This window comes from Diabrotica virgifera, chromosome 1 (assembly GCF_917563875.1).
Source record: "Diabrotica virgifera virgifera chromosome 1, PGI_DIABVI_V3a".
Classification (NCBI taxonomy): Eukaryota; Metazoa; Arthropoda; class Insecta; order Coleoptera; family Chrysomelidae; genus Diabrotica; species Diabrotica virgifera.
The window spans coordinates 95639026-96215741 of record NC_065443.1 but is presented as its reverse complement, the minus strand read 5'-3'; the positions used below and the strand labels follow the sequence as shown (position 1 = coordinate 96215741).

The window sequence follows — 576716 nt, the reverse complement described above, 5'->3', positions numbered from 1 at the left end:
GGGTAGGTGAGAGTAAAAATTGACGACAACTACATCCATAGCCTTTTGTTTGCCGATGATCATATAATTTAGCAGGACAAAGATGACATTGTCTATATAATAAAAAAAAGCTGGAAGAAGAATTTAGAAGCTGTGGTTTGGAAATTTATTATGATAAAAGGCAATACATATTATGTTTATATGTGATTAAGCCACAATTGATGGTATTTAAAATTACATTTTTAACTGATCAAAAATGTAATTACATATATGTAATTACAATCAATTGTTGCTTAATCACATGTAATCACAATATTACACTCCGGTGCAAAAAAATCGATCCACTAAAAATTTGGTCATTTTTGATGTCTAGAATTTCTTAAACCTGTTGTCCGATTTAAGTGATTTTTTACCATGTTATAGCCTTATTCATATACTTGGGAAAACGTCAGGAAAGAAGTTTGAGGATAAAGAGACTTGGTGGTGGTCAAATGAAGTACAAGGAAAAATAAAAGAGAAGGGAAAATTATATAAAAAATGGCAAGAATCCAGATCGGACATAGATCTTCAAAACTATATGGTCGCCAAAAAGGAAGCGAAAGTAGCAAAAGCTAAAGCAGAAGCGTATTCAAACCTATACGATCAACTTGATACCAGAGAAGGCGAAGCAAAGATATATAATATAGCCAAACAGAGAGCAAAGAAAGCAAGAGATTTTAATCAGATTAGATGTATCCGAGATGAAAATAACAAAATACTAATTCACGAAAAGGAAGTCAAAAAGAGATCGAGAAAGTATTTTGACAGTTTATTAAATGAAGAATTTGACAGCCTGTGGAGTTAACGGAGACAGTAACAGCAATGGTTACCAGAATAACAAACGAGGAAGTGGCTTAAGCGCTTCAAAAAATAAAGAAAGGAAAAGCAGTCGGGCCAGATGATATTCCTGGGGAAGTATATTCGGCATTGGGAGAAACAGGAATAAGTTGGCTAGTAGGTCTATTTAATAGAATTATGGAAGTTGGACAAATGCCAGACGAATGGAGAAGCAGTATATTAGTACCTATCTACAAAAACAAGGGAGACATACAACAATGTACAAACTACAGGGCTATAAAACTACTTAGCCACACCATGAAAATATGGGAGAGAGTAATTGATAGACGGATACGTGAAGAAACCGAAATATCCGATAATCAATTCGGCTTTATGCAGGGCAGATCAACAACAGATGCAATTTTCATTGTAAGGCAACTGATGGAAAAATACAGGAATAAAGAAACCAACGCTCATATGGTATTCATTGATCTTGAGAAAGCATATGATAGAGTTCCTCGAGAGATTCTGTGGTGGGCACTCGATAAGAAAGAAGTCCCAGGCGAATATGTAAAGATTGTGAGAGATATGTATGAGGGAGTAACGACTAGTGTTAGGACAGGTGTGGGAGAGATTAGGACAGGTGTGGGAGAGACTGATAAATTTCAGGTGAAAGTAGGATTACACCAAGGCTCGGTGCTTAGTCCTTTTTTATTCTCATTAGTTTTGGACCAGATAACAGCGAAACTACCGGGTAGCATTCCGTGGTGCCTAATGTATGCTGATGATGTAGTGTTAGTAGGAAATAGTGAAAGAGACTTGGAACAAAAACTGGAACAGTGGAGACAAGATCTGGAGGAAAAAGGTTTAAAACTTAGTAGGACAAAAACAGAGTATTTGGAATGTTCATTTAAAGATGCAGTTACTACAAATAAAATGGTATTTTTGGATGGTGAAATGATTGTGAAAAGCAATAGTTTTAAGTACCTAGGATCGGTATTACAGAGGAATGGAGATACATGCAGTAGAATTAGGGCTGGATGGATGAAGTGGAAAGAAGCGAGTGGTGTGTTGTGTGACAGAAAAATTCCAATCAAGCTGAAGGGAAAATTCTATAAAACAGCCATAAGACCGGCTATGATGTACGGAACTGAATGTTGGGCAGTGAAAAAGAAAGAGGAACAACGAATGCATGTGGCGGAAATGAGAATGCTTAGATGGATGAGTGGAGTGACAAAGAAGGATAAAATTAGAAATGAGTATATTAGGGGAAGTCTAGGTGTGGCACCAATTGATGCCAAAATGAGAGAGCATAGGTTAAGATGGTTTGGTCATGTTCAACGTCGAGACGTTAATCATCCAATATACGAAGAATAGCTGAAGTGCAGATTTCTGGAAGGAGTAGGAGAGGAAGATCAAAGAAGACCTGGGGGGAGACGATAAGACAGGATATGTTGGTAAAAGAGATTAACATTGATATGACCCAAGATAACATTGTGTGGAGAAATGCAATTAGGGAAGCCGACCCCGCATAGGGATAAGGCAAAGAGACTGATGATGTTATAGCCTTATTCATTAACAATATCACTGTAATAATATTGTTGCTAGACAGGTAAACTGTCATTTTATACCGGGTGTACCAATCAAACTATGTTTTTGTCTCAAAGTTCGCATCACCCTGTGGACTATTCTAGCGTTTATAAAATACTGAAAATAAAAACCAACTATAGCCTCAGGTTTTCTTAACATTCTGTTTTTAGATTCATTCGCTTATGTTGGATAATAAAAATGTTAGGTACTTTAACAACTAGCCATGTTCTTCATCAGCGCAGGGTGTTTCTAAATAAGTGCGACAAACTTTAAGGAGTAATTTTACATGAGAAAATAATTACAGTTTATGCTTTATAATCATATGTCGGCAAACGCTTCGTTTCCGAGATACGGGATGTTCAATTTTTTAACATTTTTACGATTTATTTATTGCTGTAAAACCAGTTAAGACATGCAAATTAAATTTGGTGGGTTTTAAGACGTAGTTATTGCACATTTTTTTACATACAATTAAGAATTTTATATTCACCATTGGCGTGCATACGGGTAATATGATCGGTCATAATACCCGTTTTTGGGCTAATGGTGAATATTAAATTCTTAATTGTATGTCAAAAAATGTGCAATAACTACGTCTTAAAACCCACCAAATTTGATTTGCATATCTCTACTGGTTTTAAAGCAATAAATAAATCGTCAGTTTGTAAAAAAAATTGAACATCCCTTATCTCAGAAACGAAGCGTTTGCGGACATATGATTATAAAGCAAACTATCATTATTGTCATGTGTAAAATTACCCCTTAAAGTTTGCTGCACTTATTTCGAAACACCCTTTACTGATGACGAACATGGCCAGTTGTTTAAGTAAATAACTTTTTTATTATCCAACATAAGCGAATGAATCTAAAACAGAATGTTAAGAAAACCTGAGGCTATAGTTAGTTTTTAATTTCAGTATTTTATAAACGCTAGAATAGTCCACAGGGTGATGCGAACTTTGAGAAAAAAACACAGTTTGATTCGTACACCCGTTATTTATACAATTACAGTTTACCTGTCTAGCAACAATATTATTACAGCGATATTGTTAATGAATAAGGCTATAACATGGTAAAAAATCACTTAAATCGGACAACAGGTTAAGGAAATTCGAGACATCAAAAATAACCAAATTTTCAGTGGATCGATTATTTTGCACCCGAGTGTATTTAACATATTACTTGGCGGTATATTAGAATGATCGTACCCGCCTGCCCTATGCGTATCCACAAGGGCGGATCCAGGATCGATTTTCGGGGGGCATGAACTTTTTTTGAGGGGGTCTGGGAAATTTTTTAAAAGTTAGGGTCAAAATGGTGAGTTTTAAGGCACTTTTCATACACTTTTGATTGCCATAAAGACATTCAAACCTTATCGTTATTAAAGTATTCTCATTTGTCTACTAACTTGCGTATCCATTTGTTCTTAGAGATTTCTTTTACTGAATCGAAACGACTAACAAGACGTACACAGATACAACTACGGGGCTGGAATGGGAAGAAGTCTTGACTGGAAGAAGACCACGTGGACGCCCTCGACTCCGGTGGTGAGATAATATAGCAGGAGACCTGAAAACTATGGGCATTGGGCATAGAGAACTGGATGGAGATTGCTCAAAGCAGAGAAAAGTAGGGGCATGTTGTTGAGTTGGCTAAAACCCACGAATGGTTGTAACGCCACGGAATGAGCAAGTAAGTAAATGTGGAAATGGTTTAGCACTATTTAGCATTAAGTCTAAAACAGATATAGCCAAGATTGAAAAAAATGGAACTTGAAGAAAGCATTAATTCTTTTAGACGAAAATGTAGAGAACGGTTATATTCTCTCTCTCTCTCTCTCTCCTGTCGTTTCCCCATTACTGAGGATCGTGATTTCTTCCAATATTCCTAACAATGTTTCTTCATTGGTCTCTATCTTCAGCTGCTCTAAGAGCTTCGCAGAATGAGTTTCCAGCTGAATGCTTTATTTGGTCAGACCATCTAGTTGGTGATCGTCCTCTTGATCTTTTCTCCGGAACGTTTCCAGAAACAATTAATCTAATTCGTTGCAGACATATTGTGGACAGCCTTTTTTTAATATTGAGTTGGTTTAGAATGGGAACGTTTGTCCCATGAGCTGTCCAAGGTATGCGCAGCATTCTTCTCCAGCACCACATCTCAAAGGCATCAATTTTTTGGCGCTCGCATGCGCGAAGAGTCCAAGTCTCTGCTCCATATAGAAATATTGAGAATACAAGGGCATTCACCAGTCTCATCTTGATATTTTGAGAGGTAGATCTGTCTTTCCAAACTTTAGTTAGACGACTCATCGCATTTTTTGCCATACCAATACGTCTCCGGACTTCTGCTTCACAGTTACCATCGTTAGTTATACTAGACCCGAGATAGAAAAAGGTGTTTACTATCTGGTATTCCTGTAATATCTTAGTCAGTTGAATAGTGTCAAATCTGTCGACCACCATTATTTTTGTCTTAGCTTTATTGATTTTCAGACCAACTTTATCGCTTTCGTACTTAACTCTTCGAAGAAGATCAAACATTTCTTGCTCATTTGCTGCTATAAGTGTAGTGTCATCAGCAAATCTTAAATTGGAGATTATATTAGACGGTTATATTAGATTGTTATTAAACATTAAATTTAAATTGACTGTCAATAACTTGTGTTCCTAAGTATTCGATTTCAAAATACGGAATTTGAGTTACTAACTCTTATTTAATAATATTATTTTCTGCTTAAAATTAAACATTAGTGGTCGAAATGTTGAAGACTTTACATTCCAATACCAAGTTTAGTTTGCCTTGTGGTGTTATCTAAAAGTAATTAGTAATTATAATAAATTATTTGTTTACAGATATTGGTGTTATTTATATTTATGAACTTGTTATTAAAGAGGTATTTACAAAAAGATCATTTACCTAGTTGTAAATATTTGGTTTTTATTTAAAGTAGAGGAAATTTTTTATGCATGCATGTTTTTAAAACAAGTTAGTGGTCTTCTGCTGCTTGTTATATGACATGGTCCTGTTTATCTGTCAACCCACCCCTTGTGATATTGATGTCTAGCTGTCATCCCATCTTTTCAGGGGTGTTGCTGGTGTTTTATATGTTTTTACCCATTTCGCGATTCATCCTGTACAGCAGGGGTGGGCAAATACTTTTAAGCGCGGGCCAAAATGATATTTTCAAAATGTTTCCCGGGACGGAGTATAACGGTATTTACGTATCCATACAAGGGCGAACTCCGCCCCGTGTAGCAGCTCCACATAGAACCCCGCTCGGCGCTCACCCTCTTCGATCCAACCGGTTTGGGGTTTATATGTAGAGGAGCTCATACCGTATCCATTCGAGCTGGTTCACGGAGCGAAGTTCAACCTTGTATGGATACCAGGGGCGGCCCGTCGGGATAGGCAAGGTAGGCGCCGCCTAACCTCTTCAAATGTACAATACAATAATAAATTATTTATTAATATAAATTACTTATTTCAAAATTGTAATTTATAAATTTTGACACAATACGTAAGTATCTAAAATAAAAAAAACTTCTTTTTAATTTCTCTTCGAAGTTGTAATTATTGTACGCTCCTCGTAGTAGTGCTACTCACTTCTATTATGGCACTACCACTACCCTATAGTCAGGCACTTTTCAAATCCGCCTGAAGAACAGAACAGAATGATATGCGTCTCTCATGCTTTACGCTAAGCACGGCGCTGTAACTGTGGCTTGTCTAGCGGTAGTGGACGAGAATTTCCGGGAACGTTTTGGGGCTAGGTTAGGCTACATTTTTTGCGCATTCGACAATGGTTGTCCCGAGGTGCATCTCGGGATAGCCAATTGTATGTTTTAGGATCCTGACTACAAATAATGAAAAAACTCATTGCGAATTGTGTCATGAAATTTGGTACGTGGGGTTAGAATAATATTTGGAACAACTTTTCCAAATAACTTTTTCCAATATCTCTAACGCGAAGCAAAATATCGAAAATTCGCCCTGTTTGTAGATTCGCAGTAGATGACGTTTAAAATTTAAATTTGAGTTGACTATGACTATCTTAAAAAATGTGAACCATCACCATTGCTCGGCTGCAAAAATTTAAATCTGTATTTATTTTGATAGCCGCAATGTAGGGGTGTCTTCATCTTAAATGCGACACACTGTATATATAAGTATACGAGTATATAATATGTAGAGTATACAGTACCTATATTATATAAAGGTATATTATGTGTCGCCTACCCGCATACTGAGGTCACGAGCCGTCACTGATGGATACGTGACTTAAGGTGTGCATACGCTGTGCACACGCGAATGTTATGATGGAGTTTTTCCCTGCTCAAGAAATTTTTTTGACAAAAACACAATAAGTATCATTTGAAAGCATGGCCATTCCTGTCTTCTGTTTCCTGTTGAAGTTTGAAGCGGATTTTTGTATGGCTGATAACTCTTGTTAGTTATAGTTCGTAGTGCCTTCCTTTTCTGAATCCAAATTGGTCCTCCTGTATGATTCTTCTTCTTTCCGAATGTTTCATCAGTCTTCTGTGGATTATTTTCAGCAATATTTTTTCTATGGATTCCAATAGGGATATTGGCCTGTAGCTTTCTGGTCTTCTTCCGTCCTTCCTTGGTTTTAGTAGTGGGATGCTCTTTGCATGTTTCCAATTGTTTGGAAAATGCGAATTTTCTAGGTAAAATCTAAAACTGTAGTACAATAATTCAGCTGTCTTAAGTAGAAATACTGTAAGCTCCAATTCGAAAAATGTTCACCAGAGTAGAAAACGTAAAGTACTCAACTTTTCAAATTTCTATTTTGTTTGAAATAAAAGTGAACACACATTAATTTAGTAAAAAATACTCCTGTTTTTCAGTAAATATTTTTATGTCTGAATTTTATTTCCTGACTAGGTTTTGAACACATGTACAGTAAGGGAAAAAAACTCCTTACTGTATAATATAATATGTATCAAAAGATGTATATCATTTTAAATAATTTCAGTTGTTACAAAAGATATTGTTTCTAAATATGCAAACAAATCGAAGGTTGATTAATGCAGTTTTGTTTGTGTAACCTCGTAGAGACGCACGTATAGTTTTACTTTTCAAAGTCAAAATTATAAGGAGATATAAATAGCCCACAGAGGGATTGATAGGATTATTATTATTATAGAATTGTCATTATTCAGATCGTTACTATGCTAGTGAGCCGCCCTGCGAGAAGGGTGTCCTAAAGGACCACCCCGCGAAACAACATCTTAGTAAGCTTATGTTGATTGATGTTGTAAATCGTAAATAAAGTTATAAAGTTAGAGTCAGTGTTTCAACTCGACATTTCAACCCCGCAAGATTATCATGGCAATCTACCAACGTAACAATAGCAACATAACACACATACAGTGTTTTTATTTGGGAAACCTGAAAATATAGTATAAAATTTCCCACTTTTTAAAGATATTAAGTACCACAAATGATACTTTATTCAAGTTCCTTTAACAAATATATAACAAATTGCAACAATTTAATGCTCAGTGTCTGGGTCATGTAATTGCTGTCATCCAGGGTTAAGGAAAAGCTTGTCCACTAGTGTCTCTGAGACTGACCAATTACGCCAAAACGATCATCCGTTTTCAGGCATCAAAGAAATAAGTTTCTCTATTATTTCTGTATAGGTACATATTTATACAAATTATATTAAATTGTCTATAGTCTATATAAACAAATTATATTATGCAGTTTTTAATAAAAAAAATTTCGTTTATTGTTATAACTTTGTATATATAATATTTATATTAAGGTTTAGTTTTACAGCTTGTGGTTTTTTTTTTATTAATTTGGGCTATTATAAAGTTATCTTAAGGATCGTTTAAACACAGCGATAAATCAAACAACTTATCAAGGTCAATCGAGTTGTTGCAACTTATCATTGTGTGTAAACGGTGCATCGCACAACTTATCAAAGTTGGAGTTGGGTTGAAGGTGGTATCGCATTGAATCGCAGCGTCTAAACAGCGTTTCAACTTGTCATCACAACTAGTTGCTGTGACTTATCGTTGTGTTTAAACGACGCTTTACTCAAAATTCAGCCGACTTACAAGTGGAAAATCGACTAAATTCTGTAATTTTGCAATGTTTTTGCAGCATCTGTGTTTCTAATATTGGTCAAGGTTTACCAAACATTATTTTGTAGATTTTTTAAGAACAAAATTATTCATTTTGTAAAGACTATTTATATTTGTTAGTTTACGAATTATATAACTTAAAAAATTAAATTGTTTATAATAAATTCTCGTCACTTCCGGCGCAAAAGAAAGTTATAAATTTGAATTCAGCAGGTCAAAATATTATTCGATTTTTATTCATATTTGATAATTAATAGGTAACACCCAGTTTAATTTTAAAAATATATTTTAAATAATTAATACAATAAACTTAAATATTTTATACACGACAAATTTTTACTGCACTTATCACAATAACCATCAATAACTAACAAACAACTAAAAATTGCCTTGGAAATATCAATGGTCTTGGCGAATGTAAAATGTAAATCATGTGATTCCCACGGTAAATCACTTTAAATCCCAAAAACCAAATAAAAACACTGTATATCCCGTATTTACAGTGTTTATACTTGGGAATATGGATATAATGTGTTTTAAATTGGTGTAAAACTTGTGTGTAAAATTGGTGTAAACAAATAAAAACACTATATATCCCGTATTTACAGTGTTTATACTTGGGGATATGGATATAATGTGTTTTAAATTGGTGAAGTGAAGATGGAATGTGATATAATGTGTTTCATAGCAATGTTAAATTGTGGTTCTACTAATTTTTTTATTTTTTTCTTCCTTGGTAATTGGTAGATAACAACACCCTAAATCCAAAAATGCAATAAAAGTGATTTTGAAAAAAATGAATATTGAGAATTAAAAATATTGTTTGCGGGATTTTTCAACGGGCCGGATAAAATGAGGCTCGCGGGCCCGTTTTTGCCTACCTCTGCTATACAACATAATAATCATATTACCTCTGAATACTCTCTCTGGGTATATCCAGGTTCAAGTAGCAGATTATGTGAGGAAAAAATGTTATAGAGAAACTAAATTCAATAGTCTAGTCCAGGGGTCACTAATTAGCGGACCGTGGTCCGCATCCGGACAGTCGGCTAGTTTTGTGCGGACCGCCATTAAATTAAGAATATACCTAATGTTTGGCAATTTTGAATATGTTTGGCTCAACTTATGTGTGCAAATCCACGTTATCAAGAATGAACTTTATTAAAAATTGGTACAGATCTCAGCTTACAGATGAATATCCCAACTCCCTAATGAGAATCAGTTGCACTAAACTCACTCCAAACTTCAGACAGATTGTGCATAACAAAAATGTAATTTTTCTCTCTGATAATTTAATTTTGTAAAGAGTTTTTCCCTTTATTACACTTTATCATTAATTTTGAATTTAAGTAAACTGGAATATAAAATTGTCACATGCGTTTTTTTATATTCATTTCCTCTCTACAATATGTTAAGTGGGAGTTATTTTTAGGTTTCTTGAATGATTTTAAACAAAAATATCTTATCATATTTTTTAAAAGTTGGTAGTTTTCGAGCTATAAGTGATTTAAAATCTGAAAAATGCGAAAATACGCATTTTTGATGCTTGAAAACTCTCAAGTTCCGATAAAATGATAGATCTTTTTTGTATAAGATGACTCAAAAATGCTAAAAACATATTTTCGAGGAAAAAAAGATTGTTAAACAATTTCTGCACAAAAATTTCGCCCGGCACCCTTCTGATTTGTTTATAGGGGATATTTCTTAACAAGAATTCGCAAAGAAACCGAATCAGAACAATCAGACACAGGCAGCATTAAATCCGGACCCCTGAAGTGTCATAGGTTTTCGAAACGGACCCTCAGGGAAACTAATTGGTGACCCCTGGTCTAGTCCAATGATATAATATTGAGAAAGAAAACATCTCCTTTTTAGCTCAGCCTTTAAAATTATCGTACTATATGGATGCGAAATATTGTAGGAAATATAGATTTCTGGAGAAATTCTTCCAGGAATTCATAACTGAAAAAATAGCTTATTTGATGTGACCTTGTCCAAAGACCAGTCGAAAGAAGGACACTAGGAAAACCAAAAGCGTGACCAGACATCTCGTAACGCGACAATTCGTAACCGGACAAGTGGTAACGAACAACTCGTAACGGCGACAGTTCGTAACAGCGACACTTCGTAACGGCGACAGTTCGTAACTATACAAATTGGTAACGGACAATTCGTAACGTCAAAATTGAATTATTCTGTTTATTTTTGTTAAAGAGGAAACGAACTGTTATTACAGTTATAATTAAAATAATGTTTATCAATTTAACGAATCAGTACCGGGATAAACATGTTTAAAACATTTTATATTTCAGAAATATATACAAAAATGTGAAATAAATTTAAAAAGAAGTGCTAGAAGAAAACATGCAAAATGGGTTTTCAAAATATTTAAAAATAATTTTAAAAGTTTGCATATTTGTTTGCGAGTTTAAATACTTTTATTACATTCTGAAACACGAAATGTGAAATACCTTAAAAATATTCATCCTGATACTGTTTCGTTAAATTGATAAACATAATTTCATTTATAATTGTAATAACAGCTAGTTTCCACGTTAACAAAAATAACAGAATAATTCAATTTGGACGTTACGAATTGTCCGTTACGAATTTGTATAGTTACGAACTGTCGCTGTTACGAATTGTCCGTTACCATTTGTCCGGTTACGAACTGTCGCGTTACGAGATGTCATGGAATCAACCAAAACAGACATGGCCCCTTCTCATCAGTACTATACTAAATTTACAATCAAGATGCAGTAGAAATAAACAAACCAAGACACGTTAAATGCTACTATAGTAGGGGAGCCAAGTATGCTAAATGTGCAGTCACTCGAGCGCTTTGGGGACCTATTGGGTTGTGAAGAGTAGGTCCTAAAACCAAAAAAAGTTAAGTAAAGTTTTCCATTTAAGTGGGGCCTTTCCATTTTTAATCTAATTTTCCATTTCCAACAATCGTTTTTTTAAATTATAGCGCCATCTATCGATAATTTGAAAAATGTTTCGAATAAAAGTTGCTTATTTTTACGTAAAGAATCCAAATATGGAATAAAAATTTGGGGCTCCTATTTAAGATTTTAAAGTAACCCCCCACCCCACCTCCGTGGGGGTCGTGCTTGGTACCATTCGATAGATTTTTCAAAAATATTGATTAAGTGTATTTTGCAGTTTTTCGATCTAATGTTTATTTTTCGAAATATCGCGGGATTTGTATTTAAAATTTTAAATTTACCCCCAACCCTCTCCGTGGGGGGTGGTGTTTGGTATCATTCGATAGATTTTTGAAAAATATTGAACACGTATTTTTTAGTTTTTCGATCTAACGTTCATTTCGCGAATTATTCGCTTTTTTTTGTGAAACTTTTTAACTGGCCCATTTCCTTACGCCCCGCTCAAATCGTCATATTTTTGAAATATACACTGTTTTGCATGTCCTTAACTTACCTTATCTTAATCTGACAATTTCGGGTATTTTTAAGGATAGATTTTTTTTCGGGCCCCCTTGACGAACTCCCCTGTGTTAAGAGCTAATATATGGTAGAGGTTTATCTGCAGGGCACCAGGTTTCTCCCCATATGATAATCTGACGCGCTCGAGTAACTGCAAAAATCCCTGCTTTGGCTCATCTACCACTAGGAGCACTCCCGAATCATAATTTACAGTGTATATGTATAAACTTTGGAAATCATGATTTGGGATTTACAATGTATATACAAACATTGTAAATTATGATTCGGGAGTGCTCCCAGTAGCATTTAACGTATCTTGGTTTGTTTATTTCTACTGCATCTTGATTGTAAATTTAGTATAATCCCTTATCGGAATGTAGTGACACCAATTTTTTTATAATTTTATGTACAAAAACATAATATTAATAACAGTACAATAACCGGTACAGTAAGAGATTTGTCTAAATCGGGACTTTCTTGAAGACATTTTTTTAGATGTTGTGTCATGATAGATGACAATCTATCGTGTACACTTGAGTACTAGCTATAGCTATACTTCGTTCGCTTCCAAGGTAAGCTAAGATGCCACCTTCAGACATGTGATCGGCGGGTTTTTAATTCCCACAATTTCTAACCAATGACAAGCTGCAACGACACGACAAACCCACCGATCACCGATCAAGTATCTGAATCTGGCGTGTTAGCTTACCTTGGAAGCGAACGAAGTACTCCACAAATATCTAGGGAAATTGATATTTCGCAAAAATCCGTAATGAGAATTTTGTTCTTTTCCTCTTCTTCAGCCTGTTTGCATCCACTTCTGGACAAAGGCCTCCCCATGAGTTCTCCATTCTTCTCTGTTTTGTGCTATTTGGTGTCAGTTTCTTTCCATTTTTGCTTTGATGTCGTCTTGCCATCGTTTTTGTGGTCTTCCTCTACTACGACTGTGCTCGCGTGGTCTCCAATTTACAATGTTTCTCGTCCACCTTTTGATGTTATGTCGTGCCACGTGTCCTACCCAGTTCCATTTTATTTGCGCAATTCTTCCAATCATATCTTCCACCTTCGTTCTTCTTCGCACGTCCTCACTTCGTATATGTTCCCTCAGAGATACTCCTAACATAGGTCGTTCGATCGTTCTCTGTGTCGTCCTTAATCTATTGGCTGTAGTGTTGCCCAAAATGTGTCTTGGTCTTGTTCTTGCATTTTCGCAAGACCAAGACCGCCTAATTTTAGCAAGACCAAGACCAAGACTGAGCCTGCAAGATTTGAGCAAGAACAAGACTAACCCTGCGACTCTTGCGTCTTGCAGTTAGGACCGAGTGTCATTTAAGTAGTATAATATTTCGGGTATATGCTTAGATGTATAAAGACTCTATGAGACGCAAAAAATATGTAAAACAAAAATTTGTAAAATTGGACTTTGCTCATTACGAACAATACCATAAGCATACATAGCGAATCAAAATATCGATTAAAAGAAAATTTGCCATATTTGATACGTACTCAGGGGTCATAAGTACAATGTAAAAATAAAACATTTTAAACATGCTTTCCCAGCAGACAATTTCTTTGCTCTGAAATTAATTGTCCAGATTTTGATAATAGCCGCCACAACATTTTAAAAATATATGTCATCTCAGCTTAGCTGATAAGTGATAAGAAATATAATATTACAAATTTTATCGGCCTAAGTTATTAGACTATTAGACTAAACATTGTTTGTGCTGAGTGTGCGATATCAGTTAAACAAACCAAAATTTGCTGAAAATGCGCGGCTATTTTCGACTAACTATCAAACAACAGTCTATTTCTACTATATTTTAACATAATGAATAATAAGTTTCTTTCTACTACTACTACTACTATCGGTTTACAGCGTTCTCCGACGCCTTCCGACTCCTAACCGCCATTCTTCTCTGTTTAACCATAGACCTGGAGGGATTTCTCTTTCCTCTAGTTCTTTTTCAATTCCCTCCCTCCAGCTTCTTCTCGGCCTTCCTCTTTTTCTTCTCCCTTGTGGTGTCCATGCCAAAATCTGTTTAGGGATCCTGTCATCTGGCATTCTCTGTACATGGCCGTACCATACCAATTGTTTTGTTTTTATGTCATCAAGTATTGTATGTGTTACTCCCATCATTTCTCGTATTCTCTCGTTCGGTATCCGATCTCTTCTTGATTTGCCTGCTGCTCTTCTCCAGAAGTCCATTTCTGTTACTAGTAACATTTTCTGCGCTCTTTGTTTCAGTGGCCAAACTTCACTGCCATATGTGATTATACTTTTAAGTATGCTATTGTATATGAGCTGTTTGTTCGCTTTAGATATTGTCTGGTCCCACAGAATGCCGTTCATCATGGATATGGCTTTTCTACCCTGCATGTTTCTGTCTTTTATAGCAGCATCGAGTGTTCCATCTTGAGTTATCTTCATGCCCAGGTACTTGTATTCATCGCAGTGTTTAATTTCTACCCCATCGTCTAATGTAATGGACTGTTTTGTTCCTCCAATACACATGGCTTCAGTTTTCTTAATGTTGACTTCGAGACCCCATTTGTTATATTCTTCTATTAGCTTCCGCGTCATGTAACTTAAGTCGTCATGATCTTGAGCAATCAGAATTTGGTCATCAGCGAAACATAGAGTGTATAGTGTTGTGTCGTCATTGAGAGGGATTCCCATGCCATTACATTTTCTTTTCCACAGCTTGAGTGCTTGTTCCAGATAAATTTTAAAAAGGGTAGGCGAAATACAACAACCCTGTTTCAATCCTTTCGTGATCTTAAATCCCTCAGACATCCTTGATCCAGTTTTAATTTTTGCAGTAGTTCCATTATACAGACTTTGGACTGCTTTGATAAGACCATGTTTAATGTTGGTTTGATAAAGGGTTGACCATAGTTTGCTGAGGGGCACACTGTCATATGCTTTTTGTAAGTCTACGTATACCAGGTGAACTTCTTTATTGACGGCTGTTTTTTTCTCAATAACTTGCGTAATAGAGTACAGGTGGTCTACTGTGGACCGCCCAGCTCTAAAGCCAGCTTGCTCCTCTGATTCGTAATCTCTATAGTCATTTTCTATTTTATTCTTAATAAGTTTCCCATACATCCTACTTATTGTGCTGTTTACCGCAATTCCTCTGTAATTTTCACATTGATCCTTGCTGCCCTTTTTGTGGATTGTTGACATGATAGATAATTTCCATTCTTTTGGTAATTCGGCACCATTTAAGCAATCTTGGAAAAGTTTTCTTAGCTGTTCTTGGAGTTTGTCTGTGCCGGCTTTTACTAATTCTGCAGGGATGTCACCAGGACCAGGGGATTTTCCATTTTTCAGGGATTTGGTTATTTCTTCCATCTCTGATTTACTTATTTGTAATGGTGATGAATTTATATGTATACCTATCATGTTGTCTTCTATGTTAACAAATTCTGGTCTTTGTTCTGTTAGTAATTTTTTGAAATATTCTTCCCATTTTTCCGTTGTTATTGGTGATATAACGTCTTTTTTCTTATTAGTTCTCATATTTTTAATTAATCTCCAACTCTCTGTGCTTCTTCTACCTCCTATGTAAGTATTGATTTTTTGGCAGTTCTTTTCCCACGATTCGTTCTTTTTTTGAGTTATCTTCTTTCTTACTTTGGCTTGGGCTTCTTTGTAAATTATTTTATCGTTGTCTGTTTTTGTTGATAGGAACGTTTGGTATTTCCGACGTTTATCTGTAATTTCCTTTTCTACTTCTTCATCCCACCAGTACGGTTTTATTCCTTTATGGTTTTCGTCACATTTCCCCAGTGCTTCTTCTGCTGCCAAATGAATGGACTTTTTGATGTGTTCGTAGTGTTCTTCGGTATTTTCAAAATTACCACTTTCTAATTTTTCATCTAAACGTTTTTTATACAATAGCTTTACACTCTCATGGTTTAGACTGCATAGATTGTACCGTACTTGTTTTATTAACTGATTTGATTCGATGTGCTCTTTTTCTTTTTCATATCTGTTTGGGAGTACTGCTTTAACTTTTAGCAGATGATGATCGGTGCCACATGATGGCCCTCTGGCTACTCGCACATCTTGTATTTTAATTGTAGTTCTCTGTCTTACAACGCTATAATCTATTATAGATTTCAGATTTCTGGTCTGTTGTATCCAGGTGTACTTATGTATATCACGGTGTGGATAAAATCCATTTAATATTTTTAAGTTATTTTGTGTGCATGTTGATATTAATCTGGTTCCATTATCGTTTCTGGTATTTTCACCGTGTGCTCCTACCACTTTGTTGTTAAATTCCCGTCCAACTCTGCTATTGAAGTCTCCTAGAAGTATGATCTCTCTAGATGTTCCTACTTTTATAATTTCATCGTTCAGTTGTTCGAAGAATTCATCTTTATTGTTGATCAATGCGTCCTCATTAATGCCATATACTCCTAGTATGGCTATTCTGCTTCCTTTTATCGTGATGTTCATTTTTATAAACCTCTGATTAATTGCTTCCCAAGAGGTAATATATCTTCTTAAAGTTTTGCGAATAACAATAGCAACTCCTTGTTGTGCTCTTTGGTCTTTAGTTACTCCACTATAGAACATGTCATAGTGACCCCACTTTTCGGAACCACTACCCTTCTTTTTAGTTTCCGTAAGCACCGCGATATCTATCTCTGCATTTTTGAGTTCTGACATGACTTCTGGTGTTTTTCGGGAGATACCTTGCACATTCCATGTACAAAAATTCATTAACCGTTTTCTTTGCAGTTTTCGTCTACTGTGTTTCCAATCTTGTGCTCCGAGGCTTTGGTTAGGCTTTTTAACATTGTACGTGTTTTATAAGTACCGAGGAGTTAGCTCGGTGCCTTAACCCCCAACCTGGAGGGCCAGGGATTTTACATCGGAGTATCCTTCTCCTATGCGAGTTGCTTCCACTACAGCTAGAGAGTCCCACCTACCCTGATCTTATACCATCCCTAAAATCAAGGGTTGCCAGCTCCGCCACCTTCGCCGTACCAAAAAGTAGTCTTCGTCGCCTTGGATGCCGTTCTGGACTTCATCCGTAACCCTGGACAAGGGACCCTTAGCAGGTGCTAGCTTCCCGGGTCAAGAAGCTCCTGGAATCTGCGGACGGCAGGGATTGATTCACTTTCCCTGATAGGACTATCCAATAGAATCCAAAGGACTCTAAAGGAGTTCCTACCCGCTACCTAGTATAAGTTTCTTTCTTTGATATGCAATTCTTTTGGTGTTTATGACACTGACACATGTCGCGTTGTTAATCGCGAAACCAGATTATGTTACCTTTTCAGTTTTCGGTATGCTTATCTTTGATAAAGAAATTTAAACTCAATCATTATTTTTAATCGCGCAGCAGACTACAAACAAAAAATTAACAGTTTAAATTTCATTGACACTTTCGTATTTTAAACTTAAAGATGAAGTCTCTATTTTCATGCTTTTTTAAATTACTGTAATCATTGTAGTGTTAATGTTATTCAAAAGTAACGAGACAAATTAACAGATAATTCCGGCTGCAATATAAACAAAATACCGAAATATTTAAAGTAACGAAGTAATGGTATAGGGTATTGGACTATTGGACTAGGGAAAGTAACAATATCCTACTTACGGCCAGTTTCACAAAGTAAAGTTAACTTGTGGTTAAGAGATAGCCTCAAAATTACCCCAAAATATGCGTTTCAGTTTCATAATTGTTACCCTTCTGGGTGTACCCATAAGGGTAACCCACTCCAACCTCTGGTTAAAAATTCTGTGAGTTAACCATACTTCGCCGTTGACCTAAAACTAAAACGCATATTTTGGGGTAACCTCTGGTTATCTCTTAACCACAAGTTAACTTTACTTTGTGAAACCGGCCGTTAGGGTATTGGATACTTTGGATAGTAACGAGTACACCGACTGTAATGCTACGAATAGACGCCATCCCCCACCGGCACTTTTAGAATATGTGAAATGTGCGTTGTTCTAAGATCTAAAATAACGCTTAATAAATAAATAGCAATAGGCTAATGGGTAACTGCGAGACTTGCAAGACTCTTGCTGCAAGACCAAGACCAAGACCGAGAGTGCAAGTCCAAAACCAAGACCAGGTGTATTGACGCAAGACCAAGACCAAGACTGTCTTGATCTTGCATTTGGGTAACACTAATTGGCTGATACCTGAGACACCCTGAGAATTTTACTGGATAATAAATCCCATTCATACAAAGTAGGCTTGGCCCAACAGTTGTCAGATACCGATTTTAATAGACGCTAGACGTGAAGAATTTACAGAGAGAATTATGGGAAAATGTTACAATCCAAACATTCTTAATTTTGTTATGTTTTGCGATGAGATTACTTTTGTTTTTAATGGAAACGTAAATCGGCATTCATAGATACTGGTCACGTAAAAGTCCTAGTTGGATGCATTAATACCACACTCTGTATCAAAAAAAAATTAAATACATGGGCTGGAATAGTAGGCAACAAAATAATTGGAGCATTGTTGTTTTCACCCAATTTGAAAAAATGGGAAAATGTTGAATTATTATCGACGTCCGTCTGTCCGTCCGTAAAAACAACTTCTCCGTCAGTATACCAGATGAATAACAAATGAGATGTCGAATGAAAGCTTATACCCAAGGATGGTATTAAAGATAAGAAATTTGACCTAGCACTTCCGGTTTTAGAGTTGCAACCGGAAATACTATTTTAAAGACGCCGGATTAGTACAAGCGATGTATTATTCGACGCGCCTTGGAAAGACGAGAATAAATATATACTTCCGGTTTCATGCCTGTCCGTTTGTGCGCGAATATAACTCCTCAGTTATCACCTAATACAGATATAATGACAAAAAGGAGTCGAATAAAAGTTTATGACCTAGATGGTATAAAAGATGAGAAATTTGACCTCAGATTTCCGGTTTCGTAGTTGTAACCAGAAGTACCCGAATTTTAAAGTCACCGAAATAGTATAAGCGAGGCGACGTATAAAGCACGTCGATATACTGACATGTATTAGCAAGATGAGAACAAATGTATACTTTTAGTTAACAAGTGCTAACCTGAAGTCGCAGAAATAGTACATGTGACATATCAATCGGAGCGTATTGAAAAGTCGAGCTTGAATCTTTAGTTCCTGTTTTGAAGTCATTTCCGTTTAAACAGTTGACCGAAAGTTTAGTAAAAATGACTCAAAATTAGTGAAATCACATATCAATCGACGCAAAAGTTACACTAAGGCCATTCGCACACACAGCTGCTAAAAAGAAACCAGTTGGTAATTTTAGTTACCAATCAGTTACTTAGTAGTCACTGTCCATATATTTTAATGAGCGTCCGCACACAGCACTACTAGTTAGCAGCCGGTCTATAATGCGGGAATGATCAGTCGACAGCGGACTGGACATGCAGGTCGCTGGGGGACTAGTTTCTAGCCTTTTGTGATATTTTGTTAAAGTTTAACACGCAAAATCGGAGGAATCGTTTAATATGAAATTAATGCAAGAAGTGGAAAACATCCGTGCCTATATAAACTTAATTAACTAGTACCTATTGATGGGAAATAATCCACAATTTTACTAAAAAAATGATTTTATTAAAGTTTCGTAGTCCAAATCGGATGCCGTTGTCAAAATACAAAAAATATTAATGAATTAAGCAAAAATGTTGTTGCTTAGTAAAAAATTCTTCTAATATGTATTTTTTTTTAATCTGACTCATTTATATCGACAATTCAGACATATATTATACATTTTAAAGTAGAAGACTTTAAAATGATATTGCTAATATTTATGAGTTACGTTTCTGGGACGACTCTACTGAAAGATAGTTTATTCGATTACATGAAATCAACCCCAACTCAAGAATATCCGTCACAAAAAATCATGACATGTGATCTGTTTTTAAAAATACAACTACATGCAACGGTGACAATAAATAATAACAACAATATGATTTTAAAGTCTTCTACGTTAAAATGTATAGGTATATGTACACTGTGTCCGTAAAGTATGGAACAAATTCTTTTTTAGCTAAACAGAGCATTTTAAGAAATAATTCTGAAACACGTCGATTTTTGATTTTAATTTACGGTGTTTTAAAATAATATTCTGATATACAGGGTGAATTACTTTCGAGTAATGACGTCACCGTAATTTTTTTTAAATGGAACACCCCCATTTTGTCTCAATTTTCGGATTACTCTAGCTGAGCTGATTCCAAAAATGTATCACATATTGATTCAAATTGGTACAGATTCAATTGGTTCAAAATTATTTTTTAGTAAAATTGTGGCTTCTTTCCCATTAAAAACTAGTTAATTACAAAAATTTCACAAGAAAATAGATTCAGAACAACATATAAACTTAAACACCGCCTAACAAAGCTACTCAGTACAAAGTACAGTCAAGAAGTGACTCGTTTTATTAATTTTCGGTAGCGTAATGTGCGAGCCATAGTTGATAACCCGTTGATAACTCTGATTACCAACTAGTTTAGTTTCTTTTTAGTAGCTGTGTGTGCGAAAGGCCTAAGAGTTCAAATATCGACTTCCGGTTCTACTTTCGGTCACTTTGGGTGAAAACCTAGGACTTGCGAAGTCCAATTACTTGTTCATTAAAAGAAATTTAAGCGGTCCACCGTATTTAAATTTATTCAAGATTGTTATACCACCTAAGTTAGTTCAGTTATTTCCAAATTCAAATATTTTTCATTGGCTTTTGGATTTAAAAATTTCATTCTTTAAATTTTCAGACAATAACAATACCGCGAACAACAGTACATATTTGGCTTCAGCAAAAGGACAATACTTAAATTATGTTTTCCAGATTGATTGGAAGGCGTGGTTTTATCGAATGGCTCCGCGATCACCCGATATGAATTATTTATATTATTTCCTATGGGGTCACTTAAAAAACACCGTTTATAAAACAGAACATGCCAATATAGTATGATAGAATTGATTCAAAAAATGACATAACCCAGACATCCAAAGTGAAAGTTATTCTCCAACACCAAATTGTTCTATATGCTCCATATAATGTTCAGAAAAAAGTCACACCTTTTTGAGCGTCGGGTTTGGGGGGCAGAGGGGGGAGAACTCGGTAAATTCGTAGTTTTTTAAGTTTTTCGTCAATATTTCTAAAACTATGAGGTTTAGCATGAACAACCCTCTATACAAAAATGTTCTACATTAAATTTAAAATAAAAAAGGCCCTATACATAATCCTTCTAAAATGAACGGTTCCAAAGTTACGGAGGTAGATTAATATAATTGGTCCAAAAAAAGGCCTAACCCAGACATCCAAAGTAAAAGTTTTCCTCCAATACCAAATTGTTCTATATGGTCCACATATTGTTCAGTAAAAAGTTACACCATTTTGAGCGTTGGGTTTGGGGGGGAGATGGGGGAGAAGTCGGTAAATTAGTAGTTTCTTTACGTTTCTCGTCAATATTTCTAAAACTATGTTTAAGTGTAAACAATGTTCTACACAAAAACGTTCTATATAAAATTTAAAACAAAAATGGTTCTATCCATAATTGTTATAAAATCAACGGTTTCAGAGTTACGGAGGGTGAAATGTGGAGGTTTTCGATACTTTTTATATTTTTTGGGCAATTGATGATTATTTTGGGTGGTGAGGTTGACGTTTCTTCAAGGTCTTCTTTCACTAACATACCATCGGCCACTGAAATAGCAAATCCTGTTAAAGAAAATTTCTATCAAGTAGTAAAAATATTATAAATTGCCCAAAAGATATAAAAAGTATCGAAAATCTCCACTTTTCACCCTCCGTAACTCTGGAATCGTTGATTTTATAACAATTATGTATAGCACCTTTTTTGTTTTAAATTTGACGTAGAACATTTTTGTATAGAACATTGTTTACGCTAAACCATATTTTTAGAAATATTGACGAAAAACATAAAAAAAACTACTAATTTACCGATTTCTCCTCCATCTCCCCCCAAACCGGACGCTCAAAATGGTGTAATTTTTTACTGAACAATATCTGGACCATATAGAACAATTTGGTGATGGAGGAAAACTTTTACTTTTAATGTCTGGGTTAAGCCTTTTTGGACCAATTATACTATATATACTACCTCCGTAATTTTGGAACCGTTCATTTTAGAAGCATTATGCATAAGGCCTTTTTTGTTTCAAATTTAATGTAGGACATTTTTGTATAAAAGGTTGTTCATGCTAAACCGCATAGTTTTAGAAATATTGACGAAAAACTAAAAAAACTACGAATTTACCGATTTCTCACCCCTCTCCCCCCCCCGCCCCCAAACCCAACTCTCAAAATGGTGTGACTTTTTTCTGAACATTATGTGGACCATATAGAACAATTTGGTGTTGGAGGATAACTTTCACTTTGAATGTCTGGGTTTGGATCTATTTATACCATACTAATAGTCAGGAATTAAAAGACAGCTTATGACAATAACATACAGGGTGTAACAAAAATACAGGTCATAAATTAAATCACATATTCTGGGACCACAAATAGTTCGATTGAACCTAACTTACCTTAGTACAAATGTGCACCTAAAAAAAGTTACAGCCCTTTGAAGTTACAAAATAAAAATCGATTTTTTTCAATAGATCGACGAACACTGTTTGAGCTTTCTTATTGAAAACGGCCATGTGACATTCTTATGATAGAAACATCTGAAAAAAAATTATAGTGAAATTTGTGTACCCCATAAAAATTTTATGGGGGTTTTGTTCCCTTAAATCCCCCCAAACTTTTGTGTACGTTCCAATTAAATTATCATTGTGGCACAATTAGTTAAACACAATGTTTTTAAAACTTTTTTGCCTCTTAGTACTTTTTCGAAAAGTTAGTTTTTTTTGAGATATTTTGAATATTTTGTCAAATCCACCTCATATTTGTGTACTGTTAAGTACGATTTTAGAGACTTAGTAATAATATGAAAATTTATTTATAAATTACAGTTTGAGGTATACTTTGAACCATATTAAAAAAGAAGCCACATCTCGATAAAAGGTGTCTTAACTGAAAAATACTAAGAGGCAAAAAAGTTTTAAGAACACTGTGTTTAACTAATGGTACAGCAATAATAGTTTAATTGGAACGTACACAAACATTTGAAGGGTTTAAAAGTTTAAAGGCACAAAACCCCCATAAAATTTTTATGTTAACATATTAAAAAAGAAGCCGCATCTCGATTAAAACTGGTTTATCGAAAAAGTACTAACAGGCAAAAAAGTTTTAAAAACATTGTGTTTAACTGATGGTACTACAAAAATAATTTAATTGGGACGCACATAAAAGTTTGGGGGGGTTTAAGGGAACAAAACCCCCATAAAATTTTTATGGGCGGCACAAATTTCAATATAATTTCTTTTTAGGATGTTCATGCCATGAGAATGCCACTTGTCCATTTTCATTAAAAAATCTCTAATAGTTTTCGATATATCGGAAAAAATCGATTTTCATTTTGTAACTTCAAAGGGCTGTAACTTTTTTTGTGTGCAAATTTTTACTAAGGTAAGTTAGGTTCAATCGAACTATTTTTGGTCCCAGAATATGCGATTTAATTTATGACCTGTATTTTTGTTACACCCTGTACATTATGGTAAATCTGTGAAGTAAGTAAAGTAATCTTTGCAGACTATTTTCATCTTGGTAATTAGATAGACTATCTATCAATATTGTGTCATGTGCGTAAACTTGAGTTCACGAGTCTTTACCCATGCGTCATTAATACTTAATACCTGACGAGATAAAACACATACTTTTTATCTAGCATCATTGTCTTTCACGCAGGAAACTAATGACAAACCAGCTACCGCCTGTTATTAAGTAAAAGCACATGTTATTTTTATAAACGATCTAGACTCAGTACATTGAAAAGAGATAGGTACAAAAAGACGATTGGGGATGTTTTCACATATTTTAAGTACAATTTCTGACGTTTTGGTTTGTTTACGTTTGTGGCTGTCAGTTTGTTGAATTTTTTGCTGTTATTTTGTCGAATTCTTGCATTTTGAAGTTTTTTATAGTATACAAACTTGTATACTATAAATTTTATATTGGAGTTTGAAATTTTATGGTAAGTTTATGTTATTTTACGATTACTTTTGACAACGTACAAAGCTAACCTGATAACACAGTTTAGGAATGCTTGTGTTTAATGTTCCGCCAAAATGAATAAAATAACAAAAAGAAAATATGTTATTTACTTTTTTTAAAAATTGTTTATTTATTTATTAATCAATGATAATAAAAGAATTTATTAAGCTACTTCAAATGTAGCTGTAATTATGCACCAAAATTTTACAGCAAACCTTAAATTTGACATTCTATTTATTTGATAACGTCAATTTTTATACTATAACCCGTGATCGGAGTAATACCCACTTTCTGCCACTTGCTGTTGAGTTTAGTAAATTTCCGACTTATTTCGTATGCTTTAACTTTAAATGATGACGCACGGGTAAAGACTCGTGGACGTAACTGTAAAAGAGTATTTTTACTTCTTTGGTTCCCATTTTGTGTCCCTTGTTGACACTTTTAATTATTTCAGCAATGATTAAATTGAAAAGCATAGTGCTCAAAGAGTCCCCCTGTGTTATTTCGCTTCCTATGAGTATAGGTTCCGTAAGTTTTCCATCTATTCTGACTTCCATTTTGTTGTTTTCGTCTTTATTTCAAGTTCTTATTATATCTAGGGGAACTTCTCTATTATACAGAAGGTGGATTAAGTACGTCTTTAAGCCTGACTCTGTCAAATACTTTCTTCAAGTCAATCAGACACAGAAATACTGATCTATATAATCTAAATGATTTCTCAGTAATTTGCTTTATGACGAATATTGCATCTGTACACGATCCAGTCCTTATTCACTAATTCACTGATTCATTAGTTCTTGTAAAATTTTAGTTGAACATTTTTAGTTGAATATTAAGTTTATGTATTTTCTAGTTGTTTTTATCTCTTTCTGTGAATTAGTTCGCTAATTATCAATTATTTCGGTATTTTATTGTTTTATAATTTTGTTAATCATCATCATCATCATCCTCCAACCAATGCACGTCCACTGCTGGACATAGGTCTCCCCCAATTGTTTCCACATTTCATGTTTTTGTGCTGATTGTTGCCAGTTTTTACTAATCCGCGTGATATCATCTGTCCATCGCGTTTTCGAAAAGTATTAAAAAAATTTGTTTGGTTTCTCATTTGGAAGTGTATTTCTCGAGATATTAGACCGTTTCTATAATTTACCCATGGTATCAGGATAAATCGTTTTTACCAATTATAGCGCCATCTATCCACAGTTCGAAAAAATGTCTTGAATAAAAGTTGCTTACTTTTACGTAACGAATCCAAATCTGCAAGAAAATCTAGGGGTTTCCATTTGAGATTTTAAAGTTACCCCCACCCCACCTCCAGGGGGTGTAGTGGAGGTTGGTGTTTGGTGTCATTGGATAGATTTTTGAAAATGATTGAACACGTATTTTTCAGTTTTTCGATCCGATGTTTAGTTCGCGAAATATTCGACCGTTCCACTACTTTTGGGACACCTTGTATAATAAATTAACTATCAGTAAACACTACTTTCCTATGAAACAACAAAAACGAATTCTTAAATTAACACACTACTGCACTGAACAGATATCGATAAAGATGACAGAACAGATTAGAGAAAATCTGACGCAGGTTTGTCAAAATGACAGTGAAAATTTCTCTATGTTGCCTAATTAGTTATTTAGTTATAATATGTTCGATTTCTTGTTAGAAATAAAAAATTTTAGTAGTTCCAAGATTACACAAACTCTAGGCATGGGATAAAAAAGTTTATTTGAAGAAAGTTTTTTTTTCTTCTTAATGGCGGTACAGGCTCTTTTTTTCAATATTTTATTTAGTTATAGAGTAATTTCCACTAACTAACATATTTCTGAAATTGGGCTCTGTACCGCCATTCTTTATTATATTACGAATATGTGTGCCAAATATCTCGACAAAATATTCAAAATTAGAGCCGCAATCTTGGAACGCGTTTGTTGCTACCTGTTGATCGCTACTGTAGCCTCTTAATGCATTTTTTCCTACAGCGCTTTAAAAATAGTTTTTTGTGATTAACTCAAAACTATAATTTCTGACTCATTTTGTTTCTAAAATCACCCATTCAGTTATACAGTGAGCACGTAAAGGTTGGAATAAATTCATTTTTTCGTGAATGGGCGATTTTCGAAATAAATCCCGAAATAGGTCGATTTTTATTTTTAAATTATGACTTTTTGGCATATATCTACACCTATTATACGTGCTCACTGTATAATTACACACCACTTGAAGGTACACAGATGGTGTTCTAGAAATCTTTTGTCTTCTAGGAACACACGTTTTAAATACAACAAATTATATTTTCGGCAAGGCATTCTTGCGCAAGGCACAGGGCCGTGCGCTATGATGCGATGAGGCAGTCGCATCAGGCGGCATCACAAGGGGGGCGGCATAATCAGTAAAATCAAAATATAAATTGAGCCATTCAATAATTAAAAATATACAGGGTGTAACAAAAATACAGGTCATAAATTTAATCACATATTCTGGGACCAAAAATAGTTCGATTGAACCTAACTTACCTTAGTACAAATGTGCACATGAAAAAAGTTACAGCCCTTTGAAGTTACAAAATGAAAATCGATTTTTTCCAATATATCGAAAACTATTAGAGATCTTTTATTGAAAATAGACATGTGGCATTCTTATGGAAGTAGTATCTTAAGAAAAAATTGTAGTGAAATTTGGACACTCCATCAATATTTTATGGGGGTTTTGTTCCTTTAAACCCCCCCAAACTTTTGTGTACGTTCCAATTTAATTATTATTGTAGTACCACTAGTTAAACACAATATTTTAAAAACTTTTTTGCCTCTCAGTACTTTTTCGAAAAGTCAGTTTTTATCGAGATATTTTGAATATTTGTCAAATCCACCACATATTTGTATATGGCTAAGCACGATTATGGAGACTGGTAATAATATGAAAATTTATTTATGATTTCCACTTTTAGGTATATTTTGAACCATATTAAAAAAGAAGTAATATCTCGATAAAAAGTGCCTTCTCGAAAAAATACAAAGAGGCAAAAAAGTTTTAAAAACACTGTTTTTAACCAATGGTACCGCAGTAAAAGTTTAATTGGAATATACACAAACATTTGGGGGGTTTAAAGGAAGAAAACCCCCATAAAATTTTGATGTAAACATATTAAAAAAGAAGCCGCAACTCGATAAAAACTGCCTTATCGAAAAAATACAAAGAGGCAAAAAAGTTTTAGAAATATTGAATTTAACTAATGGTACCACAACAATAATTTAATTGGAACGTACACAAAAGTTTGGGGGGGTTTAAGGGAACAAAACCCCCACAAAATTTTTATGGGGTGCACAAATTTCACTATAATTCTTTTTTAAGATGTTTCTTGCATAACAATGCCACATGTCCATTTTCAATAAAAAATCTCTAATAGTTTTCGATATATTCGAAAAAATCGATTTTCATTTTGTAACTTCAAGGGGCTGTAACTTTTTTTATGTGCATATTTATACTAAGGTAAATTAGGTTCAATCGAACTATTTTTGGTCTCCGAATATGTGATTTAATTTTTGACCTGTATTTTCGTTACACCCTGTATATAGGTCCAAGTGTCAGCCGAAAATATTTAACTGGTGAAGGTTTAACAGAACTTATTTTGACAAATTTAGAAAAATTTGTTCTTGTTTTAAAACGGCTCCGAGGACAAGGCTATAATAACGAGGTTAATATGAAAGGAATGTAGGGTGTACAAAACAGAATATTTCTTCTACAGAAACAACAACCCTTTTTTGTATTATACAAGAACTGTGCACTTTTTTCTGGTTTTACAAAGCGTTGAGAAGTTCTGAAAAAAACATGTTTCACAACAACACTAAAGCCGTTGAGTACTACCAGATGGTCAAGTCGAATAGATTCATCGAAACCTCTAAGATTTCAATTTTGTGAAATATAATATAATGGTTTATTCGAAATAATAGACGACGTCAACAATTATTCAGAAACTAAACTCAAAACACGAGTATTAGTAAAAAATATTAAAAATTATAAATTTATATGCGGTGTAGTTCTTTGGCATGATATTTTATTTCATATAAATTCAGTCTCGAAGATGTTTTAACATGTAACTATAAATATGTCAGATTGTGTAAAAATGTTATTAGAAACTATGGAAAAAATGAAAATTTGCTGACAATTTGGCTATGACCAAATGAAAATTACAGAAATTACATGAAATTGCAGAAAATCTTGTAAATAAGTTCCGAATTTCCTGCTGAAAATGAATATTGTGGCAAGAGAAAAATACGTCAATTTGATCTGTGGATCAGCTCTCAATAGAGGAAGATAAATTTAAAGTAAATTTTTTCATCTATATTTAAGACATTGCCTTTAATTTTTTGATTGATCGATTTTCGCTTTTAGAAACTCATAATGAAAATTCTAAATTTTTTTATGATATTTTTAAATTGAGGGAAATATAAGAAAAGGAAAAAGGGAAAGATGATAAAATACTAGAAAAATACTAGAAAATCTTCATTCAATACTTTTCATAGAAAAAGAATCGGATATAGAGGAAAATTATTTTCTAGAAGAATTATTGCATGATTTATCCCAAATGATACCATACTCCATGAAACCTTTTGAGCTATTTGTACCAAAATAACTTAATTTCTTTATACCCAAATATAGTTGTATCACTAAGGGCCGGTATTATCAATCTGTCCCGGTTAAACCCCAGTTAGAGGAATTTTGTCATGCGAGGTGTAGAAAGTACCGGCCCTAAGAATTTTATTAACACTCTCTGTCTCGGTAGCTTGCGGAAAGAAGTTTTTCAAAATTAAAAATGATTAAAAACTATTTACGAAGCTCCATAAGACAAACAAAACTAAAAAAAATTAGCACTTATTTTGCTTGCCAAAATTAAAATCAAAAGGATAAAATTGTAATTTTCATAAATGTTATTTAATGTTAATACCTACATATTTCATTTAATTTAAAGTATGTTTTGTTTTTAAAATAAAAGTTTTCGTTCATTTTGTGTAATTTCATTTAATAAAAATAAATACTAATAGTATGTATTAATTAACTAGTTTTGATGGAAAATAAGCCACAATTTTACTAAAAAAATGATTTTATTAACGTTTTGACGTCCGAATCGGATTTTGACGTCGAAACGTTAATAAAATCATTTTTTTTAGTAAAATTGTGGCTTATTTTCCATCAAAACTAGTTAAATACAAAAATTACACAAGAAAATAGCTTCAGAACAACTAGTATTAAGTTTCAATAATATTTATGGAGCGGCATTTAGAAGACTTGCATCATATTGAAAAGATGTACCGCACGGCTCTGGCATGACACACCGTATGTCAGTGGTTAACGGTTAATTTAATTGGTGTGTATTAATTTTACCAACATCCATAATCATACAGGAATTATTAAAGAGATTAATAAAAATAAACAAAACGGTAAATATTACGGGCCTTGTGAGATAAATTAAAGTTTCCATTTACATGTGATTATATAGGTATATATGCGAAATTATTGTTTATTTAATCACCGTGATAGAAAATGAGGCAATATGCAATAAGAGATAGTTGGCCTGGCCTGCCCCTCGCAGCCTCGCATCCGCTAACGTACATCCCCAAATACAAAGCGCCGGCCGCGTCGGTCACAGTCAAATAAGTACCTAATATCCAAAATTCTAAGAAAAACCCTTGAAATTGCTGTTTCTCTCTACCCATCTCTGTCCGCCTCATATCTTACCTTCTGCCCAGAGCGATAATAGCAGGCCGGCAGGCCACGGCCGTAAATCTGCCTGCCTGACTAATTCTCAGAAAATTTCGCGTGACTACCCGCCGACTCCACGACACCATGCCAATAATTTTGTCGGAACTGTACCATCGGCACCGCATCGCTCACACACAGTTAGTTAGAAGACGACGGACGCCTCGACAACCCTCTCACCCTCTCTTCTGAAACAATCATTTTCAAATTTCTCGCTAAACACTTCGGACAGAAACTTGCGATGACCAGCTCCTACCCCTGAGACTAGCAACACGCCGAAAATAAAATTCTAACTTTGGGACAAATACGAGCTTCTGTGCAGTAAAATTACTTTGTTGGATATTGAAAAGCCACTGCCGAAAAGTTTCGATTACGAAATGTACAAGAAATCCTGGATTTGATGAAAAACCGTTGTCATAGTTGTTATTATGTATATAACATTTTCAAATTGATTAATGCATTATAGACCTGTTACAATACTGACTTGACTTTTCTACCGAGTACTAATAAACATTTCAATATACAATAAACTCCATGCAAATTTAGTTTGTTTACTATTATGCAAATAACATCGTTATCTTCCTGGGTGGCGAAATCCTTCAGGTAGATGACACTCTCGAGGTATTAATTAGTCTTGAGTCTAGTACTACTCCGGAGTGAAAATACGTGTTAAACCTAATATATTACTTGAATGTGCTGAAGTTTAAAAAAAAAACTAATTCAACTCCACAAGAAGTTATTTCCAACAGAATTAGCTTTCTTCTCTCTTTGTATGGAGCGCCTAAAAAACTACGTGCTTATTAGATAAGTTTCGATATGCATGTTTCTTTAAAAATATGTACTCGAAATAAAAAACAAGTGCAGTTATCTTGTCTTTTCCTACCTCAGCAGATGCTGATCAACATCTTTTTCGGGTATATTACCAAGTTCAAGTGTAGCTTGGTTATCAGCTAGATCCAAAAAACTGGGGAAGGAAATTAGTCGAGAGTTCATTAGAAATTAGAACCAATTCAAACTTTACTCCCACCTGCGCCGGAAAAATTCCTAAACACAATTTTTTGCAACTGTAAAAAGTGATGTAGCGCTAAATGTAGTTGCAAAAAAGTTGGACTGTTTTGTTCGATAGAATGCACTAATTGTCAAAACCGGTCGTGCTCCAATGTTGAATCACCAACAATTGAGGATTCATTTGATTCTATCGAGGAGCCATGCGATGTGTCATTATTGGGGCAATTTACTTGCACGCAGGATGAACAAGAAGAACAAAAAGAAGAAAAACGAGAACTAGAAGGTGAAGAAGAAGAAGAACAAGGAGAAGAGGAAGTAGAAGTATTAGAAAATTATGAACCAGTTGGATAAATTTCCCTTTTTTTAATTTATTCCGCTTTTTATAACTTTTATCATTTTTAACCCTTGCCAATATCAATTCTTCAATAGCTTCAAACTAAACAGAATCATAACAGATCCGTGGAATCCACGTGAAAAAACGCGCTAAGTACACTACCTCAAAGATGGTGTGGAAACGTGTGCGCATATATTATGACGATTACATTTTTTTGAATCGTTGTATGTCAAAAACGGTGGCTCTTAGGAAAAAAAGTGATAAGACATTTTTTATAGATAATATTTTTTGTTGGAACTAATTTTATGATAAAACTTACCGTTTCGCTGAAAATCGCTAAAAACTATATTTTATGACCTTTGACCCCGCGTGAATTTTAAGACGGTTAACAGAACATTAAAAAAAGTTAAAAATTGATAATACAACTCTCAAATTTTATTTGTATGTTTCGTTTGATAATATAAGGAATTTGTGTTCGTGTTAATATTGTCGAATTTGGTTTAAAATATTCTGAAATCTTTGTTTGCTTTACTGATGCTTCACATTCTGCAAGGACTGAATTTCTTAATCGGCGTAAGATCATGCAATCTACTTTATTGGATTCTTCTTGCCGAGAATACCACTCGATAAATGGTTGCATAGCATCTTTAGTCAAATCTTTGTCATTTGCAAAAGCATCATCGACATCGCCACCGTCACATTCCAAGTTTGTGTCAGCTTCTGAACCTGTTTCGTCAGCCTCTGTTTTGCCATTTCAACGATTTCATCAGCTGTCAGCAATCGATAGCCTCATCACAAATGCGTCCTCATCACAAATTAACCATTCGTTTATGTCATCTTTAGGAACGAAAACAAAACAGTTGATTCAGCCATAACTTCATTTTATGGTTTTACCACATTATACATTTCAGCGAATTTCGTTTGGCTTATCGCAATGCTAAAAAAAATGAATTGATGACTCAAATTTTTTCTTATGTACTCAATACAACTTATGTACGGACCCTGACGGATAACAGAGGTGACGGTTAATGGAGAGACAGATAATCGAGGTTCCATTGTATTAGAAAATGGCAAATGACAACAAATAGTGTTGTCATTTGCCTAAATATTAACAGTTTACCTACTTTAGCTAAATATTAACAGTTTTTTTTTAATTTAAAACTAGTTGAAAACACGTACCTTAGTTGTAATCTAAATGAGAACTGGGACATGAGCAAAGAAATTAGAATACGTACTTATAGAGAAGGTCAGAGCTGCATTCTTTAAGATAAAAAAACTTTTATGTGGAAACAACATTACTTTGAATCTGAAAATTAGATTCTCTACTATTTTGTACGATGTCGAAGATTGGACTTTAACAGATACACTTCTCAAGAAATTGGAAGCCTTTGAAATCTGGGTATATCGGAGAATCCTACGAATAAGTTGGGTGGATAGAGTTCGTAACGAAGTTGTTTTGCACCGGATGGGAAAAGTCACGGAAGTCGTCAGAACAGTTAAAAATCGAAAACTTGAATATTTTGGCTATGTATTGCGACACCCAGATAGATATAATATACTCCTTTTATATATAATACAAGGCAAGGTAGACGGAAGAAGAAGTGGGCCAGGTCGAAGAAGAACGTCATGGCTTAAAAACCTGAGAGAATGGTTTAACAGATCCTCTGCATCCCTTTTCCGAGCTGCTGTCAACAAAATTACTATAGCCAATTTGATAGCCAACGCTCGATAATCGAGCACGGCACATGAAGAAGAAGAATCATTAAAACACATTCCTCCTTTCGATCTTCTTTTGTCTATCTATTGTTTATGTTATGTGTTGAAATTCTTGTTCTGAGCTTGGTCTTCACGAGAAAATGTTCCTTGTTGCTATCTGGTCCTGTTATAGTTCCTTCACCCATTATGCTGCTAGAATGTCTTCCATCTACAGAATATGATTTGCTTGATTATTTGTTCTTCCATTGTTTGATCGTAATGTTACCTTTGGATTTCTTTTCTAGCAAACTGGGTGCTTTTGATGACTAAGTTGCAACCTCTAACCAACGAACATTATTATACTCTCATTATACTCTACAGGGTGTTTCATTAATAATTGTCCATATAGTAACTGAAGAAACCTTAGCACAAAATACGAAGATTTAACCTAAAACACTTAAATAAAATGTGGTTCCTTACTGAGTTACAGGGTGTTTTATCTAAAATATTAAAAACTATTTTTGCTCAGAATTTTAAAACTATTGGACGTATCCTTATCATACTTGGCAGAAAGTGCGAGTACTAGACACACTACTAAATTATGATAAACAAACGTTTCTAGCTACTACCAGAGGCGTACGACAGGGAATTGTGAATGGTTGACCCTTCTCAAATTCTACGCCACTGGAGGAATTACTATTTTAGTGCCATTTTTAGATTCTCCAATACTTTCTACGTAAATAATATATTCTTCATTGGTAACGATAAAGTCATTAGTTTTCGAGATATTTGAAGTTAAATATGAAACGGCACAGTTATTGTGATTAATTTATGGTATGATTCATATGATAAAAATTAAAAAATTATTTGTACCCAGTACTTTCAAACTATTTGGCATATCCTTATCATACTTGGCAGAAAGTGTAGTAACTGTACACCCTACTAAATTAAGATAAATAAACGTTTCTAGACACTACCAGCGGCGTACGACAGGGGATAGTGTCTGGTTGACCCTTCCCAAATTCTACGCCACTGACAAAATTGCTATTTTAGTATAATTTTTTGATTTTGCAATACTTTTTATGTAAATAATATACTCATCATTCGTAACGATAAACTGATTAATTTTCGAGATATTTGAAAATAAAAATGAAGCGACACAATACATTAATCAAAATAACCGTGTCGTTTCATTTTTAACTTCAAAAATCTCGAAAACTAATGACTTTATCGTTACGAAAGAAGAGTATACTATTTTCATAGAAAGTATTGGAGAATCCAAAAATTGAACTAAAATAGCAATTTCGCCAGTGGCGTAGAATTTGGAAAGGGTCAACCATTCACTTTCCCCCGTCGTACGCCTCTGGTAATAGCCACAACGTTTGTTTAACATAACTTAGTAGTTTGTATAGTACCTATACTTCCTGCCAAGTATGAAAAGGATACGTCGAATAGTTTTAAAATGCTGAGCAAAAATAATTTTTAAATTTTAATATAAAACACCCTGTAACTCAGTAAGGAATAACATTTTATTTAAGTGTTTTAGGTTAAATCTTCGTATTTTGTGCTAAGGTTTCTTCAGTTACTATATGGACAATTATTAATGAAACACCCTGTATATCAGGGGTCACCAATTAGTTTCCCTGAGGGTCTGTTTCGAAAACCTATGACACTTCTAGGGTCCGGATTTATGCTGCCTGTGTCTGACTGTTCTGATTCGGTTTCTTTGTGGATTCTTGTTAAAAAATATCCCCTATAAACAATTCAGAAGGGTGCCGGGCGAAATTTTTGGGTAGAAATTGTTTAATATATTTTTTAGCAAATTCAAAACATTACCTTTTTTGTCCGCGAAAATATGTTTTTAGCATTTTTGGGTCATCTTAAATAAAAAAGATCTGTCATTTAATTAAAACTTTTCAAGCATCGCAAATGCACATTTTAGCATTTTTCAGATTTTAAATCGCTTATAACTCGAAAACTATCAACTTTTCAGAAATATGACAACAGACCTTTATTGTTTATAATTACCCAAGAAACCTAAAAATACATTTTTCGAGGCAAAAAAGTAATTTTGAATTTGCTGAAAAAATTGTTTCACCCGGCACCCTTCTGATTTGTTGAAAGGGGACATTTTTGAACAGGAATCAGAGTCAGAAACATTTTTCATACGAAAGTGGCCTCACACATGGACTAATATGGAAAGGAAAACTAATAATATCTGATTGTTTTTTGGTTACTGTATACTTTTCTGTAAGTTTTCCTGGTACAATAAATATAAAATAAAAATTCATTGTGTATTGTTTTGATGTTACTATCAGTATATTTTGAAGCCAGAACAAAATTTGCTGAGCTAGAAGACCACCCAAACCGGATCTTGCAAGAGATATTAAGGTATGATGTGTACCATAGATGGAATCATAGGAGACCCAAACAACAAATATTTGTAAATATATAATAAAGGCTAGATAATCGTAGCTCTATCAAAAGAAGACAACTTGCTCACCTTTGGCATCTCATTATATTTATTAATGTTGATTTTTATAATTTTCAGACATCCCTCAAAAAAATATAAAAAAAACTTGAAAACGGCTTCAGCCACTAAACAAATCAATAAAATATTAACAATAGGCGAAAGCCACAAAAAAATATTAGTAACAAAACCCAAAAAAACGGGCATGAGGGGCCCACATCCTCGAGCGCCGAGTCGCCGAACTGGACATAGCCCAGAGCGGGGACTCGGCGCCCGAGCAAGCAAAACAGATCGAAGATAAGTCACTAGAGATAGCGGGAATAGAGCGCCTCACGCTGGCCTGCATTGATCGGGGTAGGATTTCATATGGGAGTCCGTGTACCCAAGACTCCCATATGATAAGCACTTTGCTGATTGAGAGCCCCTATAGCGCATCAGAGTGCTATCGGGGGTAAGTGGATGGTCTGGAGCATTGAAGCGGGGTGGAGTGATTCCTGCTTACGGGAGTTAATCCTCCTCGCCCCAATGAATTGTATCACCCGAATGTCATTCTCTAGGGGTGAGCAAGTCTCTCAGGCTGGGTTAAATCACTATGCTTGCTTGCTTGTATATTTTGAAACAGCAGTATTGTAAATTGTCATTGAGAATATTTTAAAATTAGGAATTTATATTTTGAATGCTAATGAAGTTTTTAGACATCTTCAATTTTGTAGAAAGGAAACTGAGTAATTTAAATAGTTATTTTCCTAACTAGTGCGGAAAGTGATACTTTCACGCACGAGACTGCCGTTGACCCCGAACGACCGACGCGACAGCGGAGTTCGGGCAAGCAGTCGAGTGCGGGGAAGACACTTTGCGCATGAGTTAGGAACAATATTTTTTCTAGGGCCGTACGTTTGGAAAAAAGCCACAACAAATAGAGTTATATAAATTTTTATGTAGGAGTGAAAACAGACAAATTAATTCTTTGACAAGATTGTCAAAACCAAACTTTCAATATAATTGCTTACCATGACGACGATATTGGTTTCCATGAGGACGATTCAAAACCATTGTTATTGTCTACTGATTTGACTTATTAATAAGATGTCAAAATAATAATAATAATATCGTATGGCATTTTTGCCGGGGAGATCCTTTCGGACAGTTCCTGCGCCATTTACATCTTTAACCCTGTTTCAAGTAACTAGTGCCGATGTACACTAGCCCAGGGGGACCGACGGCTTTACGTGCTCTCCGAGGCACGGTGAGACGGCTTGTGTCATTATTGGAAATGAAAATGGTTTGTCTTTGGCAGGACTCGAACCCACGTGCACTGTCGTATGAGGCCAGCGAATATGCCGTTACTCCACGGGCCGCTCACAGATGTCAAAATAATTCTATTTCAACGAATTGTCGCGTTAATTTCATTAAAACATGAACAAAATAAGATAAATTTTAAATAAATTAGTAAATAATATCTAACTATTAGTTTATTGCACGTATTATACATTATACTGCCATATTACAAGGTATTCTACTTTCCCGCACGCCGTGCGGAGAAGTGCAACTTTCGGAAACGAAATGCGTGCGGGAAAGTGGCAGATTTAGCACGGCCGTAGAATAATAAATAATCATAGTACAAAATGCTAATTAACATGTTATCTTTTCTACATTAGTTTCAATGCAAGATGTTTGTTGCAAACTTATTAAATCTGAAAATTATTTTAATTAAATGCACATCTGAAAAGTACTCCTGCTTAACATACTAGTAGAGACGAAATGAATATAAAAAATGCACATGACAATTTTATATTACAGCTTACTTAATGTCAAAATTAATGATTAGTAAGTGTAACAATAAGGGGGAAACTCTTTACAAAATTAAATTATCAGAGAGAAAAATGACATTTTTTATGTACAACCTTGGAGTGAGTTTAATGCAACTGAGTCTCATTAGGGAGTTGAGATTTTCATCTGTTAAGTGAGATCTCTACCGATTTTTAATAAAGTTCATGCTTGATAAAGCGGCTTCGCACACACATAAGTTGAGCCAAACATAGTACACAATTTCATGGCCAAACATTTTGAAAATTGCGAAACACTAGGTATATTCTGAATTTATTGACGGTCCGCACAAAACTAGCTCACGATCCGGATGCGGACCGCGGTCCGCTAATTGGTGACCCCTGCTCTATATTACTCTCTTAGCGTCTATATTAGTTACTCTAACAATAGCAATCAACCCATTTGTAGCAAAATCTTCAGCCATAGATTTACATAAGTTGCTGATCAATTGCATATTAGTCAATATTAATCAGATAGTCATGGCACATGCAACCCGTGATTGCTCTTTTAAAAAAATAATAATTTTTTCTTTAAATTTCAATCAAATTTATCATTAAACAAATATTTAATTTGGTTCAGCAAATTAATTTTTTTACTAGAATTCGACCCTGCTAAAAAATCAAATTTCTCTTCTGCCATTGGCAACTTTACACCAATATCAAATGTCATCAAGAATAATCGTATTTTCTTCGCTTTAATTCACACAAAAAGTTGTCCGGAGATACACGATATCATCAACAGAGACCTCCCAGTATCAACTTATTAGTCAATGGATCCGAAGCAAATTTAATAAAAATTTAGCATATAAAAAACACTATAAATTATTGTTTTTTATGTAATATAATATAAACAGTAGTTTAAATCATTCTACTTCTTCCGATTTTCGATATCAAGTCACATCTCAAGGGCGGATCCAGGGAGAGGGCCCTGGGGGCCATGGCCCCTCCCGAGAATTTAAAAAAATATAAATTTAAGTATTTGCAGTTCAAGTGTTTTTAGTTTCAAACACATATATATGCACAAAACAGGGGATAAATATGTTTTCTGGACTAGAATTGAACAAAAGCAGTAACGGAAGCTTCAAGAATGACATAGGATATTTTATAAATCAAAATGTTGATAATTTTACAAAGTGCCAATTGTTAGAGTGACATTGGCAGCCATCAAAATCGTATCAAGTTCCATATTCTGTACACACAAAGAATAAAAAAGAAATAAAGCGTTACTTGGATCACCAGCATTTAGAACAAAGGAGTGGGTATTTTCGCACAGTCAAAAAGGATTGTTTTAAAGTATTGCGTTTTATTTTTCTAATGAAAAATATGGTCAGAATAAAGGGATGACAGCCCAAAGCCTTGTCCTGAAACCTTTAACATCTTTCGCCAAACTGATGAGCAAAGACGGAGCCATACAAACCCATGAAAAAACATCATACCACAAGGAGTGCGTTCAAGTTGGGCTGAATTTTCTACAAAGTTATCGCAACCCGCAAAAGTCAGGTATTAACCAGATAGACTCTCAAAGGTCTAAACAGATACAAGAAAATATATAAAGACTACGACCAATAGTAGAGTCTAGTGTGCTTAGGTCGACAAAATATTCCTCTGAGAGGCCACCGTGATTATGGCCTTCTGCTTCTGGACGAATATGCTGGACCTAGCAATGAGGGGAAGTGTTAAGGTTTAAAATCGCATCAGGAGATAAGACTATAGGACTCTTGAACAACACATATCCACAGCATCGTCCTGAGCAAGATACATTAGTAAAATCAATTGATAACATGTTGCGGTAAAAAAATAATTGAACATACATATGAACATATAATAAATCAGGTTTAAAGTGTAAATTATTACTCTGTTGACGAAAATACCGACCTACCCCAGGTGGAACAGCTTTCTCTAAGTTTGAGATACATACATAAAAAAACATTCGTGAAGATTTTGTCAAATTCATTGGCGCTTATGAGAACATAAAAATAATTAGTGAAAATTAAGAGAGAGTAGATAGGGGAAGAACAAGTTCTGACAGGGAAGTATTGGGAAAAATAGTATTAAACTTGTTGAAAGAACTGGATCAGACAAATGTGTACTAATCGGTACTGAGTTTAGTAATACTTTAATAACGATAAGTTTTGAATGTATTTATGGCACCCAATAGTGTCTGAAAAGAGCCTTAAAACTCACCGTTGTAACCCTAATTTTTAAAAATAGCCCCCAGATCCCGGTACTCCTCTCCAAAAAAAGTTGATGGTCCCTCCCGGAAATCGGCCCTGGATCCGCCATTGTCACATCTACCATTCCATTATATCTTTTTCTCTACGCTGATTACCGCTTCCAGATATTTGAACTCTTTTACTACTTCGAAGTTGTGGTCAAATAGTTATGTTCTGCCTAACTCTTGGTCTTGGATTTTTGGTTACGAAACCGAGTATGTATTTCGTCTTCCCTTCATTCATTCGAAGTCCCAGACTACCTGTTTCTTCCACGAGTTCTGACAGCGCAGATGATATTTATACTAAATGTTATACTAAATGGTATTGATGTTCTCTTTCCTATTCTTACCTGTGCATATGTGTCTGTCACGCACATTTGGGTCTGATGAGGGATGAAACAATAAAAAAGTAAGAACTAAAAAAGAATATCAAATGGAAGAAAAACCGCCAGAAAGTTTAACATTTTAATTTCCCCAAGAAAGACAAAATGCATGTACAAAGTCAAATTGAACAACACTTTAATTATTTACAAAATAAAAATGCTTTCCTAATTTCTGCATATTAATGATAAATATTGGCCAACAGATTATACAGGGTGTTTGGTAAAGAATGGGCCATAGCTTAACCTTAGATTCTTGAGGTTAAAATAGGTCGATTTAAGCTAACTTACCTTAGAACAAAAGTTGATAATAATCAAAATAGAGGGTGTCAAAGTTAAACTTTTATTTTATTTATTTTTGAATATTTCCTGACAGGCATGGGACAACAACACGAAATTTGGTAAGTGGTGCTGGTATTGTACATCCTACTAAATTATGTTAAACAAACGTTTCTGGCTACTACCAGAGGCGTACGACGGGGGAATGTGAATGGTTGACCCTTCCCAAATCCTACGCCACTGGCAGAATTGCTATTTTAGTGCAATTTTTTTATTCTCCAATACTTTCTATGTAAATAACATACTCCTTATTCGTAACGATAAAGTCATTAGTTTTCGAGATATTTGAAGCTAAAAACGAAGGAGCGTAATACATTAATCAAAATAAGTGTGCTTTTTCATTTTTAACTTCAAATATATCGAAAACTAATAACTTGATCGTTGCGAATGAAGAGTATATTATTTGCATAGGAAGTATTGGAGAATCTAAAAATTATGCTAAAATAGCAGTTTCATCAGTGGCTTAGAATTTGGGAAGGGTCAACCATTCACTTTCCCCTGTCATACGCCTCTGGTATTAACCGGAAACGATTATTTAACCTAATTTAGTAGGGTTTAACCCGCGTTTATCTCGAAAACTATGCATCCTACGAAAAAACTTGTAAGAACATTTTTTGCTTAGAATTACCCAAGAAATACAAAAAAATGTTTTATTTTGCGAAAAATCGATGTTATGTAATCCCTCAAGTTCTTTGTTTATAACAATCTTATCGACATCCGGATCAACTGTTACCCAAAAAATTCGTGTTCTACGGGTCAAAATATATAAAAAAAACTTGGGTAAGTCCATCTAAATAAAGGAGTTCGTAGCACCCCCTCCTGGACACAGCACTAATTTGTTTATAAGCCAAAAAATTGTTTATAACTTTAAAACATTTCTGAGGCTGCCTAAATAATCCGATTTCAATTCTGTAAAGTGCATTAGATAGGTGGAGTGCTTCTTTATATGTAAAAAAAATTGACAAATCTTTGTATGTTCTAGTTTTTGTTGTGCAAGATTGTTAAAAATTTTAATTTTTAAAAAAAAGTTTAGATTGCAAAATTATTATGCAAAATCTTGTTTTTTTTTATTTGTTTTTAAATACAATCTGTTACATCACAAAAAAAAGTAACACTAAGCATTTTTGTTGAACGAACAAATGTGAGAGGAGTTTTAGTCCAATGACTATCAATTCCTAGTAGGTTTGCTACTAATAACTACACTAAGTCACTTATTTTCACTTAAAACCTTAAAACACTTTAAGACATACCTACGCAAAATCTAGTCAATTTTAATGAAATTTGGTGGACGGTTTTAGCACATTACAAAAATTTTCTAAGCGAAGTAGGAAGGTTCCAAATGTAACCTAAGTGATGGAAAAACATTGAATAAGGACAGGCTTGTTTTGCCCCCTTGTTTTATATTTATTGCTATTTTGCAGCAAGGACAAGGATGTTAAATTAAGAAATTTTTAACCAATCGTATCTGATAGAAAATTTAATTATCTTTGTTTTATTCCTATACGACTTTGTTCCAAAATGAATCGTTTTAAAGTTATAAGCAAAGAAAGTAGAAAAATAACGAAATTTTTTGAAATTTTTAAATATTTTTTTTTATTAATGTTCCGGGCATATTTGAGAAGGAGCATAAGTCAATTATTATTAACGAAGTTATCACCTAACTTTATCCGCAAAAATCCGAATGCCACCTCTCACATCCACCTAAAAACAGATCCATCCTAGTCTATTATTTTATGCCTATCAAACTCACTCCGAAAAACAATTATATCAGAAAACCAAATAAATAACAAAAGTCAATGTGTCTAATAATCTAATTGTTTTCTTTTCAGCTCGTAAGAGAAATTAAAAATTGTGGCAAATTAAATACAACGGAAAAGCTCAACGAGATTTTTATAAATCAATTTATTATACCACTTGTTGCACATACTATGCCAGTTCCGAAACGGAACAAAAGTTTAAAAGTAAGTAAAACTAGCACACAAATAAATCATTAACGCTCAACTTTATTTCAGTTGAAATTTCAGTACGTTTCGTAACAGATTTTTTATGAATGAAAATATCTATAAATATTACTTGATCTGGGCAGGGCACTGCATCTATAGGCTAATAGTAATAAATAAATTAGGGACAGTAAAATATAAACTGCTCGTCAAAAGTTAGGGATATAGAAAACTATGCTCAATTTTCATAGTTGATTTTTTCGCGAACAGATTAACGGATTTATTTCGCTAATTTTTTTTTAAAATATTAGATTTTTCTTTATTATTTACACAGTTATACAAAGGTTTACTCAAACTTTTTTTTCTACTTATACCAGGTGGAACAAAAGAAATGTTTTTCTTATGCTATGTTTGTGACACCCTTTAGGGAGAACGAGGTACAAATGGTAGTATACATCGAAATCGTATTGTAGTCTTATGTTTTGTGAATATTTTGTTTTTTGAATGTCCCTGATATCTTTAGAAACAAAAAAAATGACGGTTTTGTAATTTAACATGCGTTTTAATCGAAACAAAAGTTTGAGACACCTTGTAGGGAGGAAAAGACACAAAGGCGAGTATACAGTACACCTCAATGTTAAGTTGTAGTCTCATATTTTGTGAATACTATTTTATTTTTTTAATTTCTCTGATATTTTTAATAACAAAAAAATTTCACGATATTACTCTTTAATATGTGTTTTAACTGACGAAATGCGTCACACGTGTTAAACATAGAAAAATTTATTAAAGAGTAATACCGTCTAGTTTTTTTATTATTTAAGATATCAGAGAAATTAAAAAAATGAAATACTCAGAAAATGTGAGACTACAATATAATATATAGTCCGTTCTTTAACGGTAAAATATTGCAAAACCTCTAAATTTTAAAGAACCGCTTGGATTGACATGAAATTTGGCATACACATAGCTAATAAGTCAAAGAAAAAAAGTGATATTGTGCCGATATGTGCTTTTGCCCTGGGGTGGTTTTCACCCCCTCTTGGGAGTGAAAAAATATTCGTCCAAAGAAAGTCAGGAAATGGATAAACTGGCTAATTTTACGTAACTTTTGTTCTATAGAGTTTTTTCACTAAGTCAATACTTTTCGAGTTATTTGGCAGTGAATATGTTCATTTTTTCAACAAAATAACCACGCTTTTAGACGGTTTTTCGCAAATAACTCAAATAGTAAGTATTTTGTCAAAAAAAGATTCTTAGTAAAAATATAGCCTGTAAAAAATTTAAAAAAATGGTGTATATATTACGTCTCTACACTACACGGTAAGACCCCATTTTAACAGTCCCCTTTTCAGCGGTTCTCGATTCCACCGACCCTTTTCAGCAGTCCCCGGTTCAGCGGTACCCATTTCAGCAGTCCCCGTTTCGGCGGTTCTCGATTCCACCGACCCGTTTCAGCGGTGTTTGGTTCTGCAGCATGCCGTTTGAGATGCATCGTTCAGGAGAATGAGTAAAAACAGGACCCTCTTGGGGACAGTAGTTTTAACAATAAAAAATGAATTTTATAAAATAAACAATAAATTGTCCCAAAATCACCCTATATATAGCTTTGCAATTGCAATTATCTCGGTCAATTGTTTATATATTACAATATGCTTACCACCAAATTAAAGAACTTTTTAAGATTTACATTTATTTGAAACATTTTTCTCTAAAATGTACAAGAAACGTTTTATAGTCAAAAAACTGCTTTTTTCATTCTTTACAATTGTTTAAAAAAAAAAAAGCAAAATCAGCTGTACGTCTTCACGGAATTATCATCAGTTATCCCTCATCTACCGTTTAAAACTTTGAAAACCCTGTAGAACATTTTTACGTGAAATCGATGATTTTTTTCCCTATTAACTGGGGTATATACCAGATATTTAGATATTGCCTGTATATTTTCAAACAAGAATAGGTTAAAATAATATCCTACAATAAAACTAATTACTTGTCATTGTCATATTATTTCCTTATTGAGACCGCTCTATTGGGGACCGCGTTTATGGGGACCGCTGAATCGGGCACCGCTGAATCGGGGTGCCGCTGAAACGGGGACCGCTGTATTGAGACCGCTCAATCGGGGACCGCGCTTATGGGGACCGCTGAATAGGGGTGAAACCCTCTACACCTAGTAGAAGCAGAGTTATAGCTATTGAAAAATAGGTTCATATTCGTCAAATTCCAAATGGAATACTTTAACGTAAAATAACCCAAAAATGAAGCACATTTCGGGGAAAACTCATTACAACTTATTTAAAGTGTTTAAAAAAAGCTTAATTTTTATTTAATAAAAAAAATTCTAGCATCAAAATTAAACAAGTTACGCTCAAAATAAAGTTAGTCCCTTTTCAAATCACCCCCTAATTAGTATCTTAAATGAACTTAATCGTTACGACTTCACAAGTTTATTGACTCGTGTATATATTGTTTATATGATCTGTAAGTTTCATCGGTTCAAAGTCTTTATTATTGAAAGGGCTGTAGTTAAAAGGGGTTGAACGAGTAACTGATCACGAATGTATGCAAATTTAGAAACACCAAATCTCAATCAATTTTTGTCTAACAGAAAAACAAAAAAATTACGTGATATTCAGAAAAGCAAATCTGACTTTTTTTGTTTTTCGAGATTTTTGGTATCTCTAACAATTTTCAAGTTATTTTGAAAAAAAACATATTTTTCAAAATTTAAATTTTTAAAAATTTTATTTTGAAACCAAATTTTTTCAAAATTAAGCACTTTGAATCGATGAAACTTACAGATCATATAAACACAACATAAGTAAAATAATTTATGGAGCGGTAACGATTAATTTCATTTAAGTTGCTAATTAGGGGGGGGGGTTTTCCCTATTTTTTTTTTGCAAAAACAAAATGGACCAACTTTATTTTGAGCGTAACTTGCTTAAATTTAATGCTAGAAACTTTTTGTAAAAACAGAAATAAAGTTTTTTTAATACTTTAAAAAATTTAAAATGGGTTTTTCCCAAAAAGTGCTTAATTTTTTGGATATTTCACGTCGAAATATTTTGTTTGAAAGTTGGTGAATATGAATCTATTTTTCATTGGCTATAACTGTGGTTATACGAGATCCAGAGACCTAACGTTTACACCATTTTTTTTACTTTTTTATAGGCTAAATTTTTGCTAATAACGTTTTTTTCGACAAAATACTTACTTTTGAGTTATTTATGAAAAACCGTCTAAAAATGTGGTTATTTTGTTGAAAAATGAACATTTTCACTCGCAAATAACTCGAAAAGTGCTGACTTAGCGAAAAAGCTCTATGGAACAAAAGTTACTTAAAATTAGTCGGTTTACCCATTTCCGGACCTATTTTGGACATATATTTTTTCACCCCCAAGAGAGGGTGGAAGTCACCCCCAGGGCAAAAGCACACATCGGCACAATATCACTTTTTTTCTTTGACATATAAGCTATACGTATGCCAAATTTCATGTCAATCCAAGCGGTTCTTTAAAATTTAGAGCAAGAACCGTGAAAGAATGGACTAATAGCGGTATATTCATTCACCTTTGTGCCTTTTCCTCTCTACAAGGTGCCTCAAACTTTTGTTTCGATTAAAATACATGTTAAATTACAAAACCGTCTATTTTTTTTTGTTTCCAAAGATATCAGGGAAAATCAAACAACATGTTCACAAAATATAATACTACAATAAAATTCTAAAGTAAGTATACTCACATTTCTACCTCGTTCTCCCTACTTAATAATGTCTCAAACTTAATATAAGAAAAACATTTCTTTTCTTCCACCCAGTATAAGTACAAAAAATAAGTTTGAGTAAACCTTTGCACAACTGTGTAAATACAAGAGAAAAATTTAAAATAATAAAAAAATAGCGGAATCCGTTTGCTCGCGAAAAAATCAACTAAGAAAACAGCATAATTTTCTATATCCCTAACTTTTGACCAGCAGTTTATTTAATAAACCTATCGGGGAGACAATAGAGTGTTATGTTACTATTGTTACGTTGGTAGATTGCCATGATAATCTTGCGGGGTTGAAATGTCGAGTTGAAACACTGACTCTAACTTTATAACTTTATTTACGATTTACAACATCAATCAACATAAGGTTACTAAGATGTTGTTTAGCGGGGTGTTCCTTCAGGACACCCTTCTCGCAGGACGGCTCACTAGCATAGTAACGATCTGAACAATGACAATACTATAATAATAATAATCTTATCAATCCTTCTGTGGGCTATTTATATCTCCTTATAATTTGGACTTCGAAAAGTAAAATTATACGTGAGTCTCTACGAGGTTACACAAACAAAACTGCATCAGTCAACCTTCGTTTTGTTTGCATATTTAGAAACAATATCTTTTGTAACAACTGAAATTATTTAAAATTATATACATCTTTTGATACATATTATATTATACAGTAAGGAGTTTTTTCCCTTACTGTACAAGAGTTTTTGCTTACGGAAAAAATCAAGAAAGGTAGAACTTTTTGTAATTTCATTAACAAATGTTTAATAAACAACATATATAGTCCTACTCAGAAGTGGGTGCTTTATTTTTTATAAAACACATGAACTGCGAAATTAGTTGTTTTTTTAAATACCTACGAAAATATAAATCTTAGAAAAAAACTGACTTGACCATTGGAAAATTCAGAAGATTTTACACAAAAAACCTTATATAAATATTTTTTTTTAAATTAAATATATAGCTTCTATAATTTTTTATTAAACGTTTTTATTTAGTTCAATCGTTTGCGTCAAATCTTTAGACGTTAATTTGACTGCCTTTTCTTCAATGGAAATGAATGAAATTTTGCACACATATGGATTCGCGGGAACAATACACGAATAGTCGATCAAAACTTTTTTATGTTTATGAATTGTTTAAATAAAAAAAAACGATTTTAATGGAAAATGCTTAAATTCTCTTGTTTTTTACAATGTAGAAACTTGAAACTTATACGGATTGTAGCTAATTATATGAACTATACATAATTTCACTTTTTACGTTATTTGTTTACGTTATGCTTCATATATAAACAATAAAGTTTCAAATTTATCCAGTTTCTGTCCGATTTCTATCCAGTTTTCAGCGAAAAAAAGTTATGGCACCGCAGAGGGACGAATGCTGCCCTTTGTATTGTCGTGGGCTTCGACTGTCCATAAAACGCAAGGTTCGACTGTTGACTACGCTGCGCTGTCGTGAACTTGGGCCCGAAAGTGTTTGCGTAAGGACAGGCTTAAAAGCCTGCATTGAGCCTGCAAAGCTTACGTTTCATTGAGCCGAGTGCGATCATTAAGGTACGTATCCATACAAGGGTGAACCCCGCTCGGTGTAGCTGCTCAAATGGATACAGCATGCGCTCCCTTACATATAAACCGCAAACCGGTTGAAACGAAGAGTGTACGCGCCAAGCGAGCGAGGTTTACCCTTGTATGGATACGTACCTTTAGACGGCTTGCGCATCGAAGAACTGCATTACGAGAAATTAACAGCGTCTGCACCGTGCAATAGTAAAGTCACAGTATAAAGAGGGACAGTAGAACCACTCTCCGAAAAATTGGAAGTAAAATCTTTAGTCGCGCATGGCGACGGCGCAATGTTTCCAGTCGCTTTTGCCCCACTCCCGCATTGCTAGTCGCATCGAAACGTACGGGTTTTAATAGGGAAAACCCGCATCCACCACTGGTGAATTACCAATTGCGTACTGCCGGTATTACTTCTTGAGATCAAAGTGCCGACATGGAAGAGGTTTTACTGTCCCTCTTTATATTGTGGTAAAGTATTACAAGAGATGGAAATACTGCGAAAACTGTAATACATATAGGGATTGCAATCCAGCAGCATTTTCAATCCAGCTGGATTTTTGCAAGATTGCCCTAAATCCAGCTGGATCCAGCGCGGATCCAGCAAAACGTGGAGTCAAAATAAAAACACGATTTTAATGTTTTTTTATCTGTATTCTAACTTTCTCAACAACAGAAACAAGAATTATTTAGTTTTTTGGAAATGAGACATATTAAAAAGTGAGACTTGAAAAACATATTTTATCTACCGTCTAACCTAATTCGCACAGAACTACACATATAGCCTGTTGCGGAGAAAGCCCTTTCGGCCTCTATGCTGGTCGGTTTTAAGGTCATCAAATAGTCATAGACCATGGACCAATAATTGCCTTTCACTCCTTCTGTCTCATAAACTGACATTTTTTAGAGGACGAGTTTTTTTTATTATAAAAGGTTTCTCTTTCTCGTTTCAATTCAGTCTCAAGATCTTGTTCCAAATTAAAAGACACGGATCCGAATTAGTTAGCCTATCTTCTTCCATTATGTCCTCTTGCACTGGTTCCACAATCACTTGTTTATTTATACGACTCAAATTTTTCATCTTTTGTCGCATTGCATTCTTTTTCGGCATGGGGAAATAACCAGGATTGTTTAGTCCTTCGTCATACTTGTTTGGATTTTGTAAGTAAACTAACGTACCTGTAATTTTAGAGAGGCGCCGTTCTGCGATTCTGTTGCGTAATACTTCCGATGGATCAACACTAAGGCTAGAGTCCTGTCTATTTAGTTTGTCTACATCCTTTAGTTTGAAAATTTTCATTGTTGTGTCGGTCGTTATCGATGTGGACTCTCTTCTGCAAAGAGCTTTTACAGCCAGTTTCATCGGTTATAGAGTGGCGATCAATTCATTGATTATTGACCACTCGCCAGCAGAGAATATTATCGCAGAATCAATGTCTATCAACGCTATATCGGTGCAGACTTTTAGGCTCTAGAAACTTTCCAGCATACTGAGCTACTGCTAGCGCAATATAATGGCAAGTTACCGACTCATGGCTTTGAATAAAGAGGCTAAAGAAAACATTAAGGGCCGGTTGTTCGAACGCTAATCAAAAATGATCATTATCAAATATTTAATTACTGTCACAACTGTCAATGTCAACTTTGATTTTGTTGCTGAAAACATAATTATTGATTACAATTATGAAATTAGTTAATCAATTATGTTAATAATTGTTATGTTAATTGATTAACTAATCTCATGATCACAATCAATTATGTTTTGAGCAACCCAACCAAAGTTGACATTGACAGTTGTGACAGTAATTAAATATTTGATAGTGATCATTGTTGATTAGCGTTCGAACAACCGGCCCTAGATATAACTTATTTCGAATTTGACACGTTTGCGGATCCGCGCTGCTGGATGCAGCACGGTTTGCTGGATCCAGCACGGTTTGCTGGATCCAGCACGGTTTGCTGGATCCAGCACGGTTTGCTGGATCCAGCATGTAAAAAAAGCGCTGGATCCAGGTGGATTGCTAGATGCTGGATCCAGCTGGATTGCTGGATGCTGGATCCAGCAATTGCAATCTCTAAATACATAGTCGTAAATAATGATTTTGATTTAAGAAATGTATAAAGAAATTACAGAAAATGTACAATGTATGTATCAAAAGTTAAAATAAATCCAAAAAAGGTATCTATCATATACCTACATCCTTTTTTTAAACATGACGATATATTTAATGTTTGAAAAGTGTAAGACTAAAAAGTAAAAAATAAAACAATATGAAAATTTTATTTACTGTATGTCATATTATGTATAAGTTCTTAGTTTGTGAAAACTGTCCTTATAGATAGCAGTGCGTGAAGGATTTAAAGTGTGCGTGAAGTAACAATGTATTTTAAATGGGATTTACTTTTTCGCACTGTGTTTAACTTTCGCGTTGTCATGGTGACAATCCTTAACTTTCGCGTTGTCATGGTGATGACAATATTGTGGTTTTGTGTGTTTTGTGGTTTGAAAGTAGTTAGAATTTTTAAATTTCAAAGTTCTAAAAATTGTAGAATAGAAATGAATTCCAGTGACGAAGAGTTACAGCTTTTTTTATTTGTTTATCGTAGATAAAATATTGTATGAAACTGTGCGTGATGTACTTTTTGCGAACTTACGCTATTTATAGCACTCGCTCGGTTGTCGCTCGTGCTCTAAAATTCGCGTGCGTTCGCAAAAAGCATACTTCGCGAACTGTTTCATAAACAACTATTTTTAAGAAACGCTTTTATTTAGTTATGAGTGACAAAAAGTTAAAATATAAAAAAATCAACTAAAAAGCAAAAAATAAAAAAATCAAACTCGACGGATTATTCGAAAAAAACGTTCGTTAAAAAAATTTAAAAAATCTAACACATTCGTTAAAGAAAAGCGTGGGACGCGTCTTCACCGAAAAAACGGTTTTCGCCCCACGCTTTTCTTTAACGAATGCATTTTTTCATTTTTTTAACGAACGTTTTTTTCGAATAATCCGTCGAGTTTGATTTTTTTTATTTTTTGCTTTTTAGTTGATTTTTTTATATTTTAACTTTTTTTGCACGATTGATCATTTTTGACTGTTTACCGTGACAGATTTTACGTCAGTAGGTGACATTTACTAGCAACTCGACGGTAAGTAATCCAACTCGACGGTAAGTACTCCAACTCGACGGTAAGTAATTCACTTACCGTCGAGTTAAAAAATCTCTTAATTTTAATTTATTTTTTGAAAGAATAAAGAAAACTAACGAATTATTTATTAATATTGAAACTTATGGTACAATATGTTAAATTATTTAATGAAATCCCACTTGTTTGGGCTGTGGTTTCACTTCTAACAGAAACTCCTGCAGAATCGCATACATTAGTAGTATTACTAGTATTGCACAATATTTTTTCGGCAAAATCTATTTTATTTTGAAGAGAATCTTCTAGATAGCTTTCTGCCACTGTCGATGAACGCCAACCTCCATGACGCTTTAATCCGAGGACATCAACACCTTTATTAGCCAAAAGCGTTGCTGATGTCCTCCTGAACGAATGGCCAGTATAGTTCTCGGGATTAGGCAAATTTAAGAATTTGGCAATTTGAGAAGGCCAGCCCCCGATTGTCCCTTTCCCTATTACTTGAGCACAACATTTTCCTTTGGCGTATCTTAAGAACAAATGATTTGATTTTACTTGTAATGGACGAAGTTTTATACACTTTTGCAGAATTTCTAAATATGGAATTTTATCGCCTGGTCTATTAACGACTGTAAAAGTACGCTGGATGTTCGTTTTTGTATTGGGTACTTTTACAATCATTAAACCATCGGTTTGTTGGATGTCATTCATAGTAATATTATATAATTCTTCTCTTCTACAGGCACCAGATATTCCCAATATCATTGCGACCTACAAATTGTGAAAAAATCTTCATTAGAGTATTTCTTTTACCTAAACTAGCTTATATTACCTTGTGAACTAGAAATTCTTCATCCGGTGCTTCCATCAGAAATTTTTTAAATTGCTCCCGTGTAAAAATGCTCGCTTTCTTAGGCCTATAGCCAACATTTTTTCTCTTCAAATACGCGATCAAAGTTGAAAACTTGGAAATATCAATGCCATCATAAAGAAAAACGGTGGATTTAATCATTGAATATTCTGCCCAGAGGCTTCCAGGAGCTTTCAACTGCATATGTCTTTGAACGAAATATGCCAATAGAGTCTTTTCTTCGATTCTTAAATTCTTGCCTTCGCACCATTTTTTAAAACTTTGGTAGGTATTTTGATAACGGATTTTGGATTTTTCGGGAATAATTGCGGAACACCCTTCTTCCCAAGCCCGTTCAATTTCTTCAAATTCACTTTCGCTCATATTTTAATTTATAATAATCAAAATTGTACTTAAAATTATTGACAACTAAATAAAAACTCAATTCTCCATTGTTGTTATGCACCCTAGTTACTACCTAACAACCAAAGTATTTATCTTGATAAAATGAATGAAACTAGTCAATATGACGAAAATGTTTAATTTTATAATTTATAATGGTATCAATCGTGCAAAAAACGTTATAAGCATGTCGAACGTTAAGGGTAACCGATCTCAGACAATAATTGGAGTCGTCGCTCCGCTCCTCCTCCAAACAATTGTCTTCGATCGGTATAAAACCCTTACCGTTCTCCATACTTAATATACTATAATCACTCATAACTAAATAAAAGCGTTTCTTAAAAAAATGTTTTCATATTGTTTTATTTATAACGCTAAAGTCACCCTTCTCACAAATATTTGCGCACTGAATAGTAACGTTCGGAGAAGCGATCGGTTGAATTATTTTAATAATTTTTTTAACTAATTAATCCAATTAAATTTTACAAAGTGGAAATGAAAGAACAATAAAGCTATCTTATAGTTATAATAAAAAGAAATAAAATATATGAGCTTCAGTATTTTGTTTAAAAATATTTTAAAAACGTGTAACTAATACAATAATACAGTGGAACCTCGATAACTCGGATTAATCGGGACCGCGGCCGATCCGGGTTACCGAAAATCCGGGTTAGCCGGAGAATATGGTAAAAATTAATAAAATACGGTATAGTACTTACAGATAAACTCCGTTAGAATTGAAATAACATGAAATATATATAAATATGCACAGTACCTACACATATTAATTACTAAAAACACGCAAACACAAACCTAAGCAAAGCAAACCGAAGCGAACAATACCACAATACTGTATTCATACTCACAATCCGAAGGATGTTTTGTTATTATGTATTAAGAACAGTGAAAACTAAGACCATTGATTATTTGATTAAAAAAGAATTTTTTAAATAGTCTTTCTTAAACAATGCTAACACAGTTTGAAATAAAAAATAAAGGAATAATACAGACAGGTGCCTGTTGTTTCTGCCGGCTTGTGCCCATGAGTCATTTTTACTATCTATAGTTCAAATTACACAAATACACATTATCTCTCAAATATTATATTACATACATACATTTTTATTGTTGAAATGTTTATCTGATAATTAACTATTTTGATGGGAAATAAGCCACAATTAAATTGAAAAAATAATTTTATTAACATTTCGACGCCCAGAACGGGTGTCATTGTCAAAATACAAAATATGTACTGAAAATCAAAATGTTTATCTGATGAAAATCGGTCCGGGTTAGCCGGACTTCCGGGTTATCGGGGGCCGACTTATCGGGGTTCCACTGTACCTATAAAACTTTCAAATTTGCACAACTTACCTTTCAAACATTTTACTAAACGAAGTTTCATTAAAAAAAAATCTCAAAAATTTAATTCAAATGATACGACGTCACAAAAAATGTAATTTTTGAAAACTTCGTAGTTACTACCACTTTAAGAGGGTATTATTCAAGTTTAAACAGATATAATACAATTTTATAGGTGCACTAAATTATTTTATTTTAGAAATCAAATAAACAACTTCTTTTTGAAGAAGTTAAGAAAGATAAAAAATGTAATACAAAAACCGAAAAATATCAGTTAAAAAAATGTTTGTACAAAGTCATCAAAACTTTTTTCTCTACAACTTACCTAAAATACATTTAATTACAAGCTTAAAAAATAATAAATGTTAATCAATTTTTTTTGAACTCTTATACAGTATGTCTGCGTTACTTGGAACCTATTAATAAGTTTTTGAGTGAAATTCATATTTTATGACGTACCTCGTATAAAATTGAAAAAAAAAATGATATATGCTGTATGCATCTTAGATTTGAAACCAGGTAGAGAATTTTATGAAGAATAACTTTGTTTCGTAAAATTGATAATACAATTGTTATCATAATTATTACTGTAATAAAATGATGTTTTATATCCGTAATTTGAAAAAAAAGTTTTTTCAATTAGGATTCAATTGCATATTAAAACATAGTTTTTAATTCTAAACCACTTTTCATGATAACAATTTTTGATATTCTGAAATATGAAATATGAAGATACTTTACTCTTGAAACGAAATTCATATTTTTGACATACCTCGTATAAAATTGATAAAATTTGATATCTGATGGTTGAGTTTTAGATTTTGGACCATGCAGAGCATTTTATGAAAAATAACTTTGTTTCGTAAAATTGATAATAGAAAAGTTGGTTGGCCCATATAGTTCCTAGTTACGCAGACATCAGACATACTCTATAAGAGTAATTTTTTTTAATTTTCCAATTGTAACGTCAAATTCGGATTCAGCATAATCTAACACAAAATAGAAACATTTTTTTCAAAGTAAAATGATGAATTCAACGATATTTTTAAAATTATTTATACAAAACAATTGTTATTGTTTAAACAATTAGCGGCTAAATCTGTGACTAGAACTTTTTACTTTAACATGTATACAGGGTGAGTCACCACTAACGCGACGGAAGATTACAGCGAAATGGTAAAAGATTTGAAAAAAAATTTTAATTAGTGGTTTGTAAGTTGATAAAATCTACATTTTAAAAATATTTTTGAAATATACAGGGTGTCCCAATAAATGGCGGCGTATCAAAGTTATATTTTTTCTTATGGAACACCCTATATTTTATTGCATTTTTTAATTGTCCGCAAAAAATAAGGTATAGTTTCATAAGGCTTCCCTATACCTATGTACAGTTTAATACATAAAAAGTTTAATACATGTTAACATTACACACGTATTTTTTGAAATAGCTCTTTTACAAAACGAGGGTGATTCAATGCATGCCTTTAGAGAAAAATGGAGAAACATTAAGTCGTATATGCTCCAGACCAATGGATAACCATGATACGATGTAGCAAAGCATCAGGCAAGCCTTAGCGCCGGACTCCACTTGCGATTTGTAGTCGCGCGATTGTTTTGTCGCGAAGATTGAACACATTGTTTTAAATACGAGTCAATCCATTTGCGACTAAATAATCGTGGATTGACTTGTATTTGAAACAATGTATTCAATTTTCGCGACAAAATAATCGCGCCACTAGAAAATCGCAAGTGGAGTCCGGCGCATAATCCGTAGCTGAAACAAATCAGAAGCAAATTCTAAATTTTAATCTATTTAGGGACACACATGTTCATTTTGAAGTAGATATTAATAGTAAAAGAGTAAAGAAGTAATAAAATAAAATGGTCCAAAATTAAAAATTTATAGATATGCAATAAATATGATTAACTATTTAGATGGGAAATAAGCCACAATTAAATTGAAAAAATAAAAAACGAAACCCGATTTGGGCTTCGAAACGTTAATAAAATTATTTTTTTTAAATTAAATTTGAGATATTTGTTACCATAGTTTCTTCATAGTGATAGAATATTATTGTTATTTTAAAATATATAATTTCCAATTAAAAGTTTGTAAAGTGTGAGTTGATATTTTGTTTAATATACCATAAAAACTCATTTTCTCCTATCTATATTGCCAATAACTCAATCATGTTTTAGTTTTGCGCCTCTCCTGTAAAATCGCTAAAAATGAGTTACAACCTTGTTCGATGGGGGTGTCGATATGAGGATATGGTTTTTAAAAATTTTCTAACAAAAAGTTATGTCGCCTATCTGGCTACAGTCGATCCGTCGGATGTTTACACATCGCCACCATTGATCAAAATTGAAGATAATAAAAAATCTGTTAAATTCCTTATTTGAAGAACCATTTAATATTAATTTAAATTGAGTTATAGGTAATTGAATGTAACCTATATTTTTTCGATGACTACTCAAATCTAGGTAGGTAGATATTCAAGCCTAAATGGCGGGAAAACGATGAATTTTATAAAATTCTAAAAGAAAAACAATAACATTTCTTTTGGAAAAATTTTTGGAGAATAAATTTTAATGCTATCAGCTTCTTCGGGGAAGATATTTTGGGTACTTTGACAAGTGTTTAGTAACAGTGGCGGCTCGTGGCCTTGGAGACAGGGTCGGCAAGGTTTTTTTGTCTCCTCATATAGGTATACCATCAAACTAAAAGGCTTAAATCATCATAGGAGATTTTGTTGTTTTTTGTTTTTTTATTTGATGTACTTCTCTTGTTTCATGGTGTTTCGACAATACGTGTTGATTCTTTTGAGACAAGATAAATCCCGTTTATTTGAGGCAGAAATTGGTGGTAGTGGTGATAAGAAAATTGATGAACAGTTTGTTATAATGAATTGCAGTACATTACTACATAGAATTATACATACATATTTTGTACCTTATCCCACTTTCTGAAAATATTTGGATCGGCGTAATTTTTAAGTACCTAACTTGTTATAATAAATATCTTGGAAATTCTTTGGCGAAGGTAACTTTTAAATTTTGAATCGTCAAAGAACTCAAAAATTTGCAAATCTTCAAAATTAGAAAAACGAGTATCTATTTGCATATATTAGTAGGTATCCAAAATTTTAAGATATATCTACTCGTTTTTCGAGAGATGTATCATGTTGTTGTCTTTTTTGGGATGGTTCGGAAATATCAAGCGAATCCAAAATGTCACTGCGTATATATTGGAAACTACTATCATTACGAAAATCTCTGAGATTTTGCACCAGCTTTCGTATTCTATTTTTTGAATAAATAATGTCAGTTGACTGATTTTGAACAATAATGAATATCTTGGGCAAACTCTGTCTTAAAAATATTTAAAAGAATATTAAAAGAATAATTATTTAATAAAGTTCTCAAACCGATTGCTTCACGGATCGAGGTATCGCCAATTTCAAAATCGTCGCCTTCGATAATAAAATCAAAAACTTCCAAAAGCTGTTCACGAAAATCTGCTACAGATACTAAAACTACCAGAGAAAATCTGCTTAGATAAAACTAATCGAGATTTAAAATTTCATCGCGTCTGACAAACTGTTCGCTTCTTTTTCGAAACAAATTTGTTCTAAAGCAGTAATCCGTTTAGGTGAGCTAAACTGGCAAGAAAAGACGATATTCTTTATTTTTTTACACGTATCATGCAAAACTAAACTCATTATATGCGCATAATAGTGAGTAAATAAAGCTTGTGATGCAATATATAGTTTTAACTTTTGACTGGAGACCATTCAATTCACCACACATCACAGCAACGCCGTCATAAGATTGCCCCAGTTTGCCCTACCAATTTATTTTTGATATCAAAAAATTTTAATCTGTTCTTTAAAACACCAAAAATATATTTTGCCTTATTGCTTTTACTCACGTCTCTAAAACCCAAAAACCTCTCATAAATATTACCACGTAACGCGTATCGAACAACAATAATTGGTAATTGTGAATGACATGATATTCAGAACTTTCATCTACTTCCAGCGAAAAGCAAATGGTTTTCTAAATCTCAGATTCAATAACGTTATTCAAAATGTAACTATTTGATTAGGCATATGTATTAGTTCATTCTGTATTACGAATACACTTCGAATCAGAAAGTAAATATTTGTAAAACAATTTCATTATTTTCTCTATAATTACTTTGATTTTTAACAAATGCTTCGATCCATCATGTCCACTAAATCATAATTCCTGACAACTTAAAAAAATTACAATATCAATTAAACGACGTAAAACGGCGTGATTATTTTTGACAATTTCTGCCGATGCGATCTGGCGATGCCAAATGAAACACCGACCGGCAGATTTAAATATGCCGTACCTGCCTACGGAGAGAATGTTCGCTTGCTCATCGACTTGTTATTTCGTTGAGTTTTACGCGTAAATCGTCAAGCTACGGAGTGCTACGGATGAGTTAGGTACGGCTAGCCGAAAAGTCAGATGAATGGCTCGGATCATTCATTTTTTGAGAAGTCTGTTATGCGCAGGGATCACTTAACGCTCGGATTGATCAAATCCTTTTAAAAACCATGAACAAAATTTAGTTTGTATTATCTGACAGATTTTTTTTTACTTCACAGATACAAATATTAAAAAAATCTATCTATATAAATGTGTGGGTCGGCACTGCCGACCCTGCCGACCCTGACCAACTGCCACTGTTTAGTAAGTATCTATGTTATAAAATGCATCGTTTTCCAGTTATTTAAGCGTGAATCTTAGATTTGAATACTCGCCGAACAAAATATACATTAAATTATCTAAACTCATGAATTAATACTAAAAGGTTTTTCAAGTATGGAATTTATTTGATTTTTTATTATCTTCTATCTTGGCAATATTATCTTTTTTGAAAAAACTTATAGTTTTTGAGTTATTTATGAAAAACCGCTTTAAAACATGCATTTCTTTCACGAAAAATTAAAATCTTTGATCTTTAGTAACTCAAAAAGTATTGATTTATTTTAATAACTTTGTATAACAATTTTTTTTAGAATTTGTTCCTATATCGATTTATGGGGCTACTTTTATTAAAATTTTTTTCACCCCCGAGAAGGGGTGGAATCCACCACCAGTGTAAAAGCGCAAGTCGAAATCATTTCAAAAATAGAAAATAGACGGTTTCGTTCTGATTTAAATCTGTCTCCTGCCATCCCCCGATAGCGCTATTTCTAGGTCTACCTGTTGTCAAGGAGGGTATGCAAGAAGACAAATTTACATCAAAACTTCCGTATTTATCGGTACAAAATAAAACTATTTATACCGGAGTATGGTTAGAACTCCATCTAACGGGGAATAAGTGAAATGAATGTCGACTTGGTTCAAGTTCTCTGTTAACCCAGATATGAAAATATCAAAAGGCGTCGCTAGGAAAATATTCCAACATGCAATTCAGAGAATCTACAGGGTGTAACAAAAATACAGGTCATAAATTAAATCACATATCCTGGGACCCAAAATAGTTCGATTGAACCTAACTTACCTTAGTCCAAATCTGCACATAAAAAAAGTTACAGCCCTTTGAAGTTACAAAATAAAAATAGATTTTTTTCAATATATCGAAAACTGTTTGAGGTTTCTTATTGAAAACGGACATGTGACATTCTTATGATATGAACATCTTAAAAAAAATTATAGTGAAATTTGTGCACCCCATAAAAATTTTATGGGGGTTTTGTTCCCTTAAACCCCCCCAAACTTTTGTGTACGTTCCAATTAAATGATCATTTTGGCACAATTAGTTAAACACAATGTTTTTAAAACTTTTTTGCCTCTTAGTACTTTTTCGAAAAGTTAGTTTTTTTTTGAGATATTTTGAATATTTTGTCAAATCCACCACATATTTGTGTACTGTTAAGTACGATTTTAGAGACTTGGTAATAATATGAAAATTTATTTATAAATTACAGTTTGAGGTATACTTTGAAAAATATTCAAAAAAAAGCCACATCTCGATAAAAGGTGCCTTATATTCGGGGGGTTTAAAGGCACAAACCCCCCATAATATTTTTATGTAAACATATTAAAAAAGAAGCCGCATCTCAGCTGGGGGCATTTGCCCCCCCGACCCTGAAAATGGCTGAAATTTACAAAAAATAGATCAATTTTGTATTATGTTTGCATATAAATGTATTGTATATATAATGCTTGCCCCCCCCTATCAAAATTTCAAATGACGCTCCTGCCGCATCTCGATTAAAACTGGTTTTTCCAAAAAGTACTAAGAGGCAAAAAAGTTTTAAAAACATTGTGTTTAACTAATGGTACTACAATAATAATTTAATTGGAACGTACATAAAAGTTTGGGGGGGTTTAAAGGAACAAAACCCCCATAAAATTTTTATGGGGTGTCAAAATTTTACTATAATTTTTTTGTAAGATGCTCCTGCCATAAAAATACCACATGTCTATTTTCAATAAAAAATCTCTTTTATATATTGGACAAAATCGATTTTCATTTTGTAAATTCAAAGGGCTGTAACTTTTTTATGTGCATATTTTTTATACTAAGGTAAGTTAGGTTCAATCGAACTATTTTTGGTCCCAGAATATGCGATTAAATTTATGACCTGTATTTTTGTTACACCCTGTAATTATTATATTACTAATCCTATTCAATTATTCCTAAATCTAAAATTAGCTTATAATATTAAATTGAAAATAAAAAATCTCAAATAAACTAGGATTTATTTCTTGATAAACATGCTACTAGATAAACGAAAAATGAAATGTAACAAAATTAGAGAGAGGATAAAAAGAACAAAATTATTTTCAGAAATTTTCTACAATATTGTAACAATTATTGTAACTTACAACATTGAAAGTTATAATTTTAAGATTGCAAAAAAACAAAAATTAAGATATTTCATACATTTTGGTATGATAGCAAGATTATTAAAATAAAATTAAAGGAGGTTTATCTAGGAATACTTGTATTTTTATGAAAAACGTAACAATTATCAGTTACCCATTTATTATAAGTTTTTGTAAAGTCAAGTGCATATGATCCACTCCTATAATTGCCAACAAAGTCATCCTAAAAATATCGTAAAAGAATTTCCAAAAAGGAAACATTGTGTATTTCGTAGAAACATACACATAATCAGTCATACACAGTTAAACACATATCGTAGAAACATTGTGTTTAACTAATGGTACCGCAGTAATAGTTTAATTGGAACGTACACAAACATTTGGGGGGTGTAAAGGAACAAACCCCCATAAAATTTTTATGTAAGCATATTAAAAAAGAAGCCGCAACTCGATAAAAACTGCCTTATCGAAAAAATACTACGAGGCAAAAAAGTTTTAAAAACATTGTGTTTAACTAATTGTGCCACAATGATAATTTAATTGGAACGTACACAAAAGTTTGGGGGGATTTAAGGGAACAAAACCCCCATAAAATTTTTATGGGGTGCACAAATTTCACTATAATTTCTTTTTAGGATGGTCATGCCATAAGAATGCCACATGTCCATTTTCATTAAAAAATCTCTAATAGTTTTCGATATATCGGAAAAAATCGATTTTCATTTTGTAACTTCAAAGAGCTGTAACTTTTTTTATGTGCACATTTATACTAAGGCAAGTTAGGTTCAATCGAACCATTTTTGGCCACAGAATAATATGCGATTTAATATTATGATCTAGCTTTTTGTTACAACCTGTATTTATTAACCCAAGTGAATGTATATGAAAAAATATTTAGCAATGAAAAGAAATTAGCTTATAGTGAAATTCAAAAACCAATGTTGCATTATATTTAATTTTTTATAGTGTACCTACGCATTGATTCTCGCTTGTCCACACTTCTAGTGTACTCGTAAGTGTCGTTAAAGATATTTATGAGATAATTTGAGTCGTAGGGATTGTTATTTTCGTCTCTCTCAGCTTACCGCACCAGCTGAATGGAAAAGAATGAATAGGTAAATTAGCTTCAGAAGTTAATAGATAATACTTGCTATATCCAGGTTTCAAATGTTTTAAGTGGGGTGATGGATGAAACATGAAACACCTGTACAAATGAAGTGCCGGTACTTTATATACATATTATGATATTATGTCCCGATTAAACCCCGGTTAGCTAACCGAGGTTTAATCTGCACAGAAAATACCGGCCCTAAGAATAACAGACTCAATAAATGCAATTATAATTATTATTATACTTATAAATAATTATAAATGCATTTATGAAGTCTGTTATTCTAGGGCCGGTATATTCACTAGGTTAGCTAACCTGGGCTGGGTTTAATCGGGACATAATAAAGTACCGGCACCGGTCCTTAATGTAGAATGTAAAGGATCAAGATCTAAATAATTTTAAATAGTGCAGTCACTGAAGGTGGATATGAGTACCACCGATTTCGTCGTACTCATACCCACCTCATATAAATTTTCGATTTAGAGTATTCCCAAGGAACAAGAGTGAAATGTATAAATAGTTTTATTTTGTACCGAAACCGAGAAATACGGAAGTTTTGAAGTAAATTTGTCTTCTTGCATAGCCTCCTTGACAATAGGTAGACCTAGAAATAGCGCTAGAAAACCGTCTATTTTCTATTTTTACTAATGCCATACTCTGTATTAGAGTACAAAAACTCGTTTCATATACAGGGTGTAACAAAAATACAGGTCATAAATATAATCACATATTCTGGAACCAAAAATAGTTCGATTGAACCTAACTTACCTTAGTACAAATATGCACACAAAAATAGTTACAGCTCTTTGAAGTTACAAAATGAAAATCGATTTTTTCCGATATATCGAAAACTATTAGAGATTTTTTAATGAAAATGGACATGTGGCATTCTTATGCCATGACCATCCTAAAAAGAAATTATAGTGAAATTCGTACAGCCCATAAAAATTTTATGGGGGTTTTGTTCCCTTAAACCCGCCCAAACTTTTATGCACGTTCCAATTAAATTATTATTGTAGTACCATTAGTTAAACACAATGTTTTTAAAACTTTTTTGCCTCTTAGTACTTTTTGGAAAAACCAGTTTTAATCGAGATGCGGCAGGAGCGTCATTTGAAATTTTGATAGGGGTGGGGGGGCAAGCATTATATATACAATACATTTATATGCAACATAATACAAATTTGATCTATTTTTTTGTAAATTTCAGCCATTTTCAGGGTCAGGGGGGGCAAATGCCCCCAGCTGAGATGAGGCTTCTTTTTTAATATGTTTACATAAAAATTGTATGGGGGTTTGTGCCTTTAAACCCCCCAAATGTTTGTGTTTTTAAAACTTTTTTACCTCTTAGTATTTTTCAGATAAGGCACCTTTTATCGAGATGTGGCTTCTTTTTGAATATTTTTCAAAGTATACCTCAAACTGTAATTTATAAATAAATTTTCATATTATTACCAAGTCTCTAAAATCGTACTTAACAGTATTACACAAATATTGGTGGATTTGACAAAATATTCAAAATATCTCAAAAAAAAACTAACTTTTCGAAAAAGTACTAAGAGGCAAAAAAGTTTTAAAAACATTGTGTTTAACTAATTGTGCCAAAATGATCATTTAATTGGAACGTACACAAAAGTTTGGGGGGGGGGGTTTAAGGGAACAAAACCCCCATAAAATGTTTATGGGGTGCACAAATTTCACTATAATTTTTTTAAGATGTTCCTATCATAAGAATGTCACATGTCCGTTTTCAATAAGAAACCTCAAACAGTTTTCGATATATTGAAAAAAATCTATTTTTATTTTGTAACTTCAAAGGGCTGTAACTTTTTTTAGGTGCAGATTTGGACAAAGGTAAGTTAGGTTCAATCGAACTATTTTGGGTCCCAGGATATGTGATTTAATTTATGACCTGTATTTTTGTTACACCCTGTAGATTCTCTGAATCGCATGTTGGAATATTTTCCTAGCGGTGCCTTTTGATATTTTCATATCTGGTTTAACAGAGAACTTAAATCGAATCGACATTCATTCCACTTATTCCCCGTTAGAGAGCGTTTTAACCTTACTCCGGTATAAATAGTTTTATTTTGTACCGAGAAATACGGAAGTTTTGATGTAAATTTGTCTTCTTGCATACCCTCCTTGACAACAGGTAGACCTAGAAATAGCGCTATCGGGGGATGGCAGGAGACAGATTTAAATCAGAACGAAACCGTCTATTTTCTATTTTTGAAATGATTTCGACTTGCGCTTTTACCCTGGGGGTGGATTCCACCCCTTCTCGGGGGTGAAAAAATTTTTAATAAAAGTAGCCCCATAAATCGATATAGGAACAAATTCTAAGAAAAATTAGTTATACAAAGTTATTAAAATAAATCAATACTTTTTGAGTTACTAAAGATCAAAGATTTTAATTTTTCGTGAAAGAAATGCATGTTTTAAAGCGGTTTTTCATAAATAACTCAAAAACTTAAGTTTTTTCAAAAAAGATAATATTGCCAAGATAGAAGATAATAAGAAATCAAATAAATTCCATACTTGAAAAACCTTTTAGTATTAATTCATGAGTTATAGATAATTTAATGTATATTTTGTTCGGCGAGTACTCAAATCTAAGATTCACGCTTAAATAACTGGAAAACGATGCATTTTATAACATAGATAAATACTTACTAAACACTTGCCAAAGAACCCAAAAATATCTATTAAATGAGCTCCCGAAGAAGTTGATAGCATTAACATTTATGCTCCAAAAATTTTTCCAAAAGAAATGTTATTGTTTTTCTTTTAGAATACCTACCCCGCTAATTTTTACGATATTATGAGGTTCGTCTAAACCAAAAACAATTTGAAAGGTAATTTCAAGGGCTATAAAATCTTATTAAAGGACATCGCACACATCTTATGGAAAATATAATGTCACTCAAATTCAATAAAATTTATACGAATAGATTCGTTTTAAATTAACGGTCAAATCTTATCATTGCGCCAACTCTTAATTATGATTAATTACGGCGCAAATTGCAATTAAAGTTTATCGAAATCAAATTTTTTAGTCAGTAAAAGTGTCAGTATTGCTCTGGGTGCTATTCAAAAGAGCTTAAACCCCGCTGGGCCTAAGAGGATTAGTGAAACTAATCCGCTGATTTATGGAGTACCGACAATTTGGGTATTATAAAATATTTTTTCTCTCTCTAACTTATGTACGTATCCATTTGATTTCAGATTTATTTATATCAATTTCTGCTCTTATTATTGAAAATATGGAGTTGGCGCAATGATAAGATTTGACCGTTAATTTAAAACAAATCTATTCGTATAAATTTTATTGAATTTGAGTGACATTATATTTTCCATAAGATGTGTGCGATGTCCTTTAGTCTTTTATATCTCTTATTTGTTTAAATATAAAAGATTAAATGTCTCCGGTTACATGGTTCTCGCAGTATAATTTAGACTTTCTTTTTTATAGTTCGATTATTTCTTATCCTACAAAAATAACAAAAATGTAGAATATTTGCTAAAGAAAATACTAAAATTTGATGCTGTATCATTTTTTACGTATATCGAGTATTTATGTGTTAGTTAATTAAAAAAAATTAAAATTACGAAAATTTGAAAAATTCTGATTTTTTAAATCATATTTCTTTCAAAAATATACATTCTAAACCGGTCAAAATTTTTGAGGTCACTACTTATTCTAAAATAAACAAAGTCTTATAGGATAATGTTAATTATTGTGAAAATAATATGTTTTATTTTTCAGGTTTTCCTAAAAAAATCGAATGGGTTCTCTTCTTTTCTAATAATTTGCTTAGTTTTGATGCTTAGTTTTGAACTTCTTGTAAAGTTCATTTGATAGGTATTTCTGGTACTTTGACAAGAATTTCGTATGTAGGTATATTTTATAAAATTCATCGTTTTCCCGCCATTTTGGCTTGAATATCTACCTACTTAGATTTGAGTAGTCATCGAAAAAATATAGGTTACATTCAATTACCTATAACTCAATTTAAATTAATATTAAATGGTTCTTCAAATAAGGAATTTAATAGATTTTTTATTATCTTCAATTTTGATCAATGGTGGCGATGTGTAAACATCCGACGAATCGACTGTACACAGATAGGCGACATAACTTTTTGTTAGAAAATTTTTAAAAACCATATCCTCATATCAGCACCCCCATCGAACAAGGTTGTAACTCATTTTTAGCGATTTTACAAGAGAGGCGCAAAACTAAAACATGAATTTTTAAAAAATTGTAGCGAAATGATTAGACTAATGCGATACAATGATTAGACTTTTATACTAATGCGATATGATATTTAAAACATAATAAGGGATTACTGTGAGATGTATGTTTTGTAATTTTAACTATTGAAAATCTTGAGTTTGATTGAGATACAACCTTTAGATTAAACAATATGCTTCGTAGAAAAAGGTTAGAGAGAAAAGGGTAGAGAAAACTCGTAGTATGTAACTCGCCTAACAACCATTTTACACTCTCAGTGTTAATTATTTTTCAGGTTTTACTATTAAAAGGTTGTATGTTTTGAGTTATTGGCAATATACATAGGAGAAAATTAGTTTTTAGGGTATATTAAACAAAATACCAACTCACACTTTACAAACTTTTAATTGGAAATGATATATTTTAAAATAACAATAATATTCTATCACTATGAAGAAACCATGGTATCAAATATCTCAAATTTTTCGCATATTTATTGCATATCTATAAATTTTTAATTTTAACCTCTAAATAGGTTAAAATTTAGAATTTGCTTCTGATTTATTTCAGCTACGGATTAATAGTCCTGTCACCAGGGGGGTAACAACGGCCTTCTTAATTCAGATGGACTTACCCAAGTTTTTTTTATGTGTTTTGGCCCGTAGAACACGAATTTTTTGGGTAACAATTGATCCGGATGTCGATAAGATTGTTATAAACAAAGAAGTTGAGGAATTACATAACAGCGATTTCTCGCAAAACAAAACATTTTTTTGTATTTTTTGGCTCATTCTAACCAAAAAATGTTACTACAAGTTTTTTCGTAGGATGCATAGTTTTCGAGATAAACGCGGTTGAACTTTCAAAAAATCGAAAAATTGCAATTTTTGAACCCGAATAACCTTTGAATAAAAAATAAAATAGCAATTCTGCTTACCGCCTTTAAAAGTTTGAGTCAAATTATATCTGTTTTGGATATTTGCATTGCTAAAAATTTATTTTTTGATTGTTAAAAAAAGCTATAAACACATAGTGTTTCCCGTGCCTAATACATGCGTTTTAATGCATGCTACGTAGAAATAGCCCCGCTTGCACTTTCACCTCTTCTACCTACTCGTTCGATTTTAAATGAGAAATCATTGAAAACATCACTCAAGCACTAGGTGTTTATAGTTTTTTTTAACAATAAAATAATAAATTTTTAGCAATACAAATAATTAAAACCGATATAATTTGACTTGAACTTTCAAATGCGGTAAGCAGAATTGCTATTTTATTTTTTAATCAAAAGTTATTCGGGTTCAAAAATTGCAATTTTTCGATTTTTTGAAAGTTCAACCGTGTTTATCTCGAAAACTATGCATCCTACGAAAAAATTTGTAGGAACATTTTTTGGTTAGAATGGCCCAAAAAATACAAAAAAATGTTTTGTTTAGCGAGAAATCGCTGTTATGTGATTCCTCAACTTCTTGGTTTATAACAATCTTATCGACATGCGGATCAACTGTTACCCAAAAAATTCGTGTTCTACAGGTCAAAATACATAAAAAAAAACTTGGGTAAGTCCATCTGAATACAGGAGGCCGTTGTACCCCCCTGGCGACAGGACTATAAGGCTTGCCTGATGTTTTGCTACATCGTATCATGGTTATCCATTGGTCTGGAACATATACGACTTAATGTTTTTCCATTTTTCTCTAAAGGCATGCATTGAATCACCCTCGTTTTGTAAAAGAGCTATTTCAAAAAATACGTGTGTAATGTTAATATTAAACTTTTTCACTACATAGAAGTACGTATAGGTCTGGATCCCGCGTATGAAAAAAAGTTGATTAATAGCAAGCTGAAAATTTGTTAATAGCTTAAGGGTGTTTAGTCGGATAAATTTTGATATATGGGAACACTGGAAAAGGGGCAGTTTTAATTGTGGAACAGGTTAAAAATTTGGAACGGTCAGACCACGAAAACGGCACATTTATTTTGTCCAACAGAATAGACTTAAACTCTCCGAACAGAGATTAAACTCTCATGCAAAAATCAGACTGCTATTTATCACCTGTCATAATTCCTGTCATTTGACATATTCTACATGTTCCACTCATTAAAACGCCCATTTGGTGATAAATAGCAGTCTGATTTTTGCATGAGAGTTTAATCTCTGTTCGGAGAGTTTAAGTCTGTTCTGTCGGACAAAATACATGTGCCGTTTTCGTGGTCTGACCGTTCCAAATTTTTAACCTGTTCCACAATTAAAACTGCCCCTGTTCCAGTGTTCCCATATATCAAAGTTTATCCGACTAGACACCCTTAAGCTATTAACAAATTTTCAGCTCGCTATTAATCAACTTTTTTTTCATACGCGGGATCCAGACCTAGTAGCAAAAATTAATCTATATTTATTTTGTCCACTGCAACTATCAAAAAGGAAAAACAAGTCCTTAAATCCTTTTTATTTTTATTTCGATAAATTGACAAGATATGCACCATAATGTATGATTACTTCATAAATTAAACATACGTGCAACCAAGTTGTAACTCATTTAAAAACCTTGTTAATCGTCAAATATAAAGAAAGTAAATATTTAACATAGGATGTATCCAGTGTTACTGCCATTTTCACGCTAAAATGGCACACGTAACTTAAAATACAACTTTTTTCAATGGAGTATTAGCCAAACTATTGAGAATTAAATTATTATGTATATTGATGTGTGCGCAATTTTTTGCTGAATTCGCCTGTGTTGAAATCTGAAAATAGGTCTAATTTGAGTTACAACCTTGTTCGATGGGGGTGTCGATATATTGTTTTTTAAATAAATAACAGTGAATATATTTATATCCTTAAAATATTTGCTTAAAAGTTTTGTTTTTGCTATAATAAGATTAACAACTACTATTGAATAAAATTAATATATGTAAACGGTTTATGACGTGCTTTAAATAAATGCATATTGACACAAATAATAATATGCATATATGCGCTTATATCTTACTTTTCAGTCTGCATATTCTGACTCTGCTAATTAGGATAGGGGTTAATTATTAATTTCGTAGAGGGAAGTTCGATTTTCATTTTCATATAAAATTTTGATTAGATTTCATGAGGATCTTTGCATATCAAAAGTGATGTTTTCTGAGTTTGGAGAGGATCCTAAAATTTTCGGAAATCAATTAAAATACCACTTGTGTCCAAAACACCTATTAATATACCGCATCGTTGAAGACCCATTCCTACCGTCCTCCGCGTCCCTTGTCCCTCGCCCTTCACCCCTAGAAATCGCAACTGTGTTCGGCTAAGTGTGCAGTTGGGGGGCCGGGGACGGGTGGCCATCGGGATGGGTGGTGTGGGAGTTGATGGTTAGTTGCGGGGGGGCATGGTGGAGACAGAATCGCCCTTCCCGCGCGTACGTGACGGACAGAACCTGCGAGAGGCCGCGGTGTTGGCGGCGAAGGGGAGGCCGCGCGGGGGTGGGCAGCGGGCAGGCAGATCGAGATGGGTTGAGTAGACGACGGTCTCGCGGGGTCAGATCGCGACATCTGCTATGGCTCGCTGCGACTGATCGTCGCCAGGACCATACTCAGGATGGGCGTCGGTCAGTGGCGTCGAATATCTCATAGGCGTATGTACTTTATACTGAGATTTCGGTAGTGTCCCTTAAATTATTTCTTAACTAGGTAACTGGTAGCCCACTTAGTAAGAATACTTTTGCTTTAATTATTTATTTTTTTAGTTGTACATATCGCCGGTCCGGAATAAGAATGACGTAACTGCAAAAAGCCAAATTTCTCAGGAGAGCAAAAAACGATTTTTAAACATTTAAAATAGGGATTAAATGAAGAGTAATCGTCCAGGAGCATCGGTATGGCGTTTATTCTTACAATAATAATTTTCATTTTTATCCCTATTGGTTCGAATTTCATTATCTTAATTTAATCCCCCCATTTTCAACCCTTTTACAGTTGCATCATTCTTCATCTAAAAATTTTTAAAACTTATAATAGTGATTAAATAAAAATAACTTTCCGGAGCATCCGTATGGCGCTTATTCTTACAATGATGGCTTTTAGTTTCATCCCTATTGGTTCGAATTTCATTATCTTAATTTAGTCCGCCCATTTTCAAGCCTATTTACAGTTGCGTCATTATTCATCTGAAACAAGGTCTAAAATGGTGCGTATTTCAATAACGACGCAACTACTCTAGTTACAGTTCTGTCGCTTTTGTATCATGTGTACACATTTTAGAAGTTAATTACGCAATAAACAGGAATTGACAAAATTTGCAGTTACGTCATTCTTGTTTCGGACCGGCGATATGTACTTTTTATTTCATCCTTTTTATTCATCTTTCTTACATTAAAAGACAAATATTTTGATCTACATTTCAGCAGACAAAAATATTATTAAGCAATAGGATACGGGCTTACCATCTCTCATCAGAACTACATGAAATGATGTAGATAACAAATTTTTTATGCTAAATATCATGGTAGGGGAGCCCAAGCGGAGATTTTTGCCGTTACTCGAGCGTGTCAGAAAATCACATCGGAAGAAACTTTGTACCCTGTAAATGTACCCCTACTGTCCCCTACCATATATGGACTCTTAATACGTGTGTTAGGGGCAGTCTGTAAAAAAAATCTATCCTTATAAAAACTCGAAAATGTCAGATTAAGACAAGGTAAGTTAAGTACATGAAGAACACTGTATATTTCAAAAATCTGACGATTTGAGCGGGGCGTAAGGGAATGGGAGAGTTACAAAGTTTCACAAAAAAAAGCGAATATTTCTCGAAATTAACATCAAATCAATTTCATCAAGTTCAATATTTTTCAAAAATCTATCGAACGATACCAGACACGGTCCCCCACAGAAGGGGTGGGGGGTAACTTTAAAATTTTAAATAGGAGCCCCGCGATATTTCGCGAAATGAACATCAGATCGAAAAACTGAAAAATAGGTGTTAAATATTTTTCAAAAATCTATCGAATGACACCAACCACGATCCCCCCGGAGGTGAGGTCCGCGCGGACCTCGCGTACTTTAAAATATTAAATAGGAACCCCCTTTTTTTATTACAGATTTGGATTCCTTACGTAAAAATAAGTAATTTTTATTGGAGACATTTTTTCGAATTGTGGATACACGACGCTATAATCGGAAAAAACGATTTTTGGAAATGGGGAATTACTCGTATATTAAAAAATGGAAAATCCCCACTAAAATGGAAAACTTAACTTTTTTGGTTTTAGGACCTAATCTTCACAACCCAATAGGTCCCCATGACGCTTTAGAAACTGCAAATTTAGCATCCAATGCTCCCCTACTATTATTAGGTCTGGATCCCGCGTATGAAAAAGAAGTTGATTAATAGCAAGCTGAAAATTTGTTAATAGCTTAAGGGTGTCTAGTCGGACAAACTTTGATATATGGGAACTCTGGAACAGGGGCAGTTTTAATTGTGGAACAGGTTAAAAATTTGGAACGGTCAGACCACGAAAACGGCACTTGTATTTTGTCCGACAGAACAGACTTAAACTCTCCGAACAGAGATTAAACTCTTATGCAAAAATCAGACTGCTATTTATCACCAAATGGGCGTTTTAATGAGTGGAACATGTAGAATATGTCAAATGACAGGAATTATGACAGGTGATAAATAGCAGTCTGATTTTTGCATGAGAGTTTAATCTATGTTCGGAGAGTTTAAGTCTATTCTGTCGGACAAAATAAATGTACCGTTTTCGTGGTCTAACCGTTCCAAATTTTTAACCTGTTCCACAATTAAAACTGCCCTTGTTCCAGTGTTCCCATATATCAAAGTTTATCCGACTAGACACCCTTAAGCTATTAACAAATTTTCAGCTTGCTATTAATCAACTTTTTTTCATACGCGGGATCCAGACCTATATGTTTATATGGGATCAAAGAATCATACAAAGTGAAAAAATTATTTTTGCCTATAAAACGTTTCCTAAACATCTTTACTTGCCCAAAAAGTGACCCTAGAGATATTTAGCTGATCATAATGATTTTAGCTTTTTCAGACAAAATTTTAAGATTTTATCAGAATTGTTACTAAGAAACCGTTTGAAAAAGGGCTGACTGTTTAGCTTTAGCTCATAATAGTTATTTATGAAACAGTTCGTGAAGTATGCTTTTTGCGAACGCATGCGATTTTTAGAGCACGAGCGACAACGTAGCGAGTTCGATACATCGTGTAAGTTCGCAAAAAGTACTTCACGCACAGTTTTATACAATATTTTATCTACGATAAAACAAATAAAAAAACTGTAACTCTTCGTCACTGGAATTCATTTCTATTCTACAATTTTTAGAACTTTGACATTTAAAAATCCTAACTACTTTCAAACCACAAAACTGTCAAAAATTTTGTTGTAAGTCATTGCTCATATTGTCATCACCATGACAACGCGAAAATTAAGGATATTTGATTATATGAAAGTGTGCGAAAAAGTAAATCCCATTTAAAATACATTGTTACTTCACTCACACTTTAAACCCTTCACGCACTGCTATCTATAATGACAGTTTTCACAAACTAAAAACTTATACATAATATGACATAGAGTAGATTAGTAGATAAATGCAATTTTTAGCACTCCATAGCAGCGTTAAAAATGCTACTTTAAGGCAGTAGTGCTTTAAAAATTTTAAGACACCGCAGTTAAAAGTGAATTTAGTATGGTATAGTTAGACCTAAACCCAGACATCCAAAGTGAAAGTTATCCTCCAACACCAAATTGTTCTATATGGTCCACATAATGTTCAGAAAAAAGTCACACCATTTTGAGCGTCGGGTTTGGGGGGGAGAGGGGGGAGAAATCTGCAAATTCGTAGTTTTTTACGTTTTTCGTCAATATTTATAAAACTAAGCGGTTTAGCATGAAGAACCTTCTACACAAAATTGTTCTACATTAAATTTGAAATAAAAAAGTTCCTATGCATAACCCTTCTTAAATGAACGGTTCCAAAGTTACGGAGGTAGTATAGTATAATAGGGATGTTCACAAAAAATTAAAAAGTCATTTCAAACATGTAAAACAATTAAGAAACACCCTAGGAATAATTGTCCAAAATTTCAACAAAATTGAAAAAGCCTTTCTATAAAAAATCTTTATTAGAAATCTAGCATTATTTTAAATTTCAAGGACGCTTCTCTATTGGCCTGACGTCACTAGTTGCATACCCCAAGCGCGCGCCATTCTCATAGTGTTATAATACTGTTTACCTGTTTGACGTTTCAGGTCATTTTATTTTGTTCTCTTCTTGTTTTATCAGGGTTAAAGTGGAGTTTTATAGTGAATTTGTTTAGTTTAAAGTGGATAGACTGTTTGTAAGGACATATTTTGGGTTTTACAAAAATAAACAAATAAAATGGAAGAAGGTTTTCAGAAAGCCGATTCGTATAAACTACCGACATTAGTGTAGATGTAACAATGGTGTATGATTTATTGGCATCTTGTAAAAAAATAAATCTACCACAGCTTTACTGAGTGTAAAATTATTCCATATAATTTCCATAGTGTATTCCATATAATTTTCCATGTCTTCTTTAAGCTAAAAAAATAAATGCTTAATACTCCACAAAAAAAAATAGAGAAAGTTGCATGCATTGTACGCATGCATATTGTATACATACATTGGCTGGTTATTACTTTACCTTGGTTAGGTGTATTAAAAATATTTTTATTGGCTATCATCATGGCAATTTTAATTTCATTTGAGGCGTTTCTGAATAACTCGATCGATTTTTGTCCAAATCATTGGCGTAAGTTTTTAAGTCATGAGTGTCTTTTCCTCCGGGTCCGCGTTTGCTCTCTATTTTACCTTGCGTTATCAGTTGGAGTATACGATATTTATCATGCCTCATGATATGACCGAAATATTTAAGATTTCGTTTCTTAATTGTAAAAGAGATTTCCTTTTGTTTTCCCATTCGACGCAATACCTGTACGTTGGTGTGGGTCGCCCAGGATATTTTGAGGATACGTGGGTACACCCACATCTCGAATGCCTCTAGCTTTTTCATTAATGTTTCCATTATTGTCCAGGCCTCTGCGCCATATAGCAAGACCGGGAATAATAACATTTTAGCAGCCGCATTTTTAGTGGGAGAGATATTATGTCGCAATGGGTGAAAATATTTCTCATGCATGTTGTTAAATGTTGGTATGTCCTTTTCAACTCTAGATCTTATTTCGGTTGTTTCGTATTTCGAGTTGACAACTGTTCCAAGGTAAAAAATATTTTTGAACTTGGGTATTATACATTTTCATTTCAACCAATCTTTTCACTAAATTATTAATGATTTTAATATAATATAAAGTCATACCTACATCCACATGTAGTTATTTCAAGGTTTACTTTTATTGTATGTATTATTAGAATCCCGTTTTTAGGAATATCCCAGTTTAAGGAATACAAATTTAAGGTCCTGAAACTTTTTCATTTACTCTTTAAGGGGGTAGGTGCAAAATCTTAGTCCAATGCTATTTAAATTCATTCATTTTTTTCGAATTCTGAGAAAACTAATAAGTAGGTATTTTTGAAAAATGTAAATGCAGAAAGAACAATTACATTATTACCAAGGGCCGAACGTCTCTGGAAAACTTCTATAATGTTTATTTTATTAAGTTAGTTCTTAAGTTAGTTATTTTAAGTTCTAGCTGCAACAAACCATTTCTTTTTCTGTTTTAAATTGGCTGGAACGGTAATAAAAATCTTGTCAGAACTGTTTTTGATGTATTTACACACCCAGGAACAAAACACCACTTATTTGGCTTTATTTTTAATAATTAAATACGTAAAAAACTGCGCACATTCAAATACACTGAGTAAATAAGTATACAAAACTAGTCGTCGATCAAAGACGTTACAGACCGTAGCCTCGCTGCAGGGTACCGTTTTTCTAGCCTCCAAGAAAATCAACATTATGAACTCATTTATCTTAAAAAATATACATTTTTAAACAGTTTTATGATTGTTACGTTTTTATATACCTTGTAATCTATTGAATTTAACTATATTTAAAAATTAGTGAACATCCCTATTGGTCCAAAAAAAGGCCTAACCCAGACATCCAAAGTAAAAGTTTTCCTTCAACACCAAATTGTTCTATATGGTTCACATATTGTTCAGTAAAAAGTTACACCATTTTGAGCGTCCGGTTTGGGGGGGGAGATGGGGGAGAAGTCGGTAAATTAGTAGTTTTTTTACGTTTTTCGTCAATATTTCTAAAACTATGCTTTAGCGTAAGGAATGTTCTATAGAAAAATGTTCTACATAAAATTTAAAACAAAAAAGGTTCTATACATAATTGTTATAAAATCAACGGTTCCAGAGTTACGGAGGGTGAAAAGTGGAGGTGTTCGATACTTTTTATATTTACCAATTTCTCCCCCCTCCCAAACCCGACGCTCAAAATGGTGTGACTTTTTTCTGAACATTATGTGGACCATATAGAACAATTTGGTGTTGGAGGATAACTTTCACTTTGGATGTCTGGGTTTTTGGTATAGTTATATCATAAATATTGCCCAAAAAATATAAAAAGTATCGAAAACCTCGACTTTTCACCCTCCGTAACTCTTGAACCGTTGATTTTATAACAATTATCTATAGAACATTTTTTGTTTTAAATTTCATGTAGAACATTATTGTATATAACATTGTTTACGTTAAAGCATAGTTTTAGAAATATTGACAAAAAACGTAAAAAACTACTAATTTACCGGCTTCTCTCCCATCTCCCTCCCAAACCGGACGCTCAAAATGGTGTAACTTTTTACTGAACAATATGTGGACCATATAGGACATTTTGGTGTTGGAGGAAAACTTTTACTTTGGATGTTTGGGTTAGGCCTTTTTTTGGACCAGTTATAGGTACTATACTACCTTCGTAACTTTGGAACCATTCATTTTAGAAAGATTATGCATAGGGCCTTTTTTATTTCAAATTTAATGTAGAACAATTTTGTATAGAGGGTTGTTCATGATAAACCGCATAGATTTAGAAATATTGGCGAAAAACTTAAAAAACTAAGAATTTACCGATTTCTCCCACCTCTCCCCCCAAACCCGACGCTCAAAATGGTGTGACTTTTTTCTGGACATTGTGTGGACCATATAGAACAATTTGGTGTTGAAGGTTAACTTTCACTTTGGAGGTCTGGGTTATGCCATCTTTTGGATCAACTATACTATACTAATTGTCAAATTGTGAAACGTCAAAATATTTATATTTCATTTATTAACATTAATATTAATAGTACAACTTGCGCAATTTGAAAAAGGTGGTTTAAAAGGTTTTTTAAAATTTAATTTAAACTGTATTATTGCATTTTTAACACTTTTGTAGAAAAAAACTATTAAAATTTGTTAGAATATACAACAATAAAAGTAAGATGTTATTCTATAGTTGTTATGATTTACGTATTGACAGTGATTACGATTCAAGTAAAAGTTTTTGTAGATATTGTCCTGTAATTGAGAATGAATAAATTATAATTGTTGATATATAAGACGTTTGAAGAAAAAATATTGTATGATATACGTGGTAAAAAGTACATTTTTAAGGCACTGAAAAACTTTCACATGCGTGCCTTAAACGTGTACTTTTAACACTTATATCATAAATAACTATTAATGGCTTTGATCTTTTTATGTCAAGCGCTTGTAAGTAGGCTCACTAAAAATATTGTGAAAAAACACAAGCTTTGAATAAATAAACCTTCTATGACCAATCGGAACCAAGATAGCCTTTTTTTCTTAAAATCATATTTCCATTGTTTATTAACATTAAGAGATGAAAATTGAACATGTTATAAGTGAAGATCTAGATTTTATAGAAGATGGAATATACACAGAAGGTGTAAAAAGTTACAACCGGTTAAAGTGATCGTACTCGTAAAATACCGCCACGTTAAAGTGGAGGGGAGAACTTTCCAAACTCTGATTTTTTAGAGTGGAACTTCAAATTGAACTTCTTCCTTTTGATGTATGTTTAGTAAACTTCTTTTGAAATAGTCTTGTCATGTTTGGAGTAGTTCCTCTTTGTTGATTGTTAGTTCATCATTATTTTTCCTGAGTACAGATACGCAGGCAGGTCTGAAGTCTCTCTTTTTATTTGACACCGAATGAAATGAAATGAAACACCAACATTAACAACATTAGGTATGCGGACGTCTGTTATCTTGGCAGAAAATTGAAAATCTCGAAAATTTACAGAGACTGATGAACAAGATAGTTGATCATGCAAACAAACATGGCTTATCAATAAATATCAAGAAACAAAAATATATGAAGGTTTCAAAATCCTCACAAAATAACATTAAAAGGTTAACAGATAACGGGAAAACTCCTTAAGCAAGTAGAGAATTACAACTATTTTGGCACCATAGTTAATCAAAGGAATGATTACTCCAAAGAAATTAGAGTGCGAATAGAAAAAGCACGTTCAAATTTTTTAACAAACTCTTGAAGGTGGTTTGTACAAGGGATCTGAAGCTGGATTTAAGATTAGGTTTGCAGAGTATTATATTTTTTCGACATTACTGAATGGAGGCGTTGGACCCTGAATAAAGAAAACGTGAATTGTGGAATTTCAATTTTGAATTGTGGATATACAGGAGAATCCCGAAAATATCATGGATTGATCAACTAACAATGGAGTTATGAGAAGAATGCGAAAGAGTACGGAAATAATAGAAACCATCAAAAGGAGAAAGCTGCAGTACCTGGGACATGTCATTGGCGAAAGATATGCTTCACTTATGCTAAGCAAATCCCATGGAAGGAGAAGTGTAGGCAGGACAAGAATGTCATTGCTGCGGATACTCATTTACCGAACTATTCGGAGCAGATTCCTCTAAGATCAGAAAGCCATGATGGTTGCCAACCTCCACGTCGCAAAGAAGAAGTAGTGTAAACAATTTATATAATTAGATATATAAATCAGAAGTTGTGCGAAAGTGCAACGTTTCATTTTTCAAACTCAAGTTTTTCTACGTTGTGATCGGCGCGAATACATCTCCTGGGCAGGCAGAATAACCAACGAGGAAGTACTAAGGAGAATACAGAACAGCAGGGCGATACTGGATTCCATCAAAATAAGAAAACTTCAATACTTGGGTCATACAACACGTGGTGACAGATATGAACTCGTAAAATTGATTATGCAGGGAAAGATTCAAGGAAGGCGCAGCATTCCAGGAGAAAAATGTTCTGGCTGAGAAATCTCAGAATGGTTTGGATGCAGCTCAACTGAACTCTTTCGGGCTGTAGTGTCAAAAGTGAGAATAGCAATGATGATTGCCAACCTTCGTCGCGAAGATGGCACGTAAAAAAGAAGAAGAATCGGCGTGAAGAAGCAGAAGAAGTAGTGTAATCGTTGATTATAAAAAAGGCATTCGACTCCATAGAACTTTGGGCAATAGAGAGAGCTATGAACAATTATTGTACGATAGATTACCGATACAGAATGCCAATACATAAAATTTACAAGAAAGCTACAATGAAAATACAAATAGATAAGAAAACCAAAGCTATACCACTCAACAGAGGAGTTCGTCAGGGAGACGTTATCTCACCAAAGCTATTCATATTCATACTGGGACTGGAAGACGTGTTCAAAGCAGTGCTGCCGCTGAAAAATTTAGGAATGTACTAGAATTCTTCATAAAATGTACTAGATTGTACTCACTGTCTCCAACGACGGAAAAATGACACTTGACAGCCCCAGGGAAGAAAAAAAATGACAGATAACCCAAAAAAGAAGAAATGACAGATGACAGGTTATTATGTTAGATGTCAAAATAAAAGACAAAGAAAACAACAAAAACTAGTTTTATTTTTTATTTATATAATATACAGTAAAACGTAAAACCTGTCAGTAACGGCCACTAAAAATGAAAGGACTGTTGCCCGGTATTGCCAATTTTTGTAGTCTACATAATATAATTGGGTAATTATTTAGTGTTGACTCACCGCTCCCACAAGTCTGACAACTGTATATATGGTATCTGCCTTACCTTCTTATCATTTTAAAATTAACAATTAACTGTGCTCGGCTTTAATTTTTGTATTTATCTCATTTAAAAATGTGAAATTTTCACATCAATTTCAAATTATGGCCGCCATTACAGTATGCGCAGATCGCTTACGTATGGATTGATGACAGTTTATTTCTGCAATGTTTATGTCTGCAATTGATATAATATGCAGTTTATGTCTGCAATTAATATAATATTAATTATTAATAAAATTAAAAAATTAATATATTATGTATTATACAGTACAATTTCTCAAAGGAGGAAGACCTAACCCTTCGGTCCAAACCTAACTTTCGGGTATTATTAGAGTGTAGAGTGTTTTGTTAATTATTAATAAAATTAAAAAAAAAATAAAGCACCTTCCGTCTTTGCAGAAGAAATTATAAACAATTTTAAATTAGGGAACATTGCAGAAATAAACTGTCATCAATCCATACCTAAGCGATCTGGGCATACTGTAATGGCGGCCATAATTTGAAATTGATGTGAAAATTTCACATTTTTAAATGAGATAAATACAAAAATTAAAGCCGAGCGCAGTTAATTGTTACTTTTAAAATGATAAGAAGGTAAGGCAGATACCATATATACAGTTGTCAGACTTGTGGGAGCGGTGAGTCAACACTAAATAATTACCTATAATTGGTTTGTGGAATTTTTTAACTGGCCGTTTTAGTACAGGTGGCCGGTAACACAGGTTTTACTGTAGTTTAAATTTACATTAAAACAACATAACTGAAACTTTAAATACTTATTCTCACTCTAAAAATATAGAAAACAAGAAGTGTAACTTCTAATAAAAAATATATATACATTTTTAGATGAAAGTTAAGAAACAAATACTCTCAGTCGAGTATTAAATCAAATACTTAAAATATTTCTTGTAGAATATTGACTAATTAACGCGGCTAAACTATTTTTTGTTTATAAACATAAACCACAATAAACATGGAGGAGCCAAGACACAAACGGCACAACGGCAGGTGTAATAAAGTGTAAAATGAGTGTAAACTAAAAACAGAGTTGCCAGATAACTAAAAAGACAGTTCACACAACCAACACAATAACCAAAAAAGTCACTAGAAAAATCACCAAATACATAATACATCTCCTTTATTGGTTGGTATCTGTATAAAGCGAAGAAAATAGATTGTGTAATAAATGTACTAGAAATGGGTGGATAATTTACAAAATGTACTTTCGTACTCACTCGCTAAAAATGTACTAGAAATAGTACAATTGTACTAGAACGGCAGCACTGGTTCAAAGACATTAACTGGGCAGATAAATGAATAAATATTAAAGGAAGTAAACAGTGATTTGAGCTATGCAGACGACGTTGTATTATTTTCTACAAGTTTCGAAGAATTACAGACCATGATGACGCAATTATTTCAAGCTTCGGAAAAGGTAGCTTTAAGATGAACTTGGAAAAAAACAAAAATAATGACGAATACCCCGAACGTTAGAAAAATAACGTTGAACGACATAAATTTAGAAACAGTAAGCGAATACATCTACCTGGGACAGATAATGAAAGTTAACAAAGAAAATCAAACTATCGAAATTACCAGAAGAATAAGGTTAGCGTGGGCAGGATTTGAAAAACTGAGTTGGATCTTGAAAAACACTAAAATAGTGACAACAATATTTGAAAAGCAGAGTTTACGATCAGTGTATCCTCCCTATAGTTACTCACGTATGGTTCACACACGTGGGCACTCACCAAGGCCAATATGGATAAAATAGTAAAGGCACAAAGAGCGATGGAAAGATCAATGATCGGGGTGAGACAAAAAAATCAAACAAATGGATTAGAAGTAAAACCAAAGTAAAAGACGCAAGAGAACATGCTGCCAAATTAAAATGGAGCTTCGCAGGACACACGAAATACAATAATGGAGACCATGGTTAGAAAGGAGAAGCAGAGAAAGGCCACAAATGAGATGGGCTAATGACATTAAGTAGCAAAATAAGTTCTCAATCAAGTAGTACATGTTTTATAATAATTTAATCGTTCTCACACCACTAGATTGATAACAGGTGGGACTTCTCTGGTTACTATCCCCGTGATTTTCAAAAATTATAAATCATACGGGTGCCGAGACGAAATTAAGATGAGGGAATTTTAAATAATTCACGTCCCATCTGCTCAGCGTGGTAAAAGTTCCAACGAGAAAGCTTCCTAAGTACTCCACAAGAGTAAATGAATTAAAAATGTATAAACATTGTCAATTTCTTTGCAATCCGAAAATGCAGCAGCACTCTAATTAAATCGGAGAGTGCAGGAAGAGTCTATACCGGTTTCGGCCATTTTTCATCAGTAGTCCTATATCCTCTTCTCTCCAATTCAACCAGGTACTTCGCTTTGGGCCCTTCCAGATTGCAAAGAAAGAAATGCCACGGATATCGTAGAGACATCTACCATTAAGTAGATTGGAGGACACAACTGGAAGCAAGTGGAGCAAAATAAAAAACACTGGATTGAATTGGAGGAGGCCTATTTCCAAAGTTGGATTAATTAAGGCTGAAGACGAAGAAGAAGAATCGGCGTGAAACAACCTGTATAATGTAACATAAATATGCTCACGAAATATCTATCACTAATACACGAGCGGGACACCCTCAAAAAAGCGGTTAGTTTTCGAGATACTGACCACGGAGGGGTGAATGGCTAATTTTATTTATACTTTATATTTTCGAGGGTGCTGAAAACGAAAATGAAGTTTATTTTAAATTTTATGTGGGGGAACATTGTCAAAATCGCAATTTTAACCTAAAAATAAAAAAAGTTGAAATCACGTTTTTTTGCGTTTACCTCGCTACAACTCTGTTCGATTTTAATATTTTTTTCTGAAATTTTTACAGTATATAGCTCTAACATTTCTGAAGACAACAGTACCTGTTTCAAGCTTTTATTCTTATCTTGGTAGAGATTATGAATTTTTCAAAGGAAAAGGTGCGGATTTGTGCATTGCAAAGTTTAATCGCAAAAGTTGTGCAACGAAGTTTAAAATAAATTACTTTTAATAGGGAATAAGCCACAATTTTACAAAAAAAAATGATTTTATTAACGTTTCGAAGCCCAAATCGGGTTTCGTTGTCAACAAAAATATTGTTGCTAAGTAAAAAAAATTCTTCTAATAATTTATTTAATCTGACTCATTTATATTGGCAATTCAGATGTATATTATACATTTTAAAGTAGAAAGAAGACTTTAAAATGATATCGCCAATATTTATGAGTTGCGTTCCTGGGACGACTTTACTAAAAGATAGTTCATTCGATTACATTAAATCAATCCCAACTCAAGAATATCCGTCACAAAAAAAGTCATAGCATATGATCTGTCTTTAAAAAGACAACCAAATGCAACGATGACAGTAAAATTCTCGCGTTAGAGATTCCATAGTAAATCACGAGGGAAAACCAGGAAAAAAACCTCGTGATACTATCCTGACATCGTAAGTATTTGGTCTTACATTTAATTTACTTTCAAAAAACTAATTTAGTAGTATTTTGTATTTTGACAACGAAACCCGATTTGGGCTTCGAAACGTTAATAAAATCATTTTTTTGGTAAAATTGTAGCTTATTTCCCATTAAAAGTAATTTATTATAAAAATGCCACAAGAAAATAGCTTCAGAACAACACGAAGTTTAAAATTTAGCTTCTTAATCACGTTTATGTTAAAGCATAGAGTACAGAGAAGTTTTCTGGTAAGTTTTAGATCAAAATGTTTTATAGAAAAAAAAATAGTGCAACTTTTAATGTCTACATTAGAAATCCCCAATATAACGCTTATTTTTCGAGATACTGACCATGGGTGTTGAATGGATAATTTTGGTCTTAGATTATGTTTTTGACCGTGATGAAAACAAAAATGAAATTTATTTTAAATTTTAGGTGGGGGAATATTGTCAAAATTACAATTAGCTCGCTACAACTCTGGTCCGTTTTATTATTTTTTTCTAAAGTTTGTACACTATATTTATATCGCTCACTTTTTTGAAGACAATGGTTTCTGCTTTAAGCTTTTAGTCTTATTCTAGTAAAAGTTATGAATCTTTTAAAGTACAAGGGGCAGATTCGTGAATTGCAAAGTTTAATCGCAAAATTTGACTGACAAAATTTGAAATAAAGATTTTAAATTAAATTCAAAAATAAAACATGAGTACAAAGAAGTTTTCTGGAAAGTTTTGGATCAAAATGTTTTATAGAAAACAAATGGTGCAACGTTTAACATCTACGTTATAAATCCCCAAAATAACGCTAATTTCTCGAGATACTGATCATTGGTGGTGAATGGCTAATTTTGGTCTTACTTGATGTTTTTGATGGTGCTGAAAACGAAAATCAAGTTTATTTTGAATTTTAGGTGGGAAAATTGTCAAAATCGCAATTTTGCCCTAAAAATAAAAAAAAGTTAAACCATGTTTTTCTTAAAATTAAAAGTTGCACCATATTTTTTCTATAACACATCTATACCTAAAACTCCCCATAAAACTTCTTTGAACTCTATGGTTTAACATAAACGTAATCAAATAGATACATTTTAAATTTTATCACTTAATTTTTGCGATTTAACTCTGCAATTCACGAATCTGCACCTTTTATTTTTAAAAATTCATAACTTTTATAAAAAAAAAGACTGAAAGACTACAGTTCGTTTCACAGTCTTCACAAAGGTAAGAAATATATGCTGTATAAATTTTAGAAAAAAATATTTAAATGGAACTGAGTTGTAGCGAGTTAAACGTAAACATTCGTGACTTCACTTTTTTCTCATTTTTAAGTTAAAATTGCGATTTTGACAATGTTCCGTCACATAAAATTCAAAATAAACCTCTTTTTCATTGTCAGCCCCATCGAAAACATAAAATAAGACCAAAATTAGCCATTTACCTCACATGGTCAGTATCTCGAAAAATAAGCGTTATTTTGGGGATGTATAACGTTTATATTAAAAGTTGCACCTATTTTTTTCTATTAAACATTTGTAACTAAAACTTTCCAGAAAACTTCTTTGTACTCTATGTTTTAACATAAACGTGATTAATAAGATAAATTTTAAATTTTGCCTCTTAACTTTTGCGATTAAACTTTGCAATTCACGAATCTGCACCTTGTACTTTAAAAAATTCGTAACTTTTACTAGAATAAGACCAAAATCTTAAAACAGATACCGTTGTCTTCAAAAAAGTGAGCAACATATAGTTTACAAACCTTAGATAAAAATATTAAAATCGACCAGAGTTGTAGCGAGTTAAACGCAAAATAACGTGATTTCACTTCTTTTATTTTTATGGTAAAATTGCGATTTTAACAATATTCCCCCACCTAAAATTTAAAATAAATTTCATTTTCGTTTTCAGTAGCGTCAAAAACATAATCTAAGACCAAAATTAGCCATTCACCACACATGGTCAGTATCTCCAAAATAACCGTTATATTGGGGATTTCTAATGTTGCACTTAAGTTGCACTATTTTTTTTTTCTATAAAACATTTTGATCTAAAATTTTCCAGAAAACTTCTTTTTACTCTCTATTTTAACATAAACGTGATTAAAAGGCTAAATTTTAAATTTCGTCACTCAACTTTTGCGATTAAACTTTGCAATGCACAAATCCGCACCTTTTCCATTGAAAAATTCATAACCTTTATCAGAATAAGAATTAAAGCTTAAATCAGGTACTGTTGTCTTCAGAAATGTTAGAGCTATATACTATAAAAATTTCAGAAAAAAAATATTAAAATTGAACAGAGTTGTAGCGAGGTAAACGCAAAAAAACGTGATTTTTTTTTTATTTTTAGGTTAAAATTGCGATTTTGGCTATGTTCCCCCACATAAAATTCAATATAAACCTCATTTTCGTTTTCAGCACCTTCAAAAATATAAAGTATGAATAAAATTAGCCATTCACCTCTCCGTGGTCAGTACCTGGTCATTTTAGGGTATCTCCCGCTCGCCTATAATAGAAAAAACTGAGAATGAAATTAAAACAAAAAAAAAACACCTCTAAATCGTAATGTTTTTGTAAATAGTAAACAGACCATAAAATCACAATTACTTTTCATCAATGAATAATCAGATAAAATCCGGTTGCCTTCGGTAACATAGGGTTGGCGTTTATTTGCTCCTGATTTCACACGAATTTGTGTGAGGGAGAGTTTTATAAAAAGGTTCCGTTATGACGGTTCTTAATATGAAAGGCGTAATCATATTTATTAGTCTCGCTTGTAGCTCTTTTATTTATTTACGGCTCCAGAATTAAATCGGATGATGTGGAAATATGCTGCATTTTCTTTGATAATAGTTATGGGATTATAAGGTTTTTATAAATGGAATAGATATTAATCATTCAGCCAGTCGCAATCAGATTATAGTGTAATATGTGTAGTGTGTGTTAAGTAAATGTCTTGTTGCTTAGTAAAGTCGATCTTCATTTTTTTTACAAAGAGAACGGTTATTGTATCCGAACGTCTGCGGTATCTCAGGTGAGTACCGATCCCACAAGGATAGAAACTATTTTTTTTATTAAATTTTAATAAAGAAAAATTTTCTCTATAAGGGTTCCTTTATAAGGTATCTTTGATATGCGTTCATATTAAGTGATTGATTTGAAATTATAAGTAACAAAAACTGTCGTTTCCTAAATTTTTACAAACTTTATTGATAAATTCACAACAGTTGTTTCCATGTCAAGGCATGTTTCCTAAAGGCGAATTTACACTTATTCACTTTAGATGTACATTGCGAATGATTCATCCGCAATGAAAGGTATAAACATACTCTTCATCTACATTTCATCCAAGATGCACATCCAAAGTAAACAGTGAACAAAGTAGAACGTCTTCCTACTTTCGAACTGGCTGGATGATTCATCCACCGTAAACCCCTAGTGTAAAGTGTAAATTTGTTTTTTTCGGATCATTGAAATTTCCATGCCATCAAAACGCAGTTAAATAATTTTTTTGATACATAAAATGGCTTTTCAATGGAAAGACGAACATATGCACAAATCTCTAGAAATATATCGTAATCATGAGTGGCTGTGGAATATTCAATCTGAGGACTACCATAAAATAAACATCCGTGAAAATGCATACCTTTCTGTATTTAAAGAGCTACATTTATCTGGATTAAATATAGGCGACATAAAATCAAAAATCAAAACTATCCACACTCGCTATTGTCCAGAGTTAGCAAAAATTAGGAAGTGAAAAAAGAGTGGATCAGGAAGCGCTGATGTCTATTCTCTTCGTTTATTTTGGTTTAAAGAGGCAAACTCCTTCTGATTTTTTTCTAATTTTCGACATTCTTCTAGTAATGCTTTACTTATTAACTCCACGCCGACACTTACAATCGTATTCGCCATTTTGAAAAGACTGTGAAACGAATTCCGTCAGTGAAAATGTAAATTGCTGGCCTTTCAATCTACACTTTCACTATTCATGCATCATCCGCAGTGTACATCTAAAGTGAATAAGTGTAAGTTCGCTTTAAGGGACATCGTTTTTTTAATGGCACATATATTAATCATTCAGCCAATCGCATTTAGATTATAGTGTAATGTGTAGTGTCTGTTGAGTAAACGTCTTGTTACTTTGTAAAGTCGACTTTATTTTCTTTACGAAGAGACTAATAGGTCTGGATCCCGCGTATGAAAAAAAAAGTTGATTAATAGCAAGCTGAAAATTTGTTAATAGCTTAAGGGTGTCTAGTCGGATAAACTTTGATATATGGGAACACTGGAACAGGGGCAGTTTTAATTGTGGAACACGTTAAAAATTTGGAACGGTCCGACCACGAAAACGGCACATTTATTTTGTCCGACAGAACAGACTTAAACTCTCCGAACAGAGATTAAACTCTCATGCAAAAATCAGACTGCTATTTATCACCCAGTGGCGTAACAAACTCCGTCGGGGCCCTCCCGCAGAATTGGAAATGGGGCCCCCTTTAAAAAATTACTAAATGTGACATGTGTAACAAATACCTATAATTATGTGTTACAGACCAGTAAATCAACGTAAAATATGACGATACCGTGTAATTTTCAGTGTCACCACCGAAGTGGTCAACTCAAGACTTTTCGAGTTATTTATGAGTAAAAATGTTTATTGTTCAACAAAGAAACCACGTTTTTAGTCGATGTTTCGCAAATAGTTCAAAGAGTAAGTATTCGATCGAAAAGAATATTGTTAACAAAAATGAAGTCTATCGACTCAGTAAAAGAAAAGTTGTAGCTCTTGAAAAGTTTTTCTTATTCGTCAAATACCAAATCGAATATTTCAACGTGAAATAACCAAAAAATGAAATACTTTTCAGGGAAACTCAGAACTTTTTTAAAGTGTTTAAAATAAGCTTTATTTTTTACAAAAGTTTCTAGCATCAAAACTAAGCCAGTTACGCTAAAAAAACAGTTAATCCCATTTTTTGGTAAAAAAAATTTGTGAAAATCTCCCCCTATTTAGCACCCCAAATGAAACTAATCATTATCGCCTTACAAATTACCTAATTTTTTTATATGACCTGTAAGTTTCACCGGTTCAAAGTGCTTATTTTTAAAAGGGTTCTAGTTAAAGGGCTTGAACGAGTCACTAATCACGAGTATATGCAAATTTTAAACAGCGATATCTTAACCAATTTTTGTCTTACAGAAAAACAAAAAAAATCCAAAATATTTATAAAAGCATGACCTACATTTCTTTACTCTTTGAGATTTTTCTTATCACTAATACTTTTTAAGTTATTTCGAAAAAAGGCATTTTCCAAAACAAAAAAAAACTGTTTTTACTATGAAATCAAATTTTTTTCAAAAATAAGAACTTCGAACCAGTCAAACTTACAGACCATATAAACAATAAATATTTAAAGTAAATGGTAAAGCGTTATAATAAATTTTATTTGGGGTGCGAAATAGGGGCAGATTTTGACGATTTTTTTTTAACAAAAAGGGGCCAACTTTATTTTGAGCGTAATTCGTGTAGTTTTGATGCTAGAAACTTATAAAAAAATAAAAATAAAGCTTTTTTTGAAACATTTAAAAGTAAGTTTTCCCCGAAAATTGCTTCATGTTTTGGTTATTTCAGGTTGAAATATTCGATTTGGAATTGGACGAATAAGAATAATTTTTCATGAGTTTCAACTGTGCTTTTATTGTGTCGATAGACTTCATGAATAAGTACACCATTTTTTATATCTTATAAGCTACATTTTTGCTACAAATATTTCTTCGATATCTAATATTTAATTCGATAAATACTTTTTTTTGAGTTATTTACGAAAAACCCGTCTGAAAACATTGTTTTTTTTTGTTGAAAAATAAACATTTTCACTCGCAAATGACTTGAAAAGTATTAACATAGAAAAAGAAACTCTATAGAACAAAAGTTGCTTATAATTAGTCAATTTATACATTTCCGGGATTATTTTAAACGTATGTTTTTCACCCCAAGGAGGGGTGTCACCCCCGAAGTAAAAGCAACCAACGGCATAAATCCAACTTTGAAGTGGAGTGTAACTAGAACCTAAATCCAAATTGTCAAGCAAATACGTCCGTCGCGACGCTGATAATTTCACTCCAAAACTCTCATTTACTGAGCATTGGTGTAATCATGCATTGTTTATGACGACTTACATTTTTCATCTTTATTGGTATAGAATAAAATAGAACAAAGATTACTAAATGGTTACATAAGTATTATTCTATGAGATGAACAACTTTCTTCGTGCACTATCTACTATCAGCGAATATATCTACAATTTTATTAATTCGGATGGACAACTTCATTTTCAATACTGCACTTCTTAAAAAAATTTATGTATGCAAATAATATAACAACACATTTTTACATATATTAGACAACAAGATGGGGCACTTGACATATTGGGGCCCCCCGTAAGCTTCATCTTGCAAGGCGCCTCTGTTAGGCCTCTGGATAATCGTATCGAAATACTAAAACGTAGGTAAAGATTAAAGAGAAAACCCATTTCTAGATTTAGAAATATTGTTCTAAAATTAGGCAAATTGCAATTCTCAAATCTTTGAATAGTCACGTACAAAGCATTATAGTTTATTGTCGCCACCCATAAAAGTTAGTGAGACCGGTAAATATTTTTCTAGATATGAGATGATTCACTTGCCGAATATGCCTATTTAGAAATTTACGTTTTTAAATTTAAACCCACAAAGTAAAATCATATACCTATAACAGATTTTTACATAATATCAGACGACAAGATGGGGCCCCTGCTCGATCGGGGCCCCCCCGCAAGCTTCACGCTGCGGGGCCTCTGTTACGCCCCTGTTATCACCTGTCATAATCCCTGTCATTTGACATATTCTACATATTCCACTCATTAAAACGCCCATTTAGTGATAAATAGCATTCTGATTTTTGCATGAGAGTTTAATCTCTGTTCGGAGAGTTTAAGTCTGTTCTGTCGGACAAAATACATGTGCCGTTTTCGTGGTCTGACCGTTCCAAATTTTTAACCCGTTCCACAATTAAAACTTCCCCTGTTCCAGTGTTCCCATATATCAAAGTTTGTCCGACTAGACACCCTTAAGCTATTAACAAATTTTCAGCTTGCTATTAATCAACTTTTTTTTCATACGCGGGATCCAGACCTATAATTGTATCCGAACGTCTGCGGTCCCTCAGGTGAATAAGGAACATAGTTCTGTTATAATATATGGGGATATGGGTGAGTAGAACTGTTTAGAGAGGTGTATTATTTTTGTCAGACGGCTCAGTCGGCTGCAAAAAAGTTTTTAATAAAAAATCCGCAAAAACGTAAAATCTATAGTTTGTTTTAAGATATCCACAAAACGAAACATGCTAGGACATACAACCTCATACCAAAAGAAAGCTTGTAATATTTACTATAAAATTCAATACTAATACACGATACACGGTGTTCTATTAAAAAAAAATGAAATTTTGTATTTGCAAATAGTGATCACACTGTATATTGTATGGCTAGATGTCAAACATATTAAATAATTTAAAATTGACACTATATTAGAAAAAATTGACATCACTTAAATTTTTATTACCCTGGAAACCTACTCCACATCCCTTTATAGTATGATATAATTGATCCAAATAATGGCATAACCCAGACATCCAAAGTGAAAGTTATCCCCCAACACCAAACTGTTCTATATGGTCCACATAATGTTCAGAAAAAAGTCACACCATTTTGAGCGTCGGATTTGGGGGGAGAGGGGGGAGAAATCGGTAAATTCGTAGTTTTTTAGGTTTTTCGTCAATATTTCTAAAACTATGCGGTTTAGCATAAACAACCTTATATACAAAAATGTTCTACATTAAATTTTCAATAAAAATTCTATGCATAATCCTTCTAAAATGAACGGTTCCAAAGTTAGGGAGGTAGTATAGTATAATTGGTCCAAAAAAGGCCCAACCCAGACATCTAAAGTAAAAGTTTTCCTCCAACACCAAATTGTTTTGTATGGTCCACATATTGTTCAGTAAAAAGTTACACCATTTTGTAGTGAAGTTGAAAAAGTAACTATTCGTTACAAAGTACTCGTTACTTACGAATACCGAAAGTAACGATTACTATTATACAGAGGCAAATCGTTACTTTGATTACTCTGATTACTTTGTACCAATCGTATCAGAGCTAGTAACGACTATTGTATCTACTTTGATTACTCTGATTACTTCGTTACTTCATATCAATCGTATTAGAGCGAGTAACGACTATTGTATCTACTTTGATTACTCTGAATACTTCGTACCAATCGTATCAGAGCGAGTAACGACTATTGATATCTACTTTGATTACTCTGATTACTTAATACCAATCGTAACAGAGCGAGTAACGACTATTGTATCTACTTTGATTATTCTGATTACTTCGTACTTCGTGAAGGTCGTTATTATATCAGAATACCTATACAAAATACCTACCTACTGAGAAATACGATTCTCGATATGATTACTGGTACTTAATTTCAAAAATAATCATAGTAATCAAATCATTTTTATCCCTTAAACAGATTGGTGAAGGTCGTTGTTATCTCGGAATACCTATACGAAATACATACCTACTGAGAAATACGATTCTCGATATGATTACCGGTACTCAAATACAAAAGTAACAAAAGTAATCATAGTAATCAAAGTAACGAATACTGTAAATGATTACTTTATACAAAATACCTACCTACTGAGAAATACGATTCTCGATATGATTACCGGTACTCAAATACAAAAGTAATCTTAGTAATTAAAGTAACGAATACTGTAAATGATTACTTTATACAAAAGTAACGATTCGTAACGAATACTCGAAAGTAACTATAATCAACATCACTACCATTTTGAGCGTCCGATTTGGGGAGGACATGGGAGAGAAGTCGGTAAATTAGTAGTTTTTTACGTTTTTCGTCAATATTTCTAAAACTATGCTTTAGCATAAACAATGGTCTATACAGCAATGTTCTACATAAAATTTAAAACAAAAAATGTCCTATACATAATTGTTATAAAATCAACGGTTCCAGAGTTACGGAGGGTGAAAAGTAGAGGTTTTCGATACTTTTTATATCATCTGGGCAATTGATGATGATTTTGGGTGGTGAGGTTGACGTTTCTTCAAGGGCTTATCACTAACATATCATCGGCCACTGAAATAGCAAATTTTATTTACTAAACACAATCCTGTTAAAGAAGATTTCTATAAATTGCCCAAAGAATATAAAAAGTATCGAAAACCTCCACTTTTTACCCTCCGTAACTTTGGAACCGTTGATTTTATAACAATTATTTATAGAACCTTTTTTGTTTTAAATTTCCTGTAGAACATTTTTGTATAGAACATTGTTTTTGCTAAAGCATAGGTTTAGAAATATTGACGAAAAACGTAAAAAAACTACTAATTTACCGACTTTTCCCCCATCTCCCCCTCAAACCGGACGCTCAAAATGGTGTAACTTTTTACTGAACAATATGTGGACCATAGACCATATAGAACAATTTGGTGTTGAAGGAAAACTTTTACTTTGGATGTCTGGGTTAGGCCTTTTTTTGGACCAATTATACTATACTACCTCCGTAACTTTTGAACCGTTCATTTTAGAAGGATTATGCATAGGACCTTTTTTATTTCAAATTTAATGTAGAATATTTTTGTATGGAAGGTTATTCATGCTAAACCGCATAGTTTTAGAAATATTGACGAAAAACGTAAAAAACTACGAATTTACCGATTTCTCCCCCCTCTCCCCCCCAAACCCGACGCTCAAAATGGTGTGACTTTTTTCTGAACATTATGTGGACCATATAGAACAATTTGGTGTTTAAGGATAACTTTCACTTTGGATGTCTGGGTTTGGGTCTAGTTATACCATACTATTAAATATGACCATTTTTCTCAATAAAAGTGTAAATATTTCTAAAATTATTAACTTTAAACCTATAAAACTTTATACAAACTTATAATATTTGTAAAAAATATATTCAAAAATGATTTAATATATAGGGTGTTCCATTTAACAACACGACAAAACTTTCATTCATACCGTCGTTCCGACCTTCCGACTCACCCTGTATAATCGAAAATAATTTTAAATGATAACCGTCTTTGATGCGCATTAGTTTTGTTGTAAACATTTTTTTGTATATCCCATAGTTTAGCTGTAATCAAAGAAAACCAGAGGTTTGGCGCACCCATTTACATACATATTATATGAAATTTTTTCTATATAAAATAAGAGCCGTAAGATAATTTTTTCACTTTCCATGGAAATCAATAAATAAACAGTAAACGCACACATTGATAAGAGTAGAGAGTAGTGCTGACCAACTCATGATATACATATTACAATTATTATCTTGCGTACATTATCAACTCATAATAAATTCTCTTTTAGGTACATGAGAAAATACTTCAGTTGAAAAGGAAGCTGTGCTGGCGCCAAATCCCTGTTGTTTGTTGTTAATAGATTTTCTTAAAATTTGGAAAACAATAGTTTGCATATTTCTGGACCTCGGAGGTAAAGTACACTATGTCGACATGGCGTTTTTTTGAATAAGTATTTTTAATCCACTTATTTTATTAGTTGGATTATACAAATTGGTTATTTATTATCTCTAAAAGATTGTCATATTGTCTTTCAATCAATTATGGGATACATCAGATTTTTATTAACATCCTAAGTGCTCTAAACTTTGTTGCAAACATACGCTAAACAAAATTGTTTGAAATGGCATAGTGTAGTTTACCTCCGAGGTCCAGATTTGTAGAATTAATTTACTATTCATATTTCTACATTTTTAGGTCCGAGAAACAGCACTAAAATAACAAGTAAAAAATTTCTGAAATTATATGAAAAAATAATTAGACGAACAAGTTAAATATTGACAAAAACATCATAGTGTCAACAGAAAAACATGCTGTAATACAAATTAAGAGGAAGGAAACAAACATAAACACTACGTTTCTAATCATTCGGATAAAAATTGATTTAACTATATCAAACTACACGTCATATTACATAAATGTGATCACCCTCCGGTTCTTAAGTGGCGTTTAGACGCCGAGATAAATCGCAGCAATTTATTGTGACGATAAATTGGTGCGATTTATTAATTCTTTTAAAGCTGTTTGGACGCTGCGATAAATTGTTGCGATTGGTTATAAACTGAAACAACTCGATCGTTACAATAAATTGATGCAATCCGATACCAACTCCAATCCATTTCCAATTCCGATAAATGGCTGCGCGATGTACCGTTTACACACAACGATAAATTGAAGCAACTCGATTGAAATCGATAAATTACTGCGATTTATCGCTGTGTCTAAACGCTGCCCAGTCTCCATTGTTTTTTGTTCATCCAGTCGCCCTCTATAATTTTTTTTTCCACAAAACTTTTTGTGAGGGGGGATGTGTGAACAATCCAGCACTGCCGAAGAAGACGAACAATATGCAATAATTTTGACAAATTTCTTATTATCGTTATAAACATCAAATAAACACTTTCTATGTTTATCGGTTGCTACACGTATAAAAAATAGCACTCCATGACAAATTTATACTCATATTAAAGCGTATTAAATTATCTTTCAAACAATAGGTATATCCTTTTTTTGATGCAAGTAATTAGTTTCAGAAATAAACATATATTATGTAGTTCAAGTCAAAAGTTTAAAGTGGGCTGATATCTATGCACGCAAGTTTAGTTTGGGTCCTTGAACGAATTATGAAAAATAGATTAAAGTGGTGATGTCAAAAGAAAAATATATTTCGCCATTTCGCGTACCTACTATCACAAATGAGTTTCAGAGGTGAATTTGGTGATTTTTAAATCACGCCGTGATCAGTGACCGTGATTTTTAGATAACGGTGATTTTAAACAGTGACCGCGGTCGCCATTCTTTTATATACAATAACAGGTAGTCACAATAATTTTAAACTAAACACGATAGCGATTACTCTGTATTAGGTCATACTATAAAAACATATTGCTGATATTGAATATGTTTAACGCAACTAGATGGTTTACTTTTTTATAATATAATTTTACAATACCAACAATAAAGTAATCCATTTAAAAAGCAATACAAAACTTGATTGACAACGCTCCCTCTTTAAATTGAACCAAAAAATAGCTCTAAAATATCAAGTAATTTTTTTTATATACTTTTAAGAATGTATTTATGAAAGAAAAAAATATTCAATACGTCTGCAATAACATAAAATACATCGCATTTCACAGTTCCTAAAATTCACTGTTGGTACCCCCATGTTAATAATCATTGTTTCTCAAACCGTGATCACCGAGAATATCGTAATATTTATTTATAAGTATTTACTACAACGTTCTTTAAAGGTACGTGTCCATACGTGGGTACTCCGTGCTCGGTGTAGCAGCTCCACATAAGTGGATACGTTGGAACGTGGAACGCATGCCGTATACATTTGAGCAGCTACACCGAGCAAGGAGCACCCACGCATGGATACGTACATTGAAATTCACGGTTCGTACGTATCAATACTTGGGTGCTCCGTGTTCGGTGTAGCTGCTCAAATGGATACGGCATGCGCTCCCCTACATATAAACCGCAAACCGGTTGAAACGAAGAGGGTGAGCGCTGAGCGGCGAGCACCAACGTATCCACTATGTGGAGCTGCTACACCAAGCACGGATCATCCACGTATGGATACGTACCTTAATAATCGCCAGATGTTACGTCACGTTCGCCGTGAATATCATAATATTTATTCTATAAATTAATACGATTTTTGAGACAGTGAATGCGAAGATGATATTTCATATCTGGTCACCAGCACCCGTCACCGTTATTGAAGTTATTAAGGAACCGTCGTTACCACCAGTGATTTTTAATTCACCATGAATAAATCACCATTATCACGTACCATCACTAATGTCAGAGGGAAAAATAAATATCAACGGTCTTTCGTAATTATTAACAACTGATCTTGTTAAAGATAAAATTATCTTGTTCAAGAAATAATAACTATTATCTATCTGCTATATTTCTTGGTATTTCAGGATCTTATACATTCATAGGTATTCCTACTTTGTATCAATATTTATTCGGTGCAATTAGTAATAATTGATTGGTCCAAAGAGCAATTCATCAAGGTTTACCACAAGGCTCTATCCTTAACTTGTTGTTGTTTCATCTGTACACTAAGGATATGCATCCTACGTGCATTAATTGTAATTTTACAATACGCACACGATTTATGTTTCTACACTGTTAAAATGTGTACAAACAACATTTTGATTCAATAAAAGGGTTTATGTATACTGCAAGACAATATTTTTTAATCAAGGATTTAAACTCACTCCAGATACATAAATCGGCTGTGGTGTTGCCCGATATATTATATATTTTACCAGGCAAATACACTATTATGCCCGTTTATTAACATTATACGTACCTTGTTATTATACTGGATACCAAACTAACATAGGATGAATATTGGTAAGTGCTTAATTGAATATGAGAAGAATTTAAATATTCCCACTCCCAATGGGATGCTGGCCCTAAAGGGAAATTAATGTTTTATCGTGCATATATTAGATCTATTCTCAATAATTATGGCAGCTTTCTATACAGGTCCGCCACAAACAGTCGTCTTAAAAAAGCTCAAACACACTCAGTACAAATCCCCTCAGAAAAAATCGTAATTATTTATACGAAAAGGACACGCGCCAACTCGTAACTTTTAATGACAACAATTTTCTAATCAAAATGTACACCGGCCAATTCGTAACTTTTTTTTACCTGGCCTGCCAACCCGAAACTTTCTTCAAGTGAATTCGAAACCATTGATTAAATCTAATACATACCTTAAATCTAAACCGAATGTTTCTTGGTTTGCTTAAAAACATTATATTTGTACTATATGTACCTATAAAAAATAGCAAAAATTGAAATATCTTAATAAAATAATTGAAACAATATTATAGTGTTTCATTAACACGTGTTAAAATATTATTTCCATCAAGTATAGCTCTACACGAGCTTGGTTTTTATCAAGTAATTGTAAATTTAATATTTTTTAGATGTTTAGCAATGATAAATTATTTAAATCCATCTGATAATTTAAAAGCAAAGAGATTTTCCATATGTTTATTTCAAGTCTAAAAGATTATACCATTATTTAGTTACGAATTCACCGGTAGTTGATCGGTTACCGAAAAATTACCTGAGAGGGTCAGAGTTACCAATTTGGCCTGTAATTAAGATGGGGGATTAAAATAGTTACGAATTCACCGGGACTCTACGAAAATAGTCTGGTTGAAATCTTAGAAAATCAATAAAGTTGTCGGAAAAATAATTCTCTGTTTTATTTAGCATGCTCTTCAATTTATTCATGGATGAAATCATCAAAAACGTCAACAAAGGAAGATGATATAGAATGGGAAACAATGAAGTAAAAATACTCTGTTACGCAGACGACGCAAAGATAGTCTGCAAAGATTAGTCCACAGATTTAACAGGAGAGCAAAAGAATTCAATATGACAATTTTCATCTCAGAAAACTAAAACAATAGTAATCAGTCAAGAACCAATCAGATGTAAAATAGAAATTGATGGTATCGCTCTTGAACAAAGAATGGAAGTAAAATACCTTGGAATGACATTGTCAAGCTACGGAGACCTGGACAAAGAAATGAGAAATCAAGAACAAAAAGCAAATAGACTGGCCGGGTGCCTTAATAACACTATATGGCGAAACCGACATAATTAACACTGAGATGAAGTCAAGAATTTATAAAGTCAGTGTAAGACATATGCATCAGAAATAAGACCCGATACAGCCACAACACAAAGACTACTGGAAATGGCAGAGATGAGAGTACTAAGAATAATCAAGTACGTTGAGAGATCGAAAGAGGAGTGAAGACATTAGAAGACAATGTAACGTACAGTGTATAAACGACAATGGACACTAAATGGAAAAAAATAATGGAATAACCATATCATATAAGCAGAACGGAGGAGACACATGTGGTCAAAATAGCAAGAGAAAAATCGCCAATCGGTAGAAGAAGTATCGGTCGACCGTGCAAAAGATGGAGTGACAACCTTCCATAGAGGTATCAATCCGCCAATGAACAAGCAGAATTGCTTATAAAGAGGAAGAAGAAGAAGAAGATTTAGCTAAAGGTTCACTTAGAGATTTCTGGTAACATTTAAGAGTTTTGTTTGTAAGAAAGCGATTTTAAAAGGGTCAGAAATTAGTTGGCTAGATAGGGCTGAGCTATTTGCTATAGTCTAGTCGCAACATAGGGGGTCCCGTGGGCATTTCTAGCTCGCCGTGATTTGATGGTGGTATTATAGGTTTTTTGGGTCGCTGAATACAATGGAAGCGGTCTGGAAGCCCAAAAATGGTGCGTTTAATTGTTAATAACAAATTATGGTAAACGTTTACACGTTTATGGTAATTGTTAAAAACAAATTATGGTTTATAGTACGTTTACTCACTGTTTTTGCTCTAAATTTTAAAAAACCACTTAGATTGACGTGAAATTTGGCATTTGGCATACACGTAGTTAACATGTCAAACAAAACAAGTGATATTGTACTGATGTGTGCTTTTCCCATGGGGTGAATTTCACCCCTTTTCGGGGGTGAAAAAAAAAGCCTTTAAAATAAGTCCGGAAATGGATAAACTGACTAATTCTAAGCAACTTTTGTTCTATACAGTTTTTTCACTAAGTCAATACTTTTCGAGTTATTTGCGAGTAAATATATTCATTTTTCAACAAAAAAACCACGGTTTTAAATTTAATGTTACCTACAGATCATATTATAAATAGTTCAGAGAAATAAGGAAAAAAATATCCTCTTGGTGACACAACCCCCTCCAGGCCGAAACCAAATTTTTTTAGTGGTATGGACATCTATACTAATAACCTATATGTTTCCTGCAGCCGATTTTGATGATATACATAGTTATAAACAAATGAAGATCAAAAAACGGTAAATTTTCGCTTTTTTCGTCTATAACCGAAAAGTTAAGTATTTTAAACAAATTTGAGAGCGAGAAACTGATAAATCGTATAAAAAACTTCAACATGGCGTTCGCTGAATATGTCTGTCCTTATTGGTTGCTTAGAAAATTGCAAAATAAATCATAAATTTTGAGTTTTTATAAATATTCATAACTTACGTAAAAATTAACTTAGAACGTTTTTATTACACGGAATGCTGAGACTTCTGGTGCTTAAATCATACCCTAAATTTCAAAGCAATCGGTCAAATAGTTTAAAAGGTATTTAATTTGTTTATCCCAAATTAATTTTTTTTGCAACGCTATAAGTCAGAAAATGATGAAGTTACACTAATACTTTGGATAGTTTATGAAAGAAGAAGATTTATACTATTAACTTAATTAAAAAAAATGACAAAAAATAATTCTAAATACTGCAAAATTATTTTGCAAAAACATGTGAATTAAAAAATGAGGGGGCTAACTTCGTCACTAATTGTCCTAGGACAATTTTTTTTCTTTCTAAATGTGTATAAAAATTCATTCTTTCCAAATATGAAAAAAAAATTTTCTATGGATATCGGTTAAAAAGTTATTCTAATTGTTTATAAGTAAGCAAAAAATCGACGTGTTTTTGCAAAATAATTTTATACTGATTAAAATTACTTTTTGTAATTTTTTTTAATTAAGTCAATAGTAAAAACGTTCTTCTTCCATAAACTGTCAGAAGTCTTACTGTAACCTCATAATTTTTTGACTTATAGTGTTGCAAAAAATGAATTTGGGATAAACAAATTAAATAACTTTTAAACTATTTGACCAATTGCTTTGAAATTTAAAATATAATTTAAGCACCAGAAGTCTCAGCAATTCGTGTAATAAGAAGGTTCTAAGTTAATTTTTACATAAGTAATGAATATTTATAAAAACTCAAAATTTATGATTTATTTTGCCATTTTCTAAGCAACCAATAAGGATAAACATATTCAGCGAACGCCATATTGAAATTTTTTAGACGATTTATTAGACTCTTACTCTCATATTTCTTTAAAATGCTTAACTTTTTGGTCATAGACGAAAAAAGCGAAAATTTACCGTTTTTTGATCTTCATTTGTTTATAACTATGTATATCATCAAAATCGGCTGCAGTAAACATAAAGGTTATTAATATAGATGATGAAAAATCTTATTTCTCTGGACTAAAATACGACATAAGTAAAGCAACTTGTGAAGCGGTAACGATTAATTTAATTTGAGATGCTAATTAAGGGGGGCGATTTTCCCGTTTTTTTTTTACCAAAATAAAAGAAACCAACTTTGTTTTGAGCGTAACTTGCTTATTTTTGATACTAAATACTTTTTCAAAAAACAAGAATAAAGTTTTTTTTACAAGCTTTAAAAAAGTTATAATGAGTTTTCCTCAAAAATTACTTCATTTTTTGGTTATTTTATGTTGAAATATTCGATTGGGGATTTGACAAAAACATGAACCTGTTGTTCATTAGCTACAACTCCGCTTCTACTGGGTCTACGGACCTCACATTTACACCATTTTTTCCACTTTTTTATAGTTTGTGTGTTTGCTAAGAAATTTTTTTTTGAAAACATACTTTTTGAGTTATTTGCAAAAAACCGTCTAAAACGTGGGTTTTTTGTTGAAAAATGAACATATTCACTCGCAAATAACTCGAAAAGTACTGACTTAGTGAAAAAACTTTATAGAACAAAAGTTGCTTAGAATTAATCAGTTCATCCACTTCCGGACTTATTTTAAAGGTTTTATTTTTTCACCCCCGAAAAGGGGTGAAAGTCACCCCCATGGTAAAATCACAGATCAGTAGAATAACACTTGTTTTGTTTGACATGTTAGCTACGTTTATGCCAAATTTCATGTCAATCCAAATGGTTTTTTAAAATTTAGAGCAAAAACCGTGAATAAACGTACTATAAACCGTTATTTTTTTAATAATTTATTAATAACAAAGTCAGAACGTGGTTTAAGTTATCAAGAGTAGTGGCAATCGATTTAGTGTATAAAAATACTAGTGGAGTCAATGAAGGTGGATATGAGTTATTACCTCAGATTTCGTTGAACCTCCATCGATTTTCATAAAAATTGGTGAGTGGTTAAAGGATACCTCAAGGAACAAAGGTGACATAGTGCCAACTTGCGCTTTTTGCATTTTAGGGGTGAAATACACCCCTTTTTTTAAAATTATTTTTTAGATTTCTGAAAGTGCAGTCACTGTAAGTTTTCACTTCCTATTTTGTTGAACCTTCATCGATTTTCATGAAAATCGGTAAGTAGTTAGAGGATACCTCAAGCAATAAAAGATACAGTCGGAAAAATGAAAGAATACCCATGAAGGAACATATAAAACACGCTGTATTTTCCTGTCACCGTGTCACAAAGAAAATTGCCCAGCGCAAGTACATGTAATAATAATTATTACATGTACTTGCGCTGGCCAATTTTTTGTATGACACGGTGACATGAAAATACAGCGTGTTTTATATGTTCGTTCATGGGTATTCTTTCATTTTTCCTACTGTATATAGCAATAACTTGCGCTTTTGCATTTTAGGGGTGTAATACACCCCTACTTTTTAAATTGTAAAAAATGCAGATTTCCGCATTATGGCGCAAGTAATCTCGTTTAATTAAGAAAAATAAATATTTTTTTTATGTTTATGTGCATGAATTACATTTTTTTTTAATTTTTCAAACCTTATAGCAACCAAAAATCCGAAAATTAACAAGTCGAAAATCACGAAAACCTTATTCTTCTATATTTCTGAAAGTGTAGTCACTGAATGTTTTCACCCAAGATTTCTTTGAACCTTCATCGATTTTCATGAAAATTGTTGGTTAGTTAGAGGATACTTCAAAAAATAAAAGTGATATGGCACCAAGTTGCGCTTTCTGCATTTTAGGGGTGAAATCCACCTTTTTTTTTTAATGATAAAAATGCAGATTTCAGCATTCTGGCTCAAGCAATCTCGTTTAATTAAGTAAAATAAATATTTTTTTACATTTATGTGCATGATTTATAATTTTTATTAATTTTTTAAACCTTATAGCAACCAAAAATCAGAAAATTAGCAAATCGACAATCACGAAAAAAATTAATCTTTTATATTTCCAAAAAGGCAGTCACTGAAGGTTTTCACCCCTGATTTCGTTGAACCTCCATCAATGTTCATGAAAATTGGTAAGTAGTTAGAGGATACCTCAAGAAACAAAAATGATGGGGTACCAACTTGCGCTTTTATCCTGGGGGTGGATGTTACCCCTTCTCATGGGTGAACACTATTTTATTAAAAATAACCCCATAATTAGATAGAGGAGTAAATTCTAAGCAAACTTTCTTTTATCAAGTTTATAAATTTTTTATTTAAATAATATTTCATAATTTAATAAAATATTATTGGTACAGTAAAACCTGACAATAACGGCCACTAAAAATAGAAAACAGTTGGCCATTATAGAAATGTGGCCGCTAATGCTAGGTTTCCTTTTCCACAAATACATAAAATATAATTGAAAATTTATTTATTTTGGTAATTAAAGCAAATCTAATTAAATATAATTCTACAAACAAACGGAACATACTAAAACTAAATTCAATTTACTACAATATAAAACAATATCTATACGAAAAAACAACTACAAGAAAAACAGAATTTTTGTTTGTTTTACATTTTTTTAGATAAACGAAACATACTAAAACTAATTTAATATAGGTAATACATAATTTAAAACAACATACTATAGCTACTACGAAAAATACGCTTATCACTAAAGTATCGTTGTGCTTCCATGCTATATTCAACAAAAACCAACTTGGTAGGCCCTTTAATTAGATATCGCAAATCACTTTGGCTGATTTTGTCTGCATATATATTATGTTTGAGGAATCCCTTTTTTTTGTGAGACTGGATATAGGACATTTCTCAAGTATGAATTCACATTCATGGTATATCGTTGCTATACAGGGATAATAATCTGTGCAATGTTATGGTACAGGCTACGTTAAATATGAAGTAAATGTGGAAGATATACACTGGTTATTCATTTCAATTTAATTTGATTGTTTTTTAATCGTTTACAATATTTAAAATAATTAAAGACATAAAGTTAGGGATTTCAAAAATAAATTCAGTTCTCACTGGCAGGGTGGGAAATAATAAAGTGCCATACAATAGCATTTCATTACAATGCTCATTACAGGCATTACAGGCTGCTCCGTTTGAGAAAACTCATACTCTCAAACTTTGAGAAAACACTCATTCAGTTTCGACCAACCCTGTATTAGCTAAAATTAAACGTTTTGCTAGATTAATAATTTTTAACAATAATAGATTATATTAAAAATCACTTGAACATAAATTGATTTTCTGATGTCAAATCACTACAATTATACAGGGGGTGAATATTGCTATGAAATTTGAAAATAAAAACGTAATTATCTTTTAAACTACTTCGTATAACATCACAAAACCTGATATTTTAAGAAATAAAACATAGAGGAGAATCCAAAAATGTAAAAATATACAGGGTGTTCCATTAAACAAAAGATAATTTTGCTTCACCCTGTCAATATGGGTGGCCCTGTATATTTGGAAATGTATTTAAATTCTGATATTATCTATGCCCCAATCTCACCTAAATAAACTTTTTTCGTATCTCCTACAACAAACGACTAATTGGACTTCCCACAACCTGTATACATACAAAATCTCCGCTATAAAATTTTTTCAAAGAAAATGTTATTGGTTTTTTAAAATAACTCCGTTAAATTTTGAAATATGAGATTTATCCAAAAACCATTACAAAGCTAAGTAAAAGTTCTATAACACTGTATTAAACATAATTTTCTAAATCCTTTATTTTTTTTTAAATACAAGGTGAAAGGGCCCCGGTTACATGGTTCTCGCAGTAAAATTTAGGTTTTAAATGTTTCTATCTCGGTTATTTTTTGTCGTAAAAAATATTAAAAAAAGAAAAAGCTTAAATAAAGTTAAAACTAAAATTTTGTTCTCTACCATTTTTTAAGTATATCGAGTATTTTTGGAGTTATTATCAAAAAAAAATGAAATTCACGAAAATTTGAAAAATTCTAATTTTTTTTAATCGTATTTTTTTTTCAAAAATATGCATTCTAAACCGGTCAAAATTGTTGAAGTTATTACTCATGTTAAAATAAATAAAGTTTTAAATGGGTTACTATAAATTTTAATTTTTGTGGAAATGACGTATGTTTCATTTTTCATTCTTCCCTAAAAAAGCTGAAAGGGTCCTCTTATTTCCATCATAACTTGCTTAATTTTGATGCTATCGACTTCTTATATAGCTTTTTGATAGTTACCTTTAAGTACTTTATTAAAATGTTTAATATCTATATTTAACAAAGTGCATCGTTTTCCTGTTATTTAAGCTTGAATACTAAGATTTGAGTACTCGCGGAAAAAAAATATACATTCAATTGCATCTAACTCACTTTGTATATGTAATAAAGGATTGTTTGAATAAGGAGCTTATTTATTTTTATATTATCTTCGATTTTGGTAATAACAACTTTTTTGAGGAAACTTATGGTTTTTGAGTTATTTATGAAAAACTGCTTTAAAACATGGATTTTTTTCAGGAAAAATCAAAACTTTTGATCTTTAATAACTCAAAAACTATTGATTTATTGAAATAACTTTATATAACAAATTTTACTTATAATTTGTCCCTCTATCGATTAGTGGTATTATTTTTAATAAAATAATTTCCACCCCCGAGAAGGGTAAAAGCGCAAGTTGGCACCATGTCACCTTTGTTTCTTGAGGTATCCTCTACATCCTTACCAATTTTCATGAAAATCGATGGAGGTTCAACGAAATCGGAGGTGAAAACCTTCATTGACTCCACTATACTATGAAAAAGACTACAAACTTGCTGTAGATAGCGCATTATTTGGAGCATTTCGGCGAATAAACAATTATTTTGTTATTAACAAAATAAGAACATATTTTGAGTAATCACGACTAGTCGTATTCGATTCAGCAACCAAAAATAGACCAGAGAAGACCTTAACACCATCAATTTATTTACAGGGCTTCTAATAATTCCTGAAAAATACCTAATTTTACCATAATTTGTTAATAACAATTAAACGCACCATTTTTGGGATTCCAGACCACTTCCATTGGATTCAGCGACCCAAGAAACCTATAATACTACCATCAAATCACGGCGAGGTATAATTGCCCATCCATGGGACCAATTATGTTGCGACTAGACTACTGTAAGAAGTTTCGAGACTAAAGCAATCTCTGTTTAAGGAATATTTTAACTATGCCTTGTCAAGGCGTTCTCTTATAGATCAAAACGGAGCAAATCACAACTTTGCGATTTTGATGGTAAAGTTGATATCAATCACTGGATGTTTGGCTATATACATAGTGACGATGCAATAAAGTATTGTATCATCGGGCTGTAAACATTGCATTTTGTTTTCACCCAATTTTGAAAAAATGTGAAAACTTTGAATTATGCACGTCCGTCTGTCTGTGATCACAATTCCTCCGTCATTATACCAGGTAGAATGACAAATGAGGTGTCAAATGAAAGCTTATAATCCAAGGATGGTACTAAAGGTGATACATTTGACCTAGGCTGTCTGTCCGTCTGACCGCGAATATAACTCCTCCGGCATTATACCAGGTAGAATGACAAATGAAAGCTTATAATCCAAAGATAGCAGTAAAGATGAGAAATTTGACCTAGGCTGTCTGTCCGTCTGTCCGCAAATATAAGTCCTCCGTCACGATACAAGGTAGAATGACAATTGAGATGTTGAATGAAAGCTTATAATCCAAGGGTGGTACTAAATGTGAGAAATTTGACATGGAACTTCCGGTTTTAGAAATGCGACCAGAAGTACTGTTTGAAAGCCACCGGAATAGTCCAAGTGATATATTATTCGACGCGCCTTCGCAAGACGAGAACAATAAATATGTTTACCTGTTTCATGACTGTCTGTCCGTCTGTCTTTCCGCTCGCGAATACAACTCCTCCGTTATTAATACAGATAGAATGAAAAAAGAGGTGTCGAATGAAAGCTTAGGTATAACCACATCGGACTTCCGGTTTTAGAGTTGCAACCGTAAGTACCGTTTTAAAGTCCCGAAATAGTATACTTAAGTGATATACCATTCGACGTGCCTTAGCAAGTTGAGACCAAATATAAAATTTTGGTTTTTATATCATTTCCGGTTAAAACGTTCTAACCAGAAGTGCCATTATAGTCGCAGAAACAGTACATGTAAATGTAACATGTCAATCGAAGCGTATTGAAAAGTTGAGTTTGAATCTTTAGTTCCAGTTTTGAAGTCATTTCTGCTTAAACAATGTTTAAACAAAATTATTAAAATCGTATATCAATCGACGCAAAGTTACACGAAGAGTTCAAATATCGACTTCCATTTCTACTTTCGATTACTTTGGGTGAAAACATAGGACTAGGACTTGAAGTCCAATTACTTGTTTCCATTCACATATGAAAAATATGAATAAGACCTCTCCACTTGCATGCGCATAGGACCAATAAGAAGTAATCTAACTTGACAACGACAAGTGTGTGTGATCTTGCCGAAACGTCGTCAAAACAATAGTTTTTCTAAAAACCAAAGTTATAGTCAAATCCGAAAACAACAGCAGAAGTCAAATACAGTCGGAAAAATGAAAGAATACCCATGAACGGACATATAAAACACGCTGTATTTTCCCGTCACCGTGTCACAAAGAAAATTGTCCAGTGCAAGTACATGTAACAATAATTATTACATCCACTTGCGCTGGCCAATTTTTTTTGTGACACGGTGACAGGAAAATACTGCGTGTTTTATATGTTCGTTCATGGGTATTCTTTCATTTTTCCTACTGTATAGGTATAGCTTCCGTGAAAACCCCAAATCCAATACTGATATATTTATATAAGTATATCATCGTCCATCAGCTCTGATTTGTCCATTGTTGAACATAGGCTTCGAGATATTTCCATCTTCTATTCTTCTGCTATCCAATTGGTCACATAATTCTTTTGAGGTCATCGGTCCATCGTGTTCGGGATCTTCCCCGGCTTCGCTTGTCTGCTCTTGCTCTCCACTGAAGCAATTTTTTTGTCCACCTGTCATTTTCATTCTTGCAGCATGTCTCGCCCATCTCCATTTTTGTCTTGTAATACATTCGAAGATAATACCAAGATTATAGGTTTGTTCCAACTCGATACAAAACCGTTCTTGAACGGTTACGAGTATTCGTTATTGCGCATGCGCATAACGATTCAAGAATGGTTTTGTATCGAGTTGGAACAAACCTAATAACTTCCACCCCGGTTTGTCTACTACTTTCCTCGTTTCTTAGTACCTAATATCTCTTAAGTTTATCAAGCATTGATCTCTCCATTCTGGAGTATACTTCATTCCATTCATTCGATGTTTACATCCTCTCCTAAAGTGTTGGTCGTAGATTCTTACATTTCGTATTTTAGTTCCTTTGTTTTTTAAGAAATTGTTCAAAATATTGATGCTACAAGTTGCATGCATATTTTCTAATTGGTTTTAATATTCTGCAGAATATTACATATGTAAGCTTTTTAGATTTCTTACTTGTCCAGTACTTTTTTATTTGTTAATAAAATCAATAATTATTATTGTCAACCCTTATATTAAAGTCAATTTATCATTAAAAAAAAACGAACCAGCAATGAAAAATGAAATGAGTTAATATTCAGCAGACTGTATTTTTATCTATTACACAGACAAGGAATCTCTTTTTGTGAGTGTATGTTCAACAATAAATCTTTACCTTCATTCCGATGACTATTTATGCTTGTAAAAAGTAAATGCCTTAACGGTTTTAAGTTCATAAATCAAATCAGAGCATCTCGTCTCTATTATTTGACTGGTGCTGCCATCTAAAGTCTATTCGGTAGACTTACACCGGTCATGGATTAAGAAAGAAATGAACGAATTTACTGGTCCGCTGTAGTTTAACTATTTACACATGGGCGCAGTAATTTTTTATTTGAGGAGGTTCTTATATAAATCAAATAATTTTAAATTTTAGGTGTTTGTATAGCCTCAGAAGCCTAAACGACATAATTTCGTGATTCTTTATAACAGTTCATTATCCGTAGCCAAAAATCAATATACCTAATATTAATTGTTGCATGAATATCAATATAATAAAAATAAAACAAATTATAACTTATAAAAGGTAGAAGGCTAAACGTTGCTGTATTGTTGATGTTTTAATTTAATCTCTAAAATGGTTTTCTATAAAGTCACAATCAATTTAAGTGATATATTGACGTTGGATGTTTTTAAATTAAAGTCAATTGACGCGTGTAAAAAGCGTTTATATGACATTGTAAACTAATTTGAGCTTGTTTTATTCTTTTATCAGATCGCATGTTTTCTATGTTAGTCATGTATATTTTATAGTTTATATGTATAATGGGGTATTTTTCCCGAAAATAAAAATTATTAAAAACAATATTATAATATTACGTATGTACCTACAATATCTACAAATAGTTTCGATTTCAAACAAATCACGCCTTGAAAAGGATCCGGAAATCCTACAGCAGGGCATTATGTAAACATCAAATATTTAAGTAAAATGCTAAATATTATTAAGTCAATATACGTACCAATTTTTTTTACTAAAATGATTTAGTCGTTATTGTTCACACTATCATCGCCATCGCTGTCATCATCATCGCTGTCGTCACCGTTAATTGTTATTATGATTGGGCTTATTTCGTTAATTTTATTTTCACGAATCCACCAATCCTCAATTAATTTTTCGCACTTGTATATACAGTTCCGCCATACTTCTGGAGTTGCAATTGAAAGTGCTTCTCGCCAAGTTTCCCAAACCGCTTCGTTTGTATACCCATTAGGCCCAATATGGTTGTCGTAATATTATTTTGCTATTCCCCATATATATTCGATGGGATTAAACTGGCAGTGGTATGGTGGAAGACGTAAAACTTGATGCCCGTAACTTTCAGTAACCTGATCCACCACAAAGATTTTTGGTTTTGCATGTTCTTTTGCCAAACGTAACAACTCAGACTTTAATATATGCTGTGGAATAGATATGCGTTCATTTGTTAGCCATTCTTTAATCTTATCTACATTCCACGAATTTGTTGGACTTTTGTTTAGTATTTCTGAATGATAAGGCGCATTGTCTAAAATAATTACGCTGGGCTCACTTAATCCGGGAAGAAGTTTTTCACGCAACCATTTCACAAACATTTCCGTGTTCATATTGTCACGATAGTCACTGTTTTTTGATGTAGACGAAAATATTAAATCAGCACCTTCTATAAAGCCTGTCTTCTAGCATGCTTGATCGATTTTATGTTGTCATCTTGCCATATTCTCTTGGTAGCACCCTTAGAAAATATCCATGTTTCGTCTAAATATACAAAAGTTGACCCTTCTTCTTTAAATATGTTATATTTATTTTCTCAGAAACTCAATTCTCTTGTGTACAACAGAACTTCTTTCACAAAGCGCTTTTCTGTTATCCTCTTTTTTAAATTTGAATCCTATGTTATGTAGGACTTGCCATAAACTTGTTCTGCCGATGTCACCAAATTTCCTCTCTTTTAACTTAAGTAAAATTGTACCTAAAGTCACATGTTCCTTATTTGCACGCATTTGATATATGATATTACGAATTTGAAATTTTCGTCCTTCTAACATATTGTTCGTTTTTAATAACAGGCGAGTATGGTGGTGATCGTTTTCCGGCACTTCACTATTCTCGTTTTTAATTGTAGATCTTAATTTTGATTCGCTAATTTCTAAAGCATCGCACACGCGTTGTTGTTTCTGACGTTACCGATTTTAAAGGACCACCATTGTTTTTTTCCGCAATAAAGTACTTATGTAGGTTACAAATTAGAGTATCTACATCTAAAACACGTCTTGGCATTTTCGGTTAAACAGCACGAACAGATTCTCACAAAATTAACAATATAAGGCGTTACCAATTCGACAGAATAAATTCAACTGGAAGATAACAAATGTCCTTATAGTTTCTTATAGCATTCCTGATTTGTTTGTCGACCCATTTAGTTAAATTACCTATTAAAATTGCATTAGTTTGTCATACTTTCTCTAATTTGGTTTTGCACCTATTTGGGTAATTAAGTACTTTCACTTGAATAATTAAAATGCCAAGACAGTACCGTAATTAAAATACCTAGGTCAAAAAATGAGCTTTATTTTGATACTATACAGTATGGTGCAAATGAAAGGAATAAATTCGTTATTTCGTAAACCGGCGACTTTAAGGAAAAATCCTGAAACAGGTCGATTTTTATTTTTAAATTATGATATTTTGCCATAAATGTCATACTAGTAACGTCATCCATATGGGCGTGATGAAGTAATCGATGATTTTTTTAAATGAGAATAGGGGTCGTGTGCTAGCTCATTTGGAAGATCATTCAATTCTCTATTTATTAATATAAACATTTACATAATTGTTTATACAGGGCGCCCAAAAAATTTTTTTAATTTAAATTATTTGACAAAAAAAGAAGAATCTATATGATTTATTTAATTTAAAATACATTTTATTGCTGTTAGAAATCAGTAAAAAAATGTTTATATCACAAATAAACATTGTTTTTCGCTTAAATTAAATGTTCAAACTTCCTAAGAAACAGGTGGCTGGCGGGAGCTGGCTTGAACATTGAATTTAATCGAAAAGCAATGTTTATTTTTGAAATAAACATTTTTTCTGTTTCTGGGCAACAGTAAAATGTATTTTGAATTAAATAAACTACATACATTCTTCTTTTTTGTCAAATAATTTCATTAAAAATTTTTTTGCACGCCCTGTACAAATAATTGTGTAAATGTTTATATGCCTAAATAGTGAATTTAATGACCTTTCAAATGAGCTAGCACTCGACCCCTATTCTCATTTAAAAAAATCATCGATTACGTCATCACCCCCAGATGGATGACGACACTAGTATGATATATATGCCAAAATATCATATGTTGAATGGGTTTATTGACAGATTTTAAAACACAATGTAGGTATACCCCCAAAATATATTTTATTACTATTCCTTTCTTTTATCTGTTTCAATAGTTTATTAATGTTTCTTCACTGCTTATATCAATAATACATAGTCTCAATTTACAATCAATTACTTTCAACGGAATTTTAATCCCTTCCTTTCTTTTCTTTTCTACTCTAATTCTCACCCTTTAATTTATATCTCAATTTCATGTACCTACATTGTTGTCTATCAATTCACATTTATTACTGTTATTACTATATGACTGCTAATATACCCTTTTAGCTACAATTTTTAAGCTTTCCGATTTTTCATTCTTTTTACGACCACTACTCCTCTCATTAAAACATCAAGGAGTATTGACTTTAACAATTTAGGTTACAGCTGCACGTCCACATCTAACATACATATTAGATATCGACCCGTTTTGATCCAAACGTTGTTAGTCTTACACTAACACATACACTAATAAATAGAAGTCTTTAATAAATATAAATAAAAACAAAAATCTTTTAATAAATAGAAATAAAAATCTTTAAAACCGGTACAGATTTGTTGGTTGTCTTTCACCAACTATCTCTTCACCCTCAAAAATTCCCAAATTCCATAAACTTGTTTACCTTTGCAACATTCTCCGTCTACTCCACCATATCCCGTTAGCATAACTTAAGCAGATATATCATGTTAATGAATACTGAGGTAGTACCTCCTTGTAACCGAATCATTTAGTTACTTGTAACCGTTGACCTGAAGATGCTCTGCATACTTTAGAGAGCGAAACCGGTCGTCGGAAGTTACAATAAATGATTGAGAGTACGTCTGTCTTTTACTTCATTCAAAATATCATAATTTAAAAACAAAAATCGACCTGTTTCGGGATTTTCCCTAATGTCATCGGTTTACGAAATAAAGAATTTATTCCTTTCATTTGCACCATACTGTATATACGAGTAGTTGCAAAATTTACTGAATGCATTAACATTATTTAGTGGTGGCCGCATATCGAAATAACTACTCTGTGATAGACCACATAACGAATTAGTTACTCTGCGGTAGACCGCATATTGGATGGTAGACCGCATATCGAATCGGCACTAATCTATATATTTTTTCGTATTTAAAATATTACTTGCGGGTAAATCCTAATTGTTCTTTTAGTCAAGGAAGTCTCTTCGCATCTGCTCGGGAAAATGTTCTAGTCAGGTGTTTTGCATAATCTTACTCCTAAGTTAGTATTAAGTTTTTGCTAAGAAAGGTATTTCTAACAAGGGTGCATTGTATTTTATTATTTATCTTATTATTTTTCCTTAAATTATCCTGTTTATTAAATTTTAATCAAAAAATTACTAAAAATTCAATAATTAAATAGATATTGGCCCTCTACGCACCCGAGATCTACGCTTATGTTACTGGTATACCTAAAATATTACAATCGACCTGCCGATTCGTTTGTTTCTTTATTAATCCGTGACCGGTGTATCCCTACCGAATAGAGAGTATCTAATAGTTGCTTAACTGTGAGTTGAGTCCACAGTATTGAGATAGGTTTCTCAATAGGACTATTCAGGGTGCGGCGCAACTCATCGAAAGACATTTCATATACACCCAAATCGTATACAGCCACTTCATCAGAAGACTCAACCTCAACAACTAAACTCATCAAATATGGACATTTTTTCATATTCATATTATATTATATATTATGTACATATACATTCACATTAACGACGGGTTTGCTTGACAGTATACCGTTTTTCTTCTATTTTCCTATTTTAAAGTGGTTTAACACTCAATTACATTATAAACTATACTTCCTATTAAATCAATAAAGAAATAAAATTCAATACCTACTAAATTACAATAGATATACAAATACACTTTTCTTTCCGGGCAGTCCATTTTACAGTCAACAATTAGAGTTACAAGAGTTTTATATTAGGTATATAGGTCTATCTATCTAATATTCTAATCTAGTTAGCCTTCTTTGGTCCATCTTTGGACATAGGTCTCCCCAAACCTTTTCAATTCTTCTCTGTCTGTCTCTACAGTTATCCACCTAGAGCCCACGTGCTTCATCTTGATATCATCTGCCCATCTCATTTCTTCCTCTGCCTCGTCTATATTCCCACGATCTCAAATTTATAAGAATGTCTTCTTTTTGTCTTTTATTGTGTCCGGTAAATCTCCATTTCAATTTTACAACTTCTTGTCTAACATTCCTCACTTTTATTTTCTCGCTTTATCCACTTTTCTTTTCCATTAGTCTATGTGCAACATTTTTGTCTTTCCATTGCTCTTTGCAATTTTGTCCATGTTTATGTTTGCTTTTGTAAACGTCCACGTTTGGGAACCATAATCCACTATCCAGGCGCGGATACAGGGGGGTCAAAGGGTCTATAGACCCCCCTATTGTATTTAGTCTATAAGTATTTTTTATTATTTATTATTTTCTTCTGTCAACTCTAAACTTTAAGCCATCAGTAGAACACTAAATTAAACGACAACCGCTTCCAAAGAATTATTGAAAGAAGCAATAAAATCTCATAAAACCAGCCTTTTCTGAAAAATAAATTGAAGCCGCATTTGTTTGGGTACCGATGGAGCCATAAACAACTGAAATATTTTTCTCAATTCAAAGAATAACAGATTTGATATCTTAAAATGCAAATACATTACACTGGGTATAAACCTTACCTCATGAAAAGTCACGTTTCAAATTTGCAGTAGGTATAATAAAGATATAAAAATTTGAATTTTACTAGATAATCCAAGGGCGTGTACCTACTCATTGATGGTAGAAGCGTTAATCTTTACACCTCCAGTTGGAAAAAAGTGACCAGTGAGATTAATAGTCGGTTTGCTAGCGTTAACTAATAATTATTCAATAATTATTAATAGTGAATATGTCCAAACGAAAGATTCAAACCGACATTATGCAGTTCATAAACTGTATCGTATAATTGTATATTTATATTTATTTTATTGCATTACATTTTATTAACTGCATTTTGTGCGAATCTGTTTTTATTAGATATCATTACTATTTACTATTATTCTGTCATTCAAGGTTAATTCATTGTTTTTGTGCCATTCTAACGTACATAATATTCATTTATGCCATCATTTGACGAATTCCAAATTCGTCTCTATCTTCTGCTTTTCTTAAAAGCGTCTGTCTTTGTGTTAAACCCGATCCAGTCGCGAATGCTTTTAGCCAGAACATTTGTCGTCTGCCAGGACCCATTTTTCCTTCGATGTTACCCTTCATAATTAGCTATAACAAATCGTATTTATCATTTCTAAGTATGTGCCCAAAATAATGCTGTTTTCCTCCTTTTAATGGTGGTCAAAGGTTCTCTGTCTCCTCCGGTTTTTGCAACACCATTTCGTTCGTAATATGATCACTCCATGGTATTTTCAAAATTTTTCTAAGAAGGCACATCTCAAATCTCAAAAGTCTCCAACTTTCTAATTATGTCAACATTAGCAGTCCAAGCTTCAGTACCTTAAAAGAAGAATAGAGTAGAGTGGACATTTTACCACTCGATATAGGAGTTGTAATTTGAGTCTTTGGTTACTCATCCTTAGTAATTTCTTTATCTTCAAAAAGGCTGCTTTGATTGGTCTATTCTTGATTAAATTTCTGATTGCATATTTAGATTTTCCTTAATTCAGACTCCTAAGTATTTCATTTTGTCCATTTGATCAATATCTTCATTTTTTATCAGGATTCTTGTTATGACTTTACATTTCTTACTGATAACCGTAAGTTTTCTTAGATAAACTAGGATAACTTAGTTTTGTTTTCTTTATGTGTATTATTAAACCAAACTGTTCCCAGTATCACAAATTGTGTTTAGTAGCGTATGTATTGCTTTCCGTAAATCTGGTTTATAGTTACTTTATTCACAACTTGCAGAAACCATTACCTATATTAATATATTTGTCTTTATTGTTATATTATTCCCGACCTTAGATAAAGATATTTGTCACTTCATATTTAAAATTGTGTATATTAATAATGATTTAATATTAAATGTATTTGTGATAATTCCGTTTTATTTTACTTGCAACTATGGCTTGATAATACGGATAGAATCCCATCAGAGCTCAATCTTTTTGATACTGTAGGTATCTGGGATTATAAATATAGTGTATTTTATCGTTAGAGTAAGTGTGAGTCGTAGGCACAGTTTTTTTGCTTATACGAATTGTTGTATAAACCTATATACTGTGTCGTAGGTATGGCTAAATCTGGAAAATATAATATTTGAGGTAAGTCTGACCCCTCTATTATGAATTTCTAGATCCGCGCCTACATATGATACAAGGATCTACAGTTCGAGCGAGTCTCGTAAATTCCACGATTTCGCGCAATCGTACTTGAGACACTGTGTCAGCTGAGGTGTTTGAACAACATAGATAACAAAACAACATGCTTTGTTACGTATTTAAAAAAACTCTCCATCATGCATGCTCCATGAGAAAAGAAAATATAAAACTAATTTCATCTTTATCGTGTCTCAGATGGCGTAGCTACTTTTGCTATAACTACTCAACGCTTTGCTACTCTACCTACCTACATACAATTTGTATTATTTTATCAAAAAACAAGCATTTACAAACTCTGCAAATTGTATTATTTTGCTTTGCATTTTCATATGGAAAAACCGCGGTATTTATCTTGAACTTTATTAAATAAAGTTGCACCTTGTTCAAATTTTGAACAAGGTGCAATACTTAGGTAATATTATTATTAATAAAACAAAGTATATTAAAATAGGTACAATGTTAAAAACTTTAATATATTTATTAAATCGTTAATTGAGGTATTGGGTATCTCCCAATACCTCAATCAACGATTATATTATTATAGTATACATTTTATGAATCAGTAGAAACGATTAGGTATACCTATTTAAATTTGGTAAATTATAACTCCACTCGACAGAGCACGACCACACAACTCAAAACATATTAAAATACAATGTTAAAAATTTTAACAATATTTAAAAACTTTAACAATATTTAAAAACTAATATAATATAATATAGTATACATAATTATGAATCAGTAGAAACTATTATATTATTTAAATTTGGTCCGCACGACCACGCAACTTGAAACACAAGTACGCAAATACGGTTGCGTGAAGCGTGGCTCGAAATCGTGGAATTTACGAGACTCGCTCGAACTCTATATCCTTTGATCCTTGCACAGTATAGGAGGAATTCCTCCTATACTGTGATCCTTGTGTGTTACATATGATTATTATTATTAACGATTTTGTTTTGATTATTTAACACCGGGACAGCGCGTACGCAGTCCCGACTACCAAAAATTGTGCGTCCGAAGTTATCCACATTAGGGATAATCGCAAGATTCAGCCCAATCGTAGTGCAATGAATAGGCCTCGTCCTGGGGGAACCGCCTTGTTGATCACGGTAACCCCTACGCCAGGTAAGTATGCATCACTCTACGTTACCAAACGTTACCTGAAACTAAGTTACGACTTTCATAATAGACTGTAACTGGCGCCATCTAATAATGATTTTTAAAACTGTATGAAATATGTTTAATTTTTTTGTTTTTGTTTAATAACCATTGATTCAATGTTACGTTGCCACGAAAAGTAAATGTTCATCTCATACAGTTCACTATATTGTGAAATATAAAGGTATTCTCCTTTTCATGACCATTTTTCAGTGCGTCACAAATTAAAGGTAAGTCCGTGATAATACACATTTATGACATTTATTCTAACATGACATTTTAGTTAAATCTGACAGTTGTCACATTTTATTTTCAATTTGGAATAAAAACAAATCAATTGTGTCTATTGCATTTATAAAATGACATTTTCTTTGATTTGTATAGTCTTATAAATTGTACAGAGTATATTGATAATATTATTATTTTATTTAATAAATAATTCTTTTTTGATTATGGCGCCATCTATCGACAACTAGAATAACTAGAATAAATGTTATAAAATGTCACCGACGAAATGTAATCACCGACGTGCGTTTTTTTCTGTCATATACAATTGAATGCGTTAGAGAGAAATCGAAAAACTGTTACGCAATGAAAAATGGTCATGAAAAGGACTATACCTATTTTACTCTTGAGCGTTGATTGAGGTATTGATACCCATATCAATATTTCAATCAACGTCTTGAGCTAAATTCATATTCTTTGATAACTGGTATAAACTGGATAAAATTTGATATCTGATGATTTCATCTTAGATTTTAGACCATGCTTTTTTTTTTTCATGCAGTTTTTTTATAGAGAATGACTTTTTTTCGTAAAATTAATAATAAAATAGTTATCATAATTGTAATAAAATAATGTTGGGTATCCGTAATTAAAAAAAAAGAATGTGTGTGTACTTTGTTCGCACGTAAGAAGTTTTACTTCTATTATATGATTTCAACGAAATAAATATACTTAAAAGTTTATTTGTATTTTATTCAATTAATAAACTAATTTTAATATTACCACTTTCAAAAATTTTTTATTAAAAAAACACCAAAAATAAAAAAAAAGAATAACAATCGTCCGTGTCAGGCTTGAACCCGGGACCTTCGCGTTATGTAGTCAAATGCTCTACCAATAACCCATCAGGGTTTTGTTTTTACGGCTTCTGGGACGTAATTACAAACGACGGTGACAAATAGATCAAGTGAAGTATTAAATATAAAAATGTTTAAAATACTTATTTATTATCTTACTCCCAAGGAAGACAAATCCAAAGACACATAAATTATAATAAATATATTTACTAAAAACACTAAAATATTATTTTCAAACCTTAGTTGCGCTGATAATACATACATTATAACTTGGATGATTTAGCAACTAACAACATACTGTCAGTGTGCGCATGCGCCAGTGAATGTAAAAATTCACCCTCATCCCTAAAGAAGTATAACTTCAAAAAATTGCAATTTTTTTTTAATTAGAAGGATGTAGTTGCATATTTAAACATAGTTTTGAATTAATTCTAAGTAACTTTTCATAGTATGTAACTACTTTCCATATTGAAATATAAAGATCATACCTAATTTACTCTTAATCGAAATTCATATTTTTTGACATACCTCGTATAAAATTTTATATCTGATGGTTCAATCTTAGATTTCAGATCATGCAGAGCAATTTATTGAGGATAACTCTTTTTCCTAAAATTGATAGGTAATAAAAATGTAATCAACTAAACTTACGTGCATAGAAATCGGCTCACCTAAAAATTTGGCAATTTTTGAAGTCTCGTATTTCCTAAACCTGTTGGATGATTTAAGTGATTTTTTTAATATGTTATAGCCTTATTCATTAACAATATCGCTGTAATAATATCATTGCTAAACAGTTAAGTGTTATTTTATACCGGGTGTAGCAATGATAGTGTGTTTTTTCCTCAAAGTTCGGAACACCCTGTGGAATATTCTAGCGCAGCGTTTCCCAAATGGTGGGTCGCGACCCGGTACCGGGCCATGAAAGCAAAACGCCGGGTCGCCTCGCCTCGCCGTTTCACATGAACATCTTCTTTTACACTGCGAAGTGCGTTGGCTATTAACATGGAATGCTTTAAAAAAACTTTAATTGAATCGAAGGAAGAAATTTCAATATTCTTAGAACAACATCCACCAACGGCTGGGGATGCAATATTTAAATTTAAAGACACTTTTCATGATGTCAATTGGTTAATCAAGGTAGCCTATGTTTGGTACATTTTTGACTTCTTGAACAATTTAAATATGCCATTACAAGGTAGCAATGGTAGTACCAGATAAGGTGAAAGCTGCAACAAAAACTTAATTTGTAGACACGTCGCGCGGAAGCAGGAAATTACAAAGCTAACAGAACTACAAAAAGAGTATAATGTGAATCATTGTCGGATGAGATTTCAGCCGCTTTCAAGGAACACCTGCGAGGACTGGGGAAAATCTGAAGGAATATTTTCCCCCCATCCACAGCAACACAGCATGGATAGGGAATTCATTTACAATGGACGTAGAATCCGAGACAAGACTTCCGGATATAGATATTGAGTCAGTATAACCAGGAGTACCAAGTTTTAGCAGAAAAAGCGATAGTTTCTAATTCCTTTTGTTGCTACCTATAAGTGTTAGGCAGGGTTTTCAACGAAGATGACATTGAAACGGTTGGAAAGTTTACATACCTGGGAGTAGAAATATATGCCGACAGATCAGAAGATGGAGAAATACGGAAGAGAATAACACAGGCAAACAGAGCTTATTTTGCCCTCTTCCATATATTACGTAACGGTCTAAAAGTGTTCACCGAAATACAAAGATGAGAATTTATAAAACTTTAATTCGACCAATAACATGCTATGGCATGGAAGCCTGGGTCCTGAAAGAAACATCCAAAAACAAACTCGACACATTCGAAAGGAAAGTACTGAGGAGAATGCTAGGACCTGTGAGAGAAAACGGAATCTTCAGAAGTCGATACAATAACGAACTTTATCATCTTTATAAGGAAGCACACCCTTGTCAGACTTCATTAGAATACAAATATTGCAATGGGCCGGACATGTGATAAGAATGGGAGAGGATAGACTACCAAAAAGAGCACTGAATGCTAGAATGCATGGAAAGAGACCGGTTGGAAAGCCAAGAAGGCGCACAGTAAACAGCGACACACAAGCCCGTTTAGGAGTCCGTGTGAGGAGAAAAGCAGCCACAGACAAGTAAGAGTGGAGGCAAAAAATAAAGGAGGCCAAGACTCAATTTGAGCTGTAGTGCTGTAGAAGAAGAAGAAGGGTTTTAAACACTGGCTTTCCTCAAAAATAAGTATAAGAATCGTTTGGAAGTCGAACCGGAGCTGAGAATAAAATTATTATTTTTTCCTCCAAAAATGAAGTTTTTAACCAAAAACGATATTTCTCATTAATAAAGCATTTGATTTTTATTTTTTTTATTACATTTTTGTTTGGGCTAAACTGGCCAGTTGGTTCTGAAAAACCAGTGCCAATAAAACACAAAACACACACATTGTTTGAGCTAATGATTCTTTATTAAAATATAACTGTAATAAATATTTAAATATGTTTTCTTGTACACACACACCAGGGTATGCAAAAAAATAGTGGGTCGCGGAGGATAAACACAAAGATAACCGGGCCACGGAAAAATAAGTTTGGGAAACGCTGTTCTAGCGTATATAAAATATTGAAATTAAAACTCAACTGTAGCCTTAGGCTTTCTTAACATTTTGCTTTTTGATTCATTCGCTTACGTTGGATAATAAAAAAGTTAGGTATTTTAACAACTAGCAACGTTCTTCATCAATACAGGGTGTTTCTAAATAAGTGCGACAAACTTTAAGGGGAAATTCTGCATGAAAAATAATGATCGTTTCATTTATAAACATATGTCCGCAAATGCTTTGTTTTCGAAATACGGGATGTTGATTTTTTTTACAAACTGACGATTTATTTACTGCTCTAAAACCGGTTGAGATATGCAAATGAAATTTGGTAGGTTTTAAGAAGTAGTTTTTATGCATTTTTTTTGCATACAACTAAGAATTTTATATTTACCATTGGTGTGCATACAGGTCATATTAACCGTATGCACGCCAATGGTGAATATAAAATTCTTAAGTGTATGCCAAAAAATGCGCAATAACTACCTCTTAAAACCTACCAAAGTTCATTTGCATATCTCCACCGGTTTTAGAGCAGTAAATAAATCGTCAGTTGGTAAGAAAAAATTCAACATCCCGTATTACGAAAACGAAGCATTTGCGGGCATATGTTTATAATTGAAACGGTCATTATTTTTCATGCAGAATTTCGCCTTAAAGCTTGTAGCACTTATTTGGAAACACCCTGTATTGATGAAGAACGTTATATACTAGTTGTTAAAATACCTAACTTTTTTATTATCCAACATAAGCGAATGAATCAAAAAGCAAAATGTTAAGAAAGCCTAAGGCTGCAGTTGAGTTTTAATTTCAATATTTTATATACCCTAGAATATTCCACAGGGTGTTCCGAACTTTGAGGAAAAAACACACTATCATTGTTACACCCGGTATACAATAACACTTACTTGTTTAGCAATAATATTATTAAAGCGATATTGTTGATGAATAAGGCTATAACATATTAAAAAAATCACTTAAATCATCCAACAGGTTTATATACTATAGATACGTACTCACCCGTTTACAATGAAAAGACTTTTTATTGTATAAATTGTTTTCAACATTAATGGACTTGCAGGAATGGAATGCGGATTTCCATTTCACAATTTTAGTACAATCTAGTAAACTATATTAAAAACAGAGCTGTACATAGCTTTTGGATAATGCTAACAGATGCCATCAAAAGTCTAAAATTGCTACTTTAGCTCTAAAAAGCTTTCAATCCTGTTTCCATGGGCTAATCCTGTTATTTAAATTTATGGGATTCAAAATGTCAATTGGGATGTGAAAAATTGGAAGGAAATAAAAAATACATTTACAAAACAGTTTTTTATTGAAAACAATCACTTATTTATAATGTAAGGTACAATTTGAAAACATAAATATATTAACAAGTATAGCGGTAAAAATAAAATTAAAAAATATTTCTAAAAAGACTGTTATATGCTATTGACAATTTATTCTCAACATTTATTTTTCTCCCATACCGTTATTTCATCAGAAAAACAAACAAAATCTTGAATGTTTTGCACTTGAATGTTATTTCAATACCAATACCGGTAAAATCTACAATTTTATTTTAAATAAGATCTATGGGAGATATTGAAAATAATTTATAAATAGCATAAAACAGTCTTAGAGAATCTTTTAAAACGGATGGTAAGCAATACAGCAAGTAATTGTGTAGACAATCAATCGAATAGTAAGAACCAAATATTTTTTCGTCAATGTTACAAAGTTTTACAATATAAATATTATAAAACAAAACAGTTCATATTAAAGTAATGAAAAATATTTTATACTATTCCCTAGATGTTATCAATTGTCATTATCACTTTAATATCACAGAAGTACGTACACTTGATTTTCTCTATACTTCCACTTCATTTCTACTTGGCCTGTCAACATTTTTGGAGATATGTTTTTGAATTGTTCTCAAATTTCCCTGAATATTTCTAGGTCTAAGTGCTCGTATATACTAATGTGATATTAGTTACACATATTCAACATGTTATAAACGTTTATTTAAAAAAGTTTATTCTTATATTGACTCGAATATATTACAATATAATAAGGCCACTTATGTAAGCTCACAGCGAATCAATCATCATGTCCGTGAATACCACCCATCATAGTCATTCATCTGATGCTAGTCAAACAGGCAAGAGGAGCTGTTGCTTTTAAAGCAATAACTTAAGCTTGTCACGAACGGGGAGCTATACTATAATATATATGCTAGCTAAATAGTTAAATATAATTTATATTATAGTAAGTACACCCACAAACGATATCAGATATATTTCAGAATATGTAATATATGTTTAGTATTTTGTAAACAGAAATCAGTAAACAACTAATTAAGCAATGCCATAGCTCTGCGTTTTCGTATTCGTCTAGAACTTACAATACCTACGTCATAAATCATAAACAAACCGCACTTTGGTTTGGTAGACTGAAAAGTGAGAAGTATAGAGGGGAACGAAATATGAAGAGTGGACATATATTTAACGGGCCAAGTAACAAAAATCAATATTTCTGCTTTTTCCATTATAAGGGTCTATGCAACAAGGCCGTTAACCTGTATTACGTGCAAAGTGACAGTTGCATTGGAAACAGCTCTAAATAAACTCAACAGATAGCATCCGCCGCTAAGTACAGAGTTCCGTTTCCTGATAAAAACTCATTTTTCTCGATTGTGTATTTATTTCACCGTTATATATCTCCACTCTTCATATAGTCCGTCAGCTGTAACTTTTCCCATGCGGTACGATTCATTTTCAATCAAATTAAGTCAAAACATAAATTGAAACGAACGTCGATGTGTATATTATACATTTTGTATACTGTATACTATATACTACACACATCGGCGTACGTTTCACTTTGTGTTTTGATTCAGTTTGATTGAAAATGAATCGTACCGCATGGGAAAGTTATAGCGGACGGACTATATGTCTTAATATAAACATAAATTATTACATCCGCCGTTAAGTACAGAGTTCCGTTTCCTGATAAAAACTCATTTTTCTCGATTCTGTATTTATTTCACCGTTATATATCTCCACTCTTCATATAGTCCGTCAGCTGTAACTTTTCCCATGCGGTACGATTCATTTTCAATCAAATTAAGTCAAAACATAAATTGAAACGAACGTCGATGTGTATATTATACATTTTGTATACTGTATACTATATACTACACACATCGGCGTACGTTTCACTTTGTGTTTTGATTCAGTTTGATTGAAAATGAATCGTACCGCATGGGAAAAGTTATAGCGGACGGACTATATGTCTTAATATAAACATAAATTATTACATCCGCCGTTAAGTACAGAGTTCCGTTTCCTGATAAAAACTCATTTTTCTCGATTCTGTATTTATTTCACCGTTATATATCTCCACTCTTCATATAGTCCGTCAGCTGTAACTTTTCCCATGCGGTACGATTCATTTTCAATCAAATTAAGTCAAAACATAAATTGAAACGAACGTCGATGTGTATATTATACATTTTGTATACTGTATACTATATACTACACACATCGACGTACGTTTTACTTTGTGTTTTGACTCAGTTTGATTGAAAATGAATCGTACCGCATGGGAAAAGTTATAGCGGACGGACTATATGTCTTAATATAAACATAAATTATTACTCGACGAGGCATATTCGAGATATACTTTTTTTATATAATATATTGTAAGTATAAAAATATATATTATCGTTCCGGTATATAGGCTCACTATTTATTATAGTGAGCAATAGTTCTGTAACATATGAAATATATATTATAGTATAGCTCCCCTGCGTGATAAGCTTTAGAAAGAAGTATGTGACGTGAAGAGCTATTTTATTTTCCACAAACATATTAACCTAATAAAGGGACAAAAGTATTAACTTTTACAAATGTTTGTGGATCTAAATAGCAGTCATTTTTGGACAAAAACTTTCACTCAAATAATTAAGTATTTTCATCAGTTAAGTAAAATATGTGTCATGTATCGATTATTGAAATTGTTCTAGTTATCATAGTTTTTAAGTCAATGCGTTTTTTCTAGTTTTTTTTTTGGAACCCAAATTTGTTCCCATAAAATTTTTCATCAGCTTCTCTGTATCTATTACAGTTTTGCCTTCGAATGGCACACATACCATACAAAATTAAAGAATCGAAATACAGTCAAACCTGCCATATCCGGATCAATGTGGCGACAGACCGATCCGGATATGAAAAAATCCGGATATCAAGACCACTACTTCTTTTACAGTCTCTGAGACGTTTTCTCCTTCATACATTCCAGTAATCAACGCCGTCAATAACTTTCGTCGATAGACACGTTTTATAGATTCTATAATACATTATTTCGCCATCTTTTAGTGCGTTGTCCAACAGCAGGACTGCCTTTCTCGGTAGATTTCGGTAGATCCGGACGCCGCAGAACCGTCCGGATATGGCAGGTTGTATTGTGTTTCGATTCAATCATTTTCTGTTAATTTGAATCTAACAGCATAACATAATATGTCGTAAATTTTGAAGTTTAGGAATGGTTAGTTATGATCTTTTGTGCATGTTAAAACATTATCCCCTGTTCAGAGAAATCCGGTGCTCTATAAATGCTGAATTTAACATGCCATCTTCCCTTTTCTAGTACTGATTTTGTTAAGATACTACATTAGAAACATAATATATCAGATCTTTCAAAAAATATAAGGCTCACAATGAAACGAAAATACCAATAAAAATTGAACAAAATAATTTTCATCACAACTGAGATAGGAAACAGATTTCTCATAAACCTTAACAGTAGGTAACATCGGATGAAAGTTTTAAAAAATATTGCACATTTAAGATATGACTTCCTGAAGACAACTGTAGATCTCTTATAGAACTCATATCATACAAACAACATACAGAGATATAACTCATATCTAACAATGATTTCATATGTCAATTATTAGCTGATCTTACTGGTCTGTGTGACAAGGTAAAATTAAGGGTAAAAGATCCATAGGTAGAAGAAGAATTTGCTGGCTGAGTAACCTAAGAGAGTGGTTAGCTTAGTAGATATTTCCAGAGCAGCCGCCAATAAGGTACGGATAGCTGTGATGATAGCCAACCTCCGACAGGAGAAGTTACTACAAGAAGAAGAACTGGTCTGTGCATACTTCGGTTATACACTCCAGATATAGCTTTAATGGGAGTAGCATTCGTCGCTGGAATGTCAAGAGATGCAAACTATATTACAATGTAATAATACATAGGTACAGAAATTGGCAGGGGCGTCATTTGATATGGGGCAGATTTGGCCCTGAAAATGACTGAAATTTACAAAAAATTGATCAATTTTGTATTATGTTTGCATATATAATGTATTGTATAGATAATGCTTGCCCCCCCTATCAAAATTTCAAATGACGCTCCTGGAAATTGGTTATTGGCTGTGGATAGATCTCGTGGTATCAAACAGATCAATTTAATCCTATGAAACATATAGAGAATATAGAACAAAAATAAAGTATTCATAGCATATTTTCCTTCCGTTTAAAACTAAAATAACATCCAATAATAATTTTTGATGCATAAAATTGATTATTTCATTCATATAGATTTTGACCAATAGAATCCTATAGAAATCAAAATTTCAGAGGTAATAATTTTTGGTGATTACACGTCGTCAAGTAGTGCGGCAGGCGTCCTTCGTTGTCACGCAGATTCAAAATTAAACATTCAGTGACATTAATCACAATTTATCTTTTATAACTTGTCAAAGTGAACACCATGAGCAGGTTTAGCAAAGATTCAGACGAAGATATCAATAAGGCGATTGTCTAATTCACTACCACACTCTACCCCGGGAGCCCTTAAGTGACTCGAAGGAACGAAGTTAAAGGCACATCTGGCCTGGTTGAGTTGATTCTAAAATGTATTCTCTCTTGTTGGCAACATGAATTGGGTCATAGCCCACACGACAAAAAGATCAAAGGTTTTACTTTGTCAGCTAAATTAATGTCCATTGGCAAAATATTGTTTATGAATTACAACAATTAAACAAATAAAATATCCCGCACATGGTTAAATATAATAACAAATTGGTTCATGTGATATATGGGGTGATAAAAGTATACTGTTCGGATATGAATAATGAATGTTTGATATTTGACATACTACCCGGGCGAAATAAATAATAACGAATGCGTCAGTACTACAACGTTTACAATGATAATGATAAAGTATTTATAACATAAAAGGTTAATGTAATGTGTGATGAAAAGACACTAGTCTTTGAACAAATTATCAATACTCCAACTGCAACACCTTAGGTAATAATATCAAAGTTAAATCTGAATCAGAATTTAAATCAAAAACATTTAAGTCAAAATTCAGGTTAGGTAAAGGTAAATGAAAAGGTATTGAGTGGGATAGATGTTTCAATGTGTTAAGAATTATATTATTACACTTCTCTACAAAACTTATACAACTCTTGTATACAACTACAGGCTTGTAAAGAAGTAATACCAATCAATAAAATGTTTTTAAACAGTTTTATTCATGAACTAATCTTACCGAATTCGACTTCTTAAAATTACTGATTTGTATTGCCGTCGTGACAATTTGACAGAATTTCCCTCTCCGAGAAATAAAAACTGTCAAAGTGTCACTCGAGATACAAATCGGTAATTTTAGAGCTCTTGTGTAATTATAAGTAAAAATTATTCAAGACTTACTGTGCATTGACTGGTATCCTAAACTTTAGGACTTTTTTTTATTTTTTTTTTGGCCATCTGAACGCTATAATATCAAGATTTTGTAGATGGTTTTCTATACACTATTAACAGGGAATTTATTATTCTTACGAAATCATTGTTCTAAAACAGTCATATTCTCAATTATTTTTTCCTCCGTATTCTCCCCACTTTTAATTCTGCATTCGGTGATGATTATGTAGTGACTAAGATGCGTGGCTTGTTACAAATGTCTACTTTCAAATAAATATTTTTTTGCTAATAACAAATACCAGAAAAACTCTTTGGTAAACTAAAAAGCTAACAGAGATAAAATATAAAAATAGTAATATAAAATTTACAAAATACTGTGTGCACAAAGATTTCCAAAGCTTCATTAAAATATACAAACAGAACCAATAAATTGTACAAACAGAACTAATAATTTATTTATTTATAACAAATACATCTGTACAAAACGAAGATAATGGGCATTTACGTAATCAGGTTTTTACAAACAAAATCGTGATCTTCATCTAAACAGATTTACAAATGTAAAAGTATTTATAATGTGTATTTTTAAAAGTAAAATCTTATGAAAGACCAATACATCAAAGAGGTTGGATCTAAAATTAAGATATTGTGGTTAGACAATCATATAAGTGGTTTAAATATGTCAAATTGATTAGCGACCTGTTTCAGGATTTTTCGGCTTACGAAACAACGAATTTATTCCTTTCATTTGCACGATACTGTATACCTAGAATCAGTGGCGTACCGATAGGTCAGCGGGCCCTGGTTCCAGCTGGGATGAGGGCCCGCCCATAAAGACACATTGTATAGCAAAAATTTTTAAATAAACATTAAATATGTATAAGTCATCATATCATAAAATATATCATATATTTATAAAAACTCAAGCTAAGTCCATTTACTCGCGGGGTGTACCTTTTTGGGTACCTTTATTCTTGGGGTCATATGCTTCGACCCATTTTATCACAAAGTAAATATTTACTAATTTTACAGTATTGTAGGGTGGTAACTGCGCTCTTGTTCTTTTTCACTATTTATATTATATCTCTCTTTGCTGACGTTTAAATTGGTAAGCTTCAACCTCGTCGTTAGAATTTAGCTTTACAAAAGCGTCCCTGTGTTTCTTAATAAATTTTGTTTTCAAATTTTTTGACGAATAGGTATTCTTTGTTTTTATTTATAACTACCTACACAAAAATTAAAATTTATTAAGCAGTTACATTTCCTAGTGTGTACTTGTCTAGTTAAAAATGTCCCCATCAAATTAGAAACAAAAGAAGCAAAAAGCGCGTTAGAGCAGGCACCTGCGGGGCCCGGGTCCTGGTTCCGCGGAACCATGCTCAGTACACCGCTGCCTAGAATATACGAAACTCTGCCAATTTCTCTATTCGAAATTTGTTCAAAAACTAGCATGTTATTGTACAATTTCGAGTTCCACGTCTCTTATCAGACACGCCTATTTCGTCATTTTTGCTCGTTAGTCAGGGACAGGTAGGTACAGTCATATATATTTTCATAAATTTTTGTTTATATAATATACAGGTTGACTTTGTCTGCACCTTGGATAATTTAGAATATTATCAAATATAGGACGGATAGCAAAAATGATCACCTTACTCCTAATTCGACACATTCAGATATGATTTTTTTGTTTATTTCACTATCTGCCGAAAGAAAAGGAAGCTATCAATTTGGTGACATATTTTCAGTTATGAAATCGTAATGTTTTAATGTCTCCTATCACGTTGTAAAAACCTTTTTTACAGTAAACGAACCCATTCAAAAATAAGAAGAACTAAAGGTGGCAGAAATGCCAGTGTTACTAGACAATTTAGTTAAGTTCCTTAACAAAATATTTTGTATCTGACCGATTCATAAATAATCTACGTACTCTTCTGACTGGTTAAAATATCTATCACCAGATTTAGAGTTTAAGTGTTTCCCTAAACTGTTTCATAACAAAGTATATAGATATATAAACTTTACACAGATACCCTGTATATAAGTAACTTATTTTGGGGTACATCCTATATAAAACTTTTAATTGTATAATAAAATATTTTTATTATGTACAAAACCCTCTTTTTACTACTATTTTACCAAAAAAGTGTTTAAGTAGTGGTATAGTCTACAACGTACTTAAAAATTAAATACGGATAAATATGGGACTTCTTAAGTCATTTCCTCCGGATCTAATTTTTACAAATGCACCATTTATTTTTACTATTTACGATTAGTACTATTATTTTATACAAACTGTTCCAGATATATTAGTTCAAACTGTTGCAGCGTACCACTATCTGATAGGTGACAGTTACCGTGAAACTGATTCGACTGGCCTGAGCCATTAAACTTTTAAAGAGAACAGGTTGGATGACACAATGTTTATTGTGAGCTATGCAGAGCTAATAGTAAGGTTGGCTAGTTGCTACGTTGTCTCAACTTAGTTTTATGGAATGAAAGCTACGGCCCTGAATGCGACATCAATGAAAAAACTGGAATCATTCGAGTCGTGGGTGTATAGAAGAATTCTGAAAATATCATGAACAGAACACGTCACAAACAAAGAGGCTCCTGAGAAAGATGAATTGAAACGGAAGTTTCAATACAATAAAAACCAGAAAATTAAAATATCTCGGATATATTACGTGGAGAGAGATATAACTTGTTCCAACTCATTATGCAGAGAAAGATCCAAGGAAAAAGAAACGTAAGAAAATGTACCTGAGGATGTACATCAAATGAACTTATCAGAGCAGCCGTCTCTAAAGTCCGAATAGCTATGATGATTGCCGACCTCTGTAGCGGAGATGGCACTTGAAGAAGAAGATGCTGGCGAGGAGTTCTTGAAATTCACCACCTCGCAAAGACCATCTGGAAAGAAACGAAGGAGATAGCTGGACGACATTGAGAAGATCTGGTACAGCCTGGTGTTCGGGACTGAAAGAGTGATGCCGTGACATTCGAGACCAATGGAAGCACATGGTTGATCAGATCCAGGTTCTACAGGAACTGAGCAATGTGAAATGTGAAGTAAGTATACAATATAGAAAATTAATGGATATCATCAAAACACGAAACTTCAGGATGGGTAGATATGAAAATCATATAATCTTAGCAAACCTTGGAAAGACAAATGGTCTTTTGTTTTGTGGATTTTAATAGTAAGTATTTTGAAAACGATATATCTTTTGACGCTTTTATTATTTTAGGTAAGTAAAATAGCTTGTTTTAACAAAACAACAGATTGTGTAGAAAAATGTGTATGGTTCTTCTGAGAGGCTTTTTTTAGTGTGACGCAAGTGACAGAAAAAAAGGCTCGCCGTGATACATACACATGTACATATAACAGTTATTCCAGTTGTTGATAGATGGCGCTATAATCGAAAAAAAAAAGATTTAGGTTTACCGATTTACTGATTACCTATACGACTATAATTTAAAGTTCTTCTCATTCTTTCAGTGTGTCATTAATGATGTAATATGATTTTAATAATGTAGCGAATCATATCATAGCATGACATTTTAATTAAAACTGACAGTTGTCAGAATCGTAATAGTAATTTGGTATAAAAACAAATCAATTGTGTTTATTTAATTTATACAAAGGTTTCTTTAAAAAAATTCTTTAATTTGTATAGTTTTATAAATTGTACAGATTATAGTCGTATAGATAATACATAAATCATTTTTTGTTCGATTATAACGCCATCTATAACAACGACATTAAATGTTATAAATGATTTTAATCACGAACGTATCTTTTTTCTGTGACATACAATTTAATTCGTTAGAAAGAAATCGAAAAACTGTGACGCACTGAAAGATACCTATGAGAAGGAGAATATCTACAATTATAATGGGTGATAATGATAGTGATAATGTATTCTTATTCTATAACTTGGCTGGTCTAACACATAAAACATCAATAGCTCAGAGACCTCTATATATTGGAATGTCTGTAAATAGTGAATTATTTCGAAATTATCTGAAATAACCTGAACAATATTTCAATCGAAATTCGTTGTTTTTTTTTACTCCACTAAACAATTTGTTCCTTAGATTAGAACTGAGAGTACCTCTGAGATGATACGTCTTTTCGATCGATACTGCAATATGGACTTGAAAGTTGGACATTGAAGCAAGAACACATAAATAAGCTAGTCATTTGAAATGTGGTGTTACAGAAGGATGCTAAGAATAGCATGGACACAGAAGAAAACGAACACGGAAGTATGGCAAGAAATAGGCAAAGAATACGAAATAAAAACAACAATAAAAATAAGAAAGTTACAATATCTGGGTCACGTAATGAGGGGGACAGCGATATGAAATGGTAAGACTGATAATACTGGGAAAGGTAAGAGGAGGAAGTAGTACAGGAAGAAGAAGAGTGTCATAGTTGAAAAACTTAAGGGACTGGTTTAAATGCAGTCAAGGGCGAATCCAGGGCCGATTTTCGTGTGGGGGTCTGGAGAACATTTTAAAAATTAGGGATAAAATGGTGAGTTTTAAGGCACTTTTCACACACTTTTGAGTGCCATAAAGACATTCAAAACTTATCGTTACTAAAGTACTTTTATTTGTCTAGCAAATATTTAAATTTATATTTTTTTAAATTCTCGGAGGGGACCATGGGGGCCATCTGGATCCGTCCTTGAATGCAGTTCCATAGAACTCTTCAGAGCAGTGGTAGATAGAGTAAAGATAGTGATGATGATATCCAACCTCCTATTGGGAGACGGCACTTAGAGAAGAAGAAACAATTTGCTGTCTAATATATCTGGAAATTGTTTGACTACTGATAGTGCAGAATCTATTCTTTCCTTACTACCGATTGTCCCACCCGCTCAAAGATTTTCTCTACATATATTCCGGGAACCAAAGATAAGATTCGATCTAGCAATAATGTGTCTTAAAAATATTACTATCTCTTCTGATATTTCGACATTATAAGTACCAAAGTTATTAAAAATATACACTGTAAACGTTCAGGTACAAAATTCTTATTTCGTTTGGCAGCATTTTCTTTCAATACCACTAGAAAGTATCAATCCTAGCTTTGATTCCATCAATTTTTAAGTAAGTATGCCTAAGTAAATTAAAATAAAATAAAACAAACTTAATATGGTATGTTATCACTTACAACAATGGAAGATTGTCAATAGTTTTTGGTGAAAAATATGTTAAAAATATGAAGAATGTATAAAATTTAGTGTTTTGATTTTTCGTTTTTTTTTTGTAAGGCACTAGACAATAACGTGTTATTACAACTTTTTTACATCTATACTTAAGTTTAATAAATATTTTATCCACAACATTTTTATAAAAATTGTAAAAGCAGAAGGTAACTGCAGAAGGGTAGAATTTTTTAAACCAACGCTAAGTACATGTGTTATTTACATTAGTATCCAATGGAAAACTGTTTTTGATTTTAGGTTAATAATGCAGGAAGAACATACCAATACATTCTTATGGCGAACTGCGCGAAAGAAATGAAGTACTTTCGCCTCAAGTTACCAGACTTCTTCGACAGGCGAAACGACCAGGCTTGTCATTCATTCATTGACGTATCTGCGAGGTGGTACTTGTTGCTAACTGTTAGGGAACATCCATAAACTACGTCGTAAAAATTTTGGACTTTTTAATACCCTCCCCCCTTCGTCGTAAAGCGTCGTTTACAGTAGACCCCCCCCCTCTTATTCCGACGTCGCAATTGCAACTCATAACCCCCCTTTTTAGTGATTTTTTTTAAATTCCATGTTATTTCTTTATATTTTAAAATTAGCTCTTAAAGTTTATTTACGAATGTATCCAAATCAGTATTACTGTGTAGCTCATTAATATCCGCATACTTTTTTCTCTCAATTCACTGTACAACTAATTAGCTTTATTGGAGTTCCTATGCTTTCTTAACTGCATCATATAAATCTTGATACTTATTTTGTTTTCATTTCAATACCATTTCTTTTATTAAGTATAAATACAATGTACTAACTAAATAAAATAGAATATTTCATTTCTATTCATTATTGTAGAATAATAATTATTGTTTCACACAGAGTATTCAGTAAATAAATGAACAGTTTAATATTTATTGCTTCCAGACGTTGTTCTGTATAGAAGCGTTTATTTAAATATATAGAACAATGTTTTATTGTTTGTTATTCTGTACAAAACTTCTAGCAATATTATTAAGGCTGTGAGTGATAAAAACGAAATGAAAAGTATGCAATAAAAGTAATATACCTACTAATTATTTTGAATCCTACCTACAATAGGGTATATTTTTATATTCGTGAACATCAAACGACGTCGGATGTGCACTCATGGCCCCCTCCCCCCTGTCGTATGCCGTCGTAATAAACAAAGACCCCCCTTCCCCTTTTCAACGACGTAGTCTATGGATGTTCGCCGGAGTATTATCAGTTATGCAGATTGTCTCATTGCCACCATTTATATGTATCATTGAAAATTTTAAACTACAACTCTCCACAAGATTTGAACTTAAGATTCTTGTTCAAGAGAAATGTATCCTCAATACTGGTCGGTCTATATGGGGGACATAATTTGAATCTGATATATGTATTATGTATCAAATTCAACCAATCAATATTTTTCTGCTATGTATGTATAAGGCAATACTTCATATATACCAAAATTGTTTGTACATAAAAATTTACACATCTAATAGCACCTATGAACAATAAACATTTAATATTTATTAAAAATGAATAAACATTTTCAGTAATTTATATATTTACTCTATTTGGCTAAAGGAACCATTCTCGCTTGAAATTTACCGCCTGAACAGATGGGATGTGAATTATAAATTGTAAAATTCCCTCATTTTCCTATAGTCTCAGAATCCGCATGGCTTGCATTTTTAGAAGCCTCGGATGGTGTAACCAGAGAAGGTTTTCCATTGTTTTAATCTGGTAGGATATAAAATGGTATCAAAAGTTATCGTCTTATTTAAACTTTTCCTAGAAGGGCATAATAGATAATATTTTATTGATTTTCATCATATCGTGTAAACTGTTCCTAGAAAAACGCATTTGGAAACGTTCTATATTAAGAACAGTTTTCATGTACCTATACTGATATAAAAATAATTGTTTTACTCTTCTGCAGTTATCGAAAAATAAAAACATACTTATTACTGCCTTGGTTTATTTGGCTATAGGCATCACAATAGTTTTGACAAATGTATCACCTGAGAGTGAAATAATACAATATATGCCCATTTCTTAAAAATCTCGCCATGCATTTCTGGACTGTTTGAAATGGGTTTATATTAAGCTTTGCAGTCCACTAAATTATCATTAAGTTGTCTTAAAAGTAACTCACAATGGAGAAATTGATATATTTGACACAAAAATGGCGAGTTGACGAAATGCCGGTATTTAATGTTAATTTTGTGTTTGTGTTTTGTCCATTTTTATATTTTTCATACGGTGGAATTGCTGTGGATATACACCCTAATAATAATAATCAGTGCAACGTTGTAACACCTAGTCCAATAGACTATACTGTGATGTGGCATTTTTTCTCCGGAGTATTCAAAAAAGACAAGCAAACTTTTATTGTTTTTTCAAAATAAGCTTCTTATAATATGCCAGTGTTGCCTACGTAATCTTAATTTAAGTGTTACATAGCAAAGGTGTAATTTCTTAGACACACTTGGAGCCCTAGTTATTATTTGCCTATTAATCAGCATGTCTCATTTTATGTTAGGAGATAATTTTCGTGCTTTTTGTAAATCACCACCTTTTCATTAATGTGATTTTTGCAAATTGGAGGACCACTTACTCAGAACTGTTGTCTTTACCATGTAATATTAATACTTCACATATAAATGGACTGATAATGTTTTGTAAACACAAAACGAAACGTATCCAACAATATATGAATTAGTACGACATCGAAGCCTTTTTTCTCCTCTGTTCTGACTGATATCTTTAAGCCTTGCAGTGTAAAAGGTTGTTTTAACTCTTTTCACTGTCCACTTTACCATTATTCAGATTGACAGTCGTTTGCTCCTTATGAAATTGATGTATGTACATATATGTACTTTTAAATGATGGAGCATCCATTTCCCCCAGATTCTGCTAGCTCGGGCTTTCAGCTATTCTCAAAAAACACCCCTTTGTTGGTCAGTGCTTTTCTTCCCATAAAAAAGTCGCTGCGTCTTGCAGCTCTTTCTACAAGGGAGCACTACAGCAAGGGGATAACGGAATTAGACCACATTATAATATATTCATGTAGTAGAATAGGATGATGCCCCATAAAATATATTTTTGGAAATTATAAAATAATTTATTAGCCGTTTCCGCTTCCAGACCTAGTTTTAAATACATTATATTCTAACACATCTTCAGAACAATATTAAGATACCTTCTTGTCTACTTTTGTGTTCTCAACTTTAAATAATAGCAAATTAAATTTTTTGTTAAATAGTTTTTTCTTCCTCTTCCATGTTTATTTTATGTCAACTGTCCTTGTATCTTCATTTCCAACCTGTTCATTGATGATATTTCTGATTGTGGGTAGTATTATTGTTTGTCTAACTGTAGTTTTATTAACTGTTTATTTTGACCTATTGATTGTTTAGGCTTACTATGGATTTGCAACCTATTTCCTCATGTCTCAATATCTTCAGAACTAACTGCTTTAACCCCTTAATTGCACGCTCGAGTTGATTCGAGCGCGCTAAACTGGCCAAACTGTACACACTCGAGATAAATCGAGCGGCGTTGTACTCTATGTTGCTCTAATTTTTCACACTCGAATGCAATCGGGCATTGGAAATAATAATGTGAAAGCAAAAAGCAATTGTTTTAATTATATTTATCATTTACATGGGATTGCAAGCTATACTTTCACTTACTCATTTAAATATAAAATATAATATTTTTTCTACTTCAGTTTCGACTTTTCTCTTACTTGTGAGCCGCTTTCTGACAAATTTACGTATTAATATTCTGACTCGCTCATTTTTCAATATAGTACCTATATATTACGCTCCTGCGCAGTAAAGAAAATACGTTCCAACAAAAAAAAATGATCGTTCATTGCATCGTGCTTCGAATTATTCCAACAAAAATTGTAATCGTCCAGTGACAGTTTCGTGACGATTATTTGAGTAATCGGATAAATGTAAGTACTAGTTGGGCTGCCCTGCGCACTAGGATCACTTTTTACATTAAAAATATATTGGTTTTTTTTGGCCGGTCTTCAAAAAAATTATGCATTTAGGGTTAACTACATTTCTTGTATTATTTGCTGATCTAGAAGTACCTTACATTTGGTAGGTTCGTAGATTTAACATAGCTTTCTTAAAATGGTTATATGTACCTACTGAATGAATTCCTGTATGAATAAGGTGTAGGGTTTGCAAATCCTAATCACAAATGCATATCAAATAATGTTACCTCTCTGTTGCTAATTTTTTGTTGTGTTTTAGGTTTACAATAGATTCAATGGGACTGCACGAGACTCTTACAAAATGAATGACACCTGTAATTTAGATCTTATTTTACATTACATTTTTGGAACACAATAATAAAGTGGTTTCAGTTAAACTTTGAATTAAGATAGAAAAGGGCATATTTGCATTATTTCACTATTTTCTTTTCGAATGTGCCATGTATATGCAATAAAAATTAGTATATATCCTTTAGTGGGTATAGGAACTATATGTTCTCGTACGTGGCCAATGGCCGGGCAATAATAGTAGGTATTTCATACAGCATATTTCATATAGCGTTTTTTTTTGCCATGAAATGTTACATCTATCACAAGAATAAACGATCAAACAAATAACTATATAGTGAAACAAGTTAGTAACTATAAAATAAACTATGAATATAAATAACAATACATAAACTTTTTTTTTGTAAAAATGAATTGATCAATATGTACAGGGTAGTTCGGATTTAAACTTCTTGTTTGTAACACTGAACTTATTTAAACAGGTATAGGTAATAGGAATCTGCATCATGTTTATTTTTACATAAAAGCTATATAATATACAAAATTATTATATAGTATTTAGTATCTGTAATATTGTCTGCATACACAACAGATTAGTAGTCAAATGAATAACATGTGTATTTTATTATCGAATCATTAACAGAAAACAAAGTTATATTTTATATATTTAGTTTACGATAATGTTACAGTTTTTAAACTACGAGATGTGTCTGTCAAATAACGAGATTGACACTGATACAAAAGAAGTATGCGTGCGCCAAAAGCCAGTCAACTTCAGCGAATTGTAGCTTGAGAGCATGCTCTCGCTTCTGTAAATAAATATATATCCACCACTCTCTCCCTTACCTAGCACCACGGCCGACTGGGCATAAGTCAACTTGCTATTCGACCTCGATACGAATGAATACCGTTTTTTTTCGTGCGTTAAGTCGTGTTTCGAGTGAAACAGCAAAGAACAATCGCGTTAAGTTTACGCTATAACAACTTGTGTTTTTATTAAAACTGTTTTACTGCCAGGATTGCAATTAAGAAGCTAGATTATGCTAAATCACTATTTTTCTGGATTGAACGGTAGACGTGGAAACGAACCGAGGCCTCCAAGCTCGCCAGACATTACTCCTATGGATTTCTCAACCTGGGGCATGCTTAAGAACAAAGTTTAAGAACGAAGATCGAAACCGTCGAAGATCTCAAACATTGGATAATAATCCAGTTAGATATCATCAATGAAGATCTCGCGATGCTTGCTCCTATTGTTAATTCAATCGGAAAACGTTATTTGAAGTGTACCGAGATGAGTGGTGAGCAGCACGGCATTGTTAAATTTCATATAGAAGTTGGAAAAAACGCCACTGAAACAGAATTCATTCAAAGAAGTGTCTAGATTCTAGAAGAAGATTAAGATGGTCTAGAAAACGTTAAAAATATCGAAAAATCAGTATTCTGAATTGATCTTTAAGAGATGAATGATGAAGTAGTTTTCAATCCTAATAGCAAAATTAATAATATTGAAAATATTAAAAACATTACTAAAAGATTTTTAAATTGAAAACTATTCGCACCACTTTCCTGGTGCTATTAGGATTGAAAACTACTTCATCTTTCAATTGCCAGATGACGCTAGTCACCTAATACCTTCACTTCGGTTGCAATGGGTGGGAAAAACTCTCGGTGCTGGTCATTTAGGATATGGAGAACAGCGCCTGCGTTCTCTCCGATGAGGCTCCAATAAGAGCCGAAAATCGCAATTCAGAGGACTGGACTGCGCTCCGTATTCTAGTTGAAAAGTAAGATTATTTTGCCTTCGCATTGCAACATTTTTATTTTATTTTGATCTTTAAGAATTCGTGTCATCGCTGAAACAGTAGGAACTGATATAGAATGCGTACTACAAAATTTAAAATAAAAATGCAAACATGCAAAATTCTGTGCAAATTCTGCATTGTCTAGGTTTCTAGCCAAGTACAGGGTTGCAGTGTCGTAACATGCAATTAATGTTCCCTACCGTGAAGTCTGCATTAAAATGAAGAATATTTGAATCCATTTTGAAGTTGTGAAAGAGAATAAAGAACGCGTCCTGTATAAGGTTACAAAAGAAGACTTCGTGCAAGACTAAACAACGGAAGAATCCCAAGAAGAGTTTTAGAGTTGAATGAGGGTGTATATTGAAGCTATTAATAATGGTAGGGGAGCCCAAACGGGGATTTTTGCAGTTACTCGAGCGCGTCAGATTATCATATGAGGAGAAACCTGGTGCCCTGCAGATGTACCTCTACCATATATTAGCTCGTAACACAGGGAAACTCGTTAAGGGGGGCACGAAAAAAAAATCTATCCTTAAAAATACTCGAAATTGTCAGATTAAGATAAGGTAAGTTAAGGACATGCAAAACAGTGTATGTTTCAAAAATCTGACGATTTGAGCGGGGCGTAAGAAAATGGGTGAGTTAAAAAGTTTCACAAAAAAAATGAATAATTCGCGAAATGAACGTTAGATCGAAAAACTAAAAAATACGTGTTCAATATTTTTCGAAAATCTATCGAATGATACCAAACATGACCCCCACCCAAAGGGGTGGGGGATGAATTTAAAATTTTAAATACAAATACCGCGATATTTCGCAAAATAAACATTAGATCGAAAAACTGCGAAATACACTTAATAAATATTTTTGAAAAATCTATCGAATGATACTAAACACGACCCGCCACGGAGGTGGGGTGGGGGTGCTTTAAAATCTTAAATAGGAGCCCCAAATTTTTATTCCAGATTTGGATTCTTTACGTAAAAATAAGCAACTTTTATTCGAAACATTTTTTTCAAATGATGGATAGATGGCGCTATAATCAGAAAAAACGATTGTTGGAAATGGAAAATTAAATTAAAAATGGAAAGTCCCCACTAAAATGGAAAACTTTACTTAACTTTTTTTGGTTTTAGGACCTACTCTTTACAACCCAATAGGTCCCCTAAGTGCTAGAGTGACTGCACATTTAGCATACTTCGCTCCCCTACTATAAGTGAATATGTACGGAATCAAAATAAAGCGTTTTATAGTGCCAAATCTCGTCATTTAATAGCCATACTTCATATGTTGAAGACAATTGAATTTTTTGTCATTAAATGAAATGATTGTTTTGTAATATCTGGAACATGAACCGACTTTAAAGTCATATAATAAATAAATGAATTTGCCCGGAAACCAACAACTAACGTACCATTTACAGCAGAACATAAACCACCAAAGTTTGGGAATATAATATAGACGAAAGTTCGGTTGTCTATTGTCTATTTTATTTTAATTGCAGAAAAGTTCTAATTTTTCATTTACATCTATGGTCCAGCGTCCACAACGCAACTGTTTTAAATCGACAGTTGAAAACTAGTTGGAAACCCATTTCAGACAGATCGCCTGGTGGGCGAATCCTCGTGTTTTTACTAGTGATGTTGATTATAGTTACTTTCGAGTAATCGTTACAAATCGTTACTTTTGTATATAGTAATAATTTACAGTATTCGTTACTTTGATTATTTTGATTACTTTTGTTACTTTTGTATTTGAGTACCGGTAATCACAATATGGAGAATCACATTTCTCAGTACATATTTTGTATTAGTAGGATATTTTGATCACTATGATTACTTTTGTATTTCTGTACCGGTAATCATATAGAGAATCGCATTTCTCAGTATTTCGTATAAGATCCGATAGAACAACGACCTTCACCGATATATTTAATGGATAGAAATTCAATGATATGTAATCTATTATGTTAAAAATTATTAAAAACAAGGGGTGCCCGACATAATTTTGTCCAGACTAATTAATAATTAAAAATGAATTTTTTTTATAAATTCCACTAATTTTTTGGCCCGGGCAGATATTATTTTAGATTTTTGAATAATAACAATAAAATACACATAGACCAAGGCATTTAGGAAAAAATAAATGATTAGGGAAATAGTGAAACAGGAAAAATTTTCAATAGAAAAATGGGTGGAAATGCTTAATTGCAGTATACAATGCATCCTAAAGTACATAAACATCCATGATTAAATTGAAGAGCATAGGACTCAATGAGTCTCCCTGTCTTATTCCGCTGCCTATATCTATAGATTCTGTAAGTTGTCCATCTATTCTGACTTCCATTTTGTTGTTATGGTAGATACTCGTGGAGTACCGGTCCGATTCCGATATCAACCGATTGTAGATACAATAGGTACTCGCTCTGATACGATTGGTACGAAGTAACGAATTAATCAGATTAATCAAAGTAATCAAAGTAACGATTTGCCTTTCTGTATAGTAATTACTTTGTAACGAATAGTTACTTTTTCAACATCACTAGTTTTTACGCTGCCGAGGTAATAAAATAGTTGCGAGTGCAATCAGTTTCAGACGGTTTTAAAACAGTTGTTTCGATGCCGTGGGAACTAGACCTTAGTGTTTTAAAGGAGTAAAATAAAACAACCGAATTCTCTCCTTATAAAATTTTCTTACTTGTTCGGTAGGTACTCGTCCACGTAGCTTTGACTTTAGCAGAATGATCAGTGTATATTATCTTTTAGGAATTTTTTTCGTTATCATTCCTTTATTATAAATATATTTAAAAGTAGTATGCCGTTGTGGTAATATGTTCTCTAGAACAGTAAGACCTACATAAAAACAATCTTACCAGTGTCTATTACTACTCCCCTAATTTCTAGAAGTTTAAATCCAGGCCTCCACTGTACTAAGTACGACAGGCAGGACATATCATCTCAACTTACCGACGGAAAATACTCTATGTTTTCATGAGTAAGCTCCTATGTACTCCGGTTTCCACAACTGGTTAGAAAAGAAATTGTGGACTATCGCAATATCTCTATCGTGATCTGGAGTTGCTATGACGGGAGCGATGGTAACGCCGTCTGGAACCAGAATACCAAATGGAATAAGGGGGTTGTCGATAAGTTGTTTTCTGTTCGCCTTGACGCGGAGAGGCACTTTCTTAACTGTTGTAACTTCTTTGGACACTTCCATGGATTCTTCACCTTGAGTTTCATTCTTTTGTGGTAACTTCAAAGTCAACTTTGTTGGGAGGTAGTTTAATATGTTTGGATATATTGACTGGGCAGATATATCTGTGTTTAAACCTTGTGGAACAATGTTTTTAATCGTGTTGTTATTGTTGTTTTTACTTCTGCAAAAATAAAATATTGTTAAAACTCTCATTTTAGTAAACATAAATAATGATAATCACAGATCATATTACAATGACAGTTAAAGGCTGGTATGGGGCCGTCCATTAATCACGTGATGTTTTTTTAGGATTTTTTAACCCCCTCTCCTCTGGTGATACATGGTGACGTTTACGACTACCCTCACCCCCTACCTCACTTGTATTTTTTAGTATATATTTTTTGAATATTTATAAATTACAGGTATAAGTATCATCTAATTTTATTATAGAAAATTTTTTTTGTGTGAATTTGATGGCCTTGGCCGAGCCAATTAGCCAGACTTTTGTTATTTTAAAAACAAACATTTTTTTTGAGGAATTATTTCTCTATTTCTAACTCTAAATACATAACAAACTAACATATTACAATGATTATCTGAATAATACATTGTTTTGGTTGTAATTTTTTTTGCAAATAATTTTTTTTTTGTATTTTTTTTGTATTTTTTTATTATATTTTTGATTTCTTTTTTTTTATTATTATTTTTTTGTTTTTTTTTTACTAAGCTAAGACATAAACCCGATTCAAAATCTCGGAGGTTTACATCTTCTTAGTATTTTTCTCTTTTTTTGCTCTTAATATACAATATATACAATATAGTCTTTAAATATAAAAGACTACAATAATTACGTTTAGAGGTCGATATAATGGTTGCAGGTTAAGGGGTTTTGAAGCTTCCAATGCTCTGATCGTATTAATATTCTCAGGAATTTCTTAACGAATGAGTTATGAGTTCTAGGAATATATCACAAATTACCTGCAAATCCTGCAAGCATAACAGCTATGTGCATGGCGTATAATAAATTTGCGTTAAACAGAAAACGGAGGCTACTAAGTTTCTGGCGTCTAAAAACCAGAACATTTCGTCTAATAGACGAACAGAACAGAACATACAGTATACTCGTAGAAAAAACCTTATAGTACTAACAAATAAGATGAGTCTAGGATATCTGACAGAAATTACAACAAACGCAAATAGCTTTGAAAATGGACCATAAAATATGGAATATAGCAGGGCTTCCCAAACTGTGCGTCGCGACGCCCTGGGGCGTAGCCGAGTTGTTCCAGGGGCGTCGCGTATCAGAGCGGACTTTAATTACAGAAAATATATTTATCACAATACTCACATCCTGCAATTGGCAGATAAAATTAGAATATCAAGAAATTGACTGTTTTCCTGCTTTACAAGGCATTCTACAAGAAAAATCGATAGAAATCCTCGATCTCTCTTTAAAAAATATGTTTACACAACACATATGTTATCATTGAGCGAACACTGAAACATATTTTCACGAAGATCTGGAGTAATATGACTGGGTCAGAAACCCTTTCCAGTTATCCAAATTTCCCATTATCATCGACACGTTCAACAGAGGAAGAAGAACAACTGACAGAATTGTCCTGTGATTCCAGCCTAAAGCTTCAATACGATAAGGACAAACTATTTGAATTTTGGAGCTCAGTTTCTCATTGGATTTAAATCTTTCAGAAGATTTCAATCCAAAACTCTAAGAACAATCGCTAATGCCTCTTGGTACATCCAGAATGACGCAATACATAGAGATCTTCAGGTACTATCAGTCTCCGAAGAGTGCAAAAAATCTTCTGAACATATCAAAATAAGTTGCGGGTACATCCTAACACCCTGGTACACAATCTTCTCAACAACCAACAAGCGAAGAGATTGAAGCGATATGATCCATTGGACCTACCTAACCGATCCTGACAGAGCCTACAGCAGTGAGGAAGCTACGCCTTCAACAGCGTCCAGCCATTGTGTTCTGTGCCAGTTTTAGTTTTCGTGCTCGCGTATCAGTGTATGTGCGCATCTCACCGGTAAACAAGCTAATGTGTGTGTGTCGTGATGCTTTGGTCACTGGACCTTACATCGCTCTGTCATTGTAAAGACAAACAATTTTACTTATTGTTTTCATTGTAAAACGGATTGTAAAAAATCTTGGATGTTAATAAAAAAAAGAAGTTTCTCATTAATATCATGCCATCAGCACTGCAACATTGAAGGTTTTATCACCATTTCCGACTTCGTACTTGTGCGAAACGGACTTTTCTGCAGTCACAGTACGAATAAGTTTGGGAAGCCCTGGAATATAGAATGTACAAGAAATCCGTAACAAAGAACAAGAATTTACGCAAGAATTACAACATCGCAACATTATCCATTTTTTCGAAAATTAATAAAACGGAAACGTTTATACACATTTCTTCTAGGGATGGGGAACGATCAGAAAGTCACAAGACATAGAACAATTAGAAGAAGAATTTAGAGGTATGAAAGTGAAATAATCTCCGTGTAATGTATCCACAACTAATTCGACATGAATCACCTAAAATGTTTGATGCGCTACGTAGATTATTTGAAAGATGTTTTAACAGAGAAGTGAGTCCAAAGAATGGATACAATCCTACATATTTCCAATATGTACATGGTTAGCTGAACAAAGATTGAGAGCTGGACAGTCTGGACACTATTGACATTGACTATCTTTTCGGTTTAAAAATCGTATATAAAAACAGACAGATCAAATGGGAGAAAAGAATAATAAGAATAGCGAGGATTATAGTCATAAGTATAGTACCTAATAGATTTATAGTACAAGATTTCATTCTAATATCTATATATTTTTATTATTATTTAATTATTTAAGTATTAAGTATTATACTACTAAACACTACTTACAACCTGATACTTACACTACTGATACTTACACTACTGATACTTACATTTACAATCTATAATATAATGTATTTAGCATAATAAAATTTATCTCATTATAGTATTTTTTTTATGTTTTATAAATCATGTCTGAGCAAAGTCAGATTTCTCATTCTTAAAAACAATATCATACTGTCCTTTTCATGAGCATTTTTCAGTGCGTAACAAATGATAGGAAAAAGGGTAAGTCCGTGATAATACACATTTATGACATTTATTCTAACATGACATTTTAGTTAAATCTGACAGTTGTCACATTTTATTTTCAATTTGGAATAAAAACAAATCAAATGTGTTTCTTGCATTTATAAAATGGTATTTTTTTTTATTTGTATAGTCTTATAAATTATACAGATTATATTTGTAATATTATCTAATTAAAAAAAATTATTTTGTTATTATGGCGCCATCTATCGACAACTAGAATAACTAGAATAAATGTTGTAAATGTCTGTAATCACGGACGTGCTTTTTTTCTGTCACATACAATTTAATGCATTAGAAAGAAATCGAAAAACTGTGACGCACTGAAAGATGATCATGAGAAAAAGAATACGTGCATTTCTTTTGTTTTTTTTATACTTAAATAGATTATTTAGTGATTTAATTTTGTTTAACAGTTAAATAAAACTAAATTTTGCTTCACAATTATTTCATTTCTTGTGTGTGACTTACTGACCAGACAGAAATACAAATATGTACAAACAAATTGTAAGTTAGTTAAATATTAATTTGTTTTTTTTTGTTTGCTTTGTTGCTTAAAAGATAAAAGATTAATGATATTTCTGAATTAGCCTAGCCATTAAATAGGCTGATTCAGTGGCTCCCAATACAAGTATTTAAATAATTTATAATATTTTCCCAGAAAGGAAACAACACGAAATGCAACGTAATTTTCGCTACGAATACTTAGAAATTAGAGTCGTATGCATCTCTCATTCCATCCATAGCCATATACAGGGTGAGGCAGATAAAAGTCCTATTAGAAATATCACGAGAACTAAAGGAAACAGAATCATGAAAATTGGAATGAAGGGGTTTTGAAGAGTGATCTCTTTAATGAAAATAATTTCATCGATTTGCTACTTCCGGTTATACCGGAAGTGGCTTATAACTTCGTTTTTTTGAATAGAACATCCTGTATATTTTTACATTTTTGGATTCTCCTGGATGTCTTCTTTCTTAAAATAAGAGGTTTTGTAATGTTATACAGGGTAGTTTAAAAGATAATTACGTTTTTTTTTCTTATTTCCTAGCAACATTCACACCCTGTAGAATTGTAGTAGTTTGACATCAAAAACTCTATTTATGTTCAAATGATTTTTAATATAGTCTACTATTGTTAAAAAATGTTAGTATAGCTAAACGTTGAATTGTACTATACAGGGTTGGTCGAAACTCGGAAAGAGTATTTTCTGAGTTTTCTTAAATGGAACACCCTATATTTTATTATTGCAATGAAATGATATTTTATGCTACTTTTTTATTTCTTAAGCATTCCCTATACCTAACTGCTTTAATTTGTGAGTTATTGGTGATTCAAGCCAAACATTAATTTTAACAAAAAATACGTGAAATTTTATTAGGTTGGTCGTGAAAATATTCAATCACAAATAATTTTTCGGAAATAAATACATATTAATCTAGACTGATCTTTAAAATTGCCAATAATGGTTGAGCTATCAAAATACCTACGTAGTTAACATTCTTGGCGCGATTAACAATTAAGCACAAATTAAAGCATTTAGGTATAGGGAATGCTTAAGAAATAAAAAGGTACCATAAAATGTCTTTTCATTGCAATACTAAAATACAGGGCGTTCCATTTAAGAAAATTCAGAAAATCCTCATTCCGAGTTTCGACCAACCCTGTATACTAAAATTTAACATTTAGCTATACTAATAATTTTTAATAATAGTAGACTATATTAAAAATCATTTTAACATAAATAGAGTTTTTGATATCCAACTACTACAATTCTACAGGGTGTGAAATTTGCTACGAAATTAATAAAAAAACGTAATTAGCTTTTAAACTACCCTGTATAACATTACAAAACCGCATATTTTAAGAAAGAAGACATCGAGTAGAATCTAAAAATGTAAAAATATACAGGGTGTCCCATTAAAAAAAACGAAGTTTTAAGCAACTTCCGGTATAACCGGAAGTGGCAAATTGATGAAAATATTTTCATTAAATAGATCACCCTTCAAAACCCCTTCATTCCAATTTTCATGATTCTGTTGCCTTTAGTTCTCTAAATATTTCTAATAGGCCAGTTATCTGCCTCACCCTATATACATATTTCGACGGTTGAAAGGTAAAAGGTTGTAACCCACAAATTAACTTTTTTCAGGAAGCAGAAAAAACGCCCCATTTAAATAATTTTATGGAGAATTAACCTAATAATAAAATTGTAATATTCAAAATATAAATGTTGAACAAAATAATTAAATTAATAATATAACTACAATACTTATTTGTTTGTGTTACAAAATAAATAAATTTGAATATATCGTTTTGTTGTGAATGATCATAGAAAAAATTGTGTATACAACTTGCATTTAATTATCATTATGATGCTCGGATTCTATACAATACTCGCCGCTTCGCGACTTGTGTCGTATCCGCAGAGCCTATTTTACTTCAAATCAAGCCCGAGGCACTACACAATTTTCGGGCACCTAAATAAAATTTAATAATAATAACTTTTTTAAAGAAATATAGTTTCACAAGAAAATAAAAATTTTATTAAAAATAAATAAAATTTATATTTAAACAATTAAACATTGTTTAAGGGGATAGGCGCAAACTTTCGGCTTCAATGCTATTAGTTTTTTTCGAAGCTTGAGAAAACTAATGAGTATTTTTGAAAAATTTAAACGCAGAATGAAAGATTACGTTACTATCGAGGGCCGGAAGTCCCTAAAATCTTCGATAATGTTTATTTTAATAAGTTACAGGGGTGAAAAAAAGAGAAAATTGGGTGTGATTTTTAATTTTAAATACATATCTTATTCAAACGAAACTTTTTATTTATTCTAAGGGACATTCGGCCCTCGGTAACGTAATCTCTCATTCTGCGTCTAAATTTTTTTTAAATATTTATTAGTTTTTTGAGGATTCGAAAAAATAAATGCATTTAAACAGCATTGAAGCCGAAAGTTTGCGCCTATCCACTTAATTATAACTCTTATGGTTATCATTTATCATTGCCTGTTCGTAAAATGAAAGAATTTTGAAAATTTGTTTTGTTATTGTAATAAACATGTTTTGTTTGGTGATCTTTCCGGGCCCCATTCAAATATGGGCCCGAGGCAGGTGCCTCACGGGCCTAGTGGTAAAATAGGCCCTGCGTATCCGTCATACTCACATCATAATGACCATCATTAAAATGCTCGTTGCATAATATACCAGTGGCGACGCGTGACTTTTTATAAAGTGTTACCAAAACCAGATGCAAAAAATCTTATTTAATAAAATGAAGATATGGCTAAATGTATAATACATATAGCTTCAATAATATCATTTTGTATATCACTTGAAACTCTCGAAAAAACAGTTGATGTTTCTAGATGTTGGCAAAATTTTTGATCTTTTTTGGCAATTAATGTTAACAATTCCCTGTAATTGCCTAGAATGTCAGAGCCGTCGCCCTCAAAATGACCACGAAACGCTAATTCTTGTTCGGCCAAAAAACATACGGTACATATCTATTATAAGTGAGCTAAGGATATACGAGTACCTATCTATTTTTTTAACAAACTCATTATGTTTAGCAATATTTGCTTTAAATGCTTGGTTAAGAGAACTTTTGATTCTTGTTTTGCCAAACTGAATTAAATTGGGTATACATCTTACATGTAGGTAACGGAGAACTTTCATGTCTCTTTTTTAAAACTCTAAAACTATTTAAATCGTGAACCTGGTCCACCCACTTTTCTGTAAAAACCAGAAGACATGGCCAACAATACAGTCTATTTTTCTTGCAACCACATAACCAAGGATTTTCACTGTACCAACTAAATTTAAAATATCGAGCTAATTTTTTAAATTCCTTTTTTTTATTTATTTTTTTTTATTCCTTTTTTAAATTGTTTAAAATTCCTTTAAATTCCTTTTTTAAATTGTTTAAAATAGGTCTTTCATTTTCAATAATCTCATTTTATTTTTCAATCAGAATTACTTTTCAAGTAGTTGATCGATTACGCAGCGACACTCATCCATGGTGAACTGCATGCACACTTTTTATTATAGGTACTGTTAGCTTTAAATCTAGTAACAGCCCTACTGATATACACAGCGCGCTTACGGCCATCGCTCCTTCAAAATTTTCACTAGTCGGTCCCGAGCCGCCCGAGCGACAGCGAGATAACCATTCATTGTTACCACAAAGAGACTGGTAACAGAATATAATAAAGTGCAACTGAGTCACATAAACTCGCCAATATTTTCGTGTGTCTGGCTATTTACTGAATTAGGTACTATTAACACATAATATAATAATATATTTCTATTGGTAAAAATAAAATAAAATAATAAATGGAATTATTAATCGTCATAAAATACATATTTATTTGCAAAATTTTTACATGGACGCTTCGCCAGTGTAATATACTATCATTGAACTATATACTAACCTATTATGACTGCTATAACTGTTCAAGCCAAGACTGGCAATAAGTTTCTCTCTTTGCAGTCTAACTCTTTTAGTAGTGATCACAAAAGCGCTTACGAAAGCTTTTTGGCAAACTTCGACCGTTTCATTTGAAGGCAGGAGCGGTACCAAATACTTGCAGGTAATTCTTCGTGGTGGACGGCCTGACGTCGAAGTTTCCGAAACGTTCAGCCTGGCTCGCAGATCCATGTGCTGACGCAAGAACCTGTTCTGTAGATCCGCATCGCCGAGACCATAGAAATGGTTGAAGATGTGTTGGCGAGCCTCCAAGGGCACATTAGAATCACATTTGTGGGGACATTGGCACAGTTCATCTGAAAAAAGAAATATAATTAATATAAATGATACTTGAAGAGAGTAGTATGAAGCGTGAAATACCCCAGGAAAATAAGGCAAAAATATACCATGTTCGGGACACTTGAGCAGCCAGGTTACAAATGAGTTTTTTGGGTACTATATACCTAATACATTATACATACAAAAATGCCCGTCACAGTTCGGACGAGAAATTTAGTTATTAACAAATAAGTGTCAAAAATGGCAGTTTTTTCGTTTAAATCACTACGGGTAAAAATAGGGTAATTAAATATCTTATTTATACTGTTATTCTTTTAGTAGATGAGCCAAGGTTTAAAATGGCAGTTTTTGAATTTCGGTTCGATCATTTGTTGCTTCAGAAATTGCAAAATAAGACTAAAATTTCGAAAATAAAAAAATTGCTATAACTTTTGTGAAAATGACCTTAAAACTTTCATATTGCAAGAAAAGTTGAGACAAACAGTTCATATAATGCACAAAAATTTTTAAGACGATTCGTCAATTAGTTTAAATTTTATTCAATTTGTTTATCCCAAGGAGCTTTTTTTCGCAATATTATTGTTCACAAAATAGTAATGTAATAGCAATTCTGTGAAAACCACATGAAAGAAGAAAAGTCATGATTTCAAAGTACAGTGGAACCTGCTTAATTCGAACTTCCATAATTCGAAATCTTCTTTAATTCGAATTTTTATTCTGGTCCCTAGCATTTCCTATATAAGTAATGGTAAAAAGTCGTGAATAATTCGAATTATATTTTGGATAATTCGAACTTTTCTGCTATCTTTTCTGAATATCTTAGAATCTTGTGTCATTACTGAGAAGCTAAATTCTAAAAAGCAGCTAAAAATTTTGGATCTCTTTGGAAAAAAATAAAGTCAGTCTTTTTTATAGCTTGCAAATGTTTTAATTGATATTTTTGGCCGAATTTTGTTAGCCAATTTTTTTAGGTTGGCAAAACTCAGGCAAGAATAGGAACAAAAACATCTCCAAGCGATAAAAATGATCAACTACTGTTTTTTTGCTGATCAACTACTGATATTTATCATTTGCAGATGTTTTGAAGGTAATCCTTGTTTTTGTAGATTTATTTTTTAATTCGAATTTTTGGATAATTCGAATTTTTTTAACGGTCCCCCGAGATTCGAATTATCCAAGTTTCACTGTATTTTAAAAAAATCATAAAAAATCATTTTTATCATTCCGAAAACATTTGACTAAAGTAGGGTCATTTTTAGTTCATAAACAATTTGAATAACTTTGTTAATATTGACTGTAGATTAAAACTACTTTGGGATTTGAAAAGCTGGTAGTTTTACACGAATTTTCAAAAAACACTTTTTGCCTAGGTTAATTACAGTCAAAGTTAGCCACTTTTTTTATTTAATTGACAGCTACTTTGTTTATAACAATTAAGCAACCTAACTAGCGCCATTTCGAAGTTGAAGGTATATAGTTTATGTGTAAAAGTTTGAGTAAACTTTAAACTTCAACAGAGTTGTTAATAAAGCTTTAAAAATAACGTTCTAAAGAAATCGATTTGTGGTCGGTGGAAATGAATTATTAAAATCCGTGCACTCAAAAAATGAAACTGATTCTTCAAACATATGCTGCGATTAATATCTCCAGAGCTTGTTGATGGATTTTGATCATAATTTTTTTAAATTGTATGTACTCGTAGTCGTGTAGAGTACGTTATGTACGTAAATCCCCACCTAACATTTCAAAATGTTAGGGGGAGTTCCCCTTATCACTCAGGGATATGAAAAATAGATTACGACCGATTCTAAGACCTACCGAATATACATATATAATTTCATAAAAATCGGTCAAGCGGTCTCGGAGGAGTATGACAACTGACACTGTGACAGGAGAATTTTATAGATATAAATATATAGATGGGTATTAACAAATGGGGGTTGGTGATGGAAAAGTGTAAATTAAGGGTTGTATGTATTTTTTAATCCTACATCATATAAAATTAAGATAGACAATTTTATCCAAAAAAATAAAAAAAGGTCAGGGGGCAACCCCCTTATAACTTATGGGTATGAAAAATAGATTAAACCTATTCTCAGTCCCATAGGATACACTTGTAAAATTTCATAAAAATCGGCCAAGCCGTTTCGGAGTAGTATGGTAACTAGCACTGTTACAGGAGAATTTTATGTATATTGAAGTAACTGTGAATTAAATAATAAAAGTGGCTAACTTTGACCTGCTATGGTAACTAGCACTGTTACAGGAGAATTTTATGTATATTGAAGTAACTGTGAATTAAATAATAAAAGTGGCTAACTTTGACCGTAATTAACATAGGCGAAAAGTTTTTTTTTTGAAAATTTGTGTAAAAATACCAGCTTTTGAAATTCCAAGGTAAATTTACTCTACAGTCAATATTAACAAAGCTATTCAAATTGTTTTCAAGCCAAAAATGATTCTACATTAGTAAAATGTTTTCGTAGTGACAAAAATTGCTTTTTAATGATTTTCTTCAATAATTTGAAAACAAGACTATTGTTCTTTCATGTGGTTTTCACAGAATTTCTATATAATTATTATTTTCTGAACAATAACATTACAAAAAAAAACTCTTTGGGATAAACAAATTGACGAATCGTCTTATAAAGTTATAGCAAATTTTTTATTTTCGAAATTTTAGTTTTATTTTGCAATTTTCGAAGCAACAAATGATCGGACCAAAATTTAAAAACTGCCGTTTTAAACATTGGCTCATCTACTAAAAGAAGAATCCTATAAATAAGATATTTAATTATACTATTTTTACCTGTAGCGATTTAAACGAAAAAAACTGCCATTTTTGACCCTTATTTGTTAATAACTAAAATTCTCGTCCGAACTGTGACGGGCATTTTTGTATGTGTGACGAATCGTCTTAAAATTTTTTGTGCATTATACGGACTGTTTGTCTCAACTTTTCTTGCAATATGAAAGTCTTAAGGTCATTTTCACAAAAGTTACAGCAATTTTTTTATTTTCGAAATTTTAGTCTTATTTTTCAATTTCTGAAGCAACAAATGATCGAACCGAAATTAAAAAACTGCCATTTTAAACCTTGGCTCATCTACTAAAAGAATAACAGTATAAACAAGATATTTAATTACCCTATTTTTACCCGTAGCGATTTAAACGAAAAAACTGCCATTTTTGACACTTATTTGTTAATAACTAAATTTCTCGTCCGAACTGTGACGGGCATTTTTGTATGTATAATGTATTAGGTATATAGTACCCAAAAAACCCATTTACAACCTGGCTGCTCAAGTGTCCCGACAAAAACCTTATTTCCCTGGAGTACAACAAAAAATTCCAAATAAGCCCATTTTGCAGAAATGGGAACGTTCTCACCAACACATAGGGATTAAAGGCAAAGATAATGAATACGTCCTGTAGAGATAGCCACTAAATGTATGTTATTTACGTACCCACATAGGTACCACTATAGAAAGCGGTCTACCTGTGCATATCTATTATAGTGTGCAGAATAAGCCAATGTTGCGGCTTATTCCAACTAAAATAATAAATTGATATGACATAAGTATTAATTTTAAAAATTAAAATCATAATCTTTTGATTTATGCGTATAATTCACTTTGTTAGATTTTTGCCGGCACTGTAGGTACTATACTACAGACTATACACCGCATCACTCGGTAGACCGCAAGCTATAACAGAAACGCGACGGTAGACCCCATACATAGGTGACAGCCCCATATCATTCGTAAGGCATTTAATAATAATGTGATGCTGAACAGTTTGATTTAAATTAAAAATCTATTTTACCAAATGTAAAAAAATTGAAATTGTAGAAAGAAGTTTTTCTGAATAAAATGGATTATGTTCTTAATAACGAAAATAAGGAAGTCCGAGTTAAAACTCCCTATATTATTTTAAATCTATATAAACAGTAACACAACTAATATTTGATCTCATTATTGTCAATACAACTTTTCAAACTTCTGTTCCTAGATAGCACAATCTCCTCATGTTATATTCAACAAGCTACTCCCATGCCTGCACAATTATTACTTCCCATAGTTCAATTCTATTCCGCGGCCTAAGGTTTCTTCCATTTAATTTCTTTGTCAACTTTGCCCATACATTTTTGATGGTGTTAAGGTCGGGACTCCGGGAAGGCCACGACAGAACATCAAAATAAGTTTCTTTCAACCATTCTCGAATCATTCTACTCGTATGCACCGGGCAAATTTGTCATGTTGGAAGATGGAAGTTTTTGTTGGTTGTGGATCATTGATGGCAACATTATGTTCTCAATAATATGTTTGTAATATAATCCTGTTTTCTATATGATAACAAACGCCCGGTCCTTCAGCACTTATTCATACGTTTACCGATAATCCTCCACTATTTCTTAAAAGATGAGTATACCGTTCATCAAACCTATGTCTTCTTGGCCTATAAACTCTTATTTGACCATTGCTGTTATTATGTGTGATTAAAACATTTTTCATAGGAAAAGGCAATGTTAGACCAAAAGGTGTCTTGACGGTTTATGAATTCATTACAAAATGCAACTCGTTTCTTCTTGAGATCCTCAGTTCAAAAAGGTTTGCTTGTAGCTGCACAATTTATCAATTCACTTGCTTTTATCCTTCTACGTATAGTGCGAATGCTACTCTCAGATAATCTACTAACACCTCATCTTGTTGTTCTGTCGTGATCTTCTGCCCTCTTGAACCACCCAACCGTGCTATAGAGTGAAAATGATTCTATCTTTGTTTGATTTTCCATATGCACATATGGCTCACGTTCAAATCTGCAGCAACTTGCCTAGTTGACCAATCTTCTTTGAGTTTAGCAATTGCTCTTGCTTTTTGCGCGTCAGTCAAATGTATTTTAGCAATTTAGGATGCGTTAATAGCTTTTTATATTATATTTCAATACACTTTGACATTTAGCAAATCCGTACAACACTGCGATTTTACAGTATAACAATCTAAAAATGGAGGTGCAAACTATTCACTGACTGCAACTGTACTAAGGGCTAACCGTTAAGCCGTATTTTGAATAGTAGCCAGTAGCTTTAATATGTAATTTTTGACAGAGAAGTGTACAATTGAAGCATTTTATTAACTCATGTTCTATTAGCATATAGGTAGTGTACAGGGAGAACAAACAAATAAGATAATAAATAACAAACGATAAGGAATTAAAAAATAATAAAAAATGTAAGAAGACCTGCATGCTAATGTTATGCTAAAGAAGCACTGGAAAAAACGGAAAGATGGAAAAATATTTATTTTAGAACATGTTTAGTCTGAAAATCTTATCAATAACAATACTGCTGATTCGATTGGTATTATTTTTTTATGCAGGAAACACATGCTCGTATTTTTTGCGTAGCACGTGATTACATTACTATTTGATTTTAGATTGTGTGATCTTGAACTAGCCATTTTTAAGGTTTTAAAAGTTGTTTGTTGCAAGACTATTACAATTAAATGGCATGGGAGCAAGGAATTAAATCGTACAATGTGTTACGTGGTATCGTTGATTGAAATATTAAAAATATTAATATGGGTATCCCAATGCATCAATCAACGGTGGTATTCAAATCAGATCACGCAGGAAAAAGACAAAGGGACACGACAATTTTTTTAAAATTTAATTGTTATCCAAATTAGTGAAGTGTTATATAAGTATAAAGAACTAGGAATTGGAAACAAAAAAATTATTTAAAATGATACAACTAATACTATGAAGAACAGAGAAGCAAGTAAAAGTCAACAATGAAATATTGGGCAATATATCTTAAAATATATTTTATCTTAATAGCATCTTTCAACCACTCTTTCAACCAGAATATTGCAACTTAATGAATGCCTTATCTACACCACAACATCAATCCAAAAGTCACATCGCGTTGTTAAGGAAACGAAAGATAAAAAATCGAGTCATTTGTGAATCATGCGTGAATACAATCGATGTGGTACGTGCCTTATCTGTAAAACAAATAATTTTATGACATTTACGTCAAATTGCCTTTATACGAAATAGTGATAAAAAATTGCAAAAAAAACTTCTTGTGTATGTACCTAGATAATTTTACAACAAATAACTGAGAAAATCAAGATTTATTCATTTTTATCATTTATTAATTTTAAAAAGGCCTATGACAGTTGGTAACTAGAAATAAATCATTGTAGACTTTAAATATTATTGGTGCAAATTCCTATCTAATTCAAATCATTCACGAACTGTAAAGTTATTCATCTAATAATAAAGCTTTTGTATACTGTAAGTTGAAAGGGAATAGGAATAAGTACAATACAGAAGGTCAATGAATATATTTATATACCTAGGGCAAATAATGAAACTGAGTAAAGAAAATCAAACAGCAGAAATAAAAAGGAGAATAAGACTCGCATGGGTGACATTCGGAAAAATGAGCTATATCCTGAAAAACCAGAAATACGCCCAATACCTGCGCACAAAAGTATATGATTAATGTGTCCATGGAGCACAGACAACACAGCTTCACAAAGGAAAATATGGAAAAGATGACCAAGACTCAGAGGGCAATGACAAGGCAGATGCTGGATATCAAGCTAAGTGATAAAAGCACATGGATCAGAAATAAAACCAAAGTGAAAGACGTAAACAAACATGCAGCTATGGAAGGACAGCTCTCAAATGAACATTTGCAGGACACAACAGCAGACAAATAGACGGAAGATGGAATGAAGCGACCCACTGGAAACCTTTCGACCATAAAAGAGGAAAGGGCAGACCACAGATGAGATGGTCGGATGACCTAAAAAGATACGCTGGTACCAGATGGACAGGATTAGAACTGAACCGAAAAGAGTGGCGAGTGGAAAAATAAGGGGGAGGCCTACGTTCAACTTTGGACAAATGAAGGGCAATAGATAGATAGAGATAGAAGTTGAACGGGAATATAGTTGAATATTTAGTATTTAGAACTTTGTTAATGGTAGGGCAGCCAGAGCGGGGATTTTTGCAGTTACTTGAGCGCGCCAGATCATTTTATGGGGAGAAACCTGGTACCCTGCAGATGTACCTCTACCATATATTGGCTCTTAACACAGGGAAGTTCGTTAAGGGGGGCCCGAAAAAAAAATCTATCCTTAAAAATACTCAAAATTGTCAGATAAAGATAAGGTAAGTGCATGCAAAAGAGTGTATATTTAAAAAATCTGACGATTTGAGCGGGGCGTAAGGAAATGGGTGAGTCAAAAAGTTTCACAAAAAAAAAGCGAATATTTCGCGAAATGAACGTCAGATAGAAAAACTAAAAAATACGTCTTCAATATTTTTCAAAAATCTATCGAATGGTACTAAACATGACCACCCACGGAGATGGGTGGGAGTAAATTTAAAATTTTAAATACAAACCCCACGATATTTCGCAAAATGAACATCAGATCGAAAAACTGCAAAATACTCTTTCAAAATGTTTTTGAAAAATCTATCGAATGGTACCAAACACGACCCCCTACGGAGGTGGGACGGGGGGTTACTTTAAAATCTTAAATGGGACCCCCAACTTTTTATTGCAAGTTTGGATTCTTTACGTAAAAATAAGCAAATTTTATTCGAGACATTTTTTCGAATTATGGGTAGATGGTGCTATAATCGGAAAAAACGATTGTTGGAAATGGAAAATTAAATTAAAAAATGAAAAGGGAGCGTTCAAGTATTACGTAACGCGATTTTTTACCCCCTCCCCCCCTACGTAACGCACTGTAATGAGCGTTTAACTATTACGTAACGCAATTTTTGAAGATTTTTGACCCCCCCCCCACCTGCGTTACGTAATACTTGAACGGTCTAAAAGTCCACACTAAAATGGAAGATTTTACTTAACTTTTTTTGGCTTTATCTCCTAATAATCGCAGCCCAATAGGTCCCCATAACGCTCGAGTGACTGCAAAAGCATACTTTGCTCCCGTACCATAACAAGTTGTTTAAAATTTAAATGTTGGCCCAAATTAATTCAAAGAAATTAAATGTGATCAACATATTAGTTATTTTAAGTTTTAAACTATTGGTATTTACATATATTTGCTAGTGTTGAATAAACTAATTCTATTGCTATACAATTTTAATAATTATTTCAGCGACCATTTCCCTAGCTAAGATATAAATTATAGTTGACAAGACAAAACATTGTTCAGAAAGATTTACTACGCCAATATCGGATTTTCTTTGGAACCACTCTAATGTAAATACTGTTGTGATCTTGATTATTGATATGAGATAATATTTTTATATGTCATTTAATTTAATCAATGCATTAATAATAATCTAATTAATTTACCAGATCACATATCAATATGTTTTCAATCTCAGGGCTTTTTATAAAATTAATTACTTACATACGTGGCTTCTAAGTATTTCTTAATGGTTCCTAATCGGGATAGGAAAGAAAAGAGTAAAATAATAACACATATGGGTTACAATTGTAATCAAAATATTGTTTATTTTATTTAAATGGCAATCACTGCTTAATATTTGCTATATCTTATTATTCTTAAACACAACATTTACACATGGGAATCTTATTTCCTTTTGATTTCCAATTGAAAGTTTTTATTAACATTTAACTATTATGATTTATCAGCAACAATTCTATTTAAATTTGATGAAGCTTTTCTGATATTATTGATTATGTTTCTTCAATTTTAAATGTGGTATTTACTACGAAAAACCCATACATTCATGTCCAAACAAATGAGACTGACCTTTTTCTGGTGCACTGAGAATGTCTTCACACAAGACCCGTTTCCTGCTATCCTTGGCTGCAATCAAAACCTCGTCCTGGCTTCCAGTAATGTTCTCCCCTGAAACTAGCTCGTATAGCTCTCGTTTCCTGCTTCTGTCGTGATGCTGTGTTCTACCTTTTTCGAAACTGCAATCAGCTACCGGGAACTCTTGGCTCAAGGAGGTTCTTTTACTCTCAACCTGGCCTACCTCTCGTTCTACGATAGATACTCCACACTCACGGAACTACCGGCTTTCTCACTCTCCGTACACTACCGTCTACTACTCGACTTCACTTCTCCACAGCTCAAAACATTCTGATCTCTATTTGTCATTCATTCCCCTACTTTCTAAATATCCCTTCCAGATTCACAAATCAAACTTCCACCACCAATTCTCATTCGCAGTATTCCTCAAAACTAATTTTTAAACTTTCTAAATATGCTTAATGGATTTCAAAGAAAATAGTTAATTCCCATTCTAAAATTACTTTCTACTATATACAAATTTTAATGACCTATTCTCTATTTCCACTTAGTCTTATTTAGCATCGGCTAATGACCGATCCTTCCGCGAACAAACGATAATGACCTATTAACGATTTCACTTGAGTCTTATTTAATCACTTCTTAAAATTAAATATAACAATTTGTTGTATACAGGTTGTTCTAAATTTATATACCCGTGGTTGAGAAAATTGAAAATATTTTATATTAAATTGAATTCTGTTTATAATTATCAAAATTTAATTTTCATATCAAATAGAAATATAACAAATCCCCGCCTTGTATTCGATAACATTTATCTGCATTTTTAAATAAATTTTCTCGAGGCAAAACCAACTCCCTGTATATTTCCTTACTTTAATCTACGTCTTATACCCCTTCTTCTTGTATTACTCTAATTAGTCCCACCTGTAGAGTAATTGTTTCCTTATTTTCAGTGTCCTCATCCTGTGTTAGAGTGTCGGCTATTATGTTGTCTTTCCCTTTTTCCCATATCAATCTTCTGTCTTTTTCCTCAGATTTTTCACATACTTTTACCGTGTATTCTGCATCCTCGTTTTCATATGCCTCCTCTTCAAATGCCACTGTTTCGATCATATCTTTTTCGCTTTCATTTGTTAGCTTTATTTCTTCTTCTCCTGAGCTCATCTCTTCTTTTGAGGAATCCCAGTTTTCTTTTGCTTTTGATACTCTCAATTTTTCTTCTTCTGGGCTCAACTCTTCTTTTGAGGAGCCACAGGTTTCATTTTCTTTTGTCTTTTTCTGACTTTTTCTCCCTTTTCTTCTTTGTCCTTGCTTCGTTGCCAAATTCATTTCCACTGTTTGTTCTTTACCTGATTCGTCCGTATTTTGTTTCTCCTGTTCCTTGTTCTGTTCTTCTTCTTTTTCTTCTGTTAGATTCATCGTATTATTTTTAAAATCTATCACTACATGTTTTTCTGCCAATTCGTCAACTCCTACTATCATGTCATGTGACATGTTTGGCATTATTACACATTGTAGTGCATACATCTTCTTACCCAGTCGTACCATTACTCGTATGCCTTCATTTATAGTTGCCAATGTCCGTTTGTTTGCGCCCACTAAATTTACCCTAGGTATTTTGTAAATTAAATTTGTTAAGTTAACTTCTTCTATTAGTTTTCTGTTGACCAATGTTATTTCAGATCCAGTGTCTATCATAATTTTAATTGGTTTCTCGTTGATAAATCCATCCACAAATTTTAAATTAACTCCATTTTTCTTTTCGTTGTTTCTTGCCAATTTAATAAACTCCTTGGGGTTACAAAAGATTCCTGTTTGATTTTTGGTTTTTAGTGAGCGTCGTCGTGAAAAAACGCCGGTTGCTCATCGTAGTTTATATTTTCGTCATAATGTCTCTCTCCGTCATATTCATCTGTCTGGGTATTATTTACTTCTCTTCTATTTTCTCTTGGTCTGTCGGATCTGTTTCGGTTTTCTCGATATCCCTGTTCATTTTGTCTACCATTATTTCTGTTTTCTTGATTTGCGAGTGTGGTGTTTCTATTCTGGTATTCTCGATTTCTGTCCTCATTCCATTGCCTATTTCTTTGTTCATAATTTCCTCTTCCGTTGTCTCTATTTTCGTTTTCCCTTCTGGGATTAAATTCTCGTCTTGTATAGTCCCTCCTATTTTGATTTCTATCTCTGTAATCCTGTGTTTCTCGGAGCCTGTAATCTTCTCGCGACCTTCTTGATTTTCTTTCTCTTAAACGTGATTCTCTTATTTGTAGGAATTGGCATAAACTATCTATGTCTTTGTAGTTTTGCAATGTGATATGGTCTTCCAGCGTTTCTTCGAAATGTCTTGCAATCAGTTCGACTAATTGTTCCGATGAGTAATTATATTGTAAATGTTTTGCGTTATAGTAAATTTGTAATGCATATGTCCTTTCTGATATACCCATCCTATCATTGTATTTCCCATTTTGCAATTCCTTGTTAATTTCCAATTGTTGGACTTTTCCCCAGAAATAATTCAAAAACTTTTGTTCAAATTGTTGCCAACTGTCAAATTCTTCTTCTTTGCAATCGAACCATAGGCTTGCTTCATATTTTAGATGATTTCTGATAGTTTCTTTTGCTGTTTCGAAATTTCCAATGTGCTGTATTTTTTTTTTCAGGCTATTTATGAACGGCACTGGGTGTAATCTTCTTACGTCCCCGCCAAACCTTATCTTCACGTCATCTGTGCTATGTATAACCATTTCTCTTCTTTCTCCGACATTTTGTTGAGTATTGATTTCCGCAATCTTTCTTTCCACTTCTTCTATGTCTGCTTGAATAGCGTTTTGCAACTTGTTTTCCAAACTTTCCATTTCTTTTTTCTGGCAATTCGTTATCTCCTTTATTTTATTTTGAATTTTCATTTCTTGTTCTTTCATGTGATCCTTAATATTCATTTCTTGCTGTTCTATCTCGTTTTTCATTGTTGTCAAACATCCTTTTATTTCCTTTTCATACTTTTCTATGCGTTCCTCTATTTTCTTATTGTTCTCTTCTATTGCTTGTTTTGTTTCCTGTTGATTGTCATCCATTTTTTTCTCCACTTTATCCATTTTCTTTGATGTTTCTTCCTGATTTTTCTCCATTGTCCTTTTCGCTTCATCCATTGCTAGTTTTGTTTCCTCCTGATTTTTATCCATTGTCCTTTTTGCTTCATCCATTGCTAGTTTTGTTTCTCTTTGATTGTCATCCAGTTTTTGTGACTGGAGTTGCATCAGTTGTAATAGTTTATCTATTCCTGATAATTCTTGCTGTTCTGATGCCATGATTGTCGTGTCTAAAATATCTTCTTGGTCTGAATGTTCTTTTTGTTTTTTGTTGTCCTTGCTTTGGCTTCTTGTCACAGACATTTGTTTTCAAGAAGTACTGTCCCCGCCAAATATGAAATTTTACTAGTATGTTACCAAGACGACTTTTTCTCACCCAAATATTATAAATTGTCAATAAATATATCAAATGTAATATCGTAAAAATAAAATATTAAATCAGTTATGTAAAATTTGTACCTAAAGAGATCTAAAATTTTATGTTATCAAATGTAAGTATCTCACTTTTTACCACAGGCATATAAATTTTCAAATACCGGCTTTACTCTTTCTATCCTTCAAATTTGCCACTAGAAATACTTTACAATGCCCTCCACGTTGGACGACAGTTGTTGTGATCTTGATTATTGATATGAGATAATATTTTTATATGTCATTTAATTTAATCAATGCATTAATAATAATCTAATTAATTTACCAGATCACATATCAATATGTTTTCAATCTCAGGGCTTTTTATAAAATTAATTACTTACATACGTGGCTTCTAAGTATTTCTTAATGGTTCCTAATCGGGATAGGAAAGAAAAGAGTAAAATAATAACACATATGGGTTACAATTGTAATCAAAATATTGTTTATTTAATTTAAATGGCAATCACTGCTTAATATTTGCTATATCTTATTATTCTTAAACACAACATTTACACATGGGAATCTTATTTCCTTTTGATTTCCAATTGAAAGTTTTTATTAACATTTAACTATTATGATTTATCAGCAACAATTCTATTTAAATTTGATGAAGCTTTTCTGATATTATTGATTATGTTTCTTCAATTTTAAATGTGGTATTTACTACGAAAAACCCATACATTCATGTCCAAACAAATGAGACTGACCTTTTTCTGGTGCACTGAGAATGTCTTCACACAAGACCCGTTTCCTGCTATCCTTGGCTGCAATCAAAACCTCGTCCTGGCTTCCAGTAATGTTCTCCCCTGAAACTAGCTCGTATAGCTCTCGTTTCCTGCTTCTGTCGTGATGCTGTGTTCTACCTTTTTCGAAACTGCAATCAGCTACCGGGAACTCTTGGCTCAAGGAGGTTCTTTTACTCTCAACCTGGCCTACCTCTCGTTCTACGATAGATACTCCACACTCACGGAACTACCGGCTTTCTCACTCTCCGTACACTACCGTCTACTACTCGACTTCACTTCTCCACAGCTCAAAACATTCTGATCTCTATTTGTCATTCATTCCCCTACTTTCTAAATATCCCTTCCAGATTCACAAATCAAACTTCCACCACCAATTCTCATTCGCAGTATTCCTCAAAACTAATTTTTAAACTTTCTAAATATGCTTAATGGATTTCAAAGAAAATAGTTAATTCCCATTCTAAAATTACTTTCTACTATATACAAATTTTAATGACCTATTCTCTATTTCCACTTAGTCTTATTTAGCATCGGCTAATGACCGATCCTTCCGCGAACAAACGATAATGACCTATTAACGATTTCACTTGAGTCTTATTTAATCACTTCTTAAAATTAAATATAACAATTTGTTGTATACAGGTTGTTCTAAATTTATATGCCCGTGGTTGAGAAAATTGAAAATATTTTATATTAAATTGAATTCTGTTTATAATTATCAAAATTTAATTTTCATATCAAATAGAAATATAACAATACATATAAGGAAATGATCTAACGAAGAATTATTAATACTTTGTTGCAATAAAACAAAAAAAACTGCTATCGGTAAACGTTTGGTAAACCATAAACCAATGGATGTTCCAAAACCTTTGAATGTATTACGTATACTGTTTAGACGAAGAATTTCAATAAAATTCTTTTTAAACCTAACCTCAGTGCGTTTAAAGATAAAACAACGAACACTTTTAGCCAATTTTGCAAATAAGTTTTTACTGTTTACTATTTAGCGTAAATAGGCTAGCAGTTTACCCCTATTAGCCGAAAATTGTTATTAAACAACTAGCATAAAAAAATCAATTTCCCGAATCGCTTCGGATAAGCGATTATTTTAGGCGTATCTCATAATAAATCCTTTCTCTCAAAAAACACAAAAATTACGAATATTTCCTATCGCCACCTATGCTTTAAAAACATGGACCATCAAAATAGCCCATTCGAAGCATACACCGCACAAATAATTCAATACCTACTAAAAGAACTTAACATAAAAACTAGATTCACCACATCTATCAACCAAAATATACTAAGTTATTTTGGATATATAACTAAAAGAAGAAAAGGTATGGAATGAATGGTAGTTGAAGGCAACGTAGCAGACAAAATATCCCAAGATCCCAATCTTTTTTTTTTGTGGGAATTTTCTTAAGACCGTCTGGGAAGGTGTCCCAGGTGTGTCGGATTCAGTCCGTCCTATCTCTATCTTGCCGGGCCGCCTACCGACTAAACCCACCTCCTCTTTCTCCAGCCGACGGGTCCGGAACCGCTCTTAGCGAGCATATCTGACCCATCGACCTTACTCATAGCACCCCCAGCGTGTATTCCACGGATTAGCCGGCCGCCCCCCGCCCCTGCGCGCCGCACCAAACCGGTCGCCGCGCGCGGGGTGGTAGGGCAGCCACCACGCCACCCAAACCAAGATGGAACCAACCAAAGAATGCCAGTTGACAGTTACGAGTAACTCCAATCATTCATGCTTTCATCTATGCACGCCTTCTCATCCACCCATTCACTCACTCACTCTTATATTAAGATGGGGCAGTCTATGTAGGTCAGATGTAAAAGGTCCTTCCCCACCGACTGCCCCACAACGATACGGACAAATATAACATACGAAGAAGAAACCAGAATAAAAGAGATGAAAAAAAGAAAAGAGCATAGAAGGTATGAGGGAGAAACAAGAAGAGAAAATAAAAGGGAGAGAAACAGAGAATAGAAAGAAAAGATAGAGAACATGAACAGGACAAAGCAGAAAGTGAAAATAAAAGAACGGTAAGAGTTAAAAATAAAATTAAATAGGTTAATTAATAAAATCCGATAAAATAATAAATAACAGATAAAATCAGCTAAAAAGTAAAATAGATAAAATTAAATAGGCAGTCAGCGTGGTTAGGGTGTATAGGGTCCTCCCCCGCTGACTACCAACCACAACACAAACGATTTTTTTTATAAATAAATAATATGATATGTAATATGGGACCCAATCTGGGAAGATCTTCACGATCGTCGGAGCAAATAAAGAACATAACTGGTTGATCATTCTCCAAAGCAAAACAACACGCACAGGAGAGAGATAAATAATTAGACAGAAATATGTAGTCACATGAAGTTAGTTGTGCTTTAGTGGTGCCATGGCACAACTAAAGAACAATAAGGCTCCGGGCCTAGATGGAATACTTGCCGAAATGTTGAAGTAGGGGAGTGAAATTATTCTCGAAGAATTGAAAAATCTTTTCAACGAATGCCTTCACAGAGAAGTTCCAGATGATTAGAAAGAAAGTTTGACAATAATTCTCTTCAAAAAAGAAGACAGGAGAGAGCTGAAGAACTATAGGCCAATCTTTCTGCTGTCCCAAATGTACAAACTGTTTATAATAGTAATAACTAATAGGTTAACGTCGAAGCTTGATAGCTATCAACCGGTAGAGCAGGCAGGATTCCGAAAGGGTTACAGTACAGCGGATCATCTTCTCACAGTCAGAACGATAATAGAGAAAGCCAATGAATATCACTTGAACTTATACATTGTCTTCGTTGATTATGAAAAGGCATTTCGACTCCACTAATCAACAGAGGAGTTCACCAGGGAGACGTTATCTAACCAAAGCTATTCACACTGAGACTGGAAGACGTGTTCAAAGACATTAACTGGACAGATAAAGTTAGTTATTTGAGATATGTTGATAACATTGTAATATTTGCCAAATGTTTCGAAGAATTACAGACCATGATGACGCAACTATTTTAAGTTTCGGAATAAGTAGGTCTTAAGATAAACTTGGAAAAAACAAAAATAATGACTAATACAACGAACATTAGAAAAATAACGTTGAACGACAAAAATTTAGAAACAGTAAGCGAATACATCTACCTGGGACAGATAATGAAGTTAACAAAATCAAATTGCCGAAATTACCAGCAAAATAAGGTTAGCGTGGACAGGATTTGGAAAACTGACATTTTGTTATTTTAAAAACAAACAAATTTGTTTTTTCAATGAGAGGAATTTTTTCTGTATTTCTAACTCTAAATACATAACAAACTAAACAATTATTATCTAAATAATACACTGTTTTGGTTGTAAATATTTTTTTGTACATATTCATTTTTTTTGTATTTTTTTATCTTTAATTTGTTTTTTTTATTATTTTTTATTAATTGTTTTTTTTACTACGCTAAGACATAAACCCGATTCAACATCTCGTAGGTTTTTTTTTCTTTTTTTTGCTTTTTTCTCTTTTTTTTTCTTGTTCTTTTCTTTTTTCAATTATAATATACAATAATTACTTAAATCTACAGGGTTTAATAAAAATAACAACAAAACAAACATGTTTGTTTTGGTTTAACAAACATGCCTGCTTTGTTTAAAACTGAGTTGGATCTTGAAAAACACTAAAATAGAACAATATTTGAAAATCGGACTTTACGATCAGTATATCCTCCCTATACCCACGTATGGTTCAGAAACATGGACACTCACCGAGGCCAATATGGCTAAAAATAGTAAAGGCACAGAAAGCGATGGAAAGATCAATGCAGGGGGTGAGACTTATAGACAAAAAAACAAACGAATGGATTAGAAGCAAAACCAAAGTAAAAGACGTAGGAGAACACCAAATTAAAATGGGCACCATTAAGTTCACTCCCGTCTTGAGCAGGTAGTTATTTTATTAGTCGAGTTCACTCCCGACACTATTCGAAATCACTCCCGAGCGATTTTACAATAAAGTATGATTTAAGGATATTATTTTTCTGAAATTTAAACATTGTTGCCAAATAGCACTTTTATCGTAAAGCAATTCGAGAAGTTTTTCCAGACACTAAACTTAAGGGATGCCTGTTTCACTTGAGTCAAAGTTGGAATAGAAAAATTCAACAATTGGAACTGTCCCACGAATATCAGTGCAGAAACAGATATAACTAAATATAACTTATATATTTGGTTTACCATTTCTCAAAGCAGAGGACGTTGCGGATTGCTTTGCCATAGATCTTGTTGCAATTCAACCAGAAGATGAAAGAGTGGTTAATTTATTAGTTTAGCGACTATTTCACTGAAACTGTGAGTCTTTTCACTCTCGCTATAATGCTTCATTATACAACACTTCCAAATTTTAACCAGTTTATTTATGTTCATCAAGATTTTCAATTAGATACTTATATCAAACTTCAAAGTAGAGATACCGTTGTGAAAGTGTACGATAGAAAATTGATATTGAGAAAAAACTTAAAGATAATAATTTGAAATAACTACAAAATAACGGCCCCAGCAATTTTGAATTTATAAAAAATATATCAAATATGTTGCAAAAAAAAGTATGCGAGGCAATTATAGCAATTTCATATTTACTCTAACGTATGTATTCAATGAAACTTAGTGACCAAATATTAACAAGAACATAACAATGAAACTTTGTTTTCTTGAATTATTACCAAGTTGAATTTTTAAAAATCATCCCAATTAGATGTAGATGTGCAAGAATGTCTAATACTAATAAAAAATATACTTTTAAACGAATGATTTGTCAACAGTGTCCAGGGTTTAAGGTATAATAATTACTTTTATTAATGACGGCTTAAAATCGCCTGGGAGTGAATTCAAACATTACCTTTTACGTAGTCAGGTAATATTCCTATTTTGGGAGTGAACTCAACTCGTCCCATTAAAATGGAGCTTCGCAGGACACAATACCCGACTGAAGGATAAAAGATGGAACCACGAAATACAACAATGGAGACCATGGTGAGGAAGGAGAAGCAGAGGAAGGCCACAGATGAGATGGGCTGATGACATTAAGAAGATTGGAGGATACAATCGGAAGCACGTGGATCAAAATAGAAAACACTGAATTGAATTGGGGGAGGCCTATCTCTAAAGTTGAATTACGCTGACGAAGTCAGATGAATTACGTGTCGCCACTAGATCCTTACGAAGGGGAAAAGATAGAGGAGGAGGAGTCTCACATACGCAAAGGTATTTAACTTAAACTATCAGCTGAAATCGACATCACTGTAGTGTCCTAATAAATATATGAAATCACACAAAACTACACAAAAAACTATCGTCCTCACTAAAGAAGACTGACGATATATTTTAATCTGTATCCGTTGTCATGGGAAATTACTGAACACAAGAGATCCGCCAGCTCATTTACTAAAAAATAGCTGAACCACGATTGCATAATAATATTTCAGATGATTTAATATGTTCAAGGATATAATTTAATTAGGCACGAAACAGGTGAACGGGAGGGGCTTATCTAAAACCTTCCTAGCGATTCGTGATTTCGTTTTCAGTGTACGAACATTGGACTTAAGTACCGTCATTTAGTGAGGTATTTTAGTGTGGAAAAGTATATATGATTATTGTTTATTATATTGGTTTACTGTCATCAATATTGCATCAAGGTACAGGGAAAACCGCAAGATATGTTTATGTCCAGCGTATGACAATAAAATATTTCCCGAGATCGTAAATGGTTTGACAATTAAATTTATATTTTTTTATGAAAAATCAGTTGAACATTTTAAGTTCTGACGCACATCCATAACAAAAACACATAAGATATGACTTATGAAGTTATGGACCAAGAGCTAGCAACGTCAGAAAAAAATATTTTAAGACAACTGGTTCTTTAATATATTATTCCCTATGCTTCCTCGAACACCGTACCGGCCATCTGGCTGCTGATACAGGTCGCGTTCATTACTGAGCAGCACATCTGTACAGGTAAACATATCGAATTTAAAATTATTGTAAGACGAAAAATTATTTTGTCATTACTTTTTAAACATTATTGGTAATATGAACTATAATTGCCAGACATTTTTGTGGTTTAAAAAGTAATGACAAAACAATGTTTCGTCTTATAATAATTTAAATTCAATATAGGTACAGCGTGGTTGATGAGTGTGATAAAGCTCAGTCGATCCGCTATAGTAATAGATAGCAATAAAAGTTGATAACAAAAATTGTAGCCAACTTTCAGCTTTACATTACGAAATTAGTTAGAATGATACAGGGCAAACCAAACTTATGTTTTTTTAAATGGAAAACCCTATATTTTATTTTATATTCGAAATTCTCTTAACTTTCCCATCACAAAAATATAAAGGTTTGTTATGTTATATAGGGCTTTTACAAAGTTATAACCAATTTTTTATGAAAAACGTAACAAGTTCAGCTCCCTGTATAAATAAAAATAAGCACAACAGCAATGGTTTATTGGTATGTACTATATTTTTTTGTTGATTGTCAAAATTTATAAAAATGGTTGATATTGCTAATTTTCCTTATATCGAATAGAGGGTGAGTCAAAACGCAAATACATTCTTTTCTCAAAAGTATCATTACCGTTACCGTCCTTTAATTTTTGTATAATATTCCCTATGCCTAAATTTGTTAGTTTTCGAGATATTTTCATTTTTCAGAGCAAGTTATTAATTAAGGTGTTCTATTTAAAATTACTGAAAAAATAATGTACTTGCGTTTTGACTCATCCTGTATTCGATATAAAGAAAATTAGCAATATCAACCATTTTTATAAATTTTGGCAATCGACAAAAAAATATGGCATCAATAAACCATTGCTGTTGTGCTTATTTTTATTTATACAGGGAGAACTTATTACGATTTTCGTAGAACATTGGTTATAACTTTGTAAATACCCTGTATAATATAACAAACCTTTATATTTTTGTGATAGAAAAGTTAACAGGATTTCGAATATAAAATAAAATATAGGGTGTTCGATTTAAAAAAACATAAGTTTGGTCTGCCACTATGATATCGAACACCCTGTAACATTCTAATTTTGTAATCTGAAGCTCAAAGTTGGCTACAAGTTTTGTTATTAACTTTTATTCCTATCTATTACTATAGCGGATCTACTAAGCTTTATCGCACTAATCAATCACCCTGATTTTGTATTTACCTGTACAGGTGTGCTGCGCAGTAATGAACGCAACCTGTATCAGCAGCCAGATGGCCGGTACGGTGTTCGAGGAAGCATAGGGAACAATATATGAAAGAATCAGCTGTCTTAAAATAGTGTCTCGAAAACGTTGCTAACTCTTAGACCATTATACGAGGCTTGTTCAATGGAAATTCATCTTTGGTCCAGACAAAATTTGTTGGTAAATATACACTTAAATTACCACTACAATGAATGCACATCATATTCCATTGTTTCATCAACCGATGTATATCCTGCATAAAGATTTCTTGTAACTGTTACTCGAAGAATTCTTTTACGGCGTTTTCGTCCGACTGAAAACGATTACTTTTTACCGCCTCTTTCAGTGGCCTAAAGATGTGAAAATTACAAGCCGATAAATCGGCACTATAGGGAGGATGCTCTAATATTCTATATTTCTTTAGTTGTAGATTTTCATTCACTACTTTGGCCAAATGGGACCAAGAAGTCGTGCAGAAGAATGACATCACGTGAGAGCTTATCTTTACGTTTTCGTCATATTGTTTGATGGCAACATAATATAATAATGACACCCAGATTCGTCACAGTCACAAGCAATTATTGACGAAAGAAAGTCATTACCGTTTTGCCTATATCCCGTGAGAAGTGTCAAAGATAAACCTATTAGACGCAAGCTTTTTTGATCCTCTGACAAAGGGCGAGGAACCCATTGCGCAGAAACTTTGATGTTACCAGTGGCGGATCCAGAATTTTTTTTGGAGGGGGTCATGGATCTTGAGCGTGATTTACTTTTCTCTGATGCAAGATCATTTAGTCTTATCACCCCTAGGACAAGTGGGTTTTCAACTATTTTTTGGATGGGCCTACATTTCTTTTGTTAAACGGCTCTCGGTTTTTCTTAGGATTATTGAATTGATAATTATTTTCATCGGGAGGGGGGGGGTCATGACTCCCGTGACACCCTGCTTGGATCCGCCACTGGATGTAACCCAGTTTGTGTACGATATGATGGACAGATCCTAAACCTACTCACATCAACATTTTCTGAATTTACTGAAGAAAAGGCGGATATAAAAAGAATTTGTAAATATAGACCGCAATGATCGTATAATACGAAATAAAGTTAATACATATTAGAAAAGTGAGGCTCATATTTAGAAGTATGTGACATTCGACTGAAAACTTTTTAAAAATTACACATAAAAGAATATTTATATTGTAAAAAGTGTGAAGACCACAACATGATAAACACACAAGAATTCGGCTTCACATAGCATACTAGAGAGGCAGTTTTTGCAATAGAAGTTCTCGTTTAACGATGTAGAAACGTGGATTGTGCTATATATGTGTGTTTTGTTGATTATCAGAAAGCGTTCGATAGAATAAAACATGATGAACTGATGGAAATATTAAATTCACTTGGTATAGACAACAGAGGCCGCCGTACAATAAACGAACGATCTATTACGAACAAACTGCAGCTCTTACACGTTAGGATCATTTAACAAATGATTTATAAGATAAAAAGAGGTGTGCGACAGGAATGTATACCATTCCCATTATTATTCAAAATATATTCAGAGCACATTATAAACCTATCGCTAGACGATATAGACGAGCGAATACGCTAGTGGCGCTGTCATTTTTGCAGACAGTTTGCAAGATTGCAGACCCCTGTCTCTAAGGTAGCACAAGTTAGGCAGGTTTGGGCTTAACAACCTAATCAGCAATAAGCATCACTGAAGATACTCGAACAGCTGTTGGTGATGTATAACAAATTTGATAGAAAAAATACTATTTATATCCATCTGATGATGGTTACAATCAAATAAAAAATAAATCGCCGCCGCCTACGAAAAGTATAACTCCGAAAAATGCCGTTAAGACTAGAACTTTCAGTGAACGCCGCGAAAAATATTATTTTCGATTATATGATTGTGAAAATTATAATCCATAATAAAGTGTTAGCGAAAAAATTTATTTTTTAAGGAGTACCAGCAAAAAACATCATTTCTGTTTGTGGGTCCACGAAAATTATAATTACTAAAAAGTTCTCAGAAATAATTGTTTTCGTCGGCAGAAACAGAAACAGAAAGGGAAATAATTGTTCTCGTCGGCATCTATTATGAACTAAATCTTTTGGTTATAAATATTTCGGAAGTTATAATATTGGACACGCATATAAAAAAAATTGTATCGCCAACACTTATCAAAGAGTTATTATTTTCACTGGAAATGTATTAGGAATCACATTAATCATAGGTACCAGCGAAATGCCCATTTTATTATCTTTTAATTTTTTCTATGCATGGAATTACCATTGTCTGATCAAGCTATGATAGGTTATCGAAATATCTGAACAATTTTCGTATTTAATAAAGATAAGTGTAGAATTTAAAAGTTTATTTATTTATATAACTGCTGATAATGTTTCATGCAGTACCTATCTGTAGTGTTCTAAAGACAATATTAAGCCTTTGGTGATCATATAATATCTAATAAAACATAGGAAGCCAAACGGGAAGCAAAAGCATAGAAGTGCACCAGTATTAGACATTATATGATCGTTTATGCGTTTATTTTTAAGGAAGTAATATCAAAGGAAGAACAGGGTATATCAATAAACGGAAAAATCTTGAACAACCTAAGATTTCCAAAGGACACCGCTATTTTTGCAGACAGTCCAGGGCCCGGATTCCGTGCACTGTAGATATCTACACCTCGCTTTCTATCGATGTCAATTTTCGTAAAAATATTTGAATTTTTAGCTTTAATTGAATTATTTTCTAGTTTTGCTAGGTTATACTCTAATTGATGCTAAAGTGACACTTAGGGCCGGTTGTTCGAACGCTAATCAACATTGATCACTATCAAATATTTAATTACTGTCACAACTCTCAATGTCAACTTTGGTTGGGTTGCTGAAAACATAGTTAAATATAATTATGAGATTAGTTAGTCAATTAACATAACAATTATTAACATAATTGATTAACTAATTTCATAATAATTGCCATCAATAATTATGTTTTCGGCAACCCAACCAAAGTTGACATTGACAGTTGTGACAGTAATTAAGTATTTGATAGTGATCAATGTTGATTAGCGTTCGAACAACCGGCCCTTAGTAAAACAAGAAAATATTTGAATTAAAACTAAAAATTCAAATATATTGACATTCATAGAAAGCGATCGGCGCGATGTCAATATATTTTAATTTTTAGTTTTAATTCAAATATTTTCTTGTTTTATTAAGTGTCACTTCAACATCAATTAGATTATAACCTAGTAAAACTAGAAAATAATTCAATTAAAGCTAAAAATTCAAATATTTTTACGAAAATTGACATCGATAGAAAGCGACGTGTAGATATCTACAGTGCACGGAATCCAGGCCCTGGTCTAGAAGCACTGCAACGCTTAGTAAATAGATTACATTAAGTCAGTATAAATTATGGACTACAAATAAACGTTAAGAAAACAAAGTTCATGATTATTTCTAAGCAACATACAGTAGGAAGGCTAGATATCGAAGGAAAACAAGTAGAAAGAGTGAATAACTACAAATATCTGGGAAGCTGGGTAAATGAAAACAATGACCAAGGTAGAGAAATCAGGACACACATTGAAATTGCAAGACAAGCATTTATAAAAATATTTGTTAATCGAAACTTTCCTCTGGAGCTGAAGATAAAAGCCTGAAGATGTTACGTGTTCTCGAATTTGTTGTATGGAATGGAAAGCTGGACACTAAAAGTGGATAATATAAAGAGCTGGAATATTTAGCTAACATTACCAGAGGTACCAAATATGAGATATTAGGGCTCATAATGCAAGGTAAAATTAAGGGTTAAAGATCCATAGGAAGACGAAGAATTTTCTGGCTGAGAAACCTAAGAGAATGGTATAGTTGCAGCTCAGTAGATCTTTTCAGAGCAGCCGCCAATAAGGTACGGATAGCTGTGATGATAGCCTGATGTTTTATACCTGAACAGGAAGTTGCAGCTGAAGAGTATGCATGTATTATATGTTCTTGTATTTATCCGTATTATTGACCCAGTGATCAATAAATGTAACACAAATGTCCACAAACAATAACCTTATACATGTTAAACTGTAAACTCACATTGTTCGCGCAAATTATCTGATTAATCTTTCAGTATTAAAAAAAAATAATTGATATTTCTTTGATTCTAAGATTAGTGTAAAATAACGAACTTGACACAATATTCAGCTAGTGTAATCACAAATATACTTGACCCTGATGTTGAAATAAACCTCAGAACAGCAATGACCAAAAACTTTCCAAAACTTGTTTAAAAACATAGAAGTTCCAACTTATTTTAGAGAATAATTAAATAATATTGTTTAATGTTTTTTAATACAGTACTATTTAGTAAATTCTATTGTGATGTTTGTAATATTTTTTTTAATATGATCTATCTTGAATATAAATTTACTGTTTGGAACATTTATTGTGAATGTGCTCCTGAGGATGGTGATATAAATAACACCATAATATTCTTGATTGGATTTAAGGGGATATGCGCAAAATCTTGATCCAATGCTATTTAAATGCATTCATTTTTTTTTATCCTGAGAACGATCCGAGACACTCTGATCGAAAGATATCGAATTTTTCCCGTTGAGTTGATACAGATTTTATTAAAAAAATTGATTTCGCGCGCGTAACTGACATTCAAAATCGCTGGTCGCTTCTAGCGTTGTCCGAGGGAACGGTTGATAATAATATGCTATTTAACAGAGTTCCAATATTTCACTAAATCAGAAATGGATAGACAGACAGAGGAAAAAAGTAAAAACACAATGAAGTATTAAGAAAAAAATAGATGTTGCATTTACGAGATCTTCATAATCTATTGTTAAAACGCATTGTATACAAAACAAAGCTATAAAATGTATAATTTGTAATTTAGTTACCTGATTAAACACAACAACTGTTTTGTGTTTTGGGCTAATTTAAGTGATTAATCGATAAATTACTTGTTTTATATTTGACAAATTACAAGTGTCTGATAAAAATAAGATTATTTAAAAATTCTCACAATAAAACACTGAAAACTTTTGTTTTATCAATTATTTAAAAATTATTTAACATCACGACTTATCATAATTTACATATTAATAAACAATATTTAGTAATACAGTAGAACCCCGTAAATCCGAACCCCGCGAATCCGAACTTTCGGCAAATCCGAACCAACGGAAAGTGAAAAAAATTTAAAAATTCAAGACAAAAACTTAAAAACATGTTTATTATACAGAGTAAAGCCAGAAAATTGGACAATGTAGGATTACTAGGACTTTGACATTTAAAATTTCTTAAAAATAAATATTATACTTTAATATATAGGTTTATAAAAGTTTATAAAGGTTAAACACAAACTTACTTTGGTTCTCTCGTAGTCAACTTGAGTCCAAAAATATTGTCCACACTCTTGCGAGAACGTTTGGCTACTCAAAATCACAATGAAAGCTTTGAACTACTAGTTAAGGCTAACTTTCGGATAATCCGAACTTTTCGGAATCCGAACAGGTTGTCCCCCCAATTAGTTCGGATTTGCGGGGTTCTACTGTACTTTTAGTGGTTTTGTACCTCAAACGATTAGTAGCCCAGGATGTGGGTGAAAAAATAATTAATGAATTTTTGAAACCTGCTTTGTAGTACATATAAATAAAAGGGCGATGTCACAAACAACTCGACACAGTCTGTGCTACAGCAAATTTTTGGTTATTATTTATTTATGTGAATTTGAAGGGGTAAAATATGTACTTTTTTTATTCAGGTCGTTTTAAGCTTTCACAAGTATAATTTTGATCAATTTTTATTCCATAATTAGCGCTCAAAGTTGAAAAACGGTACTTCATTAAATTTTTTTGTAAAAATGCTTATATGTATGTATAATAATTTTTAATGTATTAGATTGAATTTCTTTCAATAAATTTCAATTTTTCAAGTTTGGAAACAAATCTAGAGACAAGGCTCTATCTATGATAGATAGAGACTCAGAGAAAGTGACTGGGATAATAGAGCGTTGTAGAGGATGAAAAATGGCGAACTCATAATGGGAAAAAGCCGAAAAGAAAAAGAAGGAAGCAAAAATAAGTCGCACGGGGCCCAATCTGGAGAATACGGTGGATAGGGGAGCAGTACCTAGCCCAATTCGACCAATTTGGCCCTGGTAACGGCAGAGGTATGAACCGGTACGTTTACTTTTTTTTCTTTTTTCTTCGCCAAATGAGACCGTTTTTTCTGCAGTCCAGTATCGAATCGGCCAAATAATTCGGTATAATAGAGCCCTGTGACAGTTTTGCCGTTCTACAAGAAGTCGATGTAGATCACACGTTGTGAATCACAGAAAACGGTGGCTATCATCATTCTGCCCGAGAGGACAGTCTTCGCCTTCTTCAGAGCACGTTTCTGTTCATCCACTGTTTCGACTGTTACTTGATCTCTGGTGTGTAGCAGTGGATTCATGTTTCGTCGTCGGTTTTGTAACGACGCACAGTGGGGCAAGAGACAACATAAGTTGGCATTAAATCATTGTCGATATATTATGGCCAATTTTTTTTTAATATTATAAGTTGTGTGCACATTATACAAAAACGATGTTTTTTCAAATGTTTTCTTCTTCTTCTTGATGTGCCTATCCGTGACAAATGTTGGCGATCATCATAGTAATCTTTATTTTATCTGCAGCAGCGCGGAAAAGCTGCACAGATGTTATGTTAAAGCAGGTTCTGAAGTTCTTTAACCAGGATGTTCTTCTTCTTCTTCCTGGACCTCGCTTTCCAAATATTTTTCCTTGAAGGATGGCTTGTTCAAAAAATGTTTTGCTCAAACTTAATTTTCAAAGCTGCATATCCGTAGTTACTACCAATATTGATTTAAATGATATTTGAAGTTTTAATCATTTTAATTTAAAATAAATCTACAGTCTAATATACTTGTTTTTATGTAGATTTATTAATATTATTTATATCTCAAAACAATTGTGTTAACATTATTTTTGAAAAATTACCTAACCAAATTGTTCTTTAAAAACATTTACCGCATATTTATAAGAATAACATAATTTTGTAGGTAAAATATTGAAAAACTTTAACTACAATCATCATCAGAATCATCAGATTTGACATCAACATCTTGCACATTCGGAGATTTCAACATAATATTATGCACTAATATGCAGTGCTTCCACTGGCAGGTGTTCTAATTTCTTTCTTTTTATGTTTCTTTTGCTTGTGATCAGTGCATCACTACTAATCAACAAAAAGTGGAATACACCTTAATTTGTTTTGGATCTACTACACTTTCTTGAATTATTTTGCTTGAATTATGTAAATAACGAGAAATTAGAATAGAGTGTTATTCGATTTAATTAGGTTAACATAACCTCACAAAAAATAACAAAAAGGAAAAAAGGAGCAAATATGAGCAAAAAGTTAAAATGACTTCTAGCTTTCAAAATAAAACAAAATTAAAGTCGGATCAGTCTTGGAACACTAACAAATCACTTGCTCTTTTTGAAAAATGCATATTTTGATATTTTGTACAGGTAATTTTAAACAACATATTATAAGAAACTATATTTACTCAATTATTATATCACATCTGTAATAATATTGTCACTTTCCTGAAGATCAAATATCCGTAGCCAATTTTACTAGTAAATTAACTTTTGACTTGAAATAAGTGGATCAAACGTAAGTCGAATCACGCTATCGCGGCCTATGCATTGTGAACACAGGACTATGTGCCATTTGCGACGCGTCGCAACGGGTGGAGGGGGATTGAATGAAAAAAAAAATGATGCCAAATCATACGCAGGATTGTGTACTATTTAATTAAATTTAATGCGACAGAAAATACTGCATTTGGTATTTTCATTTTATGCCAACTTTTTAGCTCTCCTGCCCCACTGTGCGACGTAGAAACTTCTTCAGATTACGCTTGCGCTTGTTGTCCAGAGTGATCAAACGCGGCATTCATCGTGCAGACTTTCTCAACTTTCTCATGTCCGAACTTTTGTACAGGATATGACCCATGTTGTCTTTTGAGAAGCCTACTGTCTCAGCTATGTCACGCATCTTCAGTGGGTGGTCTACCAATACCAGATCCTTGATTTTTGTCACGTGGTAGCCATTTTCGGGACAGCTAGGGTAGATGATCAAAAACTGACCGTCACCAATTTCTGTTCTCGTCAGTGGCGGCTCGTGAGTTTTACAATAGGGGAGGCTCTAACTATAAAAAATCTAGACAAATTTGCACTAGCAAAAAAATGCACCAAAAAAAGTAATTTAAGGCTCCCTTTGTTTTTGACCATTTTTATTTACATTTCACCTTACGGGGACCCTCCCTCTTACCGCATGCTTGCATTGATAACTGAGATGTAGAATAGCTTTTGTAACTAATAATAATATTATTGTTACTAAAGGAACTTTATAAAAACAGGATTAAATCTAAAATTAACGAAATTTTTCGAATTTTGAGTCATAATTACCCCACAACGATAGAAGTTCCTTGGGATTGCCGCGATTAATGGAATAATCATCACTTTCATCGTGTCTGCGAAAAGCTAATTCTTGCGAAGCCAAATATAGTGTTATATCGATAAGCCTTTTTAAATTCATCCTATTCTCCAAAACCTGATTATTGTAAGTAATTATGGCCTCTTTTTGAGCTGTATCTAAAGCAGTTACGATATTTTGTTTAGCAAAAAGTTTTAATTTACACAAAAAACTTTTTCCCTCTTAATAGACCCGGTTAACCAGTCCCATTTATTCGACCAGTTAATATTAAATGCACGATTTTGACGATTACCTGAGGATTTAATAATAGTTAAATTTGGCTGTGGTCTTTCTAAGGTTTTAATAATATAAGCTTTATTATAATATACTTATTCTTTTTCTCATGATCATCTTTCAGTGCGTCACAGTTTTTCGATTTCTTTCTAACGCATTAAATTGTATGTGACAGAAAAAAAGGCACGTCCATGATTACAGACATTTACAACATTTATTCTAGTTATTCTAGTTGTCGATAGATGGCGCCATAATAAAAAATTTTTTTAATTAGATAATATTACAAATATAATCTGTATAATTTATAAGACTATACAAATCAAAGAAAATACCATTTTATAAATGCAAGAAACACATTTGATTTGTTTTTATTCAAAATTGAAAATAAAATGTGACAACTGTCAGATTTAACTAAAATGTCATGTTAGAATAAATGTCATAAATGTGTATTATCAAGGACTTACCCTTTTTCCTATCATTTGTTACGCACTGAAAAATGCTCATGAAAAGGACAATATATTAAAGTATTAAAATTATTCATTTATATACATTTTATATAAACAAACAACGGTACGTAAATTGTAAAAATAACCTTACCAAGCCAATAACAACACAAATAAAAATATATTAAATACAAAAATTCACCAAACACTAATTAAAAGAAATAAAATGATAAAATCACACCAAGAAATACCCTGACTATTAACTTCCTTATAGAATATAAGTACTAAAACCACAAGTGAGCCTAATTCTGGTTTTGCCTCCCTTGACATATATTTCTGGGTAGTTTGACGTGAAGCGACATAATATTACGTTTCTCTATCGAGTATTATTGTACGCATAGGAAACTATATCGCTGGTTTCGAGACGTTTGTCGTAACTTAGAACACAACGGAGTCGAGTCTGGCTTCTACCTCCCTTGGTAGGGATATGAGGAGCTGCTCAGAGCATACAGGTGGGCATATTGATGCATTCCAGATGCGATTAGTTACAAAAGTGTTCAATAATTTACACTTTCTATTAGTACGAGCGCTTGTTGTTTCTCGTGATTCCAAATAAACAATACAGTGACATTTCATCAATAATTCTAGAAATATTATGTCCCAGATATGACATAAAATGTGTAAAAAAATTATGGGGAGGCTAAGCCTCCGTTGCCTCCTTTGACGAGCCGCCACTGGTTCTCGTCTATCTAAAGTTATAATTTTTCCAAAGTTTTGTAATACCATCGCTTAAACTGAATCGACTTCCAAGTTTCAACACCATCTATTATTCGTCAATGACGTCGCTTAAGGGGGGGGGGTATGGTTTAATAAAGCACATTTTTGTGAATTTTTTCGAAACTATGGTGGAATTATTTTATTTGTAAATAAAAAAAACATATTCAGTACAATTCAAAGAATATTAAAAAAAAATCAAGGCAAAATATTGAAAATAAGCCAACGATGGCAAATTTTTACACGCACCTCGAAAAAATGGATTTTGCGGCGGACATCAGGTTAAAATAACGCATTTTTTGTAAAAAGAGGGCGAAACTCAACATATTTATTACTGTTAAAAAATAAGCATAAAACAAAAAAATATCTTGACAGCGTTACCTCACGAAATATCCAGAGGAAATCTACGTAAAATTTCAGGTGGAACGGTCAAGTAGTTTTTGAGTTACAATGTCCACCGCTTTTGAAAAAAGCAATTTTGAGACAAACCCGTTTAAAGCATTGACAACTTTATTTCTAATTTCTTTTTTTGCCTATCAAATCGTAAAGTGATGCACACCGGAATATGTTTTTGAATAGCGGAGTAATTTACAAAGGAGAAGTGGAACAGCTAGTGCAGGGCCGGCGATAACGGGCCTGCAAGGGATGCCTGCCAAAAGGGGCTTTTTTGTGCCGGTGTTATACAAAATACTAATTAAAAAAAAAACCGAAGGGCGCCTATGCTACTTTTGAAGGCGGGCGCGCTATAACTTAGCACCGGTACTGAGCTAGTGAACGTTTTTCACTACGCTCAAGAGTGTTGGCGTGAAGCTTCTGCAAAGCGAATCGAAGTTCGGGATATCAACATGCTGTATTCCTAGTAATTTTGCTACGATCAATCTGAAATTTTCAGAGAGTATTCTTTAAATTATGTACCTTCATTAAAAATAATAAAAAAATCTAAAAATTCAAAATTTTTAATCCATACCCCCTTAAATAAGTAACCTATCGCTTCTTTATTTCTGTATCCAAGTGACTTGTTATTATACAGATAATTGTAATCCCTTTTTGAGATTTTTACCCCTCTTACTTAATACCCCCTTAAATAAGTAACCTATCGCTTCTTTATTTATGTATCCAAGTGATTGTGTTATTATACAGATAATTGTAATCTATTTTTGAGATTTTTTCGATGCTTCTATGAATATCTTCTCTTTGGTATCTCTACCTCACCCTCTCTTTTTCTCCCTATCGTCCACTCCCTTTATTTCTCTACCTCTCGGCATTTTTGGCCATCTTATAAACTATAATATTTTAATTAACTTTTTTTTTGTTTTCAGATAATGACAACATTTGTCGTACCTAATTCGAACCGATAAATAAAAATCCATGTGTCACAAGTTCATAAATGTGGTATTATTTCCCAGGCAACAGACCTATTACGCACCAGAAGTGGTTATACTCGTACTAATCAAAACACAAGTTTTTTACATTAAAATTCGTTTATAGGTAAGTTATCAACGGAATAATCGTTAAGAAAAACCACTGCAATGTGGTTAAAATAGAAAATTGCTAAACCAAAGGCGTTAAATTCAAGCCTTTGTCTTTCGGATGTCGTAATTATAACCGAGTAGTCATTTAACTTATATTTTAACTAAATGCCAACAACATTAGTAAGTGTACCTAACTAAATTGCTCAATTTTTTAAATGAAACTTCGCAATCGCAAGTGTGTGACGGGATTATTTGCCGAATTTTTGATAAAAATCATTACTGATGCAATACGCAATATGATGCAGTTGTGACGTCCCTCTGTCATGTGTTGTTATTAATGTCGTGATTCTAAAATCTAAACAAACCAAATTGTCAGTAGTAATTGCACGAGAACTCCAAAATTATCGATTTGTTTCCCGAGTGACACTTTGACAGGTTTAATTTCACGACCCGAAAGGGACTGTGTCAAAGTGGCACGAGGGCCACAAGTCGATAATAATTTTAGAGATCGAGGGTAATTCGCTGCGATTATTTCATGAATAAAACTGCCTTTTTAAATCATTTTAACTAATATTTTATTGATATCTTCACCTGAATATTTGCTAAACCTGTTTCCTGGTGTTCTCTGTGACAAGTTGTAAAACAATAATTGTCATTAATGTTACTGAATGTTCATTTTTGCGTAGTAACGAAGGGCATCTGACGTAATGCTTGACGACGGGAAATTATCAAAAATAATCAGTAGTAACTGCACAAGAGCTCTGAAATTATTGAATTTTTCCCGAGTGACACTTTGACAGTTTTAATTTCACGAGCCGAAGGCGAGTGAAATTATGTCAAAGTGTCACGAGAGCAAAAATTCTATATTAATTTCAGAGGTTGAGTGCAATTTGTTGCGATTATTTCATGAATAAAACTGTTCAAAACCAAAATTTTATTGTAATTTATTTATGTAAGTACCATTAAACACACAGTTTTTATAAATATTTGACGACTGAAAGTCATCACTTTTATAATTTTTAAAACATTAATTGTCATTAATGTCACTGAATGTATTCTTTCGTAGCAACGAAGGGAATCTGACGTAATATACTTAACGACGGGAGATTATCAAAAATTATCGATTTAATTCAGATTTCTGTAGCTTTCTATTGGTCAGAATCTCCTATGAATGAAATAATCAGTAGTAATTGCACAGGAGCTTTAAAATTATTGAATTTTTCCCGAGTGACACTTTGACAGTTTTAATTTCACTAGCCAAAGACGAGTGAAATTATGTCAAAGTGTCAGGAGGGCATAAATTCTATATTGATTTTAGAGATCGAGTGCAATTTGTTGCGATTATTTCATGAATAAAACTGTTCAAAACCAACATTTTATTGTAATTTATTTATGTAAGTACAAATTAGTACAATTAAACACAAAGTTTTTATAAATATTTGACGATTGAAAGTCATCACTTTTATAATTTTTAAAACATTAATTGTCATTAATGTCACTGAATGTTTTTTTTTTTCGTAGCAACGAGGGCATCTGACGTAATATACTTAACGACGGGTAATTATCAAAAATTATCGATTTAATTCAGATTTCTGTAGCTTTCTATTGGTCAGAATCTCCTATGAGTGAAATAATCAGTAGTAATTGCACAAGAGCTCTAAAATTATTGAATTTTTCCCGAGTTACACTTTGACAGTTTTAATTTCACGAGCCGAAGGCGAGTGAAATTATGTCAAAGTGTCAGGAGGGCATAAATTCTATATTAATTTTAGAGATCGAGTGCAATTTGTTGCGATTATTTCATGAATAAAACTGTTCAAAACCAAAATTCTATTGTAATTTATTTATGTAAGTACAAATTAGTACAATTAAACACACAGTTGTTATAAATATTTTACGGTTGAAAGTCATCACTTTTATAATTTTTAAAACATTAATTGTCATTAATGTCACTGAACGTATTTTTTCATAGCAACGAAGGGCATCTGACGTAATATACTTAACGACGGGAAATTATCAAAAATTATCAGTTTAATTTAGATTTTTGTAGCTTTCTATTGGTCAGAATCTCCTATGAATGAAATAATCAGTAGTAATTGCACAAGAGCTCTAAAATTATTGAATTTTTCCCGATTGACACTTTGACAGTTCTAATTTCACGAGCCGAAGGCGAGTGAAATTATGTAAAAGTGTCACGCGGGCAAAAATTCTATATTAATTTATACTGGTTTTTTAACTGGTTTTTTTTAAGAAAAAAACCAAACTGGTTTAAACCAACTGGCTTTTATAAGAAAAAAACCAAATTGGAGTTTGTATTTAAAGTTTTTAATACATCTGCCGCAAATGAACAAACTAAAGATAAATAAATTCTATTTTTGTATTTTCGAACTTACTTGTATTTTCTGATTTTGTATTTTGAACATTATTACGTTTAAAGATATTTTTTTGTTATATTAATTTTTTGTGTGTGTAAATAAAAATAAAAGTTGTCTTTATAATTTTTCACTGTTTATTACTATTATGTTATAAAATAATTTATTCATTTTTGAAGTATTTAGACTTATAATACTTTGTATCAAATAAACCTGGTTTAAACCAAAAAACCTGGTATTTTTATTAAAAAAAAACCTTGGTTTTTGCCAACCCTGATCAGACCCATGATTGGGTCTGCGTATGGTATGCAGTCTTGGTTGGGCAGCGTATGGAAAACTGAGAGAAAAGTATTTGATCAATACGTTTTCCCAGTGTTGACATATATGGAGCAGAAACAGTGGCGGTTTTAACCCGGGGCAGGGGGAGGGGGCAGCCGCCCCCCTCTTTCTACAGGACTTTTGTACTATAATCTTCGTTAAAAAGGCACGTTATCGTGTTTATTCACCGGTTGTGTTCAATTTTCATTTCAAAAAAAGAGAATTTTAAAAATGAAAATAAAGGAAATTTTATAGATTCAGTTGATTTAATAAAAAATGCTTCCAGCGAATTTAGTGTGATTTAGTGAAAACCTCGAAATTCCAGAAAATGCAGTCACTGGACACTAGATACTCCGAAAGGTTCTGATGTTTAACAACTCCGAAAATCCCTGAGTAATCTGTTTGCACAAATTTAATGCCGTAAACCCTCGAAACGCCAGAAGATGACGTGCCTTACCAGTAACTCCGAGCACCAGGTGCTATGGGGGTCCGCTACCACAAAAACCCCCGAGTAACAAGATCTGGCCCTTCATATACTGAGTTTGACATGTTTTCATAAAATTAGATATGGCTCCAAAAATTGGATGCACCTTTGCATGCATTTTATGCACAGTAAATGTAATTATGCATTACCACCCATTTCTCTATTGTAGATTTTTTTCCTGACGTCATAGTCGATTAAAAATCGATTTATTGCGGTGGTTTTTTTCTAAATATCCTGGTTTATCCATAAGATACACGAGACATATTCTTGCAACCAAAGGTGTTCAGTTGTGTGAACACCTTCTCACAAATGTAAAAAATCGGAAAATTTCTCTCTATTGCCGTCGTATGTATGGATCTGCACTTTACTAAGGCTACTTGTGATTATCGAAAATCCTTTCTATACGCTACTGTTCATGGATTATTAGAAGTTTTGTTCTTACCGAGCAAACACCTATACAAATAGATTAGCTGTGTATGGAAATCCACATTAATTCAAAAATGTATGCACTTACGTGCATAAAAATAAAAATGACTATTAGTAGTAATACCATTGTTTAAAGAACTTTGACTAATACGTTACTATTCCCATCAGAATTTATTACCTTTATACAATAAATTCTAAACGATATAATTAGAAAATCATTATTATTAGAAAAGGAATTACCTACTACGGGGAATTTCCCATCAGATATTTACCTCGAAAATGTAGATACAAAACTAGAGAGAAAAGTAAATATAAAAATAAAAGTGCAATTAGGACTTCCAACTACAGGAAGGAAACTAAACCAACAATAAACAATAATAATCATAAAAAATACAGGTAACAGAGAAACTACAGGTTGGATTACATAAAATAAGAGAAACTACAGCATAACATAGGTACTGATGATATGAGGCCTATAGAATCAAAACCTGCTAGATCCATTTTTTGAAATTTTTTCAGCAGACTAAGACAACATTAAAAATGTAAATTTTCCAAAAAGTTTCCGGCATTTCTTAATCAAAGTGGTATCAAAGACACACTAATTTGGTATCGAGTCATTTTTCTGCATGCCCCTTACATCTTCAGAAATTTGTACTTTTAGATTGGATTTAGCAGATTTTAAAGGTTTAACAGAAAAAAGGAAGATAAAGATCTGACCGATTTTAATTGTTTGTATGGCAAAAGAACTAATCTTAAAACATGGCAAGAAGAAATATATAACTATTTTAAAGCTGATATTCTCATTTGGTGGAAAAACCATGAAAAACTATATCCACGTTTAAGTAAGATGGCCCGAGATGCTCTCGCTATTCCTGCTACATCGGTCCCAGTGGAGCGTTTATTCTCTGATGCTTCTCTATTTCATACAAAAAATGAAAGAATTTGAATGATTGCTCTTTATTAAATTTAAAATCTTGGATGCAATCAGGCTTGAAAAATAAAATATGTACTACATTTTTGTAATTGTATATTTTTTACGTTATTGAATTCTCTACATGAAAATACATTTTTAATTTTTAAAAATATTTGTTTTGATCTAAATTATTCATATTTTTTAAAATTTCACTAGAAACAAACTTCAAATTTAATAGATAATTAAAATTTCGAGACCCTCGAATGCATTGTCTAAATCTCGATCCTACTTCAAAAGTGCTAAAATCGTCTCGGTCTCGTCTCGAAATCGGGACGAGACCGAGACGATGTCGAGACTTTTCTCGTTTCTCGTCCATCTCTAATAATTTCTAACAGTGATATTGATTTTCTGTCGGGAATATAATTAGTCCTGTCGCCAGGGGGGGGGGGTACAACGGCCTCCTTTATTCAGATGGACTTACCCAAGTTTTTTTTTATGTATTTTAACCCGTAGAACACGAATTTTTTGGGTAACAGTTGATCCGGATGTCGATAAGATTGTTATAAACAAAGAACTTGAGGAATTACATAACAGCGATTTCTCGCAAAACAAAACATTTTTTTGTATTTTTTGGGTCCTTATAAGCAAAAATTTTCTTACAAGTTTTTTCGTAGGATGCATAGTTTTCGCGATAAACGCGGTTGGACTTTCAAAAAATCGAAAAATTGCAATTTTTGAACCCGAATAACTTTTGATTAAAAAGTAAAATAGCAATTCTGCTTACCGCATTTGAAAGTTCAAGTCAAATTATATCGGTTTTGATTATTTGCATTACTAAAAATTTATTTTTTTATTGTTGAACAAAGCTATAAACACATGGTGCTCGAGTAATGTTTTCAATGATCTCCCATTTAAAATCCAACAGTATGTATGTAGAGTATGTATGTATGTATGTAGAGTATGTAGAGTAGGCAACAAGTGCAAGCGAAGCTATTTCTACGTAGAATGCATTAAAACGCATGTATTGGGCACGAGAAACACTATGTGTTTATAGCTTTGTTTAACAATAAAAAAATAAATTTTTAGCAATGCAAATAATCAAAACCGATAATATTTGACTTGAACTTTCAAATGCAGTAAGCAGAATTGCTATTTTATTTTTTAGTCAAAAGTTATTAGGGTTCAAAAATTGCAATTTTTCGATTTTTTGAAAGTTCAACCGCGTTTATTTCGAAAACTATGCATCCTACGAAAAATCTTGTAGGAACAGTTTTTGCTTAGAATGATCCAAAAAATACAAAAAAATGTTTTGATTTGCAAGAAATCGCTGTTATGTAATTCCTCAAGTTCTTTGTTTATAACAATCTAATCGACATCCGGACATCCGGATCAACTGTTACCCAAAAGATTCGCGTTCTACGGGTCAAAATACATAAAAAAAAACTTGGGTAAGTCCATCTGAATAAAGAAGGCCGTTGTACCCCCCTGGCGACAGGACTAAATTGTAAAACCGTAAAAAAATAATATTTATAGAGTAAATACAATTACAATAGAGGAGTCTATAGCCCCGTTGACCCCCTCTGGATCCGCGCCTGGGTATCATGGTTTAAAACAAAAAAAACTTTTACTTCAGCACGGAATAACAGTGTTCTACAAATAAACAAATAGATAATGACCAAATTCAGAAGAATTATTCTTATAACAAATTTAGCTCTGCTATAGTTACTTTAAAAATGAAATTTTTTGAATTTCCCTCGTACCATTTCACACTAGCATAGCAATGTGTTTTGTAAAAATAGATACAACAATTATTTAGGTAAACGGCGCTTCGTGTCGTAAATAAGACCGCCATTTCGAATTGAAAAGCCACATGACGTTATCGGGAAACAGCCATTAGGTACCGAGTGTGGAAGTGTGGAACCAGCAAGGCAAGTATTTAAAACTTTCGCAACGGCCGCGGACAAAAGTAGGTCTACAGGGCGGTACGCATTCAGTGCCCAAAATGAATTTCTCTTTTAACGATGCTCTACCGTTATTATACTTTGAAGATTCGCTACTGCCTAACTTTAAAGTGGGTATATGAATCCGTTATTATTGAACAAAGGAAAGCATTTTATAAAAGGGTTATACGAGTATGTGATGAGTTATCAAACAAAGAAAGATCGCAACAAGTAGTGCTGGTAGAAGATTTACATCCCAGAGCTGATAAAAGCATAAAAGGATAAAACTTAACAAAAGAGGAAAGTTATACTGAATGACAATGGAGAACCAATAATATCTAATCAATTAACTGTAATAGTCCGTTTTCTAACAATGCCTATTTGCTTGTTTTTCTCATTGATTGTATTTAGCTTTTTTCTTCATTCACTACGTGTCGTATACTTACGACCTGTTCAGTCTTCCAAACGGGTCGCCCCCAAAATCGCTGTCGTTATTAACACGCCTAACTTCACGCGCAACTTTGATACGAGAATTAAAAAAAATATGCGTTGAAATCCAGATCCCGTAATTTTTTGAGCATTATAAAGTGAGTAAAAAGACATACATATTTTTTTTTTGTAATTCCATCTTCAATTTACCCTGCACTTCTCGTAGAGAATTATCGATAAGGTAGAGTTGTCCTACTAGGTCGTACTATTTCTGACCATTTCTTTTATATGTTCACATCAGTTGTCTCCATCTATGTGGTCTACCCGACATTTTTACATTATGTCCTTAAATCCTACATGTTTTTACTTATATACTTAGTTGTTCCATTATATATTTGGACAAACGTCATCATTCATTTGCAAACAAGTTAAATCAAAACATTAAGTGAAACGTAATATTGATATCGATATACAGTGCATTCGTAAAGTGTGGAAACGGTCTATTATCTATTTATTATTTTCAGAGTTAAAGCTCTGACAGGTCGATTTTTATTTTTAAATTATGATTCTTTGACGTATATCCCATAATAGTGACGTCGTCGATTTGGGCGTGATGATGTCATCGATGATTTTTTTTAATGGGAATAGGGATCGTGTGGTAGCTCATTTGAAAGGCGATTCAATTCTCTATTCAGTAATATAAACATTAACATCATTATTTACACCGGGTGGCAAAAAAAATAATTTTTGAATTAAAATAATTGACGCAAAAGGAAGAATGCATGAAATTTATTTAATATAAAAAAAATGTTTATTTCATAAATAATAAACATTGCTTTTCGCTTAAATTAAATGTAAAACAGTCACACACCTCCCTCTTGGCAGTTTGAACATTTAATTTAAGCAAAAAGCAATGTTTATTTATGAAATAAACATTTTTTTATATATTATATGGCTTCAGTAAAATGTATTTTGAGTTAAATAAATTACATACATTCTTGTATCAATTATTTTAATTGAAAAAATATTTTTTGGCCACCCTGTATAAATAATTATGTTAATGTTTATATTACTGAATAGAGAATTGAATCGCCTTTCAAATGAGCTACCACACGACCCCTATTCCCATGTAATAAAATCATCGATGACGTCATCACGCCCCAATCGATGACGTCACTACAGACGTCAAAAAATCATAATTTAAAAATAAAAATCGACCTGTCAGAGCTTTAACTCTGAAAATAATTAAGTCATGATTAAAGACTGGATTATATGCAAAATGCATATGCATATATATGCTGCATATTTCTCATGTTTTTCATAAATGCATATGCCTTGCATATTTGGAGATTTAAGAGCATATAAATGCATATTTTGATGGGAATTTACTCTACCCCATTTAAAAATAAGGTATATATTAGTAACATCAACATCCATTAAAATAAAATGTGAAAGTAAATATTTTGCTGTTAAGCTCCTTTGTTGTTGTACCCATAAACATAATGGGCGTTATTTATAGCTGCAGGTATCATTATCCGGATATTTAAGATTTATAGACTTCTCAGAATTTACAAATTACCTAAGTAAATACCGATTATATTTTGAATAACATTACAAATATTACCTGTACTTTCTGCTGGTGTCGGCCAACTATGAATTATTCTGGGAAAACCAACCAAAACGAAATTTTAAGGCAGCGTTGCCAATTTAGCTTATTTTATGCTAGATTTGGCATATTTTTGTGTTGTTTAGCTTATTTATTTCTTGTTTAGCATATAGCATATTTTCTAGCATATTAAATAATATAAAAATTATTTAGTAAAAATCGAAAATCTTCTAATTCAGAACAAATTTTTATGTTGGCCTTACAATTACTAAAACAACTTAGGAACTCTCTCACAGGAACTTGAAACTGATATCAGTGAGTCAAATCTGATTCCTAACAAAAAATGTTTAACCATTCACACATACACACCTACATCAGCAAATCCCTTCGCCTTCAATAATGTTTATATTAGTACTTATGTCTGTGGACCATGAGATTACTATTAACTACAGGATCATGTTTCAGCATTTTTTAAAACAAATAATTTATCTGTACTGGGTTATGCTTGCTATAGGGATTTTTTATTAGTTGATAATGGAATACCTACTGTTGAACTGATCATTCCATCATTCTTGTGAGGTTTGGCAAATACTATATTGGTCGAGTTGGCAACACTGTTTTAAGGGTAGGATAGATTATTTTATTTTATGAATGGTTAGTCTTAAATCAATCGCCGATTATTCAACTTTTGTGATTGCAAGTTATTGACTATACTGTGTAAAAAAATCATTTTATTATTATTGTGAAAATGCCTAAAGTAGCAAGGGAAAAATCAAGTCTTCTCAGAAGTTGGATTGGAAGTAACAATCATCTAAAAGTTATCGACAGTGAAAGTATGTTTTGCACCATTTGTGATAAAAAGGTAAGTTCTCCACTTCAATAGATTTTTAAACTTATCAAACTTCTTTGCACATCTATGTGTCTGTCTATTCTAAAATGACAAACCGTCCCATTTCTTCAAAAACTGTTTTTTAAAGTTCGCAACGGTTTGGCTTATACAGAGCGAGGTGTTGAGAGTGGCCCACCCTGTATACTACGGTACACTGACTGTACTTTATTGTTTGACGATTTCAATTTCACTTTGAGAAATAAAAAAAAATTGGGGGAGGTTTAAAAAGTTTGATCATTTTAATGTAGGTATCTATTTACGAAAACATCTAAAACATCATTATCATTATATTCCAGATTCCATGTCAAAAGAAATTCCAAGTAGTTCAACACATAAAAACTTCACTTCACCAAACTAAGCTATCAAAAAATGATAATAAACCTCGCCAGCAGATTCTACAGAACAGTTTGCAGATTCAGAATACGTCAGTTGGGCAAGAAACCTTTGCAAAGGATTTATGCCATTTTTTTTTGAACTGCAATATCCCTCTGCACAAGTTAGAACATAAATCGTGTCAAAACTTTTTAAAAACTTATTGCAAGATTAAAGATAAACCAGCTCAAATACCAAGTTCTTCAACTCTTCGGAAAAAATATGTCAGTGCATGTTACAAAGATGTGATGACGAGTATTAAAAATCAGTTAAAAGCCGATTATCTTTGGATTTCCGTCGACGAAACAACGGATACAAAGGGTCGACAAATTGCGAATCTAATTGTTGGAGTTCTTAACGACTCTGGCGATTTTAAAAACTCATACTTAATTAGTGTAAAATGTTTGGAAAAAACAAACTATGCTACAATAGCTAGATTTGTTAACGAATCCCTAACAAATTTTTTTTTACCTGATCAAGTACCATTTGAAAAAATATTATTAATGCTTAGTGATGCCGCCTCATATATGATGAAAGCTGCATCCAATCTTAAAATCTTTTTCCCTAATTTAATTCACTGTACATGTTTGGCGCACGGCCTAAACAGAGTTGCAGAGAAAGTTAGAATTGAATTTCCCAATGTAAACACCTTAATAAATAATGTAAAAAAAGTATTTCTGAAAGCACCACTACGTGTACAGGTATATAGGGAGATGCTTCCCGATATTCCTTTACCACCAGAACCAGTATTAACCAGATGGGGAACTTGGCTTAAAAGTGCTATATTTTTATCTGAACACTACGACGACATCAAAAGCGTTATTTCAAGTTTTGATCCGACTTGTACCGCTATTGATAACTGTCAAAATATTTTTAAAGAAAAGTCTATTAAAAATCAATTGTTGTATATAAAATCGAATTTCGATATCATTGAAAGTTCAATTACAAAATTAGAGGCTCAAAATTTATGTCTTCACAATAGTATGTCTATTGTTGATTCGGTTAAACAGAAAATAACAAATCTGAATGGGGAAATTGGAGTAAAAATTAAAGATAAACTTGATGACGTTTTAAACAAAAATGAGGGTTTCACTTTATTGCGTTCAATAAATAATATAATCAATTTTGGAAACTTCGATGAAAATATTAATATGGATCCGTCTCTAATAGCAAAGTTTAAATATGCCCCAATTACATCTTGTGACGTTGAGAGATCTTTTTCTGCCTATAAACAAATATTAACAGATAGAAGACATAATATTAGTTTAGAAAATATGAATCAATATATGATTATTTATTGTAACAATAAAAATATGTAAATTTGTTTTATTGTACTCTTTTTATAATATTAGTTTAGAAAATATGAATCAATATTGTAACAATAAAAATATGTACATTTATTTTATTGTACTCTTATTTATCTTGTGGTCAAAATAAAATATTTTGCCGTTTTATTTGTCACAAAACCTGAAGTTAAAAAAATATATTAAGAAATAATAATACAATTTGGTTTAAATTCAAACCTATTTATTTATTTTTATTATTTTTTATTTATTTATGTATTTAACGTAAACCATAAAATTATTCATATAAAAATAAGTGCATATATAAATGCATATTTGCATGTTAATTGTGCATATTCAGCTTGTTTTAAAATGCATATTGCATGCATATTTTAGACATTTTTTAGTGCATATTTTCCAGTCTCTAGTCATGATATAATAGACCGTTTCCACACTTTACGAATGCATTGTATAATACAATATTGTAGATATCATTGATATGTACTGTCAATGTAATGACAATAAAGAGTTTCATAAAAATGACAAATACATGATGTAGGTCGTAGGTCATTCTTCAGTCTTGCGTCTATTACATAAGAATTCATTTAAACACTACAAAATCCAGTTATTGAAAGAATTAAATGGAGATGACGATGACGAGATAAAAACTGGCTTATCGAAAAAATACTAAGAAGCAAAAAAGTTTTAAAAACATTATTTTTAACTAATGCCACCACAATAATAATTTAATTGGAACGTACACAAACATTTGGAGGGTTTAAAGGAACAAAACCCCCATAAAATTTTTATGTAAACATATTAAAAAAGAAGCCGCATCTCAATAAAAACTATCTTATCGAAAAAATACTAAGAGGAAAAAAGTTTTAAAAACATTATGTTTAACTAATGGCGCCATAATAATAATTAATTGGAACGTACACAAAAGTTTGGGGTGTTTAAGGGAACAAAATCCCCATAAAATTTTTATAGGGTGCACAAATTTCACTATTATTTTTTTAAGATGTTCCTGTCATAATAATGCCACATGTCCATTTTCAATAAAAAATCTCAAATAGTTTTCGTTATATTGGAAAAAATCGATTTTCATTTTGTACCTTAAAAGGGCTGTAACTTTTTTATGTGCACATTATTTGTACTAAGGTAAGTTAGGTTCAATCGAACTACTTTTGGTCCCAGGATATGTGATTTAATTTATGACCTGCCTTTTTGTTACACCCTGTATTTAAATTACAACGGAAAGCCTTTGTCAGAATATAAAAAAGTGACGAACATTATTTTCTGATTTATCTATTCTGGTATGAATTTAATCTAATCTAACCTACTTCTTATCTTGGTTAACTGAGTCTATCTACAATATACTCACAATTTAGGACAAAGACACATTTTAAAACAGGGCATAGATACATGAATACACTGCATGTGTGATTACACATATTTTAAAAATGTTTAAATAAGTATAACGTTTTTTAAATACTGTTAAATGTCAAATGCACAAAGAACCAATGCTTTTGCTTTCGCCTTAAAAGTAAGCCGCCCCTTTTCCGTTAAAAATAGTTTCAATACATAAAAAAATAAATATACAATAGCTATTTAAAGCAACACTTTGCACATTTTCAACTAGATAATAATTTTTACACATGGCAACATTGCTACGGATAGAGCCGAAATCCGAAATTCAAGGTTGTCGAATTTTTTTATCGCGAAATGTATGAGAGCACCAACGAAAGGCAAGATCAGCCCCTGTCCAAAATCACAAACCAGGGATCAGAATTAATGCCAGAAGCAGTGGCGGATCCAGAATTTGGGGAGGGGGTCATGGATCTTAAGGGTGATTTAATTACTTTTCTCTGATGCAAGGTCACATAGTCTTACCACCCCTACGATAAGTGGGTTTTAGACATTGGACCCAATTTTTTTTTGTTTGACGGCTCTCGGTTTTTCTTTGTTTTTAGGATTATTGAATTGATAATATCTATTTTCGTTGGGGGGGGGGGGGGGGAGAGCTTAGGGAGAAGGTCCAGTAGTGGACGCGTGGGTCGATGATGATGAATAATTTTTACAAACAAAATTTCAGATTAGCCATGGGCTCAACCTTATCTCCTTTATTAGCACATGGAGGATCTTGAACAAAACATTGTACACAAACAAGACAAACAACCCTCAGTATGGTGGAGATATGTAGATAATGTCACCATTTGGTCTCACAGACCAGAAGCATTGAATAAATTTCTGATGGACATCAACAATAACTAAGAATCAATCAAAAAGAAAACAACGATTAACTTCCTGTTCTGAATATGTTGATCACAAAAGAGGATGCAGGATACGCAACCAAAGTTTACAGAAAACGAACACACCAACAGATATGAGTTTCTGCAATATGAGATCAACTTTACATCTTATGATTGTGGTTTACTTCCGAATAAATATTTGATAACACTTTTTAAGAAATTAGAACTAAAAATAACTTTTCGATACAATACATCCTGACCAGACACCTCCTATTAGGTTTTTCCTTGTAGTCAATTTGTCGATATCAAATGGTTTATAATCTGATGATTATTTGTATTGTATTTATTAGAAATATTTTTTTCGTAGCTCGTATTTATGTTTGTCAAATTCACCACTAAGGTACAAATTCACTAGAGTTAATGCACCACACGCAGGCATTATGATTAAAAAAAATCACATTTATAAAGAAAGAAAACATAAACAGCTTTAATTGCATAATAAGAAGATAGAAGAAGACGATTTACAATTAGAAGAGAATACAAACGAGTAAAATATGCAGAAGAAAGACCAACCACCTTATTCGTCTGATATTGCGCCGTGCGACTTTTATGTTTTTAAGCTGAAAATTAAATTAAATGGAAGGATATAATATATTATGAGACCGCTGAAACTATATATATTATGAGAGAGAAAGTGACACGCGTCTTGTAGATGCTGAAATTGCTGAAAGAAGATTTTCAATTTTATTTATTTTTATATTTCAATAACTTGTAGAACTAGCGGACTGGTGCATATTGGAAATAATAAGCAATTATGTAGAAAATAAATACAGAAAAACTGAGAAGATATGGCACACTTCGTGTATCCTTTGATGGCAATAGATAAAGGTAACTTTTAAAATTCTTTGGGCACTCGTATCTTGTATTCCATATTTTTTTAATAGTACAAATAAGTACAAATTAATAAAATTAGTAAGACACCTGCTAACATTAGCTTCTACGAGCAAAACAAAAGATTGTTTCTCAGAAAACATCAATTGCCATCTTAACCATTGTCAACTCCTTTAGCGGAACTGAACAGGGCTGTATTGAGAATAATCTGTACCGAAAATCTGTTAGATTGAAATATAAAATCGAAGGTAAACAAGCATTAACATTTAATTATAAATTAATTTTTTTGTGGCTAATTTTTCTACTTTTAAACGTTCAATATGATATTTACCATTGTTTCGATCGGATAGAAAGTAATCCACAATACATCGCTCATAGGGACGAAAAGTGTCCTAACTCAAAAAACAACTTTTTTCAGGGGAGACAAAAATAGATTTTTTAGATCTTAATTTAACTGTAAGTTTTAAACGGTAACTGCTAAAATTTATAAATGAAAAACGAAGAATATGGAGTAAGTGAATGTTTCATTGTGTAAGAGGCAAAACAAAAAAAAACTATAATATCTGATTTAACAAAGAAAAAAGATTGTAAATTTGAGTTGTCATTCGAAAAAAAAAATCCCGAAAAAAAAATCTATCCTTAAAAATACTCGAAATTGTCAGATTAACATAAGGTAAGTTAAGTACATGTAAAGAGTGTATATTTTGGACATTGAGCTATGTATTAACATCACATGTTTAGGTCATAATTATTAAGTCCCTTGGTGCACCAGTAGAACTTATGCCAAATTTTTTAAAAATAGAATCAATACTCCTCTATCGATTCGATTTACTTTACAAAAGAAAATTAAATTTTCACGCAGATTTCCCTAGAAAACCCCATTGTTTTCACATATTTTACTCTCCTTGATTTTACCTTTCAGTTCTCAAAGGCATATGGAAGATTGAAATATCCTTTGTTCTCTATGTGTCTCCCTTTCTTTTTCTCTTACTCACTTCCATTAGCTTTATCTCTAAACATTGAGAAAGTTTGTTATCTCGCATAAATTTTGTGTGACCCAACTACATAAAATCGATCATTTCAAACGTGTTACGTGTTACCTTGCATATTAAAGCAATGAAAATAGTCCAATTATTATGGGAAGTAAAATGCTAGTGAATAGTTATGCCGCTAATAAAATCAGTTATGACTCTATAAACCTCTTAACGATAACAACCTTCTAAATTATAACACTAACGTTTTGTATTAATTTCTCTCTCTTATTTTTTGTTAATCTGAATAAGTGGTTAGTTTAAAAGAGTAGGTTTTCACTTAATTTACTTATCCCTTACTCTCTATTTAAACATCTCCATAGAGAAGCATTAGTAAAGATAATACAATAAAAATACAGTACATACAAACATATCAAATGTTCACATTTACCATACCAAGAGAAAGTTTGAGACAGAGGAAATGAAGTCATTTACGGCTTTGGCCATGCCAAAGAAAAATTGCCTTCAGCTTATCATGAAACCGGAATGAGCATTGCCGAACAACTAATTCGATTAGTTGAAGATGGTGAATAACCCGCCAATGTAATTGCCAACATTAGGGGGGGGGGGCTAATATGAAACCAAAAGAAGATGATTTCTTTTGGCCGTATTTAATCTTCTTCTAGTGTTTTAGATGCTTCCTCTCCTTATTAAAAGGATATGGAACATAGATAATGTCAAGCCTTTTTGTTTGTATATTAAAGCTCAGGTGATACTAAATAAGATGATATAAATTTGTCTGCAGTTTTCCAAAATTGTATTACTTGCTCTAAATTGGTGATGTATTTAACGGTTTTTTCTTGCTCTAAGAATTTTGGTATTTACACAGTTTAATTGTATGCCGGATTTGTTAGAAGCTTCCACTGCAAGGTCTGTTAGTGTCGACTGATGCCCCACACTGTCAGCCAGATCTTTATGTCCTCTTTAATTCCACTGATAACTCCCGTGAACAGCATTTGAGATTACATATTGCACAATGGTGGCGATAAAGTGAAGCCTTGACAAACTTCCTGTTTTATTGTAAATAAATTCTTGGCGAGGTTAAGTTGCCTACGTTTCTGATTAGGCGTAAACCTTCGTCATCCCCAGATGTCTTTAATACTTAAGGCAACTTTTGGGTACTAATATAGCAAGAGGGTAGGACGTTTACGGATAGGTATGAAATGTGACATGTATATCAATGAACTCTGCTTCACTTACTTGTGGATTGTACAATGGATTTTTATTGAGTGTAAAACATTCATTTTATGTAATTTCCAATTAAAATGTTTTATTTTTAAAAGCCCCGCCATTATCAACCATTACATACCAAGAAACAACAAGAAATGACACTAATGATAATCGTTTCATATGCTCAAGAACAGTAATTCTAACCGGTGTTGCCATAATTATACAAAATAGTTTTCTTATGAATAAAAAAATGAACAGATAGTTAATTAAATATTTTAACAGTTCATTCTTAACTACATACATACTACCTAGATAGCAGGTTTATGCAGTTTTGGTTAGGTTAGATTTGCTTACGTTAGGTTCGCTTACGTTCATAGACATAATTATAATACCTAGACTGCAAGCTGCAATCTATAACTAGAGTGACAGAGAAAAGTATTTGTATTTGGGGTAGGTATCTCTCTCTAATCGACGGGGTTTATCAAATGACGTTAAGTTTATCGACCACGTGACTTTCTCACTGCCGCCGATTTGATAAACCCCGCCGATTAGAAAGAGATGCATATCCTATTTACAACATTTTTCTCTATCGCTATCGCACTGGGGGAACAAGTTTAGATTGCAACGCGCAGTCTAGCTATAGTACTTTTCAACGCTTCTCATTTGTTTCGAGCTTCTGACATACACGGATTATACGATATATGACAGAAGCTCGAAATAAATGAGAAGCGTTGAAAGGTAGGTACTATTATATGTGCATGGGCTTGGTTAGGTTACGTTTAGCTACGTTAAATTAGATCAAATTTTTTAGATGAAATTTTCAGATCTTTTAAAACTTAAAATTGGCAATAGTGTCGAGTGTACATAATTTTTATTTGTGCGCCATATTGTTTTAAAATATTAAAATCTTGATTATTTTATACAATATTACGTATTTTTTCATAATTTAATAGTAAAAATCAGACATTTATTATGTTTTTAAGTGCGGTTTTTTATCAAAACATATAGATACTTTTGTTGGCTATTTTTGTTTAGTATTACTTTTTTATATATTTTTTTGTATTCCTTGATATTTGGTCACTTTTACTAGTTTCCACAAAAGAAAATTTGGGTGTTTCTTTACTTTTTCGGCAAGTCCACAGAAAATTAGGTATTTTTAGGAGTACCCTCTTGCTATACCTATAATTACCTACCAATTTTTGACGTTGCTATTTGTCAAAGTGTTTATTAACATCAATAAAACATGCAGATATATCACAGTTGATGTCACTAGTTGAAAATAATGCTTCTTGAGTGCAACATGAATGATTTCAAATAAATGGCCTAATAAACTTGGAATTCCGCAATCAAATCAAATTCTCGACTTATAGTGTGCAATATTTCAGTATTTTCTGCTAATCGATACGTCGAAATTGCACAAAATCTGTGTCGTATTGTAATTGCACTCAATTTTATATTAGTTGCAAGATCACGCTTTTTTGGCGCTAAGATCCAGAGTTGTCACGACGCAAGTTTCTTAATGGTTGAAAACTAGTTGGAAACCAGTTTAAGGGCGGTTTATCTCGTGGGTGAGTCCCCGAGCTCTTAACAAGATGTCGTGCCGAGATAACAAAATAGTTGCGAGTGCAATCGGTTTTAGACTATAGTTTTAAAACGGTTGCGCCGTGGGTAACTGTCAAATTTTGAAAAATTTCACTATTTTTCAATTAAAATGTCAAAATCACGTGTGTAGAATGCACCCAAAAAATCAAATAGGACAAAAATACATAACCAATCAAAATAAACAGTATGTCTAATTAAAGAAGAAAAATAAAATTAAATGAAACTTATTTTGTAGCTCGGGCACTATCTATTATATTTATATTTTTGTCAAACTGCTTGGATTGAACAAAGAGAACCCTACGATGAAGAGCGGTATGATATCAAAAGATGCAATTAATACGATAGAATGAAGTAAATTTAATTTGAAATAAAACGATAAAGACATACATAATAGTAAACAAAAATTTTGTTTTGTTTTTTAATATGTCTCGTTTTTTAATATGTATTTTTGTATTTTAAACTATATTTAAGAGGCTAGGCGCAAATTTTGCGCCAGTGTTGCAAACTTGTTTTAAATGCATTCATTTTTTTCGAATCATGAGAAAACTAATACATAAGTATTTTTAAAAAATTTAAACGCAGAATGAAAGATAGCATTGTTACCGAGGGTTAAAAGTCCCTGAAAACTTCTGTAACGTTTATTTTAGTAAGTTACAGGGGTGAAAAAAAAAGAGAAAATTCAGTCTGATTTCTAATTTCAAATATCTCATTCAAAAAAATAATTTTGGTTATTATAAGGGACTTTTGGCCATCGGTAATAATGTAATCTTTTATTCTGCATTTAAATTTTTCAAAAATAGTTATTACTTAGTTTCCTCAGGATTCGACAAAAATGAATGCATTTAAAACACATTAGCGCGAAATTTTGCGTCTAAGCCCTTAATAGATTTTGGTTTTTTTAAAACAATTTCATTATTGTTGCACTAAACATCAAATAACAAATGTTTTGTTATTTTAGCATAAACACTGTCCCCAATAAGTTATAAAATAAAGAGTTTTGTAATAATTATTAGTTTTAATCAGTAGGTAATCAAAATAAAATTATGTTAGGATGACTTCAATACAAAACAGTGAAAAACGATAGACAAAATATTTTGAGAAGTTGTTTTTCAAGATTAGTATACATTTTTAACTATTATCTATATATTTGGAGATGATCAAATATGTAAATAAAAATTATTAATGTACAGCACATAACCAGAGACAAAGACAAATACGAAAAATCTTAAATAGTTAGCCTGAAAAAATAGTACATAGGTAATATATTTACAAACATGGAATATGGTTAAAAGCTTTAAATAAAATAAATAAAAACAATATTAAATATCAAAATAAACTATTACACACACACACACACTAGACACTAGTTAATTCAAAAGGAGAACCTTGTTATTGCAACGAAAAGATGATGTTTACATTATGTAAATTTAAATAGTCTAAACCATGTCAGTATTTTTATTATTTAAATCCTTAGCAGCACACAATAAAATTGCAAATAACAAATGGCATCCATCTTTATACCTCTAGGTCAAATGTACCAACATTTTAGTTATAACAATAATAATTCAGTCAGTTAAAAACAAAAGAAAAAAAGTTAAATCAACGTCCTTATTAGATCGTTCAAGATCATCGTATCAAATTAAAGATTAAAGTACATCCATATTTCCATAATTCCGTAATTACGAACCTGTTGTAAAAAATTATTACACGTGCCCTAGCGACAAGGCCGTCAGTTCCTTCTCAATAAATCGAATGACCTAGATATAGAAGGTCGAAAAAGTACCGAATTTTTGTCTACATTTTAGGCCATGAACGATTAGAAAACACTCCTAAGGGGCACTCAGATTATATTGTTGAGGTGATAAATAATTAGAATAGATAAATCTTAGTAAAACGACGCAATATCTCAAATGATTCACACCGTGACAACCACAAAGTACATTATGACTTAACGAAACAGCTATACATGGTAGATATCTCAATGTAAACACTCAAAAATCACCCTTTACTTACCTGCCACCTTTTTTGCTGGTATCAGTTTTCCTGTACGAGATATGTAGGCTAGTCCTGCACTGCGTAAATGTTTCTGGAGTTTTCTTTTGGACTTGGGAATGCCCCTTTTGTCGAGATGTTCCAACAGCGCAGTTGATTGTGTCGCCATTATTATTCTACACTCGCCTGTGGCGCTAACAATAATGAGCTTAGGTGGGAGCGAGAGGTCCAACTATCAAATGAGTAGATACTGTAGCCATATGGTCACAAATACACATCCGACGTTGCCAAGCTAAAATTATTTACAGTAATATACTTATTATTGTAAATAATGTATTTTTCTTCTTCTTTTGGTGCCTAATCGATTCGAATACTAAAATTAAAATAAAAATTCACAACTCGGAAGCTAATCATAGGAATAAGTTCAATTTTCATACTCGGGGGATTTTTGAGGTCGCACGAATATTTCTGCGGCGATATTGTACGAGATACCTGGTGCCCGGCATATACGTCATCTCCTGGAGTTTTATGAAAATTCGTTATGAAATTAGTTGAAATTTATTATCTGGGGATTCTTAAGGTCGCAATAATAATAAATTTCAACTATTTCCATAAAACTCCATGAGACGATGTAGATACCGGGCACCAGGTACCTGGTACATCAACGTCGATGCACCAGGTAGTAATGTTTCAAAACCTCGTGAACCTCGTAACTACGCATGAACGAAAAAATAAATGAACCCTAAAAACATGCACCACTTTAATTTCATAGGAAATTAGGCGACAGGGTAGGATTTGCAAGTGCTAATGATGTGGAGTATTTCCAATAAACATGACATATTATGTTTCTCTAATCTTAAACATTCCAGTTAGTCTAGTCATTGCATTTTTATTTTATCTCACATTGAAAGATGTAATAAAAATTTACGACTTCCCACTTCCCGTCTTCACTGCCGATAAAAATTACTGTGTAAAAGGTAGGTTTTAGTACAGCCATTAGCCATTAGCACAGCCATAGACATCGAAAGAGCCAACATAGTAAGCCACAGGGAACGCATCGGGTACGCAACTGGAACGGGTACGTCGGAATATGTTTCAATCGACCATTCCACGTATATAAAGTGACAAAACTTTGACGGCATCGGTTTCGATTCCAGCGTCGGTCATAGTTGAGTACACTTTCCGGAACGACCGGGCAAGAGATTTGAAATAAAACTTGAACTGATCTCTCGGAATAGGTACCATAGAGAAACGAACCGGCGGCGTCTGTTTCGATTCCAACATCTCACATCTATTTAATGTGATGGGTTCAAAAGAATTTCAAGTCGATACGGCTGTAACAGATTTCTAATTTATGGCGGGTATAGTTGTCATTTAAAACTGTTAAAATTTTGACTCTTTCGCATTATGTTTTTATTTATATGACTATAATCTAATCGATCCTATCTTCTGTAATAACTTAGTGTCTTCTTCATTTCCATTGGCATAAACGAATTCTGAATAAACCTCGACTTTAGGTAATTTAAAAACCCATAATTACAAGAAAAATTTGTTTTAATAATTGTTATATAGATTTACGAATTGTAGGAAAAACATGGTAAGAAATATAAATATATTTAAAAATCAAATTAAATACATCCTCTAGATTAAAAATACAAAATTATAGGTAATACCCACTAGTTTGACCGTTTAAATTAGATGCAGCGCAAGGCAATAGTGGCACAACTAGGAACAAGCTAGGCAGCGTTTCTCAACCTTTTACCCTTTGCGACCCAATCTTCCATAATTATTTTCACCGCGCCCCCCCGTTCGATAATTTTGACAAAAAACAGTAAAATCTTACTTTTTAGTATTGAGTGCTCTTTATGATTAATTATAACTCCTATTCAGTGATCATGTGTATTTTATTTTTTATTTTGTCAGAATTTTGTTTTGCTTTGATTTTAGTAAATTAGTTAATGATATTGGTGTATTTTTTTATATGCTCACGCCCCCCATTATTAAAAGCGCGCCCCCCTAGGGGTGCACGCCCCACAGGTTGAGAATCGCTGAGCTAGGGCGATCGATACATCGTCTATTCACCTCGGAATCAGAAACTCGCATTAGGTCTCTGGAATAGGTTCGGTTCCAACCTATTACCTAAAAATGCTATTCTGTACCATCTCTAATAACGCTCCATCTTTAAAAAAGAGAGGTGTACATTTCCTCGCCTATTTATTTTTTAAATTAAAAGGCAACGTTGTAAGAAATTCAACAATTGTGGCAGTAACTATTTAGAATTTTGTGCGAGAGAGAGAACTAACTATCGCGTGTCATACGGTGTTGTTTTGCCATACGCCAACAGATCGCGTTAATTGTAAAAAACAGGATTATTTAAAATTTTTCGAGACCCTGGCGGCCTTGTGCAACGCACATCTCAATCTCGTCATCGCTTTGGTTTTTCAATGTTACTACTTACTACGTGGTATTACAAGATAAGAAAAAAATACACACAGGCGTTCTAACATACTTCAAATGCATTGTCTAATGTAGTGACTCAAAAGGACATTAGGTGTAGATACAACTTAGCAGAATCTTGAAAAAAGACATTAAATAGAAAGCGTGTGTAATGATCATGTGCCATTTTTAAATTTAGTTAATGACACACCCAACTACATTAGATAGTCGTCCAGAAACGTGCGCATATGGCCGTTTGGTTTAGGTATTTCCCATTTGGCTATATCAATTAACTACGTAGGATTCCTAGAATAGATTAAACATTATAATACCTACAATGTTTTAATACGTCATATATGTCTATAAATCAAATCATGAACAAAGTATAAAAATGTTTCCGAAGACGGAAATACGACGATAGATGTTTTAGAAGTGATAGTTTCTAAGAAATAAAAATTTTCACAACTTTGAAATGGGCAAGAATTTTGGTAGAGTAGGTATACTAAGCAGAGTGTGTATTGGACAAGTTATTCTGTTATTCCACAATATTTCCGCTTCTTCTTCATTCGTCTTAATCGTACAAGCCTTTTTTTAGCCTAGATTGCCCAAAATGCCTATTTCGAAACAATATTAAAACGTACCCCGGCGCTGATACACTCAAATCACAATAATTTACTCTGAAGTAAAACCAAAATCCATGAGAATAAATGCAAGGAACAACAGGCTAGGTATATTTACTATCGACAACATGCAGATTGAAAATCTGGAAAACTTTACGTATCTCGTAAAGTGTCATAACAGAAAACTGAGGAACAGAAGACGATATTTTCGTATATATGAGCAGTGGTGTCATGGTGTGGGAACGCGTGGGAACGCCGTTCCCGCACTGGTTAAGAAAAGAAAAAAAAATAATAGAGAATTTAGGTTTTGTAAACAAAAATTAGCAGTGCGTTCCGGCACTGCGTTCCCGCACTGCTAATTTTGCCATGACACCACTGTATATGAGGATACGGAAAGTTCAACAAGCATTCAGCATGCTCAACCCTATTTGGAGGTCTGGCGAGTAGGTACACTACAAGGAAAAAAATCCGAATATTCCAGTCAAATGTCATGTCTGTTCTACTCATCTACGGATGTGAAACCTGGAAAGTGACAAAAAACCCTTACAGACAAACTGAAGATTTTTGTTAACAAATGTCTACGGAGAATTGTTCGTATTTTCTGGCCAAACACCATCAGAAATGAAGATCTACTACACAGAGGCGGCTTTACCTATTGTGCAGGGTGTGCGGTGCACATGGGCGCCGGGATGTTGGGGGCACCGAGCGCCAAAGAGCGGGTCCTTTACTTTGTTTTTCAATATAAAATATGCTTTAAAACGATTAATGAAAAATTACATTCGATTCTTCTACACCTTTGTATATTTTAAATTACTTGTGTACAAATAAATTACTTTCAGTGTTCCCAAATTTGTTCACTGCTCTTAGAATTTACCTCACATTGCCAATGACAGTAAAAATAATTAAAAATAAATGATCTAAGGCTAAGGTCAAGATTGTCGCAAAGTCGATTGACAAATTTATCACAAGTATTGAACATGAAATAAAAATTGAAGTAAGTGATATTATCCAAGATTTTGCTAATGCAAAAGCACGAAAAGTTTCTTTTTTATAATTATATGTTGTAGTATGTGCGTCCTGTAATAATTCGTTAATAAATTATTATTTTTTTAAATAATCGCAAAGTTGTTCTTTTTTATTCATCCAACGAATTCCTTCCTAAAAGTACTATTTAGTCGTGTACTCAAACCTGCCAAATTTCCTCAACCAATTTTTAACCTTACCTCATAGATAAAAAAGTTCATTTTTAATTAAATATTTTTAATGCCGGATTTATACTCAGCTATTGCCACTGCTGCTGCCGGAAATATTGCCCGAAATACGATATCGACGCGAGTGAGGTGTTCACATCAGTTCCTCGTCAATGTCCTCACAACTCATTTACCGAACGACTCTCAAGAATGGAATGTGACGACAGCATCGTCTTGCTCCCTTACTCACTTGCCGCTTTGCCGGCGGCAAGTGAGAGAGAGAGTAGTTTAATGTGAATGCTTACTCGCGCTGCCAGTCCTTTGACTTCCATCTCGAAAACCGACTTTTGAGGGAGCGCCGTGCAATGGCAGTAGCATTAGCAGCGCGAGTGAGCTATTTACACATTCACGCTGCCCATTTCCCCGTCCAACAAGGCTGAGTATAAATGTGGTATAACAGATTTGGGTAAGTTGTTCTGACGCCGTGAATACCTATTGGCTCCCGGCATCATTTAATATTGCAATATTTGCATCTGGATTTTTGTTTACATTATAAGCGTACCCTATGTACTACAGCAGCGGTGCTCAAAGGGTCGATCGCGATCGACCGGTCGATCGCCAAAGTTTTTGAAGTCGATCGCGATTCGCGAAAAAAATAAAAATGGAAAAGGTATTATGTCTGCTACCAAAGAAATCCGGTTGTAACGTCCAATGGTTACTAGACGTATCGAAGTCATCGAAGTCAGACGTATCAATGGGCAAAGATTTGGAAAGCAAAGTTAACCGTGATATCATGAAGTGTATATTACTTTTCTTTGCAATTTTCAACCGATATGCCAATACCGCCCAGTTGTGTATTTTCATTCGGATGGTATTTTCTGATATGTTGGCTAAAGAAGAATTATTGTTAATTAACAATGCTGTCTCTCAAAGAAAAAACTCGCGGAGAAGATAACAACGTTTTTTTTTTATTTTGTAAAACAATACGAGCTGCAGCTCGTTATGCCGATTTACAAGCTAGTGTGTATTACAACATATGGTGCACCATCCATGACTGGCGTTAACAATGGATTTGTTGCATTATGTCGAGTTAACGATGACTTTCCATCGTTTTTTTTTTCATTTCATTGTAGCATTCACCACCATGTTTTGTGTTCCAAAATTTTAAATATGAACGACGTCATGAAGATCACAAAAACAATTGTGAATTCAATCAGAGCGTGAAGCTTGGAACGACGTCTTTTTAAAGGGCAATTGGAAGCTGGCGACTCTGCGGAACACACCGATTTACTTCTGCATACAGATGTGAGGTGGTTGAGCCGTGGAAAATTTTCAGATAGCTTCCAGGAGTTACTTACGGAAATAATTTCTTTTCTAAAACGAGGGGACGATGCTAATTTACTTCAAAACGAAAAATGACTCAGTGATCTGGCTTTCGTATCAGATTTAGCAAATCATTTGGACCTCCTTAATTTGGAACTACAGGATACGAATAAAACAATTATCGATATGATGAGCGCAGTACATTCTTTTGTCAACAAGAAAATTGAAAATATTGATTAATCCAATGAACAGAAAGGAGTTAAACAACTTTCCATCGTTGAAAAAAAGTGTAACCACTAATTTGAATTAAGTTTATTAGGAGATGGAGCTACAGGCAGTTCATAGCGAGTTTGCAAGACGTTTAGCTGATTTTAAAAAACTGACAGATATTGTAACATTCATTTTCTTATGAAGAGATGTAAAAAATTGCTACTGAAATATCCATTACTTTCAATATGGAGATTATTTCCGTTCAAAATGAGGTACTGAAAATAATTTTGGATTTACACCTTAAATCCAGAGCAACCGATACGAAATTTTGGTCTTTGATATCGTCTGACAAATATCTGTCTTTGATGCAGGTAGCTCTGCAGCTCACAGTATTCTTTGGATCAATGTAATTGTGTGAGTCTGCATTTTCCCAAATGATGGTCGTGAAATCAAATTATCGTAATCGGCTAATTGACGAACATTTCTCATCATGCTTGCTTTTGGCCATCGGTAATTACTTACCATGCATCAACATTCAAATAAAATTAAGATGAAACATGACTTTAATTACAACTCTCCGTAGTTACAACTTCTTATCAAATAGAAATGTGCAATAAAGTTTTTTTACGGCCGTGCTAAAAGAGCCACTTTCACGCACGCATTTCGTTTCCACTTGCACTTTCCCGCACGGCGTGCGTGAAAGTAAATTTTCCCGCACGGCGTGGGGGAAAGTAAAATACCTTGTAATATGGCATTATAATATATTATAATACATGCAATAAACTAATATTTAGATATTATTTACTAATTTATTTCAAATTTATCTTATTGTGTTCATGTTTTAATGAAATTAGCGCGATTATTTCATTCATAGGAGATTCTGACCAATTGAAAGCTACAGAAATCTGAATTAAATCGATAATTTTTGATAATTGCCCGTCGTTAAGTATATTACGTCAGATGCCCTTCGTTGCTACGAAAAAATACATTCAGTGACATTAATGACAATTAACGTTTTAAAAATTATAAAAGTGATGACTTTCAATCGTCAAATATTTATAAAAACTTTGTGTTTAATTGTACTAATTTGTACTTACATAAATAAATTACAATAAAATTTTGGTTTTGAACAGTTTTATTTATGAAATAATCGCAACAAATTGCACTCGAACTCTAAAATTAATATAGAATTTTAGAGCTCTTCGAACGAGATAAGAGGGCAAGGAAAGTCATGGAATTAGGTGAAGGCCTTAGCGCAAAAGAGAACCCGATGGCGAGTTTTCACTGAAGCTGTATGCTCCACTTAGGAGTTCAAGAACATTATATAGATACAATTTACTCTGTTGCAAAATACAAATTAAATTAAAGAAATTAACAAAGCCAATAACTAAGGCCCGGTCTTTTCAACTCCGGATAACTAGTTATATCGGGAAGTTTATCTGACAGATTACATGCTACATGCTAATCTGTAAGATAAACTTCCCGATAACTAGCTATCCGGAGGTGAAAAGACCGGGCCTAAGTGTAGTAAGATAAGTACCTATATCTCGACACCTTTAGAAACCCTCAAACATGTAAATATACATCTGGCAGCAAATAAATAGAACAATGCAAATAGCGAATAGGTAGATATATAAAACTAAAACAGAACCATCAACAAAACTCGACTTTAGAGGATGTAAGTGATACTTAGGGCATGAAATCCAAATTGCCAGGGACAACCAAACTGCCGAACTACAAAGAATCTCCTTAGCATGGGCCGCATATTATGGAGCTCTATCAGACATCTTCAAAAGCAACATATGCCAAATTATCTGAAAAAGAAGACGTTCAACCAATGTGTGCTTCCAGTCATGACTTACGGCACCGAGACAAGTTCTTTAACCCAGACCCAAGTTCTTTAACCCTTTAACCAAACGCGTTGTTAGTGGCCCAAAGAAGAATGGAACGGTCACTACTTGGACTGACTCTCAGAGACAGGGTTAGAAGCGAGGAAATTAGAAGAAGGACAGAGCGCTCTATGACACAGGTGTCATAGAGCGAATAGCATGGCGGATCATGTATGTAGCCAGAATGAAGGACGGGAGGTGGACCCAAAAAAATAACAGTGTGGAGACCTCGAGCAGACAGAAGAAGTAGAGGTAGACCACTTACACGATGGGCAGACGACGTCAAAACGGTTGCTGGGAATTGGTTACAGGAAGCCCAAGATCGACAAAACTGGAAGAAATTAGGGGGAGGCCTATGTTCAACGATGGATGCAGAAGACTGGATGATGAAGAGTCTTTGAAAACACCTACAATATTGGAAAAAATGTGTGAATGATACCGGAAATTTTAGACCTGATGAAAGTTCGACGGAAACATAAAAATAGAAATATTAACAAATACCTACCATGAAATCAACAAACTTGTAAAAAATTACGCGAGTCAAAGAATGCTGACTCAAGAATTCATGTAAAGAAATAGAAGGCTTCCAAAAAACACGACAGTTTCAACCTCCACAAGAACCTTAAATATACCTCTGGGTCCGGAATTAGAAAACTGAAAAATGCTCACGTAGGTAGTTAAAAACGCAAACGAAAAAATTTCAGATCACGAACAATAGAGTAAAAAATGGGAGAGATATATCAGTAATATTTTTGAAGAGGCTTCTCGAGAAATTGCTACACATACTGTTGTGATCTTATTTATTTATATGTGATGATATTCTTATATGTAATTTAATTTAATTAATGCATTAATGATAATCTAATTAATCAACCAGATCACATATCAATATGTTTTCAATCTCAGGGCGAATTATAAAATTACTTACTTACTTTCGTGACTTCTAAGTATTTCTCAGTGGTTCCTAATCGGGATAGGAAAAAAATAAAATAATACACACATATGGATTACAATTATAAATCAAAATTTTGTTTATTTTATATAAATGGCAATTACTGCTTAATATTTGTTAGATCTTATATTTATTTAATACAAACATTTAAAAATGGGAATCTTATTTCCTTTTGGTTTCCAATTTAAAACTTTTATTAATAATGAACTATTAGGATTTATTAGCAACAAATTGATTTAAGTTTGATGAAAATCTTCTGATATTAGCGATTATGTCCTTCAATTTTTAATGTGGTATTTAATACAAAAAACCCATACATTCATGTCCTGACAAATGAGACTGACCTTTATCTGGTGAACTGCGAATGTCCTCACACAAAACCCGTTTCCTCCTACCCTTGGTTGCGATGAAAAACTCGTCCTGGCCTCCAGTAATGTTCTCCTTTGAAAACTACCTCGTATCGCTCTCGTTCCTGCTTTTCTCGTGATGCCGTGTTCTACCTTTTTCGAACCACTGCAATCAGCCACCGGGACACTCTTTGCTCAAGGAGATTCTTTTCTCTCGACTCGGCCTACCTCTCGTTCCGATGGGTACTCAACACTCACGGAACTATACCGGCGTTTTCACTCTTCGTACACTACCGTCCACCACTGGACTTGACCTCTCAACCGCCCAAAACATTCTGATCTCTCATCCTCATTCGTTTCCCTACTTTCTAAATATCCCTTCCAGATTCAAAAATCAACATTCCACCACAAATTTTAATTCGCCGTATTCCTCAATACCAAATTTTAATCTTTCTAAATATGTTTAATGGATTTCAAGAAAAAATAATCATTTCCCAATTTAAACTTACTTTCTACTTTTTACAAAACTTAATGACCTATTATCTATTTCACTGAGTCTTATTTAGCGTAGGCTAATGATCGAACCTTCCGCGAACACTATAATGTTCCGCGTCACTCAAACTTGTTTATCTTAGGCGCATTGTTATCGAGTTTCGTACGCTTCTTCGAATCACTTTCTTAAAAACTAAATATAATAATTTGTTGTATACAGGTTGTTCTAAATTTACATGCCCGTGGTTGAGAAAATTGAAGATCTTTTATATTAATTTGAATTTTGCTTATAATTATAAAATTTTAATTCTCATATCAAATAAGAATATAACAATACATAGGTACGTATTACCTGTGCCATCCAGTTAGTCAGGGGTCCCAGTATACTGGAATCAGAAAAGCAATACAGCAAGCAAAAAATAATAAAGCTCCTGGTCAGATCAATTCCTTGCTGAGCTACTTGAACTTTTCGATGAGGAACAAATTACCTACTTAATCACTTTCTTTAACAAATAATTTACAACGAAGGAAAAATACCACATGATTGGTTGGAGTCACTATTTATAACAATTACCAGAGAAAAGTAGGCCCACCAAATGCAGCGATTTTAGACTAATCAGTTTGATGAGCTACACACCTAAGGATATGAATTATACAAAAGCGAATATTCCTTCTGTGCGGAAGTAGAATGCGCAATAAACAATTTGGGTTAGGTATGGTCTAGGAACTAGAGATGTATGCGAGTTCTCTTACAAACAAGTTCTGAATTCCGAAAGAACGTTTATGTTTGTTTCATTGACTTTGAGAAAGCATTCGACCGAGTACAACACGATACATATTTCGATTGCCTGCGTGCAGCAGGAGTTGATCACTATATAAGACTGCTAAAATACTTATATTACAATCAAGTAGCCTTTATCCAAATTGGAGATAGTCGAACTGAAAAACTACCCATCAAACGTGGAGTACACGGGGTTGTGTTTTGTCACCCAGTCTTTTTAATCTATACTCTAAAGAAACCTTTAGGGAGGCTTCGTATGACAGTGACAGACAAGAGTGAGTAAGGCTATAATAGACGGAGAAGTAATTAATCAACAATATCACAGACGTTGACGATACGGACAATCTTGCAGAAAATTTATCTCCTGATATTAATAAATCTAGTCAGTGAACATTTCAAAGACTGATGGATGGAAAGATTAATATAGAATATAGATCAATGCCTGCTTTCTCTTAATGAAGAGGAGATAGAACGCGTAAACCATTGTACATACCTTGGCAGCTGAATAAATGTAAAATTGTGACTCTGGTGAAGGGATAATAACCAGGATCAAAATATCAGGTAAGGTTTCTATGACTTGGAAACCAGTTTTATGTAGCAGAAACCTGTTGATGCATATTCGCAAGAAGATCCTAAAGTGTTATGTGTGGTCTATCCTATTGTATGGTTGTAAGACATCGATGTTAAAAACCAAAATGCTAAACCAATTAACATATACATCATAACGAGGAGAAAAATAGAATACTTCGCCACATGATTAGAGGACCTAAATACCATATACTTCCCCTTATAAACAAGGAAAAATGGAGGGATAGAGATGGATTAGTCGAATAAAACTTTCATACAGCATACAGTATTGACTAGTTCTAATTAACCTTTGTCCTATAGAGGTTTTTAACTAAATCAATACTTTCCGAATTATTTGTGAGTGAAAATATGTATTTTTTACCAAAACACTACGTTTTTAGGCGGTTTTCGCAAATAACTCAAAAAGTAAGTATTTTAGCGAAAAAAATATCGTTGGCAAAAATATAGCTTATAAAAAAAAACAAAAAAAAATAGTGTATTTATAAAGTCTATAAACTCAGAAAAGCAAAGTTGTAGCTCGTGAAAAAGACGTTCTTAGTCGTCAAATTCCAAATCGAATATTTCAACGTGAAATAACCAAAAAAATGAAGCACTTTTCGGGAAAGCCATTAAAACTGGCGTAAACTATTACGCTTAAAATAAAGTTGGACCCCTTTTTTGTTAAAAAAATCGTAAAAATCGCCCCCTAAATGAAATTAATCATTACCGCTTTACAAACAATTTACTTTAGGTACTTATGTATTTTTATACGGTCTGTGTAAGTTTCACCGGTTCAAAGTGTTTATTTTGAAAGGGTTATAGTTGAAAAGGCTTAAACGAGTCAATAATCATGAGTGTATGCAAATTTTGAGCAGCCACATCTTAATCAATTTTTGTTTTACAGAAAACAACATGAAACTATCACATTTATAAAAGCAAAACCTAAACTTTTTTACTCTTTGATATTTTTCCCATCACTTATACTCTTTAAGTTATTTTAAAAAAAGAGCATAAAATTTTAGAAAAAAAATTTTTTACTATAAAACCAAATTTGTTTAAAAAATTTGTGTGTGTGTTTATGTTTTATTGGCACTGGTTTAAGCAACCAACTGGCCAGTCAATGTGTTTTGAATTCTCTTTTACAAAATATATGCTTAGTAACTTAGTATCTAAATTTAAAACTATTACTACTACTACTAAGTTTTTTTACTCTGTTTTTTTATTATTATTTTTTTTTAATATATTTTTTAACATTTTTTTTATTATATTTTTTATTTTTTTTTTCTTTTGTTTTTATGTATTTTTTTGTATATCTTTTTACTACGCTAAGACCTAAACCCAAAATAATTCAAAAATAAACACTTCAAACTTCGAATCGGTCAAACTTACAGATATAAACAATACACATATAAAGTAAAGCGGTAACGATTAATTTTATTTAGGGCGCTAAATATTGAGAGGTTTTCATGATTTTTATTATTCCAAAAAAAAAAGAGAGACCAACTTTATTTTGGGCATAACTCGCTTAGTTTTGATGCCAGAAACTTTTATTAAAAATAAAAAGAAGGCTGTTCTTAAACATTTTAAAAAGTTTCTAATGGGTTTTCATTGAAAATTGCTTCATTTTTTGGCTATTTCCCGTTGAAATATTAGATTTGAAATTGACGAATAAAAACGTATTTTTTATGAGTTATAACTTTGCTTTTACTGAGTTTATAGACTTCATGAATACACCATTTTTTACGTCTTTTTTATAAGCTACATTTTTACTAAGAATATTTTTTCGATAAAATAATAAACTTATTTTTTGAGTTATTTGCGAAAAATCGTCTGAAAACGTGATATTTTTGTTGAAAAGTACACATATTCACTCACAAATAACTCGAAAAGTATAACTTACTTAAAAAACTCTATAGAACTAAAGTTATTTAGAATTAGTTCGTTTATCCATTTCCGGACTTATCTTAATTAACTTAACTTATTATTTCAAACACAAATAATTGGTCCAATAATTGAGTGTCCGCCCCGAATAAGGTTGTACCTAACCCTTAATATTTATGAATCGGTGTTATTAGCAGAATAATCACCTGATTTCATTTTTATGAGAGCATTCCAGTAGAGCTGCAGCGAATAAGGTTGTAACATCATTAGAAATATTAGACATGGCGGATGTAGCATGTATTAATGTGAGTGTGGCCACAGAAAAGCAGTTAAACAAATCGCGAAAAATAAAATATCGGCTTAGTAAGTGGAAGGATAATAAAAAAACCCTACGAGACACTGCGAAGCAATATGTCACCAGAAAAGGTGCTGTTGTTTCTGAAAAAGGACCTCCAGTAAACGTTAGTACAATCAGAGCACACAGCTTCTCCTGTGAAAGGGATTTCGCCCTTATGGAGCATAAGAAAAAACAGCATCACTAGGTATATCATCCAAAAATTTGGATTGAAGTTATAGCCAATGCAAGACCCTCGCAAGCCATTTATTGTGTGTTTTCTTGAGAGGACCGCTATCAAAGACTTTACTATAGTCAAGTCAGCTTTACTGAAAAGCAAGACTAAAATAACTGAAGCGGTTTGGTACAAAATTACCAGTGATGATCCCACAAATCTATTATGCCGAGAAATAAACAATGTATTGCGACCTTGGATTAGTCTTCCTGTGTTGTATAAGAATCATTTGCCAGTAAAGAAAGAAACAAAAAGCAACTTAGCGGATATGTGTGCTTATATTCCTAATCGAGAATATAGGGAATTTTTAGGGAAAACTAAAAATCAATTTTTTATCTTTGTTAATAATGTAGGTTTATATAAATAAATATAGGTAGGTATAGGTGCTCCTTGAAAACTAAATATTATTTTTTTAACAAGCAGTCATGTTTTTGTCTTATTCCCATACATTTCTACACAAAATGTTAAAAGGTTGTAACCAACTCATTTTGATGAATTTCAGTGATGTTACAACCTTGTTCCACTAAACCGATTTTATATCGCAGTTTATAGCCTTAATTTTTTATATATAAAATTTAAGATATTATATTATCCTCTCAAAAATTTTTTGTTTTCCTCATCCAACAATAAAAAGTACATTTCTGATCTTAAATATGATTACAAGCGAAAAAACGTTTTCCGCCAAAACATGTTTTTGTGGGTTACAACCTTATTCAGGGCGGCCATTCAATTGTCAACAGACAATAAATTTTTGAACATACATAGGTTAACAAACCTGGTTAAAAATACGTACTATGCATTTCATTATATAAAATACAAAAATATTTATTAAAGAAAATTGAACAAACTGATTATTATGAACAAATACAAACACTATTCAGTCTTTTCAGTATTATCTATAAAAACTTTTTACAGGTACTCATAGATTAAAATCCACAACTTCTACTATCACCTTGCAAAGATAATAATAATGGAGAAGCCTTATGAACCCTAAAATAACATTTTTCATCTGCATATGTATGAACGAAACTGAGACTACTTCTTAGTTTTACATAGTGTGATTGTGGTACTCTCAAAACTGCTCTTTTCTCTTTTTCATTGTATTTTAACAGATCTACGTCCACACTGGTAAAGGTTTGTCCAAACAGTTGATACCCTGCATCCATTATTGACTTTTTAAAATACACTGGTGTTATTTCTAGGTCACTAGAATATGGAAAAACTCTGGAATACATACATAAACATAAATTAGTATAGTACAGAAACAAAACTGCAAGGAATCAGCATTATATCGTCTAAGGGCAAACTGTATGGAAAGGCCATAAAGGAAAAATTAGAAATAGATATAAAGGAGAAAATTGGAATTCACAGAAGGAAAAGCATGCTTAGATAACATTTACCTTAACATTTACTTATCTTGAGAATGCCTATGCCTCGATACCTAGAATCAAGCTATGGGAAGCAATGGAAGAAATCGAAGTTCCACAAATATTAATAAAAGCAGTAAAAGCACTCAAAAGGGGCAATAGAATATATGTATTCCGTTTAAGACAACAAAGGAACTGCTACAGCGGTTCCTACCCTGTTCAAAATATTCCTGGAAAAAACCCTGAAACCCGGAAGTGTAAGAAGCAAATACCTATATTAGGGTGGTTCGAAAAGAACTTTTTTTCTTATTTCAGATCGCTATAGTGCGCAAAAGTTGCCATTGGTATAGACTTGAAAAAAGCACTAATTATTATTTTTTTATTAATTTGTCTTCCGGTCGCGCAATGCCATCGAAGTTAGCAAAAATTGTGAAAAACCTTAATTTTTCATATATTTTTTTAACAGGCCAGATGGTTTTAATTGCGTTCCTATACCATGAATTAACTACTAAAAGTATAAAAAATCAATATAAATGCACTTATTATACATTTGTTTCATATCTTCCGGTCGCGCAACATAATACAAAATGAGTAAAATTAGTAGTTTTTGCAAAATTTCGAAGTTTGACTGTTTGGTACAATTTAATCATACGACTTTTAGAGATGGTATAGTTTAATTCAATTACAATAATATATTTAAAATCCAAGCATATAAGATAAATTTTGATATTCAATTGTTATTCGGTCGCGCAGCTTCGTCAAAAACAGCAGACTACCGAGAGGCGAGGCGAAAGTGGCAAATGCCAGTGAAGCGCACGCAGCCACAAGTAAAGATACATGTGGGAATACCTCTACAATGGAGTATTTGTATTCTCCTTTACAACGAACTGCCATTCCACCACCTTTTCCAACACTTAGATGAAAATACAACAGGCCCAATAGGATATTCCGGACCAATTGGAAAGGCCCTACCTGATTGTGAAAGACTACCACTTATTGATTTTAATCCTGTTGATTGTGAAATTCCAAAAGTTGACAAGCGTATTCTTAGCAAGCACCAATAATTGTACTTGCTTGAGATATCAGAACTCATCAAGTCAGAACATTGTTCAGAAGACTTTGTAGTGGGTACGTGATCCTAGCCCAACGTCACATTCAAGATGGCTTACTACTGCAAACCGAGTTTTGCGTTTCTACATCAGTGTGTTCAACCCTTCTGGAAATCTGAGAGAGATTGTCAAATTCATTCTCAAATGTTATAATATGCCTATGTGGTTTGCCACAAAAATAAACCACAAATTCACAGATGGGCCTAGACATGATTACAAAATCATTGAATCTTCAAGGTACTTACCAGAAGAGCTGCTTCAAGTTGTTGATCCCGTTTTACAACGGAATGCTTACTTTGCCCGTCCCGAAAATTTACTTTTGGCTTTGGTAACTGATGATAGAAACCATGTCCGAGAGCTGGGCTTTAGGCATATCATGAAGGAAAATCAATCAATATCTGAAAGTGACTCTATCAGAATCTTTAAACTACCAAACTTAAACTTTGAATCTAAATAGTATTACAAAATTATCAAATAGAACACCAGTACACTGACTCCCCTCTACTGCTAAGAACATTGACTAATGAAGAGATAAAACAGTATGTGAGCAATGACTTCAAGCTTGTTATGAGTATAGATACTTTGCCATGCCATACACAGGCAGTTGAAAGATGCGTTAAGCTAGTGACCGAAGCTTCAAGTAAAGTGTGTGGACACAGTTCAAGAGACGGCTGTATTAGAACAACATTATTGCATCGCTCAGCGATGCCAACAATTAAAATCAACAACAACTGGTAGTCTTTCACAATCAGGTAGGGCCTTTCCAATCGGTCCGGATATCCTATAGTGCCTGTTGAATTTCCATCTAAATGTTGGAAAAGGTGGCGGAATAGCAGTTCGTTGTAATGGAGAAGACAAATACTCCATTGTAGAGGTCTTCCCACATGTATCTCTATTTGTGGCTGCGCGAGCTTCGCTGGCATTCGTCACTTTCGCCTCGCCTCTCAGTAGTCTTCTTTTTTTGGACGAAGCTGCGCGACCGAATAACAATTGAATATCAAAATGTATCTTATATGCTTGGATTTTAAATATATTATTGTAATTGAATTAAACTATAGCATCTCTAAAAGTCGTATGATTAAATTGTACTAAACAGTCAAACTTTGAAATTTTGCAAAAACTACTAATTTTACTCATTTTGTATTATGTTGCGCGACTGGAAGATATGAAACAAATGTATAATAAGTGCATTTATATTGATTTTACATAGGTACTTTTAGTAGTTAATTCATGGTAGAGGAACGCAATTAAAACCATCTGGCCTGTTTAAAAAAAAAATATGAAAAATTAAGGTTTTTCACATATTTTGCTAACTTCGATGGCATTGCGCGACCGGAAGACAAATTAACAAAAAAATAATAATTAGTGCTTTTTTAAGTCTATACCAATGGCAACTTTTGCGCACTATAGCGATCTGAAATAAGAAAAAAAGTTTTTTTCGAACCACCCTAACCTATATACCCTTTCACTTACAACCAAATATTGATCACACAAGATGAAGATGACCTCAGCTTTATGAACTGGAACACGAATATACAAACAATGGAATGGAAATAAACCTAACGAAAACTGAATACCTAACCACCGAACACCACCTAACAAAGGAGAATACAGAAATAAATCAGCTGGAAATAGACGACGGTAAACAAATCAAAGGAACAGACAAGTACAAGTTTTTGGGTTTCATAATCAAACAAAGCAACAACTGAAGAAGATATAAAAAATAGACTAGGACAAACAAGAGATTGCATATGAAAATTGAACCGGTTACTGTGGGATAAAAGTGTCAGGGGCGGCCCGTCGGGGTAGGCAAGGTAGGCGCCACCTACCCTCTTCAAATGTAGTACAATAATATAAATTATTAATATAAATTACTTATTTCAAAATTGTAATTTATAAATTTTGACACAATATCTACAATAAAATAGCAAAAATTATCCAAATTATTTTTAAAAATATCCAAAAAATTTTCTCCGTAGTTATAATTATTGTACGCTCCTTGTAGTATCAGTAGTACTGTATAGATTCTATATTCTCCTTGGTCAGGCACTCGGGAACGTAGCCTGAAATAGAACGACGCCAACACCGAATTGACGTCTCTCTCTGTTTACGCGAGCAGGCCTGCTGCAGGTCTGCTCATAGCGACCGTATTCTACGATTTTGAACGGGCTGATAGGCACAGAGTCTTATAGCCGGACCTACAAAATTTTATCAGTTGCCTCTCTTGTGTCTTGTGAAACTGTTTTAAAATAATTGTTTTTTGATTTTGGCTGTTATTAGTAGGTTAAGTATTGAATAAAACTAGGTAGGACAATTTAAATTTGTTTATGAAAACTGAATAATGTGTTATTAGATTATATAGATAATTAAAAATTTAAAGCGAGGTTAATTGTTAACTTATCAATTTATTCGAATAGTAAATTATTATTTGATACATAAATAAAATAAGTAATATTTGATGTTGTTGAAACGTAGGTGTGTTAGTTTTATTGGTGGAAAAACTTTAGTCATCGAATATGAATATTTTAAACGATGTAATATGCAGTTTGATTGAGACGCCTTTTTCAAGGCGCCAAAATCAAGAAAGATTAGTAATTATTTCAATGGGCCGGCCTTTACAAAATTTAACAATTTTATCCACAGATAAGACAAAAGTATGAAAATCATAAATGGCTAAGCAGAAGTTATTTTAAAAATTCACTTTTCTGTTGGCCTTGTCTGTTGCTCTCAAATTTGAAGCAAAATGTTTGGGTGAGTCAGGGATATTCAGATTTGAAAAATTTATCAGCTAGTGTAAAAAAACATGAATCTTCGAAAGAACATTTAAACAATTGCTTAGATTTAAAATGGTTAGAAAAAAATAAACAAACTACTGACAGTGCTTTCGCTGGACATATTTCTCTATCTAATAAGATATATAATGAAGAAGTTGAAAAAGATTAAAGAAGTTGAAGAAATTGATGTTACAATTCTTTTAGCAAAACAAGAACTTACATTTCGCGGTCGTGATGAGAGCCATAATTCTTCAAACATGGGTAATTTTAAAGAAATTTTTAATTTAGTAGTTAAACGCGATCAGGAAATCCAGGATCATGTTAAAAAATAGAAGGGGTGTTCACGGTTTTGTCAAAAACAATACAAAATGATTTAATACATTGTTTTGCCGATTACGTAGAAAATGAAATTTCAACAGAAATTAATGAAAGTCAATTTTTTTCTATACAAGCTGACGATACTACTGATATAACCGAAAAATCACAGTGTACTTTAACAATCCGTTTTGTTAACAAAGTTGGTCAGGTAACAGAAAGATTTTTAGGGTTTTTTGATGTTAGCGATAATAGATCTGCAGACACTCTATATAGTTTAATTTCAAACGTGCTTGAGCCATATGATTACAAAAATAAATTAATTGCTCAATTTTACGATGGTGCAAGTGTAATGTTCAATTCAATTCAATTAAATTCAATTCAGTTTATTGATGTCAATATACAAAGTATTTACATAAGTCAAAGTCTGTTAAAATGCATCATTGAAATACATTGGCAAGCTAACACTTAATAAGTAAAATCTATAAAATTTTATCACCTAGTCTAAATACTTAACACAAAGTTAGAATATTAGCATAAAAACACAAGAGCACACAGAACATTTAGGAGAGCTGTAGGACTATCACAACAGGGTAGCCCCGAGATATTCCTCCTGAGAATAGTAAGCACCCACCAAAAGAAGTTCTTTGATTTTTATTTTGTATGTATCTAAGGGCAGTTCTCGAATTATTAGGGGTAATTTATTATGGCTGGCTCTTTAAACGGATTACAATCAAACATTAAAGTAGATGCTCCAAAAGCAATTTTTACACATTGTTGCGCTCATAGATTACATTTAGTATTGCAAGACGGCTCAAAATGTATTACAAACTGTAGGATATTTTTTGTCGCCTACCCGAAGTATATGTGTAGCCTACCCGCTAGGGTGGTCCAAAAAACTCAAGTTTTTTTTAGAGGCCTAGGGACCCTCCCATTTTGTTATATCTAATAAAAGAATAATCTATGCCAAATCTTAACACTCCAGAACATATGGAAGGCAGTGCTCAACAACGTTTAGTTTTCATAAATTTCCGTAAAACACTTAAGTTTAGAAAATGTTTGTTTGTTTGTTTTTCAGGACTCAGAAGTTAGCAAAGCTCTTGATCTCTTTATTACAGTTGATATTAAACATTTTCAGCAGTTTCTACGTGTGGGTACTGGAGTGGAAAGGAGTTATAAAACATCAAATATTTGTTACTTTCGGGTATTTGACATGAATAATGTTTGGACATGATCCTGCAGAATTACCGCTTTCAAGAAGTTCTGTAGAAAAGAAACGAGAAGCAGCAAGACAGAATTTTTCAACAGAGATTAAATCAAACTTAGACATCAAAGAACCAATTGTTGTTCATTGGGACAGCAAAATCCTGCCCGATATTTTAGGTTCACAAATTGTAGATAGACTACCAGTGCTAGTTTCCTATGCTGGTGGAAATGAGAAACTACTGAGGGTGCCAAAATTGGCTAGTGGAACAGGTTTGAACACTGGAGATGCAGTACTTAAAACTCTTAAAACATGGGAACTCGATGACAAAGTCATTGATATGGGCTTTGAAACAACAGCCGTCAATACTGGTCTTAAGAGTGGTGCATGCACTTTCCTTGAAAATAAGCTAAATAAAGAACTTCTATGGTTGCCGTGTCGCCATCACATGATGGTAATCATTTTGAGCAAACTATTTGCATTGTGTTTGGAACCTTCAAGCTCTCCTGAAATTCCCATATTTAAAAGGTTGAAGTAATCATGGAATGCAGTTGATCGATCAGATTACACACCATTAATTTTCCCCCTGGAGAAGCTGAGTTAAAAAACAGTGCCACCAAGTCCTTGCTACATCATCTTAGTAAGAAATAACAGCATCGAGATGACTACCTAGAACTTATTGAACTGACGCTGTTGGTGTTGGGACAACCAATAGAAAAAATTCACTGGAGAGCACCTGGGTAAAATTATTTCAAGACTTTAACAAACTGATAACAAATGATGAGGACGAAAAACAGCTGTTACTGCAGATTGTAGAGGCTAATCGAAAACAAGTCCCGACTGAGCCAACATAGAAGGCCGTTCTAGAAAGCCTACAGAAACCGTCCAATCCAAAGACAAAATTTAAAGAGTTCATTTTTATTATGGTCTTGACTATAAAATGTACTTATTTTAAACATGGGTTCCAATGTAAAATAAACAAATAAAATTAAGTTTTTGTATCCTAACATGTCTTGTAATTTTTTCAAAAATCGATAAAAATATTCCCGTTTTCATTATTTAAACAGTATTGAGCACTGCCTTCCAAGTGACTTATGGCTTTCATATTTTGGCTCCTTGCTTCTTTTATCAATTAGAAAAGAATTGGAGGATCCCTTGGCTTTTACATTCAACTTGAGTTTTTCACATAAGATCTTGAACCACCCTACTACCCGCATACTGAGGTCACGAGCCGCCACTGAAAAGTGTCAGTATAAAAACAAAAAGAAGAATAATATAACATTATGACAAAAAGTATCCTGACGTCCTGACTTATGGGTGAAATTTGGATAATAAATAAGAAATCCAAAAACAAAATAAGAGCAAGAGAGATGGAATTCCTAAGGAGAAAATGCAGTGTAACAGGAAGAGATAGAATAAATAATATAGAGATGAAGAAATGAATGGGAATGAACTCAAGATATAATAGACTGCTTAGAACAGAAGAGATTAATCAGGTACACACATTTCATAAAAACAGACAAAAACGTTGGATAAACAGAATAACAGAGTGGAGTAGTGAAGTGTAAGTGTAGAGTCTGATGGGAAGAAGGAAGAGAGGCAGACCCGAAGGTCTTTCAAGAAATAAAGTGGATCAAGCAATGTAAAGAAGAAATCTGTAGGAAGGGGACTGGTAAAACAGAAAGAACTGGAGAGAAGAATTGAGTGAAGGAATACAGTGATAACTGTGGGAATCATATATTTTAGTACAATGTTCTATCAAAGTGCCTTTTTCTATAATCTGTAGAAAGTTTATATCTGCCTAAACGAGTATCATTAAATTATAATTAAATATAGGTTAATTTCGACTTACAAAGAAATATCAAGATAGTAGTAATTAGTCATAATCCAATAATTGGTCTCCGCTTATGAATGGATATGAATTTTGAATTCAGCCTTTTGCAATTAATATAGAATAAAATTAAACATGAATTTTTCACTCTTCATAATAAAATAGAATTTGGTTATTTGTTTCGTTACCGTTTATGTTAACGAGATCACCCGATATTTCATGAGCGTCTCAATTTATTTTTTTACATAAAATTCAAATGTGATATTCTTTATTAATTATTCGATATAAAGTTTATTTTTGTGTTCAATCTGCAAACCTTAAAAAAATCATGTGATTGAGTTTTTTATTTTACAAAAATTAATATCTCATTCTCAATATTAAAAGTTTATTTGTTGCGTTTATGCGTCCTATGACTAACTTGACATCTGTCATTTAATTTTAACCTATATCAGACCTGTCAAAAACACGTTCTTTTAGTTCTGCCTGCTGTCAAAGTAAATAAATAAAGTTTTTTTCTGATAATATATAATCAAAATGGTAAGATTTTTTATAATATGGCTTTATTATTATTAATAACAACATTTTTAGCCCAAACATAAAATTGATAAACAAAAAGCTGTTACTTTCCAACTGGTACACAGAAGTCAGCAAGATCCTTTGATAGCAGATGAGGATGCACCCCAAAGGGTACTTTTGCCAATTAAAGGCAAGCAGAGAAATACTGAAGATTTGTTTAAAAATAAACAAAAAGCAGAGTCAATTATAGATGAAGGGGATGATGATGAAGACTTTAGTGATGATATGGAAGAGTCAGAAGGCGAAGATCAAGAAAAAGTGAAGGAATTGAAGGTAAAGTTCAAATTACCAACAACAGTGTTTCCATCCGAGGTCGAGGAGGAGGTTGGAATGCTAGGAAAGGCAGCTCCTGTATCAGGTAAATACTGTCTAACTAATATTAATAATACTGTATGAGATTTTTCCTGGGAGATCCATTCAGACAGGTTCCGGCGCCACTTGTTTAACTCTTTTTGAAGTAAGTAGTGTCAATACACACTAGCCCAGAGGACCGATAGTATAACATACCCTTCTAAACATGATGAAGGCTCGTAGCATTTTTAGAAATAAAATGTTGGTGTTCATGCTGAAATTCAAACTTGTATGCTCTACTCACTCTACTGTTTAACCGTAACTAAGTTGTCTAAGTCTCACTTGTTATACTGAAGTTGTGAGTTTCATTTTAATTCATTCTGCTTTGTGCCAAAAATGATGTAAAATATTAAATTTTCTACTTCATCCATTTTTGGTATCTAATAAACTGATATAGTTGGTTCGCTAAACTCGGACAAAATTGGCTAGTGATTTTAGTAAGTAATTTTGCCAATTTGGTAAAATTGGCAAAAAATAATTACTAAATAGTTAATAATTACTAAATACTTAGTTAGTAATTTTGCCAATTTTGGCAAACTTGGCCAAAAACAAAAAAATAACCAACAAAAATCACTAGCCAGTTGTGTCTGAGTTTAACGAACCGACTATACAAGTATTCTTAAAGAGTTGTTACAAATAATAACCTTTGCTGCTGCTACTACTAATACTCTGGGCTAATTAGCAAAATTCATGGAAAAGTTATTTACCAGCAATTTTATTGCTGGAATCGAATTATAAGATCCTATATATTAATAATATAGGTATGCAAAGTCCGCAGATAGTGTGCTACTTTTTTTATAAACAAAATGGCGTCGACAAATCGTATTTTTTTCAATTATTGCTCTATAACTTCGAAGATTTTAACTTTACAACAAAAACACCCAAATAAAAATTCACCGCAATTAAATTCTTCATAGAGATATGTTTCTCACGATTTGCTCCGACGAAAATTTTCCTCGGAAAATGCGGGTTTTCCTAACAAAAACTCTAATTTTCAAATAAAGTTTTAGGTAAGTAATTATTAATCAATAATTAAATAGCTTAGTGACATCAAATCTTTCTTGGTATAGATTGTAATTCCAGAAGCCGGTGAAAATTAAACGAATATTTTAGCAACAATTCAATTGATAATTAACAATTTATGATCGCAATAATAACCAAAATAATCATGAGACATTGATCAAACTTTTCAAGATTATAAAGTTGAGATGCTTATTTAATATTTTATCGACAAAATATAAATTTTTCTTTTTTTTGCATAATCTTTAAATTTTGAAAAAAAAATAGTTATAATACGCTGGTCTAATTAGTAAAGTACAAAGAAAGGTTATTTACCAGCAATTTTATTGCTGGAATCAAATTATAAGATCCTATTTATTATTAATATAGGTATGCAAAGTCCGCAGATAGTGTGCTACTTTTTTTATAAACAAAATGGCGCCGACAAATCGTACTTTTTCCAATTATTGCTCTGTAACTTCGAAGATTTTAACTTTACACCAAAGACATCACCCCAATTTAATTCTACATAGAGGCATGTTTTTCCCGATTTACTCCGACGAAAATTTTCCTCGGAAAATGTGGGTTTTCCCAACAAAATCTCGAATTCTCAAATAATTTTTTTGGGCCAGTAATTATTTATCCATAATTATATAGCTTGGTGAAATAAAAGCTTTCTTGGTGTAGATTATAAATTCAGAAGCCGGTGAAAATGAAACGAATATTTTAGCAACAATGCAATTGTTAATTAACAATTTAAAGTCGCAATAACAACAAAAATAATCAGGAAACTTTCGAAACATCTGAGGAAACTTGGGAGATTTCACTAGAAACTTTGCTCTCTAACGATGTTATTGACGAAATTAAAGCAGCATGCTTGTCTTCAAACACGTAAGTTTCTGGATCATGACCCTCTTCTTTTAGTGCGTTCTTCAGACGTTCAACTAGATCAGCCTTTTTGCCAGTAGAACTCAGGTCCCTTTCTTCCAATTCAAGTCTCAGGTCTGCAATTGTTAGCTTACACAAGGAAGGCATGATCACACACTTTATTTATTACGATTTATATTTAGTTATTATTAAAGATTCCACACTGTATTAAACCGAGCTTATATTACTTATTTATTTTTTTATCCACTTCTGATACCAGTGTGATGTAATTGTCTTTTTACGTGGTTGACTCTACTATTTTATTATTTATGTTTTTAGGCACTAAGTTTAATTTAATTGACTTTATTTATTATTAATAACTTACACTTAAAGAAATAAAGAACACTGAATTTATATCCTTTAATAACATTAATTTACAAACTTAACATTAAAATACTGCATTATTTTTATTCGTTACAAAATAACCACGGCTTTATTAAAGATTACACTAAAACAACAATTTATCTAAATGTCTAATATGTACAATTTACATTTACATTTATTTCGCGTCCGAACATCGAAAATGTTACTCGACCGACGACTACAAATTTATAACTAACTCTAATTTCAAAAAATGTCTCTTTATATAGTTATAAAAATTAATCTACTGATTTCCAGAAAAAATCGATAGAAATGTATTATTTACAAAGCAATAAAAAAAAGGTGTATTCGGTGATCTTCTAGATATGCTGATAAGTAACAGCTGTCCCGCCGACGAACAGGGTTTCAGACACTTCGGCGCCAGAGAGTTCTGGCGTTGACAGGACCGGCCTGGGACCGTGACATTGCCCCCTCCTCAAAAGATGGTTCCTCCTGGAACCTTGTCGGGACTGGAACTGGATGCTGGTATCTGCAACTGGACCCTCTTTTACAACTCCCAGTTGTATAAAAGTGACAGGGGACGGTCTTCTCTCCGCACCAGTAACTATGCGGATTGCAACAGACTAACACCTGGACCTCGGTGTCTTGGAAAATTTCTTCTACCATATTTCGGATAACTCTCCAGTCTAATTGGCTGCATTCTAACTTTGGCATGGCTAACTTTTGCACGTCGGACTCCAACACGTGCTCTCTCAATTGAATTAATGCATCCCATACATCTTGGTAGGTAGGTTGGTCATGGACAGTGTCTTTCGTTACCAGATAGAATAGGTAACGTGATGCATCTTGGAGTTTCAATGCTTTGCCAGGAGCTGGCAGTTGGCATTGAAGTTCTGCAACTCGACCAAACTTCCTTCGGAAGGCGGATGCCAACCCTCGTGCGTCTTTGATACTGGCCGGGATGGTATGGGCCAGCGAATAGTCATCGGGAAGTGCGAGTAGATCTCGCTTTTCTTCATTGGTAACACCATGTCTCGCTTTCCCGGTACCTCCATAGGCCCCCATGAACTCCTCAAACGTGAGGTCAGGCATCTCTCGAACTTGGTTTACTTCCACTTCTTCATCTACGTCGTGGTCTCCCTCGTACGGCGCCAACCGGTTATGGTGGACTATCATCGGCTTTCCCCTAGGAATCTTGCTTATTCGGTAGATAACGTCATTAATTTTCTTGACAATGAGGTGCGGACCTTCCCAGAACTGCTGCAACTTGGGAGAACAACCTGTTCGCTTCTTTGGATTATAAAGCCAGACTTTGTCGTTCTCCTTGAAACATCCCCTCTCGGCTTGGGTATCGTATCGTTTCTTCATTCGGTCGCTAGCGATCTGAAGATTAGAACGGACCAACTCATGTATATCGTCCATTCTTCTTCGTAATTCATTCACGTAATCCTCACCAGCAACATCTTCTCCAGGTCGACATCCAAACTCTAGATCACAGGGTAGACGCATCTCACGTCCAAATAGGACTTTTGCTGGTGTTTGGCCAGTTGATTCATTAACAGCAGATCTATAGGGCATTGCGAAGAATGGAAGGTACTGGTCCCAGTCTCGTTGATGATTGGACACCATCTTTGTCAAATACTTGCCGACTGTCCTATTCATACGCTCCACCATTCCATCCGATTGCGGGTGATAGGCCGTGGTTCTTGTCTTCTTCATGCCTAGTTTATCACAGATTCCTTGAAATAGATCGCTCTCAAAGTTTCTTCCTTGGTCACTATGGATCTCCAGAGGTACTCCGAATCGGCTGATACAGTCTTTGATTAGCACATCTGCAATAGTGGCGGCCTTCTGGTCTGGAATTGCGTAGATCTCAACCCATTTCGTGAAGTAATCCATTACCACCAACATGTATTTGCATCCATTGTCACTTTCTGGAAATGGCCCGGCAATATCCAAAGCTATTCTTTCAAACGGACTTCCAACATTGTACTGTCTCATAGGAGCCTTTCTTTTCCGGTAGGGTCCGTTACTTGTAGCACAGGTAGTACATTTCTTACACCAGTCCTTCACATCGTCAGAACTATTCATCCAATAAAATCGTTCCCGAATTCTCTGAAGGGTCTTCTTTACACCAAAATGCCCTCCTGATGGACTGTCGTGTAACTGACGGAGTACTTCGGCTACTCTGCTCTTTGGAATCACCATCTGTGTTCTCCTCACTGAACCATCATCATTTTCTATTACTCGTTTAAGCAAGCTGTCTTCCAAGATAAATGAGTCCCACTGGGCCCAATACGTCTTAACTACTGAGCTTAGGCTTGATATTTCTTGCCAAGATGGTCGACGATTTTCTTCTTTCCATTTTCGAATCTTCTGTAAAACTGGATCTTTTTCTTGTTCTCCCTTGATCTTGGTAGGCGTCCACTCGTCGTTGACCATTGTTGTTCTTAGTACTGCTGCTTCTTTTGACTCTGTTTTGTTGCAATGGGAACATTGTGCTGGACACGGTCTTCTAGATAGAGAATCAGCGTTCCTGTGGCTAACTCCGGCCCGATGCTCGATCTTGAAATCATATTCTTGAAGTCGTTCAATCCATCTGGCTATCTGACCCTCTGGATTCTTAAACTGCATTAACCATTTAAGGGCGGCATGGTCGGTTCGGATTAGAAACTTCCTTCCGTAGAGGTATTGATAGAAGTGTTCCGCTGATTTTACTACTGCTAGAAGTTCTCTTCTCGTGACGCAATAATTTCGTTCAGGTTTTGAAAGCACTTTACTAAAATATCCAAGGACTCGTTCCTGTCCTCCTTGGATCTGCGACAGCACTCCTCCAATTCCCACATTGCTTGCATCCGTATCTAAGATGAACTCTCCTTGTGGCAGTGGATATCCTAATATTGGCGCTGTAATTAAATGCCTCTTCAAAGTTTCAAAGGCCGTTTGGCAGTCTCCATCCCAGCAATAATCTCTTGCTTCCTCTGTAAGTCGCGTTAATGGCTTAGCGATATCTGCAAACTTCTTAATGAACCTCCGGTAGTAAGTACATAGTCCCAGAAAACTTCTCACTTGATGTTTATCAGTTGGCTCAGGCCATTCCTTAATGGAATCGATTTTTCCTTTGTCCACGGCCACTCCTTCTTTGCTGACTATATGGCCTAAATAATTGACTTTACTTTGAAATAGCTGGCATTTCTTGGGATTTAACATTAACTGGGCAGCTTTAAGTCGATTAAAAACGTCTTCTAAATTCTTCAGGTGGTCTTCAAACGTCTTCCCCAAAACGATTATGTCGTCTAAATACACCAGGCATGTTTTCCAAGATAACCCTCTCAACACATTTTCCATCAGCCTCTCAAATGTCGCAGGAGCATTACAGAGTCCAAACGGCATAACGTTGAATTCCCATAATCCAGATCCTGTCGTAAAGGCCGTCTTCTCTTTGTCCACTGGATCCATTTCTACCTGCCAATATCCAGACTTCAAGTCCAACGTAGAAAACAATTTACTTCCAGCTAATGTGTCCAACGTGTCGTCGATCCGAGGCAGAGGATAACTATCTTTCTTGGTAACATTGTTCAACAAACGGTAGTCCACACAGAACCTCGTAGTTCCATCTTTCTTCTTGACCAGGACCACCGGAGAGACCCATGGGCTCGTAGAAGGTTCTATCACCCCGTCTTTCCTCATTTCTTGAACAATCCTTTCAGCTTCCTCTCTCTTCGCCTGTGGTAATCGTCGAGCGGTTTGACGAATTGGCCTAGCGGTACCAGTGTCAATTTTATGTTTGACAACTGTCGTTCTTCCTGTCTTTCCTCCTTTCGGTACGAATATGTCACGATATTGCCGAAGAAATTCCCTTAATTTCCTTTTCTCCACTTGATTTAGAGATTGGCCTGCAACTGCAACCATTTGGTCGAACTTGTCGTTGGAATTATCTGATGTTGTTGTCTGACGGATTATGGACGTCACGGGTACACAAGTTCCTACTTTTGTCTCCTTCTTGATGGTCACCGGGTAGTCATTGACATTAATCAATCTCACGGGAATTTCTTTAGCAGAAGTAACCAATTCCTTTCCAATTATGATTCCTCGGCCAACCTCCTCGTCGTGGTTCCATGGCTCCATCATAACAGGTGTTCCTTCTTCTACAATTCCCTGTAGCCGCGCTACGATGATCGTTTCACTCCTCGCAGGCACAACTGTATCTTCTTTAATGACTGCTAGCACAGTGCTGTCATCATGTGGATGAAGAAATACCTCCTCGTTGCCAACTTTGATTACCCTGTTCTTAAAATCCAATTGAAATCCATGCAAATTCATTACGTCCATTCCTAATATAACATCTTCTTCGATGTCTGCAACTATGACAGTATGGACGAACTTTTCTGCTCCAATCCCTAATTGTATCTGGATTTCTCCGTGGATGTTGGCATTTTCGCCTGTGGCAGTCCGCAGTCGCAACCTCGTTGGTAAGAGTTTCTTACGGCTGTTTAAAACTGACGGTCGCATAATGGTCCTGGTCGCTCCGGTATCCACCAACAATGTATACTTTTTACCATTTATTTCTCCATCCACATATACACTATCTTCACGACATTTCAAAGAAGCTATTAGTATGAGAGGGTCTTTGGAAAAGTTGCGGGTCGAAGCTGCCCCCCTAAGGCCGACCCGTTCTAGTTTTCCTGCTGGTGAGTCTCTTGATTGTTATTGTACCTAGGGTACTTACACGAACTCCGTACGTGTCCCATTTCACCACAGTTCCAGCACCTTATGGTCTTCGTTTTCCTGGATGCAATGTCTTTCATCATATTAACAAGCTGGTCAAGTTTGTCCTCATCCTGTTCCTCTTTCACAGTCCTCACTTTACTGTACCCACCAGAGGCCTGGGTAGCTGATTCGTATTCGAGAGCGGCAGATAAGACATCGACCAGCGTCTTGTGACGAGCTAATCGCAGTGTTCTTTGCATTTCATGATCACGAAGGCCATCAATAAATGTTTGAACAGCCAACTTTTCCATCATGTCTTCGGGAGCTGTTGGATATGCATATCGTACCAACCTGGCAATATCGACCTCGTATTCTTGAAGAGCTTCATCTTTCTTTTGTCTTCGATTTTTAAACTGCGACTGATAGACATGCTCTAAATGTTCGTGCCCGTATCGCATATTCAGTCTCTTTTTCAGCTGCTCGAAGTCATCTGTCTCCTCTACGGCTATGGTCTGGAGGACATCCAAAGCGTCGCCTCGAAGAGCAATAGTGAGGTTTACAGCTTTTTCTTTTTCGGACCATCCGTTCGCTCTGGCCGCCGATTCGAACTGTTTCATGTAGTTGTTCCATGATGACTTTCCGTCGAAATTTGGCACCTTAACACGAGCATGACCTACACTCCCTTCAACTATCGACCGTGGCTCCAATTTGTATTTGGTTTCATCATTTTTAATGTCTGTTAAGATGGGTTCCATACTTTTGTCTACTTTTTCCGTTTCCTCCATTTTCTTTTCTATTTCCTTGATCTTTTCTTCAAAAGTAGATTTTATGGACGATATCTTGTCGTCAAAATCCGAAGTGACTTTAGAGATCTCGTTAGTCATTTTGCTGTCAAGGGATGAAATATCACCCGAAACTTTCGAAATTCCACTAGAAACTTTGTTCTCTAACGATATAATGTCTGTCGAAACTTTCAAAACATCCGAGGAAACTTGGGAGATTTCACTAGAAACTTTTTTTTCTAACGATGTAATGTCTGTCGAAACTTTAGAAACATCGGAGGAAACTTTCGAAACATCCGAGGAAACTTGGGAGATTTCACTAGAAACTTTGCTCTCTAACGATGTTATTGACGAAATTAAAGCAGCATGCTTGTCTTCAAACACGTAAGTTTCTGGATCATGACCCTCTTCTTTTAGTGCGTTCTTCAGACGTTCAACTAGATCAGCCTTTTTGCCAGTAGAACTCAGGTCCCTTTCTTCCAATTCAAGTCTCAGGTCTGCAATTGTTAGCTTACACAAGGAAGGCATGATCACACACTTTATTTATTACGATTTATATTTAGTTATTATTAAAGATTCCACACTGTATTAAACCGAGCTTATATTACTTATTTATTTTTTTATCCACTTCTGATACCAGTGTGATGTAATTGTCTTTTTACGTGGTTGACTCTACTATTTTATTATTTATGTTTTTAGGCACTAAGTTTAATTTAATTGACTTTATTTATTTTTAATAACTTACACTTAAAGAAATAAAGAACACTGAATTTATATCCTTTAATAACACTAATTTACAAACTTAACATTAAAATACTGCATTATTTTTATTCGTTACAAAATAACCACGGCTTTATTAAACATTACACTAAAACAACAATTTATCTAAATGTCTAATATGTACAATTTACATTTACATTTATTTCGCGTCCGAACATCGAAAATGTTACTCGACCGACGACTACAAATTTATAACTAACTCTAATTTCAAAAAAATGTCTCTTTATATAGTTATAAAAATTAATCTACTGATTTCCAGAAAAAATCGAAAGAAATGTATTATTTACAAAGCAATAAAAAAAAGGTGTATTCGGTGATCTTCTAGATATGCCGATAAGTAACAGCTGTCCCGCCGACGAACAGGGTTTCAGACACTTCGGCGCCAGAGAGTTCTGGCGTTGACAGGACCGGCCTGGGACCGTGACATTATAATAAAATAAAAACTTTCTGAGAAACGTTAATTTGTTTATAACTATTTTTTTTAAACATTTAAAGATTATGCAAAAAACTAAAAAAATTATATTTTGTCGACAAAATATTAAATAGGCATCTCATCTTTATAAGATTTCAAAGTTTGATCAGTGTATCATAATTATTTTGGTTATTATTGCGACCGTAAATTATTAATTTACAATTGAATTGTTGCTAAAATATTCGTTTAATTTGCACCAGCTTCTGGAACTATAATCTAAACCAAAAAGGGTTTTAAGTCACCAAATTATTTATTTATCGGTAGATAATTACTTATCTAAAACTTTATTTGAAAATTAAAGATTTTGTTGGGAAAACCCGCATTTTCCGAGGAAAATTTTCGTCGGAGCAGATCGGGAAAAACACGTCTCTATGCAGAATTTAATCACGGTGAATTTTTATTGGAGTGTTTTTGTTGTAAAGGTAAAATTTTCGGAGTTATAGAGCAATAATTGAAAAAACACGATTTTCGGGCGCCATTTTGTTTATAAAAAAAGTAGCACACTATCTGAGGACTTTGCATACCTATATTATTAATATATAGGATCTTATATTTCGATTCCAGCAATAAAATTGCTGGTAAATAACTTTTCCATGAATTTTGCTAATTAGCCCGATTAGCTCTCCGATAATCAGCCCAGACTATAATACATGTCAGTGTTCTCCTTTGTTTTCCATTATGAGATATCTACACCATTGATTGTATTTCTCCGAAAACCTTAAACCCCAGTAAGGAGTTTTCGTAACTACATTTCTTAGCAATCTTTGAGTGTCACAGAAATGTAAGTGGTCTTACATTTCTGTGATACTATGTTTTGACTGATGATATTGAGTTACATTTTTGTGGCATAAATTTTATTGCACTGAATGGTGGTTGCAGGTAGCAACAATGGATTTAATAATTTGTTTCGTATATTTGACAGCATGGTCTGTTGCATTTCCAGCTCTGTTACAACTGTGAAGGCATAAAAAAGTGAATAAGTTGATAATTTTATCGGCTTAGGGACACAAAATTGTATCTCAGAAATGACTACTCTTCAGCAGAGCTTATCACAGCAATCAGGTATGCAAAGCGATTGACACAATTAAAATTAATGTTTGAAAATGTTTTCAAAGTTGATGTTTATTTAAAAAAAATAAATAAAAAACTGTTTATTGGTTCTATCAATATCTAAAGTTGATTACATACTTTTATTTTGTGATTTTAAATAAAGTTTTAAAATGAATTATGATTATTACTTTTATTATTATTATTAGAAAATTGGGTAACCCTCAGTTGTAAAATTAGATTATAATACTATAGGGGAGAGTTGGACAAAACGGGATACCATTCTTGTTTATTTTTATTACGGAAAAAATGTTAAAGAAATCATATTATTATTTTTTATATGTATAACATTTATTGAAGCACACAAAAAACATATTTTTAATGACTGGAAAATAGTAAAAAAATATTTATTAAAGTCCTACACATCCCGTTTTAGCATACCACGGTTGGATAAAACGGGATAGGTTCACAATATTTAATTTTTTGCATAAAATTATCTAAAAAGTATAATTAAGTAGACATAAGACTGCAAAGCAAAATTTACCTTTGAAAAAACAATATCTTCAGTAGTCAGAGACTTAAAAATAGGCCTTTTTTATGTTTTATTGCAAAATGGGAAATAAGACCTTTTATTTAGGACTAGGTACGTATATCAGAACAAAAGTCACATAAAAATATGTTGTTCTTTTCTGCAGATATGAGAACACACTTTATCACTATTTAAAAAATTAATAGGACAACAAATAAATATGTGGATAAAACGGGACATAAGAAACTGTATCCCATTTTATCCAACTTATAAGTGTCCCGTTTTGTCCAACTCAGACATTTTTCAAAACAAAAATGGCTCCTGCCTAAACGTGTAAGTAAAATTAGATAGACTACGCATGAGAATTTTCGTTAACGAGTGCTAAATTAAGTGTAATAGTCACCGGAATTATATGTTTACATATGTAGACAATATAATGTAGAAAACAACGCACTTAAAAGTACAAAGTACCAAAAAAATGGAGTCAAACAATTCTAAATACACCAACTTTTCATCAAATAGTGGCATCGAGGTAAAACGAACTGAGAATGTTAAAATGACAACTGAGAACAAGTTTTCGTCGTTGTCCGATTGATAGCAGCACTAGTTGGGTCTCTATGCTAGGTATCCCGTTTTATCCAACTCTCCCCTAGTAACTATAGCAACAAAGAATTACAAATAAATTACTGATCCCAACAGTAAGTCTCTATAATAATAGACGTTTCATTTAGGGACACAAAAATGTATCTCCACCACTTTTTATCTAAATGTTATTTTGAGAACACAATTTATTCATTGTTGGGTATGATTGTACCTATTACCTATAGTAAACATTTCTAAGATTAATAATTCGGAACAAAAAATTTAAGAATAAACTACAGATCATTACCAAATGCAAATCACTTTTTTAAAAACCTTAAATAAGCTCTGCTGAAAAGTAGTAATTTCTGAGATGCAATTTTGTGTCCCTAAGCCGACGAATTGCCACCTTGTCTGGTTGTTCCATAGGTCCTCTTCTATGTTTCTTTCTCTTATCTCTCTGTTTATTCCTTCACTACAACTTTTCTTGGTCTACCTCGTTTTCTCTTTTCTTTCGATTGTCATTTTAGTACAGTAGACTCCCTCTATAACGAGAGCTGAAATAGCAGACTAATGACCTCTTTATAAGCGGATCTCGTTATATCAGACAACAATAATATTGTGCATACCACCACCACTGAAATGTTTTGATGCCTCTTACGTAGTATATTAGTTGTCGATGGTCAACCTCAACAATGAAATTTGGCGATCCTAAATTGTAAATTTTCTACAATATTCAATATCTGTCGCTAGATAAACAAGAAGGAAGAGGTTTATTACAGGTGGTGGAATTTATTACAGCACTGGTATCAATAAGCACACAGATGTTGGGCATTCCTGTATACAGTTATGGTATTTATTTATGGCCATCACCACGCCAAAAACAGGTAAAGAAACATATTCTTCGATTTCATTTTTCCTCGTTATAACCAAATATGTCTTGTTAAAGATTATAGAGGTGTTACAGTTCAATAGGAATTTCATGGGACATCAAGTGTACCTTGTTATAAGCGGAACCTCGTAATACCTGCGTTCGTTATAGAGAGAGTCTACTGTATTTCCTTTGGTATGCCTTGTTCATCCATTTTTTGTATATGTCCTAACCAGATAAGTTGTTTTTTGATAAGTCATCTATAATTGTTTAATTGATTCCCATTATTTCTCTAATGCGTTTGTTGGTAATCCTTTCTCTTCTAGATATGAGAAAGCCCGATGACTAGAGCAGATGGTACAGTAGATAAAGGGCTGATCAGATGCTCCAACTCCTTAAATTCTATAGTATACCGTATACCCTTATTGTATTGGTTTTTAAAAAACACTGATTTTCTGCTAAAATGTTGCCAGCAGTATAACACATATTTTATCATTCATTTTACTCACATGCTGCATGCTGCAATTCCACTTGCCTTCTGGCCTGTTTGATAATGAAATTGATCAATACGACTTTTAAATCAATGTTATTTGTTGTTAATGTAGGAAACAAAGGTTTAACCTTGCAAAATGGACACAAGTCCGGTTTTATTTTTTTTCTGGTATATCAAGGGGTGCTTATTATAAAACTAACTTTTTCTGAAAAAATTTCTCCCCGGAACTCCCCTTTTCACCCCTTTAAAGGGGGTAATTTGTGGTTTTTGCAGAAGGTAACCCTTCATGTACCTTTTACAAAAAATTTCTTTTATAGAAATATGAAGAGGACTATATTTTCTACGATTTATTTCCTGACAGTATCTGTCTATCATCCACCGTTTAGCGGGGGTGGCGCCCCAAATAATTTGACAAGGTTTTAAAAAAGATGTTTTAAAAAAATATATATTTTTCCCTAATTGTAACTGAAATTAAGAAGAACTACTGCGGAGTTTATTCACAAATAATTTACTGATTTTTTGGTATAGGTTTCACTTAAGGGTAATTGCCCTTTTTTTAATTACAGGGTGTTACATTTTAAAAAAACCCCTTTTTATACCATCTGAACCGTTTATGCTAGAGTAAAAAGACTTTCAGCGATTACCCATGTACTGGTGCTATTTACAAATTTGTATAATGCACCCCCCATTTTTCCCCGGAGCCACCCAAAAAAAAGAAGAATTAATAAATAAAGTGATTTTCTTGGAATCTTTCACACACAATGCCGTTTATTAATATGTTTCATATATCATTTTTTGCACGTTATTATTACCCATGCATGGACACCAAAAGCGATTTCCTAGTGCAACCCCTGTAGCCAAAAAAAATAAAAAAATGGGGGATTGAATTTTTTTTTTGTTTTTTGCTTTTTGATCCATATGAGCATATGCTTCATCAATAGTGCTTTTCAAAAATATATATGGTTATTGCAACATTCCTGCGGAAACTACCCCTATCCTTGAAAATATACTGCAGAAACTACCCATATCCCTTGGCGAGCATGTTTTTACGATTTTCTCATTACCTATGCATTCTTTTTAAACAAAACTTATACAAGGTTAAAGACTACTACTTACTCTAAAAATTAGGTCCTATTCATCTTTTTCGTATAAGCAACCGTTACGGCACAGTAGCGCCGTAAACCTCATATATGCTTTGGCGGGCTCCAGTTTTTGTTTTTTTTTTTCGTCATCTGTTCGTTTTATGGATAAAGTACTTATGTAAAATAAAACAACACAGTATAACCTACAAATTATGACTCATGCACATTTTACAATCTTTGCGCCCCAAAGCCACAGTGGTGGCCCAAAATCAATTTTTGCATATTTTCGCCTCGTACACGCATTTTATTGCATTATTGCTACCTTAATAGCACAATATTCACCCTTAAGTGGTAGCTGAGCAGTGGCGGATCCAGGGAGGGGTAATGGGAGCGATTGTCCCCCCTCTTAAACCAAGTGATATTATATTTAAAGATTATAAAAATATTCATTTATTTTTATAGAAATAGGTACTTATATTATTATTTTTATAAGAATGGCGTACTTTTTTGCTTTAGCAACAGTGGCGGACCCAGCATCGTTAGGAGGGGGGTGCCAATTGGCTAAATTTCTATAAGAATAAATGAATACTTTTATAATCTTTAAATATAATATCACTTGGTTAAGAGGGGGGGGGCAATCGCCCCATCAACTCTCCCTGAATCCGCCACTGCTCAGCGACCACTTAAGGGTGAATATTGTGCTATTAAAGTAGCATTAATGCAATAAAATGCGTGTAGGAGGCGAAAATATGCAAAAATTTATGTTGGGCCACCACTGTGGCTTTGGGACGCAAAGAACGTAAAATGTGCATAGGTCATAATTTGTAGGTTACACTGTGTTGTTTTATTTTACATAAGTACTTTATCAATAAAACGAACAGATGACGAAAAAAAAAACAAAAACTGGAGCCCGCCAAAGCATATATGAGGTTTACGGCGCCACTGTGCCGTAACGGTTGCTTATACGAAAAAAATGAATAGGACTTAATTTTTAGAGTAAGTAGTGGTCTTTAACCTTGTATAAGTTTTGTTTAAAAATAGTGCATAGGTAATGAGAAAACCTTAAAAATTTGCTCGCCAAGGGATAGGGATGGTTTCTGCAGTATATTTTCAAGGATAGGGCTGGTTTCCGCAGTGATGTTGCAATAACCATATATATTTTTAAAAAGCACTATTGATGAAGCATATGGCCATATGGATCAAAAAGCAAAAAACAAAAAAAAATTTCAACCCCCATTTTATTAATTTTTTTTGGCACAGGGGTTGCACTAGGAAATCGCTTTTGGTGTCCATGCATGGGTAATAATAACATGCACAAAATGATATATAAAGTGTATTAATAAAGTGCATTGTGTGTGAAGGATTCCAAGAAAATCACTTTATTTAATAATTTTTCCTTTTTTTTGGGTGGTTCCGGGGAAAAATGGGGATGCATTATACAAATTTGTAAATAGCACCAGTACGTGGGTAATCGCTGAAAGTCTTTTTACTCTAGCATAAATGGTTCAGATGGTATAAAAAGGGGTTTTTTAAAATGTAACACCCTGTATTTAAAAATAGGGCAATTACCCTTAAGTGAAACCTATACCAAAAAATCAGTCACTTATTTGTGAATAATTGCCGCAGGATTTCTTCTTAATTTCCGTTACAGTTAGGGAAAAATATATATTTTTTAAAAACATCTTTTTTAAAAACTTGTCAATTTTGGGGCGCCACCCCCGCTAAACGGTGGATGATAGACATATGCTGTCGGGAAATAAATCGTAGAAAATATAGTGCTCTTCATATTTCTATAAAAAAATTTTTTGTAGAAGGTACAGGAAGGGCTACGTTCCGCAAAAACCACAAATTACCCCCTTTAAAGGGGTGAAAAGGGGGGTTCCGGGGCGAATTTTTTTCAGAAAAAGTTAGTCTTATAATAAGCACCCCTTGATATAACAGAAAAAAAAATAAAACCGGACTTGTGTCCATTTTGCAAGGTTCAACCTCTGTTTCCTACACTATGTATGTATTTGTAATTCTTTCATTATTACAGTATTTTTCTTTTTCTCTTTTTCACATAGTAATTTTTTCCAATTTTTGTTTTTTCATTCACATATTCTTTTTTTTTCATTTTCGTTTATTATTTATTACTTCTATCTTTTGTTTGTATTAGTTATTTTTTTTCGGATTTCTATTTCATTCCCAATATTTGCCACATTTGAAGTGTGGGTCTACTGTAGAATGTTGCTCATACCATGGACCTCACATGACACAAATAATTTAATACTAGAAGAACTTAACATAGAATGTAGACTCATCATAACTATTAACCAAAATATACAGAGATATTTTGGACATATAACTAGAAGAACCAGGGCTGGATTTACATGTTGAACCCGACTAGGCATTAATATTTCTGGCGCACACGCCTTGATCTACCCCCTCCCAGAGCCGGATTTAAGGCAGTGGGGGCCCCTGGGCAGAAATAGTGTGGGGGCCCCTGGCCAGGATTGGTGTGGGGCCCTACCTCCTACCATTAAACAAATTTTTGTTATGACTATGATATGGTTAAAGTCCGGGTACTTTTCGAGATTTTTTAACTGAAAATTCCTTGATTATGTCGGGCATGTCTAGTTGCTTTAAGGCAATGTGTTCAATGCTCATTATAAAGAGATGGTTCAAACGCTCTTGGCCTATCATAGACCGAAGTCAATTTTTAATTAACTTAAATTTTTAGAATGATCTCTCTCCACTGCAGTTAGTTACCATCAGAACTAAATATAAACGAAGTGTCACTACAACGTTTGGAACCGCATCATTCATATTTTTTTTAACCGTAGGTAAATTTGAAGTTCTTGAATTTCCTCTTTAAATGAATTGAAAAATTCTACAAATTGTACTAGTTCGACACCTAGTTTTTTATCTAAATCATTGCTATAATTGTCGGTAAGCTTCAGTGAGTGAGCTTCAATTTCATTGGGAGTTTAATTTTCCAAATAATGTAAAAATCCAAAATTGGGATGAATGGATTCATGTGCCGAAAGCCTATGACTTGAAGAGGAAATGAAGTGATCTATAATAGCTATAAAATTTTGAGTCCTAAATTTCTCTGATGTTGTCATTTCAGTCTCTGAAATATTCCTTAAAAGAATATCAATTTTTTAATTGATTTAAGTGCCGCCACTTTTGAATTAAGGTCAATATTTGGATCTTGGAGAATATGACTTGTGGTGTTTGTCCTCTCTAAGATTTCATTCCAAAATATTGCAAATATCCCTGTTTTCAGTTAACACACTCGATTATACAAACCATTTGTATCGCTACGAGTTTCAAATTGTTGCCCATCGTCTTTTGAAATTTTGGATAATACTCCTTTAATCTGATTATAACCTTTAACTAGTTCTTTTGCAGCATCATTTCTAGACGACCATCTAGTAGTATTTACTCTTTTTTAGGAAGACGTTAGAAGTTGTTCTCGCTTAAAGACGTTTTTAAACATTCGATTAACAAGTTGTATCTATATGTAGAGGAAGTGAAAAATACATAGGGTTCATACAGTCCTTAAAAAAATCAAAGAATTCTATGGCAGCAGGACAACACTGAGCTGCAACTTTAGCAACTAAATTTAGAAAGTGGGCGACACATGGAATCTACAACGCTAAGATATTGTGTTATCTAAATTTTAGCTGAACACCATTGTATTTTCCACTCATAACTGACGCATTGTCGTAGGACTGTCCCCTGCAGCTTTTCAAATCGATATCATCTTTTTGCAAGAATGTCTTAAATATATCTTCTGCTTTATGGCCGTAAATTGCCAAAAATACATTTTTAATAGGAGAGAAACCTTCCATATAACGAAATATTACAATTAATTGATTGACAAAAATTATTCTATGTGAATAATGTGCTGATTTTTTTAAGTTTGGGTCTTTGTGGGGGCCCCCAAAATGTGGGGGCCCGGGCAGCTGGCCAGCCTACCCTCCCTTAAATCCGGCCCTGCCCCCTCCGACAAACCCCCTCATACCCAACCAACTTTTGGCTTTCACTGCTGATTATTTTAATAAAATAACTTATAGGTACCCTAATTAGTGTTCTTTTGCACTAGGTATTAACAATATTCTATGGTTATAAAAGAGCAGTGTGCTAAGGATTGAAAATAATAAATACAAAATTACTGTAATTAATGTTTTCTAAGGTTTTAATAATAACAGTTAATAGTGATCATATAACTTAAAATAATACACAGAGAGTGCTTACAGTTTTCTTAAAAAACACATAAATACTATGGCTACCTTAAAATGTTTAAGAAAAATACTGGATCCTTTGTAAAAGGTATATTTAAAAGACCCCAATAAGGGTTACATCACATTAACAAAACGTTTTCTGATTAACAAATAATCAATCATCAGTGTTAAAAGTCAATAGCATGCATGCGTGAGCCACCAAAATGTTATGGGTAAAAACCCTTTAAATGTTACAAGATCTTAAATGGTACTACATATTGTTAATAATAATATTGGATGTTGCAAATATTCCTGGATATTACTGCGTGTACTCGGAGCTAGGCAGTGCGAACAAAATCCGCCTGTTCTGCCCTCTAACAAATTTGGCGCTCTAGGCCAGTGCCTTGTCAGCCTAGTGGTAAATCCGGCCCTAAGAAGAACAAAAGGTATGGAACAAATGATAGTTGAAGGCAATGTAGCAGGTAAAAGATCCAGAGGAAGATCTGCAGTATGATGATCAGACCAAATAAAGGACATGACTGGTTCCTCATTCTCTGAAGCAAAACAACACATCCAGCAGAATGATATTGGATAGAAATAATCAACAAAAACTACATGAAGTCACTACATCCTTATAGTATAGTAATATATTCTCCGTAAAGGAGAAAATGATCTGCAATCCTTAATTTCATTCCTTTAAACTTCTAGATGTAGGAACATTTCCAAGGAACTGAATGTTGACTCAGACCACTACATGGTGGTTACAAAGATTAGACAAAAAATAGATATAAAAAGGAAAACTGAATAAAGTCAATTAAATGGAATGCTGTTGAATTAAATAATGTTAATATGAAAAAAGTAAACACAGAGCAGATGAAGAAATATTAGAAAATACCCCTAATGACCAAATCAATATAGAGAAAACCTGGTATAAATTAGAGAATGCCCTACAACTATGCCAGGATGTCAGCCAGTAGGAAGACTAAGGAAAAGGTGGATAGACGAAGTGAGAACTAATGCTAAAGAAATATTGAGGATGGATAGCTGAAGGAGAGCAGCCAAAGAAAGGGGTGCTTGGAGGAGGATGCAGGGGATGACTAGGGCCTGACTGTAGCGCCATTGGAGATAGGGCGAATGGCATAGACAATTTTGCTTGTTTATAATAAAACAGTCTAATAATTTTAATAAATATTTTTTTGAGAAGTTAGTTACATTTTGGCAGACTAGATGTGGCTGGAAATGACTATACAACCAAGTACACATGCTCTTAGATAATTATTAATAATGAAATAAAACATAAAACTTCCCTGTCAAACAATCATTATTTATCAAAAATGAATAACCATTTCCTTAAGTGAATTTTGTTTGAAAACGAAACATTTTGTAATGTCAAAAATGAATAACCATTTTAGAAAACTTTTAGAGTGAAAACTTAGTCTCATTTTGTAATGTCTTTTAAAAATAAATAAATAATATTTAAAAAATGGAAAACATTTGGTTGATAATTATTTAAATCGGAAATCAGATCTTTAACCCAGGTAGTGCCGAAGTTTTTTTTCTTGAATATTTGAAATATTTGTTTTTAGGTTTATTATTGCTTGCAAAGTAAAGTTTGGAAGCGATTTTGCTAAAAATGGTTATTCATTTTAGATTTACATGTTTACTCTGATTGGAGTACGAAGGGAACCATTCTCGTTGGAACTTTACCGCACTGAGCAGATGGGACGTGAATTATAAATTGTAAAATTCCCTCATCTTCTTTAAGTCCACTTTACATCAACAATAAATTGGACAAGAAATTGACCAAGTTATTCAAGGCCAAATTTGACGTGTAAAAGCACACTTTGACATCTAAGTTTGTTCGTTATAAACTTCACGTGAAGAAATTGACGAAAAAGAAAATTGTTCTATTTTTTCATTTATTTGGCGTGAATTCAGTGTCACCAACCTGTGTCCATTTGGCGGGAAGTGGAAGTAGAGCTGTAGAGCTTTTTGTTTATTATTATTTGTTGAGGTTGAGTCTTTCATGTTCATGACAACCTAAAAATTTTGATTGGAAAATGCATATAAGATAAGGGGGTGGGAAAATGGAAATTAGTGGCTTTTTTGCAGTTCTGTCTGTTAGTTTTGCTCTGGCTGGGTCTCTTTTGTTTAAACAATTATGTAAGTATTATAAAAACGTTTTCAATTTTCTGTATTCTTTAGGAAACGAATTATTTATGCATAGTATTACCTGTAAATAGTAGTACCTATTTCCTATTTCTTTTGATTTTTAATTGTAAAGAATAGAAAAATTACCATTCATTTTAATTTTTTAGAATCAGCTGAAAGTGGTCTACAAAAAAACCAGGAAGGAAACGTATTATAGCCTTGTTGTGGCTATGAAAGGCAAAAGAAAGATACCTATAAAAAGTGTATTGACTAGTTGGCAGAAACTCCACATTGTCGATGCATAATAAGATATTACTTTATAAACAAATATCAAGACCTAGGAATGGAACCTGGATAATATAGTCATCAAGAAGATAGCAGGAGGTCATGAGCAACAACAACTTCATAAGTATGAGAATATTGAGGAAATCCAGCTCCTCGATATCTACTACTGGACAAACTAGAAGATTGAAGAGGACAAAGCCTTTTGAACTAGTTTGAGTGATAGGTGATAGTGAAAAGCAGAGCGTAGTGCTTGTGTGCCTGTGTATGTTAGAATAGTGCACAATCTTGTTAGATTAGATAAGAGACGCTATAGGGTAAGCTCTTCATTTTAAGGAACAGTAGTAATTTAGGTTAAATTAAAATTGCTCATTGGTCAGTTATGACCAGATTGTAATTCTCTGATGTTTGGCAAAAAGGGCTGAAGTCAGAATTGCACATCAATAATGTTTTGATGATTTCTGGACCATAAAAAAAGTGTTGCAGACTTAAACTGTATGTACCAATAAAAAGAGCCGATTTTTCTGGTCCAGAAATCATCAAAACATTATCGATGTGCAATTCTGACTTAAGCCCTTTTTCCCAAACATCAGAGAATTGCAATGTACAATTCAATACAAATGAATCATCATCGTAGTGATGATTATGGAAAATATATATATATATATATATATATATATATATATATATATATAGAAATATATATATTTTGTGCAATAAAAATGTTTATATTTATCAAGGATGTATTATTTGGTATGGCCACATATACTTCTGGTATATCGTCGGTGATGTGACAATACCTCCTATCTGCTTTTTCATGAATTTTGTAGGAGACGAAAAACCATTTTTAGGGTCATCTGTTTTCACATGTAAATTTTGACATGTTTTGTAGTAAATAGATAATTGAATTTACTACAAAACATGTCAAAAAATATCATATGAAAACAGGAGGTGACTGTAAAAAAAGTTTTTAGTCTCTCTTACAAAATGGTTAACAGTTAATAGAGAGACAGATAATCGAGGTTCCACTGTATAGTGAAATTTGGACACCCGACACCCCATACAAATTTTATGGGGGTTTTGTTCGTTTAAACCCCCCCCCCCAAACTTTTGTGTAAGTTACAATTGAATTATTATTGTGGTACTATTAAACACAATGTTTTTAAAACTTTTTTGCCTCTTAGTACTTTTTTGAAGTCAGTTTTTATCGTGATATTTTGAATATTTGTCAAATCCACCACATATTTGTATATGGTTAAGTACGATTGTAGAGACTAATAATATGAAAATTTATTTATGATTTACATTTTTAGGTATATTTTGAACCATTTTAAAAAGAAGCCATATCTTGATAAAAAGAGCTTTATCGAAAAAATAGAAAGAGGTAAAAAAGTTTTAAAAACACAGTGTTTAACTAATGGTACCGCAGAAATAATTTAATTGGAACGTACCCAAAAGTTTGGGGGGGTTAAAGGGAACAAAACCCCCATAAAATTTTTATGGGGTGCACAAATTTCACTATAATTTTTCTTTAAGATGTTACTGCAATAATATTGCTTCATGTCCATTTTCAATAAAAAATCTTTAATAGTTTTCGATATATTCGAAAAAATCGAATTTTCATTTTGTATCTTCAAAGGGCTGTAACTTTTTTTGTGTGCATATTTGTACTAAGGTAAGTTAGGTTCATTCAAATTATTTTTGGTCCCAGAATATGTGATTTAATTTACGACCAATCTTTTCGGGACACCCTGTATAATAAATGGGATTAGCTGGCTTAAAAATTCATAATCTACGTTCTGTAGAAAATATACAGTTTTTGGTTTCTTTTTAACTAGATCTTAATATCTAACCAAGCATTTTAAGACCTTTTTATTATTTTTTCGATGATATATTCATGTTTTTAGTTTGTTCAAAATATTCTAGATGATTGTACACTATAATAGATAGCCAACTAAATAAACACAAAAATTTTATTTTTGTTACAGCCTGTATATAAGTTTACCTATATATACAGTGCATTACACACCACCTTAAAAATTGGGCATTTTTGATGTCTCGAATTTCCTAAACCTGTTGTCCCATCTAAGTGATTTTTTTATAATAATATAGCCTGAGGCTATAGGTTACTGCCTTATGCTTGTCATGCACGGGGAGCTATACTGTAATATATATTATATCACGTCGCTCTCTATAGTAATGAGTGAGCCTGCACATACGGAACCATTAGTTCCCTGTCTGCAGGCTCACTCATTACTATAGAGAGCGATATGATATAATATACATATATTACAGTATAGCTACCAGTGCATGACAAGCTTAAGGATGTAACCTATAGCCTAGGCTATATTATAAAAAAATCACTCAGATGAGACAACAGGTTTAGAAAATTCGAGACATCAAAAATGCCCTATTTTTAAGGTGGTGCGTTAATTTCTTGGAGAAGTGTATTGTAATTTAATGTAAATAATGTAATATCCAATAATTGTAATTTAATATAAGATGTAATATAAGTTCCTTAAAAATATATTTTTTATTTCCCACCATACATTCTCCACAGGTCTAAATATCGATGCTAGACGTCCACCAGAGGTCCTCTCAGGACGTTAGATGGACGTTCGGCAGCAAGACATTGGTCCAAACTGGGACATCCTATGAAGGTCCAATTGACATTCACTGAACGTCCCCTCGGACGTTAGGTGGACGTCCATTGGACGTTTGGCAACGTGGCATTTGGACCAAAATAGGACGTCCTGTTAAGGTCCAATTTACGTCCCCTAGGACGTCCGATTAAGGTCCAATGTATGTCCCTTCGGACCTTAAGTGGACGTCCAACAGACATTCGGTAGCGCGATATTTGGACCAAAATAGGGCGTTCCTTGGACGAAAACGGACCTCCCTAAAGTCTGTGAAGGACATCCTTGTGCTATTAGGGATGTAGGTATATAGTATCTTTATTCTATTATATTCTACTCTATTTCAAACCTATTCTATATAAGTATCTACACATTACACCTATTATCATCATCATTCTCTTTGCCTTATCCCTATGCAGTGTCGGCTTCCCTAATTGCATTTCTCCACACAATTCTATCTTGAGTCATATCAATGTTAATCCCCTTTACCAACATGTCCTGCCTTATCGTCTTCTTTGGTCTTCCTCTCCTACTCCTTCCAGGAATCTGCACTTCAGCTATTCTTCGTATTGGGTGATTAACGTCTCGATGTTGAACATGACCAAACCATCTTAACCTATGCTCTCTCATTTTGGCATCAATTGGTGCCACACCTAGACTTCCCCTAATATACTCATATCTAATTTTATCCTTCTTTGTCACTCCACTCATCCATCTAAGCATTCTCATTTCCACCACATGCATTCGTTGTTCCGCTTTCTTTTTCACTGCCCAACATTCAGTTCCGCGCATCATAGCCGGTCTTGTGGCTGTTTTATAGAATTTTCCCTTCAGCTTCATTGGAATTTTTCTGTCACAACACACCACTCGCTTCTTTCCACTTCATCCATCCAGCCCTAATTCTACTGCATGCATCTCCATCTATTTCTCCATTACTCTGTAATACCGATCCTAGGTACTTAAAACTATTGCTTTTCACAATCATTTCACCTATTATATTATATTTTACTTTATTCTATACTATATATCTATTCTAATCTATCTATATATTTCATTTAATCTGTTACATTCTACTCTATTCTGTTTTAAATCAAATACTTTATTAGTAAGTATCTACATATATATTACATCTATTCTATTATATTCTACTCTATTCTATTTCAGTTTATTTTATACTATATATCTATTCTAATCTATCTCTCTATTTTATTTATTTTATTAATCTGTTCTATTCTATTCTGTTTCAAATCAAACACTTTACTCAAACAAAGAAACAAACGACATTCAAAAGCTTCTAATAAAAAAATCATTGCATTGGTACTACTGAAAATATTGACATTTTTACAACATTTATTCCAAGTTCCTTCAATTTTTTTGAGGACAAGAAAATTTTGCTTTCAAGAAATTCACGAATTTATTGGCGTCAAGTTAATAACGAACAAACTTGGATGTCAAATTGTGCTTTGAGAACACGTCAAATTTGGCCTTGAATAACTTGGTCAATTTATTGTTCAATTTATTGTTGATGTAAAGTGCACTTTAGTCTCATCATCCGTTAAGGCTTGCAAATTTTAGAAGCCTCGGAGGTGTAATCAGAGAAGGTTCCCATTGTTTTCAATCTGGTGGGATGTAGAGTAATATTTTTAGTATTGTTTTATGTGCTATTAGATTGAAAACTTAAGTCTTTTTTTAATAATTATTTACACCATAATATAATGTATTATTAACAAATAAGAAAATTATTTATGGTACAAAATAAAAATATTTTGAGGAAATAAATTCCACAAAATTACATGGCAATCAGAAAAAGATTAAGATAACGTGTCAAATTAAGTTTATTTAAGCTGTTAATAGTGAAGTACAGTCCGTCTAATTTACTTACCGTTGCACGTCATTATCTACGTTAGAGATCTAAGTTGACATTGTTGCCCAAGTACAAAAAATTCTTGAATTAATTTTAAATCAAATACATCACACAATTTTTGCGGAAGTGGATTATACAGCAAAATAAATTAATATTCAATGTAAATAAATAAAATCTTTAGAAATAGAAAACAATAATTAAGTTATAATCTTACGTTAAAGTACATAAAAAAAAACAGTAAATATAATGAAACAAATACTTATAGTAAAGAATATAAACAAATATGAAGTGTCATCACCGCAACTGTCAAATAAATGTTACCAATTTATGCCAAAATATCACCTTCGTTCGATTATAGTTACAGTGTATTCCGAACAAATGTGCTTCATAAAAACGCTTTATAATCTATTTATACAAATTAAATGAAACATATTATTGTGTATTTCTTTAAGTTAACATTAATAGAAATCTTTAAATATTATTTCTACGCGTATATAATAAAATATGTAATGCCTGTGTACTCGGCAAAGTGATTCTAAAAAAGAACGCACCTACCGCCTAAATATTTCGTGTTGGTATTATGTGACGTCACGGGCTATGACGCGGATGACGTGCAATGGTAAGTAAATTAGATGGAGTATAGGAATTTTTGTGTTGTATGTTTCCTACTCTGTACTTGTATGGGATTAATTGTAGGTATTCAAAATCAGAAAAGTTTTTAGACGTCCCATTTTTGCAAATGTCATATAACTAATGCTGTTCTATCCATAGATATAATAACAAGTAGATTAGGCCAGGTCCGAAAAATAGCATAACGTGGAGCAGTTCGGCTCGGTGTTCTATCTATCTCTCTACCGGTGCTTAGCTTTCTCTCTCTAGCATATGGTGACCGCCACCTCTGTGTTTGTGTCGTTCCATTACTCCCACCTCTTGGTAGATACGCTCACACACTTGCACGACAGACAAAGATAGCTAGACCACCGTACTTGATATTGGCGTTACACCCCGATGCATTGAGTGGCATATAACTAGCCTGGTCTATTGTTAACATGTCTCTGGTTCTATCTCACACAACTTGATTACGTCTAATAAATAAAATCTCACAATAAAACACTGAAAAACGTTTGTTTTTCTATACTTCCACAAAATTTATTACAACTATGTTATTACTACAAACAAACGTTTTTCAGTGTTTTATTGTGAGATAAAATGAACTTCCATCAAGTAACGGTCGAATCCATCAATTTAATAAATAAAACTTAAAAAACATTTTTTAGGTCCGCAGCTCCACTTGGATCCAGATGTAGTAGCTGCTATGGATGAGGACTTTGATTACTCAGATCCTGAAAACCAACTTGAAGACAACTTTATAGAATTAGCTAATGCTGTTGGTTCAGGCCATATGAATGAAGATGATGATGAATATGATGACAATATGTCGGGTTACAACTCTGAAGATCTAGATGAAGTTAATTCCCTTTTAGGGTCTGATGCGTCATTTGAAAAAGAAGAAACTAAATCCAGATTTACAAATTACTCAGTTACTAGTTCTGTTATGAGAAGAAACGACCAACTTAGTTTGTTAGATGAGCGGTTTGAAAAGGTTTGTTACATCTAATGTTAAATTAAGTCCTTAAGCGAATTTTGTTTGAAAACGGAACATTTTGTAATGTCTTTTAAAAAAAATAAATAATATTTAAAAAAGGGAAAATATTTGGTTGATAATTATTTAAATCAGAAATCATATCTCTAACCCAAGTAGTGCCGAAGTTTTTTTTCTTGAATATTTGAAATATTTATTTTTAGGTTTATTATTGCTTACAAAGTAAAGTTTGGAAGCGATTTTCCTAAAAATGCGGTACTTTTTTCAAAATAGGGTATTCTCCTAAAATCCCAGTGGCATAACCAATGGCTATGACTAAAAAAAAATTAAAATTGCCAAAATATTAAAAACTTAAGATTTTTATTCCTAATTGCAACAATTAAAAAAAAATTTAAATACATATCTAGTTTGTATGACATCTATCAATACGTTGTTTTGAATGTAGTACTATATTACATTTATTGCAGCAAAAATTACATTTTTTGTGACAAGCAGCACAATTTGCTATCAAAAATTTAATCACTTATTCCTGTTCATGGTATGCTTCTACGTTGGTTAAAAACGAAACGGATTCTTGAAGATTAGAACTACATACTTAAAATGAAAAGTGAAAAATAAGTTATTTTTGCAAAAAAAAGTATTTAAATTAGCTGCTGAAAAAAAATTATATTTTTGGTGATAAACAAATTGAGTAACTTTGTAATTTTTTATGACACACCTTCCTAAGTACATATTTGTATTGAAAAACTGATTGACACATATTTAACACATATTTAACAAAAAAAGAGAGCCTACTATGATTAATAGAAGCCAGGTTAGACATTTTCGCATATTACCTACCAATGGATATTTATATGTTACGTTGCAATTGATAAGTACATATACAATTTATGCAATATGAAAGTTAAAGCCCTTTAAAGCGAAGTTTCTCGCGCGGACTCCACTAAAGGTGAGCTAGAGGGTGGGGAGGAAGAAGGATTGTACTAAAACATATTTATACAGGGTGTTTCATTAATAATTGTCCATATAGTAACTGGAGAAACCTTAGCACAAAATACGAAGATTTAACCTAAAACACTTAAATAAAATGTGGTCCCTTACTGAGTTACAGGGTGTTTTATCTAAAAATTTAAAAACTATTTTTGCCCAGCATTTTAAAACTATTCGACGTATCCTTTTCATACTTGGCAGAAAGTGCGACTACTATACACCCTACTAAATTATGATAAACAAACGTTTCTAGCTACTACCAGAGGCGTACGACAGGGGATAGTGAATGGTTGACCCTTTTCAAATTCTACGCCACTGGAGGAATTACTATTTTAGTGCCCTTTTTAGATTCTCCAATACTTTCTATGTAAATAATATACTCTTCATTGGTAACGATAGAGTTATTATTTTTCGAGATATTTGAAGTTAAATATGAAACGTCACAATTATTTTGATTAATTTATGATATGATTCATATGATCAAAATTTAAAAATTATTTTTGTACCTAGTACTTTAAAACTATTTAGCGTATCCTTATCATACTTGGCAGAAAGTGTAGGTACTGTACACCCTACTAAATTAAGATAAATAAACGTTTCTAGCTACTACCAGAGGCGTACGATAGGGGATATTGGCTGGTTGACCCTTCCCAAATTCTACGCCACTGACGAAATTGCTATTTTAGTGTAATTTTTTGATTTTTCAGTACTTTTTATTTAAATAATATATATATATTTAAAATTAAAAATGAAGCGACAATACATTAATCAAAATACCCGTGTCGTTTCATTTTTAACTTCAAAGATCTCGAAAACTAATGACTTTATCGTTACGAATGAAGAGTATATTATTTTCAGAGAAAGTATTGGAGAATCCAATAATTGAACTAAAATAGCAATTCCGCCAGTGGCGTAGAATTTGGAAAGGGTCAACCATTCACTTTCCCCCGTTGTACGCCTCTGGTAATAGCCAGAAACGTTTGTTTAACATAATTTAGTAGTTTGTACAGTACCTATACTTCCTGCCAAGTATGAAAAGGATACGTCGAATAGTTTTAAAATGCTGAGCAAAAATAGTTTTTAAATTTTTAGATAAAACACCCTGTAACTCAGTAAGGAACCACATTTTATTTAAGAGTTTTAGGTTAAATCTTCTTATTTTGAGCTAAGATTTCTCCAGTTACTATATGGACAATTATTAATGAAACATATATGATATAGTATAAATACAGTGGTACAAGCATCACTCAGAATTTTCAACAAAAGCACAGCTATTTGCCCAATAAATCGAGACCCAGTAAGTCACCCGTCAATTTCTAAAACAACCGCCAAAACTATTGGTTATAATACCAGATCACTATTTTTACAATACTGTTTTTGAAAAAAATGATTTTCGGAGTAGTGAAGAAAACATTAAGGGAGGGGGTACGGTTTGAAATTTTTAATTTTTTATTATTTTAAATGAAAGTGCATAACTTCAAGATTACTCTCTGAAAATTTCAGATTGATCGAAGTAAAATTACCAGAGATACAGTATGTTGAATATTCCTACCTTCGACTTCGACTCGCTTTGACGCGGTTTCGCGTCAGCACGCTTGAGCGCAGTGAGAAACATTCAACAAATATTCCTCTTCTCTTTTGTGGATTACTGCGCGATTCAAAAATATATTCCGGTGTGCATTACTTTACGATTTGACAGACAAACAAGAAGACGAAATTGTCAAAACTTTAAACGCATTTTTTCAAACCTGCTTTTTCAAAGGTAGTGTACACTGTAACTCAAACACTACTTAACCAATCCACCTGAAATGTTGCATAATTTTCTTTAGACATTTCTTGAGGTAACGCTGTCGAAATATATTTGTTTTTATACTTATTTTTTGTTTAACAATAATAAATATGTTGATTTTCATCTCTCTGTTACAAGGAATTCATTTTTTTTTACTTCCGGGTGATATCAAGAAAAAAAAACTCGACAGGGTTACCTCGAGAAACTCATAAGCTAATAAAATCTTCTTGAATTTTTTGTTTCACATGATCCATTGACTAGTTCAGGTGTCCACCGCAAAATCTATTTTCTTTTGAGGTGTCTGTCAAAATTTGCCACTGTTAGCTTTTTTTTCAATATTTTTCCTTGAATTTTTTTTTGAATATTTTTTGAATAGCTTATTTAATTTAAAAATAAAATAATTGTACCATAGTTAAAACAAATAAATGTTGATTTCAAACCATACCCCACCCCGTCTCTCCTTAAATAACAATTATAAAATTTAATTTTCATTACAATTAATTATGGCTTAATCCCATATAAACATAATATTTATCCAATCTATCATAATAAGAATTAGGGTAAGGACAGTATACACCTTAGTTTGACTCCATCCACTGTGGCTATTTCCTTTGTTATTTCTCCTGAGTGTTTTAATGCTACTAACCAATACCGAATGAGAACAAATGCCGAAGTCAAACAGATCTATAGGGCTAGCGACGTAGTCCAATAGATTAAATCCCAACGTCATATCACAGGTGAGCAGGTCACATCCATATAAGCTAATCTGGGAGGAGCCCCCGATAGGAAGAAGGCTCTTAAGACGTCCACGAATGCGATGGAGAGATAACATATGGTCAGCTTTAAGAACAATGGGGCTACCCACTGATCCAACTATCACACACGACCGTTAGAGATGGAAGCGAGTTGTGCAGTCAGCCAAGAACTACCCCGGGTTTTAGTGCTACGAGAAGAAGTAGAACCTCCAATCTGGCTTTGTATCCTTCATAGAAAGATTTGATTAAGTTAACGATTCTTTTGGTGTTCCATATAGTCTGATTGGCGTGGATGAAAGGCGTGAAGGAAAACGGATTATGGCGTAGACGCCATAATTTTGAACTTTTCCACCTTTATAGTGAGCCTAGTATTGGTAGATCTATCAAAATAAAAAGAAGCATTTAATGCGATAGAAAGAGCGGCATAAAACAGTGGCCTAAATATTAATGAAATAAAAACCAAATACATGAAGGCCAGCAAATCGACAGGACAAAGAAACCTACAGAATCTGACAATAGGAGACTATAACATCGAAAGCGTAAAAATTTTTTACATATCTAGGTTCACTAGTTACCGCAGATAACAATGTCAGCGAAGAGGTCAAGAGAAGAATACATATTGCTAATAAAACATATAATGGACTAATTAAACATCTAAGATCTAACAACATCACGAAAAAACCAAATGCAAAATATACAAAACCCTGATAAAACCGGTCCTTATATATGGATCAGAGACATGGACACTGTCGAAAAGCGATGAGAACTTATTAGGTACGTTTGAACGAAAAATCCTCAGACACGACATGTCAGCGAAGAGGTTAAGAGAAGAATACATATTGCTAATAAAACATATAATGGACTAATTAAACATCTAAGATCTAACAACATCACGAAAAAACCAAATGCAAAATATACAAAACCCTGATAAAACCGGTCCTTATATATGGATCAGAGACATGGACACTGTCGAAAAGCGATGAGAACTTATTAGGTACGTTTGAACGAAAAATCCTCAGACACATATATAAGATATAATTTTGAACTATACGCAGCATACAACGAACCCGACGTCATAACATCCATAAAGATGTGACGTCTGCGCTGGATGGGCCATGTTGAACGTATGTTGGAGACCAAAACATATAATGAGGCAAACACCAGTAGGGAGAAGGTCAAAGGGAAGACCCAAACTTAGATGCATGGAACAAGTGGAACAAGATCTGAAAACACTTGAGATTACCCACTGGAAGAACAAAGCAAGGAACAGAACAGAATGGCGGAAAATCATAGAACAAGCCAGGACCCAAAAAGGGTTGTCGAGCTACTGATGATGATGATGATCAAAATAAAAAGGCTGCGGTGGCTAGGCCACTTAGAGAGAATGTATGGGATAGAGCCATCGAAACTCATTTATAGCCAGATACCGGAGGGAGTGAGAAGGAGAGGCAGGCCCCAGAGCACGATTTAAGGAGCAGGTGGAAGACAACTTACGAATATTAAGAGTACAAAATTGGAAAACCAAGGCGAAGGATAGGAAGGAATGGAAGCTGATTCTGGAACAGGCCAAGACCCACCATGGATTGTAGAGCCAATGATGATGATGATATGGTCGGATTATATAAAAGACTTTCCATATCTGTACTCTATCCACACAATTAAAGGCCTTTTTAAAGTCGATAAAGCTTACATATATGTACTTATCTACTTTCTTTTTTCCATTCATTTAATTGTTCCAATGTAATTCTAAGGGTACAAATGTGAATATTAAAAGAGCTGTATTACAGATAAGAACTTGAGAAGTACATTTCATACAGAACAAGTAAAAACTTCGTTTGAACAATGGTATAAAAAGTTTATTGAAAAACTATTAAAAAGTCATCCAAAAGGATTCGCAAAACGTTTTCGATCTAGATCAGATCATCTTCAGTGCGTTCTGCTTAGTAGATTAAACTAGCAACCTTATAAAATAGTTGACATCGAGAAATATGATTTACATGTTGAAAATCTGATATTAGTAGCGACTCTAAGTCGATGTTAAAAGATAAATTTAGTGCTCAAAGGGCAACATGATTCACTGCTCGATAAGAATGTGTGGTTCATGCCAGTTCAAATCATATTTCTCGATGTCACCTATTTTATAAGGTTGCTAGTTTCATCTACTAAGCACAACGCACTGAAGATGATCTGATCTAGATCGAAAACGTTTTGCGAATCCTTTTGGATGACTTTTTAATAGTTTTTCAATAAACTTTTTATACCATTGTACAAACGAAGTTTTTACTTGTTCTGTATGATTTTTAATTATGGTATACAGCCAGCTACTCGGATTTTCCCATTGATTTTTTTAATTATATATCGTTTTATTAGTATTGTGTGCTATTGATATTTAAAAAAAAGAATACATAACTAAATGTATATACGTGAGCTGATACATAAGTGAGGTATGTCACTAATTTGTGCTTTTCTTTTTTAGATGTTCGTTGGCTATGATGAAAATGAAATAGGGGCTTTAGATTGTGAAGAAATTGAAGGTGACGTATCGGCAGATGATATATTACAACGTTGTGTAAACGATTTTCAAAAGTCACAAACTAACGAAGAATCAGAAAAGAAAGATGTAGCGAATAAAATTAAGAAACAACTTGAAATACACCCTGAGGAAGAAGAATTTGTAGAAGTTGTTGAACATCCAAAGGAAAAGTGGGACTGTGAGAGTATTCTGAGTACTTATTCTAATATTTATAATCATCCGAAGTTGATCTCAGAGCCAAAGGTAAGAGCTATATTTAAATAAACTACAATAAGAAACCATCTCAAATAATTCACTCTATCTTTCTATTTCATGTAGGCATAGACTGTCATTCTTTCAATACGACCGCAGAATTACGTCATTTCATTACTTTCTCACCTTGTTGCGTTTTTTGAGATCTATCTTTGGTTGACTTGAGTATATTTTCCTTCCTTTTACACTTTTTTTACACGAACTATTACAAAGTAAGCTCAGATCACTGATAGATTTTGTGACTCGAAGGCACTACTGCTCAGTTACTCCAAGGAATTCTAAAAACTACCGACCGATTGCACTGCTGAGCCTGAGCTGTGTGAAACTGTTAGAACACTTAATCTACAACAGATTTAGTAGAAATATATTTGCACTGGTACCCATTGAGCAAGCAAGGTTCAGACCTAACTGTAGTTGAACAGATCAGATCCTGTCTATAACTATCTATCTGTTTTGACACCCTTAATGTTTAATTTATTCAATGGAGACCTGCCTAGGTCAACTTCGCAGAAATCTGGCTACGCTGATGGCTGGGCCATTGCAGCATGACATATTAACATGGATGTTACATAAATAATACTAACGGTAACCATGGCATTATGGGGTAAGACTTTCGCAAATGCAACAAATTGAAGTGTGTTGTTTCCTGTTTATTTCCTGTGACAAAAAACTCTGTTTATTTTGAAAATAGACTACTGCCCAGGCAACCAAATAACGTTTACAAAACGTTGAAAAAACGTCATAATTATTACCAAACCACGTCAGTTTATCACGTTTTTTCGACGTTGAAATCACGTTAATATGTTCCACCCTAAATGACGTCATTTTTATCACCTTTTAAATACGTGATATCAAAAACATAGTTTTTATGTCGTTTTTTAGATTATGTTTCATTTTATGGTTTTAAAGATACACAATAAGAGCGTTCGCGGGTACCTGTCGGCGACTAGTCGTTGACAATTCCTAACCTCACCTAATATAAATAATACCGTTAAAAGATAAATAAACAATGTATATTTACTTTTAATTAATATTAATAACTAATTATTAAATTATACTAGTTAAATATACCTTGTATAGTGTTTTTACTACAAAAGCAAGATTATGTAGGTCAAAATTTTTGACGTATGAGCACTGTCAAAACATTAGAATGTAACTTTTCATCATGGCCACGTTTATGTCATTACTTGTCAGAGATATTTTTCTTTGTTTTTGTTTACTATAAAAATAATATCTATAATTATTTATTCTAATTAATGATGTCAATTGGTTTTCATTACTTGCCGAAATATATTAATTAGCAACAATATTATCATAGTGAAGGTGTGAAGGTATAATCATTAAAATAGATTATTTTACAGCTCACAGCATAATTAAGCTGTCCGCATAATTGACCGCAACCAGCAACACTGAACTGTCATTTGCATTTGAATGTATGAGTAGTGTACGAATGTCTAAAATATTTAACTAAAATTATTATTTTTTGGAATATTGAACTTAAATAATTATTTTAGAAAATTTATATTATTGATAATAATAAATGATTTTGGTTATTTAATTAATATAATTCTAAAATTCTCAATGTAATCGCGATTACGTTTTTCTTATTAAAATACCATGTGGACGCTTATACAAGATCGGGCAGTTCCGTGTTGGTGTCGTATTTTAGCTGTGATACACAAATTTTAATTCTAGAGTTGATGTTATGGAATATCATTATTTTCGTTAACATTAACAAATATTTTGGCATATGATTAATATATTTCGGCAATTGATGAAATTCGATTGACATCATTAATTAGAATAAAGAATTATAGATATTATTTTTATAGTAAACAAAAACAAAGAAAAATATCTGACAAGTAATGACATTAACGTGGCCATGATGAAAAGTCACATTCTAATGTTTTGACAGTTCTTTTACGTCAGAAATTTTGACCTACGTAATCTTGCTTTTGCAGTAAAAATACTATATATTTATCTATTAACGATATTATTTATATTATTTTAAAGTTGTTCTGAAGCTATTTCCTTGTGGCATTTTTATAATCAACTATTTTTCAATGGGAAATAAGCCACAATTTTACCAAAAAAAAAATGATTTTATTAACGTTTCGACCCCAAGTCGGGTGTCTTTGTCAAAATACAAAATAATACTAAATTAATATTAATTTTGTTTAATTTAGTATTATTTTGTATTTTGACGACACCCGACTTGGGCGTCGAAACGTTAATAAAATCATTTTTTTGGTAAAATTGTGGCTTATTTCTCATTGAAAAATAGTTGATTATTTTAAAGTGCGCATGCGATTTGCTGACAATTTGTCGCCGACAGTTACCCGCGAACGCACCGAATAATTGAGGCATGTCATATCAAAATTAACAATCTCCAGTTTGTATTAAAATTTAGATTTTGTTTATTCGTTGTTCTCTAGCCATTTCTTTATATGATAATGTAATATATGATAATAAGTCGAAGTATTTTCGCCAAAGTTGACAAATAGAGGTCTACTTTGAGGAAAATACTTCGACTTATCATATTATAATCATATAAAGAAATGGCTAGAGTGCAAGGAATAAACAAAATCTAAATTTTAATAAAAACTGGAGATTGTTACTTTTGATATGACATGCCTCAATTATTCGTATGGGCATTGTTGGTATTGCAATTTTTCATTTAACCGTTTTAAATTTAGCCCATAGGCTAAAAGTAAAACCAAATTGGAAGACTCTCTAAAATGTATAGAATTATAATATCCTCAATGCAACATACCTATGGGTATAGAATTTTCACTTTTTATATACAGTGAGCACGTAAAGGTTGGAATAAATTCATTTTCTCGAGAATGAATGATTTTGGAAAAAAATCCCGAAACAGGTAAATTTTTATTTTTAAATTACGACTTTTTGGCATATATATCATACTAATGACGTCACTCATTTGGGTGTGATGACGTCATCGATGATTTTTTTCAATGAGAATAGGGGTCGTGTGATAGCTCATTTGAAAGGTAATTCAATTCTCTTTTCAGTAATATAAACATTAACATAATTATTTATAAAGAGTGTCAAAAAAAAACATTTTTGGATTAAATTTATTGACATAAAAAGAAGAATGTATATAATTTATTTAGTTCAAAATACATTTTACTGCTCTCAGAAAACTGAAAAAAATGTTTATTTGAAAAATAATCATTGCTTTTCGCTTAAATTAAACGTTCAAACTGTCATGATGCTGGTGGGTGGCGGCTTTAATATTGAATTTAAGCAAAAAACAATATTTATTTGCCAAATAAACATTTTTGCTTGTTTACTGATAGCAGTAAAATGTATTTTGAATTAAATAAATTACACACATTCTTCTTTTTATGTCAATAAATTTAACTCAAAAAAAATTTTTTTGGACACCCTGTATAAATAATTATGTTAATGTTTATATTATTGAATAGATAATTGAATTACCTTTCAAATGAGCTATCACACGACCCCTATTCTTATTTAAAAAAAATCATCGATGACGTCATCACGCCCAGATGGGTGACGTCACTAGTATGATATATATATGCCAATAGGTCGTAATTTTAAAATAAAAATTGACCTGCTTTGGGATTTTTTTCCAAAATCGTCCGTTCTCGAGAAAATGAATTTATTCCAACCTTTACGTGCTCACAGTATACTTAATGTGTCAAAATTGAAACAACATATAAATTAATAAATAATTTATTGTTAATTTAATTAAATTCGATAACACATAATTAGTTCATTAACAGAAAATAAACACAAAAACAAATTAAAACATAACCTCAAACAGTTTTCAAGAAGATTTATTGTATTAAATTTACTCACTTATGAAAAACTAATGAAAATCTCTTAATTAACACGTTTCTTCAACTAAATATCTAAATTAAAAGTCTTATTTTACCACACAAAGCACCTAAACAATAAATGAAACATTTCTTATGGAAATTGTTTGGAGTCATAAGCATTAAGTCTTTATGCTCTTCCCAATTTTGTGACGTCAGACTGTCAGACTTAGGCTGCCTGAAATGAAAACGTGTTTTAGGCGTATTTTAACGTCATTAATCTTACGTATGTAAAATCACCTACAAAAGACGTTTATACGACGTAATCTTCAAACATGTATATATATTCAACCAAAAACTGACGTTTCCTCGACGTTCTTTACGTCACTTGGTTGCCTGGGTGACTCATAACTTAACACCAAAATATCTTGGAGTAACACTGATACGACTTTAAGTTTAAAAAAAACCTCTACAAAGAACGGCAGCAAATCTAAAAACGCAAATAATATAATCCAAAAGCTATGTAGCACCACATGGGTTCCTCAACCTCCAAACTCAGATCATCCTCTCTCGGACCTCTATATTCAGCAGCTGAATAGGCTTCCCTGGTATGGCTCAATTAGCTAACATGCGAAAATTGTTGACATCCAATTAAACCATTCTAATTGAGAAATAAGCCACAATTTAACTTGAAAATATGATTTTATTGACGTTTCGACTTCCACCTCGGACGTCGTTATCAAAATACAAAATACATATTAATTAATTTAACAAAAATGTTGTTGCTTTGTAAAACAATTCTTCTAATAATTTAATTTAATCTGACTCATTCATATCGGCACTTCAAACATATATTATACATTTTAAAGTAGAAGACTTTTAAATGATATTGCCAATATTTATGAGTTGCGTTCCTGGGACGACTTTATTGAAAGATAGTTCATTCGATTACATGAAATCAACTTTAACTCAAGAATATCCGTCACAAAAAATCAAAGCATGTGATCTGTCTTTAGAAAGACAACCACATGTAATGGTGACAGTAAAATTCTCGTGTTAGTGATTCCATAGTAAATCACGAGGAAAAACCAGGAAAAAACCTCATGATGAGGTTTTAACTAACACGAGAATTTTCAGTCTCACAAGGATTATCACAAGGATTTTCAGTCTCATCAATTGATTTTTAATCTCTTTCTCATTCGCACAAAACAACAAAATTTCTTCAGCCAAACGAAATATATCATCACTTAATTTTGTTATGTCATCTTTACTCAACAAATTAGATCAAATTATCAGTCATCAAAACACTCACACATTAATTAATAACTTAGAATTGTACATTTATGTACACGTTAAACAAATTCTGATATCCTAGACGTGAATACGTAAAAGGCCTTTTCAATACAGTACAACCTGCCATATCCGGACCTGTCATATCCGGACCTCCCCATATCCGGACGGTTCTGCGCCGTCCGGATCTACCGAGAAAGGCAGTCCTGCTGTTGGACAACGCACTAAAAGAAGAACTAAAAGATGGCGAAATAATGTATTATAGAATCTATAAAACGTGTCTATCGACGAAAGTTATTGACGGCGTTGATTACTGGAATGTATGAAGGAGAAAACGTTTCAGAGACTATAAAAGAAGTAGTGGTTTTGATATCCGGATTTTTTCATATCCGGATCGGTCTGTCGCTACATTGATGGCAGGTTTCACTGTAATTCTAAGTTTATTTAACATCTTCATTATAATGTATTGCTGACTGCATAACTCCTAGTACCTATTTATCACATGTTCATATATTTAATCATTACATATTTTACAATTTTCTACATTTAAGTTTGAATAATTCTAACAACAATATATGGATATTTGATAATGTTTTATTTTTAACATCAACATAAATTTTAAATTCATTGGCTGAAGTAACAAAACAGTTCATAACGTCTTATTGACAATCTGTCTCTGTCATACTTCTGAAGTTCCTTCACCTTTCAGTTCAGTTGACACTCAATTTTCAATATGTGAGGTTCATCCCTCTCACATCACATCCACGTGGGTTAGAGTCCTGTGTTGTCCTGGGTAATATCCAGGAATATTTGCAACATCCAACCATTTCAAACATAATATGTAGTATAATATAAGATCTTATAGCTTTTAAAGGGTTTTTACCCATAACTTTTTGGTGGCTCACGCATGCATGCTATTGTAAGTATGACCTTAGTCAATTCCTAACCTTAGTCAACTTTTATAACATTGTCTCTTTTTAATTAGGTTATACTTATCATTTTAGGGCTTAACACTGATGATGGATTACTTGTTATTCCGAAAACGTTTTGTTTTGTGATGTAACCCTTATTAGGGTCTTTTAAATATGTATACCTTTTACAAAGGATCCTGTATTTTTTGTGATTTATGGTATACAGCCAGCTACAGGAATTTTATTTTCCTCGTGGATTTTTAACAGGAGAATTTTACTGTCACCATTGCATGTGGTTGTCTTTTTAAAGACAGATCACATGCTATGATTTTTTTGTGACGGATATTCTTGAGTTAAAGTTGATTTCATGTAATCGTTGATGTGAACAGCCGTAGCGCAGCGGCTTGATACTTACCTCATAAGCCAGACCGCTCGGGCTCGAGCCCCGGCACAGACAATCCATTTTCATTTATAAAAATGATACGAGCTGTTCACCGTGCCACGGAGAGTACGTTAAGCCGTCGGTCCTCCTGGGCTAGGGTACAGCGACACTAGTTACTTGAAACAGGGTTAAAGATGTAAATGGCGCCGGAACAATCAGAAAGGATATAACCGGCAAAAATGCCATACGATATTATTATTATTATTATCATGTAATCGAATGAACTATCTTTCAATAAAGTCGTCCCAGGAACGCAACTCATAAATATTGGGAATATCATTTAAAAGTCTTCTACTTTAAAAAAATATATAATATATTATGTCTGAATTGCCGATATAAATGACTCAGATTAAATTAAATTATTAGAAGAATTTTTTTTACTAAGCAACAACAATTTTTGATTATTTTATTAATATTTTGTATTTTAATACAGGATCATTTGTAAAAGGTATATTTAAAAGACCCCAATAAGGGTAACATTACAAAACAAAACGTTTTCGGATTAACAAGTAATCCATCATCAGTGTTAAGCCCTAAAATGATAAGTATAACCTAATTAATAAAAGACAATGTTGTAAAAGTTGACTAAGGTTAAGAATTGACAGAGGCCATACTTACAATAGCATGCATGCGTGAGCCACCAAAAAGTTATGGGTAAAAACCCTTTAAAAGTTCCAAGATCTTAAATGATACTACATATTATGAAAAAAATCGATAGATTTTGCAAGTAGTCCTGGATATTATCCAGGGCAACACAGGACTCTAATCCACGTGGATGTGATGTCAATTCTTAACCTTAGTCAACTTTTACAACATTGTCTTTTATTAATTAGGTTATACTTATCATTTTAGAGCTTAACACTAATGATGGATTACTTGTTAATCCGAAAATGTTTTGTTTTGTGATGTAACCCATATTGGGACCTTTTAAATATTCCTTTTACAAAGGATCCTGTATTTTTTATGATTTATGGTATACAGCCAGCTACAGGAATTTTATTTTCCTCGTGGATTTTTATTTTGTATTTTGATAACGACGTCTAAGTTGGAAGTTGAAACGTCAACAAAATCATTTTTTAAGTTAAATTGTGGCTTATTTCCCAATTAGAATAGTTAATTACATGTATGTATACACCGTTCTTAGGCGTCAACGCCCTTCGGTAGGGATCTATGGAGGAGTATCACCAAGCCGCAAGCCCTTATCCCTTGCCGTACCGCTCCTCCATAGGCCGATCCGACGCCAGTTTATCCAGACCAAGCCGTAGACTCTATTGAGTTTTATACTAGGGCGTTGGCCTTTTATAAATTTCATGACCTAGCTGAGGCTCGAACCAGCGACCGCAAATCGCAAATCCACTAAACTTGTCGATAGACTGAGCCCCAGCCAACTGGACCGTCAAGACCCATAGTTAATTACATAAATGCCGCAAAGAAATAGCTTCAGAACAATACCAATTAAACCAGACAATGCGAATGATCTCAGATACAATTAGAACAACACCGAACTACTGGCTTCCCATTTCGAGTTACATTAAACTGTCGAAACTACGAAGAAGTCTTTCTTTTCTCAGAGAATATAAAAAAATCCAGGCTAACCGTTCACCATGCTTGATATCGAAATGAAATCGAAATCAATAGACTACTCTCCATATATCCTTCATTGTTAAAAGAATTTGAAATTTTTCGTCAATTATTGAATTGAACATTGAATTTAAAATTCATCAAATATGCGCTGATTACAGCTGAAGGGGTAAAATCTAAGGAAAAAGTGGTCCTGGCACGCCTGGTAGAAGACAAATATCCTGGCTAAAAAACATTCGCGACTGGATCGGGGCATAAACACACAGACGCTTTTCAGAAAAGCAGAAGATAGAGACGAATTTGCAATGGTTATAGCCAACCTTTATTAGTGGAGTCGGCACTAGAAGAAGAAAAAGATCAAATATATGTCTGGTGGCATTGTGCTTAGGGAAAGAGATCGGTTGGAAAGCCAAGAAAACGCTGGGAAGACACAGTAAACATCGACGCACAAGCCCTTTTAGGAGTCCGTGTATGGAGAAGAGCAGCCACAGACAAGAAAGGGTGGAGGCAAAAAATAAAGGAGGCCAAGGCTCAATTTGTGCTGTAGTGCCGTAGAAGACGAAGAAGTCATTGTACTTGCATGCAAATTTTCATGAATGTCGTTTTTTCGTTTCAAAGATATTTACTTGGTTCTATACTTTATCCCAACTCTGTATGTCTAGCTCTGTGGTTTTTTCAGATTCTTCCATGCTTTCGTAGAGTTTAGTTCTAAGCAGATCTACATATTATACTCATCATCATCAACCACTACGCGTCCACTGCTGGACATAGGTCTCCCTCAGCTCTTTTCATCTATCCCTGTTTTGTGCGGCTTGCATCCAGTTACTGATACCATTCTTCAGATCGTCGGTCCATCTGGTTTGTGGGCGTCTTCTGCTCCGTGGTGCTTCTTCTCGTAGCCGCCACCTCCACGTTTTGTCCATCGTTTGTCTGACAATTTGGCGACGTGTCCTGTCCACTTCCACTTTAGCGACGCGATTTTTTCGACAGCGTCTGTTGTTTTTGTTCTACGACGTATTTATTTGTTTGGAATTCGGTCTCTCAGGGAGACACCCAACATCTGGCGCTCCATAGTACTGCACATAGTAGTACACACATTATACTATTCGCGGTGTGCAAGTACTTGGAAGAGAATTGAGAAACGATCGTGCGCGAATAGCGGAGAGATATTGCAACTTTCTTAAATAATTCATATTGTCAATTGAAATTGTCAAATTGACGTACATTTCATATCTACTGTCATTGAAGAAGAAAAATTATATGTTGCTCCACAATATTAATATGATATGCAATTATTATATAAATGTTGTTCTGAAACTATTTCCTTGTGGCATTTTTATAATTAAGTATTTTCTATGGGAAATAAGCCACAATTTTACTAAAAAATTATTGTCTTTTTAAAGACAATCAAAATTTACTAATAAAAAAATTGTCATTTAAAGACAGATCACATGCTATGATTTTTTTGCGACGGATATTCTTGAGTTGGGATTGATTTCATGTAATCGAATGAACTATCTTTTAGTAAAGTCGTCCCAGGAATGCAACTCATAAATATTGGCGATATCATTTTAAAGTCTTCTACTTTAAAATGTATAATATACGTCTGAATTGCCAATATAAATGAGTCAGATTAAATAAATTATTAGAAGAATTTTTTTTTACTTAGCAACAACATTTTTGTTTATTTTAATAGTATTTTGTATTTTGACAACGAAACCCGATTTGGGCTTCGAAACGTTAATAAATTCATTTTTTAGTAAAATTGTGGCTTATTTCCCATAGAAAATACTTAATTATTATATAAATGTAAATTTAATTAATTGTATTTTGCTTTCAGTACTGCATTTTAATAACTAATTTTATTTACTACATACAATTGTTTACGTTTTAATAACATAATCTGAATCTTATTTTTTCTTCTTATTATTTTTTTGGACTATAGCCTTTACAATTATCCAGTAACCAGGACTAATATAATTGGCCAATATAATTAAAAGTGCAAATAAAGTTGCAGAGCGTAGAAATAGGTGTCGCTTTGCCGAACTTGCACGGTCCCAATAGGGGAGTGCAATTAGAACGAAAACATGCATTGTTTCGGAAAAATTCAAACAAGCTTATATTTTTCTAAACCTTTTTTTGTTAGTTTATATACATGTTAAAGTAAAAAGTTCTACTCGCAGATTTGGCCGCTAATTGTTTATTAATTGTTTAAACAATAACAATTGTTTTGTATAAATAATTTTAAAAACATCGTTAAATTCATCATTTTACTTTGATCAAATATGTTTCTATTTTGTTTTTGATTATGCTGAATCCGAATATGGCATTGCAATTTGAAAATTCTTATACAGAAGCTCTTATACAGTGTGTGCGTAGCTAGGAACCACATGGAAAACTTTTTTATTATCTATTTTACGAAAAAAAGTTATTCTTAATAAAATGCTCTGGATAGTCAAACATCTAAAACTCTACCATCAGCTATCAAATTTTATCAATTGTATACGAGTTATGTCAAAAATATGAATTTCGTTAAAGAGTAAAGTACCTTTATATTCCAGAATATCAAAAAATGCTATTATGAAAAGTTGTTTGAAATTAGAACCTTTGTCTAAATATACAATTACATCATTCTAATCGAAAAATGCAAAAACTCATGGAGCAAATGGGCACAATGCTCAATTTACTTACTACTGTCATCAATAAGATTGCTTAATGGCTTCACAACTTAAATATAAAATAGTAGTCTGGAACGCAAATGGCCTTTATCAACGGGCTAAAGAACTCAAAACATTCATACTTAATCAAAATATTGATATATTATTAATTTCTGAGACACACTTTACAGAAAAACACTACATGCGGATTCCCAACTACAAGTTGTATTATACAAATCACCCAGACGGTAGAGCTCACGGTGGAAGCGCCATGATTATACGTGATTCTATTAAACACTCCGAAATGGAAAAATATAACAAAGACTACCTGCAAGCAACCAGCTTAACAATTGAGGAAGCACACGGCCCAATAACAATATCTGCCTTATACTGCCCACCTAAACATGTCGTTAAAAAAGAACATTTCCTAAAATATTTTAACACTCTAGGGAACAAATTCATTGCAGGTGGAGATTATAATTCAAAACATCCGATGTGGGGTTCTAGACTAACAACTCCAAGAGGCAGAGAATTAGCTAAAGCAATGGTAGAAAATAACCTGCAACAAATTTCTACTGGCGAACCAACTTATTGGCCGTCTGATTTAAACAAAATACCTGATGTCGTTGACTTCTGCATCACAAAAGGCATCGATACCAAAAAATGTAAAGCTGAATCATGCTTTGATTTATCATCAGACCACTCACCCTTTATAATAACAATCTCCGAAAAAATCTTAAACAAAGAACATCAACCAACTTTGCATAACACCAAGACTAACTGGTCCCAATTTAGAGAAAAACTAGACAGCCTGATCTCACTAAATCTGTCCTTGAAAAATGAACTCGAACTTGAATCAGCTGTAGATAAACTAACAGAAAGCATACAAATTGCTGCATGGTACGCGACTCCCAGCTACGAACCATCTCAAAACAGAAATAATGTGTCTCCCACAATTAAACAAAAAATTTTAGAAAAACGACAATTACGTAAAAATTGGCAACAGTCAAGAACGGCAGAAAATAAGAAAAAACTTAACAAAGCAACAAAGGAATTAAAGGAATTAATCCATGAAGAAGAAAACCATGGAATACAAGAATATTTAGAAAATTTAACACCAACTGAAGCTACAGATTATTCACTCTGGAAAGCCACGAAAAAGCTCAAACGGCCCCAACAGCATAACCCACCAATCAAAGATGAGGCAAACACCTGGGCTAGGAACGACAAAGAAAAAGCTGATCTTTTTGGCAAGCACCTTCAAAAAGTATTTACGCCATACCCTTCTACAGTATCTACAGAGGAAGAAACAGAACTAACCAGATTCCTAACAGCACCGTTTCAAATGGATCTGCCCCACACGAAATTTACAGTCAACCAAGTAAAACAAACAATAATAGATGAAATCAACATCAAAAAAGCCCCTGGATTTGACCTAATCTCTGGCAAGATTCTAAAAGAAGTCTCGGATAAGTGCATAAAACTAATCACCTTTATATTTAATGCAATTCTGCGTCTAAAGTACTTCCCTAGTTCATGGAAAGTGGCACAAATCCTAATGATCCTTAAACCAGGAAAAAGACCGGAAAATGCATCTTCATACCGGCCTATAAGCCTTTTGCCTATGATTAGCAAAGTCTTTGAAAAAATGTACGTAAAAAGGTTGAAAACGATAATAGACGAAAATAAAATAATTCCAGAACACCAATTCGGTTTCCGAGACAAACACGGAACCATAGAACAAGTGCATAGGCTAGTCAACCAAATAAACGAGGATTTTAACTCCAAAAGATACTGTTCTGCTGCTTTCCTTGACATATCTCAGGCTTTTGACAAGGTATGGCACATAGGGCTACAAATAAAATTAAAGAAGCTCCTACCCTATCCTCACTTCCAGCTCTTAAAATCCTACATAGAAAATAGACACTTCCTTGTGAAGCACGGTACCGAGCACACCAAGATATATCCCATTCACTCAGGCATCCCACAAGGCAGCGTTCTCGGCCCAATTCTGTATCTTTTATACACAGCGGACATTCCAACATCTAGTACAACTACAGTTGCAACGTATGCAGACGACACTGCTATCCTGGCATCCCACACAGATCCAACAACAGCATCAAGGAATCTTCAATCAAACCTAAATAGAATTCAGCAATGGATGAAAGTATGGCGCATCAAATCTAATGGAACTAAATCATTACATGTAACATTCACGCTACGCAGAGAAACATGCCCCCCTGTATATATTGATAATTGTCTAATTCCTCAATCCGAGGACGCCAAATATCTTGGCATGCACTTGGACCGCCGCCTTACTTGGAAAAAACATATTTTTACAAAACGAAAACAGCTTGGACTTAAATTGAGAAATATGTATTGGCTCATTGGACGCAATTCCAAACTATCTCTGGATAACAAAATTTTACTCTACAAGTCCATCCTCAAGCCCATATGGACTTATGGGATTCAGCTATGGGGCACTGCTAGCGTCTCCAATACAAACATCTTACAGAGATTTCAAAACAAGGTGCTGCGTTCCATAGTCAATGCGCCATACTATGTATCCAACGAGGTGATTCAACACGACATCCCCCTAGAATCCGTGAAAGAAGCCATACAACGTTTTAGTGTTAAATACTTTGAACGAGTGTTAGTGCATCCTAATGCGTTTGCCAGACAATTAAATGTGCGGGACGTCTTTGAAGTGCGTAGACTAAAACGGCAACTGCCGTCCGACTTAACCAACTGAACGTAATCAAAAGTGTATTCAGACTGATAAAATTTTAGTTTTAGAATTGTAAAGAGGTTACTCACTGGAGTAACTCTCTACATGTCTATATTTTTTACCATAACAAATGCTTAATGCCCAATGGGCAGATTGTTGTACTCAATGGAGTTAATAATAAAAAAAAAAAAAAAAAAAAAAATTGTATTTTGCTTTCAGTACTGCATTTTAATAACTAATTTTATTTACTACATACAATTGTTTACGTTTTAATAACATAATCTGAATCTTATTTTTTCTTCTTATTATTTTTTTGGACTATAGCCTTTACAATTATCCAGTAACCAGGACTAATATAATTGGCCAATATAATTAAAAGTGCGAATAAAGTTGCAGAGCGTAGAAATAGGTGTCGCTTTGCCGAACTTGCACGGTCCCAATAGGGGAGTGCAATTAGAACGAAAACATGCATTGTTTCGGAAAAATTCAAACAAGCTTATATTTTTCTAAACCTTTTTTTGTTAGTTTATATACATGTTAAAGTAAAAAGTTCTACTCGCAGATTTGGCCGCTAATTGTTTATTAATTGTTTAAACAATAACAATTGTTTTGTATAAATAATTTTAAAAACATCGTTAAATTCATCATTTTACTTTGATCAAATATGTTTCTATTTTGTTTTTGATTATGCTGAATCCGAATATGGCATTGCAATTTGAAAATTCTTATACAGAAGCTCTTATACAGTGTGTGCGTAGCTAGGAACCACATGGAAAACTTTTTTATTATCTATTTTACGAAAAAAAGTTATTCTTAATAAAATGCTCTGGATAGTCAAACATCTAAAACTCTACCATCAGCTATCAAATTTTATCAATTGTATACGAGTTATGTCAAAAATATGAATTTCGTTAAAGAGTAAAGTACCTTTATATTCCAGAATATCAAAAAATGCTATTATGAAAAGTTGTTTGAAATTAGAACCTTTGTCTAAATATACAATTACATCATTCTAATCGAAAAAAAATCAATTTCTTCTCAAATTACGGATACTTAACATCATTTTATTACAATTATGATAACTATTTTATTATCACTTTTACGAAAAAAAGTTATGCTTCATAAAATACTCTCCTTGGTCTAAAATCTAAGATACAACCATCAGATATCAAACTTTTTAATTTTATACAAGGTATGTAAAAAATATGAATTTTTCTTAAGAGGTAAGTGCCTTTATTATTCACAGTATTTTAATTAGAAGGATGTAATTGAACACTAATACAAATTTTTTAATTCCAAACAACTTTTCTTATTAACAATTTTCGATATTGTGAAATGTAAAGGTACTTTACTCTTGAGTGAAATTCATATTTTTTGACATACCTCGTATAACATTAATTAAATTTGATTTTTGATGATTGCATCTTAGATTATATACGATGCAGAGTATTATATAAAGAATAACTTTTTTCGTAAAACTGATAATAAAAAAGTTATCAATAGGTTCCAAGTTTCGCAGACATACTGTATAAGAGCTAAAAAAATTTTTTTTGCTGGACATTTATTATTGTTGAAGCTTATTATTAAATGTACTTTAGGTAAGTTTTACAGAAAAAAGGTTTGATCAATTTGTATAAACATTTTTTTAGCTGGTAATTTTCGGTTTTTGTATTACATTTTTGTTATCTTTCTTAATAGACAAGGCGAAAACGGCGGGTTCGAAGGGAAAAATATTCCCATGAGATTTTTTGGCATAATCACATTCGTGAGACATCCCAGAATAAGGTTCAAGAAGTCGCCCAAGTGAAAAGTGGGCCAATTTTTTTTTAACAATTTTTTTTTAATCAAATTGCAAGAATCAATATTTTTGGCCCGAAAAATTTTTTCTTTAATTTTTTGGACCATTCTGGACAAAAAAGGTCTCTTATAATTTTTCTCTAAAGTTGATCGTTTTCGACTTATAAGCAATTTAAAATTGAAAAAAACGAAAAATGGCGATTTTCAAGGCTTAATAACTCGGTTAAAAGTTATTATTATGAAAGTCAATATATGACTAAATCAAAGTTTGAAGCCCCCCCTACAAGATCCTGAAGAAATTTTTGTCATTTTATTACTAAACTGTTATTTTTAAGTAATAATAATAAGCGCCATGCACGTGTGCGAGGCTGTAAATGCTGAGTGTGAGAGAGAAGCTATTCCAGCAGTCCAATTGTGCATCTTACTCGCACTCACATTTACAGCAGCGTCAATACGATACAACCACTCATTGCTATTAATTAAAAATAACAGCTTAGTAGTAAATTAATGACACAGATTTCTTCAGGATCATGTAACGGCGACTTTAAACTTTGATTTAGTTACTTTCTGACTTTCAAAATAATAATTTTTGACCGAGTTATTAAGCCTTAAAAATGGCCATTTTCGCGTTTTTCAAATTTTAACTTGCTTATAACTCGAAAAAGATCAACTTTAGAGAAAAATTATAAGAGACCTTTTTTGTCCAGAATGGTCCAAAAAACCTAATAAAAAATTAGTCCGGGCCAAAATATTGATTTTTGCAATTTGATTAAAAAAAATTGTTAAAAAAAAATTGGCCCACTTTTCTCGTGGGCGACTTCTTGAACCTTATTCTGGGATGTCTCACGAATGTGATTATGCAAAAATATCTCATGGGAATATTTTTCCCAACGAACCCGCCGTTTCCGCCTTGTCTATAATTTTCTTAAAAAGAAATAGTTTATTTCATTTCTAAAGTAAAATAATTTAGTGCATGTTAAAGATTACATCCTAAGCTTTAAAAAAGCACTTATAAAACTGTAATAGATTTGTTCAAACTTGAGTAATACCGTCTTAAAATGGTGGTAATTCTATAAAACTATGAAGATTTCAAAAATTACATTTTTTGAGACGTCATATCATTTGAATTAAATTTTTGAGATTTTTTTGAATGAAACATAATTTAGTAAGATGCTTGAGAGGTAAGTTGTGCAAAATTGAGAGTTTTATAAGAAAAATTGTATTAGTTACACATTTTTAAATCATTTTTAAACAAAATTCTTGTAAGGCTCATTTTCCGCCCACACCGTACTTATGTCCATACATTTATTTCTTTCTATTATAACCATAAGATTATAACCATAATTATTCTTCTTTCATGTTCAATTTGTAAAATTTCATTTGATCCATTAGTTAAAGAATTACATTAAAATAACTCAACCGTACACTTCGCCGTACGTTAGTTTACAGTGCGCCAATGTTTGTGAGAAGGGTGACTTTAGCGTTATAAATAAATAAATATAGAAGATACAGATTTAATTTTAGAAATTTCTTTATACAGTGATGAGCGCGCTAATAACCGGCAAAATAGCTCAAAAGATGGAAAACCTAATACATTGCAAAACAAAAAGAGATGAAACTAGTGGAGGTGGAAAGTATCGTTATAAACTTATAAATTAACAGTATATTACATAGTTTCCCACCTTTAGACGTCTGTGACAGGAGTTTTGTGACGTTCCGCCCCTTATAGAATCGATTATTGATGGGAAGATATTATTTAACTATCCAAAATATTATTTAATTATTTTCAGAATTATTTTCTTTCAATGTTTATTCAAATAGAACTTAAACCCATCTCAGAATTTTTAAATGCTTGATGACGTCACATTTAAAACGTGGCAACATTGGTTTCCCCACTTTGACAGCCAATGCTTAGTAGAGGGGTACGAAGGATTCAGCTGTGAACGTGAGCCTTGGATTGCCATTGTTTCTCGAGTGTTCGGTCTGAATCGTAGTGTGCGGGGTCATTAGACTCAATTATTCACCTCTAATTCTCAGTTCCAAATTGATTAAATATTACAATAAAAGTATAGTGAAGTTATCCAGCAGCAGTGGATTTGAAGAATTTTAGAGCATACTATATCCAATGAGTTCTACCCCGGTAAATACACATTTTATTAAGTATTTTATTCAGCCATTTTGGAAGTCCTTGACATTTGCTAACTAAGTTTCACATAGTCTATTTTCATGGTTTTTATGTTTTATTTTCATGGATCAAACTCATCTAGAGATAATTCAATATTCGTTGTTAATTTGTGCTTCCAGTTGGAAAATAGAGCTAATTTAAACTCCATTTTTTATGTTCCTTTCAAGTCTACAGAACTCCTATCTTTTGAACGATGATCAAATAAGTATCCATCGCTTAGTCTTACTATATTTCATCCTTGTATAATATATCTATATACCGGTGTATATATTATAATAAAATATTCTTTCACAGTAATTATATTTTGTATTTCAATTGGAAATTACTTGTGTTATTTGACCAAGGTCATCTGATAGCAACCTGATAAAAGGTCAAGCTGTCTAGTCATTCAAGTTTTTGGACTTAATGACCTATTTCTTCTTATTCCCATAGGAATAAAAACACCTCCTCGTATCTCTTGCTTCTTTTTTTTTGACATTGGTAGATTGGTAGTAACACCACACTGTGTTTTTTTTAGCACCTACCATGAAATCTTAAAGCCACCCTACAACAACACCAAGGCCAGACCACACAGAGAGAAACAATCAATAGGCGACCAGCCTGGATTATTTCCACATTTTCTTTTTTTTGAGTACCTCCAGCTGCTTTCCAACAGTTTTGAGTACCTTCAGCTGCTTTCTACCAGTCTTCCTCTCCTGTACCTCCAGCAGGACAGCTGCTAGCGAGAGTTAGCACCCTTGGGTGCTCATTACATCAACTTCAAGATTAGGAAAGAGTGGTTTGTTTGGGAACATTTACTGTGCTCTTATTAAAGACAGACTGGTTTTGTGATATTTAGTACATTTTTTTTTATAGTTCAATTGCACACACATTTTTCCTGCTTTATATTTTTTATAGGTTTTTTTTTCTTTACAACATAATATTTAATTGATAGCGTTCCCCAACACTCTGCAATCTATAAAGGTATAAATTTCTGAGCTCAGATATTTTCCCTGATAATAGTAGTCGGTACTCTTATCTTGATTATTTTTAGGCTGTGTTCCACTTTTGTATAATTATTTAAACTCATTCCATTATTTTAGTATATGTTTAATTAAATTTTTAAAAATTAACTTCACATATTAGTCAAAATTGTAATTATTAACTTTATTTAACTTGAACTTATTAACTTTACTTAACTTTAACTTATTAACTTTATTTAACTTTAACTTTAATTTATTAAATTCATATGAACTTCTGGATTCTAATCCCTCAGATTAGTTTTTGGTTTCACTTGTTATTATTACTATTATAAACCACGAGTTAGGAAAAGGATCTGTGTATCCACTCGTAGGTTTATTTATTCAATAAGGCTTGTGCCTGTCCCACTCACAGTGAGGTATTTATATGTTATATATAGTATCAGGTAGTATTTAATTAAGGTGTACGTATTATAAACGTACAATTATTATTTGGTGAGGGTTCTACTAACCTAGTTGTAAGTTGTACTTCCTGTATTAGAGGTACCCGTAGTCAGTTTTTCTAACCTTATAAAGAGTATTCTTAGATCATAGTTGTATGATGATTTTGTAATTGACTTTCACTAGTATCACTTTTTCCTGTCATGTTAGAGTTACACACTAGTTACTTGTCCTAACTCAGAGATTGTTAAAAAGATCTAGTAGTTACATTCAATAAATATACATTCATTGTGATTTTTTTTTCTTATTACTCCTTTATTTTTAGTAGTATATTTTATAATTTAATAATCTTTAATAACTTTTCACATACTTGTACTACAAATTTAACATACTCTATAGCAGCGTAGAATACCTGGAAGAGCGTTAACCTAGTTATCCTTCTTCTGGCGCCCAAAAATTCATTCTATTTTCAGTATATTATTATATTTACTCTATCTATTTTCTGAACATTATCTTCATATCTTCTTTTCGAGCCATCATTGTCACTTCCTTTAATCTATTGTCTGGCCAAAAATAGCCGTGCAAATTGGCCGAATCCTTCCTTGAGTGTCAAGTGGCCCTTCTCATACATATTTAGCTAGCCATTCAAGTTATATCTATCTATTAATGATTTCTCATCTCTAGTCCTGTATCAATTCGATATTCTTTGTCTTGGCATCCTTCCATACAAATACTACTACAAAGTTGTATTTTAGTTACTCCAGCTTCTTCAACGGAGAAGCCACACATTTTTGTCCTTTGGCTACATTAAGTAGATCTTCTTCTTTTTACTACTTCTGTTGGAGTTTACCACTCCCTTTTCATTCACTCCAACAGAAAATCATCAGCTAGTTGTTACATCGGCTTTCCAACGTGGTGGCTTTATTTTTGGTCTGAGACAGTATTCATTTAGGTCAATTCTTCTCTTTTATCTGAAATCTCTTTGTTATTTCCGTTTGGTATCCTATACACATATTGTTACTTATTTATTTTATTTTTAATTTCTGATACATATCAGGTATTCTTAAACGCTGTTTTGATTTTTGTTTATATTTTGGGACCTCATTATAGTATATGTTTGTGCAGCTTACATTCTGGGTTAGATTTTGAATTTTTATTGGGAACTTATATTTAATATTGCTATTAATAATATAATTCATATAACAATTTTATTTCTTCAGTCAATAGTGGTATAGTTGGAGGTACAACTAAGTGTTGATTATTATTATTATTATTATAGATATATATTTTTTCTAGAGTGGTGGTAAGTTACATATAAATAAAAAAATTTACTTCCAGTATTTAGGTAGTAGGTTTACTTGAGTATACAATATTTATTGGATTATTTATCCATTTATTTGATCTTATATATTTATTTGATCTTATTTATTAGATTATATACTGCATTATATATATATTTTTTTTTTGCTGGCTATTTTGATTTTGTTGGTGTGTTGCTGATATTTTCTCGGTTTATATTATATATATTTTGCGTGCAAACTTTCATATTTTTCATATTTCTGTTCTTTGGACTATTTGTCAATAACTTTGCTCTCATCATGTGTGCTTTTAAAGCTGAACATCTTCTGGTGGATGAATTGGATTATGAATTAAAGATTCGGGACATAATGCCAGAGGAGTCGACAACTGTCGATAAAAAACGCAATCTTTTGAGAGGTGCTTTGAAACAAGAAGCTGGCAATAGAAGTTTTCTCCAAATTTCAGCTGTATCCCTTCCTTTTGAGGAACAACAAAAAGGAATCACTGAAACATTGGACAGCTTGTCTAAAAAAATCGAAAAGTTTAGGGGAACTGTAAAGGATACAGAGTATGCGCGATTAACATCTCGTCTAGGCCATATTTCTGCCCGTGTACACTTGCTACACTGTCCTTCTGAAGAACAGGAACCGTTCAAGAGGTCTGTTTCTCTTAAAATATTAACACTAGAGGGTGAACTTGATTCTAGAGTTAACCCCATTGCTACCTCTACTCCTAATGCTTCAGTCAATGTACCTAGCTTTACGTACTCCAAACCTGTTCAAGTACACAAATGGGGTATTTCATTTTCAGGGAAAAACAGCACACTGATGTGATGTCATTTTTAGAAAGGGTTGAATGTCTTCGAATATCTAGAGGTGTTTCTGAAGAGGATTTGTTTGCTGCTTCTGCTGAGTTGTTCACCGGGACCGCTTTTACATGGTTTATGAATAACAGGGGTAATTTTTCTTGTTGGTCTGATCTGATTAAAAAGTTGAAGTCAGATTTTCTTCCGTATTCATTCCAGGATGATTTATTAGATCAAATTAAGAATCATAAGCAGAAACCTGGGGAATCTGTTACTATGTTTATTAATACTATATTAGGTATGTGTAGTCGTTTAGACACTCCTTTGTCAGATTTAGCTAAAATTAAAATCATCCTTAAATGTCTATTGCCCTTTTATCATCAACAATTAGCTCTTATGGACATTCAGAACATTGATGACCTTACTATAAAATGCAAACGTTTGGAGGAAACGTTATCCTGGTCTTCTCAACCTCCATCCACATCTCGATCCTCTTCTAACTCTTCTTCTCAGCCAACTTCCTTTAGGCAACGTTCTTGGCTAAATAAGGGTCATGAACATAATGTTTCGGTTGTTAGTTCTCTTGTCTGCTGGAATTGTGATCAGCCTGGTCACCCATTTTACAATTGTGGGATTCCTCAAAATCGTATTTTCTGCCATGGTTGTGGCCGAGAGAACACCCTTAAAAGAAACTGTTCTAAGTGTTCGGGAAACGACACGTCGGAGGTCCGTCCCCTGAACGTTTCTCCGTCCAACATCCAATCAGGGAATCAAACCCCATCGTCAAACGAAACTGCTGGACCAAGCACATCCAGCAACCCAAACCCATCTTCACGAAAAGGGAAAGGGGTGTCGTTCAAGAAAGCAGCACACACCACAAAACAAAATTAAACCAGAAATTTATTTCTATAGATAATACGTTAGATTCGCTTGATTCAAATGATCACAGATGGTCATTTACAAACGCTTCTTTGATTGGTAGTGTTCAACGTAACAATAATAATTGTGATAGTAATGTGGTTCCATTATCTATATTAGATTCTAGTTTTGTTAATGATGATGATACGTCTGGGTTAGTTCCATATAACGGTTGTAGACAACCAAATACTTTAGATCTAGATATTAATTCGTTATTAGTTAGGAAACAAAATGATAATAGGCCATATCTTCCTATTCAAATTTTAGGACAATCGTGTTTAGCTTTGTTAGATAGTGGCTCTAATATTTCATTGATAGGGGCACATTCGTTAAATTTATTGAAAAATTCTAGTATTCCCATTATGCCCATTTCATCTTTGCAAGTATCTACTGCAGATGGTACAGTTCAGTCCATTACGGGCAAACTCCAAATTAAAATCACAGTGGCAGATTTATGTAGGGAAATTACATTTTATGTTATTCCTTCCGTGCAGAATTCTATAATTTTAGGTATGGACTTTTTCAATGCTTTCAATAGTACCTTAAGTTGTTCTGATTTTTCTTTTTCCATATCTGAATTTAATTTATCTACCCTTAGTGCTATTCACGATTTTGCTAGTTTATCAAGCTCTGAACAAAGGCAATTAGAGAGTATGATCTCTAAATTTACTACTCTTTCTTCAAAAGACAAACTAGGTCGTACGTCGTTAATCTCTCACACTATCGAAGTGGGAAATCCCACTCCTTTCAGATTATATCAGTACCCCATACCTCAAGCCTGGCAGGCAGATTTAGAAAAGGAAGTAGATTCGATGCTTGCTTTAAATATCATAGAACCTTCAACATCGTCCTACTGTTCTCCGCTCTGGTTAACGAAGAAGAAGGATGGATCCTTCAGGATCTGCTTTGACGGTCGAAAACTAAACAGTATCACAACTAACAGGGATGCTTACCCTATCCCCAGAATAGATGTGATTTTGAGCAAACTTCAGAATGCCAAATACATCTCTTCTATTGATTTGTCTAAGGCCTTCCTACAGATCCCACTGAGTGAAGAGAGCAAGAAGTATACTGCTTTTGCTGTCAGTGGTAAAGGATTATTCCAGTTTGTCACCATGCCTTTCGGTCTTGTTTCTGCTCCTCAGACAATGTGTCGTCTGATGGATTTAGTCATTGGTCCACCGTTAGAGCCCTATGTTTTCTATTATTTAGACGATATTTTGGTTGTCACTCCTGATTTTTCCCTTCATATGGAAATTTTAGATAAGTTATTTTTACGTCTTAAGGAAGCTAATCTAACGGTCAATCTGGATAAATGTCAGTTTTGTCGCCCTAGTCTTAAGTTCTTGGGTTATGTTGTGGATCACCAGGGGCTGAGGACTGATCCTGAGAAAATAGTTGCTATCAAAAATTTTCCTATACCAAAGACCACCACCCAAGTCCGTAGGATATTGGGAATGTGTGGCTATTATCGGCGATTTGTACCGTCCTACTCTACTTTGTTGTCACCTCTTACTGATCTTTTGAAGAACAGGAAAAAGGGACAGACCATTACTTGGACTCCTGAGGCTGACGAAGCTTTTAGGCGCGTTAAAGATGCTTTAACGAGCGCTCCGGTTATAATGTCACCTAATTTTGATGAGCATTTTTATCTAATGACAGATTGCTCTAATACAGCTTCTGGAGGCGTATTATTTCAGTTGAAAGATGGCTCCGAACACCCCATAGCGTACACTAGTAAGAAGTTGAACAAGGCCCAGAAAAACTATTCAACTACGGAGAAAGAACTCTTAGCTATCATCCATGGGTTAGAAGCTTTTCGTTATTATCTGGAAGGTCGTAATTTCACTATAATTACTGATCATAGTTCCTTAGTATGGCTTCATAGTATGAAAAACCCTTCACAGAGGCTTTCTCGATGGATATGCAAACTGGCTGCCTATTCATATAAGATTGTCCATAGAAAGGCAAACGGGGTAGTGGTCGCAGATGCTCTTTCACGTGTCCATGATATTAATGTCCTAGATCTGTCCTCTTTAAGTCCTGATATGTGGTATCAGAATATGATTGATAGGGTCACTCAAGACCCACAAAAATATCCTGATTTTAAGGTAGAGAATAATATTCTGTACAAACACATCTTAAGTCCGATAGAGTCCTTATCCAATATGTCGGAGTGGAAAATAGTTGTACCTACGCCAAATAGGGAAAATATTCTGCATATGTTTCATGATGAAGTTACGGCGGGTCATTTTGGTTTTTATAAGACTTATCACCGTATTGCCGAATTATATTATTGGCCTGGTATGCGGAAGTCTATAAAAAGGTACATTTCTAAATGCATGGTTTGTGCTACTTGTAAACCAAGTAACCTACCACAGGCTGGACTTATGGGTTCCTTCAGGAACATAAATTTTCCTTGCCAGATGATCTCAATGGATCTCATTGGACCTTATCCTCGGAGTTACAAGGGTAATACCTATTGCCTGGTAGTTGTGGATTATTTCACTAAATTTCCTTTAGTTTGTCCCCTTCGCCAGGCCACAACTCCAGCAATTTTAAAATATTTGGAGGAACAAGTCTTTTTGGTGTATGGTGTTCCTCAAATTGTGTCATGTGACAACGGTCCTCAGTTTGTATCGAAGGCCTTTAAAGATCTTCTAGCTAAATATAAGGTTCAAAAGACCTTTTATAATGCTGCCTACCATCCACAAGCAAATCATACTGAGAGAGTAAATCGCAGTATTGTCACAGCTCTAAGGTCCTATACTTACCCTGATCACAGAGCTTGGGATCAATATATTCATTCCATAGCTCAAGCCATAAGGACTTCTGTCCATGAAGTTACCCAGTGCTCTCCAGCATATTTGAATTTTGGTAGGAATGTGGCTTTATCAGGTGATTATTTTGGTGTAATTTCAGACAATTCCGAAAATCTTCCTCAAATATCTGAGAAACTTCATCGCTTAGATGATCTCCAGACGTTACCTCATATTTTCGCAGACATTAGGAAGAAGTTAAAAACTTCTTACCTAAGGAACCAGCAGCACTATAATTTGAGGAAACGAGATCTGCGATTCTTTGTTGGTGATCGAGTCTTAAAGCGCAATTTTGTCAAATCCAATAAGGGTGATGCCATTTCTGCAAAGTTTTGCCAGAAATATGTCCCATGTACTGTCTCAAGGGTAATATCTCCTTTGATTTATGAATTAAAGGACAATTCGACTAATAAGCGAATTGGTCAATTTCATGTAAAGGATTTACTGCCTGACAACACCATGGACGATGTGGATTCTTCAACTTCATCGGAAGAAGATTAGCTTAACAGGGTTGTTTAAGCTAATATCTTCCTGTGTTTGCCTTTAATTAGTTTTATTATGGTATAGTATTTTAGTTTAAATTGTTAATCACCAGATAATGCCTGACCATAGCAATTTTTATCCTTCGGCATGGCTTGATGATTTCTCACGTATTAGTTATTAGGTACCGAATTCTTGTGTAATACCGCTTGTATGAGTTTATTATTATTTTTTTTGTATTATAGATTGCATTTGAGTCATTATCGACAAATATTCTCAAATACTAATCCAGCCAGTAGTATTACCAAGTTAATAACCTCCACTTGTACTCTTAGTTTTGTACTCAACCTCTCAGAATAAAAGGGCTGTTGATTATTATATATTAAGATATTTGGATGTGTGGGCTCATACAAGTATTCTTGCTTAATATAGATGGAGCTATGTTACACTACCATATCTTAGATTATGTGTTATATCTTGGATATTTGATTACATACCTATTATTTTTTTTTATTGTTTTTATATCATGTCATTGGATTTGCCATATTGGAAAGAAGTTGTGGTTGTTAATTTGTTATTGGGTTACTTTATTGATATTTGTCACAGGTACCTTAAATACTTTATATTAATTCGGATTCTTACTTCCTCCACAGGATGATTCTGGAATGAATTTGGAATTTTGATTTATAAATGAATTCTTGAGTCCTTCATATTTCTTCTTATGAACTAGTCTGTTAATGCTCAAAGTTGGTGAATACGTGGGTTCGAAGTTCAGCAACTGATCACTGCTATCCGATTTCGTAATCCATGTCTTTCTTGTCAGAGTAGGCAGATGTTTATCCATGATAATATTTCTGGTTGGGAAATGGTGTACAACACTTCCTAACCATTCTTGTGCAATTGTTCCAAATATTCCAGGCACATTTTCACACGATAATAGGGAAGTCTAGTTTGCTTATTTTATGTCTCTTAGTCCATAGTATATAGATGCTTGACTTTCCATAGACGTAGAGTCGTAATGTTAGTGATTAACCCACTGGGACAAATTATTGATTTTCTTTTTAGTAGATTCCCTCTTCTTTCCTTAGGCATTAATTGTTGCTTAGATTCAGGAATATCTCCTGGATAATCCTATGTATGTTCACATGAATATACAGTCTTATGAAAGATTGGGAGCTCGTTCCCGTCATATTTTGTATTTACCATGGAGTCATAGAACTTATAAGTTCATCCTTTATTTTTACTATTTAGTTTCGATAGGCTCATATTACCGGATGAGGGTAGATCTAGAGCTAATTTAGTTAGTTATTTAGTATTAGTGAGAATTGGTCCATAAATCTTCCTGATCGTTCTTCTTTGGATATGCTCCTATAAATCTGGTGTCCATTGCTCGTCCGATTTTGGATTAAGTGTCCGATTCTTCACTTATTTTGTTTATTTGGTTGTATAGGTTCGTATTACCGGATGTGGGTGTACGTAGACCTAATTTATTTATATGATTTAGTATGGATGTGAATTGGTCCATAAATCTTCCTGGTCGTTCTTCATTGGATATGCTTTTGTGAATCTGTTGTCCATTGATAGTCTGACTTTGGATTGAGTGTCTGATTCCACATTTATTTTGGTTAATGTGTTTGCATTCCTTTGGTATGTTCACTATTTATATTAGTTGGTATTGGTGAAAATTATTCTATAAATATTCCTAGTTGTTCTTCTCTGGATATGCTATTACGAATCTGGTGTCCATTGCTAGTCCAATTTAGGATTGAGTGTTTGATTCTTCACTTATTATAGTTATTGATTTCATTGGTGACTTTAGTATATGTACTTGCGTTATGGTATGAATTGGCTCTCACCTTTGCCTGGTTGTTCGTCCTTGGATATACTCCTTATAAATCTGATGTCCATGGATAGTTCAACTTTGGATTTACTGCCAATTCGACACTTATTTGTCATTATAAATTATGTCTCATCTTTAGCACTTTTACTAGGACTTCGGGTCATATTTTGCAATTTCCGTTATTTGCTGCAGTGACCATCCTACTTTCCCTTGATTATTAGTGGTGATTATTTGTAATCTTGCGAATCAACGGGGAATGATACACTAAGCACTACTACTCTAGTTTAATATTTTGAAAAAAAAAAAAAAAAAAATTTTTTTTAAATAAAATTTTTTTTTCTGGTGGTTGAAAGGGAATGTGACGTTCCGCCCCTTATAGAATCGATTATTGATGGGAAGATATTATTTAACTATCCAAAATATTATTTAATTATTTTCAGAATTATTTTCTTTCAATGTTTATTCAAATAGAACTTAAACCCATCTCAGAATTTTTAAATGCTTGATGACGTCACATTTAAAACGTGGCAACATTGGTTTCCCCACTTTGACAGCCAATGCTTAGTAGAGGGGTACGAAGGATTCAGCTGTGAACGTGAGCCTTGGATTGCCATTGTTTCTCGAGTGTTCGGTCTGAATCGTAGTGTGCGGGGTCATTAGACTCAATTATTCACCTCTAATTCTCAGTTCCAAATTGATTAAATATTACAATAAAAGTATAGTGAAGTTATCCAGCAGCAGTGGATTTGAAGAATTTTAGAGCATACTATATCCAATGAGTTCTACCCCGGTAAATACACATTTTATTAAGTATTTTATTCAGCCATTTTGGAAGTCCTTGACATTTGCTAACTAAGTTTCACATAGTCTATTTTCATGGTTTTTATGTTTTATTTTCATGGATCAAACTCATCTAGAGATAATTCAATATTCGTTGTTAATTTGTGCTTCCAGTTGGAAAATAGAGCTAATTTAAACTCCATTTTTTATATTCCTTTCAAGTCTACAGAACTCCTATCTTTTGAACGATGATCAAATAAGTATCCATCGCTTAGTCTTACTATATTTCATCCTTGTATAATATATCTATATACCGGTGTATATATTATAATAAAATATTCTTTCACAGTAATTATATTTTGTATTTCAATTGGAAATTACTTGTGTTATTTGACCAAGGTCATCTGATAGCAACCTGATAAAAGGTCAAGCTGTCTAGTCATTCAAGTTTTTGGACTTAATGACCTATTTCTTCTTATTCCCATAGGAATAAAAACACCTCCTCGTATCTCTTGCTTCTTTTTTTTTGACATTGGTAGATTGGTAGTAACACCACACTGTGTTTTTTTTAGCACCTACCATGAAATCTTAAAGCCACCCTACAACAACACCAAGGCCAGACCACACAGAGAGAAACAATCAATAGGCGACCAGCCTGGATTATTTCCACATTTTCTTTTTTTTGAGTACCTCCAGCTGCTTTCCAACAGTTTTGAGTACCTTCAGCTGCTTTCTACCAGTCTTCCTCTCCTGTACCTCCAGCAGGACAGCTGCTAGCGAGAGTTAGCACCCTTGGGTGCTCATTACATCAACTTCAAGATTAGGAAAGAGTGGTTTGTTTGGGAACATTTACTGTGCTCTTATTAAAGACAGACTGGTTTTGTGATATTTAGTACATTTTTTTTTATAGTTCAATTGCACACACATTTTTCCTGCTTTATATTTTTTATAGGTTTTTTTTTCTTTACAACATAATATTTAATTGATAGCGTTCCCCAACACTCTGCAATCTATAAAGGTATAAATTTCTGAGCTCAGATATTTTCCCTGATAATAGTAGTCGGTACTCTTATCTTGATTATTTTTAGGCTGTGTTCCACTTTTGTATAATTATTTAAACTCATTCCATTATTTTAGTATATGTTTAATTAAATTTTTAAAAATTAACTTCACATATTAGTCAAAATTGTAATTATTAACTTTATTTAACTTGAACTTATTAACTTTACTTAACTTTAACTTATTAACTTTATTTAACTTTAACTTTAATTTATTAAATTCATATGAACTTCTGGATTCTAATCCCTCAGATTAGTTTTTGGTTTCACTTGTTATTATTACTATTATAAACCACGAGTTAGGAAAAGGATCTGTGTATCCACTCGTAGGTTTATTTATTCAATAAGGCTTGTGCCTGTCCCACTCACAGTGAGGTATTTATATGTTATATATAGTATCAGGTAGTATTTAATTAAGGTGTACGTATTATAAACGTACAATTATTATTTGGTGAGGGTTCTACTAACCTAGTTGTAAGTTGTACTTCCTGTATTAGAGGTACCCGTAGTCAGTTTTTCTAACCTTATAAAGAGTATTCTTAGATCATAGTTGTATGATGATTTTGTAATTGACTTTCACTAGTATCACTTTTTCCTGTCATGTTAGAGTTACACACTAGTTACTTGTCCTAACTCAGAGATTGTTAAAAAGATCTAGTAGTTACATTCAATAAATATACATTCATTGTGATTTTTTTTTCTTATTACTCCTTTATTTTTAGTAGTATATTTTATAATTTAATAATCTTTAATAACTTTTCACATACTTGTACTACAAATTTAACATACTCTATAGCAGCGTAGAATACCTGGAAGAGCGTTAACCTAGTTATCCTTCTTCTGGCGCCCAAAAATTCATTCTATTTTCAGTATATTATTATATTTACTCTATCTATTTTCTGAACATTATCTTCATATCTTCTTTTCGAGCCATCATTGTCACTTCCTTTAATCTATTGTCTGGCCAAAAATAGCCGTGCAAATTGGCCGAATCCTTCCTTGAGTGTCAAGTGGCCCTTCTCATACATATTTAGCTAGCCATTCAAGTTATATCTATCTATTAATGATTTCTCATCTCTAGTCCTGTATCAATTCGATATTCTTTGTCTTGGCATCCTTCCATACAAATACTACTACAAAGTTGTATTTTAGTTACTCCAGCTTCTTCAACGGAGAAGCCACACATTTTTGTCCTTTGGCTACATTAAGTAGATCTTCTTCTTTTTACTACTTCTGTTGGAGTTTACCACTCCCTTTTCATTCACTCCAACAGAAAATCATCAGCTAGTTGTTACAGTTTTTTTTATAAAATTCTACTGTCACAATGACAGTTGTCATACTCCTCTGAGCAATCATCTCTTTTTGTTCCGCAATGTATTAGGTTTTCCATCTTTTGAGCTATTTTACCGGTTATTAGCGCGCTCATCACTGTATAAGGTTTTTTTTGTAAAATTTTCTGAATTTTTCAATGGTCAAGTCAGTTTTTTTCTAAAATTTATATTTTCGGAGTTATTTAAAAAAAACATCTAATTTCGTAGTTCATTTGTTTAATAAAAAATGAAGCACTCACTTCTCGAGTAGAACTTTTTGATATGTTGTTTATTAAACATTTCTTAATGAAATTACAAAAAATTCTATCTTGTTTGATTTTTTCCGAAGCGAAAATCTATATGCACTCGCCTACTAACTCCTCTGAAAAATACTTTTGATGCATACTGCCTGATATTTGATACAAAAATAGATAAGGTTACAAAAAATTTTAAGATCTATGAAATTGCTTTACCCATGTTTGAGTTTATGTAAATTCTATAATATAAGCTTTATTTTACAGACAGGAAAAATTAAAATAAACAAGAAGACTGGTGTGCCCAGCAACGTTTTCAATACAAGCACCTTAACGTCTAAGGCTCTGAATAAACTTAATGAAGAAAATGACAGGTTAGACTCAAAAACACCATTGGATCAACACACCGTTTCGCAACTGTCCCTGTATTCAGTGCGTTCCAAGAACGAAACACCAGAAGAAAGAAAAGAAAGAAAGCAGAAACTGAAAGAATATAGGAGAGAAAGAAGGTGCGAAAAGAAATTAAATAGTGAAGCGTTCAAAGAAGAAACAAAGCGGCAGGTTAAGATAGCAATTAATAATAGAAATAATGTACAGGGAAATAAAATTTTATAAGTAAAGAATTTTCATGTTTTGTTGAACTGCATACTTTCAGTAAGGTATAGTGGCTTCACGTACATTTTTATTTTTGAAGTTACACTTCTTTAGGCACGAGGGTGAATTTTTATTTTCCTGGGCGCATGCGCACACCGACAGTATGGTATTAGTCGCTCAAACGTTATACGGGATCTGATTGGGTGTTAAAATCATCTGTCAATAATTGATCAATATGAATATTAAGGATAAACAAATGTTTTGTATATTAGTTTTTATTGTTGTGATGGCAGAGAAAAAAGCAAGTTTATAATTATTGTAGTGACTTTTTAAATAGTTTTTAAAAGCGACAGGTACGTAATAATTGTAAATGTTTCAGTATCCTAATAAAAAATTACATAGGTAGGTAGTAGTAGGTACCTACATATTTGGAAAATTTAAAATGAACCTACCAAAATAGTATGTAATGCTTTGATTTACGTAATTTGATTACCATCAAAATTTCTATCAATATTCACCTAATATATTGTTTTCTTACTCTATGTTTTGTTGTATTTTATTATTTCAAGTCTGCAAAAATCAAAATAATTTGGTTAAATTCAGAACTGTTAGAAGTTTAAACCGTTTAGTTGGTCGATTTTCCCACATGATGCATGTGTCTCCGTGGGTAAAAGTGTAAGATTAAATGAATTTCAATACTAACTGCGCTAGCATAAGCAGGTTCAAACCCCAATATAAACTTTTATTTTTTTTATACATTTTATGATTGTAAGTATATTTATTATATAATTTTTTTTTTCAGAAAATACGTATTTAGTTAAAAAAATTTCCGGCAATTATTGTTCAGAAATCATTTGTGGCATTTTTCAATGTGTTTGTGTGTGTTTTATTCTTTTATTTTTTTAATTTTTGGTATTGGTTGGTATATATGGTATAAAATTTTTTGAAAAGTAGTAAGTATTAAAATTAGGTTAATATTTAAATAAAATATAAATAAACTGTTTAAAGTATATTAATTTCGTTGAAATCATATAATAGAAGTATAACGTCATACGTGCGTACAAAGTACACACACATTCTTTTATTTTTTATTTAAATTACACTCCGACCGGAACGAGAATAGACGGGAGCTGTGCGCAAATCGGAGAAGGGATCTAGAATTCATTTGCAGCTTAAATTACAGAGTTGCCACGGTTCTTACAAATATTGGCTGCTTTCTTTTGAAATGTTGCTTACATGAATCATTGGGTGCGTTCAGACGACCATAGCGGCTGGCTGCCAGCAGAAATCGGCTGAGTGGTTGCATCCAGCCGTGATAGGGAAAGCTTAGTAAATCTCTCAGCGGCTGGCTTCCAGCGGTGACGTCTGACAGCTACTGCTGGCTCAGCTGTCCAGCCGCTGTGGTCGTCCGAACGCACCCATTGTTTATTAATGAGTTGCACGTAATTATTTAAAATTTGTAAATTTTAAATGGATATTTAACAATGTTAGATTGCTATAAATTCTTTAACGCGAGTTATATTTAACTCACGCCTTAATTTGGCCCAGGCGCTCAGTGAGTTAATGTACGTGGAGCCTGACGGCACAAACAAAAAATTGTAGCGTGGCGGTTAATGTGTTAATTACTTTTCTCTGATGCAAGGTCACTTAGTCTTACCACCCCTACGATAAGTGGGTTTTCAATTATTTTTCGGATGGGTCAATTTTTTTTTGTTTGACAGCTCTCGGTTTTTCTTTTTTTTTATGATTATTGAATTGCTATTTATTTTCGTTTGGCGGGGGGTGTCATGACCCCCCGTACCCCCCTCTGGATCCGCCACTGCGTGGTAATCACTCGAATATGTTATGAGGAACTAACAACTGTTTCACGAGGCCGCCATTGGTATACCAAACATTTTTAAATGTTAAAAATACTAGATTTGTTGTAAAAGGTATATTTTAAAATACCCTAAATAAGGGTCACATTAAGACAAAACGGTTTCGGATTAAGAAATCCATCATCAGTGTTCTAAAAGCCAAAAAATAGCATGCCTGAGCCACCAAAATGTGTTAGGTAAAAACCCTTTAAATGTGAACGGTTATGTTACGTTACATATTTATATAATGGTTAAATGATGTTCCAGATATGTCTGGATGTTACCCAGGGCAACACAGGACTCTTCCCACGTGGTTGGAATTTTTTTTGGAGAAATAAAACCACACATATTGGATTTCAATGGCCAACTGAGTGCTAACTGGCCAGTTCCTCAACATCACTGTTCTAGATACTTTTCGTCTCTTTGGCTGCTGTGGAATAGACATTTGAGGCTTAGTGGTAGGGCCGCCGCTACCATGTGTGCTAAGGGTCGATTTCTCATACCTGCGTTAATCTATGGTTCAGTTGAACCAGGTTCACCCGTGATCTGTGGTTTTGTTTGAAATGCATTTCTCATTGCGCGTTCATGTCAGCGCTCGTTCTACAGCTTTCGAGAAATGCCAATAGATGGCAAAAGGTAAAAAACTGTCGCCATTTTGAACTACCATTTTTATGCTGTTTTTGAATAATGTTAAATTTAAGTATTTATAGTCAAATAGTCATTTTAATAAATATAAATAAATATTATAAAAACAAAAATAATGTTATCGTTTATCGTTAGGCTTAATATAATAAAATAGGATATATTTATATTATGACAGCGTTTCGTGTTAATACAACGCATGCGTAGTCCATGGAATCATCTGAACTGAGTTCTGAAATCTTTGAACGGCCGAATTCCACCGTTCAAGCATCGTTCAAGTTTAAACTGCCATCGGTTGAACGTGAATTGAGAAAGACGATTTTGACTTTAAACTGACGTTTACTAGAAGTTCAGGTTAAACTGGAGTTGAACTCGATATGAGAAATTGGCCCTAAGTGTGCATCGCACACAGGCGGCCAACAATGGGGGCGGCCAAAAGCAAGCCACTGATGATAATACTTTTTTTTAAACGAAAATAATTTCAAATAATTAAATAGTAATGATACAAATAATTCTGTAAACTCTAATGTTTCAAACAATAATTATTATTATTATTACCTGATAATACTAAAATGCGTTTCATTTATTCATTTTTTTCATCGTAATCTTAACAAATTTGTCAGAAAATATTATTTATTGTATGAACTGCCCTTTTGCAGGTATAGTCATAAAGCAGTTCCGGGAAGAATTTACAGATGATAGGGTGTGTTGGCACCAGTGGCGGCGCCTGGTGTAAAATATTGGGGGTGCACAGATAATATTAAGATATAAAAAGACCTTGAGACTCTATTTCCGTAGGTAAAATTTTTTGAGTGTCGTCAAATTGTAAAAATCAAAGGACCTTATTAAAAATTACAATAAATAATGTATTTTATTGACTTAAAATTATAATTTAGTGTTTAAATGTTACAAGCAAGTTTTGTAACGAAAGTCAGTCGCCCTTTTCTTAGATAACTTATGCACAAACAAATTCAGTAAAATTTGGAATTTCTTGAATCATTTTTTTTTTAATTGAAAACATTGTGAGTGCAGTTAATCGATCCTGGCCCATACAATTCTAAAGAATGATTTTTGATGCGTTTCAATGTAGAGAGATATCGTTCTGTTTCTGCAGTTGTCACTGGCATCGTAACAAGTAATTGAAGAATTCAAATTATTTCAGAAAAATCGTCTTGTAAATTATTTTTAATCAAAAATTTAGTTAAGTGGACTGCACCGGATAGTTAAAATCGTATCTTCTATTTTATTCATTACGCTTCCTCTTCTCCAAATATGTGCTTCACACCTACACAATTAGTAAGTTTTTACACAAATCTCCATTTTAAATAATCATTTATAATCCCGACCTTTACACTTTGGTACATTCTTAATTAACAAATTTGGTTTCGACATTTTTAATTTTTCTTCTAAATCTAATGAAGAAAATTTAATTGATTTTAAATATTCCACGCTAACATTTACATCCACAAATCTTTCCATTCTTAATATTGTGCCGAAATTCGAACTTCACGAAAGCAAAATTTAAACGTACGTGTGCCGTGCACGTTAAAAACACCAAAGATCACATCCAACTTGTGCTCTTGTGACCATCTAAACTTGTGGGCTGTAGCGGGTAGCGGGCGGGTGGTGAGTTGTATATACGGTGGAACCACCGTAAAGAGCGGTGAACGAGGTGTTCTGTCTAAGGCCTCGCATCCGTGAAGTTTCTCCTTTGAAATAGAATAAAAATAATTAAATGTTGCCTATTAGATACTTATAAACTCATTGGATCTGTTATTTCGAATTTCAATTAATGTATAGTTAGATTAAAATGTTATTTATAGAATGATAAATTTTACATACCTATATGAATGTTGGTTGTGAAAATAATTTTGGGGGTTCACGTGCACATGTGCACTTATGGAGAAACCGCCACTGGTTGGCACCAGGGTGTTGAAATCTGTGAGGTTTTGGAAAAATAGTATATTTGCAAATAGGTACTAACAGATTTGGACACCAAAGTGTTAAAACCAGTGAGCTTTTGTAGTGGTTACACACATGCACAGATGCTAACAGCTTTTGACACTGATTTTAAATGCGGCTACTTGCTGGTTTGCCAAATGATATTGGGAGATATACAGTTTGCATAAATGAGTATAAAAAATTAGTCAATAAACAAAATTATTCAATAAGCAAGATAAAGTTGTAAAGAAGAAATGAATAATTTCGAGGAAAACAGAAAACACGAGGAACATAATTACTTCCACACAAGGCACACATGAAGAAAATGCTACGCCTGTTTAACAATAATCTAAAGCAAATCGAAAATCTGTCAGATTTTTTAATTTTTGCATGCCAGTCAATAATGAGCCCCTATTCAAAGGCAGAAAAATTAAAGTTCAACCATCTGCTGTCAGCAGAAAAAAAACATCTTGAAGAATTGTCTTGCGGATCTCGTAGGATTCAATCTGGACGTCCGTCCAAAAACGAGGCAGCAAAAGGAAAAAAGAACTAGACACCTGATGAGAAACATCACACAGAACCATCCTAACGCTAAAGGGTATGGATTTGCTCATTAACCTAATATTATTTGTTTATGCTGTTCTTTTGTCTTAACATAGGTACATATATCCCAACAACGTTTAATTGTTTATTAATAATACCAAAAAATTTTTAATTGAAAAATCCTTTATAAAAGCTCTAAAATGTATTAAAATTTCCTTTAAGGGCTACATCACAGAATGTTTTTGATATTTTAAATATCATCATCGGTGTTTAGAACTGGTTGATTACAAGCTGAGTCACAAAAAGATACCAGGGTATGAACCCTTAAAATGGTATAAAAATGGGTTACATTAACATAGTTGCTTAAAATTTCAAACGATGGATAAAATTTATAAAGATGAGGCACTGCATGACTCCCCATCAGTGGCGGCCGGTCAGGGTCGGCAGTGCCGACCCACTCATTTATAGATATAAATTTTTTTAATATTTGTATCTGTGAAGTAAAAAAAATCTGTCAGATAATAAAGACTAAATTTTATTCATGGTTTTTAAAAGGATTTGATCAATCCGAGCGTTAAGTGATCCCTGCGCATAACAGACTTCTCAAAAAATGAATGATCCGAACCATTCATCTGACTTTTCGGCTAGCCGTACCCAACTCTCCGTAGCTTGACGATTTACACGTAAAACTCAAGGAAATAACAAGTCGATGAGCAAGCGAAAGCGAACATACATACATTCTCTCCGTGGGCAAAGCGGCCAGGTACGGCACTTTTAAATCTGCCGGTCGGTGTTTCATTTGGAGCATCGCATCGGCAGAAATTGTCAAAAATAATCACGCCGTTTTACGTCGTTTGATATTGTAATTTTATTAAGTTGTCAGGAATGATCATTTAGTGGACATGATGGATCGAAGCATTTGTTAAAAATCAAAGTAATTATAGAGAATTAATAAAAATTTTTTAGAAATATTTACTTTCTGATTCGAAGTGTATTCGTAATACAGAATAAACTAATACATATAATCAAATAGTTACATTTTGAATAACGTTATTGAATCTGAGATTTAGAAAACCATTTGCTTTTCGCTGGAAGTAGATGAAACTTCTGATTATCATGTCATTCACAATTATCAATTATTGTTGTTCGATACGCGTTACGTGGTAATATTTATGAGAGGTTTTTAGGTTTTAGAGACGTAAGTAAAAGCAATAAGGCAGAATATATTTTTGGTGTTTTAAAGAACAGATTAATAGTTATTTATGATATAAGTGTTAAAAGTACACATTTAAGGCACGCATGTGAAAGTTTGCAGAATGAGCGATAGCGAGTTCTGCAATTCACATGAGTGCTTTAAAAATGTACTTTTTAACACGCATATCATATAATATTTTTTCTACAAACATAATTACAGGACAATATCTACAAAAACTTTTACTTGAACGTGACTGATATTCCATTTTTATATTTTTTTGACATTACATCAAAATTGTGTATACGGTCAATACAAACTGCAGTGCCTTAAAAATATTTTAAAGCACTAGTGCCTTAAAGTAGCATTTTTAACGCTCGTATGGAGTGCTAAAAATTGCATTTTTAACACGGTTGTAGAAAAAATTTTTTGATATCAAAAATAAATTGGTACGGCAAACTGGGGCAATCTTATGACGGCGCGGCGTTGCTGTGATGTGTGGTGAATTGAATGGTCTCCAGGCAAAAGTTAAAACTATTGCATCACAAGCTTTATTTACTCACTATACTATGATGCGCATATAATGAATTTAGTTTTGCATGTTACGTGTAAAAAAATAAAGAATATCGTCTTTTCTTGCCAGTTTAGCTCACGGAGTACTGCTTTAGAACAAATTTGTTTCGAAAAAACAGCGAACAGTTTGTCAGACGCGATGAAATTTTAAATCTCGGTTAGTTTTATCTAAGCAGATTATCTCTAGTAGTTTTAGTATCTGTAGCAGATTTTCGTGAACAGCTTTTGAAAGTTTTTGATGTTATTATCGAAGGCGACGATTTTGAAAGCGGCGATACCTCGATCCGTGAAGCAATCGGTTTGAGAACTTTATTAAATGATTACTCTTTTAATATTCTTTTAAATATTTTTAAGACAGAGTTGGCCCAAGATATTCATTCTTGTTCAAAATCAGTCAACTGACATTATTAATTCCAAAAATAGAATACGAAAGCTGAAAACTGGTGCAAAATCTCAGAGATTTCCGTAATGATAGTAGTTTCCAATATATACGCAGTGACGTTTTGGATTCGCTTGATATTTCCGAACCATCCCAAAAAAGACACCGACATGATACATATCTCGAAAAACGAGTAGGTATATCTTGAAATTTTGGATACCTACTATTATATGCAAATAGATACTCGTTTTTCGAATTTTGAAGATTTTTGCAAATTTTTGACCTCTTTTACGATTCAAAATTTAAAAGTCCCTTTGCCAAAGAATTTCCAAGATATTTATTATTATAAGTTAGGTACTTAAAAATTATGCCGATCCAAATATTTTCAGAAAGTGGGATAAGTTACAAAATATGTATGTATAATTCTATGTAGTAAGTACTGCAGTTCATCAATTTTCTTATTACCACCAATTTATGCCTCAAATAAATGGGATTTATCTGGTCTCAAAAGAATCAACACGTATTGTCGAAACACCATGAAACAAGAGAGAATGTCAAGTACATCAAATAAAAAAAACAAAAAACAACAAAATCTCCTATGATGATTTAAGCCTTTTAGTTTGATGGTATACCTATATGAGAAGACAAAAAAAACCTTGCCGACCCTGTCTCCAAGGCCACGAGCCGCCACTGCTCCCCATCACAAGAGTTGCTAAATATAGGTGAATTTGTCTCCACATGAGGAACCTTATATGGCAAACTAAAAACTATTTGCGATCCTCAATGAAGCAAGATAGACTTCTGCTTTATCAATGATATCAATAGAACATGAAGTGTGTGCGTCATTGGATAAAAGTTTTCAAGATAAAAGACATTGCCAAAAAGTTTTCCAGAACGAAAGCCCGAAAAGTTCGTTTTTAATTTTTTTATGTGTTTATGTTATGTATTCACGATTTATTTTAATTAAATGGACGTTTAAGGGGGTAGGCGTAAAATCTTGGTCCAATGATATTTAATTGCATTTTTTTTTCGAATCCTGAGAAAACTAATAAGTAATTTTGAAAAATTTAAACGCAGAATGAAAGATTACATTATTACTGAGGGCCGAAAGTCCCTGAAAACTTTATTTATTTTAATAAATTACAGAGGTGAAAAAAAAAAAAAAGAAAATTTAGTGTGATTTTTAATTTCAAGTATGTCATTCCAAAGGAAACTTTTTGTTTATTCTAAGGGACTTTCGGCCTACGGTAATAATGTAACTTTCATTCTGCGTTTAAATTTTTCAAAAATATTTATTAGTTTTCGAAAAAAAATGAATGCATTTAAATAGCATGGGACCAACATTTTGCGCTTACCCCCCTTAAATTAGGATATTAGGATATACATATAATGGACGTTGGATCATGGATATTAGTTTAAATGTTTAAGTATTTATATATTTACAAATTATTATTGCACATTTCTTTAAATACTAGTATGTATTACATATTTCTGAAGAGTTGGAAGGGGCGGCAAATATTAAGTGGAACACGGTCGGCCAAACCCTTAGCGGCCCTGCTTAGTGGAACCTCGACTATAAAAAACTCACCAGTGTGTATAACATAGGCTCGGCCTTTGTAGCATGAACTAAGACTACTCTCAGTATAAGTTCCAAGATCGACTAGAGTGCTTTCATACGCTTATAGTAGATAGTTTCCAATAAGTTTTGGCCAATTTCATTGGTACGTATCATTTTTCGCTCACAAAAACAACAGCACTGAAAATGCGCGTGGCACAAAGGTGCATGGAAAGATCGATTCTCGGCGTCATAAAAAAAGACAAAATAAGGAATAAAGACCTAAGGAAGAGAACAGGTATCACTCACTGGCGAAGCGTCCATGTAACCACTGTTACCATTGGTAACAGTTAAAAATCTTGCAATAAATATTTTATGACTGTTATGAAATAATTCGATTTATATTTTTTACCAACAGAAATATTTGTTAATAGTACCTAATTCAGTAAATAGCCAACTAGACGCACGAAAATATTGGCGAGATAAATGAATCCATTGCACTTTGTTATATGCTGTTACCAATACTGGCAGTAGTAACGCAAGAGAAACCTCGCTATCGCTCGGGACTAGCTCGTTTCTGAAAATTTTGAAGGAGCGACGGCTCTGTTCGAGCGACGAGAGACGGCGCGCGGGCACGCTGTGTATATCAGTATTGTCACCATTTTGAGGATTGGTAACATTAGTTTAGTACCTATTACAGATTACAGTGTGCGTGCATTTAAACATGGAAGAGTGTTGCTACAAGGTTGCTACGTATTGCGTAATTGATCAACTACTTGAAAAGTTATTCTCCTTGTATATTTTTTTATATATATAATTTTGAAGAAAAAAAAATGATATTATTGAAAATGGAAGAATTAAAATATAAACAATAGTTTTCAAAATCTATTCTTTTTCCTACTTGTTCATTTTTTTATGTTAATTTTATGGTAGAATAATACAGCGTGTGTCAGCCAAATGGAATAAATTCAATGGTTCAAATACTAATTGTTTTTTTGAAAATGCTCAGATCTGTCAATTAGTATTTTAAATCTTAATTTTTTACATACAATAATAATGTATACAGGGTGTCCCAATTTAGAAATATGAAGTCATCGTTAATTTTCTTAAATGGCCACACTGTTATTTTAATGGCTATTTAAATAGAGCGTGTAAAGCTATACATAACTGCAAAATATCAAATTTTTATTTTTTAACATTTCCAAGATAATAAAAAATAAAGTTATGTCTGTAATGTGGAATAAACTTAATAGTTCAAATAATAATTGTTTTTTTTGAAAAATGCTTAGACCTGTCGATTAGTATTTGAAATCGAAATTTTTTACATACAATAATAATATATACAGGGTGTCCCAATTTAGAGATTTAATGTTATTTTTTATTATCTTGTAAATGGTAAGGAATAAAAATTTCATATTTTGTAGTTATGTATAACTTTACACACCCTATCCAAATAGCTATCAAAATGACAGTATTGCCATTTAAGAAAATCAATGATGACGCCATATCTCTAAATTGGGACATCCTGTATTCATTATTATTGTATGAAAAAAATTTCCATTTGAAATACTAATCGACAGATTTAGTCATTTTTCAAAAAAACAATTAGTATTTGAACTATTGAATTTATTCCATTTGGCTGACACACAGTGTATGTTTAGTTTGTTTATTATTTATTGTTATACGTGTTACATATACACAATTACATACATATAATTTGGGAATAGTGATTTGTTTAATTTTATCCGACAGGATTGAAAACAAAAACTTATATTTGGGAGGTTCAAAATAATTTTTTTAAATAAGATTTTTTTACATCTGGTTTGGTAACACTTTAGAAAAAAGCACGCGCCGCCACTGGTATCACTGATGTCGTCGAACGTATACCCAAGTTGAAATGGAATTGGACAGGTGACTTAGCGAGACTGAAAGTCTCAGGATGGACCAGAAAACTAATTTTCCCCAAGACAAAGAGAAAGAAGACAAACGCAGCAGAGGACGACCACCACATGCTGGATGGACGACATTGAACGAATCTCCAAGAAATGGCAACAAGACGCACTACAGAACCTCGTGGAGAGTGGCGAAAAATGGAAGAGATCTATGTCCAGCAGTGGACGGAAGAGGTTGCATGATGATAATGATGATGAGTATCATTTTTGCCATTGACTTGACCTTCGCATGTAATGAACATATTTATTTCGAAACAAAAGATTAGTTTTTCTTTCAAAAATGAATAAACCATTTTCAATTTCGTTGTAACACGAAAATACAGCAGCATCATTATTCTAGTTCAATCAGAGAGTGCAGCAAACACCTCTACAGGTTTCGAAACTTATTATAGTCTCTCATCAGGAGGCACATATATGCTGATCTCTCTGGCCCAACCAGGACAAACCCCGGCGTGCAGTGACCGATTGCAACGAACGAAATGGCAGGGATGCCCTAGCGGCAACTGCTAGCAAAAGACTAAGTTTTCAATCTAATAGCACATAAAACAACATCAAAAAATGTTACTTTACATCTTACCAGATTGAAAACAATGGGAACCTTCTCTGGTTACACCTCCGAGGCTTCTACAATTTGCAAGCCATAACGGATGCTGAGACTAAGGAAGATGAGGGAATTTTACAATTTATAATTCACGTCCCATCTGCTCAGCGTACCCAGCGTACAACCATAAACTCAGGATCTGTTATGTCAATTGCCAAATTATTTAATATGTTCTGAGCTATGTGTTTGTTGGGAAGTTTAGCAGGGATTACAGCATTTTGATATGTGGAGAATAATTTAACTGTTCGCCATATTTCAGTTAGCGGAGTGTCCCTTGTCAATCCACTGCAAAAGCTTTTGAAGCTATTTCTTTTTTTTGTTTTAAATATTTTTTACTGTATGCAAATATTTTTTTGATTTCAATATAATTTTCATTGCTTGCTTCTTCCTTATATTTCTTAATTTTTTCTTTTCTTGTTTTTATTAAATTAGAGCATTCCTTATCCCACCAGGGAGGGCTTTTCTTTTTTCTTATAGATTTTTCTGTTTTCAAGAGAGGTATTTCCTCATCACTCACCATTTCCATAATTTGTGTAAATGAATTATAGTCTTCACACCCATTCTTCATCAAGTCTTCTATTTTTAAAGCATAATTCTCCCAATTGACATTCTTTGTATTTCTTTTATGACTTTTTTGTGTTACTATATTTTCATTTACAATTGCGATTTTGCAAGAAGTTGGGAAATGATCACTGCCTCCAGAATCCTCTAACACATCCCATTGGCATATATTTGCAATTTCCGAGGAAATTAGTGTTAGGTCTACCGCTGAGGCATTCTGTCCAGGTAGGGTAATCCGCATGGGTCTCCCATCATTGCAGCAAACTAGATCCAAATCCTCTAAGGATTCAGCAATTATTCTTCCATTAACATTAGCAGACACTTGACTTCCCCAAAGTGCATTATGAAAAAACAGTCGCCTGACGACTTGAAATGGGAAGAAGGAATGAACAGTTTTGAGAGGGAGCTCATAAACTCACATAAAAAGAAACAGAAGATGAACAGGTCGACTGCCCCAAAACAGTCGACACTAGTAGGGGATGAAATGCTGGAAAGCAGTGAAAATGATGACGATGAGATAGGGGAGGAAAGATCACAAGAGGAAGTGGAAAAAATAGAAAAAGGATGGCAAAATATTCAGGAGAGGGTGTTAGCCTCTTTCTTGCTTGATGATGAAACTATGAATAAGAAGAAAAGGAAAGGGGACAGTCTAGAGAGAATAAATGATCTGAAGAGGGAGAGACTGGAAGAGAGTATTAAGTTTCCTAACGAAACCAAACAACAAAAAATAAACAGGAAACTCGAAGAGTTAAATATAAAACTAATAGAGATATTTACTAACCTAAGCGAAAAAAAGGGGGAAAAGGTGGAGATGGATACGGAATTAAAAAAACTGTTAGGGGTCATAAAATCCACTAACAACAAAAAAGAAGACGACAGTATAGCCGAAAAAACACAACAAGAAGTAAAATGCGATCACTGTAAGCTAAAAGTGGAACAAGAAAGACAGAGAGAAGAGCAAGAAAAAATTAAAAGGGCTCTAAACATGGGGGGAGGAAAAAAAACCTTCATGAGTATATGTAATAGCAAATGGGAGGAGAAAGCATATATAAAGACAAATTGGGAACAAGGGGGGTTACGAGAAACGGTCGAGAAGAAAACATGTCTGATAGTAACAAAAAAGGATGCGAAGGACAAAGGGGTAGAAAATATAATAAAGGACGTGGGAGAGGATCTGGCAGAAACACTAGAGGAAGTGAACGAGGGAGAAATCAAATTCCTTGAGAACTTTAGGAGGAAAGAAAATAAAAAAACAATTTGGTACACGTTTGTCGCTGGAATAGAAAAAGAAAGTGGTGGCGATATATACGACCTAGCAGAAAAGGCTATAACTAAAATTAAGAAAGAGATGGATGAAACACCAAAGGTTGTACGGGTCGTAGCCGGTAACGACCTTAACAAGGAGATCATAAGGAAAGCCCTCGAATATGTGGGGCGGAGGGAAAGTATCTCATGGGAGATGATAGTAAGAGGGAAGGAACTCGAGGTAGAGAAGAAGTCAGAACAAGAAGAAGCCCTCCTTATAAAGATGGGGGGGAAAAAATATAACGAAGTTCTTAGCGAAATGAGAGAAAAAAATCGACATTGGAAAAAATCGGTCTACAAGTGGAGAAGTTAAAAAGAACGAATGGGGGAGATCTCCTTGTAAAGTTAAAGGGAAGAGGGGCTGCGGAGAAGTTGAGGGCTGAACTGGACAGCAAAATGAACGGGATGGACACGGCAATCAGAAGAAAAGAGACTTTCTTCACGATTACGCGGTTGGACCCTGGGGTTGGTGAGGAAACTCTAAAGAAAATGATAAAGAGCTATACAGGCGTTCCTGAGAGAGAGATAGAAGTCAAGGTTCTACGAACAAACAGATATGGGGAGCAGGTAGCTACGATAGCCGTACGCCCCTCCATAGCGGAAGAGCTGAGGAGGTACGGCTCAATAAAAATAGGGTGGGTTGTGTGTCCAATAATGGAGAGACACAACCCAGTTAGGTGTTTTAAGTGCCTAAAGTTCGGGCACAACACTTACGAATGCAAGGAAGAGAGCAGGGCGGCGTGCTGCTATAATTGTCTCCAAACGGGACATACCGTTGCAAGCTGCGGTAATAAACCGTACTGCTCGGTATGCAAAGAAGAAGGGCATAGGATGGACAGGATGGCCTGTCCGTCGTACCGAGCCCTTGTATACGGTAGGGGAGGAGAGGGGAACCCCTAAAACGAACTGACCAAACATAAAATAGACTCCCTGGAAAACGAAGGTGGGCCCATATACAGCCCACCTAGGTGTTATTTTATATCTTTAAAATTTATTTTATCTATTTTATTTATTTTATTTATTCTATTTTACTCTATTATTTCAATTTTACTAAACCGCTTTTATTTATTGAATTCTTTTACTTTTACATATTTTATCTATATACCGTATCTATTTATTTTATTTATATTAATTAATTTATTTGTTTTAGCTTTTATGCTTTTTAATTTTTTCGAAAGACGTGAGTCCGACGCAGAAACGACCTCTGGGAACTGAACCAAAGTGGACCTCAAGGATCAACCTGGTATACGGATATTGCAGGTGAACGTGGGCAGGGCACGCCGAGCACACGACCTTGTCCACGCAAAAGCCTGCAAGCTAGAAATAGACTTGCTCATCGTCCCGGAACCGAACAAAAAAATAACATCAGCCGGTGGTTGGGTCCAGGATAATGGGAAGAATGTGGCGGTGCTCTTTAGAAATAGGGGTTTGGGGGTGCGTGGTATTGTCAGGGGAGGAAATCATATCCTCATAAAACTGAGGGATTTCAGCCTGCTGGCATGCTACGTGTCCCCAAATATCCCTATGATAAGATACAAAGCAATTGTAGATGAAATAATGAGCGCCGCCACGAACGAAAAAGAAGTGATGATCGCCGGGGACATTAACGCGAAATCGAGGTTGTGGGGTGCCCCCATAAACGACAGAAAGGGGGAAATATGGAATGAATGGATAGCCCAGGCTGGCCTCCAAGTATTAAACAATAACAAACCAACATTCGTAAGGGGGGTCAGCCGAACACACATTGATATTACGTTCGCGAGTGAAGGGCTATCCAGGAGAGTGCACGGCTGGGATGTCCTTGACGATCAGTTATTCACCTACCACCGGTATATACAATACGAAATAAAGGTTAAAGGGGGAATAAGGCGGCCGATAGGACACACGGAGATTTATTTTAACAAAACCAAGTACCTATCGGAGGTCAGGAAAATTAATGAACAAGAGATTTCTGACCTTGGCCAACTGAGAAGAGCACTGCAAAGTGCAGCAAATTTGGCCACCGTGAAGAGAAAAGATAATAAAAAAATCCCCCTACTGGTGGACGGATGAGATAGAAGGTCTACGGGAGAGATGCCTCAGAGCTCGAAGGAATTATACGAGAAGCCAGGGCAGCCTCGAGCTCAAGGAAATATATAAAGATCTAAAGAAAACTTTAAATAAAAAAATAAAACAAGAGAAAAAAAGAAAAGTGGCAGACCCTGATAAAAGCATTGGACGAAGATATATGGGGCGATGCGTACAAGATCACTATGAAGACGCTGAAAATAATCGCCCCATATAGACTCGACGAAGACCAGCGGATGGAATCAGCTGAGCTCCTCTTTCCTACCAAGGATCATCAAAATTTCATTAAGATATTTCCAACGATGGTAGAGGAGTTCACGGAAGAGGAAGTTAGAATAGCTGGTCAGGAGATGAAGACAGGGAAAGCTCCCGGCCCTGACGGGCTGCCACCAGAGGCAATAAAAATAATAGCAACGGAGAAACCAGGTTTGATCAGAAGAATATACAACGACCTACTGCAGAAGCAAGAGTTTCCCAGGGACTTAAAGGAAGCGAACTTAGTTCTACTCCTAAAGCCTGGGAAACCCCCCGATTCAGCAGCCTCTTATCGGCCAATATGCCTTCTGGACTGCCTTGGTAAGTTCTACGAAGGGCTTATCAAGAAGAGGCTGGAGGGCGTGTTGGAAGATCAAAGAGTGCTATCAAATCAACAATATGGATTTCGAAAAGGTAAATCGACAGTCGATGCCGCGACCTGGATAAGGGACGCGGCTAAAGCAAGTAAAAAAAGATGGGTGGTCCTTGTTCTGTTGGACATAAAAAATGCTTTTAATTCAGCAAACTGGGGTCACATAGTAGACCGAATAGTCGAATTTGGGGCTCCAGAGTATGTGTCCAACATAATAAAGGACTACCTATCTGAAAGAACCGTATGCATATCGAAGAAAAAGAAGAAAGAAATGACCGCGGGTGTACCCCAGGGGTCAGTCCTGGGACCCTTACTTTGGAATATACTATACAACGGGGTACTAGAAGTAAACAGGCAGAGAGGAGTGAGAGCGATTGCATACGCGGACGACCTAGCATTACTGGTCGAAGACGACATGAATAGGGGAATAATACAAAAAGTAAACGAAGCAATACAGAAGACCGCAGATTGGATAGAGAGAAATGATCTAAAGTTAGCAGTAGAGAAGACAGAATCCATTATCTTGAGGGGACCAAGAAAGAGAGATGACATAATATTTGGATATAAAGGCTCTGTAATAAGACCCCAAAAGACGGTTAAGTACCTCGGAATTATTTTCGACGACAAGCTTAAATTCGGACAACACGTACAAGAAGCATGTCGGAAGGCAGAAGAAAGGACCTCTATACTAAATAAATTTATGCCAAATATAGGGGGTCCTGGATCCCAGAAGAGAATAGTGATGGCACAATCCATCTTATCCATAGTTTTATACGGAGCCCCAGTGTGGCACGAGGTCCTTCGAATGAAAAAGTATAAAGACGTGCTTCTTAGGACACAAAGGAAACCTCTGATCAGGGTGTGCAGCGCGTATAGAACCGTATCAACCATTGCCTTACAGGTGGTGGCTGGGTCTGTACCGGTGCACATCCTGGCCAGAGAAAGAGTCCGAATGTACCAGAGGGGCAACGGGGCAATAGGTTCAGGTCCACAAGAAAGGAAAAGAAGTCTAGAGATGTGGCAGAGGGAATGGGCAGCCGAAGTCGGGAAGGCGGCCTGGACGAGATCCCTGATTCCAGATGTGGTGAGGTGGTACGAGTGCCGGCATCGGCGCGTCGGCTACTATTTCACACAATTTTTGACGGGACATGGATCGTTCAGGAAGTTTACTCATCGTATAGGGAAAACCATGGACGATCTATGCCCTGAGTGTGGAGTAGTGGATGACGCGCAGCATGTCGTCTTCGTGTGCCCTGCATACCAGGCGGGACGTACCGAGCTGCAGCTGGGACTGGGATCCCCTCTAGGCGAGCCTCACGAGCTAATTGATAAAGCTATCAATAGCAAGAGAGACTTCGACCTGATCATTGCTTTTGTCACGAAGACAATGAAGCACAAAGAGGAGAAAGAGAGGCGACTGCAAGCGGGATGACCGTCTATTTATTTATTTTTTTAACGTTTTTATTTTTGTGTCGCAGATGGCAGCCAGTGGGGGGAGGATCCTTTACATCCAACCTGCGCTGTCTGTCTTATTTTAACTAGTTTTACTTATTTATTTATTTTATCTTGTTTTATCTTCTTATTTACTTCTTCAATCTTATTTATACAATATTTATCATTTTAAATCAATTTTATTACTCAAATGTGTTGCGTGTTGTAAGCGGTAGTCAGCAGGGGGAGGACCTTTTACATCTAACCCATGCTGACTGCCTTTGTATTGTTTTGTTTACTTTCTGTTTTGTCTTGTTTTAGTCTGTTTTTTGTTTTGTATCAGGTAGTGGGGGAGGATTTTTACACCCAACCTCACTGACTGCTTCCTGTTAACTGTAGAATGAATGGGTATGAGTGTGAGTGCGAATTGATGAAAGCACGAATGTTTGGAGTTGCTCGTAACTGTCGACTGGTATCCTTTTGCTAGTTCATGTTTGATTGGGGGCACCCCGGTCGCCCCACCCGCACATGGTCTGCACGGGACGGTCGTCTTCACCGACCGGTCTTTGTGCGGGGTGTGTGCGGGACGGGGCGGCTGGGTGGCCGCTTAATCTACGGAGTGCACGCAGAGGGTGCCCGGGGGGAGTTATGAGTAAGGTCGACGAGTCAGACATGCTCGCCAAGAGCGGTTCCAGACCTGTCGGCTGGAGGAAGAGGAGGTGAGTTTAGTCGGTAGGCGGTTCGGCACGGTGAAGCGTGACGGATCGAATCCGACACACCTGGGACACCTTCCCAGACGGTCTTTTGAAGATTCTCACCTCCCAAAAAAAAAAAAAAAAAAAAAAAAAAAAAAAAAAAAAAAAAAAAAGTGCATTATGTGCGTTCATATCCCCCATTAAAATTTTATTTCCCCTGATTTTATTTATGCGTCCAACCCAACCATTTAAATTTATTTTTGCCCTAGGATGGATAGAAATATTAATAACTGTAATGTCCCAATCTATTATTTTTGTTGCTAAAATTTGAATTTTACTAACGTTATTATTATACCTATACGCTGTGAGCTCGTACGTAGAGGGGATATTTATAAATTCGCGAGCGCCAGTAGTGGCAAGTCTGTAAACGTTTACCGGAAGTTTGACATAAATGTCAAAGTGATTAATTTAAAATTAAAATTAAAAACATTAATTATAAAAAATATTAGTTGGTCAAAGCTGTGGTATATATTTTTACCTTAAATATACTTACGTTTTAAATACTGAATTTAAGTTTTTTTACTGTTCCGTAATTTGTAATCATAAATTAATCTAGTAATCTTAGCGCCATCTACACGATAATTGTGAAAGTATCCGAAGTAAGAAATTAATATTTCATCAACAGAACGTCAAAATGATTAGCAAAATCTTAAAAAAATCTATTACAATTTAATTACTTTTTAGCGTTGTAAATATTAAGCGATAACAATTAAATAATAGATTTAAAAATTACCGGTGAAAGTTGAATTAGTAATCCGCCAGGAGCGACACCAGCGAAGCTCAGAGCGTATATACTATTTTGTGATCCGGACTATTATGAACCACAGTAGCTAGGCCACCATAACCATCCTCTCTATCCAACCTATGTATTTCATATCCTCTTAGATAGAAGTGATGATCATTTTTTAGCCAAGTTTCATTTAATAGAATTAATTTGGGTCTATGTTCGCTTATGAAATATTTTAGACTGTTATAGTTACTGCTTAAACTTTTTATGTTCCATTGGATAATAAGTGGATTCTTGATATCCATCTAAATCTAGCAACTTTTGGTTCGATGAGCTTTCATGTATAAATAGCTGGTTCAAGTAATTGATTATATGTTCCTTATGTTTCCAATCTAGTTTTTTTTAATATCGCATTCAGTGTTTTTTCTGTGTCTCTCTCTAGTTGCTCTGTACGGGAACATCCAGGAGTCTCAAGGCCGCGTCTCACCATCAAATAATTTGATCAAACAGTTTGAGCAAACTCGGAAGTACGTCAAAGTGACGTCACAATTACAGTTTTTTTTAATATTCTAAAAATCTGTGCTCTCACTATCAGTCTAGTTTAATCAAATTTTTTGTATTGAGTTGTCTAACTTGTTTGTACTTTATTTAAAATTAAAATTTTTCATTATTATCCACAATGAACATTCAGAATGTGACGTCACTAACTGTCACTTTCAGTTTGCTCAAACCAGTTTGAATCAAATTATTTGATAGTGAGGCCGCGTCTCACCATCAAATAATTTGATCAAACAGTTTGAGCAAACTCCGGAAGTACGTCAAAGTGACGTCACAATTGCAGTTTTTTGACATTCTAAAAATCTGTGCTCTCACTATCAGTCTAGTTTGATCAAATTTTTTGTATTGAGTTGTCTAACTTGTTTGTACTTTATTTAAAATTAAAATTTTTCATTATTATCCACAATGAACACTCAGGATGTGACGTCACTAACTGTCACTTTTAGTTTGCTCAAATTATTTGATGGTGGGACGCGGCTTTTATTGTTTACTGCACGAGCTCTCTCTTCGCTTCTCCCATTTGGAGATATTAAATATTGATTGTGTACTTCTTTATTGTATGTCTTATTTGTTTCATTAGCCTTTCTTTTATTTTTGTTTGAGTTATTCTCGATTTTTCTACTAAACAGGTGTTCAGGGTTACTCTTTACATTTTCTATCCATCGCTTATTAATGGGAATTGTCTCTAAATTATTTGTTTGAGTTTTATATAATGGCTCATTCTGAATGTATTATTCTCTTGCGATTTTCTAGTAGAAACATAAGGAAATTTCTCGCATGCCTCGTAGTATGAAAGATTGTCCAGAGACATGACAGCTTTAATATTCCGCTGTCTCGCATACTCTGGACACTCCTCATAGGTACTTATATGAAAGCTGCTATTACAATGAAAACATTTCATCGAACATTCCCCTTCATGTATTTTGTCCGCACAGTTTTTACATTTTTCTCCCCCTCTACATTGATTTTTTGTGTGGCCAAAAAGAAAACACCGATAACATTGAACCACTGGTATCATGTATGGTTTTACCCTAAAAGGGATCCCATATATAAGTATTCACTTCCTTCGGGATTACTTTTCCCGAAAAGGTAAACGCGACTATTTCTGTATCAATATTCGCGAACTCAATCGACTATTGGCTCCGTGCGTCTCCCCTCTACGTACAGTCACGTGATACGCTGTCAGATTTTGTAAGGACGTTTTAACATTGAGTCTTATGGGATTATTTTGTTAAACTTGAATATTTTATTTTGTAGTAATAATAACCGAATACAATTGTTAGAATTCATTAGTTATTAATTTATACTGTAATTTATAGTGCAACAAAATATTTTCTTTTTCGTTAATAAATATTTATTGACATAAACTGCGATAGTGAGGTTATGCATACAAAATCAAATTGATAATCAATATTGGAAAGTGAAGAATTTATAGTGCGTTTTTATTTTCTGTTTATATTAATACATAATATCACTAGCGTGACACGACATTTTTTAAATGTCTCATTTAAACATACACAAAGCGTTCTTATAAAATTTCAAAAAACCGCCACCATGAGCAGGTCGGTCGATTTTGCTTTGACACTTTGTTAACGCTCGGAGCGCATAGGTGGCAGTGCAGTTGCATGAAAATGGCCGATGTAATTGGGATATCGTATTTTTCTATAATTAATATTGTTATTGATGTAATTAATTAATATAAATAAATTATTTATTAAATGAACACATCCTACAAGCTTTCAAACGACGTCCATACATAGGTTAACGGATGATTGGTTTATATTTTGATCCCAATTCTTCTAGTTCCAAATAAGCGGCAGCACCCTCGCTTGAGCTCGCGAATATTTCGTCGTGTCGTATTTAGACTTCCGTTTAAATCGTATTATCTCTAGTACTTTAATGTTGACCGAAGCCAATCCCGAAAATTTGATTAGATCTGCATCTGATATACTAGTATCTACATTATTAACGACTCCCCTACATGTTACGTTATTTGCCGGAATAAACAATTAATATCCATCATTTCTGACCACGTCATTTAAAACAAATTTATTAGCATCCTCCCATTTCTTGAAAGCAACGCTAATTCGGTTTTTTGCTTTTTTGTTAAGTTTAAGTACATTCTCGATTTTTCTGCCATTTATGTATTTTGCTAATTTCAAAAAACTATAATTACCAACGTTATCGCCTTTTGATTCCATATATACCTCAAACGGACCGGTATTTGTGTATTGATAAAAGAAATGTTTTTTTCCTTTTTTTGTTTCATTGTTATTAATAGTATTTGAATTATCATTGCTATCAAGTAATGGTGTATTATTTAAACTAATATTATTTTCAGTGTTTTCTATATTATCTAACATCTCCTCATCACCGGGGGGGGGGGGTTAGTCCCCCGTGCTATCCCCCATAATTAACCGTGTAATGCAAAGCTGTCTCTTTTTTACCTAATTAGATAATGTATAATTTATTTTATTCCAAGAAAGTACAGGAAAGGACATCGCACACATCTTATGGAAAATATAATGTCACTCAAATTCAATAACATTTATACGATTAGATTCGTTTTAATATAACGATCAATTCTTATCATTGCGCCAACTCTTAATTATGATTAATTACGGCGCAAATTGCAATTAAAGTTTATCGTAATCACATTTTTGGAGTCCATAAAATGTTAGTTTACAATCATTATTGCTCTGAGTGCTATTCATAACAGCTTAAATCCCGCTGGGCCTAAGCGGATTAGTGAAACTAATCCGCTGATTTATGGAGTACCGAAAATCTGGGTATTTTAAAATATTTTTTCTCTCTCTAACTTATGTACCTACCCATTTGATTTCAGATTTATTTATATCAATTTCTGCTTTTATTTTTGAAAATAGAGAGTTGGCGCAATGATAAGATTTGATCGTTAATTTAAAACGAATCTATTGGTATAAATTTTATTGAATTTGAGTGACATTATATTTTCCATAATATGTGTGCGATGTCCTTTCGGAGTTCAACAGATAGGAAATTTGTTAGTTACCTCTATTATGTAGTTCCAATTTTGTTTTTGCCGCCTGCGTTTTTTTAATCTCTATCACTTCCACACTGAACTGTCACACAACCGAACGTTACGAAAGCTCATACAGAAGTTCCCTATCAGACATTGATATCGGAGTTAAACGATATCCGTATTTCATCTAATAAACTTGTTAAATTTGAATTGAAAGGCGGCAAACTATAAGAATGCTATAAGCTAATCATTAACCAGACCTATTACATGTGAATCAACCATTAACTTCCTGTCAGTACTGTCAACGCTCTAATCACGTCATTGTTAATGTCACTTTTCAGTGCCATCATGGTGCCATCTCCCCATCCCAGTTTGTTTATTTATTTATGTGGGGTTAATGTACATTTTTCGGATAACAAATAATAAGATTTAAATAAAATCATGTATTCCAAAAACAGTGCACGAAATTGTTTAATATTGTCGCGAATTTAGTGCTCAGTTGATGCCTGGGAGATTTTTATGTGAGTATTCAATTTAGGCATATTTTATAAATAATTTCAGCCAAAATTAAAAATATTGTTAAACCAATTATTCCATCAATATAGTTTGCGATAAGTCTAAAGAAGGTGAATGTAGTAAGCAGATGCATTTTATGTATCTAGGTTTGCAAATGGAATAAAATTATAGAATGAAAAATGCTAAAAACCTTGAGGATCTAGAAATCCCTACCACAGAGTATGATTTATTCTTAGATTAAACAGATATTATTTTTAATGCTAAATATGGATAAACGGATGAATTGTACATTCATTTATTGTATATAAATAACATTTTTTGAAGACAGGCACCTTTATTGATGGTGTTTTGAAGTGATAACTGTATGATTTTTTAACACATAATACAACAAAACTAATCTAGGAAATGTAACTAAAACATATTTTAACATGTTATTTTAAGATACATGATAGTTTTCTTTATTTTAGAGATATTTTTGAGTAAATTTAATGTGAATAAAATGTCCATAATCCCACAAGGTCAATTTGTTAAAATTGTCTGTTCTTTCCAATCAGTAAAGTTTATCTTGTTAAATTTATTTATGATATTATAAACACAACAAAATACAGTATTTTGTTCGAAAATAAACAATCCTAAGCAAATTGAGGGTCACTAAAATAATTATTTATTTGGCCAACTACAACTCCATGCTACAGAATTTCAGTTTTAGTTAAGTATAAATAAATAATATAATACTGAATTAATGTTCATCTTTTACATCCCTATTGCAACTTAAATTTGTTTAGAACTTAAAATCTGAATAGGACATAATTACAATTTAACCCAAGTTTATTAGTGTTCAAAATGTTTTGTACATTACAATATTTTATGATAGTACAGTAAAACCTTGATAAAACGGACTAATTGGGGAGATGGGATGCCCGTTAAATCCAAAAGTCTGTTATATGAAAATAGGTTTAAAATCAATCAAAAATTTCTTTTTGAAAATATCTAATACTGTATTTAGATACACTGTACAAATCTGGTAAGTTAAAAAAGAGAAGAAGTTTTGTTTACTCCTTCTTTATTTTTCTACTGCATCTAAAAACTATCTGCAATATACTCGTTTGGTTGCCAAAATTATTCACTGATCCATGGGTTGAATAAGAAATTGATTTTTCGGCAAAAACTTACAACTAAAGTTGCCATCTTCTGAATGTCGAATATTTTCAGGGAGATAAGCAGGAGCGTTGTCTAAAATCAATAAACATTTAACCTCTTTTGGTGGTATTTCCAGTTTCTTCTCTTTAAATTTTCTCACTGCAGATACAAATCCTTTAAGAATCCAATTTTTGAAAATATCTGTGGTGAACCATGCCTTAGAGGTATAATATCAAACGGGCTGATGATGCATTATAAAATATCTTTAACAACTCTAGGTTTACGAGATTTGCCAACAATTATTGCATAGCAGTCAATCCATGCGATCCATCGGCGTTAGCATAAAGCAGTGCCGAGATCATATCAATATTATATCGTCTGCATAAGAATGTATTTTTACTTGTTTGTTTCCCATTCTGTATCTTCTTCCTTTGTTGACACTTTTGATGACTTCATCCATGCTTACATTGAAGAGCATAGGGCTTAATGATTCTTATTCCTTTACCTATGTCTATAACTTCTGTAAGTATTTTATCTACTTTTAACTTTCATTTTGTTGTTTTGGTAGATATGTTTTCAATAGTTTTTATGGTATCTAAGGGAACTTCTGTATTGTATAGAAGATAGATTACATCTTTGTGTCTCACTCAGTCAAATGCTTTCTTCAAGTCCACCAGGTGGTTCGGGGGTCACTTCAGATGGCGTATTCATATTCAGCTACCCCAAAAACTGCCTAGTGATCTTTTTCCATGCATTCAGTGCTGAAAACCTTTGAAACTCCAGAAGATAACGTTCCTTAGTACCCTGGGAACCAGGTGCTCCGTGAGTTCTTGTGATGGCATATTCATTTTCAGCAACGCCAACAAACCCCCGTGTATATTTGTACCAATTTAGTGCCGAAATTACTTGAAACTCCAGAATCTGATGTGACCTTAGACACCAGGTGCTCCCGGTGTTGTTTCGATGGAATATTCATATTTAGCAACCCCAAAAACCTCCTGAGTCATCAATTTAATGCCGAAAACCCCTAAAACTCCAGATGACGTGCCTTAGCAGTGACACTGGGCACCAGTTGCTCCTGGGGTCGGGTCTGATGGCATATTCGTGTTCAGCGACTCCAATCGCTTTTAAAGTAATCAGTTTGTATCATTTAGTGCCAATAACCCTCAAATCTCCAGATGACGTGCCTTATTAGTGACTCTCGGCACCAGGTGCTCTGGAGATCGGTTCTGGTGGCATAGTCGTGTTCAGTGACCCCAAAAAACCCGAGTAACAAAATATGCCCCTTAATATGGTTACATTGACATGTTAATACACTTTGGGATGCATTTTATGCACTTTAAAATGCAATTATGCATTTTCACCAATTTTTCTATTTGTAGACCCCTTCCATGACATCATCCTAAACATAATGCAAAAAGTTTCAAGTCTCTAGGTGCTGTATTCAAAAACCGATTTATTCCAGTGTTTTTACTGCTAAATGTCCTGGTCCATGTTCCTGTACATTGCTTATGAAAATTATGTTGCCGAGTGTGATTAAAACTATATACCAGTGTATGTTTTGTGAAAGTACTGACATATATTTTGAGCCAATTGATAGCCATGAACCAGATCTTTACCCGAATGCAAATGCTGGAAAATATACACGATAAATTTCAACAACAAACATTACCGAATTTTTTTTGTTATTTTCCCCAACGTTATGTAGACTGTAGACTATAGACCATTGCAGTTGGTTTACTGACTGATAAAAAAACGGAAATATACTTAAATTGTATTCAAATTACCTTGCTAGTGATAAGATATGATTCAGTGTTTACTTTGGATGCCAGAGAAAGTAAATATATACTATTAATACATACTATGTAAAAGAGTAGAAGTTTATCTGTGAATATAACAGTGGAAAATGATTACACTTGTGTGAGATCAAATTCTACTCCTTGTTTTCTATTGTTCTTATTTTAAAACATTTACTGGTTTTTATCTCCTTACAAATAATACATTTCAATTAAAAACAAGTTATAAAAACATTCTGAGATCTATGATCTATCCTGTCCAAAACCAAACCCAGCAGCACAAAAGAAAGATCCATAAACATCTACTAAAATACCCTGTGAATGCTACAATTTCTATGTGGGTGAAAATTTGAAAATTCAAGAACACTGAGTATCAGTGTTAACGAGCATACATCAAGAATAGAGACTTCGAGAAAGCCCAGATATGCAAACATTCCTGGCACAAGGAGCATAGAGTACAATGGAAAGATGCATCAATATTCATGAAAGAAAGAGACACGGAAAAGAGAAAAGTCAAAGAAGCAGCATTAAGATCCTACTTAGTGTAGTGTAGTAGCGAAAAAACTTGTGTAGCAAACCCATTGGTAGAATGTAGCAGGCTTTGGTTACCAATACTAAAAGAAGAAGTCAATAACAAGAACATACCAATAATAGCGGAATAAAGGAACCCGAAGAACAAATCATTAACAATCTCATACACAACACATACTTTATGTAACATACCATGGACAAAATTAAAAAAAAAATAATTTTCAACAATTACATTAACATCTCACAAATTAACACAAAATAACACTCAAGAACAGTCAGAATTTGATACCCCTAGGGCAGGGGTCACCAATTATGTTCCCTGAGGGTCCGTTTCGAAAACCTATGACACTTCCGGGGTCCGGACTTAATGCCACCTGTGTCCGGTTGTTCTGATTATCCCCATCATAATAACAAATTAATGAAAAGGAAGCCGGGCGAAATTTTTAGACAGAAATTGTTTAACACTTTTTTTTAACAAATTCAAAACATTGCGTTTTTTGCCCCCCTTTAGCATTTTTGGGCCATCTTAAACAATAAAGATCTTTTTTCTCAAAAGTTGATAAATTTCGAGTTTAAAATCTGAAAAATGCGAAAAAAGCATTTTCGAAGCTTGGAAACTCATGTGTAAATTATTATTTTTGAGGTTGTCAAGTGTCTAAATTGTAGTTCAAGAAACATTCAAGAAAGATTCAATTTCAAGATTCAATGAGTAATAGAATATTTCAATTTAGAACGTTATTTTTAATTGTTAATTATGCGCGTCCTCTCTACCCTTAATCCGCCGCGGCGGCGCGTCGCACTATGTGCTGCTGATCGCACTATATGATTGGCGTATTTAATTAGCACATTGGCAATACATAATTAATTTAATAAATAAACTATTTAAAAAAACTATGTTAATGATGTAGGTCAAATGAAAGATGGGAAAGTAACAGGATGCGATGAAATACCAGTCGAATTTTTAAAAGTTTTTAACGAGAACAACATGAATGTAGTATTGGAACTGTTTAATAAGATATACGATACTGGTCAAATTCCATCGGACTGGTTGAAATCTACATTTGTGCCCCTTCCCAAGAAATCCATATCTAAGATGTATAGCGAATATCGCCTTATAAGTTTAATGAGTCACACCCTTAAAGTATTCTTGCGTATTATCCATTCCAGAATGCGAGCAAAATTAGAACACAGCATAAGTAAAACACAGTTCGGTTTTAGATGCGGTTTTGGAACTCGAGATTTGCAATACAAGTCTTGATTCAAAAATGCCTGGATCAACAGAAAGATGTTTACGCCTGTTTTATCGACTATGAGAAAGCATTCGATACTATCAAACATGACAAACTCATAGAACTATTACATCTTTCAGGACTTGACACTAAGGACATCCAGATTATAAAAAATCTATATTGGAATCAAACAGCCCACATAAAGAATGGACATATGGTGAGTGAAAACATAACCATTTCTAGAGGGGTTAGACAGGGCTGTATTCTTTCGCCACTGCTTTTCAACCGTTACACGGAACAAATATTTCTAGAGTCACTGGAAGAGTACAATGAGGGCATCAAGATTAATGGCGTACCAATAAGTAATTTTCGATATGCAGATGATACTGTTATACTGGCCGATAACATCGAAGATTTACAGATGATGCTAAATAGAGTAAATACAACTGGCAACCGATTTGGACTGAAGATCAATAGAAAGAAAACTAAATTTATGGTGATCAGTAAAAAGAACATTCATCATATCGACCTGAATATTGAAGCCGAACGTATTGAAAGAGTACACCGATTTAAATATCTGGGATATACAGTAAATGATAAGTGGGACCCAGAAGTAGAGATTAGGATCCGAATTGAAATAGCAAGATCCAAATTCATAAAAATGAGAAAGCTCTTAAGCAACCGCAACCTAAGCGTTAACCTCCGATGGCGCGCCACGAAATACTACGTACTCTCTACGCTACTTTACGGAGTAGAAGGATGGACGTTAACAGCAGCAACTATAAAGAAGTTAGCGGCTCTAGAAATGTGGGAGTATCGACGCATACTGAGAATACCTTGGACAGACAGAGTGACCAACACAGAGGTATTGAGACAAATGGGTAAAGAGGTGGAATTGTTAACAACTGTTAAAAGGAGGAAAGCGTCATACCTGGGCCATGTTTTCCGTAATGATAAGTACAGTCTGCTACAGCTTATCGTGGAAGGCAAGATTAAAGGTAGAAGAGGTTTGGGCAGAAAGAAGAAATCCTGGCTGAGAAACTTGAGACAATGGTTTCAAATACCAGAAGCTGCGAACATAATACATGCGGCACAAAACAGAGAAACCTATCGTTTGATGGTCGCCAACCTTCGATAGAAGACGGCACATAAAGAAAAAGAATGATGTAGGTATTATAAAATTCTAAAATTTTAATGTCAAGTATTTGTTAGGAATTTTTCGCATAAGTATGTATAATAATGTATACATGCGACAGAGACGCATTATAAAGTGCGACCAGTAGCGTAACAAAATCCGTCGGGGCCCTCCCGCAGAATTGGAAATGGGGCCCCTTTAAAAAATTACTAAATGCGACACATGTAACAAAAACTTATATGTGTTATAGCCCAGTAAATGAACGTGAAATACGGCGATACAGTGTAATTTTCAATGTCACCACCGAAGTAGCCCTTTTCGAGTTATTTACGAGTGAAAATGTTTAACATTGTTCAACAAAAAAAACACGTTTTCAGGAGGTTTTTCGCAAATAACTCAAAAGTAAATATTCGTAAGTAAGTAGCACAAATGTAGCTTATACAAAAATTGTCTATCGACCAAGTAAATGCAAATTTGTAGCTCATGAAAAATTGTTATATTTCAAATCCAATATTTCAATGTGAAATAACCAAAAATGAAGCAATTTTCACTAGTAATACCACTAGAGGTCAAATTATTTCCGGAAATTTTTTTGAGATCATGAATATTTTGAAAATTTTCCGAGTCGCAGACGAGGGAAATTTTCTAAAAATATTCATGATCAAAAAAAAATTTCCGGATATTAATTTGACTTCGCGTGGTATTCGGTAAGAAAATTCCACACCAAATTTGCATTTGAAAATCCAAAGCTGCATGAACAGATTAATAGCGCGCCATAGCTTTGTCAGCAATTATTTAGGCTTTCAAATTCGTAATTTCTACTCATTGTAGTTGCATGGGAATACCATTTCAAGATAGAAAATAGTATATTCTTCAATTTTACATAAGTTTTGAGTAACTACAAGTGATAGAAAATGAATCAAAACTAAATTATGTAAACAAATAAAAACCAGTCTGTCAAAAATGTTCTGTTATTGTAAACGTCAAAAAATTTCCACTATAATTCGCTGTTGGGTACACCACGAGCAAAAAATTTCTGATAAAATACCTCCGTTGCCATGGTGATCTGTCAAAATAACGTATTTTGATTGGTTCAAAATTACAGGTGTGGAATTTTCGGGGAAAACTCATTAAAACTTTATTTAAAGTGTATACAAAAAGTTTTAGATATTTTTACTTTTTATAAAAATTCAAAGTTAAAGCATTTTTGGTAAAAAAAATTGTGAAAATCTCCCCCTATTTAGCACCCCAAATGAAACTAATCATTAACGCTTTACAAATTACTTAACTTTTTTTATATGACCTGTAAGTTTCACCGGTTCAAAGTGCTTATTTTTAAATAAGTTTTATTTGAATGGGTTCTAATGAGTCACTAATTACGAGTGTATGCAAATTTTGAACAGCCATATTTTAACCAATTTTTCTCTTACAGAAAAACAAAATAAATCCAAAATATTTATAAAAGCAAAACCTACATTTCTTTACTCTTTGAGATTTTTCGTATCACTAATATTCAAGGACGGATCCAAGTTTTGGGGGGGGGGGGGGGATGAACTTTTTTTATGATAGATACATGCATAGCTTAGGTTACACTTTACTTCGTTCAGCACAACCTTTACTACGGTTCAGCACAAAGCTAAAAACATTTTTCTCGGAACAAGCGGGATATGTGTTTGAATCTAAAAACATTTGAACTGCAAATATTTAAATTTATATTATTTTAAATACTCGAGGGGGGCTCGCTTGACCTGTCCTAGCTAATACTTTTTAAGTTATTTTGAAAAAAGAGCATTTTCTAAAATAAAAAACTTTTTTTGCGTAAAACTAATTTTTTTCACAAATAAGAACTTCGAACCGATCCAACTTAGGGGAAGATTTTCACTTTTTTTAGCAAAAAAAGGGGCCATATTTAGTTTGGGTGTAACTCGCTTGATTTTGGTATAAAATGCTATAGAAAATAAAAAATAAAGCTCTTTTTTAAACATTAAAAAAAGTTTCAATGAGTTTTCCCCGAAAAGTGCTTCATTTTTTGGTTATTTCACGTTGAAATATTCACATTCATATACACGTAGACTTCATGAATGTACACATTTTTTTTTTGTTTTTTATAGGCTACATTTTTGCTAAAAATATTTTTTCGGTAATTTTTCGATAATATTTAATTATGATAACATACGTGTTTTTTTTGTTGAAGAATAAACATTTTTACTCGCAAGTCACTTGAAAAGTTTGACTTAGATAAAGAAGTTCTATATAGAACAAAAGTTGCTTATAATTAGTCAATTTATCCATTTCCGGACTTATTTTAAACGTATATTTTTCACCCCCGAGAAGGGGTGACTTTCGCCCCCCAAGTTAAAGCAACCAACGGCACAACTCCAATTTTGAAGTGGAGGATAAGTAAAATCTAATTCCTAATTGCCAAGCAAATACGTCGTGACGCTAATAATTACACTCCAAAACGATCATTTACTGGGCTAATAGTATATTCATGCACTGTTTATGACAACTTAGATTTTTCATCTTTATTGGTATAGAATAAAATAGAATAATAGAAAGAAAATTAACAAACAACTACATCAAGCCATGAAGTTGAAATTTGGCAACATCTATTGGTAGACCGATTAATTCTGACAGTTCTCATTTGTTTTTAAATAATTTTCACTGTATTTACAGAGAAACTGAAATAATTTACAATATTTCGTGCTCTAAATTATAAAGAACATTAAAAGGTATATAAAATTAACATGAATTAAAACTCCCTAGTGTATGTAGTTGGTATATTTAATAAAAATTCTAAAAATTTTTAAAAATCCAAACGGATTACGTTCAAAACGTTTTCGGACTTATCAGTCCATCATTAAAAGGTATGTTATTAAGATGATTTTAGTTCAATTAATATATTTTTATATAAACTTGCGTGCATATAGAAATCCGTCTACTTAAAAATTTTGTCATTTTTAATGTCTTATAGGTATTTCCTAAACCTGTTGGCAGATTTAAGTGATTTTTTTAATATGTTATAGCCTAATTCTTTTACAATACCGCTGTAATAATATTGTTGCTAACCAGTTAAATTTTTATGGTGTACCGGGCATTTATAAAATACTGAAATTAAAACCCAACTATAGAGTCCGGTTTTCTTAACATTCTGTTTTTTTTTATTAATTCGCTTATGTTTAACAACTAGATTTGTTCTTTATTAATTCAGGGTGTTTCTAAATAAGTGCGACAAACTTTAAGTGGAAAGGAACAAAATGCAAAATTTTGACGCCTGTATTTTAAATGTAATAATTTTTTTCGAATCCTGAGAAAACTAATAAGTATTTTTGAAAAATTTAAACTCAGAATTAAAGATTACTTTATTACCGAGGGCCAAAAGTCCCTTAGAATGAATAAAAAGTTTTTTTTAATGACATATTTGAAACTAAAAATCACACTAAATTTTCTTAGTTTTTCACCCCTGTAACTTATTAAAATAAATATAGAAGTTTTCAGGGATTTTCGGCCGTCGGTCCTAACGTAATCTTTCATTCTGCGTTTAAATTTTTGAAAAATACTTATTAGTTTTCTTAGGATTCGAAAAAATGAATCCCGCTTATATTCTTGTTATTGGTTTTTTTTGTATAATAAACGTTACTTACAAGGAATTACTTTTAATATTATTTTGTACAAACTTCTAATTAATAATATTTTCTTGTTCGACTCAAAAAATACTATAAATTCTACCAGAACTTGTACTTTAAAATCGTAGTTTCGAAAGCGGTAGTCCGAAAGTCAGACTACCGACGTCATCAATTGCGACGTTGCCTTTTTCTCTTCATGGCTTGTAAAGTAAAGGTGGCTATGACATTATTACATAGTATTATTGTATGAGATGAACAACTTTCTTTGTGCAGTACTATGTACTCTCAGCGATTATCTACAATTTTATTAATACATACATACGATACAATGTATCTATCTGATGGGCAACTTTATTTTCAATACTGCATTGCTTAAAAAACGTTGCGTATGTATGCGCAAAATAATATAACAATACCACATTTTTACATAGACAAGATGGGGCCCCCGACATATTGGGGCCACCCCGCAAACTTCATGCTGCGGGGGCCTCTGTTACGCCCCTGAGTGCGACGCCCGACGATTAACAATTAAAAAACAACGGTCTATATTGAAGTAAGCCCCGATTACTCGTTAGAATCTTGAAATTTAATGTATAAGCTTCAATTTAGGCTCTTGTCAACCGGAACACCAATAATTTACCTTATGAGTTTTCAAGCTTCGAAAATGCGTATGCGATTTTTCGCATTTTTCACGTTTTAAATCGCTTATAACTCGAAAACTGTCAACTTTTGAGAAAAATGACCAGAGATTAGCTGAGATTTGTACCGATTTTTAATAACTTTCATTCTTGAAAAAGCGGCTTCGCACATATAAAGTAGAGATAAACCTAGTACACAATGTCATGTCCAAACATTTTCAAGACACATATTCTGAATTTAATTGCGGTCCGCACAAAACTAGCCTACGGTCCGCTAATTGGTGACCCCTGCCCTAGGGCACTAATATAATTTTAAAATAATTTTTTTAACCTCACATTGCTTTGATCCAAAATAGGCCTGGATCCTGCGTACCAAAAAAAGTTTATTAACAACAAGCTAAAAAATTTTTAATAGCTTAACGGTGTCTACTGTCTAGTCAGACAAACTTTGATGGACGGGAACACTGGAACAGGGGAAGCTTTAATTGTGGAACATGTTACAGGTTTCGAACGTCAGACTACGAAAACGTCCCATGTATTTTGTCGGACAGAACTTCCAATTGATTTGTTACCCTTTCACTAAACTCTCATGCAAAAATCAGACTAGCTGCATTCAGCAGAAAACTGTGATGACTAATCGATTACTTAGCGATGTGTAATCGCTAACGATTCTTCTGAATGGTACACTTTCATGTACATACGAAATAGGTTATAACAACTGTCACATTTTTCCATTTTTGTTTTATTGCTGATTTATTATATCAGCGCGATTTATATGCTTTCCTTGCATTCAATTATTGTTTTGTTAAGATAACAGATAACTTAAAATCAGTCTTAAATACATGTACATTACAATACATGATACACATGTCACACGTCATACGTCAATCTTGTTTCGATTCGCTAAGTAATCATATTTCAAACCCGATGTGTACAATGGCAACCGATAAGTCCTCGAATGATAACTAATCGACAATTTATGTGGCATGCAGCAGAAAATCACTAATCGATTAGTCAGCGATTGCGTCTGCTGAATGCACCCACTGCTATTTCATCATCATCAGTAGCTCGACAACCCTTTTTGGGTCCTGGCTTCTTCTAGGATTTTCCGCCATTCTGTTCTGTTCTTTGCTTTGTTCTTCCAGTGGGTAATCTCAAGTGTTTTCAGATCTTGTTCCACTCGTTCCATGTATGTATCTAAGTTTGGGTCTTCCCTTTGACCTTCTCCCTACTGGTGTTTGTTTCATTATATGTTTTGGTGTTTCTGTCTCCAACATTCGTTCAACATGGCCCATCCAGCGCAGACGTCCGATCTTTATGGATGTTATGACGTCGGGTTCGTTGTATGCTGCGTATAGTTCAAAATTATATCTGCGCCATACGTCATTTTCCCTTATATATGTGTCTAAGGATTTTTCGTTCAAACGTACCTAATAAGTTCTCATCGCTTTTCGACAGTGTCCATGTCTCTGATCCATATATAAGGACCGGTTTTATCAGGGTTTTGTATATTCAGACTGCTATTTACCACCAGCATAATTCCTTTCATTTGACATGTTCTACGTGTCGGAGTTATTAAAATGACCAACATATTTGTCGGGCAAACATTTTTTCATATATTATATAAAGTTTGCCATTGAAAAAACAACCTGCTAGTTTTTACAATCATAAACTTGTCAGGATGACACGTTCCACAATTAAAACTTTCCCTGTTTCAGTGTTCCCATACATCAAAGTTTGTCCGACTAGACACCATAACAAATTTTCATCTTGCTATTAATCAACTTTTTTTTGGTACGCGGGATCCAGGCCTAAAATATCCAGACCAAATTTTCATTGTTTGAAAATAAATACCTACATAACAAAAAAAAACTTATCGGTAGGTTAAGTTATAAAATCTTTCCAGAATTTTTCAGAATATATATTTTCTTCTTTTGAGAACGATTTCCGAATAGTGCAGTAACTGAAGGTTTTCACCTCCGATTTCGTTGAACCTCCATCGATTTTTATGAAAATTGGTGAGTAGTTAGAAGAGACCTCAAGGAACAAAGGTGACATGATGCCAACTTGCGCTTTTATCCTGGGGGTGGGTACACCTTATCGGGGGTGAAAATTATTTTGTTAAAAATAACCTTAGAAATCGATAGAGGGACAAATTATAAGTATTTTTTTTATATCTAGTTATTAAAATAAGTGAATACTTTCTGAGTTATTAAAGATCAAAGATATTAATTTTTCGTGAAAAAATGCATGTTTTTAAGTGGTTTTATATAAATAACTCAAAAACTATAAGTTTTTACAAAAAAGTTTTATACTCCTTACTTGAAAAACCATTTAGTATTAAATCAAAGTGGGTTATAGACAATTAAATGTATATTTTTTTCGGTGTGTACTCAAATCTAAGTATTCAAGCTTAAATAACGGGAAACGGTGCATTTTATAACATATACTTATCAAACACTTGTCAAAGTACTTATCAATACCTATCAAATGAGCTTTAGAAGAAGTATATTTTTTTCGGTGTGTACTCAAATCTATGTCCATGAACCTAGCAGAGCAAGGTTAGCAGAATGGAATCAGACCAAGTGCATAATTAGGTGCTAATTAGGTGCTAATTAAGTACCCCAATCGCGAATTTAGTGCTCCTTTTTTTAAAAATTATGAAGTGTTCTGCCAGGTACATATGAACTCAGCAGAGCACAACCATAAAAAACATCAAATCGAAAAGTGACCAAGCTTATAATTAAGTACTAATTAGGTGCTAATTTAGTACCCCAATCGCAAATTAAGTGCTCCTTTATTTTTTAAGTTATGACATGTTCTGCCAGGTACATATGAACTCAGCAGAGCACAACCATAAAAAACATCAAATCGAAAAGTGACCAAGCTTATAATTAAGTACTAACTAGGTGCTAATTTAGTACCCCAATCGCGAATTTAGTACCCAATCGCGAATTTAGTGCTCCTTTTTTTTTTAATTATGACGTGTTCTGCCAGGTACATATGAACTCAGCAGAGCACAACCATAAAAAACATCAAATCGAAAAGTGACCAAGCTTATAATTAAGTACTAATTAGGTGCTAATTTAGTACCCCAATCGCGAATTTAGTGCTCCTTTATTTTTTAAGTTATGACATGTTCTGCCAGGTACATATGAACTCGCAGAGCACAACCATAAAAAACATCAAATCGAAAAGTGACCAAGCTTATAATTAAGTACTAATTAGGTGCTAATTTAGTACCCCAATCGCGAATTTAGTGCTCCTTTTTTTTTAAAATTATGAAGTGTTCTGCCAGGTACATATGAACTCAGCAGAGCACAACCATAAAAAAACATCAAATCGAAAAGTGACCAAGCTTATAATTAAGTACTAATTAGGTGCTAATTTAGTACCCCAATCGCGAATTTAGTGCTCCTTTATTTTTTAAGTTATGACATGTTCTGCCAGGTACATATGAACTCAGCAGAGCACAACCATAAAAAACATCAAATCGAAAAGTGACCAAGCTTATAATTAAGTACTAATTAGGTGCTAATTTAGTACCCCAATCGCGAATTTAGTGCTTCTTTTTTTTTAAATTATGCGCGTTCTGCCAGGTACATAATATGTACTCAGCAGAGTACAACTTTAATAAACGTCAAATCGAAAAATGACCAAGCTTATAATTAAGTACTAATTAGGTGCTAATTTAGTACCCCAATCGCGAACTAAATGCTCCATTTTTTCTTTCCTTTAAGCCATGTTCTGCCGGGTACATATGAAGTCATTAGAGTAAATCAAAAAAGTCCAAACATACCTATCTTAAATTTAGATTCTAATTAGGTGCTAATTAAGTGCCCTAATAACGAATTTCATGCTCAGTTTTTTTTCCAAATTTTGGCGCGTACTGCATTCAAGTTTATGCGAGGTCAGTACAAAGTCAAGCCGTTGAAAAAATCATCAATACAGTTGCTGGCCTATCTCACATTTGAGTGCTAATTAGGTGGAGTAGACATAATGTAGTGTATCTCGATAACCGCACTACAAAACTGTACATATGACGGTATAAAAGCAAGAAATAAAAGGAGCTCTAAATTCACGTTTGGGGTACTAAATTAGCACCTAATTAGTGCTTAATTATAAGCTTGGTCACTTTTCGATTTGATGTTTTTTATGGTTGTGCTCTGCTGAGTTCATATGTACCTGGCAGAACATGTCATAACTTAAAAAATAAAGGAGCACTAAATTCGCGATTGTGATACTAAATTAGCACCTAATTAGTACTTAATTATAAGCTTGGTCACTTTTCGATTTGATGATTTTTATGGTTGTGCTCTGCTGAGTTCATATGTACCTGGCAGAACACGTCATAATTAAAAAAAAAGGAGCACTAAATTCGCGATTGGGGTACTAAATTAGCACCTAATTAGTACTTAATTATAAGCTTGGTCACTTTTCGATTTGATGTTTTTTATGGTTGTGCTCTGCTGAGTTCATATGTACCTGGCAGAACACGTCATAATTTAAAAAAAAGGAGCACTAAATTCGCGATTGGGGTACTAAATTAGCACCTAATTATGCACTTGGTCTGATTCCATTCTGCTAACCTTGCTCTGCTAGGTTCATGGACATCTCAAATCTAAGTATTCAAGCTTAAATATAACATATACTTATCAAACACTTGTCAAAGTACTTATCAATACCTATCAAATGAGCTTTAGAACAAGTTAATAGCACCACAATTTAGCAAGTTATGATGAAATTAAGAGAACCCTTTCGATTTTTTTAGGAAAAAGTAAAAAATAAAACATGTACCAATTCCACAAAAGTTAAAATTTACAATAATCCCTATTAGGCTTTCTTTATTTTAGCGTATGTAATGTTCTCAAAAACTTAAACTGGTTTAGAATGCATATTTATAAATAAAAAGTATGATTTAAAAAAATCAGGGTATTTAAATTTTCGTAATTTTCATTTTCTTTTGATAATAACCCCAAAAATTCTCGATATACGTTCAAAATGATGCAGAACCAAATTTTAGTTTTTTCTTTAACAAATGTTTTATTGTTTTTAGTATTTTTGTAGCATAAACAGTAACCGAGATAGAAACGTTTAAAGCCTTAATTTTACGGCGAGAACCATGTAACAACGGCCCTTTAACCCTTATCTTTAAAAAACTGAAGAATCTAAAAGATTAAAATTAAAATGCGACTGATAATTTTAAATGGGACCTTATGGCAAGTGATACCTCGTTTAAAACGTATTCAAAATATCTATTCAGTCATACTAATTTTTTTTGGGTTTAAGTTGATTTTGATTTTGGTGAATAAATTAAATAAATATGACATTGTAGTTTCGCATTTAATTAAAAAAAAATTCAAATGTCCGCCTATGGTTTTTTTGTCAAAAAAGTTGACGTTTTTCAGTTCTCTAGTAGTTTTTACGTCAACGTCAACCTTTTTGACAAGTAACCATAGGCGGCAGTTTTAATTTTTATTAAGTACAGTGGAACTTCGTTAGCTCGGATTAATCGGTACCGCGGCCGATCCGGGTTATCGAAAATCCGGTTAGCCGTAGAAAATTGTAAAATTTAATAAAATATGGTATACTTACAGATAAACTCCGTTATAATTGAAATAACATGAAATATATAATATGCACAGTACACATCTAAATTACGTATCAATTACGCCTTTATCAATTCAACCTAATGCTTCTAGTTTCTTTTCCATTGTCACTACAAGATTTTTACGTTTTGTTGCCATTGCGTAGACAAAAAAACACGCAAACACAAAATCTGAATAGATTTACGAACGATTACAGAACGGAAGCGAACAATACGACTGTACTACACAACACACAATATGGTCTCAATCGCAACGATGTTATGTTATTTAATAACAGTGAAGACTAAGACCATTGTTTAAAAAATAATTTTTTAATAGTCTTTTAGTCTTTTTTAAACAATGCTAAGACAGTTTGAAATAAGTAAAGGATACTACAGGTGCCTATTGTTTCCGATAACCTGAAACAATGAACTTGTTGTACCATGAGTCATTTTTACTATCGTTATATGTAGTTCAAATTACAGAAATACCCATTATCTCTCAAATATTATATTACATACATTTTTATTGTTGAAATGTTTGTCTGATAAAAATCGGTCCGGGTTAGCCGGACTTCCGGGTTATTGGGGGCCGACTTATCGGGGTTCCACTGTAAATGCGAAACTACAATTTTATGTTTATTTCATTTATTCATCAAAATGAGCTTAAACTCCAAACAAAATTAGTATGACTGAATACTGAATAGGTATTTTGAATACCTTTCAGACGAGGTATCACTTGCTATAAGGTTCCATTAAAAATTAAGTGCGTTCGCGGGAGCCTGTCGGCGACTAGTCGGCGACAAATTAGCAGCAAAACGCATGCGCACTTTAAAATGATATAAATAATATCGTTAATAGATAAATATACAAGGTGTATTTGCCTAGTATAATTTAATAATTAGCTATTAATATTAATTAAAAGTAAATATACCTTGTATATTTATCTATTAACGGTATTATTTATATTAAGTGAGGTTAGAAATTGTCGGCGACAATTTGTCAACTGTACCCGCGAACGCACCTACTATCTGTCACAGTGGCGCTGTACAGTCAGTCATCTGTCACTATTACGTCACCTGTCATGACTAGTTGAGAATCCTACGTCCGTTTATTTCATCCCTCCAAATTTCACTATTATAAGTATAACCGTTCAAATGATACGAGGGGACGGACGGACTTTTTACTAGCACTATACAGGGTGTAACAAAAATACAGGTCATCAATTAAATCACATATTCTGGGACCAGAAATAGTTCGAATGAACCTAACTAACCTTAGTACAAATATGCACATAAAAAAAGTTATAGCCCTTTGAAGTTACAAAATGAAAATCGATTTTTTCGAATATATCGAAAACTATTAGAGATTTTATATTGAAAATGGATATGTGGCATTCTTATGGCAGGAGTATCTTAAAGAAAAATTATAGTGAAATTTGTGCTCCCCATAAAAATTTTATGGGGGTTTTGTTCCCTTAAACCCCCCCAAACTTTTCTGTACGTTCCAATTAAATTATTATTGTGGTACCATTAGTTAAATTCAATATTTTTAAAACTTTTTTGGCTCTTAGTATTTTTTCGATAAGGCAGTTTTTATCGAGTTGCGGCTTCTTTTTTAATATGTTTACATAAACATTTTATGGGGGTTTTGTTCCTTTAAACCCCCCAAATGTTTGTGTACGCTCCAATTAAACTATTACTGCGACACCATTAGTTAAACAAAATGTTTTTAAAACTTTTTTGCCTCTTTGTATTTTTTCGAGAAGGCAACTTTTATCGAGATATGGCTTCTTTTTTAATACAGTTCAAAATATGCCTAAAAATGTAAATCATACATAAATTTTCATATTATTACCAAGTCTCCATAATCGTACTTAACCATATACAAATATGTGGTGGATTTGACAAATATTCAAAATATCTCGATAAAAACTGACTTTTCGAAAAAGTACTAAGAGCCAAAAAAGTTTTAAAAATACTGTGTTTAAGTAATGGTACTACAATAATCATTTAATTGGAACGTACACAAAAGTTTGGGGGGGTTTAAAGGAACTAAACCCCCATAAAATTTTTATAGGGTGTCCAAATTTCACTATAACTTTTTCTTAAGATTCTACTGTTATAAGAATGCCATATGTCCATTTCCAATAAAAAATCTTTAATAGTTTTCGATATATTGGAAAAAATCGATTTTCATTTTGTAACTTCAAAGGGCTATAACTTTTTTTATGTGCATATTTGTACTAAGGTAAGTTAGGTTCATTCGAACTATTTTTGGTCCCAGAATATGTGATTAAATTTATGACCTGTATTTTCGTTACACCCTGTATAACATTTACTAAAAGAGTTTTGAAAATTCAACATATCTAAACGATCGCAAATTAAATCAAGAACAAAGTTCACTAAAAACGGAAAAATTGAAGAACCCACAGGTCACCAAACTACCTATGTAATATTTATCATTTGAATATTTTGGAGTTTGAATTACGTTATATACGATCCAAAAATAACATAAAAACTACATTTTATTATTAATCAACAACAAATTGGTTTATTCCGTGTATAAATAATTATAATTAATTAAAAACAGTGATTTAGTTTTGTTTTTGTCTGGTTGATTTTGAGAAGCTAAACATATTGTTTTCTCAGATTTTTGACTAGTTTCTTTGCTTTCGAAAATGCTTATTGTTTCGGAACAACATCAAAAATATAGAAGAAACGGCGTCTATAAATAATGTCAGTGAAATAGACCTGGATCCCGCGTGCCAAAAAAATAATATATTGATTAATAGCAAGCTGAAAATTTGTCAATAACTTAACGGTGTCTAGTCGGACAAACTTTGATGTACGAGAACACTGGAACAAGAGAAGTTTTAATTGTGAAACAGTTAAAAAATTTGGAACGTCAGATTATGAAAACGTCCCATATATTTTGTCGGACAGAACATCCAATTGATTTGTTACCTTTTCATTAAACACTCGTGCAAAAATCAAACTGCTATTACTAACCAACATGATTCCTGTCATTTTACATGTTCTTCGTGTTCCACTCATTAAAATGGCCAGTTGGTGATAAACATCAGTCTGATTTTTGCATGAGAGGTTAATGAAATTGTAACAAATGAATTGGAAGTTCTCTCCGACAAAATACATGGAACGTTTTTATAGTCTGACGTTCCAAATTTTTAACCTGTTCCATAATTAAAACTTCCCCTGTTCCAGTGTTCCCATACATCAAAGTGTGTTCGACTAGACACCGTTAGGCTATTAACAAATTTTCAGCTTGCTATTAATTAACTTTTGTTTGGTACGCGGGATCCAGGTCTAAAAGTGCACAACGAAAAGGAGGAAATCTGTAAATGGAGATAGGAATGAAGATAACAGGACAAATGTAACTCAATAAACAATTAATTGAAAAATACTCGATTAACTTGGTAGGGACGTAGAACGCTAGCAAAAACCAGAAACTACAAAAGTTTATAAGTAGACGTCTAAAATTCGTTTATTACGCTGTCTATGTCTATTAGAAGTGTAATTATTTATTATTGATTTTTGGAAAGTTTTGACAGACTAACACGAGATGAAAACTACAGATCTATAAGCCTTCTTAGTCACTTATACAAACTCCTTACAAGAATAGTAACGAATCGTCTTGAGAAGAAACTTAATTTCTACCAGCCAATAGAGCAAGCGGAATTTCGTACCGGATTTGGAACAAATGATCACCTACAGAGCATTAAAACGGTAATAGAAAAGACTATCGAATACAATCGACCACTCGTTTTGGCTTTTGTAGATTTCCATAAAGCCTTGACACGGTAGAATTTGACAAAATTCTGGAAGCACTATACAAGCATGCCGCATTGACTACCGATATACAAGGTTAATTTACAATACATACAAGAACGCAACTATGTCGGTGAAACTACATAAAAACACGGATCAAATTCCAATCGGTAGAGGAGTCCTACAGGGCGATACCTTATCGCCTAAACTGTTTACTACAGTACTAGAATATGCTTGTAAAAAACTTAACTGGGAAGAGAGAGGCCTGAACATTGACGGTAGAAGATACACAAATTTGAAATTCGCAGACGACATAGTTTTGTTCTCTGATAACCTCAAGGAGATCTGTACAATGCTACATGAACTTCAGTTAGTGTGTGCCAGAGTAGGTATTAAAATAAACATCTCCAAAACAAAATTTATGACAAACTTAGTACCTAGCGGAAATATCAATATTGGAGACAACGAAGTAGAGCTAGTGGAAAAATACATATACCTTGGACACGAAATAAAGATCACAAGAGACAACCAAACATGCGAACTACGAAGAAGAATAAACCTAGCATGGGCAGCCTATGGAAAACTCAAAGACATCTTTAAAAGCGATGTACCAATTTCTTTAAAACGTAAAACATTTGACCAATGTGTATTGCCTGTGATGACTTATTATGGTGCCGAATGACATTGAGAGCTACAACTTCTAAAATGCTGCAAATAGCTCAGAGGAAAATGGAAAGGTCAATGCTGAGTATATCGCTTCGGGACCGAGTTAGAAATGAAGACTTAAGACGAAGAACAGGAGTTACCGATGTAATTTCCCGAATTGCCACCAGGAAGTGGAACTGAGCCGGACACGTCGCCCGAATCAGTGATGGGAGGTGGACGAAGAGATTACTTGAGTGGAGGCCGAGATTAGACAAAAGAAGTAGAGGAAGACCACCTACTCGTTGGACTGACGATCTCAAGAAAATGTCAAGAAATTGGATGCAAAGTGCTCAAAATAGAGCACAATTGACAAAAATGAGGGAGGCAGGCTATGTCCTGCAGTGGACGCAAAGCGCTGGATGATGATGATGAACACGAGGTATACATGGTCATGCCGACATATTAATTTATTAACCCTTAACTACTGACGTAGATGTTTCATGACATAGACTCTGAAATGCGGTATGTCATACCGTTGGCTATTCACCTTTGTTTTCAATATGAATTTGTCTTATATATCACTGTAGTTGTTTTTTACATCAACAAGTAGTGTATTATCGTTGGGGTGGTCTTTTGAGATAACTTTTTCAAAGTGCATGCATCATTGGGGATTCTTAATGACTTGTTTTATTTTGTTGGAGTTTTTTATAGTCTTCCCAATTAAGTATCTAAACATTTGGGACTGATACCTTTATTATGACCCAATAAAATTGATCATAATTGAATAATAGTGTTGTCACATTCTAAATAATGTCAATAACTGAATTATAAAGGTACGTATGGATATGCATGCCGCGCACTTCGCGCCTTGTGTGCGGTACGCGTTCATTAGATTAGTAAGTACGTCTTTTCAAGTGGCGCACAAACGGTGCTCACACGGCGCACCACGATCCACCTTCTGTCGGCGCCACGAACGAGCGGTACACACACGGCGCAAAGTGCGCGGCCCGCATATCTTGACGTACCTTTACATGCAACCATATTTTTTTATTAAGGTATATCGACGAGAAATAAACATTTCTGAGTAGAGTCTATTTTCTACGATATTCCTACCGGTTGTGGCTTCTTACCTGAGGGCCTGAGGTATAAAATTTTTTTTGGGCCATCACAACTCACTATTGTAGTTTCCATTATAAAAGGCAGGTACATGCTAGGGCCACCTAGGGCTTTAGATAATATTGAGTTTTTGTTTGTGTTTGTGTGGATAGTCACTGAGCTTGATTTCTACTGACAAAGTAAAATTATTGGGAAGTTACAAAAAGTTGTAATAAAGGTTGTATATTCCGATGAACCTCCATTTCTGTATAAATACGAAATTAAAAAGATTGATTTCATTTTATCTATAATCCGTTTGAAAATTATTGATAGCACAAATTTTATGACACAGCTTATTTGCATTTTATGTTGTATTGTATTCAAAGCTGTCGAGGTATATGACCCCCTCCACAATGATACAATACAACATAAAATGCAAATGAGCTGTGTCATAAAAGCTGTGCTATCAATAACTTTCAAACGGAGTATAAATGTAAAGTTACAAAGGACCCCGCAGAAACCTTATATGTATGAGAAATGGCTCTCTGTCAAATGCTCTGAAACTTTGGGTTCTGGTAGTCCTTGATGTGTAGAACAAAAGACTCAATGGGCCCCTAACTCCAAAAAATCATGGTTTTAAGATATAAGCCTCTGAGATTATACAGTGAGGAATACGTTTGAGTTGGAATAAATTCATTTTCTCGAGTATGGGTGAGTCTGGAGATAAATCTCGAATCAGGTCGATTTTTATTTTTAATTTATAATTTTTTGGCATATTATACATCATACTAGTGACGTCATCCATCTGGGCGTGATGACGCAATATGATTTTTTTTAAATGAGAATAGAAGTCGTGTGATAGCTCATTCGAAAGGTTATTCAATTATCTATTCACTAATATAAACATTAACACAATTATTTATACAGGATGCCCAAAAAAAATTTTTAATTAAATTAATTGAGAGAAAAAGCAGAATGTATGTAATTTATTTAGAATAGAATAGAAATATGCTTTATTGTCACTGAAAATTATACAATTTTATGGACAAAGCTTAACATAGATTCACGAAAAAGATATACATAACAATAACAAATACAATTTTATAAAATTAGATAAATCGTCAATAAAAAAAATATAAACAAGTTAAAAAAGTGAAGTAAAAAAACAAAAACCAATATATTGCAAAATTACTATAAATTGCAAAATTGAACAAACAACATAATATAATAAAACACAAACAAAGGAACTAATAAGTTTAAGCTGCTGTATGTGACACCCAAATATAGATAAATACACTTTAGTTACTTGTACATTACTGTGATTTCTTAGTTAGTCATTAAGAAACTCTTCTACTGAATAATATGGTCTTTTAGATAAATGAGCTTTTGTCATTTTACGGAACTTGAGAAAGGATGTTGCAGATTTGAGTTGTAAAGGGAGATGGTTGTATAGTTTTTTTGCGGAATATAGTATAGATTTCTTTACTAACTCAGAAGACGGGATCGGTAAATAGACATCAAAAGTTGAATTTCTGGTGGAGTAGTCATGATGAGGCCTTGCTGGAAAGACATGCATGTGTTTACGAATTAAGCAAACAATTTCTAAAATATACAAAGATGGAAGGGTTAAAATTTCGTGATCTTTAAAGTAACTGCTGCAATGGGTTGTTCTTCTGAGGCCAAACAGATATCTTATTGCTCTTTTTTGTAATTTGAAAATAACATCAAATTGGGCAGCTGTACTAGACCCCCAAAAAGGAAGACCATATCGAAGATAAGACTCGAATAAAGAAAAATATGTTATTTTAGAAGATGCTAAATTGAGTTCCTTCGAAACAGATCTTATCGCATAGCAGGCCGAGGCGAGTTTCTTACTTAACAAATCGATATGAATGGACCATTTGAGGTTGCTGTCTAAAAGAATACCAAGAAATTTTACAGAATCAACGGTAGAGATCTGGCTGCTATTCACAAGCAGGGGTTGAAGAGCACCTTTATATGATAATGCTACCGTTTTATCCACGTTAAAGGAGAGTAAATTAGAGTCAGACCAGGTTTTTATCGTAAGAAGATCAGAAGTTATAGTTGCATGAAGAGTTGCAATAGTTGAGTTGCTCCAAGTGATACTGGTATCATCAGCAAAAAGAAAAATTTTTCCATCGATATTTAAATTAGTGATGTCATTTATAAAGATAAGGAAAAGTAGAGGACCCAATACTGAACCTTGTGGTACTCCACATATAATGTTTTTGAGACTAGAGTCAGTATCATTTGCTCTAACCAATGGTTTCCTATTATCTAAGTAAGATTTGAACCAATTCAAAGAAATACCTCGAATTCCATAGTAATTAAGTTTTTTAATCAAAATGTTGTGATTTACACAATCAAAAGCTTTGGAATAGTCACAGAAAACAGTGGCAGTATAAAGATTATTGTTTAGTGCTTGGTAAACCTCGTGAAGTACAGAAAACATGGCATCAGTTGTACATTTATTAGTTAAGAAGCCGAACTGATTTTGTGATAAAATATTGTTATCAAAGAGAAAGGACATAAGTCGGGTTTTTATGAGCCTCTCAATAATTTTGCAGAGTACCGGTAGTAGGGCAATAGGTCTATAGTTGCAGGCATTAGATTTTTCGCCACCTTTATGAAGAGGAATAATAATGGCTGTCTTTAGGCACTCTGGAAATTTACCGTTTTCAAAGGAATCATTAATTAGTGACACGAGGAGTTCTAACACATTATCTGTGAGATTTGAGAAGATTTTTATGAATAGTCCATCAGTACTACAAGATGATTTGCTTTTGATACTATTGATCGTTTGGATCAATTCAGATTTATAGATTGGGATTTAATGCAAAATACATTTTACTGCTGTCAGAAAACAGAAAAAAATGTTAATTTGAAAAGTAAACGTTTCTTTTCGCTTAAATTAAATGTTCAAACTGCTAAGAGGCAGGTGGGTGACAGCTTTAATATTGAATTTAAGCGAAAAACAATATTTATCAAATAAACATTTTTCCTGTTTTCGGATAACAGTAAAATATATTTCGAATTAAATAAATTATATAGGTACATTCTTCTTTTTATCTCAATTAATTTAATTCAAAAAAAAAATTTTGGGCACCCTGTATAAATATTTATGTTATTGTTTATATTAGTGAATAGGGAATTGAATAACCTTTCGTATGAGCTATCACATGACCCTATTCTCATTTAAAAAAATCATCTATTACGTCATCATGCCCAGATGGATGAAGTCACTAGTCCACAGAGAACGGCAGTTCTCACCAGTGGCGCACAACACCCCTACATGCGACACTATATATACACGAAATTTTCGATTTTCTAAACCTGACTGAATTGAAAATTGGGCCAAAACCCATCTTAAAGTTTAGGAAAAGAGTCGTCCATTCATATGTCAACCATCAATTTTGGTCCAAGGGTGTGGATTTTACTGCCCTTCCCATTTAAAGCCTGTTTTTCGTTCTCGTCCCCAAAACTCCCAAAAATTTCAAAAATTTAAACCCGACCTTTGCGGCTTCTGATAGCACAGATAATTACCTTTCCAACGCATGTTAAATTTTGAAAATCGGTTTTACCATTCAAAAGTTATCGAGCTCAGAAATATGACTCAATTTTTATTTAAAAAATTGAAAATGTTTGTGGATATGTATGTATGTATGTATGTATGTATGTGTGTGGAAAAGTTACACCGATCTGAATGATTTTTTCTGTGTTTCAAGAAGGTGTGAGGGTCGATTCAGAACCGGTCTAATTTTTGACTTCTGACTACCCTTAAGCCAGCTAGAGGGCTAGGCAGATACAAAATAGCATATTTTTTGGGCGTATATATCTTAGGTTCAAGGAAAGACAGGAAAACCGCAAATACACCAAATCAATAGGGTTGAGCTAAGCTTTTAAATGGCGCATAAGCGATCAAGCTGAGGCATATACACTGCTCACCATAGCCAAAAAACTGAAAAATTAAACTTTGAAAATTTTGGTTTTTCGACAATTACTCAAAATTTCAACCTACGAATTGTGCCAATAACTGAGCGTTTGTAGAAGGAGTTAGGACGCGTCTAACGGTGTATACTTCATATCTGGGAAAATTCGAATTTTTAAGTTATAGGCTTCATAAGTATGATCAAATCTATTTCTTATGGGAAAAACGGGTTTTCAAGCTCAATAATTCCTGTAATACGTTCAGTTATCACACTCGATCTTGGATGCATCAGATACTACTTGTCAGTACGTTTCAAACTCATGTTTGGTGATCAACATCAGGTAAGCCGTTCAGAAGTTATAGAGCTCCAAATGTATAATTAGTCCAGGAACTGTAATTTTTCACTTCGCAATTTTTACAGAATGGATAGATTTGTTTGAAAATTTGACAATAAGTAGTGGATAGTCCAAGGATCAAAACCTATATGATGCAGAAATACGCTTTTACCATGGGGTGGTTGCCACCTCATCTCGAGGGTGGAAATTTTTTATTATATTTTGACCGCAAATGCTGGTAAAAACATTAATTATAATTAATTAAAAAATTAATTAAACATTTTTTTCATAAAATTAATAGTTTTCGATTTAGTGGTTATCGAAGCTATTAGTTTTATATCGAACAAATTACCAGAGACCGGCAGTTTTCGCCAGTGGCTCAGAAATACACCCCCCTACACGCGACACTATTATATGCACGAAATTTTCAATTTTCTAAATCTGACTGAATTGAAAATTGTGCCAACTCCCATCTTCAAGTTAAGAAAAAGACTCACCCATTCATATGTCAACCATCCATTTTATTCCAAGGGTGTCGATTTTACGGCCCTTCCTATTTAGGGTCTGTTTTTCGTTCTGGTCCCCAAAACTCCCAAAAACTTCGAAAATTTAAGTCCGACCTTTGCGGCTTCTAACAATACTGATCATTACCTTTCCAACTCATGTCTAATTTTGAACATTACCAGAGAACGGCAGTTCTCGCCAGTGGCGCACACCCACACCCCCCTACACGCGACACTATATTATACACGAAATTTTCGATTTTCTAAATCTGACTGAATTGAAAATTGGGCCAACTCCCATCTTAAAGTTCAGAAAAATACTCACCGATTTATATGTCAACCATCGATTTTGGTCCAAGGGTGTAGATTTTACGGCCCTTCCTATTTAGGGTCTGTTTTTCGTTCTCGTCCCCAAAATTCCCAAAAATTTTAAAAATTAAGTCCAACCTTTGCGGCTTCTAATACAACTTATCATTACCTTTCCAACGCATGTCTAATTTTGAAAATCGGTTATACCATTCAAAAGTTATAGAGCTTAGAAATGTGACTCAATTTTTATTTAAAAAAGAGAAAATGTTTGTGGATATGTATGTATGTGTGTTTAAAAGTTAAATCGATTTGATATTTTTTCTCTGTGTTTGAAGAGGAGGTCAGGGCCGATTTAGAACCGGTGTAGTTTGTGACTTTTGACCACCCATAAGCCAGCTATAGGACTTGGTAGGTACAAAACAGCATATTTTTTTGGGGTATATATCTTCGGTTCAAGAAGAGACAGGAAAACCGCAAATACACCAAATCCATAGCGTTGAGTTAAGCTTTCAAATAGTGTCTAAGCTGTCAGGATCAGACATACACACGGCTCAGTATCGCCGAAAAACTGAAAAACTAAACTTGGAAAATTTTGGTTTTTCGACAATTACTCAACATTTCAACCTACTAATTGCGCCAATAACTTAGCGTTTGTAGAAGGACTAAGACGAATCTAACGGTGTATACCTTATATCCGGGAAAGTTCGAATTTTTAGGTTATAGGCTTCATAAGTATGATAAAATCTATTTCCTGTGGGAAAAACGGTTTCTTAAGATCAATAATTCCTGTAATAGCTTCAGTTATCATACTTGACCTTAGATCCATCAGATACTACTGATCGATACGTTTCAAACTCATGTTTACTGATCAAAATCGGTTAAGCCGTTTAGAAGTTATTAAGCTATAAAAGTATAATCCAATTAACGATTATTCCCGAAATGGTTTATGTAGTTGTAGTGGTTACGACGCTAAATTTGATCTGGCAACGGGCAATCCGATTTCATTTACCGGCCATCTCAATATTTTTGTTTCAATCTATTTCGAATAGAAAAAAATCTAGTGTTCATTCGATGGATACTAGATTATCTGGGATATAATGCAACAAAGGTGACCATTTATAAAGCTTGACGTGTAATAGGTAGTGTGACCAACTCCAATTCAGTCGAACTCGGGACAAAGCTGAAAAAAATACTTAAAATCCGGGACTTTTCAATGAAAATCGGGCCATATTTTTCAAATATAGAACTTTAATATCATCATTTTATTGATAATATAACATTTTTATGTTGACAATGATATTTTTGTTGGGATTAAGCAACAATTGATTGTAATTATAACTACATTTTTCTTAGTTTTTGACGTTTCGACTCCCAATCCGGAAATCGTTCTTAAAAAAGGAAATTTTGTATGTGGTACTAGTAATACAAAGAGCACTGAACGCTAGAATGCTGGAAAAAAGACCGGTTGGAAAGCCAAGAAAGGGCTGGGAAGACACAGTAAACAGCGACGCACAAGCACTTTTAGGAGTCCGTGTATGGAGAAGAGCAGCCACATACAAACAAGGGTGGAGGCAAAAAATAAAGGAGGCCAAGGCTCAATTTGGGCTGTAGCGTCGTAGAAGAAAAAAAATTAGTACATATTACATTCCAGACATTGTCGACTTTTTTGCGTCCCACCAATTCAATTTAATGTGAATTCTTAAAAGAATAACGTATTCAAAATTTCAAAATAAAATTTTACCAAAACTTTGAAAATTCGGATGGCCCGGAAGCCTTGTTCGGGACACCTGGACACGACTTCGTAATTCGGGCCATGTCCCGGATTTTTCGGGCTAGTTGGTCACATTAGTAATAAGGGAAAATTGCATTCAACTTCATACATTTAATTTATAAATAACTTTGAAAAACTCCTGATACAAGAATAAAAAACCGCTAAACGCCGTAAAAATGAGTGGCGCATAAAATATTCCAGCTACAAAAGATCTGATATGAATATTACGTGGCGCGAAAATGGATTTTCATTTGATGCAAAACAAAATTCTAGTTTTATTTTAAAAGATTTTTCCATAATATTTGCTAAATTTGAAGTAAACGCGCCACAAAAGAGTTTTAAAATGCAAACTGTATCAAAGTTACTCTTTTGTGGCGCGTTTACTTCAAATTTAGCAAATATTATGGAAAAATCTTTTAAAATAAAACTAGAATTTTGTTTTGCATCAAATGAAAATCCATTTTCGCGCCACGTAATATTCATATCAGATCTTTTGTAGCTGGAATATTTTATGCGCCACTCATTTTTACGGCGTTTAGCGGTTTTTTATTCTTGTATGATATATACGCCAAAAAATTATAATTTAAAAATAAAAATCGACCTCTTTCGGGAATTATCTCCAGAGTCGCCCATTCTCTAGAATGTCTAGAAAATGAATGTATTCCAACTCAAACGTATTCCTCACTATAACCTCAGAGACTTATATCTTAAAACCATGATTTTTTGGAGCTAGGGGCCCATTGAGTCTTTTGTTCTACACATCAAGGACTACCAGAACCTAAAGTTTCAGAGCATTTGACAGAGAGTCATTTCCCATAAGGTTTCTGCGAGGTCCTTTGGTGCAATGTTTTCTTTGAGGTTGGTTATATCATCACGAACCTTTTTACGCTTGTTTGCCAATTTTTATCTGTAGTATTGTATATATTTCAGTATATATTTCATAAAATCATAAGTCATTTGTAGTATATATTTCATAAATGTGTGACTATTTTGGATAAGGGATGAAAGCTTTAACTTAAACGGCCCGCTGTGCTGAGGAAGATAATAGCAAATTCTCCCAATATTTAAAGCACTGTCGAAGACAAGCAAAAATACGGTCTTAACTGATTATATATTTTACATTAATTTAGAGAAATATAATGTTGTTCCCACGGATCTTCGCACAAACGTCATGATTGATTAAAATCAAAATAAAAACAAATTAAATCAAAACATTAAGTGAAACGTACGTCGGCATGTACTGTCAATGTAATTATTAGGAAATGGCTATTATCCCGGTGGACGTATTTTATATATATTTTATTGAAATGTTTAATCTTTTTTCTGCCATTCTACTTTTTCTTTGTCTATCAAATCGTAAAGTGATGCACACCAGAATATGTTTTTGAATCGCGGGATAATCTACAAAAGAGAAGGGGAGCAGCTGATGAACGTCTCTCACTACGCTCAAGCGAGCTGGCGCAAAGCTACTGCATAGCGAGTAGAGTTGCACAAGTTTGACTTGAATGTTTGAACTTGACTTGAGTTTGACTTAATTTCAAATCAAACTCAAGTCAATCCTTCTGACAAATAATTCAAGTCAAGTCAAACTGGTCAATCGTACAGGTTTGAAAATTCAAACTGTTTGTCAAACTAGTTTGAAAGAGTTTGAAAAATAATTTATTTCGTAGATATACTTTTTTAACAATCCACGAGGAAAATAAAATTCCTGCAGCTGGCTGTATACCATAAATCACAAAAAATACAGGATCCTTCGTAAAAGAAGAATTTAAAAGACCCTAATAAGGGTTGCATCACAAAACAAAACGTTTTCGGATTAACAAGTAATCCATCATCAGTGTTAAGCCAATAACATGCATGCGTGAGCCACCAAAAAGTTATGGGTAAAAACCCTTTAAAAGGTATAAGACCTTATATTATACTACATATTATGTTTAAAATAGTTAGATGTTGCAAATATTCCTGGATATTACCCAGGGCAACACAGGATGCCTCTAACCCACGTGGATGTGATATGAAAGGGATGAACCTCACATATTGAAAATTGAGTGTCAACTATATCTTTTAAAGGGTTTTTACCCATAACTTTTTGGTGGCTCACGCATGCATGTTATTGGCTTAACACTGATGATGGATTACTTGTTAATCCGAAAACGTTTTGTTTTGTGATGTAACCATTATTAGGGTCTTTTAAATATAACTTTTACAAAGGATCCTGTATTTTATTTTTTTTTTATTTTTTTATATACTTTTTTGTTGAGATAGACATGTCAGTTGCCAATTAAGATAAGAAATTTAATAATAGGTACATTGAGTGCCATATAAATCATCCTTTAGTTCCAATAATTTTAGTATTTGTCTCCTTCTACTCATTTTTAAAAATCATGTACAATAGAACAGTGACACTTTCACATTAAACTATTTTTTAGCACGCACAACAAAATTAAATAAAAAATACTAAATGAACAGTTTTTGGTTTAAATGGGCTCTAGCTATTTTTATAATTTTCTGCTTTTATAACCGATAACAATAAACACCGGCTCCGTCTTTAACGACAGAACGAAAGTCATAAAAAAAGTGAAAGTTAAAAAGGAAGAAAACAAAGAACCTCAAAAATCTGTTTCCGTACCAACCCCTTTTTAAGGATGTTAAGGCCTAGTTCCTTGAAATTTTATGGTCAAATTTGGATTATCTACATTTTTTCAATACGAATGGGCCAGAATCTCACAACACGTGTTGTGTACTAAAAGTACATAAGTAAGTCGAGCTGCGTTTAGCAGAAGGTACTAATAGAACTGTAGAAGTTGACCTGTACCTTACAAAGCAGACTTTTGAAATTAAAAGTTGTACGGTTGGAATAAAATCAATATTTATACATGAAAAACAAGCTATTGATTTATACTCTTAGTACAGAAATGATTAATAAACATTCAAAATTCAAAATATAGAAGAATCCCGAAAGATTCATTTTATGACTTATACTATATTCTTAGTACATAGCACGTTAGACATAATATCAAGATTTTATATAGATTATTTCAGGCGCGGATCCAAGGGGGGTCAATGGGGTCAATTGCCCCCTCCTTGAGACTTCGCCTGGTGTCGCCTTTTTTTTTAAGAAAGAGATAATTACGATTGAAAATAAATAGTGGGTTTTTTGTCCTGTTGATAACTGAATAACGGAATGAAACATAAAACAGAATTCCTTCTCCAAAGGTGTTCTCGGTCTTACTGTATGGTGTCGAGTTTTTGACTGTGAATAAAATCGATCTACTTACCTAAATCGCCTTGAGGCTTTCGAAATATAGTTCTATAGAAGAATTTTTTAAAGTATCTTGGGTGAAGAAGATTCGAAACTCCGCAATACTAGAACATTATGTAAAGCAAGACTACTGAGATTATAGAAGGCATCAAGAAGAGAAAAGTGGAGTATTTTGGACATGTAATGAGAAGTTTCAAATATAGGTTGCTACAAAATATTATGCAAGTGAAAATAGAAGGCAAACGCAGTCCAGGACGAAAAAGCACTTCGTGGTTGATTTAGGGTGGCAGTGAATAAAATTAAGATAGCTATGATAGTAACCAACGTTCTGAAAGGACATGGTACATGGAGAAAAATAAAGTAACAGCCCATACCGAAAAAGAATCCTGCGTACGCGAGTGACGAGAAAATTTTTATTTCATTGCCCCCTCCTTGCAAGGTTGCTGGATCCGCTGTTGGATTATTTGTATTTTTCAATTTAATAACATATATTATAAACACAACATTTTCACTTTAAAAAAATTCCATCATTTTTTGACGGAAACTTCAAAATTAATGTGTATGTGTAACACAAAACTGTTATTCTGGCCAAACGCTTAGTTTAGCATAAACAGACCAAAGTCGGCGCTTAGTCTACAATTGCGAAACTGTTATGAATGGCAATTATGGATATATGGCAGTTAAGAATGGCAGTTATGAATATAGTCTTGTTATGCAAAACTAAAAACCCTTAATAGACAGAATGTCGCTTGGTTTATTTTTGTTTTTCTTAGTAACCGTTAACGTGACAATAACAGGGATTTTTCCAAGATAGTTTTAGCTATGTGTCACCAGAATCCGCTGTTATCTCGATTTTAAAGAAATGGCGCTTGGTCGAGTTATGCATAACGCTGTCCATTTAAAGAATTAGTTCACTGTTTGTGATTTTATAACGTTGTTCTTTATTTTTACATAATAGAAGTATGTATGCACTTTGCATTTTCATTTTTTTGAAATCACCTGCCGCACCATCAAATAAATCAGTATATTTATTTTTCTTAATTAATACTGCTTCGACTACAGATTGTTTCTGTTAATTTTTGCAGCGAGAATACCTTCAATATCAGACTCAATTTGTTCTGGTACTTATTCTGAACCGAAAAATATCCACATTCAGATATTAGGTTTGTTCTAGCAAACAGTCAAACTAGTCAGAAACCGTCAGCAAACAGTTGGTCAGTGAGAGAACATAATACAGTCACCAGTGATATCCCCTCTACTCGAGCTGGTCCACTATTCGCTGATGGTTTCAAACCGTTTGAAACTGATGCTAGAACAAACCTATTACCTTCCAAAGCCACACACTTCAAAACGAACGTAATAAACAAGCCAAACATGGACGTCTAAATATGAACTACAAACTAATTTGCGGAGTATCAGAATACAGATTCAGACCTATCCAAATAAGTCACAATAAAATACATACGCTCTCAATTAGAATTGGAAATAAACACGTTGCCAATATGACATTCAAACTTCAAACTGTTTGAAGAAGTTTGATTTCAAGTCAAACCTAAAGATATCGAAATCAAGTCAAGTCAAACTTTTTTTCAAAAAAAGTTTGATTTTCAAGTCAAGTCAAGTTTGTTGAATAAAATCAAACTAGTTTGACTTGATGCATCTCTAATAGCGAGTCGAAGATAGGAATATTCAACATGCTGTATTTCCGGTAATTTTGCTCCGATCAATCTGAAATTTTCAGAGAGTATTTTTGAAGCTATGTACTTTCATTTAAAATAATAACAAAAATCAAAATTTTCAAATCATACCCCCTTAAAAAATATTACTTGTCTCATATCCTTAAAAATAAATAATGTTCAAATAATGTAATCAAATAAGAGAGCAACAGTTAATTGTTCTAAAAATTATGTTTGAAAATAAAAATTACAATGAAATGTACCTACAAACACAAAATAAAAGTTTAAATAATATGAAATACCATTTTTAAACACAGCAATAAAGTAAATAATGTATCAAAGACATGCCGTATCGCTTATCCTTTTTTCAACTTATTGTGGCTTCTATGAATATGCGGCTTAATTTTGCGATACTAGTTTCTGTAAGTAAAACAGAGACCTAGTACAAACAGTGACGGATCCAAGGGGGCTGTCACAGGGGTCGTGACCCCCCCCCAGACGGAAATAAATATCAATTCAATAATCCTAAAAAAAGAGCAACCGAGAGCAGTCAAACCAAAAAAAAAATTAGGCCCATCCAAAAAATAATTGAAAACAGCCCATTTATTCTAGGGGTGGTAAGACTAAGTGACCTTGCATCAGAGAAAAGTAATTAAATCACCTTCAAGATCCATGACCCCCCCCAAAATTTCTGGATCCGCCACTGAGTACAAAAGTAATTCGTGAATAATTTCATGCATGTGCAAAGATCCGCTGGAACAACTGTACCTGTACATGTAGGCCAGAAAATGAAGCTGAAAAAATGGCAAAACCTCTCAATTTTTTCGCTAAGTGTCGATTTGTACAAAAATTTGGGATTAGGCTCATTTCTCCCTCTAGTTCATTTTCTATATTGAGCCGTTGTACGGTTTTGGTTTTTTAAGGGTGAAAACTACCCCTAATTTAGGTCAACATTTAGGTTTTATTAGTTAAATAATGATTGTTTTATGCTGTTGGATATATCATAATATTTCAATCCTTTAAACCACCCTTGTTTGAGCTATATATAAAGGGTACATTCCATGTCAAATCACTCAGGCAAAAAATTTTGGATCTCCGATTTGTCTGAAAATTGGTATATAGCTTCTGCGGGACGTAAAAATAAGATATTTAAGGTCAAAAAATCTTCTTCTTTTTTTCTCAAAATGTGATTTTATGCGACTTTACAGTGATTTGGTGTTTATTTAAACAAATTTGCATTTTCTGTCGTAAAGTATCAATGAAAAACATAATATTTTAATAGAAAGGACTCAAAAATGTCATTATATGGCATTATAACAAGTTATTTTGAATCAAAACAAGTTTTTGATCAAATTTTATAGTGTAAAAAACGTTAAAATACCATTTTTTACATTTTCCTCCATTCCCAAAATACATCATCATCGATTTGGCTGAAAATTTGCCCACAGATATCCAAAAGATAGAACTTTAAGTGGTTAGAAGGATTTGAATTATATTACTAATACCAAAAAAGTTACACGCAGTAATATCAGACTCAAAAGTATATATTAGTCCAGTCGGGATAGCATTTGACCTTGAATGCCGAGCTGCCCAAAATTTTATTTTTCTGATCTTTAAGGGAGTCAATAGTAGCCTAAATTTAAAATCACGAATGAATTCCTCCGTTACGTTATCCGCCATCTTGATTTTAAAGGAGAACCTGTTTGGCTCAATATCTCCGCCATTTTTAACTTTTCGACAAAAATGGTAGGAACTGAAATTGTTCCAAATAAATCGTATTTACAATTATTACAATTTCTTTTTAACAATTTTTGTCGTGAGGTTGATATTTTCGAGTTAATTTTACTTACAGTAGACGCCTATATTTTTGACTATAATATTGCATGTAACTTTTTTGGTATTGTAATATAATTCAAATCCTTCTCACCACTTAAAGTCCTATGTTTTGTCTACCTGTGGGCAAATTTTCAGCCAAATCGATTATGATGTATTTTGAGAATGGAGAAAAATGTAAAAAACGGTATTTTAACGTTTTCTACACTATAAAATTTGATCAAAAGCTTGTTTTGAATCAAAGTAACTTGTTATAATGCCATATAATGACATTTTTGAGTCCTTTCTATTAAAATATTATGTTTTTCATTGATACTTTACGATAGAAAACGCAAATTTGTATAAATAAACACCAAATCACTGTAAAATCGCATAAAAGAACATTTTGAGAAAAAAAGAAGAAGATTTTTTGACCTTAAATATCTTATTTGTACGTCCCGCAGAAGCTATATACCAATTTTCAGACAAATCGGAGGTCCAAAATTTTTTTTGCTCCAAAATTGAGTGATTTGAAATGGAATGACCCAAAGAATTTATTTATCCTAAAATAATTATAATTATCCTAAAAAATTTGGGATTAGGATCATCTCACCCTGTACTTCATATTCTATATCATGCTCAAGGGCGTTAATTATTTTTAGGGTTATAAACTACCCCTCATTTCAAAAATTATATAAAAACATTTTAAACCTTAGTATGGGTAAAATTTGGTTTTGATTGGTTAAATAATGATTGTTTTATGCTTTAGGATATAATGTTGTTCTGAAGCTATTTTCTTGTGGCATTTTTGCAGTTAATTAGTTTTGATGGGAAATAAGCCACACTTTTACTAAAAAAATGATTTTATTAATGTTTCGACGCCCAAATCGGGTGTCGTTGTCAAAATACAAAAACTATTAATGATTTTTGTATTTTGACAATGACACCCGATTTGGGCGTCGAAACGTTAATAAAATCATTTTTTTAGTAAAATTGTGGCTTATTTCCCATCAAAACTAGTTAATTAGGATATAATATTGCAATTTTTATAAGCAATTTAATATATCTATACAGAAAAAAACGTAGAATTACGTACAAAACGTAACTAAAAAAATATTAGTTTTACGAAGAAAACGTAACGAACATTTTTTTCTTAGAATTACTTTTTCCATCAATTTTCATGGTTAAAATCTAACGAAAAATTCCCACCCCCGAGATGGGGTGGCGACCACCCCAAGGTTTTAACGTACAGCGGCATGATATAGACAATGATCCTTGGGCTATTTTCTACCTTCTGTGAAAATTTCAAGTAAATCCATGCTGGACGAAAATATTGCGAGCCAAAATGCTTCATTTCTTGGTCTAATGCAGCGGTTCTCAATCTTTTTGTGTCATGTACCACCAAATACTTTTTATTATTTTTGGTACCACTTAACTGAAATACATATCTAACTAGGTGATCTAATTAACTATAATATTGGTGCTGATTTTGGCTGTTTTTGCTTTTTGTGTGTGTACCACCTCAAAAAATGAAATGTACCACCAGTGGTACATGTACCACAGATTGAGAACCGCTGGTCTAATGTTTCTAAATCGTTGATTAGTTGTAATGTCTGTTATATTATTAGTTGTAGAGTGATTAGTACGGTGCAGAATGGGAAAGAATTAACTTGAGAAAGGAGCACTACGGGAGCAATGATTTTTAAAGTTCTTTGGAGTTTTTTTTTGTTTGCCCTTTTTCTTGGATTTCATCAATGACAAAAACCTTTGGTGGAATGCATTATGCATACATGCGTGGTAGATTTCTTATATGTACTGTCAGATATGTGCGCCATGTCAAGACGTCTTCTTATGCAAATATATGTCTTCTTCCTTTTTTACTCTTGTACTGGATTCGAATACGAGTATCTAGACTTCTGAAGTTATACTATCTATAATCTAATATATCCTATAACTTTAACATATCAATGAAACTTTTTGTTCCTATTGCTTAATAAACTTGATCTTCAATGGTCCCACACAGTTCCATTGTTCCAGATGAAACAATTTATATATTAACGAATCATTTTCCCTCATATAGTCATTAGTGTCATTGGTAGCGAGTATTGAACCTTTCAATTCGGTGTTTAATACCCTCTCGCTGATTGCAATTTTTAGACCCCCTGGTACAGTTCATTCAACCCTAAGCAGAACCGAAAAATCGCTGCCACTTTCGCAGCCCCTTTTTAGGGAGTGTGGAAGCGACAGCTCAGAGGTAGTATAGGGCGGCACTGTGCAAGCAACACAATTCAAAGTAACATTTTCGCAAACAGAATGATGTCCATTTCGTTTTTGGTCTCAATTTGCTGAATTTTGAAAACTTTGAAATTTTGTAAAAATTTTTAACAACTATGAGAACTAAAAAGTTGATGTAATTTCAAAATTAATGTCATTAAATTTTTAACAAATGAGAAATAAAAAGTTAATATAATTTCAAAATTAATGTCAATAAATTGTCGGCACAAAAAATTGAAGCGAATAAAACTTCTTTTATGTGCTCTTTTTAAATGTGCCAAGGGTTTTGAAAATTTCAATATACAGGGTGTTGTTGCAGTCACAATTGGGTACTTTATATTTTTTTGTTAATCCGGACCTGGATTTTTCTTGTGAGTACTAAGTGGGTCATTCTAATTTAGTAAATAAGTATTGATTATTTTTAAAATAAGTATTTATTCATTAACTTTAATAATTTATTATTAAAAGTTAATATTACCTGCTAATTAATAATTTTAATCTCAGTTCTTAAAAATGTCAATATAATTTCAAAAATTAAATTCATTGAATTATCTGCGCAAAAAATTGAAGCGAACCTATAACATCGATTTTTGTGCTTTTTTCAAATATGCAAACGGATTTTGAAAATTTCAATATACAGTGTACACGCTGTAAGTAGGTTATAAAAATCGGTGGGGTAATAAATATTAAGTATATGTAGAACCGCATCTCAAACAGGGATCGTAACGAGCTAATTATCAGCGTCCAGGCTTCCATGTTATGGAGTAGGATATTGTGTACCTATATAGCATGATAATAATATCATAATTGAAGTTTCTTTAAAACTTTTCATTGTCCTGTGTCCTGTATAAATAGAGTTCAATCTTCTGCCATAAAAACGGGGCTATCATGCATTTATGTATATTATAGAAATTACTTTAAATATCTGTACCTCACTCAGAGCTAAACTGTATTAACTCCATTTTTTTTAAATTGTACACTCAACGAAAAAGGTACGTAATATCAATAAAAATTTTAATTCAGACAACAAACGCAATACTTAAAATTTGTCCAATTCTTGGTTTTATTGGGACAACAAAACGATGTTCATCAATTCATTATTTTCGTTCGTTGGGCCAATGTATTACGTTTATTGAATGGATGAACATTCATTATGTATACCATAATATGACTTTATTGGTATTACGAACTCTGTTCACTGAGTCAACGAATACTATTTATTGATATTACGAACTCTGTTCACTGAGCCAACGAACACTATTTATTGAAACAACAACGTCGTTAATTGACCGACGAAGACTATTCGTTGTGTCAATAACAGTGTTATTTCTCCTAACGTATTTCGTTTATTTCTACAATTATTTCCGTTTATTGTTACAATTAATTCCGTTCATTCCCACAATAAATACGATTTTTCTTACAATTACAATACAATTCTATTCATTCTTACAATCAGTTTCGTTCATTCCTACTATAAACGTATTTTATATTAATAATTACTGAATGCAATAGCCCAATGTATGATATTAATTGATTAATAATAATTTTTTAAATCCCCCTTTTTTGTCCTTAACCTAAAGGACTTTACACTGTGTGATTTTTCATATAATTTCACTTATACAGTGTACTGGAATAAGTGTTACACTCCCCCCACCCCCTTATTAACTTATTTATTTTTAGCACATAAGCAAAACGCTCGGACAGGTCGATTTTTAAAATAATCAAAGTATATTATAACATCAATGTTTCGAACTTTACACGATCGCTCTTCAGGTGACAGGCGCGGCGTAACTTTGATTTTTTTTAATCGGAAAGTACGTCATGTGACAGCTTATTTAAAAGCGTTTGAAATAGTGATTCCAAAAATGTATAACACTTTAATCCTTTTTGAGAGCGCAGGTGCAAAATTTCGATCGAATTCTTTTTAAACGCATTCATTTTTTTTGGAATTCTGAGAAAACTAATAAGTATTTTTGAAAAATTTAAACTCAGAATAAAATATTACATTATTACCGAGGGCAGAAAGTCTCTTAGAATAAACAAAAAGTTTCTGTTGAATGGTATGCCTATTTGAAATTAAAAATCATACTAAATTTTCTCTTTTTTACCCCTGTGACCTATTAAAATAATCATTATAGAGGTTCTCAGAGACTTCAGACCCTCGATAATACTGTAATATTTTATTTTGCATTTAAATTTTCAAAAATAATAATTAGTTTTCTCAGGATTCGAAAAAAATGAATACATTTAAAAGAATTCGACCGAAATTTCACGATAATAGACACAAAAACTTCCTTCTATTACGGACTACACTTGAAAACGAAATGCAATTATTATTCGGCACTTCGGTAACACAGAGAAGCTAGGGGTATCACGATAAGGAAAAGCCGTTAACTTTCAAATAGTCAAGCAAAACATTTATTGTCTCAACAACTACGATTATTGTCACAATGAACGCATTGATTGTGGGTATTAAATGCAGTAGTAGATTGATTAATGCATTCGTTGTCACAACAATCAATTTACATCTATTCAATAATCGTATATTACTCTATATTAACAACATTTGTACATTGTTTTAATGAAATCTGTACGTTGTCACGATAAACCAAGGTAATTGCTTGTCATCTACGAAATCAAGAACGTGAGTTGCTGCCAGAATTAACAGTATTTATTAAATATACGAAACTAAGTTATTGGCTGAATAAATTGAGTGTTATTGATTAATGTACTCTAGTTATTCTCACAATTATTATTCAATCATTGTGACAATAACCAAATACATTCGTCAATGTCTAAAAGTTCGTTGAAACAACAAATTAAATTGTTGTGACAACGAAACACTATTCAGTAATCACTGTTAATCAATATTACGAACTAAATTTTTTTGAATGTATTATTTCACTTTCTACGTAACAGACTTCACATCTTTCATATGCGATACGATATTAAATCCTATTTAATGTGGTTCCAAAGATAGGCAACATTAGTATTAGGTCCCTCCGTAGTTCCGAGATAAACAGTCGTTTATACTTAATACCCAGCAAAAGAGAAGTATTATCAATAGTATTAGTGGAGTTAATATCACTTGCACATGTAAGAAGTATTAACTCCACGGAACGATGTCACACCGCAGTGTGCTACTGGTAGTCAGTGTTCTGTGGAAAATAAATGAAAGTATGTAGAACTAAATGATGTCAAGGATTTTAAGGCTACAACAACAACTGTTCCAACTGTTCACTTTTTATTATAAGGATACCTAACCACCAGTTTGGATTTAGACAACAACATGCTACCACCGAGCAAATTCATCGAGTCTGCAATTCCATAAACAAAGCCTTAGAAGAGAAGCAATACTGCTCTGCAGCCTTTTTGGATGTCTCGCAGGCTTTTGATAAAGTCTGGCACACTGGCTTGCTATACAAAATAAGAAAAGTCCTTCCTCTCAACTACTTTCTAATCCTCAAGTCCTATCTCTCCGACCGCCATTTCCTTGTAAAAGTTAAAGATCAGTGCACTAACTTATATCCAATCAACGCTGGAGTACCTCAGGGTAGTGTCCTTGGACCAGTTCTCTACCTACTCTACACAGCAGATCTTCCTACAAGCCAAAACATCATCACAGCCACATATGCAGATGACACAGCAATCATTGCAGCTCACTCAAACCCGTACATCGCCTCGCAACTGCTCCAGACAAATCTCGACAGTATAAATATCTGGTTACAAACATGGCGAATTAAAGTAAACGAAAGCAAGTCAGTACATATAACGTTCACTAATCGAAAAGATACGTGCCCAACCGTCTCAATAAATAATCAAGTACTACAACAAAAGGATGACGTAAAATACCTAGGTATGCACTTGGACCGCAGATTAACGTGGAAGAAACACATATTCACGAAAAGAAAACAGTTGGGTCTGAAACTCAATAAAATGTACTGGCTGATATGAAAAAGGTCACAACTGAGTTTGTACAATAAAATTTTAGTATACAAGGCAGTGATTAAGCCAATATGGAGCTATGGTATCCAACTGTGGGGATCTGCGTCGAGATCCAATATCGACATCCTGGAGAGATTCCAATCGAAAACCTTGCGCATTATCACAAATGCACCGTGGTACATGCCCAATGAACACATCAATCGTGATCTCCAAATGAAGACTGTCAAAGAAGAAATTGCCAGTTACGCCCAAAAATACAACATCCGACTACAAAACCACCCCAACAGGCTAGCGAAGAACCTAATGAGACCCCAGGCAAACAGAAGGCTAAAGCGCCACACTCCAAGCGATCTACGAACAAGATTTTAAATTTTAAATTTTCAAAAATATTTTATTTATTATAGAGTTTTATTTATAGGGTTTTATTTATTAGTCACAAATTATTTTGTTAAGTACTAAAATTATGATGTCATAGGTTATTGTCACTGGACAGTCTCCTGCAAGTCTCTTTTAATTGTTAAACAATTTACTTATTGTAATCATTATTACAGATTGTAAATAAATGGGATGTTAAAAAAAAATTATAAGGAAAACAACTCAGCAGAATACAGACTTTTGTATGTCAGATGTTGTCCACTATGAAGTATGTAGCGAAAATTTAGGATTACTTTTTTCAAAACTAATTTTAGTTCAGAAACATTCCATTCTGTTGATCTTAACAGAAATTTATCCCACTCCGATAAAGTAGATGAGGATTTATAAAATTTTTCCAAAATAATTGTAAGTGAACAACACTCATGATCCTTTGAGTTTCGTTTTTCGTTAGTTTTTTTTACTCATTTTGATTTATAGATATGGTTTATTTCATTTAATTAGAAAAAAGAAGTGTTTTTCACTAAATTTTGTTTTATGTATCGTATTATCTCTAGATTATTTATTCATTTGTGTCAACTTACCATTATATTATCTCTCGAACATGGTAATTGTTTTCATGCCAAACAGTATTAACTTCATGTTTTTTCAAAAAATTAAAGAGGTATAAAAAAAAGAATGTGTGTGTACTTTGTACGCACGTAAGAAGATATTCTTCTTTTATATAATAGGTAATTTAAACGAAGTAAATATACTTAAAAGGTTATTTGTACTTATTTTATTTAAAAATCAAACTAACTTTCTTATCTACCACTTTCAAAAAAGAAGAATATCTTCAAAAATTATATAATAATATACTTACAATCATAAAATCTATAAAAAAAAAATAAAAAAATAATAACTTGCTTGGGGCTTGAACTCACTTCACGTCTACCGCGCCGTACGAAAGTTGACGCCATTTCAAACTGCACCAAACTCTCGTATACGTCATGTGGGAATATACACAAACTAAACGTTTACACCATAAATTTATATGAATTTAATAAAATTATTAGTTTGATTTTTGTCGAAATAAAATACAACAAAATATAGAGTAAGAAAACGATATATGAGATGAAGATTTGTAGAAAGTTTGTTCGTAATCAGATTATGTAAATTAAAGCATTGCCTACTAATAGGGCTTTTCATCGGTTGTCATTTGTTTCGAGCTTCTGTCATGTGTCACATAATATTAATATATCTACGCCATACGTCTTTGATTTGTATCATTGGTATTACCAATAACGTATCACGTAGATATATTAATATTATGTGACACATGACAGAAGCTCGAAACAAATGACTGTGAATGAAAAGCCCTATAGGTAACTACATTATTTTGTTTACATTTTCCAAATAGATAGGTATTGAAACTATTAGGTATTTCCAACTGAAACATTTAGAATTACGTACCTGCGGCTTTTCAAAACTATTTAAAAAGTCACTATAATTATAAATTTGATTTTATTTCTGTCCACACATCAATAAAAACTAATATTATACAATATTTTTGTTTACCGATAACCTCCATATTGAACAATAAATTATTGACAGATCATTTCAAAATTTCAACACCCAATCAGAGCCCGTATAACAACTAATACCATACTGTCGGTGTGCGCATGCGCGCGGATCAATCAAATTTTACCCTCAATCGATTCGCCGCTAAAGAAGAATATCTTCAATAACAAATATATTATAGTATCATTTATACTTATCAAATTAAAATTTACTCGTTATATTTCTTTTAAAGTGCTCTCCTGTAAAATTTCAATTTTGTGAGTTAATACAGTTTAGGTCTGAGGTACAGATATGATAGAAAAACTAGTAAATAGTCTACCAAAATAAAATTTTAGATTAATATTTATTCAAGTTGATTTTTAATTTTAAGCATTTTTGTAGGTCTTTATATTTTTTGAGCACATGCCAAGTGCTGGTATTATTTTAGATATTATTTGTGGTTTTATTTTTAATGCTACTCAAATAAAAAAAATTACAGGTGTTAAATCTTAAAAACGTTATATTTTGGCGGTATATTTTTCACTTTAGTGGATTTTATCAATATCAGTGTTACAGGTGCCACTATGTAGGTATGTATGTATATAAAAACCATACAATATATGGTGCTTCTCAGAGGCTTTTTCAGAGCGTCACAAGTGACAGAAGACAAGGTACGTCCGTGATTATACACATTTATAACATTTATTCTAGTTGTTGATAGATGACGCTATAATCGAAAAAAAAATGATTTACCTATTACATATCTATACGACTAAAATCTAAAGTTCTTCTCAGTCTTTCAGTGTGGCATTAATTTTGACGTCATCAGGGGCGGCCCGTCGGGGTAGGCAAGGTAGGCGCCGCCTACCCTTTTCAAATGTAGTACAATAATATAAATTATTAATATAAATTACTTATTTCAAAATTGTAATTTATAAATTTTGACACAATACCTACAATAAAATAGCAAAAATTATCCAAATTATTTTTAAAAATATCCAAAAAATTTTCTCCGTAATTATAATTATTGTACGCTCCTTGTAGTATCAGTAGTACTGTATAAGATTCTATATTCTTCCTTGGTCAGGCACTTGAAAACGTAGCCTGAAATAGAACGACGCCAACACCGAATTGACGTGCGATCTCTCTCTGTTTACGCGAGCAGGCCTGCTGCAGGTCTGCTGGTAGCGACCGTATTCTACGATTTTGAAAGGGCGGATAGGCACAGAGTCTTATAGCCGGACCTACAAAATTTTATCAGTTGCTTCTCTTGTGTCTTGTGAAACTGTTTTAAATAATTGTTTTTTGATTTTGGCTGTTATTAGTAGGTTAAGTATTGAATAAAACTAGGTAAGACAATTTAAATTTGTTTATGAAAACTGAATAATAAACAGGTAAATTTGAGATCGGTCTATTGAAGGGCATTTTAATTTTATATTAATTTAGTAATAATTCACTAACGACAAATAAATCTGTGAATAGTTATTTGTCAGTCGTCCATTATATTTTTATTGTGTTTCAATACAATTTGGATAATTTAAAGTTAAACTGACGAATTGTGTTATTAGATTATATCGATAATTAAAAATTTAAAGCGAGGTTAATTGTTAACTTATCAATTTATTCCAAGAGTAAATTATTATTTGATACATAAATAAAATAAGTAATATTTGACGTTGTTGAAACGTAGGTGTGTTAGTTTTATTGGTGGAAAAACGTAAGTCATCGAATATGAATATTTTAAACGATGTAATATGCAGTTTGATCGAGACGCCTTTTTCAAGGCGCCAAAATCAAGAAAGATCAGAAATTATTTCAATGGGCCGGCCTTTACCAAATTTAACAATTTTATCCACAGATAAGACAAAAGACAATCGACCATTTTCGAGATCGTTTAAAACAATGTGGTATGAAAATCATAAATGGCTAAGCGGAAGTTATTTTAAAAATTCACTTTTCTGTTGGCCTTGTCTGTTGCTCTCAAATTTGAAGCAAAATGTTTGGGTGAGTCAGGGATATTCAGATTTGAAAAATTTATCAGCTAGTGTAAAAAAACATGAATCTTCGAAAGAACATTTAAACAATTGCTTAGGTTTAAAACGGTTAGAAAAAAATAAACAAACTATTGACAGTGCTTTAGCTGGACAAATTTCTCTATCTAATAAGATATATAATGAAGAAGTTGAAAAAGATTGAAGAAGTTGAAGAAATTGATGTTACAATTCTGTTAGTAAAACAAGAACTTGCATTTCGCGGTCGTGATGAGAGCCATAATTCTTCAAACATGGGTAATTTTAAAGAAATTTTTAATTTAGTAGTTAAACGCGATCAGGAAATCCAGGATCATGTTAAAAAATAGAAGGGGTGTTCACGGGTTTGTCAAAAACAATACAAAATGATTTAATAGATTGCCTTGCCGATTACGTTAAAAATGAAATTTCAACAGAAATTAATGAAAGTCAATTTTTTTCTATACTAGCGGACGATACTACTGATATAACCGAAAAATCACAGTGTACTTTAACAATCCGTTTTGTTAACAAAGTTGGTCAGGTAACAGAAAGATTTTTAGCGTTTTTTTATGTTAGCGAGAGTAGATCTGCAGACACTCTATTCTATATAGTTTAATTTCAAACGTGCTTGAGCCATATGATTACAAAAATAAATTAATTGCTCAATTTTACGATGGTGCAAGTGTAATGGCTGGCTCTTTAAACGGATTACAATCAAAAATTAAAGTAGATGCTCCAAAAGCAATTTTTACACATTGTTGCGCTCATAGATTACATTTGAAGAGTTAATTGGAAGAAGGGTACAAGTTAAAAATCTTAGTTTTGAGATAATCGCAGTTAAAGTTTCACAATTGAGGTGGCTTATAACTTTTGAGTTACATTACTTCTTAAATGTATTTTGGTGGTAAGTAGTAGGCATTAAAGTCATTATATATGAAATATAACTATTCGGATTTTTGATGATATCAAATACAGTTTTTTATTAAAAAATTATATTTGTGCCCTTCTTCCATACACCAAGTACATTTGTTAGTGTTACTTTCTGTATATTAAATGGCGTTAAAGAGTACATGTACCCTTCTTGCCTGCCAGATTAATTACTTTTTTTTTATTTTCCATTGAAAAAAATATACCTAGGGATATTCGTAGGGCATTTGAAATGAAATTCTTGAATCACTTGTTTCATTGTATTAGAAAAATTTCAATTTTAGATACAAGTAGTAAAAAACTTCGTAATTTGTTAAAAAATTATTCAAAATACAAATCAAAATAAAACAGCTTATCATTACAAAATGCACATTACAAAAAATGGCATTACAACCCAATCTTTAGACGTTAGTTTTCTGGAGAATATTTTCGTAAAACCACTTGTGTTGCTCGGGAATATACTCTATCAGCAATCTTTTCTACTGAAATTTTATTTTCCTGGTTTCTTCTCTTAATGAAAATATTTTCTTGTGGAGACCAACCAGTTTTTCTTTTGAGGTCAACCATTAGAAAAGGTGTATAGCAGTCAAAAGAAGACTTGTATAGATAACTACCGAATTCAACAGTCCTTATCCACCTTACTTCATCCCTGTAGTTTACCTTTTGTTTCAATGTATTTTCAGTCCTTATTACCAAATTCATGTCAGTTTTCAATTGATCGAAATCGTAGAAATGTTGCTGCATATCTATTATTTGGGATTTTTTAATGCTTCCTTGTATTATTTTCCTATATTCATCAGGACTATAAATATTTTGGTGCTTTCTTAAGACCATTTCCACTCTAGCAAAGTCACGATCTGAATCCAAATAAGTGTGACCCACTTCTGGGAATTTATGATCTATTATTTTAAACTTTGATTTTAGTATAAGGTACTGATACAGCAGTATAAGGTTACTGTTTTTATTCTGCCCTCCGCATGAATCAGACCATACTATGAGGTGATCTTTACCTGCAATCATATTTTCACACATAATTGTAAAATAATACAGACAACTCATAATCTCGTTACTCCCTTTAGTACCAAAGTCTTCAGTCCAGTTAAGCATAACTGTGCTGTGATTAACTTCATCTCCATTCTTTGTTACAAAATGTATACCAAAATTAAAAAACCAAATTTGTCTGAGATAGAATGATAGAGAAACTGAAAGTTTTGGCAGGGGCATTAGCTGTTGAAGATCCATGGTAAGAAAGCACATTTGTTCATTCTCTTCACATTTTTGCCGATCAGACTTGATAAGGCTGTAACCGAGAGCAGCGTTCTCTTTGTGAGTTATTAACTCAGTATCTTCATTGACTAAATCACATTTTGAACAAGTGTCGCTCCTTGGAAGACCAAAAGAAAAATTGAATTCTGTACAGAATATTTTTCTATATTGAGTTTCTTTTATTAAAAATGAGTTGTCTTTAGATTCCTCTTTACATGTTTTTTATACAACTCATACATCTTACGAAGGGATAAAGTTGGTGATAGAAACTTTTTGTGGGGATTTTTTGTTCTCGAATAATAAGATTCCTCTGCTGGAAAGGATCCTATATGTTGACGTATATATTCAAGTACTTCTTCTTTAGTTTTATGAGGCCTATTGCTATGTTTTCCTCTCCTATCAGGAGTAGGGGCACTGAATCCTTCGCACAATTTTTTTTGAATTACATTTAGTTTCTTGGCACTAATTTGATGAAGTTTCATAAATGCCTTCTTACAAATTTGTACAGTACCAGATTCTGATTGGATGAAATAGGTATATGTGTAATAATATCTCTTTATTTTCGGGTTTCTCTTACCAAACTTGCATGGTTGGCGTTTTATACTTTGAAACAAGTATATATTTTTGTTATTTACATCAAGTGTGTAGTAAGTATTCATAATACGTATCTTGTCTTCTATTGTGAAATTTTCGTTACATTTCTTTTTACAGGAACATATAGGAGTTTCGCACATTTTTTTTTGCGGGAACTAACTGTCCTTTGTAATTTTTATACTCAAGACCTTTTTCTCTATTTATGTAATTGATCTTTCGTTTCCACGTTTCTGGATGGCACTGTCGTTTTCTTGTTAATTTTTCTTTAGCAGGATAGTCGTGTTTACGTTTTCGTGTTGTATCCAGTGGTTCTATTAATGTTGGTTGAGTTGACTGTTGATTGATATTGGTAGGTATTTCGGATTCATATTTAATATTATTTTCATCGCTAATATGGTCCAAACTTGTCAGGTTACCTGGTATTGCCAATTCTTGAACCAGATCAGAATTAAATAATAATTGTTGATTAATATTACTAGCAGTAGCATATACTTCTTCTGATGGATAGTCTTTGTTCTGAACAGAGCTCAAAGTCTGCAGCTCATTTCCTTCATTCATTAGACTTTCATCACTGTCATCACTACTGTCTGGGATGTAATTATCTGACGAACCTGCAGAAAATGGTTCACTTGTCGATGAAGAAGTACTATCTGAAAAGGAAAGGAAAATATTTGGTACATGGTTCCTGTTCTCATAGCTTTACAAAATGTGGTTCTACATAAGTATGACTTTGACCCTACGTTAAGTATCATCAAATTTATGTTTTTCTGTATTTATGTGAGATTGAGAACTAGATAAATCGGTACTTGATACAGTAGATCAAATTTTGTTTGAACTTATTGAGAAGTATGTAAGTCGCAATATAAAAACTATTTTTTTTGAGAGAAATATAAAGATATTTTACTATGGATATTACTATGGATAGGTATTACATTTAAAAAATAAAACTTTGCCAACGAAAAACTTAGTAACACCCTGTACATTCCGAATATTATAACAATGATAGGTAACTTTGTTTTGAAGAATATTATTGCAAAAGCAAAAGCAGCTTTTTACATGACATGAAAAAGATTATTTTTATGAGAGATTAACTTTAAACATATATACTATCATTGTATTGTATTATTACCGTACCTTTTACAATAACAAACAAAAAAATACTAACCATATTCATCATTGGCTGCAGAACTAGTAATTTTTTGCTCAAATAATTCAGTGTCATTATTCCTGTTGGATTCTGCTCTAGTCACTAATTCAAGAATTTTTTTTGCTCTAGTTTTACTCATTTTCGCTGAAGAATGAAAAAAACCACTTTCTAATACAAAAACTGCACCTTTTGTATCAATAACACGATTAGCATCAAAACATAACCACAAATCTACAACGTTTTACGCCAGAGTGCACGAACAGAGTGAGAGAGAAATTGTGACTACCTGCGTTTAAAAATCAAAAAGACTCCTTTTGAATGAAGGTCATTTCTTTTAGGATAACAAATTTGTTGTAGGAATGGGTTAATATCGTAAGTGTCTTTCATCAAACGACATTCTATAAATAAAAATTATATTAACAATGCAGAAAAATGGGCATAAAACATATTGAATCCTTCATCCATGAAAAACAATGACCAGCTTTTAGGCATTTTTAAAGTGAAGAAGGCTACTAACATGTTTGAGTTCTTTTATGTTTAAATTATTTCATTAATATTTTTTTCTTTATTTGTGTATGAAGGTTTCAAACTGACATGAATTCTTTTTCCACCAGATAGTTGAAAAATAACCTCCTTAAACTTGACTTTTAGAAGATTCAAAAATTAAAGACCCTGTTTTACAACTGAAAACGTGTAAACCTAGCAACTTGTGTCCTTCTTGCACTTGATATTTTCCTTAATTTTAGTCGTAGAGCAATGAAAGTCAGACACAATGCAACTATATAAAAAACTGTACATATTGGAATGATTTACCGAAGAAGGGTTCAAGTTACATATTTGCCTTCTTCCAATTAACTCTTCATTTAGTATTGCAAGACGGCTCAAAATGTATTACAAATTGTAGGATATTTTTTGTCGCCTACCCGAAGTATATGTGTAGCCTACCCGCATACTGAGGTCACGAGCCGCCACTGGACGTCATATATGATTTTAAGAATGTAGAGAATCATTGCATGACATTTTAGTTAAATATGACAGTTGTCAGAATCGTAATCAGCCAAATATGAAAAATTTACTGCAATAAAACCATTTATTTAACCATTTAACCGTTTATTGCATTTATAAAAAGATGTTCTTTGATTATAACCGTATAGATAATACGTATTTTTTTTATTATAGCACCATCTATCAACAACTAGAATAAATATTATAAATGAGTATAATCACGGACGTATCTTTTTTTCTGTCACTTCCAACTTAATGCGTTAGAATGAAATCGAAAAACTGTTAAGCACTGAAAGAAGCCTCTGAGAAAAAGTATATTATTTGTTCTTTAAGAAATCAGTATGTTCGAAAGCAAATATGTATGTGATTTGATGCGAAAACATAACTGTTTATGGGGAGAGATGTGTAAAAATCATCGAACTGGGACACGTCGAGATAGAAGTATTTGTTCTGGGTTTATGGCTACTGGTATTGGACATGGGTTTATTGCAGATGTTAGAAACAGGATCTTAGTTCCTAGAAATGAAGAAATTATCTTCTTCGCCTCTAGAAATCAACAGAATAAACAAATAAAGATATCGTTCGAGAAGACACGAAGATCCTCATAATAGCAAAAAGATCTTGACAAGATCACCTTCAAAGTAACCTGTTATAAGAGCCACCAGAATAGAAGAAAACGCGCTAACATCCGGCAGTACTTACCAACTCGTCACTGAACTGCTGAAAAATCTATAAAAGTTATGGGGCCATCTAACTAAATATGAATGAAATTATTATTAATGGAATTATTCCTGGAAGGCTTCACATTGTTTCTTTGAGCAGTATTCGTTTTTACGACCCTCCACAACTGACCCAGTTGAAGCTGGTAATGGGATAAGACAGAGGGATTTCCAGAGTCCTTTATTGTTCAACCTGATTATGGATGAAATAATAAAAAATGTAAGAACTAAAAAAGGATACCAAATGGTAGAAAAACAACTTAAAATAATCTGCTTTGCAGAAGATACAATACCGATCTGTCAAAGTGAAGATGATTTACAACGTATGCTGCATAAATTTAATATAACCGCCAGAAAATGTAACGTGTTAATTTCCCCAAAAAAGACAAAATGCATGGTTATAACAGCAAATCCAATAAGATGTAAATTAGAGCTACAAGGTCAGATAATAGAACAAGTGGTGGAAAGCTCGAAACAGAAGTGGAAGATCAAGCGAATAGAGCAAACAGAGCCTCAGGTTGCATGGATGAAACAATATGGAGAAATAAAAATATCGAAAAAGAAATGAAAGGCAGAATTCACAAAACAGTTATCAGACCAATAATGACATACACTACCGAAACACGACCTACACGACCGAAATTCACGAAAAGGATGTCAAAAAGAGATGGAGAAAGTATTTTGACAGTTTATTAAATGAAGAATTTGACAGACAGCCTGTGGAGTTAACGGAGACAGTAACAGGAATGGTTACCAGAATAACAAACGAGGAAGTGGCTCAAGCGCTTCAAAAAACAAAGAAAGGAAAAGCAGTCGGACCACTCGGACTAGATGATATTCCTGGGGAAGTATGGAGAGCATTGGGAGAGACAGGAATAAGTTGGCTAGCAGGGCTATTTAATAGAATTATGGAAGTTGGACAAATGCCAGATGAATGGAGAAGCAGTATATTAGTATCTGTCTACAAAAACAAGGGAGACATACAACAATGTACAAACTACAGGGCTATAAAACTAATTAGCCACACCATGAAAATATGGGAGAGAGTAATTTATAGACGGATACGTGAAGAAACCGAAATATCCGATAATCTATTAGGCAGATCAACAACAGATGCAATTTTAATTGTAAGGCAACTGATGGAAAAATACAGGAATAAAGAGACCAACGCTCATATGGTATTCATTGATCTTGAGAAAGCATATGATAGAGTTCCTCGAGAGATTCTGTGGTGGGCACTCAATAAGAAAGGAGCCCCTGGCGAATATGTAAAGATTGTGAGAGATATGTATGTGATAGATGTAAGAGAGATGACTAGTGTTAGGACAGGTGTGGGAGAGACTGATAAATTTCAGGTGAAAGTAGGATTGCACCAGGGCTCGGTGCTTAGTCCTTATTTATTCTCATTAGTTTTGGACCAGATAACAGCGAAACTACAGGGTAGCATTCCATGGTGCCTAATGTATGCTGATGATGTAGTGTTAATAGGAAATAGCGAAAGAGACTTAGAACAAAAACTGGAACAGTGGAGACAAGCTCTGGAGGAAAAAGGTTTAAAACTTAGTAGGACAAAAACAGAGTATTTGGAATGTTCATTTAAAGATGGAGTTACTACAAATAAAATGGTATCTTTCTATCTTTGGATGGTGAAATGATTGTGAAAAGCAATACCTAGTTTTAAGTACCTAGGATCGGTATTACAGAGTAATAGAGAAATAGATGGAGATGCATGCAGTAGAATTAGGGCTGGATGGATGAAGTGGAAAGAAGCGAGTGGTGTGTTGTGTGACAGAAAAATTCCAATGAAGTTGGAGGGAAAATTCTATAAAACAGCCATAAGACCGGCTATGATGTCCGGAACTGCATGTTGGGCAGTGAAAAAAAAAAGAGGAACAACGAATGCATGTGGCGGAAATGAGAATGCTTAGATGGATGAGTGGAGTGACAAAGAACGATAAAATTAGAAATGAGTATATTAGGGGAAGTCTAAGTGTGGCACCAATTGATGCCAAAATGAGAGAGCATAGGTTAAGATGGCTTGGTCATGTTCAACGTCGAGACGTTAATCACCCAATTCGAAGAATAGCTGAAGTGCAGATTCCTGGAAGGAGTAGGAGAGGAAGACCAAAGAAGACCTGGGGGAGACGATAAGGCAGGACATGTTGGTAAAGGGGATTAACATTGATATGACCCAAGATAGAATTGTGTGGAGAAATACAATTAGGGAAGCCGACCCCGCATAGGGATAAGGCAAAGAGAATGATGATGACGACCGAAACACGACCTGACATAGAGAGGACAAAAATATAGCAGATATGAAAACCCTTCGAAAAATGGATGGTAAGACACTATGGGACAGAGCTATACGAAGGAGATGCAAGGTGGAGAGCATTAATAACTGGGCAAGAAACAGAATAGTACAATGGAATGACCACATAAGCCGAATGACAACATATAGAGTAGTAAGGACGGCGAGAGACGGTTCCCTAATAGCAAGACGATCAGTGGGAAGATCACGAAAACGATGAAACGACAACTTGTGGAGGCACATTGAGAAAACACAGAGTCATGTCTATAGAAAGAGAAGAAGATGGAGGATTTAGTCCATTTTCAAGACATAGATTAAATGAGTCTTTAATCCGTTTTAATAGTGTTTCTTCTCCAAGTTTTACCCTCTCTATTACTACGCCGTGTTTGTCCGAGGTTTTGTTATTTTTCAATTCTCTTATAACAGTAAATAAATTGTAATCTGTAAATAATACTATGTTACAATCCGGAAGGATTAAAATACTTTGATGATAATCGTGACTCAACGTAGTGAGGCAGATTCGTGCAAATATTATAAGAATTGTGCATTTAATGATAGAAGCATATAATTTGGACCACATATACTACACATATAAAGGTTCAAAATTAGATATGAGGCCATCTCAGATTTTATCTTTTACAAAAATGGTGCGCATGCAACATGGCAACGATACATATGTGACTAATAGCACGATAACTTTTAAACGAAAAGTCCGAGTTCAACCAAATTTGGTATATGGGGTTATTTTTTTTGGTGTATAAGATCGAGCTCCTGAACCGGAAGAATCAGTTGAGCAGAAGTTTTGTTTTTCCTGATTTTTTTATGTAAAAATATGTTGTTTTTTTTTTCAATTATTTCACCCTGTATATATTAAATTTTCAAAAAGCTAATACCGGCATTGAAAAGAGCGTAAAAATATTTTTTAGGAAATATTTTGATCTTTTTAGTTATGTTAATTACCATGTAATAAATGCATAACTTATCTTCACATATACCTATGTGCGGCAGATTCCTGCAAATATAAGAATTATTGTGCATTTAATGGTAGAGGCATATAATATACTACACATACAAAGGTTCAAATTAAGATATGAGGCCATCTCAGATTTTGCCTTTTACAAAAGAGGCGGGCATTCAAAATGGCGACTATACACATGTGACTAATAACACGATAACTTTTGAACGAAAGGTCCGATTTCAACTACATTTGGTATATAGGATATTTTTTTGATGTATAAGATCGAGTTCTTGAACTGGAAGAATCGGTTTACTAGAAGTTGTGTTTTCCTGATATTTTATGTAAAAATATGTTGTTTATTTTTTTAATTCTTTCACCCTGTATGTATTAATTTTTCAAAAAAAAGGTAATACAGGCGTTGAAAAGAGCGTAAAAATATTTTGGCCTCATATCTAAATTTGAACCTTTATATGTATAGTATATGTGGTCCAAATTATATACTTCTATCATTAAACGTAGATGTATTATATACTCTCACTAATAAATTAAAAAATCTTCTATCAATTTATAATATCCATGTTTTATTTTGAATAATTTATAATTTCGAGTACATTCACAATTTGTACATCATAATTTACATTCGCAGACGATCATTATAATTAACAGATCGGTCAGTAACCGATAGTGTTTTTTATCAAAATTAATATGTTTTTTCAACATCATTCACAGCGGAACATTTTTGCTAGTATTGATTATTAATTGGAAATGAATGAACAAAACTTGGCAGATGTTTTAAATTTTACGTTTGTCTCGTTTGAAAAGTTCAACTTTATTTTATTTCGAGACTTTATAATCGATATTATTCTAATATTCTGAGAAAGTCATTGAAAACTCATCTTATGTTTGTTTGCGAAGTGGATCCCTGAAATTTTCCGTGTACGACGACTGCTCAGAACACTCCTCGGATCATCTAAGTTTTTTGTATATTTTTGTTGTTTTTTGAAGTTATATTTCTTTAGGCGCATTGGGAAAAATGTAGGGAGTGAATGTTTCATTTTGGTAAATGTCACCGAATTCACACCGAGAGAAAAAAATTCTTGACATAAAGAAACTTTATTAATATTTAAGAAAGATCGACTTGGCATATTGCCTAAGAAATATATCTTTGTATGTAAAATATAATTCTCTAAAATATTTCAAATAAATTTTAATACATATACCCAAAGAAATATATCTTAAACATGATTGAACTATCACTTTCTTGCAAACTGCAAACCCATTTGTCAGAAAGAAATTATATTTGTTATAAGAATATATTTTCTTGGCATTACAAAACTCTTCTTTCTGAGCAATAATATTTCTTAATAAGGAATATTGTTATCTTATATATATATATATATATATATATATATATATATATATATATATATATATATATATATATATATATATATATATATATATATATATATATATATATATATATATATATATATATATATGAATTAAACGAAAAGATTTCTCTGATATACAGAAGAAATCTTTTCCGTAGCGGACGCGAAAATGTAAATTTCAAAGTCTTCATAAAGGGCGTTGACGCCTAAGAACGGTGTATATATATATATATATATATATATATATATATATATATATATATATATATATATATATATATATTGATACATGTATCCATGTGACTTCCAAAGTAGATTCTCGTAATACGTTGTTACTTCATATATACCGTTATGACTTCCGATTTCGGAAGTCACAACGTTTTGCCTATATTTTTACGAACTTGGCTACTAGATGGTATCAGAAGGCTTATATTAAAAATTTCGCTGGAAGTCATATCGTATCTAACATACTCATAAGATCAGATTTTAGTTCGACGGTATATCACCAGCGCTAGTGTCGCTCCCGTGCTACTATACAGGTTATGTACACAACGCGTAGCGTCTTCCGTATACCACACCGCTCGGTGTGACTTCCGTTTTTTGGCAACCCTGTGTAACGGTTTCCAGACATTTATCTGTTGTAGATTCGCGGTCCTAATCGTACTTAGTGTTTTGTGTGCCTTTTGTTTTTAAACATGAATAATAGCAGATCTGCTTTACTTTTAAAGTTAGCCTTAAATGAAGGTACAATAAGTGATTATATATCTCTATAATTATATATTTTCTGTACTTATTTCAATCTATAATATTTACTTACCTATTTACTTATATAAATTCATTTTTCTCGTGTTTTTGTTTACTTCCTTTTTTACAATGAACTTCTAATTTAATCTACACTCACCGGCACGAAAAACGGGCACCCTAAAAAAATGGGTAATTTTTGATGTCTCGTATCTCCCAAACCTTTGGTCCGATTTAAGTAATGTTTTTAATATGTTATAGCCTTATTATTTAACAATATAGCTATGATAACATTGTTGATAGACAGGTAAATTTTCATTGTATACCGGGTGTACCAATCAAACTGGGTTTTTTTCTCAATTTTCACAACACCCTGTGGAATATTCTAGCCTTTATAAAATATTTAAATTAAAGCCTAACTATAGCTCCAGGTTTTATTAACATTCTGTTTTTTTATTCATTCGCTTACGTTGGATAATAAAGAAGTTAAGGACTTTAACAACTAGCCATGTTCTTTATCGATACAGGTGTTTCTAAATATAAGTGCGACAAATTTTAAGGGGTAATTTCTGCATGAAAAAATAATGATCGTTTGGCAAAATAATTTTATATTTGCAAGCATTTGCGGACATAGCTTTATCAAGTAAACGATCATTATTTTTTCATGCAGAATTACCCCTTAAAGTTTGTCGCACTTATTTAGAAACACCATGTATTGATAAAGAACATGTTTAATTGTTAAAGTCCCTAACTTTTTTATTATCCAACATAAGCGAATGAATAACAAACAGAACATTAAGAAAACCTGGGGCTATAGTTGCGTTTTAATTTCAATATTGTATAAAGGCTAGAATATTCCATAGAGTGTTGTGAAAATTGAAAAAAAAACCAGTTTGATTGGTACGCCCAGTATACAATGATAATTTACCTGTCTAGAAACAATATTATTACAGCGATATAGTTAAAGAATAAGGCTATAACATATTAAAGAAATACTTAAATCGGAGAATAGGTTTAGGAGATACGAGCCATCAAAAATGACCCATTTTTTGGGGTGCCCGTTTTTCGTGCCGGTGAATGTATCTATTAAATAATCTAAATTATTTTTAAAAATCTTATTAAAAGCTTAAATACAAGAAATGTAGGTAAATGTTCTCATTTAACGAAATTTCCGAAAATTGTGTATTTTTTTGACCCAAGTAGGCTGAAAAATCGATTTTACAGTTATTGTTATTTCGAAAGTAATAAAACGTGTAAAAATTACAAAAAAATTGAATGTACAATTACAATTGAATGGAATTAAATACACGATAAAATGAATCAAGAGCGATAAAAAGTTTAAAGTAATAAATTCTAGTAATAATATAAAATACAGTAAACTCTCTCTTAAGGGGGTAGGCGCAAAATCTCTGTCCAATGCTATTTAAATACATTTATTTTTTTCGAATCCTGAGAAAACTAATAAATATTTTTTAAAACATACACCCAGAATGAAAGATAACATTATTACGGGGGACCGAAAGTCCCTTAGAATAAAAAAAAGTTTCTTTTGAATGAAATATTCGAAATTAAAAATCACACTAACTTTTCTCTTGTTTTTTCATCCCATTATCTTTATTAAAATAAACATATATTAGGTATATAAGTTATTAAAATAAACATTATATAAGTTTTCAGGGACTTTCTGCCCTCGGTAATAATGTAAGCTTCCATTCTGCGTTTAAATTTTTCAAAAATACTTATTAGTTTTCTCAGAATTCGAAAAAAATTAATGCATTTAATTAGCACTGGACTAAGATTTTGCGCCTATCCCCAACGAGCACCTCCTCTATACGGACGGTATTTAAAACAAAATTCATTTGCCGATATACTGAGCCTGTACTCTTCCGGACAATCCCTTAAAATGATGTGTACCTAAATGAAAAAAAATACATAGATATTTTTTCCAAATATTTTAGAATACAAAACTACAATATTTATATTTTATTATTTCAAATTAACACAGAGATGACAACGAGTGATATTTGATAACTATTTACCTTATCAGCAGTAGGTAATAAAAATCTGGTTCTAGTGTGGGATCCGTCATTAAAATATTTTGTGTGTCGGTCATTAAAAGAAATGTGACACCATAACGCGTTGCTCTAATAATACTTTAACATTGATATTATGTTGTGACTAAAAATGTTAACGGAATGTCTGCTTGGCAAAAGAAAACATCGGCACAATATCAATTTTCTTCTTTGATATGTTACCTATGTGTATGCCAAATTTCATGTCAATCATAGGCGTAACCAGGATGATCCTAAGGGGGGGGGTTACATCTACCTGAAAGGGGGGGGGTTACAACTACTGGAAATATCTGAGGGATATGATGTTAGCGTATAGAGCTGAAAGTACATCCCAATGGGGGGGTTACAACCCCCAAAACCCCCCCCTGGTTACGCCTATGCTGTCAATCTTAAGTGGTTTTTTAAAATTTATGGGTTTTGCAATATTTTACCGTCAGCGAACGGACTAATAGAAGAGGATCCGATATAAGGCCGATCTGCATCGATCTATTTAATGGATAACAATAATTATTGGATATGTAATTTAGTATGTTAACAATTATAAAAAACAAGGGGTGCATGATCTAATTTTCTTCTGACTATAATCAATTAATAATTAATAAATGACTTTTATCTACTCTATGTCATATTATAATATATAAATTTTTAGTTTGTGAAAACTGTCATTATAGATAGCAGTGCTTTAAAGTAAGCATGAAGTAACAATGTATTTTAAATGGGATTTACTTTTTCTCACTGTTTTTGACACACTTTCATATAATTAAATATTCTTTCTTAACTTTCGCGTTTCATGGTGATGACATCTTCCTTTTCTTCAAGTGCCATCTCCGCAAAGGAGGTCGGCAATCATCATAGCTATTCGGACCTTGGAGACGGCTGCTCTGAAAAGTTCGTTTGATGTACATCCGTACCATTCTCTCAGGTTGCGCAACCACGATATTCTGCGTCTCCCTATGCTTCTTTTTCCTTGAATCTTTCCCTGCATAATGAGTTGGAGCAAGTTGTATCTCTCTCCACGTGTAATATGTCCGAGATATTCCAATTTTCTGGTTTTAATTGTATTTAAGACTTCCATTTCTTTATGTTGTTCTGAAGCTATTTTCTTGTGGCATTTTTACAATTTTAACTATTTAGAATGGGAAATAAGCCACAATATTATTAAAAAATGATTTTTATAAACGTTTCGACGCCCAAATCGGGTGCCGTTGTCAAAATACAAAATACTATTAATATAAACAAAAATGTTGTTGCTTAGTAAAAAAATTCTTCTAATAATTTATTTAATTTGACTCATTTATATCGGCAATTCAGATACATATGATACATTTTAAAGTAGAAGACTTTAAAATGATATTGCCAATATTTATGAGTTGCGTTCCTGGGACGACTTTACTGAAAGATAGTTCATTCGATTACATGAAATCAACCCCAACTCAAGAATATCCGTCACAAAAAAATATCATAGCATGTGATCTGTCTTTAAAAAGACAACCACATGCAACGGTGACATTAAAATTCTCGCGTTAGAGATCTCATAGTAAATCACGAGGGAAAACCAGGAAAAACCTCGTGATACTATCCCGACATCGTAAGTATTTGGTCTTACATTTAATTTACTCTCAAAATTAATACCAAATTCTGACTTTACTATAATTTTGTTTAAATTATAAATAATATCAATAATACATGGGTATATAAGTAATACTAAAATATAAAATTATAAAAGTATCTGAATTGCCGATATAAATGAGTCAAATTAAATAAATTATTAGAAGAATTTTTTTACTAAGCAACAACATTTTTGTTTATATTAATAGTATTTTGTATTTTGACAACGGCACCCGATTTGGGCGTCGAAACGTTAATAAAAATCATTTTTTAATAATATTGTGGCTTATTTCCCATTCTAAATAGTTAAAATTCCATTTCTTTATTCACCTTTCTCAGAACCTCTTTGTTTGTGACGTGTTCTGTCCATGATATTTTTAGAATTCTTCTATATACCCACATCTCGAATGATTCCAGTTTTTTCATTGATGCCGCATTCAAGGTCCAAGCTTCCATTCCGTAAAACAGAGTCGAGAAAACGTAGCACCTAGCCAACCTTATTCTTAGCTCTAACCTTAGATCTCTTGTGCAGAGCACAAGAGAGGTGATGACATAATGAGCAATAAATTACAAAAAATAAATTTGACAGTTTTGTGGTTTGAAAGAAATTAGAATTTTTATATGTCACAGTTCTAAGAATTGTAGAATAGAAATGAATTCCAGTGACGAAGAGTTACAGTATTTTTATTTGTTTATCGTAGATAAAATATTGTATGAAATTGTGCGTGAAGTACTTTTTGCGAACTTACGCGATGTATAGCACTCACTCCGTTTCATAAATAACTATTTTCATATATTAAAAAAAAAATGTTTCGACCCGGGTAGATATTATTCCAGATTTTCAGATTTGGGCACAGAGTTGGATTGTTGGGGCATATATGGAGAGCAGGTAGCGCAACAACTATAAACTCAATTTTACAATGGAGACCCGGAGTTAGAAGGAGACGCGGAGGAACTAGAATAAATGGTTACAGGAATTAAAGGAAGATTTATATAGGGCAGGAATTAGAGACTAGCAGAAAAACAAAAGAGGATAGAAAGAAATGGAGAAGCATAGTCAATAGTATCGAGTAGCAGATTGGGAAAAATCTGCTCGAAAAAGATGGATCTAGATAGCTTTTTAGCGGGTAATCCCCACCTGGAGGGTTTAGCCATTTAATTTTTTATTACATATTATTATTGGTACATCAAAAATTAAAAGGACGGTGCCTGTAATAAAATCTAAAATATTAAAATTTTCTATAAGTTCAAATTTATTTATTAACATTTTTGATATAATTTTCATAAATAAATGACTTACTATTAACACTTTTTTAATTAATTCCAATAAATCCATTTTTTTTAATAAATAATAATATATTAGTATTTTTGTTAAAATAAATATCAATCATATTATCATAAATAACACAGGTTTACAAAAAAAACTAAATTTCGGACAATTTGACGAAACCATATGACAAGGGGGTTTTTGGAGTGGCTGATCACAAATCCGGGGTCTGCTCACCTCTATCGCGTCAGGTAAAGGTCATTTCAAGGTCAAATCAAGATAAATCGACAGTCGCTCTGAAAAAGTATATTAGGGGGTTCTTGGGGTCGCTGAAGATAAATCCGGAGTCCGCTGACCTCTATCTCGTCTAGTTCAACGTCATTTTAAGGTCAAATCAACATAAATTGACACAATTGCTCTGAAAGTATAGGGAGTTTTGGGGTCGCTGATCATGAAAACTGCGGTCCGTTGAGCTCTACTACGTCATGTAAAGGTCATTTCAAGTTCAAATCAGGAGGAGTTAACAAAATTGATTTGACCTTGAAATGGCCTTTACCTGACGTGGTTGAGCTCAACGGGCCCCAGTTTTGTGATCAGGGACCCCAAAAACACCCTAATATACTTTTTCACAGCGATTGTGATTTATCTTGATTTGACCTCGAAATGACCTTCAGCTACACGTGATAGAGGTCAGCGGATCCTTGATTCGTTATAAGCGACCCCAAAACCCTCCTAATATACTTTTTCAGAGCGACTGTCGATTTATCTTGATTTGTCCTTGAAATAACCTTTACCTGACGTGATAGAGGTTAGCGAACCCCGGATTCAAACCCCTACTAAAAACCCCCCTAGTCATATGGTTTCGTCAAATAGTCCGAAATGTATTTTTTTGTAAACCTGTATAATCAAAAGAATATCAATATTTTAGTTTAAATAGACAACTTTAAAACACAGACAACTGTATTCACAGTAAAAGTTTCAAAAGATCACACATTACGCTCAAAATAGGAGGTAAATCTAGCAGACGAGTCGTTGTGACTTCCAAAATATGACAACACCGCTGGAAGTGACAACGCGCCTTGAACTACCCTATATATGGAAGCCATAACGTATGCTGTACGCTTCGGTATATACGTATATATATACAAAATTTATTTTGGTAAATCCTTTCCCCTCAATAGGTAGACCCATTTTATAAGCCCCCCTTTTACCAAATACACAATTTTTAAAAAATAATTCCTAGTAGAAAAGGTGGAAGTCGGACAGCCTCTTCTGTATACCGGAAGTCACAACTTAACGTGCATCAATATATATATATATATATATATATATATATATATATATATATATATATATATACACCGTTCTTAGGCGTCAACGCCCTTCGGTAGGGATCTATGGAGGAGTATCACCAAGCCGGAAGCCCTTATCCCTTCCCGTACCGCTCCTCCATAGGCCGATCAGACGCCAGTTTATTCCAGACCAAGCCGTAGACTCTATTGAGTTTTATACTACGGCGTTGGCCTTTTAATAATTTCTTGACCTGGCTGAGGCTCGAACCATCGATCGCAAACCACTATACTTGTCGATCGACTGCGCCTTTGCCAACTGGACCGTCTAGACCGACTTATATTGTTATCTTACCATTATTAATTAATGTATTTAATGTTAAGAAATATATTTCGCAGATTTATTTGTATATTTAGAATTAAGTTACATTTCTTAAAAATAAAGTGATATTACGTACGGCGAAATAAATCATTCTGTTAAGGTAAAATTATTCTTTATTAGATAATAAAAACAGGATATAAAACGTTAGATATTAATACATACAAATAATTTATCCACTCTTAAACCACTGGCTTCTATACAATAATAGAAGGATGGAGAGGCAAATCCAACTTCCTTAATTTTTCCTTCTTTTTGTTAATAGCACTTTGTATATCAGCAATTACCTAAAACAAAACCGTTATGTAGAAAGAGTAAACTTATTTTAATAAAAAATTTTTTATAAGGATGTAGTTGGGAATATAGTAAGGAACCAGTTGAGATATGCAAATCAAATTTGGTGGGTTTTAAGACGTAGTTATTGCACATTTTTTGACATAAAATTAAGAATTTAATATTCACCATTGGCGCGCAAACGGGTATTATGACCGATAATATTACCCGTACGCACGCTAATGGTGAATATACAATTTTTAATTGTATGTTAAAAAATGTGCAATAACTACGTCTTAAAACCCACCAAATTTCATTTGCATATCTTAACTGGTTTTAAAGTAATAAATAAATCGTCAGTTTGTAAAAAAAATTGAACATCCCGTATCTCGGAAACGAAGCGTTTGCGGACATATGATTATACAGCAAATTGTCATTATTTTCTCATGTAAAATTACCCCTTAAAGTTTGCGCACTTACTTAGAAAACACCCTGTACTGATGACGAACATGGCCAGTTGTTAAAGTACCTAACTTTTTTATTATCCAACATAACCGAATGAATCGACAGACAAAATGTTAAGAAAACCTGAGGCTATAGTTGGGTTTTAATTTCAGTATTTGATAAATGATAGAATAATCCACAGGGTGGTGCGAACTTTGAGAAAAAAGCACAGTTTGATTCGTACACCCGGTATACAATGACAGTTTGACTGTCTAGCAACAATATTATTACAGCGATATTGTCAGTGAATAAGGCTATAACGTGGTAAAAAATCGCTTAAATCGGACAACAGGTTTAGGAAATTCGAAACATCAAAAATGACCAAATTTTTAGTGGATCGATTTTTTTGCACCCGAGTGTATTTTTGGTCCCAGAATATGTGATTCAATTTATGACCTGCCTTTTTCTTACACCCTGTATACTAAATCACCTCGTATTTTTTGTTATTAAAACTATGCAGATTCAACGGTTATTTACTAAAAATATTGGTAATAATATTCAACTTGTGAAAACTTCAGTACACATGAAAGTAAACAAATTGCAAGTACAAAAGAAATCCATAGATAAAAGATAAAGCCAATCGCCGATCAAAAAATAAATAAAAAATATTGCAACAACAATATTGACTAAAATCATTTACATTATTATTTATTTTAAGACTGGTCTAAGACGTCGATAGGAATAAACAGTATAGTCAGTGGCTTGGAGTGACAAACAATTATTGCGAGCACGTGTTTTCTCCAATTTTAATGAATTAGTCATTTTATAGTTTTCTTTTTATTGTTTTACTAATAATTTCTCATCACTCATCCTGATTTTAAAATTAATAGTGCAAAGTGTTCTAATTTTGTGTAAAGATTGCGTAGAGACAGTGCAGTATGTATTGAGTGTACATGTGAATTAAGTCAGTTTTTTTTTCATAGTGCGCGTCAGAAAAGACTAAAGAAAAGACTCGAGTTTATATAAATCTATTGCAGCATAGATAGGTAACTTTTGTTATTGGGATTTTACGTATTTGTACTAATAATTGATTTTTTCTCATATTAATTATCATACTTATTCTTTTTTTAATTGCTTAGCTACCAACTAGATAATGGTATAATTTATTCCCTCATGCATATAAAGATACAAACGCATAAGTTTTGATAACCTTTCTCAACATAGATACAAAATACACACTCCCAAACTTATATGGAATCATCTGATATTTCTTACTATTTCATGCGAATTTAAAAAAAAAACGAACACACGGAGTCAAACAATAATTATTTTAAAGCAATTTAATAACAAATACATAACAATTAAATAAAACAATAAAGTATTTAAGAAACAAATTGAAAGTAGTTGTTATTAGCATACAAAATTTCAATGTAAAACGAATAATGTTTAAATTGTTTTTATTGTTTTTTGTATTTTGTGGTAGTCAGTGTTATCATCTCTAGTCCTCATGCAAGCTTCAGTTTGCGTGGGCACGCTCCTAATCAAATTATCAACATTTTGTTGTGGTAGGTTGCTCCATCCTTTAAGAGCAGCTTGTACTAGCCATGCGGTGTTTTGTGGATTACCCCGGCGAACTCTAATTTTTCTTTTAAGCATATCCCACAAATACTCTATAGGATTAAGCTCGGATGAGCAAGCAGGCCACTCCAAACAAGAGATACCTTCTGCTTCAATGGTGTCTGTAGTCACTCTAATGGCATGTGAGGTCCATTGTCATGCAATACACTTAATCATACTGACCAATCATTCAATACATACCTTAGTTTTATACCACATGCTCCTTCATTCGCCTCTAATCATTGCTCCTTCAGATTTGAGCCAACAAATTTGGAGGAAGTTGTAAAAGCAATTGAAGAATTAAAAAATAGCCAGAGCAAGGACCCGGATGGAATGAACACAAAAATAATCAAGGCAATTAAACACAACATTAACTTACCTTTAACTAAACTAATAAACTACTCAATTTCATCCTGCATTTTTCCTTCAGTGTTTAAAACTGCGAAAGTCATACCTCTCTTTAAACGTAAAGGTTCGGCTGATGATCATAATAACTTTCGTCCAGTTTCTCTTTTGCCAATTCTTTCCAAAGTGTTTGAGAGAATCCTAAAGAAGCAGATCAATGACTATTTTGAATCTAATCGGCTTTTTGCAGTGCAGCAATTCGGATTTAGAAAAAAAAAAAACAACAACACTTGCTATCGATCATTTTACAGGCAGTATTTTGGAAGGATTTGAAAACTTTCTTGATACCCTTGCCTCGTTCCTTGATCTTACTAAAGCTTTTGATTGTGTCACTCATAGTATTCTTCTTAAAAAATTACATGCCTATAATTTTCATCCTATGTCTATTCAATTGATTGAGTCTTATCTATCAGATAGATTTCAATATGTGTTTTTTAACCAGCTTAAATCTGATAAAAAACCTTTGATGTATGGAGTGCCTCAAGGGTCAGTTCTAGGTCCAATATTATTTCTCATTTATATAAATGACTTGGGATTTTCACAAGAGGGCCCGGTAAGCACAGTCCTATTTGCTGATGATACTACATGCTATCAAAGTTACCACCCTTCCCAAATCAGTGATATTGATCTTGAGACCACAGAGAGCAATTTGTTCCAATGGTTTTTGGCAAATCGTCTCTCTCTCAATAACTCAAAATCACAAACAGTGAACTTTACCCTAAGACGTAACACCATTACACATCCCATTTTAACAGATTGTTCACAGGAAGCTAAATTTCTTGGTGTTTATCTTGATCAGGGACTCACTTGGGAACGGCACATACTGAAACTTTCCCAAAAGCTCTCAAGCCAACTCTTTTTATTTAGAAACCTATCTAAGGTTACCTCCCTTCAAACCCTTCTTACATCATATCACAGCAACTTTCACTCACGACTAACTTACGCAATCCTTTCCTGGGGACACTCTTGCCATATAGATAAGGTGTTTGGTCAGCAGAGAAAGTGTATTCGCATAATCACAGGTCAGTGTTATCGGGACGATTGTAGGCAGTCTTTCAGAAACCTGAGGATTCTCACACTACCTTCTGTGTACATTATGCAGTGCCTGTTGTATGTTCATCAAAATGTAGATCTGTATAAAACACAACAGCATACTTATCAGACTAGAAATCATGATGCCCTTGTACCAGACTTCAGTCGACTTGAGAGGACCAGAAATGGAACCAGATACCTAGCATTGAAATTTTATAACTGTATACCAATATCTATTAAAAGTCTTGATTTTAACCAATTTAAGAGACAAATTAAAAATTATCTTCTGATGGGTGCTTTCTACTCATTTGAGGAGTACTTCAGATCTAAATTTTGTTTTGTCCTGTAATTTAATTAGTGTTTAGTTTTTAAATTTTAGTAATAGGTTTTTTTTACTGAAGTACTGTCAACTTTTAATGTAATTTTAGACAATTTTAATTATTGCTGACCTGTAAAAGTACACTTGTACATTATTACCAATAAATACTCTACTCTAATAAAATTAAATTTTCTCCTGTTGCACCTCTCCAGAGCCTGACTACAGGTTATCAACATACCTGTGAGCAGTTAAAGTTGATTGGATGAAAATTAAAGGATCACAATTTTTTTACGGATCACAATTCCTCTCCAGAACATTACACTTCCCCTTGTATATTTGTGAACAGATCTGACAGTTTTCGTTCTTGCTTGTCTTCCTCGACCTCGAACTATACGATTTCGTGGGTCATCTGATTTTACACAAATCCTGAGTTTTTTTGAAAATAGAACATTTTGTTAATTCCCAATGTTCCAGTTTTGGTGGGGAAGACAAGAATTTAGGCGATCAATCTTGTGCTGCCTGGATAATTCGGCAACCCATATCTGTCTCCTGCTGTATACTTCTTGGTACGAACTCTTCTTCTTATCGTTCCAACTGAAACAGTTACACCTGTAGCTTCCAAAAGCTGCCTTTGGAGTTGCAGGTGAGAAATGGTTGGGTGTCTTCCAGCTGATTGGACAATTAAACGATCGTAGAGAGCCGTTATTACTTTTCGCGACTTTCTCTTGCTTTATTTTTGAACTTTCCTAGTTCCTGTTACCTAGCATAGGTTTTGGACAGAAAGCCCTGTATTACGCCTAGCTCTACAGCTATGTCCCTCTGAGAACATTATTTTCTCCACAAGACCAATAATCTTTCCTCGTTGTAAGTTCTATAACCCCACATGAGGCATATTTTCGTTTTTTGACGCAAAAGTTAGTTTATTTATTTTCGTTCAATTTGCAACTCAAGCAAATAACCTATATCGTACCGAGCTGTACTATCCGATTGTCTTATATATTTGATTATTTTCAATAAAAATTTTTATTCTTAGCAACAATAAGTTTTTTCAAAAGAAATAAATATTACTTTGAAATACATGGTGATCCCATATAAGTTTGGGTGTGTGTATGTATGTAAATACGTATCTATCATTATTTATTTGGATGTACAAAAGATCAACAATTTTGGAAGGTTCCGGTGATAATTTGTTCATCATCATTATCAACCAGTACGCGTCCACTGCTGGACATAAGTCTCCCTCAGCTCTTTCCATCTGCCTTTGTCTTGTGCGGGTTGGATCCAGTTACTAATAACACGGTTCAGATTGTATGCACAAAACGTATTGTCGATAATTTGATAAGTTGCAGCAAACGTGAATTCAAGTTTGAATCGTCGCCATGAACCTGTACGCGTTCACTGCTGGACATAGGTCTATATTAGCTCTTTCCATCTGTATCTGTTTTTTCTTGCATCTAGTTACTGCTGTTTCAGGTCAAACTGACATTGAAGCCAAGATGAAGACCACATTATAATAACTCTGCATTTTTAAATCCTTTTAACATTGGCTTATTGTCGACATTGTTGTAGCCGAAATGGCATAATTATTGTAAAATGAAGGTCTTTTGACCTATATATGTAGCTAGTTCCAACTACTTTGGATCTAAAGTTTCTACCACCTGATGATGGACTGATTGGTCCGCAAACGTTTGTGTGATTTTGTACTATAGATGCACCCACTTTTATCCAATTTGGATCATTTTAGATAAAATTTTAATAAAAATTTATATACCATTTACCTACAAGCGAAGTTTTACTTCCTTAGTAAGTTTTTTATTATGGTATACAGCCAATGAGAGGAATCTTTTCCTTTTTATTTTATATAAATATTTGGGTACAATAATTAATGAAACTAATGAGTACACAGAAGAGATTAAAGCAGGAATAGAACAGGCAAGAAATGCTTTCAACAAACTGAAAAAGTACTCTGTAGCAGGGACTACAATTTCTTTAAAGATAAGACTTCTGAGATGCTACGTGTTCTCCGTATTATTCTATGGGTTGGAGGCTTGGACATTAAAGAAGGATGTTTCGGACAGATTAGAAGCCTTCGAGTTATGGGCCTACAGAAGAATATTAAGAATAAGTTGGGTGGATAGAGTCACGAATATCGAGGTGTTGAGAAGAATGGGAAAAAATAAAGAGGTTTGAAATACAATTAAAGTCAGAAAACTTCAATATCTGGGACATGTTATGAGGGGCGAGCGTTATAACTTGTTACAATTAATAATACAAGGAAGAATACAGGGTAGAAGGAGTCGCGGAAGAAGACGCATCTCCTGGTTAAACAATTTGAGAGCTTGGTTTAATTGCACTTCTGCTGATCTCTTTAGAGCACCGGTATCGGAAGTGCGAATTGCCGTGATGGTTGCCAACCTTCTTAGAGGAGATTGCACATGAAGAAGAAGAATAAGATCCCATGGTATGGAGTAGCAGGTATGCCAACTCCAAGGCTAGAGAAGAATGACTTCTTAATAGGCTTGGAATTAGATACTTATAGACGACAATCAGATATTGGTTTAATCGGTTGTAATACTGGTTGTAAGGCAAGGAGAACCAATACACTAAATATTCTCAAGATAATATAACAATGGCAAGTTATGGAAAACAAAAGGTTCCTAGTCCGTGGCAGACCTTAAATGGTCAAGGGGTGCTAAGAATCCCCACGTTAAATTCCCGAAAAAAAAAACCCGAAAGCTGAAAACAAAAATGACACGTTGGAAATGAAACCCTCTTTCGGAAAATGGGGATCGATTTCAATAGTTAAATAATAAAGTCCAATTTTTTTACTTTGTTTTGATTTTTTTTTATTGTGTTGTCAACTCATGTTTTATTAGGTAATTTAAGCATACTACACTGTTTTCAAGGTAATAGGTATTATATACATTGTAAAATTTAAATGCAAATATCTTGAGAATGTTTTACGTTTACGTTTTTCGATTAAAAATAATGAATTTTTTATTATTTAACATGTAAATGCTGATAATACAATGCTTAAAATGTGTTGTTTCACTCAATTATGACTATTTAATTAATGCTCCCTACGTGGACCGTCAAAATTAATAGGTAGCCAAATCTTGTTTGTCGTCCTTAAAAACTATACTCTATCAATTAGTTTACCTAATCTAATAGATTTAGTTGTTTACAAATTTACTATTAATAACTAAAATAACTTGAAATAATTTAATATTAATAAGGGGATCGGTGCAAACTTTCGGCTCCAATGCTATTTAAATGGGATTAATTTTTTTCGAATCCTGAAAAAACTAATAAGTATTTTTGAAAAATTTAAACACAGAATGAAAGATTGCGTTATTACTGAGGGCCGAACGTCCCTGAAAACTTCTATAATGTTTATTTTAATAAGTTACAGGGATGAAAAACTAAGAGAAAATTTAGTGTGATTTTTAATTTCAAATATCTCATTCAAAAGAAACTTTTTATTTATTATAAGGGACTTTCGGTCCTCGGTAATAATTTAGTCTTTCATTCTGCGTTTAAATTTTTCAAAAATATTTATTATCTATCTTTGTGATACAACGCACTGAGTCGAATAAAATATAGTGACAAGACAGTGACAATTTTAAATATTTGACATGGCATCGGGAATATTTTGAGTTGTTTATTAAATAATATTGATAGTGTATTTGATAAATAATTTATTTAAGACGTGAAATTATTAAAAAGTTATTTAGTGTTTATTATTTATGGAAGATCCAAACTGGGAATACACCAGGATATATCCTATGGTCCAAGTATTTTGTTGTTAAAGCTGTTCAAAATTGTAAGCGTTCCATAATAACAATTAGTGGAGTCACTGAAGGTGGATAAGAGCTATTACCTCCGATTTCGTTGAACCTCCATCGAATTGCATGAAAATTGGTGAGTGGTTAGAGGATATCTCAAGGAACAAAGGTGACACGGTGCCAACTTGCGCTTTTACCATGATGGTGGATGCCGCCCCTTCTCGGGGATGAAAATTATTTAATTAAAAATAACCACATAATTCGACAGAGAGACAAATTTCAAGCAAAATTTGTTATATAAAGTTATTAAAATAGATCAAAACTTTTTGAGTTATTAAAGATCGAAAGATTTTAATTTTTCTTGAGAAAAATGCCTGTTTTTAACCAATTTTTCACCAATAACTCAAAATGTGTAAGTTTTTACAAAAAAGTTATTATCAGAATTGAAGCTAATAAAAAATGAAATAAATCCCTTACTAGAAAAACCTTTTAGTGTGAACTAAAAGTGAGTTATAGGTAATTGAATGTATATTTTTTTTGGCGAGTAAAAAACTTTAAGTATTCAAGCTGAAATAACGGGAAATTGATGCCTTTTATAACATAAACTTATTAAACATTTGTCAAAGTACTTAAAAATATCTATCAAATGAGCCCCCGAACATGTTGATAGCGTTAAAATTTATGCTCCAAAACTTTTTCAAAATTTATCTTTTAAAATTTTTTCCAAAAAATGTTATTGTCTTTTTTCAATAACTCCGTTCGTGTTTACGATATCAGGTTCATCTAAAAACTGTTTGAAAGTTAATTCCAAGTGATATTTAAGCACGTTAAACCTAATCTTCTTTTTTTAAAAAATAAAAGGTTAAATGACCCCGGTTGCATGGTTCCCACAGCAAAATTTAAGATTTAAACGTTTCTCGGTCATTTTTTACCCTATAGAAATATAAAACAGGTAGTACAGAAAAAACTAAAATTTGGTAATATATAGGTAATTTTTTACGTATATTGAGTATTTTTGGAGTTATTATCAAAAGAATATGAGAATTACAATAATTTTAAAAATAATGATTTTTTTAAATTATATCTTTTTTTCAAAAATATGCATTCTAAACCGGTCAAAATTATCGAAAACATTACTTATGCTAATATAAAGAAGTTCTTGTAAGGATTACTATCAATTTTATTTTTTGTGGAAATGGCGTATGTTTTATTTTTCACTTATTCCTAAAAAATTCGAAACGGTTCTTTTATTTTCATTATAACTTGCTTAATTTTGATGCTATTACCTTGTTCTTAGTGATGAGCAAAACAAGAACAAGACCAGGCTAGTCTTGGTCTTGGTGTTGTTCTTGCAAGCTTGGTCTTGGTCTTGGTCTTGCAGCTAAAAGGCAGTCTTGGTCTTGGTCTTGCACTAGCCGGTCTTGTTCTTGGTCTTGGTCTTGCTGCAAGAGTCTTGCTGGTCTTGCTTTTTTGGTAGTAATAATTTGAACCAAAGAATTTTGAATAAAATGTACATTGAAATAAATAAAGATGTGAAGAATGAAACTATATTTTTTGCTTAAAAATTTTAACAGAATGAAGAATGTAGTTTCAAACGGATACCAATTTTAACATTATACATTTACCTAATGACCTAATTATTTCTCTCTATATAAAGAGATTAGAGTATATTTTTATAATGGTAATGTTTATCAGTAGGAAAAACCTGCATTTACAACCCTTGTTGCAATTGCCGGCCTTCGGTCGTGTCACGTTGTGTTTTGCATGCTGTCGATACCTGCCGCCTGCCTTCAGACCACGTCTTGAGTCTGGATTATTGTTTATTGCCCCTGTATTTTAATAAAATGTTAAAGAAAAAGAGCTTCTTAAAGGTGCCACAAATGGTCGGGGACCTTCAATTCACGGATTTTACGAAAAGGGATAAACGGTTTATAGTTGTTAACAGATAATGATCTGCTCCTTTCCGAACACTGTAGTATTTATTCTACGAGGGTCAAATTTAAGAACATACATTCAATTTTTTTAAGAGAACACAAAAATCAAATATTTTTTACTCTATTTAATAATTATTTAATATAATTAACTTTTTTTATAAACTAACTAAAACATACTTTTTAGTAAATACGTACATATTTACCATACCTATTTATAGACCTAATTAATACTATAACATAATAACTAAACCTAATGGGGAGTTATAAACGCTTAATTCTGTAATTTGTTGTCTTGCAGTTCTTTAATTTTATTTAAACTACATTGCTCTCGTAACACGAGTTATTCGCACTTTTTATTTTCACATATTTTTGGATTGAATACCCATTATGACATTTAAAAAGTTGAAAATATTCGGATGTGGGTAGTAAAAACTAGAATTTAAAACACACTGAAATGATGCGCATACATTTCAAGTGCGGCACATACTATTTGTACTACTGGCCCTTTCTGGGGAAAACCTAGATTCTTCCAAATAGTTTTCAACTATGAAATCAGTAAAATTCTTTACACGTTTGTCATCCGGGATTTTCACAAATAATTTAACTTCCAACTTTTGTTGATTGTGAAAAATTAATCCAAAAAATAATTTTAAAAATTTCCCAGTATCGGAATTTTTGTCATTATATTCAGAAACTGAACCTAAGCTTTGGATTTTGCGATACCAAGCTTGACACATTACAATCGACAACCAGTTATTTTTTATTCATGCCACAATGCTTTCACAGCATTGTGAATCCCTTTTTAAAATCTATTATGATATTTTTTGTATTCATTTTAAATTTAACGACCTACATTTTTCCTCGATTATGCGAAAAGAATTGAAATAAGTGTCAGTATTTTTATTAGACAAAAAAGCGAAAACTACTGGTACATAAAAACCGTTTTTAATTGCATTTTTTTAACCTATCTATAATTACATTTTTTTGTCTTACAAGTAATTTCAATTGTCCTTGAACTGTCGCCGTTTGAAAACTTGCCTTCTGGACACTTTGAAGGTTGAGAAAATGCAAACCGTTTGACTTAATCAAAACGACTTAAAAATATAACCAAAATATTATGTATTTTAAAAATTCGATATTGTTTAAGGTTTCTTACAATGTCAGTATATTATATTATTGAACTAAAAAAATAAAGTTAAATAATAAAAACCAATTTTTCTCAAAAAAGTGCAAGAGTCTTGCAGGTTGGTCTTGGTTTTACGTGGTCTTGCAAGGTTCGGTCTTGGTCTTGGTCTTGTTCTTGCAAGCTTGGTCTTGGTCTTGGTCTTGCAACCAAAAGGCGGTCTTGGTCTTGCTGCAAGACCAAGACCAGTCTCGCTCATCACTACTTTTTCTGAAGCTCATTTGATAGGTACTTACAAAGTACATAAGTACTTTGACAAATGTTTAGCAGGAATATTTTATACATTGCATCGTTTTCCCGTTATTTAAGCTTGAATACTTAGATTTGAGTACTCATCGAAAAAAATACACATTCAATTGCCAATAACTCACTTTGAACTAACATTAGTTTAGTTCTTTATGTGAGGAATGTATTCAATTTTTTATTATCTTCAATTTCAGTAATAAAAACTTTTTTGTAAAAGCTTATAGTTTTTGATTTATACGTGAAAACCCGATTTAAAACATGCATTTTTTTACGAAAAAATAAAATCTTTGGTCTTTAATAACTCAAAAAGTGTTGATTTATTTTAATAACTTTATATAACAAAATTTGCTTATAATTTGTCCCTCTATATACTTATGGTATTATTTTTAATAAAATAATTTTCACCACCGAGAAGGGGTGGCATCCACCCCCAGGATAAAAGCGCAAGTTGGCATCATGTCACCTTTGTTCCTTGAGGTATCCTCTATTTACTCACCAATTTTCATGAAAATCGATGGAGGTTCAACGAAATCGGAGGTGAAAACCTTCAGTGACTGCACTAAAAATATATTATTAAAAAAATCACTTATCACTTTTCCTCTTTTCTCGATTGAGTATTAGTTTTTGTTGTCTGTTGTACATATAAATTATTATAATCACTGAATACATAGTTAGTGAAAAAATTATCATATTAATGAACTGAATTAATAATTTAAGCGATTATACAAAGAACAGTTATCCAAGAACATTCAAAAGCCATCTCTAAGTTATTGATGACAATGTCATTGTTAAGAAATGTTTACATATCCATACCAGTGAGAATTTTACTACACGTAATTTGCCGTGTAAAGACAGAAAAAGTAGGGATAACCGTCAAATATTTGCGTCTACACTCTTAATAAAAATACTTATAATACGTATATTCCAATCAAGTAGCCTCTATCCAAATTGGAGATAGTAGTACTGAAAAACTACCCTTAAAACGACCTAGACAGGGCTGTGTTTTGTCACCCAGTTTTTTCAATCTGTACTCTGAAGAAATCATATACGCTGACGATACAGCCATTCTTGCAGAAAATTTACAAGATTAGTAAACCCTTTCAAATACCTTGGCAGCTGGTTAAATGTAGATTGTGACTCTGATGAAGAGATAATAACCAGGATCGGGATATCACGTAAGGCTTTTATGACCTGTAAACCAGTTTTATGTAACATAAACCTGAAATGTTGTGTGTGGTTTATCCTTTTATACTTATGGTTGTGAGAAGTGGACTTTAAAAACCACAATGCTAAACAAATTACAAGCATTCGAATTGTGATGCTATGGACGGATCCTAAAGTATCGTGAGTTTCGCACACTCCCAATGAAGATTTTCTTCAAATGATAATTTCAGAACGTCTGCTCAGACACATAAAAAGGACAAAACCAGAATACTTCGGCCATATAATCAGAGGACCTCTCTAAGGCACGTTATGTGGAAGTTCGAGAGTTACGGCCCTAAATTGATGCAAACAGATTACTTGGGGGTTTTTGGAGTCGCTAAACACGAATACGCCATCAGAACCGACACCCGGAGCATCTGGTGTCCAGGGTCACGTCATCTTCTGGAGTTCCGAAGGATTTCGGCACTAAATTTATGTAAGCAGATTACACGAGGGGTTTTTGGGGTTATTGAACACGAATACGCCATCAGAACTGACCACCGGAGCACCTGGTGCTCACGGTCATTGCTAAGGCACGTCATCTTCTGGAGTTTCGAAGGTTTTCGGCCTTTAATTCATACAAATAGATTACTAGGCGCTTTTTGGGGTTGCTGAATACGAATACTCCATCGGAACCTATCCCCGGACCTCCTGGTGCCCAAGGTCACTGCTTTGACGTGTTATCTTCTGGAGTTTGGAGGTTTTTGGGCACCAGGTACACCGCGTGGTCGGCTCTGATGGCGTATTCTTGTTCAGCGACCCCAAAAAACCCTTGAGTAACAAAATCTGGTCCTTAATACACCATTTTGACATGTTTATGCACTTTTGTATGCATTTTGTGCACTTTAAAATGCAATTATACATTTCCAGCCATTTTTCTATAGTAGACTTTGCTCTTGACATCCTGAACACAACGCAAAAAGTTGTAAGTCTCTATACTAAATTTACAATAAGATGCAATAGAAATAAACAAACCAAGACACGTTAAATGCTACTAGGAGCACTCTCAAATCATAATTTACAATGTATATACATCGTAAATCCCAAGTCATGATTTCCGAAGTTTATACATTGTAAATTATGATTCGGGAGTACTCCTAGTAGCATTTAACGTGTCTTGGTTTCTTTATTTCTACTCCATCTTGATTGTAAATTTAGTATATAGTTGTTGTATTTAAAAATCGATTTATTTTGTGCCAAATGCCCTGGTCTACGTGGGTTGAACGGAAAACTTACTGTGCCCATGGGTGTTGTACATAGGAGCTAAAGTGTTAACATTGCAATATCACACTTTCATAAGGAAAAAGATGAAGCATAACTTTTTGAGTTAATACACTTTTGAACGGGATGTGCGGTATCACCAATTAGACTTGGAATTAACAATTTCGCTTAATTTGAAGATGGTCCATGTTTCGCTATGGATTGTAGGTTTTCGTTTGTCTTCCAGTCCGTTTATATTAAACAAGATTATCTTCCGATTGTTGTAATAAGAGCTTAAGAATGATGGAATAATGTTTGATAGCACTATGATATCTTTAAGGCTTTGCAGGTATGTTTGCTGATACATCATAATATAAACAAAAAAGTTACTAAAACGCGCAAATGCCAGGTTTCGCAGTCAGTAACGATATTTAAAATACAAAAACAATTCCAACTGCAAGCGATGTCCAAGAGGTATCTTTCTGAGAGTTAGTATTTCAACGAAAACCTATTAGTCACTAGTAAATCCGGAATACTTCAGAATATGAACTTCCTAAAAGTGAATAACATTTCTTAGATTCCCAACGCGCCACTGGCGAACACATTTTCATATTCACCAGACTATTGAGCGCATTTAAAAAAAAAGATAATCCTTCAATGGCTAAGTTTGTAATTCATTTTAGTCCTTTTACCTTTCAATATGTTTAGTACTTAAGGTTTAAACACCATCGAAGATGTCTATGCTCCTTAAAAACCTCAGGTTTTGCCTTTGCCTTTTTTGTATTTTACTTGAACAACGTCGGGCATTGATCGGTCTTTCCGAGCCCGTTTCGGCTGTTTACGCTCGTTTTCGTCCCCGTAGACTGCGTTGATCGTGAAGAATCTAGCCATCCGTGGTCATAAATTGGCGGCGTTGCCAATAGTTTAATTTTTTTCAGTTAACTAACGGTTGAGTGAAGGAAAAAAGTTTGGGTAAAACAAACGTTAAAAGCGTATTTAATATACAGTGTCTAACAAAAAGGTAGGTCATAGGCAGGTTGACTGCCACGGCGGGCGTACACGCCCGCTGCTATGCAATTGACTAATATGTGCTTGGCATATGGGCCAATTTTTTTTATTTATATATGGGCAGTCAACCTGTTAAATCACATTCTAAGACCAAAAATAGTTCGATTGAACCAAACTTACCTTTGTAGTTATAATATTGTTCTGAAGCTATTTTTTCTTTGTGGCATTTTATGCAATTTACTATTTTCCTTGGGAGATAGCCACAATTTAGGTTGGAAATTAAATTTCTTGAAGTGTCGACCTCCACTTCGGAAATTGTTATCGAAATACAAAATATTATATTAATATCTGTAAATTGTAAATACATATTTATATAAAACCAATATAAGTTACAAACTGAAAACCATTTTTTTCATCAGTGGCTTCATAAAGTGTGGAAACGGTCTATTATCTCATGATTTAATTATTTTCAGAGTTAAAGCTCTGAGGGGTCGATTTTTATTTTTAAATTATGATTTTTTGACGTATATCCCATAACAGTGACGTCATCGACTTGGGCGTGATGACGTCATCGATGATTTTATTAAATGGGAATAGGGGTCGTCTGGTAGCTCATTTCAAAGGTTATTTAATTATTTATTCAGTAATATAAACATTAACATCATTATTTATACAGGGTGGCCAAAAAATAATTTTTGAATTAAATTAATTGCCGCAAAAAGAAGAATATATGTAATTTATTTAACTCAGAATACATTTTACTGCTGTCAGAAAAGAGAAAAAAATGTTTATTTGACAAATAAACATTGCTTTTCTCTTAAATTAATTGTTCGAACTACCAAAATGCAGATGCAAAAGCAATGTTTGTTTATGAAATAAACATTTTTTATATTTTCTGGCATCGCTAAAATGTATTTTGAGTTAAATAAATTACATACATTCTTCTTTTTGCGTCAATTAATTTAATTCAAAAATTATTTTTTGACCACCCTGTAAAAATAATGATGTTAATGTTTATATTACTGAATAGAGAATTGAATAACCATTCAAATAAGCTATCACACGACCCCTATTCCTATTTAAAAAATCATCGATGAGGTCATCACGCCCAAATCGATGACGTCACTATTATGGGATATAACGTCAAAAATCATCATTTAAAAATAAAAATCGACCTGTCAGAGCTTTAACTCTGAAAATAATAAGTCATGAGATTATATACCGTTTCCACATTTTATGAACACACTACACTGTACATATATCAAAAACTGTTCGAGAATAGAAAATTATTTTCATATTATTACCAGGTCTCTATAATATTAATTAACTATTTACATAATGTGTGAATTTTACAAATGTTCAAAATATCTCGATACATACTGGCTTATCGAAAAAGTACTACGAGGCATAAAAGTTTAAAAACATTGTGTTTAACTAATGATACCACAATTATAATTTATTTGGAACATACACAAACATTTGGGGGGGGGGGGTGGTTTAAGGAATACACAACCCCCATAAAATTATTTTGATGGGGTGGACAAATTTCACTGACGCCCAATATAAAATCTATAATAGTTTTCGATATATTGAAAAAATCTATTTTCAGTTTTGTAACTTCAAAGGGATATAACCTTTTTTTGTGCAAATTTGTACAAGGTAAGTTAGGTTCAACCGAACTATTTTTGGTCCCAGAATACGTGATTTAATGTATGACCGTTGTTACATTATGGTTGTATGGTTTTTGTTACACCTTGTATATACACACACCGGCAAAATTAGCCGAACACCTTAAAAATGGGACATGTTTGATGTCTTGAATTTCCTAAACCACTGGTCCGATTTGAGTGATTCTTTTAGTATGTTATAGCCTTATTATTAAGAATATCGTTGTAATAATATTTTTGCTAAACAGGTAAATATCATTTTTTACCGGGTGTACCAATCATACTGTGTTTTTTTCTTAAAGTTTGGAACACGCTGTGGAATATTGTAGCATATGTAAAATATTATAATTAATACTCGATTGTAGACTTAGGCTTTCTTAACATTTTCCTTTTTGATTCATTTACTTATGTGAGATAATAAAAAAGTTATGTGCGTTAACAACTATCCATGTTTTTCATCAATAAATCCTCATAGTAGGGGAGGAAAGTATACTAAATTTGCAGTTACTCGAGCCTTATGGGGACCTATTGGATTGTGAAGAGTATGTGCTAAAATCAGAAAAAGTTTAAGTTAAGTTTTCCATAAAGTGGGGGACTTTTAATTTTTTAATTTAATTTTCCATTTGAAACAATCATTTTTCTCCGATTATAGCGCTATCTATCTAAGTTGCTTATTTTTACGTAAAGCACCAAACACGACCCCCCACGGAGGTGGGGCGGGGGTTACTTTAAAATCTTAAATATGAACCCCCAATTTTTATTGCAGATTTGGATCCTTGACGTAAAAATACGCAACTTTTATTCGCAACATTTTTTCCAATTATTGATAGATGACGATATAATCGGAAAAAACGATTGGTGGAAATGGAAAATTAAATTAAAAAATGGAGAGTCCCACACTTTATGGAAAACTTAACTTAACTTATTTTGGTTTTAGCACCCACTCTTCACAATCCAATAGGTCCCCATAACGCTCGAGTAACGACTAACTGCAAATTTAGCATACTGTCAAAGCCTAAGTCTACAATCGAGTTCTAATTTTAATATTTTATATATGCTAGAATATTCCACAGGGTGTTCCGAACTTTAAGAAAAAAACACAGTATGATTGTAACACCCGGTATAAAATGACCTTTACCTGTCTAGCAACAATATTATTACACCGATATTCTTAACTAATAAGGCTATAACATACTGTAATAAACGAGCGTTCGGGTATTTATATACGACTTTATTATTTATTTATACAAGTTTACTTTACAAACTTTAGCTTAAGACTAAACTCTAATAACAGCGCGCTCCGCTTAAATAGCCAATAGGTCCTGTTCTCGAAATGTCTACATATCCCTCGGCCTAATGAATATTCTGGAGATCTTCACTCACAGCGCCGTCGCTTCTGTGACGTCACGGCTACTGTTATTCCAACGGTTGGAATTCTCCCAAGCCGGGGACTGTTTATTGCGCCGATTCGAAACTCTTTCGTTACACTGCTCCCCTCTTAAGATCTGAGCGTCCCGATCAGCAACTCTAGATGAAGGCTCAGGATGGCGGAATCTACACGACTCTCCAGCTTTGCATACACCCTTCAAGAAGAAATAACAGTCTACTGTCTTTGAAGGATCCGACATCTTCGGGTTCATGCAACACACAGTAATTCGTACGCCAGTTTCTCTGAAGACCACCTCAAGCATGCTTCTCACAATCTTCCAATCCAGATTTTCTACTGCATGGCCTATTTTTGGTAAAGCCAAATCTTTGATGTCATAATTACACACGATTTTCTTCAAATTAGTTAGAGCACGCCATATGTTCTCGTAGCTTGGCGTGTCCGTATAAGACTTCCTGGTCACCATATACAGCAAAGATCGAGGACCATCTTCCAATCGCAGTACTCTTCCAATTTTAGGTTGTTGATTTCTTAACTCGTCCAGGCGGCCGAACTTTCTATTGAATACGGACGAGATTCCTTTGGTCATCTCGAGGTCTTGGGCAACACAGTGGGCTAGAGAGACGTTTTCTGGAACACCAAACAGATCTTGCTGAACTTCTGTGGTCACGCCGAATCTAGCACTCTTTCTCGCTGCGTAATTTGACATAAATTGATTAAAACTTGGCTGTGCGACATCTTTCATCTCCTGTTGGAGGACTCGTGCTTCTTCTGTTTCATTTGAGCCAGCATATGGTGCAAGACGATTTATGTGAATAACTTTTGGTTTACCGTTTGGCAACTTCTTAATTCTATATATTACGTCATTTATTTTCTTCTTAACTTCATATGGACCTTCCCATTGTCTTTGCAGTTTAGGACATAAGCCTCGACGACGTTGCGGATTATAAAGCCAGACAAGATCACCTACTTCGAAGCTTTCATTCTTGCATCGAGAATCATATTGATCTTTCATTCTGTCACTGGCTATCTGGATGTGTTGTCGGGCAAGTTCATGAATGTTGTTCATTCGTAATTTCAGGCGGTCAACGTAGTCTTCGCCTGCAACATGTTCCTCGGAAGGTCCGCAGCCAAACTCTAGGTCGCAGGGCAACCGAACTTCACGACCCAACATCAGGCAGGTTGGTGTTTGACCTGTAGTTTCATTTACGGCCGAGCGGTAGGCCATCAGGAATAAATGAATGTGTTGGTCCCAATCTCGCTGATGTTCAGATACAACTTTGGACAAGTGTTTACCCATCGTTCGGTTCATCCTCTCGACCATCCCATCTGATTGAGGATGCAGGGGTGTTGTTCTGGTCTTATTGGCACCAATCAATTTACAAACGTTTTGGAAAAGAGCTGACTCAAAGTTTCGCCCTTGGTCGGAGTGGATCTCCAAGGGAACACCAAATCGGCTAAAGAATTCTTTAACAAGTACCTCTGCAACGGTAGCAGCTTCTTGATTTGGTAATGCATAGGCCTCAGTCCATTTTGTAAAATAATCCATGGCTACCAGGATGTATTTATTTCCAGCATCGGTTTCTGGAAATGGACCTGCAATGTCGATTGCTACTCTTTCCATAGGACTTCCAACATTGTACTGTCTCATGTGTGCTCTCTTTTTACCAACTGGACCATTACCGGATGCACACAGTTCACATTTCTGGCACCATCTTCTTACATCATCTTTACAGTTCACCCAATAGAACCGTTCTCGAACCTTTTGCAGAGTCTTCGTAATACCAAAGTGTCCACCTGATGTACCGTCATGCAACTGACGCAATACTTCTGACACTTTACTTTTAGGTACAATCAACTGAAGCTTAGATTCTGTACCATCATCGTTCTCAAAGGTTCTGTACAAAAGATCATCTTTTAGTATCAGGCAATTCCATTGGCTCCAGTAGGCCTTGACTTCCGGACTACATGCACTAATGTTTTGCCAACTAGGTCTCTCACCTCGACGCATCCAATCCAATGCTCTTTTTATACATGGATCATCTTCTTGGGCGTGTTGTAACTGTTGGGGCTGCCATTGTTCATTAACTACGGTAGTTCGTCTCACAGGGCAACGCTGTTCCTCTACTCTAAGCCGGTGATTACAACTTTCACCGCATGGCCGTATCGAGGAAGCATCTATATTTGAACGAACTCTTCCAGCCCTCTTCACGCGTCTCTTCGGCATCGTGTCACGAATCACCCTCCGTACCATTTCCACCAAACGTTCATCTTTTCTCTTATCGCCTTTTTCCATGGCTATTACTCCATTGTTTCGTGAAGCTTGGCTAGCTGCTTCGTGTTCCAAGGCAATAGCAAGTGCTTCATCTAAAACTTTCGGTCTTGCTAGTCGTAAAGCTTTCTCTATTTCACTATCTTTCAGCCCATTGACGAAGGTATCTACTGCAATTTCTTCTAAAACGCTGTCTGGCACCTCTGGATAAGCCAACCGCACCACACGAGCCACATCTGCTTCAAATTCTTGCAGATTCTCACTTGCTCGTTGACTTCTACTTCGCAGTTGTGCTTTGTATACTTGTTGTAGATGGGCATCTCCATAGCGTTTTTCTAGACGAGTGAACAAGGTCTGGTAACAATTTTCTTGACCCTTGGGAATTGACCTTAATATATCTGCAGCATCACCTCGTAAAGCAGCAGTCAAGGAAACAGCCTTTTCTTGTTCGGTCCAATGATTGGCGGTCGCAATAGCTTCAAACTGTCTAAGATATATGGACCAAGAGGACTTTCCATCAAATGGTGGTAATTTGAATCTCATATTATGCGACGTTTCGTCTCTCGGTAGTTCATCTTTCACTAAAGGATCTAACGCTGCTGCATTAACTGATGGTTGTACTTTTGTATCGGTTATCCTGCTCTCTAGCTGTTTGATCTTTTCTTCTACGGTCTCTACACTTTTCTGCATCTTATCGAATGTTCTAGAAACTTCTTCAAATTTCTCATTGTTCTGTTTACAAACTTCTTCTAGTTTTTCGTTGTTTTGCCTACAGCCCTCTTTAATTATTTGAGAAGTCTCATCGAATCTTTTAGCAACATTTTCGAATTTCTCGTCGCTTTTTCTACTAACTTCTTCAAGTTTCTCGTCGCTTCTTCTACTAACTTCTTCAAGTTTCTCGTCGCTTCTTCTAGAAGTTTCATCGATCTTTTGAGAAACACTTTCAAATTTCTCGTTGTTCTGTCTACTAACTTCTTCAAGTTTCTCGTCGCTTCTTCTAGAAGTTTCATCGATCGTTTCAGAAACAGTTTTTAATTTCGATAAGATTACTTGTTCTGCTGACTGGAAGTGGAACGTCTTTGGGTCTTCTCCGTTCTTCGTGAGGACATCCTCGAGTCGTGCTTGTAGGACTATCTTGAGCCCACTGCTGTCCAGATCCCGTTCCTCGAGCTGTTCACGGAGCTGTTTTACTGTAAGTTCTTGTAGCAACATCTTTGGTCGGCACACACGTACTTTCCAAAATGTCTTTTAACAGTCTTTCCGAATACCGAACAATCAACGCACTTTAACTATTCCCGACGAATAAAGTCCAAAAGTATTTTAAAGTCTTTCCGAATACCGAACAATTAACGCACTCCGGTTGTTCCCGACGAATAAAGTTCAAAAGTCTTCTAAAGTCTCTCTGTAATTCACTTATTTATATCGCACTAAGTTAACCGAACACCGACACCAACTGTAGCGTGATTAGTGTAATTACTTCTAATTACAATAAAACTAGCGGTTCGTAATTTATATACGACTTTATTTATATAAGTTACAGACGAATTTATCTTATACACTTTACTCTAATAACAGCGCGCTCCGCTTAAATAGCCAATAGGTCCTGTTCTCGAAATGTCTACATATCCCTCGGCCTAATGAATATTCTGGAGATCTTCACTCACAGCGCCGTCGCTTCTGTGATGTCACGGCTACTGTTATTCCGACGGTTGGAATTCTCCCAAGCCGGGGACTGTTTATTGCGCCGATTCGAAACTCTTTCGTTACAATACTAAAAGAATCACTCAAATCGGACAACAGGTTTAGGAAATTCGAGACATCAAACATGTCCCATTTTTAAGGTGTTCGGCTAATTTTGCCGGTGTGTGTAGTTTCACAATTCTTTATTTCTTTTTTATTGCAGGTTTGGTCTTTAATACTTTTTATAATCTCGCATTATTTGTTTCATTGATGTAATCCTACTATATTCGGTATTCTGTCCGTCTATGACATTCTGTACATTCTCTTATAGCAACTTATCTCAAATTTATTTTTTTGATTTCAGCTTATCTTAATGTCCATGTTTACAAGTCATACATCAGTTTGGAGACGACAGCATAGTAGCATTCTTGTGCGAATCTCCATGTTAAGATTGCAAAGTAAGTTTTCCAGTTTTATGAATATGTTTATTGCAATATCTATTCTACATAAAATGGTATATTGATCTGGAAAAATTGTTGTGTGGTATAATTATATTTCGAGTATAGGATAAAGAGATGAATGATAATCAGCATTTACCAAAATTCCAAAGATATTTTTTGTTTATTTTATAATGTGTGCATTTAGACAGGGTGTTCAGAAACTCTACCGACATACGAAGACAGGAGATTTTTCAGATAATTTTAAGACAATTTAGCTCAATTCACCTAGTCCGAAAATGCTTCCTAAGGGAGCTAGAGCTCTTTGAAAATGGCGTCTTGTAATTAGTTTTTCTTAAATACCTCCAGAACGCTTCAATTTAGAAAAACGAAAATCGGTGCGATATTTATCTTCCAGAGATAAATCATAAATCAATTCCATGCTTTGCAAATTTCTAGTATCGATCATAGGCGTCCGTTTTGGGTAGGGCAACGGTTATTTTATCACATAACTTTTTTGTCTTTAACTTTTAAGCATTTTTGACACTGGATTAATAAATTGTGAGGTATTCTAGTACTAAAAGGTACTCTTGCTTTAAGTCGGTAGGACAAGAAAAGTTTTCTAGAAAAATCGATTTGAAAATTTTTTCGTTTTTTGAATTTAAAAAAAAAATGATATTTTGACAGTATCGAATTACCGACGCACTGTTGCCTCACTGTTGAAAGTTCGCAGAACTTTCGAAAAACAAAAATATTGATGACGCGCTACTGTTGACTTTTAAGAAAAAGTAACAGCCTCGTACAATCACATTATCACCCTTCACTTTATTTTATTGTTGAGTATTATGTAATAAAGTTATAAACTTCTGATTATAAATTAAGAAAACATTACAAGAATAGAACCAAATTTAAAGAAACTGAATATTCGCATTTGCATCCGCATTCGCGAATGTTAGTAGCAGACATTCGTATTCGCATTCGTATTCGCGAATGTTCAAAAAATGACATTCGTTACATCACTGGTTGGTACTTCTCGCTTATTAGTATGGTATAGTTAGACCCAAACCCAGACATCCAAAGTGAAAGTTATCCTTCAACACCAAATTGTTCTATATGGTCCACATAATGTTCAGAAAAAAGTCACACCATTTTGAGCGTCGGGTTTGGGGGGGAGAGGGGGGAGAAATCTGCAAATTCGTAGTTTTTTACGTTTTTCGTCAATATTTCTAAAACTAAGCGGTTTAGCATGAACAACCCTCTACACAAAATTATTCTACATTAAATTTGAAATAAAAAAGGCCCTATGCATAACCCTTCTAAAATGAACGGTTCCAAAGTTACGGAGGTGGTATAGTATAGTTGGTCCAAAAAAAGGCCTAACCCAGACATCCAAAGTAAAAGTTTTCCTTCAACACCAAATTGTTCTATATGGTCCACATATTGTTCAGTAAAAAGTTACACCATTTTGAGCAACCGGTTTGGGGGGGATATGGGGGAGAATTCGGTAAATTAGTAGTTTTTTTAAGTTTTTCGTCAATATTTCTAAAATTATGCTTTAGTGTAAGGAATGTTCTATAGAAAAATGTTCTACATAAAATTTAAAACAAAAAAGGTTCGATACATAATTGTTATAAAATCAACGGTTCCAGAGTTACGGAGGGTGAAAAGTGAAGGTTTTCGATAACTTTTATATTTACCGATTTCTCCCCCCTCTCCCTCCCAAACCCGAAGCTCAAAATGGTGTGACTTTTTTCTGAACATTATGTGGACCATATAGAACAATTTGGTGTTGGAGGATAACTTTCACTTTTGATGTCTGGGTTTTTGGTATAGTTATATCATAAATATTGCCCAAAAAATATAAAAAGTATCTAAAACCTCGACATTTCACCCTCCGTAACTCTGGAACCGTTGATTTTATAACAAGTAGGTATAGAACATTTTTTGTTTATAATTTCATGTAGAACATTTTTGTATATAACATTGTTTACGCTGAAGCATAGTTTTAGAAATATTGACGAAAAACCTAAAAAAACTACTAATTTTCCGGCTTCTCTCCCATCTCCCTCCCAAACCCGACGCTCAAAATGGTGTAACTTTTTAATGAACAAAATGTGGACCATATAGAACATTTTGGTGTTGGAGGAAAACTTTTACTTTGGATGTTTGGGTTAGGTCTTTTTTTGGACCAGTTATACTATACTACCTCCGTAACTTTGGAACCATTCATGTTATAAAGATTATGCATAGGTCCTTTTTTATTTCAAATTTAATGTAGAACAATTTTGCATAGAGGGTTGTTCATGCTAAACCTCATAGTTTTAGATATATTGGCGAAAAACTTAAAAAACTACGAACTTACCGATTTCTCCCCCTCTCCCCCCCAAACCCGACGCTCAAAATGGTGTGACTTTTTACTCGACATTGTGTGGACCATATAGAACAATTTGGTGTTGGAGGAAAACTTTTACTTTGGATGTTTGGGTTAGGCCTTTTTCTGGACCAGTTATACTATACTACCTCCGTAACTTTGGAACCATGCATTTTAGAAAGAGTAGGCATAGAGCCTTTTTTATTTCAAATTTAATGTAGAACAATTTTGTATAGAAGGTTGTTCATGCTAAACCGCATAGTTTTAAAAATATTGACGAAAAACGTAAAAAACTACGAATTTACCGATCTCTCCCCCCCTTTCCCCAAACCCGACGCTCAAAATGGTGTGACTTACTTCTGGACATTGTGTGGACCATATAGAACAATTTGGTGTTGGAGGATAACTTTCACTTTGGATGTCTGGGTTATGCCATCTTTTGGATCAACTATACTATACTATATTTAGTCATTTCATAAACAAAGCATTGAGAGCATGTAGAGCTATGCTCCCACATTTTAAAACTTTCATTGTGATTTAGTCTTCACTTGAAAATTTAATGTTTTTACTTGTTTTTAGGATCCTATTTCATCTTTGCCAATCTCGGTTAGTTTTTCCGAACTCACGTGTATTTTATTGTGGTTTGCTTTTGCTGTGCATTAGAGGAAATATAATTTTTCTATAGTCCTAATCACTTCTCACGATGATTCTCTTGCGCACTAACAGCACATTCTGTCCTATTCATCGTCATTCTCTTTGCCTTATCCCTATGCGGCGTCGGTTTCCCTAATTGCATTTCTCCACACAATTCTATCTTGGGTCATATCAATATTAATCCCCTTGTCACCAATATGTCGTGCCTAATCGTCTCCCCCAGGTTTTCTTTGGTCTTCCTCTCCTACTCTTCCCAGGAATCTGCACTTCAGCAATTCTTCGTATTGGGTGATTAACGTCTCGTCGTTGAACATGACCATACTATCTTAGCCTATGCTCTCTCATTTTGACATCAATTGGTGCCACACCTAGACTTTCTCTGATATACTCATCATATATTTTTTACATTCTGTCCTATTATTGTAATAATTATTGATATTCCTGCAAATAATTTTCATCCTATTAGTACCTGTAACTAGTTATTTTCGATAGTCTTCTTTATAATTCTATAAGTATTGTAGTTAGCTTCTTTTGTATTTCGGCTTTCTTTTTAATCTTTGTATTGCTTTGTATTGCGTCTTTGTGAATATATTTTAAACACAATACCCATTCTTCAAGTATCTAATAATACCAGTTAAAATGTATAAGTTATATAAATACATATTATATTGTTGACCATTGATGATAAAGGAAAGTGCGTTACCTGGTTTCGATTTTCAAGGATATTTTCTTTTATTTCTGTCTAATTACACTGGGGTGCAAAATTAACCGGACACCTTAAAAATGGGTCATTTTTGATGTCTCGAATTTCCTAAACCCGTTGTCCGATTTGTGATTTTTTTAATATATTATCGCCTTATTCTTAGCCATATCGCTGTAATAGTATTGTTGCCAAACAGTTAAATTTTCATTGTATACCGGGTGTATCAATCAAACTGTGTTTTTTTCTCAAAGTTCGCATCACCCTGTGGAATATTCTAGCATTTATAAAATACTGAAATTAAAATCCAACTATAGCCTCATGTTTTCTCAATATTTTGCTTTTGATTCATTCGCTTATGTTGGATAATAAAAAAGTTAGGTACTTCAACAACTAGCCATGTTTTTCATCCATACAGCGTGTTTTTAAATAAATGGCAAACTTTAAGGGGTAATTCTGCATGAAAAAATAATGACAGTTTGCTTCATCAACGATATGTTTGCAAATGCTTCGTTTCCGAGATATGGGGTGTTAAAAGTTTTCTTACAAACTGACGATTTATTTATTGCTTTAAAACCGGTCGACGTATGCAAATGAAATTTGGTGGGATTTAAGAAGTAGTTATTGCACATTTTTTGACATACAATTAAGAATTTAATATTCACCATTGGCGCGCATACGGGTAATATGAGGGCTTATATTACCCGTATGCGCGCCAATGGTGAATATTAAATTCTTGCTTGTATGTCAAAAAATGTACAATAACTACGTCTTAACACCCACCAAATTTCATTTCTATATCTCAACTGGTTTTTAAGCAATAAATAAATCGTCAGTTTGTTAGAAAAATTTCAACACCCTCTATCTCAGAAATGAAGCATTTGCGGACATAGGTTTATAAAGCAAACTGTCATTATTTTTTCATGTAGAATTACCCCTTAAAGTTTGTCGCACTTATTTAGAAACACCCTGTATTGATAAAGAACATGGCTAGTTATTAAATTTCCTAACTTTTTTATGGTCATACTTAAGCGAATGAATCAAAAAACAGAATGTTGAGAAAACATAAGGCTATAGTTGGGTTTTAATTTAAGTATTTTATAAATGCTAGAATATTCCACAGGGTTATGCTAAGTTTAAGAAAGAAACACAGTTTCATTGGTACACCCGGTATGCAATGAAAATTTACCTGTTTAGCCACAATATTATTACAGCGGTATTGATAAAGAATAAGGGTATAACATATTAAAAAAATCACTTAAATCGGACCACAGGTTTAGGAAATTCGAGACATCAAAAATTACCCATTTTTAAGGTGTCGGGTTAATTTTGCACCCCAGTGTAGTATGGATAATAACTAAAAGCTATTAAAAAGGCAAATTTGTAGATATATTGTGGAAAGCACGTTTAATATTCACAAAGGAAAAATTATGAGAATTTGTCATTGTTTGAAAAGAAAGTTATTTTAATATTTTACTTGGAATTTGAAAAGAATAACTTTAGATTGACAACTATTGACACTTATTTAAAATAACAAGGAGTATACAAATTTAACTTTATTTCTTATTACTTTTACTTTTGAAAGATCGCGAATGATAAAAAAAAAACAACAAGGAAAACATCGCTAGATCCACAAAACTCACAAAAGTTCGAAAAAACTAACTGAAGCTCCAGAAAATGCAGAGGCAACAGACATTAACAAGTTAAATTAGGAACAGAAACACTAATAAAGGTAACAAAGGAACACTGCCCAAAACAGGACAAAGATAATCAAATCTGCTCCCACACCAAATAGTGGAGTCAATGAAGGTGGATATGAGTTATTACCTCAGATTTCGTTGAACCTCCATCGATTTTCATAAAAATTGGTGAGTGGTTAAAGAATACCTCAAGGAACAAAGGTGACATAGTGCCAACTTGCGCTTTTTGCATTTTAGGGGTGAAATACACCCCTTTTTTAAAAATTATTTTTTAGATTTCTGAAAGTGCAGTCACTGTACGTTTTCACTTCCTATTTTGTTGAATCTTCATCCATTTTCATGAAAATCGGTAAGTAGTTAGAGGATACCTCAAGCAATAAAAGATATATAGCATCAACTGGCGCTTTTGCATTTTAGGGGTGTAATACACCCCTACTTTTTAAATTGTAAAAAATGCAGATTTCCGCATTATGGCGCAAGTAATCTCGTTAAATTAAGAAAAATAAATATTTTTTTTATATTTATGTGCATGAATTACATTTTTTTTTATTTTTCAAACCTTATAGCAACCAAAAATCCGAAAATTAACAAGTCGAAAATCACGAAAACCTTATTCTTCTATATTTCTGAAAGTGTAGTCACTGAATGTTTTCACCCACGATTTCTTTGAACCTTCATCGATTTTCATGAAAATTGTTGATTAGTTAGAGGATACTTCAAAAAACAAAAGTGATATGGCACCAAGTTGCGCTTTCTGCATTTTAGGGGTGAAATCCACCTTTTTTTTAATGATAAAAATGCAGATTTCAGCATTCTGGTTCAAGCAATCTCGTTTAATTAAGTAAAATAAATATTTTTTTACATCTGTGTGCATGATTTATAATTTTTATTAATTTTTTAAACCTTATATCAACCAAAAATCAGAAAATTAGCAAATCGACAATCACGAAAAAAATTAATCTTTTATATTTCCAAAAAGGCAGTCACTGAAGGTTTTCACCCCTGATTTCGTTGAACCTCCATCAATTTTCATAAAAATTGGTAAGTAGTTAGAGGATACCTCAAGAAACAAAAATGATGTGGTACCAACTTGCGCTTTTATCCTGGGGGTGGATGTTACCCCTTCCCATGGGTGAACACTATTTTATTAAAAATAACCCCATAATTAGATAGAGGAACATTCTAAGCAAACTTTCTTTTATCAAGTTTATAAATTTTTTATTTAAATAATATTTCATAATTTAATAAAATATTATTGGTACAGTAAAACCTGACAATAACGGCCACTAAAAATAGAAAACAATTGGCCGTTATAGAAATGTGGCCGCTAATGCTAGGTTTCCTTTTCCACAAATACATAAAATATAATTGAAAATTTATTTATTTTAGTAATTAAAGCAAATCTAATTAAATATAATTCTACAAACAAACGGAACATACTAAAACTAAATTCAATTTACTACAATATAAAACAATATCTATACGAAAAAACAACTACAAGAAAAACATAATTTTTGTTTGATTTTCATTTTTTTAGATAAACGAGACATACTAAAACTAATTTAATATAGGTAGTACATAATATAAAACAACATACTATAGCTACTACGAAAAATACGCTTATCACTAAAGTATCGTCGTGCTTCCATGCTATATTCAACAAAACCAACTTGGTAGGGCCTTTAATTAGATATCGGAAATCACTTTGGCTGATTTTGTCTGCATATATATTATGTTTGAGGAATCCCTTTTTTTTTGTGAGACTGGATATAGGACATTTCTCAAGTATGAATTCACATTCATGGTATATCGTTGCTATACAGGGATAATAATGTGTTATGGTACAGGCTACGTTAAATATGAAGTAAATGTGGAAGATATACACTGGTTATTCATTTCAATTTAATTTGATTGTTTTTTAATCGTTTACAATATTTAAAATAATTATAGACATAAAGTTAGGGATTTCAAAAATAAATTCAGTTCTCACTGGCAGGGTGGGAAATAATAAAGTGCCATACAATAGCATTTCATTACAATGCTCATTACAGGCATTACAGGCTGCTCCGTTTGAGAAAACTCATACTCTCAAACTTTGAGAAAACACTCATTCAGTTTTGACCAACCCTGTATTAGCTAAAATTAAACGTTTTGCTAGATTAATAATTTTTCACAATAATAGATTATATTAAAAATCACTTGAACATATATTGATTTTCTGATGTCAAATCACTACAATTATACAGGGGGTGAATATTGCTATGAAATTTGAAAATAAAAACGTAATTATCTTTTAAACTACTTCGCATAACATCACAAAACCTGATATTTTAAGAAATAAAACATAAAGGAGAATCCAAAAATGTAAAAATATACAGGGTGTTCCATTAAACAAAAGATAATTTTGTTTCACCCTGTCAATATGGGTGGCCCTGTATATTTGGAAATTTATTTAAATTCTGATATTATCTATGCCCCAATCTCACCCAAATAAACTTTTTTCGTATCTCCTACAACAAACGACTAATTGGACTTCCCACAACCTGTATACATACAAAATCTCCGCTATAAAATTTTTTCGAAGAAAATGTTATTGGTTTTTTTAAAATAACTCCGTTATAGGAGCATAGGACTCGATGAGTCCCGCTGTCCATGTATGTGAATCCTGTAAGTTGTACAACTATTTTGACTTCCATTTTGATCCATTTTGAATTTTGATAGATGTTTTCAATAGTTTTTTAAATATATTTAGGGCATTTTTTATTATTATAAGTACAGAAGATGGGTTACATATTGGAGTCTTACTCTGTCAGATGCTTTATGACGGTTATTACATCTGTACACGATCTTCCAGTACGAAAATCCCTTATTTTTGCAATCTATTTTATACAAAATAATAAACAATAGGTACATATGTGTGTTAAGAAAGTGACACAGTCGGTATTCACCCAGTGGTGAATACCTAAAAGAGTACAATAATAATTGAATTAATTTGAATAGTACAATAGTAATAAGTTGGAATGATTAGTTAGTGTTGAGGTCAAGAGTGTCTGTTCTTTTTAGTCTTCTGTTTTGTATGGGTGTCAGGAGATTGGTGACCAATATGTTTGGGTGAACCTGTAGTCTATTGTGGTACTTGGAGCACAGAGAAATAATTTCTTCTTTGAAGGTTTGGACTTGGAGATCCCTATTATATTATCGTTGGAAATGTACCAAGGAGCTTGGCACAGTTGCCTTAGAACTTTTGATTGAAAGCGCTGTATCTTGAGTAAATTTGTTTCACTGGCAGTTCCCCAGATTTGGATGCCATACGTCCAGATGGGTTTCAGTACACATTTGTAGATCATCAGTTTATTGTCTAGACTTAGGCGTGATTTTTGATTAATGAACCAGTACATCTTTCTATATACGAGTCCCAGTTGCAGTCGTTTGTTCCAAACAGGGCCGCCGCTACCATGTGTGCAAAGTGTGCATCGCACACGGGCGGCCGATTATAGGGGCGGCCAAAAGCAGGCCACTGATGATAATACTTTTTTTTTTTAAAACGAAACTAAATTCAAAAAATTAAATAGTAATGATTCAGATATTTCTATAAACAAATCCAAACAATGTAAACAAAAATGCAAGAAAATGTTATTTATTATATGAACTGCCGTTTTGCAGCTGTAGTCATAAAGTAGTTCCGGGAATGCTTTTTAATTCAAAGTGGCTGGCGGCTATCGGACTTTAAGATATTGTTATCTACTTGGTCCATATGCGATTTTTTCAAATTCTGAACATTTATGATTTGTTAAGAGAGTATGATACGACAATAGGATACTTTCCGAGAATTTAGATAAGTGCTTGGTACGTTGCTATCATTGAGTAATAAAAAAGTATTTTTTATTACTCGATGGTTCAAAAAATCTTTTTTATTACTCAATGGTTGCTCAGTTATAATATTGTTCCGTTATGCTTATGTATGGTTATAGATGGGTTATAGTTCAGTCTAAGTTGAGAATTTGATGATTTTAGACACGCTTTTGATAAACTATTTTGTTTGTAATATATAGTAGTGTGCCCGTTTCTTTTGCACACTACTGTATTTCAAATAGGCCTGGATCCCGCGTACAAAAAAAAGTTGATTAATAGCAAGCTGAAAATTAGTTAATAGTACCAAAAAAAGTTTATTAATCGCAAGCTGAAAATTTGTTAATAGCTTAACAGTGTCTATTTATAATAGTCGGGCAAACTTTGATGTACTGGAACACTGGAACAGGGAAAGTTTTAATTGTGGAATAGTTTAAAAATTTGGAACGAAAACGTCCCATGTATTTTGTCGGACAGAACATCCAATTGATTTGTTACCCTTTCATTAACTCTCATGCAAAAATCAGACTGCTATTACTAACCAACATGATTCCTGTCATTTGACATGTTCTTCGTGTTCCACACATTGAAATGCCCAGTCGAGAGTTTAATGAAATGGTAACAAATCAATTGGAAGTTATGTCCGACAAAATACATTTGTTCGACAGTACAATTGGAACGTTTTCGTAGTCTGACGTTCCAAAGTTTTAACCTTTTCCACAATTAAAACTTCCCCTGTTCCCATCCACCATAGTTTCTCCGACTAGGACTAGACGCCGTTAAACAATTAACACATTTTCAGATCCAAGTCTAAAAGTAACGTCGAGATCAGAGCAATTATTATTCATATACCCGTTACGGTTACGATGTATGTCCTGCACATTTCTTTAAATACTAGTACCTATGTTGAACGACTAAAGTGTTAAAAGGGGGCGGCAAATATTAAGTTGCACACGGGCGGCCAGCACTTTAGCAGCGGCCCTGGTTCCAAATATGCTTTTGCTATGTTAGGCGGCTGTCTAGGTAAATCCCCAAGTATTTGACGTCACTTCTTATTGGCAGTGGTGTGTTGTTTAAGGTTACAGCTGGATTGATCCCCCTTCCTTAGTGTAAACGTAATGTGTGTTGACTTGGAGCTATTAACTTTGACTCTCCACAGTTTAAACCATATTTCAAGTCTATTTAGTGACTTGATAGTATCTGAGAAGCTAAGATCGGATTTTCGTGGCAGGCCATTAGGACAGTGTCATCAGCATATGTTGCAATTGTTGTACGATCTGAAGTTGGTATATCTGCTGTGAACAGGAGGTACAGTGTGGGTCCAAGGACACTTCCTTGGGGTACGCCAGAGTGGATGGGATGTAGAGTAGTGAGGGCCTCTCCTAGTTTTATCTGATACGATCTGCCGGTGAGGTATGATTGTAGGAGTATGCAGATTGGATGAGGCAGTTGTCTTTTAAGTTTTGATATTAGACCTTTATGCCATACCTTGTCGAAGGCTTGGGAGACATCCAGGAAGGTTGCTGTACAATATTTCTTGTTCTCGAGTGCATCTCTTGCGGTTCTGACTACCCTATGAACCTGTTCGATTGTGCCATGTTGTTGTCGAAATCCGAATTGGTAATGAGGTATTCGGTTTTTTCTGTAATGACAGTGTCTATTCTTTTCAGGAGAAGCTTTTCAAACACTTGGGAAGGTAAAGGCAGAAGGCTAATAGAACGATAGGATGAAGGTTGGGTTGTGTCTTTGTTGGGTTTATGAATTAGAATGATTTGTGCTATCTTCCATTGGGAGGGGAAGTAGCACAATCTTAGGACAGCATTGTATATGTACATTAGTAGCTTTGTTGCTTCTTCAGGTAGTTCTTTGAGTATTAGTCCTGTTATCAGGTCGTATCCAGGTGCTTTTTTTGTATTCAGGTTTTTGATTACTTCTTCAATTTCGGTAATTTTAACTTGTCTAGTTGGAAGACACATGTGGACCTGGATGTGTACGAAAATCCTGTTGATCATCTGCTAAATTTATTCTTTGATTCATCAGCTGTTTTAATTTAGTTCTAAGTTTTAAGATAGTACCTAACAAGTGTAATACATCTGCAGTTTTCTGGCTGTTATGTCCTTTTTTGAAATAAGAAATAGTTAGCTATTAGTTCTCCATTTTTCCTATATTTTATAATTTTGTTAATTAATGTTGTTAATAATTTTGTATATTTCAGTAATTCGTGTGGTATTTCGTCTTTTCCTGCAGCTTTTCTTTTCTTTAGATCTTCAAGTGGTTTTCGAACTTCCTGTATATTTATATTAATTTCTTCACTTGTGGTACCTAATTCCTGGTGTTTCCGGTTCTAGCGTCATTAATTTGTTCTTCTTCTAAGTAAAGAGAGTCTTTTTAGATACTCTATCCACAGGTGCGTCATTTGATAGGGTCAGGGGGGCTTTTGCCCCCCCCTGACTCGAAAATTACTGAAATTTACAAAAAATAGATCAATTTGGTTTTATGTTTGCATATATGTGTAATGTATTGTATATTATAATGTTTGCCCCCTTAGCAAAATTTCAAATGACGCTCCTGTCTAACCATGTATATTTTTTATGTGGTTGGTTCCAAATTCGAAATAACAATTTTACCATAACAGAGGATAATTTGCAGAATAAAAATTGTATAATAACATTAATTCGTCGTAGTATTTTAGTCATTATTAAAGGAAATGAAAAAAATGGAGATACCGGTAAAATTAATAAGACTAACTAGAATGGCAATGAAAGACTCAACGGCAAAAGTAAAACAAATGAGGGCGATACAAACGACATCAAAATAGAACTTGGGGTAAGACAAGGAGACAGTCTGTCAACGACACTATTTAATATCGCTCTAGAAGGAGTAATTAACACAGGGCTGAAAAAGACAATTATTCAAAGCTCAACACAGATCATAGGATATGCGGATGACCTGGGACTGGTAGCACGAGATAAAAAAAGACTAGAAGAGGCACTTTTAACCCTGGTAAGAGAAACAAAGACGAGAGGATTAATAATCAATCAGAAAACAAAATACCTTATAAGCACAAGAGACAATGTAAACAGAATAACAGAAATAAAGATAGGTGGAAATACATTCCAGAGAGTAGACTGCTTCAAATACCTGTGGGTGATGGTGGACGGCAAAAACGGAAGGAGTATAGAGATAAACGAAAGAATTAAAGCAGGTAATAGAGTATATTGGAAATATCACCGACTACTCAAGGACAAAAACCTGAGCAAAAAAACAAAATCAAAAATATATACAACAGCAATTAGACCAGTGATAGCCTATGGAGCAGAAGTAATGTGCCTTACAAAAAAAGACGAAGAAAAGTTAAGAATAATTGAGAGAAAAATTATGAGAAGAATACATGGCCCAGTAAAGACAGAAACAGGGGAATATAGAAAGCTGATGAACCATGCAATATAAATGAAGGAGAAGATATAGTAAAATTCATTAAAGCACAAAGGCTCAGATGGTTTGGGCAGACACAAAGAAGAGGGGTAGAAGAACTGATCAGGAAGATATTGAACTAGAAACCAGTAAAAAATAGACCAAGAGGAAGACCAAAAATACGATGGGAAGATCAACTGCTAGACGATGTATCAAAAATGGAAAATGCAAACTGGAGAGAAAAGATTCAGGACCGGAGAGAGTGGAAGAAGATAGTAGAGAAGGCAACAAACATCACAACCTATGAACGACGACCTAAAGAAAAAGCAGACTAATCCACCGCGTGAAATGGATTAAAAAAGCTCATAGTATTTGAGCGACCCATACTCTATCTAACAAGAGTGAACGGTCCATAATATGTTAGTCATAGAAATTTTGGAGGGGAAGGGAAAGATGCATTTTTAAAGACTTCTAATACAATCCGGCAACGTAGAGTCTCGTGGGGTGAATGGACAGTTTTGTGACTCCCCATCTCTAGACTCCAGTTCGCCGCTTAGTGCGGCGCGTTCACCAGTATTTGTTTGCCACGGACATGATAACTTCGCCTCTGCCGAGCCACTGTTTACTGCCTAACAATAGTGCTCTATCTCCTAGTGTACCGAACAAGTTTTTAAAACGCTTCTTGTGGAACCAGCAGTGTTTTTTATCCATTAAACAAGTTGTGACTCCGTATGTTGGGTTTTGGAATAGTTTTTTGTTCTTCCATCAATCCGTTCCAGTACAAATTATGGAAACAAGGTATTTTTTTAGTTTCGTATTGTTATTTAGAAACGTGTAGATGTAGTGGTAGTTAGATTGGTCTTTCAGGGGTAGCTAATTAGCCTTTGTTTTCGGTAGACATGTATGGTAGCTCGCTTTGTCTGGTTTCTATACCCCTTGCGTAGCCGCAAGGTCTCGTCGAAAATATTCTCGTGTCTGAATCGGAACGCCCAATCGTCCATAAGGTTCGTAACCCTAAATCCGACAGTCTCTCCCCTAGCTGCATATATCGACGATTCCAGTGCAGGCGAGAAGGGTGTGTCGTATTTTCGTTTCTTTTAGAATCGATTTAGGAAGCGAGTTTTTGTTTTTAATCATGTTGATTATACACAAAGCCAAGCTATCCCTACCAATATAGCTACCTACCGAATTTTTGCAAGGTTATTAACAAACATCTGTCGAAATACTAACAGTGTAGTTAGTTTAAATGTATTAATTTCTAGATAAGATGTCAAATACATTTTCTTTTCTCCAAGGTTGAAATTGTGCAAAATGGAATAATTGCTTGGTGTTTCAGCGGGTAATTATCTTTTTCTTTGACCATATTGTACCATTGTTTACTTTTATCTCTGCGAGCCTTGGCCCCACCATCGCGAAGAATTTTTTCCATTTTCTTTAAATAGAACTTTATGTTTTACCCCACGCGTTGAATTCTACAGAAAATAGACATATCGGCATCGTAAACAAACAATGTTGTTTTGATATTTATTTTATTTCAATTTTGTACTGTGTACATAAATTGAATGTTTATTTTGTTGTTATCGGTTTTATTCTACCTTTGTACCCATATTTCTATTCCTAGTTATCAGTTTAGTGCTCACATCCACATCCAGCTGAATATTATTCCTTTTTTACTAAATTAATGTGAGTACAGATTACTTTTTGTTTTCAACTTACAATCTACACAAAAACTACAAGCTGACAAACGTTAAAAGCTTTTTGTTTTTATTTCATTGTTTTTTTGTAATCTATCTCGATTTTTACTATAGCCAAGTAAATGAACGGGAAATACGGCGATACCGTGTAATTTTCAGGGGCAACTCCGAATTGCAGGAAAATTTGGATGTAGGTTCTACTTACCCTGCACTTCAAAGTTGAAATTTTGCCGTTGGTTGCTTTTATTTGGGGGGTGACGTCACCCCTTCTCGGGTGTGAAAAAACATATGTTCAAGATAAGACCGGAAATGGATAAATTTACTAGTTTTAAGCAACTTTTGTTCTATAGAGTTTTTTACGTAAGTCAATACTTTTCGAGTTATTTGCCATTGAAAATGTTTATTTTTCGACAAAAAAACTACGTTTTCAGACGGTTTTTCGCAAATAACTCAAAAAGTAAAGATTTGATCGAAAAAAATATCCTTAGCAAAAGTGTAGCTTATAAAAGACCGAAAAAAATGGTGTATCAGTAAAGTCAATCAGTCGAGTAAAAACAAAGTTATAGCTCATGAAAAATGCGTTCTTATTCGTCTAATTCCAAATCGAATATTTCTGGGTGAAATCACCGAAAAAATAAGCACTTTTCGGAAAAAACCCATTCCAACTTTTTTAAAGTGTTTTTGAAAAGCTTTATTTTAAATGTTTATAAAAGTTTTTAGCATTAAAAATAAACGAGTTACGCTCAAAATAAAGGTGGCCCTCTTTTTTTTTGGTAAAAAAATCATGAAAATCTCCCCGTGCTTAGCTCCCCAAATGATGCCTATTTTTGAAAGGGTTATAGTTGAAAAAGCTTGGAACGGGTCACTAATCACGAGTGTATGCAAATTTTGAACAGCGATATCTTAACCAATTTTTGTCTTACGGAAAAACAAAATGAAACTAGCATAATAATATGTATAATAGCAAAACCTACGTTTTTTACTCTTTGGAGATTTTTTTTATCACTAATACTTTTTAAGTTATTTTGAAAAAAGGATTTTTCAAAAATAAGCACTTCAAACCAATCCAACTTACAGATCATATAAACAATACACATACAGTTAAAATAAATGCTAAAGCGGTAACGATTAATTTTATTTAGGGTGCTAAATAGAGGGAGGTTTTCACGATTTTTTTTTAACAAATAAAGTGGCTAAGTTTTTTTCAGTGTAACTCGTTTATTTTTGATGCTAGAAACTTTTGTAAAAAACAAATGTAAGTAAAGCTTTTTTAAATACTTTAAAAATGTTAATAAGCTTTTCCCGAAAAGTGCTTAATTATTCGGCGATTTCACGTTGAATTATTCGATTTGGAATTAGACGAATAAGAACATATTTTTCATGAGCTACAACTTTGCTTTTACTCAATTTATAGACTTTATTGATAAATCATTTTTTTCGTTTTTTCTTTTGCTAAGAATATTTTTTTCGATAAAATATTTACTTTTGGAGTTATTTGCGAAAAACGGTTTGAAAACGTAGTTTTTTTGTCGAAAAATCAACATTTTCAATCGCGAATAACTCAAGAACAATTGATTTACGTAAAAAACTTTATGGCACAAACAAAAACTTATGACAAAAACTTTGGCAAAATAGAACGAAAGTGGCAATAGAACTTTGGCAATTTATCAATTTCCGGGCTTATTTTAAGCACTCGTTTTTCACCCCCCGAGAAGGGATAACTGTCACCCCTCAAGTAAAAACAACCTACGGCACAAATTCAACTTTGAAGTGGAGGATAAGTAGAACCTAAATCCCCTGAATTGCTCCTGAAAATTACACTCCAAAACGGTCATTTATTGGGCTAATAGGATTCTTCAAATTGTTAATAAATATTATTTCTACTGTTTGACATAACGTACATATTATAAAATAGAATATATCTAATTCTACTTTTCATTTCTTTTAGTTCATAAAGTTTAGTTTCTCTTAGTATTTTCCATAGTTTCTATCATGGAACTTTATCGAAGGCTTTCTCTAGGTCAAGAAATGTTAGGTACAATTATCTTTTTCTCTTGCAGCGCTTTTTGGGTTATCTGTTTTAAAGTATGATCCTGTTATACTTCTACCGCCTCTAAATCCAATTTGTGATTCGTCTAATGTATGTTTTGTTATTATTCTTAATCATTTGCTAATTATTTTTCCTAAGAGTTTCATACCTGAGCCCATTAGAACCAAAATCTGCTAAATCCCAAATTTTTCGTTTTCCCTTTTTTACACATTTTCAAAGTTCAAGTATAATCTATAGGCATAATGTTTCGGCTCAAAACCTTCTAAATCTGATTTAAAATACCCATTTACCCATTTTTCAAATATCCATTTCTTTTATGAACAATAAAATTCTTTTTCTTGTATATTTTGTGTTTTCCTATCAAAATCGTTCAATACCCACTTTTAGTGCATTAATTGTATTGTTCCTAAAAGCAGTTGAATATGAGGAATTTGAAGGATATTATGTGGGCTTAGAATCAAAATCTACTAAGTAAATCCAAATTAAAAGTACAAATTTCTGAAGATGTTTGGGGCATGGCATACAGAAAAATGACTATACTAAATAATTGTGAAACATTTTTAGTCCAGAGAAATGAGATTTTTCTCGTGACACATCCCCCTCCAGGCCGAAACCAAATTTTTTGAGTAGTATGGATATCTCTATATTAATAACCTATATGTTTACTGCAGCCGATTTTGATGATATACATAGTTATAAACAAATGAAGGTCAAAAAACGGTATATTTTCGCTTTTTTCGTCTATTACCAAAAAGTTAAGCATTTTAAACAAATTTGAGAGTAAGAAACTAATAAATCGTATAAAAAACTTCAATATGGCGTTCGCTGAATATGTCTATCCTTATTGGTTGCTTAGAAAATTGCAAAATAAATAATAAATTTTGAGTTTTTATAAATATTCCTAACTTATTTATGTAAAAATTAATATAAAACCTTCTTATTACACGAAGTGCTGAGACTTCTGGTGCTTAAATCATACCCTAAATTTCAAAGCAATTGGTAAAATAGTTTCAAAGTTATTTAATTTGTTCATCCCAAATTCATTTTTTTGCAACATTATGTCAGAAAGTTATGAGGTTACAGTAATACTTCGGACAGTTTATGAAAGAAGAACATTTATACTATTACCTTAATTAAAAAAAAATGACAAAAAGTAATTTTCAACAGTGTAAAATTATTTTGCAAAAACATGTCGATTTTTGCTTACTTATAAACAATGAGAATAACTTTTTAACCGTTAACCGTAGAAAAATTATTTTTTCATATTTAGAAAGACTAAATGTTTATACATATTTAGAAAGAAAAATAATTGTCCTATGACAATTAGGGACGAAGTTAGCCCCCCTTTTTTAATTCACATGTTCTTGCAAAATGATTTTGCAATATGTCGAATTATTTTTTGTCATTTTTTTTTTAAATTAAATTAATAGTGTAAATCTTCTTCTTTCATAAACGTGTAAAGTATTACTGTAACTTTATCATTTTCTGACTTATAGTGTTACAAAAAAAAATGAATTTGGGATAAACAAATTAAATAACTTTTAAACTATTTTACCAATTGCTTTGAAATTTAGGGTATGATTTAAGCACCAGAAGTATCAGCATTCCGTGTAATAAGAAGGTTCCAAGTTAATTTTTACATAAGTTATGGATATTTATAAAAACTCAAAATTTATGATTTATTTTGCAATTTTCTAAGCAACCAATAAGGATAGACATATTCAGCGAACGCCATATTGAATTTTTTTATACGATTTATGAACTTCTTACTCTCAAATTTGTTTAAAATGCTTGACTTTTTGGTAATAGACAAAAAAACGAAAATTTACCGTTTTTTGATCTTCATTTGTTTATAACTATGTATAATCAAAATCGGCTGCAAGAAACATATAGGTTATTATTATAGATTTCCATACTACTCAAAAAATTTGGTTTCGATCTGGAGGCGGTTGTGTCACCAACATGATATTTTTTTCCTTAGAACTATTTATGACATTAATTGATGCCCCTTTAATTGAGAGATGTCGGATACTTTTTGGAAAATTTACATTTTTTATGGTTTTTTAGTCTCCTGAAAAAATTCAGAACATGGATCTAGCAGGTTTTGATTCTATACGCCTCCACATGCACGCCATTCTCAATCCTCGGTAGTTATTACATCTCTTTTTTTGTGTATGAGTACTATTAGTGACACTATTCAATCTTCCGGGATATCTCCATTTTACATATTTTATTCAATATTCTTAGTAATATTTGTTCTCCATTTTTTCTCATGTTGTTTTATCCACTCCAGGAGTTTTTCCATATTTCCAAATTTTTATTGCTTCTTCTAATTTTTCCTTGTTTATTGAGTTTTCTGTTAATAGTTCTTCAAAGTGTTGTTTCCATGTTTTAACTAATTCTTTTGTTTCTGTTATTAATTCTCCATTTTTCTCTTTGATGATATTTTGTTTTTTTTTGTGTTTTTATCGTCTTCAGGGTTCTATATAACATTTACCAATTCTCTCTCTTTGCTGTTGTTACTAATATTCTTACCTCTTTTCTTTCATTTTTATAGTTATCGTAATAGTCCAGGGTAATAAGGATTTTCTCAGGACACTCGAAAGATCCAGGTAGCTGACTACTTTTTTAGTAATTGTAGACCTATAGGAAGAAAACCTACCTGTTTCCTGCGTAGATTTCGCGACCGTTTTTTAATTATTAACAATTTAGTGCAAAAATCGTGATTTTTCGATTTTTTGCACTCTATTCAAAAACTAAATAGTTTACATAAAATTACAAAATTCAGTTTTTTAGAACATTGAAAACCCTTCAAAATGCCGATTTTTGAAAGTTAAAAGTTAATTTGGTGCTACGCAAACTGCAAAATAAGTGAAAATCGTTATTTGTTGATAACTTTTACTAAAACTACCTTAGAACTTTAGTGTTTCACCCAAAGTTGGATATTGGGGTCCCTACTTAACAAACCCTCAAAATTTGAGACCGATCCATTAAATAGTTTAAGAGTTATTCTATTTGTTTATCCCAGACACCTTTATTTTGCAATAAGATAAGACAGAAAATAATGAAGATAGAGCAATTCTGAGTACATATGCCAAATGAAAGTAGAAGAGTGATAGTATCAAAGTGTATTAAAAAAAGATAAAAAAATAATTAACATAGTCAAAAATCCTAATGCCAAATTTTTAAAATTTTGTAGTTTATAAACATTTAGAATAACTTTAAAAATGTTGTCCGTAGAAACAATCTTTTTATATATTCGAAAAGATAGAATTTTAACACGAATATTCAAATAAAAAAAATTAACCTGGGCACATTTGGGACAAAGTTAGCCATATGTTTTTTTTAATTCACAGCTAATTTGTTTATAATAATTAAGGAATTTCATTAATGTCATTTTAAAGAATGGAATTTGTATTTTTTCTTAAAAAATTTGCACAAACATTATACCTTCACAGCACCCTCTACGATTTTTCAAAAAGGTAGTGCAAACGATTACTAGGGGGAACCTACAAATCCAGCGAGTTAAAATACCGAAAAAGCAATTTCAAACGAATATAATTTGCTGTATCTCCGGATCAACTCAATGGATTTTGATCTTTCTTTTTTTAATTGGTATGTAATTTTTACGTACATTACAAATATGCAATTTGTTTATAAATTTATTAATTAATAAACGGTCTAATTTGTTTAAACAATTCTTGAAAAAATATTTTTTTACAAGAATAAATTTTTTTAATCATAGTATCATTAATGATCACAGAAAAGGTTAAAGTACACTTTAATAAATAAATAATTTTTATTAGATAATTATTTATTGAAGATAATTTATTTATTAAAGTATACCTTAACTTTTTCTATGATTAATAGGGATAGTATGATTAAAATCATGGATTTTTGGGAAAAAATTATTTTTTCAAAAATTGTTTAAACAAATTAGACTGTTTATTAATTAATAAATGTCTAGACAAATTGCATATTTGTAATGTACAGAAAAATTACATACAAATTAAAAAAAGAACGATCAAAATATATTCAGTAGATCCCGAGATATAGAAAATGATAGTAGTTTTAAGTTGCTTTTTTTAGTTTTTGAACTCGTGCATTTGTCGGCTCCCAGCTCCCCCTTCACTTACCACGACTAGTCACCAATTGAACTACATTTTTAAAAATTTGTGTAAAATACCAGCTTTTCTAATATGTAAAATGACTTTTTCTACGGACAATATTTTTAAAGTTATTGTAAATGTTTTTAAACTACAAAATTTCACAAATTTGGCATTAGGATTTTTGACTATTAGATAATTTTTTTATCGTTTTTTAGTACATTTTGATAGTATCAGTTTTCTACTTTCATTTGGCATACGCAGAATTGCCCTATCTTCATTATTTTCTGTCTTATGTTATTGCAAAATAAAGGTCTCTGGGATAAACAATTAGAATAACTCTTAAACTAATTAATGGATCGGTCTCAAATTTTGAGAGTTTGGTACCCCAATACCCAACTTTGGGTGAAACACTAAAGTTGTAAGGTAGTTTTAGTAAAAGTTATTAACAAATAACGATTTTCACTTATTTTGCAGTTTGCGTAGCAACTAATTAACTTTTTAACTTTCAAAAATCGGCATTTTGAAGGTTTTTTAATGTTCTAAAAAATTAAATTTTGTAATTTTCTGTCAACTGTTTAGCCTTTGAATGGGGTAAAAAAATCGAAAAAATCGCGATTTTTGCACTAAATTTTCATCCTATAGGTATACAATAACTTAAAAAGTAGTCAGCTACCTGGATCTTTGAGTGTCCCGAACATGTCTATTTCTAGCTTATTACCCTGGACTATAATTCTCGTAGGTTTTATCTTTTAGATGTCTTTTCTTGTCTGTTTCTTTGTTGAGTCTCTTTTACTTGTTCCGCATAATTCCTAGCTGCATCCAATAGCAGATCCTTATAGTTGTTCCATAGGTTGTTTATATCATTATTATTGTTTCTTTTATTGTTAGTGTTTCGTTTAGGTACTTTTCTCTAACTATTTTTCCATTTCTTTGTTTCTTAGCTTACGTTTTTATCACCTGTTTTTAATTTATTTTATTTTTCGGTACTAGTTTTTTCCTTCTTTTGAGTCTTTGTTCGAGTCTTCTGTGTTCTGTGTCTTCTTTTTTTTCTATTATTGTTTTCAATTAGATAATAGGTAGTCAATTATGGATTTTCTTCGTTAGACCTTTTTTGTTCTCTTTTCTTTTGTTTTCCTTTGAGAAACTGATGGTTAATACTATTTCTATGCCTACAATAGTTATCATATTTTCATTGTTGCATGCTACTGTTGATTATTATTTCTTTTCTTTAATACAGTTTATTTGGCATCGAAAAAGTTAGAACTCGAATTTTGTATGCAAAACATTTACCTCTGTGCAAAGTGTGTGTACCTCTGTAATGTTCACACTATAAAAGGTCTCAATACAATAAAAATGGATTTCTACAATAATTATTGGCAATCATAGGCGTGCTTAATTTCCTATAAAGGAACTAAAAATAATTGGAGTTTATCCACACAATTTTTTTATTTCAAGCATATTATAAAATATTTCTATATTTTGAAATGGATTGAACTAATATGAGAATCCAATGGATTCCTACATTGTTGTCATCAAAGACATACTATTACACTACTTTTGACCTACCCTCCTAAGCTTTACACATGTACAAGTCGTAATTTTTTTTAACTTAGTCAATTATTCTTGTAAAGTGTCTTGTATTCTGTTATCTTTTATATTTATTTGCCATTATTTCATGTACATAAATAAAATATACCCCGTACAATAAATGGGAATTAGGTACTTTTCTCTTATTCCATGTTCATACCTTTCCTAACTCTTGCCTGACCTCCAGGCCAGACAGGCTAATATTTTTTTAGCCCCATTCTCATTTTCTACCAATGATACTTAAGTTAAACAGGTGGAAAGTTATTTTTTAAAACATTGTTGACATAGCTGATATAAAAAAATACATTACGAGATATTTATTACCCTGTTACTGTCATGTTTCATATTATGTTTGGATTTCCACTTAACATTAACCAAACTTCATGTGATTCTTTGTAAATTGTTTGTTTAAATAGTAAGTGATCTCTCTACTACATATTTTGAAATATTCTCCACACTGATTTGATGAGTGGCCTATTAAAAGAAATCCCACGGAACCTTGGCGCGGCAGGTCTAGAAAAATAGAAAAATGTAACAGAAAAAGATAAAAACTCACTGAACTAGATTCAAGGCAATGTGAAATAGCGAAATTTCTGTCAAAATTTGTTATTTATGATCCTTAAGCTAATAACAAACCCTAATTTATTGCCTCTGTACTTTATTTTTATTGTTCTGAGGAATGTGGATCTTTTTCCTTCATAAAATCACACAGTTCAAAGAAATTTAACATACAGGTGCTAAAGCGTCCCCCTTTGAGGGAGCTGATAGGATCAGTGTCCTGGTAATTCTACTACATAGCATCTAACTACCTTGTGTTAACATTTTTATCATTGTATGAATTAACCAATTTAATAAAAATTTGACCGCCCACATTGACGGTTTATCTTGATATTCTTGGGGACATGAAGGCCCGACTGATTTTATTATAAAAGTAAATTGAATTTTACAGTACTGAGGGGTGTAAACTGTGCTCTCTTTCCTTTTCACTATTATATATTTTCACATTAAATTTACACAGTTTTTCTACAACTGTACTGTTTTATTTTAGTATATGGCTAGGGCTGTTCAGTTTAATGTTTCATCCAAATGATTATGATTTTCTACAGCACACGTACTTAGACATAACTTATATTTGAGAAATTTATGGTACGGCACTGATCCATAACTATCAGTGTTGCCGAAACAGTTTTTTTTTTTCATTTTGCGTTAAATTATAATTTAGACGTTAATTGGACGTATTGGAAGGTCAACTGATGTGAAAAATAATGTGAACGTATTTTAATTTCAAACCGATATCTAATGTTGATCCTTTAATTTACTTGAAATGCTAGTAAACCGAGTGAAACGTTGCATAATGTATGCATGCTTTATGAAACACCGCAAGGACGAAAAAATTCCCCAAATTATTTAAAAGTAAAAATTTCACAATCTCCAGTAATGAAAAATGTACTTATGTTAATAATGTAGGCATTAGACGAAAGTCAATGAAACACATTCAGGGTCGACAATATTGCGAATTTTACTTAAAATCTATTTTTTGTTAATGCCAGAAAGAAATTTATTATATGCAATTTTGTTTCACAAGTTCTATGAACATTTGTTTAGATTATAACATTTTTTGTATTTACATTTATACAAGGTGTTTCTAAATAAGTATCACAAACTAAGGGGTAATTCTGCATGGAAAAATAGTAACACTTTGCTCTATAAACTGATGTCCGCAAATGCTTCGTTTCCGAGATACGGGGCGTTGATATTTTTCTTACTAACTGATGGTTTATGTATTGCTCTAAAACCGGTTGAGATATGAAAATGAAATTTGGTGGGTTTTAAGAACTAGTTATTGCGCATTTTTTGACACACAAGAAGAATTTTATATTGATCATTGATCATGCATATACGAGTAATGGTCTGATTTTTTAAAGAAACAAGACACGCCACTGAGATATTTCAAACTAAAAATCATTTTTGAATTCCTTTTTCAATTTGTGGCAAAAAATCTATCTCCCCTTTTTTTCATACGACCCGCCGTTTTTTGAAAGGAAGATATATTTTTTGTCACAAATTGAACCTGGAATTCAAAAATGATTTTTAATTTGAAATATCTCAGTGGCGTACTATATATATTTTTTAATTCGTATGGAAGCCAATGATGAATATAAAATTCTTAATTGTGTGTCAAAAAATGCGCTATAATTCCCTCTTCTTCTTCTTGCAGTACCGTCTCCTATCGGAGGTTGGCTACCATCACAGCAATCTTAACTTTTGTAAAGACTGAAAAAGTTTTGTACACACTTATGACAACAGGTAAAAGGGGGAGAAGTGTACTTTTGAAGTGTGTAAAATTAATAATTCTTAGCTGAGCGCTTTCGGCTTATAAAGCCATCTTCGGAGCTATGCTACAATAAAAGATCTCTAATGAATAATTGATCTTAGAATTCAAAGTTTAACTTACGTCAAAAAGGTCAAAATACCACTATGAAGAGAGATGGGTTCCATTTATGATATGAAATACTTCTGTTTCTTATGTAGTTTTTTATTTTATTGGTTGGAAAAAACCTTGTCTGTCTGTTTAAAAAATTGTTCAATTTGCTGCTGATTAATTTTGTATCCAGAAAAGTTAAACATCAAGAACGAGCACAAAGGACTTTCACACGAAAATTACATTATATATAAAACGAATATTTGATCATGGTAAGGTCAAAAAGACCTTACCATTTGAATACTGCGGTGTCAGATAGCAGAATGGTCGCCTCGCATGGAGGATTTTTAATGACAGTCGATGTAGACAGGGTGTGCTCGTTAAGGTGTCTTCACATTTTCTCATATAAAGTGACAGTTGACATATGACATTTTTAGCAATTGGATTGAACAACTTTTCAACAAAGTCTGTAGTTACATAAATCTGGTTTTTTAAAAAATAATGAAATACATATTGAAAAGAGACTTAAGGTCTAGGATAAACCAATTGACAAGTTATCCTTCACAAACCAAACTCGAAACGTTTTTGAAAATTAATACATGATGTAAAGAAACTTGATGGTGAAGTTTTTTAGGAAGATGGGAAATAAATTAACATTGAATTTGTGAAATGTGATTTTTAAAGAATAAGCTGCCAAATGATTTATTACAAATATTGTTTTAAATGATGCTTTAGTAAAGAATTAAAAAATTTAAAAAATTATTTTTTGATTGCATGAGGTCAAACTTCTTCCTCCAGAGTCTCCCACAAGAGTCTGAACAAAGGTTTATAGTTGTAATTAAGATTGATTTGTGTATTCAAGCAAAAATCAGGATTAAGTTTCATTTCTTTAGTTATCTCTAGATCTTCTAAAAGGTTCATTTGTCTATAGTTTTTGATTGGGATGTTATGTAAAATTGTACTGTTTTCGGAAGGAGAGAAGGAATGGTTGCTAAATTTAACATGATAACCAAAATTTGATTTTTCTGGATTGCTGAGATGTTCTTTGATCCTCTGAGATAGGGTCCTCATGGTCCTGCCCACATAAGTCATGTTACAATCCCCACAAGACAGTTTGTAAATACCACTTTTATTTAGTTTGTCGATTTTATCTTTGGTGTGGCTGAAGATGGATTTGATGTTATTTTTAGTTTTGAAAGATATGTTAAGGTTACTGACTTTATTACAAAGTAATCTTAATACTTTTTCTGAAATTGGTCCTAAGTAGGATAAGGATCTATAAATAGCTGTAGTGTTGGGTTCGTTCTCTGTGTTAAATGCTTGGTTTAGTCTCTTTTTGAGTATTGATCTTCTAATGACCTTATCTACAGTAGAAGAGGGGAAACCATTGTTGTTTGCTATTTGTTTAATAGTTGAAATTTCGTTGTTGTAATTGTCTTGGGACATGGGGATGTTAAGAAGTCTGTGGACATAACATTGAATAGCTGCCATCTTATGTTGAAAAGGATGGTTAGATGATATGGGTATAATATGGTCTGTTTGAGTAGGTTTTCTAAATACTGAGTATTCTAAAGTAGTAGACGATGAGGAAGTGGAAGATGTATTCTTTTTGATGGTTAGGTCTAGAAAATTGATCATGTTGTTGGTTTCTAACTCTAATGTGAACTTAATTGCTGGATGTAGGTTATTAATTATTGAAAGAATGTTGTTAGGTTCTGAAGGAGGACCTTCTATAAATGCTAAAATATCATCAACATATCTGTACCATAGGATTATTTGTGGATGTGAATGGACAAAATTATTTTCAAGAGAATCTAGGAAAAGATCTGCAAGTAGTGGGGATAAAGGATTTCCCATTGCTAGACCTTCTGGTTGTCTGTAAATTTTGTTGTTGAAGATGAAGAAATCTTGAGAAAGGCAAAATTGAAGTAGTGAGGTGATTTGAGTACATTTGTTGGGGTCTATGTTCTTTGAAATTAAAAGATTGTTGACAACAATCTTTTAATTTCGAGTTTGGTTTGTGAAGGATAACTTGTCAATTGGTTTATCCTAGACCTTAAGTCTCTTTTCAATATGTATTTCATTATTTTTTAAAAAACCAGATTTATGTAACTACAGACTTTGTTGAAAAGTTGTTCAATCCAATTGCTAAAAATGTCATATGTCAACTGTCACTTTATATGAGAAAATGTGAAGACACCTTAACGAGCACACCCTGTCTACATCGACTGTCATTAAAAATCCTCCATGCGAGGCGACCATTCTGCTATCTGACACCGCAGTATTCAAATGGTAAGGTCTTTTTGACCTTACCATGATCAAATATTCGTTTTATATATAATGTAATTTTCGTGTGAAAGTCCTTTGTGCTCGTTCTTGATGTTTAACTTTTCTGGATACAAAATTAATCAGCAGCAAATTGAACAATTTTTTAAACAGACAGACAAGGTTTTTTCCAACCAATAAAACAAAAAACTACATAAGAAACAGAAGTATTTCATATCATAAATGGAACCCATCTCTCTTCATAGTGGTATTTTGACCTTTTTGACGTAAGTTAAACTTTGAATTCTAAGATCAATTATTCATTAGAGATCTTTTATTGTAGCATAGCTCCGAAGATGGCTTTATAAGCCGAAAGCGCTCAGCTAAGAATTATTAATTTTACACACTTCAAAAGTACACTTCTCCCCCTTTTACCTGTAATCTTAACTTTGTTGGCTGCAGCTCTGAACAATTATTGTATTGAACTGCCCCCGTACCACTCCCTTAAATTTCGCAACCAGGAAATCCTCCTACGTCCCACATTTCTCTTTCCCGAGATTTTTCCTTGTATTATGAGCCTAAAGGTTTCTACATATTATCATGCACTCATCGTTTCCAGCACGTAGCGTTTAGTTTCCGAAAACTATTGATTTTAATGGTTTTAAATATGAACAATTCATACTGTCCGGCAAAGGCGGATCCAGGGAGGGGGCCATGGGGGCCATGGCCCCCTCCGAGAATTTAGAATAGTATAAATTTAAATATTTGCAGTTCAAATGTTTTTAATTTCAAACACATATATATGTACAAAATAGGGGATAAATATGTTTTCTGGACTAGAATTGAAAAAAAAAAGAAGTAACGGAAGCTTCAAGAATGACTTTTGGGTTTTTTTATAAATCAAAATGTTGATAATTTTACAAAGTGCCAATTGTTACAACGATCTTGGCATCCATCAAAATCGTATAAAGGGCCTAGCCGGGTAAGATGGTGAAAAGTGCCCCCAGCTCGATTTAAATTCCATATATGCCACTTTTTAGCACATATAGAGGAACTCACTTTCTGAAATTTTTAGCCCCCTAGGTGGTCACGTGACCCCCCTAGAGCCTAATTAGGCATTTTATGTTTTTATTTTTTATCTCAGCCGCATCAAGAGCTAGCCAAAAACTTTATTTAAAAAAGTTTTAAGTTTCAAAAAGATCTATATGAAAATTTTTTTTTTTATTTTTTGGCGGGAAATTCGAATTTTTAGAACAATTTTAAACTTTTAAATAACTCTGAAAAAAAAAACTAAGACACTCGTTTTTACGAAAATCAATTATAATGTGTATTTTTGCACAGTCTTTCACGCTGAATTTTTTCAGATTTTTAAAATTGGTGAAACGTACCTTTAAAAATAAAAAACCACGTTTTTTCGGTTTTTTTTTTCGTTTTTTGATACAATTTTATACATGTTTTTCAAAAAAGGTAACACTGTCACTAGAATAGGTAAAAACTGAAAAATAATTGGGGTTTGCTTAATAAAAATTTTTTGTAACGCCATCGATTTTCAAGATACAGGGCGTTGAAGAAAACAAAATTTTACACATTTTTTACGATTTTGCTGAAACTACTGGCAACATTGTAATAAAACTTGGTGGGATTTAAGAGGTAGTTATTGTGCATGTTTTGACATACAATTAAGGATTTGATATTCATCATTGGCGCGCATAGGGGTAATGGTCTGAACTTTTTAAAGAATAAAGATAGTACGCCACTGACATATTTCAAATTAACAATGGTTTTTGAATTTCTCGCTCAATTTGTGACAAAAAATGTATCTTCTTACTTTTTCATCCGACGCGCCATTTTTATTAAAAAAATAAAAGATCTTAACCCTTACAAAGTATTCGAACTTCTAGTACTTTCTACATCTACATAATAAACTCGTACATCCATTATTATCAAAATTAATTCGAATACTTTGGAAGCGTTAAGATATTTTGTTTTTTGCAGCAAAACGGCGCGTCGTATGAAAAAATGAGAAGATAGATTTTTTATGGAAAATTGAACGAAGAATTCAAAAATGATTGTTAATTTGAAATATGTCAGTGGCGTACTATCTTTTTTTCTTTGAAAAGTTCAGACCATTACCCCTATGCGCGCCAATGATAAATATCAAATCCTTAGTTGTATGTCAAAACATGCACAATAACTACCTCTTAAAACCCGCCAAGTTTTATTACAATGTTGCCAGTAGTTTCGGCAAAATCGTAAAAAATATGTAAAATTTTGTTTTCTTCAACGACCTGTATCTTGAAAATGGATATCGTTACAAAAAATTTTTATTAAGCAAACCCCAATTATTTTTCAGTTTTTTACCTATTCTAGTGACGGTGTTAAATTTTTTGAAAAATATGTATAAAATTATATCAAAAAACGAAAAAAAAAACCGAAAAAATGCGGTTTTTTATTTTTAAAGGTACGTTTCACCAATTTTAAAAATCTGAAAAAATTAAGGGTGAAAGATTGTTCAAAAATACACATTATAATTTATTTTCGTAAAAACGAGTGTCTTAGTTTTTTTTTCAGAGGTATTTAAAAGTTTAAAATTGTTCTAAAAATTCGAATTTCCCGCCAAAAAAAATAAAAAAAATTTTTTAATCTAGATCTCTTTGAAACTTACAACTTTTTTAAATAAAGTTTTTGGCTAGCTCTTGATGCGGCTGAGAGAAAAAATAAAAACATAAAAAGCCTAATTAGGCTCTAGGGGGGTCACGTGACCACCTAGGGGGCTAAAAATTTCAGAAAGGGAGTTCCTCTATATGTGCTAAAAAGTGGCCTATATGGAATTTAAATTGGGTTGGGGGCACTTTTCACCATCTTACCCGGCTAGGCCCTTTCCATATTCTATACACAAAGAATAAAAAAGAAATAAAGCGTTACTTGGGTCACTAGCACTTAGAAAAAAGGAGTTGGTTGGTACATACCTATTTTCGCACAGTCAAAAGGAATTGCTTTACAAGTATTGCGTTTCATTTTTCTAATGAAAAATATGATCACAATAACGGGATGATAGCCCAAAGCCTTGTCATGAAACCTTTAACATCTTTCGCCAAACTTATGAGCAAAGACGGAGTCATATAAACCCATGAATAAACATCATACCAAAAGGAGTGCGCTCAGGTTGAGCTGGATTTTCTACAAAGTTATCGCAACCCTCAAAAGTCAGTCGTTAAGCAGATATACTCTCAGAGGCCTAAACAGATACGACCAATAGTAGGGTCTATAGTGTTCTTAGGTCGACAAAATATTCCTCTAAGAGACCATCGTGATGATGGCCTTCTGCTTCTGGCCGAAGATGCTGGACCTAGCAATGAGTGGAATTGTTAAGGTTTAAAATCGCATCAGGAGATAAGACTCTTAAATAACACCTATCCACAGCATCTTCCTGAGCAACATACATTAGTATCAGCAGTCAAAATCAATTAATAACATGTTGTGGTGAAGAAATAATTGAACAAATCATATTTGACGAAACGACCGCCATATCCCACGTGGAATAGCTTTCTCTAAATTTGAGATACATACATACAACATTCGTGAAGACTTTGTCAAATTCATTGACGCTTATGAGAACCTATATAAAAATAATTAGTGAAAATCAAGAAAGAGGGAAAGAACAAGGCCTGAGAGGAGAAGCATTGGAAAAAATAGTATTAAACTTGTTGAAAGAACTGCACTTGGATCCAAAGAAATGTGTAGAAATCGGTACTATGGCAGGAATGGTGAGTTTTAAGGCACTTTTCACACATGGTAAGGCTAAGGCTCCACGGGCGACAAATTTACGCTAGCAGTAGCCATAAAACGAACTTAAGGTTCCGCTGAACGGAATAGGAATAGCCGAACTAAACCGACTACGCACAAGTCCTGTAGTCGGTTCAGTTCGGCATTCCTATTCCGTTCCGCGGAACCTTTAGTTCGTTTTACGGCTACTTCTAGCGTAAATTTGTCGCCCGTGGAGCCTTAGCCTTAAAGTGTGTGAAAAGTGACTTAAAACTCACCATTATAACCTTAATTTTTAAAAATTACCCCCCGTACTTCCGGTACTTCTCCCCAAAGAAAATTTATGGCCCCTCCCGAAAATCGGTCCTGGATCCGCCCTTGCTGTCCGGAACGTATCGTATCAGACACCTCTTTGTAAAATCAGGTTTTTCGGAGACTACGCTACGTGCCGGAAACGATGAGTGCATGATAATATTATTATGTAGAAACCTTTAGCAGGGAGTACGTTTCCCCTTTCATTATGTGGCCTAGATATTCCAGTTTTCTCGTTTGTGTGGTTTTTATGACTTCCCCATCTTCAGCAAAACATCTTGATTTGTTACTCTCTCTGCCCATGGTACTACCTCTTAAAACCCACCAAATTTCATTTTTATATCTCAACCGGTTTTAGAGCAATAACTAGTTCACCAGTTTTTAAGAAAAATTTCAACGCCCTGTATCTCGGAGACGAAGCATTTGCGTGCGGACATACGTATATAGAGTAGAGTGTCATTATTTTTTTATGCAGAAGTGGCCCTTAAAGTTTTTAAAGGTACGTATCCATACGTGGGTGCTCCGTGCTCGGTGTAACTGCTCAAATGGATACGGCATGCGCTCCCCTACATATAAACCGGTTAAATCGAAGAGGGTGAGCGCCGAGCAGCGAGCACCAACGTATCCAGTATGTGGAGCTGCTACACCGAGCTCGAAGCACCCACGTATGTACTCGTACCGTAATACTTATTTAGAAACAACCCGTATCAATGCAGTATGTGGCTTATGGTTGAAGAACGTATTGTTGTTTCTCCTAGTCAACGATCGCTGTAAATTTGCTCAACTTCAATTTTGTTAGTTCAACATCGAATTAAGTATTGTTTATGACAGAACAAGGTGTTACAATAATTGCCGATACATTATTATCCTTTAAAATGCGCAGGGCTCCAAAAATAAACACAAATTAAACCAAATTCGTTTTATCCCATTACAACTCTCGTTTGTATAAACAACTGACCATTAATGGAACGACCAATTCATCGTGTCAAATCGTTCAAATATTTGAGCACCGGTAATAGAAGGTCTAGGCACGTTGTTAAATTGCATTCAGCAAAATAGTCCATTCTTTCACGGTTTTCGCTCTAAATTTTAAAGAACCGCTTGGGTTGACATGAAATTTGGCATACGTATAGCTTACATGTCAAAGAAAAAAAGTGATATTGTGCCGATGTGTGCTTTTGCCCTGGTGGTGACTTTCACCCCCTCTTGGGGGTGAAAAAATATATGTCCAAAATAAGTCCGGAAATGGGTAGACTGACTAATTTTAAGTAACTTTTGTTCTATAGAGCTTTTTCGCCAAGTCAACACTTTTCGAGTTATTTACGAGTGCATATGTTCATTTTTCAACAAAATAACCACATTTTTAGACGGTTTTTTGCAAATAACTCAAAAAGTAAGTATTTTGTCGAAAAAAACTTTCTTCGCAAAAATATAGCCTATAAAAAAGTAAAAAAAATGGTGTGTACGCGTTAGGTCTCTGGATCTCGTAGAACCAAAGTTATAGCCAATGAAAAATAGATTCATATTCACCAAATTTCAAATAGAATATTATTTATTTATTATATATATTTCCACTTTTTGGGGAAAACCCATTATAACTTTTTTAAAGTGTTTAAAATAAGCTTTATTTCTGTTTTTACAAAAAGTTTCTAGCATTAAATTTAAGCAAGTTATGCTCAAAATAAAGTTGGTCCCTTTTGTTTTTGCAAAAAAGAAATCGGTAAGACCACCCCCTAATTAGCAACTTAAATGAAATTAGTCGTTACCGCTCCACAAATTATTTTACTTATGTGGTGTTTATATGATCTGTAAGTTTCATCGATTTAAAGTGCTTATTTTTGAAAAAATTTGGTTTCAAAGTAAAATTTTTAAAAATTAAAATTTTGAAAAATATGCTTTTTTTCAAAATAACTTAAAAATTGTTAGAGATACCAAAAATCTCAAAAAACAAAAAAAGTCAGATTTGCTTTTTTTAATAACATGTATTTTTTTGTTTTTCTGTTAGACAAAAATTGATTAAGATTTGGTGTTTCTAAATTTGCATACATTCGTGATCAGTGACTCGTTCAACCCCTTTTAACTGCAGCCTTTTCAATAATAAGGACTTTGAACCGATGAAACTTACAGATCATATAAACAATATATACACGAGTAAAGAAACTTGTGAAGTCATAACGATTAAGTTCATTTAAGATACTAATTAGGGGGTGATTTTCTCGATTTTTTTACCAAAACCAAAAGAGACTAGCTTTATTTTGAGCGTAACTTGTTCAATTTTGATTAAAAATGAAGCTTTCTTTAAACACTTTAAATAAGTTGTAATGAGTTTTCCCCGAAATGTGCTTCATTTTTGGTTATTTCACGTTAAATTATTTCATTTGGAATTTGGCGAATATGAACCTATTTTTCATTAGGTATAACTCTGCTTCTACTAGATGTAGAGACATGATATTATACATACACCATTTTTTTAAATTTTTTACAGGCTATATTTTTGCTAAGAATATTTTTTCGACAAAATTCTTACTATTTGAGTTATTTGCGAAAAACCGTCTAAAAGCGTGGTTATTTTGTTGAAACTAATGAACATATTCACTGCCAAATAACTCGAAAAGTATTGACTTAGTGAAAAAACTCTATAGAACAAAAGTTACTTAAAATTAGCCAGTTTATCCATTTCCTGACTTTCTTTGGACGAATATTTTTTCACCCCCAAAAGAGGGTGAAAACCACCCCCAAGGCAAAAGCACATATCGGCACAATATCACTTTTTTTCTTTGACTTGTTAGCTATGTGTATTATAAATTTCATGTCAATCCAAGCTGTTCTTTAAAATTTAGAGATTTTGCAATATTTTACCGTTAAAGAACGGACTAAAAAACAAATTGAGGAAAACACACAGCGGAATAGCCAGAATTTGTTGCCTTTGATCTAGAAACATTATAGGTCTGGATCCCGCGTATGAAAAAAAAGTTTATTAATAGCAAGCTGAAAATTTGTTGATAGCTTAAGGGTGTCTAGTCGGACAAACTTTGATGTATGGGAACACTGGAACAGGGGAAGTTTTAATTGTGGAACAGGTTAAAAATTTGGATCGTCAGACTACGAAAACGTCCCATGTATTTTGTCAGACAGAACTTCCAATTAATTTGTTACCCTTTCATTAAACTGTCCTGCAAATCTCAGACTGCTATTTTTATCACCAACTGGGCATTTTAATGATTGGAACACGTAGAACATGTCAAGTGACAGGAATTATGACAGGTGACAAATAGCAGTCTGATTTTTGCATGAGAGTTTAATGAAAGGGTAACAAATCAATTGAAAGTTCTGTCCGACAAAATACATGGGACGTTTTCGTGGTCTGACGTTCCAAATTTTTGACCTGTTCCACAATTAAAACTTCCAGTGTTCCTGTGTTCCCATACATCAAAGTTTGTCTGACTAGACACCCTTAAGCTATTAACAAATTTTCAGCTTACTATTGATCAACTTTTTTTTCATACGCGGGATCCAGATCTATTATACTGTACACACTGTACTAATTTACACGCCCTAACCCTAGCACCTAAATATTCACGACAAACGAAAATTTATTGAAAATGTTCATCTTCACAATCTTGCTTATTGAATTGAAGAACGAGATCAATAATACGTTAAAATCTTATATTTTTATATAAGAATTTTATATTCACCATTGGCGTGCATACGGGTAATACGACCCGTATGCGCACCAATGAAGAATAAATTTTTAATTTTATGTAAAAAAATGCGCAATAACTACCACTTACGACCTACCAAACTCCATTTGCATATTTCAACCAGTTTTAGAGCAATAAATAATTCGTGAATTTGAAAGAAAAATTTCAACATCCCGTATGTCGGAAACGAAGTATTTGCGGACATGTGACATGTATGTTTATAAAGCAAACTGTCATTATTTTTAATGCAGAATTGCCCCTTAAAGTTTGTCGCACTTATTTCGAAACTTTGTATTGAAAGAACATGGCTAGTTGTTTAAGTATTTAACTTTTCTATTATCCAACATAAGCGAATGAATCAGAAAGCAAAATGTTAAGAAAACCTGAGGCTACAGTTGGGTTTTAATTTTAGTATTTTATAAATGCTAGAATATTCCACAGGGTGTGGTGAACTTTGAGAAAAAACACAGTTTGATTGGTACACCCGGTATACATTGACAATTTACCTGTCTAGCAATAATATTATTACAGGGATATTGTTAAAGAATAAGGCTATAACATATTAAAAACTCACTTAAATCGGATAACAGGCTTAGGAAATTCAAGACATCAAATATGCTACATTTTTAAGGTGGTTAACGGTGGCTACGTTAATTTCTTGGAGGAGTGTATAAACCTGTATTTCCTCATCTGTGATTTTCAACACTATCCTCTATTACACTCTATCAAGGGTTTGTCTAACCAATATCTCCTTGGTCTTTCTCCTTGGTCTAACCAATATCTCCTTTCTTCTTCTGGTGATTGGACCAGTTTTGAATATTATGGATCTTTTGCTGATCTTAGACTTTCTTGTATCATACATTCTGGTTTGAAGATGCATTTAATCCTTTTTCCTGGTTTCCTTTTTTTGTGTCTAACAATCGGATCTCTTTCATATATATCCGGGTCTTTCTAGTTCTTTTGATGTCGTAACAGTGGGTTTCTTTGTATATTGCCATATACTTATTTGAATAGTAGTAGTAATTAAACAGGAAAAATATTAAACATTCGTAACAATGATTTTTGTCTATCTACGTCAGGGAAATAAATAGTAAACATCATTAATTGTTTACACGTAATAACCAATATTGAAAGGTCAGTTGAAACAATATTTCCAATCATGAATGGATTTAATGACTCACGTAAGTGAAAGTCATATTGCAGATAATCTTTTATACGTAAATGTGTTTGGGTATTTTCAATATTAGTATAAATAATGCCTAGAATTGGGAGAATATCATTACGGGATATAACTTTTTATCACTTATAATAAACGTGATATACAGGGTGGTCAACTATGACTCAGGAGTCCGATATCTTCTTCGTCGGGAGAGAAAAATTTTAGAATCCGGAACCTAACTCCGAATCCTGCATATTATAATGTAAAAGAGCTAAAGGTTCACCACAATGTGTTTCGATTTATGCAAGTTTTTACACCAAGATTATATAACATAACATACCAGCCACACTTCATCACCACAATATAAAATTACCCATGTATCGAGAAAAATCAATCGAAGGTTTTTCCACTAGACAAAACGACGATGAATGTGCACACATTACATTACGTATTTTGCTATTGTTTGTTTGAGACAGATTCCCGGGAATAATGTATTATTCAGCGACTTGATTATTCATAAAGTTGTTACACTACTTTCATGTATATATTTATGATCTGACGCCCACATCAAGACGAGTATCGAGTAGAACTAGAACAAACGGAACGTGAAAATTTGTTACGGGTTTGTACTTTTAATACAAAAAAAAATCGTCGATCTTTCAAAATTCCTTTTCAATGGCCTTTTCAATTTCTTACACTTTTATTACACTTACAGTTTTGAGAGCGGATAGATTTGGCTTAGCATATCAGACAGAGAAAACAAGTTAGTTGTATATTCCTGGATAGTGGCTATAATTATGATCTGCAGAACCTACCACACTGTCAAGAAGTAGACAAAGTTGAGCGAAAAAGGTGAAGAATATTTGCTACTGATCAATTCGTTTATTGGTTCAAGAGTGACTGAGACATCTAATTTGGAATGTTGATTTTCTTTCTTGGTCAGGGCGAAGTGACTTTTTGAAGTTATACTTCTTTACGATCGAGAGTGAAATTTTATCACATGCCGGGCGCGTGCGCACACAGACAGTATGTATTTCGTTGTTAATCTTTCAAGATGTATGTATCAGCGCAAATAAGTCATATTATATCATATAAAAGGATATATTAGTGTTAAGTAAATGCAGTGCTGTTTTTGTAACAATAGAGGTTCCGGTACGCAATGTTCCGGGGGGTCTGGTGAGGGTTCATAAACGGGGTCTGCCCCCGGGAAAACTTTTTAAATTTAGCCTCAATAAAGGCGTTTTAAAGCTATTTGTGAGCAAGGAAAAAATTCAGGAATTTGTTTATAATTTGGTTGTTTTTTTTATTTTTTGTCCCAAGAGGTGCCGGTACGGCGTACCGGCGCGTACCGTCACAAAAACAGTACTGAGTAAATGTATTATTTATTACAATTTTTGTGTCTTTGGGTTTGTCTTCCTCGGGAATAAGATATTTTATAATAATAGTAAGTATATTTAAAGTATTTTTGTATACTTCACTTGGTCAGTATATGAGAAATCTTGTAACCTGTCAAAGCAAAAGGGATATAGCTCAGTGGTAGAGCGTGTGACCGGAGATCAAGAGGTCCCGGGTTCAAATCCCGGACGATTCATATTTTTTTTATACTTTTGGTATCGTTTTCATAAATTTTTTTTCAAAGTGGTAGGTAAAGAAAGTTAGTTTAATATTTAAATAAAATACAAATAACCTGTTAAGTATATTAATTTCGTTGAAATCATAATAATAGAAGTATAACTTCTTACGTGCGTACAAAGTACACACACACATTCTTTTTTGTTTTTGTATTTGGAACATTAGACAGAATAGTTCGCAAGTACCTTATTAGGTTTCCTCATTCTTTTATGTATTTTCGCATGCCTTCCAGAATTGTTTTATGTCCTTTGTGTCTTCATTATTTTGTGTACTTAATATTGTTTTTCTCTGTACCTTTCCACCTTTTGTTAATTTCTAAGGTTTTACTCATCGTGATTCAGAATAATTTATTATTCTTGATAAATTTTTCAAAATGTTTCACATGATGTTATCATATTTTTTAAATTATTTTATTACCGAAACGTCTGAAACCTTGTTTTTTAACCATTTATCTATATTAAGATTATGGTAAAAGATTAACAAGTTAATAAAAAAAATAAAAAATTTACCCAATGACGTATTTTTGTTATTCATTGAAATTCTGTTAATTGGTTTTAATTTTTTGCACGTTCGCTCATCTTAATCATCAAAATCTATCTAAAATAGTAACCAATTTTTATTTTAGTTTATTTTCATTGCAAGCTTAATTTCCGTATATAAAAATAACTAGCAATAAAAATCCGTCAAGGTTACTAAACGATGTTCTATTAATTACCTATTAAAGTACATATAATTATTTATGGCCTAATTTTCAGTTAAAGGTTATAAGGAAATGCTTTTGTTCTGCAAGTTATTTTTGGATTATCATCCAAATTATTGTTGTGTATGGAGTAACAGTACTCAAATTTGCAATATTCCACACGAACTACAGAGGCTATAATTATCCCCAATCAGTGGGAATGCTCTCTATTCGTGAATATTCTTTTTTGGTAAATTGTGTCTTATTTATTAACAGTAACAATAAATGTGCCCTGGTTAACTTATTTTCAAGTTTCTATTATATAGTTATTTTATCTATTTTATATTTAGAAACGCATAAAATAATCATAGTCCAGGGTAATAAGCTAGAAATAGACCATGTTCGGGACACTCAAAGATCCAAGTAGCTGACTATTTTTTTAGTTATTGTAGACCTATAGGAAGAAAACCTTCCTCTTTCCTGCCTAGAGTTCGCGTCCGTTTTTTAATTATTAACAATTTAGTGCAAAAATCGCGATTTTTTCGATTTTTTGCACTCCATTCAAAAGCTAAATAGTTGACATAAAATTACAAAATTCAGTTTTTTAGAACATTGAAAAACCTTCAAAATGCCGATTTTTGAAAGTTAAAAAGTTTGTTGCTACGTAAACTGCAAAATAAATGAAAATCGTTATTTGTTAATAACTTTTACTAAAACTACCTTAAAACTTTAGTGTTTCATCCTAAGTTGGTTATTGGGGTACTTAACAAACCCCCAAAATTTGGTACCGATCCATTAATTAGTTTAAGAGTGATTCTAATTGTTTATCCCAGAGACCTTTATTTTGCAATAACATAAGACAGAAAATAATGAATATAGGGCAATTCTGCGTATGCCAAATGAAAGTAGAGAACTAATGCTATGGAATTGTACATGATAAAAAAATTATCTAATATATTCAAAAATCCTAATGGCAAATTTGTGAAGTATTTAGAATAACTTTAAAAATATTGTCCGTAGAAAAAATAATGTTACATATACCTATTAGAAAAGCTGGTATTTTACACGAATTTTTAGAAATGTAGTTCAATTGGTGACTAGTCGTGGTAAGTGAAGGGGATCTGGGAGCCGACAAATGCACGAGTTCAAAAACTAAAAAAGGCAACTTAAAACTACTATCAATGACTGCGTTCACCAGATGCAAACACGTTCACAAATGTTTGCGCTTTGATTCTAAACTTGTTGACAGCGAGCTGAACGGTTGGTTGTTCAGGTTAAAATTTGACAGTTTGCTTGCTTGGTTTGAAGGTAACCTAAAATAAATTTTCCCAATAAATACGTTTTTGAATTTATTTTTTTATTAAAGGAAAAAAGAAAATTTATTTAATAGATAATAACGTAGCAGAATGTCTTCAGTAGCCTTTATTTTATATATAAAACCCTTATCAATATATTCTACAATATATACAATTTAAATTCCCGCCATATTTTTTCAATATTCAACACGTTTGCAAAGTTCAACTTAAATATCTTATGTTTGCAAAAATGGCGACCGCTTTCCAAACATGTTTGACGTTAGCAAGTCGTTCAGAACCATAAAGCGCAAACTGATTGCCAACGTTTGCATCAGGTGAACGCGCCCATTGTCTATATCTCGGGATCTACTGAATATATTTTGATCGTCCTTTTTTGTCCAATTTGTCTAGACATTTATTAATTAATAAACAGTCTAATTCGTTTAAACAATTTTTGAAAAAATAATTTTTTCCAAAAATCCATGATTTTAATCATACTATCGTTATTAATCATAGAAAAAGTTAAGGTATACTTTAATAAATAAATTATCTTTAATAAATAATTATCTAATAACAATCTTTTATTTACTAAAGTGTATTTTAAAATATCTTTAATAAATAATTATCTAATAACAATCTTTTATTTACTAAAGTGTATTTTAACTTTTTCTATGATCATTAATGATCTATGATTAAAAAAATACATTTTTGTAAAAAAAATATTTTTTTAAGAATTGTTTAAACAAATTGGACTGTTTATTAATTAATAAATTTGTAAACAAATTGCGTATTTGTAATATACGTAGAAATTACATACAAATTAAAAAAAGAAAGATCAAAATCCATTGAGTTAATCCGGAGATACCGAAAATTATATTCGTTTGAAATTGCTTTTTCGTTGTGTATTTGTAGGTTTCCACTCGGTGGATTTGTAGGTTCCCCCTAGTAATCGTTTGAAGGTACAATGTTTGTTCAAATTTTTTAAGAAAAAATACAAATCCCATTATTTAAAACGGCATTAATGAGATTCCTTAATTATTATAAACAAATTAGCTGTGAATTAAAAAAAACATATGGCTAACTTTGTCCCAAATGAACCCAGGCTAAATTTTTTTATTTGAAAATTCATGTTAAAATACTGTCTTTTCGAATATATAAAAAGATTGTTTCTACGGACAACATTTTTAAAGTTATTGTAAATGTTTATAAACTACAAAATTTCAAAAATTTGACATTAGGATTTTTGACTATAATAGGTTTGTTCTAGCATTAGTTTCAAACGGTTTGAAAGCATCAGCGAATAGTCGACCAGCGCGAGTAGAGGGTGACTGTATTATGTTCTCTCACTGACCAACTGTTTGCTGACCGTTTCTGACTAGTTTGACTGTTTGCTAGAACAAACCTATTAATTGTTTCTTTATCTTTTTTTAATACATTTTGATACTATCACTCTTCTACTTTCATTTGGCATACTCGTAATTGCCCTATGTTCATTATTTTCTGTCTTATCTTATTGCAAAATAAAGGTCTCTGGGATAAACAAATAGAATAACTCTTAAATTAATTAATGGATCGGTCTAAAATTTTGAAAGTTTGGTAAGTACGCCAATACCCAACTTTGGGTGAAACACGTAAAGTTCTAAGGTAGTTTTAGTAAAAGTTGTTAACAATAACTGTTAATAACTAGTTTTCACTAGTTAGTTTGTACTAATAACTAGTTTTCACTGAAGTTTAGGATTTCACCCAAAGTTTTAAGGTAGTTTTAGTAAAAGTTATTAACAAATAACGATTTTCACTTATTTTCAGTTTGCGTAGCAACAAATTAACTTTTTAACTTTCAAAAAACGGCATTTTGAAGGTTTTTCAATGTTCTAAAAAACTGAATTTTGTAATTTTATGTCAACTATTTAGCTTTTGAATGGAGTGCAAAAAATCGAAAAAATCGCGATTTTTGCACTAAATTGTTAATAATTAAAAACGGACGCGAACTTTAGGCAGGAAACAGGTAGGTTTTCTTCCTATAGGTCTACAATAACTAAAAAGTAGTCAGCTACCTGGATCTTTGAGTGTCCCGAGAAAATCCTTATTACTCTGGACGTGACTAAGTATGATATAATACATATATCATACTTACTCACCGCAACTTAAAAACAAAGCACTAAAAACGTAACTCAAAATTTATAGAGCAGCTTTATCGAGTCCTAATTACTAGATGGTCTGATAAGTAACCTCATTTAAGATCAAACACATGTTTTTCGAGAAAATTCTTGTATTTTATTCGATACAGACAGATTCCTTTTAGCTCAATACAACGATTTCAGCGATTTAGCGTTAAGTTTACATAACCTCAAAATGCATTTTTTTTTGGAAATAAGCGTAGGTATAACTTGACTTCAAGATAGGTCAAGTCAAGGTATTTTTTATCAAGCGGTCTTTTTTGGGAGTTTGAACGTGTTTCTCCCATTTTTGAATTTCCTAAAATGAGGACTCAGTTACTTCAAATTATATCTAACCTAACCTTCACTTGATCTATTTTGAAGTCTATAAAGTGGGAAAAATATCCCCAAATACCCCCAACAAACAGTTTTTCGAATTTTTTTAGTTTTTGATAAAATACACTGTAGTACAAAAAAATTGTAGGTACGCTTTTTCTTGAGGGTATGTACACCCAAATTCTTTTTTGTCTTATTGTATACAAGAAAAGTTATAAAGATCACGAATTTTGTTTTTGGAATGTTTTGTTTTTATTTTTCTTTAATTATTTCAATTATTCCTTCCCGCAGAGATTCACCACAAATGTTCTTGTTAAGTTTAGTTCTGTCTGAACAGCTGTTTCTTCACTGTCCTGGGGGCCACACGTGTTGCTTACAAATTACACCAAGCTGACAACTTTAATTGGAATTAACGTGAAATTTTATACAATCAACGTTTCGTCAATTCAGTTATGTTGCAATGCGTTTGTTGGACTGCAAATATTTTAATAGGCTTTTAATATTAAAAATCTCAGTAATGTAAGAACTTCAATTATATACAGTCGGAAAAATGAAAGAATACCCATGAACAACCATGATGATCACTTCTTCTTCTTTAAGTACCGTGCCCAAATTTTTAGGCGTGGGTAGCTTCCATAACAATTTGCCGATATCGTTCTCGATCTTGTGCGGCATGTAACAATTGATCTGCTGATAAGCCAGTCCATTGACGAAGGTTTCGGAGCCATGAATATTTCTTTCGACCAATTCCTCTTTTTCCGTCGATCTTTCCATTGAGTATTAACTGCAGCATCCTGTATCTGCTACCTCTCATTATATGCCCCAGATATTCAAGTTTTCTCTTTTTTATCATCTTCATTAAGTCACCTTCGCCTTGACCTACTCTGTTTAAGACTTCTCTGTTTGAAATGCGTTGAACCCAAGATATTCTGAGCATTCTACGCATCACATCACATCAGCATCACATCAATCACATATTATTCAGATTATTAATAATCTATCTCTCTCGTTTGTTATTTATGAAAAAAAAAACAGCAAATACAAAATATGTGATTGATGTGATCGTTCATAGGTATTCTTTCATTTTTCCGACTGTATATAAAACGAATGGTTCAAGTTGTCAATCTAAAGAAAAGTTAACAAAAAGATAAAAACTGAAGATGGCATTCAACGCGAAACGTGAAATAGAGAAATTTTTCTCAAAATTTGTTAATTATGACCCTTAAGATAATACCAAATCACAAAATTTATTGTCCTTTGGATCGGCGCGTGTTTTGCCACAAACTATTGGTAAAATGACACGCTTCAAAGAAAAATAGAAGCTCAAATAAGACCCTTCAACTGGCCAACCGAGGGTACGATCAGTGTCGTGATAATCTTCTGGTCAAACGACGTTGTGTTTTAATTTTTATCATTGTGTGATTTAACCAACCTACCACTATGTTTGACGCCACCACTTACACCGTCCCTTAATATTCTTGGGGATATATGATCCTACCCATTTTATTACAAAGTAAATATTAACTAATTTTATAGTACTGTGGGGTGATACTGTGTTCTCTTTTTTCTCACTATTATAAATAATAATATTATTTAATATTTAAAAATTTATTAATAAAATATTATATCTCTCCGGCGTTCAAATTGGTAAACTGGTGAAGCTCGCTTCAACACGCGCTTCCAAAATGTCATTGGTCCGAACCTTTGTAAGCCGTCAAGAAGAGAAATAAAATCCACAACACATATCGTAAATATTCAGTAGTAATTGCACAAGAGCTCTAAAATTATCGAATTTTTCCCGAGTGACACGTTGACAGTTGAAATTGTGTCAAAGTATCACGAGGGCAAAAATTCGATAATAATTTTAGAGATCGAGTGCAATTTGTTGCGATTATTTCATGAATAAAACTGTTCAAAACCAAAATTTTATTGTAATTTATTTATGTAAGTACAAATTAGTACAATTAACACACAGTTGTAAATATTTGACGGTTGAAAGTCATCCCTTTCATAATTTTTAAAACATTAATTGTCATTAATGTCATTGGATGTATTTTTTCGTAGCAACGAAGGGCATCTGACGTAATATACTTGACGACGGGATATTATCAAAAATTATCAGTTTAATTTTTATTTCTGTAGCTTTCTATTGGTCAGAATCTCCTATGAATGAAATAATCAGTAGTAATTGCACAAGAGCTCTAAAATTATCGAATTTTTCCCGAGTGACACGTTGACAGTTTTAATTTCACGACCCGAAGGGGAGTGAAATATGTCAAAAGTATCACGAGGGCAAAAATTCGATAATAATTTTAGAGATCGAGTGCAATTTGCTGCGATTATTTCATGAATAAAACTGTTCAAAACCAAAATTTTATTGTAATTTATTTATGTAAGTACAAATTAGTACAATTAAACACACAGTTGTTATAAATATTTGACGGTTGAAAGTCATCACTTTTATAATTTTTAAAACATTAATTGTCATTAATGTCACTGAATGTATTTTTTCGTAGCAACGAAGGGCATCTGACGTAATATACTTGACGACGGGATATTATCAAAAAATATCAGTCTAATTTTAATTTCTGTAGCTTTCTATTGGTCAGAATCTCCTATGAATGAAATAATCTCCAACATTATCAATTTGATTTAAGGTAATTTCTTTTTAAACATCTAAATTTTATATTCAACATTGGCCTTTCTATTGATCTTTGCATCTTACTAATTTAAAAAACATTTACATTTTTGAGTGTAGAGGCTGGTGGACCTTAAGACACTGATTACATGAGAGCGTTAATCTCCAGCGGATTAGCGGATCCACATCAATAAAAATTTGTATAATATTTGATGTATTTTAAAATACAGAAAAAATATTTGTGGCGCACATTTAAATCTTTTCAAGTATTTTTACCACGTAAATATTTAGTTCGTGTGTTGTATCGCCAAATCCACAAGCGACAAGTGGATAATCAAGTCCACACCACAGTCCACACTAAAATTGCTGTACGGCGCAAAATTTCTTTGAAACCGACTGAAAAACCGACAGCACCACGGATAGCGTGCGTTGTTGAGAGCAAATTTGCGTCACATACAACGTACAACATACATTTTTCTTGATGTGGATCCGCCTTTAGACACAGCGTTTGCCTAACGCCGCGTTTCTAGTTACCAAGAAACAAATGGTATCGTACACATGCAAGCCGTTGTTTATTAGGTAAACCGCGGCGTTAAGCGCTGTCATGTGTACGGGTCTAAACCAAAACGGCTGTATTATATTATGTACAAAGGTCCTGGACCCACACTTTAAAAAAAATTACCTCCCTCACGAGAATTTTTATCTTTTATTCAGTTATTCGACTCAGACAACTTTTCTATACCGAAAATTTTAGGGAGGGGGTGTTTCGTAAATATAGATGTTTCTAAACTTTGGTGCGTCCGACAATTGGAGTAAAATTTGTCGGACAATATTACCAGTTCATTGTAATATCTTTATCAAACAATGCTGCAAAAAAACAGCTGTGAGGGTGTAAATTTTATGACGCGTGCGGCCCGCCCCCAATGGAGTCATAAGTGATGATTTTTTTTTGCAGGATTGTTTGATAAAAACACTTACAATTTACTGGTAATATTGTACGGCAGTATTTTAAGGGTACTCCAGTTGTCGGACGTACCAAAGTGTAGAAACCCCCCACCCCCTCCCCAAAATTTTCAGTATTAGAAAAGTTGTCTGACTGGACACGAATAATTGAATAAAAAAAAGTAATACATTTTTTTAAGTGCGGGACCGAGGTTTCGGGATTTATTTCCAAAGTCTTCATGAACAAATGAATTTATTCTAACATTTACGTGCTCACTGTATAAAAAATTTGCAATATAAATATCACAAGACATATTATATACTTACTAAAATATTTAAAAAACACCAATATATTAAAATACACACACAATTAGCTATAAGACCATAGAATCTAAATTTAAGGGGGTAGGCGCAAAATTTTGGTGCAATGCTGTTTAAATGCATTCATTTTTTTCGAATCCTGAAAAAAAAGTATTTTTGAAAAATTTAAACGCAAAATGAAAGATTACATTATTACCGAGGGCCGAAAGTCCTTGAAAACTTCTATAATGTTTATTTTAATAAGTTACAGGGGTGAAAAAAGAGAAAATTTAGTGTGATTTTTAATTTCAAATATTTCATTCAAAAGAAACTTTTTGTTTATTCTATGGGATTTTCGGTCTTCGGTAATAATCTTTCATTCTGCGTGTAAATTTTTCAACGATATTTATTAGTTTTCTCAGGAATCAAAAAAAATGAATGCATTTAAATAGCATTGCATTAAGATTTTGCGCCTACCCCCTTAACACAAATAATGCACACACCAAACTGCATTAACAAGTCACAAAACCCTTTTACGTCAATGTGAAAATATAAAAAATATTAATATTTATACGCTATAATTACTATATAAATTTGAAAATATTAAGCTTAAAGTAATAAGTAAGATCTTATTAGTAAACTGTGTTTAACTACTGAAGTACGAGCTTAAGAAAATGTATTTTAACGCTGTCAAGAACGACAGCGTACCTACTGTATAGACATAAGAAACATTTTTATTAGGTTTGTTCGTTAGTACGATCACGATCAGCAACCGTTGACAACCATCAGACACATGCGCGTTCGTAGATTACGTTAACTGTTAGTTAACTGCGCATGCGTCTGATGGTTGGCAACGGTTGCTGATCGTACTACGAACAAACCTATTATGTCTATGACCTACTGAGTATATCATTTTCGATTTACTTCACAATGACCTTGTCAATTTCAGCTATTTGTCTCAGTGTACACCTTTATATTATATTGTGAGAACGGATATTTTTTGCCAGCTCTATGTCTAGGCCCCTCTTACCCGACCTTCAGGCCAATTTCTTCCTGGCAGCACTAAAAAATGTATAGGTGCATTAATTTAACGAGTTCTTCCCTGTAAACCTGTACATCAGCCCTTAAATATATAATAAGGGCGGGTAACGCGCCCCGCGGATTGTAGTAAAGGCGGGAACAAATGCGCACTGTATCCTGCTTTATCTAGACAGGTAATAAAAAGCATGTAGTGAAATGCATATTTAGGTTTTTATTGATTCTTTTCATTCATTAATTTCAAGTACTTAAAACTGGTTACTATTAGGAACAAGGCTTTACCTAATGACATGTATATTTTAACTTAATTTTTCCAGGAAGACATAGTCAATATGTGATTGTGTGATATTTACTAGAGAAAAAGTTAAAAAAGTTATTAAAAATATCTATTATTAAAAAAAGTTATTTTGTGGGGACCTGGTAGATGTCTTTGAAAAAGTCTTGTGTTGCTGTTCTTGTGACCATGACAGTATGGTCTACATATCGAATGTTTGATTATTTACAACCTCCATTGTTTACATTTCCGACGTTTGCTCCTAAAAGAATTCCTTGACAAATGCTTTCATTTTAGACATTAAATAACATTGGTGATGATACACAACTCTGTCGAACTCCTCTGGGTATTTGTATTTCTTGAGATGTTTCGTTTTCTATTTCGATATTAGCCTTCTGATTCCAATACATGTTAAGATTTACTGTTTCTTTCTTTATTTCTCCCCTTCCTTTTACCCTATCAGTGTGTCGGATTTGGGCTAACTATTTTAATTTTCATTCACCCATCTCTTCCATTCTCTTCTACTTCCTCGAGTGATTTTTTTTTAACTTTTCCCGCCTCTACTACTTGCTGTATCATTTTTTTGTCGGCCTGTTTCTCTTTTTACGATGTTTGCTTCGTGGATTTTGCTTGTAGTTCTGTTGGATTGTATCCTCATCAAATACCAATTTATTTGTGCCTTTGCTATTTTATTCATTATACGTTCTTGGTTGGCCATTCTCCTAAGAGTCTCGTTGCAATATATTCCATCTCACATATCTTCATTATATATGTTTTTTCTTTCAAGAATATAACAAATAAATGTCCCTAAATAAAAGAAAATATTATTACATAATACTTTAAAACCGTCGCAGATTTTTCTGAAAGACCAAATAACATTTGTTCCATATTACTTACATATTTTATTTTAATACTTGCAAATTTTTTTGAGTTATTTCCTGTGTGGGTTGACAATGTCGTCTAGATTGGATGAGTTTTAAGAAGAGTATAATAAAAATACGTTTTCACTCGATACGTTAGTGCTTTAAAACTCAATAAGTCAGAATAGTAGTGGACTACTGCAGTGGACTACAATCGCAGATCGACTTTAGAGATGTTAAAAAATGGAACACGTTGCATCTGCTATGTCTGTCGCCGGCAGTCGCTCATATTATCTGCTATAAAATAACAGCTCGTCTGCACCGATGGTACAATACCGTGGTATTTAACCACACATTTCGCACATATTATGATAACTTAACCTACAACGAATTTCATTGTCAACGAACGCTGAACCACAATAATGGCCCGTCTGCTTGTACCCTTTATCTAACAAATCCGCATCTGTTTTTTTATTGTGTGGCCTCTCGTTTGTTCTTCGTATCATTTTTATTTCATCATATTTCATATACCGATCATCTTTTGATATTTTTGTCAATTTGTTTACGTATATTCGTATTAAGAGACCTCAAAAACCCCGAGATAATAAATTTCAACTATTTTCATAACGAATTTTCATAAAACTCCAGGAGATGACGTAGATACCGGGCACCAGGTACCTTATACAGCATCTTCGATGCAATATTCGTGTTCACCGACCTCAATACCCTCAAAATAATAAATTTCAACTATTTTCATAACAAATTTCCATAAAACTCCTGGAGACGACGTAGATACCGGGCACCAGGTACTTCGTACAGCATCTTTGATGCAGTATTCATGTTCAGAGACCTCAAAAAATCCCGACTGAAAATTGAACTCATTTCCATGATTATTTTTCTAGTTAAAGTTTTATTTTTTTTTTTCAACACTTTGAGATGCACTTTGGAAAATGCATTTTCCAAAGTGCATCTCAGATCTTTCTGTACGCTGCCAAACTAACTTTGTCTGGGTCTTCCTTACCTACTTTTTGTGATTGGACCCCGTTTTATGATCATTTTTGTCATCCTCTTCCTTTCCTTTCTCGTCACGTGTCTCATCCATCTCACCCTCTGTGCCTTTATGAAGCGACTGATGCTTGGTTCGTTATACAGTTCCTCTAGTTTGTCTGTTTGTTCGTATAAAATTTTAGAATTTGTTTCGGCCATATTGGATCCGCCATTTTGTTTAAAAAAAGTAATATTAGATTTGTAATCAGCGACCTCAAACTACAAAATAAAAAATTGCGTTCTGATTAATATTTTCAATTTCTTTCCGCCATGTTGGATCCGCCATTTTGTTTTTCGGAAAAAATAATGTCAGATTCGTAATCAGCGGTGCCAAAAACCCTTAAAACGAAAGTAATTCGGAAGTGTATAAACAATATACGCTTTTAAAGGTTCATGACCACGTTTTCGGCATTTGGAACCACAGTGCGACGCGTTGAAGAACGTGTTGAAGCGGTTTAACCAATTTAAACGTCTGCAAAGGTAGATAGAAAATATATAATAGTGCAAAGGAGAGAGAACACAGCTGGCACCCCAATATACTGTAAAATTAATAAAAATTTACTTTTTTGATAAAATCGGTCAGGCGCAGAGTAAGGACGATACACCAACAGTGTAGGCGGTAGAATTTTTATTCAGTTGGTTAATTCATAAAATGATAAAAATCTTAATACCAGGTGTTTAGACCACTACATACATATTAAAATTACCACGGCACTCATGGTATCAGCTCCCTAGCTCAGTTGAAAGGGGGACGTTTTAGCACCTGTATGTTAAATCTCTTTGAACTGAGTCACTTTACCGACTGTTCGTCGAAAAATGATCCACGCTTCTCAGGACAATAAAAAATAGGGTAAAGAGGCAATAAATAAGGTAAATAAGTTAGGTAGACAATAAATTTGTATTAGCAAGAGTCATAAATAATAAATTTAGAGAGAAAATTCGCTATTTCACGTTGCGTTGATTCCCTATTCAGTTCTTGTATTTTTCTCTTACATTTTTCTGTTTCGCTCGTCCTGCCGTTCCGTGGGAATTCTTTTTTATATTTTGACGGGATTCTGAAGAAAGGAACCAAACCACAAATATGTATTTTTCCTATTAACAGTCTCGTAGGTTGTAAAATACCCCGTAGATACTCGTGCAGAAAAGAACCAAGCCACATACGATATATACCGTCCTCTAAGCGAAAGAACCAACCAACATTATTGTTGCAGCATGACAGCGTTCTGAAGAACAGATCCATGTAGGTTGGTTCCTTTATGCAAATACTTATGTGGGTTGGTTCACTTAAGTTATTTTGCAGAAGGGAACCAAGCCACAAAAGTGGATTTTTTTTTAAACAACTGTTTTCTTGAATTCACGGGACTTCTAGAACAAATGATTAAATCCCAGTAATTTCATAACCTTTTTTTAGATTATACGTCTGATTATGTAACTCAATAATGGAAAATAAATGTTTATCGAATCCATCGAAAATATTGTCGAATCCATCAAATAAATGTTTGTTAACTTTGAATTCACTTAGTTGTTTTGCAGAATGGAACCAAGCCACAAAAGTGGATTTTTTTAAAGCAACTGTTTTCTTGAATTCACGGGACTTCCAGGTTTTGAAATCGAATAAATTATTAAATCCCAGTAATTTCATATTAACATTTTTTTAGATTATACGCCTGATTGTATATTGAACCAAGCCACAAAAGTGATTTTTTTTAAAACGACTGTTTTCTTGAATCATACAGTATGTGTTAAATCAAATCTAATGCATATATTGACTATTTTAATGTTACACCGTCATTATTTTTAATAGAGAATTTTTTAAATTTTATCGTAAAGATTTTGGTTAATATCTCAGTTTTAACAAAATGTGGTTTGGATCTTTTCTGCAGAATCCCGTCCATTTGCACTTCATACAAGCATTTAGTGATTTAAATTTTACGTAATATTAAATCAACAAATCTGGGCCTCGGAGGTAAACTAGGAGCTAGTAAACAACAAATCTGGAGCCCGTGTTTGCAACAAAGTTTAGAACACTTAGGATGTTAATAAAAATCTGATATTATCCAATAATTGGTTGAAAGACAATATGACCATATTTTAATGATAATATATAACCAATTTTTATAATCCAACTAATAAAATAAGTGGATTAAAGGAACTTGTTCAAAATAACACCATGTCGACATAGTGTAGTTTACCTCCGAGGTCCAAAAATTAAAAATACCATTATTCATAGATAACACAGGCCAACGAAAAAAAGATTTATAAAACTTTTCTTACAAATTTATGTGAATCCCATGTATTTTTTGGTGCTAAAAAAGAATCTAAAATTTGATTTTACGTATCACCCACAGTTTTCCCACAATATGGCACTGGTTTATTCTACAATATAATAATTTGAAAAAAACAAAATACCGAAATACATTAAAATGATACATTATTAGAATAATACCTTTTATCTTATTCCTATCTTGTCATAATATAGGTCTGTACAATCATTTCAAGAGTCAATGCTTTTGTATTTTCTTTCGCTTTTTTCTGTAAAACTTCTCAAGTAGCTTCTTCTCCTATGCGAGGCACTCTGTTGTTCCCGATGAAGTGACCAACAGTAATCACCCATCATGTTGGTGTTCCAACATTGCTGGTATCGTTTCTTTCACCTTGCTATCCTGGTGGAAGCGTTCGCCTTGTTCTTCACTGACTTCACCTAGATTTTCAGGGAAAAAGTCAAGATGGTTATGCAAAAAGTGGATTTTGTGGCTCACTAGACATCCCAAATCTTTAAACTTAACTAATAAATTAAATACTACACTGGGGTGAAAAATTAACCGGACAGCTTAAAAATGGATCATGTTTGATGTCCCTAATTTCCTAAACTTGCCCGAGTTAAGTGATTTTTAAATATGTTATAGCCGTATTCTTTATCAATATCGCTGTAGTAATATTGTGGCTCAACAGGTAAATTTTCATTGTATACTGGGTGTACCAATGAAATTGTATTGTTTTCTCAAACTTCGCATCGCCCTGTGAAATATTCTAGCATTTATAAAATACTCAAATTAAAACCCAACTATAGCCTTGTGTTTTGTCAACATTCTGTTTTTTGATTCATTCGCTTAAGTTGAACCATAAAAAAGTTAGGTACATACTTTAACAATTAGCCATGTTTTTCATCAATACAGGGTGTTTTTAAATAAGTATGGAAAACTTCAAGGGGTCTACATGAAAAAATAATGACATGTTGCGTTATAAACCCATGTCCGCAAATGCTTAGTTTCTGAGATAAAGGGTGTTGAAATTTTTCTTGCAAACTGGCCAGCTTATTGTTTAAAAACCAGTTGAGATATGTAAACGCAATTTGGTGGGTTTTAAGACGTAGTTATTGTACATTTTTTGACATACAAGTAATAATTTAATATTCACCATTGGCGCGCATACGGGTAATATAAGCCCTCATATTGCCCGTATGCGCGCCAATGGTGAATATTAAATTCTTAATTGTATGTCAAAAAATGTGCAATAATTACGTCTTAAAACCCACCAAATTTCATTTGCATACCTCAACCGGTTTTAAAGCAATAAATCGTCAGTTTGTAAGAAAACTTTCAACACCCCCTATCTCGGAAACGAAGCATTTGCGCACATACCGTTTATAAAGCAAACTTTCATTATTTTTTCATGCAGAAGTACCCATTAAAGTTGGCCAATTATTATTTAAAAACACGCTGTAGTGATGAAAAACATGGCTAGTTGTTAAAGTACCTAACTTTTTTATTACCCAACATAAGCGAATGAATCAAAAAACAAAATGTTGAGAAAACATGAGGCTATAGTTGGATTTTAATTTCAGTATTTTATCAATGCTAGAATATTCTACAGAGTGATGCGAACTTTGAGAAAAAACACAGTTTGATTGATGCACCCGGTATACAATGAAAATTTAACTGTTTAGCAATAATGCTATTACAGCGATATTGCTAAATAATAAGGCTATAATATATTAAAAAAATCACTTAAATCGGACAACAGGGTTAGGAAATTCGAGACATCAAAAATGACCCATTTTTAAGGTGTCCGGTTAATTTTGCACCCCAGTGTATACAGCGTGTCTACTTAAGTTGGAAACATATGGGAAACTTTTTTATTATTAATTTTACGAAAAAAGTTATTCTTTATAAAAAGTTCTGCATGCCCCAAAACCTAAGATTCAATCATCAGATATCAAATTTTCTCAATATTATACGAGGTATGTCAAAAAATATGAATTTCGGTCAAGGATAAAGTACCTTTATTTCTCTCAATATCGAAAATTCTTATGATAAAAAGTTGTTTGGAATTAAAAACTAAGATCAAATATGCAATTACATGCTTCTAATTGGAAAAAAAAATTCTCAAATTTATGGATACCCAACATCGTTTTTAATTATTACAAATATGATAACTCATTGTATGAAAAAAAGTTATTCTTTATAAAAAGCTTTGCATGGTCTAAAATCTAAGACACAACCATGATACATCAACTTTTATTAATTTTACACGAGGTGTGTCAAAAAATATGAAATTCGCTCAAGATTATAGTACCTTTATATTTCACAATATTTCAATTAGAAGGATGTTATTGCATATTGAAACATAGTTTTTAATTCTAAACAACTTTTTTAATAACCGTTTTCAATATTGTGAAAAATAAAGCTACTTTACTCTTGAGTGAAATTCATATTTTTTGACATACCTCGTATAAAATGAAAAAAATGTGATATGTGATATCTCATGGTTGCATCTTCGGCCTTAGGATAAACAGAGCTTTTTATAAAGAATACCTTTTTTTCGTAAAAGTAATAATAAAATAGTTATCGTATGTGTAATAAATAAAAACGGAGTTGTATCAATAAATTTGAGAAAAATTTGGAAAATATTTTTATCCAATTAGAAGCATGTAATTGCATATTTGATCTTAGTTTATATTTCCAAACAACTTTTCATAATAAGAATTTTCGATATTGAGAGAAATAAAGGTATTTTACTATTGAACGAAGTTCATATTTTTTGACATACCTCGTATAATATTGACAAAATTTGATATCTGATGATTGAATCTTAGGTTTTAGAGCATGCAGAACTTTTTATAAAGAATAACTTTTTTTCGTAAAATGCATAACAAAAAAGTTTCCCATGTTTCCAACTCAAGTAGACACGCTGTATAAGCCCGTAGTTAGTGTCTATGCCGCATTTATACTCGGCTATTGCCACTGCTGCTGCCGTTGACAGAAATATTGCCCGAAATACGATATCAACGCGAGTGAGGTGTTCACATCAGTTCCTCGCCAATGTCCCCACAACTCATTACCGAACGACTCACAAGAAAGGAATGTGACAACAACATCGTCTTGCTCCCTTATACTATACCGGATTTATACTCAGCCCTGTTCGGCAGGGAATTGGACAGGGAAGTGGTCAGCGTGAATGTGTAAATAGCTCAATCGCGCTGCTGCTCGTCATGCTATTGCTATTGCACCTAGATACCCCAAGAGTCGGTTTTCTGTGGCGGAAGTCAAAGGGAGGCAGCGCGAGGACGAGTGGGTATTCACATTCAACTACTCTCTCTCTCACTTGCCGCCGGCAAAGCGTCAAGTGAGTAAGGGAGCAAGACGATGCTGTCATCACATTCCTTTCTTGTGAGTCATTCGGTAATGAGTTGTGAGGACATTGACGAGGAACTGATGTAAACACCTCACTCGCATCGATATCGTATTTCGGGCAATATTTCCGTCAACGACAGCAGCAGTGGCAATAGCTGAGTATAAATCCGGCATTACTCACTTGCCGCTTTGCCGGCGGCAAACCCGCCTTTGACTTCTCTCCTTTGACTTCCGCCACTAGAACCGACTCTTTGGGTATGTAGGTGCAATGGCAGTAGCATGACGAGTAACAGCGCGAGTGAGCTATTTACACATTCACGCTGCCCACTTCCCTGTCCAATTCCCTGTCGAACAGGGCCAAGTATAAATCCGGTATTTCACATTACCTAAAAACTTGATTACAACTTTTTTAAATGCAATCCAAGCTCCTTTTTCCTTAACAGCCTTCTTGTTTCCACCATGTAATTATGCAATTTTAAACTTTTAATAAATTGTGAAAGAATGGTGGGTGATTCTGATACAGCATTTTTAATATGATTTTCTGACTCAGCACACTAAAATGCGTAAGATAGAGTTAATTTTATCAAAAAAGTTTTTTCATCGTTGACCTGTGTAATGATTACTTGAAATGAAAAATACACTAATAAATACGTAAATTTGATGAAAATGTGCCACTCAGTTTTCCCTGTTATTTTCAACAAGTATTGGTCACAAACATGAACACGATAGAAAGAATGGAGAAACACTAAATTTTGCAATATATTTACTACACACATACACGTGCAACATTGCATTTACAAAATTCTTGAATATGTTCACAAATATTTATCATCCATTCTGAAAGCAAAAAGCAAGGTACTATAGAAATTTGAGACCAGCTGAAGCAACCCAACATACAAAAAGTTTCTGTAACATTGTGGCGAAGGCAGAGGCAGACGAGGTTAGGTATACCTAAGTTTCTTTGAAATGCGAGTTGGTAGTCTGACTAGCGTGAATACCTGCGAAGTGAATCAAATGTTTATCTATTAAATAAGTAGCAGATGGGCGACCTAAACCATGTGGGAAAATACAGTGTCGTCCTTAAAAACGCGTTGTCGCTGTGAGCGAAGTCCTTGCTTTGCTGTGACTTCTCGATGCTTGGGTTCGTCGACAGATATTTCAAATGTTTCCGTTTGTGCTGCTCGGCATACAAGGGTTATTGACAGGAAAATTAGGTAGCCAAAAAAATTGTACAGGGTGTTTCTATACAATTTTTGTGGTTCTACTCGTAATACAATAATTATTTGAATAGGGAGAGATACAATGTTTTAAACAGTGAAGCAACAGAAGATATCTACCAGTCAAAATGTACGAAACGTTTTTATTTATTTGAATATTTGATGAATTGTTTAGCTAGCAAATACATACAAAAGAAATAATCGGTATACTCGTTTGAAAATTAATGATAGTTTTTAATGATACAGATGATAATCCCAAACGTAATGTCATAAACCAGTAACACGAATTTGAAGACTTTAAGACGATTTAAGCTTAAGAAGATTTAAGACTTACGACAAACGTTATAATAAACAAGATTAATGGCCTAATATTCCAAGAGGACAAACAACAAGGACTCCGATCAAGATGATCTTGCACAGCTGCCGTTTTTTATTTCGAAGGCAAATAACAGAAAAATCAATATGGCAAGCCTCTCTATACTCTATACAGTGATGAGCGCGCTAATAACCGGCAAAATAGCGCAAAAGATGAAAACCATATGTAATACATTGCCAAACAAATAGAGATGAAACTAGTGGAGGTGGAAGTGATCGTTATAAACGTAAAAATTAACATTACATAGTTCCCCATCTTTAGACGTCTGTGACACGAGTATTTTATAAATTTCTACTGTCACAGTGACTTGTCATGCTCCTCTGATACGTCTAAAAGTGGGAAACTATTTAATGCAATGTTAATTTATACGTTTATAACGATCATTTCCATCTTCACTAGTTTCATCTCTTTTTGTTTCGCAATATAAATATTATGTTTTCCATCTTTTGCGCTATTTTGCCGGTTATTAGCGCGGTCAGCACTGTATACATATGTTTCATTGATCTAGTGAAAGCATTCGAGCGTGTTCAACTAAAAGACAGACATCTCATCTATTATAGACAAATATAGACAAATTCCACATAATCTAATCAAAACTGTGGAAAACATATACAGTAGCCGAACGAAAACGAAACAGGGACATTATCAGGAACTGCAACATTTTTGAAAAACCCAGCAACAGGTCATTTTTTTTTAAAGGGAGACACATTTTATGATTTTTGTTGTTATGTAATCCATATTTTCGGTAGATTTCTTTTTATATCTTTTTTGCTGTTACTTTCTGTTTCTCTGTTATTTACACATTCTTCTTCATGTACAGGGTTATTCACTATATTTTGACCCCCCTGCAAACTGCTTTATTTACAGAATTAGAAAAAAATATAAAATGCAGAAGTTATTCGATTTTTAAATTATGATTTTATGACATATACATCATACTAATAGTGACGTCATCCATGTGGGCGTGATGACGTAATCGACTATTTTTTTAAATGAGAATAGGGGTCGTGTGCTAGCTCATTTGAAAGGTTATTCAATTCTCTATTCAGTAATATAAACATTAAGATAATTATTTATACAGGGTGTCAAATTTTTTTTAATTAAATTAATTGACACAAAACAAGAATGTATGTAATTTAGTTAATTCAAAATATCTTCTACTGCTGTTAGAAAACAGAAATAAAAGTTTATTGCACAAATGAACATTTCTTTTTTGCTTAAATTCAATTTTCAAACTACCAAGAAGCAGATGGGTGGCAGCTTGAATATTGAATTTAAGTAAAAAGTAATGTTTGTTTGTTTAATAAACATTTATTTCTGTTTTCTGGCAGCAGAAGAATGTACATATTTTGAATTAAATAAATTGCATACATTCTTCTTTTTGTGTCAATTAATTTAATTTAAAAAATTTTTTTGGACACCCTGTATAAATAGTCATGTTAATGTTTATATTACTGAATAGAGAATTGAATAACCTTTCAAATGAGCTAGCACACGACCCCTATTCTCATTTAAAAAATAATCGATTACGTCATCACGTCCAGATGGATGACGTCACTAGTACGATATATGTGTCAAAAAATCATAATTTAAAAATCGAATAACTTTTGTATTTTTATTTTTTTCTAATTCTGTAAATAAAGCAGTTTACAGTTGGGTCAAAATATAGTGAATAACCCTGATGAGTAAGTGTTGTATTCATAATATGTCCATGATTGTAAACCTTTGTTATATTGATAATAACACGCCATTTAATGTATCAAATATTTAAATTTACCAGATTTTACTAGATAATATGAAGCAGAGTGTTCAATATATCCGCTTAAAGATACTTGAGACATCAAAATAAAAATATCTTCAATGCACAGAAATAAAACTAGCGCATAATTCATCGTTTACATTGGAGAGTTCATTCATCTGTCAAAATTGGCGTCCAGCCAATGAAGTATCACTTGTTATAAATATTTTCGACCAATCAGAGCAAATTTACGTACGATAAGTATGTCCGTTATTTGTTTCTAATGTAGCAGGACAGCATAGTGTGTTCATTCAACTTGAACTATAAATAAAAAGTGTACAAAACATGATTGGTTGCGTTTCGCTGAAATAATTTCGGAAAATAGTTAATGGATTCGGCCGATACTTGTTGAAAAACATTTCATTAATGAAACATCAAAAAACTATTTCTGAATTTGCAGAAAATTTAATAACACAGAATAGTGTTTTTGTCAACACACGCGTCTCCAATGAAAAATTTGCCCCTTTAAGGCACGTATCCACTTTTTTGGTGCTGCATGCTCCCTGCAACTGCTCCAATCGATACGGCATGCGTTGCTCTACGTATAAACCGCCACCGATTGGAGCAACGAGGCGGAGCGCGCACTGTTGCACCGAGGGGGAGCACCAACATAGTGGATACTTGCCTTTATACGGATATTATTTATAAGTATATTGGGTTTAATCTAAACCTTAGACACTGTTACTTCCATCTATAAACATCATCATCATTGGCTCTACAACCGCTGGTGAGTCTGCCTATTCTAGAATCAGCTTCCATTGCTCTTATCGTGCGCCTTGGTTTTCCAATTTCGTACTCTTAACACTTCTAAGCCGTCTTCCACCTGATCCTTAAATCGTGCTTGGGCCTGCCTGTTTTCCTCACTCCATCCGGTCTTTGGTTATAAATGTGTTTTGACGGCTCTATCTCATTCATTTATTTTAAGTGGCCTAGCCATTGCGTCTACAAACAGTCGGACATATCTTGAATTTAAGGAGAACCGTTTTTGCTCAATATCTCAGCCCTTTTAAACTTTTCAACAAAAATGGTGAAGACTGAAATTGTTGCAAGTGCGATTTCCTACAATTTCTTTTTTACAAATTTTTCGTGCGGTCATATTTTCCAAATTCTTCTTCTTCATCTTTTTGTGAAGACATGACTTTCTGTTTTTCAATGTGACTCCAGTAAGTTGTCATTCTATCGTTTTCGTGGTCTTCCCACTGATCGTCTTCCTATTGGGGAACCGTCTCTCGCCGTCCTTACTACTCTGTTTGTTGTCATTCGGCTTAGGTGGCCGTTCCGTTCTACTCTTCTGTTTTTCACCTAGTTATTAATGTTGTCCACCTTGCATCTCCTCGTATATCTGCACTTCTAGGTCTATCCCACAGTGTCTTACCATCGATTTTTCGAAGTGTTTTCATCTCTGCTGTTTCTAGTATTACAAAACTGACTTTTCTATTTTATTATTTATATTTTTAGGCACTAAGTTTAATTTAAATAAAGGAAGACTTACTTATATTATTTTATTTACATCACTTATTTAGTTTATTTAATAGTTACAAATAACTCAAACTAACACTTCTTATGGTGCCTATCCGTTACGGATGTTGGACACTATCATGGCTATTCTGACTTTGTTGACTGCTGCCCTGAAAAGTCCGGTAGTGGTTAAGTTAAACCATTTTCGCAGGTTATGCAGCCAGGATATTCTTCTTCGTCCTGGACCTCTTTTCCCATGCACTTTACCTTGAAGTATGGTCCGAAGTAGGTCATATCGTTGTTCATTGCGCATTACATGGCCCAGGTATTCCAGTTTGCGACGTTTTATGGTTACGACTAGTTCGCGCTCTTTACCCATTCTATGTAGAACTTCTTCTTTGGTAACTCTGTCTATCCAGGAAATCCTCAAAATGCGTCTATAGCACCACATCTCAAATGCTTCGAGTCTCTTCAGTGATGCTTCAGTTAAGGTCCATGACTCCACGCCATATAAAAGAACGGAGAATACGTAGCACTTTAGTAAACGAATTTTTATTTCCAATTTTATATCGTGGCTGTTAAAGATTTTTTTCATTTTGACGAAGGCGCTGATCTTGCCTTCTCGATCCTTATCTTAATTTCCGTCGATTGGTCCCACTTCATTTAAGTTTGCACCCAAATAACAAAAGTTGGTGATTTGTGTTATAGGTTGTTGGTTAACTAGTAATTGACCAGGTGGTATCCTATTTTTGCTTATAACCATGTATGTATTTGGTTTTTTTGATGTTAAAATCAAGCCCAAACCTGCTACTTACTTCTGCCACCCTGGAGACAAGTGTCTGCAGACCTTCAAGACTGTCTGCAAAAATGACAGTATCATCAGCGTATCTTATGTTGTTCAATCGTTCTCCGTTTATAAGTATTCCCTCGTCTATGTCCGTTAGCGCTAGGTTCATAATGTGCTCTGAATATGTATTGAACAATAACGGGGACAATATACATCCCTGTCGCACACCTCTTTTTATCTTTATGTCGTCTGTTAACTGATCCCCTACTCTAACAGCTGCAGTTTGTTCGTAATAGATATTGTTTATTATACGGCGATCTCTGCTGTCTAGACCAATTGAATTTAATATTTTCATCAGTTCGTCATATTCTATCGAACGCTTTCTGGTAATCAACAAAACACACATATATATCACAATTCACGTCTCTACATCTTTGAAAGAGAACTTGTATTGCAAAATGTGCCTCTCGAGTACCCAATGGATCCCTGAAGCCGAATTGTGTGTTTGTCATATGTTTTTCACACTTTTTATATATGCTTTTATGTATAATTTTTAAAAAAGTTTTCAGGAGATGGCTCATAAGGCTTATTATTCGATAATCTTCACATTTTTTGGCATTGGGTTTTTTAGGGATTGTTATAAAAGTTGATCTTAGCCACTGTTGGGGTATTTTTCCACTTTGGTATATTTTGTTGAAAATCAAGGTAAGTCTTTTTACTTCGTCTTTATCCATAATTTTCAAAAATTCTGAGTAGAACTCGTCTGGTCCTGCGGCTTTTCCCTCCTTAATGTTGTTTATAGCAGCTTCTACTTCCGCTTCGAGAATAGGTGGTCCGGTATCGTCATTTTTATTTTGTGTGATGGTGACATTCCTATCGTCTTCAAATGTTGTTGTCACATAGTTCATCCATGTTGTTTTTGTTTCTTCAATATCAACTATTGGATTTCCTTGAGCGTCTGTTAAGTGTCCCGGCCTTTTTGATTTATAGATGCCTGCTGCTTCTTTGATTTTTTTGTGGAGGTTGAAGGAATCGTGTTTACGTTCCAACATCTCGATTTCTTCACACTGTTCTTCCAGATTTCTGTTTTTAGCTTCTCTGACAGCTTTTTTTATCTCTTTGTCTAGAAACTGATATGTAACGTAGTCTTTCCGCTTGGATTCTCTTCTTCTGTCCATCATCTGTAATATACCGTCGGTCATCCATGGTTTTTCTTTTCTGTCTTTTTCGGTCGCAGGTATTGGTCTAATATTTCCTTCCCAAACTAACACATCTAATTTATTTACAAACTCAAATTTATGATTTTACTAACTAAAACATAATAATTCCGATAACTAATACATTTCAAAATACACGGCGAACAACACGATTCGAATACAATAATTATTACGCGTCGATAACTGACTGGCCTGCTAAAAAGAATCTCCCATCCTTATATACTTCGGTAGCGCTCGTCCCGAATGCCGTGGTAAGGACTCTTATTCTCTGGTAACGCCGAGAAGCTTCGGAAAGAAATAGGCCGGGTTGTGAGCGGCCTATTATAAATAGTGTCACACTAGCATTCTTTTTGTCCGTTCTGTATCAGGTCGTGCTTCTGCCGCGTATGTCATTATTGGTATGATGACTGTTTTGTAAATTCTGCCTTTCACTTCTTTTCCGATATTTTTATTTCTCCATATTGTGTCATTCAGGCAGCCTGCGGCTCTGTTTGCTTTATTTACCTGATCTTATTCCACTTCGGTTTCGAGCTTTCCGTAGCTAGATAGTGTGATGCGTAACATGTTAAATTTTCTAGCGGTTATATTAAATTGTTGCAGCATACGTTGTGATCATCTTCACTTTGAGAGATTAGTATTGCGTCGTCTGCATAGCAGATTATTTTAAGTTGTTTTTCTCCCATTTGTTATCCTTTTTTGTCCTTACTTTTTTTATTATTTCATCCATGATCAGGTTGAACAATAGAGGACTCAGGGAGTTTCCCTGTCTTACCCATTGCTAGCTTCAATTGGGTCAGTTAGTTCTTTACCTACTTTTATGCTTATTGTGTTGTTCTGGTAGATATTTTCGATCGTTTTAATTATTCCTAGAGGTACCTCTCTTGCGTACAATAAATGGATAACGTCTTTTAATTTGACCCTGTCAAATGCCTTTTTAAGGTCGACGAATCATAAATATGTCGGTTTGTTGTATTCTATAAGGATTTCTCTTGAACCTACCTCATTATAAATATAGCGCCGGTGCATGATCTTCCCGACCTAAAACCTTATTGATCTTCTGCTAATCTTATAATTGTATTCAGTGTGTTTGTTGCTCACTTTGATGATAACAAAATATATTTTCCAAGTTAAGAGGGGAAATAATGGAAGGGGGAGAAGCACAATTAATAAGTTATCTCGTTTATTTTAGCTTTACGACATAAATCTACATTAACAAAAATGAAAGAGATCAAAAACAATTTTGATCTCTTTCATTTTTTCCTAAAATCCAGTCAACTGTAAAATTCTTTCATTTTTTCTAGTTGAGTGTTTGGAGCCATTGATATATCACTAATTTTGATCCTACAATCTGCTGCCATGACCATGTCATTGACTTTGTTGATGGTTTCTAGGTTACTTGGAAGTTCATCATCAACCTTACGACACTCTTACGACAACGAACAAATGTGGTTTTCCAAAATTTTATTGTTGCTAATGACTGTGCCCACTCTTCATGTACAATATTCTTTTTTCTTTTCCTGCGTTGTTTTTCCATTTCAGGTGAAGGTTTTTAACAACAATGTACGACTTTTCTATTTTTCAGATGACAGATATCAAAGTCAGAGCAATCATTCGGTCGTACAATGATTTGCTGAATTTAACTGAAAATGATTTTATTGTCGTTTCGACTTCCACTTCGGACGTAGTTATCAAAATACAAAATATTAATCAAAATATTTTGATAACGACGTCCAAAGTGGAAGTTGAAACGTCAATAAAATCAGTTTTCAAGTAAAACTGTGGCTTCTTTCCCAATTAAAATAGTAAATAGTAAATTATATACATATATGCCAAAAAGAAATAGCTTCAGAATTTGTTATTGTTTTTAATTTTGTCTGTCTACTATTATTCCGCAAGGTTTTATGTATATTAACTATAACTTCTTCTTCTTCATGTGCCTTGTCCGTTGTGGACGTTGGCTATCATCTAGCAATTTTAATTTTGTTTGCCGCGTTTCTGAATAGTAACTCGATCGATGATCGTCCAAACCATTGGCGTAAATTTTGAAGCCATGAGTGCCTTCTTCTTCCGGATCCGCGTTTGCTTTCTATTTTACTATACATATTTAGTTGTGATATACAGTCGAACCCGCTTATTAGAATGCCTCTTATAGGAATATCCCGCTTTAAGGAATAGAAATTTGAGGTTCAGGAACGTTTCTACTAGCTACCAATGATCGGTTATTAGAATATCCCAGTTATAAGAATACTTTTGCTTGGCACGAAGGCTATTCCAATAAGCGGATTCGACTGTATTTTATAAATTCAACCATAACTATGAGATGGGACTAAAAATAAGGGAAGTACCAAATACGTTGTATTTTTTGTCCCAGTTCGATCGGAAAAAATATGAAAATTTCCTGTTTTCCTTACTAAATGTGCTTTATCTAGAAGGTCCATAGGTATTTTGTCACTACTCAAATTACACAAACACATGCTTCATTATTCAATAATATTGGATAATTTGAATAATGATAACAATAACAGTGAAATATTTGTCCGTGATATTTACGTTGAATCGTTGTCACATGCGTGGCGTATTGTTAATTTAAAATTTCAACAGGAACTAAAACAACATCCTTGTACACCATCACTATATCGGCGATTTGCCATTCAAAATTTAATTAGCCAAAATAACATATATTATAATTATGGATATATCGTTCACTGACTTCAATGGCAAAAGTTGTATTTGAAATTAAAATTAGGAGATTTACAAATGTCTAGAGGCCACGTTAAATATTAGACCAGGGCGCATCTATAAAAATATTAGTACATTTGGACGTTGAGAGGTGACTAAAATTTTTTTGCAGAAATTGCTTGAAAATAACTTAAATAATAATATTTGAGTTATCCTCCCTCTCAAAAAGGTCCGGAACATTGTTTAAATAATAAAAATGTCAAAAAATGAAGGAAAAATTCGATTTTTTTCTTCGTTTTTTGATTATAACTTTAAAAGTATTCATTTTCGAGAAAAGTTGTACTAACATAAAAGTTGCGTAATTAAATTTCCTACCATATAGAATTGGATAAAAATTTAAAAAATAGTCACCATTGTTGCAAAATAGCAATAATTGTGAAAAAAACATAACAAAAACAAGTATTCGCATTTTACGTTTTTCAACCATTTATGCTACACTTAGGACCTTCATATTTCACCATGAAAAACTTTATGATACAGTAAAATAATACTGTAAATTTCGTTAAGATCGGTTGCATAGATTTTCCAAAATAAATTTTGCAATCCAGCTTTCATAAAAAAAATTCATTTTTTCAAAATGCTACAGGACTGAAAATAAAGCAGATAGCAAGTTGAAAATTTTTTTGTGTATAGAAGTGTACTGTTCCTTTCATTTGCAATTTTGCAAAATTAAAATCGATTAACACCACGGCGTCAGGAATTTTTTTAAATAAACATCAATTATTGGTGCTACGCGCAGGACAGCGGATAGTTTGCTCTGATTGGTCATTCCAATGACCTTTGATAATGACTGATACATTTTAATTTTTATTACATTTCGATATAAATAAATAAATTTGTTTATTGCAAAATAAAAACACATACTCTATCCTTTGAAATAACACTTTTATTAGCAAAAACTTTCTTTGTTCATATATTTTAACCCTAATAATAAAAGTTTATTATTTTTAAACATATGCAATTGTTTAAACAATATTTCACAAACAATAATAAAATTAGTTTGATTTTTGTGGAATTAAAATATTAAAATACAACAAAATATTGAGTAAGAAAATAATATATTAAATATACAGCGTGTCTACTTAAGTTAGAAACATATGGGAAACTTGTTTGTTTTTCATTTTACGAAAAAAAGTTATTCTTCATAAAAAGTTCCGCATGCTCTAAAACCTAAGATTCAATCATCAGATATCAAATGTTGTCAATATTATACGAGGTATGTCAAAAAATATGAACTTCGTTCAAGAGTAAAGTACCTTTATTTCTCTCGATATCGAAAATTCTTATTATGAAAAGTTGTTTGGAAATAAAAACTAAAATCGAATATGAAATTACATGCTTCTAATTGGAAAAAAATAATTTCCAAATTTTTCTCAAATTTATTGACACTTAACTTCGTTTTTATTTATTACACATACGATAACTCTTTTATTATTACTTTTACGAAAAAAAGGTATTCTTTATAAAAAGCTCTGTATATCCTAAGACCGAAGATGCAACCATCATATATCATATTTTATTAATTTTATACGAGGGATGTCAAAAAATATGAATTTCACTCAAGAGTAAAGTACCTTTATTTTTCACAATATTGAAAATGTTTATTAAAAAAAGTTGTTTAGAATTAAAACCATGTTTCAATATGCAATTACATCCTTCTAATTGAAATATTGTGAAATATAAAGGTACTATATTCTTGAGCGAATTTCATATTTTTTGACACACCTCGTATAAAATTAATAAAAGTTGATATCATGGTTGTGTCTTAAATTTTAGACCATGCAGAGCTTTTTATGGAGAATAACTTTTTTTCGTAAAATGAATAATAAAGTAGTTATCATATTTGTAATAATTAAAAACGATGTTGGGTATCCATAAATTTGAGAATTTTTTTTTCAATTAGAAGCATGTAATTGCATATTTGATCTTAGTTTTTAATTCCAAGCAACTTTTTATGATTAGAATTTTCGTTACTGAGAGAAATAAAGGTACTTTATCCTTGACCGAAATTCATATTTTTTGACATACCTCGTATAATATTGAGAAAATTTGATATCTGATGATTAAATCTTAGGTTTTGGGGCATGCAGAACTTTTTACAAAGAATAACTTTTTTCGTAAAATTAATAATAAAAAAAGTTTCCCATATGTTTCCAACTTAAGTAGACACGCTGTAGATTGGAAGAAATTTTGGTGGAAATCAACTTGTGTGAATCGAACACCGCTGTCTTGCGCGTAGCACCAAAAATTATTGTTTATTTCAAACATTTTCTGACGCCGTGATAATTAATCGATTTTAATTTTGAAAATTGCAAATGAAAACACTTCTATAAGTAAAAAAAAAATTCAACTTGCTATCTGCTTTATTTTCAGTCCTGTAACATTTTGAAAAAATGAATTTTTTTTGCCAAAGCTGGATTGCAAAATTTATTTTGCAAAATCTATTGAACCAATCTTAATGAAATTTACAGAATTGTTTTACTGTATCATAAAGTTTTTCTGGGTGAAATATGAAGGTCCTAAGTGTAGCATAAATGGTTAAAAAACGTAAAATGCGAATACTTGTTTTTGTATGATTTTTTCGCAATTATTGCTATTTTGTAACTAGGGTGACTATTTTTTAAATTTTTAACCAATTCCATATTGTACGAAATTTAATTACGCAACTTTTATGTCAGTACAACTTTTCTCAGAAATGAATACTTTTAAAGTTATAATCAAAAAACCAAGAAAAAAATCGAATTTTTCATTAATTTTTTGACATTTTGATTATTTAAACAATGTTCCGGACCTTTTTGAGAGGGAGGATAACTCAAATATTATTATTTAATTTATTTTCAAGCAATTTCTGCAAAAAAATTTGAGTCACCTCTCAACGTCCATCTCAAAACAGATGCGCCTGGACTATATGTGTTATTAAATATTTTGTTTCTCTTCCAAAGCTGTCTATAATTCAATTATAGAGATGTTTAACATCGCCATTTATCTTGATCATTAAGAAGACGTCTGTGTTAGATGTAGCGAGTGAATGTTCTTTTATTTTCGTATTAATTTTGTCGAAATTAACTTTTTCTGACAAATCGAATACAACACAAAATATGTAAAATCCAAAGTTCATTTTACACTCACTGCTTCTTATTTAAGTGCCGTCGCCCAATCGGAGGTTGGATATCATCATCACTATCTTTACTTTATCCACTGCTGCTCTGAAGAGTTCTATAAAACTGCATTTAAACCAGTCCCTTAAATTATTCAACCATGACTCTCTCCTTCTTCCTATACTCTTTCCGCTTCTTATCTTTTCCTGTATTATCAGTCTTAGCATTTCATATCGCTTTCACTAGTCTCATATCATAGTTGTGTCTCAGTACATCGACTAGTTTAATCACATTATCTAAAAATGTTCAAGGAGCTCATCCTCTAATTCCTTTTACTTTATGAAAGATAAATAACAAAAAAATTGTTTAATTTGCGTTTTGATCGTTTAACGGCTCCATTTTTTTATTATATTCAGTTGTTTTGTCTAACTGACAGGACGAATCCCCAAGCTGAAGGCTGAATCTCAATAGATCGCAGCGCGGAAACTGCTCTACCAGGTACAACACCCTGCCAGGTACGTCAGTCGTCTACAGACAATTTCCTGTCTAACATCTGAAAGATTATAATACCAATTATTTTAATTACGATTAGTCCGTCTAAAGATCTGGTCTACTGGTAAGCATCGATCCCACAGACAGTAAACCGGGAATCGCAATGGGAATAAGGACTATAAGAAAATAGAGACAATCTTAGCGAACTATAATTTTCTAGTAAAATCACATTGTTTTGATCCGGTAGACTCTCGGAACTGCACGAGATATCGTTGCCACCGATGGTCTAAACCGAGCTAACATTCCCTGTCTATGGATGAACAATGTTTCTGCATCGTAATGATAGGAGGAGCCGACATCGAAGGATCAAAACGCGATGTTACGTCGCTGTGAACGCTTGGCCGTCACAAGCCAGTTATCCCTGTGGTAACTTTTTTACACCTCTTGCTGAAAATTCTTGAAGCCAAAAAAGTTAGATAGGCCGTGCTTTCGCAGCCCCTATGAATACGGAACATCAGAATCAAACCAGCTTTTTTTCTACGCTAGGTTACTGTCCTCGCTGAGCTGGCCTTAGGACACCCGCAGTATTCTTTGACAGATGTGCCGACCCAGTCAAACTCCCCGCCTGGCTAGGTCCTCGAATCGAATCAGACTGGATGTAAGTTAACGCTCGAGTTGTTTTGGGGTAGGAATTGAACCCACATCATTTGACACCAAGTACTCACCTGATGTTCGGTGATATACTCACCTCTAAGTTACCTAAGCCGCTTTGGCGCTGCAATCAATTAAAAAACATAAAAAACGTTTTAAGACATGTTTACGGTAGTTCTATCAACATTCATTCCTTTTCTTCATCATCAGATTCAAATCCACTAATGGATGTTAGCGATCACATTTTCCATTAACTCTCTGTTTCTTGCAATATGTATAAGAGATTGTATGTCGTTAATCCCTGTCCATTGCTTTATGTTTCGGAGCCAGGACATTTTCTTGCTTCCAATTCCTCACTTGCCTTAAATTTGACCATCCATTATAAGTTAGAGCAATATGGAGTATTTTTCAGTACTGAGTTGGAGGAGTATTTTTCATTTCGCATGATGTGACCCAGATACGCAGTTTTCCTTTTCTTGGCGGTTTCGAAAAGTTGGCGTTCTTGGTTGATTCGTTTTAAGTCAACTAAATTGGTACTAGACAGTTCAACATATATAAAAGTTGTTTTTTTTTTTGTGTGGGAACTTCAGTCTTATGCTATTTGTAGCCGTTTGGGATAAATTTAAATAAATGTGTACAGAAATTTTTCTAAATGTGAAGGCTTTAGCCTATCTTGCACATATCGCATCACCATTAAAATAATCCTGAACCGAATTGGAAAAGAACTAGAAATGTCTACATCAGTGAAATCTCAAAAAGCAGCATATTATGAACAAGAGATACGAGATCATAAGTATCGTCTTCTGCAATGAATACCGCAAAGTCAGATCAAAGATAGAAACTGCGCGGTAGATAGACGAAGAATATCGTGGTTATAAAATCATAAGGCAACAATGTAACTGTTTAAAATAGCAATAGATAAAATTATTTGGATCAATGTTATCCATAGGCGTAACCAGGATGATCCTAAGGGGGGGGTTACAACTACTGGAAGGTCTCTGAGGGGTATGGTGTTAAGCGTATAGAGCTCAAAGTCCATCCCAATGGGGGGGGGGGTTATAACCCCCAAACCCCCCCTGGTTACGCCTATTATGTTATCACAATCATCCAAAGAGAATAAGCACTAAAACAAGAATTGCATACTGAAAATTATCCTATATTAATAGAAAAAATAGTGTATTTGTAGGGAAAGAGAGAGATAGAAAAGATAGAAACATTTAGTGCTCCATCCAATACTTTAAAATGTAAAAAGGTTACTAGCGGGAAAAACACAGGAAAACCATGTATTGATTTTATCAATGATCCTCGTATATTTTTAATGAGTATGTACCCACAACCTTGTAACGCATACAATATAATACTAATACCTGTAAATACTTTGTCTACACCTGACTTCAAGGTACTGTTTAGTACTTGAAAGCTATTTCTACGTGACGTTACTCTGACTCAATCGTATAATTTTTAAATTAAAAAATTAATTATTTTAGAATGTTCTACAAACTTCAAAGTACCAATATATTATAAGCAGAAGAAAATTCCATAGCGGAAATTTTCGGTGATTGTTAACTAACGATTGCAAACGAAACTCTCTTAAAACCTTAACTTTGATTTTTTATGACTTGACAGATCATAATTGCTGGTAGGGAAATGTGGGGAATAACGCCGATAATCAATTAAAACCACTGATTTGAAGGAATAATCTGAATGAAAAAGCACTGTCTTCTTTCTAAATGACATCACATTTACCATCTTTCATGGGAATTAACCACAATTTCATTTGAAAGTACGTTTACTTTTATGTTTCCATTTCCACTTCGGAAATCGTTCTCAAAATACAAAATTATAGTTTAGGAACCATTTCCGAACGAAAATAGGAAACAACAAAATAAATCAACGATATAGAGGTAATGGATTTGACAAGAGCTATGACCTTGAAAATAACACGTAAACTTGTGTACTGTATTGGCATGATTCTTAGCTCTCGTCAAAACCCATTACCTCTACAAAGAGGAGCAAGAAACATCATAGATTACGTAACATATTCACTAGAGTTAGAAACGACGTTAAAAGAAATAAAAGTAATAAATGAAGTAGAACTGAACACACCGGCAAAATTAACCGCCCACCTTGTATTTCTTTCATCATCATCATCATTCTCTTTGCCTTATCCCTATGCGGGGTCGGCTTCCCTAATTGCATTTCTCCACACAATTCTACCTTGGGTCATATCAATATTAATCCCCTTTACCAACATGTCCTGTCTAATCGTCTCCCCCCAGGTCTTCTTTGGTCTTCCTCTCCTACTCCTTCCAGGAATCTGCACTTCAGCTATTCTTCGTATTGGGTGACTAACGTGTAGACGTTAAACATGACCAAATCATCTCAACCTATGCTCTCTCATTTTGGCGTCAATTGGCGCCACACCTAGACTTCCCCTAATATACTTACTCATTTTTAATTTTATCATTTTTTGTCACTCCACTCATCCATCAAGCATTCTCATTTCTGCCACATGCATTCGTTGTTCCTCTTTCTTTTTCACTGCCCAACATTTAGTTCCGTACATCATAGCCGGTCTTATGGCTGTTTTATAGAATTCTCCCTTCAGCTTCATTGGAATTTTTCTGTCACACAACACACCACTCGCTTCCTTCCACTTCATCTATCCAGCCCTAATTCTACTGCAAGCATCTCCATATATTTCTCCATTACTCTGTAATACTGATCCCAGGTACTTAAAACTATTGCTTTTCACAATCATTTTATCATCCAAAGATACCATTTTATTTGTAGTAACTCCATCTTTAAATGAACATTCCAAATACTCTGTTTTTGTCCTACTAAGTTTTAAACCTTTTTCCTCCAGAGCTTGTCTCCACTGTTCCAGTTTTTGCTCTAAGTCTTTTTCACTATTTCCTACTAACACGACATCATCAGCATACATTAAGCACCTGTTAATGTTACCCTGTAGTTTCGCTGTTATCTGGTCCAACACTAATGAGAATAAATACGGACTAAGCACCGAGCCTTGGTGCAATCCTACGTTCACATGAAATTTATCAGTCTCTCCCACACCTGTCCTAACACTAGTCGTTACTCCCTCATACATATCCCTCACACAATCTTAACATATTTACCATGGACTCCTTTCTTATTGAGTTCCCACCACAGAATCTCTCGAGGAACTCTATCATATGCTTTCTCAAGATCAATAATTACCATAAGAGCGTTTGTTTCTTTACTCCTGTATTTTATTTATCAACTGCCTTATAATGAAAATTGCATCTGTTGTTGATCTGCCCTGCATAAAGCCAAATTGATTATCGGATATTTCGGTCTCTTCACGTATCCGTCTATCAATTACTCTCTCACATATTTTCATGGTGTGACTAAGCAGTTTTATAGCCGTGTAATTTGTCCAACTTCCATAATTCTATTAAATAGACCTGCTAGCCAAATTATTCCTGTCTCTCCCAATGCTCTCCATACTTCCCCAGGAATATCATCTGGTCCTACCGCTTTTCGTTTCTTTATTTTTTGAAGCGCTTGAGCCACTTCCTCGTTTGTTATTCTGGTAACCATTGCTGTTACTGTCTCCGTTAACTCCACAGGCTGTCTGTCAAATTCTTCATTTAATAAACTCTCAAAGTACTTTCTCCATGTCTCTTTGACATCTTTTCGTAAATTAGTATTTTTATTATTTCTTTCAATTTTGCAGAAATTATTGTCAATATTGGACATTTTATGAAAGATGCGGTGAAACCTTTGAGGAAGAGAAAACAATAAAATTATTGAAAAGAAGTCGTTTACCAAGGGATGCTTAGCAAAAATCCAATCTTTAAAAATCTTCGAAGAAAATTCAAAAAACAATTTTAAAAATCATAATCTAATTAAAAAAAATTATGAGTATTAATATTCGGCAATCCACTCTTGATATTCTGGATATCTGATTGGAGGATATTGTGCCACTCCTATACCGCCGCTGTCTTGAGCTCTCCGAAGGCTGTAGGGGTTGGTAGTCTTGCTTTTACACCCGTTTTTTAAGCTGCTTCAAATTTCTTCAGTTGCGTTAAGGTCGGGACTGCGTGCCGGCGATAGTAAAACTTGAATCTCAACCTCATTAAGATACTCACGGGTGAATCTTGCGGTATGGCAACCTGCCATGCATTATTTCACCAATGAACGGTGCGAAAGGCATGATATGGTCTTCTTACACGTATCTTTAAGCATTCACACTGCCTCTATCGAATGCAGCAAGATCGAGGTACGAGCTACTTAAGAGATACCTCCCCAAATCATTATTGACCCTCCTGGGTAAGCCACTGTTTCGGTTATAGTGCATGGAACAAACCCTTCATTTTGACGCCTGTAGACACGCTGAAGTCCATTTGAACCTCTTAGGGCTTTTCTGCTCTCATCTGAGAACATTATGTTGTTCCATTCCGTCCCAGTCTAGTCAGCATATTCTCGCGCAAAGCCAAGTATAGCACTACGGTGTTGTGGAAGCAGCTGTGGGGCGCTGGGTGGAAAGCACTCAAATTATTTCTTTCTGTCAGTCTTCTTGTAACGGTACGCTCACTCACACTATCATTTCTCACCTCAAAAAGTCGCTTATGAGTTACGAGCTTCAGGAGAGGTGCGAAAGCGATTTCTCAACACGTTGCTGACAATGAAGCGGTCATCTCGAATTGTAGTCCATCTGGCCTGCTGGTGTATGAACCTGTCTCCCGAAATCGTCTGATAGCATCCTATATTATAGCTCAGCCCATCCTATATCATAGCACAATATTCCCCAATCGGCTATCCAGTATATTATCATGAATGGATCGCCGAACCGTCTCCAAGAAGTCCTAAGGGTAAGAGACGGCAACACACATTATTAATACTCACAATTTTGTTTATAGACTAGGAGCCGGTATAGGTGAAATTTGCTAATCATTTTAGGCACTATAAGACCCTATAACTTAAATAGCAGAACCTAAAAGAAAACGTATGAACACTGTGCTGTCACTTTTTAGTGGCACATGCGTTGACAGTGGCGCATCAAACTTTCCACTTATGGACAGAATAAATAAATTAAAAAGTACCCTCAGTTACTCCCAGAATTCAATTTTTTTGATTTTTTAAGTTCTATACGATTAAACAATAATTAGGCTCAGCGTAATTTTATCCGCCACCCCCTTCCCCCTTCTCCCACCATCAAAAAATTCATTTTTCGTTTTTATTTTTTTTAGGTGGGATGCAATCAATTTTAAAATTTCAAAAAATTCATAGACATAGTTAAGGATTTTCCAAATCATGTCTATTTTTTTATAGATCAGTAGGTTGAGTATACATAACCTAAAAAAAATTTAAAAATATTTTTTTGAAAAAAGCGTGTAACTTTTTTGGAGGTGGCTGTAGAACTATTTTTTTTTCTATTTTGTGTATTTTATCAAACGCTATGTTTTTAATTTTTTTTTAGATTTTTCCGTAAAGTTCGCCCCCTTGAAAAATCCAAAAAAACTGTTTTTTGGGGGGTTTTTGAGGATTTTACCTAGTTTATAGGCTTAGAAATAGATCAAATCAATGTTTTTGTATACGTTACATATAAAAGTAACTGAGTCCTTTGTAACATTTATAAATGGGAGAAACACGTCCAACCTCCCAAAAACCCCATAAAAACAGTTTTTTGGATTTTTGAAGGTGGCGAACCTTACGGAAAAATCTGAAAAAAATTTAAAACATCGTGTTTGATAAAACACACACAATATAAAAAAAATAGTCCTCCAACCACCTCCAAAAAAAGTTACACCTCATCAAACACTGTGTTTTTAATTTTTTTTTTAGATTTTTCCGTAAAGTACGCCCCCCTGAAAAATCCAAAAAACTGTTTTTTTGGGGGGGTTTTTAAGGATTTTACCTAGTTTATAGACTTAGAAATAGATCAAATCAATGTTTTTGTATACGTTACATATAAATTAAAGTAACTGAGTCCTTTGTAACATTTATAAATGTGAGAAACACGTCCAACCCCCCAAAAACCCCATAAAAACAGTTTTTTGGATTTTTTAAGGTGGCGAATCTATAAAAAATAGACATGATTTGGAAAATCCTCAACTATGTCTATGAATTTTTTGAAATTTTAAAATTGATTGCATCCCACCTAAAAAAAATAAAAGCAAAAAATGAATTTTTTGATGGTGGGAGAAGGGGGAAGGGGGTGGCGGGATAAAATTACGCTGAGCCTAATTGTTTGATCACATAGAACTTAAAAAAATCAAAACAATTAAATTCTGGGAGTGAGGAGGGTACCTTTTAATTTATTTATCCCTTCCATAAGTGAAAAGTTTGATGCGCCGCTGTCGACGCATGTGCCACTAAATAGTGACGGCACAGTGTTCAAACGTTTTCTTTTAGGTTCTACTATTTAACTTATAGGGTCTTATTTTGCCTTAAAATGATTTCACCTATAGCGGCTGTCCATTAGACTATGATTTTCAAAATTATGTTTAAATTTCTTCGTTTTTTAAACATTGGATTTTTGCTAAGCATCCCTTGATAAAGGACTTTTTTTTCAATAATTTCGTTATTTTCTCTTTCTCAAAGGCAGTTTTCACCGTATCTTTCGTAAAATGTGGTCCGAGAAGATTGACAATTTCCGCAAATTGGGAGGTTAATGTTGCCGGTGAGTGTGTAATGTAATAAATACAATTTGGCTTAAGCAAAAATTGCATATCTTTTTCGCTTTATCTTTTTTTTCGTGAATTTATTTGTCTGCTTTATATAACTATGTTTGAATTTCCTCCGATTACTCTACCCTTTCACTAAAAATGAAGTCCACACTAAAATCTACTTTAGATAATTCCGTTTCATAATGTTTTACGATCTGAAATCATTTCAACATTCTCGTGCGAAAAAATCTGAAGCAGCCTTTATTCCACTATTATGCAAACAGCTAAATTTATATCATAATTGTTATAAAGTCCCTTGACTTAAAATGGTTTATTTTAAATTGTTTTGGGTTAAAAATAATTTTTAATTCGACCACTATTGCACATGGTCTTGTAACAATGTGGTTAACCTTGCAGTAACAGTACGGTCAATACACAATGCGCTTAAAAGTTTCTGTTTACCATCTTCAAGTTGTTTGACTGTTGTCGTCATACGAGGATAAAGAAGCTTTTTACACGAACAAAGAGAAACCAAATTTTTATACACAATCTACAGATACTTTTAAACACTTATTCGTTGATTGAATCAACAGCTAATAATAACGAAAGGGGTACATAATAAGTATATCATATGAGCAAAAAACCTCATCAACTTTTTTTTTATTAAAACTAACAAAATTTTCGTAACAAAAAAACATTTACTATAATGTAATTTTTTTTATAGATTAACACAGTAAAGTTAAGCTCAAGCTTACCAAGTATTGAAGTTATCTGATTTGAATGGTTCATATCACAGGAATCCCAGCCATTTGAATCGGTTTTTAAAGAACCAATATTAATCTTGTTTTGTACCATTTAGCCGTAACTCACACTAAAGGCACAGAATAAATAACCACACAGAAGCGAATCTGACTGTCGTTTCCATTGATTTTGTTGGGACCGAAATATTTTACCTTGTGCACCAGTTACAGAATGGAACTTGATGTTCTAAATTCTAAAGGCGCATTTAAATCAAAGCGAACACGAACGAACGAACGAAGGAACGAATTCGTAGGTGTTCGCTTGGTCATTCGTTCGCTACAAAGTAGGGCCATTTACATTGAAGCGAACGTTCGCATTCGTTGATGATCGGGAGTGCATATTGCCTGCAGATGTTTTTAAGATGGGCCAGTGCCAGTCACACATTGTGTTTAAGTTTATTTTCGTGTTTCTTGCTGGGTAAATTTTAATACAATAATAGCTTACAAAAATAGCAGGTAGCAGGTATTATACGCTGTTTGAGGGAGCTTAGAAAAAAACATAATAAAGAACCAGATTTCTTAAAATTCTTCCTCGAAAAAGTTACTTGCTCTTGATATTATGACTATATTATGTTCAAATAATAAATTGTAAAATTTGTGTATCAAAATAAATTTGCTTTTAATTAATTTTAGCAATTATTTGATTTGGTTACCTCATTAGTGTTTCTGGGTTGAAATTTATCCAATAAAAACATTAGGCTTTTAAAAGCAAACCACTTCGAACCCTCTTTTGGTCTTTCTCGTCTAAATGATACCAGAAGCTAATTCATTTTTTTAGTTCAGAGACATCACAACCCATTCCTATAGAAATGTTAAAACAAGCATCAGTTTTTCTGTTTATTATTTTATATAGCTTCGATTTTGGGTTTCATAGGCATATTCCATATTGCAAAATTATGTTTTCACAACTACACAATAAACAACCCTCTCAAACTAATGTTTGTAAATAAATTAAATCAGTACTTCTAAACGAATTCGTTCGCTACCGTCTATCCACTGTCCACATTGAACAACGATTTCCTTTGATGATTCGCTCACTTACCGACATCGGTTGGAACATGTGCGAATGCGAACGAATTCGTTCGGTCGTGCTCGATTCGCTGTACAAATACAATAAAGTTAACGAACGAATTCGTTCGTTCGTTCGTGTTCGCTTTGATTTAAATGCGCCTTAAGGAATAGACCATTCCAAATTAGGTAATATTTTTGACAAGTAGTTATTAATTAAACATGAAATATAAAATTTAACTATAAAATATAAAATAAAACATATATAAATATAAAATTTAACTATAAACAACTGTCACGTCAGTCGCAAAAGTGAGGTTGCACCAGTTACGTTGACACATGAGCATGAAAATTATGTTACCGTTTTCGGCAGGAGTTTCGCTTCTGTGTGGTTATTTATTCTGTGCTAAAGACAACCAAAAGTTATTTATGAAAATATCCATATAACCTTCAAAACATATATTAATGTGCGAATTAAATAATGTCAACATAAGTGATCATTTGAAATAAACAGTATTCTATGTTTGTCGGTCCTGTGCCACTATTTCCCATTGTCTCACTCCCACTTTTTCCTGATCTTCCCTGACTGCATCTTTTCATCGCCAGCTAGGCCGTCCTACAGACCTTCTTCGATCTGGCCTTTCCCAAAACACATTGTCGTTACTGCGTATCACAATGTATTATTAAGTATAGTATTTATATGGGATTAAACCACAATTGATATTAATGATAATTAAATTTTACATTACTATATGTAACCAAAGTATACAGAAAGCCACACCAAAAGATATTTAAATTATCACTCAAAGCACAACATAAATATCAAAAAGGGAATCATCAAATCACTATATCATAAAAAACCTGTCCAAAACACCTGCTCCAACGAAAATGCATTTCAGGTAGAAACGCTAACAAAGATCTTAACAAAAACTGATTATTCATTATTATAACAAGAAAATTAAAAAGGATAGGAAATAAATAGATCACAACAACATTTATAACAACCATCATATTGATATCTATTCTTTCCAAAACCAAACAACATAAAGTAGAGAACAACGAACTGCATTTATAAAATACCTTATGAATGCAACAATTTTTATCTGAGAGAAACAGCAAGACCACTAAGTGTTAGGACAAATGTACATGAATCATTCATCAAAAACAGAGACTTTGACAAGTCCCAGATATGCAATCATGTCTGAGACAATGAGTACATAATACAATGAAAAGATGCTTCAGTAGTGATGAAAGAAACAGACAACAAAAAGAGGAAAATCAAATCATCAATAGAATGTAGTAATAAGAATATACCAATAGTAAATCTATCATTGACTACATAAGCACAGAAAGATAAAGAATTTGATATAAATCCAAGTGTACAACACCATCATCTGAATTTCATTCATCAAAATATATGACCATTTGCCTACAGAGAGTCAAATTTGAATTTTTTTATTACATACAATTTTTCGAGATTTCGGCATATCTGCAGTTCAGCAGATTGTGGTGGTTAGTAGTCCAGAAAGCCACTGCGCATCCGCTAGGAAAAATATTCTAATTCGGATTTTTTGCACAATTTTACTCAAAAAGGACTCCTTTTAACAAATTTGCATGTTGCCAGGACCAAAAGGTGGTCAAAAATTTGTTAAACGTTTTTTTTGTTTTTTTCCTAAAATTATTTTTTTTGCATGGAAAAAAGTTTTTTTAGGTGTTTTGGATCATTCCAAACAGAAAAGGTCTTTAGTGACTTTTCTCTAAAAATGATAGTTTTTGACATATAAGCGATTAAAAATTGAAAAATTGCGAAATCAACCGTTTTTAACCCTCAAAAACTATGTGAAACACTGAAAATTTGAATGTTACCAAGACAGGTAGATATTCTTTAAACATCGATTGATGAAATCCCGAAGAGTTTTTTGCAATACAATATTCAAAACTCCTTTGTTTTTTAATTGCTAATCAAGCGTGCGCGACACTATTTTCCACCGAGAGTATGGTGCAAATGAAAGGAATAAATTCGTTATTTCGTAAACCGGCGACTTTAAGGAAAAATCCCGAAACAAGTCGATTTTTATTTTTAAGTAGTGATATTTTGCCATATATGGTATACTAGTGACGTCATCCATCTGGACGTGATGACGTAATCGATGATTTTTTTAAATGAGAATAGGGGTCGTGTGCTAGCTCATTTGAAAGGTTCTTCAATTCTGTATTCAGTAATATAAACATTTACATAATTATTTATACAGGGTCTCCATAATTTTTTTATTAAATTAAATTATTTGACAAAAAAAGAAGTAGAAGGACACCCTGTATAAATAATTATGTAAATGTTTACATTACTGAATAGAGAATTGATAAACATTTCAAATGAGCTACCACACGACCCCCATTCTCATTTAAAAAAATCATCGAATACGTCATCACGCGCAGACGAATGACGTCACTAGTATACCATATATGCCACAATATCATAACTTAAAAATAAAAATCGACCTATTTCGGGATTTTTCCTTAAAGTCGCCGGTTTACGAAATAACGAATTTATTCCTTTCATTTGCACCATACTGTCGGTGGAAAATAGTGTCGCGCACGCTTGATTAGCAATTAAAAAACAAAGGAGTTTTGAAAATTGTATTGCAAAAAATTCTTCGAGATCTCATCAATCGATGTTTAAGTTGTAGTCTCATATTTTTTGAATATTTTATTTTTTTAATTTCTCTGATATCTTTAATAACAAAGAAACTAGACGGTATTACTCTTTATATGTTTTTCTATGTTTCATAAAATATGTGTGATGTGACGCATGTCGTCAGTTAAAACACATATTAAAGAGTAATATCGTCTAGTTTCTTTGTTATTAAAGATATCAGAGAAATTAAAAAAATAAAATATTCACAAAATATGAGACTACAACAAAATATCGAGGTATACTCACCTTTGTGCCTTTTTCTCCCTACAAGGTGTCTCAAACTTTTGTTTCGGTTAAAACACATGTTAAATTACAAAACCGTCTATTTTTTTAATTTCTAAAGATATCAGGGACATTCAAAAAACAAAATGTTAACAAAACATAAGACTGTAATACGATTTCTATATATACTCCCATTTGTACCTCGTCCTCCCTACAGGGCGTCTCAAACTTAACATAAGAAAAACATTTCTTTTCTTCCACCCGGTATAAGTACAAAAAAAAGTTTGAGTAAACCTTTGCATAACTGTGTAAATACTAAAGAAAAGTCTAAAATAATAAAAAAAAAATTAGCGGAATCCGTTAATCTGTTCACGAAAAAATCTACTATAAAAATTCAGCAGAATTTTCTATATCCCTAACTTTTGACGAGCAGTTTATTTGCAATTAAAAATCACACTAAATTTTCTCTTTTATTTTCACCCCTGTAACTTATTAAAATAAACATTATAGAAGTTTTCAGGGACTTTTGGCCCTCGGTAATAATGTAATCATTCTACGTTTAAATTTTTCAAACATATTTATTAGTTTTCTTAGGATTCGAAAAAAATGAATACATTTTTGACATGCGTCAAAATGTTGCATTTTGCTCCATTCCCCTTAAAACGAGTAATTTCTCTCTTGGTGCTTGTTCATACTTATAATATTTTCTACTTCACAAACCGGACTATCGTACACTTTAAACTTATTTTAGAATAGTCACCTTCAACTTTCAATTTGAACGTTCGCTCCTTTGTTCAACGTACACAGGATTTTGCACTTTGCCGTGGTAAATACTTAATTAGTTCCCTGTACCCAACTTGAATTTGTAAAAGTGTAGATCTTTATCGTATATTTACAGATAACAAAAACAAATATAAATAAAGCATCCTGTAGAATCCCGAATTAATTTGATTGAAGCTATATTCGAATGAAGGCTCTCAAATACATTATGTTTGTATTTTATTAATAAACACGACGTGCATTAATAAAGAATACATTTTTGTCCTCATTATCCAGTTATTTATGTTTTTCATTTCAAATGTTCTCTTTTTGTTTTCGCCATGTTGCCCTGTGTATGAATTTTAGTGATATGTATTATTATGCAATTTCGTTATCTATCATATTTTTTTTTTAATTATTTTGATTGTCTATAAATAGGTACCTCGTTTTACTACGAGGAGTAATTCAAATTTACAGCGTCGTAATGCTTGTTTGTAATTGGTCCAACCGCAGGCAAGTTTATTCCACTAAATTATGAAATTTTGACACTATTTGCATTTATGAAATTTTGACACTATTGACATTTAAAATTAATAGGTAGGTTAATTAAGTTATATCGGAGATTTTTTGTATTTTCTGCGTTATTCCATTAATTTTTAGATTTTTATTCTGCATTTTTTGTATAAAAAACGCAGAATTTTGTATAAAAAACGCTTGTCATTTTTGGAAGTCTTTAGCAACGTAGGTATTAGTATAATGTAACAATAACGAGCGTTCGGGTATTTATATACGACTTTATTATTTATTTATACAAGTTTACTTTACAAACTTTAGCTTAAGACTAACTCTATTCACAAAAATTATGCCTTATATATCCTAGTCGTTATTCTCGATCATTCCGGGCTAAGCCAGCTCTCCGACTATCATGTGACCTTCCAACAACCGCGCATCGGTTCCACGTATAGCGTGCTTCGATCTAGACTTTTCTCGGCTTACGCCTTGCGGCCGGTGACTCATTGTTTTGCTACATTGCTCCCCTCTTAAGATCTGAGCGTCCCGATCAGCAACTCTAGATGAAGGCCCAGGATGGCGGAATCTACACGACTCTCCAGCTTTGCATACACCCTTCAAGAAGAAATAACAGTCTACTGTCTTTGAAGGGTCCGGCATCTTCGGGTTCATGCAACACACAGTAATTCGTACGCCAGTTTCTCTGAAGACCACTTCAAGCATGCTTCTCACAATCTTCCAATCCAGATTTTCTACTGCATGGCCTATTTTTGGTAAAGCCAAATCTTTGATGTCGTAATTACACACGATTTTCTTCAAATTACTTAGAGCACGCCATATGTTCTCATAGCTTGGCGTGTCCGTATAAGACTTCCTGGTCACCATATACAGCAAAGATCGAGGACCATCTTCCAATCGCAGTACTCTTCCAATTTTAGGCTGCTGATTTCTTAACTCGTCCAGGCGGCCGAACTTTCTATTGAATACGGACGAGATTCCTTTAGTCATCTCGAGGTCTTGGGCAACACAGTGGGCTAGAGAGACGTTTTCTGGAACACCAAACAGATCTTGCTGAACTTCTGTGGTCACGCCGAATCTAGCACTCTTTCTTTCTGCCTAATTTGACATAAATTCCTTAAAACTTGGCTGTGCGGCATCTTTCATTTCCTGTTGGAGGACTCGGGCTTCTTCTGTTTCATTGGAGCCAGCATATGGTGCAAGACGATTTATGTGAATAACTTTTGGTTTACCGTTTGGCAACTTCTTAATTCTGTATATTACGTCATTTATTTTCTTCTTAACTTCATACGGACCTTCCCATTGTCTTTGTAGTTTAGGACACAAGCCGCGACGACGTTGTGGATTATAAAGCCAGACAAGATCACCTATTTCGAAGCTTTCATTCTTGCATCGAGAATCATATTGATCTTTCATTCTGTCACTGGCTATCTGGATGTGTTGTCGGGCAAATTCATGAATGTTGTTCATTCGTAACTTCAGGCGGTCGACGTATTCTTCGCCTGCAACATGTTCCTCGGAAGGTCTGCAGCCAAACTCTAGGTCGCAGGGCAAACGAACTTCACGACCCAACATCAGGCAGGTTGGAGTTTGACCTGTAGTTTCATTTACGGCCGAGCGGTAGGCCATCAGGAATAAATAAATGTGTTGGTCCCAATCTCGCTGATGTTCAGATACAACTTTGGACAAGTGTTTACCCATCGTTCGGTTCATCCTCTCGACCATCCCATCTGATTGAGGATGCAGGGGTGTTGTTCTGGTCTTATTGGCACCAATCAATTTACAAACGTTTAGGAAAAGAGCTGACTCAAAGTTTCGCCCTTGGTCGGAGTGGATCTCCAAGGGAACACCAAATCGGCTGAAGAATTCTCTAACAAGTACCTCTGCAACGGTAGCAGCTTCTTGATTCGGTAATGCATAGGCCTCGGTCCATTTCGTAAAATAATCCATGGCTACCAGGATGTATTTATTTCCAGCATCGGTTTCTGGAAATGGACCTGCAATGTCGATTGCTACTCTTTCCAGAGGACTGCCAACATTGTACTGTCTCATGGGTGCTCTCTTTTTACCAACTGGACCATTACCGGATGCACACAGTTCACATTTCCGGCACCATCTTCTTACATCATCTTTACAGTTCACCCAATAGAACCGTTCTCGAACCTTTTGCAGAGTCTTCGTAATACCAAAGTGTCCACCTGATGTACCGTCATGCAACTGACGCAATACTTCTGACACTTTACTTTTAGGTACAATCAACTGAAGCTTCGATTCTGTACCATCATCGTTCTCAAAGGTTCTGTACAGAAGATTATCTTTTAGTACCAGGCAATTCCATTGGCTCCAGTAGGCCTTGACTTCTGGACTACATGCACTAATGTTCTGCCAACTAGGTCTCTCACCTTTCCGCATCCAATCCAATACTCTTTTTATACATGGATCATCCTCCTGGGCGTCTTGTAACTGTTGGGGCTGCCATTGCTCATTAATTACGGTGGTTCGTCTCACGGGGCAAAATCGTTCCTCTAATTTGGCACAGTGATTACAATTTGCACTGCATGGTCGTCTCGAAAGAGCATCAGCATTTGAATGAACTCTTCCGGCCCTGTGTTCTATATCGTAATCATATTCTTGTAATCGTTCTAACCATCTTGCCATCTGGCCCTCTGGATTACGGAATTGTATGAGCCATTTTAGAGCAGCGTGATCGGTGCGAAGAAGGAACTTTCTGCCATACAAGTATTTATGGAAATGTTCGCAAGCCTTCACTACACCCAGCAGTTCTTTTCTGGTAACGCAATAGTTTCTTTCTGGTTTCGACAGGACTTTGCTGAAATAAGCGATGACTTTTTCCTGTCCATCCTGGATTTGGGAGAGAACAGCTCCTATGGCAATGTTCCTAGCATCGGTATCCAAAACAAATTTTCCTGCCTGTCCCGGGTAGCTTAATATCGGTGCACTGATCAGAGCCATTTGTAGTTGTTCGAAAGCTTTTTGGCACTCTTCACTCCATGTATATTCTTTGCCCTCCTCCGTCAACTTTGTTAGGGGCTTGGAGATATTGGCAAATCCTTTGACAAATCGTCGGTAATATGTACATAAGCCAAGAAAACTTCTAATTTCATGTTTATCTTTTGGTACTGGCCAATCTTTAATTGCTTCAATCTTTTCAGGATCAGCTGTTACACCATTACTCGATACAATATGTCCTAGGTACTTAACTTCTCGTCGAAACATGTGACATTTCTTCGGACTTAACTTCAAGTTCGCTGCCCTCAATCGTTGAAAGACTTCTATTAGATTCTTGGCATGTTCATCAAAGGACCTTCCAACCACGATTACATCATCTAAGTAAACCAGGCATGTTTTCCACGTTAGACCTCTTAAAACTGCCTCCATTAATCTTTCAAATGTGGCAGGGGCATTACATAAACCAAACGGCATAGCCGTAAACTGCCAAAGCCCTGATCCTATCGAAAATGCGGTTTTCTCCCGATCGGCTGGCTCCATGTCTACTTGCCAATATCCACTTTTTAAATCGAGTGTGGAAAACCAACGAGAACCGGAGAGAGTATCCAATGTATCGTCTATTCTGGGCAAAGGATAACTATCTTTTTTTGTTACCGCATTGAGCTGGCGGTAGTCGATACAAAAACGCGTTGAACCATCTTTCTTCTTTACCAGAACTACTGGTGATGTCCATGGACTGTTCGATGGTTCAATTACCGCTTGTTTGTCCATATCCTTGATAATCTCTTCGGCTTCATCTCTTTTCGCAAATGGAAGTCGTCTAGGCCGTTGTCTGATTGGCTGAGCGTCTCCGGTATTTATTTTATGCGTTACTATGCTTGTTTTGCCCTTATCCTTCTTATCAATAGCAAAAACATCTTGATACTCTATCAGCATAGACGTCACTTTTTCCGTTCGTTCATGATCAAGATCTTGGCATCTTTCAATGATCATCTCAACAAGCTCCTTTGGATACTTCGCCTTCGATGATTTCTCATTGGTATTCACAGAGCAAATTGAAGCCACGGGAACACACTGTCCGATCAAAGCTCCTCTACTTAACTTGATAGCAGTTTCCCTTAAATTCATAACTCTTACAGGGATGACATCTCGAACTTTTACCAAAGTTTTCGCCGTTAGGAACTCGACATTATCCACATCTTCGACCATCCTTAAACTTCCCTCTCGGCAGTGTCCATCAAGCATGGTCATCAGAATTTTCTCACTATTACCGGGTATGGTTACGTAGTAAGTAAGCGGATGACGTCTTCTTTGTCGTCGTGAAAGGGCAACTCTTCACCATTGATCTTGAGAACTCCATTTTGAACATCCAATATTGCCCCCACTTTCCTTAGTACGTCCATCCCCAATATGAATTCATCGGAGATCTCGGCAATTAATACTTGATGTTCAACTGTGGTCTGGCCAATGGATACTGACATATTAGCCTCGCCATATGTATTAATTAGCTCACCAGTCGCTGTTCTAAGCTTTACTGTTGCAGGCGATAATTTATTATGGTCTCGTACTACATCTGGACGTGCGATAGTTCTCGTTGCACCTGTATCCACCAAAAATGATCTACATCTATTACTGATACGACCTTCGATGTATAAGTTGTGGATTCCACCGGAGGACGTAAGGTTGACAGTTACTATGGGGGCTCTAGTTCTCGAGGTCGGCAGTTGCCCCTTGGTGTCGACCCGCTCTAGTTTTCCGACGGCTGTACGATCTTCTTACAATTACGACGAATGTGGCCTACGTCTCCACAATTCCAACATCTAGGCTCGCGTCTCTTTGGCATCTGATTACTTAATACTCTCCGTATCATTTCCTCCAGACGTTCATCGTTGTGTTCGTCACTTTCTTCAATGGTTCTTACTCTATGGCCTCGTGAAGTTTGACTAGCCGTTTCGTGTTCCAATGCAATAGCAAGTGCTTCATCTAAAACTTTCGGTCTTGCTAGTCGTAAAGCTTTCTGTAGTTCATTATCTTTCAGCCCATTGACGAAGGTATCTACTGCAATTTCTTCTAAAACGCTGTCTGGCAACTCTGGATAAGCCAACCGCACCACACGAGCCACATCTGCTTCAAATTCTTGCAGATTCTCACTTGCTCGTTGACTTCTACTTCGCAGTTGTGCTTTGTATACTTGTTGTGGATGGGCATCTCCATAGCGTTTTTCTAGACGAGTGAACAAGGTCTGGTAACAATTTTCTTGATCCTTGGGAATTGACCTTAATATATCTGCAGCATCACCTCGTAAAGCAGCAGTCAAGGAAACAGCCTTTTCTTGTTCGGTCCAATGATTGGCGGTCGCAATAGCTTCAAACTGTCTAAGATATATGGACCAAGAGGACTTTCCATCAAATGGTGGTAATTTGAATCTCATATTATGCGACGTTTCGTCTCTCGGTAGTTCATCTTTCACTAAAGGATCTAACGCTGCTGCATTAACTGATGGTTGTACTTTTGTATCGGTTATCCTGCTCTCTAGCTGTTTGATCTTTTCTTCTACGGTCTCTACACTTTTCTGCATCTTATCGAATGTTCTAGAAACTTCTTCAAATTTCTCGTCATTCTGTCTACAAACGTCTTTAATTATTTGAGAAACACTTTCAAATTTCTCGTTGTTCTGTCTACAAACGTCTTTAATTACTTGAGAAACACTTTCAAATTTCTCGTCGCTCTGTCTACTAACTTCTTCAAGCTTTTCGTTGTTTTTTCTAGAAGTTTCATCGATCGTTTCAGAAACAGTTTTTAATTTCGATAAGATTACTTGCTCTGCTGACTGGAAGTGGAACGTCTCTGGGTCATCTCCGTTCTTCGTGAGGACTTCCTTGAGTCGTGCTTGTAGGACTATCTTGCACCCACTGCTGTCTAATTCGTACTCTTCTAATTGTTCACGGAGCTGTTTTATGGTCAGTTCTTGTAGCAACATCTTTGGTCGGCACACACGTACTTTTCACAATGTCTTTTAAAAGTCTTTCCGAATACCGAACAATCAACGCACTTTAACTATTCCCGACGAATAAAGTCCAAAAGTCTTTTAAAGTCTTTCCGAATACGAACAATTAACGTACTCCGGTTATTCCCGACGAATAAAGTTCAAAAGTCTTTTAAAGTCTCTCTGTAATTCACTTATTTATATCGCACTAAGTTTACCGAACACCGACACCAACTGTAACAATAACGAGCGTTCGGGTATTTATATACGACTTTATTATTTATTTATACAAGTTTACTTTACAAACTTTAGCTTAAGACTAACTCTATTCACAACAATTATGCCTTATACATCCTAGTCGTTATTCTCGATCATTCCGGGCTAAGCCAGCTCTCCGACTATCGTGTGACCTTCCAACAACCGCGCATCGGTTCCACGTATAGCGTGCTTCGATCTAGACTTTTCTCGGCTTACGCCTTGCGGCCGGTGACTCATTGTTTTGCTACAATAATAATATAATATTTATGGATTACCGTTGAAGGCCTACATGATCAACCAAAAAACAAGATGTATCTGGTGATTTTTATTGTGACATTAGTGGGTGTGAATCTCACTGGCGAAGCGTCCATGTAACCACTGTTACCATTGGTAACAGTTAAAAATCTTGCAAATAAATATTTTATGACGATGAATAATTCTATTTACCAATATTTTTACCAATAGAAATATATTAGTATATTATGTGGTAATAGTACCTAACTCAGTAAATATCTCACTAAATAGCCAACTACTCGTAGACACGAAAATATTGGCGAGTTTATGTGACTCCGTTGCACTTTATTATACTCTGTTACCAGACTCATTTCTGGTGACAATGGTTATATACGCACGCTGGCGCTCGGGACCGGGTAGTGGCTGAAAATTTTGAAGAAGCGACGGCATAAGCGCGCTGTGTATCAGTAGGGCTGTTACCAAATTTAAAATTGGTGACAGTACCTATAAAAAGTGTGCGTGCAGTTAACCATAGATGAGTGTCGCTTCTTAACCGATCAACTACTTGAAAAGTAATTCTCCTTGTATAATTTTGAAGAAAAAAATGAGATTATTAAAAATGAAAGACCTGTTTTAAACAATTTAAAAAAGGAATCAACAAAAGTAGTTCGATATTTTAAATTTAGTTGGTACAGTGAAAATCCTTGGTTATATTATCGTTGCAAGAAAAATATACTGTATTGTTGGGCATGTCTTCTGGTTTCTACAGAAAAATGGGTGGACCAGGTTCACGATTTAAATGGTGTTAGATTTTTAAAAAGGAGACATGAAATTTCTCCGTTACCTACATGTAAGATGTATACCCAATTTGATTCAGTTTGGCAAAACAAAAATCAAAAGTTCTCTTAACCAAGCTTTTAAAGCAAATATTGCTAAACATAATGAGTTTGTTCAAAAATAGATAGGTATATGGTATATCCAGTACACTTGTAAGAGATACTGTATGTTTTTGGGCCAAACAAGAACTAGCGTTTCGTGATCATTTTGAGTGCGACGACTCTGACAATCGAGGCAATTACGGGGAATTGTTAACATTAATTGCCAAAAAAGATCAAAAATTTTGTCAACATCTAGAAACATCTGTTTTTTCGAGAGTTTCAAGTCATATACAAAATTATATTATTGAAGCTACACTCACCGGCACAAAATTCCGCCACCCAAAATTGTTGATTAAGTTTGACAATTTATAACTTTATTATTTGTGCTCCGATTTTCAAGATTCTTGCACCAGTTTGTAGGTACATGTATTCATATTGTTTGGCATTATTCCGGTAACAAAAATTTTTGCTTGCATGTCATTGTACAGGGGTGAAAGGAAGCGTTGTATTTTCTCCTAATTTTAAAAAATTCTGTGGAAAAATGGAATAGCTGATTTTGTTTCATAGTCCTGTCATATTTTCCCGGAGGCATCACCAACATCTTGTTTTTTGAATTATCCGAATATCTTTTTTCTTGTAAGAGCTGTACCATTTTTTGTAAATAAAAACACTGATTGACTCATACAATTGAGGTTGGATTGATAAGATTAGAATGGCCCGCATGCAGCCCAGATCTCAATCATATTGAGCATTTATGGGATGAATATCTGCCGTCATCCTAGGCCTCCAGAAAAGTTGGTACATTTATGGCCCTTGTAGAGGAATATCGGGCTATTCCCCAAGCAAGGAAAACACATCTTTATTAGATGCTAAACAGATTGCGAGCAGTCGTTGCTGCAAGAGGTGGACATAACCGCTATTGAATTGTTTTGTTTTCTTGTTAAATTTGTTTTGTTTTGTTAATTTTAGTGCGTTTGATATTTTTAATTAAATAAACCTTCAAAGCAGTGTTTTTAATTACAGCTCTTACAAGAAAAGAGATATTCAGATAATTCAAAAAACAAGACCTTAGTGATACCTCCAGGATAATACAAAAAGGGTATGAAACAAAATCAGCCCTCCAATTTTTCCACAGAATTTTTTAAAGTTAGGAGAAAAAACAACGCTTACATTCACTCCCGTATAATGCCATCTAAGCAAAAAATTTTTGTTACCGGAATACTAGCAATTGACATCAATACATGTACCTACAAACTCGTGCAAGAATCTTGAAAATCGAAGTACAAATAATAAAGTTATAGATTGTCAAACTTAATCAAAAATTTTGGGTGGCGGAATTTTGTGCCGGTGAGTGTATATATACATTTAGCCAAATCTTCATTTTTTTAAATAAGATTTTTTGCATCTGGTTTTGGTAACACTTCAGAAAAAGTCACGCGTCGCCACTGGTGAATCTATCTTTTGAGTTTACTCCTCCTAGTTTAAAAACATTACTTAGTATTATAGTATCTGTAGAACTGCTATTTGACTTTTGTTTTTGTGACTTGTTCTCTCATCATACCTAATTGCAAGGCATAACCGTAGATTTTAAATTCTAAGTACTTAAACATAATTTCCTGTTGCATTATTTGTTCCTCTTCAACCGTTTTAAAACTGATGGGTATTTATAATGACGATTGAATGTTTATTTAGGTATTTAGATTTTTTGTATGTTAAAACCTAAATCAGTACCCAGAATATTATGTACTATAATAAAAAAGTAGTATAATTTACCAAATAATTAAAAAGAATAATTGTAGACAAAAATGTCCATCCTGTGGAACGCCAAAGTTTACTGCAATAATTTGTTTTTGAAGTTATGCTTCTTTAGGCGCTATTGAGAGTAAAATTTAATAATACTACGCGCATGCGCATACAGAGAGTATGGCGTTTAGTTGCTAAATCTTTCTAGTTATGTATAAATATATCAGTGCAAGAAAAGGCGTGAAAAGAATATATTAGTGTTTTTAGTAAATATATTTATTATAGTTTTTGTGTCTTTGGATTTGTCTTCCTCAGGAGTAAGATGAGTATAATTAAAACATTTTATTGTATATTTATTATACTTCATCTTGTCTGGTTGTTACCGTGAATAATTGTCATTAGGTATGTATTTCATTGCTAATCTTTCAAGATTCAAGATATGTATGTATCAGCGCTGTCAGCGCAAATAAGTCCTATTATATCATATAAAAGGATATATTAGTGTTCTTAGTAAATGTATTATTTATTATAATTTTTGTGTCTTTGGATTTGTCTTCCTCGGGAATAAGATATTTTATAATAATAGTAAGTACATTTAAAGTATTTTTGTATTAAATTTGTCAGTATGTATGAGAAATCTTGTAACCTGTCAAAGCAAAAGGGATATAGCTCAGTGATAGAGCGTGTGATCGGAGATCAAGAGGTCCCGGTTTCAAATCCTGGACGATTTATATTCTTTTTTTTATATATTTTTGGTATCGTTTTAATAAAAAAATTAAAAGTGGTAGGTAAAGAAATTTAGTTTAATATTTAAATAAAATATAAATAACCTGTTAAGTATATTAATTTCGTTGAAATCATATTAATAGAAGTATAACTTCTTACGTGCGTACAAAGTACACACACATTCTTTTCTTATGAGAAGGAGGTGGGAAATCGTCTAAAGACCGTACCAGTCAGTGTCCCGTTAACAATGACCTGGCGTGCATTTAATTTAACCTGGAAGGGTTCATGCTCATGTAGTTCGTTCAGAGGAGTTTTGCTCATAAATACACCCATAGCTACCTGCCATTAAAATCCTTACCTCCTCATCGGGACTATTTAATGGATAGGTCCTCTCCAGACCAGTCCATCACATGAATAGCCCGTCTTGGCCGTGTCAGCCAATCCATAGTCCGTGAAATTCTGGGTCCTTCCACGTTGGGATAATCCTTGTCAGCACCGAAGTCCTCTCTGCCTTGTCTTGCTCTGCCTTGCGAAAGACGTATTTCAGTTGTTCAAAACTTCGCCTCGTATCTAGGACTACTGCCAAGTACCTACTTTACTTATATACCAGATATGGTCTCTGGCCCTCGGACCCTTGAAAATCATGGCTCCAGTTTTTTCGGCCGCTAGCTAGCATAGTGTCCCTGTTTCCCATCCACACCTTTACTTTGTTGAGGGCTTGGTTCCCTCCATGCTTGATTGACCAGTTTTCTTTGTGCTCCACCAGCACCACCAGGTCATCCACATGTGCTATTGCCTGTACACCAATGCCCAAATCAGCCTCCAAAATCTCGTACAGAACATTCCAAAGCAATGGCCCCAGGACAAAGTCCTGCGGCATTCCTGTCGTGGTCCTCAAAGAGTTACCCCTCGCAATGTTGATGTATCTATTTGTAAATTAGTTCCTGACAAAGTTAGTCAGATATGGAAATATCCTCAAATCGCCAAGTCATCATCATCAATGGTGCTACAGCCCTATGAAAGAGCCTCGACCTTCCCAAGTCTATTACGCCAGTCAGTCCTATCCATTGCCAACCGTTGCCAGTTTGCTGCGCCTATTTTTCTCCCATCCTCATCTACACCATCTTTCCATCTAAGTTTTGGCCTACCCCTATTTCTACTTCCCACAGGTTGTGACATAAGGATTCTTCTAGGAGGGTTGTTATGCTGTGATCTTGCTAGATGTCCTGCATATCTTAGTCGTCCTATTCTTATAAGAGATACTACGTCTTTTCCACCAAATATATGTTTATATCTGTGGTATACCTCGTAGTTGTACCTCCTCCTCCAAATACCATTTTCACAGATGCCACCGAATATGCCTCTCAGGATCCTTCGTTCAAATATAAGCAGAAGGTTTTCATCTGCCTTGGAGATGGTCCATGTCTCCGATCCATATGTCAACACTGGTTGTATAAGGGTTTTGTATATGGTTATTTTTGTTTTTTGTACAATTACTACATGAACTACATGATATCTTGTAGTTTGTAATTGTGAAGACTTTATGTACTGGGCCTGAAGATGAGGCAAAAATTCTCGAAACCGTTGCCCCATGATTGTATAAAAACTATTAAACATACAAACTCTTAAGATTGCGAGTATTGACTCAAGTCTTCTATCCAGTAGTATAATGGACTCGCATTGGCAACCCTTTCATCGCTTATTTTTCTATTTCCTTACAAAAGTTTTCATTTCCTTCCATATTTATTTTTTATTGTATGTACAAACATAGTAAGTAACATCAACCTCTGAGGTTATTAGCGACGTTACTTACATAAATATACATGTGAGAATTTACTTATAAATATTAAATTTTCTTAAGTTCCATATTTGTGTTTGTATGTTGTAATAGCCATATTTAGTCATACAAAATAAGTATAAATAATAGAATCGATCTTTTGAGTAGTAGGTACGTTGACGGGAGCTTTAATTGACATTTTATTTCATTTTATTTGAAATTAAAAGTATTGAAAATTAAAACCTAAATATTGGTATTTGAGCCATAAAAATACCATGTGAAATAGGGTAATTAAATATATTATTTAGAGAGAGTATTCATCTTTTAATAGATGGGCAAAGGTTTAAAATGACAGTTTTTGAATTTTTTTAATTCTATAATTTCTAAAATCAAAAAATTGTTATAACTTTTGCAAAAACGAACCAAGGGTTTCTATATTGCATGAAAAGTTGGGTCAGTTTTATAATGCCAAAAATTTGAAGATGATTCACCAATTACTTTACAAATTTTATTCAATTTGTTTATCCCACAGAGCTTTTGTGCAATTAAATGTTGATTAATTAAATGTTATTGCTCAGAAAATAGTAATGATACAGCGATTCTGCGGGTACCACATGAAAGAAGAATACTTATATTTTCAATATACATATTTAAAAACAACCAATAAGTCATTTTTACCATTGCAAAAACAGTTTTTATAAATAATTTGAATAACTTGTTTACTATTGATTGTAGACTAGGTAAATCCACTTTGATATTTGAAACTTTTACTCGAATTTAACAAAAAATTGTCTAGACCAATTGGGGTCAAAGTTAGTCATCTTTATTTAATTCACAGCTACTTTGTGTATAACAGCCTAGCTAGCGACATTTTTAAGTTCAAGGCTTATAGTTTATTTACGTATAAAAGTTTCAGTAAACTTTGAAGTTCAACAAAGCGGTCAGTACAGCTTTAAAAATGAAGTCCTAATGAGATCGGTTCATAGCTGTCAATTAAATCAAACAAGTGGCTAACTTTGACTCTAGTTGATCTGGGTGATTTTTTTTTGTGAAAATTCGTGTAAAATACCTGCTTTTCAAATATCGGAGTGGATGTAGTGTACAGTCAATATTAAGAAATTACATAATTCAAATTATTATTTACAAACCAAAAATGCCTACTTTATAGTCTGGGCAGTATCGGAGAATAGACCATTTTTGGGAAAAGTTATTTACCAGCAGTTTTATTGCTGGAATCGAATCTTATGATTGTAAATATTTATAATATAGGTATGCAAAGTCCGTAGATAGTGTGCTACTTTTTTTATAAACAAAATAACGCCCGAAAATCGTGTTTTTTTTTAATTTTTGCTCGATAACTCCAAAGATTTTAACTTTACACCAAAAACCCCCATATAAGAATTCACCGTAATTAAATTCTGCATAGAGTCGAGTTTTTCCCGATTTACTTCGACAAAAGTTTTCCCGGAAAATGCGGGTTTTTCCAACAAAATCTTTAATTTTCAACTAAAATTTTAGATAAGTAATTGTTTATCAATAATTAAATAACTTGGTAATGTAAAAGCTCTTTTCGTATAGATTATAATTCCCGAAGTCGATGGAAATTCAATGAACAGTTTAGCAACAATTGAATTGTTAATTAAAAATTTACGGTATTTATAAGAGTAACTATGTTTTTGGTATAAAAAGACACTGTACCTATATAATGTACTTTACAGAATTGAAATTGGACTATTTAAGCGACCTCAGGAATATTTTAAAATTATAAACAATTAATAATAAAAAAAAAAAAAAAAAAAAAAAAAATTGGGACTCTCTGATGGGACTGGAATATGGTTCGGCTGTATTTTCGTTTTGCAACGAAATTGAAAATGGTCATTCATTTTTTTATTTACATTTACTCTGTGTGGAGTATGAAGGGAACCAGTCTCGTTGGAACTCTACCGCGCTGAGCAGATGTGACGTGAATTGTAAATTGTAGAATTCCCTCATCTTCCTTAGTCTCAGCATCCGTATGGCTTGCAAATTGTAGAAGCCTCGGAGGTGTAACCAGAGAAGGTTCCCATTGTTTTCATTCTGGTGGGATATGTTATATGCCATTAGAGTGAAAACTTAGTCTTTTGCTAGCAGTTGCCGCTAGGGCATCTATGCCATTTCGTTCGTTGCAATTCGGGACTGCACGCTGGGGTTTGTTTTGGTTGGATCAGGGAGAGCAGCATATGTGCCTCCTGATGAGAGACTAATGAGTTTCGAAACCGGTAGAGGTGCTTGCAGCACTCTCTGATGGGACTGGAATATGGTTCGGCTGTATTTTCGTTTTGCAACGAAATTGAAAATGGTCATTCATTTTTTTATTTACATTTACTCTGTGTGGAGTATGAAGGGAACCAGTCTCGTTGGAACTCTACCGCGCTGAGCAGATGTGACGTGAATTGTAAATTGTAGAATTCCCTCATCTTCCTTAGTCTCAGCATCCGTATGGCTTGCAAATTGTAGAAGCCTCGGAGGTGTAACCAGAGAAGGTTCCCATTGTTTTCATTCTGGTGGGATATGTTATATGCCATTAGAGTGAAAACTTAGTCTTTTGCTAGCAGTTGCCGCTAGGGCATCTATGCCATTTCGTTCGTTGCAATTCGGGACTGCACGCTGGGGTTTGTTTTGGTTGGATCAGGGAGAGCAGCATATGTGCCTCCTGATGAGAGACTAATGAGTTTCGAAACCGGTAGAGGTGCTTGCAGCACTCTCTGATGGGACTGGAATATGGTTCGGCTGTATTTTCGTTTTGCAACGAAATTGAAAATGGTCATTCATTTTTTTATTTACATTTACTCTGTGTGGAGTATGAAGGGAACCAGTCTCGTTGGAACTTTACCGCGCTGAGCAGATGTGACGTGAATTGTAAATTGTAGAATTCCCTCATCTTCCTTAGTCTCAGCATCCGTATGGCTTGCAAATTGTAGAAGCCTCGGAGGTGTAACCAGAGAAGGTTCCCATTGTTTTCATTCTGGTGGGATATGTTATATGCCATTAGAGTGAAAACTTAGTCTTTTGCTAGCAGTTGCCGCTAGGGCATCTATGCCATTTCGTTCGTTGCAATTCGGGACTGCACGCTGGGGTTTGTTTTGGTTGGATCAGGGAGAGCAGCATATGTGCCTCCTGATGAGAGACTAATGAGTTTCGAAACCGGTAGAGGTGCTTGCAGCACTCTCTGATGGGACTGGAATATGGTTCGGCTGTATTTTCGTTTTGCAACGAAATTGAAAATGGTCATTCATTTTTTTATTTACATTTACTCTGTGTGGAGTATGAAGGGAACCAGTCTCGTTGGAACTTACCGCGCTGAGCAGATGTGACGTGAATTGTAAATTGTAGAATTCCCTCATCTTCCTTAGTCTCAGCATCCGTATGGCTTGCAAATTGTAGAAGCCTCGGAGGTGTAACCAGAGAAGGTTCCCATTGTTTTCATTCTGGTGGGATATGTTATATGCCATTAGAGTGAAAACTTAGTCTTTTGCTAGCAGTTGCCGCTAGGGCATCTATGCCATTTCGTTGGTTGCAATTCGGGACTGCACGCTGGGGTTTGTTTTGGTTGGATCAGGGAGAGCAGCATATGTGCCTCCTGATGAGAGACTAATGAGTTTCGAAACCGGTAGAGGTGCTTGCAGCACTCTCTGATGGGACTGGAATATGGTTCGGCTGTATTTTCGTTTTGCAACGAAATTGAAAATGGTCATTCATTTTTTTATTTACATTTACTCTGTGTGGAGTATGAAGGGAACCAGTCTCGTTGGAACTTTACCGCGCTGAGCAGATGTGACGTGAATTGTAAATTGTAGAATTCCCTCATCTTCCTTAGTCTCAGCATCCGTATGGCTTGCAAATTGTAGAAGCCTCGGAGGTGTAACCAGAGAAGGTTCCCATTGTTTTCATTCTGGTGGGATATGTTATATGCCATTAGAGTGAAAACTTAGTCAATTAATAATAAGTTTTCAATTTAAAAATCTTTTAGTAATATTTTTAATATTTTCAATATTAATAATTTACTATTAGGATTGAAAACTACTTCATCTTTCAATGCCAGATGGCGCTAGCCACCTACTATCATCACTTCAGTTGCAATGGGTGGGAGAACCTCTCGATACGAATCAGTTAAAATATGGAGAACAGTGCCTACGTTCCTTCCGATGAAGGCTCCAATAAGAGCCGAAAATCGCGATTCAAGGGACTGGACTGCACTCCGTATTCTAATTGAAAAGTAAGATTGTTTTTGCCTTCGCATTGCAACTGAATAAAAATGGTATACATTTTTATTTTATAAACAATTGCTTGACTTATAAACAAATAGAATATCTCGGGAAATATTAAATTAAATAATGAAAACGTATTGGGAAAAAGCGGCAGGACGCAGGAAGCAATAAAATTGCTGGTAAATAACTTTTCCTTGTATTTTTCTAATTAGCCTAGAGTAAAAATGCTTTTTTTTCATGTGGTTCCCGCAGAACTGCTGTATCATTATTATTTTTTCAGCAATAACATTTTCATTGCAATAAAGCTATGTGGTATAAATAAATTGAATAAAATTTAAACTAATCGACGGATCGTTTTAAAATTTTTCGTGCATTATATGGACTACTTCATTCAATTCAACTTTATATATTATATGCAATATCTAAGCCATATGTTTATTTTTGCAAAAGTTATAGCAAATTGATTTTCGAAATTTTAGCCTTATTTTGCAATGTAACTGAAAAAGATAAAAACTGAAGGCGGGATTCAACGCAACATGAAATAGAGAAATTTCTCTCAAAATTTGTTATTTTTGACCCTTAAGAAAAATATTAAATCCTAAAATTTATTGCCCTGTGGATCGGCGTGTGTTCTGCCATAAAATGTTGGTAAAATGACACATTTAAAGAAACAGCTCAAACAAGACCTTTCAACTGGCCAACCGAGGGTACAATCAGTGTCGTGGTAATTTTGTGGTCAAACGACGTTTTGTTTTAACTTTTATCATTGTGTGAATTAACCAACCTACTAACAATTTTAACGCTATTATTGGCGGTGTGAACCTTAATATTTTTGGGGACATATTATGGTCCAATCCATTTTATCACAAAGTAAATATTTACTAATTTTACTGTACCTATTGTAGGGTGGTACCTGTGCTCACTTTCTTTTTCACTATTATCTGCTGAAGCGCGCTTCCAACACGTTGTTGGTCCGAAGCTTTAAGGCACGTATCCATAACTGCTCCACATATTGGATACGTTTGGCGCTCCCGGACTGTGCAATTGTGCGCACTCTGCCTCGGCGCTACAATCTGTAAGGGAGCGCATGCCGTATCCATTGGAGCAGTTACACTACACGGAGCACCAACTTTCCGAACTGCGACGGATATTTTTGCCGCTTTAGCCGGAGAATATGCTAAAAATTAATAAAATACGGTATACTTACAGATAAACTTTATAAAACACATCTAAATTACGTATAGTTGTATAGAGTATAGAGTATTGTTCATTTCATGGTAAAAATTATATTTCAAACTCTATAAAAAGTTATATTTTTCTTCCAATCCGTAACTGTAGATGTAACGACACCATAAATATGATGCTGCAATTGTTTTTAAAGATTCGCCTTTATGAATCCTACCTAATACTTCTAGTTTCTTTTCCATTGTCACTATAAACATTTTTACGTTTTGTTGCCATTACGTAGATAAAAAAAAACACGCAAACACAAGCTTATCTGAAGCACGATTACAAAACGGAAGCGAACAATACGACTTAATACTTACTACATAATAGGGTCACAATCAGAACGATGTTATGTTATTTAAGAACAGTGGAGACTAAAAGACCATTGTCTAAAAAAGAATTTTTTAAATAGTCTTTTACTCTTTTTTAAACAATGCTAAGACAGTTTGAAATAAATAAAGGAATACAGGTGCCTGTTGTTTCCGATAATCCGAGACAATGAACGTCGTTCTGCCGCCGTGTGCTAAGAGTCATTTTTACTATCGTATAGTTCAAATTACACAAATATAGATTATCTCTCAAATATTATATTACATACATTTTTATTGTTGAAATGTTTGTCTGATGAAAATCGATCCGTGCTAGCCGGATTTCCGGGTAAGCGGGGGCCGACTTATCGGGGTTCCACTATATATTGTATTAGGTATACATATATAGTACCCAAAAAAACCCATTTACAACCTGGCTGGGTCAGTGTCCCGACAAATACCTTATTTCTTATTTTCCTGGACTAAAAATATTTTACGTCGCCGTCGTGATCCACAGACTGCGTCTGTTTTCATGTTGTCGTTTCGCCGGTATATAGGAGATAAACCGTGATCCTTTCTTCAACGCTATAATATAAACGATCTCAAAGGTAACGTTGGCCTGAATATTTGCCCTTGAATGTACCTGGCCTACCTGGATAAAAAACTTGTAAGTCGACAACACCGTGAATGTTAATGTCTGTTTATAATAAGGTTGAGGTCGTTTGTTTCAATACCTCTAGCTTTAAAAGATGAATCGACTATCAAGAAAATACTAATAAAGAACCTTGCAGGCGCTATACGAATTCAGTTGTACATTATATTCCTAGATAACTAGCGGTTTTTCAATGTCGAATTTAAACGTTCCGTAATATGCGTGATTTTCGAGCGAGTGAGTGGTCTTTGTTCTAAAAGTTAACGATTTCGTAAAAAAATTAACATTTCCTTGCTAGTATGATTATTATGATCGAGTTTATGTTTCTTGAGACACTAAGTATCAGATACAAAACGATTTATTTGATATATGCAATATCACATACAGGGTGAGTCTAAATCTTCACATTCGTGACAAAATTATAGTTACAATAGTAGTCCAAGTAATGAAGCTTAAAATAGGACAAAACCTGGCAATTTTTACAGACGATCAATTTGCTTGAAAATTTGAGAATAGGTAGTGGATAGTCCAAGGATCAAAATCTATATAATGCCAAAAGGCACTTTTACCATGGGGTGGTTGCCACCCCATCTCGGGGGGTGGAATTTTTTATTATATTTTGACAGTAAAAGTTGGTTAAAACATTCATTATAAGCAAAAAACGTTTTATATATTTTTTTTTGATAAAGTTAATAGTTTTCGATTTATTCGCTATCAAAAGTGTTAGTTTTATATCGAAAAAATCAATCTTTTTAATCAGTTTTCTGCTGATAACTCAAAAAGATTTTGTTTTATCAAAACAACTTTACTTAACAAAAATGTACCTTTTGAAAAAATAAACAAAACCGTTTTTTTTTTTCTTTAAGACCAATAGTAACCGAACTATAGGTACTGTATTATATGTTGGCTCTTCTTCGTCAAATGCTAAATATTGTAGTTTCAAAGTCAAAGGACGGGAAAACTATGCATTTTTCGAGGTTAACTTGTTGGAACTAATTTAAAGTATTTAAAAATATATATCTCCAGAAATAAAAAAAATCTCTGGCTAAAAAAATTAAGTGACTTATAATGAAAAGAAAGTCCGTCCCTATTTTTTTCAGCAAAAAAGTGATCGTAAACAACCCCCTAATCCCCAATCCCCACCCTAATTAAAATTTGTCATTGACCTGTTTTAGTTTTCTTGATTTATGTATTGTTAATCGGTTCTAAAAGTTTGATCGGCTTAGAATGATTAGTTTTTAAAAAAATGGAGTTAAAAGCGAATAACGAATTTTTGTAGTTTGGTAAAAATGCCCTTTTCTTCAGAATAGAAAGATAAGCATCAGAGATACGAAAAAATATTTAAATATGAAATTGTAGCTTATTTAATTCCCAAGAACTTGATTTGCAAAAAATTTTTTACGGCAAAATTTGAGTGAGCTATTGACAATTAAAACTTGTAATATCATGCAAAAACCACTTTTACCAACCCTTTCAATGCCACCTGTGTTTGTGACAGAATTTTAAAAAGATTTAATATTAATAGCCTTATAGATCTTGTAAAAATCTACAAAATTCTTTTTTAACGAACTTTCTAAGATAAAAAATAAAAAAGTTACAGTTAAAAAATTAATATATTTTTTTGAAAAAAAAAAGGAGAAATCCAATTGGAAGCATAATAATGTAAGATAATTTAGCGGTGTTTTTAGTCATTGGCGTTATTCATTCTTCTTTATTTATGTATTGTTAAAAGATTCTAGAAGTTTGACTGGCTTAGAATGATTAGTTTTTAAAAAACTGAAGTTTAAAGCGAATAACGAATGTTTGCAATTTGGTAAAAAATGCCATTTTCTTCAGAATAGAAAGATTAGCATCAGAGATACGAAAAAATGTATATAAAATTTGTAGGTAATTTAATTCCCAAGAACTTGGTTTGATAAAATTTGTTCTACGGCAAAAATTGAGTGAATCGTAAATGAGTATACCATCGAAGAACATTGATTTTTTAGATATAAAACTAACACTTTCGATAGTGAATAAATCATTTTAGCAAAATTTTATCAAAAAAATGTATAGAACATTTTTTGCTTAGAATGTATGTTTTTATTAACTTTTGCGGTCAAAATATATTAAAAAATTTCCACCCCCGAGATGGGGTGGCAACCACCCCCGTGGTAAAAGCGCCTGTCGACATCATATAGATTTTGATCCATGGACTATCCACTACTTATTCTCAAATTTTCAAGCAAATTGATCCATTCTGTAAAAATTGCGAGGTGAAAAGCTATGGTTCTTGGACTATAGTCATAATTTAATTATTATGTATAATACAGAATGGCGGTACAGAGCCCAATTTGAAAAATATATTAATATGTGGAAATTGCTCGGTAATTAAATACAATATTAAAAAAACGAGCCTGTACCGCCATTAGGAAGAACAAAAAATACACTTTCTTCAAATAAACTTTTTTATCCGATGCCTAGATTTTGTGTCATTTTGGAACTACTAATGAAATAAAAAATTTTAGTAGTTCCAAAATGACACAAAATCTAGGCATCGGATAAAAAAGTTTATTTGAAGAAAGTGTATTTTTTTGTTCTTCTTAATGGCGGTACAGGCTCGTTTTTTTAATATTATATTTAATTACAGAGTAATTTCCACATATTAATATATTTTTCAAATTGGCCTCTGTACCGCCATTCTTTATTATATTACGAATACGTGTGCCAAATATCTCGAAAAAATATTCAAAATTAGAGCTGCAATCTTGGAACGCGTTTTTGCTACCTGTTGATCGCTACTGTATCACCTTAAATTATATTCCTAGATAACTAGCCGTTTTTCAATGTCCGAATTGTGTAGGAGATTGTTGTGATTTGTTCTTCGACTTACACTTTATTCCGCTCTTGTCGTGGACTTCTTTTATTATGGGCAACCAAAACCTGCTGCATTCTGCTAATGGGTTTGCTACACACATAAGTAGGATGAGGGCTCCTTTTTGTCTTCTCTTTTTCATGTCTGTTATTTTCATGATTATTAAAGCATCTTTCGATTGTGCTCGTTGTCCCAGGTCCCAGGCATGTTTTCTGAGATTTCTCTGTCTCTAAGTCTCTGTTCTTGATGTAAGTTTCATGCTGGTTTACCCTGACACTTTTTCTTGTGGCATGTCTAAGATAAAAATTATGTTTATAATTAAACTTACATTTTATAATTTTTGTTTGGCGTTTCTATTTCCGGAAAATGTGCCAAAAACATAACCAAAAAATTGTTTAGCGGATATGGTTTTCAAACACTGACGGGTTGACGGCCCACTTAACTGACCTTGATCTTGTAGGCAAATAGCCATGATTTTAGTTGAGAAATTTTGAAGGTGGTGTTAGTACCCTCAGGTTTATATCAAATTATAATAATTATTTTATGTGCTATTGTATTATTTGTTTGTGTATTATGCATTTATTTGTGTATTATGTGTTTCTGCATTGTGTGTTGTACTTATGTATGTATTTGTATAACTGTAGGCGACTTGTCTCTTATTTTCTATTAATCCGCTAATGTTGGTATATTCTTGTTGCTGACTTATTCTTTTATTATTGGCAACCAGAGCGTGCTACATTCTGCTGATGAATAATTATTGATGCATTTTACATATTTATAAAAGCGAGAGTAAACACGTTTTTGCTTTTTTTTCTGTATTCTCACCATACACTTTCGTTTTGAGATATAGCTGTTTGAAACCAATTTTTTAATTTTAATAAATTTGTTATAATTCGATTGTTGTCACAATCACGATACACTTATTAACTGAATTATTCTTTGTGTATATTTTTTTAATTATTGATTTATTTTTTACACCACGTTCTGTTCAGATCCCTGCGTTTCTTTATCTCCATTTTTCGTGGACTCTCTTTTCTTTTCTACACTGGTTTTCACTGCAGTTTTAAGTTGGGCACCATTTCACTTCGCCTTTTATTTAAGTATGTTTTAAGTGATTTGCTCTTCCTGACATCATAAAACTTGTTATTATAAATCGTTATTTAGAATTTTTTTTTGTGCTAGTCTATTACTCCAAAATATGTAATCTATGTATCTATTATATTCGTTTTTAAAACATAGTTTTTCGTATTATGCTGCCCATCCATGACATGTACGTCTTTTTAATTGGTGTTTGTTTATCTCTCGAAATCATAATTTCATGTCCCAGATATTTATATGTATCCACCAGTTCTATTTCTTTCCGTTGTGGTTGGGTCCTAAATTTGTCAGCATGGTAGTCTTAGATTATGTTTATATTTTTTAAACCAACTTTTTCAGTTGTCTCAATGAATCATTTACCATAATGTTTTGCTGTTTTTAAACGTTCAGCTCTACATGTCAATGACTATAGCATCGGAGAAACGTAAGTTGTTCAAGTATTCATCGTCTATTCTTATACCTTATTTTCCAATCTAAATTCTTAAAAACATATTCCAAGCTTGTATTACAAAGTTTAGGTGACATTGGATCCCCTTGTCTGACTTCTGGTTCTATTTTTATATTATTACTCTTTATATGTATATTAGCAGTGGTTGTTGCTTGTTAGTATACATTGTTTTTTATACCTATAATCTAACCTACATTCCTTCAGAGCCTAATGCGATTCCTAGTATTCTATTTATGAGTAAACGAAGGTAAAGAATAACAGTTTAAAATTTGGTTTCGTTTTCAGAGACCACCAACATCCGTTTATGCACATTTCTTCCTGTTGGACTCCTCAGAACGGCCCGTGTTGTTCTTCGTGTATCCCTTCGGTTTACTATACTTTCTACTACTGCTTCTTTTGTGTATTTCTATTCCTTCTACTTGTTCACCTCAGCTTAGCAGCGGTGCGAAAAAAGGTTTTTATGTTTTTATTATTTTTCTTCAATAACTTATCGGTCGTTTGAAACTTTTTCTTCAATTTCTTTTAGGTTATTTTCATTGTATTCACTATTTTTTCTTCTACATTTTTCTTTTGGTTTTCAACATTTTTCTTATTTCTTTATACTTTTGTTTGTTTAAATTATACGAGTTTAACAACTTGTTCCGTTATTTCTTCACTTCATGTATTAAAGTTTCGCACTTTTCGTCAAAGCATTATTTTTTAATAATGGTAAAACTATGTATGTATTTATAAAACTCTTCCCAACCACCTTTTGCTTTTTTATATACCTAACAAAACAGGTTTTTCTTCTCTAGGGTGTTTACATTGGAAAACGAATTCATTCGTCTTTAAATATTCAATCATTAATTTTATTTTCTTATAAATACGTTTTCTAAGGGCTGCCTTCTATCAAAAAGTCTTTCTCACACGTTTCCAATGGGGTGTGAAATTTTGTCTCTACTCGGATGAATTTTTAAAAATCCTTAGAAATTACAACGTATTAGCAGCATTGAATAAAAACTAACCACTTTACCTGTGTAGTAGTTATTAATCAGTAGTATAAGGGCCGGTTGTTCGAACGCTAATCAAAACTGATCATTATCAAATATTTAATTACAATTATATTTGATTAAGGGTACTTCTGACAGATGTCGCATTTTGAGGTTATGTTGACTGATTTATTTTATTATTTTGGTTTTAATTTAAAATAAAACATAATTAAACTCTTTCTGATGTTAATTTCTTGTTTTTACTTACAAATCAATAATAATAATAAGCAATTTTTAATAATTTAAGAGCTGCGGCAATATTTTAATTACTGTTTTACCTACAATCAATAACTGATTAGTGTTTTTACATGTATTATTCATGTCGCGATTTGATTCCCATCAAGAAAATTGATTACAATAAATGATTGATTATAATCAACTTCTTGATTAGCGTTCGAGCAACCGGCCCTTAGTCAGTTTCAGCCATATGTTTAATCAAAATACGAATTAACATTAACTTATCTTTTTCTCCAGATAGGAAATACTTTTCTGTGGCCATAAAACAAAATATGGTGTTCCATTTACTGGTTTGATTAACCTATATAAAAAAGAGGTAATGTACCTGCAATCTTATGCTTTGGTCTTTTTATTCATTGAGAACTATCATCCATAAAGAAATATACTAATATACATTAGTAAGACATAGGTAAGATTCAATACCTCTGTCTTGCCAGCGTCATATAAATTATTGTCAACTCGTGGATAATTCTCATAATACAAAAAAAGAATAGAAATCAAAACAAACAATTTTTGGTTATACCCACTTCCCCAGTTATGGGTATTGGTATTACCCATCTCTTTTGAGGTTTTCCTATGCTTCTTGTCGTTCCCCCTGGTCTTTCCCAGGATTCTCCGTGTCCACCTGTTGTCGGCATATCTGTGACCAGCACAGATATTCCTGATCTTCAAAAAGATCACTACTTTATCATAATTTTACTCATTTACTGAATTTTATGGTTTTAATACTATGGGTCCTCGTTTCGTCCGCTAGAAATAGTATCGCAAGGTGGCGGTTGAACGTAACCTTGTCTTAGACCTTGTTAGATTACCATTTCGATTGTATATGAGGATCTTTACATCGTTTTTTAATTAAAAATGTAAGTTGTGTGTAAATATGTATTTCAATACCGATTGTGACAATTTAGCAGTTTGAATTATTTGAGATATTGCAATATTCAAGTGAATATTTTAAGCCAACTCATCCTTTTTACGTTTTTCTTAAAATATGCAATACAGTTATAGAAATTTGCCTTTTGCATTACAATAAACTATGTCATTTATTGTTTCATCTTTGTAGTGCATTTTAATAACTGTCATTTTTGCAGGAATATTATTCAATTTTATTGTAGGCCGCTTTTCGCCATCTTTTTCTTAACGTTCCCTATCAAGTCCCCTTGACGTTGGAGATTAACACGGCAAAACTGTATCTGTCTCGAGCTATTCTAAATAGTTGCTCTGCTCTCTTTATGCCTGTCCACTCCCTAATATTCTTCAACCAAGGCTTATAGGCCTTGGGCCCGCATATACAATTATTATTTATGACCACACCGTTGAAACTTTTTGTACTTGTTATTTGGGTGGAGTCGGACAAATTTTGAGCTTGGCGCATTATGGTAGTGGGGCGTTTGTCTGTCAAGCGGTGACGAAGTTGTCAATTTTATGCAAGAAAAAAATTTATTACCACATTGGTCATTCTATTTTAATCAATGGATTTTATCATATAAACAACGAAAACAATTTTGTCGGACAAAAATATTGGGGCATATGACGCGTCGGACACGCTAAATATGTCAAATTTATGAAAATAATAAATTTATTACCACATGGCTAATTTTAACAGAATCTACCATAAAACATTTTTACAATAATGTGGTAACCTTGTCGGACAATTTTCACGGGGCATATGCGCAGTCGGACGCGCCGAAGATGTCAATTTCCTGAAATTTTTTTATTTACAACCATTTTTCCGACAACATTAGTAGGTTATAAGTAATTATATTCTTAATCAAAAAATCAAAGTGTCGGACAAAAATATTGGGGCAACTCGACAGTCGGACAAAAAATTTAATTTTTATTAGTAAAGTATACTTTCAAATTATGCTGGGTTCGTGTATCCCTTATCTTTACAACCATTTTTCCGACAAAAGTAGTAGGTTATAAGTAATTATATTCTTAAACAAAAAATATAATTGTCTGACAAAAATGTTGGGGCAAACGAACAGAAAACTTAATTCTTTTAGGCTATCGACGAGGAGGTATTATCAAAAAAAAATTTTAAAACAGTGTTTCTCGGTTACTTTTGAATCGATTTAGCTGAAAATTGGTACACACACTAAGTAAAGCATTTAAAAGGGTATGACGTAGATCGGAACCCAAAATTTTCTTAAAAAATTTTCCGACAAGAGGGAAAATTTTAGAAAAATTGTGATCTGATAATTTGTGTACATACTCCTTGAACAACGACAAACATCGTTCTGTATTTTTTCTCGAATTAAAAAAAAAATTTTCAGCACATGTATCAGGTTATAAGTAGTTATATTCCAAATCAAAAAATCTAAGTGCCCGACATAAATAGTGGGGCACATCCAAAGTCGGACAAAAAATTTAATTTTTATTAATAAACCATACTTTTAAACTATTCTGGGTTCGTGCATCCCTTATCTTTACAACCATTTTTCCGACAAAAGTAGTAGGATAAAAGTAATCATACTCTTAAACAAAAAATGTAATTGTCTGACAAAAATGTTGGGGCAAACGAACAGGAAACTTAATTCTTTTAGGCTATGGACGAGGAGGTATTATCCAAAAATATTTTAAAACAGTTTTTCTCGGTTATTTTGGAATCGATTTAGCTGAATATTGGTACACACACTAAGTAAAACATTTAAAAGGGTATGACGTAGAGCTGTACCCAAAATTTTCCCAAAAAAATTTCGGCCAAGAGGGAAAATTTTAGAAAAATTGTGATCTGATATTTGCGTACATACTCCTTGAACAACGACAAACATGGTTCTGTAGTTTTTTTTTCCAATTAAAAAAAATTTCCGACACAAGTATCAGGTTATAAGTAGTTATATTCTAAATCAAAAAATCTAAGTGTCCGACAAAAATATTGGGTCAAATCCAAAGTCGGACAAAAAATTTAATTTTTATTAATAAACTGTCTTTTAAACAATACTGGGTTCGTGCAACCCTTACCTTTAAAACCATTTTTCCGACAACATTAGTAGGTTATAAGTAATTATATTCTTAATCAAAAAATCAAAGTGTCGGACAAAAATATTGGGGCAACTCGACAGTCGGACAAAAAATTTAATTTTTATTAGTAAAGTATACTTTCAAATTATGCTGGGTTCGTGCATCCCTTATCTTTACAACCATTTTTCCGACAAAAGTAGTAGGTTACAAGTAATTTTATTCTTAAACAGAAAATGTAATTGTCTGACAAAAATGTTGGGGCAAACGAACAGAAAACTTAATTCTTTTAGGCTATCGACGAGGAGGTATTATCAAAAAAAAATTTTAAAACAGTGTTTCTCGGTTACTTTTGAATCGATTTAGCTGAAAATTGGTACACACACTAAGTAAAGCATTTAAAAGGGTATGACGTAGATCGGAACCCAAAATTTTCTTAAAAAATTTTCCGACAAGAGGGAAAATTTTAGAAAAATTGTGATCTGATAATTTGTGTACATACTCCTTGAACAACGACAAACATCGTTCTGTATTTTTTCTCGAATTAAAAAAAAAATTTTCAGCACATGTATCAGGTTATAAGTAGTTATATTCCAAATCAAAAAATCTAAGTGCCCGACATAAATAGTGGGGCACATCCAAAGTCGGACAAAAAATTTAATTTTTATTAATAAACCATACTTTTAAACTATTCTGGGTTCGTGCATCCCTTATCTTTACAACCATTTTTCCGACAAAAGTAGTAGGATAAAAGTAATCATACTCTTAAACAAAAAATGTAATTGTCTGACAAAAATGTTGGGGCAAACGAACAGGAAACTTAATTCTTTTAGGCTATGGACGAGGAGGTATTATCCAAAAATATTTTAAAACAGTTTTTCTCGGTTATTTTTGAATCGATTTAGCTGAATATTGGTACACACACTAAGTAAAACATTTAAAAGGGTATGACGTAGAGCTGTACCCAAAATTTTCCCAAAAAAATTTCGGACAAGAGGGAAAATTTTAGAAAAATTGTGATCTGATATTTGCGTACATACTCCTTGAACAACGACAAACATGGTTCTGTAGTTTTTTTTTCCAATTAAAAAAAATTTCCGACACAAGTATCAGGTTATAAGTAGTTATATTCTAAATCAAAAAATCTAAGTGTCCGACAAAAATATTGGGTCAAATCCAAAGTCGGACAAAAAATTTAATTTTTATTAATAAACTGTCTTTTAAACAATACTGGGTTCGTGCAACCCTTACCTTTAAAACCATTTTTCCGACAACATTAGTAGGTTATAAGTAATTATATTCTTAATCAAAAAATCAAAGTGTCGGACAAAAATATTGGGGCAACTCGACAGTCGGACAAAAAATTTAATTTTTATTAGTAAAGTATACTTTCAAATTATGCTGGGTTCGTGCATCCCTTATCTTTACAACCATTTTTCCGACAAAAGTAGTAGGTTACAAGTAATTTTATTCTTAAACAGAAAATGTAATTGTCTGACAAAAATGTTGGGGCAAACGAACAGAAAACTTAATTCTTTTAGGCTATCGACGAGGAGGTATTATCAAAAAAAAATTTTAAAACAGTTTTTCTCGGTTATTTTTGAATCGATTTAGCTGAATATTGGTACACACACTAAGTAAAACATTTAAAAGGGTATGACGTAGAGCTGTACCCAAAATTTTCCCAAAAAAATTTCGGACAAGAGGGAAAATTTAAAAAAAATTGTGATCTGATATTTGCGTACATACTCCTTGAACAACGACAAACATCGTTCTGTAGTTTTTTTTCCAATTAAAAAAAATTTCCGACACAAGTATCAGGTTATAAGTAGTTATATTCTAAATAAAAAAATCTAAGTGTCCGACAAAAATATTGGGTCAAATCCAAAGTCGGATAAAAAATTTAATTTTTATTAATAAACTGTCTTTTAAAAAATACTGGGTTCGTGCAACCCTTACCTTTAAAACCATCTTTCCGACAACATTAGTAGGTTATAAGTAATTATATTCTTAATAAAAAAATCAAAGTGTCGGACAAAATTGGGGCAACTCGACAGTCGGACAAAAAATTTAATTTTTATTAGTAAAGTATACTTTCAAATAATGCTGGGTTCGTGCATCCCTTATCTTTACAACCATTTTTCCGACAAAAGTAGTAGGTTACAAGTAATTATATTCTTAAACAAAAAATGTAATTGTCTGACAAAAATGTTGGGGCAAACGAACAGAAAACTTAATTTTTTTAGGCTATCGACGAGGAGGTATTATCAAAAAAAAAATTTAAAAGAGTGTTTCTCGGTTACTTTTGAATCGATTTAGCTGAAAATTGGTACACACGCTAAGTAAAGCATTTAAAGGGTATGACGTAGATCGGAACCCAAAATTTTCTTAAAAAATTTTCCGACAAGAGGGAAAATTTTAGAAAAATTGTGATCTGATAATTTGTGTACATACTCCTTGAACAACGACAAACATCGTTCTGTATTTTTTTCTCAAATTAAAAAAAAAATTTCAGTACATGTAGCAGGTTATAAGTAGTTATATTCCAAATCAAAAAATCTAAGTGTCCGACAAAAATATTGGGGCAAAGCCAAAGTCAGACAAAAAATTTAATTTTTATTGATAAACTATACTTTTAAATTATGCTGGGTTCGTGTATCCCTTATCTTTACAACCATTTTTCCGACAAAGGTAATAAGTTACAAGTAATTATATTCTTAAACAAAAAATGTAATTGTTTGACAAAAATCTTGGGGCAAACGAACAGAAAACTTAATTCTTTTAGGGCCGGTTGCTCGAACGCTAATCAACAATGATCATTATCAAATATTTAATTACTGTCACCAAAACTGTCAATGTCAACTTTGTTTGGGTTGCTGAAAACATAATTAATTACAATTATGAGATTTATTATTAATTATGTTAATAATTATTGTTATATTAATTGATTATAGACTCCACAGACTTTTTAACAACCCAAACAAAGTTGACATTGACAGTAAATAATTATTTGATAATGATCATTGTTGATTAGCGTTCGAACAACCGGCCCTTAGGCTATCGACGAGAAAGTAATATCAAAAAATTTTAAAAGAGTTTTCTCGGTTATTTTTGAATCGATTTAGCTCAAAATTGGTACACACACTAAGTAAAATGTTTAAAAGGGTATGACGTAGATCTGTGCCCAAAATTTTCTTAAAAAATTTTCCGACAAGTGGGAAAATTTTAGAAAAATTGTGATCTGATATTTGCTTATATACTCCTTGAACAACGACAAACATCGTTCTGTATTTTTTTATTGAATTAAAAAAAAAAATTTCAGCACATGTATCAGGTTATAAGTAGTTATATTCCAAATCAAAAAATCTAAGTTCCCGACATAAATAGTGGGGCACATCCAAAGTCGGACAAAAAATTTAATTTTTATTAATAAACTATACTTTTAAACTATTCTGGGTTTCATCCCTTATCTTTACAACCATTTTTCCGACAAAAGTAGTAGGATACAAGTAATTATACTCTTAAACAAAAAATTTAATTGTCTGACAAAAATGTTGGGGCAAACGAACAGGAAACTTAATTCTTTTAGGCTATGGACGAGGAGGTATTATCCAAAAATATTTTAAAACAGTTTTTCTCGGTTATTTTTGAATCGATTTAGCTGAAAATTAATACACACACTAAGTAAAACATTTAAAAGGGTATGACGTAGAGCTGTACCCAAAATTTTCCCAAAAAAATTTCGGACAAGAGGGAAAATTTTAGAAAAATTTTGATGTGATATTTGCGTACATACTCCTTGAACAACGACAAATATCGTTCTGTAGTTTTTTTTTTCTCGAAATAAAAAAAAATTTCCGACACAAGTATCAGGTTATAAGTAGTTATATTCCAAATCGAAAAATCTAAGTGTCCGACAAAAATATTGGGGCAAATCCAAAGTCGGACAAAAAATTTAATTTTTATTGATAAACTATACTTTTAAATTATGCTGGATTCGTGTATCCCTTATCTTTACAACCATTTTTCCGACAAAGGTAGTAAGTTACAAGTAATTATATTCTTAAACAAAAAATGTAATTGTTTGACAAAAATCTTGGGGCAAACGAACAGAAAACTTAATTCTTTTAGGCTATCGACGAGAAAGTAATATCAAAAAATTTTAAAAGAGTTTTCTCGGTTATTTTTGAATCGATTTAGCTCAAAATTGGTACACACGCTAAGTAAAACATTTAAAAGGGTATGACGTAGAGCTGTACCCAAAATTTTCTTAAAAATTTTTCCGACAGGAGGGAGAATTTTAGAAAAATTGTGATCTGATATTTGCTTACATACTCCTTGAACAACGACAAACATCGTTCTGTAGTTTTTTTTCCAATTAAAAAAAATTTCCGACACAAGTATCAGGTTATAAGTAGTTATATTCTAAATCAAAAAATCTAATATTTATATTCACCATTTAATGAATTTAATATTCACCATTGGCGCGCATACGGGTAATATGAGCCGAAAAATACGTAATTTAATATGGAGTCAAAAATGTGTAAAAATTATTTTTTTTTTAAATTGTACCAAAACGCCCCATTATTTTTGTCCGACAAGTGATCCAATATACATTACACATGTAAAAAAACAGTACAAAATAAAAATAACATCTGTGGTAATAAATAAAAAATTTTCAGGAAATTGACATCTTCGGCGCGTCCGACTGCGCATATGCCCCGTGAAAATTGTCCGACAAGGTTACCACATTATTGAAAAAAGGTTTTATGGTAGATACCGTTAAAATTATCCATGTGGTAATAAATTTATTATTTTCATAAATTTTAAGTTATTTTTTGGGTGTAACTACAATGATATTATGCTAAAAATGATGGTGTATCGCATATTTAAAATGCGTTTATCTCGAAAACGGTTGAGTTTAGGAAGATGAAAGAAGTATACCTTTTTTAAGTAAAACTAATAGGAAAATAAAAATTTTAATGTCAAAATTATACAGAGTGAGGGATAAAAAAAATTGAACGTAATAAATGAGTGCTGAAAGGCATATGTGGCGCCCTCTGGGTAATGCATAATTTTTGGTAAGAAATTTAGATTTCTCGACTCAAGAAACCCCCAGATATAAAATTTCATGTTGTTATCTCATACCTATCAGGAAATATTCAATAATAAATAAAAAAAAAGTTTAACTTTGACACCCTGTATCTCGGCTATTATAAACTTTGTACTAAGGTAAGTTAGCTTAAATCGGCCTATTTTAACCTCAGGAACCTGAGGTTAAGCTATGGCCCATTCTTTACCAAACACCCTGTATGCATAAAAATTACTTTTTCTTTTAATTGTACCAAAACGCCCCATTATTTTTGTCCGACAAGTGATCCAATATGCATTACACATGTAAAAGAACAGTACAAAATAAAAATGACATCTGTGGTAATAAATAAAAAATTTTCAGGAAATTGACATCTTCGGCGCGTCCGACTGCGCATATGCCCCGTGAAAATTGTCCGACAAGGTTACCACATTATTGTAAAAAGGTTTTATGATAGATACCGTTAAAATTATCGATGTGGTAATAAATTTATTATTTTCATAAATTTGACATATTTAGCGTGTCCGACGCGTCATATGCCCCAATATTTTTGTCCGACAAAATTGTTTTCGTTGTTTATATGATAAAATCCATTGATTAAAATAGAATGACCAATGTGGTAATAAATTTTTTTCTTGCATAAAATTGACAACTTCGTCACCGCTTGACAGAAAAACGCCCCACTACCATAATGCGCCAAGCTCAAAATTTGTCCGACTCCACAAAAATAACAAGTACAAAAAGTTTCAACGGTGTGGTCATAAATAATAATTGTATATGCGGGCCCAAGGCCTATTATCGCCTATATTGAATAATATTTTATTAGGTGTCACTTTAGCTGGAATATTTATATTTTAGTAACTGTCACTTTTGCAGGAATATTTTTCAATTTTATTGTGTATTTTTCGCCTACATTGAATATTTTATTAGGTGTTGCCAAAAAGTTTTTCTTCTTGCAAATTTTATGTAGCAGGTATGTGCTGACCTGTTTTCTATGCACTCCAAGTGCTTCTCTTATTAATTCCTAAATCTTATAGAATCTATTCTTATTTATTAGCGATCATTATTCTCACGTCGTTTTGTAAAAGTCAATGACATTTCTGGTGGATAAGGTGGCTGCGGAAGCTATTTGAAGCCCAATTATTCATGAAATTTTGCCATCGTTTTCATTGATTTGTGACACGGTGTGTTGTCTTGATGAAATAGCACTTTCTTCTTCTTCAAATGGGGCCGTTTTTTAGCGATTTCGTTCTTTCAAACGCTGCAATAACGCAAAGTAAGAGTCGCTGTTTTTCCCTTTTCAAGATAGTCGATAAATATTATACCAAGCGCATCCCGAAATACTGATGCTATAACCTTGCAAGCCGACTGTTGCGTCTTTCCACGCTTTGGAGCCGGTTCGTCGCGTGCAGTCCACTCGACTGACTGTCGATTGGACTCCGGTGTGAAATGATGGAGCCATGTTCTATCCATTGTAACATAACGACGCAAAAATTCGGTTTTATTACGATTAAACAGCTTCAAACACTTCTCAGAATCATCAATTCGTTGTTTTTTTTTTGGCCAGATGGGAGGTCTGTAGGACGATCTAGAGTCTAGAAAAAGGTGAAAAGATGCAGTCAGAGATGATCTGGAGAAAGTGGGAGTGACTCAATGGGAATTCGTGGCACAGGACCGACAAACATGGAAGGTAATAGTAAACACGGCAAAGACTCACGAAGAGTTCTAACGCCATCGATGATGATGATGAAGATGTTGTTTTTGATCGATTGTGAGCTCTCGCGACACCCACTTTGCACAGAGCTTTCGCATACCCAAATATTCATGCACAATATATCCAATACGTCCCTTTGATATCTTTAGACTCTCAGCTATCTCAGAACAGCTTCACTTCACGGTCATCCAAAATTATTTTGTGGACTTTTTTCGTCGGTAACAGCCTCTTTGGGGCGTAAACTGCGTGCGTCGTCCTCGGTGCCCATTTCGCGTCGTTTAAACGTAGCAAACCAGTTCTCAACGGTTGCTTTTCGTGGTGAAGAGTCCGAATAATTATCAAGCCAAGCCGCTTCAACAGTATTTTTTTTTCGCCAAAAAGCAATGCGCTACCTACGCTACCTACATTCTAATACCACGTATGAGGTTTTTTGGGGGACACGAGTTAGAGGTTGATTCTGGGTATATTGCGCACGCTCTACTGAATGATTTTAATCCCAATTACGAGAAATAACGTTTTCTCGTATTTGGGATTAGAATTATTCAGTAGAGCGTGCGCAATATACCCAGAATCAACCTCTAACTCGTATCCCCCAAAAATCCTTATACGTGGTATTAGAATGTAGGTAGCGAATGACTTTATTACACAAAATTCCTTTTTATCCATTTTTTTAACCTTTTAATGGCGGCTATACGAAATATTTGGAATAAACAGATAATATATAAAATTTCTATTGATTTTGACATATTTTAATAGATTTTGAAGGAAAAAAAAAATATCGCTGCTGTATTTTGTCTTTATCATGTTGTTCCCATTTTGGGAACGTTGGCATGTAAGGTGTTATGTATTTTCTAAAAATAAGATACTTAACTGTTTGAAAAAAGTCTAGTATTTTTATAGTACACAACACAACGCCCTTGGTTAGTGCCTTCGGGAATGTGATTCATCCCGTCAAATTTTATGTCGCTTAGAACAGGGGCAGATGGACCGCCTTTTCTTTTTCTTTGACCTGAACCTGCTTTTACAAGGGCTAGAGCAACGTTTCTGCGAAACTCAAGGTGTGCTATATTTGCATTCTCATGTTGAAAAAAGCGAAAAGCATTTTTTTGATCTAAGTCGGGGACGATAAGAATCAGCTAAACGTTCAAAAAGGTCAACCCCACCCATTCCAATGTTATATTGTCTTATCAAATTTGGTTGAGTTACATCTTTTTATGTTCAGGCTTCACTCTTCTGGTGGAGTTTTGAACAGGGGTTACTAAAAAGTGATTACTTCCGACTATTACAGGATAATTGTCATTCCATTTGACACAAATAACATCGCTATCTGATTTGTAATCATAGGTCCCTCGATCTTGTTTTTTGATGGTTGAGGATGAAACTAAAGGACATCTGTTGATCCTATTTTCTCGAATTGTACCACAAGCCCGTATACCGTTTTCTGATAAAGATTTCAGAAGGGAGTAGCTGGTAAAAAGATTATCGAAATATACAACATGGCTGTTCTTATTTTGCAGAATTTCTAACATAATTTTAGCTGAGTGATAGCCATGATATGTAACCATTGATTCATCAATGCTTACATGTTTATGAAAAACTCCAAACTGCTGAATATTAATTTTTTGAAAAGTGGTCAATCTTTAGCTACTTTTGAGTGAGCTAAATTAGAGTTATCACAAACGTGAAGACATCTATTTATTATTCTGAATTTTTCACGGCTCATTGTTTTTGTAAAATTTGGAGCCTGCATGTCATCCGCCGTTGACCAGTAGTCATTTTCGTCGGGTAGATGATGATATCCGCTAATCAGGAGCAAGCCAATAAACTGACGAATATCTTCATCAGAAACTGTAAAATTTTGAAAATTTTGATCCCTTCGAGCGTAAGTTTCGCTTTGATTATGTATAAAACTAATAATTTCTGGAGTAAAAAACAAAGAGAATATTTCAAACTCCGTTTTACCCATATACTCGGCTCCTACTTAAGGTGGATCTTGGGCGTCTTGCTGGATTGCCACTTTTTCAGATTTCCTCCATTTTTGTGATGCTTGACTTCCAACTGATTCTTCTTCGTCATCTGATTCGGCATCACCATCATGAATTTCTACCTCTCCAGGAGCCTCTATTGGCATGTCAAATGACCACGTCCAAAATCTGGTCCTCAAGAGTGTCCTCGTCACTATCATTATCTCGGTCTCCTAAAATGGGAGGAAGTATTACAACATCAATGTTAGAGGAATGAGGTTTCCACATCTTCCAAAGCATCCCGTACACATGTGTTCTTCTTGAACAGCTCTGATCGACTGTTTGTTATACCTAAATTCCTATTATCACTTGAAAGGCGATTGCACTAATCGTTATTGCCCTTGAAAATTTACGAGCTAACAGAAACGACATTATACTTTATTAGGGTATATTAGGTACTCAATGATGCCAACGTTCCCATTTTGGGACATGGCTAATTCCGACAATTTTTTTCAAAAAGTAATGAAAGAATTGAAGCGCAGTATAAACTATTTACTAAGGTAGTCAATTGGCTACCTTACTTGAAAAAATAATAGCAATAGAATAATTTTTGCTGACTTGACGACAAAAACCGTAAAACGAATCAAAAAATTGAATTTTTGTGCTTTTTACTTTTTTTTTTTAAGAAAATGAACCCAAATTTAAGTAAAATTTTTTGATAAACTAGCAAGCCCCTTACCTTTACAAAACATTATGTAGTGCGATTTACAAAAATAATTGCATAAACAATCCTAAAAAAATGTTTTAATAGGTGTTCCCAAAATGGGAACGTTGGCAGTTAATTAAGCTAACACAAGTTGCTTCACTAAGGGCCAGTTGTTCAATCAATGGTTAACTCATGGATTAAGTAAACCATGATTAAATTTAATTCGAAGATTATTTCTAATTAAGTTGTTCAATGCAGGTTAACTTTCGGATTTATTAAACCCAAATACTGAAGCAGTGACAATGTTGCCAGTTATTAATTAACGACTTGGAACAAATTTTATCATGAAAATTGTACTGAAAAATGTGTTTTCTGGTATAAACGATGGTGTTCATGACTTTTGATGCAGTGACGTCCCCATGTCAGTGATTATTTTCGTATTTTAAATATCAAAAAATGGAATAAAAATAATAAAAGAAAGAGAACTACGAGCTTTACAGCTGATGAAGAAGAAATATTAATATCTTTTGTTAAAAAATATAAACATATTCTCGAAAATAAGAAAGTGATGCAGTTACAAATTACGAGAAAATGAAAATCTGGGAAAAAATAGCCCAATAGACCAAACTAGTTTGTCCTGAAATCGGGTTTGGCCGGTAATTTTATATATTTTTAATATTATAAATTAACTATTATAAATAGTTTACCTATTTGTAGGTTGAGCTATCCTGTCTCTTATATGATCAACAATCATAAAAACTGTTTCCTTTGGTACACGAAATCTATTCAAAAACTCATTATCTCACCACTTATGAAAATGGTTTTCTTCTACTCGAAAAACAGGATTTTTTCGTAGAGGAAAAATTATATTAACAACAGTTAAGAACTCTTCGTCTTCTGTGATATCTCCATCCTCAAAATCAAAGACACCATTATTAGCAATAGCCATAATTATTAGACACTAAATTATAATAGATTATTTTAAATCTATAATAAATTACTTTTAATGGGAAATAAGCCACAATTTTACCAAAAAAAAAAAGATTTTATTGACGTTTCGAAGCCCAAATCGGGTTTCGTTGTCAAAATACAAAATACTACTAAAATAAACAAAAATGTTGTTTATTTTAGTAGTATTTTGTATTGTGACAACGAAACCCGATTTGGGCTTCGAAATGTTAATAAAATCATTTTTGTTAAAATTGTGGCTTATTTCCCATTAAAAGTAATTTATTATAAAAAATGCCACAAGACAATAGCTTCAGAACAATATTTTAAATCTTATCTACGATTTAAAAGTAGCAATAACAACACAATATATTATAGTGCAATAACTATGGTTGTTTTAATCTGGAATTTTCTTGACAATATTTAATTTAAAACCAGAAAATAAGGTTACAAATCTATAGTTAACACTGTTAATCCTTCGTTTTTGGGCGATTAAGATAATCTCTGGTTAACAGATGGTTAAGTGTTAAACCTGCATTGAACAACGCAATATTACGTTTAATTGAAGATTATTTTTAATCTGAAGATAATCTCCAATTGAACAATCGGGCCTCAAAATGCTATATCTCATAAACTAATAGTTCGTCAACAGCTGTCAAATTTATACACGCATCTTTTGAAGGTTAGGGCTGACTATAAATCTTACGGATTTAATACCAGTAGTGCCATCTATTTGTCAGCCTACGAACTTTTCACACCGCCTGTTATTTCTATATTTTTGTCGGCATACAATAGTAGAATCTATGTTTGTAAACAACCTATTTATGCAACAAAACTTAATTATGGAAACAAAACTGAAAGTTATGTACCTATTAATGCTCTAGATAAACAATGTCTGCTGGTTCATAAATACATTAAATTTTAATCAGCAATAGAGAATCGATTATTGTTAAATATTTATGTTTTCCAGTTATTGTTTGTTACTTTTTTCATATTGGTTGTTTTCCTGCCACATACAAATTGTATTTATTTGGACGATGTAATTATCGTCCCCAGGGTGTGCATTGTACAGTGTACACCCCTGTACATGTTGTTGCTGTAGATAAATATTGTCGACTAGTTCGTAAATAAATTAAATGTTTCCTTTCCGTTTGTGTTTTTGCTGAATTTGTACAAATAGTCTGAGTGTGTTACAACAGGTGTAAGTGATTGCTTCTATTAGATACATTATTTTGAAATTACCTTCTAAAAAGTTGCTGTAAGAATAGGAGATTGTACAGTTCAGGTATGTGAAAGGGGATAATACAAGGAGGATAATAATAATAAATAATAATACAAAGGGGATAATACATACGCTGTATAGGTTTAGTAAAATGAAGCTATTTTTGTAGGAAAAACGTAACTGATCTCTTTTATATTTTATACTTTATAATATACAGGGTGAGTCTTTGGGAGTTCCAATTAGACATTTTATAGATATTGTGAGGGACAAGATCTATGAGAAATTTTAATAACCGACTTACTGGTAATCCGGTAATAGGTATCTATTGATACCTATTGTAACACAGACCCCCAGAGAGACATTTACAGAGTTGTATCCAACATTCAAATAAAATTATCGGAGAAAGTGTTGAATTTCAAATTATTAATTTGTGTACTTAAATATTTTTACCAATTGGTCGATATACTGATTATTTTTCAAGTAAACTACCTCGTATTATATATAGCATTTAGAAAAATTTACCTTCACCCTTTTTCCAAAATTAAGATTGGCAAAATAAAATATTTTTTCAGTTACGAAAATAAAAATTTTGCTTTGGTGGATTTACAAGTTTTTTTATTAACCGTGCTTCGGTTCTTAACAAGTTTGTCAATGAACACTAATATTAATATAATATACAGTCAGTTCCTAAAGTAACGGACAAATATAATTTCTACGTACTTAATTATAAAGTAGATGAAAACTCCTGAACCAGGTCAATTTTTACACACAAAAATATACGTTCTCAATAAAATCGTTCAACTACCCCTTTAACCCCTTAAGGATAATAGCTACTTTTTGAGACATTTACCTAAATGTTTAAAAATATTCGATGTTACTTTTTTGTCAACCAGATAACTAATATACTAGTCAATCGTGACAACTATTTGAATTGAGGGCTTTTTTATGTAAGAAATAAAATTACTTCTTTCTTGAGTATCAAGTCCAAAAATCAAAAATATTACATTTCTGAATAGAGAATTGAAAACCCCCTTAAACGCCGTATCACACGCCTTTATTTAAACTTTTTAGAGGGGTAGCTATTACCCCTTGGGGGTTAAGGAGGTAGTTAAATGATTTTATTGAGAAAGTGTATTCTTGTGTATATTTGAGGATTTTTCGTATGCGCTTATAATTTACGTAGAAAATGAATTTATCCGTTATTTTAGGACCTCACTATATAAAAGAAGTAAAATTTGTTCACAATAAAAGTACAAAATTTTTTGTAAAAGGTATATATTTTGTAAAAAAGTAAAAAGCTGTGCAACGAAAGTCGTCGTTGTTACATGGAAAAAGCTTTTGGGGGACATGACACCATCATAAGTTAAAGTAAAACAGGTTAAAATTAGACTGGCAGGTATGAAAAAAATGGTTTTTATTTACTTACATGTCACACGCGATGCCACAAAAAGTTACCCATTGGTCTTTTTACTATCATAAATTAAATGATATACTAGCCACTTCGAAAATTCACATTCATTTGGGATCTTCCAGTTGGATTTAAAGGTTATTCCAACTCATCGTCATTATCGTTCTCTTCATCACTCTCATCCAAATAAATAATAATTTTCTTCAAGGCTGGGACATTTTTCATGTAATCCTTTTAAAACTTTTTTACATGTTCTATTAGGTCTGGATCCCGCGTATGAAAAAAAAGTTGATTAATAGCAAGCTGAAAATTTGTTAATAGCTTAAGGGTGTCTACTCGGATAAACTTTGATATATGGGAACACTGGAACAGGGGCAGTTTTAATTGTGGAACAGGTTAAAAATTTGGAACGGTCACACCACGAAAACGGCACATTTATTTTGTCCGACAGAACAGACTTAAACTCTCCGAACAGAGATTAAACTCTCATGCAAAAATCAGACTGCTATTTATCACCTGTGATAATTGCTGTCATTTGACATATTCTACATATTCCACTCATTAAAACACCCATTTAGTGATAAATAGCAGTCTGATTTTTGCATGAGAGTTTAATCTATGTTCGAAGAGTTTAAGTCTGTTCTGTCGGACAAAATAGATGTGCCGTTTTCGTGGTGTGACCGTTCCAAATTTTTAACCTGTTCCACAATTAAAACTACCCCTGTTCCAGTGTTCCCATATATCAAAGTTTATCCGACTAGACACCCTTAAGCTATTCACAAATTTTCAGCTTGCTATTAATCAACTTTTTTTTCATACGCGGGATCCAGACCTATATGGCATTTTGCCAGTTTTGAGCACTGATATTTTTGAACTCCGTTTTTATTAGTTCGACAACACTTTGGGCATCTTTTGAAGGTGTGTTGTTCCTCCGGATATGGTTTTTTAACTGAGCCCATAGCAATTATATGGGATTCAACACACAGTAATATGGAGGTAATCTTAAAACCATATGTCCATTGTTAGTGGCTAATTTATCTACAATATGTTCTTTAGTTACGACTTTTGTATGAAGAATCTGAATTAGTTGATCTTTGGTGTAATGATCCTCAAAATATAGGTCTTCGGCTATTAAAAATTCATGAATTTCATCCTTTCTACTCTGTTTGGTTGGAATTTTTTTAATGCATCTGGAGTGATATGATGCATTGTCCATAACAATCACGCTATTTGCTTTTAAATTTGGGAGTAATGTATTCTCAAACCACGATTCAAAAAGCGTCCCTTCGATGTCTTGGTGGTAGTCTAAAGAACTGTCTTTAATACTTTTGGAACTCAACAATAACGCATCGTTCACCCATCCATGTTGTCCTCCGCAATGTAATATGCAAATTCGCTTAAACCGTTTGTCCAGGCTTTATCTATCGTTTCGTGAGAATCAAACCAAGTCTCGTCCAGATAATAAATTTCTCGACACTCACTGCGGTATTGTAAATTTTTTTCAATATATTCATTCATCCATTTTATTAGGCTGCTACTTTCCATTATGGTTTGTCTCTTATTGACAGTTTTCTATTTAAAACCATTTTTGGTCAAAAATCGTCCCAGAGTCTTTGTGGAACAATCATATTTTGCTCAGCTACACACAAATTCTTCCTTTGCTGAGTACTTGACCCCGCACTTCCATCATCATCTTCTAAATTATCCGTAGGTTCATTTTCGTCACGTATATGCATATCACTTTCCTATGGCCGCCACATATTATTGTTCTTTGATAAATACTAAATTGTATATCACAACGCGCTTTTTTTCAACAAACTCTGGCTGAAAGAACCACAAAATATACTGCTTAAGAATGACTAATTTCGTTATTTAAATATTGTGACAATGATCCCACCCCATTTAATGATTCTACGAAAATGTACTTATTAAGTACTTAGCAATTACCGGAAATATAAAATTGTTTGTAAATTTGAATTTAGGTCGACCGCAGGAATTTCTCTTAATTATTTTTAAATGTTATAAACAAAGACGTCATATGTATTTTGGATAACATTTTACAAAAATATTTTTTATTGACAATGATTTGGAATAAGTGTTACTTCTTTTTGTGTATATCGATAAATAGTGTTCATTGACGAACCCACAAAACAAAATGTCTACTTAATTTCGTAACTGAAATAGCTATTTGTATAACAAGGGAGGAAAGTGCTACTTTTCCTCCCGAGAATGAAGTTTACTGCCCGACGCGTAGCGGAGGGCAGTAATCATTCAAGGGAGGAAAAGGCACTTTACTCCTATGTTATACATATGGTTTTTCCACCTTCCTCAAATAACAAGTAATTTTTTCATTTTTACTTAATTTATTTATGTAACTAACCAACAAAATTGATTAGAACTAAAACTAACAAGTAGGTACAATATAACTGTCAACTGTCAAATATAAGTCAAATTATTAATGTAAACATTGTTAAATCAGAATAACAATTTACTGTTTTTTTACCATTCTGCAAAATACAGAGTGTTTTTAAATAAACGATAAAATGTATAGATACTTACGTAATAGAAAATAGGTATTGTACAGAGCGTCAATAAGTTATATTTCATGAATGAAATACCATGACGTCACTTTTACTTTTCCTCCCTAGGGAGGAAAAGTAAAAGTGACGTCATGGTATTTCATTCATGAAATATAACTTATTGACGCCCTGTACAATATCTATTTTCTATTACGTAAGTATCTATACATTTTAACGTTTATTTAAAAACACTCTGTATTTTGCAGAATAGTAAAAAACAGTAAATTGTTATTCTGATTTAACAATGTTTACATTAATAATTTGACTTTTATTATTGACAGTTGACAGTTATATTGTACCTACTTATTAGTTTTAGTTCTAACAAATTTTGTTGGTTAGTTACATAGATAAATTAAGTAAAAATGAAAAAATGACTTGTTATTTGAGGAAGGTGGAAAAACCATATGTATAACATGGGAGTAAAGTGCCTTTTCCTCCCTTGAATGATTACTGCCCTCCGCTACGCGTCGGGCAGTAAACTTCATTCTCGGGAGGAAAAGTAGCACTTTCCTCCCTTGTTATACAAATAGCTATTTCCACCTACATACCTCTACCGAAAGTATTCATTTCCTGACCTGATTGTAGGGAGCAAAGTCGTACTTTTCCTCCCTTGAATGATTCTTGAATGAAGTAAACTTCATTCTCGGGAGGAAAAGTAGCACTTTGCTTCCTTGTTATACAAATATCTATTATTTTGCCAGTCCTAAATTAAAAAAAAAAAAGGATGAACGCAAGTATTTTTTAATACTATATTGCGAGATTGTTTACTGCTAAAAACCATTGTTAAGATCAATTTGTAAAAGCATTTAAACCAACTAATAACGTCTAATAATTTAAAATTCAACACTTCTTCAGTAATTTTATTTAAATGTTGGATACAGGTTAGTACAACTCTGTAATGTCTCTCTGGGGGTTTGTGTTACAATAGGTATCAATAAAGGATTATCAGCAGGTTGGTTTTTAAAATATCGCATAGATCTTGTCGCTCACTATACTTAACATAAGTCTTCTTTCATAACCTTGCTTTTCTTTTGATTTATTTGTAGACAAGTTGTAGCAAGGTTATGAAAGTAGAAAGAGAAAGAGGAAATAGGACAAAGTTCAAGGTAAGCACACAATTAGGAGAGTTTGGGGAAATAAATACATAGAAGAATATTAGGAGGGAAGAGAACAGAGGAAGGATATATAAGAAGGACAAATGAGGAAATTTATAATATTTACAAAGAACCACATATAGATAGCGTAATAAAATCAAGAAGGTTGCACTGGCTGGGCCATATATAACGAATGAACGATGACAGTGTGGTCAAGAAAATAGCATGGAGAGTACCAGATTATAAAAGAAAGAGAGGAAGATCACGAAAGCGATGGAGAGAGGCGGTAGTAGAAGACCTAAAAGAAAAGGGAATAACAGACTGGAAGAAGTTGACAAGTAACAGAAAGCTATGGAAGAGAACAACAAAGCTCTGATATTATATAACATAATAGACTAAGAGCCGCTATAGGTGAAAATTCTTAATCATTTTAGGCACGACGGGACGTTATAACTTAAATAGTAGAACCTAAAAGAAAACGTTTGAGCACTGTGCCGTCAGTAGGTTTAGCACTGATGATGACCTGTATTAGATCGAAAACGTTCTGCATGTGATGTAGCCCTTTAACCCTCGCAGGACCAACCTTTTAGTAGAAACAGCGAGGACCGAGGAGGGTCAATAAATGTCCACACATAAATTAATCAAAAACATGCTTCTTTATTTAAACTAATTTAAAAATAACACTTTTATATTATTCCTAAACGTTAATGGAACAGTTAAGAGATACGAATTTATAATTTACTCGGAGTCTTCGGCTTCAGCGGAATTGGCATCATCGTAGGATACAGAAACATTTTTGACTTCTTGCTGTGCTTACCACATACATAGTTTTGAACAAACTATGGTTGTTTTTGCCAACTTATTGGCCCTTTTTCTTTTAGATTTTGCTAATTTCACACATGAATGATATCGTCCCTTTTAGGGATATCAATAAAAATATTTTTAGGAACAAAGGTACATATTTAGAAAATCGGATGTAATGTAATGTTGTGGATACTTTTTAACCCTTCTTGGTCCTTCTAGGGTTAAGGGAATTTTTAATAAAATATATACCTTTTATAAACGATTTTAATTAACAAAATTTTGTGATATATGGTATACAGCCAGCTACAGGAAAACTTTTTTCCTTGTGGATTTGAAAAAATACATGTCATTAGAAATGAAATCAGTTGAAGACCGTTAGTAGGAAAAATAATTATTAAGATTAACATATGGTAGCAGCTGCTGTTCTCTATTTACACATTAAACAACCCCACAATACGAGGAGGGCAATGCTCTTTCAACCTAGAATTGACCCTTGGGTTTTAAAGTCAATTTATGTACCGACACGTTTTACTGCATTAATAACACTGACAAAATATTATTCCAGTTCTTTTTTTTTTTCTATACCTTAAAGGCGATAATAAAACTAATATATTATAGATCCGTAGACATGACCATCTTCTAAATCTATTTTATATTAAATTTTTAATGAGAACTGTATAAATAATTAGAACCGTAAAATATACACTAAGCACCAAAATTAACGCACCACCTTAAAAATGGGACATTTTTGATATCTCGTATTTGCTAAACCTGTTGTCCTATTTGAGTGATTTTTTTAGTATATTATAGCTTTGTTTTTCAAGAATATCGATGTAATAATATTATTACTAAAGAGGTAAGTGTCATTGTATACCGGGTGTAACAATGATAGTGTGTTTTTTCCTCAAAGTTTGGAACACCCTGTGGAAAATTCTAGCATATATAAAATATTGAAATTAAAACTCGACTATAGCCTTAAGCTTTTTTAACATTTTGCTTGTTGACTTATGTTGGATAATAAAAAATTTACGTACTTTAACAACTAGCAATGTTATTCATCAATACAGGGTGTTTCTAAATAAGTGCGACAAACTTTAAGGGGTAATTCTGCATGAAAAAATAATGACCGTTTACTTTATAAACATATGTCCGCAAATACTTTGTTTCCGAGATACGGGATGTTGAATTTTTTTCTTACAAACTGACGATTTATTTTTTGCTCTAAAACTGGTTGAGATATGCATATGAAATTTGGTAGGTTTTAAGAGGTAGTTATTGCGCATTTTTTGACATACAATTAAGAATTTGATATTCACCATTGGCGTGTATACGGGTATAAACATTTTAGATACATCCCGTATGCACGCCAATGATGAATATAAAATTCTTAATTGTATGTAAAGAATGCGCAATGCCTGCCTCTTAAAAGCTACCAAATTTTATTTGCATATCTCAACCAGCTTTAGAGCAATAAATAAATCGTCAGTTTGTAAGAAAAAATTCAACATCCTGTATCTCGGAAACAAAGCATTTGCGGACATATGTTTATAAAGCAAACGATCATTATTTTTTCATGCAGAATTACCCCTTAAAGTTTGTCGCACTTATTTAGAAACACCATGTATTGATAAATAACATTGCTAGTTGTTAAAGTACCTAACTTTTTTATTATCCCACATAAGCAAATGAATCAAAAAACAAAATGTTAAGAAAGCTTAAGGCTACAGTCAAGTTTTAATTTCAATATTTTATATACGCTAGAATATTCCACAGGGTGTTCCAAACTTTGAGGAAAAAACACACCATCATTGTTGCACCCGGTATACAATTACACTTACCTCTTTGGCAATAATATTATTACGCCAATAGTCTTGAAGAACAAAGCTATATTACCTATACTAAAAAAATCACTCAAATCGGACAACTGGTTTAGGAAATATGAGTCAACAAAAATGTCCCATTTTTAAGGTGGTGCGTTAATTTTGATGCTTAGTGTATAAAATAAAAAGTATACATTAAAAGTAAAACAAAAAGGGTTATTTTTATAGTATGAGGGGCAAATATAGCAGATTTTAGCGCGATAGTTTAAAGTTACCTCCCGACGTGTACAGGAGGTCGTCTACTAAAAGGTTGGTCCTGCGAGGGTTAAAGGGCTACATCACATGCAGAACGTTTTCGATCTAATACAGGTCATCATCAGTGCTAAACCTAAAATAAGTATAACCTTTGAAGTTAAAGCAAAAATTTTAAATGTTGACTAAGTGTGATTAAACAATGTTTGGTTATATGTACTTACAGGATGTTCACATTAAGCCACCAACATTGAAAATATATGGGTAAAGACTCTTTAAAATGTTACAGTACCTAATGGAAACCTTGACATAAATTGTTTTAAATAACGCGGATGTTTTAAATAATCCTAGATATAGCACCGGGCACCATTTGACCCCTCACATGAGTTGGACACCTGAGGTTCAGCTACCTCGCATCTTGAACGGTCGGTGGCAACTGAATGTTAACGGAAATTTTGAAAGAAGTCAGAACTCAACTGTAAGTTCAACCGGGAGCACCAATGTGTACCTATTGTTGCTCTAGCCAACAATATGAGACTTGACGAAGTTTAAATAACAGTAACAAATATCACTATGTTGTGGTAAAAAATTAAAATAAAACTACCCTTGAATGTTAAAGGCGGAACCTTAAAAGGTTTTAAAATTAAGTAGATACTAGATTATATTTATGTAAAATGAGGGTAGGCAGACAACAATACTCATTATGAAATTATTTACCTATAATAGTAATGTTGTGACGGATTATAGAATCAATAGACTAAGAAAATTAATAATAAATCAAAGACTAAGTTTTTCAACCTAATAAAAATATTTGTAAATTAAATATTTTTAAAAGATTTTTAATTGAAGAACTTATTGGCTCATTTTCCTGGTGACACCTCCAAGGCTTCTACAATATGCAAGCCAAATGGATGTTGCAGTGAAGACAAAAGGGAAGGAATTCTACACTATGCAATTCACAACCCCCGTCTTGCAGCGTGGTAAAGTTCCAACGGAAAATGGACCTAGTTACTCTATAGGAGTAATACTAATATAAAAATAAAAATATATACCATTTTTATTCAGTTGCAATGCGAAGCCAAAACTGTCTTAACTTTACTTAGATCAGAGAGTGCAGCCAGCACTCTTATCGACGATTTCACCTCTTGTTAGAGGTTCATCAGAGACTGCATAGGCTGCTTTCTCTGGTCCAGGTAAAAATTTTCGACATATTAATCCCCCATTGCAACTGACTAGAAGGTAGTAGGTGCGTAGCGGCATCTGCTAAATAAAAGACCAAGTTTTTCAACCTAATAAAAATGTTTGTAAATTAAATATTTTTAAAAGATTTTTAATTGAAAAACTTATTGGCCCATTTTCCTGGTGACACCTCCAAGGCTTCTACAATTATGGCAATATGCAAGCCAAATGGATGTTGCAGTGAAGACAAAAGGGAAGGAATTCTACACTATGCAATTCACAACCCCCGTCTTGCAGCGTGGTAAAGTTCCAACTGAAAATGGACCTAGTTACTCTATAGGAGTAATACTAATATAAAAATAAAAATATATACCATTTTTATTCAGTTGCAATGCGAAGCCAAAACTGTCTTAACTTTTACTTAGATCAGAGAGTGAAGCCAGCACTCTTATCGACGATTTCACCTCTTGTTAGCAGCCTATGCAGTCTCTGATGAACCTCTAACAAGAGGTGAAATCGTCGATAAGAGTGCTGGCTGCACTCTCTGATCTAAGTAAAAGTTAAGACAGTTTTGGCTTCGCATTGCAACTGAATAAAAATGGTATATATTTTTATTTTTATATTAGTATTACTCGTATAGAGTAACTAGGTTCATTTTCCGTTGGAACTTTACCACGCTGCAGACGGGGGTTGTGAATTGCATAGTGTAGAATTCCTTCCCTTTTGTCTTCACTGCAACATCCATTTGGCTTGCATATTGTAGAAGGCTTGGAGGTGTCACCAGGAAAATGGGCCAATAAGTTTTTCAATTAAAAATCTTTTAAAAATATTTAATTTACAAATATTTTTATTAGGTTGAAAAACTTAGTCTTTTATTTAGCAGATGCCGCTACGCACCTACTACCTTCTAGTCAGTTGCAATGGGGGATTAATATGTCGAAAATTTTTACCTGAACCAGAGAAAGCAGCCTATGCAGTCTCTGATGAACCTCTAACAAGAGGTGAAATCGTCGATAAGAGTGCTGGCTGCACTCTCTGATCTAAGTAAAAGTTAAGACAGCTTTGGCTTCGCATTGCAACTGAATAAAAATGGTATATATTTTTATTTTTAATAATAAATCCTTTTGTCAAAAATGAATAACCATTTTCAATTTCGTTGCAACACGAAACTACAGCCGCATCATTATTCCACTTCAATCAGAGAGTGCAGTAAGCACCTCTATCGGTTTCGAAACTTATTAGTCTCTCATCAGGAGGCACATATGCTGCTCTCTCTGACCCAGCTAGGAAAAACCCTAGTTTTTTTAAATCCTTTTGTGTTTGGCAACACCTAGGATTGGGAAAATACTTTATGTAGGTGTAAATTTCTGAGTTATTGAATCTGTTGGAAAAAGGTTAAAGTTAAAATTTATATAAAGTACACAAGCTCTACACAACAGGGGTGATGGATGTACTTATAAAGTTTTCTGACATTAGCCAAAGAACAAATTTTAGTGATACTCAAACTAAGGCGACTAATTCCTAATTCCTTGTATTTTTTGTTACAGATACAAAAGTGGAAACCGTGGAGGTAGTACTCTGAGGAGCGTAGGCGGAGGGGTAATAAGCACTGGTGGAGGCGGGGGCGCAGGTGGAGGAGGTGTCGGACGGGTCTGCGAAGTGAGACGTGTATACAAAGCGGCCTTAGTGCCGTGTAAAACGGCCCGCAGACGGGCTCGTGGAATGAGCATGGGTCAGAAGGTGTCAACAGGAGTTAAAATTGTCAACAGAGATACAGCAGCACCATACAAACCGGTCATTCCAAGAGAATTGGCACAGGTAAGTTGTACTGTAAAAGCTCCCACAAATACTTACTTTCCAACAGGACCAACAACATTAATACATTATATTTTGAGCAATATTCTTCTTTTCTTCGTTACACCCATTTCTGTCTCTCGTGTCTTCTTCATTTAATCTTTTCTCTCTAAAGTCCTCTGCCACATAGTCCTTCCATCTTCTCTTCGGTTTTCCTCTACCTCTCCTTCCATCAATTTCTCCCGTCCCACATAATTTTCATTTCCAGGTCTTACGCGACCAATCCACTACTACTGTCTTTGTTCTTAAATCTTTTTTGAGACTCTAGTCTAGGCTCTTTCCATAATCAAGTCGTTCCTGATTCTGTCCCTCTAGTCTTACTCAACATCCACAGTAACATTTCATTTCACCTACCTCCATATTCTTTTCCGGAATCTTCTTTACAGCCAACACTTCACCGCCGTATACCAACGCAGGTGTCACCACACTCTTGTACATATCTTTCCTGTCAGCCCTTCTCTGATTTTTTGATCACGGAATATTCAGCTCATTCGCTTTCAGTTAAACCAACTGAACCTGACTGAACTCTTTGGGCAATTTCTCGATCTAGTGTCCCATTTTCCATTATGTGAGAGCCAAGGTATTTAAATTCTACTCGTCCTAGTACGAGGGTCGTCTTTTTAGCTTTGCATATAGCCAAAAAGACAAAAAATATATAGGGTGAGGCAGATAAAGGGCCTATTAGAAATATCTCGAGAACTAAAGGTAAGAGAATCATGAAAATTAGAATTCAGGGGTTTTGAGATATGAACTATTTAATGAAAATATTTTGGTCTCTTTGCTACTTCCGGTTATACCGGAAGTTGATTTTAACTTCGTTTTTTTTTTAAATGGGACGCCCTGTATATTTTTGGATTCTGCTCGATGTCTTCTTTCTTAGAATATGAGGTTTTGTAATATTATACAAGGTAGTTTAAAAGATAATTACGGTTTTTTATAAATTTTGTAGCAAACTTCACACCCTGTAGAATTGTACTGATTTGATATCAAAAACTCCATTTATATTCAAGTGTTTTTTATTATAATCTATTATTATTAAAATTTATTAATGTAGCGAAATGTTTAATTTTAGTATACAGGGTTGGTCGAAACTCGGAATGAGTATTATCTGAGTTTTCTTAAATGGAACACCCTGTATTTTAGTATTGTAATGAAATGATATTTTAGAGTACTTTTTTATTTTTTAAGCATTCCCTATACCTAACTGCTTTAATTTGTAAGTTATTCGTAGTTCTTTAAGCCAAATATTAATTGCAACAAAAATTACGTGAAATTTTATTAGGTTTGCCGTGAAAATATTCAATCATAAATAATTTTTTGAAAATAAATACGTGTTAATCTAGAATGACCCTTAATTTATTAATATTGGATGAGATACCAAAATGCCTACGTTGTTAAGGTTGTTGGTGAATAAAATATTAATAAAAGCAAACCATATTATACCTAGTTGGCTATGGCTGAGACACTAAACTTGATTAAACATTAGACATTATATTATTTTTATAGCTCCAGTTGCTTTGTTACCATTACTGGATCCCGCGTATGAAAAAAAGTTGATTAATAGCAAGCTGAAAATTTGTTAATAGCTTAAGGGTGTCTAGATGGACAAACTTTGATATATGGGAACACTGGAACAGGGGCAGTTTTAATTGTGGAACAGGTTAAAAATTTGGAACGGTCAGACCACGAAAACGACACATTTATTTTGTCCGACAGAACAGACTTAAACTCTCCGAACAGAGATTAAACTCTCATGCAAAAATCAGACTGCTATTTATCACCAAATGGGCGTTTTAATGAGTGGAACATGTAGAATATGTCAAATGACAGGAATTATGACAGGTGATAAATAGCAGTCTGATTTTTGCATGAGAGTTTAATCTCTGTTCGGAGAGTTTAAGTCTGTTCTGTCGGACAAAATAAATGTGCCGTTTTCGTGGTGTGACCATTCCAAATTTTTAACCTGTTCCACAATTAAAACTGCCCCTGTTCCAGTGTTCCCATATATCAAAGTTTATCCGACTAGACACCCTTAAGCTAATAACAAATTTTCAGCTTGCTATTAATCAACTTTTTTTTCATACGCGGGATCCAGACCTATAAGTAGTTTTTAGATATCATAAGAATTAAACCTTTATTGGTGTTTATCTCAATATGTATAAAATGGGACTTCCCTGTTTTCCCCCTGTACTCTTCATATAGACTTAAAGTACTTTATTGCTTTTCAAATATTTCCCACCAAGAACGATACACTTTTGCATACGTTCAAACCAATTGGTAAAACAGTTATTCCAGTCTTCAGTTGACACCTGCAAAATCGCTGTTTTAAATGCATCGATGGCTTCTTCTGGAGACTGGAATCGCCGCCCACGCATTAAGTTTTTGATCTTTGGAAACGTGATGAAGTCGTTGGGACTTAGGTCGTGGCTATACGGTGGATGAATTAACAGTTCGTTGGGGTAGTGTGAAAAGTTTCATTATCCTGATGTAAGATGATTCGCCGTTTTGTGTTGCTTTGTCTGAGTTTCTAAAGCAATTGTTGCCACATGAGCAGATTTTGACACAAAAGTTCAGACCATTTTCTTTGACACATATATCGAGAACGGATCACTTTTATTGGTTTTTCCTCATTGTGAAACACCCACACAACGGATTGACGTTTATTTTCCGGTTCGTAGGAGTCAATCCAAGAATCATCGCCACTAACAATACTATAAACATTTTTTGAGCTTCCTTTGTTGAACCGTTCCAATGTTTTTCGACACCAATTGACGCTAATCGCTTTTTGCTCTTCTGTGAGCAAGTGAGGAATCCAACGGGAAAACAAATTTGTAACACACACTTCTTCGTGTAGGATCTTTTGGATCGAGGTCTTTTAAATACCCTTTTGGTACGTTACACGGCGGTCATCCTTAAGTAGTTGAAGAACCGCATCAATGTTTTGCTGTGTGACTGCTGTTTTTGAGTGGATCTGGCTTGGATTCGTCGCCCAGACTGGAGAGACCACGTTGAAATTCGCAATACCCGCGGGAAATAGTTGACTGGTGTGATACGTAATTCTCAAACACAAAAACCATTTCAGCGAGACATTGCTGTTAGGATAATCCTCCCCGAAAATTGTAAAAAATTATTGCTCCAAAATGGTCTCGACTAAGATCCATTTTTGCTAATTTCAAAAATTCACTGCATCTACACGATTTATTGTATCGCAATGAAACTCTCGATTTATGTCAACAAAAGATTGAGGTTACATTTGTATCGGAAGGTTTTATTAGTGGCGTCCTCTAAACGGCTATATGCAAAACTTAAAAGCAAAGGAATTGAGTCCCCAACCATTCCTGTTTCTCCCAACCACAAATACTCCATTTTCGACGTTCTAACTATAAGTCCTCCATCTTCGATAACCCTTCTCCATTGACCAAGGAGCCTCCCCATTAGGGGTCGTCCATTCACTCAAAAAAATTTAGTTCGTAATATTGATTAACAGTGATTATTGAATAGTATTTCGTTGTAACAACAATTTAATTTTTTGTTTCAACGAACTTTTAGACATTGATGAATGTATTTGGTTATTGTCACAATGATTGAATAATAATTGTGAAAATAACTAGAGTACATTAATCAATAACACTCAATTTGTTCAGCCAATAACTTAGTTTCGTATATTTAATAAATAATGTTAATTCTGGCAGCAACTCACTTTCTTGATTTCGTAGATGACAAACAATTACAAGCAATCATTAAAACAATGTACAAATGTTGTTAATATAGAGTAATATATGATTATTGTATAGATGTAAACTGATTGTTGTGACAACGAATGCATTAATCAATCTACTACTGCGTTTTATAACAACAATCAATGCCTTCATGGTGACAATAAACGTAGTTGTTGAGACAATAAATGTTTTGCTTGACCATTTGAAATGTAACGGCTTTTCCTTATCGTGATACCCCTAGCTTCTCTGTGTTACCATTGTTTAAAAAAGAATTCTTTGTTAAACAATGCTGTTACCTCTGCCGAAGTGCCGAATAATAAATTTCATTTCGTTTCCAAGTGTAGTCCGTAGTAGAAGAAAGTTTTCGTGTGTCTATTATCGTGAAATTTAGGTCGAACTCTTTTTAAATTTTTTTCGAATCCTGAGAAAACTAATTAGTATTTTTGAAAATTTAAACGCAGAATAAAATATTACAGTATTATCGAGGGTCTGAAGTCCCTGAGAACTTCTATAATGATTCTTTTAATAAGTCCCAGGGGTGAAAAGAGAAAATTTAGTATGATTTTTAATTTCAAATATACCATTCAAAAGAAACTTTTTGTTTATTCTAAGGCTACGGCTCCACGGGCGAGAAATTGATGCTAGCAGTAGCCGTAAACGAACTTAAGGTTCCGCGGAACGGAATAGGAATAGCCGAACTGAACCGACTACGCACAAGTCCTGTAGTCGGTACAGTTCGGCTATTCCTATTCCGTTCCGCGGAACCTTAAGTTCGTTTTACGGCTACTGCTAGCGTCAATTTCTCGCCTGTGGAGCCGTAGCCTAAGGGACTCTCAGCCATTGACATATTAAGCCTAGACTCGGCATACTCACCAAAAAAGCGTAACGCGGAAACAGCATGGAAACAGTCGATCGGCGGTCTATCTATCTCTTTTAACCAAACGATCTCGCGCATGTGACTGACAAAGATGGCTAGACCACTCAGTCCTATGTCGGCGCTACATCGGCGCTACACCTCGATGCATTGAGTGGCATATCCCTAGCCAAGTCTATCCTCTTTACATGTCTCTACTTTCAGCCCTCGGTAATAATGCAATCTTTTATTCTGCGTTTAAATTTTTCAAAAATACTTATTAATTTTCTCATGACTCCAAAAAAATGAATGCGTTTAAAAAGAATTCGATCGAAATTTTGCATCTGCGCTCTCAAAAAGGATTAAAGTGTTATACATTTTTGGAATCACTATTTCAAACGCTTTTAAATGAGCTGTCACATGATGTACTTTCCCATTTAAAAAAGTTAAAGTTATGCCTGTCACCTGAAGAGGGATCGTGTAAAGTTCGAAACATTGATGTTATAATATACTTTATGTATTTTAAAAATCGACCTGTCCGAGCGTTTTGCTCATGTGCTAAAAATAAATAAGTTAATAAGGGGGGGGGGGGAGTGTAACACTTATTCCAGCGCACTGTATAAGTGAAATCATAATATGATTTCTCATATTATGAGAAATCACACAGTGTAAAGTCCATTAGGTTTAGGACAAAAAAGGGGGATTTAAAAAATTATTATTAATCAATATCATACATTGGGCTAATGCATTCAGTAATTATTAATATAAAATACTGATTGTAAGAATGAATAGAATTGCTTGTAAGAATAACCGTATTTATAGTGGGAATGAACGGAATTAATTGTGAGAATAAACGGAAATAATTGTAGAAATAAACGAAATACGTTAGGAGAAATAACACTGTTATTGACACAACGAATAGTCTTCGTCGGTCAATTAACGGCGTTGTTGTTTCAATGAATAGTGTTCGTTGACTCAATGAACAGAGTTCGTAATATCAATAAAGTGATATTATGGTATACATAATGAATGTTCATCCATTCAATAAACGTAATACATTGGCTCAACGAACGAAAATAATGAATTGATGAACATCGTTTTGTTGTCCCAATAAAACCAAGAATTGGACAAATTTTAAGTATTGCGTGTGTTATCTGAATTTAAATTTTTATTGATATTACGTACCTTTTTCGTTGAGTGTTAATCACGCGATGTTTTTTTGGCATTTTTTAACTCCCCTTCCCCTTGGTGACACATGGAGAGGTTTAAGACCACATATATCACGTGTATTCTGGCATTTCGTGACTTTTTTATGGACCCTTCCCCCCTTTAGAGCCTCACGGGATTAATGGACAGCCCCTTACCTTTCTATCAGTACATCCATAACAAGATTAAACAGGTATGGACTCAGTGAAGAGCCTTGATGCAAACTCTCCGTCACTCAATCGGTCGATTCGACACAATTCCTTACTTTGGTGTATGATCCTTCACACATATCCTTCACGAGCCTTACGTACTTTTCAGGAACCCATTTCTCTCATACATCTCCACAGCTCTTGTCTAGGAACTGTGTCATACGCCTTCTCAAGATATATAAATACCAAATTTACCTCTCTTTTCTTCTTGCCGTATTTCCCTATCAATTATCTCACTGCATTAAACAAGGCTTCCGTTGACCTCCTTCCTGTCATAAATCCAAACTGTTATTCTCATATCGATGATGCCTCTCTTCTTAATTTTCGCCCTATTATGGTAACTTTCTGAACAAATCTGATTTTAAGATATATTTTATATCACATTATTATTTGAATCGTATGGTCTAACATTGCACGTTGATTCTCCTACGAGGATTACAAAAACTTCATCTACCATAATTGATTATACTGTCTCGGATTTCTCACCCCTTGATGTCCACTCTACAATTATTAATGCTGGACTATCTGATCGTGAAGCAGTTTATACGAAGTTTAATATCTTCAGCAAACCCTCCTCGAAAACCCGACATTTAGGCAGGATTTTTTCTACCCGGAACTTTCCTAATTTCCAAAATGTATGCTTAACCTCCGAGTGGCGCTTTCCTGCTATGGACGTGGATAATAATTTCAGTGATTTTTTAGATAAGCTTGTCTGTATCTTCAATAAAGTATTTCCTTTAATTCCAATTAAGCCAAAACATCGCAAACCCTGGACTACTAAAGGTATCCAAATATCTTTCAAGAATATGCGTTCGCTACTCTACATCAAGAAATTTACTACCAACGTCTCTATCACTGAATATATCACCAAGTACAGGGCAGCCTATCTTAAACTTATAAAATCAGCTAAAAAAATCTACTACCAAAACCGTCTGGGAAGCTCTAAAAGTGTTGCACAAGAAACTTGGTCCATAATAAACGATCTTCGAAATAAAAACCCACAGTGCTAAAACATTTTCCCTTCCAGACCCTGAAAATCTAAATGAATACTTTGTTAATGTGAGTAAAAATATTGCATCAACTATTTTGCCACAAAAAGATCCCATTTCCTATCTCCCTAATTCAAGAAAGGTCTCGAATTCATTCTTTATAAAACCAGTCCATAAATCTGAACTGATCCAAACAATCAATATGTAGTATCAAAAGCAAATCTTCCTGTAGTACTGATGGTCTATCGATAAAAGATTTTTTCTAATCTCCCAGAAAATGTTTTGGAAGTCCTCATCTCACTGATTAATGATTCTTTTGAGAAAGGCAAATTTCCAGAGTGCCTAAACACTGCCATCATTATTCCTCTTCATAAGGGTGGTGAAATATCTAATACCTGCAATTATAGACCTATTGCACTACTACCGGTACTCTCCAAAATTATTGAGAAACTGATAAAAGCCCGACTTATGTATTTCTCGTTAAAAACAACATTTTATCACAAAATCAGTTCGGCTTTTTAAATAATAAATGCACCACTGATGCCATGTTTTCTGTACTACATGAGGTTTATCAAGCACTGAACAATAATCTTCACACTGCCACCGTTTTTTGTGACTACGCCAAAGCTTCTGATTGTGTAAATCACAACATTTTGATAAAAAAACTAAATTTCTACGGAATTCGAGGTATTTCTTTGAATTGGTTTCAATCTTACTTGGATTATAGGCAACAACTGGTTAGAGCAAATGATACAGACTCTAGTCTCAAAAACATTGTATGTGGGGTACCTCAAGGATCAGTATTGGGTCCTCTACTTTTCCTTATCTTTATTAATGACATCACTAGTTTAAAAATCGATGGAAAAATCTTTCTTTTTGCTGATTATACCAGTATCAATTGGAGCAACTCAAATATTGCAACTCTTCATGCTACTATAACTTCTGATCTACTTACAATAAAAACCTGGTCTGACTCTAATTTACTCTCGTTTAACGTAGATAAAACAGTAGCATTATCTTATAAAGGAGCTCTTCAACCCTTGCCTCTTAATAACAGCCAGATCAGTACCGTTGATTCTGTAAAATTTCTTGGTATTTTTTTAGACAGCAACCTGAAATGGTCCCTTCATATTAATTTGTTAAGGAAGAAAATATCTTCAGCTTGCTATGCTATAAGATCTGTTTCGAATAAACTCAATTTAGCATCTTCCAAAATAACATATTTTCTTTGTTCGAGTCACATCTTCGTTATGGTCTTCCTTTTTGGGGTTCTGGTACAGCTGCCCAATTCGATGTTATTTTCAAATTACAAAAAAGAGCAATAAGATATCTGTTTAGCCTCAGAAGAACGACACATTGTAGAAGTTACTTCAAAGATCACAGAATTTTAACCCTTCCATCTTTATATATTTTAGAAACTGTTTGCTTATTTCGTAAACATCTACAAATCGTAAAAATCTCTTTCCACCAAGACCTAATCATGACTACTTCACGAGAAATTCTACCTTTGACGTCTATTTACCGACCCTATCATCTGAGTTAGTAAAGAAATCTATATTATATTCCGCAAAAAAACTTTACAACCATCTCCCTCTACAACTTAAATCTGCAGCATCTTTCCCCAAATTCCGTAAACTGACAAAAGTCTACCTATCCGAAAGACCATATTATGCAGTAGAAGATTTTCTTAATCAATAACTAAGAAATTTGGAGAATAGGCCGTTTTTGGGAAAAGTTATTTACCAGCAAGTTTATTGCTGGAATCGAATCTTATGACTGTATATTATATTAATAATATAGGTATGCAAAGTCCGCAGATAGTGTACCACTTTTTTTATAAACAAAATGGCGCCCGAAAATCGGGTTTTTTTCAATTTTTGCTCTATAACTCCAAAGATTTTAACTTTACACCAAAAACACCCAAATAGCATAATTAAATTCTACATAGAGACGTGTTTTTCCCGATTTACCTCGACGAAAATTTTCCCCGGATTTTAGATAAGTTATTGTTCATCAATAATTAAATAACTAATGCCCGGTTGTACCAACAGATCTTAAGCTTAAGTCGAGAATATCATAAGAATTAATATAATATAATTATAATATATTACAATAAGAATACCATAATATAATAATAGATATAATTGATAATAAGGTAAGAATCTAAAATTATGGTGCAACGTAAGTGATACTCAAAGAGGCCCTATCTATAAGTAGAGCTTAGCTAAGCTGGAGCTTAAGATCTGTTGGTGCAACCAGGCATTAGTAATATAAAAGATCCTTTCATATATATTATTATAATTCCAGAAGCCGATCGAAATTGAATGAACAGTTTAGCAACAGTTGAATTGTTAATTAAAAATTTACGGTAGCTATAATAACCACAATAATTATGATACATAAGAATAACTTTGATTTTTGTATAAAAATACACTGTACCTATAATGTACTTTACGGAATTAAAATTGGACTATTTAAGCGGTCTCAGGAATATTTTAAAATTATAAACAATTTTTTGGCTTGTAAACAAATATAATATCTCGGGAAATAATAAATTAAATTATGAAAACGGTATTGGAAAAAAGCTGCAGGACGCTTCTTTTAAAAGAAAAAACGTTTAATTGGGATGAGTGGTTCCTGAGATACAACCGGTCAAAGTTGACCGGCATTTATGGCAAAGATATAAACAATAGGATCATAATTTTCGAACCATCACCTTTTTATTTTTGTCCTCTTTCTCCACACCAATTTTTATATCTTTAAAATACTCATAACATATATTATTATAATAAAAACTATCGATATTACGAGTGAAAATTGCCAAAAATAGCAAAATTCCAATCGAAAATTAGGTTGGAGAAAATGTAATCTCAAAGTTCAAAATCGGTATAAGTTAAAAAAATGCATTTTTTCGGCTTCCCATGGAGCAATTTTCTTCATTCTTTTTTTGTTCCCAAGTATCTCGAGTAGGGTGTAGGGCCATCCAACTAACGCATTAATAAATGGCAAAGTTGCTTTTGTTTTGTTATAATAATATAATTTATTTATTATACCAAAATTGTTTAATTTGTTTAAATAAAGATTGTTTAAATAACTATACAGCTTTCAAATGAGAATATTTGTGTTTTTAACGTTAAAAGGTACACTTGTAGTAAGTTTATCTAAAAAAAGTCTACAACTGGAAAAAATATGTAGTTTTCTTTTCTTATAAATAAATTAATTTATTATAAAAAAAAAATACCTATATGTTTCGGCTGTATTTTCGTTTTGCAACGAAATTGAAAATGGTTATTCATTTTTGATTTACATTTACTCTGTGTGGAGTATGAAGGGAACCAGTCTCGTTGGAACTTTACCGCGCTGAGCAGATGTGACGTGAATTGTAAATTGTAGAATTCCCTCATCTTCCTTAGTCTCAGCATCCGTATGGCTTGCAAATTGTAGAAGCCTCTGAGGTGTAACCAGAGAAGGTTCCCATTGTTTTCATTCTGGTGGGATATGTTATATGCCATTAGAGTGAAAACTTAGTCTTTTGTCTTTAGTCTTTTAATTTATTATAATAAAACAAAAGCAAAATTGACATTTAATAATGCGTTAGTTAGATGGCTCTACTCGAGTTACTTGGGAACAAAAAAAGAATGAAGAAAATTGCTCCATGGGAAGCTGAAAAAATGCATTTTTTTAACGTATACCGATTTTGAACTTTGAGATTACATTTTCTCCAATCTAATTTTTGATTGGAATTTTGCTATTTTTGTCAATTTTCACTCGTAGTATCGATAGTTTTTATTATAATAATATATGTTATGAGTATTTTAAAGATATGAAAATTTGTGTGGAGAAAGAGGACAAAAATAAAAAGGTGATGCTTCAAAAATTATGATCCTCTTCTTTATATCTTTGCCGTAAATGCCGGTCAACTTTGAACGATTGTATCTCAGGAACCACTCATCACAATTAAACTTTTTTTCTTTTCAAAGAAGCATCCTGCCGCTTTTTTTCCAATACCGTTTTTATGATATAATTTAATTTAATATCTCCCGAGATATTATATTTGTTTATAAGCCAAAAAATTGTTTATAATTTTAAAATATTCCTGAGGCCGCTTAAATAGTCCAATTTCAATTCCGTAAAGTGCATTAGATAGGTATAGTTTCATTTTATACAAAAATCATAGTTATTCTTATGTATCATAATTATTGTGGTTATTATAGCGACCGTAAATTTTTAATTAACAATTCAATTGTTGCTAAACTGTTCATTCAATTTCGATCGGCTTCTGGAATTATAATCTATACGAAAGGATCTTTTATATTACCAAGTATTACTTTTATTGCTGGTAAATAACTTTTCCTTGTATTTTGCTAATTAGCCCAGAGTATAGAAATTAATTAATTTTTTGTATAATTAAAACACCATAATATCGTGATTTTTGTGTTGATTTACTTTACAAATTATTAGTGTATGCTTACTTTTAATTACAAAATTACTGATAAAGAAGCGACAGCAAAAACTATCTATGTGTTTTGGAAACGTTAGTTTTTGTCACTCCAACTACACAATGTTTGTTAAATATTTAAAATCCAAAACGTGTATGACTTTAAATCAGTCATGTTTTAATATTATACCATTGTATTCACGAAAGTCGGACACATTATATGTTTTTATAAACTACATGACTACTGATTAGGCATCTTTTAATATTTTTGTGATGGTGTTTTTGTGGATTATTAGTGGCAAAACATTTAAATGGATGTTTTTGAGCAGTTTCAACGAGCTTGTGAAGTTTACTTTATATTACAACGAATTATAATCGGTTACAGAATAGTGAGTAACTATAATAATATGAATGAAATATAATTTTATATGATATACATATATCACAATTTTTTTTCAAATAAGTCTTAATAAGTTACTTTTATGAAAATTTTTAAAGGTTCTTTTGTATAATAATTCTTACCTACTATGATAAAAATATTGGTTTATTTTAGTAAACAGTTTACATGTATTAACAGTTAATGGATTTTGAAGTTGAAAGTTGATTAGATGAAAATAAATGTTATAAATAAAACACTTTTCCAAATTTTCTAATCGTTTTAACACAAGTGCAATTTGATTTAAATAATAGGAATTAGGAGGCAAGCATCATCTCTCTCAAGTTCAGAGCACATTTAACGGCTTGTTTTAATATTTTTTGTTGCTTATCCACTTTTTCTTATTTTTCCGGACTATATTCATTGCTCTTATTTCTTCCAACGCATTTCCTGTTTTTTGCCAATTTACTTTATTCTGTTATCAATTTCTTTCTTGGTGATCTGCCTTTTTCCTTTGCTTTGTTCTCGTTGCTTCTATTATCCTCTTAGTTAAATTATTATTAGGAGTTTTCTTCACTAGAAATCCGTACGAAGCTAACTGTTTCCATCAATTTTTTCTAGTATAGATTCTTGATGATATATACAGTAGATCCGCTATAGTAATATATAGCAATAAAAGTTAATAACAAAAATTAGAGCCAACTTTGAGCTTCATATTATAAAATTAGTTGGAATGTTACTGGGTGTTCGATAACATAATGGCGGACCAAACTTTTTTTAATGGACCACCCTGTATTTTATTTTATATTCGAAATCTCCTTAACTTCTCCATCACAAAAATATAAAGGTTTGCTGTTATACAGGGTATTTACAAATTTATAACCAATTTTGTATTCAACTCACTGTATAAATAAAAATATGCACAACAGCAATGGATTATTTATGCCATATTTTTTTATTTATTGTGAAAATTTTCAACATTGATCGATATTGCTAATTTTCTTTATATCGAATACAGGGTGAGTCAAAAAGCAAGTACATTATTTTCTCAGTAATTTTAAATGGAACAACCTGTATTTTATATCACTATCGAGAAGTTAAAGTACTTTAATTTGTATATAACATTCCCTATCTCCAAATTTATTAGTTTCCGAGATATTTTCATTTTCAGAGCAAATTATTAATTAGGAGGTTTCCAAATTTTAAGTAAGCCATGACATGACTGAATTGTCGAGAACTGACAGTTCATCATAATAAAACTTTATGTATTGTGTTATTGAATAATTGAGTTGAATTTTACTGTTGATGAAATGGTAGATATGATCTGGATATTGGGGGAGTGCAATAAAAATACGTTATCAGAATAATGTGTCATGAACGGTTCCCTGGAAGACGACAACCTACAACAGCAAGCTTTGAAAGATTGAAAGATCGGTTTAACCGCACTGGTCCAGTTATGTATGAAAAACACGAACGAACAAAAAATACTGTAACAGAGGAAATCGAAATGAATCTGTTGCTGGCAGTTACTGAAAATCCACATACAAGTATACGAAATATTTTCAAAGAAAAAGAACTAACTTACTACTCGGTGCAAAGAATTCTTGCAACAAACAGAATGCACCCTTACCGCGTTCAAATGCACCAATAATTAATTCAGGAAGATTTTGAAAAGACAATATTATTTTATAAATGGGCCTTTTGTAAATGTAAATGGAAATAAAATCAATCAACAGAGAAATTTCTTCGATAATGTACTATTTGGAGATGAAGCTACGTTTCATAAAATCGGTTCAGTCATGGCTTACTTTAGACATCTAATTAATAATTTGCTCGGAAAATATCTCGAAAACTAATAAATTTAGACATGGCGAATGTTGTATAAAAATTAAGGTACGCTAAAGGTACTTTTCGATAGTGATATAAAATACAGGGTGTTCCATTTAAAATTATTGAGAAAATAATATACTTGCGTTTTGACTCACCCTTTATTCGATATAAATACAATTAGCAATAACAATCAATTTTGAAAATTTTGACAATAATTTAAAAAATGTGGCATCAATAGTCTATGGATGTTGTGCTTATTTTTATTTATACAGGGAGTTGAACTTGTTACGATTTTCATAGAAAATTGGTGATAACTTTATAAATACCCTGTATATCATAACAAACCTTTATATTTTTGTGATGGAGAAGTTAAGGAGATTTCGAATATAAAATAAAATACAGGGTGTTCCATTAAAAAAAACATAAGTTTGTTCTGCCACGATGTTATCGAACGCCCTATAACATTTTAACTAATTTTGTAATATGAAGCTCAAAGTTTGCTACAATTTTTGTTACTAACTTTTATTGCTATCTAGTACTATAGCGGATCTACTAAGCTTTATCACACTAATTAATCGCCCTGTACCTATAATCAATCGCCCTGTACCTTTATTTAATACTTCTGCTACCCTTAATCACGAATTTTTGTCTCTTATCTTTTTCATGCTGTTTTAAAATGTTGTTAAACTCATTTAAAAAACTAAATAATTGTCCACACTCCATAGTTAATTTAAAAAAACAAACACTAAGCAAATAAAAAATAAGACAACTCCACTAGTCACTATTAAAGTGTAAACACAACGCGATTAGACAAATTATATCCTCACTCTGACACTCGCTGTACTTATACCCTATTCTAGGAATATACGACTGTTTTGGATTATCTCGGCAACGAATATTTTACAGGGCAAAATATGAAGAACGAAAGTAAATTACAAATTACCTTGTTAAAATATTCATTGTCGCGACAATCCAAAACAGTCGTATATTCGTGGAATGGTCCATACCACAGCATACACGCGACTCAAGTTAGTGTGTACCAAAAAACCCAGTCACAGTGCACGCTAAATAGTGACGTCACTGACTTCATGACGTTTAGCTCGCGTGTACCTAACTTTTTTATTTGCGTACAAGTTTGCGTATATCTAGACACAGCGTTTATAAAATACATAAATTAAAACCCAACTATAGCATCATGTTTTCTCAACATTCTGTTTTTTGATTCATTTGCTTATGTTGGACCATGTAAGATGGCGAATGGACATTGACTCCGAAGCCAATAATGCTCAAACACACACACATGTTGGACCATAAACAAAGTTAGGTATGTACTTTAATAACTAGCCATGTTTTTCATCAATACAGGGTGCTTTTAAATAAGTATGGCACACTTTAACCGGTAATTCTGCATGAAAAAATAATGAGTTTCCTTTATAATCAAATTTCCGCAAATGTTTCGTTTCCGAGGTAGGGGGTGTTGAAATTTTTCTTACAAACTGACGATTTGTTTATTGCTCTAAAACCGGTTGAGATATGCAAATGAAATTTGGTGGGTTTTAAGACGTAGTTATTACGCATTTTTTGACATACAATTAAGAATTTTATATACAATAGTTAATTGCTGTTGTGTATATTTTTATTTATACAGTGAGTTGAACTTGTTACGATTTTCATACAAAATTGGTGATAACTTTGTAAATACCCTGTATAACATAACAAACCTTTATATTTTTGTGATGGAGAAGTTAAGGAGATTTCGAATATAAAATAAAGTACAGGGTGTTCCATTAAAAAAAACATAAGTTTGGTCTGCCATTATGTTATCGAACACTCTGTAACATTCTAATTTTGTAATGTGAAGCACAAAGTTGGCTACAATTGTTGTAATTAACTTTTATTACTATCTATTACTATAGCCGACCTACTGAGCTTTTTCACACTAATCAATCACCCTGTATTTTGTCTAATTTCTCTGTTTCTGTCTCTATCTATTTTGGTCTTTTCAACCAATTTTTTTCGAAGACCCTTCTTTTCCGAAGTTGTTATTTTGTTTCATGTTTTCTCTATAATGCCCTTTTAATAGATTTATTTAAAATATTTTAAATATTTAAGGAACTAGAAACCTAATGCCAAAAAGAAGGAAAATGAAAGATGTGCACAGAACGAACATACCAGAATTAAAAATTTTAAACAAAAATATTTCAAACGCCGTTACGAAAGACATAAGGAACAAAATAAATATCTAATACCATAGAACAAAACAAAAGTTTAAACGTTCTAAAACGAAAGTTGAAGTCATGATGCCATATATGAACAATAACAGATCCTTAAATCATCGAAGAGTACTATATAGATATAGAACATTATATACCTAATCGAGATGATCCCATTCCTGGGGTAGAAATTCCAGTAATAAAGAATCCAGGATCAGAAGAACTTCCGGATATAACCGAAGCGAAATTGAATTAGCCTTAAAGTTTGAAGAACAAGAAAATAATTTTTTATAATGCTAAAATTTAAATTTTTTTTAAATTTTAGAATGGAGACCTAGACATGATGCTTATTTTAACCGAGGGCATCATCCAACAAGATGGTCGGACGACAAAAACCGCATCCAGCACACCTGAATTCAAGGTGCTCAAGACCGGAACCAATGGAATTATTTACGGGAGGTCTATGTTCAACAGTGGACTTAAAACGCCTAATAATGATGATGTGGATATAATCGCAGAGGTTTTTTTTCTCGTAACAGGGGAATTATAAAGTGTTGTATAAAACTGGAGCAAAAATAGATGTTTTTTATGATGTTTACTCATACCTAACGCACCTGCAGTTGTTCCAACGGGTCTGTGTAGAAACGTAATTATTGATTTGCAAATAAATGTGTGTGTGTTTTGTGTTTTATTGGCACTGGTTTTCACAACCAACTGGCCAGTCAATTTCATAATGATTTTTTATACTATAACTTATCACTAACTCAGGGGAGTAATGTGTAGTGTGTGTGTTGAGTAAGTGTCTTGTTACTTTGCAAAGTCGACGTCATTGTCTTTGCAAAGAGACGCTAATTGTATCCGAACGTCTGCGGTTCCTCCGGTGAGTACCGATCCCACAAGGACAGAAACTATCTTCATTTATTAATTTATAATAAACGAAAAATTTCTGATCCTGGTGAGATTCGAACTCACGACCATTCGGACCTTTCGATCCAAAGGTAGGCGCTCTTACCACTGAGCCACAGAGGGGGGTGATTTGCAAATAAATTAAATCGAACCATTTAAATGAAACGTACGTCGGCATGTACTGTCAATGTAATTATTAGGAAATGGCTATTATCCCGGTGGACGAATTTTATATAGGTATTTTACTGAAGTGATTGATCTTTTTTTTTACTATTGAGTAGGAACTCAACATTAAACAGCTTGAACATCATACCGACTTTTACTAATATAAAGATAAATATAGAACGGTCATAAATAAATAAAAAAAATAAAAAGTTAAACTTTAATCTAGAAAATAAACAAATAAGTTTCAGTTCGACATAACTATAGCCAGGCTCATGTAGTATAATGACAATTTGTAGGTTAATAGTATATTATTCATCGAGCATGTAATGATGGCTATTACTCACGATGATGAAGTTTACTCACGAGCCGAAGGCGAGTGTCGAAATTCATCAGAGTGAGTAATAGCCATTACATGTGAGTAGAATACTATACTTTTTCTAAGACATTTTTTATTTTAATTAGTAAAAAAATAGAATTATCAACTACTTACTCGAGATTAAAATTATAATTTACAAAAAATTGTACAAAGATAAATTTTGTTCACCAATAGTACACGACTGAATAATTGGTTGCCTACTATTAGCAATAATGCTGTCTTATGTATTGTAAGAAATACAACAAGAAATAGTCAATTCAAGTTATATTCGTTTTCGAAAGATTATAAGCACATATTTGCGGTATATTGTGATTGCGCGCAGCGGTCAAATACCTCCTGGGTACTCTACACTCTAATACCCGAAAGTTAGGTTTGGACCGAAGGGTTAGGTCTTCCTCCTTTGAAAATTGTACTGTATAATATATAATATATATAATATATTAATTTTTTAATTAATTAATTGTTTAAAATTAGCAAAATTTCCGTTCAAAATGAATAAGAAGTAAATAAAACCTAGACACCCTGTTGAGAACCCTGACCGCTGCGCGCAATTTCAATCTGCCCCAGATTTGTACTTACTGTCAATGAAATAAATAGGAAATGGCTATTATCGGTGGACGTATGTATGCTTTCTATTTTAAGGATTATATTTTTAATTAGATTTTTTATATAGACAATCATTTGGACCACCGTAATAAAATATATTGCTTTTTTTTGTAGGACTTCGCTCGTCCACCCCGACTGGACATGTTACTCGATATGCCGCCAGCGATGAGAGAAACTCAGTTGAAATATAGTTGGAATCAAGACGATCGTTCTCTCAACATATTCGTTAAAGAAGACGATAGACTCACGTTTCACAGACATCCCGTAGCCCAAAGCACTGACTGTATAAGAGGCAAAGTGGGCTTCACGAAGGGGATGCATTGTTGGGAAGTTTGTTGGTCGACAAGGCAACGGGGAACTCACGCGGTCGTTGGCGTCGCCACTGCAGAAGCGCCTCTCCATTCTGTAGGTTATCAAAGTCTGGTTGGTAGTACGGATACTTCGTGGGGATGGGATTTAGGTAAGTCTTCCTTTAGAAAATGTTAAATCAATTCCACACAACGTAACAATGAATATAAGTTTACTAAGGAAAAATTCCCAGTGCTTGGCTGTATACCATAATGCTAAATAAAAAAGGAGGTAAAAAAACTTTTTTGTAGTGGGTTTTTTATATAAAATACACTCCTGGCCAAAAAAAGGGACAGCTTAAAAATGGGTCATTTTTGAGGTCTCGAATCTCCTAAACCTGTTGTCCGATTTTAGTGATTTTTTTAATATGTTATAGCCTTATTCTATAAGAATATGGATGTAGTAATAGTGTTTCTGAACATGTAAATGTCATTGTATACCGGGTGTAACAATAATACTGTGTTTTTTCCTGAAAGTTCGTAACACCCTGTGGAATATTCTAGCATTTAAAAAATATTGAAATTAAAACTCAATTGTAGCCTTAGCCTTTCTTAACATTCTGCTTTTTGACTCATTCACTTATGTTGGATAATAAAAAAGTTAGGTACTTTGACAAGTAGCCATGTTCTTCATCAATTAATATAGGGTGTTTCTAAATAAGTGCGACAAACTTTAAGGGTTAATTCTGCATGAAAAAATAATGACAGTTTGCTTTATAAACATATATCCGCAAATGCTTCGTTTCCGAGATACGGGATGTTGAATTTTTTCTTACAAACTGATGATTTATTTATCGCTCTAAAACCGGTTGAAATATGAAAATGATATTTGGTAGGTTTTAAGAGGTAGTTATTTCACATTTTTTGACATGCAACTAAAAATTTTATATTCGCCATTGGCGTGCATACAGGTAATATGACCCGTATGTACGCCAATGGTGAATATAAAATACATAATTGTACGTCAAAAAATGCGCAATGACTGCCTCTTAAAACCCACCAAATTTCGTTTGCATATCTCAACCGGTTTAAGAGCAATAAATAAATCGTCAGTGTGTAAGAAAAAATTGAACACCCGGTATCTCGGAAACGAAGCATTTGCAGACATATGTTTATAAATCAAACGGTCATTATTTTTCCATGCAGAATTACCCCTTAAAGTTTGTCGCACTTATTTAGAAACACCCTATATTAATTGATGAAGAACATGGCTACTTGTCAAAGTACCTAACTTTTTCATTATCCAACATAAGTGAATGAGTCAAAAAGCAGAATGTTAAAAGAGGCTAGGACTACAACCGAGTTTTAATTTCAATATTTTTAAACGATAGAATATTCCACAGGGTGTTACGAACTTTCAGGAAAAAACACAGTATTATTGTTACACCCGGTATATGACATTTACCTGTTCAGCAACACTATTACTACATCCATATTCTTAGAGAATAACGCTATAACATATTAAAAAAATCACTAAAATCGGACAATAGGTTTAGGAGATTAGAGACATCAAAAATGACCTATTTTTAAGGTGTCCCGGTTTTTTTGGCCAGGAGTGTATATATCTACTAGAAAAAAAGTTTATATATTTCCTTTTTTATGTAACAATGAATAATTCAGGATATACCGATGATGATATAGTTTAATGATCTTGATGATACGAGGGTGAGTCAAATATGAACCTGATTTTTGCTTTAGAACATTTACTGGTACAGCAAATATTTGAATACAACATCATTGTTATAAATAATCTCATCTTTTCACACACCTTCCTCACATAATTCCATCATCAAAGAATGAATCTGAATTGTAACCTGTTGTGACTGTCCCTTGTCCTCAACATAGGACAAGAACCAAACAATAATTATTTTACAATTTGTCCAAAAAGGCTGACCAGGTTGCTATGAGTTTAACTGACCACTTTGCTATGTCGAGTATGCACGTTTAATACGTTGTGAAAGCGAAATGTGCACTAAGGCGAGATATGTAATGTTACGTGGAATGCGTGAGGTGTTGTCCGACTGAGGACTAGATGTAGAAATGTTTTGACTAGATGTTTTTTGAAAAATAATAGTTTTGTTGTAAAACGAAAACTAGAAACGTCTTATTTCAATTCAATCAGAGAGTGTCATAAACACCCTACCCGGTTTCAAGCTCCTAAGCTATCATCAGAGAGCGTATAAATGACTTTATCTGAATGAACTAAAACAAATCCGACTGCTAGTACTGATACACAACAAAATAACACGAAACGGGTGCCGCGCCGTGGCGGTACCCGTATCGTGCAGCATTGGTCCGGAATTTGGCTTAATGGCTTGTATTGGAAAAATTTACAAATTAATCTATAATTTCTAGTTCAATGTAGACTGGTACGGAATCAATTTTAACTAAAAAATGATTTCTTAGAAGTGATAAGGAAAATTATATATCTTCAAAATCTTTGAAACGATTTTCAAATTCTGTCAACAAATTACAAAGCTTTTCTTTATAAATTTTAAACTTATTTTCTGGTACATTATTTAATGATTTTAATTAGGGAAATTATTGAACTAATTCTTTCTTTTTTATATGATCAATGAATAGTTTTGAATAGTTTGAGTTTCATTTTAAAAGTTTCATTTTGCGTTCAAAACTTATAAATTTAGCAAATGTGTCGCATTTTTTCATATCTAAAAATAAAGCAATGTCCTCCCCTAACTCACAGCACCTTTTAAGAACCTTCTTTATATTTAATAAGACATCAGTATGTTTTGTCTCTAACTCTTCCAAATATGCTATGAATGCACGATGATTTAATCCTCTTGAACGAATAAAATTAACTACATTAGTTGTAATTGAAATGACGTTGTCTACTTACAAAACATTTTTGAACAATACCTGCTGATGGAGTATGCATTGAAAAAGTAGGTAATAAATCATGTTCCGGAAATTGTTCATAAACGTAATCTTTAAGTTTTCTCAACATTACAATATTGGCTCCTCTTAAATTTGGTGCTCCGTCAATTGTTACACTTACTAGGTAGTTACGGGTTAATTACGGGAAACTTTGCGGTAAAATCACCCGCTGCGAAAGTGTTAATTAATAGCTGCATTATCTATATAATTATTAATATTAGCGATAATTAAACAAAAAAATCTTTAAATGAAAATAATTCACTTTTTTCCGAGGGCCGCAAAAAAATGTCTAAAGGGCCGCATGCGGCCCGCGGGCCGCACTTTGCCCACCCCTGATCTAGACGGTCCAGTTAGCTGAGGCGCAGTCGATCGACAAGTTTAGTGGATTTGCGATTTGCGATCGCTGGTTCGAGCCTCAGCTAGGTCATGAAATATAAAAGGCCAACGCCGTAGTATAAAACTCAATAGAGTCTACGGCTTGGTCTGGAATATACTGGCGTCTGATCGGCCTATGGAGGAGCGGTACGGCAAGGGATAAGGTCTTGCGGCTTGGTGATACTCCTCCATAGATTCCTACCGAAGGACGTTGACGCCTAAGAACGGTGTACAGTAAGTATGTGTAAAAACATGTGTAAAAACAAATAAAGTATTCAAAACTTGCAGACTTTAATTACAGAAAACCTGATTCTTGAAATAAACTGAAAAAACTCTAGAGGGGGTGGAAAGACAAAACTTCTAGACAAAACCAAATTTCCTAAAATGACCCTTCTAAAATGCTTGAAAAATACTTATTCTGAGGAAGTCAAAGTAAATCATAATAAAGAATTAACTGAAGCTTAAATAGTAACAATTAATTTCGGATCGGAGGAGAGCCGAGAAATAGATAAAATAAAGAAGAAAAATTGAGGGGGTTAGAAGTAAAACGGTTTAAGTGCACTTTTCTCAAAATATGCTCGAAGTACAGTTTCGCATACTTAAATGGTATTATAACTTGGTGATAAAAGGGTTCAAGCATATTTCGAACTACAGTCACCATTATATTTAATTTAATGAAAACAATTACATTTTGCATTGGTAGTAACCGGGTTTAAGCGCGCTTGAACCGTTTTACCACAAAACTATTTTTAGTATTCTGTAAAAACAAGTAGTAGTAAACGAGTTTAAGAGCGCTTGAATCGTTTTACCACAAAACTATTTTTAGTATTCTGTAAAAACAAGTAGTAGTAAACGAGTTTAAGAGAGCTTGAATCGTTTTACCACAAAACTATTTTTAGTATTCTGTAAAAACCTCATGTTAATACAGGATTAATTTCAAGTAAATACATATTAGATTTGTACCGAATTTTGAAGACTAATATTATGCAACGTGCCAGTTATAGTTACACCGTGGATAACAGCTGAGATAAAAATGATTAGTATAATAGTTAACATCTGCACTTAAACCGTTTTACCAGTAACATTTTTCAACACCATGTACCGATTCAAGTACATTTTTTTAATAATTGAAAAAAAAAGGATATACAGGTGTTTGGTAGGTCAATGGAAATTTTTTAAGGGATAATATGGGACGCCATTTGCAACATTTTTGCTAATAATGTATCGCTCAAACTTAAGGTTTCCGAAATAAAGTTAAATTTGTCAATATTCGTCAACCCTCTATTTCACGTTTAAAAATTATCTAGGCGTACTACCTCCCTGTTTTACGAATGGAATAAAAACGTAAACCTACAACACTGACTCTTCGCATACAATTTCCATCAGCTATCGTCATTCTTCGAACGCATAACGAAACAAAAAACCATCTACTTACTTGCTATGCTAACAAACAATCTACCTGCTATGAAGTGGTTTATTTTGGTTTATAAACATGGTTATTGTATGCCTACGAAAGGTGCGTTTTACTGTTTTGACATCCGAATTGTGTTTGGAGTTGCATTAACAACGAAGGGTTTTTGCAATCTGAGCAAGTAATACGTAAGGCATTTTGTATGTCAGGGATGTATCTCGCTTAGATAATTATTTTTAAAAATAAAATAGACGAGCAGCTTAATTTTCGAATATTGACAAATTTAACTTTATTTCGGAAACCTTAACAGTTTGAGCGATACATTATTAGCAAAAAATGTTGCAAATGGCGTCCCCTATTATCCCTTAAAAAATTTCCATCGACATACCAAACACCCTGTATGTAGTAAGAGTAATAATATACCCTTATATTTTTATCATTTTATAGAATTGTACACTAGACATATTCTGCCGTGCTTAGCGAAAACGCCGTATCTGCAAAAATCTGAAAAAATTAGATTTATACATTTTTCTAACCCAAATGTGCATATCTATCTTATTTGCTTACTAAAAATGACGTAAGTTAAGCCAAAATACATTAAACACAACGCATTTTATGCCGTATCTGCAAAAATGTTCATGGATACTTAGAATAAATGCGTCATCTGAAAAATACTTAGAAGAAACGCCGTATTTAAAGGTCACTTGCCGCGTTTATCCTAAGCAGGCACTAGATGCGGCGTTCTGCCTAAGCATTTGACAGATTTTTACAGCATGTGTAAAATTTTTAATAAGGTTAGTTTGTTGCCATTTTTCAACGTGAACGGTTGTTTGATATAATTTTTTAACTATGTCAAATAGAAAATAGAACAAAGTTAATACTACAGAAGGCTATTTTTTCTTTATCAATAAAAAATCTAAACACATACATATGTTTGAGTTGTTGGTGATCAAGAAATAATGTGAGGTATAGCGGAGTTTCCTATGTGTATGAATATTGTTGTTGATGCGACATTGTATTATTACGTTACATCAGGCATTTTCATTTTAAACAGTGCAAATTTTATAAAGTTTGTTCGAAATAGGAATTTTGGTACGAAGTATTTTGATCGCCGTACGTTGTAGAATTTTCAAATAAAAAATGTGTTATAAAAGTACATAGTTAAATCAATGTATAATAATTAATAATTAAAAATAAACTTGATCGTAAATGTTAATCGTTTCTGGAATGTTTTTTAATTTTAAAATTCAAGAAACGCCCCTTAGAAACTTATTAATTCCAAAATTATTTCTAACACTTTTTTTTATCCATTTTCATGACACACTTTTATAAAAAATGTTTTTTATTCTCCTTTTTCATCGTTATATTGTATTTATTATACAGTAGACTCCCTCTATAACGAGTACTGAAATGGCAGACTAATTACCTCGTTATACGCGGATCTCGTTATATCAGACAACAATTATATTGTGCATACGTACCTATATCGTTGTCTAAAATATTAACTTTCTATTATATAGTGATGCCATTCGGAGCAATTTAAGTTGCTAAATATTGTTTCTTCGACAATAAGGCTTCGCCATCATAAATTATAAATTTTTTTACAATATTCAGTATCGGCCAATAAATAAACAGAACAGGAAGAACTTTATTATAGGTAGGCGTGAATTTTTATTAAAGCACTACCCTCGATATCTTCAGTGGAGTCGGCCTCAACAGAAAACAGTGGAGGCATGTTGTCGAGTCGGCTAAAACCGACGAAGGGTTGTAACGCCACGGAGTATTAATTAAGTACTACCCTGGAGAACCGCACAGATGTTGGGAATTTATGTATACAGGTAAGTAGTTGGGCTATTTACTTATAGCCATTACAGCGCTAAAAATAGATAAAGAATAATAAAGATACATATTTTACGATTTCATTTTTCCTCGTTATAAAAATGTTCAGTTCAATAGGAATTTTATGGGACATCTAGTGTACCTCGTTATAAGCGAAACCTCGTAATAACCGTGTTCGTTATAGAGAGAGCCTACTGTATTATAAAATAAGAAAATGCTTAGCGCAAACGCAGTACTGCATTCTTCCTAAGGAGGAAGAAGTTAATTTTTATGTAGTATACTGAGAAAGAACGCAGTAACATGAGTTTTTAGAGTAAATAAAATATATTTGGCCAATCTTATGTATAAATATGAATTCTATGATATTTATTATGTATATAAAGTAGAAAACAAAAAAATATTCTAAATAGTTTTCAACGGCTAGACATTTAAACAAAAACCGATTTTACTCAAATGCGATCTCTCTGCAGATACGGCGTTTTTCCTAAGGACGGCAGTATTTTAGTAATGACTCCTAGAGTTTTGTAAAGCTCAAAACAACTTTGAAGCTGATTATCTCAGAACTATCAAAACTGCTCTTAAATCCTTTTACGTCTGACCACCTCAATTGTAATTAACATGCCCAATTAAAAAAAGGATCTCCCAATACATAGAAGTGGTGTTTATATCTTGCTGCAGAACGGAAAATGGCGAGATTTTAGGATTTAGGTATACATATTTATATAGACAAAAAACTACCTACATGATGTACCGTTTGGATTTTTGGTCTTGGTGGTCAAAATATAGCGCTGCGTTTTGTGGGATCTTTAAAAGAGATTATTTAGTACATTTCCTACTTAATGTAGATAAATTAGTGTGCACTGGGTTATTGTAGAGTATAATGTATTGGGTTAGCTGAATAATTAAATCTGCTCTTATTAGACCAACTTTTATCTGTATTTTCTTTGTAACATTGTTATAGTTTTAGTTTCATGTAATTCAAATGTTTTAGGTCGTAATAAATTATACCACGATTCAAAGAACTGCCCAGGTGTTACCTATCCGGCTCTACTAAAGCCAGACGAGACTTTCATAGTGCCGGACAAATTCTTAGTTGTACTGGATATGGACGAAGGTACTTTAAGTTTCGTTGTCGACGGACAGTATTTGGGAGTTGCATTCCGTGGCTTAAAAGGAAGAAAGTTATATCCTATCGTCAGTGCTGTTTGGGGTCATTGTGAGATTAGCATGAGATATATCGGTGGACTGGATCGTAAGTATTCATTGTATTTTTGATCTATAGATCTTTGTCACTAAGTTAAATATAGTATTTTTACTACAAAAGCAAGATTACGTAGGTCAAAATTTCTGACGTAAGTGAACTGTCAAAACATTAGAATGTGACTTTTCATCATGGCCACGTTTATGTCAATACTTGTCAGATATATTTTTCTTTTTTTTTTTCATTTACTATAATAAATTAATATCTATAATTATTTATTCTAATTAATAATGTCAATTGGTTTTCATTACTTGCCGAAATATATTAATTAACAACAATATTATCATAGTGTAGGTATAATCATTAACACAGATTATTTAATATTTTTAAAACTAACTACTGCAAACGCTAACATTCATAAGAAACATTATTTCTAATAAACCTAATATAAGAAATCTAAATTCTTTAACTTACTTCTCTGCAGTTAATGATAAAAGGGAATTCCATTATTTCGTTTTTGTTGAAAATAATCTATTAAGAGGAAACAGTAGCGATCAACAGGTAGCGAAAACGCGTTCCAAGATTGCGGCTGTAATTTTGAATATTTTTTCGAGATATTTGGCACACGTATTCGTAATATAATAAAAAAGGGCGGTACAGAGCCCAATTTGAAAAATATATTAATATGTGGAAATTACTCTGTAATTAAATACAATATTAAAAAAACGAGCCTGTACCGCCATTAAGAAGAACAAAAAAATACACTTTCTTCAAATAAATTTTTTTATCCGATGCCTAGATTTTGTGTCATTTTGGAACTACTAAAATTTTTTATTTGAAGAAAGTGTATTTTTTTTTTCTTCTTAATGGCGGTACAGGCTCGTTTTTTAATATTGTATTTAATTACAGAGTAATTTCCACATATTAATACATTTTTCAAATTGGGCTCTGTACCGCCCTTCTTTATTATATTACGAATACGTGTGCCAAATATCTCAAAAAAATATTCAAAATTACAGCCGCAATCTTGGAACGCGTTTTCGCTACCTGTTGATCGCTACTGTATCACCTTAAAAGAAGCATTTTAATTTGGCATATGTTTCTCAATACAATCACAATTAATAGGTACACAACAATAATTACAATAGATTTTAAATAAAGCTATATTAATATGTAGGCTTATAAAAACAGTATTGTTTTAAATCTATATTTTGAATCAAATTGTGTACGAAACGAAGTAAAAATGTAGCACCACAGAACTGTAAGATCAGTAGCGTACGATTTTCTAATAAATTTAAATAAAATTATTATTTTCTGGAGTATTTAACTTAAAGGATTGTTTCATAAAATTTATATTACTAATAATAAAAAATGTTTTTGGTTATTTAATTAATATAATTCTAAAATTCATAATATAATCGCGATTACGTTTTTCTTGTTATATTACCATTTTGACACTTGTAAGAAATGCTAGAGAAATGTCAATTTTAAAGTTGATGTTTATTTACTTTAATTAACATTACAAATATTTCAAAATGATTGACATCATTAATTAGAATAAAGAATTAGCGATATTATTTGTAAAGTAAACAAAAACAAAGAAAATATCTGACAAGTAATGACATTAACGTGGCCATGATCAAAAGTCACATTCTAATGATTTGGCAGTGTTCTTACGTCAGAAATTTTGATCTACGTAATCTTGCTTCTGTAGTAAAAAGACTATAGTCCTTTTATAAAACAAATATTGCATATTAATACTAAACAGTAATAAGAGTTGTTATTTGATTTGTCTCGTTTATTATACAAGTGAATTAACTTGTAACTGAGATAACAAGCATCTTGCAAAGTGATATGTTAAAGAATATAGGCACTCATTAAGTATTTATTTATGTACTAAAGGAGATGTTTTTTTTAAGTTAAATCAAAGTGTATCAACTAGATGATAGTTCAATCATACATCCAGTGGTGTCTGGTTATAATTCTGTTCAGGGGGCTGATTCGTTTGTTTGTTTGTTGTTTGACAAAATCCCTTTCGTTGATCACCTTTTCATTGAAGTAAGAAATTTCTCCAACTTAAGTTTTTTCAATAGAGCACTTCAGTGTCAATTCAACGAAAATAGATCCCAGAAATCCAAAACGTGTTGATTTGTCTCCAAAGAGCGCCAAAGCAATTACTTTTTTTGAAGAAGGTTACACATTCAAGAAATAGCAAATAAATGGGATAGTGGTTCCACAAAAGGTGTAATGAAATTTTGTAAACGTTATGATAACACGACAAAATCAGCAAAAATAACAGGTCTGGATCCCGCGTATAGGGCTTTTCATCGATTATCATTTGTTTCGAGCTTCTGTCATGTGTCACATAATAGTAATATATCTACGTCAGATAACTTCGGCGAGAGTAAGCTCGCCTTGAAAGTAAAACTATCACTTCTTCGCTTATATTCCGTTATACTTCTGCTGCAAAAGTCCCCTTTTTGCAGTAAGAGAAATTTTAGCCGCCATTTTTAATATACTCAGAATAGACGCAGAAGTCCTCTCTTTGTTGAAAATGATCTGTGTACGTGTAAATAACGCAATAATAACAAAAAGTGACTTTATGAAAATTTGTTGAAAGTCCCCTTTTTGCAGTTAGCAGTTCAAACATAATCTGTCTTAACACATTGCGTGCCGTGCTTTAATCGGGATAATACTCTCAGGGGCCATTACATTGATATCCACGGCAATGAAAGTAAGTCATACGTGTATATCAAAAATGAGCGACGTGGCTCCTGGCAAAATATCTGTGGATCTCATATATGAGCGACGCGGCACGCAATGTGGTAATTAAATTTCAATATGTGTTACAGAAAAATATTTGATGTAAGATTTCTAATATATACTTTCTTTTATTTTAGCCGAGCCTTTGCCTCTCATGGACTTATGCCGTCGCATAATAAGACAACGCCTCGGCAAGCAACTTCTCGAAGAAAAAGTGATGAATCTTCAGCTTCCGCAAGCCTTACAAACTTACCTCTTGTACAGAGATCGAAGATAATACGATGAAGTTTGATATAGTGAAGTGTACTGTTTTTAAAATACTATGTGGTGTAGACAATTAACTGTTTATAGGTCAGGCAGTTTACTCACAATTCGATTGAAATGGCCGCGTGCTAGGCAATAATAAGAGTGGCTTCGGAGATCTTTATAATGACGAAGTAGATTGAATATTTATTATTTATACTAGCAAATTATTTACATTACTGATTTGTAGGTGTAATTGTTTTATTAGACAATTTTTAAATGGTGATCAAGATTCACGGATAGACACAAAATAACTTGTTAATTTATTGTAGTAATCGATGTTTTTGACCACCACTGTGATCTGTATCAGGGATTAAAATATTAACAAGTTATTTAACTTAAAATTCTGACTGAATCCGAAAGGAAATGTTAGAGCTGGTTCACACGCACCCGGTCGCCGGTTACACGGCACCGTTTGCACGGATTGGCGAGCTTTCACACTTTTACGGTTTTGGGTCCGTGTCAAAATGTTAGTCGATGGTCACCATGAATGGCAAACACATTGTTGCCATGATGATTTTGTATCGGCGTATAAAGAGAAGGTGCCATGAAGGTGCATAGACCTGACAACGACTACGACAGCTTAACCGATCTCATTACAGGACGCACTGCGGCCGCAACATCCCTCGTCAACAAGCCTGCTTATAAACTTGACCATCTGTTTCATATAAAAGCTTCTTCTAGGAGCTATATATTCTTTGGTTAAAGGATTCTCTTCTGCAGCAAAACACATTTTTATAAGAGAATGCATTAACCCAGTGTAAATGTTGCAAATCTCGTATTGTTTATTACAATATATGTATCAGATTGAGACTACATGGTATTGACAATGTTAATGATAATTAATATTTAGTAAAATCAAATGAATCTAACGAATTTTGAGATTCACTGAACTGTGACTGAGGTAACAATGAAAGTACTGTTGAAAGAGTAGACGGCTGCAACTGATAAGCATAGGACGGTATTGGTGAGATCTGAAGGAATTTTAACACATCAGGACATACAGGATGCAATGTATGATATGATCAGTTTGTTGTAACATCTGAAGTTGTCAATATGCTACGATCATTCGTTTAATATGTAGGAAACTTTGGAATATTAATGTTTGTAGCAGTGGACAATTTACTAGAAAGCATCTGCTGTCGTTGCTTAATTGCTAATCTAAAATTCTAATATTCCTGCAAATTTCTGGCCAAACACTTGTGGTTTCTTTCATTTCTTTCTTTATAGGTTTCACTTGTTTTATCCCAAATTACAGGTCTTCCATGAACCAAACTGATTAAATGATATCTATCAATTTCCACACTGCCCATTGTTCCTAAGTTAACCACAACAAAAAGTCTATACTAAAATTCAATAAGCTATACAGGAGATGTAAACATTAGTTAACAGCGATGTCATCATCAGCAACATAGAGATGTCCATTTCGTTCAGTTTTGGACATTTGAATATTTTTGGATAACAGTTACTTGTATAATCGTTTAAATTATTCATTAATTTAATTAATAGGATTATTTTTTACTATCTATGTACTCAGTGATCACAATAATTTATATACTATACAATAAAAGCTAATAATCGAGAAAATGGAAAAGGTGATAAAGTTATTTTAATAATATACTGTTACTATGGTACGAGTAGATAAATTTTGAATATCTTTGACAAGTAAAATCATTGTTTACATGCTCTGCGTCGGTTATTGCAATTTAGTATAGTATCCTGCTACTTTTAAGCAAAACGCCTACTTGATTACACAAGAAGTCTGCAAAAAATGCATTAGATGTGAACGCACACATTTAGCCCACTACGTGCTTGATCGCCGTGTATACGTCAACGTTTGTCCTGGCTTATAGCAGTGGCGGCTCGTGGCTTTAGGGACAGGGTCGGCAAGGTTTTGTCTCCTCAGATAGGTATGCCATCTAATTAAAAGGCTTCAATTTCATAGAAGATTTTTGGTTTTTGTTTTTTTTTTTGTTTTTTTTTTTGTTTTTTTCTATAAATTTAGAACTTAAACCTGTTTATAAATTAACTCTAGTCTATGTTGTTTCGAAGTAGCAAAATGGGTTATAACGTCATTGTAAAATTTATTATTGTTTTGGAGAGGTTTTAAAAGTTTTTTTCTATTGACATTTGAGACAAGTTTGACATTCTCTCTTGTTTCATGGTGTTTCGACAATACGTTTTGAATCTATTGAGACAAGAGAAATCCCGTTCATTTGAGGCAGAATTTACCCACATTTGAGCACAATAATTTTAATTTCGGGAATAGTTTGTTATACCTAATGAATTGCAGTATATAAAATTATACATATTTTGTAACTTATCCCACGTTCCGAAAATATTTAGATCAGCATATAAAACTGTTCCAGCATATAAATCCATTGTCTTATTTTATTTGATTAAAGAATAATGGATAATTTTTAATGAACTTGTCTAATAGATATTTTGAAAATTCTTTGGAAATAATAATTGAGTTATCCACTCAAAAAGGTCCGAAACATTGTTTAAATAATCAAAATGTCAAAAAATGAAGAAAAACTTCGATATTTTTTCTTCGTTTTTTGATTTTAACTTTCAAAGTATTCACTTCTGAGAAAAGTTACACTGACATAAAAGATGCGTAATTAAATTTCCTACAATATAGGTTTGGTTAAAAATTTTAAAAAGTGTCATCTTTGTTGCAAAACAGCAATAATTGCGAAAAAAAACATAAAAAATAGGTATTCGCATTTTACGTTTTTCAACCATTTATGCTACACTTACGACCTTCATATTTTAACCAGAAAACCTTTATAATACAATAAAACAATACAATGTAAATGTCATTCAGATCGATTCAATACATTTTGCAATCCAGCTTTTGCAAAAAAAATTAATTTTTTCAAAATGTTGCAGTACTGACAATAAAGCTGATAGCAAGTTGAATTTTTTTTACATATAGAAGAAAGGTACAGTATTCTTCTATACGTAAAAATAAACTCAACTTGCTGTCTGCTTTATTTTCAGTTCTGCAACATTTTGAAAAAATGAATTTTTTGCGAAAGCTGGATTGCAAAATTTATCTTCCAAAATCTATTGAACCGATCTTAATGAAATTCACAGTATTGTTTTATTATATGATATAGTTTTTCTGGGTAAAATTATGAAGGTCCTAAGTGTAGCATAAACGGTTGAAAAACTTGAAATGCCAATACTTGTTTTTTATGATTTTTTCGCAATGTATTGCTATGTTGCAACAAGGGTGACAATTTTTAAAATTTTTAACTAATCCTATATTGTACGAAGTTTAATTACGCAACTTTTATGTCAGTGCAACTTTTCTCGAGAATGAATACTTTTAAAGTTATAATGAAAAATTGAAGAAAAAAAAAACGAATTTTTCCTTCATTTTTTGACATTTTGATTATCTAAACAATGTTCCGGACCATTTTGAGTGGGAGGATAACTCAAATATTATTATATGAGTTATTTTCAAGCAATTTCTGCAAACAAATATGAGTCACCTCTCGACGTCCAAATTAATGTTACTAATATTACAGATGCGCGCCTGGTCTACGTGTCTTGTTGCCGTTTGCAGATCACCGCTCGGCAGATTGTTTATGTGCCGTACTTGCCATTCAAATAAATACGGGGAATGTATAATTGGTTGCCTATCGGCTAATATTCCATAGCTTGTTATTACAAGCAAATGGTCAATCTGGGTACGGCTTGCCGAAGCGGGCCTTATAAGAATTCACACAATCGCAATCGGGTGCATGGCTAGGATCATTAATTTGAAAAGTATCTTACGCACAGCGCACAGGGATCACTTAAAGTATCGGATCGATCGAATTCTTTAAAAAACAATAAATAAAATTTAGTATGTATTATCTCACAGATATTTTTTTTATTTCGCAGAAACGAATATCATCAACTCTGATTAACTTATATATTTAAAAAAATCTATAATGTGTCCATAAATGTGTGGGTCGGCACTGCCGACCCTGATCAGCCGCCACTGGCTTATAGTGGGAATCCCTAACGACAACACGGTTCCCGGGTGCCGTTTAAGCGTGAACGGTATGTGTGAAAGCATTTATTAAAATGTACACTCTTTACCCGTGTATAAGGTGCCGTGTAACCGGCGACCGGGTGTGTGTGAACCTGCTCTTAGTGAGCTGAAATCACCAAAAGTGAATTAGGTTTATTGATGATTTTTTTAAATTGAAATTGTGGTTTTGTAAATTAATTTAATATCTTCCGAAGCCGTTCTTATTACTCGTGTACATATTAATGTTAATCCGACTTTTTATAAAAGACTTTTTTGCTTGGCCTAGAAAAGTTTTCCAGTTCGGACTGACAGTTATAGTCAACAAACTTGTAACATAACATAGACAAGAAAAGACTCCTAGTCTTTTGAATTTGCAATTATTGCTCTGTGATGTGATGGTAGTTGATTGTGAAAGACTTGAGTGAACTTTTAGTATTGATATCGGAAGGAATTTTTAAGCGGTTTTAGTGAGTTTTTTAGGGTAGCTCCCCGAACAGGCATGTAAAGTGAGTCAAACGAAAAAAAGTGTATTGTTACTTTTTGTATGTATTTAAACAATGTTTCTATATGTTTATTCATCAGGACGTAGCACAGTGTACGATTTAACTAATATAGGTGGACAAAACCCTGGAACTCTCTTAAGGGCTTCTAAATTACATTTTATGATAATATAATAGTTAATTGTGGTAAATAAAAGGCATGACCAAATTTTAAATAGTTTTTATTGTTTTAATAAAAATTTTATATCTCTATCATGTCTAGATAATTGTTTTAATGGGAGTTTTCGCAACAAAGATATATAAGGATCAGATGATACTAATAAATATTTAATTAAGTCTTAGTTGCTTCGGTGTCTTGAAATTTTCATTGTATGCCCCAGTCTGACTCTTCTTATTTCTTTATTTTTAGCCTCGGAAGCTTCTTCAGACATTTGGCCAACCGGTATTAGTGAACTTTTTATTATATCTGCCCCATGTACCAATATTTTGTGAACAGTCACAGGCATGTTATACCATGAGTACAAACTTAAATATAGTTCCCTAGTTTTCATACAGTAGTTCTGAAATTTAACAGAGTCAATCTCATAACCAGACGCAACAGCTGCAAGAATCGTCCCAAAATTGTGAATGAGACCTTCATTAAGGTTAGTGATGCGTGCTGTGGTCGTATAATTATAAAAAAATGCTCTTGTGGTATTCCCATCGTTACTGGTACCAAATCCTGGTTTTACTTTGTCGATAATGAGACCCACTTCTTTAAATTTTTTCTTGATTTCGTCTTTCCTTGTTTTAAACATTTCTTTTTTATTGTCTCCTCTTACTTGCCATTCACAAAAATCTTGACGATAACTAATATTTAAAAGGCATTCCATCGCACGAATGTAGGCATGTAAGCTAGATATTCCAAACTGGTACATATTATCGTCTGGCTCTTTCGTTATTAATGCTGTATTCATTTCTTTAGATGTTGCCTTACAGATAAAACATCTTTGAGTTGATCTATTATCACTTAACACATGACACACTTTACCATCAATCATTGTTAGAATCATTTGATGCGTGACCGTGATGGTAACGCCTCGGACTTCTATAAGAGTTGGAACCAATTCTTGAATTTGATTTTCAATCGCTCTACATTCATCTTTTATCAGTGCCTCGCTTTCTTTCTTATAAATAAATTTGAGTACTCTACAGAATCTTGGTGATGATGGCCGAGGATTTTGCCATATGGTCTCTTGCAGATTGTTCACAAGTTTTATTGGAACTAATGATATTACAAACATATACTCATCTGTGCTCTCTGGATCCTCAAACGGTTGCTTATACAAACTATGTCCTGATGAACCATCACACCCCCACTTATATATTAAAGAATAATTTTGCATGTTAGTGTCTAACCTCTCTCCTAGAATATTCTTGCATATTCTCAGTGCTGTATGATTCAGTAGGGCACCCAGTCTTACTTCCGCCGATATATCAGTTACTGTAATATTTTCAACTGGAGGATAACACTGCTCTTTTACCTTTGCTACGTAATCATAGCATGGGTAAGCATTAAAACCCCTTTCTTTTGTCTCTTGTTGCACATTCTTATAAGATTGTACAGTAAAATTGTTTGCTATAAAAAAGGCCAAAGCTTCTTCAGGTGTGTACGGCCTTTGTTTCATGTCGACATCTAAATTTTTTCTTGCTTTCTTATATGTGGAAGCACGCTTTGGTGAGGCTGACGATACTTCTTCCATCAACATAGCAGCATTACGTTTGCCACTAGCTCGGACACTTAATTGTGCAGCAAACGATAATTGATCTTTACTGTAGTCGCTAAGTAAATGTTGAATTTTCCTCTTTTTAGTCTTTTTGGAGCTATCCATAAAAGTCTTTTGAGGTCTACCACCACTAGTACTAGGTTTTGGAGATTGATTTGCTAATATCAGCATATCGAAAGTTAAATCATTATTTAGCCATTGTTCGTATTCATTTAAAAACAAGTCCAATCGTCTTTGCTTCTGAACCCATTTGACTCGAATTTTTTCGCATTCATTTTTTAAGAACGCCTTTAACTGCATCTCTTGTTCTTGATCAATAACCAAATCATCAAAACTCATCTTCACAAAGTTGATTACTGCATTTAATCGACCATTAGCCGGTATAGAACGCCAAAATTCAAATAATAATTTCCGCTTCATTTGGGCACCTGTAACAACAAACATAAAGTATGTTAAAAAACGCAAAAAATAGTATGTAATTATATTATGAAAGTGTACATAGGCGCCCACGCCCATGGGAACGGGGGGGGCGTGACCCCCTCCATCTTTTCGGGTGCTTTAAACTATAATATGGTTATCCAAAATTTACAAAATATAATGTGTAACATCTTTACGTCTGGCCCCCTAAAAATTTTTATATGGGCGCCCGTGAAAGTGTATGAAATAGAAAGTAGTTTAAGACCACAACTACAGCTTTACTACACTTGACAACATAGTATATCTAAATAAATGAGACTTATGACAAATAAATAAACAATTTTGATGCCCTATTTTGTATTGAGTATTAAGTATAATATTTACAAATACATATTTGTTCATATTTTATTTATTATATATGTTAAAAATCGCAAAAAATCGCAAAAAGTAGTAGTAATATTATGAAAGTGTACTAAATAGAGAGTAGTTTAAGACCATAAGTACAGCTTTACTACACTTGACAACATAGTATATATCTAAATGAATGTTACGTATGACAAATAAATAAAAAAATTGATGACCTATTTTGTATTGAGTATTATATATTTACAAATACATATTTGTTTATATTTGGTTTATCAAGTAAATGCATAATTACCTCTAGATGTCGAATCCATCATAAAAAAGCACTTAAAATTGCACTGAACACCAAGACACGTGTAGAAACGTTAGGGTTAACGGTCATACTGAGTGGCAACCGTCTACCTGAAAAAGATTCAGGTAGTTTCGGCCATTGTTTCTAAAAGATCTGCAATACGGGGGTCTTTGTTTTGTATCATCAGTTAAAGTATATATTTAAAAGTGAAAAGGAAGTGATTAAACGTAGTTTTAACAATATAATTTAAATACCTTTTGTCCACCTAGATTAGTCAAATCGTACACTGTGCGTAGTGCAAAATAGAATGTTTTAATTGTTGAAATGTTCGACTTTATTAGCCATTCTTAATGTGAGGTTGTATATCAATATTTTTATGCACAACAATGTCTTCCTTCGAATTATTTTACTTGAAATCGCTTTAATCTACAATTACATATTAAGTTCTCGAAACACATTAATGATTGCCAGATACATCCGCTTTTTTGAAAGTATTTGGTTATCAGTATCGTATCATTGTATCCATGTAACATAGAGCAGTGATTCACTATATGCTCGAAGACACTGTTGCTCAGTCCTGGTAGATTATGAGCGGGATCGTTCATAGAGATGAGAAACACAAGAACAATGGACATAAAACAAAAAAGAACAATGAAGAGAACAATTCTTCAAAAAACGGGCGCCACTGTTTTTAACAAAAGATTTGAAAGATTTAAATCTATTAAGTTCTATAACGTAACTAAATTCAGTCTCTTATATTGTTAGATAATCTTTTTTTAACGTGATAGCACATCACTTGACTTGGCTTAGAAAATAAGAATGTATTCACTATAATTTAGATAATCTGGTAACCAGGGGTAATCTGGTAGACGTAACCAGGGGGAGTATTGGGGGTTATAACCCCCCCCCCCTATTGGGATGGACTTTGAGCTCTATACTGCCGTGCTAAGCCCAAAGGCGGTAACTGATTTTTTATCGAACATGACATTGTTGTATTTCTACATAGATTATAGGTATTTAGAATATTTTTAACAAGTCCTTGGAGTTGTAGAACTATTATAATGGGTATCTAGAATATATTTACAAAGTCTTTGGAGTTGTAGAAGCATTATAATATAATAGGTCTGGATCCGGCGTATGAAAAAAAAGTTGATTAATAGCAAGCTGAAAATTTGTTAATAGCTTAAGACTTTCTAGTTGGATAAACTTTGATATATGGGAACACTGGAACATGGGCAGTTTTAATTGTGGAACAGGTTAAAAATTTGGAACGGTCACACCACGAAAACGGCACATTTATTTTGTCCGACAGAACAGACTTAAACTCTCCGAACAGAGATTAAACTCTCATGCAAAAATCAGACTGCTATTTATCACCTGTCATAATTCCTGTCATTTGACATATTCTACATGTTCCACTCATTAAAAAGCCCATTTGGTGATAAATAGCAGTCTGATTTTTGCATGAGAGTTTAATCTCTGTTCGAAGAGTTTAAGTCTGTTCTGTCGGACAAAATACATGAGCCGTTTTCGTGGTCTGACCGTTCCAAATTTTTAACCTGTTCCACAATTAAAACTTCCCCTGTTCCAGTGTTCCCATATATCAAAGTTTGTCCGACTAGACACCCTTAAGTTATTAACAAATTTTCAGCTTGCTATTAATCAACTTTTTTTTTTCATACGCGGGATCCAGACCTATAATGAAACCTACCTAGAAATACAAAAATGTCATTTTCGATAAAAAATCAGTTACCGCCTTTGGGCTTAGCACGGCAGTATACATAGTGTGACCAACTCCAATTCAGTCGAATTCGGGACAAGGCTGAAAAAAAAATGCCTAAAATCCGGGACTGTTGAATAAAAATCGGGCTATATTTTTAAATATTATAACTTTAATATCATCTTTTTATTGATTATTTAACATTTTTATGTTGACAATGATATTTTGATGAGATTAAGCCACAATTGTTTGTAATGATAATTATTACATTTTTGTTAGTTTATGACGTTTCGACTGGTTTCGACTTCCAATCCGGAAATAGTTCTCAGACACGAAAAATTAGAAAATCAACTGATGTTGGATTTTTATGCAAATATAAACTTATAGGTCTGGATCCCGCGTATAAAAAAAAGTTGATTAATAGCAAGCTGAAAATTTGTTAATAGCTTAAGAGTGTCTAGTCGGACAAACTTCGATATATGGGAACACTGGAACAGGGGAAGTTTTAATTGTGGAACAGGTTAAAAATTTGGAACCGTCATACCACGAAAACGTCACATGTATTTTGTCCGACAGAACTTCCAACTGATTTGTTACCCTTTCATTTAACTCTAATGCAAAAATCAGACTGCTATTTATCACCAAATGGGCATTTTAATAAGTGGAACACGTACAACATGTCAAATGACAAGAATTACGAGAATTATGGGTGTCCGACTAGACACCCTTAAGCTATTAACAAATTTTCAGCTTGCTATTAATCAACTTTTTTTTCATACGCGGGATCCAGACCTATTAGGGTAATACAAAAATGTAATTATCATTACAACCAATTGTGGATTAATCCCTTCAAAAATATAATTGTCAAACATGCCACAAGAAAACAGCTTCAGAACATTTTTATGCTAATTCCTTCTTACTTGTCGAACGATTCAATTTGCTTAAAAATGAAAAGAATTCGATTTGATGTGAATTCTTAGAGGAGTATCGTACCTGTTCAAATTTGAAAATAGAATTTTGAGAAAGCGTTGAAAATTCGGATGGCCCGGAAGCCTTATCCGGGACGCCGGGACACGACTTCGTAATTCGGGCCATGTCCCGGATTTTTCGGGCTAGTTGGTCACACTATCTATACACCATACTCCTCAGAGAACATCAAGGTAACAGATTCAACCTGGTTGGGGGGCTCTGACACCAGACGAATCTTGAATAAAACGGCGCCTCCAAACTAGGGGTCGGAAGCTGAAGCGTTTTACATGTCTGCTCAGATGGGGTCAGGGATAAAACTAACTACATAGATACTGGGGGGTCGAAATAGGGCTAAAGAAGAAGGAGCAGGCACTCAAACCTTCTTTGCGAACGGCGCATCGGTTGGTTATTCGGTGAGCTGGGTCATAGGTTCGTTAGGGAGATGAGAGGGTTTTAAGAAGACTAACTACCATTACCAATTAAACAAAGGATACTAACACAGACTTGAGGACTTTCCTACTATTTAAAATATGACGCCATTTGGAATAAATCCTCAGATTCACTACTGGGTACTTACTGGACTCATTACGGTACTTACGGATACCAAACGGGGGGACATTCATCTGAGATTCCTCTTTTGGGTCAAACTGGGCAATCTTTACATCTACCTTGGCTTCTATGCAAACTTCTTTTTTCTTTTACTCTTATTGAAGAAACTTTCTTAAAAAATATCTCATTGTCATCATACGTCACATCGCACTACTTAACCAGAACTTTTCATTCAACACGGGGGGGGGGGGGGACGCAGCGGGGCATCTTATGACGAAAACAGACTTCTAAAATGTGACAGGACAAAACAGGAACGAGACTACGAGATCAAACATCTCATCGGGACTTCAATACGGGAACTTCAAACAAAAAACAGAAACCACACACTACCATACCGGCTCAACTGCGTCACATTATTTACACTGCGATTTTCACCTTTCAAATCCAACATTATGGAGTGAAACTTTTCACGGGTGTTCTTCAATGGTCATAGAACAAAGGATAAACCATTCACTTGATCTAACATAGCGACAAAAGACAATTTTAAACCGGTAGGTGCGGTCTGATGAGTTCCACCGCTGGTTGACGTGTTACCAGCTAAGGGAGAACTGTGGAACTGCCTCTTCGCGCGGCAAAATCCTTCACCGCTGTGAACCTGCTGCGTACTTGTAAGCAAAATTCGTCCTTATCGCTGCAACATCTACAAGTTTGGGACCAGTCCAATACGTTTTTTCAAGGGGAAATAAGTACTTTCTCAATGTTGCGAAACACTTTAAAACATTTCTAACGGGAGCGGCTTAGGATATTTTAATGATAAATTGCTTCACAAAAAAATCAGAAATTTAGGTATCTTTTTGGGAATAGGATATAAAATTAATGTTGGGTTTTTTCAAACGCTACAAAGCTTCGGTCCGTACTGAGATAAAAGTGATTCTCCATACTTCCATGCGAGAGGCATCCATACATCAGGGATGAATGTGACCTCCGTCCTAGTGACAAACTACAACCCTAATTAGATGAGAAAATACAAAAATAAAACATGCGAAAGAATAAAAGTTATAAAAAAGATCTTACCCTGAAAGGGGTCTAGAACACACATATAATTGATGTTATTGTTCACATTTTGATTACAGTACGGAAAATAAAAAAAGATGGAGAATAAAGAGAATTAAAGGTAGGCTGTTTTTATTCACACAAAAGATTTCCTGAGCAAAATACCGATTTCGAATTTTGACCGAAACATTCAGAATTCTTGGGTGGTCCAACCAAATCGTTTAAAAGATAATCTAGAAAATACTGCAACGTGGTCTTTGGCGATTTTCAGACAATACATTTAATGGAAATATTTACAATATTTGCAAACAACTCAATACGGTATTTTATAATATTAAAGCGGTAACTTGTAAGAAAGTTGGATCGGATAGCTCAGAGGGTAGGATGTCTGACTTCCACGCAGGTAGGCCGGAGATCGAATTCCGGCGCCGGCGAGAACATCTAAACATTTTTAAAAATGTGTATAGGCCCCACGTCGACTCAACCTGAATAAAATGAGGACCTCGGGTAAAACCAGGGGTAATAATAGGCGGTTGAAACGTAGCACTGGCCCTGTTACCTTCCCTGTATACCGTAGCCCCTAGAGATAGCAGATTACACTGCTATAATCCCAAAGCCGTTTTATCGGTATACATCAGGAGACTATTATTATAACTGGTAAAAAGGTTTATGGAAGGTAGTTGAACATATTTAACGCTTGTCTTATTAATAGAACATAAACATATTTAAGAAATATATTCTTCCGCATAAGTACCAACATCATGGCTCCTATCACACCGGAAAACGAGCTTTTCTATTCCGTCATCACAGAAATTTGTCGCCTATCAGCGTCATCGTGGCGCTGCCTCCCTCTGGGGAAGGAACACTGCTAGATCGGGTTTGTATAAGAATTGATCAAATATTTCCTAGTCAAGTGATGTGATGATCAAATCTTCAATGATCACTGAACATTGCCCACTTCTTTTCTAGCCATGTTCTTAGGTTAGATCGGGACTGTAAGGAGGATGATCAAATTTTTCTCTTTCATTTGCGTACCATTCGATTACAAATAATGTTTTGTTTGTACACTTCACAAATGTGACAGCGAATTTCAACTGTTACAGAAGAAATGTAATTACAACGCGAATTTTACAATTGACGGGATTTGTCAATTTGCGTATACATTTTGAATACGTAAAATCAAATGCATAATCAATTGATTGTTGCTGTAATGGCGTTTAAGGCTTGCCAACATTGTAGAAACACAGTGCCCATATGCGGAACACCAACCAGAACGCCGTAGCGGCGGAATTTCAAAATGGTACTTAAAAAACACGCCTTCTTTATTAACATCGAAGATTCCATCAGAGGGACTTAAATATTATTTTAACAATCCACTCGTTTAATAGATGAGACTTTATTACTGAATAAACCAAATTTTATCTGCGAGAATATTCAACTTTATTGTCTTCCTTTAATGGTCACAACCATAGAGCTTTTGCTTTTTTAGATAAAAGTTGCTTCCTATTATTGGTTAATATTTAAAAACTTTCTTACGTTTGTTTGAAAGAGATAAGATAAGGATAATTTTTGAGATTACAAACAGAAATTATTGTACTACGATGATCTAGTGATCTGTTCTCACTCAAAATTAAAAAGAGACGACAATAACACGAACAATTAGCGAATTGCAATACATTATTTAATTTGTTCTGCCTGGCTGTCAATTTAGGAAGATCAAATTGTAGTGGACCTATTGACAAATTGGATGCTTTTCTTATTGAATTTTCAGATATTTTCTTGCACATTTGTCTTCGGGTATTCGCCCCTGATGTCCAAGTTATCTCATTCTGACTCATAGGCGTAACCAGGGGGTTTGGGTGTTATAACCCCCCTCCATTTGGATGTACTTTGAGCTCTATACGCTTAACACCATTACTATTCCATACCCCGCAGAGACCATCAAGTAGTTGTAACCCCCCCCCCTTAGGATCATCCTGGTTACACCTCTGTCTGACTCTCTTCACCTGTCACAAATCTTGTCTCTCCATAGGGTTGTATTAGTCATTTTGAGAAAAATAAATGTCATCACTATTTTTGAGGACACGAAACGTCAAAAATTAAAATATTTTTAATTATGCGACATTTTCAACCCCCATAATTGTGTTGGTTGACAGCTGGTGTGACTGTCTAAAGAAGTGCAACCTTGTTCATCTCTGTTGTCGTCTTCTACTGAGCATATCAATGACTTCAACAGGCAAGTAGTTTCATCGTCTTATTGAAAAGATTGTCATCTAAGTTACCAGACAATTTTTAATGATTTTTTCAATAATTAAATACAATGAAAGATAAGGAATCCCCTTGCCTTATTCCTCGTATCTTATTAACCTTACATATACTCTTCTCCAATAATTGCCATTTTATTCTGTCATTCGTGTAGGGCCATTTTTAAAAGATATAATAGTTTCCGCCAGATTCCTAATTCTTCCATAGTTTTAAAAAGGTATCAGAAAAAATTATAAAATAAGGCTATACACTTGTTGTTGTTTATAAGTTGCCGCTGTTTTGACCTGTCAAATTTAATCAAAACAGCAACTAATAATAAATAACAACAGCGTGTAATACTTCTTTATTTTATAATTTTTAAAATTCTTTTTTAAAACGACTTCCGGATTGGAAATCCAAACGTCAAAAACAAATATAAAATATAATTTCTATTACAATTAATTGAGGCTTAATCCCATATAAATGTAATATGTATGTAGGAATTCGTTAAAGACAATAGTAATAAAAGTCCGTGTGATGTTTAACAGTTTTAATTAATAAAATAGATAACTAAATTATAGATACTATTAAATTAACGAAATGTAAAAGTCTTGTGTAATTGCGACTAAATTTTTACGTGTTCTTATTCTTACAAAAAGAAATGTATTTCTAAATAATTTGCGTCTAATCAGTATTATAACCGTCTTGTCATAATACCCGTCTTAACTCGTCTTTTTCTATTATCCCAAAGGACACGTCCGTCGCGTTTCTGATGTTAAAATCGACTGACTCTCGCCTCCTACGCTGAAACAAATTCTCTTCCAGAGTTAATCTCCCTCTTCTCATGGTTTAATTCGCTTTCGTGTGAACTAACCTATTAAAATTTGTTCAAAGGGCTCTACTGTTATTTTTACTTATGTCTTAAAGATTCAAAGTTAAAATTAGTGCGCGCCGGCTACCGTTAATAATCCCAATCCGTTCCACCCATCTGGGCCTACTTAGGTCCATATGTGTGAGACTCTTTTTCGTGCTCGTAATAATAATTAAGAGAAAAAATATATACAGGGGTCTTAAAAATTAAGGTAAAATATTTACAATTCTACATGTATTTAAAATGTTGTTGACTTGTAAAATTGATAATTTAAAACATTTAATTTAAGTAGAATGTAAAAAGGTCATATGCTTCCAAATATGCATAGTGGTAGTGGCAATCATCTACTCCTTCCTGTCATCAGTCTTCACATGCCCCTGCTCTTATTATCCAAAATAATTGATATTGTTCATATTGGGAGGGGGATAGCTGCTGATGGATGGACTGTCCGTCTTAGCCTACCGATTTTTATTTCTCCGCGATCTGCTATTTATAGTACATACATGATTTATATCTGTTTTAGAAATAGTTTATCATATGTGTCTTATACATTGTTAATTTGAATTTTTGACCTAAGTTTCTCTCTGCTCTTCGAAATCAAAACCATTATTTTGGTTTTCTCTTCTTTTATTATGAGATCTAGAAGCGTAGTATTCAGTAATTTGCGTTGATATATTAAATACAGTTAAAATTGGAAAAACTCGCACAGGCGCAACGAACAATTATTTTGTTCTGTTCTGTCTAACAAATGCTTTTTTCAATTTTTTTACAAGAAAACTGCTTAAAACCAACTTTATATAGGTTTTTCTCTAGTATGTGTTCTCAATTGTATTGTCAAACAAGATTTATAGCTCCTCTATTCTCTATTGTATAACACGGCTTCCCTCACAGTCTTTTCAGTCAGTGGTATGTTGATAAGAAGATATGCCAGAAAGTCATTAAGAAAATTTTTCAAAAAATTGTCTTTGCAATTCCAAAAATTTTGGGATCTAAAGAAGAGGAAGAAAATATTAAATAATGATTGTAGATCTAGGTATTAAAATATTGGAAAGTTAAAAAAATACATTTATTTGTTACAATGGATCTTTCAGAAAGTAAAAAAGCACAAATAAAAAAAACGCTTCCACATTTTTGCTCATGTCCTAAAGCAACATATTTGTGTAATGTGCGTGCTTCCGTCAATCCAAAAGTATTTTAGCTGAATATAAAAAAACGCACAATTAAAGCGAAATAAGTTTACTTGAGTCCACGTGTGGTAGATAAATTAGTTGTGTTAACCTAATTTAATATACATTTTGTAATCATACACTGTTTTCAGGTTTATAGGCTGTGATCTGGGAAATATTTCTTCCTGACGTTTCTTTAACTACAGCAGGTATTAACAGTAGCTGACAATAATGTATGATTACAAAACAATGGCCTTGAAAGCCAGTCAAATTCTTAGTAGGTGCAATTTATTAATATTAAAGATATTCTTAATAAATTTTAGAGTTTATGCGATATTGCTTCATAACATTGATAAACTCTTAGCACTTAGCACTCTAGTCCTTTTGAATGTTGGCATTACGGCTAAAGTCCGCCAAATGTGGTCAAAAATTTTATAGCGGTTTTAATCCGAAAAGGTTGCATACCCCGAGCTCAAGAAGCGATTAATACTCGAAAGCCGACAGTCCGCGGATGCGCCGTTGATAAGTCTACGGAACGAAACCAAATTTTGCTCGTTTTTGCATTAACAAACAAAATACGACTGCCTATGACTTGTATAATATGAAATGAAACTCGAAGTCACAGTGCAAAATTCTTTATCGATTAAAATGTAGTTTCGACAATTTTCTTATCAGGCCAAAAATATGTTAATTTATGTAACAATGGTTAATAGGTTAAGGACACACAAAAATTAAAGAACATGTAAATAGAAATGAAATGGTAAACAGTAGCAAAAAAAAACAACAAAAATTAAAAAACAACCTACATTAAATTTGTAAAAATAAAGCACTTAAGTAAAATAAAGTGTAAAGTAACACCATAAAATTTTCGACTCCATTTGGCAGACTTAAGTCGGCGTTACAATTCCACTTTTTCGGTAAGTTAGAATACATTTCAAAAAGAAACAGTACACTTGCAAACACTCATTTCTGAAGTTATTGGGGATTTGCCTACTTAGGTTTAATGTAACTCAGGCAAAAAAAAAGAATAAAAAACTCGAATTATAATCGAACCAAAATGAGATTATACATTTAATTGCATTGACATTTTTTAATATTATTTTATAAAAGAATAACATAAATAGTCTGGAATTTTTGTGTGATGACATACTTTGTTGAAATGTTAATTTCGAAAGAGATTGTTCATTTTGTAATTAAGATGTGTTAATTGAACAGCTTTTCGTACAAATTGTTTTGAAGTAAGATACAAAAAAATACTTAAGAATGTTCAATATATACAAAGAATAATAATAAACAAGCACATTTCTTAGAAAAATACGATTCCACATGTTGTCTTCTTTTATTTTAAAGAGGTAAGATTTAGCTGTAATAATATGATGTAATAATTGGTTATGAATATTGTAAATTATATTTGAATTCCTTTTGACTAGTAAAATACATTTTCTTATTTTGGTAATAAAGATTCGAAATAAATGAAGAGAACAATTGAAATGTCATGGAGAGTTGATTTTTTGAATATTTTTTCAACCATTTGTCTCGTCTTTGGCATTTGTGCAAATAGTGCAGCTATCTATAATAAACAAAGCATACCAAACGTTGCAATAAAGTAGACAATTTATTTTGATGAATATTACCTTACTGTATGTACATATGCCAATTTTAAAATTAAAAGAATCATGAAAGTGTATCAATAAGTGTTTAGTTATTTCATCCAAAAGAGACCACTACTAATAATAGTGAAAAATGCGGTGAGCCTAATATTTGCTTACCTCGTATAAAGCCTTTGCCCGTCGCCGGCAACATAAAGTGGTCAGTGGTCACTACAGAATTATACGCAGAAGCACAGAACGTTGGTGTCAAACAGTATCAGTCGAGTTAGATCTTTCAACTTATTGTGTGAGCTATTCCAGGTCAAATCAACACACTTTGAATTAATTTTTTTCCTGACCTATTTAGATTTTGTTAAAATTTAGAGTATTCATAGTGGATGATTAGGTGAAGAAATACAAAATTTTAAATTTTTATCTCGAGCCGTTTCCGAAATATGGTTATGTAAAGTTTTCCAAAAAGATCCAAAACACCGCGACAATACTTTATTGGAATGGTTGTAAACGCTGACCTGATTGAGCTAGAATGCTGGGAGAGGTGTCATTTTGCATCATTTTTAAAGCTCTTTACAGTGATATATACAGCATGATGCTACGATAAACAAGTTTTTCTCAAACAAAAAAAAAATATTTTGATTAAGTTTTTTTCCAAAAAGTACATATTTAAAATTTTCATAATATTCCTACAAATACACAGTACTGTTGTTAATAACATATAAAAATTTAATCATGGGATGGCGATGGGTTCAACATAAAAAAATATAAATTTCACACATACAGTATGGTGCAAATGAAAGGAATAAATTCGTAATGTCACAAGTTGGCAACTTTAAGGAAAAATCCCGAAACAGGTCGATTTTTATTTTTAAATTGTAATTTTTTGGCATATGTATCATACTAGTGACGTCATAAATCTGGGCGTGATGACGTAGTCGATGATTTTTTAAATGAGACTATAGGTCCTGTGTTAGCTCATATGAAAGGTTATTCAATTCTCAATTAATTTAATATACAAATATACTTTTTGGAAAAAAACTGAATCAAAATATATTTTTGAGAAAAATTTGTTTATCGTAGCATCATGCTGTATATATCACTGTAAAGAGCTTTAAAAATGCTGCAAAATGACACCTCTCCCAGCATTCTAGCTCAATCAGGTCAGCTTCTACAAGCATTCCAATAAAGTATTGTCGCGGTGTTTTGGATCTTTTTGGAAAATTTTACATAACCATATTTCGGAAACGGCTTGAAATAAAAATTTAAAATTTTTTATTTTTGTTTCTCTTGTTAGCCACTGTGAGTGTTCCAAGTTTAACCAAATCTGAAGAGGGGGCGGAAATTAGGTGTGTTGAATTGATATGGAATGACCCTTGTACAAAAATGAACGATGAAAGAGTATTAACTCTTCTTTTACTCGAAGGAGAAGGTGACGTTTACTAAATACGGACGTCACTAAAGAAAAAGAGACGAAGAGAAGAAAGCACGAGTTGCTGGTCAAAATAAATCGAAGTTTTATTAAGGGTGTAGGCGCAAAATTTCGCGCCAATGTGTTTTAACTGCATTAATTTTTTTCGAATCCTGAGAAAACTAATAAATATTTTTGAAAAATTTAAACGCAGAATGAAAGACTTTACCGAGGGCAGAAAGTCCCTTAGAATAACCAAAAAGTTTCTTTTGAATGAGATATTTAAAGTTAAAATTCACATTAAATTTTCTCTTTTTTTCACTCCTGTAACTTATTAAAATAAACATTATAGAAGTTTTCAGGGACTTTCGGCCCTCGGTAATAATGCAATCTTTCATTCTGCGTTTAAAATTTTCAAAAATACGTATAGGGCAGTCAATGAGAGCAAGAAGAGGTTATTACCTCCGAATTCTATCCTACTGCATGGATTTTAATGAAATTTTAGGAATAGCCTGAAAATATCTCCTTATTCAAAGTCTACCCTATGCCGATGTGTGCTTTTTTCTTGGGGGCGGTTCCCACCCCTTCTCGGGGGTGGAAAATTTTTTTGGTTAAACAACTACGGAAGTTGCTGGAGAACCTAATTCTAAGCAAAAACTGTTCTATAATTTTTTTTTTCGAAAACTCGATACTTTATGAGTTATTCGTGATTGAAAATTGGCCATTTTCATTGAAATATAACACCTTTTCAAACGGTTTTTTGCGAATACTTTGAAACAATGCATCTATCTAAAAAAATTATATAAAACATTTTTGTAGCTCATAAAAAACAAAGAGATTCGTTCCTTCTTCAATCTTCTAGTTATAACACAAAAAGAGATATGGTAGGTAAAATGAGTTTGTTTTTTTGGTGCATGCTCAAAGCAGTGTATTCAACTTGAAATAACAGAGAAAAAGTCGATTCTAGGTGTATAATGCTACCAATACCTTTTATTGTGCTTGAAAAGTCCTTTCAAATAAGCAATATTAAATGTCGATTATATTCAAACTAAGCGAGATATGCTGCAAAAAATTGATGACTAATGAATTTTAAGAAAAAAAAAAAGGATATTTAGCCCCTCATCCACAAGAATTTAAATGCATCGTTTTCCTTCTACAATATATTTTACTACAGTGTTATTTTTATGACGAAGTAGTTTTCAATCCTAATAGTAAATTATTAATATTAAAAATATTACTAAAAGATTTTTAAATTGAAAACTTATTGGTACACTTTCCTGGTGACACCTCCAAGACTTCTACAATTTGCAAGTCAAATGAATGCTGCAGTGAAGACGAGAGGGAAGGAATTCTACACTATGCAACTCACATCCCCGTCTGCAGCTGGTAAAGTTCCAACGGAAAAATGCACCTAGTTATTCTACGGAGTAATACGACTATAAAATAAAAATGTATACCATTTTTATTCAGTTGCAATGCGAAGGCAAAACAATCTTACTTTTCAATTAGAATACGGAGTGCAGTCCAGTCCCTTGAATCGCGATTTTCGGCTCTTATTGGAGCCTTCATCGGAAGGAACGTAGGCACTGTTCTCCATATTTTAACTGATTCGTATCGAGAGGTTTTCCCACCCATTGCAACTGAAGTGATGATAGTAGGTGGCTAGCGCCATCTGGCATTGAAAGACGAAGTAGTTTTCAATCCTAATAGTAAATTATTAATATTAAAAATATTACTAAAAGATTTTTAAATTGAAAACTTATTGGTACACTTTCCTGGTGACACCTCCAAGACTTCTACAATTTGCAAGTCAAATGGATGCTGCAGTGAAGACGAGAGGGAAGGAATTCTACACTATGCAATTCACATCCCCCGTCTGCAGCTGGTAAAGTTCCAACGGAAAAATGCACCTAGTTACTCTACGGAGTAATACGACTATAAAATAAAAATGTATACCATTTTTATTCAGTTGCAATGCGAAGGCAAAACAATCTTACTTTTCAATTAGAATACGGAGTGCAGTCCAGTCCCTTGAATCGCGATTTTCGGCTCTTATTGGAGCCTTCATCGGAAGGAACGTAGGCACTGATGATGATAGTTCATTCCGATGAAGGCTCCACTAAGAGCCGAAAATCGCGATTCAAGGGACTGGACTGCACTCCGTATTACAAACACATGCAGATTCTATTATGAGATAATCTAGATGAAAAAATAATATTTTTGGGTTGATGATTGTGCCCAAAGGAATTAAATAATCCTGCAGTTTAGCATTACCGATACAACTAAATACAATTGCTTGGGTCTTACTCGGAAAAGACTGTGAAGCGGTTGAAGCTTCTGTTTGTGATATTTGAACGTTGATTTACTGGACTGGTTAGATCGGAAGGTGTGTTTACATTGTGTGAAGTCATTTTAAGCTGCGATGGCGAAAGCTTCAGTCCGACTCTGGTAAGTGACAAACCAACCGCATGCTAGCTAACCTCACAAAATGATTGTACGGTGGTGTATTTTTCTTATTTGACGTTTTATTTTCACAATAATAAACTAATAATTACGTATAGATGACTTACGTAGTAGTATCTAGTAGATAAACACTTTAGTTTTTAAAAAACTATTTAATAATACCACTTGTTTTTAGTAAAAACTAGGAGTACAATATCCGTACAACTTGACCATACCTTGCCAGGGCCGGTCTCCTTTAATAAATTGTTTTATATTTTCTTCCGTTCTTGATTGTTGCCAATTTTTTTTATTAGGTAGGTATTAGTTTTTCTGTAATTTTTTGTTTAATTTAGGGGACACATTGTTTCCTTTTGCGGATGGCACGTAGTCAGGAGTTTCATGCCAAGCTGCAATTTGTATGTTTTTGTGAGACTCACTGCCGCTGATTCTATTTGAAGCTCATTTTTTAAGGGTGGATTTAGCGAGATCAGGTCTAGTTTTTCTCCAAATTGAGAACTTACATTGAGTCTTACAGTTGTGCAAAATATGTTGTTTTTTTTACGAAATTTTTTACTAAATCTGTGAGTGGTACCTATATGTTGAAATATGACTGAGCTTTATATTTTATATCAATGCGTTTTGTGATGCAGTAGCCAGGGCTGCTTTATCCATTAGGCAATATAGGCAGCTGCCTAGGGCGGCAAATTGTGAGAGGGCGGCACAGGGCGTCATTTGAAATTTTGATTGGGGGGGCAAGCATTATATAATATACAATACATTATATATGATGTAATGATGAAAACTGAAAGCATTTTTTGTAAATTTCAGTCATTTTCAGTTTCGGGGGGGGGGTGGGCAACTGCCTCCCCTAACCCTACCAAATGACGCCCCTGGGGCGGCAGAAATACTGTACAAAAAATATTTGTATTTAAAAATTAAAATCGAATAACAAATATGTGGATGTGCATTCATATCAAAAATAAAACAAACATAGTATTCTGTTATCTTAAACCTAATATGCATTATTCATCCAAAAAGAACGGAAGTCATAAATTTAGTGATTATTGGGCCGCCAGAAGCTCGCCAAAGACGGTGAATTGACTGAACACATCAATATTGCACATATTGCAGAAACTAAAGATTACAGTAGGAAATCGAGTTAGAGTTGGGATCAGGGCCGGCGATAACGGGCCTGCAAGGGATGCACTGCAGACGGGCGCCCCTGTTTGGGGGGGGGGGCGCCAAACTGAGCTTTTTTTCTGCTGGTGCTATAAAAAATACTAATTAAAAAACCGAAGGGCGCTTATGATGGTGTTGCAGGCAGGCGTCTTATACCCTAACGCCGGTACTGGTTGGGATTTTCAAACTGTATTATTACAAGTAGGTAACATTCGTGTCGTCGCACTGATATAATACTCCAGCCAGGGAAATAGGCAAGAAATAGACCATGTTCGGGACAATGAAATATCAAGGTAGCTGACTTCTTTAGTTATTGTTGACTTGACCTATAGGATGAAAACCTACATGTTTCCTGTCTAGAGTTCGTGTTTTTTAGTTATTAAGAATTTACTGCAATCAACGCGATTTTTCCCATTTTTTGCACTCAATTAAAAAGCTAAATAGTTGACATAAAATTACCAAATTTATTTTTTTAGAACATTGAAAATCCTTCAAAATGACGATTTTTGAAACTCAAAAAGTTATTTTGTTGCATCGTAAACTGCAAAATAACTGAAAATCGTTATTTATTAATAACTTTTACTAAAACTAACTTAGAACTGTAGTGTTTCACTTAACTTGAAGTTGGGTATTGGGGTACATAAAAAACTCCCAAAATTTGAGACCGATCCATTAATTAGTTTAAAAGTTAGGTATTCTATTTGTTTATCCCAGATACCTTTGTTTTGCAATAACAAATGACA

General features: G+C 33.3%; 5 protein-coding genes and 1 non-coding gene across 9 annotated transcripts; 3 read left to right on the top strand and 3 right to left on the bottom strand.

Annotated features, from left to right (window-relative positions):
* Positions 1–115337: 115337 nt before the first annotated feature.
* Positions 115338–115501, bottom strand: LOC126879304 (U1 spliceosomal RNA). The gene has a single exon (XR_007696042.1). It is a non-coding gene; the product is annotated as a U1 spliceosomal RNA (small nuclear RNA).
* Positions 115502–120527: 5026 nt separating this feature from the next.
* Positions 120528–200359, bottom strand: LOC126889304 (uncharacterized). The gene is made up of 3 exons (XM_050657475.1): positions 200149–200359; positions 148065–148416; positions 120528–140649 (listed from the first exon to the last, which is right to left on the bottom strand). Exons 1-3 carry the CDS (start codon positions 200294–200296, stop codon positions 140259–140261), a joined length of 891 nt encoding a protein of 296 aa, XP_050513432.1. The 5' UTR covers positions 200297–200359; the 3' UTR covers positions 120528–140258.
* A 13474-nt stretch (positions 200360–213833) lies between these two features.
* Positions 213834–222179, bottom strand: LOC126879515 (ribonuclease P protein subunit p14). The gene is made up of 2 exons (XM_050642597.1): positions 222006–222179; positions 213834–214608 (listed from the first exon to the last, which is right to left on the bottom strand). Exons 1-2 carry the CDS (start codon positions 222035–222037, stop codon positions 214311–214313), a joined length of 330 nt encoding a protein of 109 aa, XP_050498554.1. The 5' UTR covers positions 222038–222179; the 3' UTR covers positions 213834–214310.
* Positions 222180–222264: 85 nt separating this feature from the next.
* Positions 222265–286546, top strand: LOC126879514 (protein LTV1 homolog). Its single transcript, XM_050642587.1, has 5 exons — positions 222265–222521; positions 222573–222918; positions 248922–249247; positions 255258–255557; positions 286191–286546. The coding sequence occupies exons 1-5, from the start codon at positions 222519–222521 to the stop codon at positions 286536–286538; spliced, it is 1323 nt and encodes a 440-aa protein (XP_050498544.1). The 5' UTR covers positions 222265–222518; the 3' UTR covers positions 286539–286546.
* Positions 286547–298655: 12109 nt separating this feature from the next.
* LOC126891270 (golgin subfamily A member 6-like protein 22) lies at positions 298656–299930 on the top strand. The gene has a single exon (XM_050660451.1). The coding sequence runs from the start codon at positions 298656–298658 to the stop codon at positions 299928–299930; it is 1275 nt and encodes a 424-aa protein (XP_050516408.1).
* A 9186-nt stretch (positions 299931–309116) lies between these two features.
* LOC114337300 (protein gustavus) lies at positions 309117–571034 on the top strand. Of its 4 annotated transcripts, XM_050642567.1 has the most exons (6): positions 309117–309305; positions 393963–394056; positions 524074–524344; positions 542381–542726; positions 550125–550385; positions 553235–571034. In XM_050642567.1, the coding sequence occupies exons 3-6, from the start codon at positions 524249–524251 to the stop codon at positions 553372–553374; spliced, it is 843 nt and encodes a 280-aa protein (XP_050498524.1). In that variant the 5' UTR covers positions 309117–309305; positions 393963–394056; positions 524074–524248; the 3' UTR covers positions 553375–571034. The 4 variants fall into 4 exon arrangements, with proteins under 4 accessions (XP_050498524.1, XP_050498530.1, XP_028143509.1 ...); XM_050642573.1 differs by lacking the exon at positions 393963–394056 and having other exon boundaries at positions 309124–309305; XM_028287708.2 differs by lacking the exons at positions 309117–309305; positions 393963–394056 and adding an exon at positions 407285–407521.
* Positions 571035–576716: the final 5682 nt, after the last annotated feature.

Coding starts and splice junctions, on each gene's coding strand:
- LOC126889304 (XM_050657475.1), bottom strand. CDS start 200,296: ATGGCGACACAATCAACTGCGCTGTTGGAACATCTCGACAAAAGGGGC. Junction 148,417..200,148: donor ACCAGCAAAAAAGGTGGCAG/GTAAGTAAAGGG, acceptor TTCTTTTTTCAG/ATGAACTGTGCCAATGTCCC. Junction 140,650..148,064: donor AGTTATAGCAGTCATAATAG/GTTAGTATATAG, acceptor TTATTTTTGCAG/AAGTAAAAACAACAATAACA.
- LOC126879515 (XM_050642597.1), bottom strand. CDS start 222,037: ATGACTAATTACTACTATCTTGATATTTCTTT. Junction 214,609..222,005: donor TACTATCTTGATATTTCTTT/GTAAGTCGAAAT, acceptor TATGTATTCCAG/AGTTTTTCCATATTCTAGTG.
- LOC126879514 (XM_050642587.1), top strand. Junction 222,919..248,921: donor AAAGGCAGCTCCTGTATCAG/GTAAATACTGTC, acceptor AACATTTTTTAG/GTCCGCAGCTCCACTTGGAT. Junction 255,558..286,190: donor AGTTGATCTCAGAGCCAAAG/GTAAGAGCTATA, acceptor TTTATTTTACAG/ACAGGAAAAATTAAAATAAA.
- LOC126891270 (XM_050660451.1), top strand. CDS start 298,656: ATGAAAAAACAGTCGCCTGACGACTTGAAATGGGAAGAAGGAATGAAC.
- LOC114337300 (XM_028287708.2), top strand. CDS start 407,316: ATGATAACTTCGCCTCTGCCGAGCCACTGTTTACTGCCTAACAATAGT. Junction 524,345..542,380: donor TTCCAAGAGAATTGGCACAG/GTAAGTTGTACT, acceptor TTTTTTTTGTAG/GACTTCGCTCGTCCACCCCG. Junction 550,386..553,234: donor ATATATCGGTGGACTGGATC/GTAAGTATTCAT, acceptor CTTTTATTTTAG/CCGAGCCTTTGCCTCTCATG.